Source organism: Artemia franciscana, unplaced genomic scaffold (assembly GCF_032884065.1).
Source record: "Artemia franciscana unplaced genomic scaffold, ASM3288406v1 PGA_scaffold_38, whole genome shotgun sequence".
NCBI lineage: Eukaryota > Metazoa > Arthropoda > Branchiopoda > Anostraca > Artemiidae > Artemia > Artemia franciscana.
This window is the reverse complement of record NW_027062676.1, coordinates 198160-729543: the sequence shown is the minus strand read 5'-3', so window position 1 is coordinate 729543 and position 531384 is coordinate 198160. Positions and strand designations below refer to the sequence as shown.

Genomic DNA, 531384 nt, shown 5'->3' with positions numbered 1-531384 from the left:
GTCCTATGTCCCACCTGTGAATATAGATATATATATATATATATGGTTTTAACTACGTAAAACTTGCGAATATACAACATTCTTTGCTGTCCCATTGTCTTTGCATATAAATAGATTGTCAGGTTATCCCCCTGTTTCCCCCGGTGTCCCCGTTGTAGTTGTGTCCCTGTGTCCCGGTCGTCATTTATATTCCCTGTGTCCCGGGTCCCGGTCATCATTTGTATCCCGGTGTCCCGGTCTGTATATACATTCGTTTTTTAGTTTTGTTTTTCTCCTTTATTTTTTTCCTTTTTTTTTCTTTTTTAGCTTATTTAGATTTTAGATTTTTTAGTTTTTTTTATTAGTTTTTAGTTTTTATTTCTTTTTAGTTTTTTTGTCCCGGTCGTCATTTATATCCCCCTGTTTCCCCCGGTGTCCCCGTTGTAGTTGTGTCCCTGTGTCCCGGTCGTTATTTATATTCCCTGTGTCCCGGTCGTCATTTGTATCCCGGTGTACCGGTCTGTATATACATTCGTTTTTTAGTTTTGTTTTCTCCTTTATTTTTTTCCTTTTTTTTTTCTTTTTTAGTTTATTTAGATTTTTAGATTTTTTAGTTTTTTTATTAGTTTTTAGTTTTTTTTTCTTTTTAGTTTTTTTGTAGTTTTTACCTTCTTTTTAGTTTGTTAATTTTTTTTTTTACTTGTGTCCTGGTCGTCATTTATACTCCCTGTGTCCCGGTGCTTTGTTGATTGCTAATCGAACATTCCTTTTGTCCTGGTCGCTTTCTCTTTGAGTGTCGTCATTTATTTTTTTCTTTTTTAGTTCTTTTAGTTTTTACCTTTTTTAGTTTTTTTTTAGTTTTTAGTTTTTTTAGTTTTTTACCTTTTTTTAGTTTTTTTAGTTTTTTAGCTTTTTTATTTTTTTTATTAGTTTTTAGTTTTTTTTGTAGTTTTTGCCTTTTTTTTTAGTTTTTTGTCCTGGTCGCTTTCTCTTTGAGTGTCGTCATTTATTAGTTTTTTCCTTTTTTTTTTTAGTTTTTTATTGGTTTTTACCTTTATTTTAGCTTATTTTTCAGTTTTTTCCTTTTTTTAGTTTTTTTTTATTTTTTATTTTTTTAGTTTTTTACCTTTTTTTAGTTTTTTTAGTTTTTTTAGTTTTTTAGCTTTTTTACTTTTTTTATTAGTTTTTAGTTTTTTTTTGTAGTTTTTGCCTTTTTTTAGTTTTTTCAGTTTTTTTTTTAGTTTTTTATTGGTTTTTACCTTTATAGTTTTTTTAGTTTTTTAGCTTTTTTATTTTTTTTATTAGTTTTTAGTTTTTTTTGTAGTTTTTGCCTTTTTTTAGTTTTTTCAGTTTTGGACGTCACCTAATCCAGTTTTTTCAGGTGACGTCACCTGACACATCCATCCACACATCCATCCACACATCCATCCACAGACAACTTATTTTTATATATAGATATATATATATGTATATCTATATATGTTTTTAACTACGTAAAACTTGCGAATATACAACATTCTTTGCTGTCCCATTGTCTGTGCATATAAATAGATTTTCAGGTTTACCGACTCTTGAACATGCAACATATATGGTCCATGGGAAAACAATCCGTATTCAGATATATACCTCATGATTCTAATGATTGCCCTTGAGCTTTGTTGATGGTGATTGCTAATCGACCATTCCCTGAGTCGCCATCGTCATTTATATATCCCCCTGTGCACCCCGGCGTCCCCTTTGTAGTTATGTCCCTGTGTCCCGGTCGTCATTTATATTCCCTGTGTCCCGGTCGTCATTTGTGTCCCGGTGTTCCAGTCTGTGATTTCTCTTTGAGTGTCCCGGGCGTCATTTATATTCCTTGTGTCCCGGTCGTAATTTATATCCCCCTGTGCCCCCCGGCGTCCCCATTGTAGTTGTGTCCCTGTGTCCGGTCGTCATTTATATTCCCTGTGTCCCGGTCGTCATTTGTATCCCGGTGTCCCGGTCTGTATATACATTCGTTTTTTAGTTTTGTTTTTCTCCTTTATTTTTTTCCTTTTTTCTTTTTTTTCTTTTTTAGTTTATTTAGATTTTTAGATTTTTTAGTTTTTTTATTAGTTTTTAGTTTTTTTGTAGTTTTACCATTTTTTTAGTTTTTTTAGTTTTTTTTTTACTTATGTCCTGGTCGTCATTTATACTCCCTGTGTCCCGGTCGTCATTTGTGTCTCGGTGCTTTGTTGATTGCTAATTATATTATATTTATATTTATATTTTTTATATTTATTAATATTTTTTAGTTTTCTTTTTCTCTTATTTTTCAGTTTTTTCCTTTTTTTTAGTTTTTTCTTTTTTAGTTTTTAGTTTTTTTTTGTTTTTTACCTTTTTTTAGTTTTTTTAGTTTTTTTTAGTTTTTTAGCTTTTTTAGTTTTTTTATTAGTTTTTAGTTTTTTTTTTAGTTTTTACCTTTTTTTAGTTTTTTCAGTTTTTTTAGTTTTTAGTTTTTTACCTTTTTTTAGTTTTTTTTAGTTTTTTAGCTTTTTTAGTTTTTTTTCTTTTTAGTTTTTTTTGTAGTTTTTACCTTTTTTAGTTATTTTTCTTCTTTTGTATTAGTGTGAAATAATTCAGACGTCATATGCGGACAAACACGACGTCGCTCGACAGACAGACAGTTTTTTTATTTTTTTTAGTTTTTTTTTTTACTTATGTCCTGGTCGTCATTTATACTCCCTGTGTCCCGGTCGTCATTTGTGTCTCGGTGCTTTGTTGATTGCTAATCTATATATATAAAAATAAGTTGTCTGTGGATGGATGGATGGATGGATGTGTCAGGTGACGTCACCTGAAAAAACTGGATCAGGTGACGTCAAAACTGAAAAAACTAAAAAAAGGCAAAAACTACAAAAAAAACTAAAAACTAATAAAAAAAATAAAAAAGCTAAAAAACTAAAAAAACTATAAAGGTAAAAACCAATAAAAAACTAAAAAAAAAACTGAAAAAACTAAAAAAAGGCAAAAACTACAAAAAAAACTAAAAACTAATAAAAAAAGTAAAAAAGCTAAAAAACTAAAAAAACTAAAAAAAGGTAAAAAACTAAAAAAAATAAAAAATAAAAAAAAACTAAAAAAAAAGGAAAAAAACTGAAAAATAAGCTAAAATAAAGGTAAAAACCAATAAAAAACTAAAAAAAAAAGGAAAAAAACTAATAAATGACGACACTCAAAGAGAAAAAAAGGCAAAAACTACAAAAAAAACTAAAAACTAATAAAAAAAATAAAAAAGCTAAAAAACTAAAAAACTAAAAAAAGGCAAAAACTACAAAAAAAACTAAAAACTAATAAAAAGCTAAAAAACTAAAAAACTAAAAAAAAGGCAAAAACTACAAAAAAACTAAAAACTAATAAAAAAAATAAAAAAGCTAAAAAACTAAAAAAAACTAAAAAAACTAAAAAAAGGTAAAAAACTAAAAAAACTAAAAACTAAAAAAACTAAAAAAGGTAAAAAACTAAAGAACTAAAAAAGAAAAAAATAAATGACGACACTCAAAGAGAAAGCGACCAGGACAAAAGGAATGTTCGATTAGCAATCAACAAAGCACCGGGACACAGGGAGTATAAATGACGACCCGGGGGAAACAGGGGGATATAAATGACGACCGGGACAAAAAACTAAAAAGAAAAAAAAAACTAAAAACTAATAAAAAAACTAAAAAATCTAAAATCTAAATAAGCTAAAAAAGAAAAAAAAAGGAAAAAAATAAAGGAGAAAAACAAAACTAAAAACGAATGTATATACAGACCGGGACCCGGGATACAAATGACGACCGGGACCCGGGACACAGGGAATATAAATGACGACCGGGACACAGGGACACAACTCCGGTACACCGGGATACAAATGACGACCGGGACACAGGGAATATAAATGACGACCGGGACACAGGGACACAACTACAACGGGGACACCGGGGGAAACAGGGGGATATAAATGACGACCGGGACAAAAAAACTAAAAAGAAAAAAAAACTAAAACTAATAAAAAAACTAAAAAATCTAAAAATCTAAATAAGCTAAAAAAGAAAAAAAAAGGAAAAAAATAAGGAGAAAAACAAAACTAAAAAACGAATGTATATACAGACCGGGACACCGGGATACAAATGACGACCGGGACCCGGGACACAGGGAATATAAATGACGACCGGGACACAGGGACACAACTACAACGGGGACACCGGGGGAAACAGGGGGATGTAAATGACGACCGGGACACCGGGACAGGGAATGGTCGATTAGCAATCACCATCAACAAAGCTCAAGGGCAATCATTAGAATCATGAGGTATAGATCTGAATACAGATTGTTTTCCCATGGACCATTATATGTTGCATGTTCAAGAGTCGGTAAACCTGACAATCTATTTATATGCAAAGACAATGGGACAGCAAAGAATGTTGTATATTCGCAAGTTTTACGTAGTTAAAACCATATATATATATCTATCTATATTCACAGGTGGGACATAGGGACACAACTACAATGGCGCGTAACTATTATGGCGCGTAACGACTTACGCGCGCGGGGGGGCTTGGGGGGGGCGCGAAGCGCCCCCACCAACTAGGTGTTGGGGTGGCGCGAAGCGCCACCCCAACAGCTAGTTTATATTATATTTATATTTATATTTTTATATTTATAAATATTTTTAGTTTTCTTTTCTCTTATTTTTCAGTTTTTTTCCTTTTTTTTAGTTTTTTCTTTTTTAGTTTTTAGTTTTTTTTGTTTTTTACCTTTTTTTAGTTTTTTTAGTTTTTTAGCTTTTTTAGTTTTTTTATTAGTTTTTAGTTTTTTTTTTTAGTTTTTGCCTTTTTTTAGTTTTTTCAGTTTTTTTTTAGTTTTTAGTTTTTTACCTTTTTTTAGTTTTTTTTAGTTTTTTAGCTTTTTTAGTTTTTTTCTTTTTAGTTTTTTTTGTAGTTTTTACCTTTTTAGTTTTTTTCTTCTTTTGTATTAGTGTGAAATAATTCAGACGTCATATGCGGACAAACACGACGTCACTCGACAGACAGACAGACAGACATAACCCACAAACAACTATTTTTATATATATTTATTCATATTTTTTTTAGTTTTCTTTTCTCTTTTATTTTTCAGTTTTTTCCTTTTTTTTAGTTTTTTCTTTTTTAGTTTTTAGTTTTTTTTAGTTTTTTTTACCTTTTTTTAGTTTTTTTTAGTTTTTTTAGTTTTTTAGCTTTTTTAGTTTTTTTATTAGTTTTTATTTTTTTTGTAGTTTTTGCCTTTTTTTATTTTTTTCAGTTATTTTTTAGTTATTAGACTTTTACCTTTTTTTAGTTTTTTTTTAGTTTTTTAGCTTTTCGAAATATTTATGCAATTTCCAGTTTTACATTCTAGTTTGTTTTCTTTTATATATATAGAAGATATATCTAGCGTAACGGACAGACAACTTATTTTATATATATAGATATATAAAAATAAGTTGTCTGTGTGTGGATCTGTGGATCAGGTGACGTCATGTTTGTCCGCATATGACGTCTGAATTATTTCACACTAATACAAAAGAAGAAAAAACTAAAAAAGGTAAAAACTACAAAAAAAACTAAAAAGAAAAAAAACTAAAAAAGCTAAAAAAACTAAAAAAAACTAAAAAAAGGTAAAAATCTAATAACTAAAAAAAAACTGAATAAAATAAAAAAAGGCAAAAACTACAAAAAAAATAAAAACTAATAAAAAAACTAAAAAAGCTAAAAAACTAAAAAAAACTAAAAAAACTAAAAAAAAGGTAAAAAACTAAAAAAACTAAAAACTAAAAAAGAAAAAAACTAAAAAAAGGAAAAAACTGAAAATAAAAGAGAAAAAGAAAACTAAAAAAATATGAATAAATATATATAAAAATAAGTTGTTTGTGGGTTATGTCTGTCTGTCTGTCTGTCGAGTGACGTCGTGTTTGTCCGCATATGACGTCTGAATTATTTCACACTAATACAAAAGAAGAAAAAAAACTAAAAAAGGTAAAAACTACAAAAAAAACTAAAAAGAAAAAAACTAAAAAAGCTAAAAAACTAAAAAAAACTAAAAAAAGGTAAAAAACTAAAAACTAAAAAAAAACTGAAAAAACTAAAAAAAGGCAAAAACTAAAAAAAAAACTAAAAACTAATAAAAAAACTAAAAAAGTTAAAAAAGTAAAAAAACTAAAAAAACTAAAAAAAGGTAAAAAACAAAAAAAAACTAAAAACTAAAAAGAAAAAACTAAAAAAAAAGGAAAAAACTGAAAAATAAGAGAAAAAGAAAACTAAAAAAATATTAATAAATATAAAAAATATAAATATAATATAAATTAGCAATCAACAAAGCACCGAGACACAAATGACGACCGGGACACAGGGAGTATAAAATGACGACCAGGACATAAGTAAAAAAAAAAAACTAAAAAAACTAAAAAAACTGTCTGTCTGTCGAGTGACGTCGTGTTTGTCCGCATATGACGTCTGAATTATTTCACACTAATACAAAAGAAGAAAAAAACTAAAAAAGGTAAAAACTACAAAAAAAACTAAAAAGAAAAAAAAACTAAAAAAGCTAAAAAACTAAAAAAAACTAAAAAAAGGTAAAAAACTAAAAACTAAAAAAAACTGAAAAAACTAAAAAAAGGCAAAAACTAAAAAAAAACTAAAAACTAATAAAAAAACTAAAAAAGCTAAAAAACTAAAAAAACTAAAAAAAAAGGTAAAAAACAAAAAAAAACTAAAAACTAAAAAAGAAAAAACTAAAAAAAAGGAAAAAAACTGAAAAATAAGAGAAAAAGAAAACTAAAAAAATATTAATAAATATAAAAAATATAAATATAAATATAATATAAATTGGCAATCAACAAAGCACCGAGACACAAATGACCACCGGGACACAGGGAGTATAAATGACGACCAGGATATAAGTAAAAAAAAAAACTAAAAAAACTAAAAAAATGGTAAAAACTACAAAAAAACTAAAAACTAATAAAAAAACTAAAAAATCTAAAAATCTAAATAAACTAAAAAAGAAAAAAAAAGAAAAAAGGAAAAAAATAAAGGAGAAAAACAAAACTAAAAAACGAATGTATATACAGACCGGGACACCGGGATACAAATGACGACCGGGACACAGGGAATATAAATGACGACCGGGACACAGGGACATAACTACAAAGGGGACGCCGGGGTGCACAGGGGGATATATAAATGACGATGGCGACTCAGGGAATGGTCGATTAGCAATCACCATCAACAAAGCTCAAGGGCAATCATTAGAATCATGAGGTATAGATCTGAATACGGATTGTTTTCCCATGGACCATTATATGTTGCATGTTCAAGAGTCGGTAAACCTGAAAATCTATTTATATGCACAGACAATGGGACAGCAAAGAATGTTGTATATTCGCAAGTTTTACGTAGTTAAAAATATATATATATATATATATATAATATATATATATATATATATATATATATATATATATATATATATATATATATATATATATATATATATATATATATATATATATATATATATATATATATATATATATATATATATATATCTATATTCACAGGTGGGACATAGGGACACAACTACAATGGCGCGTAACTAATATGGCGCGTAACGACTTACGCGCGCGGGGGGGCTTGGGGGGGGCGCGAAGCGCCCCCACCAACTAGGTGTTGGGGTGGCGCGAAGCGCCACCCCAACAGCTAGTATATATATATATATATATATATATATATATATATATATATATATATATATATATATATATATATATATATATGTTGCATATAAATAGATTGTCAGGTTTACTGACTCTTGAACATGCAACATATAATTGTCCATGGGAAAAAAAATCCGTATTCAGATCTATACCTCATTATTCTAATGATGTGTCCCTCTGTCCCGGTCGTCATTTATATTCCCTGTGTCCCGGTCGTCATTTGTGTCCCGGTGTCCCAGTTTGTAATTTCTCTTTGAGTGTCCCGGTCGTCATTTATATTCCCTGTGTCCCGGTGTCCTGGTCGTCATTTGTGTCCGGGTGTCCCGGTCTGTAATTTCTATTCGAACAATCCCTGTGTCCCGGTCGTCATTTATATATCCCGCTTGTGCCCCCGGCTTCCCCGTTGTAGTTGTGTCCCTGTGTCCCGGTCATCATTTATATTCCCTGTGTCCCGGTTGTGATTTGTGTCCGGGTGTCCCAGTCTGTAATTTCTCTTTGAGGTTCCCGGTCGTCATTTATATTCCCTGTGTCCCTGTCGTCATTTGTGTCCCGATGTCCCGGTATGTAAATTCATCAGTTGAAAAACATGACATCAGTCGACAAACAACTTCATGGCGCATACAGCTCAATTCTTATAATGACGTCAGTCGACAAACATGACGTCAGTCGACACACAAACATGACGTCACTCGGCACACACACACAGACAACTTATTTATATATATATATATATATAGATATATATATATATGTTTTAACTACGTAAAACTTGCGAATATACAACATTCTTCAATGTCCCATAGTCTGTGCATATAAATAGATATTCAGGTTTACCGACTCTTGAACATGCAACATATAATTGTCCATGGGAAAAACAATCCGTATTCAGATCTATACCTCATTATTCTAATGATTGCCCTTGAGCTTTGTTGATGGTGATTGCTAATCGAACATTCCCTGTGTCCCCGTCGTCATTTATATTTCCCCCCTGTGCCCCCCGGCGTCCCCGTTGTAGTTGTGTCCCTGTGTCCCGGTCGTCATTTATATTCCCTGTGTTCCGGTAGTCATTTGTGTCCCGGTGTCCCAGTCTGTAATTTCTCTTTGAGTGTCCCGGTCGTCATTTATATTCCCTGTGTCCCAGTCGTCATTTGTGTCCCGGTGTCCCGGTCTGTAATTTATCTTTGAGTGTTCCAGTCGTCATTTATGTTCCCTGTGTCTCGGTCGTCATTTGTGTCCCGGTGTCCCGGTCTGTAGTGTCATCTTATAATGACCGCATATACAAAGCCTTATCTACTTATAATGACGTCATATGCAAACCCACAAACAAACAAACACGCATACCTACAACTTATCTTTATATATATATATATAGTTTTTTTAGTTTTTTCTTTTTTAGTTTTCTTTTTTTTGGTTTTGCAGCTTTTTTAGTTTTTTTAGCTTTTTTTTTTAGTTTTTTACTTTTTTATGTTTTTCCTTTTTTAGTTTTTTTCTTTTTAGGTTTTTTCTTTTTTTTTAGCTTTTTCGCGCCATATTAGTTACGCGCCATTCTAGTTGTGTCCCTGTGTCCCACCTGTGAATACAGATATATATATATATATATATATATATATATATATATATATATATATATATATATATATATATATATATATATATATATATTATATATATATATAATATATATATAAATAATATATACTAGCTGTTGGGGTGGCGCTTCGCGCCACCCCAACACCTAGTTGGTGGGGCGCTTCGCGCCCCGCCCCCAAGCCCCCCCGCGCGCGTAAGTCGTTACGCGCCATATTAGTTACGCGCCATTGTAGTTGTGTCCCTATGTCCCACCTGTGAATATAGATAGATATAAATATATGTTTTTAACTACGTAAAACATGCGAATATACAACATTCTTCGCTGTCCCATTGTCTGTGCATATAAATAGATTGTCAGGTTTACTGACTCTTGAACATGCAACATATAATTGTCCATGGGAAAAACAATTCGTATTCAGATTTCTCTTTGAGTGTCCCGGTCGTCATTTATATTCCCTGTGTCCCAATGTCCCGGTCGTCATTTGTGTCCCGGTGTACCGGTCTGTAATTTCTATTCGAACATTCCCTGTGTCCCGGTCGTCATTTATATATCCCGCCTGTGCCCCCGGCGTCCCCGTTGTAGTTGTGTCCCTGTGTCCCGGTCGTCATTTATATTCCCTTTGTCCCGGTCGTGATTTGTGTCCGGGTGTCCCAGTCTGTAATTTCTCTTTGAGGTTCCCAGTCGTCACTTATATTCCCTCTGTCTCGGTCGTCATTTGTGTCCCGGTCTGTAATTTCTCTTTGAGTGTTTTTTCTTTTTAGTTTTTTACCTTTTTTCTTTTTTCAGTTTTCTTTTTCTTCTTTATTTTTCAGCATCACTATGAAGTACATATCGACGAACCCTAATTTATGACGTTCGTCATAAATTACGACAACTAATTTCATGACGTCAGCCGACACAGAAACATGACGTCACCTGATCCACAGATCAACAGACAGACAACTTATTTTTATATATATACTAGCTGTTGGGGTGGCGCTTCGCGCCACCCCAACACCTAGTTGGTGGGGCGCTTCGCGCCCCCCAAGCCCCCCCGCGCGCGTAAGTCGTTACGCGCCATATTAGTTACGCGCCATATTAGTTACGCGCCATTGTAGTTGTGTCCCTGTGTCCCATTTGTGAATATAGATAGATTTATATATGTGTTTCAAACTACGTAAAAATTGCGAATATACAACATTCTTGGCTTTCCCATTGTCTGTCCATATACAAAGCCGTATGTACTAATAATGACGTCATATGCAAACGCTCTTTTTACAAACAAACAAACATGCATACACACAACTCGTTTTTATATAGATAGATAGATAGATAGATACAATACAAATTAACTACGTAAAACTTGTGAATATACAACAGTCTTCGCTGTCCCATTGTCTGTGCTGTACCCTCAAAGATGCAACATACAATTGTACATTGGTAAAGCAATCTGTATTAAGATCTATACCGCATTTTTCTAGTGATTGCCCTTGAGCTTTGTTGATGGTGGTTGCAAATGCTAATCTAATTGGGAATTGCAATCTTTTAAATTGAAAAAGCAGATCCGTTGGAATCATGGGAATGCGAGGAATAAGAACAGCCTCACCCTCATAAGGCCCTGTCAAGATTGTGGCATCTATTAGGTTTTCCATTGTTTTTTTTTTACGGCAAGTCGCGTGCCATTGCAAAGCTTTGGTGGGTTGATATTTCTTAAAAGTATTATTGGTACGCCTATTTTTAGTTGTAGCAGGTGTGGTGGACACCCTGAAGGATCTATGGAATTTAAAAATTCAGATGGATAATTAACCGCTTCATTTGGTTCCAAAATACAAATTAACTGCGTAAAACTTGCGAATATACAACATTCTTCGCTGTCCAATTCTCGCTGCATATAAATAGATTTTCAGGTTTACCGACCCTCGAACATGCAACGTACAATTGTCCATGGGAAAAACAATCAGTATTAAGATCAATACCACATTTTTCTAATGATTGACCTTGAGCTTTGTTAATGGTGATTGCAAATGCTAATCGAATTGGGAATTGCAATCTTTTAAATTGAAAAGGCAGATCTGTTGGAATCATGGGAATGCGAGGAATAAGAACAGCCTCACCCTCAAAAGGCCCTGTCAGGATTGTGGCCTCTATTAGGTTTTCCATTGTTTTTTTTTACGGCAAGTCGAGTGCCATTGCAAAGCTTTGGTGGGTTTATATTTCTTAAAAGTATTATTGGTACGCCTATTTTTAGTTGTAGCACGTGTGGTGGAAACCCTGAAAGATCTATGGAATTTAAAAATTCAGATGGATAATTAACCGCTTCATTTGGTTCCAAAACTGTGTCGACTGACTTGTAAAGGACTGCCTGGTCTTGAATCTTGGTCAAAACAATATTGTTGATTTCGTGGACGTCTATATTTTTGGGTGCGAGAATCGCTCTTTCACTTAGCCATTTATTATTTTTATAATTTTTTAGAATATTCGGAAATACTTTTTCAATCAATTCATTTTTGGACGTCACTAAATTACAGAAATCAGCAGGTAGTTGTATACGTCCTGAAATTGAGTCTACTGGGAGCTTTCCGTTTCCCATTGCCAGCAATTGATCTGAAAATGTTTGACCAGAGTCATCGTTTTGCAATCGGACACGCATATTTGTAGTTAATTTTAATGTTTTTACGTGTGCCCATAAATTAGAATTTTTCAGGCAAGCATTCATTTCGTCTACAGGAGTTGATCTAGGTATTATAGGTAATGTTTGCCTGAAATCTCCCGCAAGCAATATTAAGGTGCTGCCAAAGGGTTTCGACTTCCCTCGCAAATCTTTCAAGCATTGATCCAGAGCCTCGAGCGATTTTTTGTGTGCCATTGTGCACTCATCCCAAATAATAAGTTTGCATTGCTGCAATACTTTACCCATCCCAGATGATTTGGAAATATTGCACGTGGGAGTTTCTGTAGAATGCAAGTTCAGAGGCAATTTCAAAGCGGAATGAGCAGTTCTTCCACCAGGCAGCAATGTTGCGGCTATTCCGGACGACGGAATTGCCAACGCTATATCATTTTTAGATCGAATTGATGCCAGAATCAGTTTTATCACAAACGTTTTACCAGTACCTCCTGGCGCATCCAAAAAGAAAATTTCTCCAACGTTGTTATCGACACAATGCATTATCGTATCATAAATGTCTTTTTGTTCCGACGTTAACTTGGAAATGTTATTTTGTACATACGACAATAGATCACTCGTACTGTAACTTTGTTCACGATCCAATTCTACACATGTCGAAACAGCAGCGATACGGTTAGGTGAAGGCATTCCCAAACCCTGAAGAGGTTTGTTTGCCATACTTATGCACAAATCTTCTATAACAACTAAAGTGTAGTTATAAATTTCTGATGTAAAATCAAAAGTCATGTCTGACGTCTCTAACTGTTTTCGATGAAGTATATCTTCGGACATTTTTGACTTATATTTTTCCCATAAATCTGTAGGAGCTGATGGAGAGCAAGTTGTTAAAATGATGCCAAACAATGCACGAATTTGACTTGGGGTTGACGTTTCGCACGCGTCATTGATGCAGTTATCCCAGTGTTGGTCATTCTCCAATAAATTCAGAGCTTGGCATGCACTACGGTAAGTGTCATGTATAGTACCATTTACAGTCCTCAAATACTCAAAGGATGTCGGACCGGGTACATTCACCAAAAGCAGGCGTAGAAAGAAGCATTCATGTTGATTGGGGTGAACGGTGTAGAGTCTTCCTATCGTGGTATCTTTGAAGATGGTAGGTTGGCCGTCGACTGACTTACCCTGTTTTCGACGTTCAAATACTTTATTTTTAGTATTCCACGTGTAATACGAAGGCACTTCAGTATACAGCAGTTTTTTTGCAAAAGAATCATTTTTGCAAAGCGAAAAAAAAGCTGTTAATGTTGTATCCGGTGGATTCAGGACTCTTTGTTGCACGTTGGTTTCCGTGAAATAAACACGTTGACCATTCTGTAAATGTACCGCTAAGTGAACAACAGCTGGACTACGTTCATGTATCGGAAATGAAAGAATTCGCCAAACAGCTTCATTACTGCTTATGTATCTTCCAGCCTGATATTCTACGATTTCATCGAAATCTTTGATTTCGGACTGCAAGCCAAAAACTGCCATGTCACTGCCTTTGTTGACGTATTTACATATGTATTTGATTGCCTTTACGGAGTTACAGTATTCAGCGTTTATGTGTGCATTAAATGTTTTTGATAATAAAGGGGAATATGGAACAACCCACTGGTTATCTACTTCGATGGTGGTACCGTTACGCTTCTTTATTATTGCTGTTTTACCGCCATCTTCAGTAGATCTTCTTCTATATTGTGGGTAACCATCATTGCCAGTAATTGTGTTTGATACTAGAAGTCGAGGATATTGCTTTGTGCACCTTCCTTTGGCCATGCATGGTGAATTTTCGTTCAGTGCACCGCAAGGTCCATGTATCATATTTTTTACAATAATATGTGTAACCCCTTATCGTTTTTATCAGGTATTTCAGCGCAAATCAATTTCTTTTGAAGTAATTTTTTATGTAGCGATTATATGTGCGTGTGGCAAACCTCGTTTTTGCCATTCCACTGAGTACATCCAGCATCGCACTGACCCAAACACTTCATGTTTTACAAGGTAGTTTATCAGTGATTTCAACTTTTGCCGGAAGACACGTGCCGTAATGTCATGCCTATGAACCGCCGATTGTCCTTGAAGTAAAAGCTGCAGTATCTCGTCCCAAGATTGATTACATGTAAATGTAATAAATAAATCTGGACGACCATAGAGACGAACATACGCAATAGCATCTTGAGCATATTCATGCATATGACGGGGACTGCCAGCATATGACGAAGGTAAAATTGTTAATCTTCCAACGTTTGTGGTATTACCGTCATTTATAACTGCATCTCGCAAATGAATGTATTGTTCAGAGCGGAGCTTGGTCTGATTCAGGCGGATATATAGCAAACGTTCTGATTCAATTTTAGCATACATATCCACGACAAATTGGTGAAACAATTCACGGCATTTTAAAATATAATTTTCTTCATCCTGCCGAATCATTTGTCTATAGGAATAATAATGCATTGCACTGCATTTCTTATTCATTTCTTTGTTAGTGGCTGGATTCATCAATTTAATATTAAAGTGATAGCCGTCGGCTCCATCCCAAAAAATGATAGGATATTGTAGGGCATCGTAGCATCGATGAGTTTCAGCAATTCTTAACAACTGAGCGTTTCGCTTATGTAGAATAATATCTCGAGGTAAAAACTGATCACCGACCATAACGATTGCCACTTCGTCGATAGTCGGAGCATTGTATCTACGCACATGTTGGCCAGGAGGCGTTTTGTCAGCGGAAATAACAATTTTATGAGTATCAGTAGGCATCAAATCGATGGCTGTTTTGAACAGACGCACTAACTTATTATTTTCGTGGAAAAGATGTTGCAATTGGGAAACGATTGTCCTTTCAACGTTGGGAGAAATTTCGCAACGTGCATTCAATTCAGAATTTCTATCACTGATGAAGTACAATTGTAAAAATTTATGATTCTCGCCTGAGAATGGTAGAAGGGACCCTGCTTTATGATAAATTTGCCCTTTTACTTTGAAAGTAGACATAAATTGATCTGAATTTTCGATTTGGGCTCCAAACGACGTCATTTGGAAACATGAGTTGTATTGTCTGATTTTTGACAAAAAACGCTTAGATTCTGACGTAGTTCCAGTAAGGAAAGTCTTCAATGGCTCTGGTGGTGCAGCCAATAGAGGAAGTTTAACTTTTCCTGAGGCGCAACACATTCCCATTGTTTCACCATTGAATTTCAAGGCCTTGCAATAGGGACAAATTTTAGACATTGTCCCGATTTGAACACATCTACTCAAGCTATAATCATCGACTGGGTTGTACCTGAATGCCAGGCGATAACTTTCAGATTGCTCTGATTCCTCGGCACGCTTTCTTTTCTTACTTTCTCTATCAGCCTCAAGCCTGTTTCCCTGCTGTTCTTTTGATTCCTCGGCACGCCTTCTTTTTTTACTTTCTCTTTCAGAAGCAAGTCTGGTTTCGCGTTGCTCTGGTAGTTCCTCGACACGCCTTCGTTGACGTAAATTGCACATTCTTAATCTGGCCATTTCTCTTTGAACCGCAAGCCTGGTTTAGCTTTTTGGTAACATTCTATCTTTTTCAATGTTTTTCAATTTTTCAGTGTTCATTCTAACATTGATGTTAGAAAAAAATTTTACGTGCCAAGCATGCAAACACTCGACAATTTATAATAAAACTCAAAATTATAAATATCTGTTATAAGGTTTTCGAATTACTTTAATCTATTGTCAAAATACATAGAAATATTTATGCAATTCCCAGTTTCTACATTTTTAGTTTCAGTTTGCTTTTCAGTTTAGTTTCATTTTTATATATATTTAAGATATAATCTGGCGTAACGGACAGACAACTTATTTTTATATATATAGAAGATAGATTTTTATATATATAGATATAGTTTCTTCTTTAGTTTTTTTTCTTTTTTAGTTTTTTCTTTTTTTAGTTTCTTCTTTTTATTGATTTGTTTTCTTCAATTTCTAAATGTTCATTCTAACATTGACACTTGGAAAAATCTTTACGTGCCAAGCATGCTAAAGCTCCAACAATTTAAATTAAACCTCAAATTTGGGGTATCTGTTTTAAGGTTTTCGAATTACTTTAATCTATTGTCAAAATATATTGAAATATTTGTGCAATTCCCAGTTTTTTTTTTAGTTTTTTCTTTTTTTAGTTTTTAGCTTTTTTAATTTTTTTTTAGTTTTTTATCTTTTTTATTTTTTTACGTTTTTTCTTTTTAGGTTTTTTCTTTTTTTAATTTTTTAATTTTTAATTTTTTTTTTTTTAGTTTTTTCTCTTAGTTTTTTTTTAGTTTTTTACCATTTTTCTTTTCCGAATTACTTTAATCTATTGTCAAAATATTTCGATATGTTTATGCAATTTCCAGTTTTTACATTCTAGTTTGTTTTCTTTTATATATATAGAAGATATAATCTGGCGTAACGGACAGACAACTTATTTTTATATATATAGAAGATATATAGATTTAATATATATAATATATATAATATATAATATAATATATATTATATATATATATATATATATATATATATATATATATATATATATATATATATATATATATATATATATATATATATATATATATATATATATATATATATATATATATATATGTATATATATATATATATATATATATATATATATATATATATATATATATATATATATATATATATATATATATATATATATATATATATAAGATATATATATATATATATATATATATATATATATATATATATATATATATATATATATATATATATATATATATATATATATATATATATATATATATATATATATATATATATATATATATATATATATATATATATATATATATATATATATACTACGTAAAACTTGCGAATATACAACTTTCTTCGCTGTCCCATTGTCTGTGCATAGAAATAGTTTGTCAGGTTTACCGACTCTTGAACATGCAACATATAATTGTCCATGGGAAAAACAATCTGTATTCACATCTATACCACATTATTCTAATGATTGCCCTTGAGCGTTGTTGATGGTGATTGCTAATCGAACATTCCCTGTGTCTCGACCCCCCGGCGTCCCCGTTGTAGTTGTGTCCATATATATATATATATATATATATATATATATATATATATATATATATATATATATATATATATATATATATATATATATATATATATATATATATATATATATATATATGTATATATATATATATTTCCTTTCAATAACTGTTTGGAAAGAATATATTAGGGTCATATTCTTGCATAGTTTTGACATTTCAGCCACTGTTTTATTTTATTTTATTTATTTTTTTTTTACAAACGTTGCTGTCAATTAATGGGAGTTTTTGAAAACTTTTTGGCTCATTTTCTGCCAAGTTTCACAAACGTCCCTAATTTTAAAATTGGCACCCGTTAAGTGTAAAAACTGCATACAGCATTGATCTATTTTTGCATTACAAATTGAGATCCCAGGTTTTCCCAGTTTCCTAAGACATATATGAATGTGTAAATTTCGACTGCACCAATTCAAAGAATTGCATTTCGTTTTTAGTGATATTGGTACTTTGAACTGACTTGGAAACTTGGGAACCTTTAAACTGACAAGGGGTCTAACGAGAGTTGTCGTTTTAGGCAGGTAAGACAATTTAAAGCTTCGACGAGTAAACATGCAACGGATCTTTCATACTGCTACGTACAATCTACGCTACGGAGCTTAAGTATGTAAAATGAATGAAACTTAGTCCTATTTAAACTACCATTAGAATACAAAGTTGAAGCTTACGTGAAGTAAACACCACCTCTTCGATTATCAGGAGCCCTCCAAATGAGCTCGATTTGATTTTTTGGATCATTATACGTATGTGTAGCTGCAGAACATTCGTCATAGGATTTAGACGCGTACGATTCATCGAAGGATCCTATCCAATCTCCAGTTTTTGCATCCCTCGCCTGAATGAAGAAGCCTTTGAATGGTAATCCCGATATTTTTACTAAAGAAAAAATCAATTATAATAGTCTTTTCGTTCGAAAGGGCATTGTTCTAGGTCAGAACTCGAGTGTGTTGTAGCCAAGTGGCAAATAGTTCATATTAGTGGATTAATAGTTAATATATTCTTATTACTAAGGGATGACAAGACAAATACTCAATAAAAAATAAATTGTAAAGTCAAACGCAACTTTGACAACCATACGAATAAAGTTAGCCTAATTTGCAGCAGGACCAGGCATTTTCCCGCCTAATCTGACAACTGCAATTCAGATAATTACATGGAAAATTCTTTAACTGTAAGATCTCCAGACTCACGGCTGCTGGGCTTGCAGAGTCACGCCACTAACTTCCACCCGAAGCCAAAGAATTGGCCTCACCAGTAATTGAACCTTGATGTAACTACGTGGTTTGTCATAGATCTTTGAAAACCTTTTATTTGGGGTCTCCAATTGCCTTCAAATGGCTCAGAGAAGTCATAGATTATCTGAACTACCCTTATGCCATGCCTATTTACCTTAGCTCTGTGCAAGGATGGATGAATGATAGACTATCTATCAACAAGTGAAATGACGTCATTTTTACACAATTATGAAAAAGTCTTATACCAGCTTTGCCTCTCACTCACACTATCTGTCGTAGTCTTTTCCCTAATTAGCCATGGCTCTCAACTTTTCAATCACACTCCATCAACGTTGATTTTATTTCAACGTCGTCATGCTCTTGCTGCTAGTGTCAGTGCTTGTGCGTTTTTTTAGACAGCCAGCAAGAACCACAAGGACATGCTGCAAAAGTTTTAACGCACTAGTTTAACAAAGTTTACAAAGGGCTAGTCGGGCTAGTTTACAAAGTGATAGTAAACTATTTAGTAAACTGATAATCAGTAACTAGCTAGTAAACTAATAGCAAAGGCTAGTTGACAAAATAGATTGTAAACTAGTTACTAGTTTATAACCCAGTTGTAGTTCTGAAAAAAGATTGGAAAGAAATTTTAGACATAAACATTCGATTATAAACTTGCAGTAGCGGTAATAGTATTAATGTAGCGACAAACCCCGAATAGATAATGCTTACAATATTTGTGATGCGGCAGGGGGCGGCAAAGTCCATGTTTGCCCCCCCTTGAGAAAAAACTTAAATCCGGCTCTAACCTACAGCAAAGTAGGACTATCGACCCCTGCTCGAGATATATATAGCTACAAAGAATAGTTGTCAATTACAATTCCGACTGATAATAAAGATTCTTTTTTCTTAATTTCGCTTAAAACGGATATTCTTAATTTTAAGGATTATGAACACCTTCAAAAATTGAACAGCCAACACAGGTTATGAAAACCTAGTTATAATTTTTTCTTGCGTTACATGGCTGCCGGATCAGATTCAGCAGTACGTGAGTACGTATTCGTAGATTAACAAATCGACTGGCAGAAGTGACTGTCACAAGTAAGTTTACCTTTAATCACGTCTCGTGGTCCGTAAGCTTCACTAGATTGTTCCACCGCAAAAGGTAGTGTTTCAATTGGCTGAGGACTAATGCCACTGTGGTTAGGTACATTAGGATTTGATTTGACACAGGCATCAATCGGACCACCATTTGGAAAAGCGAAAGTTGAACTTAATAATATGGAAACTACAATAATTTTCTTTCCGTCCATTTTCAATTGCTAGAAGAGAAAACATAAGTCAGACTCGAGAAGCAATATACCCCTAAATTGCACATAATAGACAGGCACGCAAAATGTTTCCCTATTTGAGATGCGTTTAGAATTTCAGGGGGGACTAAAAAACACTTAGAGGCCATATAAAGGGGTATCCTGTCTTAATGGATGCGAGACGTTGCCGATCGACGTTTCGTGTTGGGAGGGATTTTGGATTCGTGTTTCCCAGGATTTATTCTGTTACCAAAAGTTTAGTTTATCAGTAAAAACTGCGATCAAAATCACAAAGAAAATAAGACTTCTGTGCAGAGTATTCCCTTGTCTGTAGTATTCAAATATACACAACAAAAAGATAAACTAAAATGTTGTTACAATTTCTTAGCAAATAAATAAATGGGACAGAGAAGGGAAGAAATATTCCATTAACAGTCATTATTATCAAAACTGAAAATGAATTCCATTCACGGCTTATGTGCTATATTCACCGACCAACTACCTTCAATCTTCTATATTACTTTTCTTATAGCAATCGACGTAACTTGAGGTTTCCTTGATAACTTTTTGAAATATTTTACTCGTATGCTAAAACTAAGAGAATTGGCACAAAAAAAGCCATTACCCGATAAGAGTTTATAGGCAGGAGCACTTGTTCTTTCTTATGTTTTTTCGAACATTCTTCCTTATTTGTTTAACCCTTTGTCCGTTTCCATGTTTATTGTTTCTGTCTCAATTACAGGCTAATTGTTTTGTCTTAATTATAAAAAGGGAAAACAACTTTTCGTTAGCGCTGTGTACTTGGTTTAAAACCCAGGAACACTTTCATGGCATTTTTTGAGACTCAAACAATTTCATCCTAATTTTTTTTTTCAATACAAATTGTATCATACCTCAGGCTTTACTAAAATTTTCTTGGAATTACATTTAAAATCTCATAGATTTAATAGAGAGCTTATATATTATATTTATCATTAGTAAAATTCTATTTACCTTTTTGTGACCATTCCCCTCTGCTATTAGCCATTCTTGGTTGTTTGTCGTTGTTCATTTGTTGTTGGTCTGCCGTTCTTTTTTTCATTATTGTAGCTTTTTTTTTCTTTATCTACCTCGACTTTATTGCTAGCAGGACCCTTATTACTTAATATTATAATTATGGCACTAAAGAAGCTGCCAACAACATAAAACCTCAGACAGTAGACGGAGGTCTTACAAACTATATTCATCATTAGTTAAATTATATTCTTCTTTTTACGACCATTCCCCTCTGCTCTTAGCCAATTATTTGGAGTTGGTCGGCTGTTCTTATTTTTATTATTGGGAGTTTTTTCTTTATTTACCTCAACGTTATGCTAGCAGGAACCTTGTTGCTGATACGGGTCTACCAATATTACAATACCACTTAAGATGCTGCCGAGAAGCTTCTTGAACTTCAAAAAAATGTCTCATACCTTTGATAGAGGTCATATAAGTTTTATTCATCATTAGCTAAATTATATTCCTCTTTATGTGACCGTTTTTTTTTTCTGTTATTAAGCAATGGTTTGATGTTGGTTAAACTATCAAAGACATGGTTTCTTTGCTTTAGGGTTTTATCGCAGTTTTATCAGGCTCACCGGACAGTCACCGTGTTTATTTGTTTCGATTTAACATTTTTTAATAGTGTTTCTTTTTCACGCCATTTTTATTATAGACTTGTTTTTTTCTTGCTACTATACAATTTCTTATAATTTCCTATAGTGGGTAAAACCTGATTATTATTACAAACTTAGGTAATTATTATTGTAAGAGAAAGTCTGATACTATAACTAAAACAAAACCTACATTATTCTGGCTGTACTTAGCCATGGGAACTGAAATTATAGTCTGAACCATTGTTTAGGCTATAAATGCTATTATACACATTTAACGGTGGCGGTGACTGGTGATTTTATTATGTTTTTCTATTCGTAGCTGAAGAGACATTCATATAACTACTAATTTTTTTGTATTACTACAATTAACTGGATAGTAGGCAAGACCATTTGAGGAACAGATTTATTTAAGAAATAACGTACTTACGTCTCACCATACAGTGTATAATCGACACTCACCTAAAATGATGTTTATCAAGTAACAAGAAAAAAGAGACTGAAGCTGATTATCGAGTCAGGCTAAAATAATCAAAATCACTAGTATTGGGGACAAGGTAGCGAATTAACACGCTTAAAAAAGCGGTAATTTTGACGGTCATCCATGTATTTGGGGCGTTGTCAAAGAAAGCGTTATCATTATTAAAGTTTGTTCCGATACACTATCGAACTTTTTGGTTGCGTCAATTTTGAAAACTGTACTTTTCCTTTCTAAGATTATCGTCCCTTATTATTGAGGTTGCAATTGAAAGTAATCACCAAAGACAAGATACGAAACCTAGAGGCTAATAGGTAACAACAATGGTGAGAACTGGGTAATATGTTATTCTTACTTATATAACATAGTTAATTTATAATTAGAACGTGATACTTTATGAGGTGTTAATGCAATTTGATGCCTTGAAGCAGTAGTTCTCAAACTTATTTAGACACTGTACCCCTTTTTATCCACAAAAAAACATTTTAGGTACGCGTACGCTGACTGCGTACGCGTACCGCAGTTTCAGAACCACTGCCTCAAAGGATCGCTGTTGCAAGCCTTTTTAGTTTGTGTGACCAAGCTATTTAGAATTGATAATCCTGTTTTGCCACAGATTATTGAACTTGGATAAGAGAAGAGATCCAAATTACAGAAAACTAAAAACAGACACCTACTTTCTCGGAAATCTTAGAGAAACATTTGACTTCTCCTGTTTTGTGGAATAGAGAATAGAGAATAGAGATTCTGATTTAATGAAACCTACATCATTAGAAAGTATGTTCTTGTTTTTTTTTCGATTGAACTGAGCAGAATTTGCTTTTTAAAGAGCAAAAGGGTAATCCCTACAAATATTCTAGCATACTTGGTAGGAAAACGTTATAAACCACCTCAAGGGAAATGCGATCTAAGCATATGACAGCTTTGGGAGTTCCCTGTGGTTCTACCTGCTTTTAATGAAAACTTGCTTATAGAGGACACTTATTAATTATGCTGTAGGTATATTGAACAGATAGCACTTTGCATAACAATTAGTAAAAGGTTATATTTTTCTTTATTTTAAAATAGCCTCCTATTAGTTTGTCGCACTATGTCACATTTAAGGTCCTTCTCAATTTTTACCAAAATTTTAAGGAGATGTCCTCTGAGCAATTTTGTGGCTTTGCGAGTATCCTGTGGCGTTGAGAAAATTCCCTAACACGCTCTTTGTCTTCATACGGTGCTGAGGCTCAAAAAATAATTTTTAAGGCATTAAAAGGCCTTGAATGAAGTTTATGCTGAAATTAACGCTAATCTTTTATCTTTCAGACGACCAACCAAATGCTGAGGCTCGAAAGCTCATTTTGAGGTATCAAATGACCTTAAATAGCTTTTATGGTGAAATTAACATTAAGCCAACTCACTTAAATTCGGAGTGCTTGGTTAATTGGTCCATGCCATATTATTATAGCATGATTGGCTCTCAATCTTGCATCAAGTAAAAGTTATCCAGAACTTTCTCAAAATTGAGTAGGACAATAAAACTTTAACAAAAAGACATTAATAAAAAGATGAATATTTAAGAGTAGAACTTTGTCAGTCGAGGAAGCATATGAATAGCTCTTATGTTAAAATGACTTTTACCAGTACAATTAATTCCGAGCTTGAGGCAAGCACAGTTATTTATCGTACAACTTCGCAATTGAATAATACAAGTTCTGTTTTATTGATTATATTTTTGCTGAGCAAACGATAAAATTTGCTCAGTATACTCTAAAAGAAAAAGATTTGATCTTTTTCGAGCTCAGCATGAATGCTCTGATCACACAAGAATAAAGGAAAACTGATTGTTCTAGGAAAATATTTTTATGGTCGTTTGTGTAAATCAAGACTTATAGAAGGTTATTCTGTTTATTATGAAGTTGCTGAAATGGGCTAACAGAGCAGCTGAGTTCTAGACGCATATTCTGGGATATCAGTTTTGAAGAAAATAAAAAATAAAGTATACTTCTTACGAAGGCAAAAGACAGTGTTGCTCATTAAGATATTTTACTATGAGTTTAGACCCCTTTGATGCTCAGATATTTTTATGGCTCTTTTTTGCGCTTGATTAAAACAACGATTGTTCTCATCATTTAAGCTAAAAATTCAACATTTTTAGCGGTCCTTGAAAAAAAAAGTACAAATGAGTGACCAGCATAAAAAACTAAAATGAAAATATCTTTAGTTAGGCATAAAATAGGCAACTGAATGACCAAATACCAATAATGTAGGTGCTTTTTTTGTTCAGTTTCTTTAAATTTCTTAGATCTTTAAGCCCTAAGTTCTCTAAGCTACCTTTTTCCCAAATACCTCTTTTGTTCAATCGCGATTACCACCAACGGCTCAAAATTTTATAGGGGAATAAATGGTCTCTGTATTGTGGTTACGTATATGACATAAATTGTAAAGAGTTTATAAGCAACAACCGTGACAAACGGTTTAAACGCATTAAAAAGATCAAGGATTTTATCAATTAGCCTTCAGTAAACTTTTAAGAGTAATTCAAGCGGAAACACTCAAGCGCACTTTATTAGCCGAACTAAGCATATTTTCTTAGCACAGATATAAAAAAAAATCATAAAGAATTCTACCATTTCAGAAATACTGTAATTGATAATAAGTATTTAATACTGTTTGCTTCTTGACTATACGAATTATAAATTGTGTCATTGGCAGCATATCTTTTTTTGTTTATAAGTTTAACATGACATCAAGGCCCCTGGACTTTATTTATACTGAGAAAATATCTCAGAGCTAGTTTGCTTTTAAGATACATTTTTAATAGATCCTCGAGAAAATATTTCATTTGTTTTTATTTTTAAACTTCATCAAATCTTCAACTCATCAAACAGTTTGTGGTAACGAACTGTCAGTAAGGTGACTCGGTCACTCCCCTTGAAAAGGAATTTGATAACAATTAATGCCTCAAAAGAATCGGCTTTGCCTGCCGATTCCAAATATATAAACTTAATCAGGTTTAACGATATGGATATGCCTGATTTTCATAAAAGTTTCGTAACGGTATGCATGATTTTCTTAAAAAGGGGACCCCCCCCAAAAAAAGCCAAGGAATTTTGATGTAAGTTACACTATCACATATACCATATCAAAAAACCCTACTGTAAGGAGTCCAGGTCCAATCTACAAAAATGGGGAATTCATTATATTTTGGCAGAAGAAAGATCCTGAATGCACTTTTATTTAATTTCTTCTTCTCCGGGAGTAATTGTATCAAGCAAATAGTCCTAGAAGATCGAGGGAGGCTCACTCAAGCAACATTAAAAATTTAGCGCCCTTTTCGAGTGACCAAAAATATTGGAGAGCCTCAAGATCACCTTCCACGTCCCTTTTCCCCCAAAAACATCCGATCAAAATTTTGATATAGCCATTTCGTTCACCATAGTTGAAAGGTCCAATAACTATGCCTCTGAGGATGACATGATCAACCACAGCCCCTGGGAAAAGGGCTGTAAGCTTTGACATTTTCTCATTGTTTACATATAGTATTTGTTACTGGGATATATACAGCCACTTTTCGAGGGGGGGAATTTCCTCTGGGGAGGACTTTCCATGGGAAAAATTTTAACGGGGAATTCCCATGGGAAAAAATGAGATATTTTTTCTTTGGGGAGGAAAGCTTTCGGTGGGATATCCCTGGATAAATTGTACACGGAGGGAATTTATTAGAATTCACTAATGGAATTTCTTTATTTGTGCTTTCTTTCTGTTTGGCGACTCAATTTTACATGTGGAGATATTCAGTGGGAATTTTCTGCGAAGAATTAGTTGTTCTTTTGGGGGGGGGGTGATTTTCTTAGCGGGGCATTTTCCACAGGAGAAATTCCTGTGGAGTTTTCTGTGGGAAAGACTTTCCGTTAGGAGGGGATTTCCGGAAAAAATTTTCATGAAAGGGTGGGGGGGATTTCCGACATGATTTGAAAAACATTCAGAGATTAAATAGAAACAAGTTTCTGTTCAAATTAAAGAAAGGAGAATTTTTCAGGGGGAAATTTCAGAGGCTAGAATTGTCCGAGGGGAATTTTCTGGGACAGATTTTACGCATGAAAAGTTTTATATGGCAGAAATTTTTGTTGCGGGGGAATTCCAACGGGGTGGGGGTGGATTCCCCGACATTATTTGAAAAACTATCGGGTATTCAATAAAAAAAAAAGTTTTCTTCAACTGAGAGTAGGCTAAGAAGCAACATTAACTTCAAACAAACAGAAATTATTTTGTGTATGAGGTGGGTTACCCCGACTCCTCAATATATCACTTTTTATGCTAAAGATCGATTTTTTGTCCCAATTCTTTAAGAATGACTCCTGAAAGATAAGGGCTGTTTAATTGGAATAAGAAGCTTTTTTAAAGTACTTAAAAAAATTTAAAGTAAAGAGTGACGGATCGAGGAGGAGGAACCCTGCTCATATACAGAGTAGTTTCTGTTCGTTTTAAATCTTAATGTTGCTCCTTACTTTCATTTGAAAAAAAAAACTTATTTTTAATATATTTGTTCATAAAAATAGATCGAGGAGGAGGAACACTGCTCATATACAGAGTAGTTTCTGTTTGTTTTAAATCTTAATGTTGCTCCTTACTTTCATTTGAAAAAAATTATTTTTAATATATTTGTTCATAAAAATAGATCGAGGAGGAGGAATCCTGCTCATATACACAGTAGTTTCTGTTCGTTTTAAATCTTAATGTTGCTCCTCACTTTCATTTGAAAAAAAACTTATTTTTAATATATTTGTTCATAAAAATAGATCGAGGAGGAGGAACCCTGCTCATATACAGAGTAGTTTCTGTTCGTTTTAAATCTTAATGTTGCTCCTCACTTCCATTTGAAAAAAACTTATTTTTAATATATTTGTTCATAAAAATAGATCGAGGAGGAGGAACCCTGCTCATATAGAGAGTCGTTTCTGTTCGTTTTAAATTTTAATGTTGTTCCTTACTTTCATTTGAAAAAAAAACTTATTTTTAATATATTTGTTCATAAAAATAGATCGAGGAGGAGGAACCCTGCTCATATACAGAGTAGTTTCTGTTCGTTTTAAATCTTAATGTTGCTCCTCACTTTCATTTGAAAAAAACTTATTTTTAATATATTTGTTCATAAAAATAGATCGAGGAGGAGGAACCCTGCTCATATACAGAGTAGTTTCTGTTCGTTTTAAATCTTAATGTTGTTCCTTACTTTCATTTGAAAAAAACTTATTTTTAATATATTTGTTCATAAAAATAGATCGAGGAGGAGGAACACTGCTCATATACAGAGTAGTTTCTGTTCGTTTTAAATCTTAATGTTGCTCCTTACCTTCATTTGAAAAAAATTTTTTTTTTAATATATTTGTTCATAAAAATAGATCGAGGAGGAGGAACCCTGCTCATATACAGAGTAGTTTCTGTTCGTTTTAAATCTTAATGTTGCTCATCACTTTCATTTGAAAAAAAAAACTTATTTTTAATATATTTGTTCATAAAAATAGATGGGGAAGGAGTAACACTGCTCATATACAGAGTAGTTCCTGTTCGTTTTAAATCCCTTGGCCAAGCAAAATTGACAATATGTTGGGAAATAATAATCAAGTATCTTATCTATCATACATGCACAATTTACTATAGATCCTGCTTTATAATTAGGGGTTGAAGTTAGTCAATATGGCATTTGGATGTCTCAATTATGCAGTCAGGTAACAAAATATATCTTCGTCTTTTTCTCCATCTTCATTTCTACATTTACTATTATCCGAATACAAAGGGAATATCGATTCAATTACTACTACTGATGCTAACCCATAATTCTAAATCCTTGCCTCGTATATCCCTTTCCAAATTTAGAAATCTAGACGAGGAGATCTCGATTCTAAAGAAAAGGATGAGAAACATTTAATCCGGATTCTCTTCTCTAAACATTCCATTACACAAATCCTTCTAGATTTGTGTAATGGTACAGAAAAGGGAACTAAGTAGTTATTCAGTTCATCCTACCACAAACGATTGGAAGACGCAGCACAGTTATCCACCATTTGAGATAATTAACCAACACAATACTCTGTAAGGACCGTTTCTCCAATTTCCCTGGAACAAGAAGATTCTTTTCTGATTTCTACGTTACTTTTGTAAAAATCTTGTTTAAGAAGAATTCAGGTTCAAGATTTTGACTTTTACATTAAAACAAAATTTCATGATTGTCAAGGTGGGCTCCGGGGAGTATTTAGGAGCACATGCTCCCCCCACCTGAAGGTAAAATTCCACTAAACTGCAGGGTCACAGGGGCAAAAAGTATCTATGGGGGAAAAAGTTATCGGTGCCCCTTCCTCCTCCAACATTACTCTTGTATCCAACCCCGATGGAGTTGGACATGGTGAGTTGGACACAGCGAGAGTGGACTTAGCATTCTCTAGAGTAGCATCCCTGATGCAATGTACGCACTCAAAAAGGAGAGCCTGTCTTTGTAGCTAAATGTAATACAGTGAAAATCAAGTTTAAAGGTTAATTTTGACAAGAACTATTTTGTCATTGCTTTTTAAACCATCGCCTGAAGTGTCACTGAATTCTTTTTTATCGTTGTAAAATGTGTCACTGTTTTATTTTTACAATAAGTGTCATCGTTCTTTTCTGTCATCAGGCAAAGTAAATTTTTTTTGTCACTGCTAAAAATTTCATCTTTTTTTCTGTCATCGCGTAAACGGTCATTGTTTTTCTGCATCATCGCGAAAAGGGTCGTCAACATTTTTCTGTAATCAGATGAAGTACCATTCCCCCCTCTCGTGAGAATTTTTTTTGGAGCTCTCTCTCCCTGTTAAAAAGTCTTTGTGTCCGTCCATCCTGGCAAGTATTCTTACGATGAATGTTCCCACGGATAGTTTCATATGGTGAAATGGTGCAGGTTTTTCAAACACTTCAATTCTAAAAAACCAAACATCCCAAATCTGACTATAACGATGTCGTAAAATTAAGTTTAAAAGAATTCACCTTATTATATTAAATATTACATCAAATTATAATTTCAAAAATCAAAATTAAATTTTATTTAAATCAAAATTTTATTTTAAGAGTTCACCAAAGCAAAAGACTTTGAGCCTTTCAACTTTTTCTGTTTCCCTCAAAATTTTAATTTTTTATGTCATCTCTTGGGAGGAAGGGGGGGGGGGGTAATGTCTGGTCTGTTCCCCCGACTTCTGAAACTGTAAAAACTAGTAGGCCTTGAACAGTAAGAGCCAGAAGCCTACAATTCTTTGGAGAAAGTCTTCTTAGATATAGCTCAATTTTTGTAAATTTAAGTGAGTTCAGACACTTTAGTGAAGAAAGCCTTGGAAGTTTCATGAACATCCTAAACCTGTTCCCTCCGTGATTGTCCGATGCAATCTGCTTTGCCCAAAAAATGACGAGATTATGTTCCTCGAACGACTTGAAGTTTATGTGTGTAAGTACCAGGGGCAAAAGGACCCAATAGACAGAGAAAAAACCTGGATCAAAATATGGCTAGCCCTGAAAAGGGCAAATTTTTTTTTCTCAATTAGCTGGAAAGTTGCGTATGTATATTCCTAGGCCAAGGAATTTTAGTTTTTGTATAATCTTCATGTCTTCGGTTGGCTTGAAACTTATTTGAACGGACAAGAAGATTTCAATGAAGACAAATTTTGAAATAAAAAAAAAAAAAATTGGGCCTTCTAATCGATTGGGACACCATGAAACGGGCAAATAAATTTTTACTCTAATTTACTTGAATCTTGAGGGCGATGTAGACTTAGAAATTAAAAAATCCCTTCTTCACCTCATCAGAGTTTGTACGATTTTTCTTTTCTTATACAATTTTTTTCGTCTTAAAATATGTGCGCCCACCGAAAATATTCCTGCCTAAATGTTTATTGTAATGTTGGGTAGATTTAACCATCCCTGTGTGCAATCTTTGCGTCGATCATTGATAAAAGGTAATTATTAATGTAAATACATTATACTATTATATATGTGCTTGTTTGATGCAATCTTCTATGAAGAAATAATCCTTGGCAGCCATGTCTGTCATTAGAAATATTGGTAGTTACAAATTATATTAGTAGTATAATATACGTACACTGGCCAAACTTTATTCTACTTTCTGTGGTCATTCTGTCCTTTATGCTTTAGGTCTTTCCCCCCTTCAAAATAATGGTAATTTAAAAAGAATTCGGATAAATTATTCCGAATTTCTTTTGTATCTTCCACCTTAGACAAAAAACGGATTCTTGTTAGAAAATTTTCAGTTCCTGATATAACTTTGAATTTGGGGATTCCTCACAGAAAACTCTCTAGTACAGCTTCTGCTCGCCTATCTCCTCACCACCGTCTTATCCTTTTTTTCGTTCATTTTGTGTGTGTATTTGTGTCTCTCTTTGTTTTTTTTTTATATTTATTCTTACTCCACCGTATTTACTTTATGTATCGCGTGGGTGAAAAATAACATAAATAAATAAATAAATTGCTTAGAATAAAAATGATCTCATTCTTTCCGATAACAGAAAAAAATGGCACTTTTTGCAATGACGAAAGAAAAAAATGCCACCTTGCCCAACGGCAGAAAGTGACGACACTTATGGCAATGACAGAAAAACAAACATTGGCAGCTTGCCAGAAGACAAAAATAAAAGGATTTTACAATGACAGAAAAGAATAATAGCACTTTGTCCGACTGACTTCAACAAATCAAAGTTTTAGATGAAAGTGAAGAGCGAACTTAAAATTTTAGCAAAAAAATAAAAAAAACATACTGCTTCGCTCTTTATGCAACATATATCTGCAAAACTATTTCAAATAAACAGACTCGTGATATTTCTGTATGTCTTTGGAATTCTGAAAAGCTAGAGCTTTACTAAAACCAACGCAACAAAAAATGGCTGGGAGCCGAAACGTTCTTCAGTAGCCTGCAGAAAATAAAAGACTAATTTATAAGGCTCTCAGCTATGTTTGACCGCCACAAAATCAAGAACTGAATTCTTTAAAAACTTTAAGCAAGCTCGGTTTTTAGTAAGCCGCTAGTTTTTCAGATGTCAAAAAATGTAAAGAAATATCAAGAGTCAGTTTTTTTTTTTTTTTTTTAGTCAGTTTAGCAAGTATATGTTGCAAAAACTGCGAAGCCATAATTTTTGTTTATTTTAAGTTTCAATTCACTCTTTACTTTCATTAGAAAACCTTTGTTTTTTAAATGAATTTTTTTTTCCATTTTTAAAAATATACACAATAACCCTTCAAAAAAAAAAAACGCAAGGCGAAGTCTAACTTCGGCGAAGAAACCTAAGAAGTCAATAGGCAATATATACATTTACATAAATAGGTACATAAGTTAAAAAAAAAGGCATTAAATATGGGTTTGACCTGACATCTCTCTTAAACCTTCCATAAAAAAAAAGCAAAAAAAGACGTTTTGAGATACAAAGGATTCAAGGAACAACAGATTATTCTTGATATATTTGAGAAGTTGGAGATAAATATTCAACTATTTATGAATTACTATCCTATTTGAAATATATAGATTTAAAAAACTGAAGGACATAATTTTGGATGTGAAGTTAATATAAGTTACGGAAATTTATGTTATTATTATTAGAACTTTTCTACCACAATGCATCAGAGAATTTTGCATTTCTCATAAAGAAGTGTACTTTCTTTATTATTGATTCCCGGCCTTGAACACTTTAGGAAAATTGATCATAAAAAGCATATAATTATGATGAATAAAGGGTTAAAACAAGACGAATTTCCGAATTCCAAGGAAGTGAGTGCCTTCACCTACCCCAAAACGTGACGTATATGTGATGTTAAAACCAGTGCCCAATTAGTGCTCACTTTGACGGGTCACTTTGACGAAAACCTTAATTAGGGAAACTTTATTTTGCTACACATTTCGACGCTCCAAAGATATACCATTTTTTGTGCCATCTGCCAGCTTTCAATGGCTTTACCAAGAAAATATATAAGCATTAACTTTTAAGTCAGCACTTAGAGGGCTCTTCTCCAATGTTTAGTTTTTTTTTAGAACACTATTTTTGGTTTTTACTTACTGAAGGGGCTGGGAGGGGAGTACACAAAAAGGGGAGCCATAAAGCTCTATTTAAGGGACCATGAATATGGGGCCCAAAACCTCAAGCCAAGGCTTGTCAGCCATATAGATAATTTTGGTCACCAGATTATGCTTCCCAGCCTTTCAAATCCAGAGATGATACCAAAAAGTCCCATTATTGGTGATAGAAGGCACTTGAGGAAGGAATTATCAGAATGAATTTACAAAAGCCCGTAGATATGATCAAGAGCTTTAGAAAAATCATTTAAAATGCCTCTACGAACTTGGAGTAGCCTTCTAGCTCATCTTTACCTTAGCTTCCAATATTCTGATCTTAGTTGGTAGGCCTGTCTCCCTATTCTTCAATTTTTTTTTAATTGTGAAAAGACATCCTGCGCCTTGGCTATTACTTTTTGCATACTCACTGCATCCCACCTTTACTAATAATACTACCCAGGTAAGTGACGCTGTCCAGTTGATCGATTTTCTTTTACCTTACTTCAACTCATCCTCATTTATTCCTTTCTGAGCAAATTATACTTCTTAATATTTATTTTCAAATCTATTCTTTTTCTCCCAGCTCTCAAATGCTCCAAATATTCATTTATTTTGCAAACACTTTACCTAGGAAACTACTGTTATCTGTAGAATCTAAGCCTAGGACAGTTTCACCTTCCCATTTGCTTCCAACTTTCTTCCCATAGCCTTTGCCGTGTTCCTTACGACAAAATCCATTAAAGTAACCCATATAAACAGAGACGGATGACAACCCTGCCTAACTCCTGATTCCACGCCAAAATAACTACTAACCTCAATTCTTGCCTTAACTACAGACTTTACTCTAAGAAGCCAGTGTTTTTTACTCTTACGAAAATTACCTAAAAAGTTAAGGATCAACATATCCCTCTAAAACATTATCAGACTTTGAATCTTTTTCAAAGTTTTGCCGGGAACACGTGTTCTGAAACTGAATCACGACAAGAATAATATGATTTCCTCAAATGAATTCTGCATAGGTGTAGGCCTACCCAGGCCGTACTAAAACAAACTCAATTGTAACAATAAACTTTCAGCTTGTATAATATCCAATTATCATTTCTATCACATTTAGTAACACGTTAATGCATAAAACATTTCATGACAGCTCAACAAAACAGAGAATATGATCAAACGTTTATCAAGGTCCTCTTTTATTCCTCGCACAATAAACCAAACTTCTTAATGGAGCAACTGACGTTAAAATAATCTACAATTATTTTCAACTCCTACACAATTTTCTACAGCTAAGTATAAGTACAAAAAAAGCGAAAACCTGAGAGCAGTGTGGTTTTTAATGAGACGCGAATGCTTTAACTTAATGACTAAAACATATAGAAGGTTTTCCGAGCGTAAATTTAAGATTTTGTTAATCAAAAATCCGAAAGCATATGATTAGCCCAGCAACTAGGAACAAAGTACCTGAATACACAAAAATTGAGATGTATTTTGAGGGTCAGATGCAGTGACATAACTATGTGAGAATAGGAGACCCACTTTCTCTAGACTTTGGCGTAGTTTAATTTCGATAAGCTTTTACTTTTTAAATCTTTACGTAATCTGTCAATCGACAAGAGGTTGGCCCTTAAATCCCTCCCAAGCCTTAGAGGTAGTTTTGATTACTTTCTACGCATTTTTTGATACAGAAATATAAATTAGAATTCTAAGTTATGAAGTTTATAGCAATAAGAATTTTATAGCCAAAATATTAGGTGGCTTACTGAATTAAAGCGTTAGTACATTAGAAGTTTATAAACTTTGTTCAAACGGAAACTTGGAAGATAAGAATCCTGAATAGAAAACAGGACTGCTTGAGGAACGACTTTGTCCCTTCACTTAAACACTGAACGACTCGTATCGGGGAATATTTCCTCAAAAACCTTCCCAAGTTATTCTATCACCTCAGTTAAATCCAAAATACCGAAGATAATCGACTAAAATCCAAACCTGAAATTTGTTATAATTTTGACAGATCACTAGACTATTGCAAGACCAATTTGTAACGAAGAGTAATACATTCTTTTTGTTTTTTAAAGGGATCAGAAACCAACAAATTACAGTAACAATCAAAATAAATCGCATATTTTTGAATTACTTCAGCGACTCTTGAAACATCTCAGCTAATTTAGGAATAGGAGATTATTTAATAAACGCACAGATAATGGTCAATTACCTTTACAAAACGTGAGTGTAATCTAGGCAAAAACTGAAATATATACAATAAACTGAAACGGTATTAAACAGAACACGCGTACTTGCAAAATAGGATAGAAAAGTTCATATAGAATAAACTCAATTACAAAATGGATCCATAGGAGGCGTTAGTTAGAAAAAAATATACAGGATTTATCCTTCTTTTGAATCAAAGTATTACCTCTAGTATGACTAGATTCAACAGTCAAATCAAATCCAGAACAATCTCAAAACTAGGATTTCTTAATAAATTACGGACAGAGACGTTTCATTTGGCACAATAAATAAGAAAAAAAAAGAGAAAGGTGAAACACTTCTCATTGATATATTTTGATCTTTTACAACTAATAACATTTCAAATTTTATTTGAAACTTATAGGACATAATAAACTTATAGGACATAATAAATAATTCAAAAATTTGTCTGGTTCTGGTGGAAAGTACAGTTTTGCTTTCCAACAGAAATTGTATGGGACTCGTACTGTCTTACTCGTTTTCTTAAAAATAACAACAACAAAAAAAACAAATACATTTACATGTCTAGAGTGGCAAAGGAAACCCGGGATTCGAAGCCTTCTGAAACAATTTTTATAAGCAAAGGCCTATACATTTTTTCCCCATTTCGTTGAAAAAAAAACAGCTAACTCAAAAACGGATCTTTTATTTGTTACTCTTCAATACTGATGTTAAGATTCCGTAGTGGGAATAGCTTACAAGGAAAAGAGACAAAAAGGAACAAGACCTCTCAGAATTTTAAAGTTTATATGATATCAAGCAAGATCTCTCGTAAGTTTTATTTATCATAATATGTATCGAAATGAATAGCTAATCAATGCAGCATTCAAGCCAAAGACATTCAGGCATAAAAATCAATTTTTCAACTATTCTCTATTAAATTAATTTGCAGAAACGGATTTTGATAACGTATCTAAATATTAGAATGTAAATTATTCCTAATAGATCTTACTTCTGTGAAAAAACTTTCACTGAAGAAAGATCGTTTGCGTATCTTCTTAAGCTTAATTTTAAAAGATTTAAATGACTTTAAGCTAAAGAGCACGTTTCAAATGACGTTAGAAGTGTAATTAAAATACGTTTGCAATATACAATGCTCTTGAATATTCTAATAGCATCCAATAATTTCTTCTGTGAGCGACCCCCACATTCAAGGAATTCAAAGTCACGAGGATTCATGTTGGTTTTAAAATATTTAATCGCATAAAACTGTAAAAGCAGATATAGATACATTTAAATTAATTCCTATATATTTCGTTAACCATGAAAGCAGAGTTATACAACTTTTTTTTTCTATTTAATTATTTAGTAGAAACTGGTCTTGATAAATAATCTGAATACTAAAATGTACAATCATTCCCAGTACGTCTTACTTATACGAAATACATTCACTAAAAAAGATTGTAAGCGTTCTCGTTAAGTTTAATTTTAGACAGTTTTAGATGGTAAGCAAAATAGAAATTCTAAACTGGCCATAGAAGTGTAATTAAAGTAAATTTGCAACATATAATGCTCTTGAACATTCTATTGGCATTCAATAAATTTTTCTAAGAGAAACCATCGCATTAAGAAAATGGAACTCACAGTCATCAACAGTCATGTCGGTTTTAATATAATTCATTCCAATGCATTTTCAAAAAGCTGCCTTTTTCACAAACAGGCAGTATCATACATGTACCAAAAAAAAACTGAGTCATGGAACAACAGTCGAACGTTGCATTTAAGTTGTTGAACATTTCTAATGTTGATTCAATACACTAAAAAACTAGTGTACATTCAGGTGAATCGTCTGTCTGATTCACTTCTGAAAAGACCAATATTGGAAGAACTACAATCAACGAATTACTTCAAGAGTTCCAATAATCTTTACAAGCCATCAAAAAGTTTCATAATAGAGAGTTTAGGTCTTTTTGTAATGAGAACATTATATTGTCTCAACAACTTTGGAAAACCTTGCTTACCAACAATACTTCAAAGCCCAAATAAACAAATGAGCTCCAGTCCCATTTTTTTCCAATTCAAGGCACAGGAAAGCCGATTTAAAGAATATTTTGTTTTTTCCCTCTTCTCGACAGAAAGTCAAAACTTTACATAAAAATTACAAATATATGTCGAATCGCATGCTAACTTCTTTATATATAACTTTTCCTTCATTTGTTATTATGTAAAGGTTTATTGTTAAACAAAGTACCTCGCTTTGTATAAAATCAAGCAGTTCCTCGTTTAGTCTTTTGCTGATTACATTTATTTTCTACTTAGACTAACAGAGACCGAAGAAAATATCGGTAACCTTAATTTCTTTCCAACGATTAATATCTTTTCACCGACGTATTATTTTAACTACTATTTACGGAGAAAATTTGTTATCCTGAATCAGAATTTAAAGTAAATTTTTTTTTCATTCGATCTTCCGCAAAAACACCTTCACTTTTAAGCATTGAAATTTCTCTTACAAATATTGAATACAAGGACAGAAATATCATAGAAGCAGAAAAACACAAGTATTGAACACACACTGGCATCTATCAAAATATCAAAGCGAAGCTTGATTTTTTTAAAAATACTAGGGCAATCAAAAAAAGTACAACTTAAAAATTTTTACGTTTATATTAAGTGTATGGATATAAGTGGACTAATATCCATACAATGACGGAAAATTTATAGAAAATCGATTTTACTCAATTTGATTTCTGATATGTTTAAAATGAAATTTTTACCACGCCAGCTGATAGAATGTATTTGTTTGAATGTATTGGTGAAATGTATTTTGTTACGTTCCATATTCTTTAAATAATGATGATGCATGTGTTTCTATCACTTTTTCTAATAGCAATCTTTGTTTTGTATAATATACAAAATTACCGCTTGAAGTATTTTTTAACGTTACATTAGAGACAAATCAAACAGTCATCTCGTTAAGAAAACAAATTAATCGCTTTAAAAAAGGAATAAAAAAAATCGAAACACGAATATCTATAGGGCTTTTTGAGATTAATGTAGCAATCGTGATCGAAAAAAATTCGTTTTTTTGCTTTTGTTGACGTGAACTTTCAGGTGATCAGAAAATATAATGTGATCAAGAAAATTCAGATATGAAACTAATGGTTAGTCTAGATAAATTGGTAACGAACAAATAAACGTTCAAATAGGGAAATTCCATTTATTAGACAGTGAAAATAAATTCAAAAGTTTAGATATTTCGATCACATGTTCAGCAATCGTCATCAGCAGAAAATACAGACTTTTGTAACTGTTTCCACTGTCTCATAAATGGACTCATCCCCATTTGAACGTTTATCTGTTCGTCATAGAAAGGTAGTGTTGTCTTGGAAAAAAACACCTAATTTAAGATATTACATAAAAAACTGGTAACGTTTTCTATCCTCTGAAAATGGCAATGAAAGAGGATTTAAATGGCAATGTCATTATAGAAACTATACTGACGGGATATTTGAGATTAGGATGTCGCCTTTCATCGGATCGCAAGCAAATTTGACCGTATAGAATTAGTTCTAACATTTTTGGATGGTTTACAGCATCATCTATCTAGTTTTTGTTTCCTTATATATTTTTTATCATAAAAAGAAGGCTTATATGAAAAAAAGGCAGGCTTGAGTAATTTACTACTTAGACAAACCGTAGAAAAGAATATTTTTTAGTGAAAAGAAAGCATTTTAAAAGTTGAGGGACGTCTTTGCAAGTATGTCTCAGCCTATCATTAGTTAAACTGACTATACAAATATATATTTACATACAACCTATAACTTTGCGTCTGATGGCCAAAACCGCGTGGTCTTTGTATCAATCCTTTTTGTTTGAAATTATCTTTACGATAAGCAAAGTTAAGAATGAAATAAGTAAGTCTAGTTGACTGAGAAAGCATACATTTACACTACAACAAAAAAGCTTACACACTGAACAGTCTTTATAGTTGATATCACGTTTGGATATTCAGGTAAACATATCCATATTTGCTACCATGTGCAGCTGTTTAGACTTGATTGAAAATCGTCTTTGATTTAAAAATTAACACAGAACAACTACTGACATAGTATTTCATGTCAGATATCTTCCTCTGAGAAACTACAATCAGATTCCTCAAAGCTTTCATCTGAGGTCAAACATTCCGTTTCTTCATAATCTTGAATTTCTTGATCAGTCAAGTGAGAACCTTCTTGAACAAACTCCGCAAACCTATAATAAGCCATATTCTTTGAAGTAGAGTCAACAATGAAAACTATAACAATTTAACCAAAACTTTAATTTATGTTGGTGCATGCATTTCTGCTCAAAGAAAGATAAAGGCGTCAAAAACAGAAAAAGTACGTTTTTAGGCTCCAATTTTTCTACCTTGCCGAGGAGAGGGACTTTTTTTTTGAAAAAACATCAGAGGGAGGAAAATACACTCTCCTTATTCAGCCGGGAGGAAAGATATTTTTAAATAAACTGATTGGACGTTTTAACAATATAAAAATAACAGGCCAGAAGTTTTCATCTTTCCCAGGAGAAGGACTCCTTTAGAAAATATCAGAGAGAGGGAAAAATTCTGTCTGTGTTCATCCGTGAAAACAGGTATTTTTAAATAAATCTGATGGGATATTTTAACAATATGAAACTAAGGGCCAGAAAGTGTAATGTGTTCGTGCATGTTTCAGATACTGTTGTTTATTATTTCACTTTTATATTTCTTCATTTTTGATAAAGCAGTAGATTGAGATCAGCATTGAGCGAAATTAAGACAAATTACTCAGATCTTTATGGGCACATGTGAAGACTAAGCAAAATCTCATCAATATGAAACTAGACAATTAGTGAGTTTAAAACACCTGGAGTGGAATCTACAGGATGTTTTTTTTTCATGTTTTCATGTCTTTTCAGCAGCGTAAAGTGCTACCTTCAACACGAGAGAGTCGTTCTTTATTGGGCAATTCCTATCACAGTCTTTCAACAGAATTTGCGTTTATATGCTCTGAATTGCGCTGAGAATTGAATTACCTTCATTTTCCAGATATAATTACAGGCACTTGAAAATATATATTTATTTTGGCTCTGCTAATTTCCGTAAAGAATAACTTACAATTCCTACACTGGGGAACAAAAGATGAGCTTTTTTTTTTATTTTAATCTAACGGTACTGGTGTAATTACAGTTAACAATTATCGTTCTCCAAGTGGTTGTGTCAAGCAAGTTCTTTCTCCAATTCTTGATGAAATACTACATAGCTCATTGAGGAAGGAAATTATTTAGGAGCTATCCAGTTACTTGATCTTACATCACTTTATATCCTTTGAAGGGCCGTTTGCTTTTTCTCAGCCCCACCATGACCTCCTTCAGTCTCTTAGCTTCCGCCGTCCTAAAAATCTGACAAAACTAAGCATAATCTCTGTAATATTGATACTCGTTAAATAACGATACTTATAAAAGACAATATGTTTATTCCCGTACCCTATCTTACTGCTGAAATAATTATCGCATCCCTTCTCCCTTGAATATTTCAAGAACAAATCTACCTAATTTCTCTTTCGTAGCAAAGGTGAAATTCTGGACAATTTACATTTCAATGAAAATGAAGGAAGATTCTAATCACTGCTTTGTAAAGGATATAATTAGATTTACGTTCTAAGTGAAAATCATTAATTCCAATTTTCCTTCCTCCCGCTTTCAGGAACCATCAATGAATCTGAAATTGCAACAGAACCAAAATTAAAATAACCAAACAAAATAAATTTCTAACTTAGTGCTTACATTTTCGAAACGACTTATCTAGAATACTGAGCATTGCTGATGTCTCAACAAATTTTTCTTAAAATTAGTTCATTTATTTTATATAAAAAAACAAAACATTCCTCTGAAGCAGCTACTGTGTTTTAAAAAAGGTTGTTTTATTTTTATTTTTTTAGCTAAGAGTCCATTTACCTTTCATTTATTTTGCGCAGGTGGCAAATTTGCACAACTGAAAATTGAAAATTCTCAAGAAAAAAATTGGGATGCAGAATTTTTTTTTTACTCAATTCTGCAGAAATAATTACTGAGAAGAACCACCATCACCATTGTCGTGGACTTTTTTTTCTTTTTTTTATCATGATCAGCAACTGTGCGCCTTGGAAAAGATACGAGCCAAAGAGCTAAAAAGGAAAGCATCTTTTATACTATAAAAAGATCATCTAATCTGATCTGAATCCAATCTAATCTGTGAAAAAAATTTCCAGGAACAGTTTTACAGAATAACCCTGAATTTTTTGTTTCCAAATGACATTTCTCTTGACATGAAACCTGGTTATGCTTATTTTTCTCATATGTGGAACCTGTTTCAGGGTACCATAATGCCAACTATTCTTTCCGGCGAACCTCAACGAGGTCCTTTCAGCAGTAATATTGTTTGGAGGATGCATTTCCTGCTGCTAGGGCTAGGCTTACTAGCAAGCATATAACACCATCTACCCATTTGTCCTTCTTTTCTTGACATCATATTCTGAACCCGATTAAGTTCTCTTCTAGTCTCTTAGAGAAATATTTTTGATAGAAAATCAAACTGGCCCAAAAGTTTGTTGTCCCCGACAAGCCGAATTCATGCCAGGAAGATCGACAACTGAGCAGATTCACACGGTTAGACAGATCGTAGAGAAGACAGTGGAATTCAACAAAAAAGTCTACTGTAAATTAACTGGAAGAAAACGAAGATCATGCCCATAGAAAAGACATCACTCTCAACTGTTGAGATTAACGGCCAAGCTGTCGATGTGGTAAAGCAGTTCACATATCTCGGATCAACTATATCCTCAAGCGGCACAATTGACGCCGAAATCTCAGCCAGATCCGCCCAGGCAAGCTCGGTGTTCGGACAACTCTTAAGAGCAGTCTTCCACAAACCGCAAATTAGCCGCCATACCAAAGCCCGAATTTACAACGCCACAGTCTCAAGCATCATGACATGGCCTGAGACATGGCCGATAACCCAGACACAGCTAAGAAGGGTCGACGCTTTAAAGGCTAGATACCTGTGTCAAGTCGAAGGCTTCAAATGGTATGACAAGATTCGCAATATTGAGATCCTGAAGACCTTCAAGCTGGCAAACCTCTTTACCCAAGTAGAAGCCCGCTCTATAAGGTGGTACGGCCACCTACTCCGTCTCCCGCTAAGTACCCCCGCAAGGATCATCTCAGACTTCAATCCCTCGGGAATGGGTAGAAACGCCCTCGAGGAAAACCACGCACTAGATGGGCTGATGTAATAAACCAACACCTGCTCAGTCACAACATCAGCCCAAATGAGGCCCCATCCTTAGCCCTGGACAGGGCTACTTGAAGAAGACTGACAGTATTGTCAACTAGCTCCCTCTACGCTGAAGACCCTGCTGAGCAAGAGCGTTAAGTCAAGTCAAGCCACTGTATCAAAACGCACTGTTCATCTTCTGCCAATCTTTTGCCGCGTCTGCTTCTCACCTTGACTGAGGTAGATTTTGCAGTCTCAGCAAAGATTGTCTTTATCTCCAGCCAACTGACTAGGCTTTTCCTCATTCCTTGGCCTTTTTCTTTGCTTTTGAGTATTTTTGCCAAAAGTACCGGTAACAAAATTAGAAATAATCCGCTCATCCTCAAACATTTTCATTTATACAATGAGTGCGTTCTCAAATATTGTATTTTGAGAGAGGATTTTTCTATATTTTATATTCCTATTTCTATAGGAGCCAGACGGTTAGATTATCCATTCATCTATATTGTAAACTTATAACGTGATGGTGGATCAAAGAGCAATCGAAAATACTATAACTCACCAAATGCAACAGGCAACGAGCGCAGAACCTTCCTTATGACTTGGGTCGCCTCTAATTTTCCGACGGATATCAACGTTTAGTGGCAATCACGTCCTCGAAAAAGTTCCCCAGTGCCTTGCGCAAGCAGCAAAGTGAGCGAGTTAATATCTCATTGCGTTACGTTACGTTGATAGCAAACCCGGCCTTAGTTCAATTATTTTGAACAGAATTGTAGAGGAGGGGATGTTACATTTTCTCCTTTTGGCACTGCCGCTCCTCCCAAATTAAGGCTCAGGATCCATGCTTGAAACCTGGAATCTTCTTTTTTTCACTATGAGTCGCATTAAGGCTTAAGAAATAATTTTATGCTTGTGAGATCCTACTCGTGGCCTTCAACCTATGTTCAGAGTCAACACAGAAGTCTCCTATGTATTTTGTTTACAGCCATTTGGTATAGAGTGGATACTTAATATTGACTCGATATGTTACTAGGAGAGGCTCATTCAATTGGAACCTAAAATTCAGGGTAACCTTTCTGAGTGTAAAAGTGATTGTAAGATCCAATCTCCCTTTCATACTTTTTTTTTGTCCTCGGGTACCTTCATAAATGCCGATAGTATCGGACCAAAATTTTGAGATACGTATTTATTTCACTTTCACTATTTCACTATAGAGGAGTGGTTGAAAGGTTAACAAAACTCACCTCTAAGACTGGAAGAGCCCATGTAGTCCAAAGAACAGGAACTCCAAATTATGCAAATGGCCAATCCTAAGCAACTATATTTTATTGGAAAAAGTTGGCATATCGCACCTTGTCAAAACCGGAATCATACAATGAATTTGGATCTGAGCTATTAGAGTTGCAAATGCTTCATACTTCATCCCCTCCACCATCCGTGTTTTTTGCAAAAAGATAGGCATTCAGAGTGTTATCGTGCAAGTACGAGTCGTACATGTACGAGTCGTGCAAAGAATTCTTCTGATGAAAAGTGTCGTTCGACGAGAGAAGGTATGGAGGCGTCAACGACCCAATTTGTAAATATGGTCATAGAGACTTCAACTATGTGTACGATTTCGGTTTTATCAAGGTGCAACATCTCACCTTTTTTACTAAAATATGTTCAAAGAATGGCGATTGCATAATTTCGGATGCTTGATTCGGACCGCACGGGTTATGCCCTTCCTAGAGGCAATTTTTTTTGGAATTTTCGGTCGCTTTAAGAGGAATACCTATTTGAAAATTTTGTTCAGATTCCATAGAAGGTTACAAGGGTGAACGGGGGTAAAAATGGCACAGAAAAGGGGTGGCTATCCAAATACACTCACTACAAAAAATAACATTGGGTAGAGGAAAATTAAAATGTTATGGAGAACAAATAACAATGTAGTGACGTTTGACGGTAATTTAGTAGAGAACGAGGGTATAAGCATTGTTTTGAGACGTGACGAGCTGAAAAGGACATATCTAGAATTTCATTAACTAATCGATGCAAAAGGAACAATACGTCAGATCTAACTAAAATCCTCAAAAAATTAAATATGATGCGATCTTAGACGGTGCTGTCTATTAGTCGCAGTTTATTAAAGTTTGGCTAAAAAGCTTGAATAACTCAAAAAATTCAAAACATTCGTAAACAGATAAGTAACTCAAAACATTTTGGAAGTGACAAAAAAGATTTTATTCACCTCCTATCCATAAAAAAGGAATAAACGAAATCAACATGCTTTTATGGGGTACAAATAAAAAAACAACTTTTGTTATTCTCAATGATTTGCTAAGATCATGCTCAAAATCCAAATATCCAATAAACAATTTTTTCTCATAGCTAATCTCGCTCAATTGATTCACTTCAATTTATTTCATAAAAACAACCAAGCCAACCATTTTTATTCATAACCCTGGGGATTCATATAATATTTTTATTTTCTCAGTAGTACACTGTCCTCCCCCTAGTTTCAAAGCTCAACATTAATATTTATCCTAGTTCATTATTGATCTTTCTTTTCCACGTGTATCTTTTACTTCTGGGAATTAAAGTAGAACTAGCATACATCAAAAGGCACTGACTCCAAAGACAAGAAGACGAAGAAATACATTAAACCATGCTTTGAAAAATAGTAATGTATATTTCATCTGCTTTCCCCGATTCATTAGTTTCTCTTTCTTTTTACCTTATACGGTTTGTGTATTTCATCAGCCAAAACAAAACAAAGAAAATTATGCAAAAAAGCAAATTCCTAAAGAAGAATGAAAAAGTTTAAAAGTAACTTTAGGGTTATCCCTCTATTAATAATTTCACATTTCTTGACTAAGGCTCTATTCTGTAGAATACTGCATCTGTCCCAAAACAATATTTTTCCATTGGTCATACAGCCAAAGAAATTAAACTACAAAGAATGGAAAGAAACGGATTTTTTTTCCGACGCGAAGAAGCGAGCATCAGAATGTATCAAAAATAGAGTGAAAAACAAAAAATTGTGGTGTTAGAAGACAAGCGACAGCGGAAATCAGAACGAGTCAAAAATGGAAGTGAAGAAGAAAGAAATATTACGTTAGAATACCAACGCCATCATAATCCTCGACGCCAATAAAATGTGGCGCAAAACCCAGTACAAACCTACAAAGATGCCATAAACTACACAACTATTGATTCCAATTCGTTTGAACTCTTAAACGTTATATGTTTTCCAAGGGGAGAGCCTCCATTTTCCCAAGGAAAGAGTAGCAAACTAAGATGACTCACTTAGAGGCTGCTACTTACAACAAGAATCAATAAATACAAGCCTGCCAAATGCCGAGTACCGGGGGTCAGCCTCTAATATAGCTACATAGTGTTTTTTTTATTCTCAACTAGCATATTGACATTTTTGGCCACTAACACGATGTATAAAAGTCTCAACTTTAAGGAAAAATTTATGTTTTTCCCAAGGTGGTTGTATTGAACATATGGTGACCCCAAGACATAAAAAGAGGCCCACTTTGTCTGCGGTTAGGAGACAAGCGACAATGAGAATCAATATTTACAAGCCTGTCACGTAGCCATGCCTGAGCCCGGCCTTAAATTGGCTATACAGTTTTTTTTTCTTAAAACTAGCACACAAACATTTCAGGCCACAAGACAATCTAAAAAACATAATAACTTTAAAGAAGAATTCGCATTTTCCAAGGCTGGTTGTATCGAACCTATGGTGACGCCATGAAATCAAGAAGAGGCTCACATGGTCTGCAGTTAGAAGACAGGCAACAATGAGAATCCACAGAATCCTGACACGTACCCATGCCGGGGCCCAGTGGCGAAGCCGCCGTACTCCCAATACTATTTATTTATGTGTGTATGTATGCATAAAAGTTTCTTCGGAAACACATCCATTTCTTTTTTGGAAAATTGGCATCCTGAGATTTTCTGACCAAAAAAAATCATATAGGTGACATCTTATTTTATACATCAGTATTGTAATGACGTCATGTATTAATTTAATAGGCTACATTCATGTTACATCCGTAAAATGTCCGGAGTAACGATAACCGAAAATGAAGAACAAAGAAATGCATGGTTAGAATCAGTGCTGTCACTTACTTGAAGTACTTTTACTTGAAGTAATACTTAAGTAAAATTTTCCATTACTTGTACTTGTACTTAAGTAAAAATTCTAGGGTGTACTCATTACTTGATACTAAAGTAAGATTGCAAAATACTTATTACTTAAGATACTTTTAATGTACTTGTTTTTCAAATACTGTACCTTTGACACGAAAATTTTGTGTGTGTGTGCTTTGGCAATGTACAAGAAAACGTCACCGTTTGGATTTGAAGTAAACTCAGATATAGCTCCATGCCCTATTTTTGGATATGAAATAAGGTATTTGTTTTTGATGAAAAAAAAATATAGTATGATTAACATTTGGTTTAATTTTTGTTTAAAAGTTATATAACAAAGAAAATTGAAATTATTTCACAGTTCACTGGTCGACAGTGAGCTAAAATCCCTTCTTTTGTGCTAAATGTTGCATACTGTATTCCATTTGGGCTTATACTTCTGACATTAGTGTTTAAGTTTTGTCATATCGTCAACTGAACCAGATTTCTACCATTTCATTATCTTTAGGACCACATTATTGGTAAAACTACTGAAGCTATGAATCTTTGCCCATCTAAATGTTGTCTGCAATAAACAAGTCTAGGGAATTCTAGCTGGATCCAATGCAGTGGTATTTTGTCAAATTCGTTCCAGCAAATTCAGGTATTCAGACGAATCTGACTTCAGATTTTTCACTCCATTCATAAGTTATATGCTCTACTAAATTAAAAGAAAACTCAACTTTCTTAAGACTAGAAACCCTCTCCCCCTCGCCCTATATTGAGATCTTTGGTCTAGTTTTCATTCGGATCCGTTACACCATTTACAAGTTATACTAAATTAAACAGAAAACTTAAATTTTTCAGGAATTGAAACCCACTCCCCCTTGTTAAATTTGAGCTAGGGTCTTTATCTCAAAACTTGATATGTGTCATGGTCTTAGGCCTCTTTGGTTCAATCTTCATTCAGATCCATCGCTCCAGTCGAAAGTTACTCTGAATTAAACGAACAACTGTTTTTAGCATGTAAAGCCCTCTCCCCCCTGTTTTATTTGAGCTAGGGTATTCATCTTTCAACTTGATGGGTCTCATGATCCTTGGCATCAAATCTGACCATCAAAATTTTCATCCAAATCAAACCAGCGTTTCTCTCCTTATACGTGTTTGCACAGAAGGACGGACAGACAGACAGACGGACGGACGGATTTTGCAACGTCTTATGTTGCCATGTTGGCTAATTGGATCCAAAAAAAGGAAAACAATGGCATATATATTTTTACTTTGAGAATTTTGGTAGAGAAGTAGAGGAAAGGAAAAGGGGGAAGGTTATTTGCAGCTTTTTTAGACATAAAAGGAGCATATGATAATGTGGATAGAACCCTGTTAATGTTAAACCTGTTATCTTTAGGACTGCCTCACTATTTTGTATTGTTACTGTGCGAAATGTATAAGTACGTGAATTTAGTAGTGAGAGTGGCGGGAAACTGCTCAACTCCAGTGCAATCTTTATTGGGACTAAAGCAGGGATGTGTGCTGTCACCGAAATTGTTTAGCCTTTATTTAAATGATGCCAAGGAATTTTTCGTTAAGAACAATGCACCAATGATATCGATAGATTTGCTTAAACTGTGCTTACTACTATTTGCTGACGACATCGTATTACTGGCTGAAACAAAGGAGAAACTGCAACAATTATTATAGATTACGGAGGTTTATTTGGAAGGGAAGAAGTTAATTCTGAAGACATCGAAGTCAGTAGTGATGGTATTTGGTCGTAAAGCCATGGAAAGTGAAGATGTGATTTTTTTCTTTAAAGGTGAAACTATACCATTGAATAATGAATTCGTTTTTCTTGGGGTAAAGTTTACTAGTAATGGGATATTCAGTGGGCATCTGGATCTAGCGAATGCAAGGGGGAGGTATATTAGCGGTGAAATAGCGAGGAGTAGTCTTAGACGGGTGAGAGATATTAGAGTACATAAGAGGATTTGGACAAGTAAGATAGTACCGGCGATGCATTATAGAGCAGAGATCTGGGGTTATCGGAAAGGTCCGAAACTTGAGGTGGTTATGATGAGATATTATAAGAGGATGTTACGACTATGGGATTCGTTTAGTAATTTGGTAATCCAGGGGGATTTAGGGCTAGTATCGCTGCGATCTATGAGGCTAGTGACCATGGTGAGATATTGGGTTAGGATACTGGGTATGCAGAGATTTACGGTATTAAAGGCAGCATATTTAGAGGCGTTGAGACAGAATAGTAAAACAGGGTGACCGGCGGAGATTAAGGATATCTTAGATATACTAATCTCCGAATAAGATATGGATGGTAGATATAATGGAATAGACAAATTTCCTGAGTATTAAAAGGATAGCAAGATATGTAAGGATTGCAGCGGCACATCGGGAGCGTTTTCTTTAAATGGTATTAATTTAATTTAGTTAATTTGTTGTTAATTTAGTTATGGGTATGGAGGAAATAGTAATAAGGGAGGTACAAGAGAGGTTGAAGAACCAAGAAATACAGATATGGTGGGCAAGTCTGGATCGTTCAGGGTCGTTAAGATTGTATAGACAGATAAAGGGTAGTTGGGGGAGGAGGTATTTTGGAAGGCTGGGTTAAGTAGAGAGGATTTGAAGGCTTATTTGGATTGGATGGGAAATGGATTTTTGATTGGGGAGAAAAGAAAGTATCAAGGGAGAAAAGGGGAGAAGGTAGAATCTATTGCTTGTCCTATGTGTGGATCTCAGGATGAAAGTTTAATACATTTTTTGTGTGAATGTGTCGAATTGAATGATTGGAGGCGAGAGATTATGGTAAAGAAAAATTGAATAAGATATGGATGGTAGATATAATGGAATAGACAAATTTCCTGAGTATTAAAAGGATAGCAAAATATGTAAGGATTGCAGCGGCACATCGGGAGCGTTTTCTTTAAATGGTATTAATTTAATTTAGTTAATTTGTTGTTTGTTTTTTGTTATGTAAATTTCCTATGGCCCACGGGCTTTTTCTGGAATCAATTATTATTATTATTATTATATTATGATCATCCAGGTATCATCACCTATTTGGATAGTGGAAAATATCCATCAAGATAGGTTTTTGAGATCTGTCTGTCTGTCCGCCCGTCTGTGCAATGGAGTATAGCGGGAGAACCACCAGTCAGATTTGTATTAAAATCGAACTATTTGGATTAAAATTGAGATTAATTAGGGCGATGGGGCTTTAAGTGTTAAAAAAATTCGAGTTTTTCATTTAATTCACTGTAACTTGCATATGGAGATGAATTTCGATGAAAATTGAATAAAGATGCCTAAGAGTATGATATGCGTTGAGTTCTGGGATGGAGACCCGAGCTTAATTAGAGCGAGGGGGAGGGGGCTTTAATTGCTAAAAAAGTTGAGTTTTTTGTTTGACTCAGTTTAAATTGCGAATGAAGTAATGGATCTCAATGAAAGTCAAGCCAAAGATGCCAAAACCATAAGACACATAAGGTTTGGAGATGAAGACCCTAGCTTAATTAGGGGGAGGGGGCTTTAAGTGCTAAAAAAGTTGAGTTTTTCATTTAATTCAGTGTAACTTGTGAGAGATTGATGGATCTCAGTGAAGATTAAACCAAAGGTGCCTAAGACCATGACAGGCATCAAGTTTTGAGATGAAAACCCTAGCTCAAATAGAACGAGGGGAAGTGGGTTTTAAGTGCTGAAAAAAGTCAAGCTTTTGGTTTAATTTAGTATAACTTGCGAATGGAGCAACGGATCCAAATGAAAGCTAGACCAAAGATGACTAGGATCAGGGCTCATATCGAGCTCTGATATCACAAGTCCTATCTAAAATAGGGCGAGGGGGAGGGGGTTTTAAGTTTTAAGAAAGTCGAGTTTTCTTTCAGTTTAGTAGGGCCTATAACTACTTCCATCCATGGCTTGCCCAAAGCCTGGAAACGACCCTTTTCCAAAATAAGTCATACGGAAGCCAACCTTCAACCAAATATTCCATCCCCAGAGAAAAATTACTTTGTATGGCACTTAGTATTTACCAAGTGACATAGAGTAATCGCAAATTCTGTCGGTCTGTCAGTCCCGGTCTTGCTAGTTTAGGCACTTTCAGATAAGCCAGGACGATGAAATTTGGCAGGCGTATCAGGGACTAGATCAGATTAAATTTGAAATAGTTGTTTCCCCAATTCGACCATCTGGGGGGGGAGTGGGAGGACGGTTAATTTGGAAAAATTAGATTGGATCTTAATTAAATTTGATATTTAGAATTATATCATGTCTCAGAGCTCTTATTTTAAATTCTGACCGGATCAAGTGACATTGGAGGGGGAAACCTAAAATCTTGTAAAATGCTTAGAGTGGAGGGATCGAGATGAAACTTAGTGGGAAAATTAAGCACAAGTCCTAGATACGTGATTGACATAAACAGAACGAATTCACTCTCTTTTGGGGAGTTGGGGGGAGGTTTAATTCTGAAAAATTAGAAAAAATGAGGTATTTTTAATTAACGAAGGAGTGATCCGATTATGAATTTCATCGAATGAAATTTCATATTTGGAAGGACCTCGTAACTCAGATTTCATGTTTTAAATCCCGGCCGGATCCAGTGTCATTTGGGATTAAGGGATTTGGGGGGGGGACTAGAAATCTTGGAAAACGCTTAGAGTGGAGTGATCAGGATGAAACTTGGTGGGAAGAATAAGCACAAGTCCTAGATACGTGACTGACACAACCAAAATGGATTCGCTCTCTTTGGGGGAGTTGGAGGGGGTGTTAATTCGGAAAAATTACAAAATATAGGTATTCTAACTTAAGAGAGGGAGACCGTTCGTGAGGTATTTTTGAACTTGATATTAAAAAGGAAATCATGTCTCAGATCTCTTACTTTAAACCCCGACCAGTTCTGGTGACACTGGGGGAGAGTTGGAGGGGGAAACCGGAAATCTTGGAAAACGCTTAGAGTGGAGAGATCGGGATGAAACTTGGTGAGCAGAATAAGCAAAAGTCGTAGATACGTGATTGATGAAACCGAACTGGATCTACTCTCTTTGGGGTAGTTAGGGGGGTCCAGTGCTTTGGCGAGTTCGGTACTTCTGGACGTGCTAGGACAATGAAAATTGGTAGGCGTGTCAGGGACCTGCATAAATTGACTTGATAAAGTTGATTTCCCCGATTCAACCATCTGGTTGAATCGGGGAAAACAATGTTTTTTTAAAACAACTTAATTTTACGTAATTTTTTAACACAAGTACTTGTACCTCACCCCCCCCCCCCACCTTCCCATCCCGTATGAAGTAAAACAATAACTTCTTACACCAAGAGCTGCTACTCTTCTCATATAGTTCCAGCAATTTTGTCAAGAACGCTGAATCTGGTGGTGTAAATTTCGTTAAGGTTCTATGATTTTTACGGGTTGTTTCCTCCTCACCTGTGCTTCCAAACTTAAGTCTCTAGCCGGCAATCCTTCAATTCGTCGCAATCCAAGTTTCTACCACCAGTCACGACCCGGTAGGGAAACGGGGAGGAAGCTACGGGGTTCTGCTCTGCCTCAAGGTTTATCGCTTGACCTAAATCTCTTGACTTGTCTAGTTCTTCACCGTACCGCATTATTAGGTATTTCGGATATTTACATCTACCAAGCTCCAAATACTTTTTACAAAGGTGCTGTCTATGTGTGGTAACACTTTTAAGATGTATACCTCGCTTTGATTTAATTTTCCCCATGATTTCGGCTTTGTGTGCACAACTTTACTGAAGGCTCCTGACTATTTCTCATTTCTAGGTTTCTTCATTGCATTGAAATAATTTATGAAAATTTCACACTATTAACAAGCAGCTGATTATACCAGCTTGTCATTTTGGTCTCTGGGGGGTATTATCGGCGATCTGAAAAGATTCTTTCTGGCAACCGACTTGTAAAAATTTCAGGTAGCTGAAAATATTCTAGGGGACTGTTAGAAAACAGGAAAATAAATCGAAAAATGGTTCCAATCATCTTACAGGTTATTGTCTTCTGCTCATGATAGTACCAATTTTGTTCTAAAAACAATATCTTTTATCGAGTACACTTGTGAAAAAGACCTAGACATTTTCTAAGATTTCTAAGCAATTAGAGGAAATAGAGCAAAATCCTTTCAAACATTTTGTAGCATCTTCAAGAAGCTATGGCCTTATATTAAAAGCGGCATCTTCCGCCAATGAATACTTGAGTACTTTTTAAATAAAAATTTTTAATTTAACATGGGATTTTCGAGTTCCATCAGTTCACTTAATCACGGCCTTAAATAAAAATCAGTTTCGATAAGAACAGCTAATAGCATGAAAGGAAGGCGTCCAGGAACCCAAATTGTAAAAAAAAAAATGACTTTTTACTTTAAAATTCAGTTTAAATAATAAATTAGATATGTCGTAGAGACCTTATGAGCATTTATTTCTTTTTTGAAGCTAAGCTATTCATAGAGAACCAGATTCTGTTACTGTAAAATCTGGTTCTCAAGACTCCTTTCCTAAAATAATAGACTAATTTTCCATTGCGTTTCTATGCAAGATATTGAAAACCGTATAGCAATTCAGTTTTGTATTTGTTTTATTTTCGCCGTAATGTTTTTATATTGAGCGACTGAAATTACCCCTGTTTCTTAGTAATAAAGATGTTTAATCTAATAATATAGAAAATTGTTATAGAATAAGTCCATTTTGGAAAATAATACAAACAGACCTTGGTGAATTTTTCGGGACCAAGATAATGCAGTCTTTCCCGTTAAGAGAACGTGATATAGACTTCGTTCTTGGTTGACTGTAGAACTCTACAAAGTTTCTTTTTCCATTTCTTCTCTTCAGATCACTACAGGAAAGATACCACATTAAAAAAAAAGAGGACTTAAATTGCCGTTAAATTATGGCGTGAAATACCATATGGCTTTGGCTAGGATAATTTGGATAGGGCTAGGGCTAGGGCAATTGGTCATAGCAAAAGTTAATTTGCTCCGTGCTTTTACAATAAACATTGTATTTCACATTCGAAGTTTTAAGATATTTTTGATTCTATGCCTTGCTTTTTTCAGTTTATTATTAATCTCCAACATTTTTATATTCTCCTCAAATGTATTAAATAAACACTGACTGAGTAATATTTCTGTGTCAAAATCTTCTTTTAGAAGAAAACGTACGGAAATGATGCCTTTAAATTCAAAATGATCAACAAGTTGGAAAATGAATGAGATCTCTATTTGTTATTTCTGAATCTGCAATTGTTTTTAATGAAATAGAAACAATCATTGTTTCATATGAAGTCGTATGAAATGTTAGTTACCAATCTTCTGTTCGCTCTGGCGTTCGTTTGAAGGATCTATCCTTTGGAAAAACTTAAAACAAGTAGCTGACGAGTGCACTTTTTCCTTTTTTTTCTGCCGTTGGGAAAATATAATATAGGCTTCGTTTGTGGTTGACCATAGAACTCACAGTTTTTTTTATTCCACTTCTTCTTTTCACGCGACAACAGGAAATAGACCTCATTAAAACAAGAGAACATGAATAACCGTTTTCTATTCTCAAGCTTGACTTTTGGAGCAATTAGTTCAGAATCTTTCAAGAATGCTATTAGAATCTTAGAGTAGTGAAAACAGAGAGTCGAAAGTTCAAAATACTTGGCGTGTTGAGTAGAGAATAACGATGCTCTTCAATTATAAAACGAAGGGCCAACGACTACAAACAAAAACATCATCTAATATTAATATTTCATAATTTAGTAAAAGAAGGGGATACTATAGAGCAACCTAAATATCATATTCATGATTATGAACAAGTCTTTGTTCATAATCATGAATATCATATGAACAAGTCTTTGAAAATAATCTGTTATTGTTTTTACATGTTTATTATATCCATTTATTTATGCAGTGTATAGCAAAAATACGCACCCGTACCTACAATAATTTCAGAAACTGTGTTTATTTTAAAGACTTTATTTGAAAATGAAATAGAAAATGTAGAATTTCTTACGTGGTTTTAACAAGAGCTACTTTTAAATCGACGTCCACTCTCGCCCAAGCCCAGGAGACAACGGGAAGCACTAGGATCTAAAACACTACAGCTGTTTCCCTTTGGTACTTGGGCACTCTATAAATGAAGAACGGCTATCAATTCCCCAGCTATTGTAGGTTTAATAACATGGATTTTTCGGCCCCACCTCTCTCATAAAGCAAATCTAGTGATGTGAGGTATGTTAAAGGCAAAGGAGACCCAATGAAAAATCTTGGCATAACCTAGAAATTTTCTCAAGATTCAAATAAGGAAGTATCCAATATTAAGATTGTAGAATGGGGGTGTTTAATCTTGCTAAGAACTGAACCCCCCCCCCCACTTTAAAAGGCATTTCTAATGCTTGGCACACCATAGTACCAAAACCAGTTCGAGGAAACAACATAATCATAATAGTGTCACGAGTGTGAATATATTGTTAAATAGAAAGAGGGGTTTCAAGTTCAAGTCCCTCCCCCATAAAAAAACAAAAAATATTCTTATGACTTTTTAAATGTTTTCTTGCATTTTTTTTTATATATATAAGTTGCTTATTTTTTGAACGTTTTTCCTAAATTCTACTTCCTCATAAAATTTTAAACCATAAAAAAACATCATCTGTACTTAAATTGATAAAGAATAAATGTGGTAAAATGGAAAGATATTAGTTTTTCGCTAATTGTATTGCGGGAATTACACACTGGTTTTGTCCTATTTGTATTTTGGTTCGTTTTCCTAGTCGCCGATTTCAGTTTACAAACGGAAAGCGTTAAGGATCTAACCTCTCTGGTTTTTATGGAAAGTGTGGCACTCCTACCCGATGACTGAATACGACATTAAACTTTGGAGAGTTGCCCATGTTTCTTGCTTGGGGCCGAAAAGAGCGGTTTTGGCTTCTCCTTGAGCCGGAACCTAAGGAGAGTGAACCAAAATAGAGGTTTGCACTCTGTTAGAGAGGACGATCCGAAATTACTCCTCCGAGCTTTCGCTTCCCCCAACCATGTTTCTGCTCCTGAGTGGAGAGCTACCTTTAAGCATGCAGCAGTTCAAAATTGGAGATATACTCAAATACAAAAGCACTTAAGATTTGTGACGATTCTCTGAGCCCATTGCCAGAATATTTTCTTAAGAGTAATAGATAGAAAAATCTACATAATCAAAAGAGGATTATCATCTCACGGCTTCAAATAACTGCCATCTACTTTTACAAGCCATTTCTGGTTGTGATTAAGGTTGTATATACGATTTCATTTTCTGTGTTTAAGTACTGAAGCAGAGGAATAGTGTCCCATGTGCCTCCTAAATTTTAATAATTCTTTCATTGCTAAGCAAGTTGGAACTTATTCTTCATTCTTTTCTTAGTAGTGATGTCAGAAAGTTAACCCAGAAAAAAAACTTTTAAACTAAGAGATACCATTCTTTTTTTTTAACACTGATCAATATTACTAGGCGAGATGGGAAACTTGTACCACAGGATTTTTTTTTCTTTCTTTTTTCTAAAGAAAATTAGGTCATAATCCACCATTTTGAAATTTCAGGAGCTAACATCTTCTTTGTTGTGGCGCACCTCCAGAAAAAAAATCGAATAACGACACTTCCACAGTAGAGGCTTTTACAAAAAATTAGGTAAGTTCTACCTCATTGAACCAGAGTCACACCAGGATTCCAAATTTGCCTGGTTGGAGAACAAAAATGACCCAATGGCCCCTCTAGCCCCACCCCGGCTCTTCTACTACCAACTCTTTAGTAAAAAGGTAGGCATTTGGCATCGTTTTCAAAATCGGATTCATCCAAGTATTTCTAGTAGTATGATTAATAATAATAATAATAATTTATTTATGCCCTCTTTAAATACAAAAGGTGTACACAGAGGAGTATGGAAAGAAAACTGAAAAATATAAAATTACACATCTAATGAAAATTAAGTAAATCATAGCTTTTTTGCACATAACTCGAAAAACCACTCACAAAACATGACCTATAACTAATAACATAACTTATAAAATAGCACCCATAAACATAGCGCATAAATATTTATTTTATTACAGAAATAACGACAAAACTGTTTTTCCATTAAATGAGACAATTAAGGGGAAAGTTTATTCTATTTTCTCTAGACAGTCTAAGAAATCGGTCGTATTATTGTTCCATTTTAACGGTAATGTCAAATATTCCGAATTTTCTTATAATATAACTATTCTTGAACCATAGTGGAATTCCAAGAAAGTATTTACAAAACCGGAAAAAGTAAACGCGGATACGCTTTTTATCACTTTTACTCAAAAACTTCAGAAATGAACAGAAATTAAGCACTTTGGTTAATGGACCAAAGTGGGCCCGTAACTTCTCTTACAGCCCTTTTCTTCCACACCACCACCAACTTTTTAATGAAAAGTCAGGAGTGTTGCATCTTGTGAACCAAAATCATACTAAAAATTTTCCATTAGCATCATTGTAGCAAAAAATGTATCCATGGCCTCTACAATGCTCCTTCCCCGTCTGTTCCAGATAAGTTTTGCAGAAAGGCCGATATTTTGAGTCTTATTTAAAGCAGAGTTATGCAAAGCTTTCCAATATATTTCATTGAAGGCATAAGGGGGTCCCGTGGTCCCTCCAGCATCCCGCCAACCTTCTCGTTGCCAATCCCTTAGCACTAAGGGTGCATGATGTGCCTCTTTTGAACCAGAATCATGCAAATCTTTCAAGTAACCGTGATAGGAGGATCAAGGTAGAAACGGGCCCCTTCAACAACTTCCTACTTACCTCTCAACCCGCTTTTAGAACAAAGGTAGACATATTGAAACTTAATTGTAACAAAATTATATAAGGATTTTCAATCAGAATGATTCAAAAGTTGCCGTTAACCTCCAGCACCCACCCTCTCCCTAATACTTTTTTCGTGAAACGGTAGATTTCCTGCACTTTGTTTGCAGTAAAATGACAAAAAAAAACTTTTAATCTATATTAGTGGTGGCATGATGTGGGCCTATGACCGATCCAATATCCTCCCCTCACCAAAATCTAGTCTACTGTTAGACACGTTGCATTATTTTTGAACCGGAATCATACAGAGATTTAAATAGTATGATTAGAGAGCTAAAGAGGACCAAAGGTCACTCCAACATCCGCAAGATATTAGCACGAAGATAAGCATATACTCCCTGTTTGAACCAGATCCACAAAAGAATTTTCTATCTGTATGATTAGAGTACTAAAGTGGGCCCTTCACCCCTCTGAAACTCCCCGCCACCTCGAATAGTTAGCAGAAAGGTAACACCTTTTAAAATCTAAAACGTGCAATTATTTTGAATTTGCATGAATTGAGTCAGGAAGTCGGTCCGTAGTCCCTCCAACAATCTCCCCTTTCCCACCAGCTTTTTAGCAGAAACGTAAGCTCAATTTCTGATAACACAAACATGCAAGCATTTGCAATTAGTCTTGATTGAGGCTAAAGTGGTACCGAATTTCTATCTGCATGATAAGAAGCACAAGATGGGGCTATACTACTACTACTAGTGCTAATAACTCACCGCCTGCACCAAGCCGCCTGAGGCCAACACAGCTACGCACGCTCCTCCAACCTAATCTATTTAAAGCCTCCCTCTTTACACCCCCCAGGAAGTTCCCATTTCCTTTAAATCTTTATTTATGACATCCTTTCAACCCAGACAAGGACGACCTGGTTTCCGTGTAGCCCCAGACGGTTGGCCAAAAAGGACAATCTTCGGTAATCTGTCATCCTTCATCCGTAGAACAGGGCCTAGCCATCTCAACCTTTCTTTCATTATAGCCCTAGAAAGCGGGATTGAACCACATTTTTCGTGCAACCTACTGTTTGAAATACGGTCAGTCAGACGGGTACCCAGAACAATCCGTAGGCAATTTCTCTGGAAAACATCTAGTAAGTTTTCATCTGCTTTTCGGAGCGCCCATGCTTCAGAGCCATATTTGACCACTGTCATCACTGTAGCTTCCAATATTCTAATCGTGGTTTGCAGACTTATCTTTCTATTCTTCCAAGTTTTTTTAACTGTGAAAAAACACCCTGAGCCTTAGCTATTCTACTTTTAACATCTTCACTGCTCCCACCGTCTTTACTAATAATACTACCAAGGTAAGTGAAGCTGCCAACCTGATCAATCTTTTCATTACCCAACGTCATCGTTTCATCTTCACTTATTCCAAGCCTTAGTGACTTAGTCTTCATATTAATTTTCAAGCTTATTCTAGCACCATGAACTCGCAAAACCTCTAAAAATTCATGCATTTTGCTCACACTTTCATCTAATATACTTAAATCATTAGCATAATCTAAGTCCAGGAGCGTTTTCCCTCCCCATTTGATTCCGTCGTCTCCGATTGCCTTCCGTGTGCTCCTTAAGACGAGGTCCATCAAAATGATCCATATAAAGGGGGATAAAACACAACCCTGCTTAACTCCTGATTTAAACAAAACCAGTCGCTAACCTCATTTTCTACCTTAACCGCAGCAGTATTATTCTTGTACATAGCACAAGCCCCTTTAATGTATTTTTCTGGTACACCATATAAGGATAAAACCTTTGCTAACACTCTTCTATCAACAGAATCGAAAGCTTGCTCATATTCTATAAAAATGAGGACCAAAGGTGTTTGACAACGAAGGGACTTCTCAGTTATTAACTTAAGAGTGAAAACTGGGTCGACACATCCTTTACCTTTTCTAAAACCACACAGTTCTTCCCTTAAAACATTGTCTACAGCATCTTTCAGTCTAAAAAGTATCATATTACTAAGTAATTTTCTACCTACAGAGACCAGACTAATGCCTCAATAATTACGACACTCACTCTTGTCGCCTTTCTTATACAGTGGTTTAATTAAGGTTTTCCTAAAATCATTGGGTACTTCCTCTTTTTCAAAGATCATGTTCATAATCTTCAGTAGCTTATTCCTAACCTCAGAACCCCCCCCCCCCTCGTCAAGAACTGTTCGGGAGAAAGGTAGTCAGGCAATTTTTCAGCGATGACCAACAGGAGAAAATGCATGACAAAGAAAAAATAAGATAAATCCCAGCCAGTTAAAAACAAAGAAAAAATTCAAATCCTCGGGCTGAGACATTTTTGACAAGATTTTGTTTCGTAGACATTTATCTACTTCTTTTTCTTTTGGCACTGAGGGCGGCTGAGCAGAGGTATCAACCAAACTATTTGCATTTTTCTTTATTCATTAGCTGTGAATTATCCCGTTTTTTCCTTTGCTCTACACTTTATCGTATCGTTATGCTTAGCCAGAAAGGTCTTATGACTTACAGATATATGAGGCTACTACCCTGGGTCAAAAGGAAATGAGAACAACAATTTTGTGGGCAGCACTCTCTTCTCCGACCTATCAGAAGCAACACTATAGTGTTGCCTATAGCAAAGACCATATAACTTCAATGTATTATTATTTACTATACTTTTATTCCTAGAGGTACTTCATACGGAAGGAGTGGTCGTACAGACTTCAGAGGGCACTCATTCAAATTGAAATTGGAAGTTCTAGTACCCCTTTTAACAGTTTAAAGTAATTGGAAGGTAACTAGCCCCCCCGCCCTATTTTCCCCAAAAAATTTGAGATAGCCATTTTGTTCAAAATCGTCCAAAAGGACAGAAAAACATATCTCTGGAGTTGACAAAGTCCCCCAGAGCCACCAGGGCAAGGGCTGTAGGTTAGGTAACAGCATATAAGGTTCTTATGGAAAGGGTGGTCATCCAGAGGGGGACCATTCAATTTGAAATCGTAAGTTCCAGTTCCCTTTTAAGAGTCAAAAGTGGTCGGAGAGCAACCATCCCCCAGGCCCTTTTCCCCAAATGTTTAAAATCAAAATTTTGAGATAACTACTTTTTCAAAATAGTAAGAAGATCAAATCACAGTGGTTGCGGGTTTGAAACCCCCCAAGCCCTCAGGGCAAGGGCTTTAAGTTATGCTAGTTTTCCATTGTTAACGTCTAAGCTTTTTACGGAAGGGGTTGTCGTATAAATTTTTAGGGGGCTCATTTGATTGGAAATCGAAAGTTCTAGAGCTCTTTTTAAGATTCCAAGTGATCGGAGGGAACCACCCTCCCCCCCTCTCACGCCCCTTTTTTCCCAGATGCACTCGATCAAAATTTTGAGATAACATTTTGTTCAAAACAGTCTGAAAGTCAAATCTTTATAATTCAGGGGTTGACAAATCCCGCACAGCCCCGAGAGCAAGGGTTGTAAGTTATGTAAGCTGCTTATAGTTAACATACAAAGTTTTAATGGAAGGATTGGTTGTAAAAAGTTTGATTGGAAATCGAAAGTTTCACTGTCCTTGTTGAAAGTAAAAAATGATCAAAGGGCAACCATCCCCCATTTTCTCCAAATGTGTCAGATCAAAATTTTGAGACAGCCATTTCGTTCAAAATAATTCAAAGGTCAATTAACTATGCCTCTGGATTGACACACCTTCCCCCAGCCTCCGAAGGCATGTTTGATCATACATGTTGATCATACAGTATTAAGGTGGAACTTTAACGAATTAAATAAAAAAAAAACAAGTTTTTGAAATGAAAGTAAGGAGCGACATTAAAACTTAAAACGAACAGAAATTACTCCTTATATGAAAGGGGCTTTTCCTCCTCGACACCCCGCTCTTTACGTTAAAGTTTTTTATTGTTTTAAAAAGTAGAGTTGCGAGAAAGAATCAGACTTTAGCGCAAGGAGCGAGGTGTCGAGGAGGAAAAGCCCCTTTCATATAAGGAGTAATTTCTGTTCGTTTTAAGTTTTAATGTCGCTCCTTACTTTAATTAAAAAACTTGTTTTTTTATTTAATTTCTGAAAGTTTTTGAATTAATGCATGTCTGATTTTGGCTCTCCGTACATAAATTATTTAAATGAAATTTGCATATTAATTCTTTTTTTGGCTAAATGACTTTCTCTTAGTCAGACGATTTTGAGAAATAAGGGGTGGGGAAGGAGGACTAGTTGCCCTCCAATTTTTCGGTTGCTTATAAAGGCAACTAAAACTTTTAATTTTTAAGGAACGTTTTTATTAGTAAAAAATATACGTAACTTAAGAATTAACTTAAGTAACAAACTTTTATATTCTTATATTTTTGATTATATATATGAGGGAGTTTGTCCCCTCGTTAATACCTCGCTCTTCACACTAAATCTTAAGTTTTGTCCCAATTTTTTAAGAATGACCCCTGAATCAGAAAGGCCGTAGAATAAATAGTTGAAATTACTAAAAATAATTTAGCATAAAGAGGGAAGTATTTATCTCCTTCTAAATACCTCGCTCTTTATGCTAAAGTATTTTTAGAACCCCTCATATGCATAATAATCTCTGTTTGTTTTAAGTTTTAATGCTTCTCCTTACTTTCAATTGAAAAAACTTTTTCATGTTTATATTTTCATTGTTTTTCTTTAATAGCAATGCTAGAAAATCCTGTGCCCTTTTCATTGAATTTCTCTTCCCCCATGAAATATTCCTCCAAGGAAAGATCCTACCATATAGCCGCCTCCCCCGAGCCCCACACCCAAACAAAAAGTTCCCCTGAAAACATCGGTACACTTCCCAATTATCATTACTGTATGTAAACATAGGTCAAAGTTAGTAACTTGCAGCCCTTCCCCCAGGGACTGTGGGGGGTAAGTCATCCCCAAAGACATAGTTATTATGGTTTTCGACTATGCAGAACAAAATGGCTATGTCAAAATTTTGATCCGTTGACTTTGGGAAAAAATGAACGTGGGAGGGGGCCTAGGTGCCCTTCAATTTTTCCGGTCACTTAAAAAGGGCACTAGAAAGTTTTATTTCCATTAGAATGAGCCCTCTTGCAACACTCTAGGACCACTTGGTCCATACGATGACCCCTGGGGAAAAAAATAGATAAATAAAAAAATAAACACGCACCCGTGATTAGTCTTCTGGCAAAAAATACGAAATCCCATATTATTGTAGATTGGACCTTGAAAAATTTCTGTAGGGTTCTCTGATACGCTGAATGCGATGGTGTGATTTTCGTTACGATCCTATGACTTTTAGGGAGTGTTTCCCCCTATTTTCCAAAATAAGGCAAATTTTCTCAGGCTCGTAACTTTTGATAACAAAGACTAAATTTGATGAAACTTATATATTTGAAATCAGCATAAATATCTGATTCTTTTGATATATCTTTTAGCATCAAAATTCCATTTTTTAGAGTTTCGTTTACTATTCAGCTGGTTCCTTACTACAGTTCGTTACCACGAACTGTTTGAATGTTGAAGGCGATGCCGAGAACAATCAAAACGCTATGTGATTACTGGTTGAAAAAGGAACATCATCAATATTTAAAGACTGATAGATGGTATTAAATTGAAAATTTCAAGCCATGCTGAAGAAATGTTGAAGAAAGATTTTACAGCGACCAGTCCCCTTCTTGCTCTTTTTCCGTAGTCTCTCTACTCAACACTGATCGAAATTTCGGAATCGTTATTTTGTTCAAACTAGTCAAAAGGTCTAATAGCCAGTCTAGCTGCCAGGAATTCCCTACCCCCATAGCCCCGGCATAAGGATTGTAAATTATGCGATTTACTCGTTTTTTTCTACAGCCAGGATTTACCATTAGGAAATGGGGAAATATTTGATTCTAGGTGCACCTGAAAAGGTTAAGGACATTAAGGTGAAGCCCTGGAGAAAAATCGAGGGGTATGTAGTAGTAAATCAAAAGGCACTATGCGCATCAAGTTTATCAAAAAGGATGACCTGTAACATTTTAAGAGCGACTGTGGGTATTGAGTTGAAACTTCCAGGACATATTGAAGGGGATACGATCAAAAGTGGTTGGAGGGCCACCAACCCCTTCCCATGCCTTTTTAATTACAATCGTTCCAAAAATTTTTGATGAAAATTTTGAAACAGACATCTTGTTCAAAGTAGTCAAAAGATCAAATAACTATGCCCATGGGGATGACATAGCCCCCGTAGCCTTAGAAAGGGATGCTGAACACAACAATACACACTGTGGGCATGCTGACTGTCAGGAAGATGTATCATGAATATCTTCGGAACGGTTGAGGGTACTAAGTTGAAAATTTCAGGGTCTATTTAAGAGCTATCAGAGAGTAACCAGCCCCCCCCCCCGTCCTTTTTAGATGTTCTCTCCCCTCATCACTGATATAAAATTCTGAAAAAGTGATTTACTTATAACAGTCATAAGGTCTAAGAACTATGCCTCCAGGGATACAAGGCCCTCACAGCCCCCAGGGTAAGGATTGCAAATTACGCAATTTGCTCTTTTTTACAAGCAGGATTTATCATTACGAAAAAGTAGAAATTTTCGATTCTAAGTATGTTCAAATAAGCTAAGGTTATTAAGACGAAATCTCGGAGAATTTTGAGGGGCATGTTAAACTAAATCTAAGTATACACTGTGCATCCTATCTATCAAAAAGGCGTATCTGCAATATCGCAAGAAAAGAGGGTAGGAAGTTTAAACTTCCAGGACATGTTGATGAAAATGTTAAAAAGTGGTCGAAGGGCAACCAGTCCCCCGTTCCCTTTTTAGCTGCCCTCTCTCAAAAGATATCTGATCAAAAACTAGTCAGTAAAGTCAAATAACTATACTTCCAAGGATGACTTAGCCCCACAGCCCCTGGGGCAAGTGTTGTAAGTTATATAAGTTGCCCATTGTTTATATGCAAGGTTGGTAATAGAGGAAAGATAGCATTTCTGATTTTGAGTCTGCAAAAAGGCTAAGAATATTAAGATAAAACTCTTAGAAAATCTTGAGGAGGATGTCAAACAAAATTAAAACACACTATATGCAGGAGGGTTTTCAAAAGGACACAACAGTAGTATCGAAGGAACAGGTCAGGGTGTTAAGTTGAAACTTTAAAGGCATGTTGAAAAAGCAAAGAAGGGCAACCACTCCTCCCCCCTCTTGCCTTTTCACATTCTCTCCTTAACACTGATAAAGATCTAAAAAATCGATTATTCAAAATACTCGCAACGTCTAATAGCTAAGCCTATGGGGATGCCATGCCCCTGCAGCCCCCGGGGCAAGAAATGTAATTTAAGTAACTTGTCCATTTATTACATACAGAATTTTCCTATAGAAATTCAAACTCAAAATAAACAGAAATTACTATAAAAGTACAAATAAAAGCCAATACGAACAGAAAATAAATGAACAGTCATATTAAATAAAGATACAAAAGTAATTAATATAAATGAATAAATAAACCTTAAAACGAGTATAACCCGATTTTATTATGCAAATCAATTTTAAAACGAATTAAAATATCTACAAACAAGAATTTGGCTACTGCCCCCTTGTAAAAGTCTAAAGCAAACTGCGTCAATGGCGCTTTATTGAAAAAGAATTATATGACAAATATTTTCATTTGTGCTCATAACATTGAAAATAAAATACAAATTTAAGTGAAATAAAATCTTGAACTGCTGAGCTTACAAAAATTAATATCATTATATATCAATTATTCATTTTAATTTTATTAGTTCTTTCCAAAGACTATTCAAGACAAATATTGTTTTCAATAAACGTGAATGACTCAGTTAAGTGCCAAGTGGCAGAGCAGACAGATTTTCAGAGACGTTCACACCCACTTGAATATTGACAGGGGGTACCTGCAGCCAAAGAGACGTTCATCAGGAAGTCTATTCGACCTTTACAGCTCAAGTGCTATTAGACTTCAAAGTTTCATTGTTCTGGAATTTTCTCCTCCAGAGTAACTTGTGATCAAGAATCATAAAATCTGATAATCTTAAGGGAGGAGGGGTTACATACTTGTACTCAGTGATCAATCAATCAATCCATCAATCAATATTTATTAGTTCAAATTAAAAATATACAAAAACAATATTATGCCCCAACAGAGAGCAGAGCCCGTAAGGCTGGGGCAGTACAAATGCATAGAAAAAAAAACACAACGTCTCGTCATACTAATAATTCCAAAAAGAAAAAAAACTAAAGCAAAAAAAAACATACAAGGTAGGAGATAAGAGAGAAGGCCACCCCAGCGCGAGAACACCACAACAAAATACATACTAAAATCTATTATTAATCAATCCGTTATCCAGGCAAAGAACTATTTTTGAAATATGTTTTTTCAAAGAAAATCGACTCGTGAAACTTCGGGACATTTCTACTAAGTTAAGTTTATTTACAATATGAGGAATCTGTTATCTGATTGAAATCTAGCTCTTTCTGATTTGACTGGCGGAAGGCGATACTTCTTGGAGCGGATGCAGAGGGCAGGAGAAGTGGGAGTCCCAATTATACCCAGATCATGTAAATAATTTGTTGAGGATTGGATATCATAATACCACATTGCTGTATGATGTACTGAGAGTTTGCACAAATGTACCATACATTTAAGGGCAGGGGCAGTTGTCTTCATAAAAGAGGTTCTGCAAGAATTATAAATGACGATGCAAGACGCAACACAAAAGAATAGTTTCGCAGTTATTATTGAAATATTTTTGTGGTGATCATTCGGTGGTAGAAATAGAATCAAATTTTATTTGCCATTAGATACACCACAAAGAATCAATAGGCGTAATATTTGGAGGCAAAGCAACAAACTCTTAGCTTGTACATGCTTCAGCTTTAGAAACAATAATGCAGTTTGTGTTAGGTACTATGTTTAGGTACACTGTTACTTTGGTACTATGGTACATTAGGTACATTGGTACATTAGGTACTATGTTAAAGCAACAAACTCTTAGCTTGTACATGCTTCAGCTCTAGAAACAATAATGCAGATTGTGTTAGGTACTATGTTTAGGTACATTGTTACTTTGGTACATTAGGTACATTGGTACATTAGGTACTATGTTAAAGCAACAAACTCTTAGCTTGTACATGCTTCAGCTCTAGAAACAATAATTCAGATTGTGTGTTAGGTACTATGTTTTGGGGCAGAGTAATACAGATTTAGTTTATGTACATTGTATTTGTGTATTTAGTATTTTATTTGCATTTGTATTTTGTATTTGTGTATTTCCGTACATTTGTATTTAGAAGTAATTACGGACTTTCATTGGATTTCAGGAGATAGAAAACAAAGGTGGTTTTAAGAACACGCTGTATTTTGAAACTGTCTCTGAGGAACATGCCAATTTTCTTTTTAGAGAAAATTCTTCTTAAGAAATGTCGATGGGGTTGACAACTATAGTATGTGATTTATGAAAAAGAAACAAAAACATAATGTTGCTCCCGTAATGCTTTGTACTCGTTGATAATAGGCAAAACTAAAAAAAAAGACCTTTGAAAAGAATATAACAGGATCTCCATTTATATTGATTGTCAAGATAAAATACACGAAAAGTTTTGGTTCGCCACCCAAAAATAACTGGTTTTAAGAAAGTGGCCCTTTCGAGAAAAACGTAACATCTACAAACTACATTATCTAATTCAAGATACCTGAGAGTACTTTAGACTTTTACCGAATTATATTCAAGCACATTTTTGAAAATACAGATATATGAAAGGTCAATGTGTGTGTCACTAACGCGACTCACTTTAAGACAGGTTTCAGTTTCAAGGCATCGGTTAACTTTCTATAACCCCCCCCCACTATTTCTAAGGGAATAGCTTCGCAAAGTGGTGTATTTTGTTTCCTGAATATACTGTGTAAGTCTATTCAAAACTCTCGCTTTGCAGAAACAGAATTTTAAGTTTCATAAGAGTGCGGTGCAGACACACATTCTGCATTGAAAAAAAGGCAAAGGAACCTCTAAGAAGAGGAGCCAGGGTTTTCACATGGGAGGAGTCCGAGACTCGGAAATTTAACTTTTAATCCTTCTGTCACCAATATCTTCTAGACAATACAGTCAATATCACTTGTTGATATCTCTGTTATTATTTCCAGCTTTAAATAACCAGAAAGCTGTAATAATCACATTTTTGTTTTAAGATAGTAAGGCCAAAAAGTGGTGATGGTAATAGTAATAAATCAATACTCTTTAACGCCATAATATCACACAGCTAGCAGCAACACGACAAAAAAATATAACACAATAGAATGAAATTAATATAAAAATAAATTATCAAAACATTCCATAGCAGTTTTAAGAATTCCATCATTGCAGGGCTTCACAAAGTACGTATCAAGGGACGATTGATACCGTCTTGATGTCTTTCGGGGTGGAGAACAAAGGGATTGGCATGACTAAGTGACGACTCCTCTGAGTATTTTTGGCCGACTGGTCGTGTGGCTCTTGAAAATCCAGTAGAATTTTGCGATGGCATCAGAGTTTAGGCAATTATTTCCAAAACGCAGCGTAAAATAGTCCCATCATTCAGACAGCTACTGAAGCCTCTATGTCTGCAATCTGTCCTCTTAGGATGTGTAATTTGCCCAAAGCATTAATTGGCACGTCTGATCCTGAACATTTTCAAGCTTTTCTGTTTGGATAGCAGTTAGACCTGAGTGCCGAACGGATCAAGCATTTTCGGCTCCTGAGCGGACATTATACAGAATACTGACTGCGAATAATGGAAATTCTGATGTTAAAGGGAATGAGGGATACAAACGATTTTAGGCAGAGGGGAAATTTTTTTTGGGGGGGATAGACTGTTTATTTGAATCCCATTTCATAATGCTTTCGAAAATAACTCCTCGTATCATTATTTCATCTTTAGTTGTTAGTCCGATATCTTCTTGAGAAGGAATTGTGATTCTTAAGAAACTAAGACGTCGAACATGACCTTTTCTTTCACTAATCGCAAGCATTACATCTTCCAGATAATGTAAAGAAAATATCGATGAAGTTACGATTTTCTCTGCTAGGCTCGAGGTGCGGAATGACAAGTTTGACAGGACATCACTAAACTTGTAATGACTTAATATTTGAACTCACAGAAGGTTGAAAACAAGCAAAAAGAACAAAGGTCCTAATTTTGTCAATGTCCTAATTTAAGGACAAAGGTCCTTAATAATTTATATGCGAGTAAAACAAATTGGTTTCAATAGTACAGAAAACTTGCAAACATTCTTACAAGAAACTACCGAGTACCCATTTCTCTCACTCAGTTGATAGTTATCAGGTATTGGATGCTTTCAAAAACCACCACCATTGCGCTGGGTAGAATTTCTGCGTATGAAATATCTCGAGATATTTCATCAGATCGTCAAGAAGACGTACAAAATAATGAGTAGTATAATGTCCACGCCTGAAACCATATTCCTGAGTTTCTAAATTACCTTCGATTTTTCACACAAATAATTCGAACACTTTGGAAAGGCATGTTTCATTTTTTTTTTTTTTTTTTTTTTTTTTTTAATCAGGCGCAAATGATTGGGCGAGAGTTCTTTTTATTTTAGGAATGGGAGTTATATAAACTTTTTTAAAGCATCCCAGGAATGTACCGTCTATCAGACGTTGATTGAACAAGAAATCAGAATAAGAATCAGTCTCGATATTACAAACCCAAAGAAAAGCAGAGCTTCCAGTTATAACTTGGAAAATAAACATTTATGAGCACCGTGTATGAATTTGATCTAATATACCTTACCATATTTCAAATTCATCTTTGGCATCTTGCCAGTTCTAAACCTCAATCGATAAACGAAAAAGTCTGCGAGAGGAAAACCAACAATTTTGCCCTAAATAACCATGATTAAAACATAAAACCTGTTGATGTAGCCCAAAGTACTGTATCGGGCTGTGTTACGTTAGCTTAAAGTAGTATTAAAAAGGTGCATAACTTCCCAAAATACAAAATGGCTTGTTAAAGACTTATCACAGGTTCGGGTCACAAATTTAAAAAATTCGGGTTCGACTAGATACCCTTATCATGACTCACGGCCCAAGCAGGCTCACGACCATGCATCTTGCTTGTGTCAAGCCATTCAATAGACAGAAATCAGCAGATTCTTAGCAATACAGCGGAAATTTACAAGGTGTGCAGCATGCATACAGTCAAAGCAAACAGGAAAATGTAACTCACCAAGAATTTTGTGCGCTATTTACTTCCAGGGGTTGTATGCTGAATAAAAAAAAAAAAACTATTGCACTGCCAGCTGCTAGACGACAGAGTAGCTGCATCGACAAAGCAACTTCTCTTTGTAGTAGTTTAGAGTTTCAAAGAACAGCATTATTTATACACTATTTATGCGGCTAGACTTTACGATTTGAACCGGTTAAAATAAGGCTGTATAAATCCTTCCCAATCATTAAAATTATTTTCCTAAGCAGACCATTTAACTGAGTTCTGATCATTAAAAGTATGAGCAAAGAATTAGAGAGGTTATTAAAAGCAACTATAAATATGAACAGTAGAATAGTACCTAAGAGGGGTTTTCAGCCTCGAAACTAACTTCCAAGTGTCACAGTCCGGACTGGAAACATGCTTCCTAAGATCGTTCAAAGCTTTTTTCGTCTCCTTAACTCCTTGCTCATTATATTGTTCTTCAGTGAGTAGTTTAACAGCGGGAGGAAACTTACAAATCCTATAAACAAGAAGTGTAAGTGAAACTTGAATTAAAAAACAGAACAAAAAAATATGCAATAAAAATTTACACATCCATACAACTGAAAGATAATCAACAAAAGCTAAATATCATATGCAAAAACAAGAAAGAAAAACAATGCAGACGAGCAATAAAATAGTTAATATGTAAAAACTATTTCTCAACTCCATTTTTTTCTTCTGTGAATGAAAGAAAAATAATCAAGATATTACAACAGCTAATGATGGCGATTCCCACAATAAATTTCTCATCTCCCTTTTAACAAACAAGGATCGTCTAATATACTGACTAGCTGCAACAGATGAGTTTGTTAATGCGCGTGTTAGTGTTTTGGAAACGTTAGATTTGAACCCATCTGAAATTCTATCACAGATCGGGCGATTTGGACCATCCATGGCGACAATTCGCAAAAAAATAAGCGCGAAAATTTTTCTTATAAGAAACTTATATTAAATATCAATTACTATAAAAAAATCGTTTTTAATACTAATTCAAGATATTTAAATCTCCTTGTAAACGATCAAAAATTCTTCGCACAAAAGAAATTGCGTAATTTAGAAACATCCCAAGGCCTGATCTTGATTAAAATTACACAATCAACGGAAGTTTAAATAAAAAGTGTTAAATCGAAAATTTTACAGTTTTCGCAAGAAGGGTGGTCAAGGATATACATGAATTTCTTTGTTTTATTTTTTCCTTTCTTCTTAACTGGGGTGATCTCAGTGGCTGTGGAATATCCAAAAAAAGATAATTTAAATAATAAATTATAGCTCTATTGACCTTTTTAAATTGCCAAATAGGGCGTACTATTGCAAATTTCTGCCAATGTGTGCCATAAAACAAAATGTTGGTCTGACTAGGGAAAAACAGCAGTCTGGTAAATATTCCAAGATGGTAAATTAGTTCAGAATTCAAAAATCCAGCTGAATAGCCTCCAAGTTCATAATTTATACTGCCACGCGGTGGTGCATTGATCCCAAAACGTACATATAGTTCACAAAAATGGAAGGATGCAGTTAAAAATGAAAGGATGCAGTTAAAAATGAAAGGATGCAGTTTCACACCGAATATTCAGTGACAACTCAGTTGATCTTGTTGTGGGAAGAAAGGTGTTGGAAACTTCAAAAAGAGCGTTTTTTGCCTAAAAACTCCGAGCTTCTGTGAGCACTTATTCAGATCAATACCAAGCGAAGATTAGGCTTTTCACTAATTTTCACTTAGAAAAATTTGTTTGCAACCCCTTACATCTATGGGCTGCCCATATCAACCGAATATTGGAAAAAAAATATCTAATGAGAGAAACTTCGTTTAAAAATTATTCGGGATGATACCTATTTTGTAGGTTTTATGTAGTATCAAACAGTTCGTGGTAACGAACTGTAGTAAGGAGCGACCCGGCTCAATAGTAAACGAAACTGTAAAAAACGGAATTTCGATACTAAAAGATATATCAAAAGAATCGGATTTTTATGCTGATTTTAAATATATAAGTTTCATCAAATTTAGTCTTTGTCATCAAAAGTTACGAGCCTGAGAAAATTTGCCTTATTTTGGAAAATAGGGGGTAACACCCCCTAAAAGTCATTAGATCTTAACGAAAATTACACCATCGCATTCAGCGTATCAGAGAACCCTATAGAAAAAATTCCAAGGTCCAATCTACAAAAATGTGGAATTTCGTATTTTTTGCCAGAAGACAAATCACGGGTGCGTGTTTATTTGTTTTTTTGTTTTTGTTTTTTTGTTTTTTTTTCCCAGGGGTCATCGTATCGACCAAGTGGTCCTAGAGTTTTGCAAGAGGGCTCATTCTAACGGAAATGAAAAGTTCTAGTGCCCTTTTTAAGTGACCAAAAAAATTGGAGGGCACCTAGGCCCCCTCCCACGCTCATTTTTTTCCCAAAGTCAACGGATCAAAATTTTGAGATAGCCATTTTGTTCCGCATAGTCGAAAACCATAATAACTATGTCTTTGGGGATGACTTACCCACCACAGTACCTGGGGGAGGGGCTGCAAGTTACAAACTTTGACCAATGTTTACATACAGTAATGGTTACTGGGAAGTGTACTGATGTTATCAAGGGGATTTTTTGGGTTTGGGTGTGGGGTTCAGGGGAGGGGGCTATATGGGAGGATCTTTCCTTGGAGGAGTATTTCATGGGGGAAGAGAAATTCAATGAAAAGGGCGCAGGACTTTCTAGCATTACTATAAAAAAAACAATGAAAATATAAACATGAAAAAGTTTTTTCAATTGAAAGTAAGGAGAAGCATCAAAACTTAAAACGAACAGAGATTATTACGCATATGAAGGGTTCTAAAAATGCTTTAGCATAAAGAGCGAGGTATTTAGGAGGAGATAAATACTTCGCTCTTTATGCTAAAAATTTTTTAAATAATTTCAACTATTTATTCTACGGCCTTTCTGATTCAGGGGTCATTCTTAAAGAATTGGGATAAAACGTAACGTAAGTTACGTAAGTTATGTACGTTTGTTACGTAAGTTAATTCTTAAGTTACGTTTTTTTTTACTAATAAAAACGTTCGTTAAAAATTAAAAGATCTAGTTGCCTTTTTGAGTAAACGAAAAATTGGGAGGCAACTAGACCTCCTTCCCCACCCCTTATTTCTCAAAATCGTCTGATCAAAACTAAGAGAAAGCCATTTAGCCAAAAAAAGAATTAATATGCAAATTTCATTTTAGTAATTTATGTACGGAGAGCCAAAATCAGACATGCATTAATTCAAAAACTTTCAGAAATTAAATAAAAAAAAACAAGTTTTTTTAAATGAAAGTAAGGAGCGACATTAAAACTTAAAACGAACAGAAATTACTCCGTATATGAAAGGGGCTTTTCCTCCTCGACACCCCACTCCTTGCGCTAAAGTTTGATTCTTTCTCGCAACTCTACTTTTTAAAACAATAAAAAACTTTAGCGCAAGGAGCGGGGTGTCGAGGAGGAAAAGCCCCTTTCATATACGGAGTAATTTCTGTTCGTTTTAAGTTTTAATGTCGCTCCTTACTTTCATTTAAAAAAACTTGTTTTTTTTTTATTTAATCAAAAGTTAATAGTAAAACAAGTCATATATATTTTGAAAGAACTTGAAACCTCACAAAATAGTAGGAGACCTAAATGAAAAGTATACCACTGGAAATCTTCATTGCAGAAAACCTTTCAGGGAAGATCATAGCAGCTCAGGGGCCATAAAATATTAGTATATGGCTTATTTGAATAAAAATCACAATATCTAGTGCCTGTTCTAGGTAAAAAAAAAAATAGATCACACCACAGCGAGGTGGAATTTTTGACCATTCAATGGCCCAAAACATTAGTTTGCCCGAAGAGGGCTAAAATACAGGAGAATGCAAATTCTAAGATTCCAGTCGCTTATTCATAGTCTGAAATCCTAGACCGCAAGATGTGAGCCCTCCATCCTCAAAAACAAGGAAAATCAGTTTTTATATGGTTAGCAGCGTATCTACTCTTTATTTTTCTGCATTTTTTCGCCAACGTTAGCGGGTTGCTGCAAGATTGTAAAAAGTTGCTACATGACATATTTGAAACCTACTGCTCATGTCTACGAGTTGGTATCAATTAGTCTTAATAACACCATCAAGAAGTGCCACAGGGCACCAAAAATGACACTTTTTTGGTGTTAATGCTGGATGAACAGGGTGGGAAGCATAACAAGGGTACCATTCTAACCTGCATCGTCAAAACCGTTGACTAGATGTTTAAAATTCGCCCCTCTCGTATTTTCCTCTCCTAACCCTCTTTGTGAATAAAGACAAAAAAAAATTATCTTTAAAAAAGAAACTGCCTAATGAAAAAAAAATCATGTATTTATTTTCATTTTCACAAAAATAGTTGGAAATGATTTCATTTTTTGTCTGCAATTTTTCAAAGATATCAGAGATTTAGACCCCTCAGACTCTTTACATCTATAGGTGAAACCAATCAAGCCGATTCTCATTATACAATCTTTAAGTTTAATAAAATGATGACGAATTTATATGTAGTTTTGGCAAATCTGCCATGGTCTCACAGGTTAGGGATCGAATTGATCCCAAGAAATTTCCTCCAATATCACTGAGGGCTACAAGGGCACGTAAGAGGAAAAACAGCACAGAATAGGGTCTTGTTCCCTAAAATCACTTTCAGCAGTTATAAGGGGTAACTGAGCGGTAAACGTCTGATCAAATGAGCTGCATCCCAAGTTTCTACGATTAACTCTTCCATACAAAAGAGTCGTCAAAAACAAACAAACAAAAAGCATCGCGTTTTATTGACTCAAAATTGTTCTGCCGACTGTCTGACTCGCCGACTGTTCTGCAACTGAGCTGTCAGAGCCCTTTAGTTCTGAGTTTTGTAGAGTATGAATGAACATTTGATTCAGTTGACAAAAAAGCCATAGAAATGAACCATATAGGGTCTTTCAGATAAGTACGGCGATTACTGCCAAACATGAAAATAATATTTCTGGAGCTAAGATAGTATGCGAGGTCAGATGGTTTATAGTATATAGATGGTTTATTCCCATCTATATACATTATTTTGAAAGACTAGTCCTAAAAACACAGCAAAAGCTATGGAAGAACATGCCATGGAATGTAAACTCTCAGAATTAGATATACAGAATGTTTGAGCGAAGTATTTAAAGATGTTAGCAAAATGGATGAATTTTTGGATATTTTGAGCAATAATAGTGGTACTTAAGTTTGTAAGTTATTATTAAGATGGCCACAAAATTACCAAGAAAATTAAATCGACTAGATAGCTGAACTTACCAAGGCAGCATTATTAGAAAGGGTGGTGAATATAGGGACGATGCAAAAAGACAAATAGTCACGACATAGATGTTGCAGTTGATAAAACTTGAAAAAAAAATGAAGAAATGTCTCCGAACCCAAATTAGGATACTAGAAACTCAAATAGTAGGCTCCACCAAAAACGTTGCTCGAACACACTATCTAGAACTATAAAGAATAGAAATTCACGATGTTTAGGTCAGGTTATGCGGATGATAAGTAGCCAAAAAAGCACTTTTTGGGAAATGGAATGGAAAGATGCCATAAGAATGGGAAGAGGGCTGGGAAACAGGAATGAGGCGAGAAGAGGCCATAAAAATGCCATACAGCAAGTAGGAACTCCGAGGAAGTAGGAAGTGAGACCGATTAAAGAGCGATAATCTGAACATCATGTGATGGAGAAGTGTGTGTAGCTATGTTGGCAAGCCTGGGGCTGCAATTAATAGTCAGCAGTAGTGGCAATAGTTGCATATCTCCAGTTCTGTTTAGACTAAAAAAAGAAATAAATGTTTTCATAATTGCGGCAAATTCATTCAACATTTAGCTTTAACACTGACCCTTAAAAAAAATTGTCCTAAGTATTGATTATATTCCATTTTCCTGACAAAGAGGAAAATCACGATTTTTTTCCCTTTTAAAGTGCTAATTATTTTTCCTTTCCTAGGAAATTGAAACTTTCAACGCCCAAGGTGTGCCTGGGAGGACATTATTATTCTCTACTAAGAACTCGACACAAATCGAAACGTAGCGAACTTCTTGGTGCAACACATAAATGCAACCTTACCTCCTCCCCATAAAATAATTTGTAAGAAAGTCTACCTTATCCGATACTTCGTACAGAGGAAAAAGTAAATATTAGGAAAGTAGTACAGGATAGCACAATAAAAGTTCCCTCGTTCATTAGCTTAGTGAATATTTCTTTTATGTCGCAGATTGTTTTAGATCTGCAGATCTTGGGCATTCAAAAGTAGATATTTAGTTTACAGATATAGAAGTAGACCTTTATTTTCACCCTTGGCCATTGTAACAGCTGTAATGGTCAGATTCAAACTCGAGACAGCAGTCAAATCAGTTTCCACTTCAATTTTCAGAATAAAACAATTACTTTTTCTGATTGTATTGCTGAGTACCTTTAATAAACATAAACGAAAAGAAAACCAGTCACACATCCGGAAATTATTCTTCAACCTACTTTTTTGATTACCTTGGTTAAAAAGAGGTAGAGTTTACATACCAGTATACATTTAATCTCCTTACAAGGCCACTTGGGAAATTATGAAGTGCAACGACGATAACTATTATCGTCAGAGAAACCTCTTGATAATGGCTCGACGCAAAAATCATAAGTAGCCCAAACAACTGAAAAGAGAAATCATAGTAACAGAAAAGAACAACAAAGTAATGAAGACTACGTTTCAACAGAGACGATTTTACAAACCGACTGCACTAATCTAAAGGAGACCCTACATGGTCAATCATTTGATCAAAAGCTTCCGTCAATCGATTGACTCAAGCATGACTGACCGTCAAGGAACCTGTTTGACGCTTGAGTCAACCGTTGACGTGATTGATAGAAAGTTAGAATGAATTAATCATTTTGATCAAAAGCAGTGTGTTATATTAGCTTTAAACAAGATTCAAGGGTTGATTAAAGACTAATTAAAACACACTTCTATCGATTGACAGAAACATTTGATCTAATGATTGACCGTCTATAGCCTCCTTAAGTACAATGAACGAGACAATATATATTAGAGGAGAACAAGCACACTAAAAATATTAGTTTTTTTTATTATTGTTTACTCTTAATGATTGAACAGCTTGTTTTGTCGCAATCTAATAGCACCTTTTGGGCTAAAGGCTTATTCTGATGAAGAGAATTTGCAGGCGGTAAATTTGGTTCGGACAAAGCAGCACAATGTGGAAAATAGTTTTCATTTTGCACCAGTTTTTTTTGTTTTGTTTTTTTAATTCGACAACTGTTATCGTAGATGCCATGATTAAAAGAATATCTGCCATCTTTCTCTTTCCTAAAATAGGCAGGGGGAATCTGGACATTAACATGCTCCAAATAGGAGATTAGCTCCAACTCCCCTGCCAAATTTGATTGATATTTGAAAACATGTTTTTGTGGATATCCTAATAGAAAAAAAAAAATTAGGCACCCCTGCTCTTTTTCATCTTTTCATTTCCGTGTTCATCTTTACTTTCCACCAAGGCATGCTAGACTACAAAAGCTGTTTTGGTAGTTGTCGTGATGACGTTAATTTTGGACCTTTCATTTCCTTGCCAAGGAAATCGGCACCGGTCCCTGAATATATAGATATCAAGGAAGCCTTCTATACAAGAATAGTTCTCAATTGGATAGTTCTCATGCTGTGGCATTCGGAGGGGGTGGGTTTATATTATATTTTTCTGTTATAATCGAATATTTTATATGATATAAATAAAGACGTACAAAAAAATTAGTTCCAACTGTATAGCTTTGTTCCCTTTTTTTCTTGTTTACAAACATATATTATCTCTTTAATAGTAAAAATTAAGTCTGGAACAGCATATTAAGACAACTAGACCTACGTTGCCTGGGCAACGTGAAGTGTTGCGGCAACCTTTATCCGGCTTCGCCGACTAAAGTGTTGCGAGAGCAACACTTCGGTTTTGTTTCTTCGCTATCGATCAGTAATAACATGATCAAAGGCTATTCCTCAGCGTTGAAAAAACAACGGCAAAACAGTATCGAAAGAAGGGACTAAATTGACTTTGCAGCCAGTTGAACTTTATCCTTTTAAATCGTAGACATCGTGACGGATCAAGACTTGGAACAATATCTTATATAATCTAGTTGGTATTATAAAGCTATCCACAACTTTTCAGGATCAAAATACCATAGATGACACTATTAATTATTACGAAACTGCCTCGTTGTTTTAAGTTACCGTTTGTACCCGCTGAGTAAATACTTAATTCTAGGTTACAGTGAGTATGGGCAGGCTACACCAACTATCAAAAGTTACAAACCCCTCTTCACCAAAGATGATTGTAGCCTAACAGACGATTATTACTTACAAGTCCCCTACATGTCTTACCACTGGAACCAACTCGGTCTTATCATCAAACACACTCGAAACAAAGAATAGGTACACCAAATAGCAAAATTTTCAAACCCCTCACTGCCGAAGATGATTATAAAGCTAAGAGCTGACCTTTCCTTACAAGTCCCCTACATGTCTCACATTTGGCATCGGCTTATTTTTGGTTTCAGTGTGTACCCTACTACTGAAGTTGTCAACCCCTTGAAAATTTCAAACTAGTATATCTCATGAAGGAATTTTTGTATCAAAAAATGAATGACATATACTTTGATCAGCTCATCAAGAGCTATCGATTGCCGTCAAAAAAAAAAAAATTCTATCTGTCTTAGTTCAAAAGTTGCCAACTTTCTAACGTCACCACTTAGAAAGGAGCAAAGGATAAGCACCAATTTCTTTAGCAATGACAGAACTTTTAAAGTTTAAGAGGTACATCTGATAGCATTTCTCTACCTCAATCCCAAATCCAAAAAACAAATGATAAACCCAGCGAAAATCACGGCAGCACTTTCGGACCCGTGGGAAATGCCGCTTTTTTGCTTCTGTAAATTTTTCTATTTATCACTCAAAGAAGATATACTGGCTGTGGGGCCGGGTAACTGCCACATATATTTAACACTTATAGATTTTAGTCCATCTTCAATTTGAAACTGGTGCCTGCCTGCTTGCCTGCTAGAACGGAGCTTTCCACTCGAAAGCAGAAACATGGTTTGATGAAACGAAAGCTTGGCTGCACAACTTCAGATACTCCTCTCTGACATAGGCTACATAACTCCATTTCACTTCGCATGCCATAGGCTCTGGCTCGTGGACAAGCAAAAACCATCCTTTTCGGCCCCAGGCAAGAGTTCTGCGGAGCTTTCTAAAATGTAATGCCATATTCATCAATACGGCCTTAGTTCCACACTTTCCGTGAAAACCGCACAGGTTAGACCCTTACCAGTTTCCAGGAATAAGCCGACATCGGCGGCATATGAAAAAAAAAAAAAAAAAAACCGGACAAAACCAAAGTGTTTCTCTCGCAACACAATTATTAGAATACTGGACATTGCCAGATTTATTTTTTTTTAGTTACTACTAGTCAAGTTATATCAATTATATCAACCAAAAATGATGGGGGTAACTGTAATACTGTTCAACTTGACCTCTTACAAATATGACGTCGACTGATGGCGCTAATGATTGTTGCAGAAATTTTGTTAGGGGAGAGACCAAAGAGTGGGGAAACTTCTGATTGGAAACTGGCGGTAATGCTGAAAAGAAAGATTGCCAACTCCATCTTGTGGTTCATCTTGTGCTCCATCTTGTTTCAGATGATAACTTATTCTAGATATCTTGATGACAACGCCTTATGGATCTTTCTCCTTTCTTTTCCCCGCACACATGGAATTGGGTATGGATCTCTAAAAGAAGTAATTAAAACACCCTGCTCCTACATCTCATTATGTTTGGTTGAGATCTAACAGTCTTTTCTGGTAGATTTTCTGATCCATGAGTAGACCAGATCAACTTTTACTGAGTTATTTCCCAAAAATTTAAATGAAATGTAGAATTTCGGTATCCGAATTTCGAATAGGTATTCCCATGTTCTACGCAATTTTGTCATTGAACAGGAAGACTACTTCCGGAGCTAGGATAATTTTGTTTTACTCCTTGTCTTTACTATTTAAAAGGCTATAAAAATACTTTTTTTAATTGAATACTAATTGAAATTTACAAATTTTGCAGATTTTTTCTTCTTGGCAAATTGATCTCTCTATCCAAACGTCTTGAATGCTTGTTTCAACACGATTGAAAAAGCAGTAGTGTTGCTCAGCAACATTATGACTGAGAGCTTTATGGTTTAGATGAGAATCTTCTCCATTATCCATAGTGTACCATTGATGTTATTTGCCCTGCTCCACATGTAACAAGAGATTCAAGGGAAAACAAACCAATACGCTGAAAAAAAGTTCGGATCATAAAAACTGTACCTTTGAAATGGGTCCAAAAGCCCACAGTTACTTGATAGAACTTATAATCCATCCAGGTAAAAGGGATTGTCCCCTTATTAAATAAAAATGAGTTTTTTTAATATATAGCGCAACATAAATCAATTTCTTAGATTGAGCGGATCTTTGAACCCCACTTTAGTCAAATTTGTCGAAAAAAAGAACTATTAATGGTCTGTATTCTTTGATTATTATAATGTCACACTGAAACTACAGAGACAGAAAATCGAAATGACAAGAACTGGGTTTCAAGACATTTCTCCACACTAGCCTGTCCACAAGTATTTTTTTTTTTTTACAAATATTTAAATTTTCATCTTTTAATAGATTCAGTATAAAAATAAAAAAAACTACTGTTGCAAGCTTTCATTTTCAGGAGTTTAAAATAAAAATACAAAAAGTCTTCACGTTGATTGGTCAAGCCTAAAAATTACGCTTTAAAGTTGAATATTGCTCACCTTACCAAATAAAAGGCGGGATATATTCTTCACGTTGTAGCTGTGCTATTTTTTTTTTTTCAGCAAGTGTAATTATAGGTTGACTCGGGTAAGAATCGTGCATTTACTAAATCCAAACTTTGGAGTATATTTTATTACATAATATTTTTGAAGAAATTAAAATCTTCTCTCTTGACAATACTAAAAATGTTCTAAAGAGAAAAGCACCTATATGGTTTACACAGTAGCGTCACAGTCTTTGTACAAAATTATTTAGTTTATTCGTTTCTTACTTTTTTTACTTTAAATAACAGTTCGAATAGAGATAAATTCTTCCATTAGATAGTGAAAAGAAAAACAATCAAAAATATACTGGATATTTCGATCGCGTGTACTGTGCTCGTCATCAGAAGAAACACCAAAATAAAACAATTAAGACGAATAATATATATACAAAATAATATAAGTACTTTTTTTTTATTGGTCGTACTTTTTTTAAGTGTAATACCAAAAGCAATTCTTCTTGACCTTCTAGGTTCCAGTTCGCTAGCTTTATCTGAACTAACAGGTGAGCAGAGGTCAAACACATTGGGAAAAATGAGCCTTATTTTATCTGACTTCATTAAATTATCGTAAATAGAATTCAAGCTAAATTCACCTCACGTTTATTACCTACGTTATTTTTTTTTTTTTTTTTTTTTTCAACAGAAAATCCACGTTGTTGAAACAGATTAGCATTAAGTACTTTTGTTCCATAACTGAATAACTTTGGAAGACAATAATTACTATTTATTACACATAACAAGCGGTGCTTATGTCTTATAGCTACCACACTCAAGAAGTGAAGTTAGGTTAATCCTAATAAAATATACCTAAATATGAAAAAAAAAATAATATTTTAGTAACAAAATTATGGAAACTATAACAAAGAATTATGAAAATCAGGCTGCCCATAACACATTATAATAAATAATAATTAAATGGTTTCTTACCTAATATAACCAAACCAAAATACCAACACTATATATAGAATATTTAATTAAAATATACCTACATTGTAGTTTATCTCTCTCATACTAAGCTGAACATCACCGACTATATACTGAAATACAGAAAAGAAACCGGTTCCACTCAGACCAAGAACTTCAGTGTGGTGGCTAAAAGACATAAGTACCTAGCGAGCAATTATTCCAAGAAATTTTTAACTAGTATAATTGTGAATACAAAAGAAATGAAAAGGTGTGAAAAGGCAATGTTACCTGCAAAGTCCATTGCAACACAGTTATTGACCTTTCATTCTGAGGAGGACCAATTCTGTAGCATACAAAGAAGCTAATAATAGAAGCAACGACAACGTAGATGAACAGATACTGGCTATACCTGAACGCAATTTCTCTAAAATTCGTCAAAATACTGTTAAGGAAGTATACAACAAGGGATAAACCGCCAAATAAAGTAAATGCTCCAATAAACCCGCCGGCTCTCTGAAAATAAAGAAATAAATAAATAAACTAGAATCGTCAATACACAAGCTGCAACAGGGAATAGAAAATACACTTTTTTATGTGGTATAATTCACAACAATGTGTTCAATTATTACGAACAAATACGCAAACATCTTGATAACTGAATGGAACTAGATATTAAGCTTGTGATTGGTTTAGTTCTTAACTGTTCTCTAGACTTTTCAAATTACATCGACTTCAAATTTAAGATGGTCATTATCAACTCTTAGCCTTTTCATATTTATCAACTCTTATCAACCTTTAACATATTTTCACTATTACTGTTCATATTTCATATCCCAAATCTCATTCTGAAAGCTAATAAACCCCCTATTCTTTAAAAAATTATCAGGCAGTCTTTGAGTTAGGGATCCTAACACCTTCCTACACCCGTCATGGCTAGTTAAAATGGAATAAACATGCCTATAAAAAAGTGAAGAGAGCGAGGTTTCACTGACTTTCAGAAACAAGTGCACCAGGTCACACAGGCCAAGCGTGACGAAAATGTACTAAGTTATGGGGAGGTACCAGTTGTGTTTGAGCTGTTTGATACACATGCCGCTCTTGGATGTACGCAAGGTGGCCGAAAGAGGGTGACCCCTCGGACGGAAGGATAAGGAACCCAAGCAAATTCTTAGATGTTCGACGACTCATTTTTGGAAAAAGTCTGAAACTCAAGCTTCGGTTTTTCGCAGGACAATATGAATGATAGCATTCATGCGTATGATATGAGCTGGGAAGATTATAAACTGACTTCTAACACTGATAAAAAAAAACACAACAGAATAATAAACCTACAAAAGGTTTATATCACTTTTCTGTCCGATTCACTTTTCAAATAGTTCTACAATATCTCTGCAACTTTACTTTCTTGATCTGTTTTTATCATTGAGATTATTGACAATTTTTATCTATTCCTAAACTCAGAATCCATCGTTAAAATAAATTTTCCATACATTTTCTTCTCATATTTCTTTATTAATTCATTGAACTGACAATACACAGGGAGGGGCGGAGGTTAGTAATATGGGCTGACAAAATGCTTTTTTTGAAAATATTAAGTAATAAATTTAGCAGAATAAACCAAAGATTTAGCAAAACAAATGAACAGACTAGCTAACACCATCAGGTTTTTCAGGAAACTATTATTAATTTTCAAAGATAAACAGTTGCCTATTTGTTCTTTGCAGGATACTGTCAAAAGCTAGGGGTCAGGAATCCCTAAGAATGAGAATATACTCCTCTTTCAAAAGTTTCAAAATTTCCTGAGATAATTAGGATGTAGTATGAGAAAGACAGAAGAAAGAGTTTATAATATATGTCACTCAATATAAAAGCGTCACGAACACGGTCAAAATTTTAGGCAGAGTAACATCATTTTCTTCTTTCTGGAGCAAGAAACGCAATACTGTCTAACAGTTTTAATTAACAATTTCTTCTTATATTCAGGCAGCAAAGTGAATAGTAGTTATGCCTATTAGAATTGCAAGAGATACAGCTACGGTTGTTTTCACAAGGAGAATCGCACGAGCTCATATGCCCGGCTGAGCACAGTGAGAAGAAATCATTGCGTTCTTACAGTCTTTGGCCAGGTGACCATCAGTTTTGTGACACCTGTAACATCTCCTGGGAAGGATAAGAAAAGGCTCAGCTCTGTGCACTTCGTATCCTATTTTGATGGGTTTGTGATTACATAATCTAAGTCCGCTTGATCATGGAATAATACCTTGAAAGTCTGTGAGTTGCCACATTTTTCTGCCTTCCTACACTTATGAATGAAAGAGCACAGATTATTCAGAAATTCAGGAGGGATCTGTTTGATATTTGCGAATACCTTAAATCAAATCTATTTCGTCTGACCTCGATTGTGTTCTTATCCTGAGTTGCACCACATGCAGAGTCAATATGTTTTATCTTGCTTCTACCGTTGATTTTGACCACATGCAGAGTCAATATGTTTTATCTTGCTTCTACCGTTGATTTTGACTTAATCAGATTTTTTCCACTATTGAGTAAAGAAGAGGAGACTAACCTCCAGGTTCTTTGCTAGACTCCTCATAAATGCCAAGTGCAGGCATTTGGTTCAACTTATATAGGGTCTTATCAACTTTCTTGCCCATTTCTTGAATTTCTTGATACTACATACACTCCAGTCAATTCTGAGGGAGCTGGAACCTCGTGAGGATGGTAAATCACAAACTTAGGCAAGATTTTCTGGTCCTTCGCAATTTTTGTCAACATTTTTCCTATGTTAATAATATTATCCTCCTCTTTTACATCGCTCATCATATCCGGATTCATGATACAGCACTTTTTTTGCTTCTAAAATCGCATCTTTTTCAAAGAACTGAAAGCACGATTTAATTAGTGAGTGAGATTTAACGCCAGTCTCCATCAAGCGACATAAATAGTTCAGCACTGCGTTATCCAATAATTTGAACTCCATCAAACAGCCGAGAGAATGTCCGCTTCCGGACCCAAGTCGACATCACAAGAACCAGGTACCAATAAGCAAAGGAAGCGCAGTTTCTTGCTACCTGATCCCCGCAGTTTAAGGAAGACACAACTCTCGGCAAATACGACAGTTCTTGGGATTAAAAAACTCCCTTCTTCTGCTCACTTATTGTTAAAATTGGCTAAAATGGTTCAACAGTCAAAGCCAAAGACTACGACTATCAAAGAATATGACTATGATAATACAACTACTACTAATAATAATAATTAACTGCAGCACCAAACCACCTGAGGCCAACACAGCTACGCACGCTCCTCCTCCAACCTAATCTATTCAAGGCCTCCCTCTTTACACCCTCCCAGGAAGTTCCCATTTCCTTTAAATCTTTACTTATGACATCCTCCCAACCCAGACAAGGACGACCTGCTTTCCGTGTAGCCCCAGACGGTTGGCCAAAAAGGACAATCTTCGGCAATCTGTCAACCTTCATCCGCAAAACGTGACCTAGCCATCTCAATCTTTCTTTCATTATAGCCCTAAAAAGCGGGATTGAACCACATTTTTCATACAACCTACTGTTTGAAATACGGTCAGTCAGCCGGGTACCAAGAACAATCCGTAGGCAATTTCTCTGGAAAACATCTAGTAACTTTTCGTCTGCTTTTCGGAGGGCCCATGCTTCAGAGCCATATTTGACCATTGTCATCACTGTAGCTTCCAATATTCTAATCTTGGTTTGCAGACTTATCTTTCTATTCTTCCAAACTTTTTTTAACTGCGAAAAAAAACCCAGAGCCTTAGCTATTCTACTTTTAACATCTTCACTGCTCCCACCGTCTTTACTAATAATACTACCAAAGTAAGTGAAGCTGCCAACCTGATCAATCTTTTCATTACCCAACGTCATCTTTTCATCTTCACTTATTCCTAGCCTTAGTGACTTAGTCTTCTTCACATTAATTTTCAAGCCTATTCTAGCACCCTGAACTCGCATAACCTCTAAAAACTCATTCATTTTGCTCAGGCTTTCATCTAATATGCTTAAATCATCATCATAATCTAATTCCTGGAGCGTTTTCCCTCCCCATTTGATTCCGTGGTCTCCGATTGCCTTCCCTGTGCTCCTTAAGACGAAGTCCATCAAAATGATCCATATAAAAGGGGATAGGACACAACCCTGCTTAACTCCTGATTTAATACAAAACCAGTTGCTAACTTCATTTCCTACCTTAACCGCAGCATTATTATTCTCGTACATAGCACAAGTCACTTTAATGTATTTTTCTGGTATATCATATAAGGATAAGACCTTTGCTAACGCTCTTCTATCAACAGAATCGAAAGCTTGCTCATAATCTATAAAACTGAGGACCAAAGGTGTTTGACAACGAAGGAACTTCTCAGTTATTAACCTAAGAGTGAAAACTGGGTCGACACATCCTCTACCTTTCCTAAAACCGCACTGTTCTTCCCTTAAAACTTTGTCTACAGCATCTCTCAGTCTAAAAAGTATCATATTACTAAGTAATTTGGTACCTACAGAGACCAGACTAATGCCTCGATAATTACAACGCTCACTCTTGTCACCTTCTTATACGGTGGTTTTATTGAGGTTTTCCTAAAATCATTAGGTACTTCCCCTTTTTCAAAAATCCTATTCATAATCTTCAGTAGCTTATTCCTAACCTCAGAGCCACCATATTTAAGAAACTCACTTATCACACTATCAGCACTTGGAACCTTATTATTTTTTAATCCCTTTAGTACTGTCACAAATTCTTCCTCACTAAACAAACCTTCCTTCACATCCAAGGTATCACAAACTTTTTCATTTCCATCTATATCTTTTCCTGCAACTGTATCTCGGTTTAGCACATTTTCAAAATGTTCCACCCATCTTTCTTTAACTTCTTCCTTATCACTAATTGTGGCCCCATTTCTATCTTTAACTGGGACTAGTCCGGATTGACTACCCCCTTTCAATTTATTAACATGCCAGTATAATATTTTACTATTATGCCGTCTAGATGCATCTTCCAGATCCTCAGCAATTTTATCCATTGCCCACCTATCGTCATAGTCAAAGACTATTGACATGCGGTATGATATTTGTTCCCAATCGTACATGTCGCCTACAAAACGAACCGTTACCATAACTCATTTGCCCAGTAAAGCTCAAAGCTTTAAAGTATTGCACAATTTCACATCCCTTATTATAATGGAAGTAAGAAGATTTCTTATGAAGGGTAGAGGACACACGAGGGCTCTAAAGTGATATAACTTAATATGGGACGAAGTCTATTTCAGCCATTGACAATTGCGTTGTCATACTTAAATATTTGACTAACTTGTTTATCCTTTTTAAGAGTTTTTCATAAGGCTATTTTGATATAATAAATGCGAATAATGTCGTGTTCAAACTATTTTATTTGATCTTTTTGTTTTAATGTTTGATTCAGCCGATAGAAGAGCTTCTGTGAAGGTTCTATCCTTGTATGATATACCTCACAAATGCATTAAATTGATTAGTGCTAATTACGATTTAGACTTTGAGATGCTGTAGCTAAACTTTTGAGAGAAGGACACCGTGGTTTTAGGAACGGTAGAGGATGTGTTGACCAGTTTTTTACTCTTAGATTGATAATTGAGAAATGCCCGAGTTATCAAACACCTTAAGTCTTTGGTTTTATAAATTATGAGCAAGCATTTGATTCAGCTGATAAAAGAGCTTTAGCGAAGATCTTACCCTTGAATGGTATACCAGACAAATACATCAAAGTGATTAATGTTATGTACAAGAATAACACTGCTGCGGCTAAGGTAGGAAAGTAGGTTAGTGCCTGGTTTCGTATTAAATCAGGAGTTAAGCAGGATTGCGTCCTATTCCCATTTATATGGATCATTTTAATAGACCTTGTCCTAAGGAACACGGCAAAGGCTAGGAGTGAGCGTGCAATCAAATAGGAAGATAAAACTCTCCTAGACTTAGATAATGATGATGATCTGAGCGTCCTATATAGAAATATTGGAAAAATAAATTACTCTTTGAGATTTCAAGAGTTTAGAATGCAAGAATAGGATTGAAGAATCCTATTAACCTTAAGAATTAATGTTAATAAGACTAAGTCAATTAGACTGTGAATAAGTAAAGGTGAAGATGTGAAGATTGGAAGAATAGGAAGATAAGTCTGTGAACCAAGAATATAATATTGGAAGCTACAGTGATGACAGTAGTTCTGAAACCTGAGTGGTTCCAGTATGGGTCTGAAACGTGGACGCTTCAAAAGAAAGAAGAGGAATTTTTAGATATTTCTAGAGGAAATGTCTATGGATTCTATTGGGTACCCGTCTTATTGATAGTATTTTGAACAGTAAACTGCACGAAAAATACGGCTCTATACCACTTTCTAGGGCTATAATCAGATAAAGGTTGAGATGGCTAGGACACGTTCTGCATATGAAGGATGACACATTGCCAAAGATAGTCCGTGAAAGGGGGTCACAATGAAAATCTCAAAGGAAATTGAGACATCTTGGGAGGGTGTAAAAAGGCGAGGTTTGAATAGGGACGGAGGAGGAGCGTTCACAGCCACGTTGGCCTCAGGCAGCTTTGTGCGGCAAGAAATTTTTAGCAGTAGAAATTTTTGTTTTAATACACGATTAAATTCTTATTAACTTACCTTGAGCGGAGTAAACTTGTATAAAAGGTAGAGCAACAACAAAATGGATGCAAATACACCGGTAAGAATTCCAGTTCCGTAAAAAAATCCTGCGTTTCCAGCTAGGAATGGCGCCCAAAAGAACAGCACAACTCCACAGACTAAAGCTGATAAACGGTAAACACTTATCCCTGTAAATAAAAGCAATGAGTTCGTATTATCAGGCTGTCCCGGAAAGCACAGTAAGAAAGAAACTAGCATCATTCCATATAATAAAAAAAATGATAAAATAATTTTTTTTATATAATTTTAAATTAGAATGATATAGATTTTAGAATAATAAAGAAGAAATTTGGGAACTATTCAGAGCCTGAATTTATCAAGGTAACAAACAAACACGCAAAAAGAGAGAAAACTTGAGAAAAATACATATTACTATTTTCATGTTAATATAGTAATCAAAAGTTTGGAAAAATATTCAAGATGTTTTGGGGTTTATGCACATGGGTTACGAAGATTGTGATTCAGCGCAATTTAGTAGAAACTTTCTAAAATTCCACATTTGATGGCTAAATTCATTTATTGGTTGTGATATTAACCGTTACTTAAGAATTAATCGTTTGAGTTTATCCAAACAATGCTTAATAATGGCAACTACACTTTGTGGACCAATCAGTTTTGTATATTCGAGATTCATTGCTTCTTTACTCAACCCTTCTTGTTCTTACCATATATCGGATACATATGTCCTTGACCTATATCGGATATATATGTCTTTAACCTATATCCTATATGTCCTTAACCTTCTTGTCAACTTTGTCAGAGAGGCTCCCATCTTCCCTGTTTCGTTTTATTTTTATTTATTTCCCTGACACTTGGACTATTGTTCCGCAATTAATTATGTGAGCACATGCTATGAAAAAGATGCTACGAGTAAAAATTTCAATAAAAAAAAAATACTGTTTTACAGTCTTGGAATTTTTCGTCAAGAATTTTATTACAAGAAATGCCATCTATTTCAATAATAAAGAAACTGCATATCATGCCCGACAAAATACTCTGATAAATTTAACGGAGACAGGCTCGTAAGATATATTTAAAAGATACTTTTGTTTGGAACTGGTCTATTCTTCAACCTCTGAAATGTTGATTCGTAGAAGTTTTCACGGTATTCATTTTTAAGCTACATTTTATAAAAAATGAACACTATAAATCAATGCAACTGTTTAACAGAAGGCAAAACGAGTCTTGTACCTAAAACTGTCTTTTTTTATTAACTGTAATACCATACCATTCAGATTTGATATGTTCTTTAAAGTTTGATATATATTACATATACGTACGGCCTCCATTTTTATATTTGTCAGTCTTAGAGCACTACGAGCTCAGAATATATATATATATATATATATATATATATATATATATATATATATATATATATATATATATATATATATATATATATTCTGAGCTCGTAGTGCTTTAAGACTGACAAATATAAAAACTGTAGTCTTTTTTTATTAACTACAATACAATACCATTCAGATTTGATATGTTCTTTAAAACTTAATATATATTACATGTATATATATATATATATATATATATATATATATATATATATATATATATATATATATATATATATATATATATATATATATATATATATATATCTATATATATAAAAATAAGTTGTCTGTCTGTGTGTCTGTCTGTGTGTCAGGTGACGTCATGTTTCTGTGTCGACTGACGTCATGTTTTCGACTGACGAAATTACGAAATTACATTGGGACACAAATGACGACCAGGACACCGACACATAGGGAATATAAATGACGACCGGGACACTCAAAGAGAAAGCGACCGGGACACAAGGAATGTTCAATTAGCAATCACCATCAACAAAACACCGTCAACAAACCATCACAAATGACGACCGGGACACAGGGAGTATAAATGACGACCAGGACATAAGTAAAAAAAAAACTAAAAAAAAGGTAAAAACTACAAAAAAACTAAAAAGAAAAAAACAAACTAAAAACTAATAAAAAAACTAAAAAAGCTAAAAAACTAAAAAATAAAAAAACTAAAAAAAGGAAACAAAAAGAAAAATAAAGGAGAAAAACAAAACTAAAAAAATAAAAATAAAAAAAAAACTAAAAAGAAAAAAGAAAAAAAACTAAAAAAATGTAAAAACCAAAAAAAAAACTAAAAAGAAAAAAGGGGGAAAAATACAAAAATTTATTTCATCATTTACCATTTCAAAAACGAATGTATATACAGACTGGGACACCGGAATACAAATGACGACCGGGACACAGGGAATATAAATGACGACCGGGACACAGGGACACAACTACAACGGGGACGCCGGGGGGCACAGGGGGATATATAAATGACGATGGGGACACAGAGAATGTTCGATTAGCAATCACCATCAACAAAGCTCAAGGGCAATCATTAGAATCATGAGGTATAACTAAAAAAAAACTAAAAAAAAGGCAGAAAACTAAAACCTAAAAAAAAGACCAATTCAAAAACGAATGTATATACAGACTGGGACACCGGGACACGAATGACGACCGGGACACCGGGACACAAGGAATATCAATGACGCCCGGGACCCTCAAAGAGAATTCACAGACTGGGACACCGGGACATAAATGACGACCGGAACACATGGAATATAAATGACGACCGGGACACCGGGGGGCACACGGGGATATATAAATGACGACGGCGACACAGGGAATCGTCGATTAGCAATCACCATCAACAAAACTCAAGGGCAATCATTAGAATCATGAGGTATAGATCTGAATACGGATTGTTTTCCCATGGACCATTATTATTGCATGTTCAAGAGTCGGTAAACCTGACAATCTATTTATATGCACAGACAATGGGACAGCAAAGAATGTTGTATATTTGCAAGTTTTACGTAGTTAAAAACATATATATATATATATAAATATATCTATCTATATTCACAGGTGGGACATAGGGACACAACTACAATGGCGCGTAACTAATATGGCGCGTAACGACTTACGCGCGCGGGGGGGCTGGGGGGGGGCGCGAAGCGCCCCCACCAACTAGGTGTTGGGGTGGCGCGAAGCGCCACCCCAACAGCTAGTGTATATATATATATATATATATATATATATATATATATATATATATATATATATATATATATATATATATATATATATATATATATATATATATATATATATATATATATATATATATATATATATATATATATATATATATATATATATATATATATATATATATATATATATATAATGTGTGTGTTACCATAGCTGTAAGACTTTTTCATTATGAGACATTTCACATAAGACATTCTTCATTATGGCTTTTTCAGGCAAAGTCGCCCGTGTTTTTTTTTTTTTTTTTCAGGCGACTTACGCGCGCGGGGGGGCTGGGGGGGAGGGGGGGGGAGGGGGGGGAGGGGGGCGCGAAGCGCCCCCACCAACTAGGTGTTGGGGTGGCGCGAAGCGCCACCCCAACAGCTAGTGTATATATATATATATATATATATATATATATATATATATATATATATATATATATATATATATATATATATATATATATATATACATATATATATATATATATATATATATATATATATATATATATATATATATATATATATATATATATATATATATATATATATATATAATGTGTGTGTTACCATAGCTGTAAGACTTTTTCATTATGAGACATTTCACATAAGACATTCTTCATTATGGCTTTTTCAGGCAAAGTCGCCCGTGTTTTTTTTTTTTTTTTTTTTTTTCAGGCAGCCCCAATCTCCACTGATACTTTTTAAGGCTAAAAAAAGCAAATGAAGCTCATTTGAAGTGGCCTTTTTCAGAAAAGTCAGTTTGTCAATGAAGAAAACTTGTATTTACTCTGCCGACTTCGTCTGAAAAAGCCACAATAAAAACAGGACTTAAGACTTTTCACACATAAGCATTTAGCGAAAAGTCAATCTAAAAAAAACTTTTTGTTAACTGATTGAAAACCAAAGAATGCAGATGCACATTCAATAAATTAGAAATAAGAAGATGAGGTCTTATTACTTTTAAGCACCAAATTCACTTTGTAATCTTCTGATTCCACTTCTATTCCAATGGCTGACTGATTAAAAGGATTTAATGAGACAGACATTCCTTTCTGCCATGGTAAAACAAGGCTTAACCAATTTGACTGCTGTTCAGTCCGTTGGACGACAACTTGTTCTTCAGAATACCCAGTGTAAATTATAGGGTCTGACGTTTTACTTTGTGTTTCAATTTGAACCTAAAAGTAAATAAAAAAGAAAACCCTTAATAGGTAACTATTACGAAAACTCGGCTGCAACCTAGTGAAGAATGTAACAGCAGTAATATGAAGCCCAAAGAAAGTAAAATCTAAAAATTAAGATTTAGGAAAATGTTTTTAGTAGGAAAATCTTGCATCAACACTGGGTTCCAGAATTTGAACCAATTCTACCGCAGTTGAGTTGTGACGAAAATCTTCCTTAAAAGGGAAGGCTGTATGATGAAACCAGTTAGTAGTAACAATTGCACAATTCCCTTATTTTGGTTAAAAGCAGGAATACGCTTCCGTAATCAAAGCAGGGGCCAAAACTAGTTGATGGTTTTAGGATGGGGGGAGTCGACTGACTGAGAATAAAAACTGGTCCTATTTCATGACCGATTAACAAATCTATCAACACGTGTCTCGTCTTCAGATTTTGTGCTTTGTCGGTGAAAAAGCATTTCCTTAAACGTCGAAACAAGACAAGTAGCCAGTCTTCAGTTACAAAGTACGTAAGTCGTCTTGAACAATTGCTGTTAAAAGTCAGCATAATGCGGCTTTATTATTGATTTGGAAATAAGTTGGAAAATGACGTAATCTTTAGGAATTTGATATTCAAAATGGTAATTCCTACGGATTTGCATTTCAGGAATTTGAAAAATCTGAACTGAAAAGGATGAACACATGTTCTTTTTATTGAATAAATAAGGAAATATCATGGGCAGTGCAATACCACTGTCAAACTGAAGTGCAGAGTGGGCACTATGTATCATTTATTTCCTCAGACTACTTCGTAAGAAAGTTCAGGGGGGGGGGCTCATTCGATTGCGAATTAAAATTCCAGTGCCTTTTTTCAGGGGGCAAGTGATTTGGGGAAATCCGAACCAAGTCCCACGGCCGTTTTAGCTACCCTCTCCCATAGGCATTTGATCATAATTTTGAGACAGTCATTTTGCTCAAAATAGTCGAAAGATCCAATATCTATGACTCCTGGACAAGATTACCCTCCACAGCCCTAGGGTAAGAACTGTAAATTTTGCAATTCATCCATCGTTTGCCCATAGTTTGATCAATCAATCAATCAATCAACCAATTTATTGATACTAAAAGAAAAAAACTATTACAAAGTCAAAAGACAAGTCAAAAGACACTGAAACAAGTCAAAGACAAAGTCTGAAACAAGTCAAAAGACACTATATCCATACAGATTGTCGAAAAGGCGGAGCTAAAAAATCTTAGGAACAGCTCAGTGCATTAAGATGAAACTTTCAGGGAATGTTGATGGGAGTGTCTAATTAAATCAAAAGACACTAAATGCATTTTGTCAGGAGGAGGTATCTTTCATATTTCAGGAATGGCTAAGAATATTAAGTTAAATATTTTAGGGAATGTTAAAGGGGGATTTTGAACTAAATCGAAAGATGCTATGAGGATCCACATGTCATATTCAAGGCAATATCTCAAGAATATCTATACGTGTTGATTTAGAAATTCGAGGCATGCTGAGGAGAATCTTATAGTCAACTAAAAAAATACAAGGACATACTGAGGGTGATATTGAACTAAACAGAAAAGGTTAGCATCCATCTTGTCAAAACAGCGTAGCTCCAATATTTCAGGAGTGGTTGAGGGTATTAAGTTGAAACTTTCAGGGCCTGTTGAACTACATCAAAGGACACTACTTCCATTCAGGCTGTCCAATAATGTATCTTCAGTATCTCAGAAAAGGGTAAGGGTATCAAGTAGAAGCTTTTAGGAAATTTTCAACTAAATCAAATGACACTCTTTGTATCCAAACTGTTAAAATAGCATATTTGCAATATTTCAGGCAAGGTTAAAGGGTATAAATTAAAGGTTTACAAGACAAGCTTAAACTTTGCAGAAATAAAGTCAAATTATAACTTAAACTTAAAACAAACAAAATCACCATGAATAGATAAACCCAAATGCAACAGAAATTGCTATCAATAACCAAATCAAACTTAGAACAAATAGAGATTACAAAAAAAGAGCAGGACTAACGCCCCTATACCTTCAAAACACCAAAGTGTTATTTATGCTTTACTGAAAACAAAACACATTTTCAACATTTCTCTTTTGAAACGTAAAAAATTCAAAACTGCCAAGTCTTCCAGTAAATGAATATCATTAAATATTAAACAGTCATATTTTATTAGTTCTTGTCAGTAATCTCGTTTATTATAGCAATTTTCTTTCCTTTTTTGACAAATAAACACAATACTCGAAAAAAAATAAAAATATTTTGTGCTAAAAAAATTGGCGAGCTCTGTTTGTTTTAACCTTGAGCTGGTATTTGACTATTTTTTCTCCTCGTGTTGGATTTAATAAAAGTATTTACTTTTCTGTCAAAAGATTCTTTTATAAGTTTTTCTTTGAATTATTACATGAAATCAATGGGTGGATCTTAAAAACTCTTCATTCCCAAAAATTATTTGCAACATACTGAATTCTGCATTCCTACATATATAGATTTGAGTACTAATCTGTATGTCTGTCCAGAGGTTTGAATCTTAACTGTGCAAGCTAGAGCTTAGCATCATTGTGATGGTTTCAGGCCTCGTCCAACACAGAAAAAAAATTGCATGATCAAAATTGCTCCATATTTATCCTTCTTTTCTCACTGGCCGGAATCATCCTTGTTTTTCTTCTTTACATTTTATTTTTAAATTTTGTCATGCATAGCCAGTGGGTTCTTAGAAAATATTTACGACCAGGTTATGAACAAAATGAAATAGTGTTCGTATTTTGTACAAATAACATTGCCTACATATTTTCATGCAATTAAACTATTTTTGAAAGCAGCAATTATGTTGAAACATTCAGCCTGGAATAAGCTGGAGGCAAAGCGAAGCATACAAGACCCTCAAGTCTTTAGAAGATTTACAGGACAGTAGTGCTAACCTTGTTTGTCGTAATCTATGTTAGATCTGATAGGAGTAAAACAGGGAGAAAAATAAAAACATTTGTTCATTGCTTATCTTTTAATTTTACCCACAAACAAATGTATATTTTCCTCTTGGATAGCAGACACTATTAAGAGTTTTTTATTCAGAAATGCTTGCTTCATTTGGACAGTGATATGCACAGAACCTAAGCTCAAATACTGTCAGACTAGGATTTAATAATAGGCCCCAGCCTAGGGGCGCAATAACTTTCGCTGAGCGTTTATTTTTCTTAACAAAGACTGGACTGATATGATTTACTGTCAAAGTGCCAGGTGTATTTCGCCGCCGTGCAAGTCTGTACCTCAGAAATCACAAAGCATCCAAGTGAGCTTTTAGATTTTCATCCTGATGATCTTGAGCCTGTGATTGTAGATGAATGTTTACATTTGAAATCCTTTTTGGTACATAATAATGACAAAGAAAAAGTAAACCTTTAAATGGCATTTGCAAAGTTTTGCATATTTATGCAGTTGGCATCTATCCAAACATTGACATTGCCTTAAGAAAGGTTCTTAGTGTGCCAGCCACAAACTACACAGGAGAGTTTCACGCCACTTTAGTGCAGTTGATATCTATCCACACTCTTTCATTGCCTTAAGAATGGTTCTTAGTGTACCCGCCACAAACTACACAGGTAAGTTTTGCACCATTTTAGTGCAGTTGACATCTATCCAAACATTGATATTGTCTTAAGAATGGTTCTTAATGTGCCTGCCACAAACTGCTCAGGAAAGCTCTGCACCATTTTAGTGCCATTGACATCTATTCAAACATTGATGTTGCCTTAAGAATGGTTCTTGGTGTAAGATAAGATAATATTGCAACAAACTGCACAGGAAAGTTTTGCCACATTTTAGTGCTATTGACATTACCTTAAGAATTGTTCTTTGTGTGCCTGCCACCAACTGCACAGGAAAGTTTTCAACATTGAGATTCAACATCTATCCAACATTGAGATTGCCTTAAGAATGGTTCATAGTTTGTTTACCACAAACTACCCAGGAAAGTTTTGCTCTATTTTAGTGCAGTTGAAACCTATCAAAACATTGAGATTGCCTTAAGAATGCTTCTTAGATTGCCTGCCACAAACTGCACAAGAACGTTTTGTGCCATTTTATTGTAGTTAACATCTATCCAAACATTGGCATTGCCTTAAGAATGGTTCTTCGTGTGCCTACCATAAACTGCAGAGGAGAAAAATCCTCCTCTGCCCTTCATCAGTTGAAGAACTACTTCAGATCTTAAATCAGTCATGACACCATTATCCCTGTTCACTATTGAGGGAAGACTGACTCAAGAGATGCAGCACGATGGCATGATTGACACGTTTGCACAAAAAAAAAGAAAGGAGGAGGGCTTTATCAATTGGCTTTGAAGATAAATAGTCCTATTTGTAAAATAATATATAATGCATACAGGAATTTATGTATTGTTATTTAACAATAGATTACACTTATTTCCAATATTTTGTTTTCTTATTTAATTTACTTAATATGCCCAACATACAAATTTTTGATTCTCAAATTATTATCATAAGTGATGCTATTTTGCAACAAAATAAAAACTGTCATAATAAAGATAATTTTCTTAAGGACTCCCTCCTGTATTATGAACACAGAGCAGAAGAAACACTTTGACCTTGAAGCATCAAAGCTTTAAATCCAGCCCTGAACACTGTGCTCTGTTAAAAAATTATTCACAATTCTATGCTTACATATGCAGAAGCAAAATAAGCTGAAAGTTGTTTCTCTTCCCCAACATAGCAAAAGATTTGGAAACCTCTTGCATCAACTGACTTGCCAGCTTTTAAAGGTTCACAGAGCTCTCCTTCTGAAAAAGAAAATTACTTCAATTATTTTTAGACAGTTAAGAGGTTTTAGCCTATGATTTGGTGGTACATACATATTAAAGATAAAATGTGCTTTATTTCCAAAACATGGCAATCACAAACATAGTAAAAAAGAGCATGAATATGATAAGATTGGTCCAAAAAAAGAAGGATAAATGAAGTGTGTATGTTAAAAAGATTAATTACACACTGATTGACATGCATGCTCATGCCTTATGCCTTTTTTCGTTTTATAAGCAACAAGCATGGTTAGATACAGATCTAACCACAATAACTGATTTTAACTAGTGAAAACCCCTTCAAACTTAATCAGGAATTAAATTTCACGTGAGAACACTATAATATAAATTACTTTATATGTCAGAATCATACATAATTAATTTACCAAGAACTAGCTTATTATTTAGTTCTTTATAGTTAAAAATGAACTAGAGGTGCTATTTTCACCTTTTTCAAACCACATATGAATTCAACTTGTGTGGACAAGAAGAAAATACACAGTAAACAATTTCTAATGATTTACTGACTTGACACATGCAGAGGTAAGAGCAAGGTACTGTTTACTATCTCTTGAGGAGTTATTTGAGGTAGCCAGCTTGCTTCCTAGGTAAATGAACAGATTGACCTAATCAATTTCATCACCCTGGATAACAATTTTTCTATGAGGAAGACCTGTTTCTACATGTGAAGGTACTCTCATTGCCTTTTACTTGCCAGCATTAATCATCATTCCAAAGGAACTAGCCATGCGATTGATAATGTTTGAAATGGTTTGGAGCTCTTCTATTTTATCATTTAGAGCAGACTAAAGCAGAATAAACAGGCATCTACATAAGACTACTCCAGTATTATTGGGGACAAGCACAAGTAGACCCTTCAGGAACAGACAAAACACAGTGAGAGGTAGAAAACTTTTCTTCAGGCCCTTCTTAGTCCCCGCAATGCTTCTTGCCTTCTTTTCAAAAGTTCTTATAACATGAGAATTATGTACTGAACCTATATATGCCACATACCATCTTGCCTGATTAGGTCAAAGACTTACTTTTAACAAATGAAAAGTTGCAGACCTCTTTGCCAAATTCTAAGTACTACTCTATGAGTTGTCTGATGACAAATATTTCATCCATGATGGACCTGTTCTGACAGAGTCCAACTTGATACTCAGGTATCACATGTCTTGTCATGTTTTTTGTCTGATAAAGGAGCATTTTTGCGAGAGTTTTAATGGTTGACAAGTTAGTGAATATGTTTATAACTGTTATAATTAGTTTTGGATCCTTTCTTCTGTGAAGGGACTATGACAGATGCCAAGCCGGATTCAGGGTATCATTTTGTTTCCTAAACAACTGTTACTATTCTATATTACAGGTTGATGACAACTTCTCACTCTACTTTTAGTTGTTATAACTTTTATATCATCTATTCCAGATAAATCAATTTTGGAATGGTTTTTACTTGTAACCTTAGAGATAGTTCATCATTTTTTTTTTCTTTTATTGAAAGTTTTGAAGCACTTTAGGATCTTGTTCCACCTGGTTATCCAGGATTTAGTATGTACAAAATGATAGAATTGTTTCCAACTCACTAAATTCGCAAAAATAAATGTTAAAAGAATTAAATAATTTATATGAAAATTTATACATTTCAAATTAATTGCTTATTGTGTAACTAAATATGGTATTCTCAGAAAATTTATGTACATTTTAAAAATGAATAATTTAAGTATATATATTTTTTCTTTGAATGTTGTTTCATGTAAAAAACCATGTAGACGAATAATCATGCATAAGTAATTTAGCAAGAAGCCAGTTATTATTTAGGCTAATTCTTGTAAATTAAAAAATGAAAAATTAGACAATTTACATACATTTTTGAAGTAAAAAAGTTAGATGTACATATGTTAGTTTTAAATAATACTGTTTCATATATACTATTATACAGACCAGGAGTAGGCAAATATTTTTGCAGAGAACAATATTGTAAACTTCATCCCTAATGTGGGCAGAATATACTACATATACTTTCTAATTATAAATTTACAACAAAGCATGAACTAATGATAATATACTACCATATTTATGGTATATTGCAAAAGTACAGTACATTTTACAACTTACACTGAAACAGTTTCAAAGCTCAAAACAATATTTTACAATTCATCAGTACTGTCAAATGCCATGACAAATCTGAGTGGAAATGAATAACAGGGGAACTAAAACTGAACAATGACAGATGCTAATATTAATCTTCTTTTATAGGGCAAAATTTGTTCATACACTACTCTTAGGTTCTTAACATTTCTAATCATCAGGATCAAACAAGTATCATGAAGTCAGCATCTGAACAAAATTCACAGCAAATTCACTAACAGAGAGAAGAATTTTTGAGATCAAAAGCATCCACTAAGTGACAACTATTAAAACATAAAAACTCTAACCTTTAAGAGTTTAACTACAATTTACGATAAAAACATTGACAGCATAAAACATAAATGACAAATAGAATGAGCTATTGAGTGTACTACATGAGACTTGCGACAAGGGTAGAAGAGAACCTTGCTCTAATGGCATCCATTCATTAAAAAAACCAAACAAACATCAATATGCCAAGTATATAGAGCAGCAGGTTTTAGACCTAACAATAAACCTGCCCCTGCCTAGCTTATAATTGTTTGGTGGACTGCACAGGGGAGGAAGTGCAGGTAGAGATACAAACTTCCTAAGGCCTAGTCTGCATGGGATTGTATTCTGGAAGGTACATTTACCTAGCATAACAAGTTTTAAACATACAGTTCCAAATAGATGATAATCTAGAATTTCCCTATTTCATTTGTTTATGATACTTTCTAATTTACAACTAGACTAGGTGTATCTTGAAGAACTGCACTAGAACGTGAACAAGTTATACACAGCTGTAAGACAAGGTTTCTCAACCCATAGAAATATTTTGTCTCTGTTTTTTTTTTTTTTTTTTTTTTTTTTGCTTCGAATTCACTAGCATTATTAAAGTAGTCAATAGCCTATAGCCCTTAATAAAACAGACACAAAAAAGTTTACCTTCAAACAAAGAGATGATACAGCAAAAAAACAATTCAATGATTTTTCAAATACAATAATCTCTTCCAAACCTTTTGAACTATCAGTAAGCACCCTGGCTTTTAGCTATCCTACTTTTAACATCCTCACTGTATCCACCACCTTTTCTAATAATAGTAAGTAAGTGAAGTTATCCACTTGATGGATTTTCTTGTTACTGAAAGTCCATCAGAGTGATCCATATAAATGAGGATAGAATGCCACCCTATTTATCTCCTGATTCAATACAAAACCAGCTACTAATCTCATAGACTACCCTTACCTCAACAATATTATTCTCCTACGTAGCATTAATCACTTTAATGTATTTATCTGGCATATAATACAAGGATAGGACATTCACTAAAGCTCTTCTATTAGCTAAATTAAATGCTTGTTCACAATCTAAGAAACCTAAGGACAAAATGGGTCTGATAATGCAAGTACTTCTAAATTATTATTATGACACTTTTTCCTATTAAAACTTCATTTGCAGCATCTCTGAGTCTATAAAAAATCATCATACTATGTAATTTGCTTTCTACAGAAGCCATGCTAATGACTCTATAATTACAACACACACCCTTCTCACCTTTTTTATAGCGGTTTTTAATTAAAGCTTTCCTAAAATTACTAGGTACTTTCCCTTTTTCAAAAATAAAATTCATAATCTATAATTCACCATTAACTTTAAAACTACTATATTTAAAAAACCTATTTACCACACTATCAAACCCTTGGGACCATATTACTTATTAATCCTTTCAGTACTTTCTCTAATGCTTTTTTGCAAAATAAACCTTCCTTCACTTTCAGTGTCACAAACTTCTCTTGTCTTTTATATATCATTCCCTGTAACTTTAACATAGCAACATTCCCAAACATTCTGCCTATTTCTCTTTACTTCCTCCCATACCACTAATTATGGCCCCCTATCTTTAACTAGGACAAGTTCAGATTGAGTATTCTCTCTTTGGGATCCTGGACATATTTGAGAGTTATTCAGGTCTAGGAGGCAGTTAAACTGGTTTGAGGTATCAATAAAATACTTTTCCCACATCTTAGGTGTTGTCTGGCTACTCACATCAAACTTGGGAGGCTGTTTGTCTTGCCACAGTGATCTCAAGTGTACCAAAAAACCTTTACCTAATTAAGAATTTCATCTGTAAATTTACCATTGTGGATTTTTGACATCTTTTCCTGGCTTTATTTGAAAACAGAATTACTACTATTTTAGCAGGATTCTAAGCAATTATTATTGGAGCAATATAAGGATTTCCAATAAATAAATTTACAAATTTTTGAAGACTTACAGGATGAATTAAGAAGAGGCATATGGCCCAAAAGCTTTGCATTGAGTCTTTTTTTAGCTGTGGGCTAGGTTAAAACTATTTCTTGAGCTTTGACTTTTAAAAACAAAGATTTAAAAGGTCAGGACCCTTTAGAGTAGGAAGGAGAGGATACAGTTTTTTTTTTGTATAATTCTAGTTTAGTGACTTCTTGCTATCTTGGAAAGGGGTTAGGTTATAAAAATGAAACTTTTGGGGATGGGTCTACAGGCTAAAGTATATCCAGGGAAGGTATTTTAAAGTACTCACCTCCACTCCTACTCTCTAGAGGGCACTGAAATTTGCCTACATGACAGGTCTATACCTATTGAAATTTTGACAAAACCAGATTTTACCTTAATTTTTAGTTACCAGTTGCTTTTTCTCTGGCTTCAGTTCTGAAAATGCAATTCCTGTTATTTGAGTAGAATACTGAGCCATATCAATGTTTTTTTTCAAAATTTAGGAAATGTATTTGCATGTCTTTAAAACCTTATAAATTGGGATTGAGCAAAGTTGTGAAACTGAAAACAATTTTGTTGTACTTCATTCAAGCAGAAGATCTAGGCTATTTGTAAGGTTTCACTTTTGTAACATAAATATTTTTAAAGATCATCAAAGGTCAGGACCCTCTAGAGGGAGAGGAGGTAGGTACTCCAAAATACCTTTCCAGGACATACTTTAGCCTATAGACCCATCCCTGAAAGTTTCATTTTCCTTACCTAACCACTTTCTGAGATAGCAAGAAGTCACTAAACTAGAATTTTACTGTTTTTTTAAAATACCTTCCTGGGTGGGCATGGATGCTCTGGATCTATTTCTAAAAGTCATATTAGCCTAACTCAATTAATTACAACTTGGAGAAATTGAAGGATTTTCCATCCTGTAGCATTGCTCAGCATTTCTTCAAAAATTGCCATGTGGATCAATCCAGAATTGTTTTGAATATTGAGTTGGTTTTAGTGAATAGGGTTTATGTTCTGGTCTGGGACTCCAAGGTTTCCCATTCCAGCCTCCATTCCTTATTGCTCTACTCCTTGTCAAGTGAGACTTTGAATCCTTTGATGGTCTTACTGAATACAGTATGATTGCTAAGGGAGTTCCACTGGTCTGCTACCCAGTTGGTAAGGAAGTGATGGCATTCCCTCCTCTGAGCGTTGACCTTTATGAGCTTCTTAGAATTACCCCTTGTCTGCTGTGATGAATTGATGAAGAAGAGACCATGAATTGGATTGTTGTGAATCAATTTGTAAGTGTTAATCATGTCACCCCATTTTCTTTGGTAAGTCATACTGCATAAGTCCAGAGTTTGCAGTCTCATTGGGTAAGGAAGATGTTGGCACTGTCTACTATCTTTGTTGCTCTCCTCTGTACTTTCTTTGTCATGTCCTTATCCACTTTGTAGAAGGGAGATGCAATTGACATGCCAGTTTCTAGCCTTGGCCTGACAAGACTCTTGTATAGCTTGGTGATTGTTTGTGGAGATCTAGTTGTGTAACATATAGACCAGCCCCCTCCCCTCTATAAATTTCAGGGCCAAATCCCTCATTCACACCCCCTTGGAAATCCTCAAATATAGGACCAAATCTCTCATCCATACTCTTCTAGAAACTCTTAAATTCAGGACTAAATTTCTCAGTCCCACCCCTTTAGTAAATTTCAATTAGAAAAAGGTTTGAATAAAATCATTTAGAATTTAACAGTTGCTAAATTTAACAGTCTGCATAGTCCAATGCAGTTGGACTACGTGCATTTAGATAAGTTGAATGTTACTTAACAAGTTAAATAACTAGTTATTCTGAACTCTGAGTTTTTCAACTCAAAACCAAAAGGGAAATCCTTGCCATAAAAACAACTTTTGGATGCAAGACTAGTCACATGATTGAATATTACCAATAGCAGCAGAGGTCAACTGCTACAGGTCACCAAGCCTGTCCGGCGAGTTCTTTTTTTAGAAATTGCGCGTTGGATATATCAGCCCAACGCAAGGGGCGAGTAGTCAGTTTTAAGGAGAGATTTGAATGCATTAGATCAATTGCTCATGTTCACCTTTTCATGCAATAAGTCATTGAAGCTATTTTGTCAATGGTTGTATATTGTAAGTAAATAAACCTTATTGTATTTAATCATCTTCTGTCTATGTATTAGGGCATCAGGTACAGTTCCTCTAGCCTTCAGGTACGGTCCCAAGGGAATCTATATTTGTTTCAGAAGACCTCAAACAACACTGAGATGGTTCTGTCTCACAGGTTACTGGGGATTATATACGAAGCGTTTTTTATTTTATTAATAATTTAGCTCCCATATCCACATTAAGCTATTAAGACTTAGAAAAGTCCCAAGCAACTCAACGAAAATCCCCTTAAGATAAAATCACACCCCAAACTAATTATTTTACAAAACCACCCTGTAACATATGGCGCGGTTGGTAGGATTAGTAGGCTCAAAACCAAAAGGGAAATCCTTGCCATAAAAACAACTTTTGGATGCAAGACTAGTCACATGATTGAATATTACCAATAGCAGCAGAGGTCAACTGCTACAGGTCACCAAGCCTGTCCGGCGAGTTCTTTTTTAGAAATCGCGCGTTGGATATATCAGCCCAATGCAAGGGGCGAGTAGTCAGTTTTAAGGAGAGATTTGAATGCATTAGATCAATTGCTCATGTTCACCTTTTCATGCAATAAGTCATTGAAGCTATTTTGTCAATAGTTGTATATTGTAAGTAAATAAACCTTATTGTATTTAATCATCTTCTGTCTATTTATTAGGGCATCAGGTACAGTTCCTCTAGCCTTCAGGTACGGTCCCAAGGGAATCTATAAGGCAAGACTAGTCACATGATTGAATATTACCAATAGCAGCAGAGGTCAACTGCTACAGGTCACCAAGCCTGTCCGGCGAGTTCTTTTTTTAGAAATTGCGCGTTGGATATATCAGCCCAACGCAAGGGGCGAGTAGTCAGTTTTAAGGAGAGATTTGAATGCATTAGATCAATTGCTCATGTTCACCTTTTCATGCAATAAGTCATTGAAGCTATTTTGTCAATGGTTGTATATTGTAAGTAAATAAACCTTATTGTATTTAATCATCTTCTGTCTATGTATTAGGGCATCAGGTACAGTTCCTCTAGCCTTCAGGTATGGTCCCAAGGGAATCTATATTTGTTTCAGAAGACCTCAAACAACACTGAGATGGTTCTGTCTCACAGGTTACTGGGGATTATATACGAAGCGTTTTTTATTTTATTAATAATTTAGCTCCCATATCCACATTAAGCTATTAAGACTTAGAAAAGTCCCAAGCAACTCAACGAAAATCCCCTTAAGATAAAATCACACCCCAAACTAATTATTTTACAAAACCACCCTGTAACATATGGCGCGGTTGGTAGGATTAGTAGGCTCAAAACCAAAAGGGAAATCCTTGCCATAAAAACAACTTTTGGATGCAAGACTAGTCACATGATTGAATATTACCAATAGCAGCAGAGGTCAACTGCTACAGGTCACCAAGCCTGTCCGGCGAGTTCTTTTTTAGAAATTGCGCGTTGGATATATCAGCCCAATGCAAGGGGCGAGTAGTCAGTTTTAAGGAGAGATTTGAATGCATTAGATCAATTGCTCATGTTCACCTTTTCATGCAATAAGTCATTGAAGCTATTTTGTCAATAGTTGTATATTGTAAGTAAATAAACCTTATTGTATTTAATCATCTTCTGTCTATTTATTAGGGCATCAGGTACAGTTCCTCTAGCCTTCAGGTACGGTCCCAAGGGAATCTATATTTGTTTCAGGATACCTCAAACAACACTGAGATGGTTCTGTCTTCCAGGTTACTGGGGATTATATACAAAGCCTTTTTATTTTATTAATAATTTAGCTCCCATATCCACATTAAGCTATTAAGACTTAGAAAAGTCCCAAGCAACTCAACAAAAATCCCCCTTATGATAAAATCACACCCCAAACTAATTATTTTACAAAACCACCCTGTAACAGTTGCAAATGTTTGTTTAATTGTCCCTAAAGTGCAGTTAGCACTAGCTACAATCTTTTCAGTATGACTTTGAAACTTTAACTGGCAGTCAACTATGACACCCAAGTCTCTTTCCTCTGTAACTGCAACTAGGGGTTCTCTTTGACCAGTTATTTGATTTTGCATGGTGTAAATAGGTTTTTGATTTTTATTGCCAAAATGTAAAACTTTACATTTACTTGAATTAAATTCAAGTAGCCATTGTCTAGCCCAGTCATCCAGCTTGTCAAGATTTGCTTGGATTGAGGCAGCCTCCACCCAAGATGATACTGCTACAATGAGCTTAGAATCATCTGTATAGAGTGTGAGAAGATTATGCAGTATTTCAGGAGCATCATTGATATATATGTTGAAAAGTGATGGCCCAAGCACAGTTCCTTGGGGAACTCTGCTATGAATAGATATAGGTGATGACAGTACACATACTCCTTTATCATTAATAACAGCAACTCTTTGGGCTTGTTCTCCCGGGAAGTCTACAATCCATTCAATGATGTCCAAGTGGATGCAACAAGCTTAAAGCTTTCTTTTCAGCCATAGGTGTGCAACTTTGTCAAATGCTTTTGCTTGACCCAACAAAATCATGTCCATGGGTGTCTATTTTTCCAGTAGTTTGGTGACTTCATTGTATTACTGTATTAGGTTTGTGTCCATGGAATGGCCATTTTGGAAACCAATTAAAGTTCTTTAGACAGAAAAAACACTACATCTATAATTCCAGTGTTCTTTGATCGTGTTTCAAAAATATGGTCATTTGGTGGAAAATATCTTATGCATGGAAATAGAATTAGCCTACCTAGACAATCTAATAGCCTAGTAGGATAACTTATGCCTAAGCTACTTTTTCTTTCTATCTGAGTTATACCCTATACTAAAGCTTTACCAAGATAATTTCCTATATTTACTTGAAAAATGAGCCAGGTCAAATGAAGTGACCAAGAGCATTGCAAACCAGCTATTCAAGCTCATTTTTTGATTTTTTCAAAGTAAAGCATGCCTGCAATTTAAATTTTAAATTGAAGTTGCCGAAACGCTATCCAGAGAGCGAAATTCACATTCTCTGTAAAATACTATCCTTTACAATACGAGCACCACAGCAGCCGTTAAACTTTTCAAATACGCAGAAAATGACAATTTTATCTTTGAAACAATTAAAAGCCTCCTTTACCCAAAATCCTTAAAAAACAGCAAGCAGTCAAATTTCGAAACACTAACCGTTCATCCTCTTTAAAAGTCCCTTTCTATGTTCGTAAACATGCTTTGATATACAAGGATGGTCAGTTTTACACATGCCAGGATTTTGAGCCTTGCGTAATTATCTTCGCATATTTAAGCAGTCCTACTTTTGTGCCAGGAATAACAAAAAAACCTTGGTGGCCGGTGCCTAACTATAAAACCGACGAATAGAATTCTTTCATATCTGGAATAGATGGGGCTGCTCAGTTGATAAAATTTGGTGCTATCACCTTCAAAGTTCATTTAAAATTGCTTGTGACCACTAAGGTGTCTCTGAGCAATATTCAATATGTCCAAGTTCTTTTTTTCTACCAACATCAGTAGAGCTACTAGTTACAAAAAAAAATGGGATTCGGTGTTACAACTTATGTCACAAACATTTTCCTCGTCCCCCATCCCCAGAATTGAAATACCAACTGTGTGACACCATAGAGGTATTGAGATGGACTTTTCAAAAATTTATCTAAGCAGAATTGTGATTACTCGCAAACCTACAGAGGGTCTTTGAAGAGAAGTAGCTTTTGAAGAAGTATGCTGATCAAGCAATCCAGCAAAGCATTGGACTTTGAATGATAAATAACTATTTTGTCTTTTGTTTGTTTTCATAGATTTCATTTTTTCGGCTGAAATATAAAGAAGGTGCTTGGAAAAGAAGTTTCTGTGTGGAAAATTTTGCTAACATATGTGGGAACTAAAGGGAGAAGAAAAATTAATAAAGTGTGAATCAAAGAGTAGTGAAATGGAGACTGTCGATAAAACTGCCGAATATCAGAAAAAAGCAGCCAGACAGTGTAGTAGTAATATCTTGTATAGTTGTGTTAAAAATTAACTGGAGTAATTAGTTTGGTCTTGTCCCGGGGAAAGAACGGGTTATCAATTAGTTATAAAGAGATTTAGGATGGCATTTTGAAAACGTATTAAACCGTCATTAAGCTGAATGATAAGCTGAAAAAAAAAGTTTCAATGATTAGGAAGCAAAGGTAGATTCGTTTTACAAGATGGAGCTAGAAATAGTATCAAAATTATTGTGAAATGATATGATCTTAGAAGCTGATGGCGATGTAAATGAACTTTTGAAATATGGTCATTACAAAGTTAGAGATTGGATATTGAAAATTACGAATATAATACAATGTGATTTGTGCAAAATGAGAGCACATAGAGATCGCTAATAGAATTTTATCAAACATTTTCATAAGAAAGCTCAAACAGTGCACGGTAATTATTGGGACATTGACAAGATTTCTCTAAGAAGTTAGTTACTTATAATAATCGCATTTATTAGAGTAAAGCCTTGAGAATAGGAATGGGTTTTTGTGTTCACAAAATTTTTGCTAGAAGATTAATTAATTAGACATGTCTGAATCATCAGACTCATTTAGTCCCCATTTTATAGATCATGATTGGTATTTAAGTTAGCAGATGGAAAAATTTTAATAAAAGTCGTCTGCTTGTATTGTATACCAGATAAGTGCTTTAAAGTAACTATTACTGTGTGTCAGAATAATTGGGCTGCTGTTAAGGTAGGAATAGAGTTTAGTAGTTCGTGCCGTGTAGAGTTAGGAGTTAAGCAGGTTGTATACCATCTCTGTTCATCTTAGGTGTTTTGATGGGCTTCTTCTTGGGGAGCACGATAGAGGTTACTGGCGACTAGTGGAAGGTATACTCTCCTAGAAATAGATTACACAGACGATTCAAGAATCCCTGATACAAATTTTGCACAAAATGAATAGATTTGCCAAACTTTATTCATGGTGCAAGAATAGGTTTGAAATTAATATTAAGGAGATTATTTTTTTTAACTATGAGTAAATGAATTCGAAAAGGTGATGGTAGGTATTATGTATAGATTTGCCGAAGTTTATTCAGGGTGCAAGAATAGGTTTGAAAATAATATTAAGGACATTAAGTCCTTTTAACTAGGAGTAAAATGAATTCGAAAAGATGATGGTAGGTAATATGTAAATTGAAAGAGTGGATGGTTTGACTGAGTAGTATCAAACAGTTCGTGGTAACAAACTGTAGTAAGGAGCGACCCGGCTCAATAGTAACCAAAACTCTAAAAAATGGAATTTTGATACCAATAGCTACATCAAAAGAATCGCATTTTAATGCTGGTTTTAAATATATAAGTTTCACCAAGTTTAGTCTTACCCATCAAAAGTTACGAGCCTGAGAAAATTTGCGTTATTTTAGAAAATAGGGGGAAACGCCCCCTAAAAGTCATAGAATCTTAACGAAAATCACACCATCAGATTCAGCGTATCAGAGAACCCTACTGTAGAAGTTTCGAGCTCCTATCTACAAAAATGTGAAATTTTGCATTTTTTGCCAGAAGGCAGATCACGGATGCGTGTTTATTTGTTTTTTTTGTTTTTTTTTTCCCAGGGGTGATCGTATCGACCCAGTTGTCCTAGAATGTTGCAAGAGGACTCATTCTAACGGAAATGAAAAGTTCTAGTGCCCTTTTTAAGTGACCAAAAAAATTGGAGGGCACCTAGGCCCCCTCCCACGCTAATTATTTTCCCAAAGTCAACGGATCAAAATTCTGAGATAGCCATTTTATTCAGCGTAGTCGAAAAACCTTATAACTATGTCTTTGGGGACGACTTACTCCCCCACAGTCCCCGTGGGAGGGGCAACAAGTTACAAACTTTGACCTGTGCTTACATATAGTAATGGTTATTGGGAAGTATACAGGCGTTTTCAGGAGGATTTTTTTGGTTTGGGGGAGGGGTTGAGAAGAGGGGGATATGCTGGGGGAACTTTCCTTCGAGAATTTGTAATGGGAGAAGAAAATTTCCATGAAGGGAGAGCAGGATTTACTAGCATTATTAAAAAAAAAACAATTAAAAAATAAAAGTGAAAAAGCTTTTTCAGCTGGAAGTAAGGAACAGCAATAAAACTTAAAACAAACAGAAATTATTACCCATATGAGGGGCTCACCTCCTTCTAATACCTCGCTCTTTACGCTAAAGTATTTTCGGTAATTTCAACTACTTATTCTACGGCTTTTGTGATTCAGGGGGTCATTCTTAATGAATTGGGATAAAATTTAAGCTTTAGTGTAAAGAGCGAGGTACTGACGATGGGGCGAATCCCCTCATATATGTAATAAAAACATGAGAATACAAAAGTTCTTTACGTAAGCTAATTTATAAGTTACGTAAATCTTTTACCAATAAAAAGATTCGTAAAAAATTAAAAGTTCTAGTTGCCTTTTTAATTAACCAAAAAATCGGGGGGCAACTAGGCTTCGTCCCCCGCTCTTTTTTTCTCAAAATCATTCGATCAAAATTATGAGAAAGCCATTGAGCCAAAAAAAAATATGCAAATTTCGTTTTGATTATTCCTCTGCGGAGAGCAAAAATCAAAACATGCATTGATTCAAAAACGTTCAGAAATTAAATGAAAAAAACAAGTTTTTTCAACTGAAAGTAAGGAGTGACATCAAAACTTAAAACGCACAGAAATTACTTCGTATATGAAAGAGGCTGCTTCCTCATCAACGCCCCGCTCTTTACGCTAAAGTTTTTTACTGTTTTAGAAAGAAGAATTGAGAGAAAGAGTCAAACTTTAGCGTAAAGAGCGGGGCGTTGATGAGGAAGCAGCCTCTTTCATATACGAAGTAATTTCTGTGCGTTTTAAGTTTTGATGTCACTCCTTACTTTCAGTTGAAAAAACTTGTTTTTTTTATTTAATCACTAGTAAAGATAGTAAATGCAACGAACATATAAAGGGTAGAACGGTGAAACCACAGGGTATTTTTCCGCCCCTCCCTATACTTATCTAAATGCTCATGGGGATTAATACAATTTGGGCCTTGAAATGCGCTTTTTAAGCTTTTCCCGTACACCATGACCAACAGCCTTTGCTTCAAAATGGCTGATGCGCAATTTATACGTCATCAATCACAACTTGATGAAAAATCAAGCGAATTTATTTAGTCAAACAACACCATGATAAATGTCCATATTAACCATTTATTTTGCTTTGACTAGGTGATTCTTAAGGGATGAATGCACCACCGTGCGGTATTACTTCCTAAACAAGTTGTAACTCATCGATTAGCTATCTCAAAGTTTCTAATCGATAGCAGCTTGATCCTCCATGGGGTGAAATCGTAGTTTGATACCATAAAATGGCAGAAAACGAACTTTTCTTTGACTGAATCTTTTTGGTCACTACACGTATCCTTGACCTTTGTTCTGAGAGAAAAAGAAAACAACAACATTCGACGTTTTTTAGAATAATCATGATAAAGTTCTCCAATATGTAAAACCTAGAACTACGATCACTTGACTTGTTGGTGTGTTTCCCCCCTGTTTAAAAAACCGGAAAAATTTTCTCAGGCTCGTGTAATTTGATACAAAACCTTAAATTTTTTTGGACTTTATGTATTTGGAATCAGCATAGAAGCAAAAATTATTTTTGGGTATTAATCGTTATAAAAACTCCTTTTTTAAGAGTTTTGGTTCTATTGGCCCGAGTCGCTTCGTACTCATATTTGGTTATCATGAATTGATTAATTCTACACCATTTTTTTCTTAATGTATTTCGAAGAACAAGTGGAGCATTTCAGAATCCTTTGTTTTTGTTTCTCAATATTTGTGTTAATTTAACTTTAGCTGAACAATTTTAAATGACAAGAAAATTTTCAGGGAATCATCTGGTATAAGGGGGGGGGGGGATACGCAGGAACTTAGGATGCTAAAGTCTAATTCGGTTGCGTGCTTAACTATATTAATACATCTATGTCTAATGGTAATCATTTTCGGTCGATCGTAATTTGCTTCCTCTTAAGCCAGCAGCCCTATTGGTCTGAAGTGACGATGGCTAGAAATTGATGTCTAGTTAAGCATACATGCGAACGGAACTTGACGAATATTTTCTTGTTAGAATGAAAAAACAAACGCTAGTTGTGAATATTATTATATTTAGTCTTTAAAAACGCTCTGGCTATTTCAGATAGTCAGCAGTAATGTCTAAACATTTTTAGTTTCGGCAGAGTTAGTATAAAATTGGCTAAATTTAGTTTGCTTATGCAAAGTGTAAATGAATCCAAATTCAATTAAAAACTAATTCACAAATGGCTTAACTAAGTGACAAAGGCGTCCCATTGAACTTCTTCTGCACACTTCGAGTACCCTGCTTTGTTTTCCTTTTATGTGCAGACTGTCCAAAATCGAATTTCTTTTACGCAACTGTCCCGACAATCGACGAATTTAAATCAAGAAGTATTGTGGCTGAAAGTTAAAATGCAGAGTAGCAGAACTGAATTAAAAAAGGGGACCAGTCTCCTTTTAGCAGATGAAGTATAGATTTAATTGTTGAAAAATGTCATAAAAACTCATATTTTGTTTTCTATTTTGTTCTTTTATACAGAGGGGCAGTGAAAGTGGCTGGTCATCATACTTCCCATACCTGAGGCTGATTTGAAGACTGAAAAGAAGAGCATAGCACCCCAAATGTTTTCAACATCAAATGTTCCTATGTCTATTTATTCTGAGAGTCAACATCCTCCGTACTCAATATGTAGCTGTCAAGAAAAAAAAAAGAAAAAAAAAACACTTTACACGAGTAAACAAACTTTTAGTTTTATTGGATAAAGTAGTATCAAATCAATGACTAGAATACCAGAATTGATAAAAAAAAAAAACAAAAACAAATGCAGTCAATAGCTGAAACAACGCTAAGATCAGCATAGTAATAATCAATAAATATAGTCAGGTTGGACTTTTACATAGGAGCGTGGAAAGCGTGGCAGAGGGGTTTCCTGAAGAAAACATAAGTCACCAAACAGTCGTCACATTTAGGCCATAACACTCCATAAGGACAATTTTACTCCCATGTGCGCAATTACAGCAATAGAAAGAGAAACAGAAATCCTAGAAAGATATTAAAAAACAACATTATATTGGAAAGTAGACATTAAAACAAGAAATATCGACACTGAATAGATAAAATACCAATGTCATGACTAGATATAGTTAAAAGCTTCATAACAAGAAATAAAAAATAAAATAGAGCATAGAAGATTGATTAAGGAGCTAAAAATCAAGGTGTTAGTCAGGTGTTCCAGATACATCCCATGTGAACATAGTATTGGCCATCTTTTGTTATACGGGTCAAGATCCCCCCCCCAAGATACTACTTTATTGACGTACCATACTGGGTATTTGTACAAGATCCTTATATCCATCCCGGAACCACGTATTCTCTGGAACGGGGAGCAGGGGTACAAGCTATACTGACAGCTAATTTTTAAAGACCGGACGAAAAATCTAAGCTGATTTTAACCATATTTTTCTTGGCAAAGATTATTTCAACTACATTCTATTTCGTAGCGCAAAAGGTAATCAATAAAAACAAACTTCCCCATCGTACTACTAGTTTCATATTCAGGAACATCAAAAGCTCGACTAAAGTAACAACATCGTTTCTATAAAGCAAATGCAAATGTTTTTATGTAGCAAAATAATTGGTGATACGATATACTTTTATGTCAATTCAAAATACCCCATTTTCTATACAAGGTTGCCACTGACAATCGGCAAGCGGATTCGGCAGGCAAATTGTCAAAAAATCCTTAAGCAAGGTGAAAAGTTACATAAAATATCTTTGTTTCATTTACTTTTCAAGACTACTAGCTCAGTACTCTTGTCCACTAAAGATCTGCTATCCTTTTCTGTAACTGTTAACAACTCACTGAATCACTAAGTCACCTGATGCCAACACAGCTATGCACGCTTTTCCCCCACTATCATTTGAGATGCAATAGCCTCCCCAGCTATTAAATCATAAATAGATGAACTCGCTAAAACAAATATAAAACTTAAAAACATAACATTTAGGTGACAAGGACCAATAACACAAATTCACTAATTTATAGGCAAGGATTACTTCTTGAAAAAGTCAAATCAACACTATGACAGCCTATTTGGCCAGACCTTGAAGAATCTTTATTTCCAACAGGAATAGGAACCCTAAATAGCTTTCCCCCGGGAATACAAGCACAGAGCTTATACTGACTTAACTGAGGCCCAGGTTGGGGTATATTAGCCGTTTCTTCAAAGCTTTCAGAAGACAGAGGGTCGTCAAAATATCTCATATTGGATGATAGTTTATTCACATCTAGTATTATACCCTGAGATCCACTTAATATGATGGAGCCATTTATGCTGTGTAACCTTATGTCTTCATCTGCAGTCAAAGATACTTCCTTTGCAGCAATGGATATTCCCTCATTTCCTTTTACTCGTATGTTACCGTTAGACTGAAAAAGAGAAAACTTAAGTTTGTAAATTGAGACTAAGTAAAACTTCAATTTTCGTTGGAAATGCATTATCTGGTTGATAGCTATTCTTACCCTCATCTAGAAAAAAAAAAGAAAAGAAAAAAACAGAAAAAACAAAAACAGAATAAAAGTGTTTTTACCGTTACTCATTTGGCAACTGATAAAAACTCTATGATGAAGTCTCTTTGCAAAACAAAAAGCAGGATCTTGAACGATTTTACGGCAACAACAATCTAGGCCAATGTAAATTGTTCAAAAACAAAAACTGATAACAACGTAAAAATGAATAATGACAAAAGAATAAGATTTATACTTTATTACACAAAAGGAAAACAAATGTAACAAATATATCTAGCTAGCTAGTCGTCCAGTTATTCCCTAAGAATAGAATTTTTGGAACTCATTCGTTGACAGTCAGTCAATTTCCTTGCCTTAATTTTGTTTACTTTTCTATTTCAATTTCACACTTTACTTTCACCAGAAAAATCTTTTTGATAATATATGAGACAAGGATTACTTAGTTTATAATATTTAATTTTATAAATAAAGATCCATTCCTTTTTTAACAATCAGCGCATAGGAATTAGTTTTTTGACAGGTGGTTTTTAAACATGCAAAAAAAGGGTAGCAGACAGAACCAAGAGACACTCATTCAAAGATCTTGATTGAAAACAACCCCGTGTAACAAGGAAGGGGAACTTATGAGAGCAGAAATATGCTACATATACAATAAGAGCATTTTAAATCCGGAAGAAGTCACAGTTAAGGAAGGAAAACTGGAGTCTTTGATCAAGTGATCTTTCAGGTAGGCTATAGTAAAGATAATCATCTACAAATCGACACTGCTAATTTTTTGGACTGGATTGCGAGGATAATCTTATTTACGATTAATTATTGAAACTTCTGAAGAGAAAATAATTCCGAATTCAGCCTGGATTGCATATCAAGGTCAATTGTCGACGAAATTGATACATATTTGATTATTACCAAACCGGTCAGCTTCTTTGGTTTCAAGGCAAACAAAATTTTGCAGAGTGAGTTCGGGATCTTCAACCCGCTTTATAAAATATGAACAAAGGTAATGATAATTATACAGATATTTTGCAGGTGACGCAATGTAGCTGCAAAAGGAGAGTAGACAATTCCTAAATTCATCGTTTATCCTGAGCTGCAGTCGATCAAAAGACCAGGTTGACCTTCCAGGTAAGTCCGGAAACAAATGGAAGGAAAAGTTGAAAGGTCCAGAGGATACTGGTTCAGGAAGGTCTGAGCTTCCATGAGAAAGAGAGAGAGAGAGAGAGAGAGAGAGAGAGAGAGAGAGAGAGAGAGAGAGAGAGAGAGAGAGAGAGAGAGAGAGAGAGAGAGAGAGAGAGAGAGAGAGAGAGAGAGAGAGAGAGAGGGAGAGAGAGAGAGAGGTGAAAGATAGTCAACGAGCTTTGAAAAGGATGATGCAACGAAACAAATTTCTTTCCAAGAATATAAAGAGAGCATGGAGCGGCAAGAGAGTTTTGTGACATGGACATTAAGAGAGAATGGTGCGGCGAGAAAGTTTGGTAATCTGGATAATGACAGGGGAATGACAAAGAGAAAAAGGGAATTTTATTTCACGGATTGAGGGAGATAATATGACAAGAAAAAGAATTTCGTGTCTTGGTTGTTTTATGTCTTTGACAGTCTGTTATTTAGGGTAGTGTTTTTTGTTGCTATCCTTTAGGAAGTGTAGAGAAGGACAAAGAGTACTATAGAGCGAATACAAAATTTATCTCCTGGTAGATAAGTGTCCTGGTAGAATCTGTAATAAAAGGAGCACATAATCACCTGCTCATTGGGGGTAACATGTCTATGGAGAACTCGTGAGTCACATTTTATCTCTGATAAAGGTGAATTGTGTTGCGAGAGCAACACTTTGGTTTTGTTCCGTTTTTTCTTCTATGCCGCCGATCTCAGCTTATTCCTAAAAACTGAGAAGGGCCTAACCTGTGCAGTTTTTACTGAAAGTGTGGACCTCAGGCCGGATTGATGAATATGACATTACATTTTGGAAAGCTCTGCAGAGCTCTTGGCAGGGGTAAAAAAGGATGGTTTTTGCTTGTCCACGAGCCAGAGCCTATGGCGTGCGAAGTGAAGTGGAGTTATATAGCCTATGTCAGAGAGGAGTATCTGAAGTTGTGCAGCCAAACTTTCGTTTCATCAAACCATGTTTCTGCTTTTCAGTGGAAAGCTCCGTTCTAACAGGCAAGCATGCAGGCATCATTTTCAAATTGAAGATGGACTAAAATCTATACGTGTTAAATATATGCGGCAGTTACCCGGCCCCAGAGCCAATATATCTTCTTTGAGCGATAAATAGAAAAATTTACCGAAGCAAAAATCTGGCATTTTCCCACGGGTCCGAAAGTACTGCCATCTATTGTTTCTACCCATTTCTGTTCGTGATTTCAGCAGAGTTAATCATTCGGTTTTTCGGACTTGGGATTGCGGTAGAGAAATGGTATCAGATGTGCCTAATAAACTTTAAAAGTTCTCTAATTGCTAAAAAAATTGGAGCTTATCCTTTGCTCCTTTCTAAGTGGTGACGTTAGAAAGTTGACCTACGGCAAAAAAAAAAATCAACTTTAGAACTAAGACAGATAGTTTTTTTTTTTCGACAGCAATCGATAGCTCTTGATGAGCTGATTAATGTATATGACGTCCATTTTTTGGTACAAAAATTCGTTCATGAGGGATACCAGTTTGAAAGTTTCAAAGGGTTGACAACTTCAGTAGTAAGGTACACACTGAAATGAAATCTAGGCCGATACAAATTGTGAGACTTATAGAGGACTTGTATGCAACAGTCGGCTGTTAGGTAATAATCACATTCGGCAATTAGGGGTTAGCAACTTTTGTTAGTTGGTATATCTACTATTTGTTTCCAGTGTATTTGATGGTAAAACCAATTTGATTCCAGAGGTAAGACATGTAGGGGACTTGTAAGTAATAATCTGCTGTTAGGCTACAGTTAACTTCAGCGATGAGGGGTTTGCAACTATGCTAGTTGGTGTACTCATTTATTTGTTTCCGGTGAACTTGATGCCTATCACGGGAGAGGGACTTATAAGTAAGAATCGGTTCACTTTGGGGGAGAAACGACTGTTAGCTCATAATTATCTTTGGCAATGAGGGGTTTGCCACTTTTGCTAGTTGGTGGACCTATTAGTTATTTCCGGTGTATTTGATGGTTAAACTAATTTGGTTCCAGTGGTAAGACATGAAGGGGACTTGTAAGTAATCGGCTGTTGGGCTACAATCATCTTCAGCGATGAGGGGTTTGCAACTTGATGTCTATCACGGGAAAGGGACTTGTAAGCAAGAATCTGTTCACTTTGGGCTAGAAGTTTGTGCAAATTGGTGCAGATTGCATCCAATCTCTTTAAATCTGACAGAATTAAGTGTTTAAGCAACGGGTACAAACGATAACGTAAAACAATGAGGTAGTTTCGTAATAATTGGTATCACCTATGGTATTTTAATCCTAAAAAGTCATAGATAGCTTTATAATACCAACTAGATTATATAAGATATTGTTCCAAGTTTTCATCCGTCACGATGTCTACGATTGAAAAGGATGAAGTTCAACTGGCTGCAAAGTCAATTTAGACCCATCTTTCGATATTATTTTGTAGTTGTTGTTTTTGCAACGCTGAGGAATAGCCTTTGGTCATGTGATAACTGATTGCGGTCTTGTTTGAACATACCATTTTTAAAACTTCGATTGGCTAACAACTTCATCATTTAACCGATAATGAAGAAACAAGCACAAACGAAAATATAAGACAGTGAGATAGTTTCGTAATAATTAATAGAATGTCATCTATGGTATTTTGATCCTGAAAAGTTAGGGATAGCTTTATTGGCAGCGTCTAGAGCTTCGCCACATACAGATTCGATAAAGTTCTTTCGTTCCAGTGGTATTTTCAAGGGTGGGGGGTTTTTTACAACGATAGAATATGACAGCTTTTGCGGAGCGCACGGTTCACCAGACTGACTGACATGGGTAGAAACTTGGAACTCACCTTTGTTAACACGTTCCATAAGGCCGTCAAAACGACGACACATGCCGTTCCCTCTAGTAGTTATACAAGCATTTATCTCCTCCCTACGAGCCAGGACTTCTGTAGGTTCAAAAATAACAAAGGTAGGCAAGGCACGATTTTCCTTTGCTGATTTGACAATGAATTTGGCTATACCCAAAACACTTTCATCATCTTTCAGAGACTGGCAAAAGGGGTCCGGTAGACCAAATTTTAACAGCAACAGTTTTTTTTGCACTTACAATGTCATCTCTACTTAAGAATTCCACAGCACGGCTTACAATCAGCTGGTATTTTACGCCAGCGAGCATTGACCTCGACACTTTGTTCAATACCGTATTCCAAACAATATTATTTTTATCCATTTTCACTGCTGATGACGCCACAGTAACCAGTCCAAGAATCAGTGGAGGGGCGAGCCAAGCTCGTAATCATGCGTCAGTTATTTCGGAATAAATTGTCTCACAGGAAGTTCGTACGTACGATTCAAAAGCTGAATGAGAGCTAAACATACACCAGCGTTGCCGATTGACTGAATTAAATGAAAGATGGAGCCTAGGAACAAGGGAAGAGTAAGGACCCCCTCAACTATTCCCCGCAATTTGCTGGTAACTTAATAACGGCGGGTACAATACGTCGCTTGCGGGAGGTTCCTTCCCCTCTTCTCCTTGTTGTCAGTACGCTTCTTAATGATGTGAAATCAAAAATGATCTACGGTAATTCTCTGTGCTTACGAAAACAGATATTCAATACAGCGTTTAAAATAAGCTAATTACGCTAGTCAAAAGAAAATCCAGCAATCAATTCCGGCTCAGACCCAAGTTCGTTATCGCTAGCAGGTATATATTATTGAAGGTCACTGAATTAATAGATAAATAGGTCAGGATTATATTTCACTTCACAATAGGCCATTTAGGCATACGTTCCTACAGAATCTACTAAAAATAATTTAGAACTATAAGTAAATGAATTGCAGACTGTGAAAATAGTAAAAAAAAAATGGCAGCTTAGGAACAATACATACATAATTTTTTTTTATTTTTTGTGACTACAATTACGTAGAATTCAATAGTTAAAAGTAACCCATCAAAAGTCGTTGACATGAAAACGTTCGCGCAATTTTAAGGCAGTGGAAGGAAAAATGAAGAGTATCTTAGTAATTCAGCCGAATTTTTTACAATTGAAATCTTCTAGTTTGTTTTTTCATTTTCTTTAAAAGAATGACAACAATTTTACTAGTCTATCTAAATAGTCTTCAGTTTCAGTTGAGTCAGTTGGTAGTTCCTTACATGTCTTAATTACACTGTTTCATAATAAAGCACTGACACAACGGTAAATATGAAAAAAAAAAAAACATTAGATGAGGCAACAACCCAAATTCGTATGTTCCAATTTCGGTTCAGCCTTCACAAGGTGATATGGGAGATTATCCGCATTCCAAAGTAATACAAATGTTTCTGCTTATTACTCCCGTGATTATTTTATTTATCAAATAAGTTATGATACCAATGATAATGATAAGTTACTATACCATTGTCAAATGATCACATTATTTTTTCAGAATTCTGATTTTATGGTAATTACTAGCCTGAATTCAAATGTCTGTAATATTTTTGTTCCTTTTCATTGTGTTTAGACACAATAAAACACTATGGATCAAATCAGACTTTTTCATATAACTATATATGGCTTGTTAAAATACAGTAAAAGGAATAACCCAATAATGTTTATTCCTACACCCCAGCCTTGGCTAATAAACTAAATCTTGGGCAATAGTACAAATTTAGCATGTTTTGCTTCTCATAAATTAATCTTTTTTATAGGTCTTTAGATGTTATTATAATGTACCGGGCTATAGTTGGCTATAAATACCTCTATAGTGAGACTACTGTTTACAGGACTAGCAACTCTGTGAGAAATAGCTGAATTGATATTCAATTTGTTAACGCCTTTGGGAAGATCAAACTCAGGCATCCTCGTAGAAAAAATCGGCTTTCTTGACTCGTCAACCACATCGAATCTGTCAAAATCTTTTAACGTTATTTCTTCCATTCCTACGTTCACGGTTGCATCAGAGTTGAACGTGTTGTCAGAACTAGATGGAACCTAAGAAACACGGGGTTCGGTAAAAAAAAAAAAGACCACTACAAACAGCAGTTTTAAAAGGCAGTTACAAACAAAGAAAGATGCATAAAAAAGTTTTTTTTTCTTTGTTAACAATGTATACAATGTCATTTTACGTGCTTTGGTTTTAAGGATAAGGTTAGATGGCGTTCTTTAATATTAACATAACTAAACTGTAGTTTTAAAGATGACCATTGTTCGTTTTATTATTGTAATTTTCTTTATTCTTGTTGTTGATGTATTGGCAAATAAAAATTATTGTTTTTGGGCAATCGCAAATGAGACTCTGGCCTTATAGAGGATCTGAGGGAGCAGTAGTCACACTCTTATTTGTAAATACCATATACCATTGTAACTTCCATTTTGTACTTTTTTTTGTAATTTGATGAGGTTATGACAATAAAAAGCACTGTTGGAAATACATATCGTTTTCAGTAAAGCCCAAATGACACTCTAGCTTTTAGGGAAGTTAAAGGAAGCAACATTCCCACTCTTTTTTGGGATGGTGCTAGGTTTATTCCTTTCCCCCTCCATGGAAAATTCTCTCCACATACAGTTGAACAGCGATAGAAAAAATTTTTTTTTTGAATATTCTACCAATATTCCAAAGTTTAGGCATGATTCTTTTTTTGTGTGTCTGGAGGTTTAGTTTTCATAGCTTAAAATTTAACATTGGGGATGTGGGGGCGATATCAACCCTGAAGACCGCCTTGTTAGACATTCCAAAGTTTCTGAGCAAAATCCGTCTCAAAATTTGATGCGATATGATAGGCATTAGAGGAAGATCGGATCAAACAGTTCATGGTAACGAACTATAACTAAGGAGCGACACAGCTCAGTAGTAACCAAAACTCCAAGAAACAGGGTCTTGACAACAATGAACGCATGAAAATAATCCAATTTTGACGCTTATTCAAGATAATTCAAATTCATCAAGTTTAATGTCATCCATACAAATTTACGAGCCTGGGAAGATTTGCCAAATTTTTGAAAAAGCAAGGAAATACCCCAAAGAGATCAAGGGATCTTAATGAAAATGGCACATCACAACATCAGATTCATTATACCAGAGGATGCTGTCAAAATCTCAGTCAAGCTTTTGGGGTAGATCCCCAGTGGATAATGTCATTATTATTGAAGGAGCTGGCAGAAAAGCCAAAAGTGAAGGTAAAACCACTAATTACTATATTAGTTGATTTTTCAGACTGATTTTAATCCTGTAAATAGATACATCTTATGTGATGCTGTGAGATGTACGAAATTTCCTGACAAGGTGGTAAATTTCGCATTTGATAACCTGTCAGATCGCAGCTATAAAGTCAGAGCAAACAAATATTATTCGGAAATAATCCAACTTAATACTGGTCGACCACAAGGCTCTGCGCCTAGCCCTTTGCTCTTCATGCTGATTCTAAGTGAACTTCTCTTCAGTAGTGACACTGCCTGAAGAGCTGAACTTGCAGATGATCTGGTAATATGGAATACCGCTACAGATTTGGACCAATTGGCAAACAACATCAACAAAATGACGACAGAGCTGCTGATATTCTCAGAAGCATATTCCCTGCTAATTTCTGGCAAGAAAACCAGGGCCATAGTTTTCCACATGAAAAAGTCCCTTAATCCCCGGCTATTTGGCTGAACGGTATGCAAATCATGTCTCGCAAAAGCTCTCGGGAGTTATATTAGACCCTCACTTGACCTGGAAGAATAAAATAGAATTGGTAAAACAATCTTGTGCAGAGAAACTTTTGATCATGAAACGACTAGCAGGCATAAAATGGACCAGCTCTCTAATTGTGATGCTGGACTTCTACAAGAGGTTTATACGTTTCAAGATGGAATACGCTCTAAAAGTATTTGGAGGTTGCTGCAAAACAAGTCTGGCAAAGCTGGAAACTATCCAGAGCATGGTAATAAAGCTGGCAATGGGTCTCACAAATCATACACCAAGTTACAAACTTGGAGTTTTTTCTGGAATACCCACAATACAAGAAAAGAGAAATACGCTGATTGTTAAATATTTCACAAAGATCTAAGCAATTGACCATAATCATCCAGTTTTTGAAATAACTTTTGCCTCAAATCCTTAGGAAAATGCAGATGCCCAAAGTAGGTCTTGGATAGCTTTCAAAGATCTAGTTTTGACACGGAATGATGGGGTCATGCAATTTAATCATTTTCAAGAGTCTCCCTAATGGAAGTCTGCATCAGTTGAAACTTGCTTGGAGCTTATTCCAGGCAAAAAGTCAAATTATCTTCCCAGTCAAGTGCAAGCTATTTTCCAGTAAAAAACTGACCACCTACTTCGGGAATTTCATACAGATATTTAAAGATGGGTTACTGAAAGGAGGCAGGGCAGCAATAGCTGTGGTGATTCTGAATATTGCTTAAATATATCCACTAGGCTTGCAAATGACACATCCATCCTTACGGCTGAGCTAAGGGCTATATTTGAAGCTCTAAATGCCGTTAATAAAATGCCTCCTGAATATAGGAAGGTGATATTACTCTCGGACTCTAAGTCTGCCTTACAGCTCATGAGCCAAATCAATAGGTTACTAATAGACTCTGATATAGCAAGTTTCAGGAATATAATATGGAACATTCAAGAAAGAAATATCAAGCTTTATTTACAGCATGTGCCAAGTCACCAAGGTATTAAACGTAACGAGGCAGCTGATTTACTTGCAAATTAAACAACAGACATCCACATAGACCCAGCATTAAAACAATTCAAAGAAGAATCCCCAAGAAGAATCTACCACAGCTAGCACTCATTTTTCCATCATGTGAAGAAAATTCTCTATACTTCCATTCGAAGGTATACATTGATCCTGAGGAAAGAAGAATAAGACTGAAAAAAAGAGGGGACCCAAACTGTAGATTTTGTTCTGAAGTCCCAGAGACTTCACAACACATAACTTTTAGCTGCAATAGTATCACAATGTCGGCAAATGCCTGACACATATGGACTGCTTATCATCAAGCTGCCAGGAAATGAGGAAAGAATACTATTCAGGGAGATTATTAGTTTTTTAAAGCGGAATGACATAGTTTAGCATGGTTGACATGACCTTGAAACCTGCTTCAGTTTGGTTAAGTGGAAGTATAATTGGAAAGAGGAATGTGAACATTTTAAAGAAATAGATCAGCAGAATATTTTTATGATACTTGTTCATATAATATTATATGATACTTTCATAATAATGGCAAAGACCAGAAATGTTCCCAGAAATCAAGAGAGTTTAGATAAGGAGAAACTAAAGCATGGATGCACTACAAACAAATGTCTATGTAAATTTCAAACCTTAACAACATTTAAAATTTCGAAATGAGTGCGCGCACACTTCCAGTTAAAAAAATCCAATAGGAATAGTAATGGTAAGGAACAGTTATGAGATTTTTAAAGTGTTTGCTTGGTAGATTTGAGTCTTGACCTAAAGTTAGCTGTGAAGGATTGAAAAAATGTTTGATTGGTCTTCTCCCAAATATCATGTTATTGTATTGGAAAGCATCGTATCTGTAAAGCCTCATGTCAATAAGACCACCAAAGTGGATAAAAGATTGATTACAAGATTTCGATCCTTATCCCTTACATTTTTTTCTGCATACACAGATCAACTTAAATAAAAGCATTTAAAAATTGAATGGGACCTATTTAACTAACCTTAATATAAACATCTTCTTCTCCAACCAAACACAAGTTTTCATCTGAAAAAGTTTCAAGTTTACCATCCAGTTTCAAAACAGAATCAAGTGTAATATCACCAGTAAATGTGGTCATCACATGTTCAGGATCCACTTCAATACTTTCCATGCCAGTTGTAAGGTACAGAACCCTAAGCAAAACAGTAAACTAATTAGTGATTTTAAAAATTATTCATAACAAAATCCTGTTTCACAGGTTCTAAAGAGACCAGCTATTTATTATTCAAGGTTACTATTACTATTGCTATCAATATTACAAATAACTATTCCTTGGTTAACAGCTGTACAAAGAAGCTGTCTGTTGCCTGTTTTGTAGCTCTTCCGTGGACAATTTAATTTTGTTGCTTCACCCAGGGTACAAATAATCCACTTTAGCTGGCAGCCCTAGTCTAGTGCTCTTAAATTCTGAATATGTTTTCAAACGGCAGAGTTTTTTTTTTCTTTTTTTTTTATGAAAAAGAGTCACTTCACCAGTAAAGTTAAACTGAACGTATTTCTTGTCAGTTTTCTAGAACCTTCTTCATATGTCTTTACAAAAAGGAAACAGAAATATCCTATATAGTAAGAATTGGATTATATTAGAAGTTCAAAACAGTCTGTGGCATAATCGTCATTGTTATCCGTTCCCCAACCGAAGTTCCCTTTATTTCAACAGTTGCTTACTCCAGGATAGCTTGTAAGATTAACGGAATTCAACAGACTCTTTCGCAAGTTCATGACAAAATGTCAACTTACGATCTGAATTTCCCCCGCCGCCCGAACAGTACCACTGGCAGTAATATAAGTAAAGCCACTGTTATTATCACGAATGTACTGAATTCCTAAGTGCTGCAGTAAATGTCAATCTTCTGACCACCTCGCTGCAAGCTGACCCGATCTAAACGACAAAAGCTCACGATACTCTGACCCCCATATGAATTCCAGTGGCTCACTTTACAGCAACACCTCCATGTGTGCAAATTGTAGTAGAGATCATGTTACTTACAGTTTTCGTTGCTCCAGGCTAAAGGCTCTTGCTCATTCCAAAGTTCCGCGACCTTCGCGCTTGCAATCATGAATGAATATAAAGTCTCAGTGTGTTCTTTCAACATCAATGGGACAAAGGATAAAGTTTTAAGCCTTGATGAGAAACTAGCTAATCATGATGTTGTTCTCTTACAAGAACACTTGCTCCCAAGCTGCAGTGTAAACTTTCTAAGGCGTAGTTCTCAACATGCTGTTTTCAGCGCGAACGCCCGTAGTACTCGAGGCAGGTCTTCTGGCAGTCTTGTCTGTATAATTAAGCGATCTTTGCCAAGCTATTTGTCTCATAGCTGCTACCAATTCTCTGAATACTATCTTGCAATCTGGCTAGCAGATGTGACCCTAATCAACGCCCATTTGCCTCATGATAGAAGATCTGTTTCTTCCTTCTTCAATTATGCAAATGCCTGCAACAAATTAAAGACATCATATCTGGTATTGAGAATCTGGGATACAAGTGGGTGCTTATAGGTGACCTAAACTGTGACATTACCGTTTCCTCGACATGTAAGGAAGCACTTTTTCAGTGTCTACCTTCAGCATTTAAGGTCCTAACAAAAGACCTCAGGTTTACATATATCCACTGTAGTGGTTCTGTAGTGGTCCTTCATTATAAACTTCAGCAGTACATTTCAATGAAGATGAGAGAAATTATGATCATTTACCTCTGTATTTCAATATTACAGTTCCTTCTGACGCATACTTGGGCCTAACATCATTGTCACATAAGTGGTTTGAAAAACGTGATTGGTCTAGTGCGAACATACCTCTATACCTTGCTAAACTTGGAGCTCTAATATCCACTGAACACGTCCCTTCCATCTTTTTGGCACAAACACATACCCCACTATCGACAATGCTCGTGCTGATTTGAATCACTAATATCGTGACATTGTCTCATTTATAAAGCAAGCTGAAGATTTGGCCATCCCACTGATCTGTGTCAGGCAGAATACCCAAAAACCAATCCGGAAGTGTGATCTAATGCTGAAAAAAGTAAAGAATAAGGCCAAATTCTGGTTAAGAATCTGGTCTGCTTTTTGTCAACCTTCTCAGGGTACTGTGTTTGATAAGCACTATCTTCATGCTGTTTGATACTCTGGTAAAAGTTTTCTGAAAAGCAATAGTGAGTGGCGAAAAGTGATCAATTCTGCCAAGTTTCTGGATACAAGTTCTAGTGTCCATCTTGGATCAAACATCATTCAAAAATATTTTCGAAAGTTAATTATGCAGTGCATAAGCGTTTCTCATGTTTGCTTGAAAAAACTTTGCCATCAAATTTATGTCAGAGACATATGATTTAAGTAGAAAAGCTGACTATTGTTAAAGGTGTTAAGGGTTTAAAATCAAATCATTAAGATCTTGATGGGATTGGTATTTTGAATCTCGTTCCTAACTCTTTTGAACTGGTATCTCGTCTCCAACTGTTTTTTCGAATGTGTTTTAGTAGTTTGTGTCTATCAGATTCGTTCTTATGCATTAGCATTATGTCACTTCTAAAACAAGGAAAAGACCCAATTTCTTGCAGTTTTTATCGGCCCATAATGGTAGCATGTACACTTAGCAAGTTTTTTGAATACCTCCTACTACCTAATATCACTAAGCTGGCACGGGACCCAGAGATCGAATCATGCTGCAGAAATGCACTGCAGGGTCAACGCAGGGACCTTAGTAGTCAAGAAGCGTCGTTAATCTGATACAATACAATACATTAAGCTGGCTCTAAATGATGAAAATCAATTTGGTTTTAGATCTGGACTAGGCTGTCAGCATGCTCACCGTGCTCAGACTTCTTTTTGCAACCATATACTTGACAAAAACATTTGATAGAGTTTGTTATACTTAAGCATGGACAGCGTTATCCCAAAGAGGAGTAAATCCATTGGTAATTCAGATGCTTTGTTTTTGGTACTCCCATTCTTACCTTTGCTTTAAGTCATTAGATAATTCTTATTTTGGTCATATCGCTTTTGTTGTGGAGTAGGACAAGGGGGATTTCTTTCTCTGTACATTTTTAATGCTTGTATTGAAGATGTGTTATCAAACATGTTGACTATGTGCCTACTAGAACCATCTGATATCTCATATATGGCTTATGCGGATGGCCTTCTTCTAATTAGTCAATCTGTGTCTGGTCTTGCTTGTTCAGTGAAGTCAGTTACTTCTGCTTTCTGCAATATTGGCCTGTACCTAAATATTGACTAGTGTGAGTTTCTTGTTTTCAACGGTAATAATTTTTCAGAATTTCTATGCTGTGGTGGTTTTAGCATTCCCAGTGTTAAACGTCTTGTTGGCTTGGCATAACAGTTGGCAATTCTATGAATGCTCTCTGGACTCATGCTGTCAAAGATATTAGTGATAAGCTGATGCTTGGTTACTCTAAGATTGTGGCAAATAGTGGAGGACACTATAGAAGAATACTAACTCGGCTTTACTAAAATTTTTGTGATCATTCTGTACTCTTCTGTACTGGTATTTGTCCAATTCTGTTGACTGGTGATCTAAAACGTATTCGCATAAATTATTAATGGTATTGCAAATTTCTTTTATATCTACCTCATTCTTATTGGAATACAAAACTGGTTAAGAAGTATTGTGTAACAGATCTTACTGGCGTTTTCAAAAATTTATGTGCCAAGCTAGCTATTGAAGTGCCTTATAAGCTAGGGTGTTTTCATTACCTTATCCGTCTTTTTTTGTATGTGATTAACTTTGCTTCTTGTTTTTTCTTTTGCTGTTTTTCTTTTGTATTTAAACATTTTTTCGTTTGCATCCACTTGTGAAGTGGATGATAAATAAATTATTATTATTATTATGATTTCTAAGAATATAATGACCATCAGCTTTGACTTTTAAACTATTAATTACAGCTTTCCAAAACCAATTTTGTAAATGTAATATATAACTAAAATAAAACTTTGAATAAATCAAAATTAATACACACTTGTAAAGAGTAACAGTCATGAAGAAGTTTGAAAAGATAAGCACAGTCAATGCAAAAATTGCTGCCCAGAAACAATAGCCTGGTGGCCCTTTAGCTTTGAGTGATTGCTCTTCATCCATTTCACGGCCTCCAATCAGTTCTGAAAAAAATGTACTAGTTATTAAAAAGTAAGAAAAATGTCACCTTGCCATCATCATAACAATATATTAGATTACTGAGATACATTAATAAGATGTGCTAATATAGCAATATAGAGCAATCTAAATCCTTAGATTGCTCCAATCTGCAATTTAAAGTATTATGATGCATCACAACTCTTCAAAAAATATGTGCTAGTATGAAGTATTTCTTTGTTACAAACTAAATCTTGATTAATCAAAACAATCAGAGAGAAAAGGGGGTTAGAGATTTTCTAACACAATAAAACTGCTGTATGATTGGAAAACATCTTATATAACCCTGATCCATAAAAAGGGAAGAAGAGACTCTGCAGAAAATTATCATACTGTAAGCATCACTTCTGCAGTTGTTAAGGTGCTTGAGAGATTTGTTAACAAAGCTCAAATTGAACATCTTGAGGGTAATAACATCCTCTCTACATCACAACATGGATTCAGATCTGGTGGATCTGTGGACACTAACCTCATCCGAACATTTGAATTAGTGACTACACTGCTTGATAAGGGTATTCCTGTCAACATGATTCTTCTTGATCTGTCCAAAGCATTTGGCAAGGTTTGTCATGAATTCCTCATAATGAAACTGAAGGCTGCAGGTGTTAATGAAGGTGTTGTACAGTGGATTATTGGTTTTTGATTCACAAGGAACTCCTCATTTCTCTTCTCCCACAACTGTATTAAGTGGTGTGCCCAAGGGCACTGTTCTTGGACCAACACTTTTTAACTTCTATGTCAATGATCTAACCACCCTTCTTTCAAATCTTATTACCCTTTATGCTGATGACTAAAAAACTAGTTGGAAAAGCAGCTACTCCCTCTGACCAGCAATCAATTCAAACAGATTTTGACAGTCTAGAAAGACGGGCTAACAATGGGCTCCTTACTTTTAATGTTGACAAATGCCATGTCATCCATTTTGGCAAACACAAAAAAGCATCATAAGTATTTCCTTCAAGACAACATCCTTTCTGCTGTTTCCAATAAAAGGGATCTAGGGGTTATTGTTGATCACCAATTAAAGTTTAGCAGCTATGCTAAGTCTGTTTCATCTTATGTAAATAAATCCCTTGGTATCATAATAAGAACCATCTCCAGCCAACACCCAAGAATTTTTATGAAGTTATATAAGGCGCTTGTACAACCATGTCTTGAGGTCAAAATGTCATTGGTAGCCCCTTTTTTCAAAAAAGATAAGAAGTTGCTTGAGGATGTCTAGCGTCATGCCACTAAGATGGTTAGTAGCATGAATAAATTTCCATACAAAGAAAGACTACGTCATTTGAAGCTGCCAACACTGACATACCAAAGAAAAAGGGGTGATTTTATGATTTTAACCAAGAAAATCCTTTCTAAAAACAGCCTTCCTGGTCTCTTTACACAGCCCTTGCATTCTGGTAATAGAGGACATTCAATGAAGCTCCACATGCAGCATTCCACAAGTAGACATAGAAGTCATTTCTTCAGCCAAAGAGTCATCAATCTGTGGAATCAACTGTCTGAGGAAACAGTTTCTGCAACTTCAACCAACACGTTCAAGTCACACCTTGATAAGGAATGGCTCTGCCAGGAGTTCCTTTATAATTGGAAAGCTGCAGAGTCCTCCACAAGAGTCTAGATAAACAACCATAATCATAAACCAAACGAATTATTTTTTTTATCAATGGAGCATCACAAGGAAGGAAAAACCTTATATCATTCCAAGCTGCAATTTAAGGTAAAAAAGAACTCCTTAGGCTAACATACTTATTTATCTCATTCCTTAAAGCATATTGCTATATCCTACTGTCCCCCTCCTCTTTACAGATAAACATGCATACCACTACACATGTCTACTGAAGCATGAGTTACTTTAAAGCCTCAAAATGAATTTCTTAAAGGTAGCGATTAGTAGGTAAAATTATAGCAGTTCATATAACTGGCTTACCAATAAAGTGAACATATCACTCAATGCCTTTTTTATACTTTTTGCAAATATAATGATTGCTTCTACCTTAAATTCAAATTTAAGCACTTTTTAACCTAATCTAAACGAACCTTATTTTTTCGAAAACGATGGAAAAAATGGTGCTGAGAAAACGTAGTATTGTTTTGTGAAAAACAAGCAATAAGTCATACTTTAATTAAAATTCCTCATTTTTAAGAGCTCAAAAAGTACTTAAATTTGAATTTGAGGTAGAACCGATTATTATCTTCATAAAGAACGTAAAAAAGGCATCGAGTGGTATGTTCACTTTATTGGTATATCAGTTTTAAGAACTGTCATAATTTTATGAAAATTTGTCATTTTTAAGAGCTCAAAAAGTGCATAAATCTCAATAAAAGGTAGAAAGGACTATTTTATTCGTAAAGAGCATAGAAAAGGCATCGAGTGGTATATTCACTTAAAAGGAAAGCCAGTTATATGAACTGCTATAGTTTTACCGATTAGTATAATTATAAAGTGCATAAAAAATGGCTCAAGATATGTGTTCAACTTTTACCAAGTAAATCAATCAACTGCCGAAAATCGAGGCGCGTGTCCAGAAAATCAGATCATTTGCCTCTTTTCTTTTTGTGTTGGATTGACAAAATCCTAATCTTTAAATCGTTTCTCTCTTCTCAAGGTGAATTACTAGGCTCCTTTTTGGACAACTCACTTGCGGGTCAATGGGATGTTCAATGGGATGTTGCCTTGCTTTGTCGTTTCTCTAGTTGCAAAAATTTTGCTACTATAATGGTAAATGGCGTTGTTATAAACACTACTTATAAATATTGAAATATGGATGATTATCCATATGTACCATTTCCTTAGGTCACGTTGAAAACGGATACTTACAAATACTATATTTGATAACTATATTGCTTTGGCAGTGGAATATCTAAAGCTTTATCTTTTCTTCAATTATTGTCATTTCTCTATTTAAGAGGTTTAGCGCCTTTCAGATGTTTTGAAGTTCCTAAACTTATGTCTAAACCACATCCACCAGATTCCTACCTAGAGGGGAGCCATGTTCAGCCTAAGAGTAATAATGCCATGTCCCCTTCCTAAGTTACTAAGCCTGCAAATAATGATAGCGATAAAACTGAAAAAGCCACGGCTAGACAACTATCAAGACTATCTACATCTAGTGATAGTACAATGATTTCCTTGGGTTCACCTCAGTGGAGAGAACCAAACTGTCAATTACCATATGATAAGAATCATCTGGCATAGGATGACTTCCAAGTAGTTCAAAAACTCAAGAAAAGGAATAACAAAATCAAACAATGTTGAAAGCCCCAATCTTTCTGTGCCAACAGATGAGTCACCAGCTCCTACCCCCAGTCAAGAATTATCGATTCCAATGTTTGCTGTTGTAATAAAAAACCCTAAAATCTGAACAAAAAAAAAACATATTATTTTTTTGAGGATGAACATTTTCAAGAAGTTAAGAAAGGAATTTGACCTATTCATTAACAAAAATATAGAAGCTGAAGTATTTGCCAATGATGCAGCCTGTCTTACCTCTCTGCTGGACATGACACATATTGGTAATATGGAAGTAACTTGTATACCAAAAGAACAACTAATTCAAGAAGAAACTAGACTGGCCATTTATAATATTTCCAGTTTATATACAGACAATGACATCCAAGAAGGTCTTACTGATAGTTCCCTTTTATCTTACCCTCTGAAGTCAATAACAAGACTAGAGAAAAGAAATGAAAACAATGAGTTAGTAGCAAGTAACTCCGTTCCAGGGCGGATCTAGAGAAAAATCTCGGGGGGCCGATGGACCAAGGGCGCCAATATGATTCAAGAGTAATGATAGAAGGGGGATAGATAACGCTTTCGTCAGACCAATCTGTTTGTGTGAATCTGGTCGGTGCTGATGTAAAATAACAAAGAATCCTCTTTGAAAGCCAATAATGTTTTCCTATAGCAGTAAAATGTGTATTAACAGACGCAAGCAGATTCTCTGATGAATATATTACTATGGCTTCTCTGAGACTTTCTGAATGAGTAGACCAGACTATTTTTTTTCTCTAGAGTTGGATAAAAAAATTAATTAATGGGGATACCTCTTATTTCTAAGATTGTAAAAAACAACTGTTTTTACAAGAAGTAGAGAATTGTAAAGAAGACTCTTGATCCACTACAAGATTCCAACATTTTCTATAAAGAGACTGAAAACCAACTGTACGCCTGGTTGCTGCGGGATGTCTGAGCAGCACTTGAAATATGGGGGGTCCTGCCTTGCTGCTTTGGCAGCTAAAAGTATTTTGAAGACGTTCGACGACAAGCAAAGGAATATTTGGTTTTTACCTGTGTCCAGGGCTCTTTTTTTCGAGGATTCTTTAGCCGGAACCAGAACCAAAACATGGAATAGGTCGTGTCTCCCAATGTCAAAACTGATTTTTTTTTCAAAAAGGAAAGTATTTATATATATGATGTTCATTTTGAGCCCTACCCATACCATGGCAGGGTTTAATACCCAAATATATTTAAAGTTCCTAATTTCTTCGAAAACCACACAAATCTATTAATGTATGAAAAAAATATAATATATAGTGTGAATCACCACTCTTCGAATCTATGAAACAATTGCACGAAAATATCTATAAAAAGAAGGATGCAGTGTCAGTTAACCTAAAGTGTTCCCAACCGGAAAATTTGGGCGTTTTGCAGACCCAAATTTTCCACATGCTTTGTAGCAGGCGATCACTTCTGTTTTGCAGATGAGTCCCAAGAAATGTGCTTCTATCAAAGAAACTGTAGCTACGGTAGACGAAATAATATACGATGAGAAAGACATTGATATGGTCATTATCTATTTATCCCCAATAACTTCAGGGTAATAATAAGCAAAATATGGGGGTAATATCAGGGTAGCCAAAGACAAAAGGGAGGGAGACAAGGGCAATAAAAAAATTTTGAATAAAAGAAATAAAAAGGGCAATGAATAGTCATCGCAGTTGTTGCAGGGTTGTCTTGCAGGGACGATAGAGCTTGAGATAATTTATATTTGTGAATCAGCCAGTCTACGTCGACCTTATCAATCTGGGTAGTTTCTAACTTCCAAATATAGACGACATTCCACTAGGACTTCGTATTAGGAAGATAGTATTCTACCCTGCATCCTACTACAGTCAGGCAGCTCAATAAGATAGGGCATGTGAATTAGCTATCCCAAATCCCACTCGGCAAACTCAAATGTCCAAGCATTTCCCATAGCCCACTTTGTAATGTATCTCCCCTCCTGTGACCCATAATTATCATACCCCTATCAATGAATCCCAGGAACCGTACCCTAAATTGATGGCCTCTTAAGGAAGAGAATAAAAAAATCTGCCGAAAAAAGAAAACAATCCGAAGATGAATATCTAGCAAGCAAGTTTAATTATATGAATATTTTTTCCTGAAAATGAGGATTATCCTGTAATTTTATAACGAAATAATTCGCAAACTGATTGTGAGAGCAGTTTCATGTCTGAATCTCAAGCAGATCAAGAGTAAAATCTTGGGTAAGGGGGCCACTGGACTAAGGGCACCAATGTGACTTGAGTTGGGCACCAAATAAAAGAAATTTATTTTAATAAAGATAAAGAAAGAAAGAAAAAAGAACAGAATGAGGGCGCCAGAAATATCTTGGGGTAAGGGTCACCCCCCGACCCCATGGATATGTTCCTGACCTAAAGTGCTTTTAACTCTTTCATTCATCTAGTTTCAACCAAATTAGCTATATAGTTAAAATAAGTAGATACAGATTTATCACACAAAAGCTCTATTGATGTCATTCACTATTTAATTAGTTACAAAACTAAAATTAAGAATTCTGAGTGAGGAGTGGAAAGAGGCAGTTAAAAAAATTAGTCCTTAACATAAATTAATGTTGTAAGTTGCCTTGTCATATCCCCATCATTGAAGCCAAGACTCTATACCCTAAATCGACGTTTTCACAAAAAAGAGATTAAAACAAATCTGCTAAAAAAAGAAAAAAACACATTCTGAAGATGAAGATCTAGCAAGGAAAATTAATTATATGATTCATTTTTCATGAGAATAAGGTTTATCTTATAATTTTACGATGAAATGATTTGTAAACTGATCGTACGATCAGTTTCATGGCTAAATCTCTAACAGATCAAGATCAAAATCTTAGGCAAGGGGGCTGCTGAACCAAGGGCGCCAATGTGACTCGAGGTGGGCACCAAATTAAAAAGTTTATATTAAAAAAAGATTAAAAAAAAGAAAAAAGAACGGAATAAGTATGTCATAAGTGTCTTAGGACCTCATGTATCTGTTCCTGGCCTAAATTACTTTTAATTCTTTCATACATCTAATTTCAACCAAATTAGCAATATAGTTAAAATAAAAAGATTGATAAATTTATTCACACGAAAGCCCTATTGGGCCATTTGCTATTTAATTTGTCACAAAACTAAAATGAAAGATTTTTTTTAGGGTGGAGGAGTTTATAATTAGCCAAAACTTACCATTCGATTTCGGGATATTTTACCAAAATATCCAGAAATATCCTTCAATTCCCTTGCACATTCAGCCATCAGTCTTTGTCTCTCATTCATTTTATGCTCGTGTCCAGATTTTTATTTTTATCCACTTTGAACTTTTAGCTACAAAGCTACAATTCAATATGTCATTGTGAACAGACAAATATCTATATAACTGTGCTACTACGTTTATGAAACGTCTTTAAAGATACCACTCTTATTTTCAACAGGTTTTCGTGAAAAAGGGGAAAGTTCCATGTTCATAGAAAAATCTTTGCAGCAATCAAAGATTTTTCTGCAAATTTGGCAGATATATTCTGAACTGGTTAAAGATAAATAGTTTTTGTTCTTTTTAAGTTAGAACTTTGCTCCTTACATTCATAGGAAATGCTTTGTTGTTAATTTGGAAAACATAGGAGAGCTTTTGTTGTTAATTCGGTAAATCACCTACGAATAATTGATCAAATTGACAAGTATACTTAAAAAAAAGAGTAAAAAAAGAACATTGACCGGAATGCAAATGAGGGCGCCAGAAAAATCTATTCTTGTTTGGTGGAAGAGTTGCCTTTGGACTCTATAAGGAAAAACCTACACAATGCAAACACTGCTTGAAACTAGGGCACGCACATAAATTCTCTCTATTTACTATTGCTTGTAAAAACAGTGCATCAGGGGGTCACTCTGAAAGCAACTTCCATAACCCAACAAAATATATGAACTGTGGAGGTTCACATCTTTGTGATAACAGAAATCCTTGTGCTAAATACAAACAAAGAAGTCAGATTGTAAAAATAACTCAGGAGAAATGAATACGGGTACCCAGAATTGCTAATGCTGAGGAAAGAACCTAGTCAGTCTCATATAAACTTTGCTAATAGACAAAGACTAGAAGATCAACTCCAATCCAAGAGCTGAGAAAACAACCACAGCAGGCATGGAAAAAAAATTCCTGCTACCAACTCCAATGAGACCTACTCCCTATCAACCAGAGAGTTACCCATGAGTATAGCTAGCCCTTATTTCCCCAGACTTGATCACAAAGTAGGAAGAATTCCAGCAGGTGTATCCCCCACTTGACCCAAAGGACCTACATTCTTATCTATTAGGGTAATGGACCTCAAAGAAGCAACATCGAACCTCCAACACCCACAATCTTAGATGATAATCAGCTAATAAACCTGGCAAAATTTATTATTACCCAGGATCTTATTTGATCATCAAATTATGACATAGAAATGAAAAACAAGCTATGTGAGAAAACACTAGATAAGCCCTTTCCAGAGTCATTGCTAAAAGAAGCTACAGATGAATTTAAGGAACTAATTGCTATTGTTGCAGCCAAAAATACTGAAATTTTCCAATGATTATAAAACAAACCCTCCGACTAATTAACAATGTTAGTGATATAGATCAACTGATAGTATTACAGTGGAACAGATTTGCACTTAATAATACAGAAATGATGGAACTTTGCTCATATATTAATAAAGAAAAAGTGGATGTAATTTGTCTACAAGAAAAACATTTAAATAACCTGAAAAAAAGAGTCCATACCAGAATGCAAATGCTATCGAAAATATAGAGATTCTGGCTGAAAAGGGGATGGAGTGCTCCCTTTTATAGCAGAGAAATCTATACATAACCTAAAGAGGGATACTGATATAAATAATATTTTATCAACAGAAGCAGAGGCTCACATCTCCTTTATTTTTGGTGACCTAAATGCTCATGGCCCTCATCAGGAAGATATTGAACAATCAAACAGAACTGGGAAAAATGTTGAAAGATTACAGTTAGAAAATAATCATATAGCAATTCTAACACTGTATAATTTGCCGACATATTATAATGTAAAGAATAAAAAAATTTCAACCATTGATATTCAACTAGGTCCTGCTGCTGCTGTTGACCAGGTTTCAATTAGTAGAGTAACAGACCTACAGTGATCAGCACAATGAAGTGATCATTGTGCTATTAAGACTACAATCTCTAATGAGTCTCACCAAACTAAACCTGGAAAAAAGAATCTTATCAACAAGAAAGGTAATCGGCCAATGTTCAGACAAATCCTGCAAGAAGCTTTTTATTTTTTACTTGAAGATTTTCCCCAAATTGGTGATAAAGTAAAAATACTTACCAAAATTATGATGGATGCTGCTCACAAAGCAATCTCTAAGACAAGCCCCAACACCTGGGCTCCAACTGGCAATTAGAGAATTAAAAATTGGTGTACAGTAATGAACTATACTCTACTGCAGTGAAAGCTAAAACATAGCAAATAAGGTATTTCAAAGACATCCATCAATGAGCACTGCAATTGAATACAAACGTAGCTGAGCAAAAGTGAAAAAAACATGTTTACAGGCCAAAAGAAAGGCATGGGAAAAATTCATGACTAACGTAGAACATCACACTGCAGTATCTAAGATTAACTAACGTTTATCTGTTAATTTGTCTTTAACTGTAACGTTAATCTGAGTTCTACTAACATAGAACATCACACTGCAGTATCTAAGATTAACCAATATGTAAGCAGGATGAATGGCAAGAGAATGACACTTGATGATTACAAATATGAAATATAACACCAGGGTCAACTAATAACTTCTGATTTCTTAAAAGCTGATATTTTTGCAAATACATTCATGAAGAAAACTCTAGACACAGTTCTGCCAAATCCACCTGTATGTGTCCTCCCTTCCATAGCACAACATGAGTTAGAGACAGCTATTGACAGATGCAACTTGAATTCAGCACCAGGATATGATGAGATACACATCAAAAGGTTGATTAAAACACCTGATATCTTTTGAGCTAAACTCCTGGAAGTATGTAATAATGCATGGAGAGAAGGGAAATTTCCTATCCCCTCAAAAATTGTACTTATTTACTCAAACCTGGAAAACCACCAGAAGATCCTGTATCTTACAGACCAATATCAGTTCTCCCCACAATGGGGAAAATATTTGAGCTAATGATTTTAAGAATATTAGAATGGTTTGCAGAGGTAAATTGAATAACATCCTGATCTCAGAGAGGTTTTAGAAAGAGTCATAGTGCAATGGACAACATAACCAGAATAGAAACAGACATGACGGATGCTTTACAGCAGTGTGATGTTGGTACTGCTGTACCTGCTGAATGTAAAATACTAAAAGTTACAAGAGATTATGTATAATAAAAATTTTCCATGTCTGGTGATCTCAATTATAAGGGATTTATTATGTGATTGTTCTTGTCAAGTACAGCTTAATGAAATACTGTCTGTAAGAAAATAAGTTGAATATGGTCTTCCACAAGGAACTGCCATAAGCCTTCTTTTATTTACATAATATATTTCTGAACTAAAACTTAGAAGCCAGTCAAAACATGGAGAATTTGCTGACAATCTCCTTGCATAGAACAGACATAAGAGTATAACCTAACTCCAAAACATCATACAGGAAGACATATATGATGTGTAACCATTTTCTAAAGCTTTGTGTTTAAAACAAGAGCAATTGTGTTCCATAAGCAACAAGCAGCCCTTTTGACACCCTAGAGGCTAGAGGAGAGTGAAATAGTCAATGAGCTATTAGTTTGACTACTGGCCATGATTCTTGTTTAAAATGGCAATCATATTTCATGATGTTGATAGTAACAATTTTAAAACAGCTAATCATCCCAAAATGACTAGCAGGATCTAAATGGGGATCTTCACCAAAGTTGATTTTTGACTTTTACAAAATGCATATTTGATCTAAAATGGAATATGGCATTCAATTTCTTACAAACATTCCATTTACTCTATTCAATACCCTTGAGGCACTCCAAAATTTAGCCATTAGAATTGCTTTGGTGCTCCACAAACATACTGTAGTGGTTAAGCTCAAAGAGCTTTCTTCACTACCTGCTCTGAAAGACAGGACTACTATGCAGAGAAACTGCTACTTCACAAAAATACAAACATATGGCAAAATTCATACAGTTTTTCCCTCCACTTTTGAAAATCCTGTTAAGCCTCAACATCTACTATTTTCTTCTTAGCATTATCTAAAAGATTACCCAAATCAGAAAAGTGAACATGCAGATAGTTACCCTTTTCCAAAATCTCCACCCTGGGAAATGGTGGCTCCTGAATGTCATCTTCATTTAGTTTCTAAAGACAAGTCACATTATTCAGATCAATATGTCTGTCAACTCTTTGCTAATAAGATATCCTCACACTTTCCCAAACACATTCTAGCCTTCAGGGAATGGTTCAGTGAAAGAATCAAGAGCAAAAGCAGGGGTATGCATTCCTCATGTTTCTTTAAATATATCAGTAACTCTTCCATCCACACTTCAATTCTGTCAGCAGAGTTATTTACTATTCATAAAGCACTTGAAACTATGGCCAGACTGAACCTTTCATCAAAGAATGTGTTAATCCTTACAGATTCAAAGTCTGTGATTCAATTAATAAGAAAAATAAATTATTAGGCTGCTGATTCAGGTTTAAAAATAACAAGAGATGATCTACAAAGATTAAATAAATGTGACACTTTTGTTTGCTTCCAGCATATTCCTAGTCATAAAGGACTGATTCATAACATGACTGCTGATAGGCTTGCAAATGAAGCACCATATATGGGCCCCCAACTTAATTTGGTGGCCTTATTTTAGGTAATATTCAGTTGTAATCTAGTTACATCCTTTATAGATAGAGGTTTCACTGGTTCTATTTTGCTTTTTGCTCCTTGCTTTGCTATCTTGTCTGCTTTTTCATTTCCTTGTATTCCTAAATGACAGTAAATATATCACAATTCATATTGTTGACTTACCAATAAAGTGAACATACCACTTGATGCCTTTTTTTTATACTCTTTATGAGCCGTCCTGGCCGAGTGGGTTGGTGTGCTGGATTCGGGATCCCTTGTCTGAGAGGACGCGGTTTCGAATCCCAGTGCATCCAATTCTCTGGTTTGGGATGGGGGTCAGTGGTGTGACTCTGTACACTTAGCCAGAGTCGACCCAGCTCTAAATGGGTACCTGGAGAGATCTGGGGAAGGTAAACAGGAAGGGTGTGCAAAAGCACAGGATGGCTGGCCCCCAACCCCCCATTGCACTTCCTGGCTGAAGGGCCAAGAAACAGAGATCAGCACTGCCAGTACAGACTGTAAAGTCTAATGCCGTATTATTATTATATTTTTATATTTATGAATACAATAATGGCTTCTATCATATATTCAAATTTAAGCACTTTTGAGCTCTTAAAAATGATTAACTTTTTAATTAAATTAGGTCTATGAGTTATTGGTCATTTTTGACAAAATAATACTTCGTTTTCTCAGTCCTTTCAACAAAATAAGACTACATTTTCTCATTGCCAAAATTATTTATAGTTAGGTTAGGTCAAAAAGTGCTTAAATTTCAATTTGCAATAGAGGTAATTATTATATTTGTAAGTCAATAATATAAAATGTGACATATTTACCTTGATGACTAGGTATATATTGGAATTTAATAGGCTAGCACATCCTAATCTTTCAAGACTGTTAAGGTTTTATTTGGTTTTGTATAGGTCAATGTCCAGTGTTTCAAAGTTAGAGTTTCTTAGGTTATTGAGATCAGATTTAGAGTCAGAAAATACTACTATATCTTTACTCTGCTCTGTTTCAGTTTAGGTGGGCTAGTTTTTATAGTTGCAATCTAGTTATATCCCTTATAGTTAGAGGTTCACTGGTTCCATTTGGCTTTTTACTCCTTGCTTTGCTATCTTGTCTGCTATTTCATTTCCTCCTATTTCTGTATTTCAATGTCAGTCAATGTCCAGTATTTCAAGGTTAGAATTTCTTAAGATTTTGAGAGCAGATTTAGAGTCAGAGAATACTACTGTATGTTTACTGCTCTGTTTCAGTTTAATTAAGGTTTCTAAGCCCAAATTGATTGCAGCTTGTTCAGCTGTTAGGATGCTGGCTCTAGCCTCGTTTTTTGTCCATAATGCATAGGCTCTGCTCTTTTAAAAAACATCAATTTCCATACCCCTCTTCACTTAAAGACCCATCAACAAAAGTTGGGCATATCCATTACATTCCTTTTTTATAAGCTATTTGAAAGGTTGAATGGCAGTAAATGCATCACCAAAAATAACTGTAACAACCAGGACTACTGAATCAAAGAAATGAATGCAGCTAGGGAAGTCTCCCAGCTCTCACAACCCTAGTTTCCCTAGTCAATGTTCCTATTACCTGAACAATTGTTTAGGGTCATGAAACTATTGTTAATAGATGGCATTTTGACTTTTGGAGCATCTTTTCTCTCTTGAAAAATTACTGCAAACTCACTGTTATGGAGTTATTATATATTTGTACATTAGAAGGGGGGGGTAAAGTAAAGCATATATTAAATACAGCAATGGTTAGTTTATGTATTTAATATATGCTATGCTTTACCCCACCCCCCTGATGTGCAAATATATAGCCCAAATTTGTTTCTAAACTATTAAAGATTGGTTATTTCAAATAGCCTAGGCCTATCTAATCAACAAAAATGGAAATGATTGCAATTCTATATGTGTAAATACAGGATATTTGCACTGGAATAACTCCATAACAGTGAGCTTGCAGTAGTTTTGCAAGAGAGAAAAGATGTTCCAAATGTCAAAATACATAACAATAGTTCCATGACCCTAAACAATTGTTCAGGTAATAGGAATATTGACCATTTCCATAACCCTAGGGTTGAAATTTGGAGTTTTGAACAATCTTGTCAAAATTGAGATACATATTCACAATTTAAGCATCCACAGAAAGCAATCAGTTTTCTTTACTCTATAAATTAGCTTTTTGACCTTTGCTCCCAGGCTCTGGGGGTTGGTTTAACCCCAAAAACCATGTTATATGATATTGAACTATTTTAAAAATAATGACCATCTCAAAATTTCTATTAGATGCCTTTCAGGGCAATACAACGTATGTGTGTATAGGAGGGGGTTAGGTGTCCTCTGATAACTTTGAGTCTTAAAGAGGGCACTAGAGCTTCTGATTACCAATCCACTGAGCCTCCTCCAAAGTATATATGACCACACTTTTTATGAAAACCCTATATACTCCCAGGGCATAACTTACAACCCATGCTTTGAGGACTGTGGGGGGACTATCATCCTCAAAGATATAATTTCCATAGCTTTCAACTATGTTGAACAAAATAGGGTAAAATTCTAGTTAATTGACATCTTGCTATCTCAGAAAGGGTTTAGGTTAGAAAAATGAAACTTTCAGGGATGAATCTACAGACTAAAGTATGTCCTGCAAAGGTATTTTGAAGCAACTACCTCTACTCCTTCTCCCTCTAGAGAGCCATGACCTTTGATGACCTTTAAAAATATGTGTGTTATAAAAGTGAAACCTTCCAAAATAGATCTTCTGCTTAATTGAAGTACAATAAAATTGTTTTCAGCTTCATAGCTTTGCTCAATTCCATTTTATAAGGTTTTAAAGATATGCAAATACATTTCCTAAATAAATAAAAAAAATTACATGGCTCAAAATTTTACTCAAATAACAGGAATTGTATTTTCAGAACTAAATACAGAGAAAAAGCAACTACTAACTGAAAATTAAGGTAAAATGTTGTTTTGTCAAAATTTCTATAGGTATAGACCTGTCATGTAGGCAAATTTCAAGGCCCTCTAGAGGGAGAAGGAGTGAAGACAGGTACTTTAAAATACCTTCCCGGGACACACTTTAGCCTGTAGACCCATCCCTGAAAGTTTCATTTTCCTAACCTAAACCCTTTCCGAGATAGCAAGAAATCAATTAACTAGAATTTTACCCGAAATAGCTAAGTCAAAATTGTGATTAGTTTTGTGGAAGTGGTGGGTGTTAGTTGCCCTCCAATCACCTTCTACTATTAAAAAGGTTTCAATCTATCGCTTTTTGAATTTTCTGCCACAGCTTCTTCAATACGATGCACCCTGGTCTAAAAGACACAAAAAAAAAAAATAATACATTCTGTCAACATCGTTCTTTACTTAGGCAGCGCTATTGCACTGCCTATGAATTTAGTATTAAGAAAACTATGAATTCCACTATAAAATAAAATATATAAATACTTTGCAAGTAGATGTGGATAAGATATGAAAGAAAATAATTTATGATAACAATCAAAGAAATAGGGAGCTGCAAGAAATGAACATGAATTAGAAAGCGGATAATTTTCCAATTATGAACGAAATTTCGAAGGATTAACTCCATGGTGTTACAGGCCATGGAGCCTCTATCTGTGTATGTATGTGTGAAATTCAACTTTTTTGTTGAATAAAACAGTGCATAAGACATATATTTTTAACAAAGGTGTGCAGAAAGGTTGAACTTGAAGCGTCACTTTTGTCACATAACAAACAAAAACTACACTCTTCTCAAAAAGAGAAAGAATAAGATTTATAAAAATAAAGTCAAAAAGTAACTGCATACAGGGAACATCCATAATATTTTGAATTTAATCACTCATACCTATTGCTGTCTTAATTTTTCTCTGTATTTTCCTTTCCCCTTGTCCTTAGACTATTCAACTTAATTTCCTACAAGTTTTCATTCACTGATTATCTTTAAGCGCTGTTTTATGATACTGGGCAGCCAAATCTTGAAAGCTTCTTCTGTCGTCGACGCTATCTGAACATTACTCCATATTTTTAGGCACACTAAAATGGACATATATAACTCGTTTATGAGCTTAGTCCTGCTCTACGTGGCTGAGATATGGCCTCTCAAATCCACCACCTTGAGCAAGATTGACGCCTGCCAGACAAAACGACTCCGTTGAATCAAGGGGCTCAGGTGGGATGATTTTGTGAGTAACAAAAGGCTCCTTGCCCTTACTCACCCAGTACCATTTTCAACATAAATTCCCTTGCAAACTCTCAGATGGGTGGGGCATCTCCTTCGGATGTCACTTATAACCACTGCTATAATCATATACGACTTTGACCCAAAATCCTAGGGTTAGTTAAATCCAAGGAATAGAACTCTGACTATATAGAAGAAAATCCTTCAGAACTTCCGCACTATGGCCGACCATGCTGCTGCCAAGGCACCCCTCATAGCAGCAGATAGGTCCAACTCGAGGAGTAGAGTTGCTATGCTCTCTAGGCTACATACCATGTGGCAGGATCCTTGAGGAAAGTAATTCAAGTTGTTGGGCCGCCTTAGTCCCGTAAAGGCACCACCTCTGGGGTTCTTTGCCATTCATTATCTTGGTATAATTTTCAAATAAACAACTAAAAGATGACACTTATGGAATCAATTAAAACAAGATATTCATATTATAAATATTTTCTTTGTACTTATTACAACATTGACCAAGGCATTTTCAAAGATCACACTGCCTTTCCATGACATACAAATACCAGATTAAATAGGGATAAATCCTTTTATTAGACAGTAAAAAACAATGACAATAAATTCTGAATAATTTGATAACATACACAGCGACCGTCATCAGCAGATATATTTGCTGAAGGCGCTCCCTGTACACGTGATCGAAATATCCAGAATCGATTGTCATTGTTTTCCACTGTCTAATATGTGGAAGTAAAATTTTTAGATGATGAGCTTTCAGCAATTAGTATTATTTGAATTAGATATTCAGTTTTATTTTATTAATTTTTTCCCAAGGAATGTTCAGGAAACATATACTTTTTAGTAAAGCACCAATGACGTAGTTGGCTTTAGATTTTTATTATTATGGAAGAGGACAGTATCCAAACTTTTATTTGTAATGAATTTTGTTCATTTTTAGCTTGATTTGAGCATTCAATTTAAATCTCAATCGTTTTAAGATATATTGATTCATTGGTATCAGTACCTGTTGTATGTTTGTATGTCACCTTAATGTCCTTGAGCTTTTCGAACACTTCTTAAATCAAAAATTTATCCTTTTTCGTAATGACAAATCCTGCATAGAAAATGGGGCAAAATGTAAAATTTGTAATCCTTAGCCTGGGAGCTGTGGGGGCATTGCATCTCTGGAGGCATATTTGCTAGACCTTTTGACTGTTTTGAACGAAATTGTTTTTCCAAAATTTTGATGAGTGATGACAAGAACGAGCATCTAAAAAGGGCAAGGGGGCTGGTTACCCTCCAATAGCTCTTCAACATCCCTTGAGAGTTTCAACTTAATCCCCTCAGATGTTAGTTAGATATTGGTAAGACGTCCTCCTGACAATGAGCACACACTGAGTGTGTATCATGATGTTCAGACTCCCTTTCCAAAGCAATGGGAGGTTATTTCATCCACAGAGGCACGGTTATTTGAGCTTTTGACTATTTTGAACAAGATGACCTTTTTCAAAAACTTGATCGAACATTTTGGGAGCGATTTATATTAAAAAGGCATGGAAAGGGGTGGTGGCCCTCCAGTAACTATTCAGCATCCCCCTCCAACATGAACTGCTAGTTTCAACTCAATTCCCTTAGCTGTTCTTAAAATATTGCAGCTCGTCCTTTTTTATAAACTGGATGCACATAGTGCCTTTTGATTTAGCATAAAATACCCCTCATCATTCTCCAAGATTTCAACTTAATGCTCCTAGTCTTTTGGAGCACACACAGAATCTAACATTTTCCTTTTCCGTATGATAAATCTTGCACGTAAACAATGGGAAAATTACAAAATTTAAAATCCTTTACTAGCTCTAATCAAAGTTTGATTAGAGTTGAGAAGATGAGGCACTTAAAAAAAGCTCACGGGGTTAAAGCCCTTGCCCCGAGGGCTGAGGGGGAATTCAACCTCGGAAGTATAGTTCTTTGGTCTTTTGATCATGTTACGAAATTTCATTGCGGAGGGGGCTACTAGGCTCTAATAACTTTGGAGGGGGCTTTCTCGATTATCAATCGAATGAGCACTTCCAAATGTTATAAGTCCTTTCATAAACTATATCTTATAACCCTTTCCCCAGGGGCTGGGGGGTTGTCAAACCATAAGGCAATTATTTTGCCTTTGGACTATTCTGAAAAAAACACCAATCTCAAAATTTTAATCAGATTCATTTGGGGGGAAGATGCAAGGAGGGAGGGGCCTAGTTCCCGTCCCATCATTTTCCATTCTTAATAAGACAAATTTCAGTTTCCAATCAAATGAGCCTTCTAGAAAGATTTAAAACCGTCCATTCAATAAAATTTTACATATTAACAACGAGAAACTCGCATAATTCTGTTTATTTTGGCATCTTTTCAGATACAATTTTGCGTACTTTAATGCAGGTACAATTTCGCGTACTTTTTCAGATACAGTTTTGCGTACTAATCATGCCGCATGAGAGCCTTCTTCCAAACCGGACTTTACTAGGACTTTGCACATTTGAACAGGATTTAGGAGTGCGTATATTGCAGGTTATCAATTTTTCTCTTTCTTAAAAAGAACCATTTCCTTTCCACCTCTACGCATGTTTCTACTATTGAAAATCTTATGTTCATAAACCACAAATCATCTAAATAAACAAAAAATTACTTAAAATAAGTTATAAGGGATAAAACAGTGTCACAGTTTGACATGCACGTAAGTCATTTACACCGCAGAACTTATAAAAAATAGGATATGACAGAACTTTGACCATAATTGGACCATATTTTTTCAGCAATATTCCATTTCAAGTACTTTACACATAGCTCATTTATTGTGTTAGCCTATCCTTCCCAAAAAAGTTTGCAGACGGGGAGACCACCCTGAGAAATTCATGCTGATATAGAAAGATTTAAACGCCAACACACCCGATTAAAAAACATCTTTCAATTCCCCCTGCCAGATACACACACACCCTTCAGGTACTTCACATAGTGCTTTCACACCCAAGCAAGGACAATTTTGCGTACTTGGACCGCTTATCAATTTTATTTCTGTGAGGGACAACTATCTGCTTTCCCACTTCTCTACACATATGTAGTTTTGAAATTTCAGTGGGCCGAAAGTTCACCTAATCCAACCAAAACAAAAATTTACTTACGCTAAGTAAGGTAAAACTGTAACCTTAAAAACAAAAAAATGGCGGCAAAAGTATAGCCAAATTGGGAGCAATTGCTTCAATATAATCCTCCCCTGTTAAGGATGTATTAAATAGACAGTAAAACACTCAAACATAATCTTATCTAAATTTAAATCTATAATATAATTTATAAATCTAAATAAAATATAAATCTAAATAAATCTATATTTAAAGAATAGTTCTTATCTTTAAATAAATCTAAATAAAAAAATCTAAATCTATAAATAAACCTAAATCTAAAAATAAATCTATAATAGTTAAATATCAATAAAATAGCCATTTTCCTATAGGGAACGCGTTGGTGGTCAGAATCTAAAAGATTTCTGTTAGGTCACCATTCCTCTAATTTTGAGGATAACTGCGTCTATGAGCGAATATGCTTTTGATTAAAAATCAAGTTCCCGACTGTTTCTTATATAACTAGCTCATTTTCAAACTAACAAAGACTTTGCTAACTGGAGTTTCAAAGGCCTACTTCTAATCTGGAAAAACAGAGCAATATTGACGGCTTTGACGGTCCATCTCATAAAATGCATAAATATATCATGTTTATTATCTACCTTTGTTCAAAGCACTATAATACAAGTCTTCCATGAAAAATCAAAACTTCAATGTCCTATTATTTAAAATTTGTTTTGGAAACAAAATGTTTCAGGCGAAAACAAGAAAAAAAGAAAATAGTGAAATAAAAGATCTGGTCATATTAATAGATTAACAGAAAATCAGAATTGGATTAAAAATAGATTAGCAGGAAGGTGCTTTCGCTTAAGGCTTTTGACTGCCAATGACTGTGAAGCCAAAACCTAACTGTTTGAACTGATAAGTGGAAATTTATTCTGCCATATACATTTTACAAAGAAAAGGAATAAGTAGCAAACTTCAACAAAGATTAAACGCTTTGTTACCGTACGATAGCGGAGCGGATATGGCCGTAGACTGCAGTAGTGGCTGCATTGCTTCGATCCCACCTGTCGGATGGAAAATGTTAGCCCTTCTTTATAGTGTTAGAGTTCTAATTCGACCGATCTATTACAGGTCAACTTATTGTTATAGATACCAAACAGCAACGAAAGTGGCAATATCTTGAGTATGTGATCCTATGAAGGAGATCCTAAGACAGGTCATGGAATAACAATCTCAGGGAAACCGCAGGAGAGGTCATCTAAAAACCACCTTTATTCACAGATATCAATGAGATCTGTCAAATAGTCACACGACAATACCTCAATTGAAGATCTTTCGGTGGTGGCGCACATATTGGAGGACTGGCAGCTCTTTGTGGATTCTCTGGCAGCAGAGGAGGATCGAGAGTCTAGGTTAATGTCCTTTAATTAAAAATTTCAATTATGGGTGATGTAAATGTGAGGGATCCCGGCTTACCCTATATTTTTATGAAAATATAATGAAATTCATAACTTCTCATACATTTTCTCAAAAAAGATGAAAATTTTCTTCTCAAAAGATAGTATACTATTTTCTAATTAAATTGTAAAGAAGGGACTTCCATTGAAGAAATTAATTTTCAATCGAGTGTGCATTCTTCTGCCTATTTTTTTTGGTTTCGTTATATTTTCTTCTAAAACAATAGCAACTATCGAAAACAATGTCCAATTATTAAATTTTTTTTTTTTGGTTTAAATAAGGTTTAATTAATCAACCTTAATTTAGTAGTAGTAGTAGTAGACAGGTTTAGTAGCAAAAACTTGACAGCTATCGCTGATTTGTGTTTCTTTACAACATATACAAAATCAAACTACACTTGTAAATATAAATCAAACTATATCATCTATAAATAAAATATTAAATTGATTTATACTATAATATTTATAGTATAAATCAAACTATAAATATTAAATCTTATTATACATTTTGACGAAAACCGGGACGAAGGAATTACCATATCGGTTTGTTCTTGCTTTAACGGGAACTAACTTATCTTGCTTTCTCGTTCTTGATGGTAGAGGTTGATCCGGTAGAATGTCACGGTGCTGAGGTTTAGAAAGCAAGTACTTTCCGAAACTCATTATCAGAGTTTTGTACCGGTTTTGGAGTGATGGCAGTCCTAGCACTTCCAGACCCTTTTCGTAGGGGATGTCACGGCGGCCCAAGATGATCGATACCGCTCACTTCTGAACCGATTCAAGCTGCTGACAAAGATACACTGTTCTGAGTGTTGAGGGCACCCAAACAGGGCACGCATATTCCAGAATGGGGCGGACATACGCTATGTATGCATACTTAATACTCTGTGTTTGCACTGAACCTACGCATACCGTTTAAAGTCTGTAGACTAGCGTTTGCACTTTTAACCTCATTTTCAATATGTGCGGCAAAGCTGAAATCATTGGAGAAAGTAACTCCAAGGATCTTGATACTGTTTGTTAGAAGGAATGGAACATTTGGCTCCGTAACATCACTTTTTAGCGGGTTAAAGCGCACTATCTTCGACTTGTTCACATTAATCTCAAGATTTTCAAGATGTACATATTTAACAAAAACAAAATTAAGTACTTCAAAAACGTAACCACCCAGAATTGTTGTTAGTCTTTGGTTCATTTAATCTAGAGCCCATTTTGACAAAGGGCAAAAAATTATTATTTGAGCTATCTACTATTACTACTGCTAACATCTGCTGCATAACAGCAGCATCAAGCCGCCTGAGGTCAACACAGCTACGCATGCTCTGATAAGTATGTTCAAAATCATCAAAGGGTCCAAAAGATACAACTCCAAAAAGCGAGACTTGCTTGATGTGGGTTTACAACTGGCTCCGAACTATTTCGAATCGTTCTATAGGTCAAAAGGATCAAAAAGTTATTTGGGAAGTGGGAGGGAAATCGTTTGGAAGCTAACCGCAAAAATATTAGTCCCTACTTGGTTTTAACCAACAGCTGCATTTTCTTGAGCCAAGAGGATATCAAACGGGATAAGTCACTCCCCTCGGCCTGACATAGGGAAGAAATATTTCTACCTATCGAGGCACAGCTTATATCCTCAAGTCTCTGGTTTAAAGGGACGCCAATGCAAAAGACAAAAGAGAGAAAAAATAACTCCTTCTCCTCCCCCCCAAAAAAACCTTACAAAAGGGCAAAAAAATGAAAACTCAGGAGGGGCTCATTCAATTAGAAGTTTAAAAATTGAATACTTTTGTAAGTACCAAAAGTCATTTGAAGTAACACTAGCCTTTTTACCCTGCCCTTTTCTACTGATCCCCCCTCCCAATAAATTCCATTATATTTTATCAAGACTTTGATTTACTCATTTTCTCAAAAAAAAAATTTTGGAAAAGTCTCATGAAAATTTCTTCGGACTAATAGCACAGAGCCCCACGGGCATTGGCCTCAAATTATGTAAAATAGTCAACGTTCACGGCAAGATTTTAGTGGTAAATCACTTAAAGAATACTTGTTAGGTCAAGATTCGAATCGGGACGAATCAAAAGACACCATCTTTATCTGGGTCGTCAGAAGAGCGTATCTGAAGTTGTTGGTAAAGGCTAGGGGATAAATTTGAAAATTCTGGGCACTAATGGTTAAGGAGTGCAGTAGAAAGGAAGAAAAGAAGGAAGGTTGGTTAAAGAGACTTCAATTTCCATGTTGGGTGAGGGTTCAAGTTCATGTTCTTTTTTACTCGATAATTTTTTTTTAACACAGTTAAAAAACACATTTGCAAGGATAACTTGTGTGTGGGTTATCAGCTTAACAATAGATAAATAAAACTGTCTCCGGATACCGAAATAAAAAGATGGCTCTTAAACTCGTATCAAATCGGTCAAAACAATTTGCACCTTAGCATAATTAATTGGCAAGGTAAATAAAAAGACCCACGTGTTACCAGATTATCAAAGCTTCGTGTCTCCAGTTTCTCGAAAACAGCTTGAGTCACCAAATAATCAATTTCAAAGAGTATAGAGTAAAGTGGATTTAAGTTGATACTATTATTAAAAATTTTCTTATTTTCATTTTAGTTAAGAAATATTAATTTTCCATACTGTGTTTTAAGTATTACCTTATCCAAAACAAACCCTTGAAATTTGAAATGATAAATCATTCTTAAATCCAAGCAAAAATTATAAAATGACATTGTATTATTTTAAACCACATTAAATTGAAAAAAAAAAGGTTTTTACCAAAAGTAAAGAGCAACATAAAAATTTAAACCGAGCAGATATTATTACGTGTTTAAAGGAAGTTTCTCATCCTAAGACTTCACTATCTACATTAAAGTCTATTTAGAACTTTAAAAAAAACTTATTATCCAAATTAAACGGCCCTAGTGTTTCAGTAGTCGCTCTTAAAGGATGAAACACGTATATATATATATATATATATATATATATATATATATATATATATATATATATATATATATATATATATATATATATATATATATATATATATATATCAGAGGGAAAAAACAAAACAAACAAACAAAATGAAAATCTGTTTAATTCTTTACTAAATGATCCTTAAGAATTCTTTTACAAGTCCCAAACGAGTGACATCTCTGTACTGAAGAAGGTAGTGAATTCAAGACCTTTAGGGGTATTGAAATCTGATCAAATATTAGGGATAGGCAGAATGCATATATTGTATGAAGAACGAAGGCTATATGGAGCTGAATCAGAAATAAACACAGGAATTTTTTGAAGGGATTTTGGAAGATTGCCGTAAAGCTGATGAAAGACAGAAGAAGTACAAGACGTAAATAGTCTGTAGACTTAAGAGCGGTGTTGGTGAGGAGTTAAACTAAATTATTATTATTATTGTAATAAGCGGTAATATTATTATAATATAATAGTGTTATAACACTACCACAGCAGTTACTGTATTTATTGACGATAGAAGCATTAAGGTGAAACATTTAGGAAATATTTGGGCAGAGTTTTAATTAAAAGACATAACTAAATGCATACATGTTTCCAAAACGGTATATAAAAAAATAATTATAGATTCATTTATAATTGACGTTCTGATTTGATTTTTATTGGTTTTGTCGATATTTGCCTCGTACTATTTGTTTTTTCTTTGTATTTTTTTAATACATACATTTTTCTCCGCCCTTTTCAAGCTTTTGCAGACGGGTTTTCAATAAATAAATAAATTAAGTAAAATTAGCAAAATATTTTGAATTGTTTCAGTTAAAAAATGTAAATTCACTTCGACGTTCGACAGAAAGTCAACTGCTATTGAGTTTTTAGACACTTTTTTGAAGTTTGCTGCTTCTTCCTTTTCTTTTTTTTAAAGCCCTTTACAATTATGTGTTTTCTTTTACGCTACAAGCGGTATCAAATAAAAATATCTCCCCCTGGAATCACCTTAGGTCTGTTCAACCTAGAAAACCGTGATTTTCTAATATCCCTTTTCGGGTTGTTCCGACATCACGAATTTTAGAGGGCTGGACAGCATTTTCGCTATTGTTGCCATGTAAGCTCGTGAAAATAAATAGCTAAGAATTTAAATTTGATGTTTCGTCATTTATCTCGAATGTTAACTATCTGCTGGTTCCCAGTGACAGTTACACTTTCAATGGAAACCACCTATTAAGTTGTTTTTTTGCTGTTTATCTACGTTTCTTTTTTCTTAAATTTGAAGCCTCCCATTACCAAAGACTGCATGACTGCTTATGAAGGTATGTTTTGTTAAAAATTTGATTCCTGATTTTTCTTGATACTGTAAAATTTATATGGAAGAATAAATTTCCACCTATCACTTCAAAGAGTTAAGTTTTAGTTTCACAGTCATTGGCGGTCAAAAACCTTAAGTAAACGCACCTTCCTGCTAATCTATTTTTAATCCAATTCTGGCTTTCTGTTAATCTACTTATATGACCAGATCTTTCATTTCGTTATTTTCTTTTTTTTCTTGTGTTCGTCTGAAACCTTTTGTTTCCAAACAAATTTTAATAATAGGAGTTTGAAGTTTTGATTTTTTATAGAAGACTTGTATTACAGTTCTTTGAACAAGGGTAGATAATGAACATGATATATTTATAAATATATCAAGGAGGCTAACTCGTGCCTCTATAAAGAGGCAGAGGGATGGGGAGGGATGCATTTCGTAGCCCGAGCTCCAACTAAGAAACCTGCCAAATTTCATCCCCCTCCGACTTTTCCTTCATGGGGAAAATCTGGCCGAAAGTTTCGACCCACCAAATCCCAGCCCCCCTTTAAAGTTGTCCGATCGGGCTGAAATTCACAAGTTAAGGTCCCCTAGGGCCCAGGAGCTTATCCACGGAATTTCAACTCGATCCGATAACTCCTTCCCTGTTTTCCAGAAACCACGCATAGCCACTTAATTTTCATATTCTTTTTTTTCTGCCATGCCTACAGGTCACAGCCGACATCGGACCTGTGTGTACGAAGACTCATTCGATGCGGAATTCTCCGAGTAAGTTTCCTTGAAAGTTTCGTAGGAAAATCTTAACCCCCCGAAAGTTTCGACCCCCCAACCCCCCCCCCCCCTTTAACGTTGTCCGATCGGGCTGAAATTCACAAGTTAAGGTCCCCTACGGCCCAGGAGCTTATCCGCGAAATTTCAGCTCGATCCGATAACTCCTTCCCTGTTTTCCAGAAACCACGCATTAGCCACTTAATTAACCCATTTCTCCATAAGAGCCCATGTTAATTTGAAATTTTTAAAAGGTATTTAAAAGTTATATTTACACACATGCAGGTGGTTAGCTCAGTCGGTAGAGCGTGGGACTTTTAATCCTAAGGTCAAGGGTTCAAGTCCCTTATCGGGCGGTTTTTTTCACAAAATATGAAAAAACTTCGTTTTCTTAAAGAGTTAAAGAGGCTGCGTCCCAAAGTCGAACCTTAAAACGTACAGGAATTAGGAGAGGCAGTCCTAATTCCTGTACGAGGAATACAGGAATTATTAAATTACATCCACCATGGATTGTAGAAAAACGTACAGAAATAATATGAAAAAAAACTTCGTTTTTTTAAAGAGTTAAAGAGGCTGCGTCCCAAAGTCGAACCTTAAAACGTACAGGAATTAGGAGAGGCATTTGGGGGGCTGCCGCCCCCCAAACCCCCCGCTTTTGAAGACTCTTTTGTACAGGTTTTTTGTTTTGTTAATTAAAAGAGGGCCTTTCCGAAGCCAAGAGCGGCGGGTCAGGGGGGCGGCAGGGCAGCCCCCCACAACAAAAAAAACCTGTACAAGAGTCTTTAAAAGCGGGGGGTTTGGGGGGCGGCAGCCCCCCAACTGCCTCTCCTAATTCCTGTACGTTTTAAGGTTCGACTTTGGGACGCAGCCTCTTTAACTCTTTAAGAAAACGAAGTTTTTTTCACATTATCATAATATGGACCGTCAAAGACGTCGAAATTGCTCAGTTTTTCCAGATTAGAAGTAGGCCTTGAAACTCTAATTAGCAAAGTCAGTGTTAGTTGAAGAATGAGCTAGTTATGTAAGGAACAGTCAGGAACTTAATATTTCATCGAAAGTATATTCACTCATAGACGCGGTTATCCTCAAAATTCGAGGAATACCTAATAGAAACCTTTTCAGATTTTGACCACCAATCCCTTCCCTGTGGGTAAAATACCTATTTTATTGATATTTGACTAATATAGATTTATATTTAGATTTATTTATGGATTTAATTAAAGAATAGATTTATTTATTACATTTATATTTATTCATATTATACTTATAGATTATGTTATAGATTTGTATTTAGATAAGATTTATATTTGAGTGTTTTATTGTCTATTTATTACCTTTTTAACAGGGGTTGATTATATTGAAGCAATTGGAAATCATTGTCGTATTAGCGGAAAAAGACCGTCAAAATACATCTCTGCTCCCAATTTGACTTTATTTTGCTGTGAAATTCAACCTCTCTTAGCGTAAGTAAATTATGTTTTGGTTGGATTAGATGAATTTCCGGCACATTAAAATTTCCAAAGTACATATGTGCAGAGAGGTGGGGGAGCAGATAGTTGTCCCTTAGAGAAATAAAATTGATAAGCCGTCCAAGTACGCAAAATTATCGTTGCTTGGGTGTGAAGGCACTAAGTGAAGTACTTGAGGAATGTGTTTGTATCTGGCAGGGGGATTGAAATATTTTTTTTAATCAGGTTCGTTGGTGTTGAAATTCTATATCACCATAAATTTCTCAGGTCACCGTCTCTTCCCTGTCTGCAAAATTTTTGGACGAATAGGCTATCAAAACAAATGAGCTATGTGTCAAGTATCTGAAATGGACTATTCAGTCATTTCCTGCTTGTTATAAGTTCTGCGGTATAAATGACTTACGTGCATGTCAAACTGCGACACTGTTTTATGCTTTATATCTTACTTAAGCAACTTTTTCGTTTATTTATATCATACGCGGTATATGAACATTGGATTTTCAATAATAGAAAAGTGCGTAGAGGTAGAAACGAAATGGTTCTTTTTAAGAAAAAATAATTGAAAAACCACAATATAAGCATTCCTAAGTACTGTTCAAATGTGCAAAGTCCTAGTAAAGTCCATTTTGGAAGAAGGCTCTCGTGCTGCGTGATTAAAGTAAGCAAAATAGTATCTGAAAAAATGCCTGAATAAACAAAATTCTGCTAGTTTCCCTTTGTTAACATGTAAGGTTTTTGTTGAAGGAGTGGTTTTAAAACTTTTTAGAAGGCTCATTTGATTTGAAATTGAAAGTTCTCGCGTTAAAAATAGAAAATGATGGGTCAAGAACCAGACCCCTTCCTTCTTGCATCTATTCCCCCCAAATGAATCTGATTAAAATTTTGAGATAGGTATTTTGTTCAAAATTGTCCGAAGGCAAAATAACTTCCTTATGGTTTGACAACCCCTCAGTCCCCTGGTCAAGGGCTATTTTATATTTTATGGAAGGACGTATAAACTTTGGAAGTTGCAAATTCAGTTAACCTCCAAAATTTTTCATCCGGCTGCGTAAAAAAGTTAGGAGCGTCATTAAAACTTAAAACGGACAGAAAATATTTCGTATATGAAAAGGGCTCTCCCCTCCTCAGCGCCTCACTCTGAGCTAAAGTTTTTTAATTGTTTTAAAAGATTGAGCTGGGAGAAAGGGTTAAACTTTACTGTAAAGAGTGAAGCGTTGAGGAGAAGACAGCCCCTTTTATATGCGGAATAACTTCTCTTCGTTTAAGTTTTAATTTCGCTCATCACTTTCAGTATTAAACGCTTGTTTTTTTTTTAATTTAATTTCTGATCGTTTTTTAAATAATGCCAGGAAATCTGACCCCACCTTCATGAAGAAACTCCCTCACCATGGAAATATCCACTAGACCATCAATAGTGGTGAAAATTTACCCCGGACAATTACTCTTGACCACTCCACGCGTAAAATTGAGACGGAAAAGAAAAAGCAAGACACATAAAAAGAATTTTCTATAAGATTTCTGGCAATTTTCTATAAGATTTCTGGGTCCCACAGTGTATAATTTTTTCTGACAAGTTCATTTCCTGGAAACTCCCCTCCCTATGGAAAATTCCCCGCAGAAAGTTTGTCCCCCCCCCCGAAACGAAATTGTATGCATGCATCTCAATAACAAATGCGGGACACGTAAAGAATGGGCAAATTTAATAGCTTAAAGTCATTTCCCTAGAGGTTGTGAGAGGGGGGGGGGTTCAGGCTATACCCGAAGGCATAGTTCATGGGCCTTTCAACTATGATGAACAAAATGGGTATCTAAAAATTATCGGACGATTTTGGGAAAAAAGCGGCGGGGGAGGTGGCTAGTTGCCCTTCAGTTTTTTAGGTTGCTTAAAAAGGACACTAGAACTTCATTTTCCGTTCGAATCAGCCCTATTCTGATATTCTAGGACCATTGGGTTAGTACGATTGCCCCTGGAAAAAAAAGAACAAAAAATAAACACGCATCCATGATATTTCTTCTGGCAAAAAAAAAAAACAAAATTCCACATTTTTGCAGACTGGAGCTTGAAACCCTTTGATGAATAAAACTAAAATTAATGAAATTTATACATTTGGAATCAAAATAAAAGCCAAATCTTTCAATTTATCTATTGGTATCAAAATTCTTTTTTTTAAACCGGTTTTCTAGAATTTTGGTTACTATTGAGCCGGGTCACTCCTTACTTAAGATTCGTTACCACTAACCATTTAAACCGCACCTTTCTCAGATTTTTCTTTTGGTTCTTATTACGCATATGAAAGAGTTTCCCCTTCCTCAGTATCTCACTCGTTACGCTAAAGTGTTTGTGAAATTGTAAAAAGCTTATTATTCTAATTTTGTAGTCTTTGTGCATCAGGAGTCATTCTTAAATAATTGGAACAAAAAGTCAAACCTTTGCGTAAAAAGTGAGGTACTGAGAAGAGGGCGACACCCTCATATACCGAATAATTGCTGGTCGTTTTGAGTTTTAATGTTGTTCCTTACTTTCAGTTGGAAAAACATGTTTTTTTTTAATTTAATAAAAACCACAAGCCGAAAACATACACTATCATTGGTTTATTATCACATAAAAATCATAGTTAAGAAGCAGCTTAAGATATTAAATCCTATGATTGGTCGAAAAATAACATAAACAAATTATTGTGTATATCGGCCATTATTTAACAAATATTAACTTAAGCGAAAGGAGCGAGGTACTGACGAGGAGATAAAACTTCCTCATATACGTAATATGAAGGAGTTCGCCCCCTCGTCAATACCTCGTTCTTTATGCTAAAGTTCAAATTTTGTCCCGATTCTGTAAGAATGCTCCCTGAATCTCAAAACCTGTTTAATTAGAATAAATAGGTTTTTAGAAATTACTAAAAAGATTTTAGCGTAAAAGCGAGATTTTGAAGAGAGTAGGAACCATCTCATATGCGTTACAATTTCTGTTCATTTTAAGTTTTAATGTCGCTCCTTACTTTGAGTTGAAAATAAAATCCCCTGCCTTTAGCCTACTTAACTTGAAAGTTCTACGCCGATTGAAGAATTTCTTTTAAAGATTACCCCAAAGCTATGCTAAATAGTCTTCACTACGAATTTCCGTAACAGTGGTTTTGAGCGTACACTGAACTTTTCTATTTCTCGTCAACTTTTTCATGTAACATGATATTCAATTTGGGTCTTGGTGTTTTCGCCACGGAAATCCCCCTTCATTCCCCAAACGCATCCGATCAAAATTTCGAGATAGTCATTTTGACCAAAACTGTCAAAAGGTCCAATAGCCATCCCTCCAGGTTTGGTGACCCCCCTCCCATCCCCCGAGTTAAGGGCTGTAAGCTATGCTAGCCCTCTATTGTTAAGATATTAGGTTTTTATGGGAAGGGTGGTCGTATAAACTTTGTAGGGGGCAGATGCCTCAAAGGGTGCATATTAATGCAAACAACTCCCGACTCTCATTGAGTCTTCAGGTAAATACCTAATTAGTTCTAAGAAAGGGGCACGGACGGTGTGGAGGTAAAAACTGATATTTAATTCCTCTTGATTTCTCGGAATATTTTTGGTCTGCGCTGTTATTACGAAAGTAAAGAGTAACATTAAAACACAAAATTAGCAGAACTTATTCTGTATAGGATGGGGGCTTCCTTAATAATTAAATTTATTAATAGAAATAATTAAGATAATATTAAAATTTATTTAAATAAAAGATGTAGCCAAACCAGGTACTTTAAATAAAAAGCACTAAATCTATGTACATCCCTGAAATATAGCCTTTGTATAAAAACGGAAATGTTTGATTTAAAAATATTAAGAGAGTATATATCACAAAGTTGGACCACATTACTTTTCCTTCACCATTTGATGTGCAATTAAACCTGAAAGTAAATAGAACCAATTTAGTTCACATATTGGAAATCAATAGTTTACGATAAAAAATTGAGGAGAGGAGAAATGCGGTAAAATGTGTTTCTTAGAGAAAATTTTCTGGGCACTATTTAAAACTGGCTGAGTTAAGAATAATGCACAGATAAGCACTAATTTCGTAAAAGCTCTAGGAGACAGGGTCATACCTAAATTTGTGCTTTCGTTTAGCTAAAAATAAATATTTTATAGAACTGGTTTCAGTTAAACTAAAACACAACAGATGTGCTAGGTTTAAGCTAAGAATATGGATGTAATTATATAAAGAGAAAAAAAAACTTGAAATGAAGATTTTAATAGTAAGTAACTGATAGAATTTTAGAGTACAAAAAAATAAAATAAAAAAATATAAAAAATAGCCAGATGGGAATTGGAATTTTTAATTTACCAATTACTTTTCAGAACCTTTAAACTACGAATCCTGTCGTTTAAAGCAAGTACAAATAAATTAATACTTCCATTCTTGGGGTGCTGTGAAAAAATAAGCAACTTATTGACCATTTTATTTATTTGATTTATTTGTCTTTTATTTGACCATTTGCTCTTAAAGCATTAGCAAAAAATACTCAACTTATTGTAAAACAATAGTTAATTGTTTACAAGACAAAACAGTGTATGGCAAGCACTTGACAAGATTTGATGCTATTTCAAAAGATTAAGTGAAATGCTGTTTACACGCTTGTGACAAGTAAAAGAAAGTTGCTGTGTGAAACATCCCTACCACCTCATTGTAATGATATGTACGATTACCTCACTCTTTATTAAAAAATGAAAAATAATAAATAACGACAAAAATGGAATATATTGAGTTTAGTTCTTTATCTTATGACTGTCGATGTAGAAATAAATTCAATAGCCAAAACCCACAGCCCAGCTGGTTGGATACCTACCCCCACCCCGTACACAACTCAAATTCTGTTAAAATCTTTTCAATTAAAAAACAAACAAGCTTGTAGTGTAATTCAAATTTCTTCAAAGTCAGCCAGCAAAAGTCTGTCAGGACTCAGGAGGTTATCCTAACTATGAGGGAGCTTAAAGAGCTTTATATTATAGTATAAAAATATTATAGAAAGTCGTAGGCTCAATGGACTACAAGCTAAGATTTAGCACAAACAGTGAAGAATAGAGAGTGGAAGCTCTCCTCATATATGGAATGAAAAATTTCACGTTCAGTTTAAAATTTAACGTCGCTCTTTACTTGATTTAGTACAAACAAAATTGTTTTTTTTCTGGCTCTTTTCACCTTTTACCTTTTGCATACCTTTTTCACCTTTTACCTTTTGCATAGTAATTATTCGAAAAATAAAACGCCCCTTAAGAAACTTTAGATTTTAATCTTTTCTACGGCTTAAGCTCCTTTACCGACGTTTTATTATTTTAACCCAGACGAGGACCATCACTAGCCCTGGAGAAGACTGGCGGTGCTGTCAACTAGTTCCCTCTACACTGGCGACCATGCTAAGTAAGAGTGTTATGTCAAAGTAATTAAGTCAAAAAGTAGTTTTACGATAATTGTTAATAAGGTTTGTGTAATAGTTTTAAAGATCCTGCATTTGGCTATAGATTGATATACAACACAAAATATTTATCAAAAGTAAAAGTATTTGTTAATTCTTGAAATATTCAATTTTGAAATCTCTATACATTTTCGCAAACCATGTTCACTCATGCATCTATTAAACCAAGATAGTTAAGCTGCCTGATATACGTTAAAACAGAACGAAATTGAGAAACTGAATAGAAAGGAAAAAATCTGAATTTACATGATACTGAAATAGCGTTGAAAAAGCTATTTAAAAGTATTAAATTTTATGGTGGAACAGAAATTAAACAATATGAGGGGACTGTACACCTTCAATCCCCAGCTCAATTGATAATGGTTTGACTGGCTCTTCCCCGAAAGCGCTTAAAATGTGTAAAATGTCCTCCATAAGTCTTTTTGGGGCCCAAGTTGGACCGCAAAAATGATCTGCTGAAGAGGGAGGACGGACTTTTTAGCTTTCGGTCAAGGAATCTACAAGAGGATGTTGTTCAATCTCAACGAAACACAATAAGATGCGGTAGTAAATATCCTAACTTTTTTTTGAGAGTCTGGAGCATATCTGATTTCTGCAGGGGTTGGAACACACAAATTCTAGTCAGGGTATCTATCAGAACAAGTGAGTGGATACCAACTAAATTTAATCAGAGGTAATATTTAATTCCTAAGTTACGCGTCATAAGAGTCCAAAAATTCGTTCAACCTCTCTGGGGGAGAATTAAGGAAGGAAAGGATATAAATCCTTGTTGTGAGTATATCTTCTAGAAGGGTGGTTGGGTCCAAGCCAAATTTGCAAGAAGTAAGATTTTGTACTATATCTAACCATTTCTGGGCTTGGGTGAATTACTAAAGCATTTCATCAGGCAAAATTTACTCAATAAAACCTGGCAAACATAATAAACTGTTGGACTAGGAGTCTTTGCTCGATCTGACCTCAGTGAGGGAAGAGCTAACTTCTTATCATTAATATCTCGATGCTATCATGTAGAACTTCTATCATATGCTATCATGTAAGAACTCAAATAAACTTCTTAAAAATTAACAGGTACGGCCTTTGTTGCAGCTTCACAGTGTTTGTGTTGAAATCGGACACTGTGATTTCAGTGTCCGATGGACATGGTCGCTAGTTTTGCTCCACAGCTTTGGCTTACATATCGCAGGTGTAGTAGCAGTTCCTATAATCTCGGAATATGAGGTTTACTATTCTTATTTTTCAACTTGCTTTGTTTATTTTCTTTTTTTCACTGTCTCCGCGAAATCTGTCTTTCATAGATTTGGATTTCATAGGAAGTAAATAAACTTACATTTCTGCATTTTTCGCCATACCGGCTCCAGAAAGTTATTTTACACGATGTCTTTCGGCCAGTTCTTTCATCAAACATGTGGCATTGATCATAAGGGGGACAGTACAAATGAAGACTGACTGCTGGATCTGTGTGGCTTGGGTTTTCAACCCTGTGTAATCCCAAAGAATCTAAAAAAGCAAAACGATGTATATTATCATACTAAATATACGCACTTACCAGGAATTTTTTTTAGAAAGTACCCAAAGTTTTGGATTAAAAAAGAAACTAAATACAGTAAACATTAGACAGCTATGACCTTGGACAAAAGTTCGGGGCTTGTAGAATTTTTACTCCAGCTTATCGATTATAATTATGAAATTGTGACTTAATCATTAAATTTGGATGCATAAATGGTTGAAAGTTTCAAAGATTACACAAATAATTGACATTCATCCCTCTAGACTAGGTCATACTAGTATTTTCCAGGGTTAACCTTAGCTGATATTCACCAAAAATAACCACTGTCCATGAAGTAATGACCATATTAGTTCAGGATGAAAATCTAAACGGAGCATTCCAAGAACAGTTGGATATGAAACTGGAGTCTATAATTTTTTAATGTAGAAAATGGATGGAATGATATTATGAAAATGGTACGCGAGTACAATTTAGCAGAATATATACAAGGAGGTACGTTAAAAAAGGAGCTAGGAATATTAGCTGCAAAGCTAAATTTTTGGAGAAGAGAGAAAGATTTTGCATAGCACGCTTCTGAGCGATGGATCCAATGCGAATAAATGGAAAGTGGGAATATGAATTAAGGAAATACAATGGAGGCAATGGATGAAACTACTGAGCAGTTGCAAGATGCAGTCAGACCTCAAAATAGCAAAATACTCTAAGGGCGTGTTAAGGAACTAAGAGGAGACAGGTAATTCAGTTAAATTAACGGAAATAACTTGTCTCGGTTAAAGATAAGAGGAGGCATCAATTTGTAAGAAAATAAATGTCAAGGAGAGATTTACAGAAGATTTTTAGAACTTATTCAGCCATAATAAAGTTTCTTAGGTGCTGATACTAAGGTAAATAAGTTTTTGTATAAAGTAAGAGGTAAAATAGGCTACCTAGGGGCATAGAAAAAATTTAATTAGATTCTATTGCAAAAAACAGTTGGTATGAGTGAGTGTAGTAATTATAGTCCTCGGGTAAAATTACTTAGGACTTCTTAGATACGGCATGATAGCAAAACAGTAAGATTTTGTATTGACATATATTAAAAAATGGAGAGGCGGTGACTTCGGACCCATTACAGATAAAATTCGACTGGGGCCTGAACATTCGATTAACGTGAGAAAACGTCAACGTGAGAAAATAATGAGACAATTTTTTACAGTGAGAAATAAAGGAAGAAATATTTAATGAGGAATTAGAAACAGTACTGAAGAAATTGAAAAATAATAAGGGATCAGTTCGCATAATATGGCAAATGGCTTGTTGAAACCCGGTGGTAACGAAGTACGAGATAGTACGACTAAAAATTATGGATATGATTTAAAAAAAGAGAAGTAACTTCTATGTAACAAAACTTCGATTAAAACTCTTCTATTAACGTTCTTATAAGAGTGAGTGTAGTAATTACAGAGGGATTAGCTTGATTTATCTACTTGGAAGGAAATTACTTCCAATGATCTTACTATAAGACTAGATATACTGTAACTAAAGGATTAAGAAAATGACAGCTGGGAAAAGCAGAAAGGAGTATTCCTAGCTTCCTTAAAAAAAGGGGGGAAGCATTGATCAAACCTTCATGCTGAAATGAATAAAACAATTAGGGAGGATTGAAGAAAAGTATTGGAACTAAATATAGGATGTCGTCAGTCTTAAACATGGCGGACATTTTGTAGAAGAGATGTCTAATGATAGTTTTAGATTCTTTACATTGCTTAATATTACACAACAAGCTGCGCGGAACATTTTTTTTTTATTACACTTTCTAAGGGCGCAATAGAAGAAAGTTTATGATGATCACGTCACATTTTACGACTGAAATATGATGGGTTCTCAAAAGTCACCCATGCTGATAATCCATTCAGGGCAAACGAAAAATCGGGAGGTCCTTAAATGGGGTAGCAAAAAGTTATTTAAAGTAAGAACTTTATGAAAAAGAATAAAAATTGAAGCTTTAAACAGATTAGAAAGAGATGTAGAGTTGTTAACTCCCTCCTCTCTTGTCAGTACTTTTTACGCACGGAATATGTAAGCACGTGAGCATTGATCCACACAGAGGAATTTAAAAAGCTTTAATATGAAAGATTTCACCCATCGCACATATCTATTTATCTTTCTTTGATGAAGAGTTACTGTATTTGGCTTAAAGTACATTGTTTTGCATATCATTGGAGTTGCGGTTTGATTTGCGGGTACACTTTAATAAATGGACACTATATAAAATAGTACTTCATTACTTGACAATTTCTATACAAGCTAAAAAATTTATCCCCACCCCCTATAAGGTCACAGCTCAAATAAAACCAAAATAACAGAAGCAATCGCCTTATTGGGACTAACTTGATTCCTTAACTTAAAAATTTTTGTTTACAAAATAGATCTTTCGGTTTTTAGAAACGAATTGACTTAAAAAGAAAACATGGACGAAATTAGTTGTCCTTAAAAAAAAATAAAAATAAAAAGATGCCCTTGATGGAGAATATTGTGGTTGCAGGCACTTCTTGAATTTTTTTCTGGCAAGAAATTTGAATTTAACCTGAAGATGACAGGCACAGGTCCTGTCGAAATTATCGCTAGAAGAGAAATCAATCACCTGACATCCATAGCTTGGGTAAGCTTATTACCATCTATCATTATTATGTATAAAAGTCAGGTTGGCCTCAGAGAATATATAATAATAGAATATATTAAAGTACGCTATTCAAAGTACATTTAGTTCTCAATGAAACGTAAATGATGTAATATACTTCAGAAGGTTGGCCAATAGAGGGAGGGGGTAGCCAAACTTCTCTTTGTAGTAATTTTTTGTAATTTTCAGCTTGAACTATTACAGCAGTTTATTTGAATTCGTCTGAAACCTCGACATAACTCATTATTTTTTTTTGAAAACCTTTTTTCGGAAATTTTTATAAAAATTAATACCTTCGATTTTGAAAACAATAATTGGAGGAATTGCTAGCTCAAAACCAATGTCAGAATCTAGCAGAAGTCAGAAAAACTTTAAAAGGAAAACAAAGTCCGGTGGATAACAAACTGAATGAATATGAGGACCCTAAATATAACTTTTCATGGACGAGCTTAACAATAATTCAAGCAACTGAAACAGCTAAAAAAATATCCAATTTTGTCTTATTTCATCAAAAATTAGATAGTTTAGGTCTAGTTTGGGCTGCAGATTCATTCCTGAAAGCTTCACTCACCTAACGAAACTACTACTCAGACTGCTTTTATACCCCAAGTTTTGATAAACAGCATAGGTATTATATTAAACGAATGGTTTTATCATCTTACTGGATCAGGGGTGAGGTTAGAGTTATCATATTGGATTTGTTTCAGCACAATAACTATACAGTTCCTTTCGATTTTCTCTTTGTGTTCTGTGCAGTGTTTTATATGGTAAAAACTTCTGAATGTGAATATACAAGTATACTTTTTTTCGAATATTTTCATTTTGTTTTATGTGTTGTATTATTACAGCCAAAGACGTTATTTTACAGCTGCCCACGGGACACAAGGAATCACATGTCCACTTCTTTAGTTTCTTTAAATGTTAGGAATTTTAGTGGTTTCTAACTCAGAATACAAAAAGCCAGTGCATTGAAATTTCGTTTTAAATCCTAAAGATACTATCATACTCACTTCCGTCGGTAAAAAATTTGTCGCTCTTGAGACAAAATAAAATTAACAAAAATTATGAAAAGAAGTGCTCCGAGGAAATTGGAAAATTCCATGGGAGCTACAAAATGTTAGTAGTCTTGGAGCCATGAGCATTATCTGACGTTTTTTTTTTTGAACATAAGGCATAAATCTAATTCAGAATTAAAAGGGGCCTACTAAAAAATCTTGATTGAAGCAAACAGTGTTACCGTTTGATTTTATATCTAAGTATACAAGTTAGTTTTGCAAGTACCCTCGTAAAAAGATTAGATCAAAAAGATCGTCTCTATACTCTCTTTGTAAAAGCTTACAATAAAAAAAAATCCTTTTTATAATAGGTTTTGAGGGCCACAGTATGAAGGCTATTGAGCTCTTTGCTTTCATATCACCCACGCGTAGTATGCAATACATATAAAAGTAGAGTAATAGCACAGTAGCTAAAATTGAACACTAAAAGGTCATATGGACATGTAGACAAAAAGGTCATATGGATAATCATACATCCTATGTATACATTCCCATAGACATCTCTAAATGAAGTTGATTTTCAAAGGGCTTCACTTTTTTAGAGTGACATACCGTTAATATAGCAAACACCCTCTGTTTCAAGGATAGTTCTATCCTTCAACTGCATCTCTGTTACATCGGAGTTATCTACTTCCTGCGATAGTTGTGTGTTTTCTGGCCAATCATATCTTGTTTCTATTAGTTTACCATCAAGTATCTGTAATGAAGAAACGTCAAACTAATTCTATAAAGAAGGGAGTAGTTATTAAGAGTGCTCTAAGAAAAGGAAACGACAATGAGATGAAGTGAAGAAGAGGTGATATCGGGTAACAATCAAATGGACAGCTCAACTTATCTAGATACTATTATTAGTAAAGAGGGCGGATTTAGTTAAGATATATAAAAGGTTATTCATCCCCCAAAAAGCCCACCAAAACAAACAAAGGAACAATTATCAATTGATCAAAACCCTGCGTAACGCTGTGCCGTTTTGTTATGCTATTTTCCTTGAAAGGCACGCCTCCTCAAGGCGACACCACATCGCTATTTGCACTCATGATTCTCGACGAAAACACATAAACCATCCAGTTCCATCACCCCGAGCAACAACTAAAATTCTAACGCCATTCTCAAAACTAAAGATATTGTACCACAGAATCAGTTCTCACCTTTAATTTACTGAATAGCTCTCCTTCTTTTTACCCCTCCCCCAACTCCCCACTCCCTCACTTCAATGGAATCTTGCTTACAGAATCTTAAATGCGATATCCTCGTTGAGAATATTACAAAACAGGCTAAACAATCCCTTTAAAGTTCTCTTAGTCCTCATTCTACCTATGCTACTTCCGAAATTTATATGCCAGGTGAATTACGTACAACAAATTTACGTATATAAACATAGAATAAATATAAATATTGAATACACATAGAATCAAAGCAATATATCAAATAAAGTATGTTTAATCATGTCGCTGACAGACGGAACGTTGCACAAGCTGTGTTTCCGATTTCTATCAATTTCAAACATAAGTTTTTATATATTTGTATAAACATAACATAACATAATTGTGTATAAACATAACATAAACGTATGTTGGATATGTTTGGATTGACCAGGGGATCTTTTTTTTTTTGCTTGAACGAATTTGTCATATATTTTGCAGAATTTTCTCTGATTGGTTTAATTTTCCTAATTGAAAGCCCTTCTTGTGTCATTAACGTTTTTGTTTCTTCTGCATTTATTGTTCGTTTATGTTACATTAGTGCTTGGGAAGAGAAACGCAGGTTCAGTAATGCTTCCTTGTATTAGCCATTGAAAATAACCTTCATCTTAAAAATTTACTGGAAGGGATGGAAAAACCAAACATTATTCTGGGGGGGAGGAATAAAGAAAAACTAAACATTTCTTAGAAAGCGTTCCAGCGTGTCAGCAATTATTATTTTGAGTCACAGTTAATTAAGGGCTTAATCTATTCATTCTCCCATTTTTTCCGTCTTTCTTTGGTAAAATTTTATGCTTCTAAGTTTCATTAATCTATCCTAATGCACAAGATTGAAGAAAATCGGAAAAACTGTTTTGATTGGATTCTCCCATTCTTCCCGGAAACATGAAAGGAAGAATGAACCTCCAAACCATCTGAACTAAGCTCAAAGAGCCCAGAATGAATATCTTAAATTCGTACCTTCATAAAACAATGAGAGTTTGAATGGTCATGAACGCTTGAACTTTGACCCTCTCCCCAACAAAGCAGCATAAGATTGAATTTTCCATTTCCTTCATCTACCAAGTTCCTCGTATATCTGAAATAAGAACACTAACAAATAGTAAATGTTTCAACGAGCTGTATCGATGTAATGTGGATATCAACTATGATTTATGAAACTCGATAATGTAAAAAAGTAACAGCTTGATCATAGTTCAAGCAAGCGGAGTCCCATACCCATAACATTCATACTAATACTGATCGATCCAAGTTATCGTTATTTCAAAAACCGCGGACGGAAATAAAGATCAGGATTTGGAAAGTTAAGATAACCAGCTTTAACGTGCGAGACACATTTGACTTTTTTTAACGGGCGTTTCTTCGAGGTGTATAGGATAGTATTTTGACTTAAAAACTGGGCAGTAAAAACTGTAAACGTACAGTAAAATCAAACTCAGTAATTTTTGGGAACTGCATTATCGGCGCGTACAATCAACTCCTCAAGTTTAATCTGCCATCAGCGGTCTAGTGTGTATTACCCTGGAACACGTATTTTGGCACAAACTGTCTCAAAATGCCTTTGAAATCAACTCGAGACTTTGAAAGCAACTTGATAGTTTGAAACCAACATTACGACCAATTTGTAATTTCGAAAAACATCTAATAATAACATTACACTAGTAATTACCGGTTTTTATATAGGTATTGGAATAACTTGCTTTAGAATTAGATTCTTTAAAAGTTAGTGTTGCAAAGATGAAGCCAAGTTTCCCGTTCAAGAGAAATCTGACTTGTCTACCCGTGAAAAAATCTAATGTCGCTCATGTTTCTACTTGTATAAATGTTCTCCAAAAGCACTTGCATCTCGGTCCTGCTTTGTCTAATGGTTGAGACAGGGAATGATTGTATTGTCTATATTCATGCACAGTGGCCGAGACAGTGACCTCTGAGTAGCAAGACAATAATGCTTTCTACAAACAACAAAGGGGGCGGGCTATTCATCAAATTGGTCATAGTAGCCCGTTAATTTCATAAGGGACAATGTAAGTCGTAATGTAAAACCCTTTGTCATAGCCTAACACGTCCGACCGTCCAAACATGCCTGACAAATTTCTAGCAGCTGTTAATAGACATAACACTGCGACTAGGTTCTATGGTAATTTCAAATCCTGAGTCCTATGGCCCTCCTGTATTCCAGACGATGGAAGGTGATATTGGAGGGATGGTATTGTCATATGGCTTCCCCGTAATCCAGAGAACACCAGGTGATCTTTGGTCGACATCAGAAATGTTCTGTAATCAGTAATATGCCTCAACAACTACAAACCGACACACTAGGTGCTACTCTTTTCTTCTTTAGTGTTTTAATGACGAAGGCATTTCTATAAGATATTATTAGATTCTTCCCAAAGTCACCAAAACTATGATCAGGCCCAAATATGCGAATTTTTCTTCTTTAGTAGTTTAACGGTGGAGGAATTTCTTGCAGGCGTTACTAGATGCCCCTCACATTCGTCACCATTAGTACGGTCAGGCCCAAAAGCACTACTCGTATTTTCTTTAGTAGTTTAGCGATGGAGAAATCTTTTGCAGGTTTCACTAGATGGTCCTCCAAGTCTCCATTGCTACGATCATGCCCATTGGGGCTACTCTTTTTCTTCAGTAGTTTAGCGACATAGGCATTTCTTGTAAGTGTTAATAAATGCCTCTTAAAATCACCACAAGTACAATCAGGCCCATAGGCAAAACCGCATCCCAAATTTGGTCTTGAGGGGAGGGGTATGGTACAACAGAAAACTTAAAAAAAAAAACAATAGCTCAAACTCTGCATCATAGAATAAATACTGGTTGCTGGGTCTAAATTCAATAGGCTAGTTGGAAGTGCAGATGAATTAATACGGCTGGTTCCAGAAGAATTGCCTTAAACAGGGTCAGCAGATGAATTATATACCCCTTTTCCTCTGGAGGAGGTTGATCCTAAAAATATAAAAATGCCATATTTTTTAAGGTCCTATTCAATAGGCTTCTCCATATTTCAGTTGTAAGAGTCAATAGCTTGTGTGACACTGTTTACCAGCCTTACCTAAGCATTAAACATACACAAGAGACTGTAAGCTCTCTTTTTCCAAGAAAGTGTTTATTTGTAAACATGTGGCATATGTTTCCCAAAACAATATTCGCAAACAATTTCAAAGAAATACTTATTTGTAACCAGGGAGTCTAGGTACTCGCAATGGATATTTCTCCTAACCTGGGAAAATTCACAAACGAGCTCTTTCCTGAAGGTGTCTGGAAAATTCTATGCGGGGAATATTTACATGTTTTAAAAAACAAAATATAATACAATATACCTCCTAGACAGATTAATGTCTTATAAATGGGTGGCAAAATAAATTTGCTTATTCTCATAACTACAATAAAGATGATGTGTGAAGGCATAAGAAACATTGACAAAAATTGTGCTAGTGCCTCTTGGAAACATGAAAACGCGTATGTCTAGTCTTAGAAACAAGGTCCTGGCACACCATATAAGGAGTAACCCATGAAATACGAGAGGAGAGGTATACAAAAAGGCTTAGTAATGGTAATATACCGTAGCGAATAGTCTTAAGCTCCCAAGTGAAAATATTTGACACAGATCTAGAACCCCACAAGATTCATGACCCCATCTTTGTACATGTGCAATGACAAATATTTCCAATGGAAAACCAAGTAGCAACTGAAACTTTGGCTCTGGCGTACATCCTCAGAGTCTATCTAAGGCTCTAACGTATATGCTCAGAGTCTATCTAAGGCTCTAACATATATGCTCAGATTCTAATTACGTGCTATGAAATGTTTGTCATGTTTGGAAAAAGATGTCGCTGCTGGTATAAACTTATATTTTTGGATGGTGTTCATAAAGTTCGTAAAGTCGTTTGCAAAGTGTGTTTCCGTAGAGTTTTCACCGCTCATATGAGCCTTGTACTTTATGTGCGATTTGAACAGCAAACTATTCAAATTTCTGAAGCTATCCATATTTCGGAGAAAACGTCTTGAAGAAATAAGGAGCTTGGGATGTGAGTACAGTTTAATGAGACATAAGGGCTTATTACATATTCTGTTTTCAGGATCTTGCATATCAAGATTCTCTGGTTTTTCCTATTTTCTTGTGAAGTTGGCAGTGGTGCCAAAAATCCTGGCAAAAATCTCAAATAGTTATCTGGTTTATTGCCCTTTCCTTTTTCTAATGAAACCATTGAAGCTAGTTGATCATATTTCTGGAAAATCTCAGGCTTTAGGCATTAAACCAACCCTAGCTTATCTTTTTTCATTTCCAGGACAAGATGAAAGAAGAGCTATTACTACTTTTAAACCTGCAGTTGCTTCTTTTGAATAAGAGAAAGAAAACGAGAAAAACAAAAGAAGTGTGTAGGTTAGGCAGATTTTTTATGTTTCAAAGAGGATAGTTCAGGGCCCAGCTCATAACCTGATGAAAGACCTAATCATCTCAACTGATGTGATTTTGTTTGCCAATTATATCAGAATGACTACAGAAAGTTGGAATTACCTTCTTGGCAAGGTATTCAATAAATAGGAAAAGACTACAACGAATACAAGAAAACGCATATCTCCCGCTGAACGACTGTGTGTTACAATTCATTACTTAGCAGACGGGAGAACCCACACGTCTTTGATGCATGAGCACCATCATGGGGATGACGTGGGGGGACTTTATTGTGAGGGATGAAGCTTTTCCCTGAAAAAGCTACATCAAGAGGCCTTATCCTGGACAATATTTGGACCAACAAAACAGGTATTTAATTATAGATTATCGCGAGCCAGAAGAATAATTGAAAACTGCTTTGGCATCCTTACCCACAAGTAGCAGATCTTTTTTACACCAATTCATGCTTCACTTGAAAAAGTGAACCTGATAGTGATATCAAGTGTTTGCTTGCATAATTTCCTGAGAGTTAGGGATGGAGTGACAGTGACTACTGCAAGGTATATTAATGTTGGAGGTGTGGATCAAGGTGATGAGGACAATGGCCAGTGGAGAAATGTCCCAGCCCCAACTGATACATGGGAAAGAGTAAGAAGGCTTGGGACAAATAACTATACTGTTGAGGTGAAAGATACCCTATGCATTTACCTTAATGGTATTGGAAAAGTACCTCGGCAGAATGATATTGTAAATAGACAATAACTGTTCAAGTCTTGTGTAGGATTATATTACTGCCTAGATTGTACATAGCCATAATAAAAATGTCGCACTTTGCCACAGAATTTGATTTAGTGGAAAGGAGGAGGCACTTACAAGAATTATTAAAGGGAAAGATTTATGTGCAAGAATTCGGTTCAATCCTGCTCTCTAGGGTTAAATTAAAAGAAAGGCTGAAATGATCAGGAAATGTCCCGTGGATGAAAGATTGCCAAAGATTCTCGTTGTCGTTATCGTTCTTGTGCCAATATCGACAAGAAGGTCGCCCCTGACTGAGATGGAGGATATCATAAGGAGCTAATTAAGGATAATTGGGATGGAGGGGAGCGTAAATAGAATTGCTGGCCTCCAGCGGTTGGGTGCTGCAGTGAATTGTTAGTAGTAGTAGCAGCATACAAAATCATATCAAAAATGGCCGAGAAAAAGAAAATAAAGTAGTCAATTCATTGACTCATAGACTCTAAGTCTGTAAGCCATGGTCAGCTCATACCTGTCACCATTGTCACATACTTTCCGCCACGTCTGAAGAAATAAACCATCCCGGACGATCTTCTCTGAGTCGAAAGTAAAGTAGCAAAACCTTGCTTACTGTTGAATCTGTATCAGTAAATCAAAGCACAGTGACAGACCCTGGGATTCAGCCAAAATGTAATTAAGCTAGTGTGTGGAGCCGACCCTCATGAAAAACATTGACATGTAACCTTTTTTAACAGCCAGTAATTCATTTTTCTTTATCCTGAGCCCGAGTAATTTCAAAGATGTGTTTTTTTTTCATATTCATTTACGTAATAGAAATTTTTATGTTTTGTTTCATTTTATATTGCTCGAAGTATTGAAAAAAAAAATAGGCAAAATACTCTTTAATGAAAATTGTGGTGAAGTAGACGGGTTATTGCCACCAGCGGTAGCAAAATAGAAAGTGTTATGACCATTAAATGGGGTGAGGCACACAGGGTGAGGTAACCGCGTTGGGTCCACTCTGAGGTATGGAAGTAGAGGTGGATAACTGCCCTAGATGGTGTGAGGGGGGAAATGGGGTAAGTCGATGGTGTAATTAACAAACATTGGTAGTACTTTACTATTGGTAGTCAAACTAGAGAGACGGTCCCATGAGCTTGAAGAGAAGAAAAATATTGATTATTGACAACTTTTAATTGACACTAAAAAATGCCAACACAGACGAAGGACTCTGGATAACAACGGTAAAAAGTACAAGTTCTAATTAAACACGGTACAGGGAAGAGTATCTCAACAGCTTAGAGATACAATACACAATTTACAAGCATAATAAATATATACTAGATACGAACAGTTCACACTTTCAGATTACCACAAAATTTTGCTATTGAAATCTGGCAAAACCAAGAGTTAATCTGAGCAAAAAACTCATCCAAAATATCAGTTTCGATTTATCGAAAGTGAAAATACCGGCATATCAATATATCGATTAGCCAAATTATCGCTTAGCATTGTCATACAAAGCTACTGAGCTACTTGAATACTGCGATACGTCATGTCTTCTTTGTAACCCGGTTTTCTTGCTTCCTTTCTTGATCAGGTGAAGTCCAGTTTCACCTGAATGAATAAGATAGAACTGCTGGATAAAATTACTACTGTATTCGAAATTACTTTCAAAGATGTATAACAATGACAAGAAACATGATAATTAGCTTAATAGAAACACATTATACATTATAAAGTAAGATCGTCATTGGGAAACATTCTAGATTGGCGGCTTCATAGAAGGAAACACCTTCATAAATTAAGTACAACCATTAGATTTCTGATTGTTTTCTCTTTTGAATTAATTACCATATTCGTGTTACTGACAATGCAACCAGCCCCTTTCCCCTCAGATGGTCCTAGATACAGCCCTAATAACTATTTGAACCAACTATTATTAGTTCAAATAATTCTTAGTTACAAAATACGATTGAAATGATTAAGAAATAAGTACGACCACCAAACTTAACATGATGGTCTGTTCATGAATTTCTTGCTAACAAAGAACTTCGTCGTTGCAATGTTCCCTTTCAGTTACATATATATATATATATATATATATATATATATATATATATATATATATATATATATATATATATATATATATATATATATATATATATATATATATATATATATATATATATATACTAGCTGTTGGGGTGTTGGGGTGGCGCTTCGCGCCACCCCAACACCTAGTTTGTGGGGGCGCTTCGTGCCCCTCAAGCCCCCCCCGCGCGCGTAAGTCCTTACGCGCCATATTAGTTGCGCGCCATTGTAGTTGTGTCCCTGTGTCCCACCTGTGAATAGAGATAGATATAAATATATGTTTTTAACTACGTAAAACATGCGAATATACAACATTCTTCGCTGTCCCATTGTCTCTGCATATAAATAGATTGTCAGGTTTACCGACTCTTGAACATGCAACATATAATTGTCCATGGGAAAAACAATCCGTATTCAGATCTATACCTCATTATTCTAATGATGTGTCCCTGTGTCCCGGTCATCATTTATATTCCCTGTGTCCCGGTCGTCATTTGAGTCCCTGTGTCCCAGTTTGTAATTTCTCTTTGAGTGTCCCGGTCGTCATTTATATTCCCTGTGTCCCGGTGTCCCGGTCGTCATTTGTGTCCCGGTGTCCCGGTCTGTAATTTCTATTCGAACAATCCCTGTGTCCCGGTCGTCATTTATATATCCCGCCTGTGCCCCCGGCGTCCCCGTTGTAGTTGTGTCCCTGTGTCCCGGTCGTCATTTATATTCCTAATTTCATGACGTCAGTCAACACAGAAACATGACGTCATCTGATCCACAGACAGACAGACAACTTATTTTTATATATATATATATATATATATATATATATATATATATATATATATATATATATATATATATATATATATATATATATATATATATATATATATATATATATATATATATATATATATATCACCACCGATAAGGACTGAAATAGCCCAATGCTGCATTACTTACTTGGATAAAAATCTATTGAGAAGGGGGGGGGGTAAGTCAAATTTTCAGAAATGCAGTAAAAATAGGCTGTACATTCCACAACCGGCATAAGGACAAAGTGAACACTATACTCCATTACTTGATGTTCTTTACAAATAGATAATTTTCACTCACAAATGCACCCCTCACCTTGATTACCCATATACAACCCAAAAAAAAATTATATAAAATAGAAATAAAATACTAAAAGCAATCATAGGTACTAGTGTCTTATAGCTACCGAACTCATGTTCTGTCGGGATTTTAAGTTTGGTCAATGCTAATGAAATAGCCGGTATTTCAGACCACGGGTTGGAATTAATTCAGTTTGCGATCTGTATTGATAGGAAATAGTGTCTGACCATGGATGTTAAAATGACAATTTGGGATTTGCCAAGGACTGAAGAAGAGGCAATTAAACTTTTCCAAGATAAGGGAGGTGTTGCCCAAAACAGCTAGTGCGTCAATGGAAACAGCATGACTTTATGCTCTTTCGATAAGTATTACTGCTACGCACCAAAAATTTTTTATCGACCCAGAAACCAGCAGACCTACCCAAAAATTAGAGAGAATGTGAATTAGAAAAATTAGAGAGGTTCCGCTAAGTGGAGGAACAGACGACACCAAGGCACATCTTGCCATCATTTAAAATTATACTTAGCAGAGTATATGTGGCGGCCAGCAGTAACGGTAGAAGGCAGAGCTCATTTTAACGCGATTCTTAATGACAATTCTGCATTTTGGGCGCATATTTCTAAGTTGTAGTTTTGCTTATAATTTTGCCGATATAGTACTATATTTTCATCATATTTTATTTCATTAGCATTAATCAAACTTTACTTCTCGACAGAACCCGAGTGTGGAGGCTATAAGACACAAGTACCCAATTAAACTCTTCCTTTGTAACATGCAGGATGCTTCTGATCATTCTGATCATCATGCAGGATCATTTTTCCTTATATTAATTTCTACTTTTAAAGTTATCTTCAAATAATATTTCGACAGATTACGTACTCAATCCCAGAGAGAGATTTAAATTCCAGACTGAGAAGATAACCAGTTTAATATAAAAGCTACCACGCATGACTAAATGGGATTGCAAGTAATAGTGAAATACGTTGTTAATATATATTTTATATTACAAGGGGCAACCGGGGCAGCTGATTTTAATTACATTTGAGTCGGACAGGGGGTCCTGTATTTAATTTTTTCCCGGGCACCTGCAACCTAGGGAAGCTGTATATATGGGACCATCATGGGGGGATGTATTTGTAAGTGGATTGATTATTACATATGGAAAGAACATAAACAAGAGCTAAGAGCCAAGAGATCATATGGTATGAGCTCTAACAAAATTCTATGAATCAATAGATTGATTTAAAAGGAAAATAAGAGGCTTAATGCTGGCAAGGATTTAAAATAAGAGCTCTGAGTCACGATGTTCTTCTAAATATCAGAATTAAAAAGATCTGATCACCCATTCCTCAGTTATCAATACCTAATTTTTTCTAATTTTTCCTCTCCCTTTAGCCCCCTAGATGGTCAAATCTGGAAAGACGACTTTATCATGTCAATTTGTGCAGCTCCCTGACACACCGACCAATTTTCATCGTCCTAACACGTCCAGAAGCACCAAACTCGCCAAATCAATGAACCCCTCCCCCCTACTCCCCCAAAGAGAGCGAATCCAGTACGGTTCCGTCAATCACGTAGCAAGGACATTTGCTTATTCTATCCACCAAGCTTCATCCCGATTCCTCGACTCCAAGTGTTTTCCAGGGTTTCCCCCTCCAACTCCTCCCAATGTCAAAATATCTGGTCGGGATATGAAATAAGAACTCTGAGACATGAATTCCTTCTAAACATCAAATTTCATTAAGATCCGATCACCTATTCGTAAGATAAAAATCCCCCCAACGTCACAAAATCTGGTCGGAATTTAAAATTAGAGCTTTAAAGCACAAGATCCTTCTAAATATCAAGTTTCAATATGCTCTGGTCACCCTTTCTTAAGTTACAAATACCTCAATTTTCAAAATTACCCCCCCCCCCAACTCCACCAAAGAGAGAAGATCCGGTCCGGTTATGTCAGTCACGTATCTTAGACAGGTTTTTATTCTTCCCATCCAGTTTCATCCTGATCTCACCGCTTTAAGTATTTTCTAAGGTTTCCAGTCCCCCCAACTGCCCCCCAATTACGTTGGATCCGGTTGAGATTTAAACTAAGAAATCTGAGTTAGAGGTATATGAAGTTTCATAAAAATCTGATCACTCCTTCGTAAGTTAAAAATATGTCATTTTTTCTAATATTTCAGAATACCCCGCCCCAATAGAGCAGATCCGTTCCAATTATGTAAATAACGTATCTAAGACTTCTGCTTATTTGTCCCACCAGGTTTCACCCCGATCCCTCCAATCTAAGCGTTTTCCATGATTTAAGGTTCCCCACCCCAACTCCCCCTAATGTCATCAGATCCGGTCGGGATTTAAAATAAGAGCTTTGAGATACGATATCCTTCTAAATATCAAATTTCATTGAGATCCTATCACCCGTTCGTTAGTTAAAAATACCTCAATTTTTCTAATTTTTCAGAATTACCCCCCCCCCCTCAACTACCCCAAAGAGAGCAGATCCGTTCCGGTTATGTCAATCATGTATCTAGGATTTGTGCATATTTTTCCCACCAAGTTTTATCCCGATCCCTCCACTCTAAGTGTTTTCCAAGTTTTAGGTTTCCCCCTCCCAACTCCCCCCCAGTGTCACCAGATCCGTTTGGGATTTAACAAAATAGCTCTGAGACACAATATCCTTCTAACTATCAAATTTCATTGAGATCCGATCACCTGTTCGTAAGTTAAAAATACCTCGTTTTTTTCTAATTTTTCAGAATTAACCACCCCCCCCCCCAAACTACCCCAAAGAGAGCGGATCCGTTCCGGTTATGTCAATCATGCATCTAGGACTTGTGCTTATTTTTCCCACTGTCGAATCTGGGAAAACGACTTTATCAAGTCAATTTGTGAAGCTCCCTGACACGCCTACCAATTTTCATCGTCCTAGCACGTCCAGAAGCACCAAACTCGCCAAATCACTGAACCCCTCCCCCCAACTCCCCCAAATAGAGCGATTCCGGTAAGGTTACCTCAATCACGTATCAATGACATTTGCTAATTCTATCCACCAAGCTTCATCCCGATTCCTCCACTCAGTGTTTTCCAAGATTTCTCCCTCCAAATCCCCCAATGTCAAAACATCTGGTCGGGATTTGAAATAGGAGCTCTGAGACATGAGTTCCTTCTAAATGTCAAATTTCATTAAGATCCAATCACCTATTCGTAAGGTAAAAATACCCCAGTTTTCACGTTTTCCAAGAGCTCCGGTTTCCCCCTCCAGCTCCCCCCATTGTCACAGGATCTGGTCAGAATTTAAAATTAGAGCTTTAAAGCACAAGATCCTTCTAAATATCAAATTTCAGTAAGATCTGGTCACCCTTTCGTAAGTTACAAATACCTCATTTTACCAAATTACCCCCCTTCCCCAACTCCACCAAAGAGAGCAGATCCGGTCCGGTTATGTCAGTCAAGTATTTTAGAGTGGTTTTTATTCTTCCCATCCAGTTTCATCCTGATCTCTCCGCTTTAAGTATTTTCCAAAATTTCCGGTCCCCCCAACTGCCCCCCTCCCCAATGACGCTGGATCCGGTTGAGATTTAAAATAAGAGATCTGAGTTACCTTCTAAATATCAAGTTTCATGAAGATCCGATCACTCCTTCTTAAATTAAAAATACGCCATTTTCTATTTTTTCACAATTACCTCCCCCCCCCCAATAGAGCGGATCCGTTCCAATTATGCAAATCATGTATCTAAGGCTTCTGTTTATTTTTCCCACCGAGTTTCATCCCGATCCCTCCAATCTAAGCGTTTTCCATGATTTTAAGTTCCCCCACCCAAACTCCCCCCAATGTCAACAGATCCGGTCGGAATTTAAAATAAGAGCTTTGAGACACGATATCCTTCTAAATATCAAATTTCATTGAGATCCGATCACCCATTCTTAAGTTAAAAATACCTCATTTTTTTTATTTTTCAGAATTAAGGCCCACCCCCCAACTACCCCAAAGAGAGCGGATCCGTTCGGGTTATGTCAATCATGTATTTAGGACTTGTGCTTATTTTCCCCACCAAGTTTCATCCCGATCCCTCCACTCTAAGTGTTTTCCAAGATTTTAGGTTTCCCCCTCCCAACTCCCCCCCGAATGTCACCAGATCCGGTCGGGATTTAAAATAACAGCTCTGAGACACGATATCCCTCCAAACATCAAATTTCAGTAAGATCTGATCAACCGTTCGTAAGTTAAAAATACTTCAATTTTTCTATTTTTTCCGAATTAACGGGCCCCCCACTCCCCCCCCCCAGAAGGTCAAATCGGAAAAAAAGATTTATAATTTAATCTGGTCCGGTCCCTGATACGCCTGCCAAATTTTATCGTCCTAGTTTACCTGGAAGTGCCTAAAGTAGCAAAACCGGGACCAACAGACCGACAGAATTTGCGATTGCTATATGTCACTTGGTTAATACCAAGTGCCATAAAAAAGAATCAAGTAGTGTGTTCACCTTGTGCTTCTGTCGGTTATGAGATCTCATTTCTATCTACCAGGAACGCAAATATGATATTTGGAAAGAACATAAAATAAACGACCTAATGGCAGGCCTAATACTTCGATTTTATTCAAATGTTTCCTTCTGAGGAGAGCCTCCAAAATAGATCATTATCTTCCATTTTTTTTTTAGTTTTGGTAAAAATCTTAGGCCTAGATCTCATTTGGTATGCCCCACACATACCTCAGTTTGCCCCCCCCCCCGGATGAAATTTAGTTTCTTTAAAATATAGTCAAAACTGAGATGACCCTGCATAAGTCAAGCATCCACAGAAATGGATCAGTTTTCGGTACTTGCGCATTCTATTGACCACACTCAAGAAGTAAAATTAGGTTACTCATAATGAAATATACCAAAATGTGATGAAAATATAATACTTTAGTCAAAAAATTATGAAAAAAATAGTAGAGAATAATAGAAATCAGGCCGCCCAGAAAGTATTATATTAAATACCTAGCATAACGAACTCTATAATTTAAACTTTTAATTAAAATATACCTGCGTAGTAGTTTATCTCACCCAGGCTAAGCTAATTCTCTGTATGCACAAAGAGGAACCGATTTTTGCAACAGATGAAGAACGAGAGTGTGTTCAATATAATACGAAACGATTTTCTTTGTTATAATAATCTTTAGGGCGCTATATGGCTCATTTATCAGTTTTAACTGTCATTTTCACTTGATTTGGAAAAATCGGCTCCAATTTTGACCCCTTTCCCCCAGGATTTTGACGAAATAACGCCTCTGATTCCATGCTTATGCCCTTTTGTAAAATAGGCCTACGCTAATAAAACTGAATACTTGAAGATAATTATACAAGTTTAGGATAAATGACAACAGAGTTTCTATCACATAATTCTTAAAGCCTTACCAATCGAAAGCAGTGGAGGTAGAAATTTGAAACCCCCTTTCTGGATCTTAATTGAAGTAAATTTGCTCTTCCCACCTTACACATTTTTTGTTTGTTGAAGGGGGATCTTAGGAAGCCAAAAATGGATGCGGTTCTAGAATTAGCAATTTCTAATTGCTCTAAACTGGAAACTATGCTGTTTTCCAGCAGAGCACTTGCAACGAAACTATACATTTACCTTGTTTCCATAACACGTTTCCTTCTCAAGACTCCCACTTCTAGGCCTCTACCGCCAAAAGTATCTCTTATGCTACAATTTTTGATCAAATTAGCCTAGGATTAATCTAACTAAGAAACATATAGGCTACCTGTAACGATCAAATTTGGCAAACTTTTTCCAGTCAGCAGGGTTACTTCTATAATTTGTCATCAAATCTTCAACATAGTCTACATCAACTGTATCACCTTCAAATGCGGCATGCACCTCTTGAATAAGTTCATCAAGAGAGTTTACCTTGGGTGCCATTAATTTCTTTCCGCACATATTTCAGCTGAACGTCTAACTAAAAGAGAAAAAATGGAATAGAGCATGGTCAAAGCAAAAGATTAAATGGCGCTTTTCTATTGGCTCCTGAATGGGCGAGGTCTTACTTAACTACGTCAAAACAACCGGTTTAGCTTGATTTTAATAATCATTGAGCAATAAGAATTTTTCGGAACTGTATTTCGCTTGAATTCCTAGATTCGCTAATTTTTTTATAGCCAGGCTATTTTATAGGGTAGGGTTAGTTTATATCCAACCAAATAATGTATAGAGAATCCTACCTGGCTGGTTTATGTTCTAAGGGTATTTTAAGTAAAAACTGGACTGGCAAGTGAGCACCTTATAGGTATGGGCCACTACAGAGAAAAAATATTGACTTTTTAGGCTCAGATGCGTCTACTGGGAAGGTTCGGCCCTGAGACCCACGATAAATCAGTGGATTATTGCGATTTCTGCTGTAATCTCTTATATTGTTCAAATAATATGCCTTTTTTGGGTACTTGTATGATATATCCCTGACCAGTTAAGTTGTTCATTCATTGACGCACTGTAAAACTGATTTCTGTGACACAATAAATGGAAAACATGATTTATGCTATATATTTGCATATTAGGGGGGGAGGATGGAGTTAAAATATTTGGAGAGTGTGAAGTTAGAAAACCATTCTTAGTACATAATATGCTGAATAATTGTACCTAATACATTAGGCATGTAGACTTGCTATAATTAACCCCCACCTCCCCTAATAAGCAAACATATGGCCTAAATTTGTTTCTGAAGAGTTATATTTTATCATACTTAGGGATATTTCATTAGGATTGAGCCTCAGAGAAACAGGTTCTACTTAGATGAAGAATATTAGGTCGAGGTATATCATACAATGAACATTTTTGTATTCTTTTCAAAGTCATCTCACCCGTTAAAGACCGGCCTTCCCCCACCCCCAAAAACAATACTAGGTATGTGCCTGAACTTGCTATAAAAAAGGGTTGTTAGAAATCTAAAACAAACACAAATTGGAAAATGTGAGGGGGTTTGCCTCGTAATTAGCCCCACGGCAGGTTCAACTGGGTATGGTTTACGATATGTTTGTAATGAATTGACCACCATTTTTCAATGTTTTGTTGCTTATCCGATTTACATACAAGTTAAAAATCCTCGGCATATACATCAAGCGTGTTTTTTTTTACTCATCAAAGTGCTAAGATCTTACATCTCAGCTCTTACTTGTGTAGGCTGAGATTATAATTTTTTTATTTTTTCATCAAAGTAGTAAGACTTTATAGCTCATGCATTACTGTTTTTGCTTTATCATGGTTGCAGCGGTAGCTGCAACCTAGTAAAGAAGGAACAACAGCCCGTAGTAACCAAAAGTTAAAAAAGGCGTTTTAAAAAACCTCTTTTTTAAAAAAAAATGTCATCTAACACTGATTCAAAAATGGTAACTATTACTTTGTTTTGTCCTAAAAGTAAAAGTTTATTCAGAAAAGAAACTAATGGTGATTTTGAAAAAAGCCTGAAACCCCTTGAAAATGGTACTAGTTCAATATGAAAATTTTACCATTAGAATCAGCAGGGTTGAAAACCATACACAGGGAAATTACAGTTCCCCTCCTTGAACAACAAGGAAAATCACTTTTTGCATCGGTAGCACTGATCTGTCTCCAGAGGCGCCATTTGGGCCAAATCTTGGGGTGGGCATTAGCTCCATTTTGCCCCCCCCAACTTTCACGTAAGAAAAAATGCGAGTTTTGGCAGCACATCGATCGAATATTCTAAGTAAAAACTCATTTTCAGCACCCGTGTGTTGCATGGAATTGTACTGTAACCCAATGTGGAACTCAGCCACACTGACCTCTAAGATTAATTATAACATCAAAGATCATAATCAACGAGGTTAAGTGATTAAACTGAAAGTGGAAAATTCAACCAGACTAAAGGCTGGCCCTCCTCAGTGAGAAACTTTCTTATTTAAGTAAACAATACGTCGGTGAAAGTAATAGGCGTGCAGTAATTTCAAATCAATTGGACAGAATGGACTATGTTGGACATAATGGATTATTATGGACGGCAAAGGGCCCTTTGTGGTGGAAGCTTGGGCCCCCCTGAAAAATCTGGGGTGGGCATTTGCCCACCCTGACCCCCCCCAAATGGTGCCTCTGTCTGTCTCCTATTTTTTCCTTTGTTTTTCAGCAGGCCTAGCAGCCAACCAGAACATCATATAGAGATGCTTAATGGCTCATTCAAAAGCTATTTCTCATATCTACCTGAAAATTCCGCCATTTGGAAGTTCCAAATTGCACTTTTGGTGCCATGTCTCAAGTGGAAAAGCTTGGGCTATCGGGCTAGCAGAACTTATAAGAGCTCTGTTTAATGGATCCTGCCTAAGTTTTGAAAAAAACCTTTTTTTTAGTCATTTCATTTGAAACAGCACTTTTTCATTAAAAATTAATGGGGGAAACAACCGAAAGCGCACCTTGTAGGAATGTGCTATCTAGTCAAATTTATAAAAAAAAAACGAATAGCCATAAATATGAGCTTTCAAATGAGCCCTTAATCTGCTACCGGTGGCGATTTATAAAGCCCTGCCTTCATTATGGCTTTTTCTGGCGAAGTCAGCCGAGTAAAAAACAGCTGTTTGTTCATCGAAAAACAAACGTTCCTGAAAAACAGGTATTGTTTTGTAAAGTATGGATAATAAACCTTATGTTATAGACTGAAAGTTTTTCGTCGCTGTCAAGATTTCCTACAGTATTTTCTAGAGGTTTATTATTTTCCCCAGCTCGGGGATAATTAAAATTGTAATTAAAATTTTGTAGCCAGGCTATTTTATAGAGTAGGGTTAGTTTATACCCAATCAAATAATGTACAGAGAGTCCTACCTGTTTTTATGCTTTGCTTTTTATTTTCAGTAAAGCGCTAGTTTTCTATACTCCTAAAAGCAAAAAGAAACATTAATTGGTTTATTTGTACTAGCTTTATTGATATATGTTAGATAGGCTTTGAAGTAATAATTTTTGTCCGTTTTATGTTTCAACTTCACTCTTTACTTCCCTCGGGATTTTTTTTTTGAATTAATCTAAGTTCAAGGATCTTACACCTCACAGCCAAATAGAACATCGAAGAAAGAACTTTGATGATAATGTCATTGAAGTTCTTAGACCACTGATCAGAGAAGAACGAAGAAAGATTTTTGAAAAAAAAAACGATTAACAGGCGGGATCATAGTTTTCATATTATAGTTAAATTTGTTTTCTATCGGAAGATGTAAGATCATCTTCTGTCAAAAAATTTAAGATCGTAGCACATTCAATTGCTAAAGAAAACGGTGCTATTATAGGTGAACATCCCAACTGGATTTCACAGCTTTTACACATGTTAATGGTCCAGAATTCCTGTCTTCAATCAGCTCAAAAAACTTTGACGAAGAAGAGGCTTGACTCCTGTCGTTACATTTACAGCTCCTAGATCTGTATGATTATATACAACCTTTGATAGAATGTACATCCCATACTGTATCCTTTCAAAGTCTATTTCACCACAGATATGGCCATGCAAAAACAAAATCAACCCTTTTCCAATGGACGATGGCCCCTTCCCCAAACTGTGACACTTTTGGAGTGTATGAAGACATACGCCACTTTGTTTTCAGCTTTAGAAAAAAAATGATAAAGAGAAAGAAGTTTTAAGGAATTGCAGTGAAAATTCACTTAAAGCATTCAGAAGGTGCATTGTCCTTGATCATTATGCTTCACCACGTTGGTTAAAATGTTCATATTTAGTTTATTGGCTTCGTTTTTCCTATGAGTGAGAGCATGAGTATTTTAGCCGATAATTCCCCACAATCACTGGCATCCATTTGGGAGTCTCCGCCCCCTAAATACCCTCCCCTAGATTGTGAAAAAGACCTTTTTTGGGGCATTTTCATTGACAAATGACCTTTTTTGGTTTGTTTTGGAGAGAAACGAAAAATTTACCCCCCCCCCTTGTCCCTCAAAGCTACAATTTTCCATCCCCCCTTAAATTTGAAAATTGACGACACTGCTCACAGTTTGGGTTGCTTGTTTTCAATTAACCACGAATGAAAGTGATGGTGATAGTTGTAAAAACCGTTAGTTTTTAAGTTGTGTATCGAAAATCAACTTAAAAAGAAGCAAGAACTAAAAGGTATAAAAAGAAAATCCAGCCCCCTTTCAGTTTTGAGAAATGATAGCCCCATTGGAAAACCTGTTAAGCAATTTAACCCAAAATATACCTTTTTTGAGCCTCTTTTCGCCAAGTAAAACTTGATCCCATTCTTTGTTTAATAAGGCTGTAATGCCGTTTTCATCATGGTTTAATCTGATGATTTTAGGAATTGTGAAAACCACAGAACTGTGTCAACTTCAATCATCTTACATGTGTGATCTCCTTTGGAAACTATAGAATTGTCAACCCAACCTTTCGTTTTTCTACTGGACTAGTTTAGACGTTGGTATCTAAATCGGTCAACAGTTGCCACCCAGATTTTTATTATTTTTTTACGTCTTAATTAGTTTGTTTTCCTCTTATTATACCGGAGCTACAGATAAGAAGTTGTGAAATTTTCGTGGATTACAAAAGGACAGAAGACGAAATTGCATCAAATTCCAGCCGGTAGAAAGACACTAGACCCAAGCATTCACGCTAATCTAATCTGAGAATCCCCCCTGCCAGGGGGGATTCTCAGTTTGACCCCCCTCACTCGGGAGTTTTATCTGACTTGTAAAAAAGTAAAAACATGCATACAAACAAATTTTCGATAAGTTTCGTAGGTTTTACCCCCTCCCCCCCCCTCAAAAATACTGAACACGACCTTGAATCTCGAAAATCGCATCGACTCGAAATTTGGAATCACCATAGGCAAAAATCTTAAGCAGAAAAATTTCAAGCCCCCTACCTTGATCAACAAGTAAAGTAACTTTTTGCACGAAAAGCACTGATATGTTTGTGAACGAATAAGCCTGGTCGCCTAACGACAAAAAACAAAACAAGTTTAGTACTGAACAGCACTTATAAAAAGATACTAGTGAACATTTTCACTGATCATTTCGGAGTGACTGTCGAAATGCAGCTTACATTCAGTTCACGATAACCTGCATTTGGGCGGAGGCCAAAAGAAGACATTACTCGTAACAGTGAAGTTTGATCAGGAGTCAATCGAAGGGATCAGACTATATGTTCAGCGTTGGGATTATAAGTGGCTGCAGATAGTAGAGCCTCCCCACTTGAGCGAAAACTCCGTAAGAAAACATGTTGTCGTCTGTTGGGTGCCATGATGAGCCTGGAGGCGGCTTGAAAGTGCAACAAGTACAAGTAAGTATATTCTTGGGATTGGCCAACAGAAAAATTATACACTCTGCCAACTTCCTTCCCTAAAGATTTGGAAAGTAGCTAAAATATATCGCTCGCAATCAGAATTACTGCGCTTTACAAAATCTTTGACTGGTAGGTCATGTCTTTGTCAGCAAAAGTGGAAGTAGTATCCCTTCAAACTATTTAACAAGGACCCTATCCCTGGATTCCACAACACCCCTATCCCTGCTTTTAAATAGAGCCCCGGATTCCACGACATCCATATCCCTGCTTTTAGACAGAGCCCTGGATTCCACAAAATCCCTATCCCATCATTTCCGCGACAGCCAGCAGGTGTTAATTACGTCATAGGGAGTAATTTCTATGAGATACAGGAGTTAATTACCTAACAGTTTCTTCTTAAAAAAAAACTGTGAGGGCCGGGGCTTCTTTACTTCAGAATTTCTTTGATTGTTATGTCATGGGGAATGTTTTCTGAGAGATGCAGTTGAGTGTTACGTAATAGGGATTTTTTTTATCTTCAAGACGTTTTTCAAGATGCTTCAAGATTTCTCAGGTTGTTATGTAATAGAAGAATGCTTACCTGTTTTAGGGTTAACGCATTCACATGTGACATGCTAAAGATCAGAGGCATGTGGCGGAATCCACTTTTGTAACTGAGGAGAACACTAAAATGGTTGCTACGTAATGACAGCGCTGAAAAGGGAGGGTACGTAATAATATTTGAGATACTAGAGACTAGAGAAACTAGAGTTCCTCTAGTGCATCTCAATAGCTTGACCTAATATTCCTTGTGTCCTTTTTCGTCAATATTGCTGTCATTTTTCAATTATCCTTGCTTGGAGCGTGCCGGATTATAGCGATGCTGCATAATTCCTATGTATTTGTATGGCTTTGATAAGTAAGTGTCCTACATCTCTATGATCTGAAAAATAGCATGGTTTATATATGATAAAAAGAACAAAAAATTAATAAGTTTATACATAGAGCTTTCAGAAATTATTATACCGTAATCTTACTTATATCTATATATATAAAAATAAGTTGTTTGTCTGTGTGTCTGTCTACTGACGTCATGTTTGTGTGTCGACTGACGTCATGTTTGTCAACTGATGTATCTATCTATATATATAAAAATAAGTTATCAGTGTGTCTGTCGAGTGACGTCATGTTTGTGTGTCGACTGACGTCATGTTTGTCGACTGACGAAATTACAGACCGGGACATCGGGACACAAATGACCACCGGGACACCGGGACATCTATATATATATATAAATAAGTTGTTTGTCTGTGTGTCTGTCTACTGACGTCATGTTTGTGTGTCGACTGACGTCATGTTTGTCACCTGACGTATCTACCTATATATATAAAAATAAGTTGTCTGTGTGTCTGTCGATTGACGTCATGTTTGTGTGTTGACTGACGTCATGTTTGTCGACTGACGAACATGACGAACACCGGAACATAGGGAATATAAATGACGACCGGGACACTCAAAGAGAAAGCGACCGGGACACAAGGAATGTTCGATTAGCAATCACCATCAACAAAGCACCGGGACACAAATGACGACTGGGACACAGGGAATATAAATGACGACCAGGACACTCAAAGAGAAATTACAGACCGGGACACCGGAACACAAATGACGACCGGGACAAAAATGACGACCGGGACACTGGGACACAGGGAATATAAATGACGACCGCGACACTCAAAGAGAAATTACAGACTGGGTCACCGGGACACAAATGACGACCGGGACACAGGGAAACAACTACAACGGGGACGCCGGGGGGCACAGGGGGATATAAAAATGACGACGGGGACACAGGGAATGTTCGATTAGCAATCACCATCAACAAAGCTCAAGGGCAATCATTAGAATAATGAGGTACAGATCTGAATACAGATTGTTTTTCCCATGGACAATTATATGTTGCATGTTCAAGAGTCGGTAAACCTGCCAATCTATTTATATGCACAGACAATGGGACAGCCAAGAATGTTGTATATTCACAAGTTCTACGTAGTTAAAAATATATATATATATCTATCTATATTCACAGGTGGGACACAGGGACACAACTACAATGGCGCGTAACTAATATGGCGCGTAACGACTTACGCGCGCGGGGGGGCTTTTTTTTGGGGGGGGGAAGCGCCCCCACCAACTAGGTGTTGGGGTGGCGCGAAGCGCCACCCCAACAGCTAGTAATATTATATAACACAGGACATGAAGCGGTAGCCACAAGGTAAAGATTATTCGATATATTAAACATTATTTGATATAACAAAACATTAAATTTCTTTTACTTCGACCCAAAACTAAAATTTCACTTTTCTATACAATCTATACATTCTCCCTTTAGTAACTGAAATGCTCCGTCACTAAAACGAAGTGCCAACTCAATTGTGGTTACTGCCTGTACCCATTTTAATAAAAATTCTTGCACTAAATATACTTCTTCCGCTAATTGCTCATAGATTGGTAATAAGACACTTAGATTTTACATTATTTACAACAATAAAAAAAAATTCCTGAATAATGTTTAAACTAGTGCGACTGTTTTACAAGGAAAAGATAAGAAGAAAAAAATGAGGTTTCTTACATTTTAATGTTTTACGCAAATTGTTATCACACTTAATTGTGCGGTTTCACGTGTTTTTTTAATGTGTTTCTGATCTCGTTTTTTTTTTTTTTTTTTTTTTCATGAACACACATAAAAATCTATGCATCACATGTCCGACAGGTAGTCGGTTCTTTGTGCGCTTGCTCTTGAAGCTTTTGCTTGGAACACTTACTGCAGACAAAAATCGAATTCCTAGATTAGCTAAAGGAATAACCAGCATAATTGCAAAAAAAAATCAACAAATCTGTGAAACCAAGAACTATTATAAAAAGGTATCGCATAAAATTACCATTTTATGCAATACCTTTTTATAATAATTCTTTGTTGTTATTTCATAATAATTTTTTGGTCGTTATTGCACTAAATTTTCATTAGTTATAGCGATTTTCTCGATTCGACTCTCGTTGTTTTCCATGTAGATTCCGATACAGTCCCAAAAAGATATCCTGATAATATTCGCCACAACTCCTAGCAACTGATTTACTTCGTTGTCGATTATTACCTTTTTTGTTTTCTTTATTTGTGTCCTTCTGCAACGTAAGGAGCATACGATCGACGCCCTAAGAAACTTCTTGAATTTGATTATTCAATACCATGAAAAGGGACTCAATTTGTTGCTGAAATAATTTGGTTCTTTAGTTCCCATTTCCGTTCAACTCAGATGGAAAGAACGGATGTTTCTGAAATTTGGACACCATATCTTGCTTTGTGGATTCTAGGTTCTCAGACAAAAGACTTACTTGGCCCTGAAACGAGTACAGACGTGATGCATCAAAATGAATTGCTACTTGCCATTCGCCTTCGGTTGGTCCTACGTTATTCAGCTTCCAAAGACGACTTCTTTGACAACCCAATAATCGGTATAAGTTTTATGAAGCAAAAAAGAAATGAAAATAAGTACTGGTAACCCCATCTGGAAATAGTGAGTTTCAGATTAGATTGAATACGAAAATAATTATACTTGTTCTTACGTGTTCGGCCTCTTAACGACCTACACCTACATAATCTGCGCATTATTTTATAACTCTGAGCTGTTCACGAGTGACCGATAATGCTTGGATTTGGGTAATCTCTTCAGTAATCTCTTTCGGTAATCTTTTCTGATATAACACCCATCCTGCCCTCAGTGAAAATAAAATTATACACAAAATTCCTATTGTGGATGCTACTAACAACAACTCTGTTAATTGAACACCTTTTGACCTAATAACTCTCAGAAGAACATCCGCCTGAGTTGGAGCTATGTCATTTTCTTCGACAACGTCATTATACAATTGTCTCCATTCGATAGGTTCCTCGAAGTTTCTTTTCCACGACTCTACTAGATTTTTATTTTTTTCTTTTGTGAAAATTGACTGATTTCCACTTAAAATGTATTTCGAAGGAAAATTGACTATTTTTGTGGTAACATTCTTAGCATTAACCAAGTTTTGGGGGGTTAACCGAAATTCAATAACCATGTACCATAGATTACATTCATAAGAAGAACTTATGACCAATTGAATTGACTAAGGTTATATTTCTTATACAAGATCCCTCTAGCTCAAACTTATTCGTAATTACTACTTCTGATGCGCTAATACGAACAATGCCTTCCGTGGTACTCAATCTAGCTGTGACTTTCCAACTACAAGCATTGTCCATGACTTGAAAATGTTCTAGTACTATACTCTCCCAACAACTAAGACTGGTATCATTGCTCGTTCTTTTCATGCCTTGCTTTGTTAATTTTGGATCCAAGATACCCCTTTCTAGAACTTTATCATCTATATTGTCCTCTATAGCAAGAATCTGATCCCTGTTTTCACTTAATAAAATATACTTGTTTAGAAGTTTCTAGCGTGATAGTAGTACCAAGTGGTCCTTCTGTTGACGTCAAAAATGTTTGATACAGTACATAATTGCGTTTACGTTGCACTAAGGGAATTTGAAAAACTATTTGAAGATGCCCTGTTGACAAGAAAAATAACGATGTATCCACTTGTGAATACCAATAAAACTGATCAATTGTGTCAATGCTATTTGGTAATTGAAAATGCCCTTCTGCCAAAAGCATGTATTCAATAGTTTCTAAAACTTCTTTGAGTTCCTTTGGTGGCAATAAAAGTTTGGGTATTTGGCCTAGTTCTAGCACAGTTAATACTCGGTCAACTTCCAACGGATAATCAACAATAACCTGTAAATGTGTAGAGATTTCCATGATACAGGACATGAGGTAAGCACCGTGTCATGATTCTTGCGTTTTACTTGCATGGGTAACTAAATATTCAACTTTAGATATCAGTGTATTGATTTCCTCTAAGGTCCAATGAAGGTTAGAAATCTTTTTATTTTGCCCCACATATCTTCCCTTTATAGACACGATCAGAATAATTGCCCCAATGAGAATTTTGAACATTTCTTAAAGAAAATATAACCAATGAAATCATGACTAAAGAGTTCTCGGTTGCCGGCTACGAGCACTCCCACATCATAAGTACATTGTGCGTGAGAAAATCAAAATAACTTGCGCAATACATTATATTTTATTCTCTTTTTTTTCTATTTTAAAGCTTTCCAACAAATTAATTGCGGCAAAATGTAGTTTTGTGAGAATATGTGCAATCCTGGAAGTTCGCTGTTCATAATTTTGCCTGAGTTTAGATATATGATTCTGACTAATGGATCCTTACTAATTGTAATTTCAGAAGTCTCATACGAGATCCAAACTATCCACTCAACTCCTACAAAGCTTTTTACTAGAGTTTTTGTTAGGTCGTGGTTTACCACATGACAGAGGTCTTTGTTATATTTCATGATTTTGAGATGATTTTCTACCACTGTTTTTAGTTTCAACAAAAACACAAAACTAGGATAAGTTCCTACCTTGCAAAAATCGCTGCTAAAATGGTTAGTACACATTCTCGTGAAAAATCTTTTGTTGCCATGTTATGTCGCTTGCTTTCCTTGCAAAATCGCCGCAATGCGGAGGTATATCCCATGGGTGCTGCAAATTCAGTGACTTCCATAGAATCTATGCCGACAATCGTCTACAAAACAAACCAACTTGGAATTGGATCGCTTATATGGGGTTTTACATTTGATCCTTTTTTTTTGCTTATTAGTTTAAAACTAACCTTGTCAGAGGTAAGCATGATCAACCAGACGAACTTTCTTGGGGAGACTTAGACTCCTGTGTAAGCCCTAATCGTTTTCTTTTTCCCCCGTAATGTTTACATGACTTTTTGGTATCATCAGAATCCGAGTGAAACCCAATTTTTGTTGCTTCGTCAAATTTTTGCATTAACTTTTCCTCTTGTTGTTTTTCTTTTAATTTGAGCTGTTTGGCTACCTGAGCTGCAGATTTTGACGGACCTTTTTGAGACCCAGTTGGGTGAACTTTCCTCCAAAGTTTTTCTCAAAGCGTTAACCCTTCTGATCCATCGGCTTCGGTATCAGCTGACGAATCGCCAGTGTCCTCTGAGGTCATTTTCTGTCGTAGTCCACCTGGTTGCTGTATCATCCGTTTTTGTTTCAGTTATGTTGGGGACTCCAAAGAGTACAATCTTTTAAAATCTTCTGGTGGCGTAGGCTTTAGAAATCTAGTGAACTCCGTCTTTGGTTCTTTGGCTCCACTGGTGCTGGGGCCACAAGTGTAATCACCCCTCTCCAGAAATCCTTCATTTGCATGCTCCTCGCAGTCTTTCGTGTGACTTCGCCCATAAACCGGACAAGTTAGTAATTTTCTTCATGCGGTAAGTTCAATATTTGGTGTATTCGCCTGCTCCCCCATTTGCAAGCTAATTGGTGGATGAGCTAATGGGCTGATGGCTTCTGTAATGGTGGAGGGATTGACTGCCCGAGGAATCGGTGAACTCTGGTTATTTGGAAAGAAATGCTGCTTTGGATCCTCGTCTTCAGATTTGATATCACTCGATTCAGGTTGATCTGACAAGTCTTTCTTTGGGGTTGTAATGTTTGAGGTAGTCCATCCAAGTGCGTGCTAGATACTCCTTTAATTCCTCCCATTTGTTATGATTGTTACAAAGATCTAAGAACTGATATGGCTGATGCGTTAGAACCAGGGCTGCCATTTCATCAGTATCCAAATAATTTTCCTGCACAGGTTTCACTTTCCATGGCTTGGGATGAAAACCAGGTTTGATGCGGTTATGGTGTACTATTTCCTCTGTTTGTTTTTTCTGAATCCCTCAAGACATATGTTAGATTGTTGGAAAGAACCTTTATCACACTAAAAGGTCCATCCCATTTTTTTTAAGCTTTTTTGTTCCTTCTAAATTTGGTTCTTGAACCCAGACTATATCTCCTATTTTATATTCCCGTGTATTTTTTACCCTACGATCATATTTATCTTTTTGTTTTACCTTAGCTTTTTCTAAGTTTTTAGCTACCTGTTCCATTGCCTTTTTCATTCTCATAATCATTTCTTGTTTGTACTGATCCAGATTATAGTATACGCGCTCATCAAACAGTTCGTGGTAATGAACTGTAGCAAGGAGCGACCCGGCTCAATAGTAACCAATACTCTAAAAAATAGAATTTTGATACCAATAGCTAAATCAAAAGAATCACATTTTAATGCTGATTTTAAATATATAAGTCTCGTCAAGTTTAGTTACACCCATCAAAAGTTACGAGCCTGAGAAAATTTGCCTTATTTTAGAAAATAGGGGGAAACACCCCCTAAAAGTCATACAATCTTAACGAAAATCTTCAAGCTCCTATCTACAAAAATGTGGAATTTTGTATTTTTTGCCAGAAGACAAATCACGGATGCGTTTTTATTTGTTTGTTTTTTTTTCCCAGGGGTGATCGTATCGACCCAGTAGTCCTAGAATCTTGCAAGAGGGCTCATTCTAACGAAAATGAAAAGTTCTAGTGCGCTTTTTGAGTGACCAAAACAATTGGAGGGCATGTAGGCCCCCTCCCACGCAAATTGTTTTCCCAAAGTCAACGGATCAAAATTCTGAGAGAGCCATTTTATTCAGCGTAGTCGAAAAATCTTATAACTATGTCTTTGGGGACGACTTACTCCCCCACAGTCCCCGTGGGAGGGGCTACAAGTTACAAACTTTGACCAGTGCTTATATAGTAATGCTTATTGGGAAGTGTACAGACGTTTTCAGGGGGATTTTTTGGTTGGGGGCTGCTTCCTTATTACCACCCCGATCTTTACGCTAAAGTTTTTTACTGTTTTAAAAAGCAGAGTTGAGAGAAAGAGTCAAACTTCAGCGTAAAGAGCGGGGCGTTGATGAGGAAGAAGCCCCTTTCATATACGAAGTAATTTCTGTTCGTTTTAAGTTTTAATGTCGCTCCTTACTCTCAGCTAAAAAAAACTTGTTTTTTTTATTTAATTACCTATAGAATCCATACAAATCTTGGGATCCCGCAAGTGCTGTATGAAAAACGGCGTGTCTCCTAAAGTAGCAGAATAAGCGGTATTTATTGCGAATACTACAAACGGTAGGTGATCGTCCCAATGATTTGGTTCTTGCTTGGAATGAATACCCAACATGTATGCAAGCTCATGGTGTTTACGTTCTACTTTCCCATTACACAGGCCCATATAAGCTGATGTATACCACCTCTTTCTCTTAAGGTAGCTGGTGACTTCGTCTAATAGTTTAGCCCAAAAGCAAGGCCCATTATTTGTTAGAATGGTCTTGGGGAAAATACAATGTTCCAAAAATAAGCGAGTGACTCGAATTTTCGCAATAGTGCTTGCTTTTTAATCGGGCACAGGGTAGACCATTTCAACGGGCACAGTTGAAATGGTCCACGATGGTGGGAACACATCCGTTTCGTTTAGCTGATACTGGAAGTCCACCACCTGAGCCCCAAATGCCAATTGATATCAAGTCTCCAACTCCTGCTGGTACTTCATAAGTCCCCAATTCTGCTCGTGGCATTGTTTATGGTGATTTGTGTTTTGCGCAATCTTCGCAGCTCTGAATAAAGTCTGACCTTTTTATAGATGTTTGGAAAATAGAAATTTCCCTTGATTCTACCCATGGTTTTTGCTTCTCCCATATGGCACCCTTTGACGACATGTGAGGAATATATAACTTCTCCCTCCAGACTCTTTGGTATAACTGGTATTAATCATGGGGTGTCATTTTGCCTATACGTCTGTAATGGCCTGTAGTATCTTCCTAAGACATTTTTGTCTTCGTCTAGTTCGTAATGATCTATGTCCTTCATATGATGCTTGTAGTGTTCGGGTAATTCCGCTATAAATCTTTTCATTGATGAGCAAAAATCGTCTTTGTCCTGATGAAGTGCTATGTTTCTTATCGAAAAGATGGCGCTATCCTCTTGTATTTCGGCTATAGTCAGAGATTGTTTTGATTTTTCTTGTGGATTTTGAGACAGAAAATCTGGCAATATGTTACTACTCCCTTTGATGTAAATTGGAGTATAGTCAAAAGCTTGAAGACGAAGCACCCATCGTGTTAACTTTGCGGAGCTTTTTTGCATGGTATGCAACCAAATTAGCGATTTTTGGGTCCACCCTCAAAGTAAATTTATTCGCCAAGAGAAATTGTCGAAAATGCTCCATATACACGACGACAGCTAAACATTCTCGTTCAACTGTGGAATACTTTCTTTTAGCCTCAGTTAAAGCACGACTGACATATAGAATAATCGACTCCTTTCCATTAGGATTAATGTTGAAGAGCACGGCTCCTACAGCTACTGACGATGCATCCGTTTGTAAGCAAAATCATGAGAAATGTTGGGGAGCTACTGCTACTGCTATTTGTTCTGCTACTCCTAGCTTAATTTTTGGAATATTGACATTTTGATTGCTCAAATTTGACACTTTCAAGTACGCTGTCCCCCTTTGTACGGTCAAAAGCTGACTTTCGACGAAAATAGAAGAATATTTCCTTAGCGTATAGCCTTCTACTACAGCAGTAATTCGTTGATTGGGTTCAGTATTTGTTGTTGCTAAAACCTGAATGCAAGTCCCTGCCTCTATTGTTACCTTATTACTGAGCTGTAATTCATATTTTTACAGGGATCAGTATCTTGCAAAGTTGTGCTATTGAAATCCCTTTTTATTGTGGGGCTAGTGATTTTGATTTCATTACTGGTCGGATTCCAAATTATACCATATTTTCGAAGTGCATCTACCCCTAGTATGCATGGAAATGGTAGTTTCCTGCAAATAATCATCCGCACGATGATCCCTTCTTTATCTGTATGAAGTTTTAAATGGCAATCCCCCAAAATACTCAACTGATGACCTGTGACTGATGTGAGGCTATTTGTACATTTTTGACTTTTATTTTGTATATTTGAGGTGTCTCCTACATATTTCCTCTCTGATCATTGAAGTCGAAGACCTCGTATCAATTAGACAAGGTACATCTTTAAAAGACTATATACTAAAGCAACAAACTATGGGTAAGTTCGTAGAACTATTAAAATCACAACATTGAAGACTGTATAAGGGTCTAATGTGACTCGCAGCCTTTTCGACCCTCAAAGGCTGGGCTTTTCATTTAAATTCACCCCATGATCGTTTCCTGGTATGTAGTTTGGCCAAAATGAGCTGGGTGTAGGCTCGTCCCATGACTCCTTTGCTGTATTTGCCTGATCCATTCTTTGGCTTCTGGGGATGAATTCTCTAACAAAATATCCTCCATCTCTTCCAGGTGTGTATGTGTTGCTTGGTCCTGGGATGCTCCAGTTAGCGCTAATTCACTATCCATAGTGATTCTAAAATCTTACTCAGTATTTATAGTGGAGATGGGGTGACCTGAGAGACAATAAGATCGACAAGGGTTCATTTTGCCAAGGTGAATGACATGGCACTTGACAACATTAAATTTAAGAAGCCAAGGCTCAGTCCAATATTATTTTGTAGAAGGGTATGATCTTCAAATGACAAGGCTGGTCCAATGAGCTTAAGGTCAACACACACGCACACACACTTATTCAAAAGAAATCAATTTTTCTCGAATAGTGGTATACGTATAAATAAAACTTCAAATATCTACATAACACGAACCTAACTTTCAGTCTCTCTGTCTCTTTGAACCATTTCCAAAGCGGGGAAAGGTAAAGGTCATGTGATAATGCCACTGCTCTGTACAGTCTCGCCAAAATTTGCAGATTGTAAGAATACTTCAGTGGAGCTAGTTTGGAATAGCTCACTTGCAGGTTAGACAAAAGGGTATAAAGGCAAAGAGTTCTTGTAGTTTTCTTATCTCGGCCGTATAGAAGACCTAAATCTTTGAGCAAAGAAGACGGTGCGATAATAGCACCATCTACGGATACAGTTGGTGCTGGTACCTCTCGTTTTGCAGAGCTGAAAACCAGAAATTCAGTTTTCTGGCCATTAACTTGTAGACCAATAGCGCTATAGCCAGATACAAGCTAATCTAAATTATCCTGCAGTACAATCAATGAGAAACTCAACATAAGTAAATCATCAGCATAGCTTATTAGACTCAAATCACATGTATCAAAGCTTAGCCCGCCAGAAATTTGTTTTGTAACCTTAGAAGTCAACGTGTTAAATAATATTGGACTTAAGACGGATATTAAACTATGTTTGTATCAAAGCCGTTCCTAAGGGGGTGGGGCAACCGAAACGCTTACCACACACGCCATGGCTTGGGAGGCACTGGGGCTCAGGAATTACCCACTTGGATCCAATTTTTCAACTTGATTCGACTCTTTTGCTTATATTTCAGTCGGGAGGGGCGTTGTAATTCATTTTTCCCCGGGCGCCACCTACTCTAGGAACGGCTCTGATTACTATTACCATCATTTCATAAAATCTAAAATTCAACAGGGAACGTTTTTACTCCGAGCCTCACCAAAATAAACAAAAGAATACTAGCTTAAATCTAAATACTTAGACCAGTGGTTCTCAAACTTGTTTAGACATTGTACCTCTTTTTACCCGCAATATATTTTAGGTACCCCTTTTCAGTTAACGGTACTAGGTAAACTATAGCTAAAATATGAATAAATTGCCAGTTCTATAGTTAAAAGTTTGTTTTATTTTTTTGTTAACCGGCCGCGTACCCCCCCCCCCCAAAAAAAAAAAACAAAAAAAACACGCCCCAAGGAGTACACGTACCACAGTTTAAGAACCACTGACTTAGACTATTAAATTCAACAAAGAATTCAAATATAGAGGTATTCCAGTGTCACTCCAATTCTTGGTTATTAAAATTTTTCTCAAGGTGTAAGTCTTGAATAATATATTCCAAAGGCTTTATTTTCACAGTCACGGTACTTTGATACCAATTGCATGTACACCTAGAAAAAAGATTAAAAATAAAATAAAATGTAAGAAATGACAGTTAAATACAGTAATTCGTTTTCTGTTGCATATGATTGATGAAAATCCTTTGTGCTGAAATTTATTTCAAGTTAAAAAATAAAAAAAAGATAGAGAAAAAAAAGAGGAAGAGTGAAAGAGAGGGGGGGTAATTTTTTTGGGGGAAGTCCTGTGTAGCCAAGGGCGTCAACTCACGTACAGAACACTGTCTTTTACACTTTATAAGAAGTAAAAAAAAAGCTTGAATAGAAAGTTCTGTTTAGCAAACAGATTTGAAAGCAAGAAACCGTTTTCGAAAATGAATTACACCTTAGCTTAATAAAACTGTATTGTAAAAGCAGAGCTACTGGAACTTAAAGCAGCATTTAATACTTTAAAATTATAAAGAAAAACTAATGTGAAAAATTTATATTGTTTTGCATTTGTATTTACTGATTTCAGAAAAGCAGAAAAGATGTCCCAGCATTTTAAACAGTTTGAGGAGTGGCAATACACCAAATAATTATGGTAATTTCTGTTTTCTTTAAAGTTTGGCTTCATCGTTAATTCAAAAATCTGCTTATTCGAGTTTAAAATTCCTACTTTAGTACATGTCAATACTAGTAATCCGGGTAAAAAAATAAAACAAAACAAAAAAATCCGTTAATGCTAATCAACGATTGATGGCAGAAATGTAAAAGCAGTAGTCATGGTCAGAGTAACTACAAAAATATTTTCTAGTTATAGTGCAATACTATCTTCATATTTATAAATAATCAAGAGCTTTAAAAATCCTTGATTATTGCATTATTTTGATTTTGGGCTATCTTCTACAATACAAAACTATCCTCATATTCATCATCAATACTTTCAGAAATTCATATTTATTAATTCTAGTAGAAACCATTTGTGAAAATGTCCTTAATGTTTTTTTTTCAATTTAAGACAGTCATGCTGTAACTTTTAATGACCAACATTTATTTATTAAGAACCGAACCCATAGCGATCGCTAAATGACTATGAGTTTACAAAGGCTTCATTCTTAAATAATCCCCGAACGATTACGATTCAAAGTGAAAATTGCCTATACTTGGAAAAATATATGAGTAAACAGCTAGAAAAGGGCGAACCTCCAAATACACAAATTAGGAATCTTTGCACGGCTTCGATTTTTAAACGTGGCACATGTTCGGGAGAAATGCACTCGATAGGAGGTTGTAAGGGTGTCATGTTGCAATCCAACTAACTTCCACCTTATAAGGGTATTAGAACTTTCAAGTTTGTAATTGAATGAACCCTCTCTAAAGTTAATGCAATCATAAATAAAACGCTATTTCTGAATTAAGTGTCCAATGTCTTTTGAGTGCGGACAGCCATACTCAGCTGTTAGTGACTTTCAGCGATTAAAATTCTTTAAATAATCCCCAGATTCTTGTAATTCAAAGAAAGTACAAAATTGGAATGGGGATGTCGGGAGGGTCAAAAACTTATTCTGGGCACATCGAAAATCTTTGTATGGCTTTTATTTCAGCAGGATGTAACATGTACATCCTTAATTAACTAATCAAAAGAGAAAACGGTTTTCCAGGATACATTTCTTTCAAATAAAAGCAAAGAAAATATTTAAACCTTAAGAAACCAAAAATCAAATTATTTAAAGGGCCAAATTTAGAACAAGCAGAAATTACAAAGAATGAACAAATTAAAGCTGAAACAACCAACAATTAAAATGAGTAATTCTCGTTAAAGTTAAGATAGAACTAATGTTAAAAAAATTGGGTCTGAACCACCACCCCCCTTAAAAGTTAGTTTTTGTACCGATACAGGACGCAAGCCGTTTTCGCGAGACATAACCTAATTCCGCTTATGACAAAGGGACTTGGAGTTACAGAAATTACGGTGAAGCTTGGCTAAATTTGGACCGAAAAAGGAATATGGTTGTTTTGAATCGAATTACGACTAAGGTCGTTTTTATACCAATTCTTTACACTAAGCATGAGCTTGACGTGTATTTAGCTTACCTCATTTTTACAGTTTTAGTGTAGCTCATTTCAGCTTATGACTTAGCTCGTTTTAACAGCAAGTCAATGCAATCCTTTGAATATTAGCTTACAGGTAGCTTGTTCCTGTCTTGGTACGTTCAGTCTAATCTGAACGTGCTTTGTACTGAGTCAGGACTTTCCTAATTTTGAACCTGATAAGTAACTGGTTCGTCTCTGCATCGAATCACCGAAATTCCGCAGCTTGCACTTAGATCATTCTTTTGCCAATACGGAATTAAGCTCATTTTACATTAAAGCAGGGAAAAGCCTATTTAAAACTGAATAACCCTCCCCCACCTTAATCACCCAAGTTTGTTCGACCATCTATTCTATGCGAAGCATAAAAAAAGAAAGAGAAATACTCAAACACAGACACACAAAATTAACATAGAGGGCCCTTTGTCCATTACCAAGTCAGAACTACTTCATTGACGATGTGGTGTATCCATGAAGCCTTTGTTTCACATTAGCAATAGGCGTAATATTCGGCCCCTATCTTTGGACTATAATTTTTCAGAAAAACCATAGAGGGACATCTTTAAGACTTTTTGACAACTATAATTGAGTGCCAAGGGGACGTGAAGGGTTGAAGAGTGTCAGATTTCCCCCTGATCAGCATCAGTCCTTAAGCTCACTTCCAAGTTTCTGCGATCATGCTTTTTACATGATTAGGCTGAAAAAAGTACACGAGGGATGCATCGTTCTTTACTAGCTGAACACTGTTTCGCTCACTATTGCCACAAAGAAATAAGCACTAGAATCAAGGAGTCAACAATGCATTCAGTTGAGCACCGCTTCTTTTGTATCGTTTTTTTTACTGAAACTTCATTTTTTCCATTCTTATTTTTTGTCTAGAACGACCCATTTCAGGTTCCAATGAATTCAGAATAAGACTTTCTTTTACTGGATTTTCCTAGTCATTACGATGTTTGTTGTATTGAGCAAGTATTTTTGTTTCAGTAAGATAAGTTAAGTTCAATGCTATCCACCAAAGGGAATTTCCTCACTTTATAGCTATATACTTTCTTCCTGGGCACGACGATGCTGTGATAAATATTAGAGGCGCAACATCATCACTGAGATTAAATATGTGGTACCAATGGAAACAATTATTTGGGTCAAGCGTTTTACAAACTAGAAAAATTACCATGGGCTTTGGAAATTGGGATTCCACAAATAACAGAAGGTTATATTTATTTAGTTTCAAAAATTATGTGATATTTTCACCATAAATTTGATGTTTTTTTTTAACTACGACTAAACGCAATACTTCAGAATGGGACTTTTTTCAATGTTACCTTACATGCTGTTTCATCTGGGGTACATAAAAGACATCTTTTCCTCCCACTTATTTGATTGATATAGTCGTAGAAAGGAATCCTTTCGTCTGACTGTCGAAGGGCGTAGGCTGCCATGTAGCCTGCACCAAGGCATGCCGAGTCAGGCAAATCCTATAAAAAGTAAATATAGATAAGGCCTACATATCACTAAATTCACATAATAATGAAACTTTCGATAAGAAAAAATCCTAATGACTACCTAATACTTGTGCATCGTATTCTGCACATTTTTAATTTTTAAAAATTAAACTGAACTGTAAAAAAAAAACTTATCATCGGCAGGACTAAAATTTCAACCTTTGTTGCCCGATGGTTTTCTTCTTCCTGCCAACTTCTCTCTTCTTCTTTTGTTTATTCAGCTTTATTGATAGCTAAGTTTCCAAGATACATCTCATATGCCAATCAGACAGACCCTGTACAGGAAATAGCCTCAAAGGAGAAGAGATACAATTCAATTTCCCCAGAGTACAGCTTCAGCATATTTTTGATAGTCCGATTGGCATTCAGAGTCCTTTCTAGCGTCAACATCTGACGCTAATTAAAATCATTTTTCTGCTTAGAAAACTATACTTGCAATTTGTAGTTCCATGTGAAACTATGAGAGTAGCACATATGAAACTTATCAAATTAGGATAGCTCCTATCCCTTTTATATGTAAGGAGATGGGTCCAATAACTGTAAATTTGTTGACTGTGTTATGTTTTAGGATCACCTTTGTACTAGTCAAAAGCCACTTATTTTGTAACCTACCAACACAAAATGGTAAGTGGCATGCGACAGCTAATATCCCTTCATTCTTCAGAGGGTGTTTTTACGAAAAAAGGAACCAAGGATTTCATGGAGAACAGCAGATCTCCCTTCTATGAAGAAGGAGTTCTTGCTGTCACATGTTTGGCAGCAGCAATAAAATGTCAGCGGAGACCGAACGGGAGCACATTCTTCTATTATTTATTATTTAATTGAATTTCAATAGAGATATAACTATAAAATTGTTATTTAGACACTCTATTTTCAGGACTAACTTTTACTTCTTTTATATATTTTCATTTGGTTTAACCCCACTATGCATGACAAAATGTGACTCAGACACGAATATAGTTCAGGATTTCTCTGGCTTTTCAAGCAGTCATGCCACCAGTTTCTCATGTCACCATTTTGTCTTAAGCATAAAGAATAATACTGAAAGGAAACTTATGGCAATATTTCTCTACTAAGAAAGTAGGTATTTAAAAGCTCTTATTAAACTAGAGGCAGAAAAATAAAGAAAACAATGAGCAAATTACAAAGCACAATATTACCTCTTTTATCAAACTTCTAGCCATCCCAGCAATGCATGCGCTAGTAGAGAACCAAACCAATACAAATATCCACTCAGAAGCTGATTTTTCCTGAATTTTTTTAGGAGAAGGGGGTCGTTCCTGGGGGCAAAACTTTGAATACCTGATTAGGTTCTCATGATTCATGCTGTCAGTTTAAACTTAAAAAAGTTTAAGGGTTTGTCTAGGCTTCCTTTATTCCTGGGAGATTAAATTTATTTTCCTAGAGCTGCCTAGTTCAACTATTTTTTCTGCCATCTATCTTTCTGTGTTTTTGATTTGCTGCAAAAATACTAATAGAAAAAAAAAAAGAAAATAACTCACAGAAAAATTTGTCATGTCCCTTTTTTGCTTTATGCACTCTTTCCTTCAGACAACTGGGGGACTTCTGAGTCCTCCACCATTCCCAGCTTTCCGGCTCGCCTGATTTTCCAAGAGCAACCTAGCTCGATTTATTTTCTTTTATAGCCATTGATGTTTTTGTGTTATTGATCACTGTAGAAACAATAATGGTGAAAAATTCATAGAATTATTTGTTGTCCCTTTTTTGCTGTGTTGCACTTTTCCTTCGAGAACTGGAATGTTCCCCAGCTTTCCAGGTCATGTGAGATTATTCTTAACTTTTTCTATATTGCAACACCTCAACAGAAATAAACGGATTAGTTGCCACAATTGTATTTATTAATATTGGTGGCGGTTTTATTTGTTTTTAGTTCAGACTTTTTCTTTTTATCTTTGTTTATATTGTGCTGAGGACGCCTAGTTAGATACAGGCAAAATATCCGCGTTGTTTTAGTTTTTTCATCTTTCCTCTTATCTGGCCGCACTCTCATTTGATGTCTTTTCATTGAGTTTTATCTTTCTTTGTTATTTAATATAATAACAGGAATAAGGAGTAACTGTTCTCTATTTTGCTTACAACTCGAAATCAGAATATAACGTTTAAACTACTTGAATTTGAGTTCCAACCCCCTCTTCAGGAGAAAGATCCACCCCAAGCCCCGGCCCATCCTCCCCGTGGACGTCAGTTGATTTTGTGCCCACGTCTGTTTCTTATTTAAAGCTTTAATTTTAAGCATTCCAAACCATAATAGGAGAATTGCTACGTCACAATATAGCAGAGGGAGTTCCACAAATGATGACTAACACTAAAGCCCATCTAATATCAAAGCAACTAAAGGTCACCAATTTGAAAAAAATTCTTAATAGTAAACTTGAAACAAATGTTTATTTTAATTAAACTTTATGCTTTAAAATCGGATTGATAATGTTTAGATTGATAATGTGTACTCGGAAGATTTTTAGATAACTAGTTCAAGTTTCAAAAAGAAATTCTGAAGAAGATTTTACATCTGGAACTTGTTAGACATAGCATTGACAACATAAAATAAAACATCTTATGTAGATTAGGAAATTTCATATTTGGAACGTACATCTGCTAGGGATAACTGCTTGGTGGAAACAGGACATCTATTTTTCCTTTTGAATTTATTGCTCATTTTTTCTATCAATGTCTCTCTAAGGAGAGATCAGCGAAGACCAACAAACCAACAGTGGAAAAATAGTAACTAATTTCTGACCAGAGATACCCACTCCTATGTGTTATAGAAAGTAGGATGTGAGAAGTAAAAATCAATAATATAAGCAAGGACAGATATCAAGTGTTGGTCTAGTCTTTTTTTATTTAAAAATTCAAAGTGCTGGACCAGTAAAAAATAGTCCCTGACATGCCACTAATCTAATTTTTAGCTTGGTTGTTTCCTAGAATTATGTCTGTTGATCTTCCTCGTAAATAAATCCACAGACATGTTTTCAGGGATTAACTCTCTTGGGAGACCCTTTTAAGTGGAGGTTAACAACCAAACATTTTGTTCAATTACTCAATATGCAATGTCTCCTCTCGCGGGCGACACACCCATACCATAATACCGCGTCTTTGCTGTATTGTCGAGGGAAATAGCAAGACTAGTGTAGATACCTCTTTGGCAGGAGGTTATATACCTCTATGACCGAAGCCATATTCGGCAAAAGGCACTAAGCAATCATTGCACAGAGAATGATCAAGTTAGACAACAAAAAAAATCTTAGAGCAAAGGATCGCACTAAGCCTTGTCACACAGGAAGATCGGATATGACCGAAATGTGCGCCCCCGGAGATGTCTGAGAAAATAGTGCTCCCAAAAATAGTTGGTCAGCTCTCTCGATAGCTTAAATTGATGATGAAGTCAGGATGTTGACGCGAGACCTTTGATTGGGTGACTAGTAGCTTCTCATATGTGGCTGCATTGAAGTTGACTATCTTGACATAAGACCAAATTTGGGTCTCCAGAAGATCCTTTTGTAGCGACATGGAAGAATGTAAAGGATCTTAAGCTTGTGGAAAGCTACACAGACCGTCGTATCTTCAGAAACAAAATGAAGAAAAAGGTTGAAGACATTATGGCTTACGTCATTGAAATTCACCAGGAAAAGTATCAACCCCATCATACTATTCCAGCCTTCACTTGATATTCAATGGAAACATAAGGTCAAATGACTTCACGGAAAGTACGATCATACATTAACACAAGAATCTCAAGTCGACGACAAATTCCATGCACTTTTTTTTTTAACAAGCCCTTGTGCGTGATTAAACTAAAAGTTTGAACCGTTCCTGATGCTGGGCATTCAGACAGTCTGGAGTCGAGCGTTTCCAGCAATTTTTTGTTGCTGATAGGGTAATTTGACTCAAGGTACCCGAAAAGGGCTTTTTTTGGAAGACTTATCCATCCTTCCTAAACAGGTGAGAAGGCTTAACAGCTCTAAATATACCCATTTGAGCACAGTTATTACCTAGCTTGGGAACAGAGATAACGTGGACTGATTTCCACATCATTGGGAAGGATTGGAAACGAAACAGGGCTTGAAAATATCATTTGATAAGATATTTATGACTGTTTAATTATTAGCTATTTAGATTGTTTGATTTTGTCAGTACATTGCACTGTAGAACCCATAGACCTTTCAAAGCAGAGAAGTTGAATAGTCCAAAGTGATACCCAGGAGATGAGGGAAGTCCTGGACTTCCTTATCACTCTCATCTTGTCACAGTTTCACAGTATTTTTAGGATTAAAAAAGATTTAGTCTTAGCTTAATAAGGCCATAAATAACCCTGAGATAATAGACAAAGATAGAGATGTAAAACGATAGAAAAACAAAAAAGGAGCTGGAACATCCACACTTTAGTAAAGAAAATCATGAGCTACGTCTTGGTTCCGCCAAGAATACAGGGGCATGTTTTCCCCTACATTTAGATGAAAAGAAGAATATTTGAACCCTTAAATTCTTTATAAGAAGGAGACAGAGGAGATAGAAATTATATATATATATATATATATATATATATATATATATATATATATATATATATATATATATATATATATATATACAGTGATTACCCAGCCTACAAAATGAGCTCCCTCCATCCCTCTAAACCATTAGGACCAGAAACAGCCTGAAATCGTCGTCGTTTATTTCTTTTTACAGGAACGCTTTAAGGTACGTTTTCATGTTTTACAGGAACGTTAAAGTCCAAGCGCACATGATTTTTTTAAACGACTGGAACCCTACATTTGCCTATGCTCTCCAATTTCAGCCAGCTTTGAGAAATTCGAAACTCACAGAGCAAAAAATTTTCTTCACTTAAAATTGTATCAATAGAACTCTCTAGAAGGCGAAAAGAAACAAAAAGAGCTTACAAGAGTATAAACTGGGGCATTAAAGACGTTCGAAATAATTTGTAATATGGCAGTGTTTGAAGATGCCCCACCAGTAATTAGGATACTTGATGAATGACCTAAAATAAAAAAATAAAATAAAATGTCCACACTGGACAATTCTTATATTAAGATTTCATGCTTAGATATCTTAAGACAGAAAACACAATTACTGAGTCAAAATATTGAGAAACATATCCCCGACTTACTGGTTGCACCGTGTTTGGTCCACAACCCCCCGATGTGACAATAGATATAACAGACTAATGTGTGCGCAGTCTAATTTTGTCAATCTACGGTTGGTATGGACTGGATTATTTCGGCATAACTGTCTAAATATTAACAGACATGCATGCTAAGTCAAAATTCCTGGGGTATTAGACGTGGAAATCACAAATGTACAAGAATAAATACTATCCTTTACGAAACTCGCATATGAAATATTGGCAAACATACTAAATCACTCATAGTTACACAGCACAAGAAGAAGATAAAATCAAAGAGAAATCCTCAGTTGTGCAGAAATAAAATTTGAAAGTGGAACCCAATAATAAACAAAGATTTAAAACAATATATGAAGGTTCAAAACAATTACAAAATAAAACAGAAAACCCTAGCAATTTTTCACCAACAATGTGTAAAAAATCCAAGTTGCAGACAATTCTATGCATGGTAGTTGGAAAACATTTAGAAAAGTAGTCAAATTGCCAAAATTGTGGTTCAGCTATCGATAAAACATATTAAATTGGTAATTAAGGAGAATTCTTTTTACAGTTAACGTTGCAAGACTCCCATAGGCTTATAAAGATACTGTGAGCTAGAAAAAAGGAGAAAAAAGAAAGGATAAATACCTGATGAATAACCCAGCCTTTCCGAGTAAAGCCTTAGCCTAATAGCTTGACTTTCAATACAAGCTCTTACATCCATTTCTGGGGCCGGGAATTTACTTATAAGATTACCATCTGGATCAAATCGATATTCTCCTTGTATATGGGGTGTAATCTCCGTCAGGTCGTAATAAAGACCTGTAAGTAGGAAATTAAGATTTCGCGGTTTTTTTTTTCAGAAATAGAATCATCTTCAATTTCTAACCTATTCTTCAATGCTTCTTCCTGCAATTAATTAGAAAGAAACATTTTCAAAAAAAAATTCAAAGAAAGCAAAGCAAAATTCAATACTAAAACGAAAAGGATTAAAATCATAAAATAATTCAAATTCAAAGCGAACAGAAATTATCATAAACAGGGTGGGGTTACCACCTCCTTAAACCTTCTAACAGCTAGAGTGTCAATTATGCTTTCATAAACAATACTAATAGCCAAAAAATACAGTCACAATACTTCTAATGGCTCAGAAAATAAGACTGTCCACTGACATTTGGGCTTTACTGAAAACGATACGCGTTTCGAACAGTCAGTTTTATATTTGTCATAACTTCAAAAAAAAAGAACACAATAGTAATCAAGGTCAGAGGAATAAAAAAAATCTTAGAGTAACTATATAATATAAAAATTCTTAAAGTAATAATAGTAAAATTCAATTTTACTATTTTTAAGGATACTTTTTTTGCGTCAATATTTTTTTTTTCTTATTTGAATTTCACTAAAAAGTAAGGAAAATGGATGGATACTACTCTTATTTGTTGTAATTTCTGTTCGTTTTGGAATTTTCAATTTAAGTTCTGTTAGTTTCAGTTTAATTTAGTCATTCAAAGTAGTGTTTTTTCATTTTAAAATTGAATTTTAAGTTCTATTCGTTCAGGTGTCATTTATTCATTTATAATAATTTATCTTTATTTTCAGTTTGGCTTTCAATATGATTTTATTTCTACTCGTTTTAGTTTTAATATTAGTTTTTACATATCTCTGAACAATGTATCTTTTGGAGGATTCTTTTAGAATTAATTTGGTCCATTCATTTCAATAGGAGTTAATTGTGTGACTAATCGTGTTTTTTTTAAGTTTTTCATGCTGAATAACCTTTCAGATCAATTATGATCTGAGTTTTAGATCTAATTTGATAGTTAGGCATAAATATTCAGTCAGTTATAGTTTTGGGTAACGCAAAATTTTTTATTTGAACTTTTAAAAAGGCTTATTAAACTAATTAAAGGTCCACTGTGTTTCAAGAGTCATTGCTAAATAACTGGAACAAAACGTCGCACTTTAGCGTAAAGAGCGAGGTATTGGGGAGGCAAAAACCCCATCATATACGCAATAATTTCTATTCGTTTTAAGCTTTGATGTTGCTCTTTACTTTCAGTTGATTTTTTTTTCAATTTACTTTCTGACAGGTTTTAAATAATGCCGGAAAATTCACTCCCTCTCCATGGAAAATCCCTTCCTCCACGAAAATTTCCTCCGTGGAAAGATCCTCCCCGTACACCCCCCCCCCCCCTGCGAAAAGTATCTGTACACTTCCCAATAGCCAATATTATATGAAAACAATGGGCAAAGTTAGTAGCTTCTATACGAAAATAGCGACGAAGACCACACTGCCTTTCCATAACAAACAAATACAAAGTTGAAACAATAGGGAAAATCTTTTCAAGACAGTGGAAATCAATTCTGTGAATATTTTAAGGCCGTCTTCAGCACAATACGAGAAATAGAGAAAAAAAATATGAATAAATAAATAAATGTGTATAAACTATGTATAAAAGTATGTAAAATATGTAAATATGTAATATTTACTAAATATGTAATAAATATGTAATATAAAAATATGTAAAATATGTATAAAATATGTATAAAAATATGTATAAAAGAAAATAAATAAGCTTATATTAAAATGCGAGAATTAAAACTAATAATGTTTTTTAAAAACTTTTTTAAAACAGCCCTAGGATCCTTACTTCAACGAAGTTCAACCAGTTCAACGAAATTCCTGGTTGAACTTCGTTGAAGTAAGCATGCTAGGGCTGTTTTAAAAAAGTTTTTGAAAAACATTATTAGTTTTAATTCTCGCATTTTAATGTACGTTTATTTATATATACATATATTTTTTTTCTCTCTTTCTCGTATTATGCTGAAGACGACCCTTGGACATAGGGCCGAAATATTCACTGAATCTTGAAACTGTCTTGAAAGATTTTCCCTATTGTTTCAACTTTGTATTTGTTAGTAGCTTCTATCCCTTCTCCGTGGACCTTTAGGGTCGAGTCATTCTCAAATGCATAACTATTAGATTTTCCGACCATACTGAACAAAATGGCTATCTAAAAATTTTGATCGGAAGACTTTGGAAAAAAAATGGGCGTGAGAGGGAGGCTAGGTGCCCTCGAACATTTTTAATCACTTAAAAAGGGAACCAGAACTTTTGATTTACGATAAAATAAGGCCCCTCTCGATTTTCTTGGATAACTGGCTCGATATTATCACCCCTCAGAGAGAGAAAAAAAAAAACACGCATCCGTGATCTTGCTTCTGAAAAAAAAAATTTACAAAATTCCACATTTTGTATATAGGAGCTTGAAACATCTACAGTAGGTTCTTTGATATGATGAATCTGACGGCATTATTTTCATTAAGATCACTTTATGTTTTGGGGGTATTTCTCCCCTTTTTCAAAAATTAGACGAATTTTCTCATGCCCGTACCTTTTGATGGGTAACAATAAACTTGATGAATTAATATATTCTGAATAAGCCTCAAAAATAAATTCTAGCTATGTATTCGTTGTTACAAAGACTGTTTCTTAGAGTTTCAGTTACTATTTAGCCGCATCGCTCTGTACTTACAGTTCGTTACCACGAACTGTTTGAATTTTTACTATAAATTTCTGGCTTATGAGGATGATAATTTTCCATCACGCAAATTTTTGGTCTTTTGCGGGGCTGAAGCCTTCCTAACCTGCAAATAAGCTTGATATTTAGCCGTATCTAAACCCACTATTTATAAAAGGAACTTTTTAATGTTCTAGCTTGTTCTAACTGTCAGTGTATTTAAATAAATAGATGTGTGGGTTATTTATACAAAAAAAAATCTCTGCTTTGTTATCTCCAAAAAATGTTATAATGAAATTTTTTCAGTAAAACCAAAGTGATTTCTAGAATTCTTGCTGTTATCTTAAATTTCCTCGGCATTGATAAAATACCCAATAAGTCTAAATCCAATCTAAGAGGAAAAATAAAAATTATGAAACGACACGTCCAATGTTGTTGTTTTTTTTTTTTTTTTTTTAATTTGTGGTCCATGAAAGTTTTCAAGCTGATTGAAAAAAGACAATTTTTTGCACATCAAAAATTCATGCAACTCATTTTTTCTTAATATATTGCCAAGTCAAGTACGTTTTGCCCAGTCTACATGTACAGTAAATTGCAAGTCAAACGGACAAAATGTGATCTTTCGATTTCGAGATCACTGAAACTATCAATCTTACTCACTAGACCAAGAGGATCACTCTTGCCCCCCCCCCTGCATAGCTATCATGTTTAACACAATCCAAAAAAACTCTATTTTTGTCTAGACTTCCAGCATCACAAATGGATACAGCCAATTTTTTTTTCAAAAAAGCTGTCTTCGTTTAGACCTATTCGGCCCTCTCATCTCTTTTGAAGACAAAATAATGTTTGAACACCATTTTCAGGCGCTTTGAAACAATCCAGACAACAAATTAGTTTAGGCATACTTGACCTAAGAACTGAGAGAACTAGTTTTAAAGCCAAATGGAGAGATGGAATTTATGGGCCCATTTATGGGCGTCGTGAATGTTTTAGTCTTGGCTTATGATTATCTAAACCACTTCAACTCCAGTAACTCCTCTTGGTCTAGGTTGATTGAAAATCCTCCCAGTCAATGAGAAAATAAGCTTTTTGGCCCATTTCAGATGAAGCAAATTTGCTTTTCAAGTATTTTTTCTGCAGACTGGGGTTTTCTTGACGCAGAAATTTACGGATATAAGCTCCAAGCTGTTTAGGAAAGTTTTGACCCCTTTTTTTAGTCCCGTTTTTAGTTAAATCTTATTTCAATACTTCTAAACTGATCAAGCTGAATGGAAAGAAGAGCTTTTTAAACCTTCTTCAGAATCTGTTTTTCGGAAACGACGATATTTTTTTAATATTTTATACAGCATCAGGGTCTGTTTGGGCATGGGCCTTAGGATAGAGGCTTCAAATTGACCAGAAAAGAACGTTTAGGCCCTTTGTCAGGTCCCATTTTCGAGGTCCTTCCACGCAAACATCATATTTTTGCACATAGGGCAGCCCATTTCCAAAGACATTTATGGCTTTCAAACTAAAGCTGACAAAAAACTAGTCAAAAAACCAGTTATCAACTATATTTTGCTTTATATTACTTCAATACATAGTTCCCGGAGTTCACGATATCCCCCCCCTCAACACTAGAGTTTTACAGCTTATTTTCACCCTCTGTAGCTGAAAACCTTATTTTTATGTTTTCTGACTTTATCCTTCTACCTACTTCAACTTATAGAATGAAAAAATGTGTTGTTTTTTTTATTCAATTAAATCATTACCGTATTATTTTGGTCTTATTGAGAAACATTTACATACAAACGAGGTAAAAAAAAATTGCTTTGAAAAAGGTCGAAATAGGTTGAAAATCTATCTCAACGTATAAAATAAACAAATATTCAATTTTTTTTTATTCGGCTAAATCACTGACATATTCTTTCAGTTTTACTGAGAAACACTTACATACAAAGTAAAAATATTACCGATATAGCCGTAGTTGCCTACATCTGTCGTTTCAAGAATTTGATTAAATTTATCCCAGGATTCCCCAACACACAGGTTCTTAATCCTTTCACGCGTCAATGATCCATTTTTAAAACTAAAAAACAACAAATTAAACAGCCAATTTGCAAGGCTTATTATTATACCAAACATGTGTATAGTTTAAAAACAGTAGCACTTAAAAGAAAACATTGTAATTACTTGATATCTACGAAACTTTAAATTTGATACCAAGCCTTCGAGCAACCCTCATTGTGAATTAGCTCTTCAAATTCCTGACTTGCAAATACTTTTTTCCCAATGAACTTTTCTATTGTAGTTTAGATGAAAATTTAGGTTAATTACGGTTTTTGTTTTTGCTGTATCAAAGCTTTCCACATTCATAGTTTTCTTATTCCTCAATCAACTGTCGGTGCAACTATTCAATATTTTATCGTCCATTTAGGGCTGAAAATACACGGCGACACTTTACATCTTCCCTCAAGTCTTATAATATTAGTTTATAACGAAATACCATAAAAATGCAAGCTGTTATATTCACAAAAAAAGGTCAAACAGTGCAGAATTCATAAATGCAAAACACAAAATAAATAAACTAAAGGCAAATAATCTTCACAACACCCTCCCCCCAAAATACCCTTAAATTTTCATTCTTTCTTTCGTCTCTTTATTATCATATTTATAAAATCAAATGATTATCTTTTTTACAGTCGTCAACAGGGGCCTCGAGAGCTCAAGTGTTTCACACCCCTAAAAATCACTCAAACAAGGAAGGCACTGGCTCTCTGTAAGAATTTGGGCCACGCCATAGAATTTGTCAAGTTCGATACCAACGCTATGCTAGTCTACGCCAAACCAGCTGACAAACATGGACCGTTTAAATGAGCATCATAAATATAAACTTACTCCTGGCGTAAATGAGCCTGATATATCAGCACATTGAAATCCAAGTGTTTCCTACTTAAGGGATGTGGCATGTTAAGGGGTGTGGCGTACTAAGGGAAGTGTCATGTCAACACTTAATATATAATTACTTGTATGTCCGAAACAAACATTATAATGCCCTCACCAAAAAAAAAAAAAAAAAAAATCAAAACGGCTTCACCAAAAAAGCCTTATTTATTTCTACAATCCGAGAGACCTCCAAAAGTTAAGCTATTAGTCAGGCTTAACTCTCGCAGTGTGTGCCTTATTTGCCAGTAAGTGCTAAATAAGCCTATGGGTCCAATCAAAGTTATGCAAAACAAAGTTTTATTTTCTAAAGTTACTACGACTATATAATATAGGCCCCTAAAAAAAGGCTCTCAATCAAGAGCTTTGATATATTGCAACTTAGACCTGGAATACATAAGTTTAACAAAATATCATTTCGGTTTTAGAACTTCAGTTTTTACCATACAAACACAAACATCGCGGTGACGGTTAAACATAACGATTTCTGTGAAAATGATTAAACTGATGAAAACAGCAATTGATAAATGGGTTTTAATGAATAGATAAATTCAATACACGCGTTTGGTGCAATAGTTTATAAAGGAAATGCCATCATACCAAATCAGTCCCATGAATAAAGAGCTATCCACTGGATTACAGAGTACATGGCCAAGCAAACCACCTGTACCTTCTTCAAGTGACAGAAACACTGTATCGCTTGTACCAAGACTAATAGCCACTTCACCAGCTCCTAAATTCATCCCTTAAACAAAGAAAAAAGTGATAGAGAAGTTCCTATCAGAATAGTTAGCGATATCCATGAAGAGTTTCACGATTAAAAAAGAAGAAGAAATCAAAACATATTTTATGTCTATTTTTCTTATACCTTTGTTACAGGCTACTTCAAGTATGTCACTTCATTTGGCTGATGGTACAATAGTAATTGAAAAAAAAGAAGACAAATGCCGATTTCAATTCACGGTATGCTGAAATTTGTCTACAACGTTAAAATTTTCAAGCAGGATTTTTTTTTTTTAATCAAAAAACGCGAAGAGAAAAAAAAAAGGAAAAGCACAAATTATGTATATATTAACAAATAGCGACGGGTAAGCAAAATGGTTAATAAAGTTTAAGGTACATAGTCAAGTTCATAAGGGGGACAAAAGTGGTCCTCAAGTCTAATTTGTTTAACACACAAGTAAAGTTTTTTTGGTAAATAAACATACTTCCCTACTTTTTGCATTTTTCAATACTACACAGGTTTCAGCTAGAATGAAAACTTGGTTTTTTACAAATTTACTAGCTTTGATAGGTTTAGCAATTTGTATCTTATTGAGCTCTGAACAAGCAGGCATACACACGTACTTGACCTAGATGAATAAAACTTTCAGGAATTTTCAAGAATTGATTTTGTGATGATTCATCTAAGATTCATTTATATGATTCAACTACTTTTTAGGATAAAAGTACTTGACCTAGGTGAATAAAACTTTCAGGGATTTTCAAGAATTGGTTTTGTGATGACTCATCCAAGATTCATTTACGTGATTCAACTACTTTTTAGGATAAAAGTACTTGACCTAGGTGAATAAAATTTTCAGAAATTTTCAGGAATTGGTTTTGTGATGATTCATCCAAGATTCATTTACGTGATTCCACTACTTTTTAGGATAAAAGTACTTGACCTAGGTGAATAAAACTTTCAGGGATTTTCAGGAATTGGTTTTGTGATGATTCATCCAAGATTCATTTACGTGATTCAACTACTTTTTAGGATAAAAGTACTTGACCTAGGTGAATAAAATTTTCAGGAATTTTCAAAAATTGGTTTTGTGATGATTCATCCAAGACTCATTCACATGATTCAACTACTTTTTAGGATAAAAGTACTTGACCTAGGTGAATAAAATTTTCAGGAATTTTCAAGAATTGGTTTTGTGATGATTCATCGAAGACTCATTCACGTGATTCAACTACTTTTTAGGATTAAAGTACTTGACCTAGGTGAATAAAATTTTCAGGAATTTTCAAGAATTGGTTTTATGATGATTCATCCAAGACTCATTCACATGATTCAACTACTTTTTAGGATTAAAGTACTTGACCTAGGTGAATAAAATTTTCAGGAATTTTCAAGAATTGGTTTTGCGATGATTCATCCAAGACTCATTCACGTGATTCAACTACTTTTTAGGATAAAAGTACTTGACCTAGGTGAATAAAATTTTCAGGAATTTTCAAGAATTGGTTTTGTGATGATTCATCCAAGACTCGTTCACGTGATTCAACTACTTTTTAGGATAAAAGTACTTGACCTAGGTGAATAAAACTTTCAGGAATTTTCAAAAATTTGTATTGGGATGATTCATCCAAGATTCATTTACGTGATTCAAGTACTTTTTAGGATAATAGTACTTGATCTAGCTGAATAAAACTTTCAGAGATTTTCAGGAATTGGTATTGGGATGATTCATCCAAGATTCATTTACGTGATTCAACTACCTTTTAGGATATTAGGAACCCGTATTGATGAAAATAAGCTGTTATTAAAAATTAGAGGAAAGAATGTGGCTCTTCGAGCCACTACCATTTTACCACTATCAAACGACTACATTGTAATTGTGCCTCTGCCCCTCCACATTGTAGGAGATAGGTTATACATACAAGTTTCCTTGTCTTGTGGATTTGCACTATTTTTTGTGTTTATCTCTTGTAACTAGAGTTGTAATTATTCCTGTCTATGAAATGTCACGTTCTATTTTGAACTGAAGTGCTTCAGGAATAGCAACCAAACACTTTCGTACATTCCGAAAATTTAGAAATAAAACCATATCAAAATAAAATCAACATAGCACAATCAGTACATTCCAAAAAGAATCCCATTCGCTCATGTTACTACACAATTTTGAAGATTTTTGGGGCTTTTATTAATTTTTGGAGTTGTTTGTCATCAGCAGTGGGTTCAAAATACAGACAATTGAGAAACAAGATCAAATTTTTTTTTTATTATTTAGCCTGGAGTCATATCTAGGCCCATTAAGGAGACTTAAATGAATTATGATGACATTAAGTATTATTTTTGCAAAACGCATTAATGGGAATCAAATTACATATTTTTCCTGTCTAGTTTCAGCTCCACACCATATTTTAGCTCAGTTTAGTGTATCCCTTCATCGTAACTAAACATTATACTAATTATGTTGTTTCCATATTTTTTAGAATTATTTTTCGTCAAAGGTTGGTTCAAAATCAAAATAAAGCCATTTCAAAATATAATCAAAATAACACAATCAGCTATCTTTTGCTCACAGGTAAACGCCTGAGTATGTAATTCTGACATATTACAAATAAAGTTACTGGCTATAATGCAAGATAACCCTAAACGCCATGTCTTATCAAATAGTTCGTGGTAACGAACGGTAAGTAAGAATCCACGAGGCTCAATAGTAATTAAACTCTAAAATAGATTTTTGATAGCAATAGATACATCAAAAGAATCGGCTTTTGATGTTGATTCAAAATATATAAAGTTCAATAAGTTTAATGATACCTATCAAAAATAATGAGCTGAGAAAATTTGATCAATTTTTGAAAGGGGGGGGGGCACCTCCAAAACGTCAAGTGATCTTTGCGAAATTCGCACCATCAGATTCAGCATATCATAGAACCATACTGTAGAGATTTGAAGCTCCTATATATAAACATGAGGAATTTCGCTTTTTTTTTGCTAGATAGAAAGATCACGGATCCATGTTTTTTTTCTAAGGGTGATCACATTGAACCAGTGATCCTAGAAGATCAGGAGGTGGCTCATTTGATCGGAAATCAAAAGTGCTAGCGCCCTTTTCAAGAGACCAAAAATTGGAGGGCAGCTAGCCCCCTTTCTAGGCTCCCCCCAAAGTCGTCCGATCAAAATTTTGATATAGCTATTCTGTTGAACATAGTTGAAAGGTTTAATAACTATGCCATTGGAGGAAATATTTTTTGGGGGAGGGGAAAGCGGAGATTTTCTATTCTGAGAATTTTCGGTAGGGAGGAAATTTTCCGGCCGTGGGCTTTCCAGGGAAATTTTTACACTGGTGGAATTTGCCAGTATTCCTATTCGGGATTCTTTTTATTTGTCTTACTTTATCTCCGACGAGTAAATGTAATATGTGGATATGTTCCGGGAAATTTTTTTTTGCAGGATTAGAATTTTCGGGAGGATTTTTCCATGTGGGCGGAATTTTCTACGGGATAAATCCTCCACGGAGTAACTTTCCGAAGGAGCAACTTTCCACTGGGAGTGGGGAGATTTCATGGAAGAGTTTTTCACGGACGATGAATTTTCGACGTGATTTAAGAACGATCAGAAATTAAATAAAAAAAAGGTTTTTTTCAGCTGAAAGTAAGGAGCAACATTAAAACTTGAAACGAAGAGAAATTATTCTGTAGATATAATGGTTGAACTATCCTCAATACCTTGCTTTTTACGCTAAATTTGAATTTTTGTCACAATTCTTTAAGAACGACTCCAGAAACACAAGGGTAGTTTAATTAGAATAAGAAGTTTTTTTTTAAGTTCTAAAATAGTTCAGCGTGAAGAGGGAGGTACTGAGGAGGGGGCAACCCTGTCATATGTAGATTTAGTAGAAAATTTTCCAAATTTTGCCGAGGAACATGCATTTTAGATGTTTTACAGGCAACTACTGGTTAAGTTTACCTTAATGTACCTTTTTCTTTAGAAATGTGCATCAATTTGAATGTTTTTATAAAATGCTCTTTTTTCAAAACTTATGTTTAAAGTGTCCTGACGCAAAAATCAAGGCAACGAAACTTTCAATAGGCTCTAAATTACAGCTTACCGGCTAAAGATGCAGGATTATCACCGGTAAAGGATACTACTTTACATTCAGGATTGAAGCCATATCTCTGCACAAAGTAAGGTGCAATCTGCCCAAGAACAGTTAGATTCTCTACAACTTCTCCAAGTTTCTCTTTCAATCCGGGAGCAACCGCCTAAAAAAAAATCTCATTTTCAATCCGCGCTATAGGCAATTATGCAGGTTCAGATGACATATGCATCGAATCGAAAGCGAAAACTTAGTACCACCCCCTCCAAAAAAAATGCTTTCAAACCCCTATCCATAAAAATACGAGATTTAGAATTTTTCCAGAGTAAGACAGTTAAAGATGCATGTTTGTTTGTTTGCCTTTTTGTTTCCAGAAGCCCTTTCCAAGAACAAATAATAAATTATATCACAATAAAGAGCTGTTTTCTACCATTTTATATCAAGAAACCGTAATTTTGGCCTGTTTAGAAAGAAATAATATGAAACAAAAATCCGTGCCATATGAAGCCAAAACATTTAAATCTATCAAACAGCCTAGTCTCAGAGGCGATGTTGTCATGCAATGTCAAATTCATCCTGCAATGTTTCATTGTTACAGTGGACCATTTGCATGCTTCATCTGACTTAGCTGATTTACTAGAGACTTCATTTATTAAAGTACTTATTCATGGTGGCCTAGTAGCACACAAGCTACATAGCCAAAGGTCAGTAGATTTCTTCCATGTGGGTTGAGGGTCAAGCCTGAATTTTCAAACTTTCTATGAAAGATCATTCAGAAGATTTAGGAGGGGGGTGATGCCCCAAGAGCCTTTCTTCATTAAGCGGAATTTGTCACTCATTTGACGGGATTCCACTAACCGTTTTTTAATTCGCAATATCAAAGCAGGATTTTCTATTTGCGTCAATGGAAAATCAAAATGAACCCCTGGCCGTTCCGATTCCGCTCTAGTGCAAATAGCCCCTCTATTATCTGGTTGGTGGCAAAAAGTGAGCATCTAGCCTCTCCTACACCATCTTCATTCGCCAACTTTTTCAGCACCTTTTTTCATCCAATAGCTGAAATTTAAATGACAAGTATATTGGACCGATAGGACATGAGAAGATGATTTGCAAAGTCATACGCATCTTCTTTGAGTTTATTATGAAGGTGTTTCAATCTAATCGACACCTAACGGGGAAAAACCTTGGAACGGTCACGCCTGTATTTGTAACAAATTCTTTTTGTTTTAAACTTGGCTTGAGTATTCATATTAATTTTAATTTGTTTAAGGTATCATTTAAATTTACACACTGATGTCTTTTCGTAATAAATTTGACTCTTTTGCCTTAATATCTGCTCGTTGTAGGTCACAATACAGAAATACTTTCTTTTGGAAAACTTTTATTTTTAAGCAATCCGGTAACAGCGTATAAATTGCTGTAATATTTGATTCTTACAATGTACCCTGAGAATTACTAGGTTTTCACTACATTGGAATATTAGTACTTTTAAGACGATAAAAAGGACTTGGCTTTCTTTAAAACATAATCTTCAACAAGTCAACAATGGGTTATTAGATATCATTGAGAAATCAAAGTTATAACAGACAAGTTAAAAAATAAATAAAAATAAAACACGTGGGTTGAGGCAACAGTCAAAGAAGACCATTTAAATGGCCATTTTCTTTTCCATATTTATGTTAATTGATAGTACCGAATACTTTCCCTTGCACCTCTAATAACTAGTATGAACATCTCAAAACTAATTATTAATTTCAATAATTTTTTCAGTGTTATCCAGCCTACTTTCTGTTACCCAGGTTGCTCCACCGTCGCTAGTTTCTAGCCACGACAAAATGTAATTGACTCCAAAAACAGCCTTTTATTACCTTGTTTCACAAACACCCGCCACTAGAGATAATAGTGCACATTATTGACGTCATTCATTACACGAGCAGATAGTCACTTTAATATGAAAACATTCTAGGCAGTCAAGCACATGTAGCAAAAGAAAAGGAGATACGCTTCGAAAAAGGAAGTCAAACCTCTAATGCTTCTCCACACCATTTTCGATTTTTGATATCCAGAAGATTCATACCAGAACCATCACTATGGTCAATTGATGCGTAGCCTCCAATAAATATACTCGCAAGGAAACTGCTGATCAATGATATACGCTGAAAAGAAACAATACATCAACTTAAAAACAAAGATATTTTGAACTGGGAGACATTTACATTAATTAAGCTACTTGCGCATAGAAGTCAAACGGAGTTAACCGGTTTTTAAGAGGGATATTCACAGAAAGATGTCTCAACAAAAACATCTGTGTCAATTGTAAAATACTAATTGAGAAAGCACATGAGACAGTTTTCAGCAAAAACGATAGAGAAAGCAAAATATTTGAAATATTACGATGCTTCAACTCTATAATTAGTGTTAATAAACGAGTCTCAATTAGTTTTACGAGATTTTAAAAAACTATTTAATCAATGGTTTCTTTGAAATAACGACAACAGTGAAATTCATCCGTTATTTTAAAGCTATGAGGGCTGTGACTTGAATTTGACGCTATGAGCCTCTAGCCAAGAAAACTTTCCACTAGCAGCCAGGATTCGCTTTCTCAGTCCAGCCAATTCTTCAATTTAGAAGAATTGTTCTTCAAAATTGAAGTTCTTCTATCCTAGTGGTAGTTCTACCCTAGTGGTTTATATCAGATACAAGGCTAAGCCAGCGTAGTCAGCCCAGACATATCATCTTTTATTGTCTCAGAGTTTGTACTATGGTTACCACAAACACTACTAATGAGGAAAAACAGTTACCAAAGGGGATAAAGATTCCAATCATTTTTCCTTGGGTTAAGATTTTGAAATGACCAAAGCCGATTCTCATAAATATGTCAACATAATGGTTAAAATTTTTATGTGTTTACCAATAACAAGCATATCAAAAAGAACAAATAAAAAAGTATCTAGAAAAATAGAAAAAAAGACTAATATTTTGATAGTATAAAATTAAATATATACAACTTATATCTGTAAAAACTATCTACGTGCAAAAAAAATGTATAAGACAAACGTGTCACAGGGATTTTTTTTAAGCTATAGAAGATACACATTTCAAGGAAGAATTCTTTTAGAGTTCCATGGTCTCTCTCGAATGTCCTTTGTTTCGCTGGACTGATCTTTTAACCACTGATTTCAGTTTGTGTCTTTTTCTTCATTTTCTCTGCTTCATTGCTTTTGTAGCGACGAGGGTAACAGAACGTTGAATCCATTCGTTGGGCCAAAAACGTGAAGTGATCAAAGCCAATTCTCATAAATATATCAAAATAAACATTAAAATTTAAATGGTTTACCGCACAACAAATATAGCAAAACAAATGAAGAAAAAAGGATCTTACAAAAAAACAACAACAAAAAAAAACAAAAAAAAACAGATAGATATTTTGGCAATATAAAATAAAATATACACTACCCACATCTATAAAAACGATCTATATGCAAAAAAAAACTAGTACAAAGTACGTCTGCATTAAGCGGACGCTCTTTTAGCTTCATGGGAGAATAGAACCTAGAAAATGTACAGTGTTTTGATTCTATATGGTTACTAAGATATACTTTGTTTAGTTGTTTTATTCGAAACCGGCTATGGCCAAAATTTAAGTGCATCTGACTTTACTTATTACTTTTGAATTAAATTAGCATATCAGTTATGTTTAAGGATACTCTACGCTTCAATTTTTCTTCAGGTTTCGAATATTCAAGATTTTGCTGAGGTTACCACTTTAAATTTTGGAGCCCTACCGCCACCAATAGAATTTCTTTAGCTAAAAAAGTGAAACAAAAATAAAATTTCTTTGCTGGTTCTAACCCCTACCTTAAAATAAATTAGCTGTTACCAGATAGAAACAATTTGCTTTCAAAATGGCTTTAAAAAAAGTGTCCTAAAAGATCTTCGTCACATAATTTACTTTGATGGGTAAGCCCAACCTCATAAAAAAATAAATGTACATAATAGAGGAATCTTTCTATCTGTTCAGAGAATTTACAGTGAAAACTTTAAGACCCTAAAACAAAAACCCTGGCCTATACCATGGGCACTTGAAATTCAAATTTAAGGACTTTTGGACCATAAAGACTGGAAAACACTCGAGCATAATAACTCAAATAAAAAAATACTTTTTTAAATACTATATTCTAACATTTTAAACTTACCTCAGTTATTTGATAGATTCCAGGCTTAGTATCATACACTTTGGCAATTTGACTAGCTGTAAATCGCTCATAGGCTCTTGAGCCTGTTGTTTGGGCCAACTTCTAAAAAAAAAATAGATATAGACTTCCAAAATTACAAAGAATCAAAATGTATTCATTAAATACATTTCATTAAAATATATATCCATTAAAAGTATATTCATTGATTATATTCATCAAAATGCATTCATTCATACAGAGAACCAAAAAAAGATAAGATGGAGATGATTAAACGTTGGCGAACAAAAATCTACAGAGAGCTCAATGTAATACTTTAATCCCGTTGAAACAGACTACATAATACGCTAAATCCTGACTGAGCGTACAAACAAGCTAAATCCTTTCTCGGTAAAAAAAAAAATACAGATAGATCCAGGTTATATAATTTCCGCAAAGCGTTGCAAAAACAATCATGGCCTGAAATAAGTGCAAAAAAAGCTTCTAAAAATAAATATCCACAAACGAGCCCTAGCTCGATGAATAAGCGAGCCAAGTCCTTTTTCAGAGCAAAAGTGAGCCAAGTTCTGACTAAAAAACAACATAAGTTCAAGCTCAATCTAATAAACAAGCGTTACTCTGTGTAAAACGAGACAAGTAAAATAGTAGACTGATTCGGTGCAAAACGAGCTAAATCTTGACTTGGTTCAAAAACAAGTTAAGACCTGATGTGGCGGTAGAACGAGTTAAGTCTTGACTCAAAAAACGAGCTTAGTCTTGAGCTATAGCATAAACTGGCCAAGCCCAAGTTACAAATTCACTTGGTGCAAATAGCAAATACAAGGTCAGTCTTAACTGGATAAGGAACATGCTACCCCCAAGCTGTGGAATTTCTTTGACGTGGTTGAAGCTAATTAAAAATCTTAACACAGTGCAAGACATACGAGGGGATTCAACAGATTTGAATAATTTCTTTGTTACAGAAAGTTAAAAATTTATGTTTGTTACCTCAGAATTACCAAAACTGTCCTCTAATTTTCTGCAGTATAAAGACGTGCTTGAATCCATCCAAACAGGAGACTCCATAAGCGAAAAAGCTGTAGCAAGGTCGGCGTGAAGAAATCTTCCAGGATCTAAGTTACTTAACAAATCAGAAGCATTGTTCTTCCAGTAAACACTGCCATGTTGCTAGAAAGTAAAAGTTATTTTAGACTAGCTATATACTAGTTATACGGAACAGTATTTTAAGTAGGTGAAATTTGCGATCAAAGACAAACTCATCTTGACATTATTCAAGGCAGTATGGGCACTAAATAATGGTCTGAATTGTAAAATGACATAAAATTGTATGAAACGTATTGTTTTTCAGCTATTATCTTTTCCTTGGCTAACATTTGTGCTAGTTTACTTTAATTGGTGAAGGGGAATATACTGTTAACGCAAGACAGATTCAATAAGGACACTTTTCATGACCAAAAGAGACTACAGTGACAAACATCTTAATTAATAAAATGATTCTCTTCAATCAAATAGAAGACTAGCACAGAAAAATCAAAAAAAATTCGTTTCCTAGATGCTTTCTTTTTATGAAGTTTCTTTTTGCAAAGACGTCCGCCACGCTGATAACAGAAGACATTCAAGAGATGAAAAACAGATACCTAAAAACAACCACAATAAAATTAGGATGAAATCCGTCCCCTTAAAAAATCGTAGAGCGGGTGCAAATTTGAAACAAATAGACCTACCCCGCTGTCCGATAAAAATTATGTGTGTGATACAAATTTGAACGAGGCACTTAGTCGCCTCGGCAAAAATTTGATCCAGAAATAAATCATGAAGTTTGTACAGCCAGCATTCGTAGATCCAATTTTAGTGACTGTCTGGTACTAACAACTTTGATTTTTAACAAGAAGAACTGAAAATATGAGGATATGAAAATTAGACCTCCGTTGCCTGTGCAACGGGAAGTGTTACAGCAACTGTGCCCTGTTCCTTAGGGCACAGTTGCGGAGCAACGCGTGCAACTGTGCCCTACGGGACACAGTTGCTATTTCCGGGAAATCTGAAAGAGATACGGAAATAACGTCTTATAGTTTTCTGCTTAACTTTTGATGGTCTAAGCTAGGAAAATATAAAACAAACCAAATTCACCAAAAAATTTAAATTGCCCCGAGGGCATGACAAAACTTCCAAATAGAAAAACCCAAAGAAGGAATTTTATTTCGGAGAAACTATTGTAAGCTCCAGTTGTTAGGAGATCGAGACCTGTCGAACCGCGTTGGAAAAAAAAATTCTAGCTGGTCCAGAACAGAAGTTACCTCTAGAACGTCGAAACTTCGGAAATTATTTCTTAGAGAACGAAGCAACTTGGTATATAGAACACTTCACTTCTTCTTGCATACTTTTCATAGCACTACTCGATAAAAATATAAGAAACATCAAAATCGAAAATTTGAGAAAATTCCAAAAAAAATCGGAACGAGATGGACTTTTCCGGAATTATTTCCGGGAAATCTGTAAGAGCTACGGAATTTTGTGCTCCGGTTCTCGAAGAGACAAATGAAAGTTCTACATGAGTTCAGCATAACTGTATTTCTAACAAGTTTATTTCCGAAGCTAGGGTCGTCTTAACTTGACGCCAAACATCGAACGCAGAGTTTCTAAGATAAAAAACCGTTTTATTTTTTTTTATGGAAAACTGTTAGAAATTTTAGGAACTTAAGTGGAACTTTTTTACTCTGTTTCACGTTTCCCTTCCCTCTGAAAAATCTCAAATTTTTAACTCTTACCACTTCGGAGCTACAGGTCGCTGATCACGGTGAAAAAAAAAAAAAAAAAAAAAAAAAAAAAAAAAAAAAAAAAAAAAAAAAAAAAAAACTACGAAAGCAGTAGTGTTGCTCCGCAACAAAATAAACTAATGAAGAATGAAAAAATAATTTCAAATATAATTCATCAGGAGACAAAAGGTACGGATAAGCTTTATTTGGTAAATTGACATTAAATTCGATCTTTAATTTCTTGAGTAACAAGTTTTTTAATTTTTATATTCAATTCAATTCAATTCGTTTATTAACAAAAAAAAAAAAAAAATCACACACTATAAACTAACTACACCCTAAGAGAGCACTGCCCGTAACGGGTGACAGTATTCATTCAATCATCAAGAATAGAATTATAAGGTAAGAAGAGAAAAGAAGAAGAAGGGAAAAGAAAAGAAAACAAACGTAAATTAATAAAACAAAACATAGAGAACTATCGGTAAAAGAAATTAGGATCTAATATAGTCTTGACAACCTAAAATTTCGGCAAGTTTGGCATTAGTAAGGATGTTTCGTAAAAGTGTTTGATAGAATGTCTTTTACAAATTTGACTTCATGCCAAATCAACCATTAATTGTCTTATGAACAATGTAAAATCAGTATCTTGACATAATTAGCACAAAGATTGCATTACTTCAACCCTATTTCAAGTGTTAACGGATCTAACTTTCACAAGCCTAACTAGTTTATTACATTTTAAATACATGACACATTTAAACATTGTTTGACCATACGATTGATACAATAAGATCAAAGATCTAAATTTAATATCCTTTGTCATGTGTCTCTGTTATAAACTTTATGGAGTTAAGGAACAGAGCTAGTGTTTGGCTCATCTAAGAAGGCTCTGAAACACCCAATTTTATTTACCAGGCAATTTTATATATTATTTTATATAATCATTAATATGGTCGCTCTGAAACCCGCAATTTTACTACGATCCTTCTGCTCTAGCTTGTACAACACAAGGACAAAATACTTATATAATCAGATTCAGTCTCAGAACTATCCATTCACTAAGCCACTGATTTTCAATCTAAAAAACACCAAATTTAAAAAGTGTTATTCTGCAGATAGATATAGTTGAATGTCAGCTATGAAATGATATCAAAATTGTCTAGTTTTCGTTGAAGGCCATAGGAGAGAAAGAAAATAAAATGCAAAAAAATACAGAGGGAACAAAAACTTTAAGAATAAAAATTATCTTTAATATAATTACCTGGGCACATCCGCATATTCCTGCAACCAACGATAGGTCGCAACCAGAAGCTCTGAGTTTATCAAGAGCAAGGTCAAGTGCTTTCACCCACATTAAAACGGGGGCCACAACAACATCATTGCATTTTCTTATGACCCCTCTCTTTGTCCTAAAAGATTTTGACAGGTAAAACACAATACATACTAGATAAGAGAGAAAATCAAGCAAATAAGGCAAAATATGTAACCAAAACCAGTTTAAACAGTTTATACTAACGAACGGTGAGTAAGGAGCGCCTCTGTCCAATAGCAACCAAAACTCTAAAAACATGAATTTTGATAACAATAGATATGTTAAAAGAATTTGATACTGATTCCGACTGCATAAAATTCAATAAATTTCATATCTTATTAATATCTATAATGACTTACTAAATGTTTTATTAATTTAACAATAAAGTCTTAAAATACTTCAAAAATACTTCTCATTCGAATTCAACAGCCCTTGTGCTTGAACAGTCTTGCATAAAAAACTGTGACAGAAAGTCAAACTTAAGCATGAAGAGCGAGATAGAGGAAAGGGCAGCGCCCTCATATGGAACAATTTTCGCTCGTTTTAAGTTTTAATGTTGCTCCTTACTTGAAGTTGAAAAGACTTTTCTTATATTTAATTTCGGACCGTTTTCAAGTCATGCCAGGAAATCCTCTTCCCTCCTGCAGTTCCATAAACTTTCCCTTTGATAATTCTCCTTGGCTACTTTCCTCCTCAAAGAAATTTTTCAGCTTCAAAAATCCCCCCCCAAACAAAATTCGTATACTTCCCAATAACAAACACTATAGGCTATGTTGGCAACGAAAACATTGCATTGCTTACAGCCCTATCCCAAGGGACTCTGGTGCGTCTTGTTATCTACAAGGGCATATTTATTGGACATTTCAAATAATCTCAATCAAATGGATATCTCAAAATTTTGATCAGGTGTCTTTGGAAAAAAGTGGGCATGGGAGTAGGCATTTCAATTAAAAAGGGTACTGGAACTTTAGATTCCCATTCAGACGAATGAAAGGAATAAAGGTTCTAAGGAGCGTTTCCTGGACAAAGGGGGTCGTGCATTTTCGTCCAGAGGGAGAGAGTGCTAGAGCGCCCAAAAATAGTCAGAAAATATTTCCTGTCATTGATCGGTTAGAAACTTACAGCCGCTTCCCTGGGTCATGAGGATCTAATGTAAAAAAAATGGGTTGGGCCAAATAGAGCTAAAACACTTTTTTCAGAAGACAGACTTGAAACTCCACAAATAAGTTTTTCTTGATCAGCTTTATTTACATTTAGTCAAGCAAAAAAGAACATTATTGAAGACAACAAATTTAACAAAAGAAGTTCCTCTGTCAACACTGTATCGAACAAAGCAAATTTCAAAAGCAGTGAGCAAAAATATCAAAGAGATCTCTTTAATTCAAAATTTCTTCCCCAAAAACTAATCAAAGGACCTGTTCCCCAATAAAAATAGAGGAATAAGAATTCACTTTTTGTGCATTCAATCGCCTCCATCGTTGGAGAGGAACTGGACTCCTAGCCTCCCCCTTTATGCTCGAAGTTTGTGCACCCGTGATAGTGAGAACAACAAGAGGAGCATAAAAAAGCTGAAACTGGAGAAAATTAAACTTTTACTAATTTATCTGGATTAAATATCAACTAAATTTGGCAAGCTAATCCTCTATAATGACATCTATGCACACTTACATAATATGCATGGAGAGAAACAGAGATTTTAGAGGGAGTGGGGGAGGGGGTCAAAACCAAATAAAAATCTCTTCACACACCATGAATCTTGAATTTTTTTTTTGGCGAGCGGTTCCTCAGACTAATCTATGAGATCGCCTCCCATACTCCCTCCCCGTAACTGCTACGTGCGGCAACGTTTAAAATCGTGTACCTAAACTCTGGTAATTCCAAATCAAACTCGACTTTTGTAGAATACTTCTGCTTGAGTTGTCCATCAAGTACAATCAATTTGAGCTAGAAAAAAAACATACAATAATTTTACGAGCAATAATAACTGTTTATCCAATACCAGCATTAATTTTCAACAAGTTAAACCACTGTTTAATTTAACCGAGACTTACTATGTTGACCAGTGGAGCGAAACTGATGAAAATAACAATTCTGGGGAAGCTCTAAAGATTTAGTAAGTGCTTCTTCCTAGACTTGTGCAGTTGTCCTGAGTGAGCGACAAAATAATTAAATTTTGTATAAATAATTCGTAAAATTCTTGTAAGCGAAACTTCTTCAAGAAGAATAGAATTACAGTGGAAAGCCACTATTTTTTTATATTTCATTTTACTATCATTCCATTCTTTTTGAGAAGATTCACAGCAAAAGATTTCATCAAAGCTCATTGAAATTTACATGATTTCAGTCACCACTTGGCAGAAAACAAGGAACAAGTATATGTTAAATCTATAACGCTTCTATGGTAGAAACATATATGATGGGCTCTTTATTATTTTGGAAAGTGTTTGAGTTAGAAGGAAAAACTCATGAATAGACCTTGAGAGTAGGTTATGCCTTAAAAATGTTGTCAAAACTCATATTTTTGCCCCTTTGCTCTTCGTGAGACATGAGACTTCACACTTTAGCAAAGAAACAAAAACAAATACTTTCCCGTAACTTTGGTTTATGTATACTTTTCTTTTACTCTAGCAATTAAAACACATTTCCAATGATTAAAGTGAGATTGAAAGCAAGATTAATTTTTTTCCAAATTTCAGACGCATTTTCAGAAATTCTTTAAAATCCTACAAGTAAGATTTCGCAAAAATTGTTCGATTATTGAAAAACCCATGGGCTACCCATAAGCTGAATTTTCAGGTGAGGGGGGCTTAATTGGTACTTCCAACGCTGTATAACAGAAATTCCAAAGAAAAATATCCTGCCCCCACTTACGGCCACCCAGGAAAAAACCAATAGTTGGTTACTTTGAAATACCATGCACTAATACTCAACAAGCATCAAAATTGATGCTAGAAAAGCACACATCTGGAGACAGATACGACGGAATTTCGGTAGGATTGCTAATTCCCGCTACTTGGTGCACCTAAAGTACCTACACAGTATTTCCTGGGAGTCCTATATAAGAAGGGATACCCGATGGCAAGGGAAGAGCTGAATACGGATTGTTTGCCATTATTACTGTGAGCACCACAGGACATTACAGAATTCCTATAATATTTTTCTCTTGTATTTACCCACCCCTAAGACAGAATGTCTTGTAAATGTTATCGATCCATACTAAACACTTTCTACATGGGCGATTGACCCCTTTCTACATGGGCGATTGATAATTGTGTTTACAGCTTCAGCTCTATTTCCAAAAGACCAATGCACCGAGTTTGTTTATTAGGGATATTCTAAGTGACAGACAGCCATCTGTTGTTTATAATTGTACTCTTATTTCCAAAAATACCTCCAAAAATCGATGTACCTTACAACCCTTCCTGATTACGAACGTGCAAGTTTATCCATGGCTACCTCTTTATTGTTTTCGAAAACGCAAAATCTTGCAAGCATGATATGCCACTCTTTTCTCTTTATTTTCATGGTTGCAGTAGTAGCTGCAACCTATTAAATAGCAAACCACATCCCATAGCAGCTAAAAGTTAAAAAAAACTGCCTAGTGAAAAAGAAATTACAATTTGACACTTGATTTAAAAATGATAACTATTATTTCGGTTTGTCTTAAAAGTAAAAGTTTATTGCAAAAAAGAAATGTAGGTTGATTTTGAAAACAAGTCTGAAATCCCTTGAGAATTGTGTCAGATAAAAATGAAAAATGTACGATTGGAATCCTCATGGTCAAAAGCCTAGTACAAGGGAATTACATTCCCCCTCCTTAAACAACAAGGAAAATCACGTTTTTGCATGGGTATCACTGATTCGTCTCAAGTTTTTCTTTTCTTTTCAGGCATAGCAGGTTACCAGAACATCATAGAGAGATGCTTAATGGCTCATTCAAAAGCTATTTCTCGTACCTTCGCGCTTCTTATTGCCATCTCTAATTGCCATATGGCACTAAAATGGCACTTTTCTTGCTATTTCCCAAGGGGTGGCGCTAGTGGGCTACCAAAACACCGTACATGTTTTTATAACTCAGATAAAAGTTACTGCTCATATCTACGTTCTTCCTATAAATTCCGCCAATTCCAAATGCCACTAAAAACGGCAATTTTTCTGTCATGTCTCATGTGAAAAAGCTGGGGCTAGTGGGCTAGCAGAACTTTTAAGAGTGATGTATAATGGCTCATTTGAAAGCTATTCCTCATATCTACGTACTTTTTATCAATTCTACAATCCAGATTCATTTATAGCTTTTGTTAACATGACAAAAGTATCTGATAGCTATAGTGTTTCCTGAAACCAGTTTGAGAATGAGGTATCACATTATTCTTCTGAACAAACCAAAGGAGTTGATTGTAAATTATTTTCTCCATTATTTTTAACAGCACAGGAGTAATCATCATAGGCATGTAAGACACAGGGTCAAGGGTTTATTTTTCTTTAAGATTGGTAGGAAGAAAGCATTTCCAAACATTGGGGAATGTGGATGTAGCCCATGCATAATTATAATAATTTAGGAGTTCCTGTTTATAAAAAGAAGTGAGATTTTTTATCCATATAGGGTGTATCTTATTATAGCTACTTGTAGCCTTACCCTAAATGTGATGCATTGCATTATTCACTTCATGAAGTGTGAATGGATGGGTTATGTACTCTAAAGGCTGAGCATGGCTAGTATATAGGATTTATGGAAATTTAGGAGGTGTAGCTGTTATTATTTTATGCTAGCTTATTGCCATATGGCACTAAAATGGCACTTTTCTTGCTATTTCCCAAGGGGTGGCGCTAGTGGGCTACCAAAACACCGTACATGTTTTTATAACTCAGATAAAAGTTACTGCTCATATCTACGTTCTTCCTATAAATTCCGCCAATTCCAAATGCCACTAAAAATGGCAATTTTTCTGTCATGTCTCATGTGAAAAAGCTGGGGCTAGTGGGCTAGTAGAACTTTTAAGAGTGATGTATAATGGCTCATTTGAAAGCTATTCCTCATATCTACGTACTTTTTATCAATTCTACAATCCAGATTCATTTATAGCTTTTGTTAACATGACAAAAGTATCTGATACCTATAGTGTTTCCTGAAACCAGTTTGAGAATGAGGTATCACATTATTCTTCTGAACAAACCAAAGGAGTTGATTGTAAATTATTTTCTCCATTATTTTTAACAGCACAGGAGTAATCATCATAGGCATGTAAGACACAGGGTCAAGGGTTTATTTTTCTTTAAGATTGGTAGGAAGAAAGCATTTCCAAACATTGGGGAATGTGGATGTAGCCCATGCATAATTATAATAATTTAGGAGTTCCTGTTTATAAAAAGAAGTGAGATTTTTTATCCATATAGGGTGTATCTTATTATAGCTACTTGTAGCCTTACCCTAAATGTGATGCATTGCATTATTCACTTCATGAAGTGTGAATGGATGGGTTATGTACTCTAAAGGCTGAGCATGGCTAGTATATAGGATTTATGGAAATTTGGGAGGTGTAGCTGTTTTTATTTTATGCTAGCTTATTGGAGAGAAAAGTTACAAATAATTTTACCTTTTCATTATCATTATTGTAATGGGTGTTATTATATATTAGCTCATACTGGAGAGGGTTGGGAGATGTTTTCTCCCCCACATGTGGCTTATGAGTCTATGTATCATTGGCTCACGTGTTTCTCTGGATAGACTAGTTGCAAAATTACTCCAGAAATTGTATTTAGCATTTATTATAGTCTTCTTGAGATGAGCCTCAGCTTCTAATATATTGAAATGGGTAGCAGGGGAGGTTTTTTTTAGGTATGATCTGGCTGCCTTTTTTGTTTATTTATTTTGGCAATCATCAACCACCATGTTTTAGATGTGTATTCAGGGGTTGTTTTTCCAGGTGTTGTCTTGGGGATAGTAAGGTTAGCTGCATTTGTTAATATGGATGCCAAAACTTCCACATCTGTGTCAGCTATTATAGTTGAAATATATGATCCCTGGGTGTGGCTTAGAATTTCATCATTAAGCTTATTCTTGAACATAATCCAGTTTGCTTTACAGTTTACATGTTTGGATGTGTGTGGCTGAATATTAACAGGTTCATCTATTGAAAAGACTATGGCAAAGTGGTCAGTGCAAAGGCTTTCAAATTTCTATTCAAAATATTTATTGACAAAATTTGTAGGTCAATTGTGGAATATTTACCACTTTTGGGGTGAAAATATGTATTTAGATTTGGAGGGGAGCAATTACCAATTCAGTATTACCTGAGATCGAACATTCAATAAAAGTTTTGGTGTTATTCAGCCATACATTTAGTCCTATTGTATTAACATCAATTAAAAAATCAGTAAGTTAATTTCATGAAATTTGATATTACAACTTATTATTAAAGCTACACCACCACCTTTTCTCTCTGATGACCTATCCTTTCCCAGAACAGTATACCCTAGGGATATTTTTTGTTGGTTTTTCGTCAAGTGGGTTTCCCAAAGGCAAACATTGTTAATGGTATTTTTATTCATAAAAGATATCAGTTCATTCAACTTTTTTCTTATAGTGATCTTACATTCCACTGAATTATTGAGATGTACTACTTTGTTGCTTTAGTTTTCATTTGACTGTGCGTCAATCTTTAGCTTTGCTAGGAGTAAAGCAAGATCCGTTTTTGCTTGAGTAGCAAGTTGCCAATGAGTAGCAAGTTGCACATGTTGCCAATTCATTTATGATTGTTGGATTGTTGTTTAGGGGATTAATATTTGGTACTGCTTCTAATTCAGTTCTACTTGGTGGCCAGTCAGGCCTTTTTTCATTGGATGAGGAGGCTAGTTGGCTCAGCATTGGTGATTCTCTCAGGCAAGACTGTGAGCTGGGGTGTTTTGAGGAAAGAGTCTTGCAGGGAACTCAGGGAGTCTTGCAGGGAGAGCTTGAGCGAACTCAGGCTCCCAACCCTGGATGAAACGAGGCACAAAATGCTGATGGAGTTTGGAGCTGACATCCTGAACTCCCCAACGCACCGAGATATCCTGCCTCAGTTTACTTTAGTGACCCACGCACACAAGACAAGGCTGGCAACTTTTAAAGAGGGAAAAGAACTGTTAGAATGCCCGCCTACACACTCAACGACAAGATTTTTAAACTCCTTTGTTCCATACTACATGAAGCACTACAACAACAATATCCTCAAATCGAAGTGATAGCTCATCATGTGTGTTCTTTATGTTGCGTCTTTTTGCGTTTTTCTCTTTTTTTTGTTTGATGATACCCATGTTATTGCATGGTGATAAAGGGAAAGAATAAAGATTATTATTATTAAGCCTTTTGGAGGTCAATTAGCGCTGTCAGGGCCTTACAAGCTCTGCTCTCTGTTGGGGCATAATACTGTTTTTGTTTTTTCTAAGTTGAATAAAGAAAAGAAAGTAAAACAAAAAAAGTAAAATTAAAAGGAGATTGAGCCAGAAATCTCGCTCATCAAGTAATTTATATACAGTATTAAGGAGACTGACCAGGTAATGCGTTGTTGATAAACCTTTCATGTTTCCAAATTGCTGTTCATCAGTAAGTAAAAGGATCGTGTTTTTAAGCCAATCTGCTGCGAAACTCTCATACAGTTTAGAGAATATTGGTGCTAAGGTAATTGGTCAAACTCCATAAAAATCTAATCTAACACCTTTCTTCTGTATGGGTGTAATGTATCCTTTTTTCCAGAACCGAGGGAATGAACCACTTCTAGTAATTGTATTAAAAATATCTGATAAAGGATTTGATAACTTATCAGGAAATGCTTTTAATAAATCAATTGGAATGTCAAGGGGGCATAATTAAGTTCTCTTTAGTTTACATATTTTCGCCTTAACATCAAAAGGTTGTACTACAGGGATATCCTGGTCTGGTGCTGGGGGAATATGACAGAGAGCTGGAAGGGTTTGTACAATAGCAGCAAGGTGTTTATTTAATGAGTTAGCTATAGTTTCAGAGGATACATCAAGATTAAAGTCAACATTTTTTACTTTTTTACCACTAATTTTCTTGGCTGTACTATACCACTGCTTCAGCTGTACTTTAAAGAGTTCACTTATTTTACTACAGTAATCCTGGACTGAAGCTTTCCAAATCTGCTTCTTTATAGATTTTCTTAGTAGGTTAGCTTCTTCAGTTTTTCTTTGGCTGAATAGTCTTAATTTTTGACAGATTAAACTTTTTATTGTATCATTTATACATGGCTTATCATTAGAACATTTTTTCTTTTTGACCTCTGGAAAAAGAATTAAAATATCATTGAAAAGTTTGGCTTTCTTACTTGAATCATCGGCAGCAAATACATCTTCCCATTGCCCTTCTGATAGCCATGTACCAAAATTGAATAGACCACTATCACTAATTGGTTGATACTTAAATACATTAAATTTATGCTTGTGGATATGATCCTGTATTGGATTTAGCAAAAGCATAAGATGGTAACTACCACCAAGTGGGGGAGGGGATTGGGTCTCTGATAGAATTTATGCATGTTTGTACACATAATGTCAAGAAAGTACCACCTTTTGTGGATGGGATATTAACAATTTGTTTTAAATTAGCTTCCCAACAAAGATGACTTGTATTTAGTTAATTTCTGTCACCAGTAAGTAGAATCCCAGCATTTAAATGTTTAGACTGTAGGTAATCAAGTGATGCATGGAGTTTTTCAAAGAAATCCTTATGCTGCTCTGATTTTTGGCCAGGTGAATAATAAAACAACCAACAATAATATTAGTTAATGGGCATGGTGAAACTTTTGGTTTAACTTCAATCCAAATTATTTCATCATACTCATTTATTCCAGGAACATCAACTTCTCTTGGTGACAAATTATCACAACAAAAATCATTACCCCTTCACCCTTTTTACCAAGGAAATGATCATGTGGGTGGAGTTTAATACATTCATTAAAATGAGCCACCTTCAGAGTATCCAGGTTTTTGGACTGAACCTCAGTTATACAAATTAAATCTGATACTAGCTTATTCACTATAATTTCAAGCTCAATAAGTTTTTCAAAATTAAGGCATTCTGCATTACTGAATAACAGCCTAGGGAAATGGTAACTTAGTTTATTATTCTTATGTTTACTATTATGAGTACTAGAAACACCCATTTTATGTGGCAAACGATTTGAAAAAGAAGGATGAGGGTGAAGAGGTCTATGAACACTTTCTGGGGATGGCTGGGTTTTATCATGTTTTGCAGGGATGGAGGTGCTATTGGTAGGCTTAAGATCAATTTGCCTAGTAGTAGGGTGACTAATAAACCGGTTTTGAAGTGGGAGGGGAAGAGGTTCAATTTCTAAAGTTGAGAGTAAATTGAGAGAGCACAGGGTAAAAGTTTCCTTGTGTTCAAACAATTCTGCAAGATGAATTTCTTTTAATAGTGAAAACCTGTTACTAAGTGGGATGGCTGCTGTGAACTGCTGTTGTTCAGTGGGAGTGCTGTCTGGTGCTATAAACAAGACTGAGGCAGGGGGTGTGGGTTGGGTAGACACAGAGGGAGGAACAAAAATGTATCCAAGGGAATTTGAGTGGGTATGGAAAACTCTGGCCTTTGGTACATGGGAGAAGTTGGACGAATCTGGGAGAGCTCCAGAGGAACCAAGTTGTAATGATCTTGGTACAGGGATCACAAACTGAAATCATAGTTGGAAAGGGCGGGCCTCCCTCCAAAAGCCGTCCCTGTTTTTTGTCAAATTCTTAGTACTACCATCATACCCATGCAAAGGTATAGCTTGTGGTTTAGAGAATAACCTACTAAAAGCTACTAAAAGACTTTAGGATAAAAACATGATACTTGTCACAACCAAAACAATGACCCAACATAAAAACAGAAGAAAATGAAACATGGTCAAACGAGCACAAACTCTTATTGCAAGAACCCACGAGAAAATATTTACAAATATGGAGCTGATTATATCTTCTACTGTGGTTACATTTTGCATGTAAAAAATACTTGCAAACTCATTTCGTTTTTTATTTTCAATTACATGCTGATCACCATTTTTTCCAGCTTATTCTTCTATTTCATTTGCCAGAAGCTTCTCATAAACAATTTCTTATCTGCATGGAATTTTGCAGTAGCCTTATTAGTCCTTAAAGCAAAAGTGACATTATCCTCTTTCAAATTCAGCATACAACCAGAAGCCATTAAATTATTCCTATATTCGGGAGCTTGATCCTCTACTATAGTAATAGAGGATTTGTCTGTGGGATCTTTACATTCATGAATAATTGATTTAATTTCAACATTATTAACTTGACCATTCCAGTCAATGTCATTGCTAATCACCTGGTTTGTCACTGGTTCAAATGCCCTTGACCTCTCAAATGAATTTACAAAGGGTAATATAGCATTTTCTGAATTTGTATTTTCACTTGATTCACTTCATTATTCTTTGTTATATCACTGTTTTGAGTTGCAGATAAGGGTTCAGAAATAACAGTCAAAATGTAGCTTAATAACTCTTCTAGTCTGTCTTTTAATGGTTTAAGAATGTCAAGATTTGTCTGGCATGCAAAATTTTTAACACAGGGATTTGGATATGTAAAATTTTAAGCATCCTAGCTCTTGAATTTGGAGAAAAAGGGGTGCAAGGTGAAGATAAAACAGGTGAACTCAAATACCTGATTGATTGGCATTCTCTTAGAGGAGCAGTCAGGACAATGCCAGCTCTCACTTCAATTAGCTGTATCAATTCTGGCAAATTTTCCACTCCTGCATGAAACAAACAATTGCACCCTCCACATTTCACATAGTTTGAAAAGACTCTCAGCCTACATTTGGGACAAACTAGTCTTTGTCTAACCATTGTTTTTTAAAAGGTTAATGGTCTGGCTGAAAAACTTGGCTCAACAGTTAATAACACTAGATCCCTACATGTTGGATGCTAGATGAAAACTGATTGCAGTTGACACAATAAAGAATTGGCTGAAATGAATTCACTGTCATTAGAACACTACCACATTGGCCAAAAGCAACATACTGGTGGTGTTACAACACTTCAGCAGCAGTCAACTGATCCTCTTATTGGTGGTATTTGATGCATGAACTGGTGTGGTGCCCGGGTCTATATATAACAGTGGAAGTGCAGATCAGACCAGATAAGCCTGCCCCAAAAATTCAGCTTATGGGCATCCATGTATATTGGGGTTAGGTGTTCTGTGAGTGTTAGTATTGGGTGATTTCATAAAGGGTTTTGTTTGGAGTGAATGGCTGGATTTGCTGCCAGAGCTGCAAATGGATAAGGCATAGCTTTCTCTGCTGCTGTTTTGAACGTTAGTGCACATTTTTTATATGCAGGACATGATAGTTTATTGGAAGAATCATGGGGGCCTTGCAGTTTAAGCATGTATGCTGGTCATTTTTACAATTTAGCATTCCTTTGAAGTGGGAGCTCTTATATTTACAGGAGGTATATAAGATTTCACTGCAATTGTTTGTTGTGTCCTAGTGTTAGACAATTTTGGCATTGGATTGGTTTAGGCTTGTAGGGTCTGTATGGTTTCATTTGTTCAAAGAGGAATATCTGGTAAATATATGACAGTTCATATTATTGACTTACCAATAAAGTGAGCATACCACTTGATGCTTTTTTTTGCTCTTTAAGAATATAATAGCTATTTCTATTGCAAATTAAACTTTAAGCACTTTTTGGCCTAACCTAAACTAACCTTATTATAAATAATTACAGCACTGAGAAAATGTAGCAATATTTTGTTGAAAATAACCAAGCAAACAGCACTGAAAAAACATAGTATTATTTTGTCAGAAAACAACTGATAGCTCTTACTTTAATTGAAAATTCATCATTTTTAAGAGCTCAAGAAGTGCTTAAAATCTAATTTGCAATAGAAGCAATTATTATATTTATGAAGAGCATAAAAAAAGGCATTGAGTGGTATGTTCACTTAATTGGTAAGTCAATAATAAGAACTGTCATATATTTACTGAACATCTAGCCTTGGATATTGTTTTTTCTCTGAGTGTGAATAGGAAAGACCTGCTTGACTTTTGACTATTAGAATCTGGTTTGCCCAGTTGGGTAATATCAGCAGCCAGGACTGGGTTGCCAGTTCTGTCAGAGCCCTTCCTTTAACTCCTGATTTGGTATTCCTGCAGGAATAGGCCTATTATCAACAACTATTTTAGATGGGTAGCAGTTTGGGATCAAGAAAGCAGACTTCATTGGGTTGTGAAGAAGGGTTTATAAATTAAGTAGTATCTTGGCTGATTTAGGATCCAGGAGAACTATTAGCAAAGATCCATCAAGGTTGATGTTCAAAGAAAACATTGCTTAACAACATAAAAATTGTTAAAAATTATCAGACTTATCTTATTTATCTCAAAAGGGGTTTCAGGAGACATTTTTAGGTATATTCTAAAACTTGGGAAGGCAGTTGTTTTGATTTGGGTGATTTTTTCCCTTTCTTGGAGCTCCACAAAAGGACCTCTTGAAAGCTGTTCTCATCATAGGTAGTGACATATGTCCTCACCTCCATCTTTATCTTATCTATTGAACTTGACTTATCATGTGAGCTTAGAGAGACTTGACCAGCCAGGATGAGGTACATGTGGAAATTTTTGGGGTAGGGTCTTAGCATTGCTTTTTTAAACAAGCTTTAATAGGCCTACCAATGAAAAGAAAATTACAATATCAGACCATTTACAATCTTGTGAAGGTAGGTCTTCATTGTCCACCAAAAAAAACACCATAGTGTAGTCTAGAGAGTGGTTTGGAGCTGAATTGATTAGGTTTCCTTCAGATAACTTGAGATAAATATACACTAGAATTCTTTATTAAAATGAAACCCCTGATGACACCTGAAACTCCTAAAAAATGACATCACAATAAAACTGATATCATTTCTGTTGGTTTTCTGGCTCTTTCAAAAAATGTCTTTCATTTTTTTTTATAGGCCTAATAGCTTAACATTTTACTATTAAGACTAAGCCCAATGAAGATAATAACCACCATTCCTGAATCAGCTTTTTTTTTCTCATTAGCCAGTTTTTTTTATAGCTTTCAAGACTTTTGGTCACTATGGGCTGCTTTCAGCTCTTTTAGCTTTTCCAGGTCCTAAAATGTAGGCTAGTTTTTCTTCAAAGTAATTAGCCTAGACCTACTGAATTATGAAAAGTTATCTTTTTCAGTTTGAGAATTGAGGCTACATAAAAACACTTAGTACATTATGTTGTCAAATACAATTTTTAACCGAAATACAACCCTAGGCCCTAACATAATAGACCTAATTTAATAGCCTACTAGAAAGTTTCCCATACTTAAAGCTGTAGTTAACTATGCTTTGAGCTTTTTAAATTTTCAGGGAAGTCCCTACATTAGCAACTAAAATTTGCAACCTACATTAGCAATTTTAGTTGCATATTTGCAACTAAAATTTTGGATATGGGTAAACTGGTTGACATTATCTTACTCGACCAAGCCAAAGCCTTTGACAAAGTTGAACACTCATACCAGTTGCTGAAGCTTAAAGCTTACCAGGTGCATGAGGATGTGATAGATTGGATTGGAGCATTCCTAACTGGTAGATCTCAACATGTCATGATCTACACTGATAATGGCAATCCAGTTTTCTCCTCCAATTCCCCAGTTATAAGTGGTGTCCCACAGGGAACCATCCTTGGGCCAATGTTGTTCAGCATATATATTAATGACTGTACAACTTATCTATGCAACCTTTTAACATTATATGCTGACAACTGTAAGCTCATTGGGCCTGCTGAAACTGAAGAAGAAAGAGCCTGCATTCAGCTGAACCTTGACAGGCTATCCTCCTGGTCATCAACTTGGGCCCTACAATTCAATGCAATGAAATGCAAGGTACTGCACTTAGGGCAAAATAACCCCCACCATCCCTACCATATAGGGTGTGATCAGTTGGAAGCAGTTGCTGAGGTGAGAGACTTAGGCATCATTGTGGACAAAGATTTAAAATTCCACAGCCACCCTCAGGCTCAGGTTGCAAAAGCTAATCAAGCTCTTGGACTCATTAAGCGCTCTTTTGTAACCAGAAAGTCATGTGTGGTTATAAAACTTTATAAATCCCTTGTCTGTCCCCATCTTGAGTTTGGCTTGACTTTGGCCTTTCCCCAAAATAAAATGGACACAAGAGCCCTTGAAAGTGTCCAAAGGAGAGCAACAAAACTGGTCCGTGGCTTAAATAATGTCCCTTACCAGGATCACCTAGGATCTCTGAGACTTCCAACCCTCACCTATTGAAGATATAGAGGAGATGTGATCATGGCACACAAAATTTTCAAATCTGGTCACCTGAACCAGATCTTCACCCCCTCCCTGGCTAACAATTCAAGAGGTCACAGTCTTAAGCTTCACCTGCCTGGATGTTGGAGAAGGGAACGATGTGGTTTCTTTTCCATTTGGGTGGTCCCCCTCTGGAATAGCCTATCTGAGTCTACCATCTAAGCTGAGACTCCCCACTCCTTCAAGGCTGGAGTCAACAGGGACTGGGAGAGGGCTGAGTGGAGGCTGGACTGGGAAGCTAAGCCAACATAATTACATCACTCACCACAGGAGGATCTACCACCTTATCTTGCTGGCAAATGCAATTTAAGGTAATTAGATCATTTGGTAAAATTCTAGTTAATTGACTTCTTGCTATCTCAGAAAGGGTTTAGGCTAGCAAAATGAAAATTTCAGGGATGAATCTACAGACTGAAGTATGTCCTGGGAAGGTATTTTGAAGCAAATACCTCTACTCTTTCTCCCTTTAGAGGGCCCTGACCTTTAAAAATATGTGTGTTATAAAAGTGAAACCTTGCAAAGTAGATCTTCTGCTTAATTGAAGTACAACAAAATTGTTTTCAGCTTCATAACTTTGCTCAATTCCATTTTATAAGGTTTTAAAGATATGCAAATACATTTCCTAAATTTTGAAAAATAACATTGATATGGCTCAAATTTCTACTCAAATAACAGGAATTGCATTTTCAGAACTAAAGGCAGAGAAAAAGCAACTAGTAACTGAAAATTAAGGTAAAATGTTGTTTTGTCGAAATTTCAATAGGTAGACCTGTCATGTAGGCAAATTTCAGGGCCCTCTAGAGGAAGAAGGAGTGGAGGTGGGTACTTTAAAATACCTTCCCGGGACATACTTTAGCCTGTAGACCCATCCCTGAAAGTTTCATTTTCCTAACCTAAACTTTTTATGAGATAGCAAGAAGTTAATTAACTAGAATTTTACCGATCATTTTGCCAAATATAGGTAATTGTAATTTGATACTTGTTGGGTACTAAGGTCTAAGGACAAAACGTATTTTTCGAACATGTTGTCGAACATTTGAAATTTTGCTTAAAATTACTTCATTTAATGAAATAGATTGATAACTTAAAATTTATGTTTGAAATTCAATTAAAATATTAGATAAAAATATTAATCTTAGTTTGTTACATACTTTATTTCCTGTTATCAAAATTTAATTTAAATATAATATTTTTCTTTTCATAAAAGGATTTCTTTCTTCTAACATACTCTTCCCGAAAATTGAATTTCAAATTTATAAACCATGTCTGATTTGAATACCCTTTCAGCTGAAATACTAGACCTTGTAGATAATGAACATGACACATTTGAAGCTAAAGTGCTCACTTTATTGTTTAAAGTTAAAAAATGTCATCTGTCAGAAGAACCAGAGAAAAGCCAGTTGGGTTTTTTTTCAGCTTGCCACAGATTAATAGAGAAATGTATCCAAGAGGTAAGGTATACCCATATAGCCTGGGGCAGTTGTACATAACAGTCTTATTTCTGACCTCTTTTGAACCAAGTTTTATAGAGCACTACCATTTGGTTTTCCATCCAATAGGCTATTTTCCAATGTTGCTGTGATGATAGCCTAGTTGTACTCTGGCCCTCCCATCTCTCCTGCTAATGAAGCTTGATATAACCTTAAATATATAAAGAACGGGATAAATTTATATAGCAAGGCATTCAAATTAGTCTATATGGGCTATAAGATAGCCTATTATTGATTCTCTAAGTGTAGGCTATTCAGTGTTTTTCCAAATTTAACTTAACAATTACAACAATCAGTGTTAGCATAGTTCAGTGGCTCCCAAGAAAAGAACATGTTAAGAAAACAATCTTACTTCATAATATGGAGAATAATTGTACCTAACACATTTGGCATACAGCCCTGTTATACTTTACTCTCCCCTAGCATAAGTGTTGGGTTAGTCAAGAACATTAGAAAAAATTTGGTAAAATTCTAGTTGATTGACTTTTGGCTTTCTTGGTAAGGGGTTAGGTTAGGAAAATGAAACTTTTGGGGATGGGTCTAAAGGCTAAACTATGTCCTGGGAAGGTATTTTGAAGCACCCACCTCCAATCCTTCTCCCTTTAGAGGGCCCTGAAATTTGCCTACATGATAGGTCTATAGGCTGCCTATTGAAATTTTGACAAAACAACATTTTACCTTAATTTTTAGTTACCAATTGCCTTTTTTCTGCCTTTAGTTCTGAAAAGGTAATTCCTGTTATTTGAATAGAATTCTTACTTCTTACTTCATAATATGAAGAATAATCCTAGTTGACATATTTTGCAGGGGAAGAACCTTTATCTTTACTTTTTTCACTGTTGTACAATTTTTTTTTAACAAATATCTAAAAATGGTAAAATTCTAGTTTAGTGACTTCTTGCTATCTTGGAAAAGGGTTAGGTTAGGAAAATAAAACTTTCAGGGATGGGTCTACAGGCTAAAGTATGTCCCAGGAAGGTATTTTGAAGTACCTACCTCTACTCCCTTTCCATATAGAGGGTCCTGACCTTTGATGACCTTTAACAATATGTGTAAAGTACAACAAAATTGTTTTCAGTTTCACAACTTTGATCAATCCCAATTTATAAGGTTTTAAAGATATGCAAATACATTTCCTAAATTTTGAAAAAAAAACAAAACATTGATATGGCTCAGAATTCTACTCAAATAACAGGAATTGCATTTTCAGAACTAAAGGCAGAGAAAAAGCAACTGGTAACTGAAAATTAAGGTAAAATGTTCTTTTGTCAAAATTTCAATAGGCTTATTGAATATAATTTCAATAGACAAATTTTAGGGGCCCCTAGAGGGGGAAAGAGTAGAGCTGGGTACTTCAAAATACCTTCCCAGAATATACTTTAGCCTGTAGACCCATCCCTGAAAGTTTCATTTTCCTAACCTAACCCCTTTCCAAGATAGCAAGCAGTCACTAAACTAGAATTTTATCCTGAAAATAAATATACATCCAACTGTATTTTATGTTTTCAAATAATCTTTATTCATTGTTAAACACCATCAATGTCATGTACCTTAAAGATATTGATAGCCAAATGCTGATAAAGCAGGTTAGGTCAGATTAGCTAGATGGCACTTTGGTGTTTATTTATAAAGTATTTTCAAGACTAACAGAATTGACACAAATATTTAAAAATATGACACAAAAACTGAAAATAGGGTAAAGGTACTGGTGATTTGACAATTTATGTAAAAAAAAAAAAAAAAAAAAAAAAAAAACACTTTTTCTAATCCAGAAGGCATAATTTAAAGATTTTTTTTGAATAGGGTTTCAGTATGTAGAAAAATAACTACAAATCTAACTGTTTAATTAGAAGTTTGAAGTTTTGTTAGAAAAGGGTAAAAACTCCAATTGTCTTAAATTGGAGCATTTTCACCTAAACATTTAACAGAACAAAAAAGCTTCCATTTTCAACATAAATCTGAACCCAATTTAATAAATGTCAAAATATTTAGGGAATACTTTTGAGCAGATCCTGGTGGATTCAACAGGCCTATTCTTTCCACTTTATTTCTTTGTTTCTCTTTAACTTTTTCAAATGTGTAAATGTATAAAATACTATTCAGATAGTTGAAGTAAAAAATGAAAAAATAGTCTCAAATCTAAAGACAAAATTAGATATTCACATGGAATGCAATCATGTGACCTAGGTCTCCATAATATAACATGTGATATGATAATAATAATATTTATTACCCACAATCATACAAAAGTATAAACAGTGGAGTACAGAGAAAAAACTAATACACAAAACAAAAGTACAAATAACTCAACAATAGCAAGCACAACAAAGCTAATATAACATAGAAAAACAGTATAATAAAACAGACTAACAGATTAGTAGAACAGACTAAGTAAAGCTGCATTGATAACTAGAAATATTTACAAACACAGTATAGACCACCACTCATGTTTTGCATTCATCATGATCATCATTTATTTTTAACCCAAAAAGGTAACACTGTGGAGAAAAGAAAAAGCAAACAAAATGACCAAAAACTAAACACTTATCCTACCTCTGGGAGAAAAAAACAAAACAAAAAGAGGGTCATAATCACACAATCTCGTCGACATCCTTTGAATGAATGAATGTATTTTATTGTCCCACTACACTTGACATAGTCAAAAAAGTGGAATATGTATAGTATAGTCTCTATACAAATGCTATCTGGAGTGGCCCACTTTCTCTCAGCTTTAATGGTCCTGCAAAGATTTCTTTGTTGTTCACAGTTTAAGTGTTGTCAACATTTGCCCATTTCAAAGATAATATACCAGTTTAATCTACTTTAAAAAATTTAGTTTTGACTATCATTTGTCTAGAAAATTCAAAAATGAAATATGAATGTCCTACTTAAAATCATTAAAAGTTTGTGATACTGAGGAGTTTAACATGTTTCATTGGTATTTTGGGTGGGATAGAAGTCCACCCTCTTTTTGAGTATAATACTTTGGTTTGGTTTCCATTAAATCTAACAGATGAGCATAGGGTAGAAAAGGTTCAGAGAAGGGTTAATAGGTTTGTCCCATACCCTCAGTGCCTTTCCTATCTGTAGAGACTTTCTAGGCTTCAACTCCCATTGTTGAAGTCTTGTAGACGTTGTAGTGACCTTATAAATGTGTTTTGTATATTTAAAGGAGTAGATGATGTTGATTCGGATCTATTTTTCAAATTTAGAAATTGTCACTACTTGTCAGCATGATTACAAATTATATCCCCCAAAACCACTGCAAAAAATTGGTCAACTATCTTTTGTTAGTAGAGTTGCCAGACCATAGAATGGTTTGCCTTTGGAGGTTGCTGAGGCAGAGAGTGTTCGATTTTGTAAGAGTGTATTAGTAAAAATGTCTTTTTATTTAGATGCTTTTGCTGTGTAGTTTCGTGTTATTTAGAAGTTTTTGCTGTTTAGTTTGTCACTGCCAATTTACTTTAGATTAGTATTATGATTTTGTGTTTTTGCAACAAACATTGATGCTTACTGCTATTTGTAATAATAAATAAATAAATAAAAAGGGAGGGGTTCAGAAAGAATGTTTTGTATTTTACAGCTTGGGATCTATCTGAAAGAAAACATGTATAAAATTTACTAACAGAGGGAGTACTTCAAATTTACTCAGTTATAAATGAATTAGGGTGTTGGGATCAGCCAAGTCAAATGCTTAAAAATATGAACATAGAATGTGGCTAAGCAGGAGTTCCTCAGATGATGGAAAAATCTAGCATCAAATCACTAAAACTAAAATTAAAAAAATTAACGTTTTTACATGTAAAATATTATTACAAATAATAATCATTTAAATCTCTTGTTATTGAGAAAGTATCTGTAAATTTGACAACTATGTTTTTGTCAGAGGACCCTTGAATTTTGACACCAATCGTTTCTCATCGGTTTTACATGTTCAGCAAAATTTTAAGAGAATCACCTATATTTTGACATTTGGCCTGTTGCTGTCTGTTGATAATGTTGACAAGGTTACAACAAGATATTCTCAAAAGTAATGAATCTCATAATAGAAGCCAATATTTGCATTTGAATTTGCCTGTTGGAACATTTTTAATTGGTTTGGTATTCTACTACATCAGACAAGAATTTTCAACACTTGGAACATAGTTTGTCAATATAGTATTGGCTGTCATTTTAACTTAATTTTATCAAGAAAAAGCCAATATGGCTACATTTAAAAAAAGATCAGATATATCTTGATGAATTGGTGCTGATCCAAACTTTATTTTACCAAAAAATAGCCAAGTAATGACAGTTTGAACATAACATAGCTAAAATTGTTGTAAACTCTAAAAAGCCATGACTAAGCAGAGTTATCCTGTTTTGAAGGAAAATTTTGACAGTAGTTTCAAAATTGTATTGTCTAATCATTTGTGCCTTTACTCTACAAAGAAAGCAATGAAGATGAAGCTTCTCCCCCTGCAAAATATGCAAACTAGGATTATTCTGTATATTATGAAGCAAGAATTGTTTTCTTAACATGTTTCCTTGTTTACTGGAATAACCCTACACTTACGCCCCCCACCTCTTTATGTGCAGATATATAGCCTACATTATATAATTCTAATGCATTTCAGCATGTATCACTATTATTTTTCTGGTTGTTGCTTTTTCATAGCAGTACACAGGTAGAAGTCAGAGATGTGCATTGGGAGAATATATCAGAAATATATAATTTAATCTATATATTTACTCTTTAGAAGGGGGGGGGGAGTATAGCAGAGCTGCATGGAAAGTTTGATAGCTACAATTATTCTGAAAGTTATGAAGTAAGAACTGGGTATAGTTCTAGGCAAATTACTTTTTGCTATCTTGGAAAGGGGATAGGTTAGGAAAATGAAACTTTCAGGGATAGATATTTAGACAAAACATTTACTGGGAAGGTATTGTGAAATACCTACATCCACTCCTTCTCCCTCTAGAGGGCACTGACCTTTGGTGACCTTTAAAAATCTGTGTGTTATAAAAATGAAACCTTGCATGATAGACTTTCTATTTAAATAAATTACAAGAAATGTTTTTTCAGCTTCACAACTTCGGCATGGCTTTTAATTCTATTCAAATAACAGAAATTGCACTTTCATAATTAAAACCAGAGAAAAAAACAAACTAAAAATTAAGGAATAATGTTGTTTTGTACAGATTCTAATTTGACATTAATTTGGATCCAACGACATGGTATTTGTTAAGTTGGTAATTTTCTAAAGCTTAGAAATCAGAAGAGGGTTGCCATAGCAGCTTGGCAATACCTTTTCAGTTTATGTTTTTGGCCTTAGATTCATTACTGAAAGTTTCATTTTCTCAATGCAGCCTTTTTCCAAGGCAGCCAGAAGTAGCTGATCTATAATTTTACCTACGAATTGTTTTCCTTGCATATTTCTTTCTCAGGAACCACTAAACTAGGCTTATAGCCAACAGTTGCAATTGCATTCCAGCTGTCTAGTAAAAGAGCCATATATAGTTGTTTGCAATAGACAGGTATGCTGATCTTACAGGTTTGCCATTACCCTGTCCCATCTTTTCTCTTAGTCTCTCATCATAAGTTAGTTTTTATACTAATTGAAGAAAAGAACAAAATCAACATATAATTTAAAGGATTAACTTACAGATTACCATGTTGTTTGGGAATTCTCCTCTTTTGACACTTTCTAAATAGCCATCAGTGTCTATCTTAGTTAGATTTGGTCGTGTTTCCAGAGGCAATGTGTATAAATTTATCTTTTCCAGAATAGGTCAAGCCTGTTTTGAAGCTATTAAGGGAGAAAATTCTGATTGTCTATGGCTCATATGCTCCAAACATTGGTCAGGGCTGGAGAGTTGTTTTAGTTTCAGTAGTGGATCTTGGTAGCTCTTCGAATCCTGGAAGAATTTTTCTTGCATGTTGTTGTATTTTATTTTTTTTAAAGAAATCTGTTTTGTGTTTGGGTTCCCATGTTATGGTATCATATTCAATAGCTGGCCTTCTGAGCCCTTTGTAGAACTTCAGAAATATATAGGTGTTATAAATTCTACCTGGTTAAGCCTAGCAACTGTGGCTATTTTTTGTGTATGTTCACAGAACTTCAGTTGAAAATTGATAATAATGAAAGGATCTCTTTTGGCTTCTACCCAGTTTAAAATTTGTTTTGGAAAAACAAGCTTATAGAGCTAGCTAATGAGCAGTTGATGGTGAGATACTATCAAAGGCCCTTTTCTACAAAAGAAAAAGACTGCTAAAATGCTTGGTCCTTTTTCAAGAGCTTGTGTTCGCTCGTTGAGTATGCCTAATAATTGGGAAGGAGACCTTGTTGATATGGGTTCACTGGGTTATTGACAAAGATATAGTAAAGAACTCTGTCCCGATTCATCCTTCCATTACTTCACAGGCTTATGGAGTGAGGGACACAGGACAACAGTTTTCTGGTTGACCTTTTTTCCTTTTTTATGAGCAAGTACTATGCTTGCTTCTGACCATTGCTTTGGTAGTTCTCCTTCATTTATGGAGCTTTGGAAGATGCCTAGCTGTGAGTCTTTAGTATAGTGTGCACATTCTTTGAGCCAAATGGCTTCAATTTCATCTAGGACCTTTGATTTTTAGGTATGCAGCTTTTCAGTTGGAGTGTTATTTCATCTTCAGTGAGGGCTAGTTCTCTATTTTTTATGTCTTGTGTTGGGATAGGACCTGTTAGTCTTGGTTTGAAAGTTGAGCTGAAAGCTTAGGTAAATAAATTGGCTTTTTCTAGTTTTGAAATTACTGATTGACCATCCTTATTAATGAGACTGGATATTTCTGCACTTAAATTTGTACGATTAGTTTTTATTTTAGCCACTTTACATGTAAATTTTTTGTGCTTTATTTTATTGTTATAGGCCTATTATGAGTTTTTTAGTTGTAACTTATTTTTGTCAGGACAAGGCCTGAAACTAGAAAGGTTTGCTGCTTCTCAACTTTAGTAAATTTGAACCCTTCTGCCTTACTCCTATAAAAGCAGCACTCTTTATCAGCACTTGCTGCTGATAAAGAAAGTCAGAAAAGAAAGCGTGCCGAGGAACTATCAGCAGCAAGTTTTTTGGCATAGACTCTTTGAGCATCTTCATCAGTCATTGTAAACTTAAACATTAATAGATTTCTACGTGAACATATGTCTTATATAACTTGAATGACGTCACCGTCAAAGCAAAAATGATGACAACTAATTTCATGGCGTCAGCCGACACAGAAACATGACGTCACCTGACAACTAATTTCATGACGTCAGCTGACACAGAAACATGACGTCACCTGATCCACAGATCCACAGACAGACAACTTATTTTTATATATATAGATATATATATATATATATATATATATATATTCTTGTGTTTTGCAGAAGACAGCCTTTGACATAAGGCAAAATATTCACTGAATTTAATTCCACTGTCTTGGAAAAAAATCCCCTATTGTTTCTAAGTTGTGTTTGTTTGACAAAATACAACCATTCCATGCATTTTATGATTTTGAGATGAATCACCTCCCTCTCTCTCTCTCTCTCTCCCCCCCTCTCTCTCTCTCTGTCTCTCTGACTGAAACCATGATTTGAACATTTTTGTTTTAGCTTTACAGATGTTGCTGCAAAATTTCAGTTTGTGTAAACTTGCAATTTCTACTGTTGTATCTACTCAAGCTGATAGAGCACAAGGAATAACTTTACTTGGGTATGAGATGATATTTAAAATAAGAAAAAACTACTTAAGGCAAGAGAATGCATCAACTTGCTTGTGTATATTTCTTTTAAAAAGGCCTTTTTTCAGAAGTTGACTCTGACCCTAACCCCCCACCCCCAAGAAAAAAAATACAAATCAGAGCCTTGTGGATTTTTTTTTTTTTTTTTGTTTTAGATACAGTCTTATATTTTGTCAATTTTTTTTTAAGGATATATCTCTTGCTGGTGTAAAACAGGTTACGATGTCCTTGATGCCAGTATGCTCCAGTCTGACTTGTAAGAAGTCAAATTTTTTCTATTCATTTTATGCAATGTTCTGGAATGAAAGCTGCCGTATTTCTGCTACTGACCAGGAAAAAATATTATATTTCAGGACCATGTCTTTATCTTTTCTATCAAGATGTGATACTAGTCAATTGCAAAAGCTAAGTGAAAGATTTTTATATGTAATTCAAACAATTAATGAAAAAAACTTGGACCATTTTGGTTTGCTCTTTGATGGATCCCTGAAAGTGTTGGAGGCCCTTTGTGAAAAGTTAGAGGGCACTGGACATGAGTTTGATGTTTCCATTGAGGAAGTATGTCAGTCTTCAAAATTAATTTTACTTTTTGAAATGTCTTTGAAGTGCTTGCAACTAAAAGCAGAAATGTTCCCTGAATTGACTAAAAAATATTCTTTATATTTTGATAAAAAAGACTTGTATTGGGATATTTTTATCTGTTCTCCAAAAGTGCTGTCGGGTAGTGATTCAAATATGGTTTTTACCAAGTGGATATATTTTTGTGAAATTTTACCTAGTGATAATTATGTAGTAAATGTATCATTAATGGCTGTTGGTAAACTTTTTATTGGTATTTGTCAACTCCAAACTGAAGAATATGCGATTGGAATTACAAGTTCATTCTGTCTGTTACGAATGTTAAAGAAACTATATTCAGTTCTGCCATTAGTACAAGAAAAAGCAGTTAAAGTGTTTTTTCAGGACAAAGTTTCTGCTTTTGCTTCTATTTTAAGAACAGCCTTGTTCTTCATACAAAAAGTATTGTCTTTAGTGAATTCACAACTTGAAAATTCGGACATAAATCTAATAGCTTTCTTTCGTCAAAGTGCCATAACTCTTGTGAGGCAAATGAAGTTAGGTCATGATGACAAAAAGTTGGATGAATCACTTCTGTATGTAGTCAAAGTACTTGGTAAGACTTTTGACATTTTTTGTGCTGTTCTAACACTTTATTTATTTTTGAAGATAGATGGTGTCAAAATTTTCAGAAAATATTAGCTATAGAATGAAAGATTTAGTTTAATGTTGTTCTTCAATGATCTTGCAAAAAATATTTGTAATCTTATTAGACCTTTATCTTATTAGACCCTGACGCCGCGCCGTTTTATCGACGGTGTGCTGCCAGTGCCATTGGTGCAGCGGAGTGCTACTGATCTGCCTATATTTAGTCATATGTTTTTGCAGTGATTGTTGATTTCGGTGTGCTAAGAAAGTTTGTGGGCCAAGTTACTTTGTAAAACCTTATCAATATTGATTTCTAAAAAAAATGGGAATATGAGCTTACAGGCAGAGTAGATAGTGGCATTTTTAAGGAGGAGTGGGGAAATTCAACAAAGTTTACTTAAAGAGCTTATTCTATCACTCGCAGCAGTCCTCTTGATTTCTTGCAGCATAGTTTGATGATTTACTTGAAGTTGCTCACAGCAATAAAAATGTTCTCCTTTACAGATCTTATTTTGCTTTTATACATTTATCAAGGTTATTTAGTTTTAAGATCTTTCTCTCTTCGTGAACAATAATTTGTCTTTTTCTTGATCGTTCCATCCTTAGCCTCTAATCTTTGGATTACCAGTTTCCGTCTTTAAGTGACTCAGTATGCCGCGAAGTGGCCAAATCTTTGGAATTTAGAGGGATTTGTGTCCTTTTCCATAAAGTTTTTCCACCTTCATAAAGCGAACTCAAAATGTCATGTATTAACAAAATGTTTCACCTGCTTGGATCTATGATAGTATTGAAAAAGCCACAATACTATTGATTTGTTATGGATTTTGCATACTGAAAATTGGGCGGATAATACCTTCAATTTTAACTTTTGTTTTAAAATGCAAATGAAAACTTTAGCTCAGATCAACTATTCTGAGTAAAGAACATTTCAAAGAAACCATTATTTGAAAGTATATTCTTGAAATTTGGTAATCAAGGCCATATTTTGCTTATTTTTTGGTCACTATTTAAGTTTGGCGAAAAAAAAAAATTAAAACTAAAATAGATCAAACCAATGCAAAAGCAGTAGTTTAGTAAGCAGATAACTGATTTCAGGTCAGAAACAGTTTCTTAGTTTGAGTTGGGCCGGTTTGGCAAACTACGAAAATGCAAAGTTTTCGAATTTTCCATATCCGTATCAGAAAATTCACTTCGATTTTGGAAGGAGAGAGGAATAAGATTAAAATAATGTTAGATTTCAAGCCAGTCTTCAGCTTCAAGTTTGTGGAACAATTTTAGATTTTGATTAGGCTTTAACTATACATAATAATTAGACATATCACTACGAGACTTCCTTTGCAGAATTTATAAATTTTATTCTTGAATTTTGGACATTTTTTAAACAGATCTTGGAATTAATATAAAAATAGGATTGACCGTTTAGACTCTCTGGGATCCTGCTGTAACTACTCCGCTTTTTTCCCGACCTCAGTGTAGTTTTGAACCTTTGGTTGAAATTTTACCGAATCTCAAAAAGTATTTGGTGCTGCCTCCCTTCTTCTGGTACGCTCTGGCCTTCTAGAATGGAGCTTCATCCACTTGCTTTTACGCGCATTGGGGTTTCCTTTGTTCAGGTTTTTTCCTAGTTAAGGCCTTCAAACTAGGTCTAATTTAGATGCTACAATGCATTTACAGGACATTTTTTTTGTTCCTATTCCCCCAAATGAACTCAGTCCTTTGATTATTTGGTGTCTTTCATCACGGAAAACAAAAGCTAGATTTGTTATTACGATACACACTGGGTTGAAAGGTATGACACTCGGATTACTGGGTTTCATTCAGTATAACGATAGGTATAATGAAAACACAGACACGGAGGGAAGCGAATGCTACTGCTTGTTGAATAGCAGGAAATTGAAAAGTCGAATAAAGACTTCATCCTATAGATTTTTGAGTGTTAATGCTTGGGCCACGTTTCCCTCGAGTTTACGGTGTTATTGGGTAGGAAGTGCCCTTGGAGCTCCAAAGGGCTTTAAAGTATTTGCCTTTTCATTTGGATTTGAATGATTCTTCAGTGATTCTTCAGATTTGAAACTCCGTCCTGATAAGAAAAATCGACGGTGCTCTGCTGTTTCCGAAAATATCATCTTTTTTCCGCCGAAAAGAAAACTGGCGCGGTGTTAGGGCCTAAGAAAAAAAAATGTATCTTCTCTAGAAATTAAGCTCTTTAATTATAGGCCAAATTGGTCCAGAATTGGGCAGAGTATGGAAACTGTCAAAACTTGTAGGCTTTTTTTTTACATGCAACTTTTGTATTGTTCCACAAGTGAACTTGTAAATCAGTAAAAATCTACAGATATCCCAGTTCCAAAAATATTTATGTACGCCCTGTGTCTTTATCTATCACTTTATGTTCTGGGCTAAGGCCTGGCGATATTGCTTTATATTTACCTGGGGATATATTTGAGATTCTATGTAGACTTATGATACCGTAGTCAAAATGGTCTACAGACCCACCCAAAGGTATAACCATCCATGTACTGATCATATTATGCCGCATATTCAAATAAGGCTTCATTGGGCCACGTTTCTGTTTTCTTTATTTTAACTGTCTCCTGAAGTGTTACCTTATATCTTTGTCCCTGACACTCAAAATTTGTTGTCAAACAAGAAAAAAAAGAATGCATTTTCAGATATAATACTTGCAACAGTTCTGTCAAAATTTCCGTGCTTACGCTCTAAAAAATACGTAATTGTGTTGCGAGAGCAACACTTTGGTTTTGTCTTTTTTTTTAACTGGTAAGGGTCTAACCTGTGCGGTTTTTACGGAAAGTGTGGACCTCATGCCGGCTTGATGAATATGACATTACATTTTGGAAAGCTCCGCAGAACTCTTGCCTGGGGCCAAAAAGGATGGTTTTTGCTTGTCCATGAGCCAGAGCCTATGGTGTGCGAAGTGAAGTGGAGTTATATAGCCTATGTCAGAGAGGAGTATCTGAAGTTGTGCAGCCAAGCTTTCGTTTCATCAAACCTTGTTTCTGCTTTCGAGTGGAAAGCTCCGTTCTAGCAGGCAAGCAGGCAGGCACCAATTTCGAATTGAAGATGGACTAAAATCTATAAGTGTCAAATATATGCGGCAGTTACCCGGCCCCACAGCCAATATATCTTCTTTGAGTGATAAATGGAAAAATTTACAGAAGCAAAAAAAGCGGCATTTTCCCGCGGGTCCGAAAGTGCTGCCGTGATTTCGGCTGGGTTTATCATTTGTTTTTTCGGACTTGAGATTGAGGTAGAGAAATGTTATCAGATGTACCTCTTAAACTTTAAAAGTTCTGTCATTGCTAAAGAAATTGGAGCTTATCCTTTGTTCTTTTCTAAGTGGTGACGTTAAAAAGTTGGCCTACGGCAAAAAAATCAACTTTTGAACTAAGACAGATAGAATTTTTTTTACGGAAATCGTTAGCTCTTGATGAGCTGATCAAAGTATATGTCATCCATTTTTTGGTACAAAAATTTGTTCATGAGATATACTAGTTTGAAAGTTTCAAGGGGTTGACAACTTCATTAGTAGGGTACACACTGAAACCAAAAATAGGCCGATACCAATTGTGAGACAAGTAGAGGACTTGTAAGCAACAATCGACTGTTAGACCGAAATCATCTTCGGCAATAAGGGGTTTGCAACTTTCGTCATGTGATTTTGATCATGGGATTACTGATCGCGTTCTTCTTTGAACATAACGTTTTAAAAGCTTCGATAGACTGACAACTTCAGCGTTTAACCGATAGCAAAGAAACAAAACCAAAGTATTGCTCTCGCAACACTTTATTTGGCGAAGCCGGACAAAGGTTGCCGCAACACTTCACGTTGCTCAGGCAACGCAGGTCTAGTTACTGTTTAAATTAGTCTGTGGTTTTCTTTCCAAATCTTTTTATCATTCAGATCTGCTGCTGATCTTGTTGATGAAAGGTAACTTGTTGCAATTTCCAATGTGTCTAGATGTCATAAGCCCTTTGGACATAGTGTTTTCCTACGATATAATATATTGTCTCTTTCCTTCTTTCTTCCTCTCCCTCTCTCTCTCTCTCTCGCTCTCTCTCTCTCTCTCTATCTCTCTCCCTCTCTCTTGCTCTCTACGTCATGTTGTATTTATTGTCTTTTCCTTTACCAATTAGTTGAGTTAATCGAGTTTACTGTGAATAAAACAATTGACGATCAATGTCTCTATTGATGCCATCAAACCATGCCTCAAATTGAGCCAATGCCTCAAGTGATGCCATTAAATAAAACGAAAATTCCAATTGGGAATCGGGAATTCACACATCAAGTGAGCTGAAAGTGACAGCCACATTAAAACTTATGAACAGAAATTATTTTGAAAATGAGAGAGGTTACCCCTTCCTCATCCCTTGCTCGTTCCACTAAAGCATTGAAGTTATATAAAAATGCTTCTCGTTCGAATTCACTGGCCCTTGTTTTTTAGCAGTTTCCTTTGAAGAATTGTGACAATATATTTGGGGACCTTATATAATTTCTGTTCGTTTTAAATTTTGATGTTATTTTTTACTTTCTGTTGAGGATTTTTTTTTTGTTATTTAGTTTCTTGTCGTTTTTGCAAATCAGCCCTGGAAATCAAATCCCCTCCCTCCTCTCCATGTAAAATTTCCCTCAGAAACATTTTCCACACAAGGAATTCTCCCAGCTAAAGCCCAACCCCCTCCCCGCGCAAATTGGCTAGTTGCATAACTTACAGCCCTTTCTTCGGGGGTTTTGGGGGCCAATCTTTTTTGGTGACTTAAAACAGGAACTAGGACTTTTGATTTCTGTTCAAGTGAGTCCTCTCCCGATCTTCTAGGACATTGTTTCAATATAATCACTCCTGGGGGAAAAAACCCATCTCTGATCTTTCTTCTGGCAAAAATACAAATTCTATATTTTTGTGGGTAGTAGCATGAAACCTCTACACTAGGGTTCCCTGATGTGCTGAGTTTCATGGTGTGATTTTCATTAAAATCGCTTGACCTTTAGGGATGCCCCCCCTTTTTTTCGAAAATGAGGCTAATTTTCTCGGGCTCATAGATTTTGATAACATTAAACGTAATGAATTTTATATATTTGGAATCAACATAGAAATTGAATTCTTTTCATGTACTCTATTTATTGTCATCCACTTTTTAGAGTTTCGGTTCCTAATGGGTTGAGACGCTCCTAAATCATAGTTTGTTTTTTTTATCACAAGCTGTTTGGTTATGCATCTTAGCTGTTACAAGATTTTCTTTTTCATAAAATCAAAATGGCAAGACTTTAAGCTTTCCGTCTAGATTGGTGGGACGGGTTTTTGTCAAATACAAGCAAATAACTATCATAGATACAATTATTCCTATTTTGGATTTAGGTTATCCTTACATGAATAGAAAAAAAAGTTCAAGTTAAAAAAATTTGTTTAAAAATGTTTTAGAAATTTTCAGACAACATAATGAAGAGTGAGTTACTGTAGAGTTTTTTTTGTGTTATTTCGATTTATTACTGTATTATCTGGCTAATCAAAGAAAAGATAACTTATGGGGACAAATTTGGCAAACCTAGGCTATTATATCCTTCAGTTTTCTTTCCTTTGGCTTTTTTTGACAAATTGTTATAGAGAAAGGTTATCCTTATTCTTCAAATCAAGCCAATGTTTTTCAAAATATTTATATGTCAACTTTTTTATTATATTTGATTTAGATACGTTTTTGTGGCGATTTGCTGTTATGTTGTATAATACCAAGTGCAACTATGACGCTGCAGCTATGTTAATGACAGCGAGTTGCTGTGATACTCTTGAACTGTTGGAGTTCAAAACTGAAGAAGAGAAGAAAAAGGTGAGTTTCTGTGCGAGTCTTTCCCCTCAATTCTTAATCGAATCTTCTTGCTTTCAATTGCTAAGTGGTTGGGGTGCTGGTTTCATAATTCTTTGTCAACGGATATGGGTTTGATCCCTGACATAGCCAGTTATTTGATTTGGGACGTGGGTCGGCGGTGTGACTGTAAGTCAGCCAGAGTTGACCCAGCTTTAAATGAGTACATAGATAAATCTGGGGAAGGTAAGCAGAAAGGGTGTGTCAAAGCACAGGGTGGCTGGCCCCCAGCTCCCCATTGCACTTCCTGGCGGAAGGGCCTTCAAACAGAGATCAGACCGCCGGTTTGGACCTTAAGGGTTTTGTGCTGTCATAGCCCATTTGCTTATTTACCTACTTACCTTCAATTTTATGATCCCCACAGGTTCTTATTATTTGTATCAACATCCACACACAGGATAAATTGATGTAAATACCTCCCCTCCCCCCTAAAAATGTTCCAAGGGGGACAATCCTAGGAATATTTTTAAATTTGGCCAAGGCGGGTGATTAAGGTGGTAAACAGAAGCCGTTTTCTCTACAGAGGGCACGAGTGGTTAAGGATAAAATGTTGCAGCTATGTATGGATGTCTTTATTACAACTGGTACCCTATGCGAAGCTTTACCTCTCATGTAACCATATACAAGATTCTTCTACTACAAAGTTATGTTGCTCATCAGTAGCCAGAATATCTTGAATAATTGTTGACCACCGAGGGGATTTGGGGAGGAACACTCATGATGGTAGAATGGCAGAGTAAACTTAAGCCGAATGATGCATAACTTGTATAGTAGGTCTAATTACGGTGACTAAATTAGTTGTTAGTCTTGGGAAGACCAAATCAATCACTAGTCTCTTAATCTTTTTTATGTGTTTAACATGATTTTAGCTTTGTGACCTGATATTCGTTCATAGGCCCACCCCATATATAAACTTAAAAGTTGGTCCTGTGCTCATTTATCTCTCTGTCTGTCCTTGCATTTACACCTAACCCATACGAGTCAGAGGGGGGCAAACTAATCAGTATGTCTTTAAATCACTATCTTTTTTATGTTAAAGGGAAGGTTGTGTATTAATTACGGGGATACTCCCCCTAATATGTATGCTTGTTCTGATTACCCTCCCTCTTGCTTTCTCTTTCTCTGTCCGTCTCATTCCTCTCTCTCTCTCTCTCTCTCTCTCTCTCTCTCTCTCTCTCTCTCTCTCTCTCTTTTATTTATTGTTTATTATATCGTTAACTTAGTATAAAGAGATCCATATAATCTCAGTTAACATATTTTGCAGGGGGAAAACCTTTATCTATACTTCTTTCACTATTGTACTATTTTTTTAAACAAAATTTTGAAAACAAACTTGTATTCAACCGTATTTACTGTTTTCAAATAATCTATATTCATAGTTAAACACCATCAGTGCCGTCTACCTAAAATATATTAATAGCCAAATACTGAGTATAAAGTTAACTTAGTATAAAGAGGTCGATATACTTTTTACAATTTTAGATATTAAGGTGTATGTTCTTTGTGGTAGTTTTAGCATGCTATATTTTCTGCTCCCCTACGGTTTTTATGGCACTTGGTATTAACTAAGTGACATATAGCAATCGCAAATTCTGTCGGTCTGTCGGTCCCGGTTTTGCTACTTTGGGCACTTCGAGGTAAGCTAGGATGATGAGATTTGGCAGGCGTATCAGGGACCGGACGAGATTAAATCAGAAATAGTCGTTTTCCCGATTTGACCATCTGGGAGGAGTGGGGGGCCCGTTAATTCAGAAAAAATAGAAAAATTGAAGTATTTTTAACTTACGAACGGTTGATGAGATCTTAATGAAATTTGATGTTTGGAAGGATATCGTGTCTCAGAGCTGTTATTTTAAATCCCTACCAGATCTGGTGATATTAGGGGGGAGTTGGGAGGGAGAAACCTAAAATCTTGGAAAACACTTAGAGTGGAGGGATCGGGATGAAACTTGGTGGGGAAAATAAGCACAAGTCCGAGATACATGATTGACATAACCGGAGCGGATCCGCTCTCTTTGGGGTAGTTGGGGGTGGGGTTTATTCTGAAAAATTAGAAAAAATGAGGTATTTTTAACTTACGAACGGGTGATCGGATCTCAATGAAATTTGATATTTAGAAGGATATCGTGTCTCAGAGCTCTTTTTTTATATCCCGGCTGGATCTGTTGACATGGGGGGAGTTGGGAGGGGGAAACCTAAAATCTTTGAAAACACTTAGAGTGGAGGGATCGGGATGAAACTTGGTGAGAAAAATAAGCACAAGTCCTAGATACATGATTGACGTAACCGGAACGGATCCGCTTTCTTTGGGGTAGTTGGGGGGGGTCAATTCTTAAAAAATAGAAAAAATGAAGTATTTTAACTTACGAATGGGTGATCGGATCTCAATGAAATTTGATATTTAGAAGGATATCGTGTCTCAAAGCTCTTATTTGAAATCCCGACCGGATCTGGTGACATTGGGGGAAGTTTGGGGGTGGGGGAAACTAAAATCATGGAAAACGCTTAGATTGGAGGGATCGGGATGAAACTTGGTGGGAAAAATAAGCAGAAGTCTTAGATACGTGATTTACATAATTGGAATCTTAGAAAATACTCAAAGCGGAGAGATCAGGATGAAACGGGATGGGAAGAATAAAAACTTGTCTAAGATACGGACTGACATAACCAGACCGGATCTGCTCTCTCTGGTGGAGGTGGGGGGGGTAATTTTGAAAATTGAGGTATTTGTAACTTACGAAAGGGTGACCAGATCTTAATGAAATTTGATATTTAGAAGGATCTTGTGCTTTAAAGCTCTAATTTTAAATTCCGACCAGATCCTGTGACATTGGGAGGAGTTGGAGGGGGAAACCAGAATTCTTGGAAAACGTTAAACTTGGGGTATTTTTATCTTACGAATAGGTGATCGGATCTTAATGAAATTTGATATTTAGAAGGAATTCATGTCTCAGAGCTTTTATTTCAAATCCTAACCAGATCTTTTGACATTGGGGGGATTTGGAGGGGGGAAATTTTGGGAAATACTTGGAGTGGAGGAATCGGGATGAAGCTTGGTGGATAGAATAAGCAAATATTTTTGATTCGTGATTGACGTAACCGTACTGGATTCACCCTCTTTGGGGGAGTTGGGGGGAGGGGCTCAGTGATTTGGCGAGTTTGGTGCTTCTGGACGTGCTCTGGACATTGGGGGGAGTTTGGGGTGGGGGAACCTAAAATCATGGAAAACGCTTAGATTGGAGGGATCGGGATGAAACTTGGTGGGAAAAATAAGCAGAAGTCTTAGATACGTGATTTACATAATTGGAACGGATCCGCTCTATTGGGGGGAGGGATATTTAGAAGGACATTGTGACTCAGAGCTCTTATTTTAAATCTTGACCGGCATTAAGCCTCTGATTTTCCTTTTAAGTCAATCTATTGATTATTAGAATTTTGTTAGAGCTCATACCATATGAGGTCTTGGCTCTTAGCTCTTCTTGCCTCGTCACAAGTGCCATATGAGCTTTTAGCTCTTGTTATTGAGTCGATGACAAAGGAAGATTTTACTGTTGCTCTATAGCAAAGTTTAATTTCTTCAAATTACCGGATTAAACTTAGGGAATTTAGTATACAGGGTTCTTTGGACTAAAAATATGTTGAAAATTGATTGAAATCGGTTTAAGAAAAGGACAATTTCCCTGTTTTCTAAGCAAGCTTAGGTCGTGCTCTAAGAAAGAGGCTAATAATATGTTAATTTTGTCTCAATGAATGGATAGATCGGAGACCAATTAATAAAATGATTTAGGCGTAAGTATATTGTCCTTTTGGTAAAAATTACGAATGCAGATTTTTCGCAAAATTGTTTATTTTTAAGGGGACGTATACCATACTAAGCAGGAAAAGTGTCGGAGAAATGTTGTTTTTCGTTTCTTCCCTCGGTAGTGAACTTCCGCATGTTTTAAGCGACCTATTCAAGCTTGGTAAGTTCCAAGTAAAAATGTAATTTTATTTATGAAATTTCGTAGTGTTGTTTTGTTAGCTATCCTCTAACAAAACTTCGTTTTTCTATGACTTTTAGGCTGCTCTTCAAGAACGATTACAAAGTATTTACGACTGCCGGCTTCGTTCAAAAAATCACGAGAAACTTTATGGAGACCTGAGTGAGTGCCTCTGTGCTGCCTTGACATTTGACAACCAAGAATTCCTTAATCAGATTCTAAACCTCATGGCAAGGATCAACATTAAACTTGGTCGAGTAGGTATTTTGGTTTTTGACTTATTTTACTACAATTTATTTCCTATTTATATCCTAATTTACAATTTATATCCTAAGCTGTCCTGGCCGAGTGGGTTGGAGCGCTGGATTCGGGATCCCTTGTCTGAGAGGACGCGGGTTCGAGTCCCAGTGTACCCAATTCTTCAGTTTGGGACGGGGGTCAGTGGCGTGACTCTGTAAGCTTAGCCAGAGTCGACCCAGCTCTAAATGGGTACCTGGAGAAATCTGGGGAAGGTAAACAGGAAGGGTGTGCGAAAGCACAGGATGGCTGGCCCCCAACCCCCCATTACACTTCCTGGCTGAAGGGCCAAGAAACGGAGATCAACACCGCCGGTACGGACTGTAAAGTCTAATACCGTATCCTTTACCTTTAACTTATTTCCTATTTTAGGTATTCATTTATTTGAAGGAGAAAATGTGAAAATTATCACCCTAAAATCCACATTTGACATTTCTGGCCCTCTTTTCTCTAATAAATATTTTGGAGAGGTGTAGCTTTTCAAAGATGTTTATTATTCTAAAAGCATAAAAAAAAACTTGGGACAAAAAGGATTGAGTTGTGTTGGGTGGTAGCCAACTTCATATTTAAGAGATGTCGAGTTCAAAAGTTCATGGTAATGAACCCAAATGAGCCTTTTTCATTAGATGTAAAAGGTCTAATAACAGAATTTTAATCATAATGGAGTAGCTGTCTGTACAAAAAAAAAGAAAGAAGAAAAACCTGTTTCCTTTGTGAAGGTTGATTTAATTCCTGCAGTGGTTGATTCTTTCGAACCGTGGTCATATATTATTCGAGCAGAAATTTAAATTTCTAATGGTTTTCGTATATTGCAAAAGAGAGCTGGTTGCAACAAAGTTAACAACTTGTCTTCAACCTATTTTTATTACTCAGATTTGTTCCCAATTCTGTTGGAAAAAGCTGGTTATGCTGAAGAAAAGGTTTAGATCAGTGGATCAATCTCTGGGTCTCGGGGAGGGGGACTGGATGTTACCTACAGTCTCAGAAAGTGGTATTTTACGTCCAAGTCTCCGAAAGTTCCCTGAGAGTATATTCAGATGCATGTGGAAGGGGCGGGGGGGGGGGGGGTAAACCCTGGGAAACCTTTATTTGGAGTGACTGAGAGCTCAGTCTGGATGATAACGGTAAACACTCTCCACTTATTGTGGACTGGAAAGTTTTAACAAGAGATGTCGGTTTAAAATATCAAGGCATTGTTATAAAAAGTTGAATTTAGGGGTATAGAGCAGGGTACAGATGGGAATGTCAACCTTCTTCATATTTTGAAAAATTCAATTTTACTTTGAAGAGCAAACACACCTAAATGAGTACTTTTTCTCAAAGCGTTGTTATACAAAATTTAAGATTTAACGAAAAGAGGGGGATTGGGGGAGCAGCAATCCTCTCATGTTCAAGCAGTTCGAATGAGTCTGCTCGCAGTATTCTATAGTTACTGGTATAGAACAAATATATCTGGGGAAAAAAAGATTCAAAATTGTGCTACACATGCTAAAACGTGATTTTTCAGTTTTCAAAATAGTGGACTTTGAACCGCGGGTTAAGGATTTTCGGTTATGACTGGTCATCTCAAAATTTCAAACACTGAAATAAACACGGAGTATTGATGAGGTGTGGTATATTTCATGATTTAAAATAGCATTAGAAACTACAGTTCCGTTCAAATGAGCCTTCTCTCGATATTTTAAGTGCACAAATTCAACATGATGGCTCATGGGAAAAAGGAGACAAACCAGTGCTGTTCGTGCAAATTTTGATTTTCACTATTTTTCTATAACGGGGACTGTAAACCTTAGGCTAAGGGTTTTCGATGTTTAAGTTTAGTTAATAGTTCACTTTTTACTTTAATTTTGCTGTAGCAAAAATATCAAATCTTTATTCTCTAATTACAAAGTGCTGTTCAGTTTAGTCAGGAATCAAGTTACCATTTCAGAGTTAGTATCAGTTGAGAAATTTTCCACATTTTGTTGAAATTTGTTAGCTGTTGGTCCTGGTTTGCTTTTTACTATTTTAAAATTAATATATATTAAATTAAGAAAACAAGGTTTTTGCAAGTGGCTGTTAACACTGATGTCGGAACTTATAACGAACGAAAATGATCCTATAGTAATGGAAACAACCTCGTATAAAGGGCAATTTTCTTTGTTTTTCTGTCTTAATACTTGGTACTATAAGTTGAAAAGCGTTTATTAAAATACAATAATTTTTTTTAATTGCTCTATGAAGACAATATAGTATATATATATATTCTTTTTTTTTTTTAGCAAGTTTCGACATTAGACCTCTTAAGAATGAATGACAAAATACAATGGACATCATCCGACTTGGCCAATTTGATTCTGAGAGAAATTTCAGTCTACGAACCGAACCGTCAATCTAATCCTTGCCTTTCATACCTTGCCCGTCAGTTGCTGGATTTGAATTATTCTTCCTACACATCCGCTTTTGGTAAAATTCTTGAAGTTTCAATATTATGGTTAGAATGTAGAAGTCAAGATTGGGCTGAGGATTTAAAAAAGGGTGTACATCTAACAGATGAAGTAATAATGCTACTGGAAAGTGATAAAGAGGTAACTATTCCTTATGTTATATATATATATATATATATACTAGCTGTTGGGGTGGCGCTTCGCGCCACCCCAACACCTAGTTGGTGGGGGCGCTTCGCGCCCCCCCCAAGCCCCCCCGCGCGCGTAAGTCGTTACGCGCCATAATAGTTACGCGCCATTGTAGTTGTGTCCCTATGTCCCACCTGTGAATATAGATAGATATATATATATGGTTTTAACTACGTAAAACTTGCGAATATACAACATTCTTTGCTGTCCCATTGTCTTTGCATATAAATAGATTGTCAGGTTTACCGACTCTTGAACATGCAACATATAATGGTCCATGGGAAAACAATCTGTATTCAGATCTATACCTCATGATTCTAATGATTGCCCTTGAGCTTTGTTGATGGTGATTGCTAATCGACCATTCCCTGTCCCGGTGTCCCGGTCGTCATTTACATCCCCCTGTTTCCCCCGGTGTCCCCGTTGTAGTTGTGTCCCTGTGTCCCGGTCGTCATTTATATTCCCTGTGTCCCGGGTCCCGGTCGTCATTTGTATCCCGGTGTCCCGGTCTGTATATACATTCGTTTTTTAGTTTTGTTTTTCTCCTTTATTTTTTCCTTTTTTTTTCTTTTTTAGCTTATTTAGATTTTTAGATTTTTTAGTTTTTTTATTAGTTTTTAGTTTTTTTTTCTTTTTAGTTTTTTTGTCCCGGTCGTCATTTATATCCCCCTGTTTCCCCCGGTGTCCCCGTTGTAGTTGTGTCCCTGTGTCCCGGTCGTCATTTATATTCCCTGTGTCCCGGTCGTCATTTGTATCCCGGTGTACCGGAGTTGTGTCCCTGTGTCCCGGTCGTCATTTATATTCCCTGTGTCCCGGGTCCCGGTCGTCATTTGTATCCCGGTGTCCCGGTCTGTATATACATTCGTTTTTTAGTTTTGTTTTTCTCCTTTATTTTTTTCCTTTTTTTTTCTTTTTTAGCTTATTTAGATTTTTAGATTTTTAGTTTTTTTATTAGTTTTTAGTTTTTTTTTCTTTTTAGTTTTTTTGTCCCGGTCGTCATTTATATCCCCCTGTTTCCCCCGGGTCGTCATTTATACTCCCTGTGTCCCGGTGCTTTGTTGATTGCTAATCGAACATTCCTTTTGTCCTGGTCGCTTTCTCTTTGAGTGTCGTCATTTATTTTTTTCTTTTTTAGTTCTTTTAGTTTTTACCTTTTTTAGTTTTTTTTAGTTTTTAGTTTTTTTAGTTTTTTACCTTTTTTTAGTTTTTTTAGTTTTTTTTAGTTTTTTAGCTTTTTTATTTTTTTTATTAGTTTTTAGTTTTTTTGTAGTTTTTGCCTTTTTTTTAGTTTTTTTAGTTTTTTAGCTTTTTTATTAGTTTTTAGTTTTTTTTGTAGTTTTTGCCTTTTTTTAGTTTTTTTAGTTTTTTAGCTTTTTTATTTTTTTTATTAGTTTTTAGTTTTTTTTTGTAGTTTTTTGCCTTTTTTTTCTCTTTGAGTGTCGTCATTTATTAGTTTTTTCCTTTTTTTTTTTAGTTTTTTATTGGTTTTTACCTTTATTTTAGCTTATTTTTCAGTTTTTTCCTTTTTTTTAGTTTTTTTTATTTTTTATTTTTTTTAGTTTTTTACCTTTTTTTAGTTTTTTTAGTTTTTTAGCTTTTTTACTTTTTTTATTAGTTTTTAGTTTTTTTTGTAGTTTTTTGCCTTTTTTTAGTTTTTTCAGTTTTTTTTTTAGTTTTTTATTGGTTTTTACCTTTATAGTTTTTTTAGTTTTTTAGCTTTTTTATTTTTTTTATTAGTTTTTAGTTTTTTTTGTAGTTTTTGCCTTTTTTTAGTTTTTTCAGTTTTGACGTCACCTGATCCAGTTTTTTCAGGTGACGTCACCTGACACATCCATCCATCCATCCATCCACAGACAACTTATTTTTATATATATAGATATATATATATATATCTATATATATAAAAATAAGTTGTCTGTCTGTGGATGGATGGATGGATGTGTCAGGTGACGTCACCTGAAAAAACTGGATTAGGTGACGTCAAAACTGAAAAAACTAAAAAAAGGCAAAAACTACAAAAAAAACTAAAAACTAATAAAAAAAATAAAAAAGCTAAAAAACTAAAAAAACTATAAAGGTAAAAACCAATAAAAAACTAAAAAAAAAACTGAAAAAACTAAAAAAAGGCAAAAACTACAAAAAAAAACTAAAAACTAATAAAAAAAGTAAAAAAGCTAAAAAACTAAAAAAACTAAAAAAACTAAAAAAAGGTAAAAAACTAAAAAAATAAAAAATAAAAAAAAACTAAAAAAAAGGAAAAAACTGAAAAATAAGCTAAAATAAAGGTAAAAACCAATAAAAAACTAAAAAAAAAGGAAAAAAACTAATAAATGACGACACTCAAAGAGAAAGCGACCAGGACAAAAGGAATGTTCGATTAGCAATCAACAAAGCACCGGGACACAGGGAGTATAAATGACGACCAGGACATAAGTAAAAAAAAAAAAACTATCTATATATATAAAAATAAGTTGTCTGTGGATCTGTGGATCGTGGATCAGGTGACGTCACCTGAAAAAACTGGATCAGGTGACGTCAAAACTGAAAAAACTAAAAAAAGGCAAAAACTACAAAAAAAACTAAAAACTAATAAAAAAAATAAAAAAGCTAAAAAACTAAAAAAACTAAAAAAAGGCAAAAACTACAAAAAAAACTAAAAACTAATAAAAAAGCTAAAAAACTAAAAAAACTAAAAAAAAAAGGCAAAAACTACAAAAAAACTAAAAACTAATAAAAAAAATAAAAAAGCTAAAAAACTAAAAAAACTAAAAAAACTAAAAAAAGGTAAAAAAACTAAAAAAACTAAAAACTAAAAAAAACTAAAAAAGGTAAAAACTAAAAGAACTAAAAAAGAAAAAAATAAATGACGACACTCAAAGAGAAAGCGACCAGGACAAAAGGAATGTTCGATTAGCAATCAACAAAGCACCGGGACACAGGGAGTATAAATGACGACCAGGACACAAGTAAAAAAAAAATTAACAAAACTAAAAAGAAGGTAAAAACTACAAAAAAACTAAAAAGAAAAAAAAACTAAAAACTAATAAAAAAACTAAAAAATCTAAAAATCTAAATAAACTAAAAAAGAAAAAAAAAGGAAAAAAATAAAGGAGAAAAACAAAACTAAAAAACGAATGTATATACAGACCGGTACACCGGGATACAAATGACGACCGGGACACAGGGAATATAAATAACGACCGGGACACAGGGACACAACTACAACGGGGACACCGGGGGAAACAGGGGGATGTAAATGACGACCGGGACACCGGGACAGGGAATGGTCGATTAGCAATCACCATCAACAAAGCTCAAGGGCAATCATTAGAATCATGAGGTATAGATCTGAATACAGATTGTTTTCCCATGGACCATTATATGTTGCATGTTCAAGAGTCGGTAAACCTGACAATCTATTTATATGCAAAGACAATGGGACAGCAAAGAATGTTGTATATTCGCAAGTTTTACGTAGTTAAAACCATATATATATATATATATCTATATTCACAGGTGGGACATAGGGACACAACTACAATGGCGCGTAACTATTATGGCGCGTAACGACTTACGCGCGCGGGGGGGCTTGGGGGGGGCGCGAAGCGCCCCCACCAACTAGGTGTTGGGGTGGCGCGAAGCGCCACCCCAACAGCTAGTATATATATATATATATATATATATATATATATATATATATATATATATATATATATATATATATATGTATATATATATATATATATATATATATATATATATATATATATATATATATATATATATATATATATATATATATATATATATATATATATATATATATATATATATATCTATATATATAAAAATAAGTTGTCTGTGGATCTGTGGATCGTGGATCAGGTGACGTCACCTGAAAAAACTGGATCAGGTGACTTCAAAACTGAAAAAACTAAAAAAAGGCAAAAACTACAAAAAAAACTAAAAACTAATAAAAAAAATAAAAAAGCTAAAAAACTAAAAAAACTAAAAAAAGGCAAAAACTACAAAAAAAACTAAAAACTAATAAAAAAGCTAAAAAACTAAAAAAAACTAAAAAAAGGCAAAAACTACAAAAAAAACTAAAAACTAATAAAAAAAATAAAAAAGCTAAAAAACTAAAAAAACTAAAAAAAGGTAAAAAACTAAAAAAACTAACTACAAAAAAAACTAAAAACTAATAAAAAAAATAAAAAAGCTAAAAAACTAAAAAAACTAAAAAAAGGCAAAAACTACAAAAAAAACTAAAAACTAATAAAAAAGCTAAAAAACTAAAAAAACTAAAAAAATGCAAAAACTACAAAAATAACTAAAAACTAATAAAAAAAATAAAAAAGCTAAAAAACTAAAAAAAAACTAAAAAAACTAAAAAAAGGTAAAAAACTAAAAAAACTAAAAACTAAAAAAAAGGAAAAAAACTGAAAAATAAGCTAAAATAAAGGTAAAAACCAATAAAAAACTAAAAAAAAACTGAAAAAACTAAAAAAAGGCAAAAACTACATTAAAAACTAAAAACTAATAAAAAAAATAAAAAAGCTAAAAAACTAAAAAAACTAAAAAAACTAAAAAAACTAAAAAAAATAAAAAAAAACTAAAAAAAAGGAAAAAACTGAAAAATAAGCTAAAATAAAGGTAAAAACCAATAAAAAACTAAAAAGAAAAAAGGAAAAAACTAAAAAAAATTTTCATCTAAAAAACTAAAAAAAACTAAAAAAGGTAAAAACTAAAAGAACTAAAAAAGAAAAAAATAAATGACGACACTCAAAGAGAAAGCGACCAGGACAAAAGGAATGTTCGATTAGCAATCAACAAAGCACCGGGACACAGGGAGTATAAATGACGACCAGGACATAAGTAAAAAAAAAAACTAACAAAACTAAAAAGAAGGTAAAAACTACAAAAAAACTAAAAAGAAAAAAAAACTAAAAACTAATAAAAAAACTAAAAAATCTAAAAATCTAAATAAACTAAAAAAGAAAAAAAAAGGAAAAAAATAAAGGAGAAAAACAAAACTAAAAAACGAATGTATATACAGACCGGGACACCGGGATACAAATGACGACCGGGACACAGGGAATATAAATGACGACCGGGACACAGGGACACAACTACAACGGGGACACCGGGGGAAACAGGGGGATATAAATGACGACCGGGACACCGGGACAGGGAATGGTCGATTAGCAATCACCATCAACAAAGCTCAAGGGCAATCATTAGAATCATGAGGTATAGATCTGAATACAGATTGTTTTCCCATGGACCATTATATGTTGCATGTTCAAGAGTCGGTAAACCTGACAATCTATTTATATGCAAAGACAATGGGACAGCAAAGAATGTTGTATATTCGCAAGTTTTACGTAGTTAAAACCATATATATATATATATATATATATATATATATATATATATATATATATATATATATATATATATATATATATATATATATATATATATATATATATATATATATATATATATATATATATATATATATCTATATTCACAGGTGGGTGTACTTCTATATTCACAATGCGTGTACCATACAGGGAAAAACTTTTGGATTTTATAACTTTATCGGCTATGTAGGCACTACATATATATATATATATATATATATATATATATATATATATATATATATATATATATATATATATATATATATAAATATCATGAAAAGAGAAATCACCAATGCAACAGCACAAAAAAAAAGAAAAAAAAAAAAAAAAAGAGAGAGAGACAGAAGGAGAAAAGGAAGACTGTTTTCCTAAATTAGTGATTAATATAGACCAGCACTTGAATGAGGCCTTAACCCTACTCATCCATACAATCACATAGGTCAAACAGCATAGCCATACACAATCAACCATAAAGAATAATCCATGGACAGGATATATATATATATATATATATATATATATATATATATATATATATATATATATATATATATATATATATATATATATATATATATATATATATATATATATTATAAATTATTTCATATCATAGATGGGCTGTTGGGATTTTCAAATTTACAGAAGAAGTTCCTTTCATTTTGTACAGTCATCAGAGCACCATAAAATCCGTTTGTTGCAGATGATTATAGTTTCAGACCTGGAATTGATGGTGTTGTAACATTTCCAGTAAAATATGCTTCGAATCTGTTAGAAATTTTTGTGTAGAAACAATATTTGTCGTTATGATTCTACAATAGCAATGGTAAATGATGCAAGATGACTACAAGCGAAAAGAAGTATATAGAAAAGATGTTAATTTATTATGTTTCAGGGACGCTTTAACGGGAAGAATATGGTACTGCTTATCGAAGCGTATATATGGAAATTCTGGTGTATGAAAGGCGTTTTGGAAATTGAAGCAGAGGTACAAAATGCTTTCTTTTTTTTCTTGGATATAATATTAGTGTGTTATTTGAGACATTTTTAACTGACCAAATTTCTTGTTTAATAGAGGAAGTGCCAAGAAGGGAAATTTAATTTGGTAAATTACCGTACCTTTGGAAAGCACCATAAAGCAAAATTTAATTTGGGCTAAAATAGAAATTATGCACAGTATGCAGTCGGAAAAAGTTTTAAATGAGGCAAAAATATTTTTTATTTTACGGGTCTAATTAAGGAAGCAATTTTCTCTTAGATGTAAGAAGAGAAATTGGTGAATGAACACAGTATGTAATGTCAGTTTATGTATACAATCTTTTCTCTTGTTTTGGTTAACCTAAATTTTTAGTTAACTTGTGGATATCTTATATGGAGTGAAATGCAAATACTTGAACGTCGAGTTTCAATAAAAATTCAGGGGATTAAGGTATCTGGTCAAGTGACTATTATAAATACTGTTGTATATTGTTACATCTTCTAGTGCTCATTGGATGGAATAAGACACGTGCATTAGCATTTCCAGAGACCATGGATTGGTTTCTGCTTTGTTCATGTCAGCTTACTAAAAGACCATTATGGTGAAGTTTTTGGACGCTTCTAAATCATTGTCTAAACTTGCAAGATTTCATCGCACGAGATTTTTTTTTGTCTTCTAAGGAAAGAATCCATAGGAAACTATTTGGATAGGGAGCAATTTTTGTATGTTACTGTGTACTGTAGGAACATATTAATTGGGAAAAACTGCCTATGTGTCCTTCTTTCCATTAAGTATTCTTTCTGAGTAATCTGAAAAACAAATGAAAGGCTCTATATGCCATTTAAGAGATGTTGATAGTCTTAGGGAGGAACAGGATCACACCCCACATTCTGGAGAAATAAAAGTTTTTTTTTTATGATCAAAGCAAATCTATAATATTTTCTGAAAAATTAGTGGCAACCCAAAAGTTTCCTGTATTATAGCAACACATAAGAAGAAAATTATTTGTAAATTATCATTTTCCTGATGAATTTTGTAACGTTTCTCAAAACTTCGGATGTAGGTTGATTTGTTGAGCTCTGCTATTTAAAGTTTAGTTCATGGTCTCTATTCATATATCATACTTGTCATGGGGTGTTTTTTTTTTTTTTTTTTTTTTTTTTTTTTTTTTTTTTTTTTTTTTTTTTTTTTTTTTTTTTTTTTGGCCCACAAAGGTCAGCTTGTTTTGGGTCAATGAATACAATGACATTGTAAAACTTGATTCAGGTTAAAATTATAAATCTGTATAACTTCAGAACTAACATGGACTCATAACCCCTCCCCATATGTATATGTATATATATATATATATATATATATATATATATATATATATATATATATATATATATATATATATATATATATATATATATACTGAAACATGAACAACGACATATGAGAATTATTCTTTTTAGAGATATACGACCCTTACTCTTTATCTCTATGAAACTCTTCATATTTGCTATGAACTTGTGAGGCAAGGACCTTGTTCTAAAGGGAGTGAGGTTCAAGATGACTAGTTTTATGCTTAATTTTTAACTTTTTTCTTTCTTTTTATTCAGCGTAATATTTTATCTTCTATTTCTGTAATATCAAATTGCAGTATGTACTTTTTCGTCTAACAGACATTTTTAAGTTTTAAATTATCAGTGTTGGTACACAGGTTTTATGTTTTAGGGCGGGTATCGGCGGCTAAACCATGGTTATCATTGGCTATGTAGACTTTGCAGCTTTGCTATATGGTGTACCTATCACTGATTTTTTACATGTGTTTGACGTTAAGTGCATTGTTTTTATTTCCAGCACGGAGATTGTATAGGAGACAAAACTCTTACAGCACTTTAATAAAAGAGCATATGGATTAAATCAGGGGGTGGAGCTTGGGTTTTTAGTTCGAGGGGGAGGGGGTGTGAAGAATGTGCCGAAAAAATCGTCCAGTGTGCCGACAAATACTGATACATAAGCTACATTAAACTAAAAATGTAAGCTGAATTCCGGGTGAAACTTCGGGGGGGGGGAGGCTCCCCTCCTCCTCCTCCCTCTTAGTTTTGGCCTTAGGTTACATACTTTGCTTAGTTTACGCTACTAATTTATTTATTGGAATCAAATTGTTCTTTCGTCAAATAGGTCGGAAATAAATTATGAGTTTTATCTTTTGGGAGACAATAACAATGCATTAGCTTTTATAAATTTTTTTTTTTGCGTTTTTCATTTTAATTCGCAAAAGTGATTAGATCGCTGCAAATGAGAATAAAGTGTGTCTTAAGTAGAAGAAACGTATTTTAAACCGTCATTTTAGGTTAGGTATTTTTGAATTAAAATGGAAGGTTAGGATAGGTTTAGGTTAGTACACACTGTTACTCTTTTTGAAAAATTTTTTTTTTGGGACACAGTGTTTTAAAGTTTCCAGAAAAATGTTGATACAACACCCCCTGCTGCCTAGGCAACAAATATCTAGTTGTAGTTTCTAGCTCTTACGATTTCATCTTATGTTAGATGCTGAGATTTAGCCTTTTTATGGCACTTGGTATTAACCAAGTGACATATAGCAGTCGCCAATTCTGTCGGTCTGTCGGTCTGTCTGTCTGTCGGTCCCGGTTTTGCTACTTTAGGCACTTCCAGGTAAGCTAGGACGATGAAATTGGGCAAGCGTATCAGGGACCGGACCAGATTAAATTAGAAATAGTCTTTTTCCCGATTTGACCATCTGGGGGGGGGAGTGGGGGCCCGGTTAATTCGCAAAAAATAGAAAAAATGAAGTATTTTTAACTTATCAGCGGGTATTTGGATCTTAATGAAATTTGATGTTTGGAATGATATTGTGTTTTAGAGCTCTTATTTTAAATCCCGACCGGATCTGATGACATTGGAGGGAGTTGAAGGGGGAAAACCTAAAGTCCCGGTTTTGCTACTTTAGGCACTTCCAGGTAAGCTAGGACGATGAAATTTGGCAAGCGTATCAGGGAGCGGACTAGATTAAATTAGAAATAGTCTTTTTCCCGATTTGACCATCTGGGAGGGGGGAGTAGGGGCCGGTTAATTCGGAAAAATAGAAAAAATGAAGTATTTTTAACTTATGAGCGGGTGATTGGATCTTAATGAAATTTGATGTTTGGAATGATATTGTGTCTCAGAGCTCTTATTTTAAATCCCGACTGGGTCTGATGACATTGGGGGGAGTTGGAGGGGGGAAACCTAAAATCATGGAAAACACTTAGAGTAGAGGGATCGGGATGAAACTTGATGGGAAAAATAAGCGCAAGTCCCAGATACATGATTGACATAATCGGAACTTATTTGCTCTCTTTGGGGTAGTTTGGGGGGGGGGGAGTAAGTCTTAAAAATTAGAAAAATGAGGTATTTTCAACTTACGAACGGGTGATCGGATCTCAATGAAATTTGATGTTTAGAAGGATATCGTGTCTTAGAGCTCTTATTTTAAATCCCGACCGGATCTGGTGATGGGGGCGGGGAGTTGGGAGGGGGAAACCTAAAACTTGGAAAACACTTAGAGTGGAGGGATCGGGATGAAACATGGTGGGAAAAATAAACACAAGTCCTAGATAGATGATTGACATAAACGGAACGGATCCGCTCTCTTTTGGGTAGTTGGGGGGGGGATGTGTTTCTGAAAAAATAAAAAAAAATGAGGTATTTTTAACTTACGAACGGGTGATCGGATCTCAATGAAATTTGATATTTAGAACGATATCGTGGCTCAGAGCTCTTATTTTAAACCCGACCGGATCTGGTGACATTGGGGGGGGGGGAGTTGGGAGGGAGAAACCTGAAAATTGGAAAACACTTAGAGTGGAGGGATCGGGATAAAACTTGGTGGAAAAAAAACACGAGTCCTAGATACATGATTGATATAACCAGAACGGATCCGCTCTCTTTGGGGTAGTTGGGGGGGGGGGGTTAATTCTGAAAATTAGAAAAAATGAGGTATTTTTAACTTACGAACGGGTCATTGGATCTCCATGAAATTTGATTTTTAGAAGGATATCGTGTCTCAAAGCTCTTATTTTAAATCCTGACCGGATCTGGTGACATTGGGGGAAGTTTGGGGTGGGGAGACCTAAAATGATGGGAAACGCTTAGATTGGAGGGATTGGGATGAAACTTGATTGGAAAAATAAGCAAAAGTCTTGCATACGTAATTTACATAATTGGAACGGATCCGCTCAATTGCGGGGGGGGGGGTAATTCTGAAAAATAAGAAAAATGACGTATTTTTAACTTACGAAGGAGTGATCGGATCTTCATGAAACTTCATATTTAGAAGGACCTCGTAACTCCGATATCTTATTTTAAATCTCAACCGGATCAAACGTAATTGGGGGGGGGGGCAGTTGGGGGGACCGGAAATCTTAGAAAATACTTAAAGCGGTGAGATCAGGATGAAACTGGATGGGAAGAATAGAAACCTGTCTAAGATACGTGACTGACATAACTGGACCGAATCTGCTCTCTTTGGTGGAATTGGGAGGGGGGAGGTAATTTAGAAAATTGAGGTATTTGTAACTTACGAAAGGGTGACCAGATCTTAATGAAATTTGATATTTAGAAGGATCTTGTGTTATAAAGTTCTAATTCCAAATTCCGACCAGATCCTGTGACATTCGGGGGAGTTGGAAGGGCGGATCCGATCTCTTTGGGGGAGTGGGGGCGAGGGTTAATTCTGAAAGATTATAAAAATGAGGTATTTTTAACTTACGATTTAAGAAGCAAACATGTTTGAGAAGGAAGCATGATAAGAAAACAATCTACAATATGCATAACAATTGTAGCAATTGTTTGCATGGAACCCCCTATATTTTACCTCCCCCCCCTTAATGTGTAAATATACAGTCGAAATTATATATTTCCCCTCTATTCCCCCAATGCATCTCTCTTGTTTCATACCTTGTACTTATTAATTGAATTAACTGTTTAAAAGAACAACCGGAAAACAAGTGATGGGTGACAGAATGCATTGGTTTTATATAATTTGGACTATATATTTGCTTTTTAGGGGAAGGGGGGTTGGCGGTATAGTATAGGGGGGATCCATGCAAAAGGTGTTTGCTACAGCTATTGTGCGTATTATGAAATGTTTTCTTAACATGTTTCCTTCTCTAGGCTTATACCCCTAAGCTGTAACTATTGCTGACGAAATTGGAATTCCCTAAGAAGCAAAGTCCTGCGGATGTAACTGTTCCAGTCATCTATGCAGTCAGCACAGTAAAGCGAAAATATTTTTACACTGTGACAGTCATCAATGATGATTTCACATTCATGAACTTAGCTATTGACTTTTAATTAGTTCCCAGTCCTTTGGGCACAGACAACGCGGGTTTTAATGCGCAATTTAAATACGTATTTAAAACGTTTTCCATGAATTTGATGAGCAGAAATGGAAAGTCATTCAAGAATCTATGTCAAAAGATAAGGATAAAATTGTAACTGAAGTGTATGAAAAAATTCCTACCTATAAAGAACGGTGTCGATAATACAAAAGGGTAAGGTAATAATTTTTGATGTTATTCTAAAGTCTGGTTTATAATAATTGCCAATAAACAAAGTACAGCAAATTCGATAACTCTAGTACCGAGTCTAACTTTAGGTTCTGACCTTCTCACAAGTGCCAAATGAGCTCTTGGCTCTTGGCTCTTCCGACCTCGTACCATATGAGCTCTCGGCTCTTCCGACCTCGTCACAAGTGCCATATGAGCTCTTAGCTCTTGTTTCTGATTGAATAAGGGAGCATTTTGAAGTAATATTTGTTTTTAATTCTACTCGTAATTAGGTAGAAGTTAAGAGAGTTGAGAGTCTTCTTACTAAGGAAGTTGAGCAAAACCTTGGGGATGAAAAAGAAGAAAGTTCTGATATTGCTGCAGGGTTCTCGTTTCTTTCAATCAGTAAAGAAAATGGTATGTTTTCTTACTTGGAAACAGCCTTGGAATATATGATGTCACCGTCCATTAAGACAAGAGATGTGTCAACCTCTTATCTAAAACTTGTGATGTCAACTGCGTACGCTTTTGGAGCTGCCGGTAGAATCATCCAGGAAATCAAAGCATGGGAAGTACTAATGAATGCTGCAGTTGATGAGACTCATAATGCCATCTTTCTTGAAGGTTTGTACATCTATGCAATCTTCAACAACAATTATCTGATTTAGTGTGTTTTGAAAATAATCGGTTAATTTAATTCTTGTAAAAAGCTAGTGGTTAAACTTGTTGCAGTGTTATGATATGTTTTGTACTATATGTCTTAATACCTGTCTTGCCTCTATAGTGGTAGGGTGGAGGAGCGTATGTTGCTTGGTTGGTCTCTTGCGGATTGCTACTAAGATAAGTTGTTGAAAGTACTTTAGATCTGATATTGCTCTAAAATAATTAAATAGTATTTGGTATTTTCTTTTGGCAATTTACCATTAGAACTAAATTGAAGATCTTTTTTTGTAAAACATTGAATAATTTGTATTTTAGAGTAGCTTCCATGGACAATTTAAAACTAATAAAAGGTAAACGAGACAATTGAAGAAAATAACACTTGAAAAAATGGAACAACAAATTAGTCTGAAAACTCAAGTCAGTCTCGGAGAACTATCAACGGAATCAAGCGTTCTTAAATAAAATAAGTGAATATATATATATATATATATATATATATATATATATATATATATATATATATATATATATATATATATATATATATATATATATATATATATATATATATATATATATATATATATATATATATATATATATATATATATATATATATCTATATATATAAAAATAAGTTGTCTGTGTGTGGATCTGTGGATGGATCAGGTGACGTCACACTAAATTATTTCACACTAATACAAAAGAAGAAAAAAACTAAAAAAGGTAAAAACTACAAAAAAAACTAAAAAGAAAAAAAACTAAAAAAGCTAAAAAACTAAAAAAAAACTAAAAAAAGGTAAAAATCTAATAACTAAAAAAAAACTGAAAAAAATAAAAAAAGGCAAAAACTACAAAAAAAATAAAAACTAATAAAAAAAACTAAAAAAGCTAAAAAACTAAAAAAACTAAAAAAAACTAAAAAAAGGTAAAAAACTAAAAAAACTAAAAACTAAAAAAGAAAAAAACTAAAAAAAAGGAAAAAACTGAAAAATAAAAGAGAAAAAGAAAACTAAAAAAATATGAATAAATATATATAAAAATAAGTTGTTTGTGGGTTATGTCTGTCTGTCTGTCTGTCGAGTGACGTCGTGTTTGTCCGCATATGACGTCTGAATTATTTCACACTAATACAAAAGAAGAAAAAAAACTAAAAAAGGTAAAAACTACAAAAAAAACTAAAAAGAAAAAAAACTAAAAAAGCTAAAAAACTAAAAAAAACTAAAAAAAAGGTTAAAAAACTAAAAACTAAAAAAAACTGAAAAAACTAAAAAAAGGCAAAAACTAAAAAAAAAAACTAAAAACTAATAAAAAAAGCTAAAAAACTAAAAAAACTAAAAAAACTAAAAAAAGGTAAAAAACAAAAAAAAAACTAAAAACTAAAAAAGAAAAAACTAAAAAAAAGGAAAAAACTGAAAAATAAGAATAAAAGAAAACTAAAAAAATATTAATAAATATAAAAAATCTATATATATAAAAATAAGTTGTCTGTGTGTGGATCAGGTGACGTCACACTAAATTATTTCACACTAATACAAAAGAAGAAAAAAACTAAAAAAGGTAAAAACTACAAAAAAAACTAAAAAGAAAAAAAAACTAAAAAAGCTTAAAAACTAAAAAAAACTAAAAAAGGTAAAAATCTAATAACTAAAAAAAAAACTGAAAAAAATAAAAAAAGGCAAAAACTACAAAAAAATAAAAACTAATAAAAAAACTAAAAAAGCTAAAAAACTAAAAAAACTAAAAAAAACTAAAAAAAGGTAAAAAACTAAAAAAAACTAAAAACTAAAAAAGAAAAAAACTAAAAAAAGGAAAAAACTGAAAAATAAAAGAGAAAAAGAAAACTAAAAAAATATGAATAAATATATATAAAAATAAGTTGTCTGTGGGTTATGTCTGTCTGTCTGTCTGTCGAGTGACGTCGTGTTTGTCCGCATATGACGTCTGAATTATTTCACACTAATACAAAAGAAGAAAAAAAAACTAAAAAAGGTAAAAACTACAAAAAAAACTAAAAAGAAAAAAAACTAAAAAAACTAAAAAAAACTAAAAAAACTAAAAACTAAAAAAAACTGAAAAAACTAAAAAAAGGCAAAAACTAAAAAAAAACAACTAAAAACTAATAAAAAAACTAAAAAAGCTAAAAAACTAAAAAAACTAAAAAAAATAAAAAAAGGTAAAAAACAAAAAAAAACTAAAAACTAAAAAAGAAAAAACTAAAAAAAAGGAAAAAACTGAAAAATAAGTGAAAAAGAAAACTAAAAAAATATTAATAAACATAAAAAATATAAATATAAATATAATATAAATTAGCAATCAACAAAGCACCGAGACACAAATGACGACCGGGACACAGGGAGTATAAATGACGACCAGGACATAAGTAAAAAAAAAACTAAAAAAATGGTAAAAACTACAAAAAAACTAAAAACTAATAAAAAAACTAAAAAATCTAAAAATCTAAATAAACTAAAAAAGAAAAAAAAGAAAAAAGGAAAAAAATAAAGGAGAAAAACAAAACTAAAAAACGAATGTATATACAGACCGGGACACCGGGATACAAATGACGACCGGGACACAGGGAATATAAATGACGACCGGGACACAGGGACACAACTACAATGGGGACGCCGGGGGGCACAGGGGGATATAAATGACGACCGGGACACAAGGAATATAAATGACGCCCGGGACACTCAAAGAGAAATCACAGACTGGAACACCGGGACACCAATGACGACCGGGACACAGGGAATATAAATGACGACCGGAACACAGGGACATAACTACAAAGGGGACGCCGGGGTGCACAGGGGGATATATAAATGACGATGGCGACTCAGGGAATGGTCGATTAGCAATCACCATCAACAAAGCTCAAGGGCAATCATTAGAATCATGAGGTATAGATCTGAATACGGATTGTTTTCCCATGGACCATTATATGTTGCATGTTCAAGAGTCGGTAAACCTGAAAATCTATTTATATGCACAGACAATGGGACAGCAAAGAATGTTGTATATTCGCAAGTTTTACGTAGTTAAAAACATATATATATATATATATATATATATATATATATATATATATATATATATCTATATTCACAGGTGGGACATAGGGACACAACTACAATGGCGCGTAACTAATATGGCGCGTAACGACTTACGCGCGCGGGGGGGCTTGGGGGGGGCGCGAAGCGCCCCCACCAACTAGGTGTTGGGGTGGCGCGAAGCGCCACCCCAACAGCTAGTATATATATAAAAATAAGTTGTCTGTGGATGTGTCTGTCAGGTAACGTCATGTTTGTGTGTTGATTGACGTCATGAAGTTAGTTGTCGTCATTTTTGTTATGACGGTGACGTCATTAAAGATATCCAAGACATGCGTTCACGTAGAAATCTATTAATGTTTAACTTTAAAATGACTGATGAACTTACAATGGCAACAGCCGAGGAAGATGCTCAAAGAGTCTATGCCAAAAAACTTGCTGCTGATAGAGAAAGTCAGAAAAGAAAGCGTGCCGAGGAATCAAAAGAACAGCAAGGAAATAGGCTTGAGGCTGATAGAGAAAGAAAGAACAGAAAGGAACTACCAGAGCAACGCGAAAGCAGACTTGCTGCTAAAAGAGAAAGTGAAAAAAGAAGGCGTGCCGAAGAACTACCAGAGCAACATGAAACCAGACATGCTGCTAAAAGAGAAAGTGAAAAAAGAAGGCGTGCCGAGGAATCACAAGAACAGCAAGAAATCAGGCTTGCTGCTGATAGAGAAAGTAAGAAAAGAAAGCGTGCCGAGGAATCAGAGCAACCTGAAAGTTATCACCTGGCATTCAGGTACAGCCCAGTCGATGATTATAGCTTGAGTAGATGTGTTCAAATCGGGACTATGTCTAAAATTTGTCCCTATTGCAAGGCCTTGAAATTCAATGGTGAAACAATGGGAATGTGTTGCGCCTCAGGAAAAGTTAAACTTCCTCTATTGGCTGCACCACCAGAGCCATTGAAGACTTTCCTTGCTGGAACTACGTCAGAATCTAAGCGTTTTTTGTCACAAATCAGAAAATATAACTCATGTTTCCAAATGACGTCGTTTGGAGCCCAAATCGAAAATCCAGATCAATTTATGTCTACTTTCAAAGTAAAAGGGCAAATTTATCATAGAGCAGGGTCCCTTCTACCATTCTCAGGCGAGAATCATAAATTTTTACAATTTTACTTCATCAGTGATAGAAATTCTGAATTGAATGCACGTTGCGAAATTTCTCCCAACGTTGAAAGGACAATCGTTTCCCAATTGCAACATCTTTTCCACGAAAATAATAATTTAGTGCGTCTGTTCAAAACAGCCATCGATTTGATGCCTACTGATACGCATAAAATTGTTATTTCCGCTGACAAAACGCCTCCTGGCCAACATGTGCGTAGATACAATGCTCCAACTATCGACGAAGTGGCAATCGTTATGGTCGGTGATCAGTTTTTACCTCGAGATATTATTCTTCATAAGCGAAACGCTCAGTTGTTAAGAATTGCTGAAACTCATCGATGCTACGATGCCCTACAATATCCTATCATTTTTTGGGATGGAGCCGACGGCTATCACTTTAATATTAAATTGATGAATCCAGCCACTAACAAAGAAATGAATAAGAAATGCAGTGCAATGCATTATTATTCCTATAGATTAATGATTCGGCAGGATGAAGAAAATTATATTTTAAAATGCCGTGAATCGTTTCACCAATTCGTCGTTGATATGTATGCTAAAATTGAATCAGAACGTTTGCTATATATCCGCCTGAATCAGACCAAGCTCCGCTCTGAACAATACATTCATTTGCGAGATGCAGTTATAAATGACGGTAATACCACAAACGTTGGAAGATTAACAATTTTAACTTCGTCATATGCTGGCAGTCCCCGTCATATGCATGAATGTGCTCAAGATGCTATTGCGTATGTTCGTCTCTATGGTCGTCCAGATTTATTTATTACATTTACATGTAATCAATCTTGGGACGAGATACTGCAGCTTTTACTTCAAGGACAATCGGCGGTTCATAGACATGACATTATGGCCCGTGTCTTCCGGCAAAAGTTGAAATCACTGATAAACTACATAGTAAAACTTGAAGTGTTTGGGTCAGTGCGATGCTGGATGTACTCAGTGGAATGGCAAAAACGAGGTTTGCCACACGCACATATACTAATCTGTGTCATTCCGACGACAGCCAGCAGGTACATGTTACGTCACAGGGAATGTTTTCTAAGAGACGCAGTTGTATGTTACGTAATTGGAGTTTATGATCACGTAATCTCACGTGACTTAGTCGATTTATTGGGAATGACACAATTTTGCGTGACATAATACACTTCAGGGCCCTCTAGGGAAATCCCTGCTTGTAACTGAGGAGGACACGCATATTGGTGTTTCGTAATGGTGGCGCACACTTAAGATGTCACTGTAATGGCAGCAAAAACATGGGGTATTACGTAATGACGGGGGGCACACATGGACCCGCAATGACACCGCACATGTGGGTTGTTACGTAATGAAATTGCACATTTGGGTTGTTACGTAATGATGGTACACACATCTTGACTTAACTTAATGCTCCTGCCGAAATACTTCCGGCGTCGAGTGATGCTACATGGGGCCTTCATTTAGACCGGTCTCTTGCAAGGATGTGGAAATCCTCCTGAATGTCCACCTTAACATGGCTAAGAAGGCACCTGTCGTGTCCTTTCATCTGGTTAAAGGACGACCTCTTGGGCGTTTCCCGCCATGCAACACGGGATCAAAGTCAAAAATTGTTCTTGCGGGATTGTTGGGGGGCATGTGAAGAAGATGTTCGAACCAACGTAGTGTTTGCTGGGCGAGTTGGACTGAGAAGGGCGTTTGAGCAGTTAACGCCAGGAGCTTCTCGTTGCTAATAAAATCGTGCCAGCGTAGTCCTTCAATGCGGCGAAGATGTTTTGTTTTTGGCTGTATTTACGGTGCTAAGCACATAATGAGTGGCTGGCCAGGCTTCAGCTCCGTAAAGAAGCACGGATCCCACCGAAGCATTGTTTATGCACGTGTTGGTCCTACGACTCATAGAAGGTTTCCTCAAGTGGGTATTTAGTCTTCTCACCACTGCCGAGGCTTTGGTGATTCGGTGCATTAGATTTTAGAGGTTTATCCGTCATTTGAGAGGATAGAGCCTAGGTATGTAAATTCCTCAACAATCTCAGCTGGTTTATCACTGACCATTAGCATTGGCGGGGACGCGGTGAGTTACAGGGTTCAACAAACATCACTTTTGTCTGTTGCCAATTAATCGACAGCCCTATCTTTAAGGCTTTATCTGCAAAGATCTGTAGGGCTTCTCTGAGCTTCGACGGTGAATTGGAGACAAGAGCAAGGTCATCGGCATAGTCAGCGTTTGAATGTACTCTATCGCCGTACTGCAGCCCAAACTGGAGGCGGTTTATGGTCCGAGTCATAATGTAGTCGATGACACAATTAAAGAAATCTGGAGCAGCAGCACAGCCCTGACGGGCTCCAGTATTTATTTCAAAAGATGGACTGCGTCTGCCATTGACTTGCACGCAGCTCTCAGTCCCTTCGTGGGGCCGCTCTAAAAGGCTGCATACTTGGCTGGTAGTCCCGTGTTTTTTCAGTATGAGCTAGAGTGATTGTCGGTCGACAGAATCGAAAACAACCTTGACATCCACAAAGGCAGCATATGCTTCTCGTGTCTTCTCTACCAGCTGACGTATTGTGAATATTTGCTCCATGGTAGACCTTCCTAGCATGAGGCCGGTCTATTGGATTCTTCGTTGGCTTTTGAGGAAGATGGTACAGCGGTTCAAGAGGGTCATAACGAAAAGCTTCCCAGGCATAGGGAGGAGTGTGATGCCACGGTATTTGGAGGGGATTCTGTGACTGCCTTTCCGTTTCAAAAGAGGCAGAATAATACCTGATCACCAGTCTTTTGGAATCTATTCTGTACGAAATAATATGGAGAACAGTACTTGGAGCCAGAGAAGGGTCGCTGCCCCACCGTATTTCAGCAGTTCTGCAGGGATACCACAGATTCAAGGGGTTCGGTTGTTTTTCATCCGTTCCAGAGATTCCAGGATTTCTGTAGAGGTGAAAGGGTGCTGCACACTCTCACACGGGGCCTCAGGGGTGTTAGATGCACTTGAAGAATGTCAGGATCGGGCTGGCTAACACAATCAGGTTTAGTAGTGAAGAGAAGTGGTCCTTCCAGGCAGACAGTTGAGGGCTCTCGTCAGTGAGAATATCTCCAACATTAGATGTGATAGGGCCTAGGGAAGATGGCTTTCCATCTGTAAGATCCCGAACCTGTTTGTATAGAGCACATGTGTCACCTTTTCTGGCGGCTTCCTCAAGATCGGCAGTCTTTTTCTCGGTGAACAGCCTTCTGTCTCTGTGGAGGAATTTATTTCTTTCGCCGTTTAGACGTCTGTATGTAACCTTATCCTTCGCTAGGCATGCTGTTCAATGACATCTAAAGTTTCCTGTGATATCCAGAACTTTTCTGGGCTTCAGACGACCGATAGTACTTTCGGCCGTAAGCAATACGCCGTTTTTGAATATTTGCCAGGCTTCTTAAGATTCTGAAATTTGACCAAGACAATCAAAACGGTTTGAGATGGAGACAGCATAAACATGGCGCATCTTGGAGTTCGAGAGATTGTTCAGGTCTAGTTTGGGGGGATGGCGATCACTTTTCTGGACTTTCAAGCGTAGTTTGAGGCTAGAGACGACAAGCCTGTGGTCGGTGTTGGCTAAAATGTCCGTGTGTTTCGCTAATACGATTACTTTTGATAGGATAGAGATAGCAAAAGGTCAAAATGTGCCCTGATGTAGCAAGTGTCCATTTTCATGTACGTTAAAAGGAATTCAATTTTTGGGGGTGAAGTTCCTGGAACCCCTCCATCCCCAACTTTCGCCCAACTTCCAGATAGAAAGTTCCATCCCCAACTTTTAGCAGAAAGATTGGCGTATTGCACATTATTTAAAGGGAATCACATAATGATTTTCAGTGCGTAAAATGTTCCATCGTTTAAGTTATGAAGTCCCTTTTAATTGTTAAGCCTGTTAGTGAGTGAATTAAACGTAGCTGCTAGTGAGTTAATCTCTGGTATTAGAGACCAATTATCGCTTATATTTTAAAAGTTTATGCTTTAAGAGGTATTAGACAATAATGATTACTTATACTTTAAGAGTTTTGAAAACAATGTCGTTTTTAATTTGAAATACATTCGAGACTGCAGGCTTTGTCCTACTATTTGTAGGTCATCAAGGATAAATTTCCTTGCCACAGGATGTGTTTGGTGTTTATTTATCTCTCTCAGAATTGATGAATATATAAAGTACAGAAATGCAAAAATATGTCAAGAAATAAGGGAAGAAACGATTTGCATTACACTTAAAAATCTAATTTAATAAAATACATCAAATACAAACAAAAACAATTGATATCTTGAACACAGTTTAAATTCGGAAAAAAGAAGAAATGTAATGCACAGAGAAAATATTTTCAGAGTTACGGTAAAAGTCATATATTCAAATCCCAGCTAATTCCAACGGTACTTTCGTTTTAAATCTCGCAACTAACTCACCATTAAAAAAAAAAATTGAAAACAAGCTAAAATTTATAATATTGACGATAGCAAACGCGAATTGATGAAAAATCAAAAATTTTAAAATTTCGAAAAAGAAGGGAAGGATAGAAAACATACTGCTTTTAAAAAAGAGCCTAAAATGTTATGAGAATAGATACCACATAGCCGTATTATTGATCCAAATGCCTCTCTTTTATTGTGGAATATTTTAAATTAGTATCGACTTCAAATCTTCAGCGGAAGCAGAATAAAGTAACAATATTTCCACTATATATTTTTTAAATCCCTATAAGGCTGGTAAAAAATTTCTAGGAAATTCCCTTTTCAATACCGAAATCTCTAAAAGCCCCCCTCGTTCAATTTCTGATTACTTTCCGAATTCCCCCATCCTGTATACTCTGATTCACAAAAGGAAAAAATATTTTTGTGAATTTTTTCTAGATTTAATGGTTCTGATTTGTGTTTATTTTATTTTATTTATTTTTTTCCCTAGTCAACGAAATATATAATTTCAATCAGTTAAAAAAAAGTATGAGCGTCTATCAATAAAATCTATTAGGTGTCAGTGGTGCCAATTCCCTAAAATATGGGAGGGGGTAAGGGTATATTTTCATTTTTAGCGAAGATACAAAGGGGAGGTATTTTTCAAACTCTGGCTATCAATTGCCCACTCCCCCCATAAATTGGCCTCCGTGAAAAGTGCTTAAGCTGGAAAATCTTATTGTAATGGTGTAGTGCTTATAATAAACGGTCATAGGGTTTCACAAAGGACAAAAATAGAACCAAACCCAAGATAAAATTTTTCACGTCTGGAGAACTACCTATATACAATTAGAGTCATTTAATAGATTGGCTTTTCTTATATACAATAACGAAACTTCGGTAACAATTGCTTGCTCTCTCCTTTTGCTGGTTTGTCAGTAAAGACAGATTTGCCTATTAATCGTTAATAAGGCACATACGAACGATAGTTTTAGACTTGTGGCCCCTATAAAATGTTGAGATTTCTGCAGTTTTCTCTCCAATATCCGCTATTTTTCGGATAATTCCCAATTTATCGTAAGTTCAGAACTTTTTAGAATAGTGACATCTTAGCAAGGACTAAATAATCTTGAACCGTGAGGAGAATAATCTTCACGAACTTGAAATGTTAAATCCTTGAAATCCCTAAATAATCCAGAAAACTTGTAAAAATTCCTATAAAACCTTCAAATCCCTAAAAGAAAAGGTTTACCTCTAGGAAACCTCAGGAAACCTATTTTAGGGGGGAGAAAACCCTAAAATGTAAATACTGAAGGTAACTCCGGATACGCAACGGCACGAGAAACCGGAATGAAAAATTCCTGTCTCGAGTTAATCCAGCTCGGTCATTAACTTTGACGGGAAAATATTGAATTTTTTAAAATATAATATAAAGGCCTCTATCTTAGAAGTTTCCAAAAAGGGTATTAAAATTCTTAATAAAATGATTAGACCAGCCTTAGAACGGCTCAATAAAACAGTATTATTAGTATTTTTAAATATAGTAAAAAGGCCTCTATCTTAGAAATTACTAAAAAGGGGATAACAACTCTTAATAAAATGATTAAACCACCTTTAGAACGGCTCAATAAAATAGTATCATTGGCATCAAACAGTACGTTGTAACGAACTGTAAGTAAGGAGCGACCCGGCTCAATAGTAACCGAAACTCTAAAAAGCAGAATTTCATACCAATAGATGCATCAAAAGAATCGGATTTTTATGCTAATTTCAAATACGCAAGTTTCATTAAGTTTTGTACTACCCATCAAAAGCTACGAGCCTGAGAAATTTCGCCTCATTTTCGAAAAAAGGGGAAACACCCCCTAAAAGGCATAGAATCTTAGTGAATCACACCATTAGATTCAGCGTATTAGAGAACCCTACTATAGTGGTTTCAAGCTCCTATCTGCCCAAATATGGAATTTTATACTTTTAGCCAGAAGAAAGATCACGGATACGTATTTAATTGGTTTTTTATGGCACTTGGTGTCTACCAAGTGACATATAGCGATCGCAAATTCTGTCGGTCGGTCTGTCTGTCTGTCCCGGTTTTGCTAGTTTAGGCACGTCCAGGTAAGCTAGGACGGTGAAATTTGGCAGGCGTGTCAGGAACCAGACCAGATTAAATTAGAAATTGTTGTTTCCCCGATTCGACCATCTGGGGGGGGGAGTGGGGGGACGGCTAAATCGGAAAAATTAGAAAAAAAGAGGTATTTTTAACTTACGAACGGGTGATCGGATCTTAATGAAATTTGATATTTAAAAGGATATTGTGTCTAAGAGCTCTTATTCTAAATTCCGACCGGATCCGTTGACATTGAGGGGAGTTGGGGGGCTAAAATCTTTGAAAACGCTTAGAGTGGAGGGATCGGGATGAAACAAGGTGGGAAAAATAAGCAGAAGTCCAAGATACTTGAATGACATAATCAGAACGGATCCGCTCTCTTTGGTGGAGTTGGGGGGAAGCAATACGGAAAAATTAGAAAAATGTGGTGTTTGTAACTTAAGAACGGGCGATCAGATCTTAGTGAAATTTGATATTTAGAGGGATCTTGTGCTTTAGAGCTATCATTTTAAATCCCGACCAGATATGGTGACATTGGGGGGATTTGGAGGGGGAAACCGGAATTCTTGGAAAACGTGGAAATTGAGGTATCTTTATCTTACGAATGGGTGATCGGATCTAAATGAAACTTGATATATGGAAGTATCTTATGTCTCACATGCTTCATTTTCAATTCGAATCGGATCTGGGGACATAGGGGGTTGGATGGGGGAAACAAATCTTGGAAAACGCTTAGAGTGGAGAGATTGGGATGAAACTTGATGGGAAGAATAAACACAAGTTATAGATACGTGATTGACATAGTTGGAACGGATCCGTTATCTTTGGGGGAGCTGGGGGGTGTTAATTTGGAAAAATTAGAAAAATTGAGGTATTTTTAACTTAAGAACGGGTGACCGGATCTTAATGAAATTTGATATTTAGAAGGAACTCATGTCTCAGAGCTCTTGTTTCAAATCCCGACCAGATCTGTTGACATGGGAGGAGTTGGAGGGGGAAACCGGAAATCTTGGAAAACGCTTAGAGTGGAGAAATCGGAATGAAACTTGGTAGGTAGAATAAGCAAATATCGTAAATACCTGATTGACGTAACCGTACTGGGTCCACTCTCTTTGGGGGAGTTAGGGGATGGCGTTCAGTGTTCTGGCGAGTTTGGTGCTTTTGGACGTGCTAGGACGATGAAAATTGGTAGGTGTGTCAGGGAGCTCCACAAATTGACTTGATAAAGTCATTTTCCCCGATTGGACCATCTGGGGGCTGAAGGGAGTGGAAAATTAGAAAAAATGAGGTATTTATAACTTACGAGTGGGTGATCGGATCTTAATGAATTTTGATATTTAGAAGGACCTCTTGACTCAGAGCTCTTATTGTAAATTCCGACCGGCATTAAGCCTCTGATTTTCTTTTTAAATCAATCTATTGATTCTTATAATTTTGCTAGAGCTCATACCATGAGCTCTTTGCTCTTGGCTCTTCCGGCCTCGTCACAAGTGCCATATGAGCTCTTAGCTCTTGTTGTCCAGGTTTTCGTATCGACCCATTGGTCCTAGAATTCGCAAGAGGGCTCATTTGAACGTAAATTAAAAGTTCTAGTGCCCTTCTTAAGTGAGCAAAAACATTGGAGGGCAACTAGGCATCCTCCCACGCTGATTTTATTCAGCATAGTCAAAATATTTAATAACTATGTCTTTGAGGACGACTTAATCCCCCACAGTCCCTGGGGGAAGGGCTGTAAGTTATGAACTTTGCCCATTGTTTGTATATAGCCTAGTATTGGCTATTGGGAAGTATATAGACGTTTTTAGGGGGATTATTTCTGGGGGGGAGAAGGTTACGTTGGAGGATATTTCCATTGGGAAGAGATTTTCTATGAAGGTGGCTTTGGATTTCTCGAAATTATTTAAAAAACAGTCAAAAATTAAATAAAAAAACAAGTTTTTTCAACTGAAAGTAAGGAGTAACATTAGAACTTAAAACGAACAGAAATTATTACGTATATAAGGGGGTTCATCCCCTCGTCAATGACTCGTTCTTGACACTAAAGTATTTTTAGTAATTTCAAAAGAGCTATTTATTCTAATTAAATGGCCTTTGGGATTTAGGGGTCGTTCTGGAAGAATTGGAACAAAATTTCAACTTTGGAATTTGAAATCTGAACTTGAAGAGCGAGGTTTTGACGAGGGAGCGAACCACCTCATATTACGTATATGAGGAAGTTCGCCCTCTCGTCAATAGCTTGCTCTTTACCCTAAAGTTCGAATTTTGTAAAAAAAAAATTGCCGATATAAGCAATAATTTGTTTATGTTATTTTCCGGCCAATCTTAGCATTTAGAGCGAGGGCTAGGTATTGATGAGGGGGCAAACCCCCTAAAATTACGTATATGAGGGGTTTCGTCCTCCCTTCAATACTTAACAGTTTACGCTAAAGTATTTTTAGTAATTTCAAAAGAGCTATTTATTCTAATTAAACGGCCCTTGTGATTCAGGGATCATTCTTAAGGAATTGAAACAAAATTCTTACTTTGGCGTAAATGGCGAGTTATTGATGAGAGGGTGAAACTTAAGCAACATTATAACTTAAAACGAACAGAAAATATTACGTATATGAGATGGGTTGCCTCTCCTCAATAGCTCGCTCTTACCCTAAAGTTTCTTTTTTAACTTTTAAAAGAGATTGTCATTCTAATTAAACAGCCTTTGTGATTCAGGGGGTCATTCTTAAACAACTGGAACAAGAATAAAACTTCGGTTATTATAAAGTTATTATTCGTTTGAAAAAAGGAAAGTTAATATGCAAATTTCGTTTTAACTATCGTTCGGCAAATTTCGTTCGGTGGGTCAAATTGAAAACCTGCATTGATTCAAAAATATTTAGAAATTAAATTAAACAACAAGTCTTTTTAACTGAAAGTAAGGAGCTACCTACTTGCTCCTTACATTCAGTAAAAAAAATTTTTTTTTTATATATAATATACAAAAAGACACATCCCGTCCATAACACATAAGGGTTGTATATAATAAACGAAGACACTCCGCCAAACATTTATTAAACACATAAGGGAATATAATTCCAGTTTTTCTACTTCTGTGAATAACCGAAATTAGATTAGAAACAATCAGAAGTAGGTGAAGCAATTTTGATCCTAAGCCCCGAATACCAGGGTATAGGGACTATTACTAAAGGAAAATGAATTCTACTGCTAATAAGCGCTGAAAAATCGGAAGCGCGCAAAATAACATCAAAACCTTTTGATATCTATTAAAAGTGAGGACAGCCAGGAGAATTCCTGGAGCATGTTTTTTTTTTTTTTTTTTTTTTTTTTTTTTTTTTTACTGGAATCCTTTTCATTATTGGAAAAATTCTGTTCTGTCCTAGTTTGAGACTACATAGCGAAAATTTTCGTCTCAGCTTAAAACTGGCAACTTATCCACGAACACCAACTCTCTCTTGGCCTTGCAATTGAGGAGAACATTGACCATTTTCACCTTCTTCAGTTTCGATGTCAGCAGTATCAGAAGTTCTCGTTGCTTCCAGTGCCTGTCACCTTCCAGGGTAGTGCGTGCATTAAATTAAACTTCACTTTGAAAACAGGTGCTGACAAAGTAATTCCATAGTGTTTGTACATTCTGTCACATTTTGTAAATGAAACATTGTTTTAATGCTCGCCATTTATATCTCAAACAATAAGCTGTACAAAAAATGTAGTTCACTCCTCCTTTCTAAAGCTATGATGAGAGAAAGGTTGAGATGGCTAGGATACGTTATGCGGATAAAGCATGACAGATTATAAAAGATCGATTGCCAAGGGGCCAAATGATTAGCATCTCGTCTCCAAATGGGGTGGGAGGATGGTGTAAGGAAAAATTTAAGGAAATTGGGAATTTTTTCGAGATTGTAAAGAGGGAGGCTTTAAATGGACGGAGAAGGAGGAGAAGAGTGCGTAGCTGTGTTGGCCTCATTTGGTTTGGTGGTGCAGTGAGTTGTTATTAGTATTAGTAGTATAAAGAGCTGTTGTAACGGGCAGTCTTCGTCAAAAACTATATTATAAAATTCATGTATTAAACTGTCCAATAGCTTATGATTAATGACTTTTTTTTGCAGCTGTAATTGGACTGCTTCATAATGGTGTGCTGCCTGATGATGAAATATTGAATCGTGCCCAAAAAATAGCAGATATTTTTGCAATGGACAGCGCGAGGAAGTTGCAAACTTTAGCTGCGAGATTTGACCTTTCTCAGGCCTGGACTTTATATTATATGAAACAGGTAACACCAATTTATATATATATATATATATATATATATATATATATATATATATATATATATATATATATATATATTATATATATATATATATATGTATATATATATATATATATATATATATATATATATATATATATATATATATATATATATATATATATATATATATATACACATATATATAATATATATTTGTGTTTCAGTGTTTTAACGGTATACCACCTGATGTTTTTAAGAGTTTTTATCAAATTAATAGTAATCTGCCTGATTATGATGCTAAGTGAAGTGATGCATAGTTGTTGATCTACGTCATCATGCCTGGTCTTCATTTTCAATGAAATACCTGGATCCGTCTGTGTTGGATGCGCTACCAGCAAATAATAGCGTGCCAGAACATGTACATAAGTTTAAACAAAATGAGTTTAGAAAGGTGGGCTGTGAGGCAGGGTGAAGGACTTGAGCGTTTATGAGTGATGGAGGCTGGACTAGTTGTTATTATTTTTGTTGTATTTATCTAATTATTTGATTTATTAGGTAATTAGTTCTGTGAACTTTTGTGCGACTTATATACCCTGATAGGTTTTTCTCCAGCAAGGAAATACTGATTTCCTTTTTAATTCATTTATTTGTGGATGTTCAAAATAACAATTTTAACTTGAACACATCCATCTAAAGTTCTATAGTGTGACTATTATCAAAATTGGTTACATTGTCTTGTCCAAAATATAAATAGCAAGCCAAAATTTTTATTCTTAAAGATAGAAATCGAATATAAGTTTTAAAAATGTTCTTTTAATATGTAATAAAAAATTATCAATTAAAAGCGAATAGAAGTAAATCTTTGAAAGTAAAAAGAAAAACTGTTTCCTGCTAAATAAGTTTCCAAATAAAACTAGACCTACGTTGCCCAGGCAACGTGAAGTGTTGTGACACCCTTTGTCCGGCTTCGCCGACTAAAGTGTTGCAAGAGCAACACTTTGGTTTTGTTTCTTCGCTATCGATCAGTAATCACATGATCAAAGGCTATTGCTCAGCGTTGAAAAAACAACAACAAAATAGTATCGAAAGAAGGGACTAAATTGACTTTGCAGCCAGTTGAACTTTATCCTTTTCAATCGTAGACATCGTGACGGATGAAAACTCGGAACAATATTTTATATAATCTAGTTGGTATTATAAAGCTATCCCTAACTTTTCAGGATCAAAATACCATAGATGATATTCTATTAATTATTACGAAACTATCTCATTGTTTTACATTCTCATTTGTGCTTGTTTCTTCACTATCGGTTAAATGATGAAGTTGTCAGCCTATCGAAGTTTTTAAAACGGTATGTTCAAACAAGATCGCAATCAGTTATCACATGACCAAATGCTATTCCTCAGCGTTGAAAAAACAACAACTACAAAATAATATCGAAAGAAGGGAATAAATTGACTTTGCACCCAGTTGCCCTTTGTCCTTTTCAATCGTAGAAATCGTGACGGATGAAAACTTAGAACAATATACTATATAATCTAGTTGGTATTATAAAGCTATCTGTAACTTTTCAGGATTAAAATACCATAGGTGACACTAATTATTACGTAACCATCTCATTGTTTTACGTTATCGTTTGTACCCGTTAAGTAAACACTTAATTCTGTCAGATTTAAAAAGATCGAATACAATGTGCACCAATTTGCACAAATTTCTAGCCCAAAGTGAACAGATTTTTACTTACATGTCCCTCTCCCGTGATAGACATCAAGTTCACCGGAAACAAATAAATGGGTACACCAACTAGCAAAAGTTGCAAACCCCTCATCGCTGAAGATGAATGTAGCCCAACAGCCAATTACTACTTACATGTCCCCTGCATGCCTTACCACTGGAACCAGATTGGCTTAACCATCAAATACACCGGAAACAAATAATAAGTACACCAACTAGCAAAAGTGGCAAACCCCTCATTGCCGAAGATGATTATGAGCTAACAGCCGTTTCTCGCCCAAAGTGAACCGATTCTTACTTATAAGTCCCTCTCCCGTGATAGGCATCAAGTTCACCAGAAACAAATAAATGGGTACACCAACTAGCATAGTTGCAAACCCCTCATCGCTGAAGTTGACGGTAGCCTAACAGCAGATTATTACTTACAAGTCTCCTACATGTCTTACCACTGGAACCAAATTGGCTTTACCATCAAATACACTGGAAACAAATAATAGATACACCAACTAGCAAAAGTTGCTAGCTCCTCATTGCCGAAGGTGATTGTTACCTAACAGCCGACTGTTGCTTACAAGTCCTCTATATGTCTCACAATTTGTATCGGCCTATATTTCGTTTCAGTGTGTACCTTACTACTGAAGTTGTCAACCCCTTGAAACTTTCAAACTGGTATACCTAATTTTGGTACCAAAAAATGGATGTCATATGCTTTGATCAGCTCATCAAGAGCTATTGATTGCCGTCGAATAAAAAATTCCTCAAAAGTTGATTTTTTTTTTGCCGTAGGCCATTTTTCTAACGTCAACACTTAGAAAGGAGCAAAGAACAAGCTCCAATTTCTTTAGCAATGAGAGAACTTTTAAAGTTTATTAAGCACATCTGATACCATTTCTCTACTGCAATCCCAAGTCCGGAAAACCGAATGATAAACTCAGCTGAAATCACGAACAGAAATGGGTAGAAACAATAGATGGCAGCACTTTCGGACCCGTGGGAAAATGCCACATTTTTGCTTCTGTGAATTTTTCTATTTATCACTCAAAGAAGATATATTGGCTGTGGAGCCGGGTAACTGCCGCATATATTTAACACTTATAGATTTTAGTCCATCTTCAATTCGAAAGTGATGCCTGCCTGCTTGCCTGCTAGAACGGAGCTTTCCACTCGAAAGCAGAAATATGGTTTGATGAAACGAAATTTTGGCTGCACAACTTCAGATATTCCTCTGACATTGGCTATATAACTCCACTTCACTTCGCACACCATAGGCTCTGGCTCGTGGACAAGCAAAAAACCATCCTTTTTGGCCCCAGGCAAGAGTTCTGCGGAGCTTTCCGAAATGTAATCTCATATTCATCAATCCGGCCTGGGGTCCACACTTTCCGTAAAAACCGCACAGGTTAGACCCTTACCAGTTTCCAGGAATAAGCTGAGATCGGCGGCATAGGAAAAAAAAGAAGGATAAAACTAAAGTGTTGCTCTCGCAGTACAATAAAGAGCCACATTAAACCTAAAATGAGTGGAAACAAGATAAAATAGTAATTCAACTGTAAAATGAACATAAACCATTAACAACAAAGAAGTGAAACCCAAAACGAGCAGAAATTACAGTAAATAATCAAGTCATATTTACAGCAAACCAAAATTACGGCAAATAGGAGTAGTGCTAACGCCGTCTATGCCTTGCAAAACCAGAACGTAGTTTGCACTTTACTACAAATTAATTTAATTGCTTATTTATTGAATGTTTAACATCTATTTTGACAAAATTGTGGCTATTTATAACATTACCCTATGATAAAACTATATCAATTAAAATCGACCGTAAGTTAATCATTTTCCCAAAAATGAAGCTTTTAAAGGAAAAGTAAAGGGCCATTTGAAAAATAAGATGACGGGAAATAAATTCACACAATATTTTGAATTCAAGACAAACAAGACTTACTATCAATGAATAATGGATTCCTGCGTCGAATATAAATAAATTAATAAAAGGAATTACGATAAATAGCAGTAAAACTACCGCCCCCTCAGTCTTCAAAAGCCAGAATGCTTTGATTTATCTTACAAATGCTGTGCTGACGTCAGTATAATAATAAATAAAAACCAGAAAAAATAATAATCATCCTACAGTCACGGAAAAAGAAGGGCCATAATTAGTTTTTGAGATAAGGTTATACTTATATTTGTCTAGCACTCTTTCTATTCGAATATCTTCAAATAAAGTACGTTCCGTTTCTAAGAAACATATCTTTAAATCTAGTCAATATGAACGTCGCTTTTAGCTGCCCTATATCTATCTTTTTGAAAATGGTAATATCGCTGAGGTTTGAATTGTTTATTTTGTTTTTAGTATTCGGCTAGTATGAGTCTGCTTCAGAAAGTCTTAAATAACAAGATTGTTGGAAGAGATGCGAATCGTACAAAAACAATATGCCTGGTTTTAGCTGATGCCCACTGTTTGGAAAGTCAACTTCTTTCTCTTGATGATGTCTTACTGTATGAAAATTGCGAGCCATATCTTCCTAATTTGATTGGGCCACTGGAAGCCTCCAAAAACTGTGTCGAAAATGCACTTCAAGTCTTACCAATGTATAAGTTGATTTCTGAAAAGCAGGGCTGGGGTATGTTTTTTTTTTTTTTTTTTTTTTTTTTTTTTTTTTTTTTTTTTTTTTTTTTTTTTTTTTTTTTTTTTTTTTTTTTTTTTTTTTTTTTTTTTTTTTGAGCGAGAAGAGTATGCTATTAAGATTAATTATACGTTTTGGAAGATTTAGTCTTCGCATCTCTCACCTCTTTTTCAGAATTAACAGCTCTTATGAAGTGTCTCGGACAAAACCCTACAGATGCTGAAATCTTAGGTGTAATAAAAGAAGTAGATGCTGACGGTGAGAAGTTTAAAAGTTTTTTTCTCGATCTTCTCCTTCAAATTCTTCGCTGTGTTGAACTCAGGTGGCTTGGTACTGTAGTGAGTTGTTAGTAGCAGTAGTAGTGGTAATAGTAGAAGTATTGCGAGTATTAGTAGCAGTATTGCGTAATAGTAGCAGTATCTCTAACTTCAAAAACACTCATTTACAACACTATATACACCTGAAGCCATTTATTGATTAATTCATTTGGTGCTGTCTCTAACTTGCAAAACCTTTACTTCCAGATTGTCACAAACCTTGTGATTTTTTTCTATATCATTTTCTGTAACTTTGTCAATTTTAATACAGCCTCAAAACGTTCTTCCCATTTCCCTTTACGCTCTTCTTATCACCAATTGAGGCCCAATTCCTATATTTAACTGGGTGAAGTCCAGATTGACTATTCACTCTTTATTTTATAACATGTCGTCTGGCCGCATATACCAGGTTTTTGGCAATTTTATCTATGGGCATCACCCACGCCTCCTTAGTTCATATTCTTATGCTTCCTCTATTATACTTACATTCTTTTTAAACTTGTATGATTTATGATCTAAATATTTCTTTTACAAATCCCTCCTATTTTCTACCAAGCTAAAAGCGTTTTTAATAATATTCCTAGATGTGTTTCTGACGTTCCTCCTTGATACACAATCTGCTACTTCGTAAACTATTTTCCTAAAATGATTCCATTCGTCTTCTAAGTTGTCAAATCATAGACTCTCCAGTTTCATATTCAACTATTCCTGGAATTTTTCTCTCAAATCCTCATCCTGGAGTCTGCCAATATCATACGTTCCCTGAAAGTAGTTACCCATTCCAAATTTCAGCCTTAGACTAGATTTAGACGCTGCTAGAATGTGATCTCTACTTTTAACACTAATGCCAACACCTCTGTATACACTAGTGTCTCGTATCGATCCTACCAGTATCTAATTTACAATAACATAATCAGTAAGGTAGTCCGTCTTACCACAATGTCAGTATTCTGTTAATTTGTGGCTCATTTCATGACCAAATACTGCGTTGGTTATAACTACATCGTTGTAGCCTACAAAATGGCAGCAGTCTATAACCATAAATATTTTCCTTTCTTACGCAAAAATTTATCTAGGCTAGGATACCATCTATCCCTATTTTTACCAACTGGGCCTTGCAAATTCAATTAAAATACCATCTTTCTAGCTAGGATCATGTCTATTTGTTTCTGTAAGATCTGAGCCTTTACTACCTCATCCAGCAGCAACTCGAGTGCTATTATTAATACCTTCCTGACCTAAGCAACACATAGAAGCACCCATATTCATCCAGTGCTACATGTATATATATATATATATATATATATATATATATATATATATATATATATATATATATATATATATATATATATATATATATATAACTATAAAATATATAGTATGTAGAGTATGTTGTTTATAAACTATATAAAATCGGAATCGCGACGACTCCGATTATTTATGCATTAATGAAAAGAAAGAGACTTTTGATTCGAGCTTGTTGTCACTCTAATATTCTACTAATGGATGCTTCGCCCAAAGTTGATGAGAATAAAAAAAAAATTAGATCTCTACGTTTAAAGAAAAAATTAATGAACCTTCTAAAAAGGATAAACCTTTACTTGGTGGATGGGAGACCCTATTTTTGTGGACCTTTTGTTTTTTCGTGATGACATTCACAGATTTTGCTTACCCTTTAATTTAAGAATCGTTCTTATGTTTAACTACTACTTCTACTAATAACTCACTGCAGCACTTCCCTTGTCTTTTAAGCATGGGGTTATAAGTTCTGTTTAAAATCTGTAAAAAGCGATATCTGATCTTGTCATTTTTATAGGGCGAAAATGATGAGTTTTATTATTGGAAATCTTTTTGGATTTTGTATAAAGAGTTGTTTTTGTTATTTAAGTCTTTGTCTTAATCAAGTAGGCTTCACATAAGAAATGGGATCAAGATGTATTTCCTTCCCACTTTGTACAATTTTAATTTGTATAAAAGCAGCTTTTGATTCTACTTCACATCCTGTCGCTCTTTCAGCTCTTACTAATGTTTGGATTGTCCGTTCGTGGTTAGAGCTCATAGATCTTTTTATTCGAGGTTTACGATTAAATTTTTTGCTTCTACTTCTGACTTTTTCCTAATCAGATTTCTGTTGAACTGGGAGTGAGGCAAGGTGGTATTTACTCCTGCGTATTTTAATGCATGCTTATGGCGGTATGTCTTCGTTCTATGTTTATAATCCCTATCTCTAAGAGGTTAGGATTTGTCGTTTATTACGTACACAGATGTCACTTCACTGAGTTATTCTAAAGCTAGTCTAGTTAACAATATTGATTCCTTTTCTAATCTCTCTTGAGATAGAGACTATGCAGTGTTAAAAGTGTCAACATTTTCTATTAATCGTCAGGATCAAGCTGATAGAAATATTTTATTTTTGGTTTTCGATGCTCTTGATTATCTTGGTTTGCCTTATTGTGTTTTGGCTCGTAATGCTAAGTCGATGCTAATTTTAAATAATCAAGTAAGAATTAAAAAGCCAATTGGATAATATTACTGCGTGATGTCTATTGTTGTGATGTTCTTCATCATTTTCACTTCAAATATTGCAAATTTTCAGTTGGTTTTCCAAATTGTTTAAGTAACACTGAGCTAGTCTCGTAATTTGAAATTAATGAGCAGTTAGAACTACCTAAGACGAAAATAGATAACTCTTACCATAAGTCGGAGAATCCTCTTTTAAATCACGGATGCCCATAGAATGTATTGGGTCTCAAACTTACTAATAAGGTGTCAAATAAAGATATCAGAAAGCGATCCTTTTAAAAATACAATCCAGTGGGTACTATGAAGATACCCTGCTCACTTGTGAAAAAATCATTAGCCTGCATGCCATTGCTAATTTGGAAGAAACGCCTTTATTCGATCCACCAACAAACCGTTTTCTGATTCAGTTCATAAACGAGTTAAGCTTTGATTGCAGCGATAACATTGTAACTCCTAGTTTTGTGCAAAAACAAGCAAAGTCCATATTTGATGCAAAATCGGGCTACGTCCCGAATTGACACAAAAATATATCTAAGCTGTGTGTAATCCTCTTCCACTGCCAGGTTTTTAACAGAAAGGTAGGCAGGTGGCATATTTTTACATCTTTCGGAAACGTGGTAATTCTTTAGTATGGGAGGCACATAGGAACGTCATCCAAGCTAACAAATATTTTCATAGAAAGGTAGTCATGTTGCTTTTTGCTTGAGCCGAAACCATGCAAGCATATCTTCTACTACCACCTTATTTTTCATCTGAAAGGTTGGCGGATATTTTTTTTTATTCCTATTCTGATGAATTTGATTCTGATAAATATTTTCCCTAAAAATTTTAGCCTGCTACCTCTTTTAGGTCTAGGTGCTAGCAGGCTACAAAAGTTTAAAAAGTCAGGGACTTTCCCTATAACAAAACGTTGACATCTAATAGTTCTGGGACGGTGATTTAATATTTCTTGTGGAAATCCTCCTGGACCTTTCCCAAATAAGCCCTTTTTGGTCGGTTTCCCTTCAAGCTTCCCAAGAAGTTACCAATCTCAGGTGATGATCCCAAGTAATCAATAAAAATTTTGAACTCTCGAATTTTTACTGCCCGGCGTAGTCTATCAATCACTGCTGTTGATGCTGTATCGTATTTCTTACACTGAGCTATCTGTTAGTTGCCAGTGTACCATTTGCCATTATGAATGGTGACACCAGTAGAAGTCATATAAACCAAAATCGTGCCAAGATTTTGAATTTCTCTTATTGAAAATCCACCTCCAGTTTTTAAGAAAGAAAGTTATGAAACAGTTATTGTACAAATCTACAGTTGATTGAAAATTCTGAATTGAATATTCAAATCTGGCTTCAAATTACAGTTATATAATTAACCTAAACTCTGGATTAAACGAACTTCTTTCGGAAACCAACTTTTTACTAACTTTTTTTTATGATGCTGATAAAAACGCGGGTTCTCGATTAAGTTTTTGTGCAGTAGTTTCCTTGAGATGGGTCATGGTACTCGCTGCTGTATTTAGGGTTTTCTTAATCTCAACTACAGATTATTTTTGAAAACAATCTGTTTTCACAAAACAAACAATTGTCAAAGCCATACGTAAAATACTGTTGACCAGTATATAACTTTGCCCCTCTTAATCTTGCTTTTCGGTTTTCTCCTCTAGCACGTTCAATAAAGGGATTTAGACGGTTAAGAATAGACAGTTCACTCTGTGAATAATCCGAACTAACCCCAAGATCCACTATTCAGGTATGCGCTTGATCGCAATATAATATCACGAATGTAACCGCTCGTGAACTTAACCAACCCTGGGCACATGTCTTGTTTATCATTTAGCGAAAAATATATCTAATATCCATAATTTTCGGCCCTAAATTTGGCACCTGCAAGTTCAGTATTTTCACTACATCTTCTCATAACAAAGAGCCTCTGTCTGCAGGATGAAATTATCACCTTCAAGTTGTATCTTTTATACTCATTTTCTAGGTGTTACAATTTTACGTTAGTAACTTGCAATTCAGGTTACAAACTAAAGTAATCGTTCTTCAATTGTGACGCATTATCCGAAAATATCTCTGCTGTCGAATAAATTCGCAACGAAATAGTCGGTAGGCTTTATCTGAGATCTTGAACCTGCGAAAAGATTATTTCTACTTTGTTAAATTTTTGATTAATGTCTTGTAGGTTTTCAGGTAAATTAGCATAAGTCATATTTAATCTAAAATTGTGGTAAAAAGGATGTGAAGGATTACTAATCTTTCTGTGGTGGCCGAACGTCACAAATTTATCCAAACGCCTATTCTAGCCAAACTGTGCGAGGTCGGCCTTACTTCAAGCTGGGCGTGAGTGAAAACTCCAGTTAATTTCCCTATTCTTATTATTACAAAATATCCACTTAAAACAGCAAGTCTTATCCAATATCATGGATTTAATATTTAATTATTCTTGATGTGTATATTTTTTGAAGTTAACCTCATCGATCCAAAATCCAATTTGCAGTATTTCGCAATGACTTACTGAACTCGTTGTAATCTGATTAAGTTCAAAGTTTGTTGTGCTTATGAATTTCATGTTTGAATTACTTCTATGAATAATGACATGTTGGACCATGTGACTTCGAGGAATTAGATGGTGTCTGTAATGTAAATTATACAAGACTTCGAATCTATGTTTTTGATCGGTTTTCTTGAAGTTTTTCCTTGTTTTTATGGGTGGACTGTATAAAACCTGTTCTAAATAAGTTGTGTTTTTTAGAATTTGTGGGACAACAAGAAATGCTCCTGGGTGTTCTATTTCAAACTGTCATTTGGCGTATAAACATTTTAAATCGTATTGGGCAGCCCCTTGAAGTCATTCATGTTGGAAAAGCAGCATTATTTTATGCTCAAGTTAATGGTTTGGCGGTTAGGTAAGACCCAGTCTTTTATTCATTAATATTTAGTAGTTGCATCAAGCTTTGTGTCCTATATAAAGCTTAGTATTATTTCTTTTTTTTATATAAAAAAAGATGGTTTGGTGCTCCAAACTTTAAAAAAATGACAGCAAAAAGATAAGAATTGTCTAAACGTGTTAAGCAAATCAAGAACTATAAGCAAATGGTTAAATTCTTAAATTTTGGAATTGATAAGTTAAATACTATAAAAGTTTGTGATACGGTGTTCATTTTCCACTAAATAAAATGGCAACGAAGTGAATGAAAAATTTTCCAAGTGATAGTACTCAATTACGACGTATTTTGTTAGTATTTTTGATCAACGTTTTGTTTCACAAGGTATATATCAAAAGTAATTAGAACATGTTTTTAAGTATATTTTATTTCATTTACACTAAATAAAATTTTTTGTGGCTACCTTAATAGTAGTGAATAAGAATAGGTATGTAACGTAGGAGCTTCGAAAAAATGCAGGAGGATACCGCAGAGGTTTGGGTATTTGTTATCTGACAGTTTTTATGAAATTCCATTAAAAGTCTCCTTATTAGTCCTTTTTTAAACTTAATCGAACGATACAAATCAAAAAATTGTTTGGCCTTATTAAAAAGGAATCATCAATAGAATTGTTCCTTAGTTTCATTTAAATCCAAGGCAATCATTATTATTTATTAATAATGGACTCGCCACCTGATCTGAAGCTCAGGCCACAGGGGCCTGTTGCTTCAGATTTTTCGATTAGATACCTTCTTGTTTCTACAGCTGTCGGGCATTTTTGCTGAAATGAGGAATCACCCCATCCAATTCTAATGAGGGGATTCTGATAATTCCCAATTGCTGTTATGGATTCAATAACCATTCGTACTTCAGACTATCTAAGTTGAGAAGATGTTTTGTCAGGTTGGAATTAAACTTTGAAATTACCTTCTTTGTTTCTTTACATCCCACATTTTGCCGATTCTATTATGTCCTCTCGGAGGTCCATCTGCAAATAGCACCAGTAAATTGAAATGTTCCGGTCCATAAGTAGTCATTTTTGCACCAGTTTTAGTTACTTCATCTGCCAACTCGTCACCAGTGATCCCAGAATGTCCCGAGACCATCAGTGTAATACAGTTACCATTGGATGCTAGACTGTTTAATGCTTCATAGCACTCTAGTTCACTTTTTTGTGTGCTCTCAATATTCTCAAGGGCCTTAAGACATGATGGGCTATTAGATGTGATACAATTATTCCTGTCTGTACTATTTAGTTGCTCCAGTCGTTTAGTTGCCTGTTTTATCCTAAACCTTTCAGCCTGGGAGACCGTTACAAATTCCTCTAAGTGATAACTCGGAAGACATTGTGGTACTTTACTACTCCTGTCTGCAATTTTCCATGAGTCTGTCAACCATCTATATAGCAGATTATTACGTTATTTTGATGGACTAGTGCGATTTCCTTCTCCATTTCACTCCCTGTGTTTATGACAATCAAAAATGTCCTTGTCTATATTTTTGGGATAGTTTTTATCCTTGCCCTTTAATAACTCCCTACACTTAAGGTAAAACGAGTCGCATGCTTTCACGTAGTTTTTTTGTTTTTCCACTCCGTAACTGATGTCCATGGGTCAACAGTTATCACCCTGACCAAATATTTTTATTTAAAAGTAACTTTTCAAGTCTTTTTACTCGTGAATGCTATCGCTTTACTCTTCTCAGAAAAGGAACGCAAATCATTTTTCTCCTCATCTCTGAATCATATTCAGCATTTGCTATCCTAATTCAAACACGGTTTTCATACGTTTATCTCGTAGGATAGATACTAGACGATTGTTATGTCTGAGTGTACCCCAAAGACAAATCTAACAAGATACAAAAGATTATTCATGAAGAGGTTTGATATGTACGATGAACTCACTCCTCCTTGGGGGCAGCCTTTCAGAATAACCTTTGAAAACCAAAGACAATAGGTGTGAGTATTAATCATAAAGATTGCGTAGAATTCGCTACATGTCATCTACTCCTTATTTCTAACCATAACATTGACGCATTTTTTAAAATGTTTGGCAGTTCCACCTATATGTTGTTTATACTTAAGACCGGTTGAATCGTTCAGAAAAGTATTCTGAAAGATTTTTGAAAAATTATTATTTTATTACATAGGAGGTTACTATGTGACGACAAATGATGGTATCTTAGATGTTGTCTACAGGAATAAAAGAAAGGTATAGGCGATTAGGTCACGGTATATGGGTGCAGTAAGCAGTGGTGTATTTAGAGGGGGCCAGGGCCCACCTCCCCATAAAAAAGTCCCAAAGAATTTTAAAGAGTTTAATGTCTTGCTCTCAGCAGTCTCCGTGATTTTTGTTGCATACCTCGAGAATATATTCAAAGTGCTGGCCAGCAATAAAATGTCTCCTCTTTATAGATCTTTTACATATCTCTGCATTAATAAATCCTACGCTTTTAAGATCTCTTTAAAAATTCTTACCCGAGATTTGTCATTCCCTCAGTCATTCCATCCCTTTGCTCGAGTCTCCGGCAAGTCTTATTTTATACTTATTGTTATCACGTTTCGTCGAGTTGAAAGCTGCGTAAGCTTGGTAGTATTTTGAAATACTAGCATGCTACTGTTGAAAGCTTGCTAGTATTTGACTCGATATGACTCAGTGATATATTGACAGGTATCTTAATGCCAAAACGAAACTGTCTGCAATCTCTTTATCATTTTTTCAAAGACATTGCGTGTAATTGATGAAGATGGTGCTTTGACTCCTACTGTTCAAGTTGTTGAGACAAAGGTAGAAGGTAATCGGGTAATCTCATTCCTGGTAAAACTATTTCAGTCAAAGGGAATATTAGTGAATGGTATTTTTTGTATCGTATCTTTATATATCATTTCCCTTTTTTCACGTATTTAAATTCCCTAGAGAGATTGAACATTAAAAATGAAATAGATTAATTGAAATAGATTGACGCTAATTGTCCAGATTAATTTTTTTAGGGTGCAAATATATAATTATTGTCAACTATGTTGGTCAACATACGAAATTCTTAAAAGAAATTCGTAGTTACAAAGCAGCCGATGTGAATCCATCACTATTGGAGAAGCTACGGTGCGCAGCGGAGTAGTTTTTTTTTTACAGAGTTTTATTTACTTAGCAGTTTTAGGAAATGAACATATTGACTATCTAACTGGTATTTTTTCCTCAAATTCAAAATACATTCAAAGGGGAGGATTTTTTAATTTCGTGGGAAAGATGAGGTGAAGTGAAAACGCATACAAGAAGTAGAGTTACAGTGGCTGCTTTATAATTACCAATTTTTTAATCTTATAAATTAAATAAAATAAAAATAGCTCACACGATTGCTGCTGGTTTTTACCAACAATATGTGGCATAAATTCACGATGAATAATAGAAGAGGCTTGTTTATGAACTGGGATATACAAGGACGGATTGTTGGACAACAACAGGTGCGTTTTTTTTTCCCAATCTTCTGAGGCCTTGGTTCATCGTTCTATTTTTTGTAACCAACTCCTTTTTCCTAAGGCCTGTAAAGAAAGGAGAACGGTGACTCTGAAGTCAGTTCTCCTATCCCCTCTTCGAATTAGCATAAGAATTATATGAAATATGGTTGACAGCTATAGGTCTACAGCCGTGAAGGTTACAAGAATTGAAAACCCGTTTTGGAATTTGAGGTTATGAAATACAGTTAAATTTCAATAAAACATAAAAATGTGATTCAGATCTGTTTTTTGCTCTTGGTCTGAGGAAATAGATGTTAGAACTCCTATGCTTAAAAAACAGTCAAATTAGCAGAAAGGGAAGGAGGCTTAGGAGGAATGCCTGTGGCCGTTTTGAAAAAAAAAACGCGACTAATGTTGACATGGCTCCAAAAGTATTCATGGTTCGTATTCAGCCCTTCGAAAAAAGGTTCATCCTATAAACACTGCTTTCTATTGGCTGAACCTGATACCAGTAAAGGCTCACATCAGATGCTTAGTTTTGAGGCCGTACACTGACCTCAAAGATGCTCTTGTTGAATTCAAATATCATTATGAAAGGCGGTGTTATATTACTACATTGCACAAATCTATGATGTTTATCAAAATACAAGAAGGAAAAAGTATTTCAACTGACCAGTAGTTGAATTTGCAAGATCACGAGGAAAGGATTAAAAACCGACAAATGTTAAGATCAATTGTACGGGCTAGTCTATTTTGTGGTTTTCATGAACTGTCCCTGCAGAGTCTTCGTGAAAAAGTGATCTCCTTACAAAAAGTCTGAAAAATGAAAGGGTATTGAGAGGGTTGTTGCGATTGATGATGGATTGCGGAAACAAAAAACTGTGGGAACATCTCGAATCATCCACTCAAAGCGCTACATATACATCTCCTCTAATGCAAAATGATATCGTCGATGGTATAGGTAATGTCAATCGGGACGCAATTTTGAATAGAGCAAAAATTACGAAGTGTATGTTGTGTATATTGGCTGATGAGATGAATGATTTAGCTTGAAAAAACAGCTTGTTGTTGTTGTCCGTTTTTATAACGATCATCAAATGAAAGAAGGTTTTTTTGCGTTTTGACTCTGTGAATGACTTGACAGGTGTAGGTCTTGCAGAGTGGATTACTAGACTCTGCTTAGAATTTAGATTTGGCATGAACAAGTTAGTATAAATTGCCTTTTATAAGATAAGAGATAAGATAATATTTATTTTCAAAAGACTATCACAAGCTCTATTGAGCCGAATTCGCTTTATATGTCAGTAAAAGCTAAGAAAAAAAAAATTCAAAACAGTACATTAACAGTACTTTGATGGAGATAGTAGCATGTCATGTTTGTACAAAGGCATTCAAGCAGAGATACGAAAGCATTATTCACTTGCCATTTACACGCCTTGTGTTTTGCATTGTTTAAATGTTATCCTGGTAATGCCCTCCAGACTGGACTTAATTCAAATGCTATATGAGTACTTGCAAAAAGTTGCGTTTTTTCCTATTCCCCTAAATGGATTGAGTTTGTTTCTGCTCTTTTGCATACAAAAAACAGCAAAAGCTCCTCCACTTTTGTGAAACAGGGTGTGTTGAAAGGCATGAAAGTACTGTCACTTTTCTGGAGCTCTTCCCTGCTGTTGCTTGAGTACTGGAAAGCTTTGTTGACAACCAATCCGATTCAGGTCTCATGGTGTAAGCCTTAGTCATTAACGGTGAATTTAATGACGTGAATCACGGTGAATCAGCCATTACCGAGTTTAGCTTCATGTTCCCTCTGATTCGTGTTGAAAAAGAGAGTTTGATTCTTTTTTCAACTTCTGTTTTTCTGCGGAAGGGAAATTTAGACCTACTTACCTACTGTGAAGGTATTAAAAGAGCTAGTGGCTAGAAGTAGTTTTCTTTTCTTTTTTTTTCTATGGACAAGCAGTCCAGACAGCTAAAAATGTTGGGCCATCCTCCTTAATACCTAATTGCCAACGTTTATGTTTTTGCTTATGATTCAAAGATTAGCAAGATTAGAGCTCTTCAATTAGGTTATTGTAACTCATTGTTTTATCTTTTTTAGTAACGTAGTAATAAATAGACTCCAAAAAGGGACTATGAGAGTATAATGCTTAGCTGCTAGAAAGTTTCTGGACTTCCATAGCTTTTAGCTGGTGCCCAACTACCAAAGAGAAATCCTAAATACGCCACTAGCAGTAAGGCAGGTTTTCAAAGTATGTGCTTGTTGGCAGTTCAACTGAGGCCAAACGGAAAGGAGGGCGTCTCCAAATATGGTAGAAAGAGGTTAAAAAAAAGGTGGGGAAACTTTAAAAGAGGAAGAAATTAGAGGAGCTCTAAATAGACGTTGGAAGGGGGATGTTTGTATTCTTATGTGTAAATTGTCAATAGCATTCAGAGTACATTAAAGTGTAGTATCCGTGTTAAACGTAGTCTTTTTTTCTATACCAAGAATCTAGCATTTCAACCCGTATTTAATGTACGGTACGTGCTCCTCTTCTAAAACATTGTGAAGGTGGGTCATCATATCTGCTGATACTCTTCTTCTATGTAAAATTGACGTCCATTCTTGTCTTCTCCGAATTCAGGAGCAAGAAAAAGCCAAACCACGGCTCTATGGTGATGTAGGTGGCGCAGCAGTGCTTTGCTGATGCATGTGCTGTAATTTTTTTGCATGTGATAGCAGTCTATGTTTATTTTCCAAGTTTATGCCAGGATGCCAAAAGGGGAGGGTATAATCAGTAAAGGAAGTAAAATCTTGAAGTTTTGGACAATTTGACAGTTGGCAGTTAAACTTTTTGATGAGTTTGAGAGGGGGGGGGGATATTTGCAGTTGGCTCAACACTATATACACTATACTCAACCACTATATTTCCTGGATTTATTTTCTACCGATTCTGTTTATCATTCTTGTCATACTAGGATTGCGGATAAGCTAGTTTAAAAGAAAAGAAATACGTTGAGGTCACCCCTGGGTTTTGTCATGTGAGCATACCATCTGGAATAGACCCATGGACAGCATTAGGGACTCTGAGCTAGTTTTTTTTCCATTTGAATCACAAGTAAATTGCTCCTTTTTTTTAACAGAGACGCAGGGGGAGAGGGAAGTCCTCGTGAAGATCATTGTTTTGCTGTTTGTTTACTTTCATTTTATTTCTTCTTCTTATTTGGTTGTGTTCATGATTTTGTTAATTAATTAAACCATTGTGAGCAGCTCATTTTACATTCTAGTAGTGTCTATGTTTGTTTGATTAATTTCTTTGCGAACTGATAAAAATTAAGAAATCCATCCATCTAACTATTCGATTTATTTCAGGACGGTTGAGCTACTTAATCAGTTGGCACTTTGTGACCTTATGATGGAGGATGCTATGAATAGTGTCGTTAAAATTCAAGCAGTATTAAGTATTTTGGAGGACGGAATGAAAAGTTTTTCAAATTCGTCAGCTCATCAACTAGCAAGTCAATCAGTAGTGTCGAAGAAGCACATTAAAGGTGAAGATGGTTATATATCAGACGAACTTTTACGGAATTTCAATTTAAAAACAAAATTGAACGAAGATGCTGTTGTACATACGTCAAACAGTCCGTCAAGACTGAGGAATATTCCAAAGAAGGTGGAGCTTATATTTTCTCATTCAAGAAATTGTAAGTGTCCGGCATGTGATAATCTGCTTCTCCTTATGCAAGTCTGTATATTCAACCAAATAGTGGCTAGAACTCAGATGATGCTGAATGAATTTGATTGTGAAATTATAAAAACTGAAAACCTAGAATGCATCATTGAAAAGGTTGCTCAGTTAACCGAATTTCCGTTAAAAACTTCTAATCTGTTCCATTTTTCTGAAGAGTGCGTTAAAAAAACAGCATTGTTATGCATTGACACAATTTTAGAGCATGCTATTATCTATGGTTTCCATAAGCAATACAAAGACGTTAAGCTACATTTATACAGAGTGACAGGTATTATGTCTAACTTGAAGGGATCACTTTGCATGCTACTTGGCTCTATTCTAGAAAAATATGAAGCTCTTCTCTTCAACTGCGAAATGGACGCTTCATCTACCGACGAAATAGAGGCTGTTGCAGCTGGTATTCAAAACCTAAATGGTAAGCTATATTATTCTTTAAACTTCTATTTGAGTATCGTAGGAGCATTGATAATTTTGAATAGGCAGTGGGTCTTCTCCCATGAACATATTGTTCCAACCCTAGTAAAATTCCTATAAAAACGACACCGTGCGGTTTGTACTTGGCAGCGTTGAACTGCTAAGGTCTACTCTTTAGATTATTTGTCCTCTTTCTTGCTCTTGAAGGAAATTGATTTAATAGGTATTGCACTTCTTGATAGTATTTCTAGTTCTTTTGGGTCTGTCACTAATTATTCTTCTTCTTTTTTAGTAAGGTTCACACTAATAGGAAGCGTGGAGGCAATCCTTTATTTGTAAATTGTATAACAGTTTGAATAGTAGGTGATCTTGATATGTTTCAAAAATGGCACTTGAGTTTTTGTATCGATTGTCTAAATAGTGATTCAGCTCTTTACTGTGTAATTTATCGCCCCCCAGTCTTCTGTCCTTTGCTGTAGAACTTGATAAATCTGTTCCTCTGCTGAAATAGATTTATAGAAACATGATTTAAATTGGTGACTTCAACATCGATTTTTATCCTTGCCGTTTCAAACACATGCCTGGTTGTCTACAGTCGGTGCAATTTTTATCTAATGTGCTAGTTGCTGTTTTACTCACTTAGTGTGGAGAGATTCGACGATAAAACTGATAAAGTTACTTCAGGAAGGGGCAAGCCCTTAGGAGTTTTGTGATCGGTGCTTCATAACAGATTTGAATTTGTGGGGAAAAAATGGACACCAGAAAGAAAAACAAAATTTGAGATTCCAAACTCAAAATCTGTTTTCTGTATTCTATATTTGTGGTATAGAACTTCAATTACACCTTTCTAAAGAGCAACAGTTTTTTATAGTCTTTGAAATAAGCTATTCTGTGACATGAAAATCTTCTGACGGTGTTGCTTTATTTTATATTGCCTCCGTAATGAGTCATTCCTTAAGCAGTATTTTTAGATTTCGTTTTAAACTAGAAAAAATACTTCCCCAGCTCTGTTTTCCTTCCGTTGTTTCTTTATCTCTTTCTCACTTACTTTCTCTTTGGTTCAGTCTCCTTAATTTCATTTTCTTTAGATTAATTATTCTTCTTTTTTTTTCAGTCGACGACGAATTCAGCCCTCATCTTAAGACTCCGAGTAGGATCTCTAAAAAAGAAGAAGCTCACCTTAAAAATGCGCCTCGCCGACGACGAAAGGAAGAAGCTCAAAACATAATTGATGAATGGAGTGCAGATGCTGAATTTGATAAAGAATTCAAAAGACGCAATTTACTCTCAGACTTAAAATTTCAACTCCCTCCTGAAACACCTGTGGCTTCAAAGAAAGAAAAAATAAGGGTCTATGCTGAAAGTGGTGACACGGAAATTCTTACTCAGAAAAAAGATGACAAAAGTAGAAAGGTATTGAATTCTAAAGTCATGCGAATCCAAGGAAGAGAATCTCGTAAAGTTACCACTGCTGCAAAGTCCATTGAGATCGTAGCATCCTCTTGCACTACTGATTCGCCAGAAAGAATTCCGGCAAGGAGGAAGGCTACACGTAACATCAAATGTTCAGTTGACATCAATTACAAAGATGAAAAGGCAAAAGCTGCTAATTTAAATTCAGACATATCTAGACTAGACATTACAAAATCAAAACGATCTAATAGGAATGCTACTCAGTCGCTCGAAACTAGGTCCAGCACCGATGAAACCTGCTCTAACGTAAGTGACAAATCTGTTAAATTGATAGCAACAGTCTCAGGTGCTTCAAAATTTCCCAAAGAAAGAAACCAATCAGAAAAGATGATGAAGATACCGACGCCTTGTTTGAATTCTAAACTACTAAAAGAAAATAGGCGTCCAGAGCCAATTTCTCCTTTACTGTTTGATGACAGTGATGATGCCGATGAGGTTTTTAAGGCACCCACCTCTTCTTTAAAATATCCCCGAAAAAAAGAACTCGAATTAGTTACAGAATCAAAATCTCCCACCAAAGAAAGTGAAGTCAAAGGCAGATTTAAGGTGCCAAAACCTTCTTCGAAGGCTATATCATCCGAAGAAGAAAACACCAAAGAAACAAATTCACCTTTACTTTTTGAAGACAGCGATGAAAAAGACAAAAAGCATAAAACCTCGAAGTGTGCACTGAAATCCTATCGAGGAAAGACGACCTCAACTGTTACAAGGATTAAAAAAGATGAACGCAAGGCAAATTGTTGATATATAATTTAGTAAATTTGGCGAATTCATGACGAAATCAATTTCGGACTTAGGTTTTCGTTAGGTCAACCTTTTGGTCATATTCAAGTGCAACGTTCTAAATTTCTTTATCTGCTTTCAAATATTTTTCTAATAAATATGAACTTGTTAATCTTGTATATCTTAATAAGTTGGATTAGAAGTATTAGTGAACATATTTTGCTATTGCTTCAGATCATGTCTTCTGTCAAAAGTATTGACTCTTAAAGTTGGTCCCTGACGGAACATAGACCGAGCATAAAAGGCTCTTGTTCTTTCTGTGCTGTAATATGGTTTGGGATCTCTATCATTATCTCCTTCCTCCATTCCTATCTCGAGAAGTGAAAACCTGCTTGTGTGGCTTCATAGTGGTGTCAGCTTGGACCTTTCATGATTTTGTCTAACTAGAACCGCGATTGCAAGGAACACTGCAGGGATATAAAACTCAATACCTAAATTTTATCTTGTGACTATTCGTTGAAAAACGTCACTTGCTCTCTAAAGAGTTCCATAAACAAATCCGGAACATGAACTTATGTTTTGCTTTAGCTTCATTCAACGTAAGCGATGATCGAGCCATCAATGGTCGTATTGTTTTCAGCTTCAAAGTAGCTGGACAAATTTAACACCAAATCAATTTAGCGGCACGTCCATCACAAACCCCTGACTGTGATTTCGAACCACCTTTATATAGCCAAATGAACGCCTTGCACATCCTTTAAATTATAGGATCTCTCGTAACCTAATGGATCTCTTGGAAGATAAATAGCGAGACACTAACATCTATACCAAAGGTTAAATGAAAATGAAAGAATTGGTGGAGAACGTAAATCAACCTGCTGGTTTACTGGGACAGCAGCTTCGGTTAGAAGACAAGCGACAATAAGAATCAATATATAAAAGTCTATCGCGCAGCCGAGCCGAGAATAGGCGGCAAAGACACCGGTCTCCCAGAACTACACATATAAAGAGCCAAAATTATATCATTTTTCCCCAGGGACGATCATGTCGTTTTTAGTTTCTATGAAGCGTGCAAAATTACTAAAGATGACAAATGACTGTCACAAGCTAAAGAAAAAGGCAAGGAACAAGAAACAGCAAAAATCACATTGAATTGCAAACGAAAATATTCCACATTATAAAAAAAAAAGTAAAAGAGTTAGTATAGCGTGTTTGAGCCTGTGAAGAATCCTCAATGAAGGAAGGTGTCTGTGATATGTACAAACTACACAAGTTGACAAATGACTTTCAAGATAAAAAGAAAGACATGGAACAAGAAAGAGCAAAAATTCCATTGAACTTCAAACACAATGTGACTTAAAAACGAAACAATTAGACAAAATTTATGCTATTGCGTAATTTAGATATTTCAGAAATTACAATGAAATAAGGAACGTGTTACTTAAAGGTTTGTAGAGGATAAACAGGAAAAAGAAATTGAATTCATGCCTGAATTTCTTAATTCAGCTGAAATGGCTGATTTTCTACCCTGACTTAAACATAAAGAATAAAACGAGAATTACGCAATGCGTAATTTAGATATTTAAGTTAACATGGGCAATGGAACATTCCTAGTTGTTACTGAATAAAAAAGAGGTTAATGGAAATAATTTAACTTATTAATAAACGGTCATATCAGCTCAGATTTACCTACCTTAATAATAAACTGTAAGAACAATCGTAAAAACAAAGAGACTTTTCAGAAGGGGACAGAACCAAAATGCTCTTCCTTGCACATACCTGGCTTCTCTATGTTTGCAACCTGACCCAGAAATCTCATGGGACTAAATAGTAATTTCCTCTTCAATTTGTTTAGGCATAAGAGGAAAACCAACAGTTTCATTAACAGATGGGCAAACGGAAGTTTTATTAATCTCCAAAATCATATATCCAAAACTGGATACTAAAGAAGATAAAAATACCACTTGCAGAAGTAAATAGCCTAAACAGGACATAAATTTATACATAAAATATGAACCAATGATCACTACCATAAACCCTTCTCATATAAGGTTAAATTACAACACAAACACCTATATTTCTATATACTGAACACCCCTCCCCCCAAACTAACGAAATTTCGAAAGACTGGGGGGAGGGGATAACAAAACAAGCATGTTAATAATCTTACACTTAACACTATGTTAAGCATAATGCTGTGTAAAAAAGATTGATTTAATCGTCTTTAATCCGAGTTTCCTTTCGTCTGTTATATCTGTGACAGTGACTGATTGCAGCGAATCAAGGCAAATCTATTCCTCATTGCTGGGAATTCCTTCTTCTTCAGTATTCAAAAGAGAAAACTTGCTCGATTGTGCAAAGTTCTGAAAAAAAATAATATATGTACTGTTTTCTTTGCGTAAATGCAAGAGCTCCATGTGGATAGCAAAATGTGTAGACGAAAAAATGGTGTAAAATATGTTGGAAGATACTTTTAAAGATATCACATGTTCCTTTGATACGAAACTCTGAAAAATTTTGACCTTTGAATAACGCCCCTTAATCCCTTCCTCTGAGCAGTTAAGCATATTCAACTTTCGATTTAACATTAGTAAACTTAGCCGAAATATGAAATATGTAATATTTCAAAGGAGATTAGATTAGAAGTAAATCCCACTCCACCCAAAACCTTCAGATTGACTTAAAGGACTGTCACAGTAAGTCAAAACCCATGTTGTTCACAAATATTTTGAAGCCACTACCCAAAATTAACACACTAACACCTCCCCCCACCCTAAAATAAGGTGTTCAACTCTGCAATGTGAAACATCAAAGAATTGGGTGTAAGATGTATTAACATATTCAAATAAAACTTTCAAATTGCCATATGCAATAATCATTGCATATTCCAGTCCTCCATTTCATAGGAACACAATATATACTTAGGGATGGAATGCACTATCCCGCCCTCGTATGTGGTGAGAAGCCGGGAGGTTTGATAACGGCATTTCCAACAGTTTAAAACTGATTGACTATCTCAGAATGTTTATCCATACTATTTTTGCTTTGTTAAGATAAAAAAAAATATTTTGTAGAAGGAAATGACCGAAACAGTACCTAGCTGACTCATCTCTTGTAACTTAAAAAGGGCATTAGAAACCAAAATTTCCATTCCGCCCTTTCCAAATATTTTATGACCATGGGTTCAATACAGTCAATACCTGAAAAGAGAAGCAAAAAGGCATCTGTGGCAAATACAATACAAAATTCTATGTTCTTGAGGTTGGAACGCTGAAACCTCTTCTAGGATTCTCGAATATTTTCAACTCAATGGTGTAATTTTCCTGTAATCACTGACAAGCTTCTGCTTCCATTGCTTCTGACAAGCAATTTTAAAATTAATAACTTTAACATATTTGGAGCCAGCAGAAAAATTGATTTCTGTAAGGTATACAGAAATCACAGAAATGTTAGCAATGATTCGACAAATTATTAGATTTGATCAAGTTTTTGATCAAGATTTTGTTGACACTAACTTTATCATTATACATCATTTTTTTGACGCAAATTTGTTTTCAAGATATCGGTTTTTAGAGTTTCAGCTAGTTCTGTCAAAAGCACTCTTCAATTCCATGAACGGTTTCATTTTCGCAACAAATCTTATAGTTATGCAACATATCTTTACAAGATTTGCCTATGTGACATTTCGAATAATTATTTGACACTTTCATCAAAATGCTAAAAAAAAGTTTTTTTTGTGCATAACAAGTATTTTTTACTCACCACACCAAAGGACAGATTGGCAAGTTCATAAATTACTGAAGATTTTGAGCCTTTTGCGTACTGTGACATCTAAAATACGGCCATAAAGCGCAGAAACCAGCAGCAGATATAAACTCAACTTGTTTTCACACCTACCATATCTATTTCAAATATGTATTGTCTGTACAGCGAATATAAGCAAACTTTATGACAAGGGAAAGATTTCTTAGACACCATGTACAAATAAACAGAAGTGGCAACTGAGGAGCGTTTAGCTAAGCTATCCAGTTTAGATACAAATTTATCGATCATTCTTATTTACTCCTTACTAATTAAACCTATGAAGGGTCAAATTTTGTTCAGGCATTTATAATATTTTTGATTATTTCCTTAAAAAAATGGTAATAAACCAGATCTTAATAAATCGATGCGCAAAATTTAAGGCTCTCTTGATAGATTAATATGAGCGACCGTAGGCATACCAGCCAACAAATGATATTAAATACAGAAGTCTAGTTGTGTGTAACTGTGTTTAAAGTCATGTTAATTCATAAAAGCCAAAATTATATCTCACTTAAGGGAAATTTACACACAGACACACACCCACACACACACACACACATATATATATATATATATATATATATATATATATATATATACCATGAATGATTGATATTCGTGAATGTCGATATTCACTGGTGAATGTCTGAAATATATATTTTTTTTCCTTGAATTTAATCACCGGTGCCAGTCAACATTTCCAATTTAATGCAAAGCTTGATGATGACAGGTTAGGTTGGGTTAGCGGTTTTTACCTATCGATCTAGTGGTTTTAACCTATTTCTGAAATTTATATCAAAATTTAACCTAACATAACCTAAACTAACATGATCTAACATAACTTTAACTTTTACCATCATAGCTCTCCTAAGGCTGAAAAAGCTGACTCACGAAGCTAATTGAATCCCAGCAAAGAGAAAGGAGTTTCGGAGATTCACTGGTGACTGTCAGTATTAATTAGATTTCAGACAATCATAACAATGAATGTGCAGCAGGAATGTGAATTGTAGCAAGACACTGCGTTTTCCACCTAACCTGAGATCTGAAATTCAGATGCTACTTGGGCATTTGTGTAACAGTGAGCTCTCCAGAAATGAAACCAATTGGTAACCTGACATTTTTTTCTCTCTCCGTTATTATTTACGTGGTATTATTCACTAAGCACAACAAGATTGTTAAAATAGTCTAGGACAACACTTCAGAATTTTTCTTTTTTGTGTTATCTTTTTTTACTGATGACATTCCAAGTAAATACCCTTTGAATTCCTTATGAGCCTTATCTGGAATCTGACACATTTTTCCCTCTTCAAAAACTACTATCAAAGTTTATACAAACGCAGTAATCTATTACTAATCTATACACTAATCTATTACCACTATGCGGCGACAAAAAAGAGTCCATCTTTTAATTGTTTTTTTTTTTTTTTGCATTAAACAAAATTGACTATCTTATATGTGAAATGGAAGTTCTGGGGTCTAGCTGCACCTTGATCAAGATATATGAATTGCACACCTATAACATAACAGAAAAAAGTCGGCTTACTCACAATTATTATTAATTTTAATATAAGGGGTAGAGTTAAGAAAATTACTTCAGACATAGACTATTGACTGTTTAAGAAAGGATACTTACTATTTTAGGGGGTTCATCAGATTTCTTATTCGTCGTAACAACATGTCTTCTTTCAACTCTGTCTTTTTCATTGTGTCTTGGCGGCTCTCGATGGTCAGAAGGGAGTGAACGGTTGCTGTAGTCTTAAAAGATGGCGAAGATTACTTCACAAGCCATGAAGAGACGGAAGGAGGAAAAAATGTGAAGGAAAGAGAGAGAGAGAGAGAGAGAGAGAGAGAGAGAGAGAGGGGGGCGGGTTGATGTTGAGGTTGAAGAGAAGAGAGAGCACCAAACTTACGACAAAGCATTCATCCGAAGACTTCCTCAGCAGAAACAAGTATAGATACATAAATTATTGCGTACAGAAGCTTAGTCCGCTAGCCAAAACATCGAGATTCAGCACGTGTTAACTGACTTCGTTCTAGAGTCTTGTTCTCTATTTATCCAGAATCATGTTTCAATTTTTCAACCATCGATTTCGGAGATACGATGTTGCCAAAGGGGAACAACCGTAGGAACCATTAACTAAATTTACCTTTTTTTAACAATGAAAAAACAAAATCCGTTAAAAATAATAGAAAATAGACAAAATGAGATCAGTATTGTAGGAATCAGGTGAGCAGTGAATGCGGAAACAAAGATTGCAGTCCGGATACCTTATTCTGCAGTTTTTGAATTGAATAAGTCGGCCTTGCTTTTCTGTGGGCACCAAGCTTTGCGATACATATCTTGAGAAGTTCAGTGTCAGACTCAAACCTGTTGAAGGCAGGAATCTTAACGTTTCCTTCGGGGTGAGAGTTGTCTGCAAATTGTGTACTTCTTTCTAAAGAGTACTTCTTTATATCTCTTTATGTCACAACTGAAGATATGCGGCACCAGAGAGGCTTTCAGATATTTCTATTTGCTTTAGCACGATCTTCTTCTTTAACGCGAGGATATTCACAAGATGAAACTGATAATTTTGTCAAAATCCTTTTCGGTGTAGATGAAGCTGTGATAATTCCTTCTGTCTGCTTTATATTATTGCTTTAGTGATGAAATACTGCCTTATTACTTCTGTTTGAATTCGAGAAAAATCTGGAAAGTCTATTTTCCGACATAGTTTGGTCATTTTCCCTCTAAGCTAGACATAGCTTCGCATTGACCTCTAGTGTTGAAGCCCGCCTTTGTTTCTATTTCAGGACACTCATAAGCATTTTTTTTTCACTCTGTTCTTAGTGGTCGTTCGATCCCTCTCTGTCTTTTAGTAGGTCAAAATAAAATGATATGAAAAAAAAAACGCTGGAAATGACCTAATCAACTATATTCTTTAACTGGATAGAACTGAGAAGCAAAAGGTTTGGCATCTTACAATGGCTCGTCATTTGTAAACAATGACCAGTGTTTAGACTCGAATTGTGAAACAACTAAATTTTCATCCTTCAAGCATAAAGCGAATAAAATAAAAAAGAAGGAACAATTTCTTCCCCTGTTGGTAATTCAATCTATTTTTGGATTTTATGACGAATCAAATGTTTTTACTAAGATTGAATGACAAAATTGCAAACAAACGGAACGTTGTTGTTAGAAACCAATGAATTTGTGATTATTCAAGCATAGAGCGAATAAAATAAAAATGACGAAAAACTATTCTATCTTTAGGTAATTCAATTTGTTGTTAGATCCCATAATAATCCGCATGTTTTTACAAATCTTGATCAACAAATTTGTGCTAGTCAACATTTACATTTCCGTGCATAAGCAAGATATTGTGGTTAAAAAAAATTGTAAGCAACAAATCAGACGAGAGAAACACATATCATAGTCCTGTTTAATTAGCTCTATCTACTATCAAAAATTCCTGGGTCACAGATTGTAACTTAATTTCCTTATTATTTAGTTAAAACCAGTATAGGCGTTCATCACTAGGTTAACTACAAAAAAGAAATAAGACTAATTGCAAATCTAAGGGTACCTAGCATAACCAATACTTGGCAGTGGAAGAGAAATTTAAAAAATGTGTCGCCTCCTTTTCTATTACAAAGATGAATACAAGACCGAAAAATATATCTATTACCAGTTAAAATACAAAGCGATGGTTAAAGCAATGAGGCATCCCACATGACAGAACAAGACTCAAGTAGTGAAGCAGAATTTGTCTCTGTGATTGATCTGATGGACGTTCCCCCTTCTATTAGACAAATTCAGACTAGAACCCTATTGTATTCTTCTCCCCTGCTACTTAAAGGTCCCATAGTTTGTCAACTAATCATAGGCAGCGCAATAGCACTGCCCAAGTAAAGAACGATGTGGGCACAATGTATTTTAATAAATTGTGTATTTTTAATAGTCGGAAGTGATTGGAGGGCCACTAACTCCTTCTCCCACGCCCACTACTTCCACAAACACATCCAATCAAAATTTTGAAATAGCCACGTAATTGAAAGGTCCGGAAGTTATGTCTCTAAGGTTGACCAATCCTCCACAACCCTTAGGTCAACGGTTATTAGTTATGCCCTGAGGGCACATAAGGTATATACAGAAAGGGTGATCGTATAAAATTCTGAGAGGGCTCATTGGAGTGGTGATCAGAAGTTAGTGCCCTTTTTAAAATTGAGAGTCATCAGGGTAGATATCCCCCCCACACCTCGTACTTTCCTGAAATGTATCTGATACAAATTTCGAGATGACCATTTGTTGTCGTAAAAACTTCGAAAAGAGCTCATTCGATTGGAAACTGAAAGGGCTAGTGCACTTTTTAATAGTCGAAAGTGTTTGGAGGGCAACTAACCCTCCTCCCACGCCCACCATTTCCCCAAACACATCCGATCAAAATTTAGAGATAGACATTTTGTTCAACGTAATTGAAAGACCCATAAATTATGTAATTGATGATACCCCCGCAGCCCTCAGGGTAAGGGTTGTAAGCTGTGCCCTGGGGGCATATAAGTTTTATATACAAAGATCTATCGTATAAACTTCAGAGGAGGCTCATCGGATTGGTAATCAGAAGCTCTAGTGTCCTTTTTATGATTGAGAGCGATTGAAGGGTGGACACCCCCCTCCCCCACTCACATCCTCGTAGTTTCACGATCACTATCATATTTCCGAGGATTATAAGTTATGCCCTGGTTATACAGGGTTTATATAGAAAGGATGATCGTATAAACTTCGGAGGGGACTTCGGGCTTCGGAGCTCGTTGGATTGATAATCAGAAGTTCTAGTGTCCTTTTCATGATTTAGTATGATCGAAGGATGGATGACCCCCCCCAAACCCCCTACCTTCTCGAAATGTATCTGACAGAAATTTTGAGATGGCGATTTGTTGTCGTAGAAACTTCAAAAAAGGCTCATTCGATTGGAAATTTAAAGGAATACTGGTCATTTTATAAGTCAAAAGGGATGGGGGGGGGCAATAAGCCCCCCCCCCACCCAAGCCCATCAATTGCCAAAACACATTTAATCAACTGTGGAGACAGCCAGTCTGTTCAGAGTAGTTGAAAGGTCTGGAGGTTATTCCTTTGATAACCCCCATACCTCTTCTAGACCAGAACATAATCTGCGCTTTACTATTATTAAAAAAAGGAAAAAAAGTTATCGGTTGTCAGTTTAGCATATATATTCCTTAAAGTTTTAATAGTTTTTAATTTATTGAAGTTAAAAAAGTAGAAAATTGTATGCGTATAAAGTTTATTCAAATCTTACAATAAATACCCGAGTCAAACTCAAAACGAGAAAAAATTAACTTGAGTAGGGCTGACAACCCCCATGCCTTCTAAAGACCAGAACATAATTTGCACTTTACAGAAAACAAAATACACATTTAAAATGATTTCACTTTGTTTTTACTTGTTTAAAATGTTTTTACTAGATATATGAAGGGGATGTCCTCCCCTTGCCCTCCAATTGCTGTGCGAGAGTCTGGTCCCCTTTTTAAGAGCAACAAGAGATTGGAGGACAAGCAACCCTTCTCTCGAGCCCATTCATTTTCCAAACACATACACTCAACATTTTATGACAGCCATTTTATTTAGTACAGTAGAACGGTCCAGCAACTGTGTCTTTAGGGATATCAGGCATGTCAACCCCCACAATTATGCAATTGGTCCATTATGCTTTACTAGATGTTGTTTTAAAATAATTAACAAAAAACGTTTGAAATGTTTTACCTTTCTTAGTTACATAAATGAAAAATTATTAAAACTTTAACGAAGAAATGTCAGTATATGTCAATTTAACTGACAATCCATGGTCATTTGTTAGTTTGTTTTTTCAGTAAAGCGCAAATTGTGTTCTGGTTTTGAGAAGGCCTAGAGGTTGACAGCCCTATTCGTATTAATTTTTGCTCGTTTTGAGTTTGACTCGGCTATTTACCTTAATTTCTGTTAGTTTTTAGTTTCATTTATTGAATGATAATGATTTATGGAAGTTTTACGATTGGAAGATTATTTGACTTTATTCTTGCTCATTCTAGGCTTAATGGAGCTCTTTATTTATCTTTGAAAAACTGTTCTTGTGGAAAAGGTTTTTTAAAATAATCCTTGTTTAGAAGCATGTTTCCCTCAATGTACCATATTGTACTTAGATATATTTTGAATAAAGATTTATTTTTCTTTTTTTTATTGCCATTTTTCCTAATCTTTTCTTTTGTTTTTCCTGATCACTTACCAGCTAGCCATTTAAAACTTCAATCTTATACCGTTTTTTTTTGTCTCGCCGTGGATAGATTTTATATTTTTAATCCCAAATAACACTTGATTGATTTTGTGGCAATTGTTGAAGCAAATGTAAGAGAAGGTTACCTTTTCTTTCTGAAGGATATCGTTGTGATTCATACGTTTTTCCATCACGGTGGTCTTCATATGGTCGTCTGTTACTGGAAGGTCTTCTATCATCGTAGATCCTCTTTTCCTCATAGTTACCACGGCTTTCATATCTATCATCATTATAGCGCGGTCGACCTCTTTCGTCGTTTCCACCTCTATAGTCTCCACGCTCAAAGCTGTTCCGGCTGAAAAAGGAGATGTAACATATCTTTGGTGAAAATTTTTCCAATCTTTAAACATCCCACGAGACAGCTGCAAACAGTGCGGTCAGGGATTAATAAATTATATCAGAAGAGCATTTTATTGGTATCTTAATTCTAAACATAATTTCCGACTGAATTTCATCAATCAATGTCCATAGCCAAACCAGAAATAGTTAAGCCATTCACATACCAAATGAATTGAGACCCGCCCATGTTCGAAGTTATTTTTAGATTTTAGAGCTTAAGACACTTGAGTAACTCCCAAAATTAGTATCAATATGCAAAGGAAACCTCTTGAAAATGCGTGGACTATATAATACCCCCCCCCCATTGCTTTAGCAAGTGGGGAATTGACTTCAAACAAAAAATTTAACAAAAAGGTGAGACAGGAAAACAGCAGCTAAAAGAGAAACAAGAGCTAAGAGCTAATATGGCACTTGTGACGAGGCCGGACGAGCCAAGAGCTCATATGGTATGAGCTCTAGCAACATTCTAAGAATCAATAGATTGACTTAAAAGGAAAATCGGAGGCTTAATGCAGGTCGGATTTAAAACATGAGCTCAGAGTCACAAGTTCCTTCTAAATATCAAAATTCATTAAGATCCGATCACCCACTCGTAAGTTATAAATTCCTCATTTTTTTTGTACTTTTTCCTCTCCCTTCAGCCCCTCAGATGGTCTAATCGGGGAAAACGACTTTATCAAGTCAACTTTTGCAGCTCCTGGACACGCCTACCAATTTCCATCGTCCTAGCAAGTCCAGAAGCACCAAACTCGCCAAAACAGTGAACCCCAACCCCTAACTCCCCCAAAGAGTGGATCCAATGCGGTTACGTCAATCACGTATCTACGACATTTGCTTATTCTACCCACCAAGTTTCATCCCGATTTCTCTACTCTAAGCGTTTTCCAAGATTTCCGGTTTTCCCCTCTAACTCACCCCAATGTCAACAGATCTGGTTGGGATTTGAAATAAGAGCTCTGAGACATGAGTTCCTTCTAAATATCAAATTTCATTAAGATCTGGTCACCCGTTCTTAAGTTAAAAATTACTCAATTTTTTTAATTTTTCCAAATCAACACCCCCCAGCTCCTCCAAAGTGAACAGATCCGTTCTAATTATGTCAATCACGTATCTATAACTTGTGCTTATTCTTCCCATCAAGTTTCACGCCGGTCTCTCCACTCTAAGTGTTTTCCAATATTTCTGTCCCCCCCCCCAACCCCCCGGATCAAATTCAAATTGAAAATGGAGCATTTGAGACATACGATCCTTTTATACATCAAATTTGATTAAGATCCGATCACCCGTTCGTAAGATAAAGATACCTCAATTTCCACGTTTTCCAAGAATTCCGGTTTCCCCAACCAACTCCCCCCTATGTCACCGAATCTGGTCGGGATTTAAAATAAGAGCTCCAAAGCACAAGAGCCTTCTAAATATCAATTTTATTAAGATCTGATCACCTGTTCGTAAGTTACAAATATCTCATTTTTTCTAATTTTTCCGAATTACTCCCCCCCCCAACTCCACCAAAGAGGACGGATCCAGTACGGTTATGTCGGTCATGTATCTTGGACAAAGTTTCATCCTAATCTCTCCGCTTTAAGTGTTTTCCAAGATTTCCGGCCCCCTCCCAATGACGCTGGACGCTAGAAAGATATGAGTTACGAGGTCCTTCTAAATATGAACTTTCATTAAGATACGATCACTCCTTAGTAAGTTAAAAATACCTCTTTTTTATAATTTTTTAGAATTAATCCCCCCTCCTTACTCCCCCAAATAGAGCGGATCCGTTCCGGTTATGTCAATCACGTATCTAGGACTTCCGCTTATTTTTCCCACCAGGTTTCATCCCGATCCCCCCACTCTAAGCGTTTTCCAAGATTTTAGGTCCCCCCAGCTCTCCCATATGCACCGGATCCAGAGCGGATCCGTTCCGGTTATGGCAGTCACGTATCTTGGACTTGTTTTTATTCTTCCCACCAAGTTTCATCCTGATCTCTCCGCTTTAAGTGTTTTCCAAGATTTTCGTCGCCCCCCCAACTCCCCGCAATGTCACTGGATCCGGTCGGGATTTAAATTAAGAGCTCTGAGACACGATATCCTTCCAAACATCAAATTTCATTAAGATACCATCACCCGTTCGTAAGTTAAAAATACTTCATTTTTTCTAATTTTTTCCGAATTAACCAGGCTCCCACTCCCCCCCCCCCCAGATGGTTAAATCGGGAAAACGACTATTTCTAATTTAATCTGGTCTCGTCCCTGATACGCCTGCCAAATTTCATCGTCCTAGCTTACCTGGAAGTGCCTAAAGTAGCAAAACCGGGACCGACAGACCGACAGAATTTGCGATCGCTATATGTCACTTGGTTAATACCAAGGGCCATAAAAACGGTCTAGCGTTTAAAACGCGTTATTAACGCTGGTTAAAAACAAGAACCAGTGTTTAAACGTTTTCTAAAACAAAACTGGCGGTAAAACAAAACCAGTACTATTACTGTTGACTGTAGAAAGAGGTCAGCTAATGCTTATTAGACGAATAATAAAAAATGTATTCAAGAATCAGGGACCATTGCACATATTACTAGCAAGGCAACGAGTTCCAGTGGTAGTTTCATCCCCCTCGCAATGGCATATTTTATTGGATTTGGAGAGCAAAAAAAAAAGCGAAAAGACTGGTATTTTATTATGATGTTTTTAATATAAAAAAAGAGCCGTCCCCCTCAGTCTCGAAAGAAGTATATATTTTGATATATTAGCTTTGACGTCCTTTTTCCGTCTATATCGCGATCAACACGCTTAGCCTATACCCTAAGTTTGACAAAATTAGTGATCAGATAATTAATTAGAATTCAGAATCTAAAAAATGGTACTTTCTAAGAATTAAAAGTGAAAACCTTTCTTTGATTCCAACAATGATTCCATCGTTGTTAATGAGCAGACCAAAGAAGACTAACACCTTAAGAGAGTTCAAATGGTAGTCTATACAAAAAATATGGTTCAAATCAGCTTTCTAGGGCTATAATGAAAGAAAGGTTGAAATGGCTAGGGCATGTTCTGCGGATGAAGGATGACAGATTCCCGAAGATTGTCCTTTAAGGCCAACTGTCTAGGGCTAAACGGTCGTCCGCGGTTGCGTTGGATGTAAAAGAAAAATTTAAAGGAAGTGAGAACTTCCTGGGAGGGTGTAAAGAGAGTAGCTTTGAATAGATTGGAATAGAGGAGGAGAAGTAAGTGGCTGTGTTGGCCTCAAGCAGCTTTGTTAGTAGTAGTAGTAGTAGTAGTATTCAGTAGGTTTCACGCATGAATAGCAGACTCAAAAGTCTTAGTCAATGCATTTGACATGGCTGTAAAACTGCATATAGAAAGCTCTGCTCTAATTCCTCCCAAATTAATACGTAACAATGTATGAACATAAGAAGTGCAACATCCTCAGTCAAAGTCAAAATATTAAAGAATTCCAGTGCATAGTCTAACACAGTCGTCTCCTGGGGAGGGAGTTCAAAGGACTTTTCTAGATATATGGGACGGGGATCCAACACGGAAAAACAGGGGCATATTTGTCCACAATTGCTAAGACGACGAAAAAATCACCAATATTTGGAGAAGAAAATTCCCAAAGGTCAAACTTAATTTTTTTCAAGATTCTGATTTATTTCTTTTTCTATTTTTTCATCAATCAGATCTTTTGCAAAAATTTTCGGAGTTTAAAAACACGTGTAGACAAATCAACAGAGTAAAAACTGTCAATCTAATACATTTAACTGTTTAAAATGTAGGTGCACCTTCTATACAGTAGGAAATAAGCAATCCATAATTGAAATTGATTGTTAATGTACGTACCCGTTATAACTTCTCGGCTCATCTCGTCGATCATCTCTCTCCCTACTCTTGTCATAGTTTCTTTGGGACCGATCCCGTTCAGCATAGTAATAGTCTGGATTTTGACGACTCCTGTCATCTGAAGAGCTTAGTGGCCTGTCGTCAGCGGGATACCGCTCTTCTTTCGATTCCTAAGTTATTTACAAAATCATCAGCGTTTCACGCAAATTCAAAAGAAAGCTTATCTTTTTTAAAGCAACTGAATCATAGAAATGAGCAAAATACCTGGGATAGGGATCCATGTTCACCTGGGAAATGCAAATAATGCACAATCCTAGTAGTTTCTTGTTCGGTGGATTTCAAAAATGAAATGATACTATTTCGGTTACAAACAGCTTTGTGGAACGACTCTTCAAGTTTTTCTCTGAATTCTGAACATTTTCATATTGAAAAATAACTACATGTAATCATACAACCATATATGATTACATTATATATATTCAATTAGAAGTAATTTGTATTGTTTCCGTAATGAAACTACCTAAGCTGATCTAAAGTTATGTACGGGGTGGAACTGGAAAGTTTTGACAGGTGGCACCACTGTTCAAGAAGAGGGTAAATTTTTCGCAGTTCGTATTATTGACTTACAAATAAAGTGAACATACCACTCGATGCCTTTTTTTAAGTTCTTTACGAATATAATCACTTAATCACTTCTATGGCAAATTCAAATTTAAGCACTTTTTGACCTAACCCAACCTCACCTAACTATAAATAGTTTTGGTGCTGAGAAAATGTAGTTTTATTTTGTCGAAAACGCATACTTTAATTGAAAATTCGGCGTCAAGGAAGAAAAAAACAGCCTAAACGGCAAAATAAAATATATGTATCAAACTTAATCATGGAAAATCAATACTTGTGGATTATATAAACATTAAAAAATGGACTTATAATGAAACAGTAAGTTTGAGAGCAATATTTTAAAGCTTGAGTACAATGTTTTAAGCCTTTTTTATACCCCATATTTTGGTCATTTATAAGAGCTCAAAAAGTGCTCAAATTTGAATTTGCGATAGAAGCAATTATTATATTCGTAAAGAACAGAAAAAAGGCATCGAGTGGTATGTTCACTTTATTGGTAAGTCAAAGATAGGAACTGCGAAAAATTTACCAACAAGAGTAGATTTAATTGCCCGTTAGCCCGAAAGTGACTTCTTGGTTTGATATAGACACGTGTTGACACAAGCACCGAGGTATTTTTGTTCAATGCAGCGTGGTAAGCTGTTGAAGGTGGTCGTTTAAATCCTTCTCGGCGGATTGTTAACTGTTTAAAATAAACGAAACACTGGAAGATCGTGTTTGACTGAAACTTTGTTTTCAAAGTGAGGAATCTGCTTCGCAGACTCTTTTACTGAAACGTCCAACATAGTGTTTTACTAAGAAAATCTTTAAAAAGTAATGAAACGAGTTTCAAAATATATACCATTGGAACACTACGGTTACTAGAAGTAGGACTCGACGAATGAGGAATGAGAACCTAAGCGAATTGTAGCAGCTACCGAACGGTCACAAGTCTTCAGGACTGAATGCTAGTCCAATCTGTTCATGTTAACCATTTAAAATAACAAACTTTTCACTGCTTAAAGCAACTATCCTGTAAAGTTTCAATATATCTACATAATTAATCTCTGAAAATAAAACACAATCAAATCTTCTCCTTGGGAATAAAACTCATTCCATATTTTTCCTAAGCCTCCTTCACGTTGTTGTTAAGGAGGGAAAAATAACTTGTCTTATTGCAGACACTTTCAAAAATGTATAGAAACCTGGGACAAAAGATGAATATTACAAGCAGACACTCAAACAACTTCACAAAGCTTAGTGTACATATCCTTTGATATATAACGTGGACAATTTAGCAAATAACCCTATATAGGATCAAAGACCACAAAGCGATAGTAACTTGTTCTTCTAGAGGAATGATTACTATCTTAAGTCCTTCTTCAAAAATGTCAATAAAATATTAATTAAAAGTAAAAAATCTTGAAGTTTAAAGTGCAAATAGTAAAAGCCTTATTCATATCAATAAAAATTGCTTTGACACTTAGACAATAATTACAAATGTACATTTTAAATTCTTGATGACATTTTCAGTGTAGCCTCTCCTAGCAACATAAAAGTTAATGAGAACACTCAGTTCTCACTGTTCATTTCCTGATGTTTTTCATCTTTTTGGTACCCCTATGATCCCCCCCCCCTCAGACCACTCAAACTAGAAGAATTGTTTATATTACCTAGTCATCTAAACCTAAGCGGGAAATCAACATTGATCTACGTTACAAATGTATGACACTTTACCCCTTTACCTACTTCAGTTTCTTCCGAAATTCTGATACCCTCCGTATACACACATTCAGTCTTTATTAGAATATGCTTATCCTATCAGGGATTATGGTCTAATTAAGGGAAATAAACATAAAATCGAAGCAATTCAAAATAGGGCTATTAAGATTACTTTTAAAGCACAAAAATGGGTTAAACTCATCTTTTAAAGAAAACATTCAGGTTACCTAATGACAGGAAACATTCAGGTTTATCTTTTACTCAGATAAACGTTATTCAGGTTACCCGGAATGACAGACGCAAGACCTTTTGCATTAGCTTGGTCAATTCTGGCAAAGGCAACAGTCAATTCTGGAACCAAGGTACTATTCCTTCCCCGTCAAAACCTAACCTAGAATCGCCTATAAAGGCAGAAAGGTCAAAAAGACCCTATAATCCCTCCAATATACTGCTAACGAAATATATGTATACTGGCCGGTTTTATACCGGCCATTACTTCTAATGTTAACATTTGACCCGATTGTCAATTATCCCCAGGTTTTTTTTTTATATCCGGTTGTTTAATTTTTGACTGACCTATTAAGTTTAGTATTAAGTTAAGTTTAGTATTTATTTACCGTAGTTTGTTTTAATTCTATCTTTTCTGACCAGCGTTAAATGGTGTTCCTGAGATTTCTATACTTTTCGAACCTTTTTTTTTTTTCTACGACAAATGTAAGTTTAGCAGTGTCTGCTAGTGAAGATTATTTTAAAAATAAACCTTTATTGTACCTTATGTATCGATTACGAACAAAGTAACTTAAATTAGAATAAATAAAAAACAACCTTCTGCAATGAACAAGGGATCAAAATACAGCCTTGGATAATTCTAAATTTACTTACCTGACTAAATGAAGGCTTTTTTGCCCAGGCATTAACTCGCGGGGTCTCTAACACTTCTCTTACTGGAGAAGGCTCTCTTCTTGATGGACTATGATTTCTGCTTGACTCACGATACTCTCGGGGATCTTCATGTGTCCTGAGTTCGTCGCGAGAACTACTTCGGTAAGATCTGTGGTTTTCGTCACGGGATTTGCTTCTATATGATCCTTGACTACTTCTTGGGCGATCATAGCCGTTACTTTGGCTGGGTCTAGATCTAAAATGCATATAAATTAAAAATAAGGTGATCTCTCTACACACAAGTGTATACGGTGCCTGCACAAGCAGTCCGTATGGGAAATTGTGATCATGCTCATTACAATGTAAAAAGATCCTAGTTATTTGGGCCTCAAGCAAAATTTTCCGAAATCATCAGCCTATCCAACCGGAATGATCACCTACATTTGACAAAAAAAAAGAAGAAGAAAAGAAAATGTAACTAAAAAGTAATCAATACTTCAATACGTAACCAGGGTGGTTTTCAGCAAGTGGATAAAAAGAAGCAAAAAGACAAAAGTAAATATTTCAGCAAGGACCTCTGCCAAGCCTTCCTCAGTGCTCCAAATAGTAAAATTTTTGAAGTGAACTGGCACAAAGCAGTATTTCTTCTCTTTTTTTACAGTTCACTTCAAAAGGTAAGTATTTTGTAAGTACCGCGGACGGCTTAGCGGAGGCCATTACTGAAATATCTGCTTCGTTTTTTCGTTTCTTTCTGTCCACTGGCTGGGAATCCTCCTCATTTATTTGGTTATTTTTAATAATATTCTCTATCTTTTTTGGCAAACGTCAATATTGCCAGTGTGCTCTTAGAACGTATTTACGATCATCTAACCCCTATCCAAACCTATAGCACATGGCTATGTGCACGTAGGAGGTGCTAAATAACTCAAGATAGGACGTTTGTTAGTGAATCTTTGTTAGTGAAAATTTCCAAAACTTCAGATAATAAAGTCTTTAAATGTAAAGGTAATCTGGGGTTTTCAAGAGCGAAAAAAAACATTAAAACATGTAAAACATGCAAAACACTGCATATATGGGGTTAAAGACGCCCATTTCAAATATAACTTACATTTATGTCCAATTACTTATTTTAAGGTCATGACCTGACTGAGTTTATTTGTCATCAATCTAAAAGGGTAGAGAAACAATACTTTAGACTACTTGACTGAGTTTTATGTCACACTCAACTTTATTTCTATTGCAGGACTAGCACTGTTAGAAATTTTTTTTTCTTGCTCATTCGGGATTGGTAACTATTATATAAATTAGGCTTAATAGTAAAATGTTTTATTTTTAAGATATTTAAAGTAATTTCGAAAAAAAGCGTGAAAACCCACCAAAACAGGCGTCGGATAAAAACAAAAACAAACATTAGATTGGTCTTGGTCGAAAACCCTGTACAGGAAAGCCATAAATCCCTAGATTGAACAATAAAGAAATTCAATTTTTTGCAAGGGTAGCACAGACGCATCCTCTTTTTATCGTTTTTTTCGGCCTTCTCCGCCACTAACAGGGCACTGGAACCTCATAGAGGTGTTTAAGGACAAATTTTAAAAGAAATTGCTGCATGTACTCGCTGTTGTAATTAACAAAACACCATATTTAAAACAAAATCAATTTTTCGACAAAACCACATATTCATATACAAGATGATGAATGAGATCATAATCGTAGGTTACAACCATAAATGACGTGATAGTAAAACTATATGACGACATCAGTTGCAATGACGTTAGTACTATTTTTGACGTGAGTGATCAAAGCTGCCAAGAAAAAGTTAAAGAGATCTGCGAGGCTGCACCAAATATACTACAAAGGGTGTTTTGGGCAACAGTGACGACAACGTAGTTCGTTCTTCACTAGTTCCTGCTAAGATAAAGATGAAAACTCGGAAAAATCTCTAAGATCCCTTACAAATAGGAAAGGTTAAATCATCTAGGATGATTTAAGCATCCTAGATGAAAGCGTGAGCAAAATAAATGAACTTTTAGAGGTTTTGAGTTCCGGTAGCTAGAATAAGTTTAAAAATTAATGTTAAGACTAAATCACTAAAGCTAGGAATAAGCGAAGATGAAAAGATGACACTGGGTAACGAAAAGATTGATCATGTGGGCAGCTTCGCTTACCTTGATAGTATTATTAGTAAAGACGGTGGGAGCAGTGAAGATCTTAAAAGTAGAATAGTCAAGGCTCATGGTGGTTTTTCACAGTTAAAACAAAGTTTAGAAGAACAGGGAGACAAGTCTGCAAACCAAGATAAGAATATTAGAAGCAACAGTAACGGCAGTGGTCATATATGGCTCTGGATCATGAGCGCTTCAAAAAGCGGATGAAGATTTGCTAGATGTTTTCCAGAGAAATTGCATACATATTGTTATGAATTCCCAGCTGACTGGCCGTAGTTCAAATAGTAGGCTGTACGAAAAATATGATTCAATCCCGCTTTCTTGGGCTATAATGAAAAAAGGTTGGGATGGCTAGGGCACGTTGTACGGATGACAGATTGCCAAACATTGTCCTTTTCAGCCAACCATCTAGGGGCTAACAGAAAGCAGGTTGTCCTCGTCTGGGGTTGGAGGACGTAATAAAAAGATTTAAAGGAAATGGGAACTTCCTGGGAGGGTGTAAAAATGGAGGTTCTAAATAGATTAAGATGGAGGAGGAGCGTATGTAGCTGTGTTGGCTTCAGGCGGCTTGTTACTGCGGCGAGTTGTGAGTAGTAGTAGTATAAGAAATCATTCTAATTCTGCTTCAGTTGATAGTGCCCAAGTTGTTTTGTGGCAACAGTAGTATTATTAGTTTATTTGTTTTGTTTCTTTCTTTTTTTTTCTAGCCGAACTACAGGAAATTCACCTATATTGGGCCAAATTTCACAATACTGTTATGTACCCATTCCAACTAGAACTATAAATCGTATAGAAAACACATTAACCTTTCCAAATCTCCTCGTTCTTTTCTCAATTTTTCCTCAATTTCCATTTCTCTGGTCAATGTATCCACAGGACGGGCCCCACCAAAGATATCCACTTTTGGCTTTGGTTTCTCTTCCACTGGCGGAGATATTGTTCTACTTTTTAACTTCTCTTCAATTTGCAATTCTCTTTTCAATGTGTCTACAGGTTTTGCACCACCGAAAATCGACGAAGTTGCTGCAGTTGGCGACGGGGCTAATTCTTTTTCAACAGGCTTTGTCCTAGGGGCCAATTGAAGCCTTGGCCTCTCCTTGACAACTTCTAAAGAAAAACAAAAAATTAAAACAGAGCAGGCCAACAATAAAAAATGAAGATGCTTATAAGCAAGCAAAAAGCCTGTCTGTCCACATGAAGAGGGGATTCATTTGCATCTTGAATTTATATAAAATTGTACAAAATTCGTATTACAAATGTAAAAATTGTAACAAAATGGGGAATTATCTACCATTTTTCTATTGGATTGATATACTACTAGATCGTCACATTCCTACACATGCAATGTTAACAAGAAACTCATTGCCTGTCTCAGAGGAAATAACAGAGCCTTACCGAATAATTTAGCTAGAGGGGCAATGTTGTTTTATGTTGCTCACTTCACCGTATTTTAGTTAGAACTAACTCTTAAACACATTTTCCTTTGATATATACTCGAAATAATAGATAATGGTATCGTATGTGTGACAAAATGTCCAGGATTTTCTATTCTTTTATTTTTAATCTATTTTACAGAAATATTTTTACTGAACATTACAAATATACGAAAAGGAAGAAAATAAAAAAGGAAGAAGAAAGAAGATAAGCAAAAAACAAGAAAAAACAGAGAGAAAGAAGGTATGTCCCAAAGGGTTAATGCTTTCGACCATGAAAAGCTCCTAATGAATAAATGTTCTTAGACTGTCGTGCTAAAAACCTGTATATCCATTAGCGTATCATCTTTAACAGACTATTACTACCAACAAAATTGTTCATTTTTCCCTCTTTGAAAATAACCCCAAAGGCAATACTAATTTTATGATACAAACCTTTTAGAGGCTAAACCGGTTAATAATAAATCGAAAAATATATAATAAAAACATGTTTTGAACTCGTTTTCTTCAACTCACCAATTTTTTGTTTTTTTGCTTGTCTCATAAATTTGTTCAATTTATGAGTCATTTTTTTAACCCCTTCCGGATGTTTAACTACTTCCAAATTTAATTAGTATATACACTTCAGATAACAGAGCAATAATAGACCCTCTATAGAAACTTTTCATGCTTTAATCAAGTGAAATTAATAAAAACAGCAACATTACATCAAGATTTTATCATGCAATGATTGCATCACAGCCGAGAGGGCACAGTAGTTAGAAATATAAAGTGCATTAACATTTGGAAAAGAATAAATACAATTTCACAATACGAAAATCGGAAGATTAAAAAGATAAAACTTTTCTTTTTCTTGAGAATATATAAATATAAAAGAAAATGAACTTTATCTTTTTAACTCACTAACTTTTTCTATTTATGAGTTTGTAACTCAGACCCAATTTGATATCTGCGTTATGTAAAACCCGATTAGTTTTCATCTTCTTGTTTTCCATTATGCTCATAGACAAAAATGTCTATTTTTTAATCCATTCTGAAAAAACTCATAAATAGTTAATTTTGGTTTCATATCTAATTATAAATTTCAATTTTAATGTACAAAATCATATGAGGCAAAATGTATTCAAAATTGCGTGTGCTCACTTAAATGCTGGAGTAAAAGAGAATGACGAGAATGTCCCCAAGTATATTTTTGCAAGGGCTTGGCCAGATGAGCTTCTACACTATTTAGTAAAGGATGAAAAAATGGCTTTTGGTTCCTAATTTTCTGACACTATCCTTTTGATTCCTTATTTACTGACACTATCCTTATCCCCTTACTGTATAAAAAACGTTACGTGAATTTTACGAATTTTGCATGTTAAATAATTACATAAATGTAGAGCTGGTCCGCATTTTATGGAACACTGAAATAAGATGTTTCGGCTAAGACTACCATTAACTTGACTAAAAGTACTGAAATATAAGTAAAAGCATTCTCAACACATAATGTTTCTTCATCCTCATCATCCGTGTTTTTTTGGGATATGTTAATCGATGCCTTATTGCTCAAAGTTTTCGAGAGGAACACACGCGCAACGCAGATTTTCATTTTGAATCCCATGTTTGAATTGATTTCAAGAACTACAATCTTACAATACAGTGAATTTTGCTTATTCAAATTTTTCTAATGCATTTTGTGAGTGACAAGTAGTTTTCCTTCACGGTACATATCTACTATAAAGCACTTAGCTTGTCTGTATGTAGGACGACCTGACCCACTTTTATAGAGGAAACTGGACCCGAGAGATCAGGAGGAGCCGAGAAGGCTCTATGTTAGCCATCTACTTGGCTAGTATATGAATAAACACAATATTTCAAATTCCAAAATAATATTTGAAAATCAAAAGGGAACTCTGGTGCAAAATGGATTACAATATTGGTTTCAATAGATTCTCTGACTTTTCTTACCTTTATTAGAAAATTCCAGATAATAAACGTTTTTAATTTTTTTTTTTTTTAATTGCTTTCGACAAACAGTTCTGAACATTAAAAAATGCAAATCATATTAGTAAGGGCAGCTCATGTCTTGAGACGAAAAAGAAAAAAATATACTCACCTGTGCATCTGCAACTAAATTTAGATCTTTAGCTTAGAGAACGACGGTTTTTCTTATAAAACGTACTATATATTTGAGCTGAAAAATCTGAATGTAAATTAGGACAAACCTGGTTCGCGTTCTCTGCGTTCAAAGCTACCTCCTCCAAAATTTCGGCGTCCTCCAAAACCTTTATCTTCAAACTTCCCATAACCTCGGTCACGATCACGATAATCTAAAACAATAACGATAAGAAACCTAAATCGCAATAAAAACTTCTAGGAAGTACAACAGAAAAAACTGGCCACCAGTGAACCCTGTTTCTCAAATTGAAATACCATCAATTTCATTTTCTTTAGTTTAATAGAATGAATGCTGCAAAAACATTAGAAAACGCCTTTTTTTCGTTAAAAAATATATATCAAAACTAAGATAAAATACCTAACTCGTGAAGTTTTCAAGCTCTATTGCAATATTCAAGGATTATGTCACTGCTCATTTTATTGTTGTTGTTTTTTATTTTTATGTTATCACGATTTATGTCAGACATTACACTATATCTAGGGGAGTGAGCTCGACCCTCTTCCTACAGATAAAATCAAAGCAAATTTAGTATTTTCTCGTATCTTTCAAAACTGCGTAAACCGTTAACCTGAATTCACCCCCCCCCCTTCAGAATATTTACCTATCCGACCCACACCCCCCTCCAAAAAACAATACCTGAATGTTACGTTTACTGTTTTTCCTCAGTTGTGTATCCCGCTGAGTTTTATCTAATCATTAAAATTTTTAGTGAACCGCATTATTTTTTTTTTTTTTTTTGGCTTGAAAAATTTTTGTACGTTTTTAAACTAATTTCCTCATAAAAGTTGGATCTGGAATATTCAGTCAATTTTTTGAATATCAGTAACAAACAACAAACAAACAGCAGCCGAAACAAATGCAATTTTATAGAATGTTGTCTTTCTTACCATAACTGGATACATAAAAAAAGATAAAATTTATTCTCAGTATGGCTCTCACTAACAGAGTGATCTGCTTATTTAAAACTTCTCTCGAGAAACTTTAGACCGTTGGCTGTTACGGTCTATGTGCTACCAAACCAGGCATCAAAGTTTTATAGTGGGGATACCCTTAACTATGAAACATTGAAGCCTGTTAGTGCCTAGACCGTAAAGATAAGTCCCCTAATATTCTTTAGGCAGTCACCTTGGACATTAGTAAAAATTTCAGGCTGATCTCAGCACTTCTGTTTTTTTTTGTTTTTTTTATTATTTATCCGTCTCTAGTTAACTACCACGGAAGTAACCAATGTCGTGCAAACAGTCCATCAAATAGCTATAACCTTCCAAATCCTATCACCACGATATACTCTAATTGGTTGTTTCAGTTGATTTCATGTCTTCCGCCTCAGCCCAGGCTGAAGTGGAACCTTTGATTCCTGAGTGTATTTCCTTATGATTGGGTCTCCTTACAAATGCGCGTATGATTGGAGGCATAAAGTGGACCAACAACCTTTCCCTCCTCCCAGCACCATCCTTTTCAGCAGAAAGTGCAGAATATCACACCTAGTTTGATTTAAGATCATGAAACCATTTTCAACTTTTTGTGGTCGAAAGACAGTGTCCCAGTGAGCTTCCCAACATCTCGCACCACTGCCACTTCACCTGCAAGGCAAACACGCTAGCCCTTCTTCCATTTGGATGCATGGAACGATTACCAAGCTATAATTATTGGACCAAAACTAGCCCCATTGCCTATCCAACTATTTAAATACGGTCAATGTCTGTTTCTACAAACAATTCTACGCTTTTGAACAGATTCGACACGGTTTTCAAACTTGATCAAGCTGGAAAGCCTCTTCCGGATCAAAATTTTTATTTATTTTATTATCATTATTATTTCTCGAAACCCATATTTTGATGATGTGGCCAAGAAAATTAACGATCAAAGTTATATTTGCTCGCTAAATGTAGCATCAGGCTTACCTGATTAGTTTTGCACTAGAACGAAGCTTCCAAACATAAAACAGACATTTTTCACAAAAAGCCCAGTTTGGCTGCACCCCCTAGGACAATAGCTGCAGCAAGTTGACTGGTATATAGCAGAGCTAAGACTGGTGCAAATCATCGCATAGCCTGGGCAACATCACTATCGTATTGATTTTGTTATACCATCCTCGAGTCTTTTGGTATAGTGAGGCTAAATGAAGCCTGAAAACTTCAGTTTTTTCCAAAAACAAATTGTTGTGATATTTCCTTCGGATTATTATTGAGGAGGGGGTATGTATTCCAAAATTCGTTAATGCGGAGGAGTATATTTCCGCTAAGTGCACAACATGAGTGAAGAGGGGAATATGTTCTACTCTTACTAGGGATACTTTTTGAGTGTAAAAGAAAAGACTACATTTAAAGAGTTTGAACAGATGAGGAGTATTCTTTAAGAATAAAATTTTGTTGAATGACACCCATCTGTGCACTTGCGCGATTTCGTTGAGGGGGGAGATACCTTTGCAGAGAGGGGTAAAACTAATGGAGTGCATTGAATTTTTCTGTGGAGGACAGGGGGTGGGGAGTAATTTCCAAAAAGCAGACTTTTAGGGACAATGTTACCAGCTTTCTATAAAGATTATATCAGAAAAACAAGGGAGAGGATGGAGACGTTAAATTTTAGCATTCCACACCCTCAGGACCACCCATCGCCATCCAAATAGTTCCGAACTTCATATTAAGAAAAGAGGAATAATAGATAAGAATTGTTCTTCCCTCAAGGTATTTAGAATAATCCTATTTTATTATGTAAAGGAAATTCACCCCAATGAACCTTCTCATTCCAGAAGTTTTATTAGAAAAGAAAAAATAAGCTTGAAAATTGTAGGGGGGGGGGAGCGTACACTAAATTTCATATCTATGAAATTTGGTATTAAATATGAATGAAAATTAAATTAAAAGAAGAAGTTTATCCAAATTATCACCGTTAAGAAAAAAAAAATTATCTTGTATATCTAAGGGATGACACATCACTCAGCCTCTTTCAACTAAAACTTCAAGTTTTTAACCTTCAAAAAATGAATCCTCAAATAGAAAAAAATTCAAGTAAAAATAGCATTATTTTACCACTGCTGCCTGCGATAAAGGCTATATTAAGCAGTATTTGCGTTAAACAAGAGATTTCTTAGTTCATGTTTTAAAAGGCGATCGACATACTTTTCATTTAAGAAAAAAAGAAGTTATCGTTTAATTTAGTATTCGCAAGAAACTTGTATTCTTGAGAAACATGTAGAAAAGATGAAACTCGGATGCTCCATTCCCAGTGCCTGGTTTCACGTATTGATCAATTCCTGCATTTTATTTATTTAATGGAATGTGGAGCAGGTAAAAAGCCATCTACTCTACTTTTTACCAAAACTCATACTTGAACAAATTCTATAAAGTCGAAGGTTCAAATCAATACATAAATGATGGCTGTAATTCCGCCTAATTAAATATCAATTCAAGCCCGCATGACTCCCAACAAAATGATTCACATGCATTAACTGGCATATGAAGATTTTGACTCGGCTCATTTATAAACAGATATGATGGAATAAAATTCATGCATTATTTCGCTTACTTGACACAAAATGTAGCGCTGTCAGAACTTAGTAATATATTTATAAATAAATAAATAAATAAAATAAATATATTCGCAAATTTGATGGCAGGCCGTTAAGCCTCTACAAAACAAAAATCTTAATTTGCATTTCTTCTAAATTTGCATAAGGAGAAAATGTCACTTGAATAATATTCATCAACTTCCTTCTTGAATGTCCGTAGGTTTGTGGAGCAGATTACTCTTTCTGGTAAGTTGTTCCAATGCTGAACAACTCGGTTGCCGAAAGTCCATCGGCCCATGTCCTTGTAAAAACGTTCCATACTCACTTTGTACTGATGTCCTCGGAGATGATTTTTATTGAACTGCACGATTCTCTGGGCTAATACGTTATCATAGGCTCCATTGCAGAGCTTGTATATTTCAATAAGATCGCCACGATGGAATCTATAGGCGAGGGTTGGGATTTCAAGCTTTCTAAGCCGCTCTTCGTAGGGAAGGAAGCGTAACTTGGGAGAGAATTTAGTTATCCTCCTCTGAACATTTTCGAGAGCATCTATGTCCTTGTTGCAGTATGGTCTTGTAGAACAATGTCCATACTCAAGAATCGGGCGGACAAGGGACTTATAGAGCGTAGCAAGCATTTTGTCGTCCTCGCACGAGAAGTTTCTTCTGATCATACCAGCAACTTTGGAAGCCTTCTTGACGACAGCTTCATAGTGGCTACTGAAGTTCAGTTCAGAATCCACTAAGATGCCTAGGTCTCTTTCTTCTCTACTAAGAGTGAGTGCAGCAGAACCAAGAAAGTATGAGGACGAAAAGTTTTGTGGACCCAGAGTGAGGATATGACTTTTCTGGGTATTGATTTCCATGATCCACTTCTTCATCCAGTCATCGATTCGTTGGAGATCCGCCTGCAGGTGGTGAATGTCTTCACATGACGAGATGACGCGATAGAGCTTTGTGTCGTCCGCGTAGAGAAGGATGTCAGATTTGATGCCCTCAAGTAGGTCGTTGATGTAGAGATTAAACAGAAGGAGGCTGAGAATTGACCCCTGGGGTACTCCGCTAAGAACTTCTTCTTCGGTATTGCTGAGACAACCTTCTAAGCACACGACTTGCTTTCTGCCAGTTAAGAAGTCCGTAATCCATTGAAGAAGACTGAATGAGGACCCGGATGAGCAGAGACCGTATTTTCCGAGCTTCTTGACGAGACGCTTATGGGGAACTTTGTCAAAGGCTTTCTTGAGATCAAAGTATATGAGATCAACCTGGAACCCCTTGTCGATGTTTTTCTTCCAATCATCTGTGGCACAAAGCAGTTGGATCTCTGCAGATCGTTCCTTAAGAAAACCAAACTGCTTTTCGGTAAGTATTTTTTCTCGTTTTAAGTATTCTAGGGTGTGGTCTGCAATGAGAGACTCAAGTACTTTACACGTAATACAAGTGAGGCTTATCGGTCTGTAGTTTGATGGGTCTTCTCGTTTCCCACCTTTGTATATTGGGACGACAATAGCTTTTTTCCAAATAGCGGGAAGCTCACCGAGTTCAAGAGACTTTCTGTAAATGTAGACTAGTGGCTCTGTTATTACCGTTGCAAGTTCTTTGAGCAGTTTTGGATGTAGATTGTCTGGGCCTGTGGACTTGCTTGGGTTAAGTTCTCTGAGTTTCTTTAGAACATCGCTATGTTTGATCTCTATCGGTCTTATCAATTCGCTTATACCCTGAATTGGTTCCTCGCGGCTAAAGTAGTCTTCGTTCTCAGGTTCCTGAGTAAAAACAGAAGAGAACTGGCTGTTGAGAAAATTTGCCTTGTCCGTGGGGTCGTGTACCAGCTTTTGTTTCACGGGATCATAAAGAGATGAGACTCCACCTTTGTTTTTCCTTTTGCTGTTCACGTATTTCCAGAAACTTTTTGGGTTTTCTTTCAAGGAGAAAGCTAATTTACGTTCTCTAAGCTTTCCTTCTCTTCTTGTTGCTTTTCGAACCCTGTTGCGGAGCCTCTTGAATGTTTTCTCTCGGTCGTTACTTTGTCGATTACTTTTGTAGTCTCTCCATGCTTTTTGTTTTGCTTTAATCAGTTCAATATTGGCTTTAGGTAATGCAACACGGGTGTATTTATTGTGCATAGGAATAAATTGTTCTTCCATTGAGGCTACAATCTTAGTGAACCTTGTGTAAATGGTGTCTAACGACTCCAACCCACTGAATTCTTCAATCCAGTTGACATCCGAAAGCTCTCTTCTCATAGCAACGTAATCTCCCTTGTAGTAGTTACGTTTCAGTGCCACACGTGTCCTCAAAACCTCCGTTTCCAAGCTAAACACAATTACCGAGTGATCCGATTTACCGATTGGTGACAACTGCTTAATATCTGATACCAGGTCTCCATCGTTTACCAGTAACAAATCGAGGATACTTGGTGTGTCAGATCCCCGCATCCTCAGCTTGCGGTAGATTCCGTGGTGTATCGCCTATTCCAGCCTATCTTAGGGAGATTGAAATCTCCTATAATAGCAAGCTTTTGGTTGGTATTCTTAGCGAATGCTGCTATTTGCGAGAACAGAGCTTCGTCGGATGTGTTAGTGTTGTTGGGGCTACGATAACAGATCCCAAGAACAGTGTCGCTGGTCGTTTTAGACTTAATGCAGATCCACAGACTTTCTTTGGGCTCAATCGTGTCGGTTGACATCGATATTGGATGCACGTTGATGCCTTTTCGACAATAGCAGACTATCCCTCTACCTGTATTCTCTTCCAGATTTTGTTCATACAGATAATAATCTTCGATACTGAGCTCTGCGACGGTAGGTAAGTATCTGTAGTTTTTTTGGTTTAACTTCTACTATTGCCACAATATCCGGATTTTCCAGTTTGATAACCTGCTTTGCTTCCTCCATTTTGTTTAAGAGAGAGTCAGCGTTGAAATAGAGGCATTTTATTTTTTTTTCGGATTCATTTGTATGGCTTGGGCCTTTTCCTCGTCAATTTTGGGGCTGTCGTTGGCTGGGACCATTTGATGGTCTCGCTTGTTGTCTCATTCTCTGGTTCCCGTTGGACCTGGAATTGGTGCTTCCAGTAACATTAGAGTGTTGCTGTGCTTGCTGACCTTGGCTCGACTTTGCTCGACGCTGTTGTGCCAGTTGTGCCCTTTGCATTGGTGTTCGATCAGGGTTTATGTAGACCTGGTTTTTTACAAGTTCGTTGGTCGATTTTCTTAGATTTGGGGCTGCGCTGAGAATCTTCTGTCGCTTCTTGATTGTGTCGATTGAGTCCTTCAGTTTGACTACTAAGACGCGTGGCTTACTGCCATTTATTTGACTTCCCACGCGTACGACCTCACGAATGTCGTCGTGCTGCAGGTGAGCTCCCAAATCATTCTCTGTAGTTAGGTTAATCACCAAGTCTTTGTCAGAGGTGTCTTCTGACTCCGGGAGACCAAAGATCGCAACATTTGTCCGTTTTCCTTCTCTAAGTTGTTTTTCCTTATCAGCCTTCAATATCACATCAACAGTAGTATCATAGCTTTGAATGGTGCTTTCCGTTGGAACAGGAGCTGGGAGCAAAGGACTGGGTGCATTTAACTGGAGCGCTAACCTCAGTTTTAGCTGCAGGAACGATACGTTTCTTTTGTTGCAGCTCTCGCATTCGTGTTTGAAAAGACGTGAATCAGGATCTAAGCTCTTAATTGTTAGGAATAGATCGGCGTTTAATTGTCTACATCCTGCGTGCTCGTATTCACGACAGAAAAAACATTTGATGGCCGTGGAATTTTCTGTCGGTAGATGACAGTAGCTGCATAGTTCATTTGCAGCGCTGAGCTCGACCGCTTCAGATAAGGTGGCTTTTCCCTGTCCCAAGCTCTGATCCGAGACGTTGTTGTTGCCTCTGAATGTTGTTGGCATATCGTTGTTTGTGCTGATCGGAGTTGAGTTGTTTTTCGGCGGTAGATTTGGACTAGGGGCTACTTCTGGGTTCGATCGGGTTTTGACTCCCGATGCAGGTGAGCTTGTATTCGCAGGCTTGCAGCCAGGGCAAACAAAGATGCTTGCTAGTTCACGTGAGTATTTTGTCTTTCCGCACGTCAGATGGCACCACTTATGGCATTTCGTGCATTTTGCACCGCCGCTGCTTTTGGTAACATTTTGACTGCAAACAGAACATGGTGGTTGGTTCATTTGTTTAGTTGCAAATCAAGTAGTTGCGCCGAGTGTTTTGAGCTCGAAATGTCGTCTGGCTATTGAACCCTTACCCCGCAATTAAGGAAGGTGGGCCAAAAAGATGTCCGAATCACTTCGCCGCGATGCTCTGGCAACAATGAATAGAAAAGTAAGGGAAGTGTTGAGGGTTGGTTACCTTGTCCCCGCAATTAAAGGGGACAATATTTAATCACATTTGTAAAAAATTTGTTTATTCTATCAATCTAGAAACTAAACTTAAAGTGCTAAGGGCATCAAAACGAAAACATTACTGCCCCTCCCCACTCCATATTCGGTCAAATATCTGATTAAATAAAAAAAAACTATTTTTTTTTTAACTGAAAGTAAGGACCGACATTAAAACTTAAAACGAACAGAAATTACTCCGTATATGAAATGGGTTGTCCCCTCCTCAGCGCCTCGCTCTTTACGCTCAAGTTTTTAATTGTTTTAAACAATAGAATTGTGGCAAAGAGTCAAACTTTAGCGAAAAGAGCGAGGGATTGCGGAGGGGACAACCTGTTTCATATACGAAGTAATTTCTGTTCGTTTTAAGTTTTAATGTCACTTCTTACTTTCAGTTAAAAGAAATAGTTTTTTTTTATTTAATTTCTGAACGCTTTTGAATTAATGCATGTTTGATTTTGGCTCTCCGCACATAAATTATTAAAATGAAATTTGCATATTAATTCTATTTTTTGGCTAAATGGCTTTGGCTTTCTCTTAGTTTCGATCAGGCGATTTTGAGGAATAAGTGGTGGGGAAGGAGGCCTAGTTGTCCTCCAATTTTTCGGTTACTTAAAAAGGCAACTAGAACTTCTAATTTTTAACGAACGTTTTTATTAGTGAAAAGTATACGTAACTTGAGAATTAACTTACGTAACAAACTTTTATATTCTTATATTTTTATTATGTATATGAGGGGGTTTGTCCCCTCGTTAATACCTCGCTCTTTACACTAAATCTTAAGTTTTGTCCCAATTCTTTAAGAATGACCCCTGACTCAGAAAGGCCGTAGAATAAATAGTTGAAATTACTAAAACTACTTTAGCATAAAGAGCGAGGTATTTATCTCCTCCTAAATACCTCGCTATTTATGCTAAAGTATTTTTAGAACCCCTCATATGCGTAATAATCTCTGTTCGTTTTAAGTTTTAATGTTACTCCTTACTTTCAATTGAAAAAACTTTTTCATGTTTATTTTTTCATTGTTTTTTTTTATAGTAATGCTAGAAAATCCTGCGCCCTTTTCATTGAATTTCTCTTCCCCCATGACATCCCCAAAGACACAGTTATTATGGTTTTTGACTATGCGGAACAAAATGGCTATCTCAAAATTTTGATCCATTGACTTTGGGAAAAAATGAGCGTGGGAGGGGGCCTAGGTGCCCTCCAATTTTTTGGTCACTTAAAAAGGGCACTTGAACTTTTCATTCCCGTTAGAATGAGCTCTCTTGCGACAATCTAGGACCACTTGGTCGATACGATGACCCCCCCTGGAAAAAAAACAACAAATAAATACGCACCCTTGATCCGTCTTCTGGCAAAAAATACGAAATTCCACATTTTTGTAGATAGGAGCATTCTATGACTTTTAGGGGGTGTTTCCCCCTATTTGCCAAAATAAGGCAAATTTTCTCAGGCTCGTAACTTTTGATGACAAAGACTAAATTTGATGAAACTTATATATTTAAAATCAGCATGAAAAACCGATTCTTTTGATGTATCTTTTAGCATCAAAATCCGTTTTTTAGAGTTTCGTTTACTATTGAGCCGGGTCGCCCCTTACTACAGTTTGTTACCACGAGCTGTTTGAAAGAAAGGATTTCCCACGTTTTTTGTTGTTGTTATACAACTATCAAGATTTTTTCATTGCGTAAATTCATTGCGCCGAACCAAACAATTGTATCTCCCAATTTAACACATGCATCATATAGGCAAGTATTTCAGCAATCAATACAAACACATCTGTGACCGCTACAGCCGGTCACAATTGAACAAATATAGGCTAGTGGCAATATATCAAATTTTAACAAACACAACTTAGGAACAGTACGGATTTTGCTAGGCCATTCCAATTCAAGGCACATTATGCTAAATTCAGCGAGTTAGGAAATTTAGCGATAATAGAAAAGCCGACATTCCGAAATTTAGTGGCCATGTATTTGGTTTGGGATGGGGATCAGTGGCGTGACTCTATAAGCTCAGGGAGAGCCGACTCAGCTCTAAATGGGTACCTGGAGAAATCTAGGAAATGTAAGCAAGAAGGGTGTGCAAAAACACAGAACAGCCGGCTCCCAACCCCACATTGTACTTTCTGGCTGAAGGGCCATGAAACGGAGATCAGCACCGCCGGTTTGAGCCTTAGGGGTCTAGTGCTGTCACACTTACATACTTTTTTACTTACTTACCAATATGCAGCGTCATCTACTTATATCTCTTTAATTAGAATAGTTTCAATTGTGTTAAGAAAAAAAAATTGTTAGGTATATTGCTGTTAAAAAAGAGGGAAAAAGCCAACAAAACGAGCATTGTGTTTGCAAGTATTTGAAATTAGAATAAGCTGGAAATTGCATATAGAGACTAGTTTCTTGTTCAAGGATTTGAAAAGAATAATAAAAGGAGTTCAACTATCGCCATGAAAAACTTGCCAGTTGTGTTGCTATTTTTGTAATCACTAGAAATGTAGTTTAAAGTACCGATTATGCTAAAAATTAATTCTAGTTCTTTTAATTGATTAAATGGAAACGTACACAACTATATACGCCTTAAAAAATGAGGAAAACCCAGGAACTCAATTTTATTGTAAAAGACGTTTAATGCAAGTATGCTGTTTTGCTGTTTTAACACTTAACGGGTGCCAAGTTTAGTACTTAAGAACGTGTATTAAAAATCAACAGAAAATGAGTGAAAAAAATATCATCACGCAACTCTTGAAAATATAACTTTCCTGATTGCTGTAGAAAAAGAAAAGAAAATGTTATTAACTGGCAGTAAATTGGGTAAAACAAAACAGTGATGGAATTTTTAGAATTATGTAAGAATGTAGCCCCAATATCCTATTGCGAACAAGGAATTTGAAAGAAATGTATACATCATTTAACAGCTTAAGACTAAGCTATGTATTACTATGTTTATTATCAAAATTATTCAAGAAAGACCAGTTGCACAACAACTTGTTTGCCTCTGCACAAATAAGAGCATTCAATAAAAAGGTAGGAGCATTCAATAATAATACGTTACCTCTACCAGGTGGCGGTGGTGGCAGTTCAGCTCTAGCAGACCTCCAATCGCCTACTGTCCTGTCTTCTTGGGACTCAAAATCCCTTTGAGGACCTCTGTTACGATTACGGTCTTCATTGAGGTTCAGTTCAACTTTAATTTTTCGATTCTTAATTAGCTGAAATAAAACATTTTTCATCTTCCATAATTTAATAACAGATGTATTTTTATGTTCAAAACATAGCTTTCATGTGTTATACATTTATAAGCTTTTTCCTAGTTAATATTTGAATAGTGTGAGCACACACCGTACCTCTATACGCATTTTGATAGTAAAATTTAATCTTAGCTCGTAAAAAGAACCGTCAAATTGAATATTCCATGGCAACAAAAGAGCAGCAATATCAGAAACAACTAAAAGGCAGATAAATAAAAATAAAAGAAGAAAATAGCTTCTTCGGCGTTGGCAAGATTAATAGAAATGATAAGAATTACTATAAAGATAATTTTCAATGAATTTTCACGACAGTTCACAATGGGTTTACAAATTGCGCTGCGTCTCTATATGAGGTCTTACGGTCATTCTAGGGGAAGGAGGGGGTCATACTTTGATTATTATCAGCATATTCCAGACAAGAATTTACGATAAGAACGACAGAATTACATGCAGAAATGAAGACGGATAATTTAACAGACTAGAGATTGAATATCTTTTAGTGACAATCAAGACTCTCTAGTTAAATTTTAGCCACACTGAACATTGCATATCAAATCTAAACACTAGTAGTGCGTGGACGAGGTAGAGAGTCCCTAAAACTGTCATGAGTACTTCCACTGAGTAAACCAAGGCCATCTTTATGTATTTATCATGAGCTTTTTCTTGTTTTTTACACTTGTCGAACCTAATCTACAATGCTAAAATAAATGTACAGGGATAACAAACGAAACTTCTAAACAGAGATGAGCGCCTTGCCTATTGACAAGTCCTATAGTAGTTTCAGTTCTCCAACACTAGGAGCATAGTAATTCCAAATATAAAACCAAACATGAACTACATTTAATTTCCTTTAAAATTTAGAGCTTTGAGCTAACAGGAGTCCTTAGATTGACGTCTTTATGTCAAGCATTCTAGGCAGAAAAGACTGATTCTTGTTAGAACCAATAACAGCCATAGGTGCAAAAACCTCTTATTCATACAACGGAGAGGCAGAAGGCGCCGGTTTTACTAGGGAGAGGGGGAATGGTTTAACTTTAGAATATTCAATTTTCAGGCCAGGGCTTTTTTCTACATTTTTAGGAAGACGGGATTGTTTCCAGAATTTAGGCCTAAGTGGGAAGCCAGCCATTATTTAAATAATTTATGCTAGGTTTAAAGAAATATACATTTTATGCAGTATTCAAACACTTTTATTTCAGTTTGGTGTCACGAATACCCGTGAAGAATTATAGAAACACAACTAAATCAAGCAAATTAAGCAAATACTTACCAAATCATTGTTGCCAAGAGCTTCTATTAATTGTAGCTTGTCTTCAAATTCCACAAAAGCATAGCCTTTAATACGATTGCCATCCCTAGGCATTTTGATATTTTTTATCTAAAAAATAAAAAAACGTAAAAAATAGAAGCATTTAAGCAACGCAAATACTGCCCTAAAAATTATCTTTAGATCTATGTATTTTAAGAAGGCACAAAGCCCTCCGAAGTCTTCATTGTAACCAATTATTTCTCAGAAAGGAATGATTAGAGGCAAGCAAACCAACAATGTGTAAGGCTCACTCAACCAATGCGTGAGGAGTAATTATCGACGGCGTTTCAGACATGAGACAGCCATCAAGGACTACAGAATAGCACTTTGAAACCAAGTATGTTACAGACAGGATCTAATGTCATCCCATGGAGAAATATTAAGAATCTTTTTTACTTTCCTATATTTTCAACAGCTCGCCGTCATTACCTCTACATTTTTGTTCAATAATAGAGTTGTAAAATCCCAGTGCATATTGTGTATTCAAATATATTGATGTGTCTTCAGCAAATTATACCGGCAACATCTTGAACATCTTGAATACATATCAAACATAGCATAGAATATGAAGAAAATTACCACATCTTATTAGATGATTATAATCGTGTTGGTATTGTGTCCAATCAAAGTTAAACCCAGAGCCTCGTTTTTAACCCCCAGAGGCGAGATCCGACTGCTGTTACTCTTGGAAACACATGAACATGACTGCCTAACACACCTTGGTTTACCAAATTACAAGAATATGGGCGCACCTTGAATATTTTTTGAGAATTTTTCCCATCATGACTAAGAGAGCATATGGCTCGCTGGTTGCTCAGAAGTTTATGTCTAACCGTAAATTCTAGTCAACCAGTACAATGCTTACGCGATCTCAATTCTTGTTTTTTCACTATTTTGGTTGCTTTCATTAGAGTCGGCCCATTCCCTGTAGGAACAGTTTTTACATTTATGTCAGGTTCCTGTCCAACCTTTTACAAAATAAAAGTCTACATGTTCTTCCGCAAAACGTGTCCCAGCCACCTCCATCTTGAATCCATTTAATTTCATACTCTCCCATATCCTTCATCGTGTTTCTTGGAACAGAGTCTACCAAGGTGATCCATATCCTCATTCAACAGGAAGCAAGCTGCTAAACTCATTTCCTACCTTAACCACAGAAATGCTGCTCTCATACATAGCCCTAATCAATATAGTGTATTTATCTGGTATATAATACAACGATCAGATGTTCGCCAAAGCTCTTCTATCAGCTAAAAACAAACACTTTCTCAAAATCTATGAAACTAAGGACTAAATGTATCTGATTAATCAGGCACTTACCAATTATTAATCTAAGAGTGAGAATTTTTATCACCGCATCCTCTTCCTTTCTTATAATCACACTATTCCTACGAATTCCTACAGTAAATACGAAGTAATTTACTTCCTACAGAAAGCAAGCAAATGCCTCTATAATTACCCCACTCACTCTTTATCACTTTTCTTATAGAGGAATTTCGTTATTATTTTTTTTTTTTTTATCGCTAGGCACTTACCCTTTTCCAAAAATCATATTCATAATCTTCGATAATTTATCTCTAATTTCACAGCCACCATATCTAAAAAAAAAACTCATTTACCAAATTATCAGCACCTGAGGCTTTATTGTTTTTTAATCCTTTTAAAGTTGTATCTAATTCTTTCTCTCAAAATATATCTTCCTTCAATTCTAAAGTGTAACAAACTTTTTCATTCCTTTCTATATCATTTCCTGTAACTTTATCACGGTTTAGCACAATCTTAAAATGTTCTGCTCTCTTTAACTCTTTCTTTATCACTAGTAGTGCACCCATTCCTATTCTTAACTGGGACAAGTCCAGACTGACTATTCCCTCTAAATTTTACAACACATCAATGCAATATTTTACTATTGTGCCGTCTCAGATAATAGATTAATCCTAGACACTACTAGATGATTATCTTTGCTTTCAACATCCCCCTCAATAATAGTCTGAAGCAAATGTCACAGAATGTTAAAAAAAAATGCATTTTTTCAGGATTCAATTAGCCCCACCGTACAAAATGACGCGGGTTTGATATAACGAAACCAAGACCCTTCCCCGCGAAAATTTTTTAGGAGCAATACTTAGGCCTCGTTTTTTTTACTATCGATTAAATATTGCAGTTTTCGATACCTTGAAAATTTTGGAAGAATATGTCCAAAAATTATGTCCGAGAGTCGCAGTTGAAAATCCTCTGACACTACAGCACTCCAGATAAACTGGTATCCCTGATCATTGCACTGCACGAAAACACGGAGTGCTGTGTTCGGACCCATGAAGGAAATACAAGGACTTTCATTATCATGTCTAGGGTCAATCATGGAAGTGTCCTTTTCTCCCTGCTTTTTGTCCTTGTTGTCGATTATGCGCTCCAAGATTGTACAGGGCTTGGGATCCATATATGCGATAATAAACAACTAGCAGATCTTGATTTCACCGACGACATCACACTGATTGAGGCAAACAAGGAAAGGCTCCAGGAGCTTCTCGATGTCATACGAGAGAAAGCAAGTCTTTCGGGACTGAAGATTAGTTAGGAAAAGACAAAAAGCATGACAACGAGTGACTCACCACTTGGCATAAAGTGCGGGGACAATTCAGTAGAGCAGGTAGTGGAATTCAGATATCTCAGAAGTACAGTCGAACTAACTGGATTAAGCAAAAATGAGGTACAGTCTAGGATTGGACAAGCCAGTGGAGCGTTTAATCAACTAAAGCAAGTTTGGCAATCGAAAAAGTACTCCCTGAAACTAAAATTGAGGCTGTTTAACAGTGACGTCCTCTCTACCCTCCTCAATAGCTGTAAATACTGGAAACTGAATCAACAGCAAGAAAAGAGGATTCTTGCTTTCGAGAACAACTGTCTTGGCAGGATACTGAATATTAACTGGAGGGACCACATAACTAACCAGACAGTCCGCTCTAGCACACATCAACCCCTGGAAACAGATGTCATACGCCAACGTAGATGGCGCTACTTGGGACACGTTATCCGTATGGCGGAAGATAGACTCCCCAGAACGGTGATAGAGTGGCAACAAGAGGGAACCCGAAGAAAAGGAAAGCCAAAAATACATTTCGTCGTACATACCAGCGGGCCTTAAGTTTATCAATTCGACAGTAATGGGAAGACGTCTGGGCAGCAGCATATGAGGGATTAATGGCGGCTCTGTTTGGACGCACTGGGTGCCTTTGGCGGCACAGGAGGAGCTAAGGTCAAGGTAAGGTAATGTCCCAAGATAAATTTCTCACCACAAAAAACAAATCTCGAACTGGTGAATAGATGAAAAAGTAAACACTGTAATATGAAAAGTTCAAGCAGAGAGGATCATGTGTGATACTCTGAAATAATATCTATATAATTAGCATAATGTTCTAATTACGAATATTTTTCAACCCAATGTAACTATTGCCCCAAGAGATACAGTTAAACTCGGCTTTTTATAAAAACCTCTCTTTGTTTTCTAATTGTAAGCTATGTATTGGTGGGGAACAGGCAATCCGGATGCTACATTTAGGGATTAAATATATCTTTGCTTATCAGGAATGTCGTCATACAGCAAGACTCACCATAGGATCTGACATTCTAATGAATCGAATACTTTTTCTAGGTCCACAAGGAATATGTAGAAGCAGTGTTTCCTTTTGTTAGATTCATCCGCTATCATGTATAGAGAAGATAAGGTAGACACAGGATTGTTTTGGCCAAAATACATAATGTTCTTCACGCAATTAGGGATCTAGGTTGGGTTCGAGAATTTCTAGCATTGTAGTCAAGAAGAGCTTCGCTGGAATTGAGATAAGATTGACGCCTCTGTAATTGCTATATTCTTGCACATCTCCTTTCTTAAAGAGTTTGGCCACAGATCATGTTTCCTCTCTTCGGGAGTAACTTCCCACCCGTCACAGGGGCGTGAAGAAACATAGCCATATGTTTCTTCACGTTCCTGGTTCGTCAAGGTTCATCACAGGCTGGACTTGATCATTTCCACCAAAACGTGGTCTGTACCAAGGGCCATTCCAATTTTTCAGGTTTTTAGGAGCTGGAAACACCTCGTCGACAGCAGGCTTGTCATTAATGATGCAGAGATTGAAGATGAGCTGATCTGGTGTATCAGGTGGAACTATAGGCGCGTAGCAATGCAATGAGTTTCAAAACAATTAGCCAATCATTGCTATTTTTCTTCACTTCTGAAAGGACCCTCTCTCTTTCATCTTTGTGGGACATTCTTACAAAAATGGTCAGTCTAATATTTCTTTGACAAGACGACACATGGCTCGTCTGTCTTCTTGGGATCATCGCTTCGTTGGCTTGTCTACCCTTTCATTCATATATTACCGTCCGTCAAATATGGCAAATTGCATTTCTCTTGGCTTAATCATACCCATTCTCTTGGTCAACATTGATAGACCATTTTTCAAAGGAGGGTTTGTTGACACCAGTTTCTTACAATTTTATATGAGTTTTTGTGTGGATGTCCACTAGTACTTAGTGGATTGTCTAACACCAAGAGTCTTTCCGGCTATATTCGCGTAGTTTTTTTGCGAATTGTTTTTCCAGCTTCTTTGAGATTATAAGACGGCTATTGAGGGTTCCTAATTCATTCGACAGTTTTATACCAAGCAAACATCGAACACCCTTGTCATTTGGCTCCTCTACACCAAAGCTTTTGAGTATATGAGTCTTCTGTTACGATAATTCAAATTCAGTTTCAATTTAAGTGTACCGACTACTAGTTCGTACCCTAAACCAACTTCGGCACTTCTGAAAATTCAAACACCTTTTAGACTCTTTCACCATCTCCAGCAAATCGTAAGATAGTCAATTTGATTTCGCTGACACCATCTAGGGATTTACAAGTATTGATGAATGTTTTTTACGCTGAAAGAGGTAATGCTGATTAGCAAATTGTACCCCATAGTGAGTTTGACAAGTTGAACACCGTTTACCTTCACTGCCTTGCTGTTCAAGTCAGGGGACTGTAAGTTTCTTGTATAGGGTTCTCGGCCAAGGCAACAATAACATATCTTTTGTTTCGATCCGAAACCAGTTTTAGGGGGTTTCCGGCTATTTTTTAATTTCTCTTAAATTTCTTTTCAAAATAAACTTTTACTATTAAGACTAACTGAGATAGTAGTTACCATTCCTGAATCAGCTACAAATGATAATTTTTTCTCATTAGCGAGTTCCCACCGAATCATATTTTTTTTTTTTTTTGTTACTATAGGCCGTGTTGGTCCTTTACTAGGTTGCAGCTACCGCTGCAACTATGATACTGCCAAGTAAATGACGTCCCATCCTTCCAGGGTAGTAGCATTTGTTTTTGTTAGCCTTTGAAATAAGATCTCCTGCTACATGTGTAGCGTCGTAGAGAGAGATTGAGTATAGTACTGAACGTGTATGCACAGCTCATCTTTAGTGGCGTCATCCATATCATTTGTGGATGCATAGCACACGATCAACGGCAATTTGGCGTGGTTTGAAGCAAATCGTTCATAAAATATTCTTCCACAGACTTGTTTCTGTGAGCCTACATACATAAAAATGTCTACCAAGACATTTGAACCTTTTGGCAATATTACTAAAACTCTGACAAAGAAACTTTAAGTTGTTTCGCTGTGTAAGACTTAATACATTGTATGGTTACTGCTGTTTTTCTTCTCTCTGTGACTTTTCCATCTTGCTTCTAAAACGACGACAATGTCAAGCTTAAACTTCTGGCATTCACGGAGGACTTTTTCTGTTTTTGACAGTGCTGTCATGGTCCTAACCTTCCATGGATAATGTCAAAAGAAGTTTTCGCATTCAGAAAGCTGGTCTTGGTGCTTGCATGAGCTGTCATAAAAGTTTAGAGATTTGGATAAGAGACTTATCATTGACGTTTCTTTATCAAACTTTGTTTGCAGGGGGGTAATTAGCTTTTATGGCGCCCCAACTAGTTCCTTTGTCTCGGCAGAGTTCAGGGACGCCAGTCCCTGGCTGATGGGTAAGGACCCAATAGGCCTACCCGATAATTAGTCCATAAATGAAAAAAAAAAACCTGTAACATATAAATTCTTTTTTCTTTGAATAGCAGAAAACTGAAAAAGATTTACTGTAACTAAAACATTAAAATAGAATTGAAAGAATGTGAACATACCTTCAGCCCCTTGAAGAAGTGGTCTATGTCCGGTTCGTCAATATCATATGGGAGATTGGCCACACGTGCACAATATGGACCATTTCTGGGAATTAGAGACTCGTCTATGTCTGATCCTCTTGATGCTTTAGGCGCTGTTGGTAGAACGATGCGCTCCCTACTTATATATTCAGCATCTGAAATTTTATTGAAAGGTGACTATTCAGTGACAAACAAAATACAACACAGAACAGAAGATAGAACAACAAAAACTAAAAGGGTACTTTAACTCTCTCTGTTATAAATGAGGTTCTTTAATATTCTATAAAAATCTGACAGAATTGTTCTATGGAATGATGTCTTCTGGTCATGTTTAGAGGGAAATACTTTAATACCCATCCTCCTATACGAATTTTTAAATTTTATTTATAAATGACAACAATTACGTTACAAAAAAGGGGTCAACAGACCAATGCTGTGTTCCACTGACTAGCAAAAGCGTTCTATGTTTAACTCCACTCAAGGAACCAATTTATTGTTCTGACAATTCTTTTGTCACTCATTCAGGCTGATCAGCCTAATCCGACAGACCAATTTCTCAATCAGTGCCAGAAAGTAAACGATGCCAAATAAAACTAAAAAAGAAGTGCATACAGTTTTTTCACACTACAACAAGTCTGGATTAATTCCTTGAAATCATAATAATTTGGGTATTGGCTAACATCCTTTTCAAGAAGTTCTTGAAAAGGACTTTGAGCTGTTTCGCGAAAATTAAAACAAAAGATTGTAAATATTTAGTAGAGGATGAGTTTGGTTCGTTTTTACTGAAACATCATGAGCTTTAGTTTCGTCCATAGTAATTTCGGTGCTACCAATAAGAGACATTTCAAAAAAAAAAATATATATATATAAAAGATTTCTTTACAAAATTGTCTTATACGAGTTTATTTTGGTTCTCAACAAAACGCAAGTAGCTGAATTGGCTTCAAACAGAAATTCTTTGCTATATTTAGACATGTTTAAGATTCAAAATTATTCGTTTATCATATTTTGTAACTTTAACCACAAACTCTTCCCGAAGCACAAACATCTCTAACTTTATTAAAAATTTTGATAGAAATAATCATGAAAGCTCCTGAAAATCTAACTCTTAAACAGCTTTTTTCGCCACAAAATACACTTTTCATTTCGACTTTACTCCTAGGTTCCAAAATCATAGGAGTTTAACAATATAGCCCAAAGATATGTTATACATTGATAAATTTTGACACTGGCCATTCAATGTAAATCTTTCCAGACTCCCAGTCCCTATATCCAACCCCCTCAATTCCTGTCCACGGCTTCAAGTTCAAATGCCCAGGATTGAACATATTTTAATAGGATTTTCAACACTTCCTTAACAGATGTTATTTTTTGGGAAATAAAGAAATAATTTTCCCAAATGAAAGTAAAGAGGGACATTAAATCTTAAAACAAATAAAAATATCCTATATATGAGAACATAGCAAGCAAAGCATTCTAATGCGCACCAGATTCGACTAGTTCGCAATCTTAAACGTTTTTACTTTTTTTTATATGTAAAAAGCATTCAGAGCATTCATTCTTGAAGCAGAGAACAAAAACATAGCTTAATTAAAAAGAGCAGAGGGTTCAAGAGGGGGATCCTATCCTATTTCATAGGATATGATAATTTATGTTTGCATTTAAATATCAATGTTGTCTTTACTTTCATTAGAAAAAAATCGTAGTTTTTTAGTTAATTTCTATTTGTTTTAAAAATCCCCAGAGTTATACCTTAGGATTATATTAGCCTAAGCCAATACAAAATAAAGTTGATGCTAGGATAAAAATGCTTTTTTTTTCATTTCTTAGCCTATGCTTGTGGAATGCAACAATGCAGGTAGCTTGAAAATAATTATTCCTATTTACAAATATCAGCAGAAAAATGAGAAAAAGTTGTCAAAAGTCTACTTTAGAGAAGTTTTTGTCTTGTCTACAAAGATTAGACATAGACATATCTATGTAAATGGATGTCTTGAAAATACCTATAAAGCTAGTGGACCAGCACTTACATTCATTGATATTCATCCAATTCTTATTTTCTTTTTTTTAAGATGGAGAAGTAAATACTTAGCAAGAATTGATGTTAGAAAAGAATAGCATCTTTTGAATTCTCCCTTCTTTAAGTATTATTTGTCTTACAAAGGATGAAGAGGAGATCCCAGTATGTACATGGAACAACAACAACGAAAATACAGCATCTAATTATTGCAAATTTTTATCATGTAACTAAATATACAATATAACCTAGATTTACTTCAAAAATATACAAGTATTAATTATCACATTAGAGCATCTACTATGTTCATAAAACAAGTTTTTTCAAAAGAGAAAAAATACATTAAAAATAGAAACTCTTGATTTGCCTTCAAACAGAACTAAAATAGCCTACATGTAAAAAAAAGAAGAAAAAAATCAAGGGCTATTCTAATGGCTGTCCAAGAGTACGAATAAACACTAACCTTCATCTACGTCATCCGCCCAACTGCTGAGAGCTTTTGGTGCTATAACAACAGTTTTATCAGGAGCAATATTTGAGCCTTCATTCAAAAACTGATAAAAATCAAGGGTCTGTCCCTTCTTTCGTCCTTTTTTTCCTAGATTGAAAAATACACATTACAAAAATAACTAAAAGATAGAAAGTACCACATTATGAGTTGAACATCCTTTGAGTAAGAACATTGACCAAAGTAAAAAAAAAGAAATAAAAGAAAAAACACTTAACAGTCATATTAATGAAAGTATGCAAATATTGAACATTTGCTGCAAAAATCAACTCTTATCAGCAGTAATCAACAAGAAAATCTTGTAATTTTTAGTTAAGTAAAAGTGGTAGTTTGAAAACAATACATCCATCAATACAACGTATTTTTAATGGTGATTCTTTGGGTATAAAGAGTGTGTAGTTTAAAGATATTTAATACGTTATTTTACAAATTTGCATACTTTTAGGAAAAAGCAGAGAAACCAAATCATATTTTATATTTTCAGACACTTAGAAGTAGGTTTCAGCCCTCTGCCTACTGAGCCAATGCCTCCCACACTTAACAGGAGGGGAACACCCAAATGATTGGTCAAAACCGTACTTTTTAGTATATTGACCCACCCCCCAAGAATAATATGCTTGTTCAATCCTTCCCCAGGCCTCCTGCTAGAATTTTGCAAAAAGATCTTTGTAATAACATGAACTTTAACAGCTTTTCAGTCCAAAATTGAGACTTTATGAGGCAATTATGAGCCTAAATTATGAGGGGTAAACCTAAGAAACTATAGTTTCTTCAACAGAAATATGCAAAAATATGACAATACATCAATATGAAGGAAGGAATACAAATAAAACCTACAGATATTTTATTTTGATTTTGAACGATTAAAAGAAATAAAATACCAATTATACTCTCCATATTCTGTAGGATAAATTTTTCAAAGGTCATAATGATTGGTGTATTAATTTTTGAACATATTCCATATATTCAAACATGCCTATATATATATATATATATATATATATATATATATATATATATATATATATATATATATATATATATATATATATATATATATATATATATATATATATATATATATATATATATATATATATATATATATATATATATATATATATATATGCTGATTAGCTTATTAATTTTTGCAAAAAAAAAACACATATAACTGCTGATATTCCCTCTGTAAAGCACCATCAAATCATAAAGGATTCTTAAAAAAAAAATGAGATTCATTATTTGCTGTTTCTCCTAAAGAAAATGGAATTAAATATCAAATAACAAAATTGTTAGTTCATAACATTCAGAAACTTTGTCTACTGGATTTTCAGAGTTGCTTCCAGTTTAACTGCATCCCAGTCACTTTTCATATGCCTAGATATAGCCCAGGATATGAACAAAATGTTTTCAGATTTATCACGGCAAGATACTTCTTGCAGGGCTCCACAAGGAACGAAATTAGCTGGAATAATTTTCCTGGCTGTAATTAATTCCCTGCTTAGTTATCACAATGACCATTACAAGTTTGTAGATGATCTATCTATAGTGCTTGCTTACCTGGTCAAAAACACTATCATAACACTCATGCTCCTGCAGCATCATGACTATGGTATTTTAACAGCTCTGTTTATGGTAAGCTCTCTGACAGATTTCTTTCATCATCAGCAATAAAGCTATATTATAGCTGGCAGCAATGTTCAATTTTGAGCATAATACTATTGAACCAAAACACATTGATTTCTAGTGTAAATACACATTTAGCCAGTATTTTTCATCTGGATTTTACAGACTTGAGCATATTGTATCATGCTGAGGATGTGGTCTTGATTGAAGTCTCACTCATTGACCTAGAGGTATATATTGATCTTCAATTCAAAGGTTACACAAATTTTGGCCTGGGTGTCAATCCAACCAAAACCAGTTTCTTGTTTTCTAACAGTTGTTGTCACCTTGAACTTCAACTTGGCATCACCTATGGAATTTATTTCAGAAACTCAAGTTTTCTTGTGGTTGAGCAGGTTTAGCTTGTTTGTTCTTGGCAATACCACTCTAAAATGTCTACTGTACTTCCTCATTATTGAGGATGTATGTTTGTTTTTATACAAATATACTAAAATGTTTCATGTTTGTATTTATACAAAGGTGAACAAGCTTGGTAATCATTCAGCCTAACTCAGTACCTAAAGTTTCTACTGGCCCTTTCCTTGTATCTACAAAATCCATTTGTTTTGGAAAAGTACCATGTCAATGACCTGTTTTGTCTGTCTTTGAACTAGAAAAACAGATTGATAGAAATGCACACCATTGTGGCCTTTGACATGCTGTTGACATTCCTCCTTGAGATCTTAATGACAATAAATATGTTTTTTTGGTATTACTATATGTTATTAGAGTCACACTCTTTTATTTCAGTTCTCTCTTTTTTCTTATACTTTGTAAGTTACAATAAAACATTACTGATTTACATTTGATTGAAAATAAAACATTACTATTAGCATTAGTATTATTATTGCAAAAACATGTTAAGCATAAAATTAAAGATTAAATCAGGTGCATAGAAAGTCTCAATATTGGGATGGTTCATGTCTTTCTTTGATAGCAGAAAACCTACCTGTGGTTTTTAAGGGGTCGAAAATAAGTTCAGATTAAATTTGAAACCTATTAAAGTTGCAGAATAAGGTATATTAAGTTCTTTATTATTTTGTTGTTTTTCTTACACTCAAGAAATTTGAGGTGAGTAATTGAGGTGACCAACACATTTTGCAAACCAAAATACACTGCTGCAGCAATTGACAGCTACTTGCATTATCAATCTACATGACTATACATCTTTAATTGCTTTTCCTCCATCCCATCTGTCATGAGTTTCAGTCAATATCTCCCTTCCATAAATTCCCACTTCCCTCAAATACTTTCTCACAGCCAGTTACCATCCAAATAGGGGATGTCTTACTTTTTGTCTGGTCCCAGCTAGATTGCCAAATGTACAACTGTTGGCAAATTCTCACCCTTCATCTATAACTTACAACCTATCATTATTTTCTTTATAATGGTGATAACCTTTTGTTGATTTGATATCCTTAAATCAACATCTCCTAGATATATATTGGCATTAGGCTATTTTATTTTAAAGAGTTTACAGACTCAAACATGGGACATTTTATTTATTTGTATATGCTTATTTATGTTTGTTGTGTATATGGGTTTACCAAATTTGAATACACACACACACACTTTTTCTGGCAAGCACCTAGAATTGTCTCATACAGTTTCTCTGGAAAGAATTTTGCACATTTTTCACAACTTTACAAAGCACCCATGTTTCAAAGTGACACTTGACAGCTGTTGTATCAGTTCCAAAGAATACCATGTGTTTTGGCTGTTCTACTTTTTACATCTTCAGAAACCTTTACCATCCTTGCTAGTAATACTACCTAGGTATACAAATATCACCTGTCTACTTTTTACATCTTTGCTACCTTTACCATCTTTACTAGCAACACTATGTAGATATGCAAAGACCTCTCATTGGACATCTTTTCCACCTTACATCACCACTTTATCCTAATTTATTCATAATTTAAGGTACTAAGCAAAGTCTTTGGTACTTACATGATATACCCCCTACTGCATAAGTTGTTCATGCATTGATGCACTGCAAAGAATTCTTTTGCTAGTATCTTTCATCTAAGCATGAGAAAAGACAAAGAGAATTTCTCTTCTCCCACAACTGTATAAAGTGGTATGCCCTAGGGCACTATTCTTGGACCAATGCTTTTCAACTTCTATGTCAAAGATCTACCTGTCCTTCTTTCAAATCTCATTACCCTTTATGCTGATGACTCAAACCTAGTTGGAAAAGTGGCCACTCCCTCTGACCAGCAACCAATTCAAACAGATCTTGACAGTCTAGGAAGATGGGCTAACATGTGGATCCTTGCTTTTAATGTTGACAAATGCCATGTCATCTATTTTGGCAAACACAACAAGCATCATAAGTATTTCAGTCAAGACAACTTCCTTTCTGCTGTTTCTGATGCAAGAGATCCTTGGGTTATTGTTGATCATCAATTAAATTTCAGCAGCCATGCTAAGTCTGTTTCATCTTCTGCAAATAAATCCCTTGGTATCACAAAAATAACCATCTTCAGCCAACACTCAAGAGTTTTTATTAAGTTACATAAGGTGCTTGTATGACCATGTCTGAAGGTTGGAATGTCATTGGCAGCCCCTTTTTTCAAAAAGAGCTAAGAGCTCATATGGCATGAGCTCTAGCAAAATTCTAAGAATCAATAGATTGATTTAAAAGGAAAATCAGAGGCTTAATGCCAATTGGGATTTAAATAAGAGCTCTGAGTCATGATGTCTTTCTAAATATCAAAATTCATTAAGATCTGAGCACCCACTTGTAAGTTAAAAATACCTCATTTTTTCTCATTTTTCCTCTCCCTTCAGCCCTCCCAGATGGTTGAATTTGGAAAAATCACTTTATCAAGTCAATTTGCAGAGCTCTCTGACACACCTACCAATTTTCATTTTCCTAGCACATCCAGAAGCACCAAACTCGCCAAAGCACTGAACCCTACCCCATAACTCCCCCAAAGAGAGCAGATCCATTCTGGTTAAGTCAATCATGTATCTACAACATTTTCTTAATCTAACCACCAAGTTTCATCCTGGTCTCTCCACTCTAAGTGTTTTCCAAGATTTCTGGTTTCCCCCTCCAACTCCCCTCAATGTCAACAGATCTGGTTGGGGGTTTAAGATAAGAGATCTGAGTTACAAGATCCTTCTAAACATCAAATTTCATTAAGATCTGGTCACCCCTTCTCAAGTTAAAAATACCTCATTTTTTAAATTTTTCCAAATTAACACCCCCTAGCTTCCCCAAAGAGAATAGATCCGTTCCAATTATGTCAATCATGTATCTCTATGTTGTGCTTATTCTTTGCATCAAGTTTCATCCCAATCTCTCCACTCTAAGCATTTTCCAAGATTTCTGGTTTCCCTCTCCAGCCCCATATGTCCCTGGATCTGATTCAAATTGAAAATAGAGCATCTGAAACATAAGATCTTTCTGTATATCAAGTTTCATTAAGATCCAATCACCTATTCATAAGATAAAGATACCTCAATTTTCACATTTTCCAAGATTTCTGGTTTCCCTCTCCAACTCCCCCCAATGTCACCAGATCTCATAGGGATTTAAAATGAGAGCTCTGAAGCACAAGATCTTTCTAAATATCAAATTTCATTAAGATCTGATCACCCACTTGTAAGTTAAAAATACCTCATTTTTTTTTATTTTTACGAATTACTCCTCCCCCCAACCCCCCCCAAAGAGAGCAGAGCTCTCTTTGGGGGGAGAGCTCGGGTTGGGGTTGTGTCAGTCATGTATCTTAGACTTGTGCTTATTCTTCCCACCAAGGTTCATCCTGATCTCTCCACTCTAAGCCATTTCCAAGATTTCCAACCCCCCCCCCTCCAACAACACTGGATCCCATTAGGAGTTGAAATAACAGATCTGAATTACAAGGACCCTCTAAATATGAAATTTCATTAAGATCCAATCACTCCTTCATAACTCAAAAATACCTCTTTTTTTCAAATTAACAACTCCCCCCAGATGGTAAAATCAGGGAAACAATAACCTCTAATTTTATCTGATTTGGTCAGAACTTTGCTCAATCCCAATTTATAAGGTTTTAAAGATGTACAAATACATTTCCTAAATTTTGAAGAAAAAAAACAACATTGATATGGCTCAGAATTCTACTCAAATAACAGGAATTGCATTTTCAGAAGTAAAGGCAGAGAAAAAGCAACTGGTAACTGACAATTAAGGCAAATGTTGTTTTGTCAAAATTTCAATAGATGTCATGTAGACAAATTTCAGGGGTCAACGTTGGTATTACCTGAACAATTGTTTTGGATCATGAAACTATTGTTAATTTTTATTAATTATTGCATTTTGACTTGTTGAACATCTTTTCTCTGTTGCAAAACTACTGCAAACTCACCATTATGGAGTTATTCCAGCCCAAATATTCTTGTATTTACACATATAGAATTGTAATCATTTCCATTTTTGTTAATCAGATATTTGAAATTGGACATTAGAAACAAATTTGGGCTATATATTTGCACATTAGGGGGTGGGGGTAAATCATAGCAAATATTAAATATGTACACTAACCATTGCTGTATTTAATATATGCTATGCTTCCCTCCCCCTAATGTGCAAATATATAATAACTCCATAACAGTGAGTTTGCAGTAGTTTTGAAAGAGAGAAAAGATGTTCAAAAAGTCAAAATGTATCTCTTAGCAATAGTTTCATGACCCAAAACAATTGTTCAGGTAATACCAACATTGACCATTTCATGGCTCTCTAGAGGGAGAAGGAGTGGAGGTGGGTACTTCAAAATACCTTCCTGGTATATACTTTAACCTGTAGACCCATCCCTGAAAGTTTCATTTTCCTAACCTAACCCTTTTCTGAGATAGCAAGAAGTCACTCAACTAGAATTTCACCAGGATAATACAGGTTTGTAAAGATGTAAAAAGTAGAACACATGGTATTCTTTGGAACTGATATAAGCTAGTCCTAACAGCTATCAAGTGTAACTTTGAAAACATGGGTGCTAAAACTGCCTTCATCAAATAATCTTCAAATTGAAAAGTAAACCTTCAATTTAGCTGTAGTATCTGAAGCTATAATGTCCTACCTGAAGCCATTATGCTGAAATGTTTGCAATGAAATCTCTTTAGCGTGAAATGCAGAATATTCTTTTCTTCTAGCACTGCGCTTACACTTTTGCAACGTTTCCATGTAGAATTTATTACTTATTTCACATTGCGAAACGGAACTAAACTTTAATGGAAGAAGATAAAATGTAAAATGGAGCTGTGTAAAACCAAATTTAATGGCTGAAAGAAACGAACTCAAAATGACTATTCGAGCTCTTAAGCTTCCCAATAGTTTTTTTCAATTTCGGGAGAATAGTCTGACAATGAAAAATGAAGACAGGCTTCATCTAGATTTAATAAAATTCTGAAGAGTGGTGGCGTGTCCAAAAATCAAGGAGAAGAAACGGGATCCAAGGATGAGGAGACGTGTCAGAGGGGTACACAAGACAGCTCTAAAGCCCCCATTATATTCAAGGAGAAGACAAACGAGTAAATTTCAATGGGAGGAAATTAATATAATTCTTAAAAATTTGTGTCATTCATATTCTCTGGAAAGACAAAATATTTCGTTTTATAATCTGTTGGAATTTCGGCCTTCACTACGTAGCCCTGATCTCAGGGCCGGGAAAAAGACAATTAGAACGATTGGGCCCAATCGGGCCCTGCATTTAAACGGGCCCCACGCCGCCATCAAAATGAACAATTGATTTTCGAAATTATATAATATTCTTAATAATTCCAGGAAGCTTCTGGAGAGAGATAATTTTCCAGGCTAAAACCTATGATATATATAATAATAAATTAGGATAGACTATATCAGGGCTTCTTAAACTGTGGGTCACGACCCCCAGGGGTGTCGCGAGACTACTGAAAGAGGGTCGCAAAGATCTGATACTTTTCAATCATTATAAATAAAATTTTAAAATTAGTATAGACACTACGTACAAAAATATAAATACAAATAAAAATCATACAAAATACTATTGTAGTTTTATTATAATTTATTTTTTTTGAAAAAATTGGTAATGCAAAACTGCTATGTAGGGCCTATAAATGAAAATATGGAAGTAGCATTTAAAATAATAAATACAACGCGCTTCTCGATTTTCAACTGAAGCTACGACATTGATGTCTGGACACCGGCGTCAGTGTTTGCAAGATAGCTTAGTGATTATAAGTACCCAGACACCGCGTCGCCTTGGGCTTACAGGTTACACATTCTGTTTGTACTTCAGTTTGGACTCAGCTTTGTCTTCGTTGTGACATGTGTATTTACTGCGTAATTTTCAGTTGGTGTTTTTAATTATTACGTTAAAGTTCAACTACATTTTGTTTAATTGCTTGACCATCATGGATAAATGGCTAATTAAAATTCCAACTAATAAGTATGCCACGCCGTCACAACCAAGTTGCAGTGCTTCAAATCCGAACACTTTGGAGAAGTATGTTACTTTGAATGATAAATATCTATTGGCATCGTATGAAGTTTCGTATTTGATAGCAAAAACAAAAAAGCCTTTTACTATTGGAGAGCAACTTTTACTACCCGCAGCTATAAGAATGTCTGAAATTGTTCATGGAAAACAGTATGCTGCTGAAATTAGTAAAATTCCATAATCAAATGACACTGTGTCCAAAAGAATTTCAGACATTAGCAATGATCAATTTCAACAGCTTCTTATGAGGCTTAAAGACAGCTCAAAGTTTGCAATACAACTGGACGAGTCGACAGACATTTCAAAAATGGCACAGTTGTTACTTTTTGTAAGATATATTTATGAGGGAAGCATTCATGAAGATATATTGTTTTGTCGTCCTCTGGAAGGTCATATTCGTGGAAAAGATATATATGAAAGAGTAAATGAGTTTTTTGAAAAAGAAGGATTAAATTGGAAAAATTGTGTTGGTGTGTGCACGGACGGTGCTGCAGAAATGACAGGACAAGATCTTTTACAGCATTTGTTAAAGCTGGAAATGATCATATTACATTTACACATTGTATGATTCACCGAGAGGCACTAGTTGTTAAAAAATTGCACCAGAATTAAACACTGTGTTTTTTGATGCAGTCAAAATTATTAACTTTATTAAAAGTCGAGCACTTAATAGTCGATTGTTTAAAAATTTGTGCATTGATATGGATTTGGATTATACAGGTTTATTGCTACATGCTGAAGTTAGGTGGCTATCAAGAGGTCGAAGTTTGAAACGATTATTAACTTTAAAAGATGAAGTTCTTATATTTCTAACAGAGCAAAATTCTAATTTTGCCGATTATTTTCACGATAATTTATGGCTTCTCAAGCTATGCTATTTGGCAGATATTTTTGATAAAATCAATGATATAAATTTATAAATGCAGGGAGTCTGCATTAATATGTTTATGTTAAAAAAAAAACTTGAGGTCTTTGTTAAAAAAATTCTTATATGGAAGAACAGAGTGGAAAGTGGATCGCTCGAAATGTTTCCATTTACTGACGAGTATATAATTAGTAACAATATTTCAAAAAAAGATACTCATATAACAAAAATTATAGTTAATCATTTGAAGGAAATGGAAGTTTACATGCATAGGTATTTTCCCAATGATATCGATACACTACAATGGATTTTCAATCCATTTTCAGTTGAAATGGAAGAAATTAATTTTTTAAACTTAAAAGCACAAGAAGAATTTGCCGAATTAACAAGTGATACTACCTTGCGACTCAGATTTTCTCAAGTGCCTGTGCATGAATTTTGGATAGAAATCAAATCAGAATATCCCCTACTATCGGATATGGCAATGAACAAATTACTGCCATTTTGTACAACATATTTATGTGAATCAGCCTTTTCCACATTAACTTACATAAAATCAAAATACCGTTCAACTTTAGTAAACGTTGAAAATCTATTACGATCTGCACTAACTGAAATTGAGCCTAGATTTAATTATTTGTGTGAAAATAAACAATCAGTTCCGTCACATTAATATTTTTTTATGTTAATAATATGCTTTTATTAAAAAAATTGTTACAAAAGTTTATTTTTTCTATTGAATATATAGATATAGTTTTATGTCATTCTATTTATTGTGTTTTATTACGACCAGTATCTCGTCAACGTTTCCAATTACATATATGTGAAATGATTGGGCACGTATTCTTTAATCCTTATTTTATTTACATTGTAAAATAGTGCGATATTACATCTACATCTACGGTTAATATATATTTCATTATATGGAGGAGAGGTTCGTTTAAAATTTCCTAAGCTTGAAGGGGGTCGCTATATAAAAAAGTTTAAGAAGCCCTGGACTATATAGTTTAACAATTCTGTTAACTTAATGTGAAGACACAAGGAAAATAGATTTTAAAACCGTTTTAGAAGTACTTGCAGAACAAAATTTAACCCTTAACTGGACGTTTTTTTTTGTTACGTAACTGACCGGGTTGGGGTCAATATTTACCCCATAACTAAAAATGATTGTAAATAAAAACTATTCCAGATAGGAACTTGTAATTTAACTTTAAGTAAAAAAAGTTAAATATAATATGTTTAACATGAAAATGAATCATCTAGTTACACTCTGGGCAAACTTCGTAAGTCTTGTTTTCATTTTGGACTATAAGCAATGAAACTGTATACTTCATGGGTGAACTGGATAATCTAATAATATAAAATTTCCAGTTCAATTGCTGATCACAGAGCAAAAGAGTGAAAAATAACCCAAAAATGTTTGACACGAAGCCCATCCCGTCTGTCAAAGGAATCCTTTTTAAGTCAACTTCTTCCACTATTTTCTTTTTGAGTCTTTGTACAGAGGCATCACAGTGACAGTCAGTAAGGAAAAAAAACACTCGACTATGACTTCATCACTAAATAAGAATAATCCCACCATTATAATTAAAATTTGGTTGTTATTCAGCCAGTGGACTCACCCACAATGAAGTATTTTTTTCAGGATTTTTGAGAAATCATCCTCCCCAGTTCTTCTACTTGTTTAATTGAAGCTATGATCTTCGTTCCGCCATATTTCTAATTGTCAAATGCTTAAAAGTTTTTTTTAAAGGAAATTGAGAATTTTTGAAAGTGTGTCCATCGCTGAAATAGAAAGATTATCTTTGGCAACACAAACAGACAAGGCCAATGACAGTTTACACTCTGGTCACAATAACTTTCATGTTCGTGCACTCTCTCAGAAAAGCTTGATGAGCTGAGTACTGAAACCTGTTTTTTTAGCTTTCAGGGCTTTCTCATGGTTTGATTCTGGGCCTCTATTAGCATGAATAAGCAAAGCGGTTTTGCTACCCTTTAGCATCTTGCATCTATATCTATATTATTCAATCTAGGATTACTGGGACTATGGCACTACTTTCTAAGCCTGATAACTCTAAAAAAAACTGTATGGGTTAATAACGCTTATATGTGCTCACAAAATTTCTATATGTGAGAAATTATATGTATATATATATTTTTCAAATTCATTTTATCCCACTTGCAGTAGATATTTCGTGTAGCATACCGATACCGTGATAAATTCAATAGGAAAAACAAGTTTTTTTTTCAACTGAAAGTAAGGACCTACGTCAAAATTTAAAACGAATAGAAATTATCAAGTATATGAACAGGCTGCCTCTGCTTCAATACTACTACTAATACTACTGCTACTACTAATCACTGTAGCACTGAGCAGTCTGAGGCCAAAACAGCTACACATGCTCTTCCTCCAACCTAATCTATTCAAGGCCTCCCTCTTTACACCCTCCTAGGAAGTTTCCGTTTCCTTTAAATCTTTATTTATGACATCCTCCCCACTCCAGACGAGGACGATCTGCTTTCTATGTAGCCCCGGATAGTTGGCCAAAAAGGACTATCTTCGGTAATCTGTCATCCTTCATCCGCAGAATGTGGCCTAGCCATCTCAGCCTTTCTTTCATTATAGCCCTAGAAAGCGAAATTTAACCACATTTTTCGCACAGCCTACTTTTTGAAATACGGTCAGTCAGCCGGGTACCAAGAACAATCCGTAGGCAATTTCTCTGGAAAATATCTTGTAAATTTTCATCCGCTTTTCGGAGCACCACTGCTTCAGACCCATATTTGACCACTGCCATTGCTCCCACCGTCTTTACTAATAATGCTACCAAGGTCAGTGAAGCTGTCCACCTGATCAATCTTTTCGTTACCCAACGTCACCTTTTTTATCTTCACTTATTCCTAGCCTTAGTGACTTAGTCTTCTTAGCATTAATTTTCAAGCCTATTTTAGCACCCTGAACTCGCAAAACCTCTAAAAATTCATTCATTTTCTCACACTTTCATCCAATATGCTTAAATCATCTGCACGATCTAAGTCCAGGAGAGTTTTTCCTCCCAATTTATTCCATGATCTCCATATAAGGATAAGACCTTTGCTTAAGTTTTTCTATCAACAGAATTCTAGGCACCGTGAGGTTGTCGAGTCATCCTCTAAGACACGGTTGCTAGATCTTTCGACTATGCTGAACAAAAGGGCTGTATCAAGGTTTCGATCAGGTAACCTTGGGGGAAAAGAAAAGAGAGAGAGAGGGCTAGATACCCTCATATATATATTTCATGACTTAAAAAGGCACTAGAACTTTTGATTTCCAATCAAATGAGCCATCTTTCAACCCTCTAGGATCACTGGTTCAGTACTATCACCCATGAAAAATAAATAAACACTAATGATTGCGTGATCAGTCTTCTGGAAAAAAACTGAGAAAAATTATTATTATAGGAGCTTGAAATTTCTACAATAAGGCTTCTGACTAAATCTGATGGTTTGATTTTGTCTTTGGGGCACTTCCCCCCTTTTTTGAAAATTAAGCAAGTTTTCTCAGGGTTGTAACTTTTGATGAGTAGCATTAAACTTGACGATTTTTTTTACATTTTGAATAAGCCTTGAAACTCGGTTCTTTTGGTATATCTATTGTAATGGAGACTCTATTTCGTTGATTACCGGTTACTATTGAATTGCATCGCAAGGGATTGTCTGCATGACATTGGTTTCCCCCATGGTGGCTTACTGGAGACTGATAAATAAATAAAAAAAAATCATGACGCCTGAGATCAGTCTGAAATTTGATACTCATGGCCAAGATGACTGTCCTAGAATTCTTTGAGTACTTATAGTACTTATGAGTTCTTTGAGTAAGTTTTATTCTTAGGCATGTCCCCACTTTAAAACTTTGATGCCTGGTAGTACATAAACCGTTATATCCAACGGTCTGAAGTTTCTCAACAGAAGTCTTTGATGGAATAGATCAGACTGTTAGTGAAAGTCGTGCTGAAAATAAGATTTATCTTTTTTAATACATCCAGCTACTATAAAAAAGACGAAGTTCTGTAAAATCATATTTGTTTTGTTTGTCGTTTGTTTGCTGCTTTTAGCTGATGTACAAAAAATCCACTTAAAATTCCAGGCTAAATTTTGACAAAGATGTTAGTTAAAAGCATAAAAGATTTTGAGGGGGTTACAGGATTTTCATGGAGGATGAATCCAGGTTAGTGGTTTATACCATACCATAATATTTTGTAAAATATTTAATTTAGTCTGATTTTATCTGTAGGGAGGGAATCAATCTTCCTTCGCTTGTCCTTCGCTTGTAAGCTGACATAAACCATGTTAACGGAACAGTAAAACAATGAAATGAGCAATGACTTTAACCTTGAATATTAAATCGTTCTTGGCAACAAAATGTAAGTATGGTAAGTAGCGTCGTGGCTCAATGACAAAGGAAATTCTAAGAAACAGAATTTTCATATCAATAGGTATATCGGAAGAATCGACTTATTATGATTATTTCAAATATATAAAATAAATAAAGTTGAATGTTGCCCGTCAACCACTACAAGCTTGAGAAAATTTGCCTGAGTTTTTAAAAAAAGGGGGAAATTTCCTTAATTGTCATTGAATATTAATGAAAATCACACCATCAGGTTGAATGTATCGGAGAGCCCAATTGTAAAAGTTTGAAGATTCCATCATCAAAATGTGGAATTTTGTATTTTTTACCAGAAGAAAATCACGGATTTATTTTTTTTTCCAAAAGGGGACTGTAACAAACACATAGTCCTAGAATATCGAAAAAAGGCTCGTTTGAACCAAAATTAAAAGTTATAGTGCCTGACTAAAAATATTGGAGGACAATTATCCCCCCATCCTCCTTTTTCCTCAAAGTCGTCCGATCACAATTTTGAAATAGCCATTTTGTTTAGCATTGTCGAAAAGTAATGCCTTTGGGTATAACTTGACCTCCCATATCCCCTGGGGAAAGGTCTGTAAGTTGTGCAATTGTATAAACATAGTACATGTAATTGGTAAGTATACAGACATTTTCAGGGGGATTTTGGCGGGGAGATTTTCCACAAGGATAGTTTTCTTTGGGAAGGGAAATACCCGAGGGTGAACTTTCATGGAGAAATTTTAGACTGGGAAGATTCGCCATAATTCTTGTACAAAATCTTTTTTTATTTGTCTTACTTTCTCTTTGCCCGCTAAAATTTGTATTTAGACATTTTTTAGGATAACCATCTGGAGGCATCTTTCCGCGGTTTGGGATTTCTCTCGAAAAATTTTCACCAAAGAGGAAATTTTCGAAAAGATCAGTTTCACCGGCATTATTTGAAAAACTATGAGAAATTAAATTAAAAAAAAGTAATTTTAACTGAAAGTAAGGAGCTGCATTAAAACTCAAAAGGAACAGAAATTATTCCGCAAAGGAAGTGGCTGCTGTACTTCTCAATAGCTTGCTCTTTAAGCTAAAGTTTGACTGTTTGTCACAATTTTTTAAGACCGGCTCCTGAAACAAAAAAGGCCGTTTGATTTATGCAGGAAGCTTTTCTCACATTTGACATAACGATGTCGACTATCAAACAGTTCGTGGTAACGAACTGTAGTAAGGAGCGACCCGGCTCAATAGTAAACGAAACTCTAAATAACGGAATTTTGATGCTAAAATATACATCAAAAGAATCGGATTTTCATGCTGATTTTAAATATTTAAGTTTCATCAAATTTGGTCTTTGTCATCAAAAGTTACGATCCTGAGAAAATTTGTCTTATTTTAGAAAATAGGGGAAAACATCCACCAAAAGTCACAGAATCTTAACGAAAATCACATCATCGCATTCAGCGTATCAGAGAACCCTATAGCAAAATTTTCAAGCTCCTATCTATAAAAATGTGGAATTTCGTATTTTTTGCCAGAAGACATCACGGGTGCGTGTTTATTTGTTTGTTTTTTTCCCCAGGGGTCATCGTATCGACCAAGTGGTCTTAGAATGTTGCAAGAGGGCTCATTCTAACGGAAATTAAAAGTTCTAGTGCCCTTTTTAAGTGACCAAAAAAATTGGAGGACGCCTAGGTCCCCTCCCAGGCTAATTTTTTCTCCAAAGTCAACAGATCAAAATTTTGAGATAGCCATTTTGTTCCGCATAGTCAAAAACCACAATAACTATGTCTTTGGGAATGACTTACTCCCCCACAGTCCCTGTGGGAGGGGCTGCAAGTTACAAACTTCGACCAGTGTTTACATATAATAATGGTTATTGGGAAGTGTACAGTCGTTTTCAGGGGATTTTTTTTTTGGTTTTGGGGGTGGGGTTGAAGAAAAGGGGGCTATGTGGGAGGATCTTTCCTTGGAGAAATATGTCATGGGGGAACAGAAATTCAATGAAAAGGGCGCAGGATTTTCTAAAATTACTATAAAAAAAACAATGAAAAAACAAACATGGAAAAGTTTTTTTTCAATTGAAAGTAAGGAGTAGCATTGAAACTTAAAACGAACAGAGATTATTACGCATATGAGGGGTTCTAAAAATACTTTAGCATAAAGAGCGAGGTATTTAGAAGGAGATAAATACCTCGCTCTTTATGCTATAGTATTTTTAGTAATTTCAACTATTTATTCTACGGCCTTTCTGATTCAGGGGTCATTCTTAAAGAATCGGCACAAAACTTACGATTTAGTGTAAAGAACGAGGTATTAACGAGGGTACAAACCCCCTCGTATACATAATAAAAATTTAAGAATATAAAAGTTTGTTACGTAAGTTAATTCTTAAGTTACGTATATTTTTTACTAATAAAAAAATTCGTTAAAAATTAAAAATTATAGTTGCCTTTTTGTGTAACCGAAAAATTGCATGGCAACTAGGCCTCCTTCCCCATCCCTTATTTCTCAAAATCGTCTGATCAGAACTAAGAGAAAGCCATTTAGCCAAAAAAGGAATTAAAATGTAAATTTCATTTTAATAATTTATGTGTGGAGAGCCAAAATCAAACATGCATTAATTCAAAAACGTTCAGAAATTACATAAAAAAACTAGTTTTCTAACTGAAAGTAAGGAGCGACATTAAAACTTAAAACGAACAGAAATTACTCCGTATATGAAAATGGGTTGTCTCCTCTGCAATCCCTCGCTCTTTATGCTAAAGCTTTTAATTGTTTTAAAAAGTAGAATTGTGGTAAAGAGTCAAACTTTTGCGTAAAGAGCGAAGGATTGCGGAGGGGACAACCCATTTCATATACGGAGTAATTTCTGTTCGTTTTAAGTTTTAATGTCGCTTCTTACTTTCAGTTAGAAAAACTAGTTTTTTTTATGTTATTCTTAATTAAAATACAAGGAATGACTCTTTCTCTTTTAAAGCATGTTAAAGAATGACTAAGAAAGTTTATATCAGTCTTGAATAAAACATAGAAAGTTAGGGGTGAAATAGAATTCTGTATCTTTAATAAAACAAGCCTTTTGCTTCGAGAAGAAGGGAAATAAAGAAATGTCAATAGAGGTACGTAAGAGTAATGGGTTGTTTAAAAGGTATGTAGTCTAGCCTCTGAGAATTTTATTTCTATAAGCTTTGTTGGTAAAAGAAGAGCTATCTTAGAAGGTAGTCATGTTAGATAAATAAAACTTTAGGAAAGTTCCCGGAGCCTAAATTTTGGCATGGGATTGTGTTTTGAAGTATCTACTAATAGGCTACTTTTTCCTCCTCCAAAAGGCAGTGACCTTTGTTAAACCTCCGCAATCCTTGTGTTGTAAAAAAAAGCTGATTTCTAGAAATTGATCCAATGTAATACTTGTCACTCAAACAGTGCCTAATATTGGACAAATATTTGGAAAAAATGCTTCTTTCATAAATATTTATAGTAGGTTCCTAATCTAAGATGTGATCAGTGGGGTAAGGTTTAGCCTCAGTTAATGAATAGTTCATTATTAACATCAATAGTGGACTATTGAGGTAATGAACTGTACATGGACAATGTTTAAAATTAACAGACTAGCCTATTCTGGTAGCTAAGAAACAAACTTACCTCTAGATTCACAATTGCATCCTAAATCAAAATTTAATATTCACTTTTGTTGGAAATGATCCTTGTTGGAATGACTTTGTTGGAATGAAAATGTAAAATTTTGGATTCAGGATACAATTCTGACTAAAAAGGTAAGTTTGAACTTTAGGAAGATAAATTAGGAAGCTTCTAAGTCTTATTTAGGTTGAGAAGGTATCAATAAAAAAAAATGTTAGTTGCTCATTTTAATGACTAAAAAGTGTAGGACATAAGTCATATAGATGAATTTTACTTACAGCTACAAGAAAAAATGGACAGAATCACAAGTAGAAATAGGCCTATGGGATTTTATTGCCAAAGTTAGTAGAAACAGGAAAAGGTGGTATCCTAGCCTAGGTAAATTTAGTGTAAGGAAAGGAAACAGTAATGGTTACAGAATAATGCAATTTTGTTGGTAACCATCTAGTTGTAGCTATTACTACATTTGCTCAGAAAATGGCTATCATGGCCCATAAGTTAACATGATATTCACATAATAATAAGACAGATAACCTTATTGATTATGCTATTGTAAAGCAAAGACTGGCAGGATCAATACAAAACACTAGGGTTGATAGGAGTGCTGTTACTGATGTTAAAAGTAAAGATCACTATTTAGTACTATCTAGTGTTAATCTAAAGCTATGATATTGGTAGACTCCAGGGCAAGAATTTGGGAAAGCTTCCCAGGAACAGTTGAATACTAAAATAGAGAGCTTGAAATTTTACAATATAGAAGATAGATGGAATGAATGAACAAATGTGATTATTGCCCACTTGAAATATACAAAATCACATTAGAGTAGGCTAATGAACAAAGAAGAAAAAAACACTACTGAAGGGAAGAAAAAAAGTAGAGTAATATAAAAACAAACAAAGAAAAGAAAATAAAGCATGCTTCTAATAAATACAAAATATCCCATCATGAAACAAACAAGTTAGCAGAAACCCATACAAATGACCTAAAGCTTAATATATGCATGTTGCTTGGTTTAGACATGCTTAGTGCACAGATCTATGACAGAATATCTTTGGCTAAGTTCAGAATTTGAATATCAAGGTTACAAATTAAGCAGGTACAACATATAATAGCTGGTGTGTGTTTTCTCTCTTTTGGTGATAGTGAGCATTTCCCAAAATTGAAAAATGTACAAAATATGAGGTGTTACAAGCACATTAAATAGGCAACTCAGAATACAGCAATTTATAACATTCTTCAGTATTGCTGTTTTTGTATACCTGGAGCACAATAATTAAGAAAAAAATAGATTGTGAAATTACTGATGATGTCTTAGGAAAGGAAGTTAGAAACATAGCTAGGAATGTTAGTGAAAATGCTTTATGTTCAATAGACTAAGAGGAACTTGTGCAAGAGTTATGTGAGTGATAGTTCATATAGTTTTAAGTAGAATATAAAGAAAATGGTGAAAGTATTACAATATGGATTAAGGAGTTGTTAAGTAGAGCCTATGGATCAAATTTCTGAAGATCTAGAAGATGCAGCCAGACAGAATAATAGTTGATTAGGACTTGTCCCAGTGAAAGGTAGAAATAGGGCCACAAATAGTGATAAGGAAAGAGTTCAAGCAATATGGGTAAAATATTTTGAGAATTTGCTAAACCACGACAGATTTACAGGAAAAGATATAGAAAAAATGACAGTTTTTGACATTTTGAATGGTAAGGAAATTTTATACCTTAAGTTGCAGTTAAGAGCAGTCTAAGGATATCTCCTTATAGAACTCCAGAATGATTACTTGAGTTGTATACAAAGTTTGTCAGTGACCAGGCATTGTTTCATATTTGTTGACTTTGTGGAATTAGTTCTGTCACTAATTCTTATGAGGAAGAATTTGTGACAGTACTAAAAGCATCAAAAAATAATAATGTCATGAGTAATTATATAAAAAATGGTAATTCAGTGGGACATGATGAATTATCAACAAATTTGTTAAAGAGTATTGCCGGAGTTATTTTTGAACCACTTATCCACATTTTCAATTTGAGTATCAATTCAGGTATATTTCCTAGTAGATGGAAAATTGCCCAAGTAATTCCATTGTATAAACAAGGCGATAAATCTGTTGTAAGTAATTATTGTCCAATTGCAATTTTATTGCCACTATCTAAAGTGTTTGAAAAAATTTTAAAAGAAAGGGTTTCTAGCTATTTAGATAAAATAAATTTCTTTACCAAATATCAATTTGGATTTAGGGCAAACCATTCGACAGAACAAGCAGTTGCAGCTCTTTTATTGGAAATAAATGATTGTTTAGATGATGATTTCCATGCAGCTACTGTTTTCTATGATAAAAAAAAAGCATTTGACACTTTAAATCATGAAATTCTTCTTGACAAAATGATAAATTCCAGCATAAGAGGGAAAGGATTGCAAATTATTAAACCATACCTCTGCGGACACAAAATCACAGTAAATGTTGGTGGAAAAATGACTAATTTAAAAAGTCTTATTGATGTTGGTGTCCCCCAAGGCTCAGTATTAGGTCCACTTTTATTTTTGATCTATATTAATGATCTTCCCCAAGTTTTGCATGAGAATATTAGCCATGCAGTTCTATTTGCAGATGATACAGCTATAACAGTTAAAGCTAGGGATTCATTGACATTGATTGAAAATCTGACTATAAGTGTTACCTCAGTTAATTGATGGTTTGTTTCTAATAAACTAGTACCGAATTTTAAGAAAACTAATTTTATGCTTTTTGGTTGTTCAAAACGTTCCACTCGAGAGATTTCTTGTGAAAAAAATATTTTTCATGGAGCTACAGGTTGGTGATCAAAAAATTTGTAGGGTCCAATCACATCGTTATTTAGGAGTTTTTCTTGATCCCCTTTTGTCATTTCATAATCACATTGAGTATTTAAGATTAAAACTTGCACAAAATATTGGGTCTATGTACCATGTGAAGAATATTTTTCCTTTTACCATTTTAAAATAATTTACCACTCTCTAATTACTTCTTATTTGAATTATTGCTCAGTTGTATATCTTAATACATTTTGGAAGCATATAAAACCCTTTCAGGTACTACAAAATAGGGCAATAAGAATACTTGGAAATTTCTTACATCAACCTTCAAAACTTGAAAATGTTTTGGAAACTAAAACATTATTCCTCTTCTTAAATTTGTTGGATTTAAATGATATACAAATATTAAATACTTCCATATGGCATTTTCAAATCCAAAATTCTAAAAATTATTTCTATGACAAATCTCTGTTAATCTTACTTCCTCATTCAGATTGTCAGAGGTCTAGGATGTATCAAATTCCTTTTGTAAGCTCTGAAAGGTCAAGGTTTTCAATGAGATACCAAATACCCTTCATTGCTAACAATCATAAGCTGAATGATAAAATTCTGTTTGATCCATCCCAAAAATCTCAGCTAAATTTAAAAAAGCAAATATTAAAGATTGTTTGCTAAAATTTTGATTATTCACCATTGATGATGGAAATTTAAATTATTTGATCTTCTTATTTGTGTGTTTGTTTTTGTGTCCCTGTGTCTGGGACGGCCTCCCACGCCCCTCCTGCCTGATATTTATATATTTACTTATCTTTTATGAGTTTTTTTTTTCTATTTTATGTGTCTTCTAAAGTATTATATTTTGAAATCATTATTATGATGAGATGTTGATGTTTTTTCTTATGTTTTTGCACTGTCCCAGCCTTACAAGCTCTGCTCTCTGTTGGGGCATAATATTGTTTGTGTATTTTTTGAGTTGAATAAAGAAAAAGTTGAAGTTGAAGTATAGTGTGGCAAATGTGTTTCTAAAACTGGTTATGAAGTTAGAAATAAGTTACTGAAGATTATGAGTATGATTTTTGGAAAAGAAGAAGCCCCTAGTTATTTTAGGAAAACTCTAATTAAACCCCTCTATAAGAATGGTGATAAGAGGGAGTGTGGTTATGATAGAGCCATTAACTTGATTTCTGTAGGAAGCAGATTACTTAGTATGATGGTATTTTTAGGCTTAGAGAGGCTGTAGATAAAGTTTCAAGAGAAGAATGGGAGATTTTAGGAAGGGGAGAGATACATTGACCAAATTTTTATTCTCTAACAGTTTTCTAGATGATAAGCAAACATTTGATTCAGCTGATAGAAGAGCCTTAGCAAATGTCCTATCCTTGTATGGTATACCAGTTAAATGCATAAATGCAGTTAATGCCGTGTACAAGAATAATATTCCTGCAGTTGAAGTAGGAAATTATGTTAGGTTCTAGTTTTATATCAAATCAGGAGTTAAGCATGTTTCTATCCTATCACCATCTATATGGATCATTTGATGAACTATGTCCTAAGGGGCTCAGCAAAGGCTCAGAAAGAACTCAGTAAATATCTCTTAGACTTTGATTATACTGATAATTAAGCATCCTAGATAGAAGTGGATCAAAATTTTTAAATTTTTGAGGTTTCCTGCAAACCATAATTAGAATTTAGGAAGCTTCCTAAATTCTAATACCACTGTAGCTACAGTGGTCAAGTGTTGCTCTAAAGTTTAGATTCTCCAGAAACTGGTGGAGAATTTGCTAGAAGTTTTCCAGAACAATGGCCTACATATTATTTTGGGCACCTAACTGACTGACCAAAGCTTAAACAGTAAGCTGTATGAAAATGGTGTTTCAATTGTGCTTTCTGGGGCTTTAATGAGAGATAGGTTGAGCTAGCTAGGGCAAACTCTGTAGATGATGGATGACAGATTGCAAAAGACTATCCATTATAGTCTAGTGGAAAAAACAGGTTGTCCCCAAATGAGGTGGGAAGATATTTTAAGGAAAGATTTAGTCGAAATTGGATCTTCTGGGGATAGTCTTAGGGTTTATAGAAACTGTTTACATCCCAAGGCTATATCTAGAGATTTGTCCTGCTTGTAACAAGAATCTAGACAAAAAATCTAATGCAATGAATTGTGATGCATGCAAACAATGGGTTTGCATAGATTGGCTCGAGATCAGCCAACCTGAGTATAATTATCTAACTAAAATGGCTAGGAAATTGGGCTGTGAATGAGAATGCCCTGTTTGTAAGGCAATACCCAATGTAGAGTAAATGCAGCTGACATACAAGAAACAGTTGATAAAAACACTTGAACCACTCAAACCTGCAATAAATGCTGTACATGGCACAGATTTTAAAATCAAGGATGCAGTTAAGGAATCATTCAGCAAATTTAAAGAAGAACATAAGACAGACATTGATGTCAAGTTCATGGACATTGAAACCTGTGTTTCTAGGCTTGAACAAACTTCTAGTGCTGGAGTTGATCCTGCTCTATTACAAAAGCTAATTGAATCTCAAGTTGAATCCCTACAATCTGAAATGAAGCAACAACTTAACTGTAGAGCCATATGGAAACTTGATTGCAGATGACAGAGATAAGCAAAGACATAGCTTAAATGTTCAGCATTTGGAATTTTGCTGCTGCCAAAAGATGATAAATTCATTTTTTGACTTCTTATCAAGTGAATATGGACTGCAACTGGTAGCTATAAGAAATGTTTGTCACCTTGTTAGCCCCAACAGCTCCCAAAATGAAAGGGACCCTTGCAAGACAAGTCCTATTATTTTTTTTGGTGGATGAACTGAGAATCAAGAAAGTGATCCTGCAAAAAATGTACAACCAAAAAGGAACTAATCAGATTCAGTTTAGAAATGATGTCTCTAAATCTGATTGCATCAAGAGGGCAAAATTGTATGAAGAGCTTCATGCACAGTATGCCATTGGCAAGGGAGATTTAGTCACAAGAGGTAATAAAATTGTTTGAAAAAACTTGCCCACCATCACAGCACCAGCTGCAATGGACATTATCTAAAGAACTCTCAAAGACATTTAAATAATGTAAATAGCCTTGCATCTCTTAATATTGAAATAAGTTCTACTGATGAATCAAGCAGATCATTTTACAGTGCAAGATCAATAAACAATACTCTCCCTGAACAAAGCATTTTCATTAGTGGCAGCTAAAATAATGGTACATAGCTAGAATAAAAGCATTGGAAAAGCAACGGTCTGAAAGTTGTCTTTAGTAATATAGATTGTTTAATGTCAAAATTCCATGAAATAGAATATACACTCTTGACAGAAAAAGCAGACATTTATGCTTTTTGCAAGATAAAACCTAAGTGGACTGAAACCCATAGTGAAGATGTTCAGGTACAGGTTCCTGACTATACATTGGTCACCAACTTATCTAATGTAGGAGGAAGAGGAATTGCCATGTGTTAAACAACTGTGGATTTCAGTTCTCTTACCTTTTGTACCCTTTCATATAGGTTGTATGTACATAAATTGCTGTTCCCCCTGCCTTGAGCTGTCCCTTCTTGCTTTTAGTACATCAATTCACAATAAAATGAAGTAGCAAAGCAATATGACTATTGTTAGTGACTTCAATCTCCCATATATTCAGTGGGTCAATGGGTTGGGATTCTCAGAAAACAGTTCAATTAAACCATTTCTGGATTGTCTGTTTAATCATTATCTGTATCAAGCAGTTAGCTTCCTAAGTAGATATAGAGAAGGTCAAACCCCTTCATTACTTGATCATTTGCTAGTAAAGGACTAAGAATCTATACTGAGTATTGACCCTATACCACCATACAGATCATGTGATTACATTGCTGTAGGTTCCAGCTTTAGACTGTACCCCCATAGATCACAACTTAAGAAACATATGTATACTTATTACAGTCTAATTCGTCATGAATTGGCACAATATGATTGGTCTTTTATTTGAATGTATGCATGTAGAAGAGTCATGGTCTACAATGAAAAGAATATTACTGAGTGCTATTGAAAATCATTCTTCTGTAAATTGGAACAGGAAACAAAAAGCCCTCCCATATATTATAAAAGAAATTAAAAAGGTCAGGAACAGGAAAAAGAAATACTGGAAGCTGTAAATAAAGAGTCAAAACCAGGAGGATAATTGTTACACAAAATACAATCAGGCATGTAACCAACTGCAAAATCTACCTAGAAAACGACCAAAAACCATGAGGAATCAATAGCAGCTGCAACAAAAACTAATCCCAGGAAATTCTCCCTATTTTATAAAGGGCTTGTGATTTCAGAGCTCGATATGAGCCCTGATCCTAGTGTTGGTCTAGCTTTCATTTGGATTCGTTGCTCCATTCGCAAGGTGTACTAAGTTAAACCAAAAGCTTCACTGAGATCCATCAATCTCTCGCAAGCTACACTGAATTAAATGAAAAACTCAACTTTTCATTAAGCTTGGGTCTCTGTCCCAGAACTCAATGCATACCATACTCTTAGGCATCTTTATTCAATTTTCATCGAAATTCATCTCCATATGCAATTTACAATGAATTAAATAAAAAACTAGAATTTTTTTAACACTTAAAGCCCCATCGCCCTAATTAAGCTCATTTTTAAATCCAAATAGTTCAATTTCAATACAAATCTGACTGGCGGTAAAGAGGTGATGATACCTGGATGATGATATGCCATTGTTTTCCTTTTTTTGGATCCAATTAGCCAACATGGCTACCTAAGACGTTGCAAAATCCGTCCGTCCGTCTGTCTGTCTGTCCGTCCGTCTGTGTAATCACGTATTAAGGGAGAAACGCTGGTTGAATTTGGATGAAAATTTCGATGGCCAGATTTGGTGCCAAGGACCATGAGACACATCAAGTTGAAAGATGAAGACCCTAGCTCAAATAAAACAGGGGGGAGAGGGCTTTACCAGCTAAAAACAGTTTTTCGTTTAATTCCGAGTAACTTGCGACTGGAGTGATGGATCTGAATGAAAATTGAACCAAAGAGGCCTAAGACCATGACACATATCAAGTTTTGAGATGAAGACCGTAGCTCAAATTTAACAAGGGGGAGTGAGTTTTAATTCCTGAAATTTTAAGTGTTCTATTTAATTTAGTATAACTTGCAAATGGAGTAACGGATCCGAATGAAAACTAGACCAAAGATGCCTAAGATCAGGGCTCATATCAAGTTCTGGTATCACAAGCCCTATCTCAAGTAGGGCGAGGGGGAGAGGGTTTCAAGTCTTAAGAAATTTGAGTTTTCCTTTAATTTAGTAGGGCCTATAACTTATGAATGGAGTGACAAATCTGAAGTCAGATTCGTCTGAATACCTGAATTTGCTGGAACGAATTTGACAAAATACCACTGCATTGGATACAGCTAGAATTGCCTAGACTTGTTTATTGCAGACATCATTTAGATGGGCAAAGATTCATAGCTTCAGTAGTTTTACCAATAATATGGTCCTGAAGATGATGAAATGGTAGAAATCTGGTTCAGTTGACGAGATGACAAAACTTAAATACTAATGTCAGAATTATAAGCCCAAATTGACTACAGTATGCAACATTTAGCACAAAACAAGGGATTTTAGCTCACTGTCGACCAGTGAACTGTGAAATAATTTCAATTTTCTTTGTTATATAACTTTTAAACAAAAATTAAACCAAGCGTTAATCATACTATAATTTTTTTCGTCAAAAACAAATACCTTATTTCATATCCAAAAATAGGGCATGGGGCTATATCTGAGTTTACTCTAAATCTGAAGGGTGATGTTTCTTGTACATTGCGAAAGCACAGACACACAAAACCTATATCTGAGTTTGCTCTAAGCCTAAAGGTGATGTTTTCTTGTACATTGCCAAAGCACACAGACATAAAATTTTCGTGTCAAAGGTAAAGTATTTGAAAAACAAGTACATTAAAAGTATCTTAAGTAATAAGTATTTCGTAATCTTACTTAAGTATCAAGTAATAAGTACACCCTAGAGTTTTTACTTAAGCATAAGTACAAGTAATGGAAAATTTTACTTAAGTAGTATTTCAAGTAAAAGTATTTCAAGTAAGTGACAGCACTGATTTGAAGGCAATTGGAATTGTTGAATGTCAACATTCACCAGTGAATGTCAGAAATACCTTTTTAAATCCTTAGATTTAGTCATTGTTGCCAGTTAACTTCTCGAATTTAATCGAAGGTTTGATGATGACTGGTTATGTTAGAATAGATTAGGTTTGGTGATGTTAGTTGGGGTTAGGTTAGCTTAGGTTTTTGACCCAATTCTGACATTTAAAACCCAATTTAAGCTACCCTAATCTAACCTAACATTAACTTTTACGAATATTTTCATCCTTTTGACCTGAAGTTATATTGGATTATTAATTTTAGTGCCCATATTTTGGACGTTTTGCCCTCTTTTTGTAAAAGATGGGCTATGAATAAATTGAACTGAATTGAATCTTTATAGCAGATTTTGTATGCTTTTCTTGTTGATGTCACCTAGTATTCATTTTGTGAGGGCTTCTGGTTCAAAAAAACATGGATATTGCCTTACAAAGGCTGTATTTGCAGTGCTATAATGAAGGATTTGAACTATTTTTCTTAGGGTATTAGATGGAGTATATACTGCAATATTTTTTTAGGCTAAAAAAAATGTCCTTTCACAAATAACAGTCCATATTGCATTTAAAGATAACTCACTGTCCAGTGAGTTATCTCTGTCCAATGAGTTACCATAGCAAACAAAAGTATCCATATTGCATTCTCGCTTGAACAGTCTTGTCTTTTGTGTGAAGACTGGGAAAAAAATTCTGGGATAAGTGTATCCATGTTAGAGGGTCTTATTTTAAAGTTATAGGGCTAATGTATGGCTTAAAAAAATTCCATTAATTTATATTTCTTTTAAATTTAGTTCTGACATATCAAACACACATTGTATGCTACATAAAGTATAACCCACTGTATTTAGAAGCAGTCTGAATTTCTGTCTTGAGTGTTATTTTACATATATACTTCTCTTGGTTCTCTACACTACCTTCCTCTAATTATTTAGGTGCTTCTGAGTCATTTTGTTGCTTTTATTTACCTTTTAAATTGTTTCTTTATTATTCTTCAATATACTAACATTGATAAATTATTGATAGTTTTATAGTTTAAACATTTGAGATATCATAAATACAGCAAGAAAGGAAAAGCAAGACTTTGCTAATATGGGGTAATATCCCAACAATCCGTCTTGGATGTTTGACTTATGTCAGTTCAAATTGAAATTTTTTTTTCCTTGTTTAAGGTGAACTACTAATAGTCCCCAAAACAAGAAACTTCGGACTTATAAATATATTCATTTATAAAGATGTTTTCCTTAATTTTGCAATTACTAGAAAAACTGTATGGCAGAGGAACAGATTTATTTTTCATTTAAACTTAAATAAGAGAAAGAAAAAAATCTGTCACCAATTGCAAGATCCTTTACATTTTTTCTTTTCAGGATCGATTAAGCCAATCGGCAGAAATTGCAGAAAAGTTTGTTGAATTGTACTATGACAGTATGGACAAAGCAAGACAGGTATTTGTACTTTCTAGTTTTGTTGGACCTGTATCCTGTTCTTATAGATATAATCAGGACTGATCTATAGGAGGTGGAGTGTTTGAAATTTTCAGCCTAGCAGTTATTTATTAATCCCACATACATGCATATGTATATGACATAGGCCCATGGGGAAACAAGCTCGAAAAACTAGGCCTAGACAATGATACGATAACAAATTACATTACAATACAAAGATAACATAATAGCAAAGATTCAATAACACAACAATAATACGAAAGTAGCAGCTAGCCTAGGACCTAGGACAGAGCCCTGAGGTACCCCAACCTTCCAAGACAGAGGTACAGGCGAAGAGAGGAAATTGCCTCAATCTAATCGTTGCTTTCTCTTATCAAGATAAGATTTAACTTGGATCGAACGCCAGACCGCGCACACCGCAGTTATCCAATTTACAAAACAAGAATACAATGGGATATTGTATCAAGTGCTTTTTTAAAATTTAAATATATCGTTGCTGGAATTTCACCTTTATCTAAGCATTCATAAATATATTGGATGAGGGCAACGATAGCGTGTTCAGTATTGTGTCCAGACCGGAAACCAAACTGGGAATTTGTGAAGAAATTAGACGATTTCAGAAAGTCATAAAACCTCTTATAATTTGCCTTCTCAAATATTTTGGAAAATGCTGACAAAGTAAGTACTTTGATATTTCCCACCTCTATTCTGGCCAATTGCACACATTAAAACTATAGTTAATTTGGCAGAGAAAAAATATGATGCATGAAATCCTGAGAGCAGAAAAAGGTTCTGTTTCAGATCAATGCAGGGATAGATAGAGAGAAAACGCCTGATTTTTTCTATTGGCCCCAGAGTGTAAGAATATTTATGAAAAACAAGAAATACCACGACAGTGTTCGAATTATTGTAGGTCACGTTGCTTACTGTTTAATAGCAGAGAAATAAACCATTCATTAGTAAATATAAAAAGTTAAGTTTGTGAGAGAAAACTGTCAAATGTTTAAGGATATAATATTACGGTTGTTCATAACTATATCGCCTGCTTATCTCATTACCAGACTGCCTAGGCAATGCTCAATAAATACTGTTCGTCCTCGGTTTGGTTAATTTTTACTAAATTGGTCAATTTTTACGTGTGGTTGTTAATACATTGACAACAGGCAGCTACTTGAGGCTGGATAATTGTCACTCAATTGTCATCAATAATAATCAAGAAGTTCAGTGTAAAGCTATCATTATATTGAATGTAAATTCTTTACACCGGCTTTCTGGACTACAATCTACATAAAACCGCGGTAACTAAAATAATAGAATTTTATTTTTAAGACTACAAGTATTACTTTTTCCCATTAAAAAATCTATGTAGGATCATGATGTTAAATTATTCAGATTTATGTGACTTTTCTGAATTTCAGTTCAGACTGCATGAGCTTAGTATGATAATTTCTTTTATTCCCTTTTTTTTCCGTTTTTCCAAGATTTATAATGTAAAACCGTATCTGTTCCCCAACATAACAGTTCGAGCATTTTTTGATAATTATTTGCTCACCATAATAGTCTATACAACCATAATTGTAGTGGGAATGTATATGTCCATTATCGAAAACCTTCGATTGAAGACTATAAAGCCCCCCCCCCTCCTGAGTAAGAAGAGAAATGACTTTTTGTGAATGGAAACACTGATGTGTCTCCTTTTTCCCTAGGGGTGATCATGTTGAATCAGTGGCTGTGAAATACCAGAAGCAAACTTATTTGGAGGGATATGATATTTGGTGCCCAAAGCATCAATTTTTCTTCAGATGGGCCCAAAATGCCAGTGAATTCAAATTCGAAGATATCCAATCGGTTTTCCTTGGTCTTAAATTCTAAACCAGAGGTTTTGAGCCCTTGCATCTTAAAAAACCACGGAATTTTGCTTTTTGTGCATGTGTTTACTCCTCTTCTCAGCTCCTTGGTATGTGGAAACTGAAAAAAACGCGTGTTGAAAAAGAAAGTGCATAAAGAATTTGTTTTCATTTTCGGGAAAATTATTAAATTTTCTCATGAACTTGTCAAAGATACCGATCATAATATACCCCTCGAACTCTTTATTTACGTGACAAAGCTGTGCCTATCCCATGAAAAGCTTTAAGGGGAATAGAAATTAAAACCTATATTCAATGCCCTATTTTTTTTTTGCCAAACTCTTGCTGACGTCTTTAGTTTTATCACCTAAATTAGACAATGCTCTTTTTATGGCACTTGGTGTTAACCAAGTGACATATAGCGATCGCAAATTCTGTAGGTCTGTCTGTCTGTCTGTCCCAGTTTTGCTACTTTAGGCACTTCCAGATTAGCTAGGACGATGAAATTTGGCAGGCGTATCAGGAACCGGAACAGATTAAATTAAAAATAGTCGTTTTCGTGATTTGACCGTCTGGGGGGGGGGAGTGGAGGGTCGGTTAATTCGGAAAAAATAGAAAAACTGAAGTATTTTTAACTTACGAACGGGTGATAGGATCTTAATCAAATTTGATGTTTGGAAGAATATCGTATGTCAGAGCTCTTATTTTAAATCCCGACCAGATCCGGTGACATTGGGGGGAGTTGGGGTGGAACCTAAAATCTTGGAAAACGCTTAGAATGGAGAGATCGGGATGAAACTTGGTGGTAAAAATAATCATAAGTCCTAGATACGTAATTGAAATAACCGGAACGGATTCGCTCTCTTTGGGGGAGTTGGGGGAGGAGGTTTAATTCTGAAAAATGATGTTTAGAAGAATATCGTGTCTCAGAGCTCTTATTTTAAATCTCGACCGAATCCGGTGATGGGGAAGTTGGGGGGGGTTCTTGGAACCTAAAATCTTGGAAAACGCTTAAAGTAGAGGGATCGGGATGAAACTTGGTGGGAAAAATAAGCACAAGTCCTAGATACGGGATTGACATAATCGGAACGGATCATCTCTCTTTGGAGGAGTTGGGGGGGGGGAAGGGTTAATTCTAAAAAATAGAAACAATGAGGTATTTTTGACTTACGAAAGAGTGATCGTATCTTAATGAAATTTCATATTTGGAAGGAACTCGAAACTGAGATCTCTTATTTTAAATCCCGACCGGATCCAGTGTCATCAGGGGGGGGGGGGGGGCAGAAATCTTGGAACGCTTAAAGCGGAGCGATCAGGATGAAACTTGGTGGAAAGAATAAGCACAAGTCCAAGATAGGTGACTGACATAACCGGACCGGATCCGCTCACTTTGGTGTAGTTGGGTGGGGGGAGTAATTCGGAAAAAAATGAGGTATTTGTAACTTACGGACACTGATCAGATCTTAATGAAATTTGATATCTAGAAGGATCTTATGCTTGGAGTTGGAGGGGGAAACTGGAATTCTTCGAAAACGTGAAAATCGAGGTATCTTACGAATGGGTGATCGGATCTAAATGAAACTTGATATATAGAAGAATCTTATGTCTCAGATGCTCCATTTTCAATTCGAATCGGATTCGGGGACATAGAGCGTTGGAGGGGGGAACCAGAAATCTTGGAAACCGAAATCTTGGAAAACCCTTAGAGTGGAGAGATCGGGATGCAACTTGATGGGAAGAATAAGCACAAGTTATAGATACGAGATTGATATAATTGGTACGGATCCGTTCTCTTTGAGGGAGCTGGGGGTTGTTAATTTGGAAAAATCAGAAAAATTGAGGTATTTTTAGCTTAAGTACAGGTGACCAGATCTTAATGAAATTTGATATTTAGAACGAACTCATGTCTCAGAGCTCTTGTTTCAAATCCCGACCAGATATTTTGACATTGGGGAGAGTTGGAGGGGGAAATTGGAAATCTTGGAAAACGCTTATAAATGTGGTAGATACGTGATAGACGTAACCGGACTGGATCCGCTCTATTTGGCGGAGTTAGGTGGTGGGATTCAGTGCTTTGGCGAGTTTGGTGCTTCTGGACGTGCTAGGACGATGAAAATTGGTAGGCGTGTCAGGGAGCTGCACAAATTGACTTGATAAAGTTGTTTTCCCCGATTCGACCATCTGGGGGGCTGAAGGGAGAGGAAAAATTAGAAAAATTACTCGTAAATTTAACTTACGAGTGGGTGATCGGATCTTAATGAATTTTGATATTTAGAAGGACTCGTGACTCAGAGCTCTTGCTTTAAATCCCGACCGGCATTAAGCCTCTGATTTTCCTTTTAAATCAATCTATTGATTCTTAGAATTTTGCTAGAGCTCATACCATATGAGCTCTTGGCTCTTCCGACCTCGTCACAAGTGCCATGTGAGCTCTTAGCTCTTGTTTTCCAAGATTTATTTTGTATAATGAAAGACAATAATTACAAACAAAATTAATTTTGGAAAAATAAAGTTTTTCTTACAGAAATAAAGACAGAAGTTTAAATTTGAAAGTAGTAAAAACTTTCAATTCGTAGATGAGACAAGATATGTCTGTAAACCTAGCTCAAATAAACGAAAATAATAGAAAATTCGCCTGACTATTGAGAAATGGAGAGAAAGAAAAGATTGGTCATGATAAAAATTACACCATCAAATTCAGCACATCATTCAACCCTACAGCAATTTTCCATCCTTTATGCACAGAAATACGACATTGAACCAAAGTTTCTTGATTATTGGAAGAGGGTTCATTTGAACGGCATCGAAAGTTTTATGCATATCGAAATAACGAAAAACTGTATTTTGTGCTTTCCAGTTTCAGAGGCAATAATGCTTTGCGGTGGTGCATTCGTTCCTAAAGATGCATTTGGTTTATACAAACATATGGTTAAATGTTTTTGCTTCCACCAAAACATGCGATTTTGAGACGTGCCAACAGTTGTAAATTGCACCGTAAGGACAAAGTGCTGGTATTATTAAAAGAATTAGTTAGAGTTAATTATGGTTTAATTTGACTTTCTCCTTGAGACTGAGTAAGAATCCTAAAGATGCTTAGAAAAATAGGAAAATTTTCCTATTTTTGTATGTCTCTGTTGTATTTTCAACACGTTTTATTTGCAAAGCAAATTTCAGAAGTTTAATTTGGTTGATCGATAAAGCTGCATATTAGCTATTGAAAGATTACGGGATTTCGGCCTAACGTTCAAACATTAAAACTGTAGTATTGTAGAAAAATAACATGCCACAAACTTGTAGAGGGTATGTATAGACAAATGTTGCAAAGCTTTATTGAACTAATTTGTCATTTGAGAGTGGCAAAATTTTTTACTGTCCTGTATAATTCTGCACCAGCTTCTGTTTCTTTTTCATCTGAGGGCTAGTGGATCTCTGTGAATGTGGATAGGGGAAGAAGGAGCCTTAGGCCTAAAGAAAACGTTTTTATGTCCATTTTTTTAATATCAGTAAACCTTCGAACAAACATAAAGAGGGTTTGAAGGGGCGAATTTATCTCCAATCTCCCTTTGCTTATGAAATTGGGCCTTGAAGCTTTGAATAAATTGGGTTGAAGAATAAGCGTGCCCGATCGTGCTGGCCTTGGGCGGCTTGGTACTCCAGTGAGTTGTTAGCAGTAGCAGCTGTAATCTCCCTTTATTCTTAGGGCCATTTTCTGACTAAGCATGTTGTATTGGTGCTGCGAAATGATAGCTCCCCTCTTGTTGCAGAAATATATTTTCTGTGTAACATAAAAGATTGGCTCTATACGCTTCTCAGCACAAAATGGGAAGAGGTGGGAGGGGGAATAGGAGCTTTTTTTCTTACTGAGATTTAAATAGGAATCATTTCCCTATTTATGCTGCTTTCTTTTTTCTTGGTGGGCATTGCCCTAGGGGCTCTAATTTTCGTGGGAGCAGCAAGGATTTTCAATTTATTTAATGGGGATACAAGAAAAAGGTATTTTTTAACGAGGAGGGACATTTTTTTTCTTTTTCAATAAGATTACAGAGAAAGATCTTTTTTTGAAAACTTTAAGAGGGACCCTCCTTGCTCCCCGGTCTTTGCGCTAAAGTTGACTTTTTCTCCCAATGGCTTCAAGAATGCCTGCTCAAACCCAAGGAAAATGGATAGGGGAGAAAAAACTATTTTTTTTTGCAATGACTCGAGAATAGAAGAACTTAATGAACTAGAAGAACTACAAACAATAAATTTCCAGTTAAAATGTTTTAAAGGTAACTGGTAAATAAAATACATGCAATTACCCACACAACTACATTTGTTACTTTATAAAGACTTTACAAAACTTTAGCACAAATGGTGTGGGTAAAGGAAGGAACATCTCATCTCGTATGCGGAATAATGTCTGTTCGTTTTCAGCTTTAATGTAACTTTATTTTGTTTGCATTGCTTTAACAACTAAGCAGAAAACTATCATGACGGTGTGGCTAACCTTCTGCAATCTTGCAACGCTTTGTGATCCAATATCAAACAGTTTGTGGTAACGAACTTGTAGTGAGGAGCGACCCGACTCAATAGTAACCGAAACTCTAAAAACGGAATTTTTATAACAATAGTTACATCAAAAGAATCGCGTTTTGATGCTGATTTTAAATACATTTAATTACCCATAAAAAGTTATTATCCATCAAAAGTTACGAGCCTGAGGAAATTTGCCTTATTTTAGAAAATAGAGGGAAACACCCCTTAAAAGTCATTGCATCTTTACGAAAATCACACATTAGATTCAGCGTATCAGAGAACTCTACAGTAGAAGTTTCAAGCATCTATCTTCAAAAACGTGGAATTTTGCATTTTTTGCCACAAGAGAGATCACGGATACGTGTTTATTTGTTTGTTTTTGTTTTTTTTCCCAGGGGTGATCGTATCGACCCGTTGGTCCTAGAATGTCGTGTGAGGGCTCATTCTAACGGAAATGAAAAGTTCTAGTGCCCTTTTTAAGTGACCAAAAAAATCCCTCTCCCACGCTTGTTTTTCCCAAAAGTCACCGGATCAAAATTCCGAGATAGCCATTTTATTCAGCATAGTCGAAAAATCTAATAACTATGTCTTTGGGACGACTTACTCCTCCAAAGTCCCCGTGGGAGGGGCTGCAAGTTACAAACTTTGACCAGTGTTTACACATAGTAATGGTTATTGGGAAGTGTTGACGCTTTCAGGAGGATTTTTTTGGTTGGGGGAAGGGGTTGAAGGGAGGGGGTTATGCGGGGGAGATCTTTCCATGTAGGAATTTTTCATGGGGGAAGAAAATTTCCATGAAGGGGGCGCAGGATTTTTAGCATTTTTTTTAAGAACAATGAAAAAAAATTGAAAAAGTTTTTTCAACTGAAAGTAAGGAGTAGCATTAAAACTTAAATCGAACAGAAACTATTATGCATATGAGGGGTTCACCTCCTCCTGATACCTCGATCTTTACGCTATAGTAACTTTATTAATTTCAACTATTTATTCTACGGCCTTTCTGATTCAGTGGTCATTTTAAGGAATTGGGACAAAATTTAAGCTTTAGTGTAAAAAGCGAGGTATTGACGAAGTGGTGAACCCCCTCATATACGTAATAAAAACATACAAATATAGAAGCTCGTTATGTAAGATAATTCTTAATTTACGTATATTTTTACTAATAAAAACGTTCGTAAAAAATTAAAAGTTATAATTGCTTTTTTAAATAGCCAAAAAATTGGAGGGTAACTATGCCTACTTCCCCGCTCTTTTTTCTCAAAATCGTCCGATCAAAACTATGAGAAAGCCATTTAACCATAAAAATAAATTAATATGCAAATCTCGTTTTAATTATTCATGTGCGGAGAGCCAAATTCAAAACATGCCTTAAATTAAAAACGTTCAGAAATTAAATTAAAAAAAAACAAGTTTTTTTTAACTGAAAGTAAGAGCGATTTTAAAACTTAAAACGAACAGAAACTACTCCGTATATAAAAGGGACTGTTCCCTCCTCAACACCCCCCTCTTTACGCTAAAGTTTTTTACTGTTTTAAAAAGTAGAGTTGAGAGAAAGAGTCAAACTTTAGCGTAAAGAGCGGGGCATTGAGGAGGGAACAGCCCCTTTTATATACGGAGTAGTTTCTGTTCGTTTTAAGTTTTAATATCGCTCCTTACTTTCAGTTAAAAAAACTTTTTTTTTATTTGATGTCTATAAAAATTCACTTCTTTTATGCTCATTCTTCTTTATTCCGAAAAATTTTGGAGCTGTTTAACAACGAACAGGTTAGGATTTTTCTGGCAAATTTTTACAGTAAGGAAAAAAAGCAAAGGTAATTGAAGTTCCAGTATGCTGGTTGACTCCTTTTTGGATGGAGTTGAAAGATGTTCCAGATGTTAAATATGCCTGAAAAGTTACACACTTTTAGAGTATTACAAACGTTCAAGTGAATATCACATAGAACTCCTGCCAAATGGGGAAAACTGAAACTATATTTGGATTCGGCACAAAAATAATTTAAAAATCCGTTATTTTAGTTCTTTTGAAAGAAAAATTACTTGTATAAGTTTTAATTTTTAGAAGCTCCTAATGATGTATTTGGACGATGCGACTCTGTCTTGGAATGGCAATGGAGGAAAAGGAAAGGCTTATGTAATGAACCTCATTCTTGCTATTCCCCCAACGCAGCATGAAGTAGCGAGCTTTGACGCAGTTCCCATGATAGGTAAGATCTAATCATCGTTTTGTAACTAAAAGACAATGTCAAAAATAAAAATAGAGCTGAGGATAAATTTATAGCTTTCTAGCAGATTCCAATTTTTTTTCAGGATGGGTCTAGCAGACTCCCCCGAAAACTTCATGACATCAGTTTCGGTATATAGAGTATTGAATCAAGTAATTTGTGGTAATAATACAGTAAGTTTTGTAACTCTTAATATGCTGATTACAAATTTGTAGAAATTAATTAGTTCCAGAGTACCCATTAAAAGCTTTTAACATCAGTAAATTCGTGTAATTTCAAAAAAAGTTGGAAACACGCCACCCCTTCCAATTGTCCCTTTCTTGAAAAAAATGTGGAACCTTGTGTTGTTGTTTTTTTTGCGACATGGGTGCAATTATTTAATTTTTTTAAAAATTAGGATTGGTCATTGAATCTTTGAAGGGGGAATCTTGTTCGGACAAAATCGCGAGTTCCAATGCCATTTTAGAAGTTGTGAATGACCAGAGTACAACTAGGTGCTATTTTGTCCCATTTTTCGTCCGTGGGAAATAACCATGGTGTCATGTTGCCGTCACCGCCAGCTCGGGCTTTCGATCCTTGCAGTTGAAAGACAGGCATCACTGGGTTTCGATAGCGTAGAGCAGTAGTTCTCAAACTGGTGTACGCGTACCTTGGGGATACGCAAAATTTTTTAGGGGGTACGCGGCCGGCCAACCAAAAAAATAAAACAACCTTTAACTCTAGGACTGGACATTTTCTTGATATTTTAGCTATAGTTTACTAACTACCTGTAACTGAGATGGGGTACCTAAAATATTTTGTGGGAAATGGGGTACAGCGTCTAAATAAGTTTGAGAACCACTGACGTAGAGTATAAATAAAATGATACGAAAACCTGTCAATAACGTGTGAAACTTGTAATTGACACAGTTGAAAAAAATACGCTCATAAAAGTCCGAATATCTTGGCGTCCTGTCCAGAAGCCTTTATCAGCGGAAAACTAGACTGCATACGGCTTTTTTTAGCTGTATAGTTTAGTTTTCTTCTTTTTCCGTTAATAAAGGAGTTGAGTCCCAAATATCGAGCTTTTGCTGGTATTATCTTTTTTTCACTAGCTTAATTACAAGTTTTACCCCGTATTCATATGTTTTCATTTTATTAATAGATGTAAAACCGGTCGAAGAAATTATATACCATGGAGTAGCTTAAACTCCGATCCTTTTTTTCCCAAGGAAAGTCTCATGGACACTGTGCTGTGAGACATCATTAGATGGATATGAAAATGAACAAGCATCTAATTATGCATATTAAACCAGGAAACTGCACTTGACTTATTTATGTATATGAATAAAATCGTGTTGTGCCTGGTTGTGTATGCACTGAAAAAAGCTAATCTAGCGAAGCTGGAAACATGGAAGCTTAAATGGAATAATTTTGAAACTATTCCCTTGGTTTTTCTGTGGATAAAGTAATGCTTTTTGCTTTTATTTCGTTGGTCCTGGACAATCATTTAAGGGGTATGTCCTCGTTCAAGAGCTTCTATGCAGTGGTATCAATAAAGGAAGCTGTTCTTTCCCTCTTTTAGTCTTTTTTTCACAAATATTTTACAGTAACCGCCAATTTGACAGGCTTTCTTATATCATCATCACTGCTTATAATTGGATTTTTTTGTAAACAATTTATAAAAGTCTTCTCCCGTGACCCTGATTTATGCAAATGCATGGGTTTGGGTCCCTTAGGCACTCATTTAAGATTTTTTCTTATGTTTTAACTGTCTTCAAATAATGGAGGCTCTGAGAAGTTTTCGTGGTAGTCAATTCAAAAAGATGATAAATTCCAAAAGGTGTTGGATGTTGCTTTTACACTGTAGAATCTAAAACTCTTAGCTGGTCGTTAAAGTATTATGCTCTTCCTGATAATACACGTTTCTTACACCGACTTCGAATAACCCTTCCAAAGTTTTTACGTTTCTACGACAACTCCTTCCACACGAAGTGCCTTTGTAACAAAAAAAAAAAAAAAAAACACGAAACATTTTTTCCACTTCGCTCTTTACTTAGGCAGCGACATTGTGATTTCAGTGTCTTAATTAAGTTTTATCAAATTTTATATACTTATATGGATGTATTTTGTTTATAAACTATTGGAATAGTAAATAAAGAACCACAGGGTTTCAAGCAATAGAGCCTCTCAAATATGACATAATACATAGAAGCAACTTCTAAAAAGTCATTTGTGTTACTTGTCCTATACAAAGATGTGTGCGTTGCATCATCATGTATATCAGGAGCCACTTTCTGTCGGGAATTGCTTCTTATTTTGATCTTTCGGTTACTATGTCCCAAATTTCGTTTTTACCATAAATAATGGCTATGGCTTCATTCGTCATATTTGATACGAAGAGGCAGTATTTTGAAAAAAAAAAGTAATTTTATTTTGAATACTATGTTTTGTTAATGACAAAAACACATAGATGTAGTAATTTCCTTTAATGTGAGCCAGTGCTCTGCTAGCTGCGGAGAAAGAAACAACGAAAAAAGATTGGCAACGAAAAGCCAAGGGACTGTAAGTTTCCTGACCAGGGTTTTCGGCCAAGGCGATTCTAATACTATACTTTTTGTTTCAGTGACGCCATTTTAAGATTTTCATGCTATTTTTGCTACTATGGACTGTGTTCGTCTTTTACTAGGTTGCAGCTAGCCCTTCTACGTATGATTAGATATCGTCCTTTCCAATTCTTTTTCCCTATTTTCCCTCTTTTATGTTATTTTTTTGTCACATCTTTGCGATTATTTTTAATATTAGATGCAGTAAAAAGTGACGAGGATTGAAGTGCTTGCATATTTTTTCGAGTTTAATTCTGTATTTTAAGGTATATCATTTACATAATGTGTCAATGACCTTTACCATGGTAGATTAACTATTACATATATATGAATATTAAACTGATTTACGTGTTTTTTGCTTCTGTAAATTAGATCTGACCCTTTTTTTTTAAATTCCCAATTACTATCCGTCATATGTTTCTGGCTTGTAATGTTGTGCTCCAGTTTTGATGAAGCTGGGCGTTTTCGGGCAACCCTGAATCCAAGCTCTTCTTCATGTTTGAAGAAAACAGCACTCCTCAGTTGTGCAAAATCGGTTGGACAAGGCCATTAGGAGCCTCGTATGCTAGTTCTTTTTTTTAAATCTTAATCATTGACGTATAACAAATTGGTCTTAATTCTATTTTCAGTTGATCCCTTGCCTGGACGTCCTAGCATTATGATATTGGTTGCAGGTTCAGTTCGTTTTGACAAGGGCAAAGAAAAGGCATTTCAACAATCGTTTGTTCTTGTAATTGAAGAAGGAAAGGGACGCATTTACTCCGACGTATTCAGGTTGCAAGATGAATAAATTAGTCAGCTTTTTAACAACCTTTTTTAGAGTTTTTTTTCAACTTGGAGGGACATTAAATTTGTATTTTGTGTTTTTGTTTATTATTTTATTTTCTTTTTCCCAGAATTTCGTTTTAGTATATGCATTAGAAAGTATTCCTGCAGACAAGGAAATACTGGCATTCTAAAGAGCGATGAATATATCATTGCTGCTACGTTTAAAGGCCGCATTGTCATTTTTATGCTGCTAAGATAATTGCCAAAAAACGCTTGCTAAGCTGTTTCAAACAGTTCGTGGGAACGAACTGTAGTAAGTAGGGACCCGGCTCAATAGTAAACGAAACTCTAAAAAACGGAATTTTGATGCTAAAATATACATCAAAAGAATCAGATTTTCATGCTGATTTTAAATATATAAGTTTCATCAAATTTAGTCTTTGTCATCAAAAGTTACGAGCCTGAAAAAATTTGCCTTATTTTAGAAAATAGGGGAAAACATCCCCTAAAAGTCACAGAATCTTAACGAAAATCACACCATCGCATTCGGCGTATCAGAGAACCCTATAGCAAAATTTTCAAGCTCCTATCTACAAAAATGTGGAATTTCGTATTTTTTGCCAGAAGAGAAGTCACGGGTGCGTGTTTATTTGTTTGTTTTTTTTTCCCAGGGGTCATCGTATCGACCAAGTGGTCCTAGAATGTCGCAAGAGGGCTCATTCTAACGGAAATGAAAAGTTCTAGTGCCCTTTTTAAGTGACGAAAAAAATTGGCGGGCACCCACGCCCCCTCCCACGCTCATTTTTTCTCCAAAGTCAACAGATCAAAATTTTGAGATAGCCATTTTGTTCCGCATAGTCAAAAACCATAATAACTATGTCTTTGGGAATGACTTACTCCCCCACAGTCCCTGGGGGAGGGGCTGCAAGTTACAAACTTCGACCAGTGTTTACATATAATGATGGTTATTGGCAAGTGTACAGTCGTTTTCAGGGGATTTTTTTTTGGTTTTGGGGGTGGGGTTGAGGGGAGGGGGCTATGTGGGAGGATCTTTCCTTGGAGAAATATGTCATGAGGGAACAGAAATTAAATGAAAAGGGTGCAGAATTTTCTAAAATTTCTATAAAAAAAAAACAATGAAAAAATAAACATGGAAAAGTTTTTTCAATTGAAAGTAAAGGCTGCTAAGATAATTGCCAAAAAACGCTTGCTAAGCTGTTTTCAAAAGAAGGATCAGTAATGCAATGTACATTAAATTACACATTGGGTGAACAAAAAAAATATCGGTTTTTTGCCGGTTATAACAGGTTATTTCTTCTATTTGACCAAATCAGCTTCAATTAAGACAAGAAGTGATGTTATGCTTAAAATGAAAATTCTTAGACGTATGAAACGTTTAATCGAGAGTAAATCTCGAAAAAAAAAATATACGCAGTACCTATTTCGGTTTCACGCTCGTAAGCCTTCATCATCGGGAAAAAAGGAAGCAAATTGAAGTGGTTTATTAGGGAGTTATCGACGTTTATTAATTACTAGCTGTTGGGGTGGCGCTTCGCCCCCCCCCGCGCGCGTAAGTCGTTACGTGCCATTGTAGTTGTGTCCCACCTGTGAATATAGATAGATATATATGTATATTTATGTTTTTAACTACGTAAAACTTGCGAATATACAACATTCTTCGCTATCCCATTGTCTGTACATATAAATAGATTGTCAGGTTTACCGACTCTTGAACATGCAACATATAATTGTCCATGGGAAAAACAATCCGTATTCAGATATATACCTCATTATTCTAATGATTGCCCTTGAGCTTTGTTGATGGTGATTCCTAATCAAACATTCCCTGTGTCCCCATCGTCATTTATATATCCCCCTGTGCCCCCAGGCGTCCCCGTTGTAGTTGTGTCCCAGTCGTCTTTTATAGTCGACAAACATAACGTCAGTCGACACACACGTCCCAGTCGTCATTTGTGTCCCGGTGTCCCAGTCTGTAATTTCTCTTTGAGTGTCCCGGTCGTCATTTATATTCCCTGTGTCCCGGTCTGTATATACATTCGTTTTTGAATTGGTATATGATGAAATAAATTCTTTGTTTTTTTTTTCCTTTTTTCTTTTTAGTTTTTTTTTGGTTTTTACCTATTTTTTAGTTTTTTTTCTTTTTTCTTTTTAGTTTTTTTTGTGGTTTTTACCTTTTTTAGTTTTTTTATTTATTTTTTAGTTTTCTTTTTCTCCTTTATTTTTCAGTTTTTTTCCTTTTTTTAGTTTTTTTTCTTTTTCAGTTTTTAATTTTTTTATTAGTTTTTAGTTTTTTTTTTCTTTTTAGTTTTTTTGCTGTTTTTACCCTTTTTTTTAGTTTTTTTTTTTAGCTTTTTACCTTTTTTAGTTTTATAGCTTTTTTAGTTATTTTAGTAGTTTTTACCTGTTTTTTAGTTTTTTATTCTTCTTTTGTATTAATGCTAAAGCCAAGGTTCGAACCTGGAACCTCTCGGACCTAGAATCTGGATCATAACGCTTTACCAACTCAGCTACTTCGGCTTGAATACATTTGACTTTTTTATTTTTTTATTTCTTTTTAGTTTTCTTTTTCTGCTTTATTTGTCAGTTTTTTTCCTTTTTTTAGTTTTTTTTCTTTTTCAGTTTTTAGTTTTTTTATTAGTTTGTAGTTTTTACCTTTTTTTAGTTTTTTTACTTTTTAGTTTTTTTACCCTTTTTTTTAGTTTTTTAGCTTTTTTAGTTTTTTTAATATTTTCTTTTTAGTTTTTTTTTGTAGTTTTTATCTTTTTTAGTTTTTTTTTCTTCTGTTGTATTAATGCTAAAGCCAAGGTTCGAACCTGGAACCTCTCGGACCTAGAACCTGGAACATAACGCTTTACCAACTGAGCTACTGTATTTGTATCGGATTAACGACGCATCTTGACTACTAAGGTCCCTGCGTCGGCCCTGTAGTGCATTCCTGCAGCATGGTTCGATCTCTGGTCCCGTATTACCACGCTAAGGTCAAACCCACTGCGCCAACACAGGTAGTTATATAACTGAGCTACTTCGGCTTGAATACATTCGTTTTTGAATTGGTATGTGATGAAATAATTCAGACGTCATACGCGGACAGTGACGTCACTCGACAGACACACAGACAACTTATTTATATATATATATATATATATATATATATATATATATATATATATATATATATATATATATATATATATATATATATATATGTATTTTTAACTACGTAAAACTTGCGAATATACAACATTCTTGGCTGTCTCATTGTCTGTGCATATAAATAGATTGTCAGGTTTACCGACTCTTGAACATGCAACATGAAATTGTCCATGGGAAAAACAATCTGTATTCAGATCTATACCTCTCCCCGTCGTCATTTATATATCCCCCTGTGCCCCCCGGCGTCCCCGTTGTAGTTGTTTCCCTGTTTCCCGGTCGTCATTTGTGTCCCAGTCTGTAATTTCTCTTTGAGGTTCCCGGTCGTCATTTATATTCCCTGTGTCCCGGTAGTCATTTGTGTCCCGGTATGTAATTTCATCAGTTGACAAACATGACGTCAGTCGACACACAAACATGACGTCACTCGACACACACACACACAGACAACTTATCTATATATATAAAAATAAGTTGTCTGTCTGTGTGTCTGTCTGTCAGGTGACGTCATGTTTCTGTGTCGACTGACGTCATGAAGTTAGTTGTCGTCATTTTTGCTATGACGGTGACGTCATTAAAGATATTTAATCATGAAGTTAGTTGTCGTCATTTTTGCTATGACGGTGACGTCATTAAAGATATTTAAGACATATATGTTCACGTAGAAATCTATTAATGTTTAAGTTTAAAATGACTGATGAACTTACAATGGCAAAAGCCGATGAAGATGCTCAAAGAGTCTATGCCAAAAAACTTGCTGCTGATAGAGAAAGTCAGAAAAGAAAGCGTGCCGAGGAATCAAAAGAACAGCAAGGAAACAGGCTTGAGGCTGATAGAGAAAGAAAGAACAGAAAGCGTGCCGAGGAATCAAAAGAACAGCAAGGAAACAGGCTTGAGGCTGATAGAGAAAGAAAGAACAGAGGAACTACCTGAGCAACGCGAAAGCAGACTTGCTGCTAAAAGAGAAAGTGAAAAAAGAAGGCGTGCCGAGGAATCACAGAACAGCAAGAAATCAGGCTTGCTGCTGATAGAGAAAGTAATAAAAGAAAGCGTGCCGAGGAATCACAAGAACAGCAAGAAATCAGGCTTGCTGCTGATAGAGAAAGTAAGAAAAGAAAGCGTGCCGAGGAATCAGAGCAACCTGAAAGTTATCGCCTGGCATTCAGGTACAGCCCAGTCGATGATTATAGCTTGAGTAGATGTGTTCAAATCGGGACAATGTCTAAAATTTGTCCCTATTGCAAGGCCTTGAAATTCAATGGTGAAACAATGGGAATTTGTTGCGCCTCAGGAAAAGTTAAACTTCCTCTATTGGCTGCACCACAAGAGCCATTGAAGACTTTCCTTACTGGAACTACGTCAGAATCTAAGCGTTTTTTGTCAAAAATCAGAAAATACAACTCATGTTTCCAAATGACGTCGTTTGGAGCCCAAATCGAAAATCCAGATCAATTCATGTCTACTTTCAAAGTAAAAGGGCAAATTTATCATAGAGCAGGGTCCCTTCTACCATTCTCAGGCGAGAATCATAAATTTTTACAATTGTACTTCATCAGTGATAGAAATTCTGAATTGAATGCACGTTGGGAAATTTCTCCCAACGTTGAAAGGACAATCGTTTCCCAATTGCAACATCTTTTCCACGAAAATAATAATTTAGTGCGTCTGTTCAAAACAGCCATCGATTTGATGCCTACTGATACGCATAAAATTGTTATTTCCGCTGACAAAACGCCTCCTGGCCAACATGTGCGTAGATACAATGCTCCAACTATCGACGAAGTGGCAATCGTTATGGTCGGTGATCAGTTTTTACCTCGAGATATTATTCTTCATAAGCGAAACGCTCAGTTGTTAAGAATTGCTGAAACTCATCGATGCTACGATGCCCTACAATATCCTATCATTTTTTGGGATGGAGCCGACGGCTATCACTTTAATATTAAATTGATGAATCCAGCCACTAACAAAAAAATGAATAAGAAATGCAGTGCAATGCATTATTATTCCTATAGACTAATGATTCGGCAGGATGAAGAAAATTATATTTTAAAATGCCGTGAATTGTTTCACCAAGTTGTCGTTGATACGTATGCTAAAATTGAATCAGAACGTTTGCTATATATCCGCCTGAATCAGACCAAGCTCCGCTCTGAACAATACATTCATTTGCGAGATGCAGTTATAAATGACGGTAATACCACAAACGTTGGAAGATTAACAATTTTACCTTCGTCATATGCTGGCAGTCCCCGTCATATGCATGAATATGCTCAAGATGCTATTGCGTATGTTCGTCTCTATGGTCGTCCAGATTTATTTATTACATTTACATGTAATCAATCTTGGGACGAGATACTGCAGCTTTTACTTCAAGGACAATCGGCGGTTCATAGGCATGACATTACGGCCCGTGTCTTCCGGCAAAAGTTGAAATCACTGATAAACTACATAGTAAAACTTGAAGTGTTTGGGTCAGTGCGATGCTGGATGTACTCAGTGGAATGGCAAAAACGAGGTTTGCCACACGCACATATACTAATCTGGCTACATAAAAAAATTACTTCGAACGAAATTGATGATTTGATTTCCGCTGAAATACCTGATAAAAATGTCGATAAGGGGTTACATGATATTATTGTAAAAAATATGATACATGGACCTTGCGGTGCACTGAACGAAAATTCACCATGCATGGCCAAAGGAAGGTGCACAAAGCAATATCCTCGACTTTTAGTATCAAACACAATTACTGGCAATGATGGTTACCCACAATATAGAAGAAGATCTACTGAAGATGGCGGTAAAACAGCAATATGGCAATTTTTGGCTTGCAGCCCGAAATCAAAGATTTCGACGAAATCGTACAATATCAGGCTGGAAGATACATAAGCAGTAATGAAGCTGTTTGGCGAATTCTTTCATTTCCGATACATGAACGTAGTCCAGCTGTTGTTCACTTAGCGGTACATTTACAGAATGGTCAACGTGTTTATTTCTCTGAAACCAACGTGCAACAAAGAGCCCTGAATCCACCGGATACAAAATTAACAGCTTTTTTTCGCTTTGCAAAAATGATTATTTTGCAAAAAAACTGCTGTATACTGAAGTGCCTTCGTAACACAGGTGGAATACTAAAAATAAAGTATTTGAACGTCGAAAACAGGGTAAGTCAGTCGACGGCCAACCTACCATCTTCAAAGATACCACGATAGGAAGACTCTACACCGTTCACCCCAATCAACATGAATGCTTCTTTCTACGCCTGCTTTTGGTGAATGTACCCGGTCCGACATCCTTTGAGTATTTGAGAACTGTAAATGGTACTATACATGACACTTACCGTAGTGCATGCCAAGCTCTGAATTTATTGGAGAATGACCAACACTGGGATAACTGCATCAATGACGCGTGCGAAACGTCAACCCCAAGTCAAATTCGTGCATTGTTTGGCATCATTTTAACAACTTGCTCTCCATCAGCTCCTACAGAGTTATGGGAAAAATATAAGTCAAAAATGTCCGAAGATATAATCCATCGAAAACAGTTAGAGACGTCAGATATGACTTTTGATTTTACATCAAAAATTTATAACTACACTTTAGTTATTATAGAAGATTTGTGCGTACGTATGGCAAACAAACCTCTTCAGGATTTGGGATTGCCTTCACCTAACCGTATCGCTGCTGTTTCGACATGTGTAGAATTGGATCGTGAACAAAGTTACAGTACAAGTGATCTATTGTCGTATGTACAAAATAACATTTTCAAGTTAACGTCGGAACAAAAAGACATTTATGATACGATAATGCATTGTGTCGATAACAACGTTGGAGAAATTTTCTTTTTGGATGCGCCAGGAGGTACTGGTAAAACGTTTGTGATAAAACTGATTCTGGCATCAATTCGATCAAAAAATGATATAGCGTTGGCAATTGCGTCGTCCGGAATAGCCGCAACATTGCTGCCTGGTGGAAGAACTGCTCATTCCGCTTTGAAATTTCCTCTGAATTTGCATTCTGCAGAAACTCCCACGTGCAATATTTCCAAATCATCTGGGATGGGTAAAGTATTGCAGCAATGCAAACTTATTATTTGGGATGAGTGCACAATGGCACACAAAAAATCGCTCGAGGCTCTGGATCAATGTTTGAAAGATTTGAGAGGGAAGTCGAAACCCTTTGGTAGCACATTAATATTGCTTGCGGGAGATTTCAGGCAAACATTACCTATAATACCTAGATCAACTCCTGCAGACGAAATGAATGCTTGCCTGAAAAATTCTAATTTATAGGCACACGTAAAAATATTAAAATTAACTACAAATATGCGTGTCCGATTGCAAAACGATGACTCTGGTCAAACATTTTCAGATCAATTGCTGGAAATTGGAAACGGAAAGCTCCCAGTAGACTCAATTTCAGGACGTATACAACTACCTGCTGATTTCTGTAATTTAGTGACGTCCAAAAATGAATTGATTGAAAAAGTATTTCCGAATATTCAAAAAAATTATAAAAATAATAAATGGCTAAGTGAAAGAGCGATTCTCGCACCCAAAAATATAGACGTCCACGAAATCAACAATATTGTTTTGACCAAGATTCGAGACCAGGCAGTCCTTTGCAAGTCAGTCGACACAGTTTTGGAACCAAATGAAGCGGTTAATTATCCATCTGAATTTTTAAATTCCATAGATCTTTCAGGGTTTCCACCACACGTGCTACAACTAAAAATAGGCGTACCAATAATACTTTTAAGAAATATCAACCCACCAAAGCTTTGGAATGGCACGCGACTTGCCGTAAAAAAAACAATGGAAAACCTAATAGAGGCCACAATCTTGACAGGGCCTTTTGAGGGTGAGGCTGTTCTTATTCCTCGCATTCCCATGATTCCAACGGATCTGCCTTTTCAATTTAAAAGATTGCAATTCCCAATTCGATTAGCATTTGCAATCACTATTAACAAAGCTCAAGGTCAATCATTAGAAAAATGTGGTATAGATCTTAATACTGATTGTTTTTCCCATGGACAATTGTACGTTGCATGTTCGAGGGTCGGTAAACCTGACAATCTATTTATATGCAGCGACAATTGGACAGCGAAGAATGTTGTATATTCGCAAGTTTTACGCAGTTAATTTATATTGTATCTATCTATCTTTCTATCTATATAAAAACGAGTTGTGTGTATGCATGTTTGTTTGTTTGTAAAATGAAAGTTTGCATATGACGTCATTATTAGTGCATACGGCTTTGTATATGCACAGACAATGGGAAAGCCAAGGATGTTGTATATTCGCAATTTTTACGTAGTTTAACTCCTGCAGACGAAATGAATGCTTGCCTGAAAAATTCTAATTTATGGGCACACGTAGAAATATTAAAATTAACTACAAATATGCGTGTCCGATTGCAAAACGATGACTCTGGTCAAACATTTTCAGATCAGTTGCTGGCAATTGGAAACGGAAAGCTCCCAGCAGTGGGAAAGCCAAAAATGTTGTATATTCGCAATTTTTACGTAGTTTGAGACACATATATAAATCTATCTATATTCACAGGTGGGACACAGGGACACAACTACAATGGCGCGTAACTAATATGGCGCGTAACGACTTACGCGCGCGGGGGGGCTTTGGGGGGGGGGGGCGTGAAGCGCCCCACCAACTAGGTGTTGGGGTGGCGCGAAGCGCCACCCCAACAGCTATTATATATATAAATGAGTTGTATATATGCATGTTTGTTTGTTTGTGGGTTTGCATTTGACGTTATTATATTTGCATTTGACGACGGGGACACAGGGAATGTTCGATTAGCAATCACCATCAACAAAGCTCAAGGGCAATCGTTAGAAAAATGCGGTATAGATCTGAATACGGATTGTTTTCCCATGGACAATTATTATGTTGCATGTTCAAGAGTTGGTAAACCTGACAATCTATTTATATGGACAGACAATGGGACAGCAAAGAATGTTGTATATTCGCAAGTTTTACGTAGTTAAAAATATATAAATATATCTAACTATATTCACAGGTGGGACTCAGGGACACAACTACAATGGCGCGTAACTAATATGGTGCGTAACGACTTACGCGCGCCGGGGGCTAGTTTTATATATATATAGATAGATATATTATAGTATTATTTGTAGTCTTATATTATCCTTGTTACACAACAACAAAAATATTAAATACCTTGCGATGGCGTACTGGACCATTCCTCACCTTTAAAGTAAAGGTTCGCAGGTTCGATTCAAGGTGTCGCAAGGATAAAGGTGCAAGGATAAAGGTAAAGGCCCTGTCAAGATTGTGGCCTCTATTAGGTTTTCCATTGATTTTTTTACGGCAAGTCGCGTGCCATTGCAAAGCTTTGGTGGGTTGATATTTCTTAAAAGTATTATTGGTACGCCTATTTTTAGTTGTAGCACGTGTGGTGGAAACCCTGAAAGATCTATGGAATTTAAAAATTCAGATGGATAATTAACCGCTTCATTTGGTTCCAAAACTGTGTCGACTGACTTGCAAAGGACTGCCTGGTCTTGAATCTTGGTCAAAACAATATTATTGATTTCGTGGACGTCTATATTTTTGGGGTGCGAGAATCGCTCTTTCACTTAGCCATTTATTATTTTTATAATTTTTTAGAATATTCGGAAATACTTTTTCAAACAATTCATTTTTGGACGTCACTAAATTACAGAAATCAGCAGGTAGTTGTATACGTCCTGAAATTGAGTCTATCGTATCATAAATGTCTTTTTGTTCCGACGTTAACTTGGAAATGTTATTTTGTACATACGACAATAGATCACTCGTACTGTAACTTTGTTCAAGATCCAATTCTACACATGTCGGAACAGCAGCGATACGGTTAGGTGAAGGCATTCCCAAATCCTGAAGAGGTTTGTTTGCCATACGTACGCACAAATCTTCTATAATAACTAAAGTGTAGTTATAAATTTCTGATGTTAAATCAAAAGTCATATCTGACGTCTCTAACTGTTTTCGATGGAGTATATCTTCGGACATTTTTGACTTATATTTTTCCCATAACTCTGTAGGAGCTGATGGAGAGCAAGTGCACGAATTTGACTTGGGGTTGACGTTTCGCACGCGTCATTGATGCAGTTATCCCAGTGTTGGTCATTCTCCAATAAATTCAGAGCTTGGCATGCACTACGGTAAGTGTCATGTATAGTACCGTTTACAGTTCTCAAATACTCAAAGGATGTCGGACCGGGTACATTCACCAAAAGCAGGCGTAGAAAGAAGCATTCATGTTGATTGGGGTGAACGGTGTAGTCTTCCTATCGTGGTATCTTTGAAGATGGTAGGTTGGCCGTAAACCCACTGGTTATCTACTTCGATGGTGGTACCGTTGCCATTGTAGGTTCTTCAGTCATTCTACAATTAGAAATTTCTCTTTCAACGGTCTTCTTACAATTAAAAATTTGTCTTTGAACGATATTCTTAAATACCTGTGTCCTGGTCGTCATTTATATTCCCTGTGTCCCGGTCGTCATTTGTGTCCCGGTATCCCAGTCTGTAATTTCTCTTTGAGTGTCCCGGTCGTTATTTATATTTTCTCTGTCCCGGTCGTCATTTGTGTCCCGGTCTGTAATTTCTCTTTGAGTGTTTTTTCTTTTTAGTATTTTTTAGTTTTTTACATTTTTTCTTTTTTCAGTTTTCTTCTTTTTCTTCTTTATTTTTCAGCTTCACTATGAAATACATATCGCCGAACATTTGTTTTTTTAACTAAAATCTGGTAGGCATTGATGACCTTATCCAAGTCAAAATCCCAAACCCAATCATCATCGCTATCATTTTCAGTTTTGATATGTTTTGACTCTCACTGTCCAGGTGGATCTTCATCTAACTGCGCGGTTTTGCGTTCTTTAGCCTCAAGCCTGTTTCCTTGCTGTTCTTTTGATTCCTCGGCACGCTTTCTTTTCTGACTTTCTCTATCAGCAGCAAGTTTTTGGCATAGACTCTTTGAGCATCTTCATCGGCTTTTGCCATTGTAAGTTCATCAGTCATTTTAAACTTAAACATTAATAGATTTCTACGTGAACATATATGTCTTAAATATCTTTAATGACGTCACCGTCATAGCAAAAATGACGACAACTAACTTCATGACGTCAGCCGACACAGAAACATGACGTCACCTGATCCACAGACAGACAACTTATTTTTATATATATAGAAGATATATATATAGATACAGTTTCTTTTTTAGCTTTTTCTTTTTTTAGGTTCTTCTTTTTATTGATTTGTTTTCTTCAATTTGTCAATGTTCATTCTAATCTCAACACTTTGAAAAATATTTATGTGCCAAGCCAGCTAAAGCTCCAACAATTTATAATAAACCTTAAAATTTTGGGTATCTGTTTTAAGGTTTTCGAATTACTTTAATCTATTGTCAAAATATATTGAAATATTTGTGCAATTCCCGTGCCAAGCTTGCTAAGGCTCAACAATTATATTATTACTATCATTACTACTACTACTACTACCACTACCACTACTACTACTACTACTACTACTACTACTACTACTACTACTACTACTACTACTACAACTACTACTGCTACTAATACTACTACTACTACTACTACTATTTAGTACTTGAATTTTATATTTAAACAAACACGTCTCTTATAATTCATTTTTCTTGCTGAAACAAAAATTGCGATAAACATTATTAATAACGTTCAATATATCATAAACACGTTCAATAACGTCATGTTGTTTAGTTATTTGACTCTTTAGGCCAGTCCACTAAAAATAATGCACTTTGACTACCTCTTCTTGCGATGCTGCATACTTTAAAGGAGTTTGATTTAATTACTTAAACAAAATGTTTTCCCAAAAATTGCAAACATATATCGCAAAATGGTGCACCTGAATATGACTGACGTTGATGAAAAAAGAGCAGCCAAGTCACTGGCCTGGCTTTATAAGCAATTTCGTGCAAAATCATCACGTTTCAGGCCATGGAGCCCTTGTGGGGATCTGTGACTTGTATTTATTCAACGATTTTTGTTCTTTGTTGGAATATATATCTTTTCTATTATCTTACCATGAGCAAAGAGGAAATGTTATTGGTATTTCGAAGCGTGATATCTCAGGGCAGGGTTGCCACAGTTATGGGTTTTACGTTGTTTTCGTTAATTTTGTTTTTGCTGCCGTGGAGACTTACTTTGCCATTCATTTCCGTTTTGTTTCCATAGACTAAGTATGATATTTTGTTATTTTTTCATGAATTTCCTATGTTGATCCCGTTATAAATGTTACCAACACTACTACTACTACTACTACTGCTACTACTATTACTACTACTAATACTACTAACAGCTCACCACAACACCAAGCCGCTTGAGGCCAACACAGCTACGCACACTCCTTCTCCATCCCAATATTTTCAATACCTCCCTCTTTAATCTCTCCCAAGAAGTTCACATTTCCTTTCAATCTTTGTTTATTGCATCCTCTTACCCCAGACGAGGACAACCTGCTTTCCATTTACCCGTAGACAGTTGGCCGAAGAGGACAATCTTCGGCAATCTGTCATCCTTCATCCGCAGAACGTGTCCTGACCATCTAAACCTTTCTTTCATTATAGCCCTAAAAAGCGGGATTGAACCACATTTTTCGTGCAGCATACTGTTTGAAATACCATCAGTCAGCTGGATACCCAGCACAATCCGAAGGTAATTTCTCTGGAAAATTTATAGTAAATCTTCATCCAATTTTCGGAGCTCCCATGCCTCAGAGCCATATTTGACCACTGTCATCACTGTACCTTCCAATATTCTAATCTTGGTTTGCACAATTATCTTCATATTCTTCCTAACTTTTTTTTAATTGTGAAAAAACATCCTGAGCCTTGGCTATTCTATTTTTAATATTTTCACTGATCCCCCCCCCCCCCGTCTTTACTAATAAGACTACCAAGGTAATTGAAGCTGCCCACCTGATCAATCTTTTCGTTATCCAACGTCACCTTTTCATCTTCACTTATTACTAGCGTTAGTGACTTAGACTTCTTAACATTAATTTTCAAACCTATTCTAGCACTTTGAACTCGCAAAACCTCTATGAGTTTGTTCATTTTGCTCATACTTTCATCTAAGATGCTTAAATCATCAGCATAATCTAAGTCCAGGAGAGTTTTTCCTCCCCATTTGATTCCGTGGTCTCCCATTGTCTTCCCCCTGCTCCTTGAGACAAAGTCCATCAAAATGATCCATATAATAGGGGATAGGACACAACCCTGTATAACTCCTGATTTAATACAAAACCAGCTGCTAACCTCATTTCATACCTTAATTTTCGTAAATAGCACCAATCACTTTAATATATTTGTCTGGTTTACAATATAAGGATCAGACTTTTGCTAAAGCTCTTCTATAACAGAGTTGACCGCTAGCTCATAATGTGTGAAACTGAGGACAAAAGATGTTTGACAACTACAGCACTTCTCAATGATTAACCTAAGAGTAAACATTTGGTCGACATATCCTCTACCTTTCCTAAAACCGCACGGTTCTTCTCTTAAAACTTCGTCTACAGCATCTCTCAGTCTCAAAAGTATCATATTACTAAGTAATTTGCTACCTAAAGAGGCCAGAATAATGTCTCAATAACTACGACACTCACTCTTATCACCTTTCTTATAACTAAGGCGTTCGTAAAATCGTTAGGCACTTTGACTTAAAAAAAAAAATATACTCATAATCTTCAGTAATTTATTTCTAACTTCAGAGCCACCATATTTAAGAAACTTATTTACCACGCTATGAGCATCTGGAGCCTTATCATTTTGTAATCCTTTTAGTACTGTCCCTAATTCTTCCTCACAAAACAAATCTTCCTTCACATCCCAAGGTATCACAAACTTTTTCATTTTTCTCTATATCTTTTCCTCGAACTGAATCTCGGTTTAACAGTTTCTCAAAATATTCCAACCATCTCTGTTTGACTTATTCCTTATCACTAATTATGGCTCTGTTCCTATCTTTAACGTGGAAAAGTCCGGATTGACTACTCCCTCTCAATTTATTAACATGCCAGTACAATATTTTACTATCATGCCGTCTAGCTACATCTTCCAGATCCTAGGTAATTTTATACATGACCTCCACTTCACAGCTCCTTAGTTCATATTTTAATACTTTCTCCACTTTCTTTACATTCCTTTTGTTTTCATATGATCTATCGCTCAGATAATTCTTGTACAAATCCCTTCTCCTCTCAATTAAACATAAAGCTTTTCCCCTAATATTCCTAGCTGCAGTCTTAACTTTCTTCCGTAAGAAACCATCATTAACTTCACAAGTTGTTTTTTTAAAATTATTCCAACCATCTTCCACATTGTCAAATTTGAGACTCTCAAGTAAAGTGTTCCTGGAAGGTTTCTGTAAAATTCTCATCCTAAGGTCTACCAACATCAAAACTTCCCGGGAGGTAGATACCCTTCAAAGTTTCAGCTTTAGATTAACCCTAGACACTACTAGATAGTGATCTTTACTTTTAACATCAATAACAACACTCCTATATACCCTAGTATCTTGTATTTATCCTGCCAGTCTTTGGTTTACTATAGGCTAACGTAACCAATAAGGTTTGCCTTACCATCACGCGAGTACCATTTCAACTTATGGGCCATTTTTAGGCGCGTAACGACTTACGCGCGCGGTGGGGCTTGGGGGGCGCGAAGCGCCCTACCAACTAGGTGTTGGGGTGGCACGAAGCGCCACCCCAACAGCTAGTTTTTATATATATATATGTCCCGGTCGTCATTTGTGTCCCGATGTCCCGGTCTGTAATTTCGTCAGTCGACGCACAAACATGACGTCACTCGACACACAGACAACTTATTTTTACACGTATAGATAGATAGATAGATACGTCAGTTGACAAACATGACGTCAGTCGACACACAAACATGACGTCAGTAGACAGACACACAGACAAACAACTTATTTTTATATATATAGATATAAAGCAAGTTTTTCCCTAATGGATTTTAAAACTATACCAAGTCGAAAACGACCATAAAGTAAGGTAAGCTGGATCAAGGATGTAACAAGGGGGAAAGTGAAATTAGGGGTTACCTGGTTTGACCCCTCCCCCCATAAAAAAGCTTCTCTAATTCATAAACTGGTGATTAAGCGCAGATAAAGATTATTTCTTCAAAAATCTAAAGACTCTTAAATTGGATTTTAAAATGCGGGGAAAATCCCGTAAGCCCTGACTCCGAAAATGTTCTATCGGTAACTCCTATCCAAAAAAAATCTTTACGTAAACAATTCCCCCCCCCCCCAGAAACATCCTGGATAGCCTACGTCCCTGAGCCTGATCATTATGTTTCACACAAGATAAATGGCAAACCTGCGGTACTTTATGCAGTTTGAACAATTCAGAGGGAATCTGATCCACTTCTTACGTTATTTGGTTTTAGCATGAATACATTTCCAAGTCTTAATACTGACACAAATTCACGCAGCAATAGTGTTAATCAGATAAAGTGAGGATTAATAACACAAGCTAAAAAGATAAGATCCGCCGTCAAATCCCGAACAATTTTTGCTTCGCACACAATTAGAGCAGGTCTATCCTAAAATACTTTTAGGAACATTCTTCATAGTGCGAAATGTCAAAGATTCTTTTTTTCCTGATGATCAGTACATTCAAATCTACACTGGCAATGAAATTTTCAAAATTTATCTGCATAATTTGATCGATGGATTTGATCAGATTCATCTCAGAATAGCTTTATTTTTGAGAACATTAAAATTGTCAAGACGACTTTTAATTACTGCTCTAACCTAAGGTCTGAAACTACAAAGATTCCTGGGTTCTGGACAATTGCTTTTAATTTAAACTGCGAATTTCTACTACAATAATTGTGCACCAATAAAACCTATTACGAATAAAAGAACTGATTTAAAAAATAGATATTGCCACTAAAAAATATCAGGAAATGTTGATGGAACGCAATGTCAGTTTTATTCTATTCTCGATAGTACTCAATGTCGAAAATCAGTCAATGTCATGTCACAGTTAATTACTTAGGAAGACCTCAGAAATAACGCTGGCCCAACTTTCGAAATCGAAATTCTATCGTCAATAATATTGGACTTGAACACCTACAAAAAAAAGATAATTAATAAATAAAAGAAATTAAATTAGAATAAGTGATGGGTTCTTTGGAAGCCATATTTCTTTCCTGAAATTTTCCCCGTAAGTAAAAGCACACACATGGGCATTACAGTACTTACGCAACCATTATGGAAAGAAAACACTGATTCTGTCCCTGAAAGAACAAAGACCTGAGGAGCCTAGTTGTTCAAGAGATAGGCTAATAATTTTTTTTTTACTTGTGTTGATAGTTTACTTAACAGTCGACTTGCTCATATTTGTCCTTAAACAAATATAAACAGTACAATGAATGGGAGTCGGTCGCCAAAGGATCTCCAAAACTCCAAAACATTTTTACGTTTAAAACTTTTTTGCCTCTTTTGGTCTTTTTTTCTGAATTGTCCAGCGCTTGGAGAAGTTGGGGGATAGAAATTCCGTCTTCGTGATTTTGGCTACCTTTTGAACCTAGGGCTTGACCGGGATAGGAAGAAATAATCCAGTGAAGCTTTTCTGACATATTTTTGGCTGAGTTCGGGCTCCACTTGCAGCTCTTCAATTTATACTGACTAGAAATCCTTACATTGGCAGTATTAGTAAGGTATGAAATAAGGTAATTTTTCTCAATCGACTGTTATTAGCGAATTTTGCCGAAAAATTTGGACTAAGTATCAGGAAAATTGTTGCAATAAAAAATGCAGGTAAAAATTACAAATAAGAAGTAGTTGTCACGGCAGCAGTAAGAAGGACTACCAACACAATCAGGAACAGTAATCGTGCGGTGCGAGTAGAACTGACCGTGGCACTAGGTTAGGATGATTTCCTCATAGCATTTCATCTATGTGGACTGAATACTCACTGTAAAGATACGTCTCTACACATTTCACATGTTAACTTAATTCATTAGTACAATACATGTTTAATAAGTAACCTTTGATCATTCCCAGAGCGATCCGTTGATGATCATGAGTCAAATTTCGGTAAAAGTGTTGGTACTAAGGCTGTTTTTTGGAGGGGGGGGGCTTCACTTCGGGCCTTCCATTACACAGGCTAGCAATCCAACAATTAGTAGTAGTGTTCATGATATTGGTAATTTTACTATTGTCACAGTTGTGATAGTAAAAGTCATATATATGGGAGTTTTGGTAATATAGTTAATTTAGGAAGGTGTAGCATAGCTCGCATCCATATTTATACTAAAATTTAAAGCTTCTACGTAAAAAGAGACTATGAAGTCCTTACTTGAAAATGGGCTATTCGCATAATTTGCTACCTTTGTCCCTGGTAACGCGCTATACTTGAGATTCTGCGGACGGGTGGTATCGAACAGTCCTGGTATCGCTGGTTATTTAATATGGAACGGGGATCAATGGTATGACTGTAAGCTCAACCAGAACCGACATATCTTTGCATGGGTACCTGGAGAAATTAAGGGGAAAAGCACGGGAAGCGTCGGATGATTTGCGCTCAACCACGCACTGCACTCCGGCAGAAGGAAGAAAATTAGAAAATAGGCACCTAGACTACGCAGACCATTAGTCAGCATGCGAAAAGAGGAAAAAAAAACAAGCCCCTGGAATAGCATGCATGATGTCGTCCCCAGAAGACTACTTTTTACGCTTTTAATCCATTTTGTTGAAAGTGTCAGTTTGGAAATTTTGATCAGAATGCATTTGCGACAACGGGCCCTAAAGAGCTGTTGGGTACACTTTGACTTGTTTCGGCACTAAAAGAGGGCACAACATAAAAACTTGCGATTAAATGAGCCATCCCTCAACTCATTTCGATTATTTGTAGTATATGATGAGGCAGAAGCAAAAGCAGGAAAAAAGATTGCTACCTAAATCCACACTTTTGCGTAGATTATGATCCAAACCACAGAAAAAAACTTACGTTTAAAACATTGAGTCAGTTGACTTCACCTCCTGCTGAGATGGCTTCTTTGATGAGTAGAGGAGTCTCCTGTGATTTTATTAGTTAGATCTCCTCCCATTGCTGCACTATTCAACTCTTCAAACGAGCTTTCGAAGCAGTGCTTCAGTTCTGCGTAAGATACAATCAATATATTCCGCTCGTCTCGAGATGTAAGGCATAACTAGAATAGAAATAAAATATACTTCTCCAAATTCCTGTTCTAAATAAACACAATTACTAGAACAAAAAAAACTTATTTTTAAAAGTCAATCTAATATCACTCAGCCAAAAAAGGAAGGAGAGTCAGCTGTGCTTTAACAGATGGGAATATGGGTAGATCGCAACACAAATCTGAGTATATGTCTATGATAGGATGAACAGACATATTTATGACTTGCAAGGTTACACAGATCAGGGAGACATAATAGTCCTTCGAAACAGCATGATGTGTATCTACTTCGCTTGTAATTTTTCGATGTGTTATACCAAAAATGTCCCATGACAGAAAACCTCAACGCAAAGAGTTCTTGGCCGAATACGTCTAGATCCAATAAGAGGCCTCAGATTTAAGCTACGAATGCCTCTGGCCTTTCCAGCAGCAAAGAGATAGTGGCAGATGGGACCAAACACATAAAAAACCGTTTAGTTGGGAGCCCCAAAAAAGGAAAGTTGTAACGATTGCAGTGACATTGAGTCCGAGGCAAATCCTTGGTGGAATTAATTGAGATGTCAATTAATTTTAAAAAATAACAGAAAATAAATCTGCAACGGAAGCTACAGAATTTTCAACCTTTAAAAAATTGTGTAGATCGGTCATTAAGTTTGAATATTTAATATGTGTAATAGCTTTGATAAAGAATTTATTAGCCTAAGTGTTCTAAAGAAAGCTTTTCAAGAGACCAGAACGAAACGGTTGAAGATGACAGAACCAAACAAGCAATACATCAGCGTGAAGAGTTGAATATGTCATGGACTAGTCTATTACAAGTACGCAAGAAATGTCACAGGTCCGAACTCCGAAAAGTGTTCCTTAACGTAATCAAATCTTACAAACATGTATAAACACTATTTTCCTTGCGGCACGCAAGTTTGAACGTAAAAACCTCTAATCGGGGAGCTTATTCTTATCCCCTGCGCTGGCAACTGTACCAATAGCAATCATTTGGATACTTTTTCAGCGCTTTGTTATTATGGAGACAGACATCAGAGACTAGCAACTAGGGTTTTGATCAACATTGTCGTGGAAACCGATGCGTACTTGGAAAAATATATTTTATTACCTTTCATGGTCGAGTTCGAGAGATTGGCAGATACCAGCAATCAGGTCTTATGATACCAAATCAGGACAAAGAGTCTAGCGTGCAAATTCAGTTCCCATTTGACGAGAATTAGTTTATTCCAACAAGAAATTGAGAAAATATAAAAAGAAAATACAATGTTTACTATCAGAAAGACTCTCAGACGCTTTTTTTGCTTTTACATCGCAGCAACTTTTCATTATTGTCTCAGTTAAAGGGCTCAAATACATTTTCAGGAAGACAGTTAAAATTAAAGAAATATATCCACCAAAAACTCACCTTTGATAGAGATACTGGGGATCCTTGTCTCAACCCCACTAAAAAATACTCCTATATTATTTTTAATTTTGTCATATCATCATATTTCGTAGCCTAATGAAAATTTTCGATAATTCCAAATCTAAACAAAAACTAGCATTCACAGAGACCTTACTAAAATCAACTCACGACTCAAAATTTAATTCTGCCATTCAACGTTGTTTTTTTTTTATTCATTTGTCTTTTCACCGTTGCTTCACAAACATACCTTTTTCTCTTTTCTTGTGTGTTTTCTAAGGCTTGTCCTTTTATATTTTCTCTTGGAATTTTATTTATGTTTTATTCTCCTGGCTGAGCACAGGCGTTAAGCCGGAATATTTGCTCCTTGCCTCACAATTAATGCAGCACATATTCGCAATATTGGTTCAAATAAACTGAATATAAAATATTTTTCTAGTTTCTAGAGCTCTGGAAAGATAGCGCTGTTCTGAATATAGATCTTACTCAAGGTTATGAGAAAATTAAATTGTATGCTAGAATTTACTGATTTCATGACCGACAGAAGATTATTGACAGCCTTATAAATTCATCTTTTATTTTCTGCAGGGTATATAAGGACGTTTTTACGTTAACCATTTCTTTTTGCAACAATTTTGTGTTTTCAGTAAAGCGCTAGTTTCTTGAGTTGTTCGTCTACTGTTTCATCTTTGCTCTTTACTTCTACTACAAAAATTTCATGTAATTCATATCACCAGAAGTAGTAATCTATTATCTTGGTCTATTTTCTCCATTGTTTGCATCATGAACTTAATCGGCATGACATATGATTTTTTTTTTCTAATTTTTATACCTAAGAAACTCTCTGTTTTAGAGTCCTTCAACAAAATTCTTATCACCTTTTCATCGAGTCCAGCATCAAGCTTATTGAGGCAGGAGACTATATGGGACATGTCTAGCCAAGGTCGGCCCTCTTCAGTCACGGCGTGAAGAAGATAATCTCGAAACAATTTCAAGACATAGCGGTTCCCAGTTTCACTCCATTCAAGATCCAGACATAACCTAAAAAGATGAGAGCAGACACGAGACTTGGCGATCCTCAATCTTTAGGAGACAAAAATTTAAGAACGTTTACAACCCTAGAAACATAAACTTACAAAAAATAAAAACAAGTCAATAGTTTACAACAAAAACGAGATATTTTAATTACTAGGAAAAGTTACTTTGATGGCCAGTAACAAAAAAATCTTTTACAATCTAGACTTGTATTTGCAACTTACAGCGCTATTTAACCTTGATGGCAAATCTTTTGGGCTTCTTTTCCAGGAGTTATAAAAGAAGGGGAATGTATCCACACACAATAGTAAGGGCCGAAGACCCGCACACATATCGCCTGACGTTATCTACCACCGCTCGCTTCAATCACTAAGGTCGGCGGCTTCAGACTTTGGCTCTCGCACACATAAATGAAATGTTCATAAAATACATGAAAAGACTTACCAATTTAACGTGATATTTCTAATTTTTTTGTATATTTTTTAAAATCAAGTTTTCAGAGCCAAATTAGTGTTTCATATAACATAGTGTTTACGTTTTTAACTTGAATAGTTAATTGTAACAGTTTTAAAGTCTAATAGTTTAATTGAATAGTTTAAAGTGTAAGCTTTCCAAAAAAGGAGAAAAAGCGGATACGGCACCTATTTTTCAAATATTGCTTTAACGGAAGAGCTGAGAGAAATCATAATAAAACTTGATAAAAGCATAAGCTCTGACATACCCGAAACAAATTTCGTCACGTTATGTAGAACCTTATAACTTTCATAGCAATGCTGTTAAAGCTGCTCTTTTTTCTTTAAAAGCTATCCATTATTAACCTTACTATCAAAACATGGTGGCTTATTATTGCTCACACGTATGGTCGAGTGACACTTCACTTTTGGACGATATTTGCAATTAGTCTGACAAACAAGTTTTTTTTTGCAATCTCGAAATAGCACAACAAGAGAAGAAGAATATCACCATAGATATAGTAAAAATGGTTTCTTTACTCTGATCAACATGTGTGCCATCTAAATTCCCATCTCAGTATAGAAGATATGACTGACAATAAAAAAAGAAGTGAAATAAACATACTGAGGCCGGTCCACAATCATCCCAAGTTTCACTAGAAGTCTGAATAGCCTTCCATTTTCCATTTCTTTGGCGAGTTCATTTTCCATTATGTCGTTACGTAGCTCCGTTGCTTCAAGCTGACTATAAAATCGAGCTCCAATCATAGGCATTATGTCGTTTATGCTTCGTGCTCTCTGGGTATTTGTAAGGAGGTACCTACAAAAAAAAGCAAAAAAATTCATAAAGGATTAGGTTTCAGATAACCTTTTACCGTGCTCAGCATATAAGATGTACCCCCCTGAGCCTGGTTTCAGTCCATCAGCTTTCTAACAGGCCATTCATCGTTTCTCGATTTAACAGTTGCTTGTTTAATAATTTGGAATCATTTCCACATGACAAGTGGCTTTCCTATAAAGGAAAACGTTTTATGATGCTTCGACTTCCCTTTAAACTTAAAAAACATACTTCAACAAACCGTAGATTTGGTAATGAGTACATTAATGAATTAATCAACCAAACATGAATTAATCGAAGACCAGTCTAAACTGATTCCTTTCGATAAACATATGTAAAAAAAAAAAATGGAGAAATAGACATCTTTTATATTGGGATGAATAGTATAAGGTATTTGAATCGAACTGGTTGTCCGGTACATGGTACATGTACCGGACGGTTAAAGCTATATTTACAACTGGTACATGAACAGACTACTATATACAACCTGTGCATTATATAATTGGTCGGCACGTTATCTAACATTTTGCCTGATTTAGTAATATATTTATTATTACACAGATAAAAATATTGCCTTCTAGTACCGACACACCTAAAACCTCTTTTACCAAAATTGTTTCCTCAACCTAGAGAAAACTTAGCCACTAGCCAGTCACTCTGATACAGCCAAACAACCACGAACACAGGGATTGTTATTAGTTTCAATAGATGGCACGAACGTGGGCTAAAAAAAAGGTGGATTGCACCAAAGTTTTAAACATTGCAGGAAAAGTCACAATATTTCAGATTTTTAAGCTTAGGTTTATATTATTTAATTTATTAAAGAAGGTAAAAAATTGTATTGGGTCAGAGCTACGAAATCGTCCTATTAGCATTCAGATTAGCTAGAAAGAGACACAAGGTTTTAAAGGAAGAAACTTTTATATCAAATCAAAAAGCCAAAAAATTGATTTCAAGTCTATAAATCGGCCAGTATGAAAGAAGTCTGGAAGTCTTTGCGTACGCCAAGTGACCAGTCAATGGTGATCCCGGACATTAATTCTTGGTCGTCATATAAAGAAAACCTGAAGGCTTATAGGGACTTAAATGCCCCATTAATTTACCCGCAAGTGTATAGCGAGTTGTTAGTGAATTCTCCTACTAGAGCATTCTTACCAGCTCATACAGTAGATATCAGAGTAAGAGTTGAAGCAGATCTGAAGAGAAAGAGTTGAAGCAAATGGAAGCTAAACGCATCCAAAACAGAAATTGTCCTCTTTTTTCACAGAAGGAAACCCAGAGGACACCATCATTTCTCATTTACTTATAAAGGTGAGTAAATAAACGCAGTCCCCAGACTCCTCCAAAAACAAATAATGGGAATTAAGAACAAAAACACGCATAAGTACCTTTTCATGACTAAAGTCTTATTAGTTGCCCATTATAGTTGTGAGCTGTGGGGGACCGTTATGGTGAGACAATTGGATTCTTTGCAATATATATATTTTAGAAAAGTAGTATGCCTACAAAATAATCTTTGTAGTTTGGTACTGAAGGATGACCTGAGTTTCCAATCTGCGTCATAAGAGGACCATACTTAAGTTTTAGACTGCGTCATAAGAGATTATTAAGTTTTAGTTACAAATATTACGTTTACCCGATGACCGTCAAGCGAAGGTGGCTTAAAATGAGACGTTGAATTATTCTAAAAAGGCGACATGGCCAAAACAGGTTAAAGCCCTGCGGGACCAATGCTGGCTTTTCGTGGGTTCCAATTATAAATTTGATGATTTCCTTGGTATGTTGGAATCGCGCCTTCAGAACAAGGAGATATAGGTTTGGTTTACTTGCATTGAGAGTTAAAGTACGCAGCGATTTTATAGGCAGATTAAAGTAGAGCATGGAGAGGAATTTCATTTAAGACCATGGAGAGGACTTAAGTGTAGGATGCAGGTGTGAGCAAATTGTGCACCACTGAGTAGGAGACACTGGGATTCATCTGACAAAAATGGCTCGGGAGGTAGGCATGCTTGCCCCCATTGCGGGGAGAATGAGGATGATCTGTAAAACTTTATGAGTAATTGCCAAAGTTAGGAGAATTTCAGGAATATTTTTTTTTCGTGGGAATAAAACAATGCTCCCAGGTATTTTGGAGACTTCCTCTAGGGACCTAATTATTGCGATAGAAAGTTTTATAGAGAAATTTTAGGTATGGAAGATATAATTTCAATGTGTTGAGTGGTATTGTCTGGTTTATTAAATTTTGTATTTTTTTTATTTGTTCTTTTTTGTGAAAAAACTAGCTTTTAAATACACATACACACAAACGCAAGTATATATATATATATATATATATATATATATATATATATATATATATATATATATATATATATATATATATATATATATATATATATATATATATATATATATATATATATATATATATATCTATATATATAAAAATAAGTTGTCTGTGGATGGATGGATGGATGGATGTGTGGATGGATGTGTCAGGTGACGTCACCTGAAAAAACTGGATTAGGTGACGTCAAAACTGAAAAAACTAAAAAAAGGCAAAAACTACAAAAAAAACTAAAAACTAATAAAAAAAATAAAAAAAGCTAAAAAACTAAAAAAACTATAAAGGTAAAAACCAATAAAAAACTAAAAAAAAAACTGAAAAAACTAAAAAAAGGCAAAAACTACAAAAAAAAACTAAAAACTAATAAAAAAAGTAAAAAAGCTAAAAAACTAAAAAAACTAAAAAAACTAAAAAAAGGTAAAAAACTAAAAAAAATAAAAAATTAAAAAAAACTAAAAAAAAGGAAAAAACTGAAAAATAAGCTAAAATAAAGGTAAAAACCAATAAAAAACTAAAAAAAAAAAGGAAAAAACTAATAAATGACGACACTCAAAGAGAAAGCGACCAGGACAAAAAACTAAAAAAAAAGGCAAAAACTACAAAAAAACTAAAAACTAATAAAAAAAATAAAAAAGCTAAAAAACTAAAAAAACTAAAAAAAGGTAAAAAACTAAAAAAACTAAAAACTAAAAAAAAACTAAAAAAGGTAAAAACTAAAAGAACTAAAAAAGAAAAAAATAAATGACGACACTCAAAGAGAAAGCGACCAGGACAAAAGGAATGTTCGATTAGCAATCAACAAAGCACCGGGACACAGGGAGTATAAATGACGACCAGGACACAAGTAAAAAAAAAAATTAACAAAACTAAAAAGAAGGTAAAAACTACAAAAAAACTAAAAAGAAAAAAAAACTAAAAACTAATAAAAAAACTAAAAAATCTAAAAATCTAAATAAACTAAAAAAGAAAAAAAAAGGAAAAAAATAAAGGAGAAAAACAAAACTAAAAAACGAATGTATATACAGACCGGTACACCGGGATACAAATGACGACCGGGACACAGGGAATATAAATAACGACCGGGACACAGGGACACAACTACAACGGGGACACCGGGGGAAACAGGGGGATATAAATGACGACCGGGACAAAAAAACTAAAAAGAAATAAAAACTAAAAACTAATAAAAAAACTAAAAAATCTAAAAATCTAAATAAGCTAAAAAAGAAAAAAAAAGGAAAAAAATAAAGGAGAAAAACAAAACTAAAAAACGAATGTATATACAGACCGGGACACCGGGATACAAATGATGACCGGGACCCGGGACACAGGGAATATAAATGACGACCGGGACACAGGGACACAACTACAACGGGGACACCGGGGGAAACAGGGGGATAACCTGACAATCTATTTATATGCAAAGACAATGGGACAGCAAAGAATGTTGTATATTCGCAAGTTTTACGTAGTTAAAACCATATATATATATATATATCTATATTCACAGGTGGGACATAGGGACACAACTACAATGGCGCGTAACTATTATGGCGCGTGACGACTTACGCGCGCGGGGGGGCTTGGGGGGGGCGCGAAGCGCCCCCACCAACTAGGTGTTGGGGTGGCGCGAAGCGCCACCCCAACAGCTAGTATATATATATATATATATATATATATACTTGCGTTTGTGTGTATGTGTATTTAAAAGCTAGTTTTTCCACAAAAAACTAGTTCTATATATATATATATATATATATATATATATATATATATATATATATATATCTATATATATAAAAATAAGTTGTCTGTCTGTCTGTGGATGGATCAGGTGACGTCACCTGAAAAAACTGGATCAGGTGACGTCAAAACTGAAAAAACTAAAAAAGGCAAAAACTACAAAAAAAACTAAAAACTAATAAAAAAAATAAAAAAGCTAAAAAACTAAAAAAACTAAAAAAAGGCAAAAACTACAAAAAAAACTAAAAACTAATAAAAAAGCTAAAAAACTAAAAAAACACTAAAAAAAGGCAAAAACTACAAAAAAAACTAAAAACTAATAAAAAAAATAAAAAAGCTAAAAAACTAAAAAAACTAAAAAAACTAAAAAAAGGTAAAAAACGAAAAAAACTAAAAACTAAAAAAAACTAAAAAAAAAGGAAAAAACTGAAAAATAAGCTAAAATAAAGGTAAAAACCAATAAAAAACTAAAAAAAAAACTGAAAAAACTAAAAAAAGGCAAAAACTACAAAAAAAAACTAAAAACTAATAAAAAAAGTAAAAAAGCTAAAAAACTAAAAGAAAACTGAAAAAAGAAAAAAGGTAAAAAACTAAAAAAAAACTAAAAAGGAAAAACACTCAAAGAGAAATTACAGACCGGGACACAAATGACGACCGAGACAGAGGGAATATAAGTGACGACCGGGAACCTCAAAGAGAAATTACAGACTGGGACACCCGGACACAAATCACGACCGGGACACAGGGAATATAAATGACGACCGGGACACAGGGACACAACTACAACGGGGACGCCGGGGGCACAGGCGGGATATATAAATGACGACCGGGACACAGGGATTGTTCGAATAGAAATTACAGACCGGGACACCGGGACACAAATGACGACCGGGACACCGGGACACAGGGAATATAAATGACGACCGGGACACTCAAAGAGAAATTACAAACTGGGACACCGGGACACAAATGACGACCGGGACACAGGGAATATAAATGACGACCGGGACACAGGGACACATCATTAGAATAATGAGGTATAGATCTGAATACGGATTGTTTTTCCCATGGACAATTATATGTTGCATGTTCAAGAGTCAGTAAACCTGACAATCTATTTATATGCACAGACAATGGGACAGCGAAGAATGTTGTATATTCGCATGTTTTACGTAGTTAAAAACATATATTTATATCTATCTCTATTCACAGGTGGGACACAGGGACACAAATACAATGGCGCGTAACTAATATGGCGCGTAACGACTTACGCGCGCGGGGGGGCTTGGGGGGGGCGCGAAGCCCCCCACCAACTAGGTGTTGGGGTGGCGCGAAGCGCCACCCCAACAGCTAGTATATATATATATATATATATATATATATATATATATATATATATATATATATATATATATATATATATATATATATATATATATATATATATATATATACGATAGCCCTTATAATGTCTAATAGTATATATTTCTATTTATAAAACATGAGTTGTAATAAAACAAAGATGTTTATTGCGAAACAAGGAGATAGTAAAGGTTAAAAAGAAAAGCAATGGTGTCAACGGAAGGACAGGAGGGAACATTACATTGCCCCTCCTAGAATTTGAAAAATGCCTTCTTTAAGTATTTTTATTGAAAAATGGCTTGGTTTTGTCCACCCCACTCCGTTCCGTTAATTGATGGAGGAAAGATGGCACAATGGATAAACCTGAATAAATATAACAGGAGTAGGACACAGAAGGTAGAAAATAAAATAATTAAGAGAAATTTCATAAATTAAGAGAAGCTGGTTGCAACTGAGAACTTACACAATGAGATTCTTCAGATCGTTAGAATAGTTTCTTGAAAGGATATCCAAGGCAACCTGGAGATTGTCCCTCTGTTGGGCAAGGAGTGAGCAACATGACACTGCGAGAATCAGCTTTCCCAAAGCTGTCAAGTCATCTTGCTGTAAACCAAAATTGACAATTCTTTAGAAAAATGCGGTAAGATAATTTCAACTATTTTGGTGGAAATTAAACGTTTCCAAAGCTAGAGCTTATCTTAGATAAATTTAAGATGTTCCTCCTCATTTGCCTCTTTAGGTAGAAAAAAACTTAGGTAGACATAATTTGGTGGTTTTCTATCGACTACAGTAGTCTTAAGAATATCTACGATATCTTTTTGAACCAATTTTTTTTTTCATTAGAGATCAAACTGTTGGTCTTCTTTTATCCGTTCATCAGTTCTTATTCCAAACGCTATTATACTGGACTGGACGGACCAATCCAGTTATTATACTGTTATAACAACAACAAACCAGTTGTTATACTGGACTGGATTATTCCAAACGCTGTTATACTGGTCTGGATTATCCACGTCAGAACACTGAGAAACACTATTGATATCCTGCTTTAATTTTTATTTCCTGACGGATAGTTTTATAGATTACGCGATGCACAAATAATTTCGAATATACAAAACCGAGAATTTTTACCAATGGAAGATCAAGGGAAGGGTGTCACTTTTTTAGCATTTTGATTGATTATTTCCTTTCCAAAAGGGTTTGCTATCAGCTATGGGAAAGCAGAACTTTCTGACGCGCAGCTCAAGACCACTTTTCAATCACTTCCCAACACACAGCTTTCGACTTAAAAACACCTCCTCCCTTCCTTTCGTTGCTTTTTGTCTTACCACAAATAGTAAACGTCAATTTTTGCAAACGACAAATTTTGCAAACGACACAAAACAATCTAACTTTGACAATCCGTTATTTCGGACTGAGCCCCAAGATGCAAAATGCTAGGTTTAGGGTCAAAACGAATTTATCGCATCACAGCAATTGTGTTGCTTAATCACTATGTTATTCTACCACTACCTACTAATGTTAATTTTCAAACTAATGGATAAAATTTACCTACTAATGGATAAAATTTTCAGTGCTTATTCCCTTGATCAAGTTAACTCCATTTTTGGCGAAGGAGGAAGAGGGTATTAGAAAACCCGAAAATTAGTCATAAACTTTTTTTTATCTAATTGGCTTGGAACTTGGAACAAATTGATTGATAAAGCAATTGAAAACGTCAAAAATGGCAATTAAATTGCGACAATGAACGAATTTGATTGCCGAATTTTTTTTGTCGAATTAAATTGCGACAAATGAACGAACGGCAATGAACGAATTTCACTATGTGTGAGCCCATGTGTAAATATAAGGTGAGAGTAAATAAACATCTAGCTATTTCTGACCTGAATTATAAGAAGACAGTCCTTATTAGAAGAAAAATGGCGGACAGAAAAACGGCAACCTCAACTATAACCAATGAATCTAACAATTTGTCAAAGAAATGGGCGCAGGTGTAATGGGATCTAAGGCGTTATATCCCCCCCCCCAAAAAAAAATCTGAATCTCGTCCATTACTAGCTTTTTTAGTTTGTGTGGCTAAGCTATTCAGAATTTATCGGGGGTTTTCGCCATAACTTGTATAGCTTTGATAAGAGATCCAAATAAAAGACAGAAAACTAAAAGACGATAACTTCTTTCCTGGAAATCTTAGAAAAACCATTAGTTCTTCCGTTTTGTACCAGAGATAGAGATATTCAAAATTAATGAAACTTACATCATTAGAAAGCGTAAACTTTGTTTTTTGGATTGAAGGGAGTAGAATTTTCATTTTGAAGTTCGAGAAAGGGCAGTCCCCAAAAATTCTAGTATACCTGCTTGGAAAACATTAAAAATCAGCTCAAAAGAAGCCTCATTGAAAAATTTAACAGCTTTGGAAGTTTCCTGTACTGCAAACTACCTTGATTGAAATCCTCGCGGACAAAGGACGCACATCATTTATGCTGTACGTATATTTATATTGTATATATTTATGCTATTATGTATATTTATACATTTATGCTGTATGTATATTTTGATCAGTCTGAATAGCATAGACATTCTAAGACTGCACCGGCTGTGCGTGACGTTTGACAAAAAAAATGAGAAAATTTAATTAAAAAATAACCAAAAAAACAAGGGTGATTTTCAGCCTGTGGACAAAACAGAGCACCAATGCAAAAGAAGATAATTTGGCAAGGATCTCCGTCAAACCGCCCTAAGTGCTAAAAAATAACACAAAAAAAAACAACCTTTTGAGGTAAAGTATAACAGAGCAGAGCTTCACTTCAAAAGATTATTTTTATGTGTGTGTGTTTTTTTTAGCACTGAGGTAGGCTTAGCGAAGGTCCTTGCCGAAATGTCTTTTTTTTCTTATCGCTTTGTTTTGTCCACTGGCTGAAAATCCCCCGTGTTTTCTTGGTTATTTTTTAATTATATTTTCTCGATTTTTTTTTGTCAAATATTCTTAATAGCAAAAGTTTCTATTGAAAACAAAGTAAAAAAAAAACAGCCAGAAACCCATCGGAAATGACATCGGATCGTAACAAGAAGTACACCATTGGAATCGCCATCGCCGAAAACCCAATTGTAGAAACTTACAACCCCCCCCCCCACCTTGATTAACAAGGTAAATCAATTTTTTGTATAGGTAGTTGGTAGCACTGATGTGTCCAGTTTTTTTCGTCACCGCTAGCAGGAAACTTTAACATCAAAGTACTAACAAGGAAACAAATTTTTCAAGAGATCAATAAACTGAACACTTTAGCTTTCATTATCAAATATACTAAAGAAGCTCGTCCTCATTCGCATCTACAAATTCTTCTGGGAAATTTTCTTGTCAGGGTTAGCTTGACTGTTTTCGATCGACTGTGGCAGCTAAAAAAAACATTATAATGTCTTGCATGAGAGAAAACTACTATGTCTAACTCGTAAACGAGCAAGGTTCAACTTTTTAATCTTCCGGTTTTATTATCAAATATACTAGTATAAGACGTTATTGGCGTCTTATAACATCTTGTAAATAAAGATACAGATTTTATTGGGAAAGGAAAAATACAAGACGGGGAAATTCTGATGATGTATTATTGTAATGTCACTGCAAGTGCATATGCAAATAAAACTTGGAAGTAACTGAACAGATAAAATTTTGGAAGTAACTGAAGTGGTCAAAAAATTGCTCAGAATTTAACAATTTACGTGACAAAAGTTAATACAACAATTACATAAAAGTAGATATAAAAGATCAGTTTTGTAGGTAGCTTTTTAATGCTTTTAAGAGCTTTTGATTCAAATTACCACGGTAGATGGAAGTGATCAGGATAGATGTATAAGATTGACTACGAATACACCATCCGAATATTGTTTTCAAAATCTACTAGTAAATGAGGACCGTAAACATAACTGTAGTAAAATGAATTGTCGATAATAGAATCATTTCACTTTCCCAATTCTTGAAAATTTACTCTACTACTAAAAAATTCCATTTCTTTATTATGAATGGCTGAAACTCATCAAAGTTCCAGCGTCAATAAGTAACCCATTTGACATTATCTTTCACTTAACGGAACTGTTCAGAGGGCGTTTGACAAGTCTGTAAAATGGATATCTAAGACAGTTTGAAAAGATGATTCTACAACTTTTGATGTTAATGCATCTGGGAAAAGAGAATGGGCGATATGAAAGTTGTTATAATTTGTTTATGTTGCTACTCTGAGAGAAAGTGTGTGAGAGAGAAAGAGAGAGTATACACACACACACACACATATATATATATATATATATAAAAAACTGAGTACCTGGTGCTGCAGCATATTTCCCGAGGGCGTAGGTGATGTTGGATCAAATGTTAGGACATCCAAGATTCCACAGCAATTAAGTCGTAACCTTGACTTGCCTGTTATTAATATTTTCGTGGGGTCTAATGTTCGGCATGTCATATTATTGGAATGTATTGCTCGAAGTGCTGAGCTGAGCTGTATCACATAAGACCATATTAAACTCTCTGGTAACAGTCCTTTTCCCGCTTGTTGAAGAAGCCGATTTTTCTGCTGAGTATAAGGTTTTGGTACGGAGGGATCTGATTCTTGTCTCAAGTCAGCCTCAGAACGGAATTGTCGCTCAAAAAGCGTTTCAGCTGCAGCATGATAGTCGTAAACAAAAACTATTGCTGAAACGAAAAAGATGTATGTATTGTTAAGTCTGAATCACTGAAGACTAAACAGCTTTTGAAATTTTCTTCAAACCCATGGACATATTTTATATTCTTGTCAAAGAAACAAAAGTATTTTTGTTGATTCGTCTATCAAAATCTCTCGAGGCTACGCTTAGTACTTCCTATATCTCTTCTGTTATGAACGTTTTGAGCCTTTCAGAAGCCACATCACTTAATAAAACAAAAGAGGAAATTCAGAAATATACATAGGTAGGTGACTTTAACCCACTGGCCACCTGGTGCAAAAAGTTCCCATGCTTAACACTGCTTGTTTATGTATTTCAGCATAAAGAATACACTTGAGTGCAGTTTCAAATTAATTAGTCGAACTGGCTTTCAAAAAACTTATTCATGATTCAATTTCGTTTCAGTTTAAGAATTAACGTTTTCTTTTAGTCAATAAAAGTAAAAAGCCAGCGAGAACTTTGACGTTAAAAACGTGAAAATAAGAAACAAAACGGGAAAAAATAAAGCAAATGTCACTTAGCTTCATGATCCTTAACTTTTCGCGCTTAATTTTTTCAGCTATTGATGAACATAAGTTGTATATGGAAGAAAACTTACAATGATCACCAAATGCTTTGGTGGTAAAGACTTCCCGCAGTTGCACAATATGACTGTGATGCAATTTTCTCCATTGTTCAACCAAAGTTAGGCATTTAGGACTCGCTAATCTGAACCCGTGTATCCGTCTAAGTACAACTTGGGTTCCAGTTTTGGTATGGAAAGCCCGGTAAGAGGATGTGACAAAACCAAAAACTGTAGATTTCTCATCTGGTGCCTGATCCAATAGAGACAGCTGATGGTAGTTTTCAATATGTACTGGAATCTCTAAAATAATCAGAAAAAGGCTGGTATTACATTTAGAAAAGACCCATATTATAGATCCTATTTAATTTAGAGAAAGCTCATATAGATTCTATTTAAGAGCCTCTCCAGAGAGTGGAATGTCCCTGTCGGAACTCGAAGGAAATTTCCAACTGAAATTTCTGGATTAACCACAGAATGTATGTAAAAATTACGGGACAACTATATTACTACACGTCATTCTGAATTTTGCCATGTATTTTACTGTTCTCATTTATTTTGTCTTCTTCTTCGGAAAAATTACGAATCTATACATCTTAACACAAAGTGATATCCTGATTTGTCATCCAATTGAAAATGAAATTATTTTTTATTTCGACTTCAATATATTTCAACAGGTTATAACGAATACATTTCCATCAAATTGTAGGAGATTTCAAGTTAACATTAGTTCACCCTTTCGCCCTTAAAATTCACCATTTATCATAATATTTCATATAATAACTCGTGGCCCAAAAAAGGAATAACCGATTTTGGTTTTTGTTCGAAATTGTGGTCAAATAGAATGTAAATTTATCATTATGAATATATATATCATTAAAATTTATTACATAACCATTTCAGATCTAAAAAAATAACCTTTTCGTTTCAATAAAACAAAAACCCATTAAAATACAATAAAAATACTTTCAATTGTGAACATGTTAGCGTTAACGGGCAACATCAAATAATCCAAAGTAACACGGGGAAGCTGTACATAAGAGGAAGAGCTGATTGAAATTCTTCCGTTTCGATTTTAACCTTTTCAGTTTAACATGAATTTGTGTTATCATGAAATAATAGAGCAATCTCAATTTACTGCGGCAAAAAAGAGTTCTTTCTTTGGGTAAAAACCAGAAGAATAAAGAGGGGTAACTTTAGAAATTGGTAACATATTATATATCACTAATGTAGAAATATCATTATATACTAAAAAGAAATCAACAATCAAAATACTGAGCAAGACTAACCAGCACCAGGATGAAGAGAGACTGAATAGCTATGTAATATGGAGAATTTGAGCTCGTTCGATATGAAATAGCTGGCACTTCCAGGTTCAGCCAACTTCAAGTTTGATGGGGGACCTTGATAAGCAGTAAATCCAGGTTTTTCCTCTAGTTCTTCAGTAGTTTGCTCAATGGCTTCATCTTCTGTGAAAAAATAAGTAGTTCCGCCCATATTTTCCTAAAAGCATTTCTGTTAAAATAGAAGTTTTACAAGAGATAATTCTAAAAAAGGCGAAGGTACTACGCATATAATTCCTCTTTTACTCTACTTTAAAAAAAAAAGATCACACAAATAAAAGACAAACAAGCTGAATTATAAGCTGCTTCTCTGCAACAAATTAACCTCCAATTTCAAAGGAAGAAGACGAATGTATCTAAAATCTCAGTTTGTATGATGTTAGAAAGGAACATTTCCATTGGAATGTTAGGTAATGATAATTGTAAGAATGTGAACGGCAAAACCGTGTAATTTGTAATTTGGATTATAGGAAATTAATAGAAGAATTTTCTCATTCAAAATAATGAATGATGAACCGAAAATAATATTTGCAGTCGTCATAGGCAGTGCAATAGCACTGCCTAAGTGAAGAGCAAAGTGGGCACAATGTGGTAAGTTATTTATATATTTTTTTCTGACTGAGGCACTTAGTATACAAGCAGTTGTCATAGAAACATAGAAAGGAGCCCATTTAATTGGAAATTGAAAGTTCTAGTGCCTTTCTTAATAGTCAAAAGTGACTGAAGGTAACCAGCCCCCCACGCTCATCATTTCTCCAAACACATGCAATCAAATCATAATAGCCATTTTGTTCAGCATAGTTGAAAGGTCCAGTAACTATGTCTTTGGAGGGTGCCAACCTCCCCACAGCCTTTGGGACAAGTTAAGTTATGCAATTCGCCCATTATTTACACATAGTATTTGCTATTGAGATAGGTAGGATGTTTGATCTTAACTTTCCAAAAAGACGAAGGACATTCAGATGAGCCTTTCACAGAATGTTGAGGGGATTATTAAACTAAACCAAAACAGGTTATGTCCGTACGGGTTGTCACAATGGCGTAACTCAGGAATGACGGAGTATGTTTTTTGGAACTTTTAGAAAATGATAAGGGAGATGATCAATTGACCAGAAAGGCAAGATTTGCATGCTACTACTACTGCTACAACAACTACCACTACTACTCCTATAGGATATGATCTTTTATTTCAGAAAATACAGCAGAAATTTCAATTCAAGATTTTCTCCACGTTTCCTTGAAAAACGGGGTTATTTCAGCACGGCCAATTTTATATATGTTATTGAGCGAATTTTTCTAACCATTTTAGTACCAAAAAAATAAAAAATATAATTCTGCTCAAATGCCTAGTCAAAACCGTATTTTTACTGGAATACTTGTAAGACTAAGAGTATGAAGTTGAGGCTTTTAGGGAATTTTGAGGGGGGAAGTTTAACTGAATCCAGACACCCCCGTTTGTATGCAGGTTGTCAAAAGACCGTATCAGTAATATCTTAGGAACACTTTCGTATGTGAACGCTGAAACTTACAGGGCTTGTTGAGGGGGATGTTGAGCTATTGCTACTGCTACTAATATTACAACTGGTACTACTACTACTGCTTCTAAAGCTAACCGTATTAAGGCAAAATTTTTGGAGGATACTGAAACAGTGCCGAGCTAAACCAAAACAGACCATGCGTACGCAGGATGTCAAGACGACACATCAGCAATGCTTTAGGAACGGTTTATGGTACTAAGTTGAAATTTTCAGCGCGTGTTGAAGGGGATGTTGAAGACAACCAAAGGTGTTCTGTGCACACTACTAATGCTACTACTACCGCTGCTTCAACTTTAACTGTTGCTACTACACATACTAAAGGTACTAAGGTGAAGCTTTCAAGGAATGTTTAGGCTGATATTTAACTAAATCAAAACTGACTATGAGCATGCAGATTGTAAAGAGGGTGCAAACGCAGCATCTCAGGAACGGCTTACATTATTAAGTTGGAGCTTTTAAGGTACGTTGCATTGGATTTTGAACTAACCAGAAGGCATTATGGGTATATTATTTTAAAAAAACTAAGTTTTCTAAGGGAAGTATAGAGCGAAGTTGGAACTTAAACGAACAAAGATTAATGTTTTACAACCTATCGAACACGTATCAAAAAAGTAGTGCAAATAAACGAACTCATGATATTTCTCTATGTTTGTAGGATTATAGAAAACTAGCGCTTTACTGAAAACACAAAACAATATAAGAACTTTGGTACAGTAAATGTAATCGGATTAGGGACACTTCTTACAATACAAAAATAAAACATTTTAAGATTGTTGTTTTTTTTTTTTTTTTCGTTTAATTTGGTATTACTTCTGCACATTGAGTTCAGTCCATTAATTGGTTCTCGGTTTCGTTATGAAAAGAACCTTTCATAATTATTTTGTAGACAAGCCCGAAGTGGAGCCATCTTGACAGTGTAGGAATATAGACTAGTTTTTTAAAAATTTATATTATAACATTAAGTTCTCCATTGTATAGAGAGAAATACCCAGATTTCCGAAATTCATACTAAGGTTTGTGTGTTCTTCACTTCGAGTAAACTAAGCGCGTTTTTTACTGTTTAAAATTGTATATTACTCTTTATTGGTCTTATAACTGACAAGACAAAGATGTTACCTGATAAATCAAACCATTATATTTTTATCCTGTTCAATAAATTTGCGGTTATTAAAATAACACTATTAAATAATACTTAATATTATTAGTTTAATATTATCATTAAAATTATATTGAGTTTTAAAAATAATTTTAACTGTACACTGAAGTTACTGATATCACAGCTAGTGTAAGACTACGAAGAGCGTTATAGGTTAGTTAGTTGTTGTCAGCCAACGTGCTCAATTTTGAATCCCAAATCAATATTCTTGTTTTTTATACGTGGCTTCTATGTTTTCAGTAAAACGCTAGTTTTCTAGCGTTAGGGACAATATCATCAATATAGTTAGGTTTATTTTCACTAGTTTAACTGATATATGTTAGATACGTTGAGAAGCAAAATTTGTTGGTCATTTTCAGTTTCAACTTCATTCTTTAATTCCCTCGAAAAAACTTTACTTTTTTTCAAATTAATCTTTGTCCGTTTTTAATTAAAAACGTCTCATCAAAAAGAAGCAAATGGTCTGGATTTTCAAAGATGAGGAGGGGCCAAAGCCAAACCATGATCATCATCTTTATTTTCATTTTCACATCTCAAGGATTTGTCTATTGAATTCTTGTGTTCACGTAGTCGTTCCCTCAGTTGTTGGCAGGTTCTGATCATGTAAAACTTCCCACATGGACACGAGACTCAGTAAACGCAACGACCCAATACAGGGTCAGTTCTATCCATTGCAGAATTGAAAAAAACGTTCAATCTTTAGTTCATTTTTGAAAAAAAACAGAGATTTTATGTTTCTTTAAAAATTTCCCAAGTTTGCCACTGAGTTTCGGAATATACGGTAAAGTGGTGAAGGTTTTGTTTTCAATTGCTAGAGTAACAAAAGAAAGGAGGATGGGTTTATTATTTCCTTGTTTTACCTTTTTTAATCTTCTATCTATGATATTCTCAATAGGTTTAATTGGATAACCATTACAGAATAAAATATCTTTAATATAATTTAGTTCAGATGTTATATGACTGTCTGAACAGATTTTTAGAACTCTGTAGTCTAAAGATGTTACCACCCCTCCTTCCAAAGAATCAGGGTGGTTTGACGAGAAATGCAGATAACGATCATTGTGGGTGGGTTTCCTATAGACAGAAAATTCAAGGTTAGGAGTATTTTTTAGAATTGGAACATCTTAGAAAGGAAGCTTCCCTAAATCTTCCAACTTTTATGTAAATTGAAGTTTTGAATCAAAGGTGTTCAAATCTTTCAAAAAATCGATTAGAGAATCATGCCCATGTTCCCTAACAGACAAAATATCGCCAACAAAACGGAACCAGAAAGAGTGTTTGAAGGGGAAACTATTCAAAGCAGAATTTTCTATGAAATCCACGTAGAAATTTGTTAAATAGGGAGACAAAACGGTTCCCATCGTTAAACCCATAGTTTGAAAAAAAAAAAATACCCTTAACCTGAAATATAAGGAATTTTCACAAATGGGAACAATGGTCACTTTTTATCGATTTCTAAAGTCTTATACTCTGACCAAGCATAATTTTCCTCTAATTTCCTTTTTAAGGACTATTCACGTTTATGGACGTCACAAGAAGTGTACACAAGATAGAAGTGTCATGTATAGCCACTGTGCATTATCCTTTATGCCCAAGCCACACCATAGTCACATTTATTAATGGAATTAAAACAACACATGACAAAAGTATCAATTAAGTGTGGCGTTAGTTGTTTCTGAACTAGAATATTGTTCAGCTTTCAAGCATAAAAATGTTTATTGACCAACCAGGGTCAAAGTTGAGACATAATTTTTTAAATCTAGAAAAGAGGGAAGCTTGGAAAAAGAGTTTTTCCACCGATAGAAGATAAAAAGACTTAGTATTGTTAGTAGTGAGTTGGTGGACAATATTGGTGTTGCAAACTTTTCAAAGAAATTAATACCACTATTAAATTTCTGCTTCTGAAATACACACCTGACGTTAAAGCCAAGAAAAACGTTTAGGCCTTATTAAAACTTCGCATTTTTTTTCTACAGATGTGATTATAACCTGGTTCGGGCATTATACTTCCGCCCGCTGCAATGTTTTACATGTCTGGTGAATCTTGACTGTTCTCGAAATGTGCGTCAAATTAGCTTTTCTTATGTGAAGGGCGAAGATTTCTTCGTAAGTACAAAAACAAAAAACGTCGAAGTTACGATATTTTCCACCAAAAAAGCAAAAATACTATTTGCTCAAATAAATAATTATTTATTTACACGTACCCGATCACGGGTACGTGTTTATTTTTTTTTTCCCAGGGGTGATCGTATCGACCAAGTGGTCCTAGAATGTCGCCAAAGGGCTCATTCTAACGGAAATTAAAAGTTATAGTGCCCTTTTTAAGTGACGAAAAAAATCGGAGGGCACCTAGGCTCCCTCCCAAGCTCATTTTTTCCCAAAGTCAACGGATCAAAATTTTGAGAGCCATTTTGTTCAGCATAGTCGAAAAACATAATAAATATGTCTTTGGGGCTGACTTACCCCCCCCCCCCCCACAGTCCCCGGGGAAGAGGCTGCAAGTTACAAACTTTGACCAGCGTTTACATACGGTAATGGTTATTTGGAAGTGTACAGACTTTTTCAGGGGTTTTTTGGTTGGGGGAGGGGTTTGAGGGGAGTTGGCTGCTTGAGAGGATCTTCCCTTGGAGGAATTTGTCATGGGAGAAGAAAAATTCCATGAAGGGGCGCAGGATTTTCTAGCACTATTAAAAAAAAAAAAAAAAAAACAATGAAAAAATAAATATGAAAAAGTTTTTTCCACTGAAAGTAAGGACCAGCATTAAAACTTAAAACGAACAGAGATTATTACGCATATGGGGGGTTCATCTCTTCCTAAATACCTCGCTCTTTACGCTAAAGTATTTTTTAGTAATTTCAACTATTTATTCTACAGCCTTTGTGATTCAGGGGGTCAATCTTAAAGAATTAAACAAAATTAAAGCTTCAGTGTAAAGAGCGAGATATTAACGATGGGGCGAACCCCCTCATATACATAAGAAAACATACGAATATAGAAGTTCGTTACGTAAGTTAATTTGTAAGTTATGTATATTTTTTGCTAATAAAAACGTTCGTTAAAAATTAAAAATTCTAGTTGCCTTTTTAAGTAACAGAAAAATTGGAGGGCAACTAGGCCTCCTCTCCTACCCTTTTTCTCAAAATCGTCTGATCAAAACTAAGAGAAAGCCATTTAGCAAAAAAAAACTAATATGCAAATTCCGTTTTAATTATTCATTTGCGGAGAGCCAAAATCAAACATGCATTAATTCAAAAACGTTCAGAAATTAAATAAAAAAAAAAACAGTTTTTTTAATGAAAGTAAGGAGCGACAGTAAAACTTAAAACGAACAGAAATTACTCCGTGTATGAAAGGCGCTGTTCCTTCCTCAACGTCCTGCTCTTTACGCTAAAGTTATTTACTGTTTTATAAAGTAGAATTGAGAGAGAGCCAAACTTTGACGTAAAGAGCGGGACGTTGAGAAAGAAACAGCCCCTTTCATACACGGAGTAATTTCTGTTCGTTTTAAGTTTTAATGTTGCTCCTTACTTTCAGTTAAAAAAACTTGTTTTTTTTTTTATTTAATAGTAGTCAAAAGTAAACGATGGACGACCACTTTCCTCTTGGCATCTTTGAATACTTTATAATGAAAATCTTCTGGTATGAACATTTGCGACTAATTTAAATTTTAATTCTAATTTAAAGTATGTTAAGTATCAATTGATTTCATTCTAATTAACCATATCATCTATTATCTTACGTTGAAATTAGAAAGGGTTAGAAATCCCTATAATCTATTGGTTCTCCATGATCTTAAGAACGATTTTGATGGTTCAAAAATTGTCACGCAAAAAAGCAGTAAACTGTAACGTTAAATTGTTTTTTTTTAAGGGGTTAAAACTTGTAATGTTTTCACACGTAGCAATTTGCTTTTAGTTACCATTCAAAAACAGTATAGCGCTACTTGGACCAATATGGAATTAATCTAAAATTTATTCTGTAGTCTATTTGACGACTGTGACAATACAGTGACAAAGGGAGTGTTTAAATATTTATTGGGGTAAAAGCGTCCTAAAATATAAACTTCAAAAAATACTAAAAGACTTTATTCATTTATTCTTTGAAACATGTAGTGGTAACGAACTGCATGTATGGATCGACCCGGATCAATAATAGCCAAAAATCTATAAAACAGAATTTTGATACCAATAGATGAAACAGTTGGTGGTAACGAACTGTTCAAACAGTTCGTAGTAAGGAACTGTAGTAAGGAGCGACACCGCTCAATAGTAACCAATTCTCTAAAAAATGGAACTTTAATACCAATGGTTACATCAAAAGAATCGCATTTTAACACTGATTCTAAATATAAAGTTTCATCAAGTTTAGTTTTAACCATCAAAAGTTAAGAGCCTGAGAAAATTTGCCTTATTTTAGAAAGTAGGGAGAAACACCCCCTTTAAGTCAAAAAATCTTAACGAAAATCACACCATCAGATTCAGCGTAAAGAGAACCCTACTGTAAAAGTTTCAAGCTCCTATCTACAAAAATGTGGAATTTTGTATTTTCAAAATGATTTAACATTGCTATGGATAATAGATGCATTCTGACCATATGCATCCTTGTTTCTCAAAACTAAAAGCAAGTTACTTAAAATGATCTAACATTGCTGAGGATATCAGATGCATTTTGACCATATGCATCTTTGTTTCTCAAAACTAAAAGCTAAGCACCAAAAATGATATACGGACCGACCATCAGCTTCGACTCTTAACCATATCAAATTACAAAAGGCACACTTCAGCCGTTCGACTTTATGCTTAAACCAGAAAGTATCAGATACAAAACCCACTACTTCACCATAGTTCGTCTATTTCTAGGTTTTTTTTTCGATGGACAAAAAAAATAACAAATATTCCAAAACTGAATCTCAATTTCCTACTAAGTTCAAGATAATACTACAATCTCAAATATGCACGGCAATTTGGCATTGATTTGGAACGATTTGTTTTGGACTTGGTAAGGTCCTTCTTGTCAGCGTGATCAATCGCCTCAAAGTAAAATGGGCAAAACTTTATCCTTATCAATTTGTTGAGGATTAAAGAGAAAACCACCTGATACCCTTTTTCTGTTTTGCTTGAATGCAACATGTTAAAGAATTACTTAATCGGATGTCTAAGGGATGCTTAAACGGGATTCCTAAGGACAAATAAGGATATAAGTATGAGGTAGGTTTTATTAAGCTAGAGTTTTCCTTATTAAACATTTTTAAAATGTTTCGTTTCGCGGTTTTTGTTCTGAAGTATGGTAAAAAGAAACATATTAACTTGATGAATTCATAGAATAAAAAAAAACTTACCTGTAGAAGCATAACAGACCCCTCAGCCGAAGACTCATCAACATCGTAAGCTGAACTTGCCATTGGAAGCAATCTGAAACATATCATGGCAATAATTTTTTTTTCCAAGTGATTGTTACTGGCAGTTCGAATATAGTACAAATTATGGACCAGAATTTGGTATCCAATGAAAACGGACGTTAATGTATAAGTAATAACAAAAACGGATGGGGTATTCTCTGTTAATAGAGGATTTTGGGCTTTTCCTCCAAAAGGTCCATAGAAGGCATTTTGACCGAGATTCTGGCAAAATTCAAGTCTTACCGGTAAAAGGCTAAATCTAAGCGAACAATCATGAAAAACTCGGTATTCTATCGATTCAATGTGATGTCCCATGTCCCTTGGTCATGGAAAAGTTAAGCCTTAGCTAACGATCCGTTGGTATTTTACTGTCCTGAACTGATATTTCATAAATGGGCTTCATCAGTGCAAGGTATACTGCTTTCTACTTTTAAAGCTTATTTTTGCTCTGAAAGGACTAAATTTCTTCTAAGGAACGACTTCTTTAGCCTCCGTTTTGTTTTCACCTTAACCCGATTGCAGGAGAGAAAGAATCTTCATTCGACAGCCTTATTAGTTTCAACCTCGTTAAAGACCAGGCACAAGGTTTTTTTGGATCAATTAGGACTTTTTAGAGACTTTACATGATAGGACTGCTTATTCTCAACAACACTAAAGAAATGGTGAACTCGGTGTGAACGCATTTAAATGAAACTCCTGTTATAATTTTGACTAAGCAAACAGTGTAAATTGTGACATTTTTCAGGCCTTGCATGAATCCCGTTTAAAAATGAACTATGATGACAGTCTATTTCTGATCTTTTTTTCGCTCTCTCTCTCTCTCCCTACTCTTACAAATAGCCTACCCTATGTTAGGGTATTCTGACATAAATCAAGTAAATTTATCAAACATGGAAATGAAAAGATCAAGATTTGTTATCCAAGTTAAATTATAAAGTTTGACAAGTTTGAATTAAGCATATAGAAATTTATTATTTCAGCACTGTTACACAAAAGTTAGACTTAGCTCGAAGAAAGTGGATTAGGAGCGCAACCCCCCTCCCATGTATTTAGATAATCCTGAAAAATGTAGTAAAACGAACAAACATTAAATTAAAAATCGACTTAGGTCAAATCATGGATGTAGCAATAATAACAACCTAGTAAAGAGCAAACCATATCAGCCTATATTAACCTGAAGTTTCAAAATGTAGTTTCGGAGAATCTGTATAGTGAGAAACGTTTCCCTTGCATGCTGATTCAGAAATAAGAACGATTGATTGAAACAGAATATTACGATTGAACGATTAATTAAAACAGAATCAGACTGAACAAAATATTAGCATATATTTAATTACGAAAATGAATTTTTAAGGATTTCGAAAGAGCCTGAAACCCTTCAAACATTACTCAAACTGAAATGAAAAATTACACTACTTAAGTTTCCTGTTCTTTTGGAAAACAAGGAATTTTTTTTGCATGAGTAGCAGTAGTGCGTCTCCTTTTTTTCACCAGGGGGGATCGTATCAGAAAGATGGTTGTGAAATAACGGGGAGGCTTCATTAAAACTTAAATGCAAATTTTTAGTGGCCTTTTTAAGCAAAAAAAAAAAAAATATAAATTTCAGCCAAAGAGCAGGAGAGTCCAAATTCTAATAGCCAATCAGTTTTTCATGGTCCGCTCCCCTTGAGTGGTGGTTTACACAATCCCTCTCCCTTCCTCTTCGATCTAAAAACCATAGAAAATCACTTTTTAGTGTCAGCAATACCTTCCTTTTCTTCTCTTTTTTTTAACATGGTGAAAAACAGATCCAGTTTTTTTCTTCTTTTTTTTCACACGGTCGTAAATTATCTTGACAGGCCTCATGTGAATGAAAATTGAAAGTTATGGTGCGTTTTTAAGTTTCGGTGAATATTACGCCTAACAGGATGCCTTTTTCTCCTTTATAACAACAATTTTCGTCTAAGTCAAACAAACTACCACTGGGTGAAAATTCCGAGACAGTTAGGCCACTCCCCATGGCTGAAAGCCCTTAGTTAAAGGTTTACAATCCTCTGTCTTGAAAACTTCCACTTCACCCCAACACTGAAAATTTAGTCTTCTTGCAGATGAAATCATTGGTTGGACATGATCTGAGAAAAAAAAAGAAGAAATGTGCTCTCCTGGCACTACATGTTAGTGTGTTAGCCTTAAATGCAACATATCTCCGCTTAGTCTAGGTTTGAGCCAAATTGTTTAATTCTGTTATTTTGACTAAGGGCATCACTGAAAAAGAGAACGTAGAAGAATTGACAAACGCGCAAAAAGTTACTTTTTGATTGACGTAACAAGTGAGAGTATGCAACATTATATCTATAAAACTATCTACAATAAAATGACCCGTGACGATTCCTTATATTTGCAGAAATGATAAAAACCATTGCTTTACTGAAAATATAAACAATATATGGTTTAACTTCAGTGGCGCTTTGAGATGTCCTTTAAAGTGTATAAGCGAAGCATTTTGGGATGTTTTTTGAGTCTGGTTAATCTATTTGAATACCCGGCAGAACCAGTCTAGACTAATTAATCGCTCTCTTTTTGGTTTAAAAAATTAACAAAGGACAAGTTTTTCAACTGAATATAAGGAGCAACATTAAAAAAATGAAACAAATAGAAACTTTTTTTTGTATTTGAGGGAGGGTAACTCCTTCGTCAACCCTCACTTTTTACGCTGAAGTCTTAAAGTTCTTGAAAATAGTTCTCATTCAAACTCAACGGGCCTTGTTTTTGAGCAGTCTTTATTAAAGAATTATGACAAATAGTCAAACTTTAGCGTATAGAGCGAGGGTTGAGGAATGGGCAGTCGTCTTGTTCTGTTCCTGGTTGGTTAATTTGTGTTCGTTTTAAGTTTAAATGTTCCTCCTTAATTTCAATTAAAAGAACTTCTTTTTTATTTAATTTCTGACTCTTATTCAAATAACGCAAAGACATCCTCTCCCCCGTGTAAAATTTTTCCTAGAAAATTCCCCCGGAAACTTACCTCCTCGCGGAAAACCCCACATGTAGAAATTGCCACCCCAAAAAATTCCTATATTTCCCAATAACAAATACTTTATGTGAAAAAGACGTGAATTGCTTAACAGACAGCCCTTTCCCCGGGGACTATTGGGGGCATAGTTGTAGAACCTTTCAGTTCTGCTGAATCAAGTAGCTACCTCAAAATTTTGATCGCATGTCTTTGGGGAGAAAAGACACGTGGAAGGAGGACTAGTTGCTCTCCAATCAAATGATCACTCTCCTGATTTTCTAGGATCACTGGTACGATACGATGACCCATGGAAAAAAACAAAAACAAAAATAAACAAAGAAACGGCCATCCATGATCTTTCTTCTGGCAAAAAAAGATGCAGTACTCTGCATTTTTGTATACACGAGCTTGAAACCTCTAGAGTAAGGTTCTCTGATATGCTAAATCTGGTGCTGCAATTTTCATTAAGATGCCTGGATTTTTCGGGGGTGCTTCCCCCTTTTCGAAAATTGTACAAATTACCAGAGGGTTAAAGCTTTTGACGGATAAACATTAAACTTAATAAACTTTATATAGTTAGAATTAGCATACAAATTCAAATCTTTTGATGTATCTACTGTTATAAGAATTCTGCTTTCTTAGAGTTTCGGCTACTATTCAGTTTAGTCACTCCTCACCCCAGTTCGCAACCACGAACTGTTTGAAAATGGATATTTGATACCAGAGTTGTAGAAAAATCTGAAGAGAACGTGTCTATGTAAATGCCAGGCTATAAACTAACCTCAGAAATTCCCATCACAACTTTTAATCATAACTTTGGGCATTTCTGAAATTATATTCTTTCATTTCCTCTTGATTTAGAATATTACTAAATTATGTTTTCAGAGTTTAAGATTTTATATTAGTAACCAAAACAATATTTGGTCATACAATGGCCCATAAGGGAAGACGACGACCTTATTGATTATGTTATTGTATACAGAATACTGGCAGGATCGATACAAATTACTAGGGTCTATAGGAGTGTTGTTACTGATATTAAAAATAAAGATCACCATCTAGTAGTGTCTAGGGTTAATCTAAAACAGCAATTTAGGAAGGGTAACTATCTATCAGAAAAATTTGATGCTGGTTAAGTCCAGGATGAGAATTAGAGAGAAACTTTACAGAAACACTTGAATATTAAATTAAAGAGTCTGAAACTGGACAACGTAGGCACTCATAAAGACGGAGAAGTACTTATTCAATGTTTTCCAGAGAAGTTGTCTACGGACTCACCGTATTTCAAACAGTAAGCTGTACAAAAAATGTGGATCTATTCAGATTCCTAAGGCTATAATGCGGATGAAGGGTAACATATTGCTCAAGATCGTCCTTTCGGCCAACCATCAAGAGTAAAATGAAAAGCGGGTCGTCCCTGAAGTGGGTAGGAGGTTGTAAGGAAGAATGTCAAAAGGGAATTAGGACCTCTCAAGAGGGTAAAAAGAGGGTAGTTTTATATAGAATTGGAGGATGAGTGTGTGTAACTCTCTTAGCCTCAGACAGCTCGGTGCTGCAGTGAGCTGTTAGAAGCAATAGTAGTATATTAATAGCCCATAACTGATTCAGGGGTCAGGTCATTTGCACCTCACTTGAAACAAAGCGTTCTGGAAATTTTTCCAATACCAGGGAATAGAGCTTCACTCGACGAAGCAAGTTTTAAACACAAATGGCGTCTGACATACTGCCCCCTCCCATCCTTGGCATACTGCAATTCCCCGTACCCTGATTTACGCAAGAAAAAAAATTATGTATTTTTTTTTTAGATTTGCTTGTAATGACATTCATTTAATTTTTTGTCTATTCAATTCGTGAATTAGCGCCCCTGGACTGTACAAAGAAAAACGAACTTATTTTACTAAAAATTCAATCCAAAATAATTATATTTTTAGTTGAATATCTTACTAAGATCAACCACAAGTTCAATTAGCCCCTTCTCTCATTCTGCAAGGTTCAATCAACCTTCAAGGTGGCCAATTAATCAAACAATCTCTGCATACATATTTGATACAAAGAGAAGATTAAATACAGTGCGAGATTAACCAAGGTTGAAATGATTAAGAATAGCAATGGCGTAATTAATATTCAAGCACTCTTTCCGACTGTTAATTTTCATTTTGACAGTTTTTTTTCCGGTTGGGTCTCTCGTATTTATTTTAATTTCGCTCTTTGCTTCCATCAGAAAAATTTGTGTGTGCGCATTAGCGAAAGTAAAGACTGTCATTAAAATTGGAAACAAAAGAAATTACCCCCCCACACACACACACACGCTGTTTACACTTTTTTTACAGTACTTCAAGAGCAAATATCCTTTTGCAAGAGCCCAGTAAAAGGTGAAAATAATTATCACATTGTTTGGAGAATGGATAGAGCTGATACATTCGCATTTGGTTCAAATAATAAAATGTTCTGTTTCAAATGTTTTGAAAGGCAAGCGGTAAATACAACACTTGCAGTCACTAACTTGCTGACTTTCTTAAGAAAATTCGTCCTGTTCCATCCACAACAAAATTTTAGAGTCTCAGTAAAAGGAGCCACATCAAAAAAAATTCCAGTTGTTTGTTCTTTGAATACTGAAATAGGTAAATAATGACGAAGAACACACTGCCTTTCCATTATAGAAATACAGAAGAGAGAATAATGAGGACTTTTTTCCCAAGACAGTGAACGAAACGTTCACTGTCGTTTGTTCCCAAGACAGTTCGTTCACTATCTTGGGAAAAAAGTCTTCATTATTTTCTCTTCTGTATTTCGACTGAAAAAGGAGATCCTTGCGAAAGAGGAAAAGCATCGGGGGAAAATTGCTGTTCATAAACTGATCACCAAAATACGGTGAGAATCAAAAGCATCTTTACTTTTCGTTCTGGTATTATTGACAGAACTGAGTAAGGAAAAAACTAACACTTGATGATAAGCTTGATCCCCTTACAACCAAGTTAGGTGCTGCAATTGAGGCAAGGGCCATAGAGCTATGATTTAGGGAGCATGGAAATAGGCTTATTAGTCAGTCACAGACTTTCACCTCTTACAACATTAAAGGAATAGAAGGCGTATAACTCGAATCGAGGAAGTACATTATTATCCTGGGCACAGGAAAGATGAGTTGGCCAACTCCAAATAGCTAAAGCTTATCGAATTTGGATCCTGTCAGTCAAAAATTAGTTCCCGATAATTGAAAAAGTTAAGGCCCGGACATCAAAACACTGATCACACTTTATTAAAAACTGGTACTGAGAACCCGCACGCAGAGTCTACCATTGAAAAGGACTCAGCCAACAGCTTTGCTTGTTGTTTCTTACGTAGAAGTTTTTTATAACATAAAACTATAGATTAGAACTAGGGGATCTATAGCAGCTCAATAATGAAGGTATTTGCGCAATTTTTAACAACAAATTCTAACAAAAGAAATAAGTATCCTTAAGGTGCCAGCTCTTATTTAATAGAATTAAAACTCACTTAGATCCAATTACAGCTCCATTTGACGTACTAGTAGCATCAGAAACATTTAAAACACTTCTCAAAGTGTCTGAGAGGGTTCCTATGTCTGGCCCCCTGGACGTTTTAATCGATGGTCTCTAAAAAAAAAGAAGAAAAAAAAAAACATATGTGAAACCCAACTTTGCAAAAGAAGATAATGCAGTAATAATGTCACAAAAACCATATGACATTTAGCTAACTATCTCCTCTGAATAATCACTTACTATCTGAAAAATCACGATTATAACTAGCCACCGTACAGAAAAAATTTATTAGAGCATCTACAAATAGAGAAAAATATTCCTCGTACTATCCAGCATGGCCGTATACAGGGGGATACCCAGTTTGACCCACCACACTCGAAATTTTTGTCTTTCAATACTATCCAAATACACAGCTTTTTACTGTGGGTTTATTTGGAAACAACCTCAATATATTACGCATATTATATCCTCTAATTGCACACAGTGTCCACGTTTAGTTAAGAGGGAGGGGGGTATTTTTCTGGTTGAGGGTAATTGTACAAAAGTCTTTTCCTTTGTTATTGTACAAAGGAAAGCTCAGCTGACAGTGGAACTTAAGAAGTCTCAAGAGAAGAAAAGTTCAATTTTGTGTAGACATGATTACTTTCATCAGTTAGTTCCCAGTGGTAGCATTTCTTCTATTCCAACATCAGCTGAGGACCAAGTAGTTCTGGAAGTTAAATGCTCAGAAAAGGCAAGTCCCCATAATTTGGAGCAAGATGGTAGAAAATCATCAAGCATATTATCAACTAAAAGCTCAAGTAAGAATTCAGATCTAAATATTGAAGAAACATTTCCAGTACCTGGAAAAAGAATTGAAAAAAGACGAAGTACAGTCCTCAAATTGGAAATGTACCCCTGGGAAATCGCTTAATGAAAAGAAGCACACTTCACACGTGTTAGACTATTGTATGAATATCTATTTGCCAGGGTCCTTAAATTCTGGATTTATATTTATTAGCCTTTATCCCTCCGATTAGTAATCCCAGGTATTAATTTTCTTATACATGGACAAAAGTATGATTATACACATAGAGGCATATAGACACCAAAACAAGAATCTTAGCCTACCAAAAACATGTTTATCTAGGCTGAGATTCACTTTAGCCCGTGTCGACTGCTTCCATTGAACAAGCTCAATTTTCTTTTCGATAGTGACCCCCTCATATAAGGTCTGGGGATTATCGGCAGGGTTTCCGGTTGCAAATTTATAATTTTAATCAGTTTAGCTCAATGGCAGCTTATAACTATTTTACTCATTTGTTGTTTCCATTGTTTATGCAAATTAATGGTAAAAGTTCCATTTCTTTTTTCGTTTTCAGCTTGCAGACTTACCACTAAGCAAAATCAGAAATAATAAATGATGCACACATTTATGATACAAATTCTAAGTAATTGCATAATCTGGGGTGAAATTGTGAAAAAATGAAAAAAATGAAGGTAAAAAATGGATGTAATTAGTTCCATGTAAGCAGGACAACGAACCTTAAGCAATCACGTAAGTGGGTCAGAAATGCAAGAATATCATGCATGCCACAAGCCATTTTTTATTTATTTTAATCTTCTCTTATCTTTCTTTATCTCTTTTTTTAACAGAAACCAGTGGACCAAAAAAGAGCATACCATGTTTCCCAATTTGCCTACAAGCCAAAGGTCAACCACTGGTCTACAAGAACCAAGTCATAAGAAACAGTTTGTGTCCGCACCAGCTGCTAACTCAGATAAAGCATAACACTATTGTGCAACAATGACAGCGCAATTTTGTCAAAACTGATGCTTCGGTTTAAAAGTGTAACCAAGAGCTTTAATTTTTTACCGCAGATTTTCATCAAAGTTTTAAAAAAAAGCATTGCTTTATGTAGCCATCATTATTTTTCAAATTTAATTTATTTTGAACTTAATAGAAGAAAACTTAACAAATGTAGTTAACAGAATATAGGAACAATCAAAATCAAACGTAGAGCCTAAGATAAAGAAAAAATGTATGAAAACTTTGAAAAATGCAAGGAAACGATTTAAGGGGTTAGCAGCACAGTTAACTGTAGGTGGTTGTACTTGTATATTATAGTATTGCAAAGTGTTTTCCATGGTCTCCTATATAAGGCTTAGCCGAGAAGCTTGTATTCCATATGAAACTGTTCATCAAAGTGCTAAAGTCACGAGTTCAATCAAAGAGATTATTTTGTAGAATTTAGAAAAGTGGAAGCATTTGATACTTGCTATGTATAATCTTTTTCTTAAATTTTAACTAAAAGGACAAAATTTGTCATTAAAAGGTAAACTGCTGTACTCAAACTTGAATCGAAAAAGAAAACTCACTTAGGAAGTCAAATAACAAATTGAATCTTAATTAAAGAATCAAATTGAAACTTAATTAGACCTTTCAATATAGCTAAAACATTTTACTCATACAAAGCTAGTTTCATAAGTAGCCTAGATCCTATAGTATAATGATTCACAAATCGCCATCTATCGACAAGACGGAAGTATTTCCTTTGCTAGTGCTTGGCAGACTTCAAAATATAGCTGTAACAGAAGTTATGACAAAACGAAAAAATTCCTTACCCAAATATACTTCACAGCAAGCTGGTTAAAACAATCTACAAAGAAGGTTGATTTAAACTGTACAATATTAACTATATATACAGTTATTTGAAGCTTTATTGCAAAGATTTCACTTTTAATAAAGAAATTCTCATATTAAGAGACTTCCGGTTTATTCTAGACTGAGAGTTTGGGAAACAGTAAAGATTCTATAACGTGACTGTAATATAAGCCATAATATCCCACCAAGCTTTGATATCCGTTTTGCAAAAAAAAAAATCCCTGTGATGATTCTAGTATCCTGACCTTTCCTCGATTGGGGAAAAATGATCACATCCATCTTATATTTTTTATTAATCTGACTTGTTTGAGTATATCTATGAGGCAATTTACTTTTTGCATGGTGATTACTCATTTTTTAAGAATTAAGTATTACAACTAGATAGTATTAACAAAGCTACACGTTCAAACAAGGCATCATATTTGAGTGCTATAAAAAAAAAAATTATTATTTCTTTTTACAAGAAGAACAGAGTCCATACTCAATGCCATAATAAAGATCGCTAGTCGCGTATCTGTTTTAATAATGTGGATGCTCAGCACTGAGAAGAAAGGACAAGATATATGGCTGTGAGAATGCTATGGAGTTGCCATTAGAAGCATGAACACAATATAATTATATTTTCATCACACTCCTCCTAAGAGTTCTCTCATTATGTTGTAAGTCAGCATCATTTCGCTACGCGTACGCTTCCAGATTTAAGGTAGATGGCTTAAACTGAATAAGGCAGTTCTTATATAAAGTTCAATTTAGGCTCTCCAGGCACTTAATTGCTCACCTCTGAACACTTTCAGAGAGTAGCCTTGTCAGTAAGACTGACCAGCAAAGGCACATGCCTAAATCAAGATGGAGTCCAACAATAGATTTATGGAACAAGAAATTGGAATTACGAGGTGGAATTTGTCTTCCTATACCACACCCTTTATTTCATTTGAAAATCCTGATGATCAATATTCAGAGACCTTGAAAAAGCTACAAAGTTCAATAGCTTGTCTGTTTGATTTTTAACCATCACATTGCAATTCCAGCTTGAAACAATAAATATTAATAGTTCCATGCTTAAAGGCTCAAACTGCAAAATAAATAAAGCACACAATATAAGAATCTTCAAAATCTCCATGTTAATTTCTGCTCGATTTGGATGGCTTTCATATTGTAATGTCAAATTCCTTATTGAGCTTCTCATACAACCTCTTTAAAATGTTTTTAAGGCTTTGCTGCGTTTGGATTGGACTATCAAGAGCCAAGACTATGTTACACAATACATACAAATTGTCTTGTCCCCTTTCTTGCACTGCAAGAAGTTTTACACTGCACGTGGATTCCAAACAAATGTACTTGGAAGTATGGACAGTATATACCATGTTGCAGTATTTATGGAGAACATAACAGTTGACACCCTCTAGTATTGTTCTATCAATTTCTGTAAAACTTTCCATAAAATTTACCGAATAAAAATCTAATCTTATTGTGCAGGCACAAGAAAACTTCCTTGTTATATGCAATTCTCTAGTTTTAAGACTATGGCAGGCATGGATTGGTTATGTTTTACCAGAATTAAAAGTAAATTGTTTGATATACTTACAGCATTTGTACAACCAGCATTTGCAAAGTGAGGCGGTCCAAATTGAGCTAAAAGAAAGTTGGTAAAATAACTTAAAATAATATATTTGCTCAAGTGAACAAATCGTGCTGGTACAGCACACATTAGTTATTCAACAATTTTCAAACTTACTCAGCAATTATTTGATATATCACAAAAAAGAACAGCACTAAATATGCTTGGAGAATATTTTAGGAGCTTTCTCTACATCCCCACTAGCGACCAATATTTTTCTGTGCTTTAATATTACTAAAATGGGTTACGTCTTCAATAAAGAGCATGTCTACCCACAAGAAAATAACAAAATATATTTTCTGGAAGTATGAAGTAAATCTACACTTAAACATGGGAAAAGTCCTTCGCCTATACAAGATTACTTCAACACTGAAGTCTTTTAAATGTGAGGCTTGTAAATTTACTTTTAGGGCCCTTGATTGCCTCCTTTGCAAAAATCTGCTAATACCCTTTGAAGAATGGACATTAACAAATGGACACTGACAGACGATCAGATAGATCTAATATTTAGCCAAATAAAAGTCAAATCAATTACAAGCACAAACAATTTTCATATGTCAAACGAACCTCCTATTTTTTAGACCCTCAAGAACTTTCATCGAATTTCGTTCTTACTATGCATAATTAATAAATATTTCGTGTTTCCCCCTAATTCAGAGTGTTCTATGAATTGGACTGAAACCAAAGAAAGGGCAGATAATTCAATTTTGTACATTATAACTAGGCTATATTTCCAATTTACTCAGTCTGGCCAAATGAATTGGCACAAAAGCGTGGAAGAGTATATTTTTTTCCCAGGAAGAACACTTGCTTTGGTCTAGTTTTTTTTGTGTTGCACAAAAACTTTAATTTAATTAAGGTACATAAAAAAAAACTTTTACACATGGTCATACACACAACTAGGGAATGAAAAAACACTTACAATGTAACTACAGCTTGAATTTTCTAACCATGTATTTTTATAGCGGTTTTAAACCATACTTTTAAGAATCTTCTATTAATGGAGGTCTCATTTATTCATTTTTTTTTTATCAATAATAAACAAGAGCCAAAAGCTCATATGGCACATGTGACAAAGTTGGAACTTAAAATTAGACTTGTTACTAGAGCTATTGATTTCATCATCCAAGCATGTCAAGAGGCACCAAACTCGCCTAAGCACTAGAAACCCCTCACATTCCCCCAAAGAGACCAGATCTGGTCTACTTGTGTCAATCATATATCTATAACTTGTACTTATTCTAGAACTCACCAAAGTACTAGAAATACCCTAAACTCCCCCAAAGAGAGCGAATCCGATCCGGTTATGTCAGTCATGTATCAAGAACTTGTGTTTATTCTTCCCATTAAGTTTCATCCTGATTTCTCCACTCTAAAGAGTTTTCAAAAGTTTTCGATTTCCATTTCCCCCCTCTCCCCCTCCCTATATCCCGAATTGAAAATGGAGCATCTGACACATGGCATCTTTCTATATATCAAGTTTCATTAAGATCTGATCACCCATTTGTAAGATAAACATACCTTCATTTTCAAAATTTCCCAAAATCACCAAAGTAACAGAAATCCCTCCCCAACTCCCCTAAAGAGAGCAAATCCGGTCTGGTTATGACAATTACATACCTAGAACTTGTGCTTACTCTTCCCACCAAATTTCATCCTGATCTCTTGACTCTAAGCTTTTTCCAATGTTTCCGGTTTTCCCCTCCAACTCCCCCCAATGTCATCAGATCCAGTTGGGATTTAAAAAGTTTTGTCATGGAATCAATTTGTCTGAAAATCCATTGTTGAAATAAGGGACAGATACTGAACATGTGGGGGCAAAAATTTTTTTTACTTATTTTCTGCTGTTTTACAGAATAACCTGTTTTATTCCAGGATGGTTTTTTTTCTGCAAATTTTTCCGATGCCTGCAGATTACAGAATAAATTAACAGAGCCTTTTCATTTATTTTTTTATTGAGTTTTATTTATTTTTAAGCTTTTGACAAGGTATGATCCAAATATGTATTTAAATTTTCTTTTGCAAATTTGATAAAATCAGGGTTTTAAACATAATGGTTAGTAGTTATTTATTTTTCTGTCAATTAAATTTTATATTCTTTAGCCAGTTCTATGCACATTGCTGTTTTAAAACATTTTTGATGTTTTTATCCTTTTTTTTACCCCAAAATAAACATACATGAGTATACTGGTAACCCCTGCCAAAAACACTCCCCTTCCTACCCAAAGAATTCATAAGGGCTAGAAGGAAGAAGAAAAGAGCATGGACCAAATATGTAAAGTGCAGATGTGGTAACTGCTATGACACATTCAAAAAATGCAGATACAGGCTAAGATATTTGACTTGAAAGATCATACAAAACCATGAAGAGGCAATTGCAGCTGACACAAAGCAGAATCCAAAGGAGTTCTGGTGCCATATCTCAGCAGCTAATCCGCCTAGACATGATATCCTGGACCTCATGAAAGAGGATGGCACAAAGACCTCAGAGGCTAAAGAAAAAGCAGATTTTGTCAACCCTAGCTTTGGTACAAATTTTTCCACTCAGCCAATAGCAAACCTTCAACCCGTTTTACCAGGGCAATCAATTGGAGAACCAATGTATATGACAATTATAGACGTAGAAGATATTCTGAACAGACTTCAAGCAAATAAAGCTGCTGGGCCAGATACAACCCAGACTATTAAAAGAAGCAGCTGAACAAATTGATGAGCCAATAGCAGTGATGTTTGGGATGTCACTCATTTTCAAAGTGCTCCAAAGTGACAAGCTTCTAATTATTGGCCTATAAGTCTTTCTTCTGTTGTATGTAAGGTCCTAGAGAGCATCATAAATGATGCACAGGTCTCTCACCTTGAAAGAAATCAGTCACTTTAAAAAAGTCAGCATGGTTTCCATAAAGATTGCTCAATTGATACAAACGTCAATGAACCATATGACTTTGTCACCAGACTCTTAGATGATGGTCTTCTGATGGATGTCATATTGCGTGATCAAGCAAAAGCATTTGATAAAGTACAACATCAATTTTTCTCCCGAAAATGGAAGCATATAGGATGCATGAGGACACAGTTGCCTGGATTGAAGCCTTTTTTACAGAAAGAATTCAGAGGGTAGTAGTTTATGATGCCACCAGTAAAATTATTTATTCTGATGAAATTCCTATCAGGTCCCACAGGGCACAATCCTGGGGCCTATGTTGTTCAACATATATCTTAATGACTGAACAACTTACCTGAAATACTGACAATTGTAAGCTCTTAGGAGAGGCCCCAAATTAGCTCCAATCCCTCAACAATGAAAGGATATTTAGATCAATTATCTAGATTTTCATTGGAGTGGGGTTTGCACTTAAATTTCACAGCCACACACAAGCTCAAGTTGCTAAAGCAAACCAAGCTCTAGGGCTCAAAAAAGAATGTTTACTACCAGGAAGCCGTGTGTGGTTACAAAACAGTACAAAGTTATTGTATGTCTACATCTGGGATTTGGACTGACCCTAGCATCTCCCCATTACGAAATGGATGATAAAGCACTCAAGAATGTCCAAAGCAAGCAAAAAAGCTCATACCAGCTTTGTAAGACAAGCTGTATGAGGAATGCCTTGTATCCCTCAAACTCCCACCCTAGTCTACAGAAGAAAGAGAGGAGATGCAATTGCCACTTGCAAACTACTAGAAAACAACCTCTCAAGTCAAGTATTCTCATCATCCATTGCAAGTACGACAAGAGGTCACACAAAGTAGCAGCAAGTCCCCAATTGCCATTGATGTGAGCAATGGCAATTTTTCTCTGTATGTGATGTCCCTTACTGCAACAGCCTCTCCAATGCCACCATTCAGTCCCAAACTACAAATGCATTCAAGAAAGGAGAGAATCAGGACTGAGTCAATGCAGAGTGTAGACTAACCTGAGATGCCAGACCATAGTATGTCATACCACTAGCAAGATGTTTCACAAGAGGCTCATCACCACCTTATCTTACTGGAAATGCAATTTAAGGTAATTTAAGGTGAAACTGAAATGTGGTAAAATGCTATTTAGCTACTTTTTACTATCTTGGAAAGGGATTAAGTTAGGAACATAAAACTTTCAGGGTTGGATCTATAGACTAAAGCATATTGTGGGAAGTATTTCAAAGTACCTACCTCTACTTCTTTCCTCTCTAAAATATATTCACCTATGATGACAATTTTATATTTTCTGTTATAAAGAGGAACCTTAAAATATAGATCTTGTGCTTCAATGAAGTACAAGAAAACTGTTTTCAGCTTCACAACTTTGCTCATTAGCAAATTTATAAGGTTTTCAAGAACTTGCAAATACATTTGTTAAACATAAAAAAACAACATATTTTTGTGGCTTAAAATCCATTTTCAAGACTAAAACAATTTCAAAATAGCCAAGAGCCATTCTACCGATAATCCCCAGTCTTTTTCAAGCATCCAGTTCATCAGTAGAAAACAGCTTCTGTTGAGCAAACAATATTTGTCTTGTTTATACCTCAACTCAAAATATGACAAATTATGAAGATCTGTCAAGAAGGCAAATTTTGAAGACAGAAATGAGAAGAGGGTTAACATAGAAGCTTAACAATACCTTCCTAGGGTATGTTTTTAGCCCTAAGTTGATTACTGAAAGCTTTTTTTCCTTAGCCTGACCCCTTTCAAGACAGCAAAAATAGCCACACTAGAATTTCACCTTAAATTTTGGCTTTCTAGCTTGTGGTAGGAATCAAAGGAATCAAAAATATAATGGTAGGCCAACTATGGTAAATGTTTAGTTTTGTTCAAGGTTCTCTAAAGTGTGTATTACTGCATATAGCAAGATTCTGATGATTGCACATTGTTTCTTTATCATTATTAGAGAAGCACATCCATTTTTTAGGTTTCTAAAATTCCCCTCCAATGAGACTAAAATGCATAAAGTGGGCTTGCTTACAGGTAACATTACCTATAGAGTGAAGCCATAATAGTCCATGAGCCCTGTAGGCAGTGGGGTGAGGTCTGTATTCTATATTTATCCAACAAAGTGATATAAAAAACAAAATTCAAACAAGGTTTATTAAATAAATATAGAATACAGACCTCACCCTGTTGCCTGCAGGGCTCATGGAGTAATACGCTTTAATCTATAGGTCATGTTACATGTATGTAAGCCCACTTTAAACATTTTTAGTTTGCCCCATGGAGGAGAAGAGTCAACCAGAAATGGATGTACTTCTAATATTAGCATTTCCAAGTGGTCTAAACTGAGTTTACTCTAAACTAAGTTTAGAGCACTTGGAACAAAACTAAACATTTACCCCTACTACTTTTAATTGTGTTAAGTGTTTTCTCCAGAAGAGGCCAACTAGGCTACTAAATATTTACCTATGCTTCCAATTCAGCACAACCTATCATTTAAAAGCATTAACATTTTCAGTTATAAGTCAAGAACTAGGGCTAATGAAAAAGGTAAAATTCTAGTTTAGTGACTTCTTGCTATCTCAGAAATGGGTTAGGTTAGGAAAATGAAACCTTTGGGGATGAGTCTATAGGCTAAACTATATCCCAGGAAGGTATTTTGAGGTACCCACCTCTACTCCTTCTCCCTCTAGAGGGTCCTGAAATTTGTCTACATGACAGGTCTATATCTATTGAAATTTTGACAAAACAACATTTTACCTTAATTGTCAGTTACCAGTTGCTTTTTATCTGCCTTTAGTTCTGAAAATGTAATTTATATTATTTGAGAAGAATTCTGAGCCATATCAACATTTTTTTTTTCAAAATTTAGAAAATGTATTTGCATAGCCTAGATTTGAAACCTTGTAAATTGGGATTGAGCAAAGTTGTGAAGCTAATAACAGTTTTGTTTTACTATATTCAAGCAGAAGATCTATTTTGCAAGATTTCACTTTTATAACACACATATTTTTGAAGTTCATCAAAGGTCAGGGTCCTCTAGAGGGAGAAGGAGTGGAGGTAGGTACTTCAAAATACCTTCCTGTGATATACTTTAGCCTTTAGATACATCCCTGAAAGTTTTGTTTTTCTAACCTAACCCCTTTCTGAGATAGCCAAAAGTCAATAAACTAGAATTTGATTATGAAAAGAAAGCATGCTAAGAAATTAGCCTAATTATTATTTTGTAATATGCTGAAAAACCATAATGAATACATTTTAACTGCAATTCTACTTAACCTCTAGACCCAATAATATGGGAATATTTAGACCTAGCCCAAATTATATATTTTCCATGCATTGCTCTTGTTTTAATCTGGGTAGGCTACATATAAATTGAATCAACCCTGACAAAATCAAGAAATGTAAATATTAAGACTAGGTGAACTTGGCTAATGGCCAAAACTAGAATTGGAGCTGCTGAGAAGGAAGCATAATTAGGAAAACTAAGCTATTCTTACTTGATGATATGCACACAAATTGGAGTAAAAATGTTTTTGCATATTATGGAGTAAGGATTGTTTTCTTAATCTATTTCCTTTTCAGAAGCCTTAATTCTAGGCTTACATCCATTTCAAGATCCAAAGCCATATAGGACTTAAGGCAATAGTCCTAAACCAAGGTGAAAATTTTTAGTGATTAGCTTACTATGCAAAAACTGGCATTCTGCTCCAAAATAACACGATCCTGACGCAGAAAAATATCGACAAACAGCTTGTCTTCTACCAGGTGAAGAATGTAGTGTTTCCATTTGTCTAATAATTCCTAATGCTTGGACGCCATTCCAAAATTTTTCTGCCAGTTCTTCTTGTGAGCTTTTGATTACACGAGAATGAAAACAAACCATTTTTGACGCCTAAAAAAGAAGCGGTCATTCGACAAACAATCAACATCATGTCAACATTTCGCTTTTGGCGATAGTTTCATCTATAACGTTTTCACGCTCTGTAACAGTGAATTGACTACTGTTAGCTTTTTTAGTTATTCAGTCGATTCTAGTGCTAATTACCTCTCTTGAACACATGTGAACTGTCATTTACAAAACAAACCTTCATTTGCTGCTTGATTGTATAATTGCTGTGTCGATAAAATATGTCCACGGACCTATTTTATGTAGTCAAAAGAAGCATAGTAAGACGATATGACGATGATGTAAACTTGGCACACAACAAATGGCCTTTCTATTAACCCATAATCGCATAAAACGGCAAAATTCCTTATCAAGTCAATAGATATGCTTAATCTAACACATTTCAAAAATCACACACTATAAACTTTCCTCGTAAATGCCTTACCACTGCCCCAAACAAAATTGTAAGACAACGTGTTCATTTGTCGATAAACATCCTTTATTTATGACTAAAAGGCTATACGTTACTTTTGCCTTTTGAAGTCACTTGCACAATAAAAGTGGAAGAAGAGCCAATTTACAACTCAAAAGGATCTTGATAAAAAATATTAGAACAAAAGCTCCCAAATTCGCTGATTATTAACTCAAAAGCGATTTTTTTTTTTTAATAATGTCAATTAATTCAACACATTTGTAATTTTTTTTCAAATACGTCACACTCATAAAAAACTGTTTTTTCAGGCTCACATCTTTTCTAATCACAATAGAAAACAGTAACACTTCATTTTGACCACTCAATCATAATGTTTGCGCTCTGAAAATTTAACATCGCTCATAGACAGTGTAAATCATTATAAACTAGTCAAACCCCTCAATTTTCTCTACATTTGGTCAGTTGAACCAATCGTAAAGCTACGTAAAGCTGTTTTCAAATGAGTCATTTTTGAAATATTGGTGATGCGCTCTTTTGACAGCTTGTTTATGCTTTGAATTTATATAAACGTCCTCTGAAAGCTCCACCTTGATTCACTTAGTGCTTCGGAGTCCAAGGATCAAACCTGTCACCTTTCCCAACAACGAAATCTATGTACAGAAAAAAGAGCAAACGGCAAAGCTTACAATCGTTACCCCAAGAGCTGTGGTGGGCTATGTTATTCCCGGCGGATTAGTTATTGGACCTTTCAACAATACCCAGCAAAATGGCTATCTGAAATTTTTGACCTGATATCTTTTGCAGAGAGCAGCAAAAAGAAGCGTTGGTTGGGGCGCAAAATTCAAAGATATATCTTCTTTTGTACTATCTCAGATGTTTTTCTCCGTAGCCTTTGTCCTTCCTTTTAGCCTTCTATTGACATTCGTTTGGTCTAATAGCCAAAAAAGTACAACTCTACGTTTAGAATATTAAGTAAGTAACTTTTGCCCTTTTTGGTTTTTTAAATTCAACGGATTTTTCTTGCTATTAACCTTTTCAAGAAAATTGGATTTCCCAGCATTTCAGAGTTTCGGTTGATCGACTTAGAGAGTTAGTTTATTGGGTCAAACATATTCCTTAATCGACTAGAGAATGACTGTGGGTGTCAAAGACTCACTGAATAATAATATTTAAAAACATTTCATTACGAAAAACTAATCCACAGCCTCATTCTCCTTGACATTAGTGATTTCTGGGAAATCAGGATCAGAGGGATTGCATACTCATTTGTTGTCAATTCACAGTAGAGAATAATGTGACATTACAGAGGGAAAGGGTGAATTCATATCTAAGGAAACCACATCCGACTATTTACCAGAAGTCCCATCAAGGTTGGTTTTAAGGATGCGGTCTCCGTGAAACAAATAAACACCCCTCATAGATCACTCTAAATACGCTTACCGATCAATATCATCAAACCAATATTCTCGTAACTATTCTTTAGAAAGGTTTTGTGGCGTTAGGTAAAATTTGTTCTAGATTTGTCTCACTTATTTCCTCTGATTCCAACTCTTTGAATTTGTTTTTCTTGAGAGATGTCTTTACCATGTTTTCCTCATGTTCTGGTTCTTTCAGCGTTGGTCATGCTAGAAGAATGCAGTAAAAAAAAATCTGTAACCATAACTGATAAAACCAATCCAGAAGACTCCACGAAAAAAAGAAGCCGTTTTTTCGCCTACACATATATTACATCTTTCTGTGTGAAAAAGAAAGACTCATCAGTGCTGCAAAAAAAAAGGTTGTCCTTGTTTTTCAAGCCAGGGAACTGTAAGTCTCTTGAATAGGGTTTTCAGCCATGGCAATTTCAACGGTGCCCTTTTGCTTCGATCTGATGCCATGTTTTAGGGTCAGGCTATTTTCCTAAATTCCCTGAAACTTGTTTTGACAGACCAGACGAGGTGATCCAAATGACGTCAAAGTACATTTGTTGTTAATACACACCTGGTACGGTAATGTTTGAAATGTATGGTGGATTGAATAAGTACAACTTCTACTAAAACATCTAAAAAGGATACGATAAACCACAAATTTTTGTTTAATACATGTTCACCTGCGTGGGTGAAAGATCCAAAATCCAAATGAATTAAAACCATTATTTCCAGTCAGGGACACAGATAAGGAGGGAGGGGTGTCGTAAGGTTGGCGAGGGGAGTTCTTATGTACATATTCACCTTGAAAATTCTGCTTCTGTCCACATTTGTTGGAAAACCGGACGATTTGTCAACACATTCTTTAAATCCCCCTTCCAAGCTCAAAACCGAAGCAGCACCTCTGTATCTAGTGTCCCTACCACGGATTCGTTAGTAAGAGACCATATCATATGAATATAAAGTTTTCAGATTAACATGTGAATGATTAGAATACCAATTCCCTCTATTGAAATTTGGGTTTCGAATAATCAATTTCAATAAATATCTTACACTTCTTTTAATGAAATTTTCACGTATTTGTGTTTATGTAACTAAATCACCTTAAAATAGTGTTACAGTGTCTAGATGTCAGTATCATCTAAAAAATGTCCTTCTTCGATTTAATTTTTTTCTTATTTGTCACCTGCGTAAATATCCGCCATTTTGTTTGCGTGCTCACAAGCTACTGATCATAAATTTTTTTCAGAGAGAATTTATCGGCAAAAGACATCGGTATTGGACCCCAAAAATCCATATTAGTGAGCCCTTGTGATTATTCTGGGCCGTAGTTTGTTTCTTACTAGCTTGTAGTTCCTGCTGCAACCATCATGTCACCCGTAAAGTTTTCAAAACCTATCCAAAGCAGGCACTACCAGTTTTTTGGGTTTGCTTAGTTATTCATAGTAATAAATAGGAAGGTAGAAGTACTGGAAAAACACAAAAGTGAAATCAATAGAGATATAACTAGACCTACGTTGCCTGAGCAACGTGAAGTGTTGCGGCAACCTTTGTCCGGCTTCGCCAAATAAAGTGTTGCGAGAGCAACACTTTGATTTTGTTTCTTTGCTATCGGCTAAACGCTGAAGTTGTCAGCCTATCGAAGCCTTTAAAACGTTATATTCAGAGAAGAACGCGATCAGTAATCACCTGATCAAAGGCTATTCCTCAGCGTTGAAAAAACAAAAATAACAAAAGAATATCGAAAGAAGGGACTAAATTGACTTTACAGCCAGTTTTACTTTATCCTTTTCAATCGTAGACACCGTGACGGATCAAGACTTGGAACCATATCTTATATAATCTAGTTTGTATTATAAAGCTATCCGTAACTTTTCAGGATCAAAATACCATAGATAACACTCTATTAATTATTACAAAACTGCCTCGTTGTTTTACGTTATCATTTGTACCCGTTACGTAAACACTTAATTCTAGGTTACAGTGAGTATGGGTAGGCTACACCAACTAGCAAAAGTTACAAACCCCTCTTCACTAAAGATGATTGTAGCCTAACAGACGATTATTACTTACAAGTCCCCTACATGCCTTACCACTGCAACCAACTCGGTCTTATCATCAAATGCACTGGAAACAAATAATAGGTACACCAAATAGCAAAATTTGCAAACCCCTCACTGCCGAAGATGATTATGAGGTAACAGCTGACCTTTCCTTACAAGTCCCTTACATATTTCACAATTGGTATCGGCTTATTTTTGGTTTCAGTGTGTACCCTACTACTGAAGTTGTCAACCCCTTGAAACTTTCAAACTAGTATATCTCATGAGGGAATTTTTTTTTTAACAAAAAATGGATGACATATACTTTGATCACCTCATCAAGAGCTATCAATTGCCGTAGAAAAAAAAATCTATCGGTCTTATAAGTTTTTTTTGCCGTAGGCCAACTTTCTAACGTCACCACTTAGAAAGGAGCAAAGGATAGGCTCCAATTTCTTTAGCAATGACAAAACTTTTAAAGTTTAAGAGGTACATCTGATAACATTCCCAAGTCTAAAAAAATAAATGATAAACCCAGCGAATCACAGCAGCACTTTCGGACCCGTGGGAAAGTGCCGCTTTTTTGCTTGTGTAAATTTTTCTATTTATCACTCAAAGAAGATATATTGGCTGTGGGGCCGGGTAACTGCCGCATATATTTAACACTTATAGATTTTAGTCCATCTTCAATTTAAAAGTGGTGCCTACCTGCTAGAACGGAGCTTTCCACTCGAAAGCAGAAACATAGTTTGATGAAATGAAAGCTTGGCTGCACAACTTCAGATACTCCTCTCTGACATAGGCTACATAGCTCCACTTCACTTCGCACACCATAGGCTCTGGCTCGTGGACAAGCAAAAACCATCCTTTTTGGGCCCAGGCATGAGTTCTGCGGAGCTTTCCAAAATGTAATGCCATATTCATCAATCCGGCCTGAGGTCCACACTTTCCGGAAAAACCGCACAGGTTAGACCCTTACCAGTTACCAGGAATAAGCCGACATCAGTGGCATAGAAAAAAAAAAAAAAAAAAAAAAAAAAAAAAAAAAACAGGGACAAAACCAAAGTGTTGCTCTCGCAACACAATGATACATAGATTTTAGTATGCATAATGCAACTATATTTCCTGTGACCAAACAAGAATCCCTAATATGTATTTTTATTCCATTTTGAAATGTTGATTCCAAACATATACTTACCGTCCTGGTTTTCCATTTATGAATTATTTTTCACCAAGCTCAAGAAATGAAGATACACAAATCCTTAACAAAACTTAGTTTAAGCACGTGCTCGGCTCTTTTGAAGCTTCAGCGTTAGACAATTTTTTATCCCTACTTCCCGACTGGCTGGGGCTGAAGAGTTCCATGCCTGAAAAATTGCTTTAAGCGGTTCGAAAAGAAGAAGCAAATTCGGAAAGCTCTACAGTTGAGGAATTGCACCAAACTACTATCACAAACTCGTTATAGTGTTAAGCCTCTTGAGACAGACACACTGGTGAACATTCCCCCCTCATTCAACGTATTACTTTTAAAGCAAGCGATCTTTGAGATTTAAGTCAAAGTAGTGACGTAGTGACATACTTAACTCAATCAGAGCTAAGGCTCTATTTTTATTTTATCGGCGGTTTTATGTTCCTCCCGTAATTTAATCCAATTTCTAACTTAATAAAAAACGACTTGGACAAGAAAAGATTTATTTAGTAGTAAAAATTATCTTCAATAAAATCACATTCCGTTTCAACTTGCTTTCCTATAATTAGCCACAAGTTTTGACACGTTCTCGTATGTTACGAAAGTTATTGCTGTAGCAGGAGTTACCCGTAACAGATTCGGCATTAGTCCCTTGTAAAAGCCGCGAACGCCTTCTCCCCTATAAAATTAAAAATATATATACATATCAATTACTGCGTGAAATAGGTCCGAAATGAGAATAACACGAAAAAACAATCAATTCAATTAAAGGTTGTCATTACATGGCTTCCCCATTTAATCATCATTATTGACAAACAAGTTTCGAATCATAGTCCTGCTAAGCTTGTAGGATACAAACAAGTTGAACTGATTTAGCATTACTGGAGGAAAAACGAAAAATTTAACGTAAGGAAATAGATTATTTTTTGAAAACTTGAAACTAATATTTATTTTTAATCAAACTTAATGCAGTTTGATAATGAAAAATTCTAGCACAAATTGGTAAAACTTTTAAGAAACTAACTTACATTTTAAGCTCCATTTTAAGGCCCTCAAGTCATGACCGTGAAAAAAAAAACAACACGTAAGTCCTTGAAAGGTTGGAAGGGATTACTGTTCATAATATCAATGGGAATGAAAGTCTAAAGGTATGTTATACCTAGACTCTCCAGTAGTTTCGTTCGTTAGATGATCTTGACACAGATCCCACAAATTTCATAGGGGCGTAATGTATTTCCTAATAGGCAGTAATTAGAAGTGATCACGTCACCAATCAAGTTAATTCACGTCTGAATAGCCTAGACAAGATATTACTGAACATAATTGCAAGAGATTTTCATTTCCCGGAGGGTTTTGAATTTATAGACTGAAAATTTTGATCGTTGAGTAATGGGGAGAGGAGCTATTGCTTCGTGCAACATTTTAAGAGATTGTCAAAGATATTGTGTTATAATACATTGAGATCCAACAGTAATTTTGAAGTACAAAGACATTACACGTGTCGCAGAGTAAATAACTAATTTTACAGTTTTGTCGCCTGGCATCAAGATCGATGGTCTAGAGCTTGATAACGGCAAAAGATGGTATTCATTATTATTTTCCGGATAATTATCATCAAATCATCATGCACAATAGATTTCGGAAGAATATTTAAAGATTGAAGGTTTTGACCACTGGAAGGACAACCAACAGGAAATTGCTTATAATACTATCTAAAAGATTATTTTCTTCTCCAGAATATGTTTCTCTCCTCTACGATAAGGTGAATATTTATGAAGCGAAGCATTCATAAATTTTTGAGCGCTTTTATAGAGCATAACGGTTTGCTTAGGTACAATTGCTCCCGTTCTTCCAAACTATTTACTCTTCCTTAATCAGATTCTAAGAAGGAAATGTAAGGAGTTACATATAAAAAGAAAATTAAAAAATAACAATAAGCCCTCCCCCCTCAATGTTCGTCTTTCGCAGGAACCATTTCAGACAGTTCTAATAAGTAATTTTTATTTTATTTTTGTCCCTCCTGATAGATAAACTTAGGTGCACATTTTTGATTTTTTGTTTTAATCAGTCATCACGCAAAGACTAACTGAAAAATTTAGCCACTTTAGTTTTAAGATCTGACGACAACTCTTCACCTAGAAATGACCTATATGGAAGCAATTATTTTTCATTATTAATTGGCAGGTATATTCTAATTAATTGCGTTTCGGGGTTCACGCAGCTCAACATTAACAGTTCGATTTTTTTTCCCGATGCTTCATGAGCAAATAATCTAACACAATGCCTATGCGATAAAACGTACAATATTTTAATCGCAACAGCTCAATAATAAAACGGCTGATTAATTCTCATTTATTTAAACATTAACATGCTCAGTTCCAAAGCTTTGAAAGGCAATCAGCATGTAAAATTTTCTCTGGGGCGAAAGGGGGAAGTAGTCCCTTTCATAGTCAGCCTTTCTCAAGGCTCCCTTTTAATACTGTACGACTATTGGTTCGATAAAGTCACTTCTAAAGAAAAGGAAAACATACAAATTACATATTTTGTAGAAAGGGTCTTCAAATATCTGCTTGAAGATTCCCCGATATGGTGGAGTTAACGATTGTAAACTTCATCTCAATCACCCTTTTTGGGTTTTTTCCTCCTTTCTGATATTATGCAAACTTTCTTCTGCTATTAACTTCTAATGTATTTTTAGTCGTCAAAATTCCTATTTTTTTCCTCTTCAACGCCCCGCTCTTTACGCTAAAGTTTGACTCTTTCTCTTAACTCTATTTTTAAAACAGTAAAAAACTTTAGCGTCAAGAGCGGGGCGTTGAGGAGGAAAAGCCCCTTTCATATACGGAGTAATTTCTGTTCGTTTTAAGTTTTAATGTCGCTCCTTACTTTCATTTAAAAAAACTTGTTTTTTTTGTTTAATTTCTGGACGTTTTTGAATTAATGCATGTTTTGATCTCGGCTCTCCGCACATAAATAATTAAAACGAAATTTGCATATTATTTTTTGGGGGGGCTAAATGGCTTTTTCATAGTTTTAATCGGAAGATTTTGAGAAAAAAGGAGCGAGGGAGGAGGCCTAGTTGCCCTCCGATTTTTTGATTACTTAAAGAGGCAACTATAATATCTTACGAACGTTTTCATAAGTAAAAAATATACGTAACTTACGAATTAAATTACGTAGCGAACATCTATATTTCTATGTTTTTATTGCATATATAAGGGGGCTCACCCCTCGTCAATACCTTGCTCTTTACATTAAAGCTTAAATTTTGTCCCAATTCCTTAAGAACGACCCCTGAATCAGAAATAGTTGAAATTACTAAAAATACTTTAGCGTAAAGAGCGAGATATTACGAGGAGGTAAACCCCTCATATGCGTAATAATTTCTGTTCGTTTTAAGTTTTAATGCTGCTTCTCACTTTCAGTAGAAGAAACTTTTCATATTTATTTTTTCATTGTTTTTTTAAATAATGCTAGAAAATCCTGCGCCCCCCTCTTTTGATGGGTAAGACTAATCTTGATGAAACTTATCGCTCCTTACTACAGTTCGTTACCACGAACTGTTTGATATGCAAGGGTAATGGTTTGCCTATGGCCTATGGCAAATCAATAGAAATACTGCGAAATATACAGAAATGTGAAAATGATACACATGTAAATAATCTATCAACATGCTTATACACCACTGCTACTTACTTGTAAACAAGAATTTTGAGCCCGACTTTATGCAAGTACTCGACTGATAATATCTTTTTTTTTTTTTTTTTTTTTTATAGTTCCTCCTTATTGTGTTTAACATTATAGCCTTTGTATTCCTTTTTGTTCCTGAAAAAAGCACAGAAGAATTTAATTTTGTATTGTCCAATTCATTCAACTTTCGAGTATGAACCTATAAATTGCACAAAAAATCGGGCTTTACTCCCGTTTTATACAATTTCCTTCTTTGTGCCCGGCGTGAACAATATTTACAATCAAATAAATTCCTTTATTAAGGAACTGAAGAACATCGTATTATTTCACATAAGCAATACTCGGTGCAAGTGCATGTTTCAGAAACTGACTTTATTAAAAAAAAAGATTGAAGTTCCGATAATATTCGGTCTGACATTAATAAAATTCAATTTTACAGATCATACAAAACAAGCATTATCACTAAGATAATTAGATTAATGTTCGAGAAGAAATGGTAAATTTAATTTCATTTTACCTTCAAAATAGTAAAGACAAAACTTAGCACGTATCTAGGATTTCTTAACTACAACCGACACTAATTTTTTAAAGAATCATAAATAGATTGGATTTTACACCAGCTATTTATCGACACGAGATGCATTTTAATAAAGTATATCCAACTTTTACGAATTGACCAACCGTCACAAATGATCAAATATAATGAATAGAAGAAAAATGATAGCATAAAACCACTGGATTAATATATATATATATATATATATATATATATATATATATATATATATATATATATATACACACAATTATCTATTTTCAACTCCCGTTACTCAAATTTTGCACTAAATCAACAACCATTGTTTTAAAAATTATTTATTTTAAAACACGGTTACCTAATACACAATTGGCAATTTTGATTCAATCACAGATTCGACTTTCCAAATACAGAGGACCCCCGATCATCACGCTCCTGTCTAATACAAGGCAACCTGTAATCCGATATGTCTATCGTCATTGATGTTTTGCCAATCTTTGCTAATGTAGATAATGTATAATGGAACAGTTTACAGCTTGTACGCGCCACTGCTATTGTGCTCCATGCTTAAGCATTGATTTTTCGTTTTAATTGCTTTGTTTGAATTTGACTACATGTTATAGCGATGCGGCCTACTTCTTAAGTAGGTGTCAAATGACCATCCAATAAAAAAACTTTAACAGAGGTTAATAAAAGATTTGGTTTTTGCTCCTTGTCAACCGTAGAATTTATTACCTCCATCAACTAGTATATCGTTTTGAAAAAGTTATGGCCAGATATAGTCACCATTCCTAGCAACTACACACAAATCAGTGTAGCTTTGGAAGTAATAGAGAAGTTGCTGCTGAAACAAATAAGTCCAGAAGATTTTGAAACCTGGCGTCGTGGAATGGATAAAGAGAAAAATATTTTTTATGAAATGTCTGACGAAGATATCTAAAAGATATTTCTAGTTCAGCAACAGTAAACCAGGAGGATGGCGACGATGTAATTGCAACTACACCGCAAGTGAGCAACTAACTCACGTTTGAGCAACGTTAAACCGAAAAAATTGATGATAATTTTCACGTTCATAAATTGATTGATTCATATATGATTTTGATTCATAGTTCTTGTTAATTTTAGTATACCGGAAAATTTGTTTGTACAGAATGATTTCCAAACGTGAAGCATTTTTTTTAGAAGTTCTACACCATTAACGATATTGATTCTCTAATAAAACGTAAGCTCTCATATTCTGTTGTTTAATTTACTATATTTGACATATATAATGAAGAATAATTTGTACCTTAGAGTAGAGTATAACATACATCATAGAATCTTATCATTAAATTTGTAATTTGTCAGATAACAAGGTACTGCAAAATAATCCTGACTATATTGGGTCTTACACAGTATTCTATAATGCGACAGACTCGATAGTTTGACACTGCCCTACAAAACATTTATCGGATTACCGGGGGTCCACTGCAACTTACATATACAAACATCTCAGTATCAACATTAAAAAGGTTTGAATTGTACCTAATATAAGATCTTTCTTAGGAATTTGCCGATAAACAATCTTTAGCCTACAAGAAAGAATAAAAACACGCGGTGACTATTGGAAAAACCTCCTATGATAAAAATTATTCTAGATTAAAAATAGCTCTAACAACATACTGAATGAGCTAAAATAAATATAGATTTGTCAATAAAACCTAGGCTACACAAAAATCATCTTCTTTCTCCTGTGAAAAACTCGTAGGTCAAAAATACAATACATATATTGGGCGTTACATGAACAAGGTATGGTCCTAAACCTTTATAAAAACCTCGAATTCCTTCGTACCTTAGAGTTTTTCTAATTACATCTAAAGCACCACTGTATTCTCTGTGCTGATCTTGCAGTCTGGCTCGAACTACTTGGTAAGGATATGTAGCAGTAGCAGCTATCAGCTTCGACAGCGCAGCGAAACTCAGGTACTCCATAGTTGACTGAAAGCAAAATTAAATTTTTACACCATTCCTCTTTCTGGAAATATGGAATAAACTTAGTGGCTTTTTTTTTAATTGGCAGTATTATATGTAAGTAAGGGGTATTATATTTACCTTTCAATACATAAATATTTACAACTTAGACGAAAAATAGTTAATGATAAAAAATGTGTCCCCAAGAGAGTCATCTTTCCAAATTTGTTTTGGTACACACATTGATTAATCCTAGCAGTTTTTATGACACACTCTCCAGTAGAATTACTAGAATTGAAATTAAAAGCAATAAATTTGGCATTTGCCATATCCAGATTTAGACACTAGAAATAGTTTAGAGTGCTATTTTGCGCCGGAATAATCCATCTTACACATATGTAAGGTGTGTACTTGAGTATAGAAATGACAAAATGGTATAAGCAATAGACTACTGTATTTATTTAAAGTCAAAGCACCATTCTCCTTTTTCACGTACATTCTAATTCATTTAAACAGAAATATTGTCGGACTTCTGAAAAAAAGTGAGCTCTTACTATTGACATTATAAGCAACGAATGTCTGCAAATTTAGTTAAGTAGAGTTGAACCTAGTCAGTTTGGTCAAATTAGGCGAGTGGCTTCTTTTAAACGCACTTAATTGGCTGTTGATTATCCTTCACGGCAAAAACATACCTCAAGGAGGCACACTCGTGCCTCTTTAAAGAGGCGAACCACGACAATCTTTAAAGAGGCGAACCACGACAATGTTAAGCGATCTTCGGTTCCAGTGGTCGCAGAGGGATGGGGAGGGATGCATTTCGTAGCCCGAGCTCCAACTAAGAAACCTGCCAAATTTCATCCCCCTCCGAGTTTTTCTTCATGGGGAAAATCTGGCCGAAAGTTTCGACCCCCCAACCACAGCCCTCCTTTAACGTTGTCCGATCGGGCTGAAATTCACAAGTTAAGGTCCCCAAGGGCCCAGGAGCTTATCCGCGAAATTTCAGCTCGATCCGATAACTCCTTCCCTGTTTTCCAGAAACCACGCATAGCCACATAATGTTCATGTTCTTTTTTTTCGCCACGCCTACAGGTCACAGCCGACATCGGATATAGGTGTACGAAGACTCATTCGACGCGGAATTCTCCGAGTAATTTTGCTTGAAAGTTTCGTCGGAAAATCTTAACCCCCCGATTTTCTAGCTTAGAAAAACCCCATTTCCCTATAAGAGCCCATGTTAAGTTTTTCGTTGTTAAAAGTTACGAATTTCAACATCAAGTACATCAAAATGATCAGCTCGACATGGTGAGACTGACTGAAAGCTTCAAAAAATTCTGTCTTAATCCGTAAAATTTTTATTTGAGAAAAATGACAGAAACCCTTTTTTTTCTGCCACGCCTACAGGTCACAGCCGACATCGGATCTGGGTGTACGAAGACTCATTCGACGCGGAATTCTCCGAGTAAGTGCCCTGGAAAGTTTCGTCGGAAAATCTTAACCCCCCGATTTTCTAGCTTAGAAAAACCCATTTCCCCATTGAAGGTAAAATTTTCTCTTGTAATAACATCACTTGTTTGAAAAATTCTTGCACTAACAGCAGCTTGGCGAAGCGGAAGCGTGCTGGGCCCATAACCCAGAGGTTGGTGGATTGAATCCGCTAGCTGCTAATTTTTTAAAATTTGTAAAATTAGGTAATTTTGTCAGTTTGAATTTATTGATACAGAAAGGGAGAAAATAAACATGGAAACATGTGATCAGAATTACATACTGGAATGTTCACAAGAATTTATACTGAAGCGGGGGTAAGGCTTGATGGAAGCAAGTTAAAAGAACCATTTAAATTGATTTCCTAATTGAAGCCGTTGGTGAAATTTTCTATTGTAATAACTTGTTTGATAACAAGCATAACAGCAGCTTGGCGCAGCGGAAGCGCGCTGGGCCCATAAACCGGAGGTGGTTGGGTAAAAACCACTAGCTGCTAAATTTTTAATTAAGCTGCTAAACTATTAAAATTATCAAAATTAGATAATTTTGTCAGTTTGAATTTATTGATACAGAAAGCGAGAAAATAAACATGGAAAATTATTATTAAATTACATCCACCATGGATTGTAGAAAAACGTACAGAAATAATATGAAAAAAACTTCGTTTTCTTAAAGAGTTAAAGAGACTGCGTCCCAAAGTCGAACCTTAAAACGTACAGGAATTAGGAGAGGCAGTTGGGGGGCTGCGGCCCCCCAAACCCCCGCTTTTAAAGACTCTTTTGTACAGGTTTTTTGTTGTGGGGGGCTGCCGCCCCCGCTCTTGGCTTCGGAAAGGCCCTCTTTTAATTAACAAAAAACTGAAATGAATGAATAATGGAATAACTCGAAAAATATTAAACACGAGAGGACAGGAGAACCATTGCGCCGAAACTAGTAATTAGTAACAATGAAGTCCCCTCACAACAAAAAACCTGTACAAAAGTCTTTAAAAGCGGGGGGTTTGGGGGGCGGCAGCCCCCCAACTGCCTCTCCTAATTCCTGTACGTTTTAAGGTTCGACTTTGGGACGCAGCCTCTTTAACTCTTTAAGAAAACGAAGTTTTTTTCATATTATTATGATTATATATCGGCACCCAGCTGCTTTCTGGAAAGTCACAGCTTCACGAGTAACTCTCGTGAACTTTACTTTTGCCTGTTCACGAGATTTAGTCGTAATTGTGGACATACATGCTCTATGGTGCATCACTATAGAATTAATTATTTATGTAGAAACTGGTTTGTTTCTTATGTTTTTTCGAGTTTAGACTTTATTTTATAATTTAATTTTCGATTTAATGGATTATTTTGAATCTTTGTTCTTTTAATTAGTTTCTTCTATATTTAGTGCTGAAAACAGCTAGTTTTATACGGGCGAAGCCGTCGATTAGTTGGTCTTTTACTTTCCTTCTACTCGCCGTAGACCCGTTACTATGTTCTTCTTTTTGGAATTTTTCTCTTTTGTTTTGTCACGACTGGTCAACTCTACTTTAGATCCTTTAAATTACAATCGAAAGTGCGGGATTAAAATTTCAGCAATTTGACTTCATTAACCTATATCTTGAACTTCAGAAATTACTGCCCTTCAAATTTCAATCTAGATATTTTTTTGAATAAAAATCTGAATTAAATATAAACATAAAAATGTACCAATTTAGCGTCAATAGGCAAATGTCTCCGCATGTTGTATCTAGCTTTCATCTCTTCATAGCACATGAACTGAATGGCTCCATGAGATACACCAAATACACCAGGAATAAAGCCCTAAAACAAAACCACAAATCTATCGGGGTCGGACTTTATTGGATAAAAAAAAAAAAAAAAAAAAAAAAAAAAAAAAAAAAAAAAAAAAAAAAAAAAAAAAAAAAAAAAAAAAAAAACAAGGTTTGCAAAACAAGGACACTAAAACATTTGAACTATCTTTGAAAAAAAAATTTAAGACGAAAACTGGACAAAATAGAAGTTATGTAGAGAAGGAAAAAATGGGGAAAATAACGTCAGACTTAACCCTTGAAGAAGTTGAAAGCGGTTTTTGAAAAGTAACCGATTTACACATTCTAAAGCGCAAAATAAAAGAAATACACATAATGAAGCGATTCATTCGAAAGAAAAGACAAATAAGTTGTTGAATTAGCTTTTTATTAGACTAATATGGAAATAACTCATTTGGAACAAATTAAAAATAAATCAATAAACTACTACTACTACTACTACTAATGTGTAGCACAATTAAGCCACCTGAGGCCAACATAAATATATAAATATCGCATTAACCCTAATCAATCCTAAACTTCACCTTCCACCCCTCCGATAAATTTCTAATTTGAATCCGTTCTTCCGTCAAAAAGTACAATATTTCATAATATATCTTGCTCATTCATATAATCAACGTAAATGGGGATGGGACACAATTCTTGTGTTAGCTTTTGATCCTGAATGAAACAAACCACAAGCCTCACTTCCTTCCTTGCTGCACTAATTCCTTTACTGTGCATATCTGGCATACTATACAAGGATAACACCTTAAATAGGCTTTTCTATCAACTGAACAAAATGTCTGTTCATAATCTATAAGATTAAGGACTAAAGGGGCCTCAGGATTCAATTGCAAGCATAAGACTGAATTTTGTCAGCGCATCATCTCTCCTTCCTAGAGACAAACTGTTCTTCAATAAAAATTTAATTTACAACAACTGCAAGTCTAACAAGTATCATAATACTAAATAATTTGCTTCCTACAGAAATCAAGCTATTGCTACTGCAATTACTACACTCACTCTCCTCATCTTTCTAGTTTCGCTATAATCTCTACGCACTTACCGCTTTCCAAAAATCAATTAACTGATTAAAATAAATATTAGTGCAATAAAGCGCTTGATATTATTCTTTAGCTATACTTTTATTTGTTTTGAGGTTCCATTTAATTATCATATTTGATAGCAACAGATTCAATAGCAACTAGACCTACGTTGCCTGAGCAACGTGAAGTGTTGCGAGAGCAACACTTTGGTTTTGTTTCTTTGCTATCGGTTAAACGCTGAAGTTGCCAGCCTATCGAAGCTTTTAAAACGTTATGTTCAAAGAAGAACGCGATCAGTAATCACATGATCAAAGGCTATTCCTCAGCGTTTAAAAAACAACAATAACAAAAGAATATCGAAAGAAGGGACTAAATTGACTTTGCAGCCAGTTGAACCTTATCCTTTTCAATCGTAGACATCGTGACGGATCAAGACTTGGAACAATCTATATATATAAAAATAAGTTGTCTGTCTGTGGATGGATCAGGTGACGTCACCTGAAAAAACTGGATCAGGTGACGTCAAAACTGAAAAAACTAAAAAAAGGCAAAAACTACAAAAAAAACTAAAAACTAATAAAAAAAATAAAAAAGCTAAAAAACTAAAAAAAGGCAAAAACTACAAAAAAAACTACAAAAAAAACTAAAAACTAATAAAAAAGCTAAAAAACTAAAAAAACTAAAAAAAGGCAAAAACTAAAAAAAAAACTAAAAACTAATAAAAAAAATAAAAAAGCTAAAAAACTAAAAAAACTAAAAAAAGGTAAAAAACTAAAAAAACTAAAAACTAAAAAAAACTAAAAAAAAGGAAAAAACTGAAAAATAAGCTAAAATAAAGGTAAAAACCAATAAAAAACTAAAAAAAAAACTGAAAAAACTAAAAAAAGGCAAAAACTACAAAAAAACTAAAAACTAATAAAAAAAGTAAAAAAGCTAAAAAACTAAAAAACTAAAAAAAACTAAAAAAAGGTAAAAAACTAAAAAAAAATAAAAAATAAAAAAAAAACTAAAAAAAGGAAAAAACTGAAAAATAAGCTAAAATAAAGGTAAAAACCAATAAAAAACTAAAAAGAAAAAAGGAAAAAACTAAAAAAAATTTTCATCTAAAAAACTAAAAAAAACTAAAAAAGGTAAAAACTAAAAGAACTAAAAAAGAAAAAAATAAATGACGACACTCAAAGAGAAAGCGACCAGGACAAAAGGAATGTTCGATTAGCAATCAACAAAGCACCGGGACACAGGGAGTATAAATGACGACCAGGACATAAGTAAAAAAAAAACTAACAAAACTAAAAAGAAAGTAAAAACTACAAAAAAACTAAAAAGAAAAAAACTAAAAAAAGGCAAAAACTACAAAAAAAACTAAAAACTAATAAAAAAGCTAAAAAACTAAAAAAACTAAAAAAAGGCAAAAACTACAAAAAAAACAAAAAAGCTAAAAAACTAAAAAAACTAAAAAAACTAAAAAAAGGTAAAAAACTAAAAAAACTAAAAACTAAAAAAACTAAAAAAAAGGAAAAAACTGAAAAATAAGCTAAAATAAAGGTAAAAACCAATAAAAAACTAAAAAAAAACTGAAAAAACTAAAAAAAGGCAAAAACTACAAAAAAAACTAAAAACTAATAAAAAAAGTAAAAAAGCTAAAAAACTAAAAAAAATAAAAAAACTAAAAAAAGGTAAAAAACTAAAAAAAATAAAAAATAAAAAAAAACTAAAAAAAAGGAAAAAACTGAAAAATAAGCTAAAATAAAGGTAAAAACCAATAAAAAACTAAAAAGAAAAAAAGGAAAAAACTAAAAAAAATTTTCATCTAAAAAACTAAAAAAAACTAAAAAAGGTAAAAACTAAAAGAACTAAAAAAGAAAAAAATAAATGACGAGACAAAAGGAATGTTCGATTAGCAATCAACAAAGCACCGGGACACAGGGAGTATAAATGACGACCAGGACATAAGTAAAAAAAAAAACTAACAAAACTAAAAAGAAGGTAAAAACTACAAAAAAACTAAAAAGAAAAAAAAACTAAAAACTAATAAAAAAACTAAAAAATCTAAAAATCTAAATAAACTAAAAAAGAAAAAAAAAGGAAAAAATAAAGGAGAAAAACAAAACTAAAAAACGAATGTATATACAGACCGGGACACCGGGATACAAATGACGACCGGGACACAGGGAATATAAATGACGACCGGGACACAGGGACACAACTACAACGGGGACACCGGGGGAAACAGGGGGATATAAATGACGACCGGGACACCGGGACAGGGAATGGTCGATTAGCAATCACCATCAACAAAGCTCAAGGGCAATCATTAGAATCATGAGGTATAGATCTGAATACAGATTGTTTTCCCATGGACCATTATATGTTGCATGTTCAAGAGTCGGTAAACCTGACAATCTATTTATATGCAAAGACAATGGGACAGCAAAGAATGTTGTATATTCGCAAGTTTTACGTAGTTAAAACCATATATATATATATATATATATATATATATATATATATATATATATATATATATATATATATATCTATATTCACAGGTGGGACATAGGGACACAACTACAATGGCGCGTAACTATTATGGCGCGTAACGACTTACGCGCGCGGGGGGGCTTGGGGGGGGCGCGAAGCGCCCCCACCAACTAGGTGTTGGGGTGGCGCGAAGCGCCACCCCAACAGCTAGTATCTTATATAATCTAGGTGGTATTATAAAGCTATCCGTAACTTTTCAGGATCAAAACACCATAGATGACACTCTATTAATTATTACGAAACTGCCTCGTTATTTTACGTTATCGTTTGTACCCGTTGCGTAAACACTTAATTCTAGGTTACAGCGAGTATGGGTAGGCTACAACAACTAGCAAAAGTTACAAACCCCTCTTCACTAAAGATGATTGTAGCCTAACAGACGATTATTACTTACAAGTCCCTTACGTGTTTTACCACTGGAACCAACTCGGTCTTATCATCAAATTAAATAGAAAAAAAAACTAGCTTTTTAACTGAAAGTAACGAGCAACATTAAAACTTAAAACGAACAGAAATTACTCCGTATATGAAATGGGTTGTCCCCTCCGCAATCCCTCACTCATTACGCTAAAGTTTTTAATTGTTTTAAAAAGTAGAACTGTGGCAAAGAGTCAAACTTTAGCGTAAAGAGCGAGGGATTGCGGAAGGGACAACCCATTTCATATACGGAGTAATTTCTGTTCATTTTAAGTTTTAATGACGCTCCTTACTTTCAGTTAAAAAAAACTAGTTTTTTAAATTTAATTTCTGAACGTTTTTGAATTAATGCATGTTTGATTTTGGCTCTCCGCACATAGATTATTAAAAGGAAATTTGCATATTAATTCTTTTTTTGTCAAAATGGCTTTCTCTTAGTTTTGATCAGACGATTTTGAGAAATAAGGAGTGGGGAAGGAGGCCTAGTTGCCCTCCAATTTTTCGGTTACTTAAAAAGGCAACTAGAACTTTTAATTTTTAACGAACGTTTTTATAAGTAAAAAATATACGGAACTTAAGAATTAACTTACGTAACAAACTTTTATAGTTTTATATTTTTATTATGTATATGAGGGGGTTTGTCCCATCGTTAATACCTCGCTCTTTATGCTAAATCTTAAGTTTTGTCCCAATTCTTTAAGAATGACCCCTGAATCAGAAAGGCCGTAGAATAAATAGTTGAAATTACTAAAAATACTTTGGCATAAAGAGCGAGGTATTTATCTCTTCCTAAATACCTCGCTCTTTATGCTAAAGTATTTTTAGAACCCCTCATATGCGTAATAATCTCTGTTGGTTTTAAGTTTTAATGCTACTCCTTACTTTCAATTGAAAAAAAACTTTTTCATTTTTATTTTTTCATTTTTTTTTATAGTAATGCTAGAAAATCACGCGACCTTTTCATTGAATTTCTCTTCCCCCATGACATATTCCTCCAAGGATAGATCCTCCCACATAGCCCCCTCCCCTCAACCCCACCCCAAACCAAAAAAATCCCCCTGAAAACATCTGTACACTTCCCAATAACCATTACTGTATGTAAACACTGGTCAAAGTTTGTAGCTTGTAGTCCCTCCCCCAGGAACTGTGGAGTAAGGTATCCCCAAAGACATAGTTATTATGGTTTTCGGCAATGCGGAACAAAATGGTTATTTCAAAATTTTGATCCGTTGACTTTGGGAAAAAATGAGCATGGGAGGGGCCTAGGTGCCCTCCAATTTTGATCACTTAAAAGGGGCACTTGAACTTTTCATTCCCGTTAGAATGGGCCCTCTTGCAACATTCTAGGACCACTTGGTCGATACGATGACCCCTGGGAAAAAAAACAAACAAAAAAACAAATGAACACGCACCCTTGATCTGTCTTCTGGCAAAAAATACGAAATTCCACATTTTTCTAGATAGGAGCTTGAAATTTTTGCTGTAGGGTTCTCTGATACTCTGAATGCGATGGTGTGATTTTCGTTAAGATTCTATGACTTTTAGGGGTGTTTTCCCCTATTTTCCAAAATAAGGCAAATTTTCTCAGGTTCGTAACTTTTGATGACAAAGACTAAATTTGATAAAACTTATATATTTAAAATCAGCATAAAAGTCCGATTGATGAAACTGAACTGTTTGATACACTGGAAACAAATAATAGGTACACCAAATAGCAAAATTTGCAAACCCCTCACTGCCGAAGATGATTATGAGCTAACAGCTGACCTTTCCTTACGAGTCCCCTACATGTCTCACAATTGGTATCGGCTTATTTTTGGTTTCAGTGTATACCCTACTACTGAAGTAGTCAACCCCTTGAAACTGTCAAACTAGTATATCTCATGAAGGCATTTTTGTATCAAAAAATGGAAGACATATACTTTGATCAGCTCATCAAGAGCTATTGATTGCCGTCGAAAAAAATTCTATCTGTCTTAGTCCAAAAATTGATTTTTTTTATGCCTTGACTAAGTCCGGGCCCAATTTGGGGGGGGGGATTCTTCGATACATTTAAAAGAAGGGGAAGATAAGTCCCAACGAAACTTAGCGGGAAGATAAGTCCCAACGAAACTTAGCGGGAAGAAAACCTAATGATCTGATGATCACAATCCAGCACCTACTGGAAGAGAAAGAGAGAGGAGGGTATTCACATCAAGATATCTCCCGGAAGCGGTTATCAGATCTCATCAAAATTATTGAAAAGCAAGAGCATGTGTTTTAGTAACATCTTTTAGAGGTTCAGTACCCGATCAGACAAATGTGGTAGAGCTCTATTTACAGGCCTAAGAGCCTTTGGAGGATTAGCACAATGTATTCACTGCACGGTTAACTAATAATGAACAAATCTTGTCTTATCTACTTAATAAAAATATTTCTAAGAGAGATAGATAGATCTAGGAGAGGCTTAACTTGTTTATAGCTTCTTTAAAACCCATCTTATTCGTTAGTTCCTGTTCAGTGGAAAGAAAAAGTAGTTTGGGATTCTGAGCTGACACATAATTGATTGATGGTACTTTTTTTTTTTTTTTTTTTTTTTTTTTTTTTTTTTTTTTTTTTTTTTTTTTTTTTTTTTTTTTACAGATTCTTATCTTGAAGAAACTACATTTGCAGCTGGCTACACTTAAATAACCCATTAGAAAGAATCCCAGCAAAATTTCAATATTAGAAATCCGTGCATAATCTAACCACTGTGAGGGAGAGGTGGAAGTTAACCCAATAACCCATAAGGCATTTTGGTGGTTGTAATTGGCAAAGGAACTTCTGGGTCCTATTTCATTTTTTGGTTGGCCAAATCTTCATATCCATAAACCTTATTACGGGTAGTTCATAATCTCAGAAAATAATACAGGACCGTCACAAGTAAGATCAAAACAGGACCTCTGTAGATGTAGAACTCCATAAAAAGCGGTAATTTGTGCATCCCTTTATTGTCACTTCACACACATGAAACGTATCTCTGGAGTAGCTTAACTCTACAGCAAAACGTGAAACAGCAATCTGACTATGGCGTTCGACCCGTAGGATACAGTAGCTGCAACACTTTGCAGGGCCATCTGAATTCTATTTTGCCGACCTTTCAAATACTCGTAACCCTTGGCTAGAACATTGTTCATGGTTTTCAGACATATATGCTCTATTTTCAATTTAAGAACCAGAGATACAAGATCTATGGATTACCACTTAACATATTGTAGGTTATCACCGTGGTCCCCTGATGGGGTTGCCAATGCCACTAACAGTTAATAGTACTTCTATTTTCTCCCGCAGCCACATGTACCCATATCAAAAACAAAAAATGCCCATAAAAGTTTGGATTTCTGAGATAATTATCACTGTTAAAATGAACCGTTAAGTCTTTGTTTGTCTGTCTCCGGAACAAAAATTTAACCTATCATGGTTACAGCAGTAGCTGTAACCAAGTAAAGGACGAACCACATCCCATACTAGCCAGAAATAAAAAAATACATTTAAAAAGAGCTAAGAGCTCATATGGCACTTGTGACGAGGCGAGAAGAGCTAAGAGCCAAGAGATCATATGGTATGAGCTCTAACAAAATTCTATGAATCAATAGATTGATTTAAAAAGGAAAATAAGAGGCTTAATGCCGGTCAAGATGTAAAATAAGAGCTCTGAGTCACAAAGTCCTTCTAAATATCAAAATTCATTAAGATCCGATCACCCACTCGTAAGTTATAAATACCTAATTTTTTCTAATTTTTCCTCTCCCTTTTGCCCCCCAGATGGTCGAATCTGGGAAAACGACTTTATCAAGTCAAACTGTGCAGCTCCCTGACACGCCTACCAATTTTCATCGCCCTAGCACGTCCAGAAGCACCGAACTCGCCAAATCACTGAACCCCTCCCCCCAACTCCCCCAAAGAGAGCGAATCCAGTACGATTCTGTCAATCACGTATTAAGGACATTTGTTTATTCTATCCACCAAGCTTCATCCCGATTCCTACACTCCAAGTGTTTTTCCAAGATTTCCCCCTCCAAATCCCCACAATGTCAAAAGATCTGGTCGGGATTTGAAATAAGAGCTCTGAGACATGAATTCCTTCTAAAAATCAAATTTCATTACGATCCTATCATCTATTCGTAAGATATAAATACTCCAATTTTCATGTTTTTCAAGAATTCCGGTTCCCCCCTCCAACTCCCCCGAATGTCACAGGATCTGGTCGGAATTTGAAATTAGAACTTTAAAGCACAAGATCCTTCAAAATATCAAATTTCATTAAGATCTGGTCACCCTTTCGTAAGTTACAAATACGTCAATTTTCACAATTACCCCCCCCCCCCCCAATTCCACCAAAGAGAGCAGATCCGGTCCAGTTATGTCAGTCACGTATCTTAGACAGGTTTCTATTCTTCCCATCCAGTTTCATCCTGATCTCACCGCTTTAAGTATTTTCTAAGATTTCCGGTCCCTCCAACTGCCCCCCCCCCAATTACGCTTGATCCGGTTGAGATTTAAAATAAGATATCGGAGTTACGAGGTCCTTCTAAATATGAAGTTTCATGAAGATCCGATCACTCCTTCGTAAGTTAAAAATACGTCATTTTTCTTATTTTTCAGAATTACCCCCCCCCCCACCCCCCCCCCGAAATTGAGCGGATCCGTTCCAATTATGTAAATCACGTATGCAAGACTTCTGCATATTTTTCCAACCAAGTTTCATCCCAATCCCTCCAATCTAAGCGTTTCCCATCATTTTAGGTCTCCCCAAACCAAACTTCCCCCAATGTCACCAGATCCGGTCAGGATTTAAATTAAGAGCTTTGAGACACGATATCCTTCTAAAAATCAAATTTCATGGAGATCCAATCACCCGTTCGTAAGTTAAAAATACCTCATTTTTTCTAATTTTTCAGAATTAACCCCCCCCCAACTACCCCAAAGAGAGCGGATCCGTTCTGGTTATGTCAACCATGTATCTAGGACTCGTGTTTTTTTCCACCAAGTTTCATCCCGATCCCTCCACTAAGTGTTTTTCAATTTTTAGGTTTCTCCCTCCCAACCCCCCCCCCCCCCCCAATGTCACCAGATCCGGTCGGGTTTAAAATAAGAGCTCTGAGCCACGATATCCTTCTAAATATCAAATTTCATTGAGATCCGATCACCCGTTCGTAAGTTAAAAATACCTCATTTTTTTATTTTCTCAGAAATACCCTCCCCCCCCCCCCAACTACCCAAAAGAGAGCAGATCCGTTCCGTTTATGTCAATCATCTATCTAGGACTTGTGTTTATTTTTCCCACCATGTTTCATCCCGATCCCTCCACTCTAAGTGTTTTCCAAGTTTTAGGTTTCCCCGTCCCAACTCCCCGCCCAACACCCCCTGAAACTAAGAAGTTTCAGGGTTAAAGAAGAAATAAAAGGGTAGATAATACCATAAAGGTATAATGAAAAAAGAGAATTTAGGAGAAACTCGAGATCCCTCCACTAAGTGTTTTTCAATTTTTAGGTTTCTCCCTCCCAACCCCCCCCCCCCCAATGTCACCAGATCCGGTCGGGTTTAAAATAAGAGCTCTGAGCCACGATATCCTTCTAAATATCAAATTTCATTGAGATCCGATCACCCGTTCGTAAGTTAAAAATACCTCATTTTTTTATTTTCTCAGAAATACCCTCCCCCCCCCAACTACCCAAAAGAGAGCAGATCCGTTCCGTTTATGTCAATCATCTATCTAGGACTTGTGTTTATTTTTCCCACCATGTTTCATCCCGATCCCTCCACTCTAAGTGTTTTCCAAGTTTTAGGTTTCCCCGTCCCAACTCCCCGCCCCCATCACCAGATCCGGTCGGGATTTAAAATAAGAGCTCTAAGACACGATATCCTTCTAAACATCAAATTTCATTGAGATCCGATCACCCGTTCGTAAGTTGAAAATACCTCATTTTTCTAATTTTTAAGAATTACTCCCCCCCCCAACTACCCCAAAGAGAGCAAATCAGTTCCGATTATGTCAATCATGTATCTGGGACTTGCGCTTATTTTTCCCATCAAGTTTCATCCCGATCCCTCTACTCTAAGTGTTTTCCAAGATTTTAGGTTTCCCCCCTCCAACTCCCCCCAATGTCATCAGACCCAGTCGGGATTTAAAATAAGAGCTCTGAGACACAATATCATTCCAAACATCAAATTTCATTAAGATCCAATCACCCGCTCATAAGTAAAAAATACTTCATTTTTTCTATTTTTTTCCGAATTAACCGGCCCCTACTCCCCCCCCCAGATGGTCAAATCGGGAAAACGACTATTTCTAATTTAATCTGGTCCGGTCCCTGATACGCTTGCTAAATTTCATCGTCCTAGCTTACCTGGAAGTGCCTAAAGTAGCAAAACCGGGACCGACAGACCGACAGAATTGGCGACTGCTAAATGTCACTTGGTTAATACCAAGTGCCATAAAAAACTGCCAAGAGAAAGAAAATCCTCATTTCTAACTAATTCAGGAATGATAACTATTATCGAAACACTACAACCAGAACCGCAAATTTTTTGCAAAATAATTTCAGAATTACGGCCATTACTGCAGCTTACAGAGGCAAATGAAATTGTCACTAAATTACAAATTTAGGACACAAAAGAATAATGTCCTGCGATGTCCTGTGGTGGCGTAGCGGGTTTGACCTTAGCTTGGTAATACGGGACCCAGAGATCGAATCATGCTGCAGCAATGCACTGCAGGGCCTACGCAGGGACCTTAGTAGTCAAGAAGTACAATGCCATGCAAAGATTTAATTACAAGACCAGGGATCTCGTGCTCCTGACCGCAGCAAACGAGGAAAGGCGGCAATAAACCGGACGTAATTCTTTTTCTGTTAGTTCTTTCTGTCCTTGACTTAAATAAACAGTCAAACTGTTGAAGCTAGACGCTTGAACTTTGTTACGAGTAATTTTGAACCATTTGGATAGATATATTGAGATGTGTAACTTCTTTAAACCTAAAAATAGTCACAAAAGCAAAAAAAATATCAGGATTTCACATGGAATGCCGTAGTTACTTTAACCTTTTCAGTGCAAATGCTTTGTCCCCCCAAGGTGGCTGATTTTAATTCAGTCATAAAATACGGTTCTGAAATCCACCACTCATTCAACTAAACATATTTCTTTTATCTAGTTGAAAGAGTTTAGAGAAACCGTTTCAAGATAATTACTGAGGATAGAGTTAGATCTTTCTTAGGGAGTATCAAACGGGCTATTCTCTTTTTTAATTTTATGTCCTTTAGGTATCTATGTTTCATCAAATTCTACATTTTAGAAAATTGTAGACACAAAAACGATAAACTCAATTAGTCAACACTAAATCTACATGCTTTACGTTCTAAATCAATGTGACGTATTTTCTGGCACATAATATCAACCTATCTTTACGAATGCTGCAATAAGCATTTATTTTGTTAAATTTACTTTCTTTTCGTAATAATCATTTTAATTGAGTAACAAAAGATTCTGTATTCTCTTCGTTTGGTGGTGAACTACACGTATAAGTTCGCGACTCTGCCAAACTTTTGATTTGGACATAATACGCAATGTATGCAATACTGAAATTAGTATCCATACATCACGTTTTAAGTTCATGGATGTGGCTGCGATTGAAGACACTGGCATTCTAGGAATAAAATCTTTTGAGTCCTATATGGTCTGGCAACTAGATGCTATTAACTTTTCTTATTGCATCAACCAAGTAATAAGAAGTTTTAATTTATACAAAGGATGACTGAACAAATTTAAAAAGCTAAATAATTTCTCAATTAATAAGCTCAGAAAGAGTTTTGAAAAAAGTCAAGGGAAGTTTTAGCGTTTAAGAGATAAACAAACTGTGGTTCAGAAAAGAAAACATACATTGGAAATTCCATGCATTCGAAACAGCGAAGGAATGTAGCAATAGAATGAAACAACAGCGAGGTTTACATTAAAAAAAGTAAATAAGCGCGAGCTAAATAAAAGAATCATTATAAACAAGGTTGAAAGCTGTCAAAAAATCCAACTAAGGCGCATTCAGTCTTTAAGATACAACTGCAATCTCTTCAGAGAAAGGGAGGGGGCTTTGATATTATAAATATCATCACTTACAAAATGTTACCAATACGGAATCTTCGAAAGATATATATCTCGAGAAACTTCAGAAAAAAATTACAAACGTTTTATCAATGGAAATGTTGAAGCCTCGAATAAGACTTACCCAACAGAATTCGAATACCCAAAATTATACAGGATGTGCCCCATGGGCACCCATAAGGAAAGGGGGCAGGAAAGGACGCCAACCCCCCTGGCTGAATGACGCTGCCTTATATTTTTGCCACATGGAACTTGTAAACGACCTTTGTCACAAGTAAGGGGAGGGGGTATGGCTCACTAAAGTATGAATAATTTTCCGCCACAAACTATTATCTTGTACTTATTAAATTTTGGCAAAGATAGCTTCAGTTGACTTTTAATGCTTGTCAACTTCAAGGTTGTCTGGGCTTCATAGAGTAACTTACCTACTCCCGTTTTTTTGCTAACCCTAGTGGGCCCTGAAGGCGATTTGCAGCCCCCACCCCTAAAATCGTTATTGTCTTTTCCCTCCAACGGAGATACACTAAAAGAGTACTTCCTTTTGTTTGTTTTTCTGATGCCTGGCTTCTTAGATACAAGATTATCACACACATCGTTGGAGACCCTGAATTTAAATGGAAAAAATGAGAAAAAGACCTTATAAAGTCCACGAATTCCTTCATGCTTATACGTCTTGACAAAGGCATCGATCATGCCGTTATACCGCTTGGCATCAGAAGCTCTTGCAGGAGAATTACCATATTGCAGACACAGCCTGAAAAGTTAAGTGCAAAAATATTTCCATAAACATGTATATTAGCAGGAGACTTTAGGACACCTACCCCCCACGCTTACAGCGAGGAGCAAACCAACAGTACAGTCAGAAGTCCAGCTTAGACTATGAGTTAAAACTCCGTTCTTAAACACGCTGTTTTAAACCCGTTTTTTAAAGTGCAAGTCCAGTTTTTGTTGTTCGTTTGTTTAAAGCTCTTGAAATTCAAAACAACTTGCTTCACAATAACTGAACAAAATTTTTGTCGGATTCTCTTAGAAGAAAACAAAAATTTTAAAGAAGTTCAAGCACTACCTTTTCGAGCAAAAGAAGAGCCGTTTTGCTTCTTTTCGGATTAAAAAACTTGCGTAGAGGTGACAGCTCCCCTCATATAAGGACTAATTTGGGTTCATTTGAGTTTTAATCTTGCTTCTTTCTTTCAGTCGAAAAACTCGTTTTATTTGTCTTTTATTAAGTTGCAGCTCCAACCTAGTAAAGAAGGAACGCCGATAGTAACCGAGAATAAAAATGCGTTTGACAAAGAATTGTCAAGAATTAAAGGTAATTGGATGACAAAAAGCCTCCCTACAAAGTCCACTAATTTTCTAAACACGTTCAAACCCAAATTTTGAGATAGCCGTTTTGTTCAGCATAGTTGAAAGGTCCAGTAGCTATACCTCTAGGGATGCCGGCACCCTTCCCCTCAGAGCCCTCAGAGAAAGGGCTGTAAGTTATGCACTTTACCCATTGTTTAAACACATTATTTGTTAATAGGTCAGAGGGAATTTTTTACCTTTGGTATTCAAACCCCGTCCATTCAATCTTCTACTATCTTATTTTCTTCTCGAGATACCAATAGGTTTAACATCTCACAAAAATGGTCAGAAATAGAGGTTTTTATGTCAGAATAATTCAAATATTTGGTAACTATATTCAGCAGGCCAATACAACAAAATAAAGAGGGATGGGAAGGATTTATACTCGACTAAAAAATAATAATTACAAACTAGAAAGGGTCGGAACAACAAATACGTATTATTGTGCTACCTAGCAAAACGACTTCTTAATACTTTTCTGACATAACCCAGGCTTGTGTTTTTTTTTCCTTTAGACAGCCTTGGGTAATAAGTTTAATGAAATAAATAACTAAATTGCCTATTACAATTTTGGGAAGGATTTAAAAGAGAATACCCCCACATAAATTTTCGTGAATCAGCGCCATTAATTATACAGCAATCTAGGGTATAGTACGTTATCTTCATTTGAACCATGAGCACATTTTTCACTTAAGTGTTTAACGGCCCGAAAAGTCGTCATCCGTGAAAATTTAATAGCACATAGTAAAAGTACATGGGGCCCTAGTCCTGAAAGAGTCTTACTTAAAAAAATTTTTTCAACAGGAAAATTGTCGCAACAAATTTGTTTGCTTAATGCAATATGTGACAAAAACTTGTTGTTTTAACTTAATTTTTCGACTCCATAGATATAGTAATAATACATCTAGGCCTGTACAGCACCTCTCAGCCCAATAATGACAAATAATCTTTCCATAAAAATACCGTGTTTACTGATATTGTCGCAGTAGGATCATTCATTTAGTCTTAAGCCAAATGCAACAAGAGTCACTCATAGTAACTCAGGAGTTGAACCCACGCTCAAATAACACAAAGTATCAGCACCACATAAAATCTTATCCAGTAATATAGCTCCGTAAGCAATGATCGGCTGTTAGGCTATAGTATTATAGCTCCGTCTGTACCACCTCAACTGGGATCTCATGTTCGTGAATCTATATATATATAAATAAGTTGTTTGTTTGTGTGTCTGTCGACTGACGTCATGTTTGTGTGTCGACTGACGTCATTATAAGGATTGAGCTGTATGTCGTCATGAAGTTGTTTGTCGACTGACGTCATTTTGTCGACTGACGAAATTACAGACCGGGACACCGGGACACAAATGACGACCGGGACACCGGGAATATAAATGACGACCGGGACGCTCAAAGAGAAATAACAGACTGGGACACTGGGACACAAATGACGACCAGGATACTGGGAATATAAATGACGACCGGGACACAGGGACACAACTACAACGGGGACGCCGGGGGCACAGGGGGATATATAAATGACGACGGGGACACAGGGAATGTTCGATTAGCAATCACCATCAACAAAGCTCAAGGGCAATCATTAGAATAATGAGGTATAGATCTGAATACGGATTGTTTTTTCCCATGGACAATTTTATGTTGCATGTTCAAGAGTCGGTAAACCTGACAATCTCTTTATATGCACAGACAATGGGACATCGAAGAATGTTGTATATTCGCCAGTTTTACGAAGTTAAAAACATATATGTATATATATATATATATATATATATATATATATATATATATATATATCACAGGTGGGACACAGGGACACAGCTACAATGGCGCGTAACGACTTACGCGCGCGGGGGGCTTGGGGGGGGTCGAAGCGCCCCCACCAACTAGGTGTTAGGGTGGCGCGAAGCGCCACCCCAACAGCTAGTTTATAATAAGAAAAAGAGCATCACATCAAAGCTCCAAAATGAATGTAAAACTGGAATAAACTATCAAAATAGAGTCCTAAGTTCATTAACAAAATTGTCGGAGAATAAATTCTAAAGCCCAATTTGTTAACCCAATTTTTTAAAATGCTTAAGAAAAAGATTAAAAAAGAGGAAAAAATTCGTGTAGACCAGTATTGAGTTGATTCATTGTTTCCTCTTCTTTACCTGAAAACTTCGAAAAGAAGTGGAGAGGTGGAGCTAATTCGAGTTTTTGTTATGCGAATTATGCAAGTTACTGCATTATTACAACCAAAAATAAAGCCATTAAAAACATGTTATATTAAAATAAAATAAAATTTGTGATGAAACTGCAGATTCATATACATAGTGAAGTAAATCACAAATCCTTTGACAAGAGATGATACAATCAAACGTCAAGATACAGGAGTGGGAAGGGCTTAAGACGAAAAATACCCCTGTCAAACATTGGATATTTGTGATTGTGAGCAAGGTTTAGGTTTTGTCCTTTTTGTTCTTTTTTTTTTTCCCTGTGCTACCCATTTCGGACTGTGGTCAATTTAAGTCACCCGGAAAAAAGTTTGCCCCAAAAACACTTTCAAAGAGAAGTAAAGATCCATTTTAAAATGTAAACTTTATTTTGACTAATGTCTCTGCCGGGTACTGCAAACACTTTCAACACTTTTTTAAAACACTTTCAAAGAGAAGTAAAGATCCATTTTAAAATGTAAACTTTATTTTGACTAATGTCTCTGCCGGGTACTGCAGGCATAGTAGTTGTGTTGCGAAAGCAACACTTTGGTTTTGTCGTGTTTTTTTTTGTTCCTAGCACCCCGATTTTAGCTTATTCCTAGAAAATGGTAAGGATCTAACCTCTGCAGTTTTTACGGAAAGTGTGGACCTTAGGCCAGATTGATGAATATGACTTTGCATTTTGGAAAGCTTCGCAGAACTCTTGCCTGGGGCTAAAAATCTATTGTTTCTACCCATTTCTGTTCGTGATTTCAGCTAAGTTTATCATTCGGTTTTATGGCACTTGGTATTAACCAAGTGACATATAGCGATCGCGAATTCTGTCGGTCTGTCGGTCCCGGTTTTGCTACTTTAGGCACTTCCAAGTAAGCTAGTTGCAAGTAAACTAGTTCCAAGTCAGCTCTTGATGAGCTGATCAAAGTATAAGTCATCCATTTTTTTGGTAAAAATATTCCTTCATGAGATATACCAGTTTGAAAGTTTAAAGGGGTTGAAAACATCAGTAGTAAAGTACACACTGAAACCAAAAATAGACTGATACCAATTTTGATACATAAAGGTGAGTTTTAAGCAACAGTCGGCTGTTAGCTCATAATCATCTTTGGCAATGAGGGGTTCGCAATTTATGCTAGTTGTGTGCCTGTTATTTGTTTTCGGTGTATTTGATGGTAAGACCAATTCTGTTCCAGTGGTAAGACATGTAGGGGACTTGTAAGTAATAATCGGCTGCTTAGCTATAATCATCTTCAGCGATGAGGGGTTTGCAACTTTTGCTAGTTGCAATGATTGGGACTTTTGCAAGCTGGTGTACCTAGTATTTATTCTAAGATCCTTACAGATTTATAACTTCAGCGTTTAATCGAAGCGAGCAAATAAAACCAAAGTGTTGCTCTCAACACTTTACTTGGCGAAGCCGAACAAAGGTTGCTGCAACAGTGCGGATACAACACTACCTTGCCCATACAACGTAGATCTAGTTTATGTTCTTTTTCAATTCGCTTATTATATTACTTTATTGTTTTCGTGAGAGCACAAATTTGGCTTCTTCTTTTTTTCGTTTCATTCTTTAACAACCGGTTTCAGTTTATTGGAGAAATCGGTAAGGGTCAAACCAAATACGAACATGTTACTCCATTTCTAAAGTAAAGGTGCCTTTCCACACCCCAACCCCTCCTATATCCGACTTTTGCAGGATGGTAGGCGTATGTCTTCTCATTTGAACCGAAACACTGCAAGGATTTTGGATTTGTAACATTGAAGGCACAAAGAGCCATACTCCTGTGACACCATCCCCCTGCCAACTTTTTAGCAGGGTTTTTCTTGCACCTTGGCTAGAAACTTGTGGGTAACGTACCTCGAGCTGAGACAAGGAGAGAGACTTTTGCCAAAGAAGGTAGAGACCATTGACCTTTACGGCGCAGGTACTAACGCTACAAAGTTTCATGTCTCGGGGAAGAAGTATTGCACTAATTTGGAATATTACATTATACTAGCATCCTAAATCTTCTGCTACGTTGAGAATATTATAAATGTCACTTTTTCATCTATTCGTCACTCTGAAGTTTTGCAGTATCAGCGCTGGCATTGGTACTGAGTTTTGGGTGACACTCAGCTATTAAACCATATTCATCTTTGGCAACGGTGAGTTTACAACTTTTACTGGCTAGTGCATCTGTTGTTGGTTTTTATGGCACTTGGTATTAACCAAGTGACATATAACAATCACAAATTCTGTCGGTCTGTCGATCCCGGTTTTGCTACTTTAGGCACTTCCAGGTAAGCTAGAACGATGGAAATTTGGCAGGCGTATCAGGGAACAGACCAGATTAAATTAGAAATAGTCGTTTTCCCCACTTGACCATCTGGGGGGGAGTGGGGGCCCGTTAATTCGGAAAAATGGAAAAAAATGAAGTATTTTTAATTTACGAACGGTTGATCAGATTTTAATGAAATTTGATGTTTGGAAGGATATCGTGTCTTAGAGCTGTTATTTTAAATCCCGACCGGATCTGATGACATTGGGGGGGATTTGGGATACGAAATCTTGGAATACAGTTAGAGTGGAGGGATCGGGATGAAACTTCGTGGGAAAAATAAACATAAGTCCTAGATAAATGATTGACATAACCGGAACAAATCCGCTCTCTTTGGGGTAGATGGGAGGGGGGGGGGGGTTAATTCTGAAAAATTAGAAAAAATAGGTATTTTTAAATTACGAACCGGTGATCGGATCTCAATGAAATTTGATATTTAGAAGGATATCGTGTCTCAAAGCTCTTATTTTAAATCACGACCGGATCTGGTGACATTGGGGGGGGGGGAGTTTGGGGTGGGCTCTTGGCTCTTCTTGCCTCGTCACAAGTGCCATATGAGCTCTTAGCTCTTGTTTTATTTGTACTTGATTGAGAAACGTTTGTTTTTATCTTTATAGCAGAGAAAACTTTAAGCAAAAAACCTACAGATATTCAAAAAAGGTGAGAAGGAATAAGATACTAAGTGCATAATAATAATTTCTGATATGCATTTGAAAAGAATAAAAATTTGGTTCCGAAGTTCTAGCGACAAGTATTTTCCTTAACATAGAATATAAAAATACATAGATATAATCAAAATGTTCTTACCATCGAATAAATAACGGCAGAGGATAAGATTCAGATTTTGGGCCGCAATGACAAAGCATTGGTGAGTTCTTAAAAGTAACTAGACCTACGTTGCCTGGGCAACGTGAAGTGTTGCGGCAACCTTTGTCCGGCTTCGCCGATAAAAGTGTTGCGAGAGCAACACTTTGGTTTTGTTTCTTCGCTATCGGTTAAATTCTGAAGTTGTCAAAACTATCAAAGCATTCAAAACGGCATATTCAAAGCAGAACACAATCAGTAATCACATGATCAAGTTCTTCAGCGTTGAAAAAACAACAGCAAAAGAATATCGGAAGAAGGGACTAAATTGAGTTTGCAGCCAGTTGAACTTTATCCTTTTCAATCGTAGACATCGTGACCGATGGAAACTTGGAACATTATCTTATATAATCTAGTTGGTATTATAAAGCTATTCGTGACTTTTCAGGATCAAATACCATAGATGTGCACCAATTTGCACAAATTTTTAGCCTCTGATGAACCTCCTCTAGCAACCGATTCTTACTTACAAGTCCCTCTCCCGTGATATACATCCAAGTTCACCGGAAACAAATAATGGGTACACCAACTAGCAAAAGTTGCAAACCCCTTGTCGCTGAAGTCATTGTAGCCTAACAGCCGATTATTACTTACAACTCCCCTACATGTCTTACAATCGGGAACCAAGTTGTTCTTACCATCAATTACACCAGAAACAGATAATAGGTACACCAATCAGCAAAAGTTGCAAACCCCTCATTGCCAAAGATGATTATAAGCTAATAATCGACTGTTGCTTTGAAGTCCCCTACATATCTCACAATTGGTATCGGCCTATTTTTGGTTCAAGTGTGAACCTTACCACTGAAGTTGTCAACCCCTTGAAACTTTCAAACTGGTGTATGTCATGAAGGAATTTTTGTAACAAAAAATGGATGACATATACTTTGATCAGCTCATCAAGGTCTATCGATTGTCATTGAAAAAAAAATTCTATCTGTCTTAGTTCAAAAGTTGACTTTTTTGCCGGAGGCCAACTTTCTAACACCACCACTTAGAAAGGAGCAAAGGATAAGCTCTAATTTCTTTAGCAATGAGAGAACTTTTAAAGTTTAAGAGGTATATCTGATACCATTTCTCTATTGCAATCCCAAGTAGAAAAAAAAAGAATGGTAAAGTCAGCTGAAATCACGAACAGAAATGGCTAGAAACAATAGATGGCAGCACTTTCGGACCCGTGGGAAAATCGCACTTTTTTGTTTCTGTAAATTTTTCTATTTATCACTCAAAGAAGATATATTGGCTGTGGGGCCGGGGAACTACCGCATATATTTAACACTTATAGATTTTAGTCCATCTTCAATTTGAAACTGGTGCCTGCCTGCTAGAACGGAGCTTTCCATTCGAAAGCAGAAACATGGTTTGATGAAACGAAAGCTTGGCTGCACAACTTCAGATACTCCTCTCTGACATAGGCTATATAACTCCACTTCACTTCGCACACCATAGGCTCTGGCTCGAGGACAAGCAAAAACCATCCTTTTTGGCCCCAGGCAAGAGTTCTACGGAGCTTTCCAAAATGTAATGTCATATTCATCAATCCGGCCTGAGGTCCACACTTTCCGTAAAAACCGCACAGGTTAGACCCTTACCAGTTTCTAGGAATAAGCTGAGATCGGCGGCATAGAAAAAAAAAAAAAAAAAAAAAAAAAAAAAAAAAAAAAAAAAAACCGGGACAAAACCAAAGTGTTGCTCTCGCAACACAATACGATTGATTGGGAGTCAAGAAATAGAGCCTACCCTACGAGTTGGCTTAAAAAAAGTGCTTGTATTGAGACTTTTTTTTAAGAACTGTGCAACAATTTTTCCCAAAGAAAAAATTCCTCTCGAGGCAGATCTTTTAAAAGTTAGAAGTTTGCTAAATCAACAATTGAGACAGGAAGACAAATTTTTGTCCCAGCAACGTTTTCGTCACTGAAGTAAAAAGAAGCTATTTATTTAATTATTTTCACCACAAACGGTAAACACACAGGGCTTGTCGTAACAAGTTCATGTTTTCGCAGCTTTTCAAATTGCTCAGGTGATCTAAATCCAATTTTTGTTTGTTTACAGTTTTAACATCACTCTTTACCTTTTTTTTTGGAAAAAAAAATATTTATATCTAACTTCTTGAGGTTATCCTAAACATTAGCAGAACAAAAAAGCAAAGTGATAATAATGATGATTTGGCAAATAAAAAAAATGAGTAGAATACTTTGCCAAAATGCAAGTTCGATAAACAGTGACTCAATGTTAATTAGACAGAAGCTATAAGTCACATAGTATGAAAAGAATAATTCAATTTAATTAAACAGTCTTACCTAGTTTTTACTACCCAAATAGGATTGGTTAATGCTAGGGTTAATACACCGGCTTCAGCAGCAGCTACCATGTTTAAAATTGGTCCAAGGTTTTTAGACGTATCACCATTACTCATCCGCGTCTTGATAACATTATATCTATAAAATGCATAAGTATCTCGATCAAAAAGAAGAGAGAAACGGAAAAGATAGGGAGGTGGAGGGGAGCATGTTTGTATGAATCTTTTTACATAATAAAAAAAAAACTCAAGAGCAAATAAAGTAATCCACAGACTAAATCGCAGCATGGAACAAAAGTTGAACTGTTAATACTTGTTGACTTTATAAATTCCAGGTTTAAGTTAAAAGCCCTTAAGTGTTCTTTCATTCGAATATAACTTTGTTTTTTATTAGGAGATTATTACATTTGTTTTCAGTCCCTAACAGGCGACCAAAAGTCTACAACCTAATGCACATTTCAAGATCATCACAGGTTTGTACTCTTGCTAGGATAACTTTAATAACTTAGCACTTGATTTACACAGAAGTATAAACTCACAATGTTGAAGTTATCTAACGATTTTCTATGTTCCCTTTGAGTACATACTTCTGAGGAGTTGGGGTAATGTTATTTTTCTTAACCCCCTATTCTACGGATATCTATCACAGAGTGGATAATACACAACTACTATTAGTTATGAAAAATTCTGACCCCATTTCTGGACTTTTCATAAGAAGTTACTTTGATTCAAACAACAAAAACATGGTTAAAGAGAAAAATAAGGAGTAACATTCTAGAAATATCAAATATTTGCTATACATATTTTTCAAAAACAAAAAACGATTGCATGTAAAACGGGAGCTAAGAGGTCATATGGCACTTGTGACGAGGCTGGAAGAGCCAAGAGCTAATATGGTATGAGCTCTAGCAAAACTCACAATGTTGAAATTATCTAACGATCTTCTATGTTCACTTTGAGTACATACTTCTGAGGAGTTGGGGTAATGTTATTTTTCATAACCCCCTATTCCACGGATATCTATCACAGAGTGGATAATACACAACTACAATTAGTTATGAAAAATTCTGACTCTATTTCTGGACTTTTCATAAGAGTTAAGCTAAGAAGTTACTTTGATTCAAACAACAAAAACATGGTTAAAGAGAAAAATAAGGAGAAACATTCTAGAAATATCAAATATTTGCAATACATATTTTTCAAAAAAAAAAAAAAAAACAAAAAACGATTGCATGTAAAACGGGAGCTAAGAGGTCATATGGCACTTGTGACGAGGCTGGAAGAGCCAAGAGCCAAGAGCTAATATGGTATGGGCTCTAGCAAAATTCTAAGAATCAATAGATTGATTTTAAATACAAATAAGAGGTTTAATGCCGGTTGGCATTTAAAATAAGAGCTCCGAGTCACAAGGTCCTTCTACATATCAAAATTCATTAAGATCCGCTCACCCACTCGTAAGTTATAAATATCTAATTTTTTGCTAATTTTTCCTCTCCCTTCAGCCCCATGATGATCGAATCGGAGAACGACTTTATCAAGTCAATTTGTGAAGCTCCATGACACGCCTACCAATTTTCATCGTCCTAGCACAACCAGAAATACCAAACTCGCCGAAGCAGTGAACCCCACCCCTAACTCCCTCAAAGAGAGCGGATCCAGTACGGTTACGTCAATTACGTATCACCGACATTTGCTTATTCTACCCACCAAGTTTCATCCCGATTTCTCCACTGTAAGTGTTTCCCAAGATTTCCAGTTTCCCATCTAACTCCCCAAAATGACGACAGATCTGGTCGGGATTTGAAATAAGAGCTCTGAGACAGAAGTTCCTTCTAAATATCAAATTTCATTAAGATCCGGTCACCCGCTCTTAAGTTAAAAATACCTCAATTTTTCTAAATTTTCCAAATTAACACCCCCCAGCTCCCCCAAAGAGACCGGATACGTTCCAATTATGTCAATCACGTATCTATAACTTGTGCTTATTTTTCTCATCAAGTTTCATCCCGATATCACCTCTCTAAGCGTTTTCCAAGATTTCCAGTTACCAAGATTTCTGTTTCCCCCTCCAGCCCCCTATGTCCTCAGATCCAATTCGAATTGGAAATTGAGCATCTGAGACATAAGATCCTTCTATACATCAAGTTTCTTTAAGATCCGATCACCTATTCGTAACATAAAGATACCTCAATTTTTACGTTTTCCAAGAATTCCCGGTTTCCCCCTCCAACTCCCCCAATGTCACCGGATCTGGCCAGGATTTAAAATTAGAGCTCTAAAGCACAAGATCATTCTAAATATCAAACTACATTAAGATCTGATCACCCGTTCGTATGTTAAAAATACATCATTTCTTTTAATTTTCCGAATTGCTACCCCCCCCCCCCCAAGAGAGCGGATCCGGTCCGGTTATGTCAGTCACGTATCTTGGATTGTGCTTATTCTTCCCACCAAGTTTCATCCTGATCTCTCCGCTTTAAGCGTTTTCCAAGATTTTCGCCCCTCCCCCCCCCAATGACGCTGGATCCGGTCGGGATTTAAAAATAAGAGATCTACGTTAGAAGGTCCTTCTAAATAAGAAATTTCATTAAGATCCGATCCCCCCTTCGTAAGTTAAAAATACCTCATTTTTTCTAATTTTTCAGAATTAACCCTCCCTCAAAGAGAGCGAATCCGTTTCGGTTACGTCAATCACGTATCTAGGACTTCTGCTTATTTTTCCCACCAAGTTTCATCCCGATCCATCCACTCTAAGCGTTTCCCAAGATTTTGGGCCCCCCAACTCCCCCCTATGTCATCGGATCCAGTCGGGATTTCAAAAAAGAGCTAATATCCTTCTGAGACACGATATCCTTCTAAATATTAAATTTCATTAAGATCCGATCACCCGTTCGTCAGTTAAAAATAACTCATTTTTTCTAATTTTTCCGATTTACCTCCCCCCCCCCCCCAGATGGTCGAATCAGGGAAACGACAATTTCTAATTTAATATCCGTGTGGTTCTTAATACGCCTGCCAAATTTCATCGTTAGTTTACCTGGAAGTATCTAAAGTAGCAAAACCGGGACAGAAAGACCGACCGACAGAATTTGCGATCGCTATATGTCATTTGGTAGATACCAAGTGCCTAATAGTCTAAAGTTCTTGATTTAAATGTTATTTGTGCTTTGAAATCGACCAAAAATTATGCATTATATATACCATTATTTCTTCAGATGAAAAAAAGTAGTTGACTACAGTCGTCATTACAAGATAAACCATTTTTAAGGCACTTAGTATTAACCAAGTGACATATAGCAATCGCAAATTCTGTCGGTCCCGGTTTTGCTACTTTAGGCACTTCCAGGTAAGCTAGGACGAAGAAATTTGGCAGGCGTATCAGGGACCGGACCAGATTAAATTAGAAATAGTCTTTTTCCCGATTTTACCATCTGGGGGCGGGGAGTGGAGGGCCCGTTAATTCGGAGACAAATAGAAAAATTCGAGTATTTTAACTTACGAACGGTTGATCAGATCTTAATGAAATTTGATGTTTGGAAGGATATCGTGTCTCAGAGCTGTTATTTTAAATCCCGACCGGATCTGGTGACATTGGGGAGAGGAAAACCTAAAATCTTGGAAAACACTTAGAGTGGAGGGATCGGGATGAAACTTGGTGGGAAAAACAAGCACAAGTCCTAGATACATGATTGACATAACCGGAACGGATCCGCTCTCTTTGGGGTAGTTGGGAGGGGGGTAATTCTGAAAAATTAGAAAAAATGAGGTATTTTTAACTTACGAACGGGTGATCGGATCTCAATGAAATTTGATATTTAGAAGGATATCGTGTCTCAAAGCTCTTATTTTAAATCCTGATCAGATCTGGTGACATTGGGGGGAGTTCGCGGTGGGGGGACCTAAAATAATGGAAAACGCTTAGATTGGAGGGATCGGGATGAAACTTGGTGAGAAAAATAAGCAGAAGTCTTAGATACGTGATTTACATACTTGGAACGGATCCGCTCTATTGGGGAGGGGGGTAATTCTGAAAAATTAGAAAAAATGACGTATTTTTAACTTACGAAGAAGTGATCGGATCTTCATGAAACTTCATACTTAGAAGGACCTCGTAACTAAGATCTCTTTTTTTAAATCTCAACCGGATCCAGCGTCTTTGGGGGGGAGTTGGGGGAGGGACCAGAAATCGAGTGGGAATACGAGTGGGTGATCGGATCTGAATGAATTTTGATATTTAGAAGGGCATCATGACTCAAAGCTCTTATTTTAAATCCTGACCGGCATTAAGCTTCTGATTTTCCTTTTAAATCAATCTATTGATTCTTAGAATAGTGTTAGAGCTCATACCATATGAGCTCTTGGCTCTTAGCTCTTCTTGCCTCGTCACAAGTGCCATATGAGCTCTTAGCTCTTGTTTAATGACAAAACGACCCATACTAAAAACCTTTTAAAAAAATGGTTATCTGGGAAACGAATATTTCAGAAATTAAGCAGAAAAGCTTTATATAGGCCTAACCTGAATTTATACAACCCTTTTTATAACCGCATTAGCATATGCATATATTTTTAAGCGAAGTACATTGCTAGGGTTGACTTCAAACTTCCCTGCGCTAGAGATCCTTATCAAGCCTCTCCTGGTCTTATCATTTTATTATAGGCCTACTGAGCTTGTCTTGATCTTTAAAACTGAGTGTTACACCGTATTGCACAACTTTGTCACGATAACTTTTTTCTATAAAAATATGTTTCCTACATCTGGCCCACGACTGAGCATGCTTGTCCTCTTTTTTCTGCGATATATGCAGCTTCTCTCGAGTATTATAGAGATTCAATTCCGTCAGTAGAAACTTCTAGCGGGAGACTCTAAAAATTCATCCGTCACTTCAGGACAGTGCTGTCACTTACTTGAAGTACTACTTAAGTAAAATTTTCCATTACTTGTACTTGTACTTAAGTAAAAACTCTAGAGCGTACTTATTACTTGATACTTAAGTAAGATTACGCAATACTTATTACTTAAGATACTGTTAATGTACTTCATTTTCAAATACTTTACCTTTGACACGAAAATTTTGTGTGTGTGTGCTTTGGCAATGTACAAGAAAACATCACCTTTAGATTTAGAGTAAACTCAGATATAGCTCCATGCCCTATTTTTGGATGTGAAATAAGGTATTTGTTTTTGACAAAAAAAATTATAGTATGATTAACATTTGGTTTAATTTTGTTTAAAAGTTATATAATAAAAAATTGAAATTATTTCAGAGTTCAGTCGTCGACAAAGAGCTAAAATCCCTTGTTTTGTGCTAAATGTTGCATACTGTAGTCCATTTGAGCTTATATTTCTGACATTAGTGTTTAAGTTTTGTCATCTTGTCAACTGAACCAGATTTCTACCATTTCATGATCTTCAGGACCATATTATTGGTAAAACTACTGAAACTATGGCTCTTTGCCCATCTAAATTTTGCCTGCAATAAACAAGTCTAAGGAATTCTATGGATCCAATGCAGTGGTATTTTGTCAAATTCATTCCAGAAAATTCAGGTTTTCAGACGAATCTGACTTCAGATTTGTCACTCCATTCATAAGTTATAGGCCCTACTAAATTAAAGGAAAACTGAACTTTCTTAAAACTTGAAACCCTCTCCCCCTCATCCTATTTGAGCTATGGTTACCATAACTTGTGAGCCCTGATCTCAGGCATCTTTGGCTTAATTTTCGTTCGGATCCGTTACTCCATTTGCAAGTTATACTAAACTAAACAGAAAACTTAATTTTTTTCAGGAATTAAAACCCATTCCCCCTTTTTATATTTGAGCTAGGGCCTTTATCTCAAAACTTGATATGTGTCATGGTCTTAAGCCTCTTTAGTTCAATTTTCATTCAGATTCGCATTCGCAAGTTACTTTGAATTAAACGAAAAACTGTTTTTAGCAGGTAAAGCCTTCTCCCCCCTGTTCTATTTGAGCTAGGGTCTTCATCTTTCAACTTGATGTGTCTCATGATCGTTGGCACCAAATCCGACCATCCAAATTTTCATCCAAATCTGACCAGCGGTTCTCTCCCTATACTTGATTAAACATACGGAAAGACAGACAGACAGACGGACAGACAGATTTTGCAACGTCTTAGGTAGCCATGTTGGTTCATTGGATCCAAAAAAGGAAAAGAATAGCATAACCTCATCCAGGCATCATCACCTATTTGGATAGTGGAAAATATCCATCAAGATAGGTTTTTGAGATCTGTGTGTCTGTCCGCCCGTCTGTGCAATCGAGTATAGCGGGAGGACCGCCAGTCAGATTTGTAATAAATTGAACTATTTGGATTAAAATTGAGCTTAATTAGGGCGAGGGAGCTTTAGGCGTTAAAAAAACTAAAAAATTTAGGTGTTAAAATGTCATTTAATTCAGTGTAACTTGCAAATGAACTTGAGATCAGTGTAACTTGCAATAACTTGAGATGAGTTTCGGTGAAAATTGAATAAAGATGCCTAAGAGTATGATATTCATTGAGTTATGGGATGGAAACCCAAGCTTAATTAGGGGGAGGGGGCTTTAAGTGCTAGAAAAGTTGAGTTTTTTATTTGACTCAGTTAACTTGCGAATGAAGTAAGGGATCTCAATGGAAGTCAAGCCAAAGATGCCAAAACCAAAAGACACATAATGTTTGGAGATGAAGACTCTAGCTTAATTAGGAAGAGGGGGCATTTAATTCAGTGTAACTTGCGAGTTGAGTGACGGATCTCAATGGAGACTGAACCAATGATGCCTAAGACCATGACAGACATCAAGTTTTTATATGAAAACCCTAGCTCAAATAGAATGAGGGAGAGTGTGTTTTAAGTGCTGAAAAAGCCAGCTTTTTGTTTAATTTAGTATAACTTGCGAATGGAGTAACGGATCCAAATGAAAGCTAGACCAAAGATGACTAGGATCAGGGCTCATATCAAGCTCTGATATCACAAACCCTATCTGAAATAGGGTGAGGGGGTTTCAAGTTTTAAGAAAGTCGAGTTTTCTTTCAATTTAGTAGGGCCTATAACTACTTCCACCAATGGCTTGCCCAAAGCCTGGAAATAACCCTTTTCCAAAATAAGCCATACTGAAGCCAACCTTCAACCAAATATTCCATCCCCAGAGAAAAATTACTTTGTATGGTACTTGGTACTTACCAAGTAACATAGTGACCGCAAATTCTGTCGGTCCCGGGCTTGCTAATTTCGGCACTTCCAGATAAGTTAGGACGATGAAACGTGACAGGCGTATCAGGGACCCAAACCAGATTAAATGAGAAATAGTTGTTTCCCCATTCGACCATCTGGAGGGAGTGGGGGGGTGTGTTTAATTTGGAAAAATTAGAAAAAATGAAGTATTTTTAACTTACGAACGGGCGATCGGATCTTAATTAAATTTGATATTTAGAAGAATATCATGTCTCAGAGCTCTTACTTTAAATTCTGACTGAATTGGGTGTGTATCAGCCAAACAAGGGAAATGGTTAAAAACAATAAAATGAAAATTCTGGTTCTTGATTAAGATTTCCAAGAGAGGAATGACAGGGGACGTTTTATAGGCGAGGGCAAGGGCTAAGAGGCCTTCAGAATGGCTTTAACAAAAAGGTAGCATGGGCTTGATATTAGAAATATATATATATATATATATATATATATATATATATATATATATATATATATATATATATATATATATATATATATATATATATATATATATATATATATATATATATATATATATATATATATATATATATATATATATATATATATATATATACTTCAAGTAGTACTTGGAAGTACTACTTAAGTACAATTTTGGTAAGTACTTGGTACTTTATACTTAAGTAAGAATTTGTAAAGTACTTATTACTTGATATTTAAGTAAAAAAACAATGAGTACTTTATACTTGATACTTACTATTGCCATTTCCATGCATATGCTCCCCCTCCCACCCCAAAAAAATTATCAGAACATAGGATTAAAAAACTAACACATTGAAAAATTAACCCAGTGAAATTCAAAACCGCAATCTTGTTAGTATTTCGCCTAAACACAGGCGAAAAAAACAACAACAAAAAAGCACACAGACAAGCTAAACGATCAAATAAACTTACATGAAAAAGTAATGGCAAAACAATACATATTATTAATAAAAAAAACTATTAATCGCTGAACAAGTGCTTCAGAAATTAAGCAGAAAACCTTCATACAACCCAAATTTACACAACCTTTGGTATAACCGCATATTTTAAGCGAAGCATATGGCTAGAGTTGAGTTGTTAATTCCCTGCTTTAGGACACCTTCTTAAGCCACTCTTGGTCTTATCATTTTATCATAGGCCCACTGAGCTTGTTTTGTTCTTTAAAACTGGATGTTGCAGCATATTATATAACTTTGTCCAGATAACTATTCTACAAACAAACATCTCTGACGTCTGGCTCATGACTGAGCACGCTTGTCCCCTTTTCTCTGCAAAATATGAAGCTCCTCTGAAGTGTTATAGAGATCAAATTCTGATACCAGAAACTTCCAGCAGGAGCCTCTTAAAATTCGTCAGTCACTCCAAGAGCAATCGAAAAGGCACGGAAGCTATCTCCTACCATTTACATCCATGACTGTGCTTTACCCCCCCCCCCCTAAAAAAGTCAGATAATAAGTTAATAAAATTAGCACACGGACATCTAAGCCAATGAAATTCAAAAACGAAAAATGTTTCATATTTTAACTGTAGGCTACATATACCTAGGCGTCCTCAGCACAACCGAAAGAAAGAACAAAAGAAGAAAAAAAGAAAACGAGAAACACACTGACAGGCTAAACAATCCAACAAACTTACATGAAAAAGTAAGATCCCCATGCAGCACCTGCACCCCAAGCGTTAGGTGTCACTCCTCTGTATAAACCTCGTGTTCCTTCTGATTTTAGAATGTTTGCCAACGCGTCTAGAAAGCCTTTGTACTGAGGTCGGATAGAAATTTGACCATCATTTACTGAAAAAAAAATATATAAAAAAATACAACATCAAGAACAACCAAAAAAACATTATGAATATTTTAAGAAATCGTTAAGCATTATAGAACCTTCTATGGGAGGACGTAAGTGCTTTTTGATGAGCCATAAGCAGATTTTAACACTTTTGAGTAATTTAATAGATGTTATGAATGCAGAATGGGCGTCCCATCTGGCTGATGGGAACAGGAGAAAGCAGCACAGGGTACAGATGTGGGAGAAACGTTTAAGCCCCAGGGGAAGACAAATATGAATCCGTTGCATATACTAATTGAGAGAGGGAGTAGGATGATGGGGAAAAATAAGGGGAGATGGATGTTTGTGACGTTTAGGTCTTCTTGGGACATGCCCAAAACAAGTAGTCTTTAACGGATTTAGTTCACCGTAATGAAAGTCTCCCTCTAGGCCTCAGCTAGGTCACTTACTCTTAAAACTCTAAAATGGTAAAAACATTGTCTCGTTTGCGTCTCTAGTCCCCAATAGGGACTCACCCTTACCACCCTTCAAGGTTGGGCTTGGAGACAGAGATTTGAGCGTCTTTCCTGCAAGTTTCCCGTCCTAAAATCCAGCCAGAGCGTATCAAACCTGTTCTGCTGGTATCAGGCCTGGTATAAAGCAGATGTGAGCAATCTGGTAAAAGATCGAAGATACCTCTCAAAATCATTGCTCTCATATTTAATTGGCCTAAGATACTTCCTCCATAAATTGCAAGCCGATCAGTGAAAGAAAGCCTGCCTACCTTTCTATTGAAAATTTTCTGGGGCGGGAGGATGAATACATTAATGGAAGTTTGTAGCGTATTATGCATATAAAAAATTGAGTGGTATTGGTCAAACCACAAACTTGCCATGATTTCATTTTGGCCAGTCATATCATTATGTTATAAGTTGGTAATGACAAACATTCGATCCTTTTGGGCCGTTGCCAAATTACTTTCTAGCTAGGGAAACAAAAGAGGTGCACATTGTCTATATGCTCAGATTTGGGGAGGGGGACTGGCAGGGGAAAGATCCAAGGGCTTTACCTTCAACCAAGCAACTATAAAGACTGCAAATTCTTCCTTAGTCATGATTTCAACTATAGGGGCTCGTTCAGCTGCCTATTAAAATCCTCCATGAATCCTCTATTTTAAACGGGCTTTTAGATAACGCGAGGCCATTGTGCCTAAGAGAGCACAGATCATGTCTCTCCCAGAGACATATTTTGTTTTGGTTCTTTTAAATATTATGATTAAAATGGCTACCTCAAAAAGTTGAGCTGATGTTATGGGGCTAAGGGCAATAGAGCTCAAAATTAGAACCGAATGAGCAATTCTGTAGCTTTCTATGGTCATCCATTCTATGTAATGAGACCTGTCATCGAAGATGCAGCAGCAGATGTCAGGGCCCTGAATATTAAGGCAAATATTGTATATTCTTAAAATAAATTTCCTCCAATCTCAATACTAGTTTTTGTAATCAATTCCACTAAAAAGTCAAGATAGACAAACCCAGCTTTTTTCAACTATCATTTTGGACTTCCACTGGCAACCATACAGGGGCGGATCTAAAGCGAAATCTTGGGTGAGGCCCAATGTGACAATGGCGCCAATGAGCGGAATCTGGGGGGGGGGGGCAATATGACACAGGTGTCAATAACTGACAAATTGATTCTAAAAAAAAGTAAAAAAAAGAATAAGAGAGCTCCAGAAAAACTTGGAGGGGGCCGGGGGGAACCCGGTCCCCCTGGATCGGCCAGTGCAACCATACTTGAACAAAGTCACTTTATAAGCTGACAGTTTGCTTTCCCTCCTCCAATGTTTCGAAGTCCCCTCTCACAACAACACTTTCAAAGATTTTACACATCATTTATTGAACCTCACTTGGACTATACTTGACAAGCCTGGCACTACGCACTCATCAAACCACAAACGGAACAAAAAATTGTGATAATACAAAAAATGGCTTTAAGAATAATATATGGTCAAAGCAAGCTCCCCTGCCACTTTTTTCTGTAGAAGTTCTAATTAACCACTCTGACTAGGAGGAAAGATACTATGGTTGGATGAAGAATACAAGGTTTGGACTGAAGACTCTTTTAGATCCAAGGGTTTCCAGTAGTTCCTCTCTCCCTCCTCAAATTCCCACCCACCCTAGGAATCACCATAAATGTTTAAAGAAAAATAGTATTCTCTGCTCTATATTGACTACCTATGAGAGGTATAGGAAATCTGTTATTCCCTTGTTTATCAACTGGTACAATACAACTTAGTAATGGGAATTATCAAGTTACCTCTCTTTAGATTTTATTTATTTTTTTTTTTTTTACTGTTACAGACACTAAGCTTTTCTTTATTATATAATTTTGTCTAAATATTCAATTGACAAGTATACAGTTTGACAGTATTTTAGGTAGCTATTGATCGTGCTACTTTTAATCTGTATATTTATTTGAAAAAATACAAACTTGGCTATTTGGGCTTATGAGCAGCAGTTTTGAAATAAATCACTTGTTCATCTACCCGGGAAATAAAAACAAGAAAAAATAATGGGAACAAATTGGTCTTTAAACTGATCCCAGTCATTCCCCGAATTCAATAATAGCTATATTGAGGCTTACAAAATAATCTTAAGCATCATCTTAGTTGTCACTAATCAAGTGTTAACTACAGCTTCTGATGTTTCTTTGTGACAATAAAATGTTTAGTCACATTCCTCTGCAATTAAATAAGTGTATAATGACCATGGCTGATGCAATGAGTTTGGTTTGAACCTTAAAGAAGACCACCTTCTTTCCTAGCATTCAATATCATAACCATTTGTGCATTTTCCCTAGAAATTCTCAAACAGATTGCACAACCACAGCTCAGCATTATTTGGTTAAAATGGAACATGATTTTTTGAGAAGTATTCTTGAAATATAAAAAAGTTAAATACTCTGATAAACAAAATAATAGGTTTACTGTGTTATTGGAAAAAACACCTTTGCGTTTTGCTATTTTTATTAACTTTTTTTTTAACTTAGACTTCCAAGTTCAGAAGAATTCAATGGAATAAAAAAAAAATTCCTAGCCAAAATTTTGCACAAGTGTTAATTAAAATTATCCCTATTTTTTAGATATTTTCTATTGGAAAAAAGTGCAGAGGAAAATAGCTTAAATGTTTAATTACAGGTTGAATCTATCATTTTTTTTAAATTTCAATCCGTTCTGCTATACTATCTGCAGTGCTAGTCTCATTGGCATTTTAACTTTTGCAATTCAACTGAATAAACTGGCACTGGCACTTGTGCAATTGTAATCATAGTCCGATCATACTGTTGCACTAAAGGTCCAAATATTTGTTAATTTCCTACCAGTGGTGGTTCTAGGCCTAGGCAGGGAGGCAGGTGATTTCCTTTACAATTACAAGACATTCACAGAATGACAGTTGATTAAGGATTTTATAACAAACCTTTAATAATTATCATTAAAACAACTAGTAGGTTTTACAAGATTTGGTCTCCTATCTGTGTTCTTTTGGGATCCATATCGATTTTACATTTGGATCACAGTCAGAGAAGCATTTATCAAGGCTTTTTTATCATCAAGTCATATACCAGAAATAGTTGTTTGATCTTGGACAATCCTTGCGACCCGGCGCAATAGTAAGCGAAACTCTAAAAAATGGAATTTTGATACCAATAGTTACATCAAAAGAATCGCATTTTAATGCTGATTTTAAATATATAAGTTTCATCAAGATCAGTTATACCCATCGAAAGTTACGAGCCTGAGAAAATTTGCCTCATTTTAGAAAACAGGGAGAAAGACCCCCTAAAAGTCCTAAAATCTTAACGAAAATCACACCATCAGATTCAGCGTATCAGAGAACCTTATTGTAGAAGTTTCAAGCTCCTATCTATAAAAATGTGGAATTTCGCATTTTTTGCCAGAAGACAGATTACGGATGCGTGTTTATTTGTTTCTTTGTTGTGTTTTTTTCCCAGGGGTGATCGTATCGACTGAGTGGTCCTAGAATGTCGCGAGAGGGCTAATTCTAACAGAAATGAAAAGTTCCAGTGCCCTTTTTAAGTGACCAAAAAATTGGAGGGCACCTAGGCCTCCCATGCTCATTTTTTCCCAAAAGTCATATTCACCATAGTCGAAAAACCTAATAACTATGTCTTTAGGGACGACTTACTCCCCCGCAGTCCCCATGGGAGGGGCTGCAAGTTATAAACTTTGACCTGTGTTTACATATAGTAATGGTTACTGGGAAGTGGACAGACGTTTTCAGGGGGATTTTTTTTTGGTTTAGGGGGGAGAGTTGAGGGGGGGGGGGAGTACGTGGGAGGATATTTCCATGGAGGAACTTTTCACGGGTAAGAGAATTTCAATGAAGGGGGCGCGGGAATTTCTAGCATTATTTGAAAAAACAATGAAAAAATAAACAAAAGTTTTTTTTCTACTGAAAGTAAGGAGCAGCATTAAAACCTAAAACGAACAAAAATTATCACGCATATGAGGGGTTTACCTCTTCGTAATAACGAGTTATCTCCTAGTGTGACTTAAGTTCTAAAGCTTAAAGCTCAAAGTCACTAAAGCTTAAATGGAACATTTAAGCTTTAGTTTAAAGAGCGAGGTATCGACGAGGGTTGAACCCCCTCATATACGCAATAAAAACATACGAATATAGAAGTTCGATACGTAAGTTACGTATAATTTTTACCAATGAAAACGTTTAAAAAAAATAAAAGTTCTACTTGCCTTTTTAAGTAATCAAAAATTGGAGAGGAACTTGGCCTCCTCCTTCACTCCTTTTTCCTCAAAGTCTTCCGATAATTGCAATTAATTAATATGCAAATTTTGTTTTAATTATTTATGTGCCGAGAGCCAAGGTCAAAACATGCATTAATTCAAAAACGTCCAGAAATTAAATAGAAAAAAATAAAGTTTTTTTTTTTAATGAAAGTAAGGAGCAATATTAAAACTTAAAACGAACAGAAATTACTCCGTAGATGAAAGGGGCTTTTCCTCCTCAACGCCCCACTCTTTACGGTAAAGTTTTCTTACTGTTTTAAAAAGTAGAGTTAAGAGAAAGAGTCAAACTTTAGCGTAAAGAGTGGGGCGTTGAGGAGGAAAAGCCCCTTTCATATACGGAGTAATTCCTGTTCATTTTAAGTTTAAATGTTGCTTCTTACTTTCATTAAAAAAAAAACTTGTCTTTTTCTATTTAATTGAGTAAGAAGCGGTTGTCAAAAGAATCTTTTTCTGTTTATATGTCAGATAGATGGGTGTTTCCATAACAGATGAGAAATATTTTTTTTTCGATTTTGTGACAATGTATACTAATTTATCACTTAATGTAGTGTTTGATAATTTAAAAACTGTTATCAAGAAATCTTTCCTCTTATCTAGCAAAAGGTTCTTAAAAATAGACATTTATAATAAAAAAGCTATATGGACAAATTGCTTTAATACTACAGTTAACTTGAGATGTTACAGCTTGGATATGATTTTTGAGTTATTGGAATTTGTTTTATACAATACTTATATAAGATTTGGGGGTGATTTGTACAAGCAAATTGTGGGAATTCCCATGGGGGGGAATGCCAGCCCATTTATAGCTGACTTGTTTTTAAGTCAACTAGAATATAAATATATGATGGATAAGAATAATCCAATTAATTTAAAACATGCTTTGTCAAATAATAAAAGATATTTAGATGATATTTTGGTCTTAAATTGTAAGGATTTCATTGATATTTCTAAAAATATATATTCATCAGAACTTATTCTTGAGCCTAGTCATGGCACTGGTCATGAAGATCATTTCTTAGATTTAAATATTAATATTTGTGATAATAATAAGTTAAGTTTTAAAATGTATAATAAAACGGATGATTTTGATTTTGAAGTGATTAGTTTCCCATTCCCTGAAAGTAATATACACTTAAATATCACATATTCAGCGTTTTTCTCACAGTTACTTCGTTATGCAAGGATTTGTAGTAATTATATTGATTTTAAAAATAGATGTAAAATCTTAAGCCAAAAATTGATATCAAGAGGTTTTTCTGCAAATAAATTAACTTGGCAATTTAAAAAATTTAGTTTTCATTATAACGAACTTTTAAATAACTATCAAAAGAATTATCTAGAAATACTTAAAGAAATTTTCAACTAATTTCGGAGGTTCGAGAAATGTTGTCGCAGCGCCATTTATTTTGAATTGTGTTTCTAATTGAGCGGATTTTCTTAAAAATTAGCCACATGGTAAAGATGAATTCTATAATTGTTTAGTTCATTCAGGTTTTTTGCAATGTGTTAATATTTGTGATTTGGTAAAATTTATAATATTTAGTTTACCTATTGTTGCTAAAGGGAGGGATATATTAACAGGATAAGCTTGTTTTGGTTTTACTTGGTTGTTTTACATTTGCTGGTTTTTTTTTCTTTCATAGGCATATATTTTGGGGGTGATACCTGACGCGGGGATGCCATGGATATTCTGTGGTAGCCACAACACTGTGCTGGGTAGAGAATTTAGAGTGGCGAAACCCTATATAGGCCAGTGTATTCTCCTGATGAGCCCTTATGTTGGGTGTTGCCTCTGAATTATTTGTCTATATTATTTTTTCTATTGTTTGGTAAATGACAACTTATACTTATTGACGACATGACTGCCTGTCCATGGATTATTCTTTATGGTTGATTGTGTGTGGCTATGCTGTTTGACCTATGTGATTGTATGGATGAGTAGGGTTAAGGCCTCATTCAAGTGCTGGTCTATATTAATCACTAATTTAGGAAAACAGTCTTCCTTTTCTTCTTCTGTCTATCTTTTTTTTTGTGTGTTTGTGCTGTTGCATTGGTGATTTCTCTTTTCATGATAGTCTTTTATCTCTTCGATTCTCCTCATTTATTATTATTGATTGTTTTGCTTGGGAGGGTTTGACAACATAAACTCCAAAAACATAAAATGGCTCATATACATATAAAATTCCAATTATTATGGGGAGGAAACACACTCTCCAAAGTAAGACCCCTCCCCACCCCAAAACAAAATCCTGGGTGAAGGTTTGTCAACATATAAATTTAATTTTTAAACACTTTATGGAACTTTAGCAAAAAGCACATCTAAAAAGACAATGATTGGAATAAATACCTGCAAATCTGATTTTTATTAGATCTAAAGGATGAAGAATAAGGGTTGATGCCACACCACCAGATATTCCTGCTATTAAATGTTCATATCTAACATCCTTAAGTAGCATTGCTGTAGAATAAATTCCTAGAAAGAAAGAAGAATGATACATCTAAGAAATAAATCTAACAATTTCACAAGAAAAAACAAAATTATGCAAAATAGAAACATAACCCAATTAGCCTATCTAGCTGTGATTAAGACAAATAACTTAAAGAAACATTTCAATTTAATAAACAAAACAAGTAAACCTTTCCCTCAGCATCCTAAAATACTTGATGTATACATGCTTGTATAAATTGTCAAATATGTAAATAGAAGAAAAGGGCTAGATGAGCTTGTTTTTGAACAAATCAAAACAAAGGGCCTGTAGTAATGAGATGAAGCTTCTACCTCTAGACATTCTTTCCACCCTTACAAATTTTTTATCAGATCTTATAAAAAGCATTCATTTAGTAAATGTGTAAAACAGAAACCAAATCTAGTAATATTGTTTAAACCTAGTGAAATTATGCTTTAAAATGTTTATGCCCCTTGTTGTCTCTTATAAACAGGTTTCCACAAATAGCTTCAATGTGCTTAAGAGACAAATGGCCAAACTGACTTTAAAATATTAAGCAATCATCAGTAATAATTTGGATGGTAGAGAAGTCAGCTAAGACAAATGACAACCATAGGCATAAGGAGGGGTATGATGAGGCATTCTTTAAGAAGTATTGTCAAATCCCAAATTGAATCAGTTGTATTCTATGCTGAGGTTTAACAACAGATGGGCAGTTCTCTGCTTTTGCCCAATCATTGACAAATAAGGAGCCATTTATTCCTCTCATAACAACATAACATAGTACTATAGCCCTTGACTAGACAAAGAATATTGTTAAGACTAATTTACCATGTCCAATTGCTGGGTAATTTATGATTCTCAGAATCCAAGATAACTGGCTCAAATTTTGCATCTCTTAAAATACAGTACAGAGTTGACACAATTTTATCAGTGTATGTTCTTATAATGTGTAGGTATTTTTGCAATATGTTCTGTAGGCTGTTCAGGAGTCAGAAATATACTGTTGGACTGGGATTTGGATAACTTGTTTTATGCAACGTATCACACACAGGTAAAAGCCTTTAATTTTTCCTAGTTGGAATCTTGCACAGAACAAACCAAAGGGAGTAATACAGCAGAAGCACTCAAATATGACATCTTACAAAAGCAAAGTAACTTTTCAAAAGATTTGTGCATTACATCATTTCTTGTCAAAAGATCCATGTGTTAGCCTATATCATCTTGTATAGCAAGATACAGTTTTGTCAAATTTATATTTTGAAGATAAGTTTTTTTTTTGTCAAAAATAATATTATACTTTAAACATTAAACTTTGTCAATTACAAAAGGCATATAACAACTTCCTTTCAAAAACCCATTAAGCAACTCAGCATGTTGTTCTAGTTTCCTGCCAGTCATGAAAAAAAAAGAAGAAGAAAGACACGTCAGTCCTACCAGGGCAAAGATGATTTTTCTATTATTCCAAGTAAGGGGGGGGGGTACAAGTTTCCTCTAAAACGTTTTCAACAAAGATGATTCTAATGGTGTACTTTTTGCTTTGACCCAATACTGCTTTTGAGGGATTTTAAGCTATTTCTTGAAATTTCTGTACACTGTTTTTTAAAATAACAATTTTACTACTATTACTAGTCCAAAAAATAGTTGCAATTCCTAAACTAGCAACCAATCGCAATTTTTTTCACTGGCCAGTTTTTTTAATGCATTTTAAAATTTTTTGATACTATGGGAAGTGGTTTGTTCTTTATTAGATTGCAGCTATACAGCTATAGATTTTTTGGTACTTGTCTGGTATACAGAACATACTCAAGGAGTGAAGTTAGGTTAATCATAATAAAATATACCAAAGTACAAAGAAATATAATACTATAGTAACAAATTTATGGAAATTACAACAAAGAATTATGGAAAGCAGGCTGCCTAAAACACATCATATTAAATAGCCTACTTAACCTAACCACCTGTATATATTAAATTGTTAATTAAAATGTACCTGTATTGTAGTTTAGTTTACAAAAGAATAAGCTAAATATGACCAAATGCAAGAGAAAAACTGATTTACTCAGATTAAAGGAAGCAAACTTCTTGAGTGAATTCTGGATGACAGACAAGCACCATGTAATACTTTAGTAGCAAAATCATGGAAATTACAACAAAAACTATAGAAAGCAGGTTGAATGTGTTCTAAATAACAGACAAGTACAAATACAGAGACTCTTACCTTATACAATTTTGTAAACATGTATAAGGCTTAAAGTAATTTTGATAAATGTATTTTAAATTTTAAGAGCATTCCTCATAGCATACACCAGAGGTTCCCAGTATAGGGTATGACCCTCTGATGGGGTAGGGGAATGATTTATAGGGCAGGGATGAAACAAAATTTTTAAAGGTAAACTTTTTTTTTTGGACAGTAAAAGATTTTTGAAATTTGCAAAATAATAATTATGTCCTTAAATTGAAGCTAGGAGCAATCTAAGGATTTCTCCTTATAGATCTCCAGAATGATGACTTATACTGTGTTCAAAGTTCTTTAGTGACCAGGTGCTGTTGCATGATTTGTAGCATCCCAATTGAGTTTATGTTCTCTAGAGGACCACTCAGCATCCAGCCTTCATTTGAAAAAGTCAATAGATTCAGCAGTAACTGTTTTATTAGATAGTTTGTCCCAACTGCTGACAAATCATAATGAAAAGAATTGAGTGCAGACCTCTATATTTGGTAGACTGCTTGACAAGTTTCAAATGATGACCTCTAGTTCTTCAGTTGGGAATAATGCTGGGAGATTATTAGCCCTCATTAACCTGTAGCTTAAAATGGCATCCCCTGTATTTCTCCTGTAGACAAGTGTAGGGAGATTCAGCTTTGATAGTCTTGCTCGGTAGGAAAGCTCCCACATGCCAGATATCACTTTGGTGGCACATCTTCAAAATCTTTTATGTCTTTTTTAAAACAGGGGGAGGTAAGAAACATTCCAACTTAAAGCTCAGGATACATACATCCCATATATAAAAGACTCATGACCAGGTGTGCAAAAAGTTCCAAAGCTGCCAGTAGCAGAATTCAAATAGGTGCCACACCTTTTGCTGCACAGCTTGTGTTTTGACAGCTTTGCTTTGAGCAAAAAGTATTTTTACACAAAAAATTGCAAGAAAAGTGACAAATGCAATTTAGTTTACCTTTGCAGTGAGAAATATCAATAATTTTCTGAATCACAACTAACAATACAATTTAATTTAGTAGTAAACCATATACTAGCCCTAAATATCATACTCCATAATTTTATAAGCACCATTTTATCAAAAGTATTGTATCATATTTACTGTAATACTGCTACCAGATTGTAGTATTTAAAGTCTTAAGTATACTGTATATAAATTACTGCTGTTACTTTATGAATGGAGTTGTACACTCTAATGCTATTGGTATTATAAAAATAATGCATACCCAACTGCACAATATTCATTGATCACTATACTACAACTATAAAAAACATAATTTGAATTTCTAGGAAAACAATATTGATTGGCAGCCTGGTAGTCATGAGCATTATGAAGCTATGATTTTAGTTTTGCCCTAATCAAATCCCCACAATAAACAGAGAATTACTACTACAGTTTAGTGTGGCTGTTTTAGGCTACTAATCTCCTATGTTCCAGCTTTCCCATTAGCAGCTTTAACTGTATGTAAACCTTGATTGCTACCAGCCCTCTTAAGATTCTTACAACTGACAAATAAACAGTTTTGAGGTTATTTGTGTAAGAATTGAAGAAATATTTACTTCCATTTGAAGAGAAGTAGAGTAAGCAAAAACTTGCCCACACAGACAAAGGATAACAATGATTTAAAAGTAAATTTGCACATAGCAACATTGAAACCCAATGAGCTTTTACTTTGAACAAGTTTTAAAAGGCAGCAGCATGAGAGCTCTCTCACAAAGCAGAATAGCATGTTACTTCTCCAAATGTGTGCTCTGTACCAAATGAATTTGATATCAACCTTTAGGATTACCAATATCTTTGTCTTGAAGCATTAAATAACAGAATTGCATAATAGTTTTAATGAGAATACAGGACATACCATTATTCATAAAGCAACTGGAACATGGAGCTTCTTAGAGACAATCAGGTCTACTACTTCACTAATACAAAGAAATTCTAGTTTTTCAGCACAATTGGTTGTACAGAATAAATGCCAGTTCTTCTGTAAACCAAAGTGACCATACAAGGCAACTTCAATGAATGGCTTACATGCTTCATTAATAGAGGGGTCCTGCCACTGGATAACTAACTCACTGCAAAGAGTGGTAGAACTAACACTCTGGCCATGACCACATCTGTCCACAATGCTGCCTGTATTCTTGACAACAGATTTGCATGATGTCTTGCATATACCACACAATAAGAGGTGAAGAAATTCAGGAATGCCATCATGCAGTGCTGGCTGCTCAATAAATAAGTAAAGCTTTTGTAGTACAATGCTTAGGATCTGCATTTATGCTAGAAGCACATTCTAACCATGTTTTGTAATAGCTGAGAACTGCACTTTGCAGCAAATTTTGAAAACCCCCTGAATTTGCAAGATCAACCAGGTGTCCAAGTTGATCACATTTTCCAATTGTCAATTCAACAAAGCTGGTATCAAATATGTTTCCCATAATGGCAATCTATTTGTCAACTGTGTTGTACCTACGTGTGGCAACAAAAAAGCATAAATTGAGATTATTCAATAGTTTGTCTAAGAAGTGGCAAAGTTTCTGGGAAGTTGCAGCAACTGCCTCTCAAGCATTCTTGCAGAATCTCCCAACTCAGAAACCACATCATTATGAATCACTGAATGTGTCCCTTGCAATATCTGGGGTTTCTGGCCATAACTATGGGAACTCCATGACACAAAAAAACTGTCACTAAGAAAGATACCACTTTCAAGAAGCAAGGAAGTAGCTGAGAATCAACTGGATTATCTTCCCTAGCATCAATGAAATCTAAGTAGCCTAAGCCTATTAAATAAGAAAGGCTTTCAGCAAGTGATTGAAAATAGCTTCATCAAAAATCTCTCCTTGCTTAAAAAACTTTAAAATATAGAGAAAAATTGCCTACCCATCATAAGGCCAATTGGTCAACCTTGTACAATGACAAGCATTAATGCTTACCACTATTCATAATAATAATAAATAAGCTAGGCTATATTTAGTTTCAAGATAAATTTGTAATGTGAATATCAAAATTAGTATATATTATTGTTTTTCTTAACACTTTCTGATGCTATAAAGATGACTAAAAAATTATTCTTGGGAGAGATCGCACGTCTGGGCCTGACTGAAGGAGGGAGGGTTACAGCTTCAGAACCTCTGTCCAAAGCTTGCAAAGGCCTATTCCTAGCTGACTTGAGGGCTATATTGAAATGCATGAAACCTGCAATAGAATATAGTTAGCCTAAATGTATTCTGAAGACCTACCAGACAAACGATTGAATAGAGAACTAGCCTAGCATGATGCAACTTTGAAAATAATTTTAATCTTTTTCTTCCAGAAATTCCTGATAATCCCCGTGTTCTTTTACTTGTCCGATTACTTATCTGACTAATTCAAGCGGAGCGTGTCCGAAAGCTCAAGTATGCAGAATTAATTTCGCATCCGTCTGGAATTCTCAGTCCGGACTAGAATTTCATCTGTAATTATCGCAGGGTTATGACGTCAAAAAACCCTACGAAAGATTCTACGAAATCTAGAAATAGGAAGACCAGAGTTGCGTTCGAATCGACTCGAAAAAGTCAACTTAAAAGTTGACTTTTTTCTCTGCCGCCGTTTTATTTAGTAAAAAGTTGACCTAGAAAGTCAACACAGAATTGCGAATCGAACGCTTCAATGGCAAAAAATTTAGAAATATGAAATTGTTTAGTCTAAAGAAAAGACAAGGAAATTGTTAATAGGCCTAGTGGAAATAATCTTAGCTTTTCAGTGACCTGTAAGTAATCTTATGCATATTCCTTAGGATTTAAAGGGTTTTTGGTGTTCTAGGCCTATCTTGCATAGGCTAAGCTTAATAAGGAATGAAAAGAAAAATTTTATGTTGTTAAAAATGTTGATTCTCAGGAAGGCAGCTATCATATTGGTGAGTTATTCTAATATTACCAAATCTAACAGGCTTAGTTTCTAAACCAACCTATAATTTTTAGTTGAAAAAATTAAAAATTATAGGTTGGTTTGTAACTTTATATTATAGCCTAGGTTAGTTAAAAACTAAAAATTATTGGCTTCTTTTCCCAGTAAAATTGGTGCAAACAGTATTACTGGCTTTCAAATAAAGTGAATATACCACTCCATGCCCTTTTTTATCCTCTTTATAAATATAATAATTGCTTCTACCACAAATTCAGATTTAAGCACTTTTTGACCTCTTAAAAATGACCTATATGTGGGGTCATTACAAATCTGTAATAGCTTAGAAACAAATTTGGGCTATATATTTGTACATCAGGGGGTTTGGGGTAAAGCATATCATATATTAAATACGTAAACTAACCATTGGTGTATTTTTTTTATGTTTGTGCTGTTGCACTGGTGATTTCTCTTCTCATTAAAATTCAATGTGCACAAACACATAAAAAAAAAAAATACGGCAAAGATTAGTTTACTTATTTAATATATGCTATGCTTTACCCCCACTCCCCCTGATGTGCAAATATATAGCCCAAATTTGTTTCTAATCTATTACAGATTTTTTATAGTATAAAGATGCATGTTTTTCCCTTTGGTATGTAGGCTAAGTAGAAGATCACTTGTACCTGATGCTGTCCCTGTTGTTTTTAGTTGGATTGGAAACATCCAAAGAAAGTTTCCTTTGAAAAGGAAAGGTGAGATTGCCCAAAAGTGAGATTGAATTTGTCAAAGCTTGGAGGTTTGCCCCTTCAGTCTGTTTAAAGGAAAATGGATTCATAATTGAAGCTTTGTTCATTTCAATCTTAAGGGTGACCAATATTTGTGACAATTCATTAAATGGTTGTAAAGGGATACTTTTGTTTATTCATTAGTCTTCTTTGTTTTCTAACAGTTTTTTTTTTTAATCTTTCAATTGATATCCATTTCTTACAAATTTTTATTGATACCAGAGGTCCATTTGCAAGTTTTCACCTACTTTGTAATCCCTGGTCTCACAATTACATTTAAATTTACTGAAGCTAGGACACACAGAACTCCTATCTATTTAAAGAAAATCAATGGATATAAGTAGGTTTTATTGTATTTAAGCCCTAGGGCCATGGCAATTAAAAACAAAATAAAGGAGATTAACTTTAAAATACTTGACATTAAATAAGCATAATAGCCACAAAGAAAAACAAATAACAAAATTATACTTCTGTGTTCAGTTGCCAACCTGAGCGACTGTCATAAATTTTTAAATCTTGCAGAACATTCACCCCCATTACATTCACAAGCTATCTCTCATGACCCACAAATTTGTCCATACATCCACATTTCAGGGAAATGGAAGGACCATCACACTGGTATTCTTCATTTCTACTTATATTTAATGGGTTTGAAAGAAAGTTTCCATGGCTAAGTCAGTAGGCCAGTAAAGGACCTGGTGGTCCTTTAGCCAGGTAGTGCAATAGGAAGCTAAGGACCAGCCAGCCTATTCTCTTGCATGCCCTTCCTCCTTACTGTCCCTAGATTTCCATCTGTACTCATTTAAAGTTGGGCCAATTCTAGCTGAGGTTAGTCATATCACCAACCCCTATCCAAAACCAAATAAACTGGCAATGCCAGGAATTAAACCTATACACCTTGGACAAAGCGTTCCAACCCAAAGCGCCTACCACTTAGCAAGGAACACAAATTTGACCAGAGAACAATAATTATTTGAAAAAAAATTGCTATAGTTATACACTACTGTCCTATAAATGCTATAGGCCCATTTTATTTAGACAAATCAATTTAAGACAGGTATCAACAAAACTCCATCAGGGATTGTATTTGCTTAAAATACAATCAAGCTATGTGAATGCTCAGCTTTGTGATATTCTAGTCTTGAAATAATAAAAAAAAGAGAAAATTTATATTTTCTATTTATTTTTCACCAACTCATTTGAGCAAAATCATTTGTGACAGCCAAATGCCCATGGTTGGCTTAGAACCTCTCTAAATGCTCTGAAACAGCAGGAATTAAAAAAAAATTATACTAATCAGCATTAAACTGTCCCTTAAATTTGAACACGTGTATTTAATTTGAAAATGATGCTACTGCTAGTCAGGTTACTGTGCTGTTCCCACTGGCTCTACTGCAGTTAAAAATGGGCAGTTACCACGCAGTAACTGCAGTTACTGAAAAACCATCAGCTGGAACACACCCATAAGCAATTATATCTTTACATTATATCAATTATATATCTTATATTATATTATTATATTATATATATATATATATATATATACATAAGCAATTATATCAATTATATCTGTAAAGAACATACAAAAAGGCATCAAGTAGTATATTCACTTTATTTTTAAGTCAAAATATGAAAAAAAACAAAAAATTTACTCCCGACCTGCCTAATTTGCTAATATATAGCCCAAATTTTAAATGTATTTTGCCACCTTTTAGCCTACTTATTTTTCCAGTTCTTGTTTTGCCACAGTTGCTTCAATTATCAGGTACTATGGTTGAGGTATAGATTGGCAGAATCAATAGGAAATATGCAATTTCAGCCTTAGATTTCCATATTAGGAGGGTTGGTGCTAAAGTAAATCCAAGCTGCATACTTCTCTAGTGCTTAAGTATGACCCCTCAGCAATATTGACAAGAAATGAGTAACAGAAAAAAATCAATTTGGACTAAATGGCAATCAGGAACTGGATACAGGCTAAAGGGGGCCAAAAACAGGGCTGTATAATTGGAGTTCAAAGAACTCCAATTATACAGTGATTTTAAAAAAATCACTGTATATAAGTGATTTTTTAGTGAACTAAACACTTCCCTTGCTAATTTAGGACTTTAAATTGATTAGCCTACTGGAATTTACCTATCCTATGCAATTGAAATATTTTACCTTTCCAGAGCATTAAGACAATCCATCACAATAAAAAAAAAAAAATATCCAAGGCATCTTGAATGAAATGACTAAAAGAAGACAAATGAAAATCACAATTTGCAATCTAACAATTAAACTTCTGGCCACACAAATTGTATTAGGATATCCAGAACTGAAATAATTGCTCAAGTAGCTTTGCAGTAACTTTAACTAATATTGCAATAACTTTATAAGTTTTTTCTTAACCATTTTATTATCTACCTATCCCCCCACCCAGTAAAAAATAAAACCCACCCACCCACACAAGAAAAAAGCCAGTTTTAACAAGGACAATGACATAGTTTCTAAGTGTATTTTAGTGCAACCTACCCAACAACAAAAAATCTGGCTCAATAACTCACCAAACTGGTACACAAAAGTGGTGCCTTCATCCTGGATTCATCTGAACACATACTCCATGATTACCTATAATTGAAACTTTTGCCCTCTTTCCGAGTTAACTTGAGACGAACGTACAAAATGTAAAAGTTGTTAAAAGTCAACTTTTCATTAACTTTCAGTCAACTTTTACAAATCGAACGCTAAAAGTTAACTCGGAATCACAAATAAAACGTCAGAATGCTGGTTTCAGTCAACTTGGAATGTGATTCGAACGCAACTCAGAGCATAAGGAAGAAAGATCTGTTTTCAGAGTGATTTCAAATTCCAGAAATGTGTGATAAAAAACTTCCAATGTAAGTGGCTAAGAATATCTCAGTTAAAGAATAATCATTTGTGATCAGCAGCTTTTAGATTATTATCATTAAGGATGTAGATCTTCACCTTGCTCATTGATCATAGAGCTTTAATTTTATGATAACTGCTAAATACAATGATCATTGACTTCTTGTTTTGTTATTCTTGAAGCAAAAAATTAAGCTGTTTTAAACAAAGAGAAAACATAAAATTTCTCATGCCCTGCTAAAGGTTATCTCTAAGCAGAGTGATAGCTTATCAGCAGTTGTTGATAGTTGTTTAATAAAGTGATTGTTAATATTCTAGTTGAGTGACTTCATGTTATCTCACAGAGGGGTAAGGTTAGGAAAATGAAACTTTCAGGGGTGGGTCTACAGGCTAAAATATATCCTGGGAAGGAATTCTAGAGCGCCCACCTCCACTCCTCCCTCTAGAGAGCCCTGAAATTCACCTACAAGACAGGTTTGACAGGTTTGTCAAAATTTAAATTTTGACAAAACAACATTTTATCTTAATTTTTAGTTACCAGTTGCTTTTTCTCTGCCTTTAGTTCTGAAAATGCAATTCCTGTTATGAGTAGAATTCTGAGCCATATCAATGTTTCTTTTTTTAAATTTAGGAAATGTATTGTGATATCTTTAAAACCTTATAAATTTGGATTGAGCAAAGTTGTGAAGCTGAAAACAATTTTGTTGTACTTCATTCAAGCAGAAGATCTATTTTGCAGTATTTCACTTTTATAACACATATTTTGAAGGTCATCAAAGGTCAGGGCCCTCTAGAGAGAGAAGGAGTAGAGGTAGGCACTTCAAAATACCTTTCCAGGACATACTTTAGCCTGTAGATGCATCCCTGGAAGTTTCATTTTCCTAACATAACCCCTTTTTGAGATAGCAAGAAGTCAATCAACTAGAATTTTACCAAGTGATTTTCTTTCAAGTAAAATTGATCTGCCCTAAATAGGGTGATAATCCTGTCTTCAAGCAATCATCACATTAAAGCTGCAAACCCATTGTTAACATCACAATGCAAATAAGCTGAAATAGCAGTATAATTCACTAAGTATCAGTGCAGTATTAGCATTTTAACCATGGTCTAGCTCCTTTAGAATTATGTTTGAGTAACCTGTGAGCTACCTCTTCTAATCAGGATAGGGCTTTAAACTAATTTCCCAGGGATAAAAAATATGATAGCTTTTCCTTTAACTACATATCTTTAACTATATTGTGTATCAGACACAAATTTATTTTTAAGCTTTTTGGTCTAAAGGATTTATTTTTAAACTTGGTCAAATATCAGAGACAGCACCTTACCTATGCTTGAAATTATACTAAACAAATCTGATAAATTATAGTAGGATCCAATTTGGTGATATTTTGCTATGTACATTTATTCCATCTTTCATTTAAATTTGATACTCCTTTCACTAACTTCAGCAAATCAACAAAAAATTCTACTTTTTGTTTATAGAACCCCTCCTCTTTCCCTATTTGACCTAAGGTCAATGAAAAAACTTTAAAAGCCTTAGCCTTTTTGACTTAGGGTCATAGTCTCAGAATCTCAATCAAACAGATGGATGGACAAATAGATATTGCAATGTCTGTGTTATCTATAGCTAACACATTTGATCCCAGAAAAGATTGAACAAATCTTATCATTGACACATCAAATTTAGCATGCTGATGAACCTGATATTTGCCTTGTAGTGTCCTTTTTCAAATAATATTTATCAAAAATAAAAAAAGTCTTTTATTTTTGCTGTTTAAGATGTTTATGATTTGACAAAATGTTATATTTGAGTGTGGGTGTGTGCTAGGATCAACAATGCTTAGGACAGCAAAGGTCCTTTCATTTGTGGCACCACAGAGTGTTGAATCCCTGACCCTGAACTCCTGAGTCAACTGTCATATTTGACATATGTGAAAAATGTATTTAAATTATTATTTTGGCTCCTAAAGGTGTGATTGAAAATAGTCAGAGCTTTGGGGTGTGAATCCCCTTATTTGTCCTGTTGGAAGGAGGCTAGTACTGTACTTACAATTTTCATAGTTTCTTGTTAATCTTATAATCTCAATTTTTGCAATTTTCTTGTTTCTTTACCACTTCAATGGTATTCTATGAACCTGTTCTTGTTCTTTGTAGTATGCCTTTACTGTATTTGGGATATACCTGTAGACTTCTCTTTGATACTCTACAAGAGTATCCTTATTTAGATCAAGTTGCATGTAGCTTTTTCTAAATGTTGTCAAGTCTCTTAAGTCACTTATACCTGATGCTTTCCCCACTGTTTTTACTTGGTAAAAAAAAATCCAAAGAAAGTTCCCATTGAAAAGAGCCCAAAAGTAAGATTGAATTTGTCAAAGCTTGAAGGTTTGCCCCTTCAGTCTGTTTAAAAAAAAACAAACAGATTCATAATTGAAGCTTTGTTCATTTCAATCTTAAGAGTGACCTGCATTTGTGACAATTCATTAAATTGTTATAAAGGGATACTTTTATTTATTTATTTGTCTTGTTTGAATTCTAAATGATTGTTTTTTAATCTTTAAATTGATTTGTACTTATGTTTAATAAGTTTAAAAGAAAGCTTATATGGCCAAGTCAGTAGGCCAGTAAAGGACCAGGTGTTCCTTTAGCCAGGAAGTACAATAGGAAGCTAGGGGCCAGCCATCCTATGCTTTTGCATGCCCATCCTGCTTACTGCTCCACATTTCTTTAGGTAACCTTTTAAAGTTTGGCCAATTCTAGCCAAGCTGACAGAGTCACATCACTGATCCCTGTCCAAAACCAAATAAATTGGTAATGCTAGGAATTAAACCTGTGCCCTTGGGATAAGGATTCTCAAGCTAGAGAGCCAGCCACTTAGGAAAGAACACAAATGTGACCACAGAACAACAACTGTTTAAAAAAAGAAAATATTGAAAAAAACTCAAATCATAGCTGCTGCCCATAAACAATATGCATTTTATTTAGACAAAGTAAATTTAAGACAGGTATCAACAAAACTCCATCAGGAATTGTATTTACTTAAGATACAATAAGCAATATGAAAGCTTAGTTTTGTGATATTCTAGTCTTGAAATAATGCAAAATAAGAAAAATTATATTTCTTGTTTGTTTTCCACAAGCTCATTTGAGACTGCAATATGCCCATGTTGCACTTATAAACTCTCTGAAATGCTTTTAACGGAAAGAATTGTAAAGACAATGGTTCTGATCAGCAAGAAAAATATTAACATAACTCTCTAAACTTGGCACTTTTTAAGACAACTTTTTAGCAAAGCAAATGCAAAACATAAGAATTCAGCTAAAAGGTGGTGAAATATATGACATATCTTATTGGTCTAAATAATCAATGCCTATAAAAACAACAGCTTTCTATTCTGAGTTCTTTGTGTTTCTGATTCTTAGCAGCAGCTTGGCAATGGACAATCTCAGTTCTATTAGCCTACTAGATATGGTCTAGATGGTTATTGAGGCATTTACATTTTATTTTCTCTAGAGGTATATTTAGCGCATAAGTGGATAAGCACTATGTTACAAATCTAATGATCACCCAATTTGCATGACCACTAGATTTCAAGGGCCAAAGAAAATTTGATCCTTCAACCTAGTGATGACCTTCGATCTTGATTGACATCATAAGAAAGTCTTGGGCCTTACTTATTGTTAGGCATAGGCCTACCAAAGACTATGGTAAATGCTAGATATACCCAGTGTCTGACCTAAGCTATATAAAATCTTGACGATTGTTCATGCATTATCTGTAAGAGAAAAATTGCTCCTCCATCAGACAGAGCAAAAGCATGTCCAGTACTTTAATTTGCAGTATTAGCAAAGTGATTAGGAGCTACAAGGAAGCTGTTTTCAATCTTGATTTCTGTTTCTTCTCCTACTATTGAGTCGCTGTTGAGTAGAGATTTGAGCTTCAAAGAACAAATGACGAAAACAGCTTTCGGACTGAGTATTCAGAATTAACCCTGCATCTGGATGCAGCATTCTTTGTGAAATAAGCTTTCGGACACGGTCTATGAGACAGACATGACGTCAGAGATTCTCGGATTACCCCATCGAAGTTCAGGATTACTTGTCCGTGGGCTTGCACTTTCTAACCCCGAAAAAAAGATTATTCAAGACAAGTGACGCCAATGTTACATATTTTTTTAAATTGATAAACATGTGAAATCGTTAAGTCTAGTGAAAAGACAAGGAAACTGTAAATAGTGGAAATAATCTTAGCTTTTCAGCGACCTGTAAATAATATTATGCATGTTCTTTAAGGTCTAAAGGGTTTTTGGTGTTCTAGGCCCGTCTTGCATAGGCTAAGCTTCATAAGGAGTCAGAAGAAAAGTTTTTTGGCTATTAAAAAGGTTGGTTCTTAGGAAGGCAGCTATCACATTGGTGAGTTAGTCAAATATTACTATATCAAACAGGCCTAGTTTCTAAACTATCCTATAATTTTTTGTTGAAAAAAATTAGAATGATTAGGCCAATACCTATAGCCTTTTATATAGTCTAAATTTGTTGAGCTTGCTATTTAAACTTGATATTTAAGGTAAAGTAGGGGTTAAATTTTACTTTAGCTACTTTTGGCTATCTTTGAAAGAGGTAAGGCTAGGGAAATGAAACTTTCAGGTATGTGTCTACAGGCTAAAGTATGTCACAGGAAGGTATTTTGAAGTACCTGCTTCTACTTCTTTTCCCTCTAGGGGGTCCTGAAATTTTTGGGTGCCTTATTTTTTGGTTATCAGTTTCTTTTTCTCTGGCCTTAGTTCTGAAAAGACAATTCCTGTTGATTGTGCTGTACTTTAAGCCATAACATTTTCTAATTTTAGAAATAATCTTTTATGCCACCTCATTATAGGTTAAATATATGGCTTATAGTATTTATTCTCTGTGAATTTTGTTTTATTTGATTTCATTGATGTCAGTTGCTTTCTGTTAGAAATACATTTATTTTTTTACATGAAGCTTCTTCTTTTGTGAAAAAATTTGAACTGTTTTTCTTTTTACATGTTGTATAAAATGTAAAGGAATACCTGGCCCTTCATTTCATAGATTCAACTAAAAGTCTTTGAGGCATCTTATATCAAAATACATCTGACACATTTTAATGTTTTTTTTTTTTTTTTTTTTTTTTTTTTTTTTTTTTTTTAGATGACATAGGACATCATTAAAGTTTTGTATTTGCTTTGCTAAAAATTGTCTTAAAAAGTGCCAAGTTTAGAGAGTTATGTTAACATTCTTCTTGATGATCAGTATAATTGTTTTTAAAATTCCTTCTGTTTTAAGCATTTTAGAGAGATTCTGAGCCAACCATGGGTATATTGTTGTCACACAAATATAACATATAATTTCTCTTTTTTTAATATTTCAAGAATAGAATATCACAAAACTAAGCATTCATATTGGTGATTATATCTTGAGTAAATACAATCCCTGATGGAGTTTTGTTGATACCTGTCTTAAAATTTATTTGTCTAAATAAAATACATATTGTTTGTGGGACAGCAATGAAAAATGGGAGCAACTATGACTTGAGTTGTTTTTTTGTTTTCCAATTTTTTTCTTTTTCCAAATAATTTTTGTACTCTGGTGACATTTGTGTTCCTTCCTAAGTGGCTGGCACTTTAGTGGCTGGCCGTTGAGAATCCTTTATCCAAAGGGCACAGGTTTAATTCCTGGCATTAGCAGTTTATTTGGTTTGGGACAAAGGTCAGTGATGTGACTCTGTAAGTTTAGCCAGAATTGGCCCAAACTTAACAGGTTACCTAGAGAAATCTGGGGTCAGTAAGCAGAAAGGGCATGCAAAAGCATAGGATGACTGGCCCCTAGCTTCCTATTGCATTTCCTGGCTAAAGGACCACATATTCACTGTTTTGTTTCAATTGCCATGGCCCTAGGACTTTAATGTATTAAACCTACTTATGTCCATCCATTTTCTTTTAAACAGAGAGGAGTTCTATGTTTCCTAGCTTCAATAAATTTATATGCAATTTTGAGACCAGGGTTACAAAGTGGGTCAAAACTTGCAAATGGAACTATGGTATGACTAATTAATTTGTAAGAAATGTACATCAATTTAAAGATTAAAAAAATCATTTAGAAAACAAACAAGACAAATAAATAAAAGTATCCCTTTACAACCATTTAGTGAAATGTAACAAATGTAGATCATCCCTAAGATTGAAATGAACACAGCTTCAATTATGAATCTGTTTTCTTTAAACAGACTGAAGGGGCAAACCTCCAAGCTATGACAAATTCAATCTCACTTTTGGTCTCTTTCCTTTTCAATGGGAACTTTCTTTGGATTTTTTTTCCAACCAAGTAAAAACAGTAGGTACAGGATCAGGTATAAGTGACCTTCCACTTAGCCAACATACCCAGGGGAAAATCATGCAGCTATACTAATAATTAGTACATTTTTTGTTGTTCATATTTTTGATTTACAAATAAAGTGAACATACCACTTGATGCCTTTTTTATGTTCTTTACAAACATAATAAGTGATTCAATTGCAAGTTTTTGAGCTCTTGAAAATGACCAAAATATACCCAAATAGTTTTTGGGTATAAAAAAGCTTAAAACATTGGTCTCAAACTTACTGTTTCATTATTAATCCGTTTTTTAAATGTTGTATAATCTATGAGCACTGATTTTCCACAATTAAGTAATAAATTATACAATATTATGCTGTTTTTCTTCTTCTTTGATGCCAAATTTTCAATTAAAGTTTGTGTTTCTGGTCATTTTTGACAAAATAATGTATGTTTTTCACTGCCAAAATTTGTTAGGTTAAGTAAGGTCAAAAAGTGCTTAAGCTTTAACTAGCAATATAAGCAATTATTATACTTGTAAAGAACATACAAAAAGGCATCAAGTGGTATATTCACTTTATTTGTAAGTAAAAATATGAACAACAAAAAATTTACCCCTAACATGCCTAATTTGCAAATATATAGCCCAAATTATATATTTCCAATGTTTTCTGCCTCCTTTTACTTGTTTTTCCAGTTCTTGTTTTGCCACAGTTGCTTCAATTAACAGGTACTAGGGTTGAGGGATAGAATAGCAGAATCAATAGAAAATATGTAATTTCAGCTATAGATTTCCATATTAGGAGGGTTGGGGCTAAAGTAGAGCAGGGCTGCATGTAGAATGTGTTAGCTGTAATTATTATGTAAATTACAAAGCATCATCTTTTTTAAACAGGTTTTCTTCTATAGGTCTACAAGTCCTTCTCTTGGCTTATACCACATTAAGCATTATATAACCAGAGAAGAATAAGTAGCAAAAAGCTATATATACATAAGCACATGTTATTTAACAATGACTTCTGTAGTGCTTAACTATGACCCCTTAGTAATATTGACAAGAAATGAGTAACAGAAAAAGTGAAATTTAGTGTAAATGACAATCAGGAACTGGATACTGGCTCAAGGGGGCCAAAAACAGGGCTATATAATTAGAGTTCAAAGAAGGTGGTGATTTTTTAGTGAAAAAAACACTTCCCTGGCTAATTTACGACTTTAAATTGATTAGCCTACTGAAATTTTCCTATCCTATGCAATTGAAATATTTTTCCCTTTTCAGGGCATTAAGACAATTTATCACAATAAAAAATATCCAAAGCATATTGAATGGAATGACTAAAAAAGGCAAATGACAACCACAATTTGCAATCTTACAATTAAACTCCTGGCCACACAAATTGTATTAGGCTACCCAGCTCTGAAATAATTGCTGAAGGTGTATTTGCCTGTGACAGCCTCTTCTTTGTCAGATCTTCACATAGCATTAAAGCAATAATATAGGCTATTTTACATGTGAAAAATGTTGTTATTCTCGTAGTTATTCGTTTCGTTTCAAGTGACACGTGGCCAGATAAGTATTTGTTGTTATCTTTTAGGGGTTAAACACTGATAAGTGGAAATCCCATTGGACAAGTAAAAAAACAGGGGGAATATTCCCAAAAAATCAGATCATGGTTGCAGCTACAACATAGTAAAAAGCGAACCACTTCCCACAAAAGCCGAAAGTCTAAAAATATGTTTTGAAAAAAATGTCTAGTGAAAAAAAATACATCTGTAGCTAATTCAGGAATGGTAACTGTGGACATGTCTAAAAGATGCTCGATATATCCAATGTCGTTGTCCAAAAGCTATTTTGCCGAATTTGCTTCTTATTCTGCATCAAAATGCAAACATATCGATTTATATTTAGTATGAGCCTTAAAACGTATTTTAAGGGATGTGTCCAAGTTTAGTCAAGCGAAATAATTGATAAATTGTAGATTTACCTGCATGACTGTGTTCCAATTCATCCTTGAAGCTAACTTTGGTATTATTTGGCATTAGATGCCAACTGTTATTGAGAAACAGTCACAAAATACTGCATTTGAAAACAACAAAATTACTGAACTTTTGTCTATAGCTAGGGCTATATAGCCTAGAGAATAAAAGGTGAGGGGAGGGTCTAGACAGGCTATAGACTGTAAGCTACTCCAATATTGAAATAAACACGACTTTTCTGTGTTTCATGAAGTAGAGCTTTGTTTTTAGGCTTATATTTTAAAAAAGGATACTAAGAAAACTGTCAATTAGTGAGGAGTAGAAAGGTCTTTTTTTTTTCTTTGATAAATTTTTATGGTAGATTCGTTTTTGCATTTCATTATTTCATTCAAAATTGTTTCCTTTATAATTCTTAAGAATTTTTATTTAAAGGGTCAATAATTGGGGAGTGACGCTACTGGGGATTTTTAAATACTTTTCTATAATAATTTAACAGAAAAATAAACTGTAAGTCACAAGCTTATCAAATAATTTCTTTTCTTCGACAAATCCTGCACCAAATTTTACACTTTCACTGAATTTTTGATTAGCTAAATTGTTAGATTATCCAACCAATTATCTTATCCAGGATAAAACAAGATCGCGGAGGCTTTAGACACAGTCTATTGTTTCTACTGATGACCTTAAATTCTAATATTAAGGTGTGTCAGAATAGCTCCTTGTGGTATAAATCTGTATATATTTTTATTGGTAAATGCTATTGTGAAAAAAAAAACAATATCAGAATCTTAAAAGAGAGCCTGAAAGCTCTTTAAAACGGCGTCGATCTTTATGAAAACTTCAAATAAAATTTTTAAAAACCACTCAAATGAAAATTACAGCACCCCATCTTCAATAACTGGTAAAATTACGCTTTTAGGTGGGAAATACGGATGTGTCTTTTCTTTTTTTTTCCACCAGTGGGGCAATGGAAAATCACAAAAAACTGTTCAAGCGATTATTTAGAAGCTATTTTTATATAAACATGCTTTTCATAAATTGGATACGAAAGCGCTATCAAACAGAGCTGTATTACCAGACAAAAACAGCACTCTATGTGTCAATCACAGAGTGGAAAAGGTGAGAAGCATAAAGAAAAATCTTACCCTACATGATCAAAAAATCTTACCCTGAAATATACAGCCCCTTCTTGTATATCCCTCTTCCAACCCTTCTTTATAAGTATAAAAAATTTTCGGCAGACTAGAAGGACTAAAATACTATTATAGCTTCATAGAAGATGTTAAAAAGCACATTTTAAGACCCTAATAATATCGACGTGTATTTTATAGATTCAATTGAAAAAGCCATCACAAAACTTAAAATATTCTGCCACTTTGCATCACGAAACATAAAATTTTAGCCAAAGACGGTCAATATACCATAACACGTGACTACTAAGGTCCCCATGTTAGCTTTGCATTGTGTTGGTAGAGTAGGGTTATCTCTCTAGGTGTAATGACCGGGATAACGGTCATTGCATAACAGTTTTTGCTTTGTCATTAATTATTTATCCATAAGAGAGGCTATTGTTTTGTATTTATGCGACAGAATATCATGCTATTCATCATTCCTGGAATGTCTTAATTTTGGTGAGATATTCACTTGCATTATGTTCTAATTTTGTTTATTTTAGTGTAGCTCTGAAGGCACTGTAATCAGTCTCTTTAACAAAAAAATTCCCGGGGATTGGGGCTACTGTGCTAACAGATTGATTTGGGGCAGCTGTATTTTGGAGTTTGAATCGCTTTACGGTTACCACTTGATCTATTTCAATAACAGACAGTCCCATCTGGTTAATAACTATATCCAACACTGACGCACTCATATCGGTCCCTGCTGGCTACTTTAGTCCAAAGAAAACCAATTGATTCAATAACCACTTTTGCTCAAAATCGTCTACTGTCATGTCCAAGTTTTAGAACTTGAGCCTCGAGACACGCGATTTAACCTTTCAATCCAGTTAAGAGTTTCTCATCTTTCTCGAATTTTCCGTTGTACTCGAGATTAATGGCGTCATACATATTATATGAGATTATAAGGTTGTAATCAAAATATCCTACTTTTTCATTATCTTTTTTTTTATCCTGCCAAAGATATGCTTTAATTTTCATCACCTCAGCCTGTGCTCAAGTTGACTGCGAATAGAAGAAACTCCTAAGGAGGCCGTTGTTTTCTCGGTATTTGAGGTTTTTCAGTTCTTGTTTTTTTTTTAAATCACCCTAGAGACCTGGCTAATTATCATGCTCCAAAACCACTGATGAGGCTATTCCCCTTTCACTTTTAAGAAAATTGACCCATTCTTTTTTGATTTGGCTATAGTATAATGTTAAAGTACAAGCTAAATTCTCGTTGCCAAGGCAAAAGAAGTGAAAGTTTGGTTCAAATCAATTCCTGTCCGTTTGTCCTGGGTCAAAGAAAGATAATTTCATGTGGAAAAGCCAGTTTATTTGAATTATAATCTATCAGATTGGTCATTACAATTCTGGGACCCACTCCAAAGCAAGTTTCTTTTTATGAAAATAGTAATTTTGTTTTTAGTCTCTTTTTACGCTTCTTTTTGTAAAGTGTTTGATGAGAATAATAGGCTTTGTTTCATTTTCAAAATTTGGCTTTACTTTGATTAGCCTAGACAGTCCAGAAAAATGCGAGTAGATTGGTTGGGTATATGAAAGGAGCCGTATACTAAGCTAGGTACCTTCCTCGAGGGAATGGGAGGCGATTTTTGGAGTTTGATGCCTGTGGCCCTTAGCGTGGTGTTTTCGGCCAATTAAACAGTTCGTGGTAACCTGAACTCAATAGTTCGGTAACCCGAACTCAATAGAACTCAATAGACCCGGCTCAATAGTAAAAGAAACACTAAAAAACGGAATTTTGATACTAATAGATACATCAAAAGAATCAAATTTTAATGCAGACTTTAAATATATAAGTTTCATCATATTTAGTCTTACCCATCAAAAGTTACGAGCCTGAGAAACTTTGCCTTATTTTGGAATGTAGGGAGAAATACCCCCTAAAAGTAATAGAACCTTAACGAAAATCACACCATGGCATTCAGCATATCAGAAAACCCCGCTGTAGAAGTTTCAAGCTCCTATCTGCTCTATACGTGGAATTTAATGTTTTTTGCCAGAGGACCGATCACAGGTGTCAGTTTATTTGTTTTTTTGTTTTTTTTCCAGGGCTGATCGTATCGACCCAGTGGTACAAGAATGTCGCAATAGCGCTCATTCTAATCGAAATCATAAGTTCTAGTGCCCTATAAAGTGACCAAAATATTGGACGGTACCTAGGCCCCCTCCCACGATCATGTTTTCCCAACATCAACGGATCAAAATTTTGTGATGGCTATTTTGTTCAGTATAGTCAAAAACATCATAACTATGTGTTTCGGGACGTCTTACTCCCCCACAGTCCCCGGGGGAGGGGCTGCTAGTTATAAACTTTGACCAGTGTTCACATGCAGTAATGGTTATTGGGAAGTGTACAGACGTTTTCAGGGGATTTTTTTTCGTTTTTTGGGTGGGGGGGGTTGAAGGGACGGAGCTATGTGGAAGGATCTTTCCTCGGAGGAGTTTGTAATGGGGGAGGAGAAATTCCATGAAGGGGCGCAGGATTTTCTAGTATTAAAAAAAAAATGAAAAAATAAAATGAAGAAATTTTTTTAACAGAAAGTAAGGAGCAGCATTAAAACTTAAAACGAACAGAAATTATTACGCACATGAGGGACTCGTCTCCTCCTAAATACCCCACTCTTTACGCTAAAGTACTTTTATTAGTTTCAACTATTTATTCTACGGCCTTTTTGATTCTGGAATAATTCTTAAAGAATTGGGATAAAATTTAAGCTTTAGTGCAAAGAGCGAGGTATTAGAAAGGGGGCAAACCCCCTCATATACGTAATAAAAATCTACGAATATAGAAGTTCGTTACGTAAGTTAATTCGTAAGCTACGTATATTTTTCCAACAGTTCGTGCTAGCGAACTGTAGTGAGGAGCGACCCGCCTCAATAGTAAAAGAAACTCTAAAAAATGGAATTTTGAAACTAATTGATACATCAAAAGAATCAAATTTTTATACTGATTTTAAATGCATGAGTTTCATCAAATTAAGTTTTATCCATCAAAAGTTACTACCCTGAGAAAATTTACCTTATTTTGGAAAATAGGGAGAAACTCCCCCTAAAAGTCATAAAATCTTAATGAAAATCACACCATCGCATACAGCGTGTCAGAAAACCCTCTGTATAAGTTTCAAGCTTCTGTCTACAAAAATGTGGAATTTCGTATATTTGTTTTTTCCCTGGGGTGATTTTATCGACCAATGGTCCTAGAATGCCGCGAGAGGACTCACTCGAACGGAAATTAAAAGTTCTAGTGCCCTTTTTAAGTGACCAAAAAATTATCTCCTCCAAAATACCTGTCTCTTTGCACTACAGTATTTTTGTCAATTTCAACTATTTGTTCTAAGTGCTTTTTGATTCAGGGGTCATTCTTAAAGAATTGGGACACAATTTAAGCTTTAGTGCAAAGAGCGAGGTATTAACAGGGGGGTAAACCCCATCATATACGTAATAAAAAAATATGAAATGTTAGTTCGTTAAGTAAGTTAATGCGTAGATTACATATATGTTTTACTAATGAAAATGTTCGTAAAAAATTGCAAGCAATAGTTGCTTTGTTAAGCAACCAAAAGATTGTAGGGCAACTAGGCCTCCTCTCCCACCTGTTTTTTCTCAAAATCGTCCGATCAAAACTAAGAGAAAGCCATTTAGCAAAAAAAATTACATGCAAATTTCGCTTTAATTATTCATGTGCGGATGGCCAAAATCGAAAAATGCATAAAACGGTCCAAAGTTAAATAAAAAAAAACAAGTTTTTTAAACTGAAAGTAAGGAGCGATAATTAAAACTTAAAACGAACAGAAGTTACTCCGCATATGAAAGGGGCCGTTCCCTCCTCAACGCCCCACTCCTTACGCTAAAGGATTTACTGTTTTAAAAAGTAGAGTTGTGAAAGAGTCAAACTTTAGCGTAAATAGTGGGGCGTTGAGGAGGGAACAGCCTCTTTTATGTACGGAGTAATTTGCGTCCACCTTGAAACCATTTTATACGTTCTTTGGTCTATTGTGAACAAAATGGCTGTTTCATAGTTTTGATTGGATGCGTTTGGGAAAAACCAGCTGTCAGAGAGGGCCTAGTTGCCTTACATCAATTTTGACCCTTAAAAGGGAACAAGAACTATATATTTCCGATCCTATGAGTTTCCTCTAAAGTTCAAACAACTACGCCTTCCATAAACATTCTATGGGCCCCTAGGGTATAACGTACAATCCTGGACCCCATACTCTAGGGGGTTGTGTCGACCCCAAAAGCCTTGCTATGTAATCTTTGGACTCCTTTTGAACAAATGGCTATTTCAAAACTTCAGTAATATAGCACATCAAAAGAAATGTAAATTTATTGATATAATACGTTACAGGTAACTATTTGGTCAAAAAAAACTGTTTTTCTATTTTAGGAATTGAGCAGTGAGCTATAATATATAATTATCAGTTATTAAATCTTATCAAACAGTTCGTGGTAACGAACCGTAGTAAGGAGCGACCCGGCTCAATAGCAACCAAAACTCTAAAAAATTGAATTTTGATATCAATAGCTACATCAAAAGAATCGCATTTTAATGCTGATTTTAAATATATAAGTTTCATCAAGTTTAGTCTTACACATCAAAAGTTACGAGCCTGAGAAAACTTGCCTTATTTAGGAAAATAGGGGGAAACACCCCCTAAAAGTCGTAGGATCTTAACGAAAATGACACCATCAGATTCATCGTATCAGAGAACCCTACTGTAGAAGTTTCAAGCTCCTATCTACAAAAATGTGGAATTTTGTTTTTTTTGCCAGAAGACAAATCACGGGTGCGTGTTTATTTTTTTTTTTTTTTTCCAGGGGTCATCGTATCGACCAAGTGGTCCTAGAATGTCGCAAGAGGGCTCATTCTAACGGAAATGAAAAGTTCTAGTGCCCTTTTTAAGTGACCAAAAAAATTGGAGGGCATCTAGGCCCCCTCCCACGCTCATTTTTTCCCGAAGTCAACGGATCAAAATTTTGAGATAGCCATTTTGTTCAGCATAGTCAAAAACCATAATAACTATGTCTTTGGGGATGACTTAGTCCCCCACAATCCCTGGGGGAGGGGCTGCAAGTTACAAACTTTGACCAGTGTTTACATATAGTAATGGTTATTGGGAAGTGTACAGACGTTTTCAGGGGGATTTTATTTTGTATGGGGCTGAGGAGAGGAGGCTATGTTGGAGGATCTTTCCTTGGAGGAATCTGTCATGGGGGAAGAAAAATTCAATGAAAAGGGCGCAGGATTCTCTAGCATTAGCCTAATATAAGAAAACAATGAAAAATAAAAATGAAAACGTTTTTTCAAATGAAAGGAAGAAGTAGCATTGAAACTTAAAACAAACAGAGATTATTACGCATATGAGGGGTTCTAAAAATACTATAGCATAAAGAGCGAGGTATTTAGGAGGAGATAAATACCTTGCTCTTTATGCTAAAGTATTTTTAGTAATTTCAAATATTTATTCTACGGCCTTTCTGATTCAGTGGTCATTCTTAAAGAATTGGGACAAAACTTACGATTTAGTGTAAAGAGCGAGGTATTAACGAGGGTACAAATCCCCTCGTATACATAATAAAAATATAAGGTTATGAAAGTTTGTTACGTAAGTTAATTCTTAAGTTACGTACATTTTTTTACTAATAAAAACGTTCGTTAAAAATTAAAAGTTCTAGTTGCCTTTTTAAGTAACCGAAAAATTAGAGGGCAATTAGGCCTCCTTCTCCACCCCTTATTTCTCAAAATCGTCTGATCAAAACTAAGAGAAAGCCATTTAGCCAAAAAAAGAATTAATATACAAATTTCATTTTAATAATTTATGTGCGGAGAGCCAAAACCAAACATGCATTAATTCAAAAACGTTCAGAAATTAAATAAAAAAAAAAACTAATTTTTTTTAGCTGAAAGTAAGGAGCGACATTAAAACTTAAAACGAACAGAAATTACTCCGTATATGAAATGGGTTGTCCCCTCCGCAATCCCTCGCTCTTTACGTAAAAGTTTGACTCTTTGCCACAATTCTACTTTTTAAAACAATTAAAAGCTTTAGCGTAAAGAGAGAGAGATTGTGGAGGGTATATTTCATATACCGAGTAATTTCTGTTCGTTTTAAGTTTTAATGTCGCACCTTACTTTCAGCTAAAAAAATTAGTTTTTTTTATTTAATTACATATAAAAACCATTTCCAAATTTTTGTTGATGGGTCCAAAATGATTGAAAAAGTGGCAAGTGGAGCATTCATCCCAACCCATAATATTGTTTTGGGCGAGAGATTGCATGCCAAATCATCTGTAATGTCTGCAGAGCTAAACGCCGTAATCATGGCATTAGAGTATCTCACGAATAATGAATTTATTATTGTTAATTTACAAAATATTATAGTTTATTCTGACTCTTAATCAAGCCTAGAGCAGCTTTCTTCAGCTTCTCAGTATTAGTCCACTCAGGTCTAATTGGTAACCATAAGGCGGATGAAATTGCAAAAAATACTTTAAATATTGACCAGCCAAGAGGGAGACCAAACCCCATTAGAGGTATTTACCACTGGAGACTACCAGAGGTACTGTTAAATAAGAATAATACAATCCTATCACCTGCCCCCAACAAGCACCTCTCTAAGATTTATCATAGAATTTGACCTGGCTCAAATGGGCTAAATTTTCAGGCGTTTTCATATCAGTCCCCTAATTCAAGTGGCG

General features: G+C 35.2%; 10 protein-coding genes and 1 long non-coding RNA gene across 20 annotated transcripts in view; 2 read left to right on the top strand and 9 right to left on the bottom strand.

Moving 5' to 3' along the window:
* Positions 1–21809, bottom strand: part of LOC136041820 (putative defense protein 3) — a 38782-nt gene extending 16973 nt beyond the window's left edge. Inside the window, exons 1-3 of one of the 2 annotated variants that reach the window (XM_065726596.1) lie at positions 21708–21809; positions 19416–19626; positions 17759–17966 (exon numbers count right to left, since the gene is read on the bottom strand). In XM_065726596.1, the coding sequence (XP_065582668.1) occupies positions 17759–17966; positions 19416–19617 (410 nt within the window). In that variant the 5' untranslated portion in view covers positions 19618–19626; positions 21708–21809. Of the gene's footprint in view, positions 1–17758; positions 17967–19415; positions 19627–21675 lie in introns of both variants that reach the window. The other variant, XM_065726597.1, reaches the window with a different exon arrangement.
* LOC136041821 (uncharacterized) lies at positions 1716–2886 on the bottom strand. The gene is made up of 2 exons (XR_010621105.1): positions 2422–2886; positions 1716–2337 (listed from the first exon to the last, which is right to left on the bottom strand). It is a non-coding gene; the product is annotated as an uncharacterized LOC136041821 (long non-coding RNA).
* Positions 21810–32839: 11030 nt separating the features above from the next.
* On the bottom strand, positions 32840–105428 carry LOC136041818 (nuclear envelope integral membrane protein-like). Of its 3 annotated transcripts, XM_065726591.1 has the most exons (9): positions 105310–105426; positions 95830–95945; positions 90930–91149; positions 86821–86990; positions 80440–80664; positions 74898–75022; positions 68675–68836; positions 52084–52209; positions 32840–38224 (listed from the first exon to the last, which is right to left on the bottom strand). In XM_065726591.1, the coding sequence occupies exons 1-9, from the start codon at positions 105371–105373 to the stop codon at positions 38092–38094; spliced, it is 1341 nt and encodes a 446-aa protein (XP_065582663.1). In that variant the 5' UTR covers positions 105374–105426; the 3' UTR covers positions 32840–38091. The 3 variants fall into 3 exon arrangements, with proteins under 3 accessions (XP_065582663.1, XP_065582664.1, XP_065582665.1); XM_065726592.1 differs by lacking the exon at positions 52084–52209 and having other exon boundaries at positions 105310–105428; XM_065726593.1 differs by lacking the exons at positions 32840–38224; positions 52084–52209 and adding an exon at positions 53365–53483.
* Positions 105429–111221: 5793 nt separating this feature from the next.
* LOC136041819 (beta-sarcoglycan-like) lies at positions 111222–135618 on the bottom strand. Its single transcript, XM_065726594.1, has 5 exons — positions 135600–135618; positions 126813–126951; positions 122805–122976; positions 118883–119116; positions 111222–112916 (listed from the first exon to the last, which is right to left on the bottom strand). The coding sequence occupies exons 2-5, from the start codon at positions 126929–126931 to the stop codon at positions 112527–112529; spliced, it is 915 nt and encodes a 304-aa protein (XP_065582666.1). The 5' UTR covers positions 126932–126951; positions 135600–135618; the 3' UTR covers positions 111222–112526.
* Positions 135619–157016: 21398 nt separating this feature from the next.
* LOC136041812 (cysteine dioxygenase type 1-like) lies at positions 157017–179525 on the bottom strand. The gene is made up of 5 exons (XM_065726576.1): positions 179295–179525; positions 166164–166281; positions 164554–164698; positions 160108–160277; positions 157017–157217 (listed from the first exon to the last, which is right to left on the bottom strand). The coding sequence occupies exons 1-5, from the start codon at positions 179468–179470 to the stop codon at positions 157212–157214; spliced, it is 615 nt and encodes a 204-aa protein (XP_065582648.1). The 5' UTR covers positions 179471–179525; the 3' UTR covers positions 157017–157211.
* Positions 179526–196238: 16713 nt separating this feature from the next.
* LOC136041807 (xylulose kinase-like) lies at positions 196239–240275 on the bottom strand. 6 transcript variants are annotated; one of them, XM_065726566.1, is made up of 13 exons: positions 240211–240275; positions 226760–226842; positions 224848–224995; positions 221818–221997; positions 220834–220935; positions 218662–218793; positions 216650–216803; positions 212424–212568; positions 210854–210969; positions 206029–206202; positions 205160–205257; positions 200061–200213; positions 196239–196719 (listed from the first exon to the last, which is right to left on the bottom strand). In XM_065726566.1, the coding sequence occupies exons 1-13, from the start codon at positions 240265–240267 to the stop codon at positions 196639–196641; spliced, it is 1623 nt and encodes a 540-aa protein (XP_065582638.1). In that variant the 5' UTR covers positions 240268–240275; the 3' UTR covers positions 196239–196638. The 6 variants fall into 6 exon arrangements, with proteins under 6 accessions (XP_065582638.1, XP_065582641.1, XP_065582640.1 ...); XM_065726569.1 differs by lacking the exon at positions 240211–240275 and adding an exon at positions 240172–240190; XM_065726568.1 differs by lacking the exon at positions 240211–240275 and adding an exon at positions 235576–235722.
* A 182-nt stretch (positions 240276–240457) lies between these two features.
* Positions 240458–310112, top strand: LOC136041797 (uncharacterized). The gene is made up of 12 exons (XM_065726551.1): positions 240458–240682; positions 248655–249639; positions 255376–255512; positions 259609–259785; positions 262087–262392; positions 268765–268857; positions 274679–275009; positions 289878–290041; positions 294112–294382; positions 299977–300130; positions 306952–307745; positions 308859–310112. The coding sequence occupies exons 1-12, from the start codon at positions 240494–240496 to the stop codon at positions 309959–309961; spliced, it is 4704 nt and encodes a 1567-aa protein (XP_065582623.1). The 5' UTR covers positions 240458–240493; the 3' UTR covers positions 309962–310112.
* A 1717-nt stretch (positions 310113–311829) lies between these two features.
* Positions 311830–361209, bottom strand: LOC136041798 (eukaryotic translation initiation factor 4B-like). Its single transcript, XM_065726552.1, has 12 exons — positions 361092–361209; positions 354316–354450; positions 351815–351990; positions 345595–345702; positions 344129–344285; positions 333226–333330; positions 330392–330692; positions 327421–327676; positions 324217–324386; positions 320139–320347; positions 315378–315499; positions 311830–312303 (listed from the first exon to the last, which is right to left on the bottom strand). The coding sequence occupies exons 1-12, from the start codon at positions 361099–361101 to the stop codon at positions 312232–312234; spliced, it is 1821 nt and encodes a 606-aa protein (XP_065582624.1). The 5' UTR covers positions 361102–361209; the 3' UTR covers positions 311830–312231.
* Positions 361210–370723: 9514 nt separating this feature from the next.
* Positions 370724–393787, top strand: LOC136041792 (NTF2-related export protein-like). 2 transcript variants are annotated; one of them, XM_065726546.1, is made up of 4 exons: positions 370724–370848; positions 381678–381755; positions 390177–390321; positions 393554–393787. In XM_065726546.1, the coding sequence occupies exons 1-4, from the start codon at positions 370837–370839 to the stop codon at positions 393712–393714; spliced, it is 396 nt and encodes a 131-aa protein (XP_065582618.1). In that variant the 5' UTR covers positions 370724–370836; the 3' UTR covers positions 393715–393787. The 2 variants fall into 2 exon arrangements, with proteins under 2 accessions (XP_065582618.1, XP_065582620.1); XM_065726548.1 differs by having other exon boundaries at positions 370811–370877.
* A 15946-nt stretch (positions 393788–409733) lies between these two features.
* LOC136041791 (PAN2-PAN3 deadenylation complex subunit pan3-like) lies at positions 409734–453524 on the bottom strand. The gene is made up of 12 exons (XM_065726545.1): positions 453317–453524; positions 446690–446736; positions 442456–442574; positions 435912–435984; positions 427825–428038; positions 426572–426838; positions 425592–425962; positions 421742–421881; positions 415614–415808; positions 414380–414542; positions 411907–412108; positions 409734–410024 (listed from the first exon to the last, which is right to left on the bottom strand). The coding sequence occupies exons 1-11, from the start codon at positions 453513–453515 to the stop codon at positions 411932–411934; spliced, it is 1965 nt and encodes a 654-aa protein (XP_065582617.1). The 5' UTR covers positions 453516–453524; the 3' UTR covers positions 409734–410024; positions 411907–411931.
* A 5550-nt stretch (positions 453525–459074) lies between these two features.
* Positions 459075–511064, bottom strand: LOC136041794 (solute carrier family 25 member 32-like). The gene is made up of 8 exons (XM_065726549.1): positions 510912–511064; positions 505354–505479; positions 498054–498207; positions 489192–489329; positions 480787–480904; positions 467931–468044; positions 464645–464790; positions 459075–459267 (listed from the first exon to the last, which is right to left on the bottom strand). The coding sequence occupies exons 2-8, from the start codon at positions 505460–505462 to the stop codon at positions 459135–459137; spliced, it is 912 nt and encodes a 303-aa protein (XP_065582621.1). The 5' UTR covers positions 505463–505479; positions 510912–511064; the 3' UTR covers positions 459075–459134.
* Between the last annotated feature and the right edge of the window lie 20320 nt (positions 511065–531384).

Excerpts from the sequence above, each read along its gene's own strand:
- LOC136041818 (XM_065726591.1), bottom strand. The coding sequence starts at position 105,373 with ATGAGCTTGAATAGCTGGTTTGCAATGCTCTTGGTCACTTCATTTGAC. Across the intron at positions 95,946-105,309 it reads TGACCTGGCTCATTTTTCAA|AAGGAGAGCTCTGTGAACCT; the intron begins GTAAATATAGGA and ends TTTCTTTTTCAG. Across the intron at positions 80,665-86,820 it reads ACAAGTTTACTCCGCTCAAG|AGAGCCGGCGGGTTTATTGG; the intron begins GTAAGTTAATAA and ends CTTTATTTTCAG.
- LOC136041797 (XM_065726551.1), top strand. The coding sequence starts at position 240,494 with ATGTCTGATTTGAATACCCTTTCAGCTGAAATACTAGACCTTGTAGAT. Across the intron at positions 275,010-289,877 it reads TAATGCCATCTTTCTTGAAG|CTGTAATTGGACTGCTTCAT; the intron begins GTTTGTACATCT and ends TTTTTTTTGCAG. Across the intron at positions 290,042-294,111 it reads CTTTATATTATATGAAACAG|TATTCGGCTAGTATGAGTCT; the intron begins GTAACACCAATT and ends TTTTGTTTTTAG.
- LOC136041791 (XM_065726545.1), bottom strand. The coding sequence starts at position 453,515 with ATGGTTTGTTTTCATTCTCGTGTAATCAAAAGCTCACAAGAAGAACTG. Across the intron at positions 425,963-426,571 it reads CAAAGCATTTGGTGATCATT|CAATAGTTTTTGTTTACGAC; the intron begins GTAAGTTTTCTT and ends TTTTCGTTTCAG. Across the intron at positions 421,882-425,591 it reads GAAATATGCTGCAGCACCAG|CAAGATGACTTGACAGCTTT; the intron begins GTACTCAGTTTT and ends TTTGGTTTACAG.
- LOC136041794 (XM_065726549.1), bottom strand. The coding sequence starts at position 505,462 with ATGCTACTTAAGGATGTTAGATATGAACATTTAATAGCAGGAATATCT. Across the intron at positions 480,905-489,191 it reads ATTTGGGTAGTAAAAACTAG|GCTGTGTCTGCAATATGGTA; the intron begins GTAAGACTGTTT and ends TTAACTTTTCAG. Across the intron at positions 468,045-480,786 it reads GAATTCGTGGACTTTATAAG|GGCTTTATTCCTGGTGTATT; the intron begins GTCTTTTTCTCA and ends GTTTTGTTTTAG.
- LOC136041812 (XM_065726576.1), bottom strand. The coding sequence starts at position 179,470 with ATGTGCGGAAAGAAATTAATGGCACCCAAGGTAAACTCTCTTGATGAA. Across the intron at positions 164,699-166,163 it reads ACTCTCATTGTTTTATGAAG|ATACTTGATGGTAAACTAAT; the intron begins GTACGAATTTAA and ends TCTTCATTACAG. Across the intron at positions 160,278-164,553 it reads GGGTGTTTGCTATATTAACG|ATTCTTTGGGATTACACAGG; the intron begins GTATGTCACTCT and ends TTGCTTTTTTAG.
- LOC136041792 (XM_065726546.1), top strand. Across the intron at positions 381,756-390,176 it reads GTATGGACAAAGCAAGACAG|AAGCTCCTAATGATGTATTT; the intron begins GTATTTGTACTT and ends TTTAATTTTTAG. Across the intron at positions 390,322-393,553 it reads TGACGCAGTTCCCATGATAG|TTGATCCCTTGCCTGGACGT; the intron begins GTAAGATCTAAT and ends TTCTATTTTCAG.
- LOC136041807 (XM_065726565.1), bottom strand. The coding sequence starts at position 233,324 with ATGTATTTAAGTATCAACCAATTAGTGATAGTGGTCTATTCAATTTTG. Across the intron at positions 221,998-224,847 it reads GAATATGCGGATGTGCCCAG|CAACATGGCAGTGTTTACTG; the intron begins GTAATTATATTA and ends TTTACTTTCTAG. Across the intron at positions 206,203-210,853 it reads AGGCAACTACGGCTATATCG|GTCTTTATTACGACCTGACG; the intron begins GTAATATTTTTA and ends TCCTACTTACAG.
- LOC136041819 (XM_065726594.1), bottom strand. The coding sequence starts at position 126,931 with ATGGATGAAGAGCAATCACTCAAAGCTAAAGGGCCACCAGGCTATTGT. Across the intron at positions 122,977-126,812 it reads ATGACTGTTACTCTTTACAA|GGTTCTGTACCTTACAACTG; the intron begins GTGTGTATTAAT and ends TGTTTTGCTTAG. Across the intron at positions 119,117-122,804 it reads AAGAAGATGTTTATATTAAG|GTTCCATCTAGTTCTGACAA; the intron begins GTTAGTTAAATA and ends CGTGTTTCTTAG.
- LOC136041798 (XM_065726552.1), bottom strand. Across the intron at positions 333,331-344,128 it reads ACCACCGCCACCTGGTAGAG|ATTATCGTGATCGTGACCGA; the intron begins GTAACGTATTAT and ends TTATTGTTTTAG. Across the intron at positions 312,304-315,377 it reads CTGATGAACCCCCTAAAATA|AACTTTGCACAATCGAGCAA; the intron begins GTAAGTATCCTT and ends ATTTTTTTTCAG.